The sequence below is a fragment of the Rhinatrema bivittatum genome, chromosome 13, assembly GCF_901001135.1.
Source record: "Rhinatrema bivittatum chromosome 13, aRhiBiv1.1, whole genome shotgun sequence".
NCBI classification, from domain to species: Eukaryota; Metazoa; Chordata; class Amphibia; order Gymnophiona; family Rhinatrematidae; genus Rhinatrema; species Rhinatrema bivittatum.
Window position 1 is genome coordinate 82,666,949 of NC_042627.1, and position 576,716 is coordinate 83,243,664.

At 44.8% G+C, this 576,716-nt stretch overlaps 6 protein-coding genes and 1 long non-coding RNA gene across 21 annotated transcripts in view; 1 reads left to right on the plus strand and 6 right to left on the minus strand.

Moving 5' to 3' along the window:
* Positions 1-839: 839 nt before the first annotated feature.
* LOC115074664 lies at positions 840-8,097 on the minus strand. Its single transcript, XM_029574323.1, has 3 exons — positions 8,000-8,097; positions 7,759-7,863; positions 840-1,672 (listed from the first exon to the last, which is right to left on the minus strand). Exons 2-3 carry the CDS (start codon positions 7,805-7,807, stop codon positions 1,065-1,067), a joined length of 657 nt encoding a protein of 218 aa, XP_029430183.1. The 5' UTR covers positions 7,808-7,863; positions 8,000-8,097; the 3' UTR covers positions 840-1,064.
* A 20,605-nt stretch (positions 8,098-28,702) lies between these two features.
* Positions 28,703-156,260, minus strand: CTDSPL2 (CTD small phosphatase like 2). Of its 6 annotated transcripts, none has more exons than XM_029574685.1 (15): positions 156,058-156,258; positions 134,406-134,561; positions 128,984-129,122; positions 124,295-124,507; positions 110,906-111,044; positions 110,210-110,359; positions 109,677-109,892; positions 100,607-100,685; positions 96,042-96,153; positions 95,494-95,580; positions 67,204-67,266; positions 58,627-58,706; positions 58,242-58,368; positions 46,095-46,190; positions 28,703-30,520 (listed from the first exon to the last, which is right to left on the minus strand). In XM_029574685.1, exons 4-15 carry the CDS (start codon positions 124,478-124,480, stop codon positions 30,455-30,457), a joined length of 1,401 nt encoding a protein of 466 aa, XP_029430545.1. In that variant the 5' UTR covers positions 124,481-124,507; positions 128,984-129,122; positions 134,406-134,561; positions 156,058-156,258; the 3' UTR covers positions 28,703-30,454. The 6 variants fall into 6 exon arrangements, with proteins under 6 accessions (XP_029430545.1, XP_029430542.1, XP_029430546.1 ...); XM_029574682.1 differs by having other exon boundaries at positions 134,314-134,561; XM_029574686.1 differs by lacking the exon at positions 128,984-129,122 and having other exon boundaries at positions 109,677-109,868; positions 134,314-134,561; positions 156,058-156,260.
* Positions 156,261-177,809: 21,549 nt separating this feature from the next.
* Positions 177,810-234,570, minus strand: CASC4 (cancer susceptibility 4). Of its 3 annotated transcripts, none has more exons than XM_029575173.1 (10): positions 234,145-234,570; positions 215,557-215,611; positions 212,313-212,415; positions 212,007-212,097; positions 211,192-211,339; positions 203,883-203,960; positions 195,019-195,120; positions 194,594-194,758; positions 184,664-184,831; positions 177,810-179,706 (listed from the first exon to the last, which is right to left on the minus strand). In XM_029575173.1, exons 1-10 carry the CDS (start codon positions 234,448-234,450, stop codon positions 179,636-179,638), a joined length of 1,287 nt encoding a protein of 428 aa, XP_029431033.1. In that variant the 5' UTR covers positions 234,451-234,570; the 3' UTR covers positions 177,810-179,635. The 3 variants fall into 3 exon arrangements, with proteins under 3 accessions (XP_029431033.1, XP_029431032.1, XP_029431034.1); XM_029575172.1 differs by having other exon boundaries at positions 203,883-203,963; positions 234,145-234,567; XM_029575174.1 differs by lacking the exon at positions 184,664-184,831 and having other exon boundaries at positions 203,883-203,963; positions 234,145-234,569.
* Positions 234,571-241,911: 7,341 nt separating this feature from the next.
* On the plus strand, positions 241,912-383,679 carry FRMD5 (FERM domain containing 5). 5 transcript variants are annotated; one of them, XM_029575859.1, is made up of 14 exons: positions 241,912-242,354; positions 278,178-278,282; positions 283,867-283,909; positions 284,652-284,730; positions 306,299-306,396; positions 311,359-311,482; positions 311,571-311,658; positions 315,958-316,046; positions 324,924-324,987; positions 341,583-341,674; positions 345,165-345,239; positions 353,173-353,241; positions 360,721-360,827; positions 380,324-380,998. In XM_029575859.1, the coding sequence occupies exons 1-14, from the start codon at positions 242,253-242,255 to the stop codon at positions 380,893-380,895; spliced, it is 1,707 nt and encodes a 568-aa protein (XP_029431719.1). In that variant the 5' UTR covers positions 241,912-242,252; the 3' UTR covers positions 380,896-380,998. The 5 variants fall into 5 exon arrangements, with proteins under 5 accessions (XP_029431719.1, XP_029431720.1, XP_029431721.1 ...); XM_029575860.1 differs by lacking the exon at positions 241,912-242,354 and having other exon boundaries at positions 278,219-278,282; positions 284,657-284,730; positions 380,324-382,525; XM_029575861.1 differs by lacking the exons at positions 241,912-242,354; positions 278,178-278,282; positions 283,867-283,909; positions 284,652-284,730 and adding an exon at positions 307,241-307,280 and having other exon boundaries at positions 306,244-306,424; positions 380,324-382,525.
* Positions 383,680-383,866: 187 nt separating this feature from the next.
* On the minus strand, positions 383,867-438,817 carry WDR76 (WD repeat domain 76). The gene is made up of 12 exons (XM_029575864.1): positions 438,477-438,817; positions 433,594-433,686; positions 425,649-425,701; positions 414,250-414,376; positions 409,280-409,378; positions 405,180-405,226; positions 404,937-405,090; positions 404,345-404,491; positions 394,721-394,938; positions 393,066-393,218; positions 392,440-392,490; positions 383,867-385,968 (listed from the first exon to the last, which is right to left on the minus strand). The coding sequence occupies exons 1-12, from the start codon at positions 438,723-438,725 to the stop codon at positions 385,713-385,715; spliced, it is 1,647 nt and encodes a 548-aa protein (XP_029431724.1). The 5' UTR covers positions 438,726-438,817; the 3' UTR covers positions 383,867-385,712.
* A 10,823-nt stretch (positions 438,818-449,640) lies between these two features.
* Positions 449,641-576,716, minus strand: part of BLM (BLM RecQ like helicase) — a 130,875-nt gene continuing 3,799 nt past the window's right edge. For 3 of the 4 annotated variants that reach the window (XM_029574859.1, XM_029574861.1, XM_029574858.1), the window contains exons 3-24: positions 576,443-576,541; positions 569,789-569,849; positions 569,210-569,696; positions 564,376-564,571; positions 563,947-564,059; positions 557,406-557,544; positions 550,977-551,710; positions 543,492-543,680; positions 537,659-537,777; positions 535,540-535,653; positions 529,601-529,699; positions 521,652-521,800; positions 517,348-517,454; positions 515,585-515,745; positions 505,276-505,471; positions 498,922-499,112; positions 488,722-488,857; positions 488,144-488,343; positions 479,366-479,561; positions 475,201-475,323; positions 474,605-474,815; positions 449,641-449,996 (exon numbers count right to left, since the gene is read on the minus strand). In XM_029574859.1, coding sequence (XP_029430719.1) covers positions 449,813-449,996; positions 474,605-474,815; positions 475,201-475,323; positions 479,366-479,561; positions 488,144-488,343; positions 488,722-488,857; positions 498,922-499,112; positions 505,276-505,471; positions 515,585-515,745; positions 517,348-517,454; positions 521,652-521,800; positions 529,601-529,699; positions 535,540-535,653; positions 537,659-537,777; positions 543,492-543,680; positions 550,977-551,710; positions 557,406-557,544; positions 563,947-564,059; positions 564,376-564,571; positions 569,210-569,696; positions 569,789-569,849; positions 576,443-576,541 — 4,204 coding nt within the window. In that variant the 3' untranslated portion in view covers positions 449,641-449,812. Of the gene's footprint in view, positions 449,997-457,123; positions 457,191-474,604; positions 474,816-475,200; positions 475,324-479,365; positions 479,562-488,143; positions 488,344-488,721; positions 488,858-498,921; positions 499,113-505,275; positions 505,472-515,584; positions 515,746-517,347; positions 517,455-521,651; positions 521,801-529,600; positions 529,700-535,539; positions 535,654-537,658; positions 537,778-543,491; positions 543,681-550,976; positions 551,711-557,405; positions 557,545-563,946; positions 564,060-564,375; positions 564,572-569,209; positions 569,697-569,788; positions 569,850-576,442; positions 576,542-576,716 lie in introns of all 4 variants that reach the window. The other variant, XM_029574860.1, reaches the window with a different exon arrangement.
* Positions 490,838-491,935, minus strand: LOC115074900. The gene is made up of 3 exons (XR_003852365.1): positions 491,466-491,935; positions 491,281-491,381; positions 490,838-491,187 (listed from the first exon to the last, which is right to left on the minus strand). It is a non-coding gene; the product is annotated as an uncharacterized LOC115074900 (long non-coding RNA).

The window sequence follows — 576,716 nt, forward strand, 5'->3', positions numbered from 1 at the left end:
CGGCATTCACGGAGTTCGTATCATGTCGGTTTACATAAAACAAGGGGTGATCAATACATTATAAACGTACATAACTATAACATGAGAGTATACATTTGCAAAATATAACAAATTATAACAAGTGCGCAGAAAGAAGCAGTTACAATAAAACAAGGATGGTTCTAACTGGGAGTTGAAGAAGAGGATGATAGAAGTTTAACAAGAAGTAGAACGTGCAGTGGTTGGTAAGTCTGTATCAGTCTGTATCAGTCTGTATCAGTCTGTATCAGTAGTAGTTGGTAAGTCTGTATCAGTCTGTATCAGTAGTAGTTGGTAAGTCTGTATCAGTAGTAGTTGGTAAGTCTGTATCAGTTTCTTCCAGTCTCTGTCTCCTATCCTGACCTCACCAGTCTCTCTCTCAATTTTCCACCCTATCCCCCAGTCTCTCTCTCACGCCCCCACCCTATCCCCCAGTCTCTCTCTCAATTTTCCACCCTATCTCCCAGTCTCTCTCAATTTTCCACCCTATCTCCCAGTCTCTCTCTCACGCCCCCACCCTATCCCCCAGTCTCTCTCTCTCACTCCCCCACCCTATCCCCCAGTCTCTCTCTCTCACTCCCCCACCCTATCCCCCAGTCTCTCTCTCTCACTCTCCCACCCTATCCCCCACTCTCACTCTCCCACCCTATCCCCCAGTCTCTCTCTCTCACTCTCCCATCCTATCCCCCAGTCTCTCTCTCTCACTTCCCCACCCTATCCACATTCTCTCTCTTACTCCTCCTACCCTATCCCCCAGTCTCTCTCTCTCTCTCAATCCTGCACTCTCTGCCTACTAGTCTCTCAGTAGTAACGTAAAGTAGAGGTTTTAGATGAGAATTCAGTCTGGCTGTTGTATTCTAAATTAAAAGGATCAGGATGAAACCCTAAACAGCACAGAGTAGACTGGATGAACCATTTTGCTCATTATGTGCCATCAGTAATCTGTGCTCACGGTGATAGATCGCATAGTTACTGGAGCTCTTACAGTGAGGCAGGGCTGCCAGCAGCATGGGATTAGAGCACTACAATGATCCTGGGAGCTCTGCTTACTCACCCTGTCTGCATGCCCCGCCACTGTCCAGGCTAGGACCAGGGATGAAGATCCGCAGCTCCTGCACTAGCAAGCCAATGGTCCCAAAAATGGAATCTCTCAAGGCACCAATAAACCTTTCTTCAAAGCGTGGGAAGATGCTGAGCTGGAAAGTCTGCCAGAAGAGTTGCAGTCGCTGGGAAAGGATTTCAGGAAGAGCCTGAAAGGCAGCCTGCAGCCCACTCAGGAAAGACGCGCCAGTGTGAAGGGCGTCCATGGGGGTCAGGGTGTCTGGGGTGGCCGGACATGCTGCCTGCACTGTACTCCGTGAGGAAAAGCCACAGCCCCCCAGCAGCAGGCAGTCTCCCAGCTTCTGCAGGGCCCTGCGGGACTCTTCAGCTGAGCTCGCCTGGGAGAGCTGGTACCAAGACTCCAGCACGGCCAGATGTCCTGCCAACCTCGGCTCCCCCAGGGTGCTGAGCACTGCACTCCGCAGCAGCTCTAGGCCAGGGCTGCTGCTGGGGTCGCTACTGCCAGGGTCAGTCTTCTCCTTCCCAGTCTTCTTCCTTTGCATCAGGGGATGGGCCTTGTGCAGTGGTGCTGGAGATATATCAGAAACGGTTTCTGAGGGGGAAGAGAGAGAGGTCACAGACTACGTATATAAAGAATATTCACATTCTGGTATTACCTCAAGAAAAGCAACACAAATCCCCTCCACAACCAGGCACTCTCTGGCATAAAACAAAACCCTGCAAAAACACATCCCTCAGCTATGAAGCAAACCCAGCATATCATAAAAACACTAACTCCAGGACTCCAAGCCCTACCTATGAAAAGTGAGCACTCAAATTTTGCCCTCGAACACCAATACACCTCCTGGGGAGAAAGAAGAACAAGCTGGACTGCTACAAATTCTTACACAGCAACTACCTGCTAAAAGAATCCCTCTGCTTGGTCACACACACAGATCCTCACCAAATACAAAATAAGAGACGATAAATTAGAAAAAGAAACCTGAGAAGTCACTCTGCATGCACTGTAACACCAGAGAAATAGAAACAAGAATGTGTTTCCTCCTGGAAGACTGCAAAATACAAAGATAGCAGAGATACGCATTTTCCAAAGCTAAAACAGTAAACAAAAGACTTTCTACAAAATAATGAGCAGAAAAAGTCTGTATAATCCTGCAGAAAACAGGTTAAGGAACAGCAGAATATCAGAAGCAAAACATGACCAATTATTGGAATCAGAATGCTTCCTAGCCCAGCTAGGAACTGGGAAACCTTCAGAGTTTCTGGTGATCTACTGAGCCCCATGAAACAACTTTATACGAGCTACTCGAGCACATCTAAGGACCTTCATTTTCAGATTTTATTTTTCCTAGGAATTTCATTGTTATAACAACAACAACAAAAAAAAATCAGTGGAAAAATGACTTTGTTATAACATAGGCGAACAATGAGTGGAATGAGGGATCATGGGATGAGGGGGTAATCTAAGGAAATATTTCTTTACAGAGGGGGAGGTGTTTGCACGGAACGGCCTCCCCGTGGAGCTGGTGGTAGACAGGGACAGCTTCTGAATTTAAGAGAGCATGGGACAAGCACAGGGGATTCTCTGAGGGATAAGAAGGTGCTGGAAAGCTGAGCAGATGTGGATGGGCAGTAAGGCATTTATCTGCCGCCCTGTTTTATGTATTCTTTGGTCTGACTGCTATTCCATTTACAAAGTCAGGAAGTCAATGCTTTTCAAGCCCAGTGCTCAAATTGTATGTGAATTATTTGCAATAAATAATTTATGCTGAAGGTGTGCTGGAGTCATGTAATTATTATGCTGTATAAACTGTATAGGCATTATATTTTATTTATTTATTTATTGGTTTTTATATACCGCCATTTATCGAGATATCACGTCGGTGTACAGAGAACATAATAACATACGCCTAAGGTTTAACTATAAGCCTAAAAATTATACATTACATGAGTTAACAATGGTAAAACTATTATAAAGAAAATCTCAAAGTTGGGGGGCAAACGTTGGTTAAGCTAGTTAAGTATGCGTAGCAAAGTGTAATTAATAGGATAAACAACTTAGGATATTAATTAAGAGTAGCTTAAATATATGCGATTGTAAACCTTTTTGAGTAAAATGGTATAAAACTCCTCTCTCCCACTGGCCTCCTTTACTCCCTCCAATGGGCAGTTATAGGTTAAATGTCACCGGATTATCTCAGCACATTGCACGTTTTGTCTCTCTGGCCAGCGCAGGTCTCGTGACTCCATCACACATCACCCTGGAAGCCCTCTAAGGAGCAGTGGGTAAATGCTGGCTTTTTGTGATAAAAGTGGTATTTGGAGTTGTAAGATTACTGGGCAGGGAGGATTTCTAAACATAGATCACCTGTAAGTGGTTAGTTTGGTTTTGATATTTATTTGGACACAAGGGGTGGGTATTGTGTACTGCTCTTATACATGCATGCTTACACATGGGTTTAGCGATTCCAGTGGGGATGGGAAGGGGTAGATATGTTGCATTAAGACCATGGGTACAAGAACACTTTGGGTCAAAAGCATTAAGAATTCCTAGCTATGGAATATTTATTGGCTGCCAAAATAAGGTGGAAGTGAAAATTGGCTATGTAAATGCCTGTTCTATCTGGCATAAATGGATTTTATTATAGAAATAATTGATCAGAGAGAATTAAATTTGTATTTTATAACAGAATCTTGGCCTCTTGAACACGATACCATATTGTTAAATGCTGTCTGTCCTGAAGATTTGCCTATGCTGAAAAGGCACGGAAGAAGAAGAAAAGGAGAGGGCTATTAATTATGTATGAAAAGAAAATAAAGGTACAGAAAACTGAGATGGATGACGTGTCATCAGTGCAAGCTCAAGTTGTTAAAAGTGTAGGAATAGGTGCTTTGTGTGTTGTATTATCCTGCAAATATTACTGCGGCACAGTCAAGGGGGAAAGCCGACAGTCGCTCAGCAGCACATGGTTCAGAAAGGTATCTTCAAAGGATACTAATGATGCATTAGAATTAGGGCATCCCGACAGTGAGGTTCCAATTATAAGAAAAGTAGTCCAAGTGCCTGTAACTAAAAAAAACTCACCTGAACTAAAAAAAATTCTAACTTATCCCTGTCAATTAAAAAGCAGAATGAAAATACAAACAAAAAGCAAACTTTGAAATGTTTGTATGCTAATGCCAGAAGTCTAAGAAGTAAGATGGGAGAATTAGAATGATAGCAGTGAATGATGAGAAGCAGGATGAACAATGGTGATCGGTGTGAAAGGGATTCTTTATTGGTGTTGGGCTAACCAATAAAGAATCCCTTTCACACCGATCACCATTGTTCGTCCTGCTTCTCAGCATAATTGATCGGTTTCCGATTTGCTTTCTGAGTCCTAGCAGTGAATGATGACATAGACTTAATTGGCATCTCAGAGACATGGTGGAAGGACGACAACCAATGGGACAGTGCTATACCGGGGTACAAATTATATCGCAATGACAGAGAGGAGCACCCGGGAGGAGGTGTGGCGCTTTATGTCCGGGATGGCATAGAGTCCAACAGGATAAACATCCTGCACGAGACTAAATGCACATTTGAATCTTTATGGGTAGAAATCCCTTTTGTGTCAGGGAAGACTATAGTGATAGGGGTATACTACCATCTATATGGCTAAAATGATAGTGACATTTAAATTTCCTCAACATTGATTGGGTAAATGTAACATCAGGACATACTAAAGACGTAAAGTTCCTGGATGGAATAAATGACTGCTTCATGGAGCAAATTGGTTCAGGAACAGATGAAAGAGGGAGCTATTTTAAATCTAATTCTCAGATGAGCGAAGGATTTTGTGAGAGAGGCCACTTGGCAATAGTGATTATAACATGATCAAATTTGAATTAGTTACTGGAAGGGGGACAAAAAGAAAATCTACACCTCTAACAATAAACTTTCAAAAGGGAAACTTTGATAAATAGAGGAAAATAATTAGAAAAAAAACCTGAAAGGTGCAGCTGCAAAGGTTAAAAGTGTGCATCAGGTGTGGACATTGTTTAAAAATACAATCCTAGATGCGCAGTCCAGTTGTATTCCATGCATTAGGAAAGGTGGAAGGAAGGCAAAAAGATTACAGTCATGGTTAAAAAGTGAGGTGAAAGAGGCTATTTTAGCCAAAATAAACATCCTTCAAAAATTGGAAAAAGGATCCATCTGAAGAAAATAGCAACAAGCATAAGCACTGGCAAGTTAAATGTAAAACACTGATAAGACAAAGAATTTGAAAAGAACTTGGCTGTAAATGCAAAAACTCATAATAAAAACTTTTTAAAATATATCCGAAGCAAGAAACCTGTGAGGGAGTTGGTTGGACCGTTAGGTAATCGAGGGGTTAAAGGGGCACTTAGGGAAGATAAGGCCATTGCAGAAAGACTAAATGAATTCTTTGCTTCCGTGTTTACTAATGAGGTTGTTGGGGAGATACCAGTTCCGGATATGGTTTTCAAGGGTGATGAGTCAGATGAACTGAACCAAACCTGGAATCTGGAAGATGTAGTAGGCCAGACTGACAAACTAAAGAGTAGCAAATCACCTGGTCCAGATGGAATATACCCCAGGGTTCTGAAAAGAAAATTTAAATTTCAGACAGATTACTAGTAATTTGTAACCTATTATTAAATTTGTCCATCGTACCTGAAGACTGAAGGGTATTTAAAAAGGGTTCTAGTGGTGATCCAGGAAACTATAGATGGTGAGCCTGATTTCAGTGCCGGGAAAAATCGTGGAAAGTGTTATAAAGAATAAAATCACAAAACATTTAGATAGACATGGTTTAATCGGACACAGCCAGCATGGATTTACCCAAGGGAAGTCTTGCCTAACAAATCTGCTTCACTTTTTTGAAGGAGTTAAACATGTGGATAAAGGTGAACCGGTAGATGTAGTGTATTTGGATTTTCAGAAGGCGTTTGACAAAGTCCCTCATGAGAGGCTTCTACGAAAACTAAAAAGTGGTTGGATAATTGCCAGGTTCTTGTGGCCTGGTTTAGCCTCTGTTAGAAACAGGATGCTGGGCTTGATGGACCCTTGGTCTGACCCAGCATGGCAATTTCTTATGTTCTTAAGGGATAGGAGGCGATGTCCTTTCGTGGATTACAAACTGGTTAAAAGACAGGAAACAGAGAGCAGGATTAAATGGTCAATTTCTCAGTGGAAAAGGGTAAACAGTGGAGTGCCTCAGGGATCTGTACTTGGACCGGTGCTTTTCAATATATATATAAATGATCTGGAAAGGAATACGATGAGTGAGGTAATCAAATTTGCGGATGATACAAAATTATTCAGAGTAGTTAAATCACAAGTGGATTGTGATACATTACAGGAGGACCTTGTGAGACTGGAAAATTGGGCATCCAAATGGCAGATGAAATTTAATGTGGAACCTGCAAGGTGATGCATAAAGGGAAAAATTACCTATGCTGTAATGTTGGGTTCAATATTAGGAGTTACCACCTAATCCATGAACCTAGCAACCAGTAGATTTAAAACAAATCATAGGAAGTATTTTGTCACTCTGTGCCCAATCAAGCGACGGAATCTGTTGCCAGGGGATGTGGTCAAAGCAACTAACCCAGTGGAGTAGAAAAGAGGTTCGGACAGGTCCATAAACAGTTAACGCCCAGGTAGGCTTGGGAGAGCCAGCACTTATTCCTGGGTATGAGATACAAGACATAAGATCAACTATTGGGGATCTGCTGGGTACTTGTGACCTACATTGGCCACTATTGGAAGACAGGATGCTGGGCTCAACGGACTTTGGTCTGAGCCAGCAGGGCACTTATGTTCTTAACACATATCAAAACTTAATTGTGCTTTGATTGAGAAAAAATGCTTTCTTACATTTTGTTTCAAATCTTCTACCAGCTAGTTTCATGGAGTATTCCCTGGCATTAGCATGATTTGGAAGCGTAAATAACCATTCCTTATTTAACTGTTGCAAATCACCTCTATCATATCTCCCCGCTCAGCCTTCTCTTCTCAGGCTGAGGAGCCCTAACCTGTCTAGCCTTTCCTCACAGGGAGCTGTTCAATCCTTGTATCTTTTCTAGTTCTGCTACAGCTTTTTTGTGACAGGGTGAGCAGAAACTGCATGCAAAACTCAAGCTGCAGTCGCATCATAGTTCTAAACAGAGGCGTTCTGATATTTTCCGTTTTGTTCTCACAGTTCCCTTGTGCAAGCTTCTGAAGGTATTTGGTCCTTAGATTTCTGCATTCTAAGTGCATGATTTTGCATTATTTTTGGCCATTTATCTTTTGTCTTGTTTATCACTTCTGGCATGTTTAGTCTATTGCAAATTTTCATGTCACACCATAGGGCTGTCTTTAGAGCTGAGCAGCGTGACCACTGTAGGACCTATCCTACCTGTTACACCTGCCTAATGATGGCCCTGCATGTATGAAGCCATGGTTTTGACCCTTTGTGGGTTTTGTAACGTCAGCATCATTTGTTTGGTCTTCTGTAATGGGCTAATTATGCTTTACTGGGAGTTACAGTAGTGTGGGCTAGCTACAGCCCTAGTAGCAGTCAGCTTTGCCTAATTGAATAATGTCCCACAGTGACTTTTTCAGCTCATGCTTCTCTTCAATATATTTTTTCTGTCCTACCATTTCAGAGGGTTTATTGTTCTTCATACCTGCCAGCATGTTCAGGAAGAAGAAAAGGATGAGTCTGTGGTAGGTCATAGTCCAGGTGAGTCTGCCAGCTGTTGCAGCAAAGTCTCTCAGTGTCTGAAGCGATGCTGTGTACAAGAGGAGAAAACCTGGCATCACTTTCATTGTATTAACAGCATGAGGAGCTTGCTGGAATCATTTCCTGGCATCAGTAGAAGGACTGACTCCTAATTAGTAACAAAAGAGCAAACACTTCTTACTAACCTGTTCACATAACTCTCTCCATGTGCAGTTACTTGGTACCATCGCTCTCCTTGCAACCACAGACAGGCTGGGCTTGTAATTCGGCTTTCCAGGTCACGTAGCTTCACCTGCACCACAGAAACAAAGCCATAAGGACATTTCGGCTGGATGCCACAATGATTGATTTATCAACATTTCATACTCTGCTTTTTCCCAAAGTTCCTCTCAAGGTGGATTACAATGAATTTAAATGAAGAAAGGCATTAGAACAGCTTACAATTGAATCAGAATTAGCAATTACTGTAACTTCAGGATTCGGCAGGAGAAAACCTATTTGTGAAGAATTTCAAAAGCCAGTTGTGTCTCTTTGTGTATAGCACAGTCCCTCATCAGGGGTTCAGGAAGCTGAGTGGAACATCTGGATCTTAGGGGAAGGCCTGGCTGAATGTAAGGTACCCTGGTGGCTCCAGGTGCAGGGTTAGTGGCACTTTGTTCCAGATTCTTGGTGCGTAACAGCTGAAAGCACGGAGTCTCGAGCAGAACAGTCTGGCAGCAGTCGGCAGAGGAGAGGAAAGAGCCATTTTGGAGTTCCCTTGAGGGCGAGTAAGGGGAGAGGAGCCTGTTTATTCATGCATTTCAGGATTCAGCAAAGAGTTTTACATTTTATCCTGTTTTATACTGCGAGCCAGAAAAGCTGATGGAGAATAGGCTTGATACGATCACTTGCTTTTGCACTGACCAAAGTTCTCATGGCAGTACTCTGTAGGAGCTGGAGGTGTTTCAAACTGAATTGGAGTAATTGATTTGGCTGGAGATTAACACGTGGATTATAGTAGCAAGACTAAATGACGGAGTTGGCAGATCTGATGCAGATACATTTGTTGAAGTGTGAATAATTTCTAATGAATATCTTTTCTTTTTTATTGATTGAACATCATTCTACAATTACATTACTCCAACACTTGTCTCTGAAGCTGCAATGTTTTCATTCTTAGCATAACTTCACCCAGCTCATTCTCAACCTATCACTCTGCATAACGCAGGTGCATCTTACAGGTTCTCCTGAGCAATCGTGTTATGTGGAATCTAGGATTTAAGGTTTTCATTTTCTATAACCTAACATCTTAATTAATGTATTATTCTGGAAAAAAAAAAAAAGATAAAACCAGGGCCAATGAAGGGGGACCCTGAGAGTTCTAGATTAGCAGGCTTGACTTCCAGTCCTTGAGCAAATGAGGCACTTGAGTTCCTTGCTGATAAAATGTTAAGAAACAACAGATATAGAATTGTGAACAAAGATTTTATCCAATCAACTAAACAATTTCCTGTGGCAGAGTGGCAGGCCAAATTATCAAATATATTTGGACTTCAGTAACTATTTTGACTCTTTCATATTATACAGTGCATATTCAAAAACAAACTAGAAAAATATTATCTGGAAAAATGTACGAGTAGTTAGCAATGGTTTATTATTCACACAGAAGAAGATATCAAGTGCAATTGAACTGGACTCACTCCGGGACAAGTACTTTACAATATTTTCATGTACAACTTGTAGGAAGGGCCAGAGAATATACTTGTGACAAGGGACTATAACAAGGGTACCTGGCCCCATGAGTGTGCATTTGTCCTTGCTCTAAGAAGCACAAAGAGTTTGAGTGACTTAAAATTAATAAGCTGCTTCTAAGTTCCATACATGGAAAGCATCCACCAACCATGACAGTCCTTTAGTGAAATAAATGAGATTAAAAGCAAGAAAGTTCACTGCGCTCCAAAGCCTGCCCCCTCCCCTCCTGAGGAGAGCCAAGCTAAGCTGCTCCAGGAAGTGCACTGGACCAATGGGGAGGGGGGAACCGCTGTCCAATGAGGAGAGAGGAAAGCACAGAACCCTCCACCCCCCCCTCCCAGCTGAGGACCTGCAGCAATGGGAGACCTCACACACAGGCCGATTCAGTACGGTGCACTCAGGCCCAGGGCACCGTTAGCCCCCATTTGGACATGTGTTTTCAACGCACTATTATTACCCCTTATACAGTAAGGGGTAATAGCATGTGGAAAACACGCGTCCAATCCCCCGAAACTAATAGCGCCCGCAACATGCAAATGCATATCGATGGCCCTATTAGTTATTCCCGCACGATACAGAAAATAAAATGTGCAGCCAAGCCACACATTTTACTCTCAGAAATTAGCGCCTACCCAAAGGCTGGCGTTAATTTCTCCGGGCACTGGGAAAGTGCACAGAAAAGCAGAAAAAACTGCTTTTCTGTGCACCCTCCGACTTAATATCATGGAGATATTAAGTCGGAGGCCCCAAAAATAAAAAAAAATAAAAAATCTTAAAAAAAAAAAATCTGCCCATGGCCTGCGGGTTGGAAGATGGACGCTCAATTTTGCTGGCGTCCATTTTCCGAACCCGTGGCTGTCAAACCTGCTGACAGCTGCCCCTTCTGCCAATAAGGAGTTGCTAGGGGCACACTAGTGTCCCTAGTGCCTCCTTTTAACCACGGGCTCTCATTTGCATACAGAATCGCGCACGCAGGAGAGCGGCCTGGACGCGCGTCGGGAGAGCGGGTGCTCGCCTCGGAGCGCCGGCTCTCCTGCGCATTTTACTGAATCGGCCCGAAAGACATTAGGAATAAACCCTGGGAGAGAAGCAGGAAAAGCCGCCTGTTACTGTTGGCCCATGCATGCCTCCTCCTACCCTCCCTGATGTCAGAAGACTGTAGATGGGGAGGAATCAACTAAGATAAGGAAAGGAAAGGAAATCTAAACTTTTACTGTAAGGTTAAGAGCTAGAGTTACCCCGAGGGCAGAGACTGCTGAGGAAGGAAATCCTGCTCTTACCACATGGGGACCTATAGGAACTATCTGCATTATCAATAGATATTGGATTAAGCGCCGAATATTGTTTGACTGCAGAATGCCGGGGCCTGCAGCGCTGCAGTGGGGTTCATGTTTGTGGTTTTTGTGTGGAACTGCTTTTGTTTTTTCCAAGAATTCCCACTCATTACATTGCAGGCTGCCGGTGATTCTGCTGTTTGAGCCTGGGGATGTTCTGTGGTTAATGCTGGCCCTTTGCTACTGTTACAGACCCATATTTATATATTCCTATATACTGTATAAAGTACTAATACTACTGAGATAATACAGAAGGAGTTGAAGATCAGCTTTCACTACTATATTGAAAAGTAATGGTGGGAAGAGTTTTAATTGTTTTATCAGGCTAAGGCAGATTGTAATCTGAGTAATTTTTGTGGTGCTACGCCCAAGCCCCTGAGTTTCCATGAAGAGGGCTTCAGAATGCTGCGATCTTATTTTTACCTGGACTGGACAGAGACAAACATTACAGGAAATCCTTCCCAATGTGTTCCCACATTAATAGATGGTATTTAATATCATCCCAAGCCTATTTAACACCTCACAAGTATCAATACCTAAAGCTTTATATTTTGATCCAAAATACAAATGGAATAGGAGTTTCCATTCCCTCCTCAGATGTTTCCACCCTCCATTTGATTTTTTCTGAGATATTTGATATCTTTAAAACCTCAAAATTAATTTGTGGGAAAATGGGATAAATTTAGCTTTGAAATTGAATTGGAAGTCAAAATCAGGGTTGAGTGCAGGTCCCCGGTCTCTTTTCATGCCCCCAAGCTTATTTGATTTTAATTTGATAACCACTGCTGCCTTCCCACCTCCACTCGGGGCTTTATTTCTTTTGAATTTTATTGATTTTGCCTTTACTTTGGGAGGACATTCCCACGACTCCACTGATAACGTCAGCGTCGTGGCCTGCACTCCTGTGGTGCCACATAACTTTATTTTATCACTGCTGTGGCCAAGCTCCTTGCAAATCAAACTGCTCGCTCCAGCTCTGCACTCATGCAGCAGAATGCCATGGGGAGCTTTTACACCACATCTTCCTGCAATCCAGCCTCCCCCAGGCCTCACCAGCTCGAATACTCCTGGGACCTGAGATAATTATTTTTTACACCTATTCAAGTGCGTTGCCGATGTGCGCATCGTATAAAATCCAATCAAGCCTCCCAGTCTGCTCCTCACTATGGGGTGGGAGGCAGGAGGAGGAGGCCACTGTTGTCACAATGGTCCCCCTGGTGGATAGCACCCATGGCAGAAGCCATATCGGCCATAGGCTAGCTACAGCTCTGCCTTAAACTTAACATGGCCAATAAAGAACTTCTTGTCTTTACCCCAAATTCACATCTCCACTTCCCTCTTTTTTCCTCTCTATGGACATTGGAACAGACCAAAATTCACCTATCACCAATCTCAATAGTTGTCTCTCAGCAGTAGCCCAATGGCTCAACAGGCACAAACTCAGACTCAACCCCTCTAAATTGGAACGCCTTTGGCTGAGCCAACAGGGTCACCCCCTTCATTCCTTACCTTCTCTAGCAAGCAGCCCCCTCCAACCAAAAGATTTGGTCCAGAACCTGGGGGTCCAACTCTATCCAACACTACAGATGACATCACCAATGTAGTGAGAGCCTCCTTCATGCTCTCTGCCAGATTAGACAACTGCACCACTACTTCAATCGTAATAACTTAGCTTCAATCATTCATGCTTTAATCACCAGGCAACTAGATTGCTGCAATGCCCTACTAAATGGTATCTCTAAGACCAACTTGCAACATCTACAACTCATGCATAACACCTTGGACAAACAAATCCTCAAACCCATACCTGGGAACTTCTGAGTTCTTCTCACCCTGAGATTAATGGGGTGGGGGCTAGGCAGGCTGTACAGACTTTCTCTCCCCCCTCCCCCCACAAACTACTTTCTTCTTAATTTATGTTCTCCATCAGATAATCAAAGAGAGATTATGGCGAAAACCCCCCACCACAAAACACGCGGCCTCTTACAAATCTACGCTCCACTCCTACAGATTCTTGATTCTCCAGACCAAACGTGACTTTTATGCAGCAAAGATCCATGATTACCAATACAATCCCAAAGCCCTCTTTGCCTACGTAGCGGAACTCACCAAATCCACCATCCCACCTATTATGGATGAAGAAGCCGGTAATAAAAGTGAAGAACTAGCCCAGTTCTTCAAAAGCAAAATAGCCAACATCCTCCTTCAATTCTCTCCCAACCCTACCCCTGCTAACCCCCTCCCTAAATCTCCTAACACCAATCTAGCCTCCCTTGAGCTAACATCCGCCAAAGAAGTTGAATCTGCCTTAAAAAGAATCAGACCTGCTGCACACATCTCTGACACCATACCCACAAAAAATCTACTATCCATCCCCTCTATATTCTTGAAACCCCTTGCCGATATCATCAATTGCTCCCTCACCCATGGTAAAGTCCCTGACCCCCTCAAACTTGCTGTGGTTAAGCCACTCCTCAAAAAACCCACCCTCAACCCTTCCAATCCCTCTAACTACTGCCCCATCTCCAACCTTCCCTTCCTAGCCAGTTATGGAAAAGATCGTCAATTCCCAGCTCTCCGATTACCTTGAGGATCATGACATCCTACACCCATCCCAATTTGGTTTCCGTAAGTCCCTCAATATAGAAAGCCTCCTACTCTTGTTAACCGACACCCTACTCAAAGGCATGGATCATGGACAATCTTTTATTCTCGCCATCCTGGACATTTCTGCTGCCTTCGATACCATTAGCCATAAGATCCTCCTGGACCGATTAGCCGACATTGGTATCACAGGCACTGCCCTTCTTTGGTTCACATCGTACTTAAACAATAGAGCCTACTCTGTTAAAATCGCCAAATCCAAATCCTCCCACATCCACCTGACCCAAGGTGTCCCACAGGGCTCCTCCCTATCCTCCATCCTCTTCAATATATATTTACTGCCCCTCTGCCACCTCCTCGCTGACCTCGGCCTCAAATTCTTCCTATATGTGGATGACGTCCAAATCCTCATCCCTATCAAAGAATCCGTTCCCAAAACCCTTAAATTTTGGGAAAGCTGTCTCACCTCCATAAATACCCTCCTCACCAACCTCCATTTGGCCCTCAACACTTCCAAAACCGAACTCCTCATTATCTCGAATCAGCAGAATCTCATTACCCAATTCCCATGACCCAGATCTCTCCGCTAATTCCTTCCCATCTCATGTGCGAGATCTTGGGATCTCCACAGACAACCAAATCAACTTTAAAAAGCACATTAACACCACCCTAAGAGAAGGTTTTTTCAAGCTCCACATTCTAAAAAAGCTTAAACCCATGCTACATGTACAAGATTCCGTACAGTCCTACAAGCGACGCTACTCACAAAATCACATCATGCTGGTTTACATAAAACAAGGGGAGTGATAACTTTGAACGAAAAACAGGTGTTGAGAGGCAGAAAAGTAAGTTACAATAAAACAAGGGAAATTGGAACTAGGAGAAGAAGAAGAGTAGAAGCAATGATTTAGGCAATAACAATGAGAGGAATTATTTACATGCAGCATGGCCTGGCCAGTACCTCCTACATTAAGATAAACGGAAGCAACAGCAGACTGCAGTCCTTACCGGGTTACAGGTGGCAGAGCAAAGCCTCAGCAGAATTCATTACAGAAGTCTTGAAGCATTGCTGAAACCGGGAAGATGAAGGGACAAGCTGTCCTTGTGTAGTCAGCACTAGAAGCTTCAGGCATGCTCTGTCCTGCTGCTCCCTGGCACTTTTTCTAACAGCTTGACTCAGTAATTTTATATCCTGCTAATTGAAATTGTAACCAGAAGCTGTAAATTGCTCTGAATGAGTTGGGTGTTGTACACCCAGGAACTTAAATAATACATTTTAGCCATGCCTGCCTCAGTGTACTGTGAACAACAAGCTGTTGGATTCATTGTTCAGTAATGAATTGTTAACAAGCTTGCAAGGAACCAGAGGAAATGCTGATCCCTCTACTTGCATGCATCTGCATTTCAGTGTCAGACATTTGAGTCCTGCCATATTGTGTCACTTCCTAGATGTGCTACAGCACATCTGCGAAGCAGGTGTTTGGATGCCAAATGTAAATGAACTAAGAGGTTGAGGAGAATACACACAGGGGCACTGGTCAGCAGTGACAGCAAGGGATATTATAAGGATCTTTTATCCCCATGCACAAATAAAACAAAGGACTTCCTCCTCAAAGGGGAAACAGGTTTCACCATGCTTGAAGGATGGCGTAAGGAAATCAGATAAGGTGACGCCTTTTTACTGGACTAACTTACTACTTGACAAACGTGTAGGAGAAGACACTCCCTTCCTAAGGTCTAGCAGCTTATATATATTTTCTTTTTATTGTTTAACCTTTATTTCTCTGAATTCAAGTACACTAATGTAACAGCCACACTATTTTACCAAAAAATGCATTGAACATTTTCAGGGCTACAAAACTAGACTAAACCACACTACAAGACATCAAAAGAATACTGGGCAAGTTCTAGAGTAACATAGTAATGATGGCAGAAAAAGACCAAATGGTCCATCCAGTCTGCCCAGTAAGCTTCCCTAGGTAGCAACTGCAGCTCTATGTAATTACCCCCAAGCTTAATGATATTCCATAAAAATTTACTGCTAGCAACATTTTTTACTGGAGGATGAGCTTTCTTGAAAATTCAGACAATGCTGCTTGATGTGCTTTGCTTATGGACTTTGCCATAGAAGCAGTCCTGTGTTTTTTTCCTTATATCTGAGAATCAGTTCCCCAGACTGTAGCATTCAGATCCCTCTTGGTCGTTGTCAGAATCTAATTCCCCTTTACCCTCTGCCATCAAAGCGGGGAGCAATGTTGCATTAACAGCATCAAGGCTTATTGGTTAAGGGTCGTAATCGCCATGCCTTCTGTTAAAAGTAGTAACCTCCATACAAGCAAGTTACTCCCCTGTACGCTTTTCTCATTTCCATCCTCTAGCCTTTTAGAGATCCAGAGTGTTTATCCCATACCCCTTTGAAATTTTTCACTTTTTTCATCTTCACCGCCTCCTCCGAAAGGGCATTCCAGGCATCCACCACCATCTCTGAAGAAATATTTCCTGTTGTTGGTTCTGAGTTATCCTGGAGTTTCGTTTCATGACCCCTAGTTCTATTATTTTTCTTCCAATGGAAAAGGTTCAAAGTTTGTGCATCATTAAAACCTTTTAGGTATCTGAAGGTCTGTATCATATCTCCCTTGCCCCTCCACTTGTTTTATAAGTATTCTCTTCGATTTTATTGTGAATGTCATGAATTGTAACCCATCCCAAACATTGGAGGGCACAGGTAACAAGTCTTTTTAAATAAATACATAAATAAAATATCCTGTGTTTTGTTTGTCAGACGTCATACGTATCTGTTTGTGCATATATTATACAGAGAATATAGCTTTTCATATGTTCTCATAAGCTGTAGTCTGGTGTCATTATTTTCTTAGTGTATTTGTGTGATCCAGAATACAAGGCAAAACCTGCCATATTTCAACTCACTATAGTGTAAGAGAGAGAGATCACATGTATGCGTGTGAGAGAAGAGCACATAAGCATGTGTGTGTGAGAGAGGAAGCAAATGTATGTGTCAGCATATGTGTGTAAGCTAGTGGGAGCATGTGTGTGAGAGAGGGAACATATGTCTTTGTAAGTGTGAGGCATGTGTCTGTGTGAGAAAGGAAGCAAAAAACTCTGAAAAAGAGGGGTTTTATTTTTTTCTGCTCAGCAGCTGTGGATCCTTGTATGTGCTTCATGCCTTAGGCAAGTGATCCCACTTACACCACCATATGTGGTAGCTCGAGCAGTCAGTGGCTTGGGTACAGCCAGAGGAAACCACCAGTAGACTCTGGCTGTGCTTCAGTACTCTTTATTTACAGTGACTTTAAACAAACAAAATGGCCACAGGCCTTCACTTCAGATAATTCCAGACAAAAAACCCAACAAAAGCATACAGTGCAGTTCATCTTAATCTCAGGAGAGTGCAGGCAATACACAGTCTTTTATAATAGCAGCAGTTGTTGTGTTCGTGCCTCTTCTTGACCCTTGCTCCACCCTCTCTACCTTGGGAGCGACTCCCTTCGGCTCTGATGGACAGATGCAGCCGCAGCTTCTCTCTGCCTCTTGGTCCCGGTGTCCCTGGGCTGGCTTGATGCTACGGATCCGCCATGTTCCTGATGACGTAAGGGCGCGCGCTCCAGACTTGTACCAGCAAGGGCGCGAACCTCGGGGGTGTCCCCCCATAGTGACGTCATCCATTTGCACTTTAAAAGGTCTTTGCTAACCTCTAATGAGTTAGCAAGGAACTCCAATGGGACTTGCTTCGGCAGTCCACGATACTTGCAACAACGATCCGAGTCAGCCAGGGGAATCCTTCCCCACTGCTCAGCCTTTTCAAACTTACCAGGAGTACCCGCTCCACGGGGGCTCCGCTCTCTATTCTTGATTTCAGATTGCCAGAATACTCAGAAGACTCCTCATTGCCTGGAAGCGATCGCGGACATGAACACAGTGAGTTCTGTTGTACATAGGAATCTGTACTCGCTCCATGAGGGCCTACATTCTCATAGCTCTGAAGACTCCCTTTCTCCAAGCTGCTATCGCAGGTACGGAGATCAAGAGTTACATTGGCAAGATTACAGATAGGAACCGGTATTTGCTCCACGAGGGCCCATGTTTCTAGAATCTTTTACCGACTCTTTTCTACTCTAGAAGCCATTCCATATACAGCTATTGTGAGTTCTTATTACAGACTGTGTAGAGGAACCAGTGCTCGCCTACGGCTCCTGTTCCTGAATATACTGAAGACTCTCTGTGGCATAGAGACCATTGCAGACATCTACTATTGTGAGCATACCATCTTGTATCCAGTATATCCTGTCTACTCACTACTTCTAGTCTCTCTCTACAGCTCAGCGACCCAGAGATTACATTCCAATATAAGAAGGACTTCAGCCTTGCTGGACACATCAACTCATTACTGCCACCACTGGTGGTCCAGCTTCCAGCTTAATAAAGAACTATTTGTGTTTACTTCATATTCTAACCTAGCCGGTGGTTCCTCTCAAGATCTCCTCCTGGGGGCGAGGTAATCTGTCATCGGCCCAGGGATTCACCATTTCCTCCGAGTGGTCATTCCTTATACTACTATCACTGTGGGAGCCAACCACTACAGACCACTAACACCGCTCACGGAAGTATTATATATATATAGCTAACTTCTCTTTCTATGGGACTTGCCAGCAGCCTATATATAACAGATTGCTGCTCCGTAGCAGAGGCATGATAGATTGCTATCTCAGTAGCGAAGTACAATATCCTATTGTTAGATCCTCTCCTCAGAAGAGTATCATAGTACAGATTGCCAACCCCTCTTCCCTGGGTAGTTGGTCCATAACAACTTGCTACCTCCTTTCCTTACAGGAGCATCTAACAGCAGTGCGCTACAGATTACTAACTCTGCCCTCCTGGCGGGGTCAGCACTACAGATAGCTAACTCCTCCCTTCTGGAGGAGCAGATCATGACAGATTGCTACGCCTCCTCCTTTCAAGAGAAAAGCAGAGCAGTTTGCTAACTCCACCCTCCTGGCGGGGTGAGTGACAGCAGATTGCTGACTCCTCCCCACTGGAGGAGGAGAGCACTAACAGCAGCCTAGCTTGACTGTGGTCTCAAAACAGTAGTACAGCTCACCTTAGCTTCAAGGAACAGTTAGTCTTCAGACACAGCATGTTTTAGCATTTGGGAACTCTCTCCATGATCCCTGGGACTTGTCTATCCATTCTATGGCCTGAAGTCTTATCCTTTTGGAAAGAGCTCCTCCCTTTACCCAGGATTCCCTTTGTCTCTCTATCTTAAGGGGAACCAGGCGGGATAGCTATGCCTAGTTTCCTATACACTCCCTCACAGTCTCTCTATGTTCTGAATGTGTGATCAAGGCAAAGTATTCTGCCAACATGCAGTTTCTGTGGAGGGATCTATAGCTGATTGACTTGTTCCGTTTTCCTAACAGGAGGTATATTGGTATCTTAGGACTTGGTGCAATATTTGCAGTATTACTTTTTCATAGGAAGGACTGATAATTTGAGTGCTGATTTAGTATGGGAGGTTTACTATATTGTAATAGTTTACTCATAGCTTGCTGAGGGTCAAGCACACACCCAACACTTGTTACAATAGGCCTAATACCGTATGGGTGTAAAGGGGGCAAATAAAATTAAAATAAATACCTGCCCAATTGTTGCTGGGTCCACGGGAGCCAGGAGAGCCCAGATGTGCTGCGAAAATATTTTTTAAATAGATAAATGCCACTCAGTGGGGCTGGTGCCACACTAGTGCTGCTGCCAGCTAAAGCCAGTAGACAGTTGTCAGTGCTGTAATCAAAGCCCCGGCATGATTATAGTGCAGGCCAAGGGAGTCCTCACAGACTTGGGACAGTGATGTCAGCGAGAGGCTGCCTATACAGTGCCTGTAGGAAAATTAAAGTTTAAAAGTTAATTAAAACCTGGCAGAAACTGGGGTCTGGTGTTGGTGATCACCAGGTGAGATCACATAAATATGGATTTAAACCTTGGTTTAGGGAAAAAGCAAATGTTGCTTACCTGTAACAGGTGTTCTCAGAGGACAGCAGGGTGTTAGTCCTCACATATGGGTGACATCACAGGATGGAGCCCAATCACAGAACACTTTTGTCAAAGTTTCCAGAACTTTGACTGGCCCCTACTGGGCATGCCCAGCCTGGCACTAACCCTGCAGCCAGTAGGGTCCCCCCCTTCAGTCTTGTTTGAAAGCTACAGGCAGTGCCGAAAAATAAAATAATAAAACGTTACAAACCCAACACCATGGGGCGGCAGGTGGGTTTCGTGAGGACTAATATCCTGCTGTCCTGGGAGAACACCTGTTACAGGAAAGCAACATTTGCTTTCGCACAGGACAAGCAGGATGGTAGTCCTCATATATATTTCAATCTAACTTTCCGTGATGGCGTCGGTTAACCTAGAAGATGTGGTAGACCTGATTGACAAACTGAAGAGTAGTAAATCACTTGAACCGGATGGTATACAGCCCAGAGTTCTGAAGGAACTAAAAAATGAAATTTCAGACCTATTAGTAACCTATCATTAAAATCATCCATTGTACCTGAAGACTGGAGGATAGCTAATGTAACCTCAATATTTAAAAAGGGCTCCAGGAGTGATCAGGGAAACTACAGACCGGTTAGCCTGACTTCAGTGCCAGGAAAAATAGTGGAAAGTGTTCTAAACATCAAAATCACAGAACATATAGAAAGACATGGTTTAATGGAACAAAGTCAGCATGGCTTTACCAAAGGCAAGTCTTGCCTCACAAATCTGCTTCACTTTTTTGAAGGAGTTAATAAACATGTGGATAAAGGTGAACTGGTAGATGTAGTGTACTTGGATTTTCAGAAGGCATTTGACAAAGTTCCTCATGAGAGGCTTCTAGGAAAAGTAAAAAGTCATGGGATAGGTGGCGATGTCCTTTCGTGGATTGCAAACTGGCTAAAAGACAGGAAACAGAGAGTAGGATTAAATGGACAATTTTCTCAGTGGAAGGGAGTGGGTAGTGGAGTGCCTCAGGGATCTGTATTGGGATCCTTACTTTTCAAAATATTTATAAATGATCTGGAAAGAAATACGACAAGTGAGGTAATCAAATTTGCAGATGATACAAAATTATTCAGAGTAGTTAAATCACAAGCAGATTGTGATAAATTGCAGGAAGACCTTGTGAGACTGGAAAATTGGGCATCAAAATGGCAGATGAAATTTAATGTGGATAAGTGCAAGGTGATGCATATAGGGAAAAATAACCCATGCCATAGTTACACAATGTTAGGTTCCATATTAGGTGCTACTACCCAAGAAATAGATCTAGGCGTCATAGTGCGTAACACATTGAAATTGTCAGTTTAGTGTGTTGCGGCAGTCAAAAAAGCAAACAGAATGTTGGGAATTATTAGAAAGGGAATGGTGAATAAAACGGAAAATGTCATAATACCTCTGTATCACTCCATGGTGAGACCACACCTTGAATACTGTGTACAATTCTGGACGCCGCATCTCAAAAAAGATATAATTGCGATGGAGAAGGTACAGAGAAGGGCTACCAAAATGATAAAGGGAATGGAACAGCTCCCCTATGAGGAAAGACTAAAGAGGTTAGGACTTTTCAGCTTGGAGAAGTGATGGCTGAAGGGGGATATGATAGAGGTGTTTAAAATCATGAGGTCTAGAATGGGTAGATGTGAATCGGTTATTTACGCTTTCGGATAGTAGAAAGAGTAGGGGGCACTCCATGAAGTTAGCATGGGGCACATTTAAAACTAATTGGAGAAAGTTCTTTTTTACTCAACGCACAATTAAACTCTGGAATTTGTTGCCAGAGAATGTGGTTAGTGCAGTTAGTATAGCTGTGTTTAAAAAAGGATTGGATAAGTTCTTGGAGAAGTCCATTACCTGCTATTAATTAAGTTGACTTAGAAATTAGCCACCGCTATTACTAGCAATGGTTACATGGAATAGACTTAGTTTTTGGGTACTTGCCAGGTTCTTATGGCCTGGATTGGTCACTGTTGGAAACAGGATGCTGGGCTTGATGGACCCTTGGTCTGACCCAGCATGGCAATTTCTTATGTTCTTATCTTAAAGTCACATTACTGGGCTTATTTTGTGGACCTGAGACATGAATGGGGTGAGGGGGAGGGGTACTAGCTGTGTCCCACAGGCAGACAGCCTGGGACTCTTCCTCATCCTGGGACCTATAGCCTTTAGCTACTGAGAACAGCTCGAAATGTCAGTGGCAAGTGAAAGAAAAAACAAGAAGGGGCCTGCTATCTGGATGCTGAGCTCTAACTTCAGGTAATCCTGACACAGTGAATCTCCAACCTAATGTGAATCCAAGGCCCCTCAGGTCACCTCTTGGACCCAGAGGACTCACCCTCTAGGGATTTTGTTTTTTAAATTTATTCCAGTTTTTGGCACTTCAAAGTGAATAACATTCAGGTACTGTAAGTATTTCCCTACCCCCAGAGAGCTTACAAGCTAAGGACCTCATTTACTGACAGAACTGGAAAAAGGCCTTAGTAAATCAGGCCTAAGTTTGCACCTGAGGCTATGGAGGGTAAATTCACAAGGAGCAGCGGTGGGATTTGTAGCTCATTGCTCTCACCATTAGGCCTCTCCACAGCACAGCAGATCCAATAGCACCTGTCTTCTCTGTCTTACAGCCAGCCAAAGAGCTACAGAAACATGCACCTTCCCTGAAAGGACCAGTGCCAAAACTAATGAGAGTCACATTGCTGTGTGAGGGAAGGAGGAGTTATTAAAAGTTTCAATCTAGCGGGAGCCCTGGTCTATGATTCTTCAAATAGAACAGCCCTTTTCTTAATTATTGATTATTTCAAACTGAACAGCATGCACTGAAAGATTGAAGTTGAGAAGCTAGCTGTGGGTTTGTTGTAGCAACGGTTTGTGAGATCGGTTTGCCTTGCAAGTCCCTTGTTCAATTAATGCTATCTATTCTTTTGCCTTAGCAAACTGCACAATAAGAAACGTTACCTTTCCTGGTTTATGTTAGGCTGCTCTTATTTAATCACAGCATCCTAGGTCAATTTTTCAGTCTTCTAAGAGTCTGTGGCAGTGAATGCAAAAGGTTCATTCACGTTTCCTGCTATCTATAGCTTTCCTAGTCTTGGAATTAACACCGCTTTAAGCACTGAGTGGAGCTGCAGTCACTGGCCAAAACAGCCCCTTCTCTTTCTGGCAAGCCACTCAACTTGGTGCCCAAGACTGTTGCCCTTTTTGCCAACCCCTTGCAATACCCCTGGTTGAATATGTACGAACATAAGAAAGGTCCTTCTTTCCCAAGTAAATAGTCAGGGCTTAAATTGTAGGGGAATGGCCTAGAACCGCAGTTCTGACGCTTCTGTTCAAGTTTAAGAGGTAGAGCAGCAGTGGTGTTCTGCTCCAGCCCCTCCCCTCCAGGCAGCCTGCAGGGAAGAGGAGACGTGAGCCTGAAATACACAGAGAGGACAGCAGCCCCTAATCCAGCTCCTCCCCTCCAGGCAGCCTGCAGGGAAGAGGAGACGTGAGCCTGAAGCATATAGAGAAGAGAGCAGCCACTCCGCTCCCTAATCCAGCCAGGGCTGCCAGGAGGCCCAGGGAGCACTAACGCACCTCATCAGGGGGCTGGGCATTAGTGCTGCATGACACCATTGTAGTGGAGCAAGCACTCCTTAGCCTCTATGTGGCTGGTGGCTCAGCCGGCCAGTCGTATCATTCAAGTAGGTATTGTCCCTCCCCCCATGGCCAACCATGCTACTCGCACTGTCTGGGGCACTGAGTGGAGCAGGAAGATTATAGGTGGGGAGGGGGGATACTGGGATTGGCAGGAAGGGGATACAGGCATGGGCAGAGAGTAGGGGAGCAGGAGGGTCACTGCAGTACCATTCTCTTTTTGTTTAACAGCAGGTAACTTCCAAGTTGCCAAGGGACAAGGTGTGAATCCAGAGTGAGACCTGAGAGGAAGGTACAGCCACAGAAGGGAGGTCTGGGAGTCCAGGTGCTTAGAAAGCTTCTGGGGAGGCCCCTCAGGGTGACCCAGAAGTGAAGTTTCAGTTTGTTGAGCCTGGGTGGCCAGAAAGGCTTTGTGCATTAAAAGCACAAAGTTTAGTGAAAAGATATTTGCTCCACCCTCTTCCCCCACCAGGGGATCGGGCTGGCTATCAGAAAAGTCCTGGTCTGGCTCTGAAGGATCTTCTGGACTGCCAGGAACGGGAGATAAATCGGGTGGGAGATTCCCCCCCCCCCAAATGGCAGTGGCCTGTGCTGCTAAAGCATTCAAAATGGCCATTCCCACACTGAGTGGGAACGGAGCAGCCGGAGGCTCATGAGAAGGAGATCTTTTAAGTGGGCCTTAGAGGGAAACTCCGGTCCCTGATCTGTCTTCTCCTCTGGAGAGGCAGCGGGAGCAGAGGCCTGCGCGGGAGAGGCACGAAGTCAACTCTCCACAGGTCACACGTATAGGACGCGGCATCAGGTGACCCTGGAGAGGTGCCGAAGTGAGAAAGGAGTCGCGGCTAAATCGCAGCGTCTGAGAAAACCGGCCGGCTGAGACAAAATGCTGGTAAGCTACCCGGAGCCCGGAATTAAAAATAGCCACAGCAGCCGCACAGAACAAAACTCAGAGAAAGGCTGACAGGCTGCTTCCTTACTTTTTTTTTTAAGCAGGCTGGGGATACTAGGGGGGGGGAGAGGGACCGGACCACCGGTATTCCCCCCCAGGCACCTTACCGCTTAGGAGTCCCACGGGGTCACCAACCCCAGCTCCTTAAACCTGCTACCAGGTGGGGATAGTCCTACTAGGACCTGCCTAGCCCCTGGGAGGATATGCTTTGTCCTGCTTGATCCTTTGTTTTGTTGGGTTTTTTTTTTAAGAGATTACCTTAACCCAAATAAAAGGGCAAGACCGCAGGGTTTGCCACCTCCATCTGCTGGAGATAGAGAAATACTGAAGAGATGCAGGTGGCACTCCAGGTTAAGAGGGGGATGCTCTTCAAGTTTTTCTCTGTCTCCATCTGCTGGAAGGGAGGCAAAACACAGTTTGGACTGATCTGTGTATATACAGGGAACACACCTTTCCAGGGACAACACCCTACAGGTCATTTACAATTTAAAAAGTATTTAGGGAAACATTCCTGTATGTTAAAGGGGCTCTTAGGGAAAATAAGGCCATTGCAGAAAGACTAAATGAATTATTTGCTTCCATGTTTATTAATGAGGATGTTGGGGAGATACCAGTTCCAGAGATGGTTTTCAGGGGTGATGAGTCAGACGAACTGAACGAAATCAATGTGAACCTGGAAGATGTAGTAGGCCAGATTGATAAACTAAAGAGTAGCAAATCACCTGGACCGGATGGTTTGCATCCTAGGGTACTGAAGGAACTCAAAAATGAAATTTCTGATTTATTAGTTAAAATTTGTAACCTATCATTAAAATCATCCATTGTACCCGAAGACTGGAGGTTGGCCAATGTAACCCCAATATTTAAAAAAGGCTCCAGGGGTGATCCGGGTAACCTTAGACCAGTGAGCCTGACTTCAGTGCCAGGAAAAATAGTGGAAACTATTCTTAAGATTAAAATCATAGAGCATATAGAAAGACATGATTTAATGGAACACAGTCAACATGGATTTACACAAGGGACGTCTTGCCTAACAAATCATAGAAACATAGAAATGACGGCAGAAGAAGACCAAACGACCCATCCAGTCTGCCCAGCAAGCTATGCACTTTTTTTTAAAATTTCTCTCATACTTCTGTTACTCTTGGCTCTTAGTAACCTTTTGGTTCTATTTCCCTTCCACCCGCACCATTAATGTAGAGAGCAGTGTTGGAACTGTATCCAAATGAATATCTACCATCGTTAGGGGTAGTAACCGCCGCAATAAGCAAGCTACACCCATGCCTTTGTTTACCCAGACTATGTAACTCAGTCCTTGTTGGTTATTGTCTGTATATAGATCCACCTTTCTACGTTCCCCCTGCCGTTGAAGCAGAGAGCTATGCTGGATGTGTGTTGAAAGTGAAGTATCAGACTTTCTCCCCTGCCGTAGAAGCAGAGAGCTATGTTGGATATGCATGAAGTATCAGACTTTCTCCCCTGCCGTAGAAGCAGAGAGCTATGCTGGATGTGTGTTGAAAGTGAAGTATCAGACTTTCTCCCCTGCCGTAGAAGCAGAGAGCTATGTTGGATATGCGTGAAGTATCAGACTTTCTCCCCTGCCGTTGAAGCAGAGAGCTATGCTGGATATGCATTGAAAGTAAAGTATCTGGCTTATTTAGTTTGGGGTAGTAACCGCCGTAACAAGCAAGCTACTCCCCGCTTTTGGTGAATGCAAATCCTTTTTTTCCCACACTTCCTCTTGCCGTTGAAACAGAGCAATGTTGGAGTTGCATTAACCATGTATATGTTTATTGAATAAGGGTATAATCTCCAGGCAGTAGCCGTCATTCCCGTGAGCCACCCACTCTTCATTCATGTCCTCTAGACTTGATGGATCCACAGTGTTTATCCCACGCCCCTTTGAAATCCTTCACAGTTCTGGTCTTCACCACTTCCTCCGGAAGGGCATTCCAGGCATCCACCACCCTCTCCGTGAAGAAATACTTCCTGACATTGGTTCTGAGTCTTCCTCTGTGGAGCTTCAACTCGTGACCCCTGGTTCTGCTGATTTTTTTCCTGACGGAAAAGGTTTGTCGTTTTCTGCTTCATTTTTTTTGAAGGGGTTAATAAACATGTGGATTAAAGTGAACCGGTAGATATAGTGTATTTGGATTTTCAGAAGGCGTTTGACAAAGTCCCTCATGAGAGGCTTCTAAGAAAACTAAAAAGTCATGGGACAGGAGGCGATGTCCTTTTGTGGATTACAAACTGGTTAAAAGACAGGAAACAGATTAGGATTAAATGGTCAATTTTCTCACTGGAAAAGGGTAAACAGTGGAGTGCCTCAGGGATCTGTACTTGGACCGGTGCTTTTCAATATATATATCAATGATCTGGAAAGGAATACGATGAGTGAGGTTATCAAATTTGCAGATTACAAAATTATTCAGAGTAGTTAAATCACAAGCGGATTGTGATACATTACAGGAGGACCTTGGAAGACTGGAAGATTGGGCATCCAAATGGCAGATGAAATTTAATGTGGACAAGTGCAAGGTGTTGCATATAGGGAAAAATAACCCTTGCTGTAGTTACACAATGTTAGGTTCCATATTAGGAGCTACCACCCAGGAAAAAGATCTAGGCATCATAGTGGATAATACTTTAAAATCTTCAGCTCAGTGTGCTGCGGCAGTCAAAAAAGCAAACAGAATGTTAGGAATTATTAGGAAGGGAATGGTTAATAAAACGGAAAATGTCATAATGCCTCTATATCGCTCCATGGTGAGACCGCACCTGGAATACATGTACAATTCTGGTCACTGTATCTCAAAAAAGATATAGTTGCAATGGAGAAGGTACAAAGAAGGGCAACCAAAATGATAAAGGGGATGAGACAGCTCCCCTATGAGGAAAGGATGAAGAGATTAGGGCTGTTCAGTTGGAGAAGAGACGGCTGAGGGGGGATATGATAGAGGTGTTTAAAATCATGCGAGGTCTAGAACGAATAGATGTGAATCGGTTATTTACACTTTCGAATAATAGAAAGACTAGGGGGCACTCCATGAAGTTAGCAAGTAGCACATTTAAGACTAATCGGAGAAAATTCTCTCTCACTCAAAGCACAATAAAGCTCTGGAATTTGTTGCCAGAAGATGTGGTTAGTGCAGTTAGTGTAGCAGGGTTCAAAAAAGGTTCAGATAAGTTCTTGGAGAAGTCCATTACCTGCTATTAATCAAGCTTACTTAGGGAATAGCCACTGCTATTAATTGCATCAGTAGCATGGGATCTTCTTGGTGTTTGGGTAATTGCCAGGTTCTTGTGGCCTGGTTTGGTCTCTGTTGGAAACAGGATCCTGGGCTTGATGGACCCTTGGTCTGACCCAGCATGGCAATTTCTTATGTTCTTATGCTCCAATTGCTATTTTTTTGCATAAGGAATTTTAGAATATTTGGAATCAAATCTTTTGAGAAAGATTCTGTGTAAAAATAAAAAAATATATATCATGTCAGACTGCTAAAGAAGCTTTTAAAAGTTGTGGTGAAAGGAGCCATATGATTTCAAGTCAGCATGTGTAAGCCCAACAATTACACATCTGATCTGAGGCTGTAAGTGGTTTCAGTTTAAGCTCCCTCTCCCAAGACCTGAGGAAAGTATGGATTCTGGAAAAGGAATTAAAAAATACCTCCAATCAGTCCAACTTTAAGGGAACAGACTGCAATTGGCTTGGTAACAGCGCTTCCTGCTTTTTCCATCATGTTGCATTTGAAATGTTGCTTTCCTCAAGGTGATGATCCTTGCTCCTGAGGGAGTGTGATGATGTATACAGACACTTTACTAATAATATCAAAGAGCAATCTAAGAAAATCATATACAATGTGTCTTGGATATGCACAGAAATACATTGCTATTATGAATACTGTGGGTTAGAGTAAGATCCTTGGTTTCATTGCACAAGTACACATGGAAAGAGAAGCAGACTACACCGAATAATATGAGAGAAACCCTGTTGCTGTACATGTTAATAGTGCTACTTGACAGGGGAGGCAGCAGTGAAGTGCTTTTACAAGAACACAGATGCTGGAAATCTCCATTCTCTTCTATCACTTGCTCCAGAATAGAGCAGGGGAACCAACCAAAAAAAAAAAACCATATGAACTGTTGCTTGTAACATGTATACGTCGAATGGTTACTAATTCCACTCATTCAAGCCAAGAACAAAAAATATAAAAATATTCATTTATTATCCTTTTCTGTTTTATTTCCTAGGTTTAGCATTTAATTTTCTTTTCAAATAAAATGTATACAGCTACCTTGTAGCAATCAGCAGAAACTGGCAATCAGTTATAGAAACCTGGTCAGCACCATGGTCTGCTGCTTTACTGATGAATAAAAACGGCTCTGTACAGGTAACCTGCTTTCAGATGAGGTTTCATCTCACCAAAGAAAAAGGGGAGGAAAAGCGAGGATCAAACTTTTGCAGCAAAGCATTTATAAAGGTAATGTTATGTACAGTTTATTTCAACAGACAGATGTCGAACAGTGTAAAGATGCCCTGATGCCCTAGAGATAAATACATTTCAAAGATTCCCACTAAAATTAATCTGCTGGATTTGTTTTACTGCAAGCAAAATACCTTCTCTTTTAATACAAAAATCAGTATTTTGAATTGCAAATTTTTTTTTTTAAAGAAAATCTTTCATGATATTTGTGTAAATGAATAAGCATTTTTTTCCACAGAAACAAGCCTGGTCTACATGCTAGAATTTTTTTTAAACAGTTCAGAGACACAATGTGCTAACTATACACACAACAGATAATATAGTAAGAAACCACTTAACCTGATGAAGTTAAAATCTTCATTAATACACTGAAAAAGTTGACATAACTCATGCCTTTTTAAAATCAAAAATACAAAAATTAAATGTTTTCCTAAAAAGATTTCTCCTTATTTTAAGGACTCATTTGAAAATGAAGCTGCATGTAATTTGTACAATAAAGTTGTACAAGTAAACAGGTAATATACATAAAAAAATTAGCTGACATACATCTCATTTGTCCATCTTTAATTTCCAATACTGTACTGTACTCTCTGAGCAAGCATACAAAATATCAAACGTCTCTTTAGAAAAAGTGCCGTCCCCTGGACATTCCTGTACAAGAAAAGCAGCTCAAGCCTGCGGCACCTTACTGCAGCTAAGAGGCAAATAAGCTTTAAACTTTTAGAAATGATACCCCCTCAATCCTTCCTGTTCAATGGGGAGGGGATTATACCCTTTTATAAAAATATCTCCCTCTAGAATGAGCTGCAATAGTACCCAGGCTTAAAGACCATTTTGCACAGACTCTAGCCAGAAGCACTATGACGACATTGCGACGGCATCACAGGGTACAGGAGTGTACTCATCTCAGATTATGCGGGGCTGCTGCTGGCTAGTGAGCTCAGAAAATGGGCCCTAAAGGAGGTAACACCTATGCAGAAATTAAATTAAAAACCTAACATGAAATACTGAGCTCACTGTGCAGAATACTTCATTCTTACGAGGAATCAAAGGCAGCTGCATGTACAGCACGGCCCGAGGTCTGGGTGGCTCCACTGTACCTCGGAGTATGGATGCCACCATAGCTCATCCTCCCATTCTCTTCCAATCATTGAATCTTAGGTTCTTCTACCCCATCACTTGATTTTTTTTTTTTTTTTTTAAGATTTCAACTACAGCAGAATATTACAGATACAAAATATAAATGCAGGTAATTTCTAAATAGAACTTACATGGACTAAAACTAGAGAATATTCTTTAAACAAATATACAGTATGCAGGCAGACGAAGCAGGAGAAAAACAGCCATTCAATTATATAATAATAATATTATAATAAAAAAAACTAATAAAATTTGGCTAGTTCCAGAAAAAAAATCTATGAAGCGCCTCAGCTAAAAGGAATGCATATTGAATGCTATTCTAATACCAGTCAAAAATGTAAAAAGGTTATTATTAACCTGAACAGGAAAATAAAAACAACTTTTACTGGCCATTCCTGTTGAAATCAGAAAAGTGGCTACAATCCCACTTTGTAGCAGTGAGCAGAGGAGAGAAAGTCCACGGCAGCCCCCTCGGTGTGTGCAGCCTCTCTGGCTATAGCATTTCTGTCCTAGCTCTGTGTGTATCCAGTCTGAGAGAAGGAAACTTTCTCTGCATTACCCTTTCATTATTGTTGGGCACCAAAGATAAGAAAAAGCAAAGACGGGCTACAAAAATTTCAACAGTAATGGCAATGCTTTGTTTTTGTTGTAGTCCAGAAAAAGGGTCCTGCATTTTGTCTCCCCACCCCCTCAGTGATTTCACACAAGTCTTGCTGGTTAATCTGGGGGTAGCAAGTCATGCAAGCGAAATCTGTCTCTGATATGAGGCCGTACATCCTCGTTCTGTGGAGGAAAAACAGAAGACAAGTGTTAGTACAATATTCATCTGTCACTTCAGACAGCAGGTTTTTATATCAGGGAGCAATTGACTTATTGCATTATTGACTTATTGCATTATTGACTTTTTACTGCAGACTCCTCAGGAAGCCTTTAAGCATAGGCTCAGTTTATTATAACAATATCTAGCTCTCTCCTTCTCCTAGTTGGTGACTGCTGCTTCAGTCTGAGGCACTGGGATGCTACATGCTATCAGTGTCTGGAAGCTCCAGCTCATGGCAGTGCCAGCCCTGGGTTCACACAATAGAAATGAATAATCAGGAAAATGAAATAGACATATTTGTTCTTGGAAGGCCACATGGAATGTCAGGAATCCTGCGAGCCAAATTCACAGAGTATCTGAAGAGCATGGCCTAGCAAAGACCCAAAGAGCACCACGCCAACTGCCACCTTCTTTAGCAATTAGCAAAGATAAAAGGGGAGGAAGGTGGATTGTGTGGAGTTATCAGAGATCAAACATTTCAGACAAGTAATTTCACTGTTTTTGAAGACAAGTAGTCTTGCTGTAGGCAGACAACTATGGGATGCTTTCAAATATAAAGGAGGAAGACATGGACTTTTCCTCCAGGAACTTGCCCGTCTCTAGGACTAGCAAAGGATGTCTACCAGGACATTCCTCATACCTGCCAGATATGTAGCCCTTACAACATCCCTTAGATAATGACCCAATCCTACAACTGCATAGTCTCCCGACTCAGGAGATACAATCCCATGATTCCTTATATTATGCTGATGTAGAACATTACAACTTGGTTGTCTGTTTGGACCAGTACTACTTACTTGCTAGCCAATCTCTGAAAGCTTTCAGAGCATACCAGATCACCCTTAGCTCCAGGACGTTTATTTGATGAAGCTTTTTCTGAGCAGACCAGAGACCTGGGTGCAAAGCTTCTCTACATGAGCTCCCCCACCCCAGGTTGGATGCATCGGTGGTTAGGGCAATTTTGACTGGAGAAATTTGGAATTGTCTCACTACCAGGGCAGACAGTTCCTGAGCAGTTGTACGACATGAATGCTGTTGTGCAGATCCTGAGTGGCCTGTAGCCATTGTGATCTGCAGATCCATTGAGGTTTCCTCATATGGAGACATGCCAAGGGAGTGGCATGAACAGTGAGGCCATAAGTTCTAATAATATGAACAAGTTCTACTGCAGATATCAAGGTGCTAGCCCTCTGTTGTGGAAGGAAGGCTCTTGCCTGAGTCATGTCTAGCACAGCTCCTATAAACTCCAATTGAGATGACAGGCTCAAGTGGGAGTTGGCATAGTTGAAAAACCCTAGCAACTCCAATATCTGGATGGCCTCATGCATCGATTCTGTGGCCCCTGCCTGCAATGTGCTCTTGATCAGACAATCAATTAGATAGATATATCCATCCCCAGTTTGTGCAGGGGTGCTGTCACAACAGCAAAACATTTGGTGAAGATAGAAGGGTTGTCGTCAGGCTAAAAGGCAGCATGCGATACTGGAAATAATGGTCTCCCACAACAAATCTGGAATACGTCCTCTAAAGGTAGAATATTTCTATGTGGGTGTAACCATCCTTGAGACAGAGCGCATAGCCAGCCCCTTTTTGAAGAAAGGGAATCAAGGTGCCCAGGAAAACCATCTTTTAAAAATGTATTCAAGGTTCTTAGGTTTAGAATGTGATGGAATTCCATTTTCTTTGGAATCAGGAAATACTTGGAGTAGAATCCCTGTCCGCTTTCCTTCTTGTGTAATGAGTTTGACTGCATTGGTTTCTAAGATGGAAGGGAACACCTTTTGAAGCAGTTTCTAATGTGGCGAGCGACCTTAACTTGGGGCTGGGAGATGATTTGGTAGGAAACCCAATAGATGAAAATTTGTATCCTCTCCTTATGATGCTGAGGACCCACATATCCAAAGTTATACTGGTATAATGACACTAGGGGATATGTTCAAAAAGTCTTCTCTAATACTATTCTAAGTCATACATCAAGAGAAGAACTATACTTTATATTATATAGTTTCAACACTTTTATTGTATAATCACATATGTTCCAACTATCTAGATATTTAAAATCTATCTAACACACACATACCCATACATTCACCACTCATATCACATAAAATCCAATGAACATTTTTAAATATGTATGTCTCATACAAGGATATTTTGTTGCTCCATTAAATTCTTTAACAAAATGTTCTTCTGCTTATAATAAATTCAAATGCTTCTATATAAATTCAAGTCCAACAAAGAACTTTGTTTCACCCTATTAAAAACGGGCTTCTTCAGGGACAAATTAAAGAACTTCAACAAATTCTTCAGGGAGCAGATTTCATCACCAAAACACAAATACCCAAGAGACTTTCTTCAACATGCGATTAGTACCGAAGCTTCAATGTCTTCAACCTTCTTCAAATATCAAATTGCTTCACGTAACTTCAAGAGTGCTTCAACCTTCTTATTTAATATTATTTTTTATTTATTTAAAGCTTTTCTATACCGGCATTCATGATACAATCATATCATGCCAGTTTACAGGTAACAGGGGGTGTAATAACCTTAAGCAAATAACAAGTGGAAAGGAACAAAAAGTTACAATAAAACAGGGTAGTTGGAACTGGAGAAGGAATGAAACAAGATAGGAGTAACTTACAGTAACTTTACAGTAATAAACTATTTACATAGTGCTGAAAGGTCTCTTAATAGTTTTCTTAATAGTTGTTGTTGTTGTGGAGAGTCAGTTAGAATCGGGAAAGGCTTGTTTAAGCCAAGTTTTAAGCCTTTTTCTAAAAGTTAGTAAACAAGGTTCTAGTCTGAGATCAGGGGGTAAGGTGTTCCATAGATATGGTCCCGCTGTGGAAAAGGCCCGGTTTCTGAAAGCAAGATGGTGAGTGGATTTAGATGGGGGGAACAAGCAAGGAACCTTTGTAGGTTTCTCTGATAGGTCTTGTTGAAGTGTGACGTCTGAGGGGAATTTGGAGGTCAAGAGGAGCTTGGGAGTGGATGGTTTTATGGATGATGGTGATGGACTTGTGTAGAATTCTGAAGTGTATTGGTAGCCAGTGTAAATTTCTGAGAATAGGGGAGATGTGGTCTCTTCTTCTGGAGTTTGTCAGGATTCTGGCTGCTGCATTCTGGAGAATCTGAAGAGGTTTGATGGATGAGGAAGGGAGATCTAGCAAGATAGAATTGCAATAATCTATCTTGGAGAATATTACGGCTTGGAGGACTGTTCTGAAGTCTTGAAAGTGGAGGAGAGGTTTAATTCTTTTTAGAACCTGCAGCTTATAGAAGCAGTTCTTGGTTGTGTTGTTAATGAATGTTTTTAAATTCAGGCGGTTGTCTATTATTACTCCTAGGTCTCTTGCTTGGTTAACAATGGTGTTAGTTGGTGCACTTTGTGGGGTAGTACTGTTTTCCGGGGAGATGAGAAGGCGTTCAGTCTTAGCAGAGTTTAGTATCAGGTTTAAGTTTGTGAGAAGTCGGTAGATCCCTTGGAGGCAGTTTTCCCAGTGTTTAAGTGTTTTAGTGATAGATTCTTATGGGGATCAAGATTTGTTCGTCGTCAGCATATAGGAAATGTTTTAGTTGAAGGTTAGTTAAGAGCTGGCAAAGAGGAAGGAGGTACATGTTGAAGAGAGTTGGGGACAGGGAGGAACACCTAATGAAGAACTGAAGCGAGGGGATTCTTTATTATTGATTTTGACTTTGTAACCTCTGTTACAGAGGAATGTTTTGAACCATGTGAATGCCCTGCCTGTTATTCCAATGTCCGATAGACGGTTGAGGAGGATGGAGTGATTAACAGTGTCGAAGGCCACCGACAGGTCAAGGAAAATTAGTAAAAAAGATTGTCCTTTGTCCAAGCCCATGATGAGGGCTTGGACAAAGGACAATCTTTGAGGGCATCGAATTGCTGTACGTAATTTGAGGGCATCAAATTGTTGTACGTAACTTCTATAACATAAGCATTATGAAAATTACTATTTATGAATTTAAACCGTCCTATACCATCACAGCAAACCCAAATATTCATACTATGCAGAACTCACCACGAATACATGGAATTTTCTACATCAAACAAAATCCTTCACGTATTAAGAGCACAGGGCTTCAATATAGTTTTTAATGCATTCCCAGAAAACTGGCTTTCCCATAGGTTTCTCATTAATAGAAATCTTCAAACCATTGATCCAGCATCTGGAAAAAACAAATAACCATGCAAATAGCAAGAGACCAATGATAGCAAAAGGAAGGATAATTATACCGCACCAAATTTCCAAACTTTCACATTATAACACTCCATGTATTTGTGGTGAGTTCTGCATAGTATGAATATTTGGGTTTGCTGTGATGGTATAGGACGGTTTAAACCTCTCCAGATTCTGCAAAACTCAGCAGCCAGAATTCTGACTGGAACAAAGAGGAATGATCACATAACGTCAATACTGATTTCACTACACTGGCTTCCAATAAAATCCCGAACACAAATCCATGACCATCATACACAAATTACTACACAATGAACATCAAGGTCAAACTGGTTTAAACATAACCCCCCAGAATCCCCAAAGAAACTTACGTTCAAACAACACAGGCTGTTTAACAGTCCCCCCCCATCAGAGATACTCACCTGACAGAAACCAGAGAAAGAGCATTTTCCATCGCCTGCCCCAAAATATGGACTCCCTCCCAAAAGATTTGAGAACCCAATCTAACCTCAAAACATTCAAAAAAGATCTAAAAACATGGCTGTTCTACAAAGTCTACATTGACAATCAAGTATCACATCAGCCAAACACTCAACAGAATTACCAACCGAAACCACGCAAAAACAAGACATCAACCAGCACCAAGCAAACCCTTCTCATACAAAAATGATCTTATATCGGACTATAAAAAAGAATAACTTTACATTTAACTAATTTCCCCACCCTTGTAACCCTCCTTTCCCCACTCTTTCTATTCACCCCCCCCCCCCGTAGCACATCCACCCCTCTTCCTATCCCCTCTAATCCTTACCCACTCCGATCCCCTTTATCCGCTCATTTTCGAATATATGTATCCTGTTATACCCTTAATTCGCATATGTTAAAATACTACCTTTTGAATCTTGTAAACCGTTGTGATGGCTTCGCCGAACGACGGCATATAAAACTCAACAAATAAATAAATCGCAGTCTTTGTTTCCCCTTCATTCCTGAGACCCCCTGGCACCAATGAGATGATAATGAGTTAAGATAACCTCAAAAGACATCTGGTGGTCTCATAACAACTGTTTTGGTAAGAAATAAGGGTGGGGAAGATCAGAGACTAGTACTGAAATACCTTCCTAATGAGCTGGCTGTAAAGTGCAAACATAATACCTAATGCTTGCAGGCCCTGAAGTTAAGTCAGAAAAATAAGATATATAAGGAACTGCATTTGCCAATTTTCTTTGGATGATCCAAAAAAGCGCAAAGAGTGAAACAGCTTGTTTTTTTAGGGGTCCCCGGGCTTGCAGTCTTTCAATGACACTGCTTGTAGAAGGAAGACCTATGAAGGAAGTGTCTTTTGCCTAATATCTTATCCTTATTTCTGTCTGTATTAATACAATCCTATTTACCTGCATTGATTTATGTAAAGCTTAATGTGATACTGTATTCATTTTTGATATTACTTACCTTTGCTGATTTATTATTCATATATTAGCAACATTTAGCAAACTAAGTTTTGCTTTTGCAATATTGTTTATGCGTGTTCTATGACATAATATACCTCTATACAGCTACTGCTTACATTCAGCATCACGAACAGGATATTACATCATAGTAATACTTTATTGCATATATATTATTGCAATTATGTTTAGAAAAAAGAAGGCTTTGCTACAATCCATGCCTGGTTGGTATTCTGATGCACCATGCTTTTCTATTGCACAGAAGTAGCCAGGTCTCATGCTACATGTGATTAGTGGGAAAGGAATTGAATAAAGAGGTTGGATCTTTAGAGAATAAAGTGGCAACATTTTTTTTTTTTTTTTTTTTTTTTTAAGAGGGAACACAGTTGGGAGAAAATAGATGTGAATGGGGCTAGGGCATTTTGGTTATTACTTCAATCTATTTTACAATATTTTGAGAATGAGAGATTGCATAGCCAGATTGCTTTTCTTGAAAAACAGAACTGAGAGTATGAAGCTCAGTTAGTAGCTTTAAGACATTAGACATCTTTAGATACCTCATGAGTATCCAACGAACATCCTGAAATCTTAAAGATCTGCTATCGCCTTCTCACTTGGCCTTCAAAAAACTGGAAGAATAACTGACTGATTCAGATGAAACACAGACATGAACTTAAGTAAAAAGGTGGGTAAAAAACGGAAGGACATAAAAATCAGACTCTATAACCAAAAAAGGATCCCTGCAAGACAGTATGTGAATTTCTGAAATATGGGGAATTGAGCACCTTGCTATCAGAAAAATTGCTTTCTGTTGGTGTATACAATGGTTGTTAGATTAATAATACTGTTAATTACAGAAGAAAAAGACTGCTTCCAAGCTAAGATCCTTCAAGAAAATCTGCTTCAGAAGCTCAAAGGCAAGCACAATTAATGCCTTGAGGGCCCACTGAGGAACCAAAGGACGAAAGGGAAGCTGCAGTCTCTTAATGCCCCTTAAAAAAATGGGACATGTCTGGATGAACTGACAAAGACAAAATACTAATCTAACCCCTGGGTACAGGAGCTTTCCACATCTTGAACCTTTTCAGAATTCAAAACCAGACCCCCAGGGAAAGGCCAAAATAAAAGGGATATCAAAGTGACACAGACACACTAAAAATTCTTTGCAGAATACTTCAAAGATGTGCCAAACATGAATGCAAGCCAGAGAAGTTGAAGCTTTCAGTAGCATGGAAATAACTGAAGAAGAGTAGCCCCTCTTCATCAAGCTTGTCCTTTCAAGAGCCAAGCCATAAGATGAAACTGAAAAGGGTCGTCCAAAACAATCTGGTGCAGAATCCTGCGGATCAGAGGCCAGGGTCAGAAGAGATAAGGAGCTCCCCTTCCGGCCAAGACTAAATAGCATGTCTATTCTGAGGGCACAAAACTCCCTGAGATGGCTGAAGAACTGCGGGACCTTGGCATTCTTGTGAGTTTCCATTAGATCCCTGTGAGGCAAGCCTCACCTCAGAATATGATGAAAAGCCTTTTGGCTGCGCTCCTATTCACCAGGACTCAGAATATTCTGCTTGCACATTTTCCTCTGCCACATTATGAGCTACTGATAAGAGCTGCAGGTTCTCCTCCACTCAAGGAAAGTGAAAATTCATCTCTTCTGATGCTCCTTGATTCCTGGTGCCACCCTGCCTGTTCACAAACAGCACCCAGAACACTTTCCCTCAAATTAAGGGAAAGAAATAAGACAGAGCCAACCATATTGCCCTGATTTCCAATCTGCTGATAGACCAAGTCGCCTTTTCTGGAGACCAGAGCACTTGGACCACCTGGTCCAGACAATACACCCCTGATCTAGAAAGACTGCATCTATCATGACTAGAACCCAGGATGGAAATAACTGACACCCCAGAGGAGTTTCTCAAGGGCTGTCCATCACTTGAGACTCTCCCTCACCAAAGCTGGCAAAGGAAGATGGATTGGGACAACCAATAAGATAGAAGGAAGGGCTGAAGACGTCTCATAAGAGTTCTGGCACATGGAACTGAATCCAGGGTGGCCGGCATGGAGCCCAGCAGCTGAATATAATCACATGCTCCTGGCCTAGAAGGGTGAGAAATCTTTGCATCTGGTGTATCAGCTTGTCCACTCTTTCCATTGTCAGATAAACATGTCCTTCCTTTGTGTGGAAGTCAACCCCCAGGTACTCCAACGAATACAAAGTAACCAGATTCCTTTTTGCAAAATTGACTACCTAGACCAATTTGGACTACTCTGTTGGATGTCTGAACACCTTCTTAATGAGATATGGTCCTGATCAAACAATCATCCAGGTAGGGATGAACCATAATACCTTTGTGTCTCAAAAAGGCTGCACTACTACCATGACGCGTGGAGTCATAACCAACCCAAAAGGGAGTGTCCTGAACTGAAAATGTTCCTGAAGGATACAAAAAGGACTCCATCTGGAAATGTGAGATGCAAAGATTGCTGTTTACTCTTTTCAAATCAAGTATAGGTTGGTAAGTCCTGTTCTTCTTGAGAACTACAAGTGAAATGAATACCAATAGAGGCCCTTTTCTCAAAGGGGAATTGGCTCGACAACCTGCAACAACTGGAACCTTACCAGAGAATCAAGAGTCATATTTTGTGAAGTTATCTGGATCCACTCCTGGTAAAACTGATGTAAGCAATCATCTACTGAAAACAGCAGAGTGTGAACCCACTGCACTTCATTAGGAAGACTGACCAGTCCTGGAGGAGGAAGCAGAGTCAGGCTTTGGCTTTCAAAAACTCTGAAAGGACTGACCTTTGCCCCTCCAACCATTTGATCCATGAAAGAAATAAGTGGAAGAATATTTCCAGGCCTATACCATTTGTAAACCCAAAACTGACCACGACCTCTGTCAGGCTGAGAGAAAGGCAAAGGTTTATCCTCGGGGAGCTGCTGTGGTTTCGGATTCCTCCAAGTTGTTCACTAGCTATTCCAGATCCTCCCCAAACAGGAACATAGTTGTTAAATGTATCATAGTTGTTAAATGCATTTCTTTTTTTTTTTGTGTGTGTGTGTACCCCTGCCTTGATGGCACCCTGACTGGTGGGATATCAAATGTGAAAAATAAATAAATCACCAGTAATTTTTGCATATTCTTCAGGGGTAAATATATAAAATTGGTAATAATAGTTTAGGTGCGAATTACAGATGCTTGAATCATTGTAGGTGGATCTTGTGTTAACTGCAATATCCATAAAGAATGGAGCATCAGGATGAAAACTAAGGTACAAATCCTGCTGAGGATTCTTGTGACTTTGGGTAAGTGAATTCACCCTCCATTGCCTCAGGTACAAACTTAGATTGTAAGCCCTCTAGCAATAGGAAATACCTACCATATCTGAATGTTATTTGACTTGCGTTACCAATGAAAAGGTGTAAGCAAAATCCAAAAAATAAATAATGGTACCTACTTTCCAGAATGTATGTGCAACTGTATACATGTACCTAAATGGATCTGGGAAAAAATACGTAAGACTCTTCTTGGCATAATCTGAAAATATGGTGTGCAACAGATGCAAAAGCAAAATGTTATTAGGTGGCTTGACTGCATGTATGTATATCCTGACATGATATGAAAATCTGGTGTGGATGAGATGGAAAATCAAAAAAGTTATTGAGTGGCATTAAATCAACATGTGCATTTGTGGATAACACATTGAAATCATCGGTTCAGTGTGCTGCGGCAGTCAAAAAAGCAAACAGAATGTTGGGAATTATCAGAAAGGGAATGGTGAATAAAACGGAAAATGTCATAATGCCTCTGTATTGCTCCATGGTGAGACCACACCTTGAATACTGTGTACAGTTCTGGTCGCCGCATCTCAAAAAAGATATAATTGCGATGGAGAAGGTACAGAGAAGGGCTACCAAAATCATAAGGGGAATGGAACAGCTTCCCTACGAGGAAAGACTAAAGAGGTTAGGACTTTTCAGCTTGGAGAAGAGACGACTGAGGGGGGATATGATAGAGGTGTTTAAAATCATGAGAGGTCTAGAACGGGTAGATGTGAATCGGTTATTTACTCTTTCGGATAGTAGAAAGACTAGGGGGCACTCCATGAAGTTAGCATGGGGCACATTTAAAACTAATCGGAGAAAGTTCTTTTTTACTCAACGCACAATTAAACTCTGGAATTTGTTACCAGGGGATGTGGTCAGTGCAGTTAGTATAGCTGTGTTTAAAAAAGGATTGGATAAGTTCTTGGAGGAGAAGTCCATTACCTGCTATTAAGTTCACTTAGAGAATAGCCACTGCCATTAGCAACAGTAACATGGAATAGACTTAGTTTTTGGGTACTTGCCAGGTTCTTATGACCTGGATTGGCCACTGTTGGACACAGGATGCTGGGCTTGATGGACCCTTGGTCTGACCCAGTATGGCATTTTCTTATGTTCTTATGTTCTTAGCCCCTCGGAAATCTCATACAAATTTGGTGTAGAATGGACACAAAACCAAAAAGTCATTAGTGGATAACTGCACACGTCTTCCTGAAATCCACAGATCTGGAATAAAATATTTGCATCTAACACTCCTACTGGTTGGTTGCGCTATGCATCCTTTGGGGATCAAAGGTTTTGATTCACAAAACTATGTGCTGATGTGTGTCAAACAAGTATAAATGAAATTCTCCTTTCCAATTCAGTATCGAACAATGCCAATGATGGAATGGGTTTTGTAAGATTGAACATCTTGGATTACCATTTTGAAGGGCAACTTAAAGGCTTTTGGTTGGCTATGGGGAGACTAGAGCAGAAAGCCAAGCTACCCTTCTAGATGTACCTGCTATGGAAAGCGCAGTTGCTTACCTGTCACAGGTGTTCTCCTAGGAAAGCAGGATGTTAGTCCTCACATGTGGGTGACATTATCCGATGAAGCCCAGCACGGAAAACTTTTGTCAAAGTTTCTAGAAGCATGCCACTATCCGCACGTCCACGCGAGGTTCCCCTTCAGTCTCATAACATAGTTAAAAAATTCAAGAGAAAAAAATAAAACAACAAACCGGAAGAAGAACCCAACTCCGTAGGGTAGCAGGCGGGATTCCTGAGGACTAACATCCTGCTGTCCTAGGAAAACACCTCTTAGAGGTAAGCAATTGCGCATTCTCCTAGGACAAGCAGGATGGTAGTCCTCGTATGTGGGTGAATACCAAGCTCCAGGCTGTCCCCCAGCAGCAGGTGAGACCAACAGTTACTGAACAAAGTGCCAACGGGCACAACAACAATTGTGGTGCTGTTGGTTGACAGGGGACTGCCTGGCCTCAAGCAGGGGTTCTAGGCAGGAAGAGTTGGGGTCAGGTCTGAAAGAGATTGTGTAGGTCGGACTGGCCAAAGGCACTGTCCTGTCGACCAAATATATCTAAGGAGTAATGGGCCGCGAACGTGTGAAGGGAACTTCACATTGCTGTGCAGCAAATTTCGACAACAGGGACTGCTCACAGATGAGCCACTGACATTGCCATGGCATGCACAGAGTGAGCTTTGATTCGGCCTGTCAGCTGAAGGCCGCTTGCGCATAGCAGAAGGAGATGCAATCTGCCAGCCAGTTGGACAGAGACTGTTTACCCACTGCCACTGACAGCCGATTGCTATCAAAGGACACAAAGAACTGAGTGGACTACCTGTGACCGGCCGTGCGTTCTAAATAAAAAGCCAAGGCCTTCTTGCAGTCCAACGTGTGAAAGGTCCTTTCCCCTGGGAGGAAATGAGGTCTGGGAAAGAAGGTGGGTAAAACAATGGACTGATTGATATGGAAATCAGTCACCACCTTAGGCAGGAACTTAGGGTGCGTATGCAAATCCACACGATCATGAAAAAACCTCATGTATGGCGGATATGTAACAAAGGCCTGAAGCTCACTGACTCCTACGAGCTGAAATAATCTCCACTAGGAATATAACTTTCCAGGTGAGGAACTTTGGGTTGCAGGAGTGCGACGGGTTGAAGGGAGGATGCATGAGCTGCACCAGGACAACGTTGAGGTCTCAGGACGCAACAGGAAGCCGAAGAGGGGGCTTCAACTGGATCGAGGGAGCAGAGCCAGTCTCCTTTTTTGAGAAGGGGGATCAGAGTGCCCAGAGAAACCATCCTGAACTTTTCTTTTAAGAGAAATTTGTTCGACACTCTGAGGTTGAGAATGGGGCGCAAGCCTCCGTTTCTCTTCGGTATGACAAAATACCTCAAATAGATCCCCCGGCCCTGCTGAAGGCGAGGAACGGACTCTACCGCTCCTGCTGTGAGAAGGGCAGCAAGTTCTCTGGGAGCCATCTGAAACTGAGCTGGTACCCCTGACTGACTATGGTAAGGACCCACTGGTCCGAAGTGATGGCCCCCCCGGTGGTGGGCAAAGCTGATCAGCTTGTCTCCTACTGGGGGATCCAGCACCGGGGGTAAGCTTGGCTGACTCGTGCTCCCTTGCCGCCAGTCAAAAGCCTGTGGCCAAGGCTTGCTAGGGAGCTGGTTGAGGCCTACATGTCCGCTGTTGATGGGAGCGATCCCTGGAGCTAGTATGTGGCATCTGAGCTCGAGAGGCTGGGGGATAGTATTGCCTCTGCCTGTAAAAGGACTTTCTGGAACTTGGCCTGAAAGATTTCCTAACAGAGGAAGGAATGTCCAAAGCGCTAGCAGAGCGCTGTTGGAGGGGTTCGTGGTGGTCTATCAACAGAGCCACCGCATCCCGGATCTTATCCCCAATGAAGTTGTCACCAGTGCATGGGAGGTGAGCCAGTTTCTCCTGTACCTCTGGGTGGAGGTCGGAAGCCCGGAGCCAGGCCATTCTACGGGTGCTGATGGGGTCATATACAACTGGTAGGTGGCAATATGGGCGATGAGCATAGCACCCTGAAAGACCTTTCTGGCCAGAGCATCGAGCTCCCTATGTTCCTGCCCCGGAGGGTATGGGAGCGCTTGGCCTTTTTAAGGGCAGATTCCACTACCACCGACTGATGGAGGAGATGCTGCCTTTCGAATCCCAAGGCCTGATGTACCAGATAGGTGGCATCTCCCTTCCTACTGACTGGAAAGATAGAGATTGTGTGTTCTCATGTCAGAAGGAGAAGGTCCTTAAAGATTTCATGGATGGAAACCGCCACGATTTCCCTGGGAGCGTCGACAAACTGGAGCACTTCCAGCATCTTATGCCGCACATCCTCCTCTGTAAGAAGCTGGAAGGGAATAGCCTCGGCCCTGGCCCTAACGAGCCCCACAAAGGAGAGATCCTTTGGGGTTGACTGACACCTTTCCTCCGATTAGGAAGGCTCAAAGAAGGGGTCATCCGAGAATATGGATGAAGATTCCAAGGAATTGTCCCCCTACGGGCCCATAAGGGCCTTCCCTCCTCACTAAGGCCATCGCGGGACTGGCACGGGTGAGGCTCATGGAGGATCCTAGCCCTGGGCCCCAATGGCTTCTGAGGCACTGAGGGAATATATGGCTCCCTCGGCAACAGGGGGCTGAGGGCAGCAGGAGGCCAGAGGGCCCGGGCAAAGGCTTGGGGAACAGAGGCCTCGGGAACACAGCACCAGCTGCAAATTCCTCCTCAGAGGATCCAATGATAGGAATTGTTTCTGAGGGGGGCATCGGTAGCCGCTGGGGAACCAAAGGTCCCTCAGGCACCGGTTGTGTTGGGAGGGCGCCTAGAAGGATGTCCAGATGCTCGAACAGAAGTGCCAGAATAGACAGCGGCTTGACGCTCTGTAGACCTCTGAGCATCGCGGTCTGCACCCTGCGGTCCAACTCTTCCTGAAAATCCGGTGAGGCCAAGACTGAGGGAGGGGGATGAAGCGTCACCAGCTCTTCCTCAGTTCTCTGAGGATAATTGGTGCCTGACACCAATATCGGTGGGGAACGCCTGGGACTCCCGGGTACTTCGGAGGATGGGGCCTCTGAGGCACGGGGTCACTTTGGTGGTGGTACGGCAGCTGCTGGTACTGCACTGGAACTGCAGCCATGTACCGACGGCAACCGGTATCCATGCTTGCGAGATGTCCCACGATGCACGGCCCGGTCTTTCCCTGGTGCCGAGGAAGCGGAGGATCCGGATGTCCTGGAAACCAATGAGATCATGGAGGACCGATCACTGTTCCCTCAATCTTTTGAAGGTGCAGGAGGAGTAGTGACAGGGAGCATATCGAGGGGCTCCCCTCGACCTCCTGGAGACTATGACTCCTACGCAGGTGTGGATGAACTGGATTTTTTAGAACCGAAAAGCTTCTCCATCTTGTCAAGGCACGTACGACAGCCCTTGGGGGTCATCTGGTCACACAGCTGACACCTTTGGACGTCGTGCAAAGCCCCCAGGCAGAGGATATAAACGACATGCAAATCCGTGATGGACATGGTCCGTGGGCACTGGGGGCAACGACGAAAGTCGGACAACGATGACCGGCCACCACCAGGAAGCGGGATGCTGGTAATCAACCGTGAAGAAGCAGAAAGGAGGATTTGAACCTACTGCACCAAGGAAGCACCAACTGCGAAAGGGGGACCAGAAGATTGAACGAGAAAAATACTCGGTTTACAAGAAAAACAAAGAAGCGGAGCTCCATGTACCACGAGGCAACTGCACCACGGAAAAAGACAGACTGAAGGGGGAGCTTGCGTGGACGCACGGATAGTGGCATGTTGGGTATGCTCAGTGTGCTGGTCAAAGCTTCTAGAAACTTTGACAAACGTTTTCCATGCCAGGCTCCATCAGATGATGTCACCCACATGTGAGGACTACCATCCTGCTTGTCCTAGGAGAATATGTGGAACCTTTATCACATCTTGGTGCTCAGACCCTTATGTAGAAGTGATGCTTTGGAAACTCTGCTTGAGACTTGGCACTTGCTGTCTTAGGCTCTCGCCATAAGTTTCTGGAACCCTTTCTCCGACTCACGTAGGAAGACAGACTATGTTAGACTCTGTGGCATATCATAACAGCGAAGTGCCAAAGATGTAGAGGACTTCTTTAACAAGTATCAAGCCTTTAAGACCAGTATCTGAAGCTGTTCATAAGCCCATCAAATAGAGAGACTCAAGACTATCCTGGAACAGATGACATCCCAGAGCAGAGTTCATAGCCATCAGTGTTGTGGTCCCTGCCAAAGCAGATATAGCACACTTTGCAATGGTCAGTGATGGACATCTTTCAAATGCATTCAAGACAGAATGCGAAGCCACTGATCTGCTTCTCTGACATGGTGAGAAAAACAGATTATGCAAAATCAAGAGGAAAATATTTTTTCAGAAAAAAATGACCAAAGGCCTGCCCAACACCAAGTTTCCGGGTGAAAAAATCAAGGTGATCTGGGGTTGGCTCAGTAGAATGTTGCAGAAAATAATGAAACTTAATGAACAACCCAAAAGACTGAGTAGAGAACTAGGAGAAGAAAAATAATATAATTTTTCCCTAAAGCCAGGAAAGAAAATAGCATGAACGCTTAAGACAACCAAAGAGCCCACTGGAAATTCCTCAGACTGGATCAGTGGTATAAAGGACAAAAAGTGGCTACAGGGCCATGGCAGTGCAGAAAGTACCACAGATATGAATAAAGACTTTTAGCCTATGAAAAACTCTGGAAAGCTTGTTCTGGTCAGTGCTATGCACGGTCACAACTCACCTATGTGATTGGTGAACTTTCTGGTTTTCACAGAACATTGCAACATGGCGCAGAACAGCAGGGCCTGGCAAGATACGCCTTTCAGACAACATTGAAACAGACTGCCAAGTGGTTTGGTATCATGCGGATGACTTCCTATGTATGCTCAGATATTTTTCTTAAATACTGCAACACAGGTTAAGTGATGCATGTGTATGTGACTCAATCAAGACTGACTTATTAGAGAAAAGAGAAATACTCACCAGCTCTACAAGTTTCTCCAGGAAGGGAATTAGCTTAAGGAGCTCCTTGTCATTTTTGTCCATGAACCAACTTTCGATAGGGATTCCATTGGAAAGCTACAAGCCATAGAGACAGCACATTAAATAGAAACATAGAAACATAGAAACATAGAAATGACGGCAGAAGAAGACCAAACGGCCCATCCAGTCTGCCCAGCAAGCTTCACACATTTTTTCTCTCATACTTATCTGTTTCTCTTAGCTCTTGGTTCTATTTACCTTCCACCCCCACCATTGAAATATCTAGCTTGATTAGTTAGGGGTAGTAGGGGTAGTAACCGCCGCAGTAGGGGTAGTAACCGCCGCAATAAGCAAGCTACACCCATGCTTATTTGTTTTACCCAGACTATGTTATACAGTCCTTATTGGTTGTTTTTCTTCTCCCCTGCTGTTGAAGCAGGGAGCTATGCTGGAAATGCGTGATGTATCAGTCTTCTCCCATGCCGTTGAAGCAAATGAGGCATGCAATTCTTTTAGGATTTGAGAGTGATTCAGCAACACTACCTAACATGTGCAAGCTATGATATTCGCCCAGCCTCTTGCATGCCAGCTTAGAGCAGGGTTTCCCAATCCTTTCCTGAGGCACACCTAGCCAGTCAAGTTTTCAGGGTACATTGGTATATGCAAATCTATTTCCTACATATTCATTCTGGCAATTCTGGAAACTCGATTGGCTAGGTGTGCCTCCAGGAAAGGGATGGAAAACACTGGCTTAAAGCACTAAATACTATGACCAGAAAGTATTTCTTTCCTTACAACATCTCATACACACAAAATATAGGACCTCTCTCAGGGCTCAAGACAATGTATCCATTATCATCTTGATTTGTACAGCACATACCAGGTTGAGCATGTTGTTGCTAAAGCCTTTTCATGAAACTACAGCCGTGCACCTTTTTTTTTTTAATTTTTACTTTGTGTTATTCTCATCACCCCTTTCCTCCATATGAATTAAATAATTCATCTGAAAACCATTAACAGAAAAATGAAAATCTTCTCTCATTTTTCTTGGTTATATGCATAGTCATTTACAAATTCGCTCAATTTTAAATGAAAATCCTGTTTCCCAAGTCCAAGTAACTTATGAAGTTACTTTATCTCCTTTTGCTTTGCATAACATTATTCCTTTTCCTCTATTCCCTTAGGCAGCCGTTCTAATACTGACAATATGTTTTGCCATGGATTATAATCATAAAGTACACTGGAATCCTGTTTGCATGAAAGAACATGAATACATGAATAAATCAAGAATAGAGATTTTGAGAGTAGGGAAGTTTTTTGAGAACCCAGTGATGTCAAGTTAGAAAGTCTTGGGAGATCATGTATTAAGGATTTTGTCTAAGGTGAAAAGTTTAGGGGTCATATTGGATTCTAGTCTGGAGGCTCATGTGGGTCAGCTGTTTAGAAGAGTACATATGAAGCTGAAAAGGGTAGGTCAGCTATGCCCCTTTTTGGATTCAAATGGATTGAAAACTATAGTGTTTTCCTTAGTTATAATAGTACTAGATTATTGCAATATTTTAATGATGGGGCTGCTGGTTCATCTTATTGGGAAAGAAAAAATTGGTTCTTAAGCTAATTTTCTTTCCTTGAGTCCCACAGACTAGTCCAGATGCATGGGCTTTTCTCCCTTACCAGCAGATGGAGACAGAGAACAAAAGCTTCACTGCACTTTTGGTGCTTGAGCCACTGTGCCATCTGCAGTCTCGCAGTAACTATGTAACAAAACAAAAAAACAATAACCCCCCATATTTTCCTCAAGCAGAGGATATGGTGAAAACCCTAACTTTAACTTGAAATCCTTCCTCTAAGACGGATTAAACACCAGGAGAGAAGAATAATGGAATATACCCTAACAATGTAATATATGGTGTTTAGAATCCAAGGGTATGATTCTGGACTGAGCTATGGGACTCAGGGAAAGAAAATTAGCAGCTAAGAATCCATTTTTCCTTCTTTATCGTTTCCCACACTAGCCCAGATGCATGGGTACCCAAGCTGCCCTAAACTGGATGGAAACCTGCAAGGCCTACTCGCAAAACACTCTCCCCTACATCGTTATGCCTGGAGCCCATAGAAAACATAGAAATGACGGCAAAATAGAACCAAACGGTCCATCCAGTCTGCCCAGCAATTTTACGGCAGCATCAGCTGTGCCATACAGGTCTCCCCCATAATGGTAGCATATGCCATGCCAAACAAGTTACCCTCATACTTAGTTTTCCAAACCGTCAAAGTCAGGGCCCTTGTTGGTTACTGTCTGAGTCCAATTCCCTGTTACCTCTTGCCATTGAAGCAGAGAGCAATGTTGGAGTTGCATCACAAGTATAAGGCTTATTGGTTAAGGGTAGCAACAGCCGCATCAGCAAGTTCCCCCCATGCTTGTTTTCCCAGACCATAAAATTCAATGTCCTTGTCGGTTGCTGTCTGAAACTAATTCCCCTGCTGCTAAAGCAATAATGGGAGTTGCATCAACAGTATGAAGGGTAGTAACCACCATACCAGCAAGTTACTCCCATGCACTCTTTTTTTCCTCATTTCTGTCCTCTAGCTTTTAGAGATCCACAGTGTTTATCCCATGCGCCTTTGAAATCTTTCACCTTTTTTGTCTTCTCCACCTCCTCTGGAAGGGCATTCCAGGCATCCACCACCCTCTCCGTGAAGAAATATTTCCTGATGTTAGCACTGAGTCATCCTCCCTGGAGTTTCATTTCGTGACCCCTAGTTTACTGATTTTTTTCCAACAGAGGTTTGACGATTGTGCATCATTAAAACCTTTCAGGTATCTGAAGGTCTGTATCGTATGTCCCCTGCACCTCCTCTCTTCCAGGGTATACATATTTAGGTCTTTCATCTTCTCCTCATAAGTCATTTGATGGAGACCCCCCACTATTTTTGTCGCCCTTCTCTGGACCTTCTCTGTCCCTTTTGAGAAACGGTCTCCAGAACTGAACACAATACTCCAGGTGAGGCCTCACCAAATACCTGTACAAGGGGATTATCACCTTCTTTTTCTTACTGGCTATTCCTCTTTTCTATGCAGCCCAGCATTCTTCTGGCTTTAGCTATCAGCCAGAAGAATGCTGGGCTGCATAGAGAGAGTCTGTAATGTTTGGAAACAAGAGTGCATAGAAGACCAAATCACCCGCCTTACAAATTTGATACTCTGCCCATGAAGCTGCCTGCACCCTAGAAGAGTGCGCTCTCAGACCTAAAGAGACCAGTAGAAATGTACACTGAAGCTATTGCTTCTGTGGATCCATCTAACAATAGAGATTCTTTCTCCCCCTTACTGCAACCACTAAGCAGCACAAAAAGATGATTGGTTCTACAGAACACATTGGTGACTGTCAAATATCTCAGAAGGACTCTACGCACCTCCAAAATATAAAGATCCTGAGAGTTTGAAAGAGCCAGATCTCCCAAATGCTGGCAACTCTACAGATTGCTCCAAATGAAAAGCAGAAACCACCTTTGGTAAAAAGGTTGGCACCGCATGAATAAAAACTTCCTAATTCGGAAACTGAAGGAAAGGATCCCTGCACAACAATGTCTATAAGTCAGAAATCTGCTTGCCGAACAATAGCCACCAAAAATATCACCTGCAGAGTAAGATCAACAGATATTCACCTAACTGGCTCAAAGGGAGGCCGGTATAGCACTGTCCCATTGGTTATCCTCTTTCCACCATGTCTCTGAGATGCCAATTAAGTCTATGTCATCATTTACTGCTATACATTCTAATTCTCCCATCTTACTTCTTAGACTTCTGGCATTAGCATACAAACATTTCAAAGTGTGTTTTTTGTTTGTATTTTTATTCTCCTTTTTAATTGATAGGGATAAGTTTGAATTTTGTTTTAGCTCAGGTGAGTTTTTTTTTTAGTTACAGGCACTTGGACTACTTTTCTAAATATTGGAACCTCACTGTCGGGATGCCCTAATTCTAATGCATCATTAGTATCCTTTAAAGATACCTCTCTCCGAACCATGCGCTGCTGAGCGACTGTCGGCTTTCCCCTTTGTTCTAGTTTAAAAGCTGCTCTATCTCCTTTTTAAAGGTTAGCGCCAGCAGTCTGGTTCCACCCTGGTTAAGGTGGAGCCCATCCCTTCGGAAGAGACTCCCCCTTCCCCAAAAGGTTCTCCAGTTCCTTACAAAACTGAATCCCTCTTCCTTGCACCATCGTCTCATCCACGCATTGAGACTGGTTAAGGTGGAGCCCATCCCTTCGGAAGAGACTCCCCCTTCCCCAAAAGGTTCTCCAGTTCCTTACAAAACTGAATCCCTCTTCCTTGCACCATCGTCTCATCCATGCATTGAGACTCCGGAGCTCTGCCTGCCTCTGGTGACCTGCGCGTGGAACAGGGAGCATTTCAGAGAATGCTACCCTGGAGGTTCTGGATTTGAGCTTTCTACCTAAGAGCCTAAATTTGGCTTCCAGAACCTCCCTCCCACATTTTCCTATGTCTTTGGTGCCCACATGTACCATGACAGCCGGCTCCTCCCCAGCACTGTCTAAAATCCTATCTAGGTGACGCCTGAGGTCCGCCACATTCCCAACAGGTAGGCATGTTACCAGGAGATCCTCATGCCCACCAGCTACCCAGCTGTCTACATTCCTAATAATCGAATCACCAACTATGACGGCCGACCTAACCCTTCCCTCCTGGGCAGAAGGCCTTGGGGAGATATCCTCGGTGCGAAAGGACAATGCACCACCTAGTCTGAAGTTGGGACTTGGCTATTATGTCCCTGAAGGTCTTATCTATATACCTCTCTGACTCAGCTCCTCCAGGTCTGCCACTCTAGCTTCCAGAGATCAGACCTGTTCTCTGAGAGCCAGGAGCTCTTTGCATCGCATGCACAATTACAACTTCTCACCAGCGAGAAAAAAATCATATATGTGACACTTGATGCAAAAGACTGGGAAGCCCCCCTCTTGCTGCTGGACTGCTGCCTTCATCTCAAATTTGTTCAGTTCCTACTTAAGTTTTAGGTTGCTATGGGAGCAGGAATGTGTTTAATTAATGTCCTTTAAATGTATTAGTGAATTCACTATTTGTCTGGTAGTGGCCTACAGGGGAATGATCAATCTCTCAATAAGGTTTTATTTTTGTTTTTTAAAGTGGCACCTGCCTATAAATTAAAGGATGAGCTAGGGGTGTGTGGATTGGGAAATACAAACAGTCTAACTTCAGTTAGTCAGCCAGAGTGACTCACTGCTCTCTTGATTAACAAATGTTGGTACCTAATCAAACCAAATCACACTACCTCAACACCTTTCCAAGGTGAGTAACTGAACTGAACATTTCAACCTTTTTACTTAGGTATACACCGCTCCTAGCTTATTTCTAGCTTCTGGCTACTTTTTTCTTTTGTTTTTAATATACAAACACTCTAACTTCTGCTTACTAGCTGCCTTACAGACTATTAAAAATAAACATACTAACTACTGCTTACTAGCTACTTTACTGACTATTTAAAAATACAAACTTACAGGTCGATACAGTAACGTGCGGTTAAAGATTCCCCGTCTGTAACGTTCTGGGAGCGCACAATACAGACGATTAAGGCCATCCAGCGATACAGTCTCCAGTTTCACGCGTCCTTAGCGCTTTGTAAAATAGACACATAACCCTTTCCGCACCCAGCATGTAAATGAACGAAAAAGCTGTATAATGAAGGAATTAGCTATTCCCCTCCGATACTGTAACGGGCGCTGATATTATCTCCTTAGTAACCCGCTGTTTTGCCGTGGCCTTAACGTGCTAGTTTACCGCCTCCCCCTAGTAGGAGTTAGGACTGTGAGTCTAGTAACAAATCCATCGACACCGCTTAAGATACTCAAAAACAATAAAACAATACGCCTGGCACCCTCCTTGATGTAGTACGTCCCGGATGCCCCCCCCTCCCCAGCGCGCCCGCCACTACCCCTTTCATCAGCTGCATCCACCCATTATGCCCCTCACGGGCATGTCCAGCTTCACAGAGCGCTCCCACTCAAATCCGTTCATGGGTATATACCCTTTCGCCCCCCTCACAGCACCATGCTACCACTGCGACCCGGCAGTCCCGTGAGGCCTACAAAAAAAAAAAAATCCCCGGCTCCCGCGCCCCCGCACTGGCCCGCCGACTCTACCCCCCTCCTCCCGATCGGGCGGGTAGGCGGCGGCGAAAAGCAAAAAAAAACAAAATCAATTTTTTTTTTTTCAAAAAGCGACATCACACAATGCATAAAATAATTTCTCCAGCCTTAAAGCAACAATTTTGGTTTTTTCCAAAAGCGACTTACTTTTGGGATCTGTCAAGATCCCAAAAGTAAGTCGCAAAAGTAACTTACTTTTCTGAAGCCATCAGGAACACGATCTTAGCTCCTCCGGACGAAGACGAAGATGGCCGCCTGCACGGGGAAAGCGTGCAATTGGCAGCTGAAGACGTGACGTCACGACGTTTGGCGTCACGTCTTCAGCGGCCAATTGCACGCTTTCCCCCGTGCAGGCGGCCATCTTCGTCTTGAGCTACGATCGTGATGGCTTCAGAAAAGTAAGTTACTTTTGCGACTTACTTGACAGATCCCAAAAGTAAGTCGCTTTAAGGCTGGAGAAATTATTTTATGCATTGTGTGATGTCGCTTTTTGAAAAAAAAAAAAATTGCTTTGGTTTTCGCCGCCGCCTACCCGCCCGATCGGGAGGAGGGGGTAGAGTCGGCGGGCCAGTGCGGGGGCGCGGGAGCCGGGGATTTTTTTTTTTTTGTAGGCCTCACGGGACTGCCGGGTCGCAGTGGATGCAGCTGATGAAAGGGGTAGTGGCGGGCGCGCTGGGGAGGGGGGGGCATCCGGGACGTACTACATCAAGGAGGGTGCCAGGCTTACCGAACCGCTGCTATTGCCTCTGCTCGCAGGTCTATTTCGCCGGCTTGCTGCACGCTTTCGCTTTGCTCGCACGCTTTCGCTTTGCTCGGCTCTGCTTTTTCTCCTCTCCCGTCTGTCTTCGCCGCTGTGCCTCACCTCCTCCCGGAGCAAGGCTGCTTTCGCGCCCTGCTCCGGGAGGAGGAGAGACACAGCGACGAAGCAACAAAGACTTTTCGTGTTTTTTACACTTCCTGGTGCCTGTCATTCCAAATGCCATTTGAAATGCCATTTGAAATGACAGGTACCAGCGCACCCAGGTTACTGTATAGGCGCTGTATTAAGCGCCTATACAGTAAAATGGGTTGCGCGGGCATAACCCTTCCCTAACGCTTTAAAGCCGCGGCATGCATTTGCATGCAATTAGAAGAGAGTATCGGGGACTTAGTGAAGAGAACTGTGCGTGCGGGGAGGAAGGGTGCGCCTGACACTGCCGCACTGTTTCTATCGCGGCCTTGCTGTATCGACCCGAATATTATTAATAATATTCCCAAATAGTTAACTTCACCCCAATACTTTTAAAAAAGAAAATGTCCCAAGCAAAAACTTACTGATTCCTTTCAGCCACCAGCAAGGTGATCCTCTCCTCTCAGTGCTCCCACTGGATTGTGGGAGCACAATGGTCCTCTGATACTTCATTATTCTGGCCCATGCTATACAGTAAGAAACTTGTATTCTGTTCAAGCATCAGATGGTTAAGTAGAAGAGAAGGCATTTGAAGCCACTGACAGCGCTCCATAGAAGCAAGGATTTTACATATGTTTCACATTCCATATCAACCACTAACAAAGCCCACCTGTTCCTCCCAAATAAGCTTAGGCAAAACCCTGGTCAAATCTTGGCCAACAACTTCACATCAAAATCTAATAAGGAAATTGGGCAGTAGGAAGACGGGATTGAGGGATCTTTCCCTGGCTTAGGGAGGACAACTGTAGCCACACGATTGGGAGAGAAAAGAAAGCAGCCCAATGTAATCAAAGTGGCATACATCTCCTTTAAAGGAACACCCACCTTAGAGATTAGTAATTTATAAAATTTAGAGGACAGACCATCTTGTCCGAGAGATTTTAATAAATGAGTCTTTTATACCCTGCAGAATTTCTTGCAACTGGATAGGGTGATTTAACATATCCAACTGATCTGCAGAAACATGGGGTAATCCAGATGCCAACAGAATCTCCAACAGCTTGTGGGGGACCAACAGGTGCAGTGTATAGGGTTTGGTAGTATTCCTAAACACCTCGCATATATCCTTCCCAGAGTTCACCCACCTCCCCTCCGAAGTATGCATCGCGGTGACATATTTAGGGCCAGTCCAATTCCTAGTTAAGTTGGCTAGGGACTTCCCCACCTTATTACCATGTTGGTAAAATTTACATCTGTAGTAAGCTAGGGATTTTTTCGCCCTTTAGTGTAGCAACTCATTCAGAGCCGCTTGAGTTGTCAAAAACCTAGCGTTCAATTCTTTAGTGGGGTGGCTTTCATATTGCTGTTTATCTTTATACAACTGTTGCTCCAACTGCTGCTCCAACCTCAAAATGGCAGTGGTAATCACTTTCCGCTTAGCTATTACATAGGAAATATCCCCTCGCAATACAACTTTTGCTGTTTCCCACAATAACAACTGGGAATGACAATGTTCCTGGTTATGGAGACAATAATCATCCCACCTCTTTAAAATATATTTTCAAAATGTCAAGTCAAATGTCAAGTATCTAGGAAACTGCCAAGCAAAAGTGGTATCTGCTGGTCGAAAAACCTCAACATCCACTCAATCAGGGCCATCGTCAGAGATCACTGGTGATCCAATCTCAGCAAGTAAAGTTCTGGAAAAAGTCCCTGGATCTAGGAGGATGTAATCAATCCAGGCATGTGTATCATGCGCTTGGGAATTATGGGTGTATTCCCTGACCAAAGGGTGAAGGGAGCGCCAGCTGTCACTAAATTTAAATTATTACATAGGTAACCGATACCTTCTCTCTGATCAGCTTTCATAGAATCTTGAGGAACAGAGTGATCTAATTGAGGGTCATGTACATAATTCAGGTCTCCCCCTACAATCAAAGAAGAACTGTAGGGAAGGGGTAACTGTGCCAACTGCTTAAAAAGGAGTGATTGTAGACATTCGGGGCGTATACCATACAAAACACTATGGATTTCCCGAATAATTTCCCCTCCACAATCAAGTTCCTCCCCGCCTCATCAGCGATGATCTTGGAACCTTGAAATGGATTTACCCACCAGAATTGACACTCCAGCCTTCCTAGAGCTGGATTGAGTTGCATAAACTTTCCCTACCCATTGCCTGCATAATTTTTGATGCTCCCTAGCATCCAGGTGAGTTTCCTGGAAAAAACGCCACCTGTGCTTGCCTGCAATGTAAAGCCTATAAGATTTTATCGCTCTTAACTACTGAGCCGATACCCCTAACATTCCAGGTTATACAATGGAAATGTTTAACCATTTTCCCAAATCCATAAAGTAGAAATTACTGGTTTCAACTGCCATCGTACCCGTTAGCCAGGGCTCCCCAGCCTAAGCCCCAGCTAAAACTTTCAAAAGAATTACCACCTTTCAGGAAAAATAAGGAGATACTAACTTCATCCACAAGATCACAGGCCCCCCTCACCCATTCTTTCCCTGCCCTCCCCCTTCCCCCTTCAACCTCAAATAAATCCTCAAAGAAAACACCAGATCAACCTCTAGATCAAACAGGCTTAAAAAACTGAGCAAGGGGGCACCATGTTAATTGTGTCAGGGCCCAACCCCCACAATATAGTGAACTTGGGAGAAAAAGAAAACTAGCAAATCTCCCCAATAGATTGAAGCGTCACACTAAACAATGCAAATGATGTAAAAGCAGCACTTAGGAGGAAACAGTAGCAATGAAACCCTAAGTAAGGAGAACGTCCCCACAAAGGTCTCAGTCGGCCACTGCTGCTGGAGAAAGTCGATCTTCCGTTTCCTTCAGCCTGGGGTGAAGGAAAGCTTCTGCCTCCATGGCTGGCTCAAAGAAATACACCATATTATTAAGGGAAACCTTCAAGCGTGCGGGAAATTAGAGAGTGAAGCACACACGATGTTGCGCCAAAATCGAGCAAATATTGGCAAAGGTTTTGCATCGTGTTGACACCACTGCAGAGTAATTGGCAAAAATCTATATTTTATTGTCTTCATAGTCTAATGCCCGTTGTTGCCGATAGCGAAAAATAAGTTGTCCCTTGTTGTGATAGTTCAAAATCTTCACTATAACAGGGCGAGCTTTATTTTGCCCAACCGTCTTGATTCCTAAACGGTGCGCCCGCTCTATCTGCTACTCCTTTAGCTCCCCCTCCAAGCTGAAGGCGCACGGCAGCCATGCTTCCAGCACGCTCTGCAAGTCTATCCGGTATTGTTTCGAGTAAACCTAATAATCTCAAATTATTCCACCGGGAGTGGTTTTCGAGGTCTTCTAATTTATTGTCCGCTTTCCCCAGTAATGATTTTTCTTTAATGTTTTTAAACCTCCAAGGATAGTGAACAGCTACCTGACCCGACTTCCCCACTGGGCACACCCCCCAAAGCATGGAGAGTAGCCTGGTGATCTCCAAACGTCAGGTGCTGCTTCGCGGCACACACCCTGGAAGCGTGGGGCTTAGCCTGGCTATCTCTGAAGGCCAGGCACCACTTCCTTTCCTCCACAGAAGTGGTTATACTCATAGCACCCTGCAGGAGAAACTGAAATTAACTCACTGGGCTCTCCTCTCCCTCGCCACAGCAGCACTCAGCAAAGCTCATACCACGGGCCGGTCCGCCACCCACTCAACTGCTTTGCCTGACAGGCCTCAAGCCACACTGTTGCTCACTGAAGCAGCTCATATGTTTCCTTTTTTTCAAAGGACCAACCTCCCCCTCCCTCAACTCAGCAACCTCTGAAGAAATGATTTATTTTCCTTTCAAAGTCTTCTGTGGATGGCCAACTGAGCAGCCATTGAGGGGGAGGAGGAGTCAGGGTTTGAGAGGGCTAGCACCATTGGCTATCAAAATCTTTTCACTTCCAGGGTACAAACTAAAACAGGGGCAGTAACTCCCTGCTCAATCTTGCTCTTCGGGGGGATGGCCCCAAGACCCTAGCATCCCTGGCAGCAACTTTTTCACCAAAGTCTGACTACAGGTTAGAAACTGCTACCCTCTGCCAGAGATAGAATATTCTGTACTTAAGCCAGTGGGCCACCTACAGCTAAGTACCAAGAGTGCAGTGAAGCTTTTGTTCTTTGTTTCTATCTGCTGGTAGGGGAGAAAAAAACCCATGCATCTGGACTGGTCTAGGGGATGATAAGGAATTGTAGTTAATCTAGAATAGTGCAACCTGACTGGTATATAGAAAGACTAGAAGGGAAACGGTTTTACCATTACTCTCATCTTTACATTGGCTGCCGATACCTGAGACATCTAAGTTTAAGTTGCTTATTTATTTTAAAACATTTCTATGCTGCCTATAGCACAGTTCTAGGCGGCTGTCTAACATGCCGCTGTATGAGAGCCAGCGATTTATCTGTCTGATAAATCAGCCTGTTCAAGCCTAGGCTTAGATCCTCCTAGGGTTTTCTCCTGGATTCTTCGCAGAGATATAGGTTTAAATCTAGCTGTTGCACAAAGTGGGCATTTACAGCTATGGCACCACAGGCCTGGAATTCACTTCTAGGTGCAACATGGGGTGAACTGAACTATTTAAAGTTCTGAAAATTGGTTAAGGCTTATTTATTCCTTTTTAAGGATAACTGAAGGAGGTTGCATTATTTTTTGACAGTATAACTGGAGGGTAGGGGCAAGGGCTGGGGTATGGCTGGCTGAAGAGGTATATTGGTATTTTGAGGGGGTGGTAGGCAGGAAGAAGTTTGTTTGTTAGTTTGTTTTATTAAGAACGCAAAGTTGTAAACTGCTTTTATTATATTCACTCGTCAGGCAGCATATAAGCTTTTTAAATAAACTACATATATAAAAACATAAGAACCACTATCGAGCCCAGTATCCTGTTTCCAACAGTGGCCAATTCAGGGCACAAATACCTGGCAGGATCCCAAATAATAGACAGATCCCAAGTTGCTTATGCCCAGGGTTAAACAGAGGCTTTCCCCAAGTCTACCTGGTTAATAACAGTTATGGACATTTCCTCTAGGAAACAGACTAACAAAACCTGACTTCAAGAATCCCTCTTACCTGGTATGCAAAGGCTTGGGGTGAATTGTCAATTATGATAGTTTTGGAAAGATCTCTTCCAAGGATATTTAAATCTTTGATGTAGTTTCCTTGCACACAAACACAATGCTCACGGAAAAGTCTGTGCCTGAATATTCAAAGAAATTCTCAAATTACCTATTAGCAAACACTACAAATGAACGTGATCATTAAAACAAATACTTCTTAGCCTACTGACTCTTTCAGGGCTGGGTGTAAGGTAGCTGTCTGAGAAGATGTCCACACAAACAGAGCTAGAAAGGAAGACAGAAGGCCTCTCGCCCTTTCTCAGCAGTCAGCCCCGTTTTCCAAGGCTGTAGCTGGAATTGGGGGAACTATGTTACTAAATCTGGTATAGCCCAATTACCTGACGAGTTGCTTTTTGGGGTCCAATATGTTAAGTAACTTATCTGCATAGACCTTCTTTGAAGCAGTAAAAAGGATGATCTGCAAGTTGAAAGGAAAGAACCCAGAGTTATTAGCTGATTACAACAACACATGCAATAGGATTATGTATATTACACCACATCAACAAATGAGAAGTGTCACTTCCAAGCAACTATTCTGCATTGTATATGGAGAGAGTGAAGTTCATCAAGTACCACAAGATGCATTCGGAGTCCCGGAAAATGTGAAAGAGATCCAAATCATCTTAGCTGTCATCAGCCTGATTAAAAAGAACTTCCCTGCTCACCTCAGTATAGTGCCTATGTATATATCTACTGTATTTAGATATCAATATCTATACACACACACACAGCCCTGTAAGTCTTCATGCTCTTGTATATTTTTCACATTTTGCTGTCTAAAAAATACAAATCAAAATGCATGTTTGTTTCACTTACTTACACAACATACTCTATACTTTCATTGTGAAAGAACAATTATAGAAATATTCTACAAATAATAAAAAAAAAAAAATCTTAATTGCATAATTCTTCACACGCTTTGTCACAGCAAACCCAAATTAGTTCCAGTTCAAAAAAAATCACCTTAACAAGACCCATAAATGTTCTCAGCTGTTAATTTATTTTCCATTAGTCCTGCTACACACAGATGGGTTGTTTCCCCCTACCAGCAGTTGGAAGCAGAGAACACGTTTTACTTATATGACATCATCGCCTGGAAGGAAACCAGTATAAAGCTCTAAACCAGACCCAAAAACATTTGTGAAATATGAAAACTAGCCATTACCAAGATGGACAGCAACTTGACCCTGAGAAGAAAATCCTGTTTAGTCTCTAAACCTATCCAGAATTCACCAGAAAAGAACTGACCAAGCAGGAAAGGCAGGAGGAAGAGAAACTATGTAGATCACAACTAAGACTCCAGTATAAAGAGGCCTACTTCCCAGGTGGCAATGTTTCACAGAAGCATGCAAGGCTTCCCTGCCAATGTCCACAGGCGTAAGTGCCCACTGCGCTCTTGTACAAACCCGGCAGGCTTCTTGCCAGATAACACAATCGCCTCCTTAATCCAACGTGGAAGCAGCTTCCCCCTTACAAAGAGAACAAAGTAGCAACCAACAGACATCCAGACATCTGAGGGATCTGAATTTGTTTCTGCCATTTTCACAATAGAAAGTCAGAAGAGAAGCTTGTCTGATGTGGAAAGCTGAACTGACATTTATAAGAAAGGATGGTATCGGCTGAAAAGTGATTGCATCTGAAGAAATGAGGAGGAAAGAACTGTGGCAAAACAAGGCTCCAAGCTCCAGAATACAAGAAATGGCACAGAAGAGAGAGTCCTTAAAGGAAACATGTTTCAATGGCTTAAAAGGAGGGCCCACAACACAAGATTAAGATTCCATTGAGGAACAAAAGACATAAAAGGAGGCTTCAAACTTTTCAAACAGCGTGAACAAACTGAGACAAGCCGCTATTGAAACACTGCCCAATCGCCCTCTGCTGTCACCTGAACCTTCAGAGAGCAGAGTTCTTACCTGTAACAGGTGTTCTCACAGGACAGCAGGATGTTAGTCCTCACATATGGGTGACATCACAGGATGGAGCCCAATCACGGAACACTTTTTCTAGAACTTTGACTGGCACCTACTGGGCATGCCCAGCAATGCACCAACCCTGCAGCCAGCAGGGGTCCCCCTTCACTCTTCTTTTTTCCGCACAGCAGTAGCCACACAGGTTAAGGAACTCTCTTGAGATTCCTGACAGGAATTTTCCTCACAGAACTTCTTTCAAAATTTCAAAAAGATTCTACCCCATAGGGGTCCCCATATCGATATCCATACTCTGTGGTCGAAAGGTAAGGTTTTATCCTTGTTGCGGTCGATTCCCGTCGAGTTATCCCTTCAGGGCCTAACGACCATCGACCGCACAGTGGCTAAATTTTTGTCTGAATCATGGCGTCGGGTTTTCGTCGTGCCCCGACTGTACTCGAACAATGTCCATCACTGACCCGCACAAGGTCTGTGTTATGTGTTTGAGGTCCAACCACGATGTCCTAACTTGCACCAAATGTGCCCAAATGACACTGAAGGGCCGTAAGGCTCGTTTACAGAAAATGGAGTTTCTCTTTCAGTCAAAAACCCTGACTCCATCGATAGCTTCAACTTTGTCCGAGCCGGTGCCATCGACCTCTCGCCAGCACCGAACACCACTGCTGCCCGACCGGCATCGACGATTCCAAAAGTGTCTATTCCCTCCTTGCCTCCTCAAGAAAAGGACCGAGGAGATCATAGTGAAAAATGTTGACACTGTTATCGCAAGGCTCAGTCCGCCGATCCAGGCAAGTCCTCGGCATCGACAGAGCCACCAACAAAGAAGCCCCATCCTCTTCTGTGACCGGGTCACAGTGGCGTTCCCCACCTTCAGTGGTGCTGAGATCCGCGATTCCACCTTCACCGGTGGACCCTCCAGCTACGCCCAGTACTGCCTCCTACTCCGGTGCAGAGGTTCTACACCCCAGGCTTCCGCGAGGAATTGGATCGAATGATCCAAGAGGCCATCGGTAAAGCACTTCAGGGCTTCCAACCTCCATCGAAGCTGGTACCGGCCCCTGAGTCGGTCACCGATCCGATTCCCGTGGCGCTCACACTGCGTGGCTGCCCTTCCACCGATGGAACCAAGAGCACCAGTAGCTCCGGTGCCTTTCACACAGATTCCATTATCATCGGATAATGAGGAAACACTGATACCCATTCCACAGTCTGGGAATTTACCACCGACTCGACCATCGATGTCACCGGTCCCCTCGGTGCCTCCATCGATGCCACCGATGCCTAGGCCTGGTCCTTCAGGATTAGCACCATTTCTCCACGCTGAAGACCCACTAGGTGCTGGAGATCAGCTATATGATCCTTGGACCGATGATTCATCCCAAGATACAGATGATCTACCATCAGAGCCCTCTCCCCCAGATGAAAGACTATGTTCTCCACCAGAAGATCTGTCTTTTATTAATTTCATCAAGGAAATGTCTGAAACCATTCCTTTTCAACTTCAGACAGAAGAGGACTCTAGGCACAAGATGCTGAAAGTACTCCAATTTCTAGATGCTCCTAAGGAAATCATGTCTATACCTATTCATGAAATCCTGCTTGATCTCCTGAAGAGAAACTGGGAACACCCATGTTCGGTTCCACCTGTCAACCGCAAGACAGATGCCACCTTATCTTGTGCAGTCAGCTCCTGGGTTCCAAAAGTCACAGTTAGATCATCACTCTGTTGTTGAATCAGCCCAGAAGAAGGCACGACGTTCAAAATCTCATTCCTCCATACCTCCAGGAAACGAACAAAAATCCCTGGATGCTTTTGGCAGGCATGTCTTCCATGGCTCAATGCTCATATCTCACATTGCCTCTTACCAGTTATACATGACCCAGTATAACCTGGAAAGGCTTCTGCCAAGCCTTTCCAGGAACATAAGCCCCTTGCCCGCATCCAGCTTGCTCGTTCCTCTGATCACTATCACTTATTGAGCTACTTAAGGTCGTTCCAGGCACGATGTACCCCACTAGTTTTTTCACTATCGTAGGTTACTGATTGTCACCCTCACAAGCTGTTTTGTTTTATCTACTCTCCATTACCATTACACAGTTTACTTGATTCAGGTAACTGTCTGATTGGTTTTATGGACCAATCCATAACTTAGCTAGAATAGTTATATGGTCCAATCCATAACTTAGCTAGAATAGTTTTATGGACCAATCCATAACTTACCTAGAATAGTTTCCCCCTTCCTAGTTTGTTTTATGATTGTTATTACGGACCAATCCATAACTTAGCCAGAATAGTTTCCCCCTCCCAAGTTTCATGCACCCCTTGTTCCATGTACCACCTACGGGTGAATTAAATTCTCTGTTTTATTGTTTCAATGTAAACCGATGTGATTTGTATTTTATACAGGAACACCGGTATATAAAAATGAAAAATAAATAAATATAAGAGACTACTCCACAAACATGGCCTGTAGGGTAGGGTGGCAAGAAGAAAGACACAGATGAAGAAAAACCATGACATACTGTACAGCATCTGCAACCCCCCCCCCCAAAAAAAAGAAAACCCTCCACTTAGGAAAGACTGCATTCATGTTGAAGAAGATTTTGTGACGTGATGAGACTAAAGTGGGAGGTTGTGGTCTCAGTGCTAAGCGATGAGATGGGTAACACACACAGCACATCATCCTTCTTTCACAATACCTACAGTAAAGCAAGGCTGTAGCAACATTATGTTGTAGGGAGGCTTGTGAAAATTGAGAGAAAGATGATTCTGGAGGAAAATCTATTCCAGTCAGCCACAGAGCAGATTCTCCTTTTAGAAGGGCAATGATAAGATTATAAGAACATAGGTTTTGCCATGCTGAGTCAAACTAAAAGTCTGTCAAGCCCAGCACACTGTTTCCAACAGTGGCCAATCCAGGTCACAAGTACTTTGCAGAATCCCAAAAGGTTGAAAGATTTATGTTGATTATCCCAGGGATGTCAAAACCTTTTTTAAACCCAGCTACAATAACATCTTTCACCACATCCTCCAGCAACAAATTCCAAAGATTAATTATGTATTGAGTAAAAAAGTATTTACTAGTATTTGTCTTAGATAATAACTTCATTGCATGGTCCCTAGTCTTTATACGTTTGGAAAGCGTAAACAACCGTTCCAATCCACTCATTTTATAGAACTCTATCATACGCCCAAAGCAAAAGCAACAAGTGTGGCTTAAGGGATATCCTTGAGTGGCTCAGACCTGAATTCAATAGAAAATCTATGGCAAGACAAAGACTGCAATCCACAGATGATCTCCAGCCAACTTGAAAAAGCTTGAGCTTTTCTGCCAAGAAGAATAGGCAAAAACTGCACCACCCTGCTGTGCAAAGTTGGTACATACTTATGGTAAATAAACTAATGGCCATTACTGCTGCAAAAGGTGTTTCTACCAAGTATTGAGTCAAGGAATGTGAAGACTTATGCAGTCAAGACTTTTTGGTTTTTTATTCTTAATTACCTTTCAAGTATTTCTATAACTATTCTTTCACAATACTACTATAGAGTATGTTGTGGAGATCAGTGAAACAAGCTCCTACTTTAATGCATTTTGATTTGTATTATTTAGCAGAATGTGGAAAATGTACAAGGGTGTGAAGACTTTTACATCTTACAAACTCCAGAAGGAAGCTCTCTTTGGCACAATGCAAGTATTAAGAAGAGCAATGGTGGTAAATTTGAGACTGACAGGCCAGCGCAGAAAGGTGCATTCAGTCAAATGCATCTTTCTGCTTGTACTTGAATGTGCTTTTTCTCTGCGTAAAACATATTGCGAATGCAGCAAGGAGTTTTGTGTGCAGAAAATGCGAGTTCCTAAATGGGAATTACTGCTTAGCACTCTCGCATGGGAATCCCATGCAAATGAGGGCATTAAGCTGTACTCTCCAATGCAGACTACATTTGGTCAGCACACCTTTTTTTTAGCACTGGAAACAAACCAGAGTTAAATTTTCAGTGCTACTGTGTTGGCACTTAAAACCCTTCGAAAAGGAGAAAAGAAAATGGAAAAAAAAGTTTGGAAATTTTAGTTGGATATGTACTGACTTATCTGGGTAAGCGGTGGCAGTCAGATAAATACTGACTTATTTGGCTATCTGATGTGGTTCGCCATTAATTAGCTGGACAAATACTTATCTAGCTGTGAAACGCGCCAGATAGCCAGATAAGTCAGTATTTATCCTGGTAAGAGGCAGCTGCTGCTGCTGCCACTAAAAAAAAGCTGATTTAAAAAGAAAGGTTTTAATTCATTTTCTAAAGGTCTTAAGAGAATCGCACTGCCTAATGTCTACTGGAAACGAATTCCAGAGGGTTGGTTCTGCCACTAAAAAATGTACATTCACGAGTCATGTGGAGACGGAATTTCTTGAAGGCCTCGCTGAGAGGAACGTAGTAGGGCTTGACCACTCTGACCATTACGAGGGAGGAGAGCTCCATCTGTAGCACCTCTTGATGTGCTTCTGGCCCCCAAAATGGGGACAGAGGGCAATTTGGCAGGACACCCAATAGGTTTAATTGGTACCCCTGGCAGATGAACAAAACCCACTGGTCCAAGGTTACACTGGGCCACCAGTTTGCAAATAACCCACAGCCTGCCCCTGACTGGAGGTCCATCGTCCTGGGTACGGGTAACTGGATCACGCTCCCTACAGCCCAGGTAAAACCCCATACCCGGAGTTGACTGAGGAAATGGCTGGGGCTTGGGAGCTCTCTGCTGCCTGGAATGGCCGCGGGAGCTCTGATGATGTACATGGGATTGAGGAGGCAGAGGATAGTACTTCCTTTTGGCAAAAGAAAGACTTCCTGGGCCTCTGCCTCAACGACCTCCTGGATGAGGACGACGTTACGGAGTGCCAGTCTGCGGGCGCTGATTCCCGCTGCAGACACTCTCGATGTCATTTCGAAAACATTGTAGGTTGCACGGACCTCGTATTTTCCACTCCTAGCCCTTGTACACCAGTGACATGAGGGTGTCTTGCTGCTGTTGAGGCAGCTGCTTAGCCACCACCTGCTTCCACATGTCCCATGAGTACTGGCTCATGAAGAGCTGGTAGGCAGCGATACAGGCAGTAAGCATGGTGCCTTGGAACACCTTCCTCCCAAGAGCGTCCAAAGCTCTGTATATGGGTCTAAGAACGCTTGGCCCTCGAGTGTGGATTTGACCACCACCAATTGGTGGGGCAGCTGACGCTTACTGAATCTAGCAGCCTTTTGGTCGAGGTAAACCTCGTCCACCTTCTTTATTCATGGGAGGCACAGTGAGGGGATGTTCCCATATACTCAGCAGCAATTCCGTAAGGATCTTCTGTACCGGGACCGCCATGATCTCCTTAGGAAGCTCCATGTACTGATAAACCTCAAGCATTTTGTACCTGAAGTTTTCTTCAATCAAAAGCTGGAATGGGATGGCCTCCACCATCACCCTGATGAAGCCTTCAAAGGTCAAGTCCTCAGGTGGGGACCTTCTCTGCTCCTCTGGAGAAGAAGGATCTGATTGGAGACCATCCAAATCCTTGGAAGAGTATTCCATCTGATCATTTCCCCAGGAGTCGTAGAGACCCTCATCCTCACTGTATGCCACAGGGGATGGGGCCCTAGGTGCTTGGCTGACATCCAGAGGTACAGGCACTTCACTTATGAAACTGGATGGTGGACTGCTGGCCTCAGTGTCTCTGCCGGCTTCGGCAGAGCTTCCTCGGAAGAGGAACTGGCGACAACCACTGTAATGATAAGGGGAGGCTTCGGTGCCCCGCCAGGCACTGGTGTCGTTCTGGGAACCAATGCCAGCTGTGTCAGTAAAGCACCGATGAGCACACAGATTATCCAGAAGTGGTATGAGCCTGGGCGGAGCTGGCTCCGTCGGTGCTGCGGGACTGAAGCCCTGCAGCTCCCACTCCACCATTAGCTGGATTCCAGTTCCTCCTTGAATGTTGCCAACATTGACTAGGAGGAAAGAGGGGTGGCCAGATCTTCCTTGGACCCACGAGGGGGGATCAGCAACTGGTACCATGACCGGTGGAGACTGCTGCAGACCCCGGAGCCAGCCCTATGTTCCCCTAGAGCTGCTGCACAGAAACCTCAGCGGGTTTTCTCCCTTCTTTCCGTGGTCACCACATTGCTCCGAAAGGGCCCACACTTGCAGGCAGGATCACCACAGGCCTCCCTTCCCTTCTGAACACAAAGACCATTTAAATCTCATCCTGCTGTCCTTCTGGTCCCACCCCCCAAAATAAAAAACCCTAAAGAAGAATGAAATACTTCCCTCACTGGAGTCTTCCCACACCTCCCATCTAACTACCAACGTACAATATACTAATCTCCCAACCCCATCCCTCCCCTCCCATCTAACTACCGCCGTACAATATACTAATCTCCCAACCCCATCTCTCCCCTCCCATCTAACTACCGACGTACAATATACTAATCTCCCAACCCCATCCCTTCCCTCCCATCTAACTACCGACGTACAATATACTAATCTCCCAACCCCATCCCTCCCCTCCCATCTAACTACCAACGTACAATATACTAATCTACCCAAGCCTCCCCAAACCTAATCCCCTTAACTCCAAAATCAGAGGATATGCATACCCTATCACATCTCGAGCAATTATCCTTGAATCAACTCTTCAAAAGGATAACTCCCTCTGTATCGCACCTATAGCGGCAAACCTGTTTTGTATTTTAGACATTTTCAAACATATTTTACTGACCCTGAATATTCCTGTAAGAAGGAGAAAACTTGGCATAAAGTGGCCTTAACAGCCCAAAGATTCTCAGCTCTCATATACACACATTTACTTTGCAGGTTTACAAAATGAACAAAATAGTTATTTACAGACAAGGTAGGGCTCTTCCCTGTGATCTTTATGAGGTAGTTAATCTCCTTCTGCAACTACAACTCATTGTATTTGTAGCAAAGAAGATATTTACAAGAATATTTTTACCTCATACAGCTGAGACATGCGTTCAAGGAATTCTCTGAAGAACGGCCTTAACCGTACATAAACCTAAATGCACCACGAGAGTGTTAACAAACAGGAAGAGATTATTTAAATAAAACATCACAGGTATTCATTGACAAGAACTATCAAGAGAAGAACATGTGCTGGCTATTATGTAATAAGACAATTCATTGCTGACAGTACCTCACGGCCCAGAATTTCTAAGCAACAGAATATTCCAAGAGTAAAACAGGTGTGTTTGTCCTGATACACATGACTGCTATATGACTATCAGGCTCTAACCCATTGGATTCACTTATAAAAGTAAGTTTGCTTACTGTAATCAGTGTTTTCCATAGATAGCAGGATGAATTAATCATGCTTATTGGGTGGCGTCATCTACGGGACACGATGTAGAACCGTCTCTGAAAGTCAATAAAGTTTTGGCCTATTAGGCATGCATAAGACTTCCTGCATTAACGGCTGTTTCAGAACTCCCCTCAATTTGTTTCAAAGCTAATCTATGACATAGTAGAAGTTACTGTCTAGGGAGGAAGGGGCATATTTCGAATGGCTAATTCATCCTGCCATCTACTGAAAACATCATTTATGTTAAGCAAACTTGCTTTTTTAACATCGATAAACAGGCTGAATTAGTCATGCTCATTGGGGAGTCCCAAGCTAAGAGTTGCAGTGTTAGTGAATCTATGTTTTTATATGATTGTTCATTTCTTCTTTTCTTTATTTTTTTGGAATCCGGACTCCTTTTTGGACACCTGGTTTAAGAGTCTATAGACCGGTCTAGCACCACTTGACTGACTGAGCTGTCGGAAGCGGCAGATTCGTCAACGTGAAAGTATACATGGACAACCATGATGCGAGTTTGCATATTTCTTCTATGGCTACCTCTTTCAGGTGTGAAATGGAAGCTGCTGTTACATGCCCTTGATGTGCCTTGTCTGGCTCATCAAGTAGTAGGGAATGCTTTGCATAGCAGTGTTGAATGCAGGCCGTTATCCAATTTGAAAGCATGCATTTTGTCTGTTGGAATCATACAAAACAAACAGTTGTGAAGTTTTCCTATAAGCCTATACTCTTCTCTTAAAGGACTCGTTTATAGTCCAGAGTGTGCTGTTCTTTTTCATAGTCATGCTTATGTGGCCGTGGAAATAATGTTGGAAGGAAGATGTTTTGATTCAAATGAAAAGGTGATACCATCTTTGGTAAGAACACAGGATGCAGTCGGAGCACTACTTTGGCATGGATGAATTGGAGATAAGGTGCAAAGTGAACTAAAGCTCAAAGTTCACTCACCCTCCTTGCTGAAGTAACTACTACTAGAAAGAGTACTTTCCATATTGTGGATGACTCAAGTGGTTCAAATTTCATCAATAAGGCAAGAATGACAGATATCGCACAGAACCAGTGGTTTCTTCATGGGAGGGTATAGATGAAGAAGACCTTTCATGAAGCAAGATATGAGCAAGGTGTGTGGAAAGTGGTGTTCCTTTGTCTTATTGGTGGTAAGAAGCTATTGCTCTTAGGTGCACTCGGATTAAGGCAGTTGCTAGCTTGACTGTGAAAAGTGATGAAGACAGGCTAACAATCTTTTAAGTTTATATGAGAATGGGTTAATAGAATGTTGCAAGTAGCAACCAAACGGAGAGGATCGGTACACACCAAGTGAACTTTATTGAGAAAAAATGCCCGACTCAGGCCGAGTTTCGCTCAATTCTGAGCTGCTTCAGGGGCTAATATAAAAACAGACAAAATAAATATAACCAAATGACCCATCTGTAACTGGTTCAAAAATATAGACAATATAGACATAAATACACCAAACACTGATAATTGGAACACAATAATAACAGAAATGATTTAAAGGAAAAGACACATATACAGAGAAATTGTAGTTTATCCATAGCTACACTGTAGTCATATGCTCTCATTATTTTTTATATGAAATATATAATGTGGTCCATATGAGGGATAGTTGTGAGTGTCAGCAACCTTGAGCTAACATAAAAATACAAGGTACCTATATATGTAATATAAATAACAATGTGAAAATAAAATGTAAAAATATTAATCTACTATTTTCTATAGGTGTACAATCAGATAAAGGCTAAAAACTGTCTACCTGTTGGAGTCAGTGGTATCTGTTAGTAATTGATTCAACTGGCATCAATTCAGTAGTTTGCTAATACACCTTTGTTACTACTGTGCAACCTTCACAGACAGGCGAATATGTACTGTAGGCATGTCTCCTTTTCAAAGCCTTTTAAACCGCGACAAATCCTGCCTGTAAATAGGGTAGTTTAAAAACGAATAATAACTAGAGGGGAACATTAAAAAAATATAAATAAAAAGGACATCACTAAAAAAGGATATATATAAATAAATAAATAAATAAATAAATAAATAAAAGTGCGATACAATGGGACCATATATATATTTACCTTATACACAATTTTTAAGATTGAGAAGATTGTGCACTGAAGAAAAGACATTTCAAAACAGATCAGCTGAAATGAAGATGAGATTTATAGAACGAGGATATCCAAAGATTTGCATACAGTAGTTTTGTCCGTGCATCTGACCACAACCGATCCACACTATTGATCTCAAAAGCAAAAAGCAAAAACACTAAAATTGTCTGCCCATTGACATACACATGTCTGACTAATGACATTAGCAAAATTCTGAAAAAACATTGGCACATTTTACAGACTTTACCGGTATTTAAAGAAAGGCAAGTGATGACAGCTAATAAAAGAGACAGAAATTTGAAAGATATTTTATCACCTTCATCCTTACCTGTACAACGAACTATAGATATAAGACCAGCCAGCTACAGACCTTGTGGACGGTGCAGCGTATGTAATGTTAATATGAAGACCAAGAGTCTTAAAATTGATACTAGGAAAAAGAATACACTTTGGATTGCTCTACTGATTGTAGAAGTGAGGGAGTTGCTTATGTAGCTATCTGTCCGTGCAAAAAAATGTATGTAGGTAAGACTATCAGAACTCTGAACAAAAGAATAAGGGGTATATTTAAAAGGGTTACGCGCGAAAGTTATGCGCGTAACCCTTTAAACCCCCCCCCTGTGCGCGCCGAGCCTATTTTGCATAGGCTCGGTGGCGCGTGCAAGCCCAGGGACTCGCGCAAGTCCCGGGGCTTTGCTGGGGGGGGGGGGGGGGCGGCGCGACATTCAGGGGCGTTCTGGAGGGGCGTGGTTCCGGCCCGGGGGCGTGGCCGAAGTCTCCAAAATCGCTCCCGGGCCGGGGAATCGCGCAGCGGCAGCCGAATGGCAGGTGTAACTTTCGCGATAAAGGTGTGGGGGGGGGGGGGTGTAGATAAGGCTGGGGGGGTGGGTTAGGTAGGGGAAGGTGGAGGGAGGGAACGGGCAGCGCACACAGGGCTCGGCGTGCACAAATGTGCACCCCCTTGTGCGCGCCGACCCCGGATTTTATAAGATACACGCAGCTACACGCGCATCTTATAAAATCCAGCGTACTTTTGCTTGTGCGCGAACAAAAGTACACGCGGACGTTCTTTTCTAAAATCCACCCCTAACTGAGCACAAGAGTGCAGTAAACAGAAAGGCAGAAGGAAAACCCTTAGTTGCCCATAGTATTGAAGTAGGTCACATTTTTGAAGATTACAGGTTCTGTGCCATTAAGAAATTAAGCAAAAATTGGAGAGGTGGAGACTTTGATAAGAACCTCTTGCGATTAGAACAGAAATTCATATATGATTTTAATACTCTTTTACCTAATGGTCTTAACCATGAAATTGATTTTACTGGGTTTTTATAATGGTGGTTTATTAATACAGGTCACTTCCTAGTTGTGTTTACAAGCAACCTTTTTAATACATTTTTTAACTTTACACAATTTTTTATAATTGATGGTACCTATATTTTTAGATTTTATTCCTGTTTTTAAAATACCCATCATAATTTTAATTTTAATCTCCTATTTGATTATTCTTATTTCACTGTTTTATTACTATTATTTTTACCAATAAATAACCTGTTGAATATTTAGTTTTTTGGTTCACATGTGACTATTGTGCACATCCTTGATTGGTAATTTTAGTTTATTTCCTTTTTAAAATACGTTTTAAATATATTTAAGTCACCCTAATTTACAGGCAGGATTTGTCGCGGTTTAAAAGGCTTTGAAAAGGAGACATGCCTACAGTACATATTCGCCTGTCTGTGAAGGTTGCACAGTAGTAACAAAGGTGTATTAGCAAACTACTGAATTGATGCCAGTTGAATCAATTACTAACAGATACCACTGACTCCAACAGGTAGACAGTTTTTAGCCTTTATCTGATTGTACACCTATAGAAAATAGTAGATTAATATTTTTACATTTTATTTTCACATTGTTATTTATATTACATATATAGGTACCTTGTATTTTTATGTTAGCTCAAGGTTGCTGACACTCACAACTATCCCTCATACGGACCACATTATATATTTCATATAAAAAATAAAGAGAGCATGTGACTACAGTGTAGCTAAGGGTAAACTACAATTTCTCTGTATATGTGTCTTTTCCTTTAAATCATTTCTGTTATTATTGTGTTCCAATTATCAGTGTTTGGTGTATTTATGTCTATATTGTCTATATTTTTGAACCAGTTACAGATGGGTCATTTGGTTATATTTATTTTGTCTGTTTTTATATTAGCCCCTGAAGCAGCTTAGAATTGAGCGAAACTCGGCCTGAGTCGGGCATTTTTTCTCAATAAAGTTCACTTGGTGTGTACCAATCCTCTCCGTTTGGTCGCTACTTGCAATATTGGATCGGTTTCCGGTTTGTTTTTAATAGAATGTTGTGCACACCATCAGAAGTAATGTTGCCACTTGAATGGGTAATTCCTTCATGGGAGGGTTTCCTTGCTGACAGCAGTACTTCTTGAATGTGCACCAGCAGGTCTCAATGGGTTATAGCCTCTGTTCAACATCCATGCTGTTAGATTTAGAGATGAGTGTAATGGATGGAGGAGGTATCCCTCCCTCTTGAGTTAATAGGTCTGGATCACAGCCCAGGACTACCGGGGGGGCTTGTCGATAAATGTATGATGTACGCATACTATGGTTGCCGTGACCACGCAGGAGCTATTAAGATCATCCTGGCTCGGTCTGGTATGTTTTTCTGTACCATCTTGGAAAGTAGTGGTAGCGGAGGAAAAGCGTAAAGCAGACCCTTTGTTCATGACATTAGGAAGACATCTGCTGTTTCCCACTGCGGACTGGGACATATCAAGCAGAACCATCGTACATTTCTATTTTGTTCTGTGGCCAAGAGGTCTATCCATGGTCGGCCCCATCGATGGAAGAGGTTGTTGGCTACTGTCTGGAATAACAACCATTTGTGCAGTTGGAAAATCCTGAGTTGGTCGGTTGGTCTGTGTTCATAATACCCGGTAGGTAGGCAGCCTGTGTCGCATTGGCACGTTAAGCCCATTCCCAAATTTGTAAGGCTTCTGTGCAGAAGATCTACAATCAAGTGCCCCCTTGTTTGTTCACATAGAACATGGTCATCAGGTTGTCCATGAGAATCATGAGGAACGAGATCTGGAACATTCTGAATGAGTTGAGCTGGAAGAATGGCTTCTTGGTGTCTGTGCCCTCTTGGTGTGTGGACAATCCCATGGTGACCGGAGGGGCTATTAAAGATCCTTTGTGGCTTTTTGTGTTTTTGGCATGCATTGGTTTCTCCGTAGAAATTTGTGCTGGACAGTTCTGCACCGATGTTTGGTGACTCAGACTCATGACAGTGTTTCACGCATTGTGTTCTGTGACTCTTTACGAGCTTGTATTGATGAGAGTCGAGCCCTTAGACTGGCACATCGTCTTGTGTGTCGTGCCAGTGTTTTACATTGACATGATGGAGCTACTGGAATTGTACACTATAGTGTGCATTGCACTTGTGTTGTGTGTCATAGTGGTTTGGGCCACTATATGGGTTGAGCGCTAATCCAGCTTTGCAAATCCACTGTTGGGAGGTGTCTTCTTCCAATCTTAGCCGGGCTATTTTTTCGGCCCATTGATGCTGGGCCCTCTGCATCATGCGACCACAATTGCTTCAGTTTGCTTGATCGTGCTCTGGCTCCAGGCATAATTGTGACCATCTGTTATAGACCGAATGTGCCTGCACAAACAATATTTAAGTCCTGAAATTGGTCGGGACGTCATGATACAACTGAAACGTGCTTTTGTGGGATTGCTGGTTAGTGAAGATTGAGGAGAAAAATCAAATTTTGAAGAGAGATAATCCATGAGTCCGTGCAGATACATATCCAGCATAGCTCTCTGCTTCAACGGCAGGGGGAATGAAGAAAAGAGGATTTATATTCAGACAACAACCAACAAGGACTAAATTGCACATGCTGGGTAAACAAACGTGGGAGTAGCTTGCTTTTTACGGCGGCTACTACCCCAAACCAATTAGCTAGATACTTCATTTAGATGCAGCTCCAGCACTGCTATCTACGATGGCGGAGGTGGAAGGGAAATAGAACCAAAAAAGTTATTTAAAGGGACAAGAGTAACAGAAAAGTATGAAAAAAAAATAAGTGTGAAAGCTTGCTGGGCAGACTGGATGGACCGTTTGGTCTTCTTCTGCCATCATTTCTAAGTTTCTATGATGCACAGATGAAAAAATATTAAGGAGAATTCTAGAACGGCCATTTGTGAGGGAAGCCCTGCACATGCCCAGTAGGCCAAAACTTTATTGACTTTGAGAGACAGCTCCGCATCATGTGTCGCACATGACATCACCTAATGAGCATGGCTAATTCAGCCTGATTATCAATGGAAAAAGAAAAATAATCTCTTTAGAGCCCCTACAACCAAGACCACTCATCTTTCTGCACAGACTTCCTAGCATTCACAGAGAGGGTCTTCAAGCTTATTCTGACCTCTTCTGAAGTCTGAACTTTCAAATCTTTATTCTGACAAACTACCTACCCCACTGACTTTCCATTATACAGTAAAGCAGTGTTTGCCAGTCAGTGTAGCATGGCATACTAGTATACCACATAAACGTTACCACTACTTAAATGCACAGATCCAGACCAGCACCTGGAGTCTGTTTTCAGCATATCACAGCAACAAGAGTCATCAGTGGCGAGTTCTAAATATGTAGGCATTTGTTTCTGAGAACATGTATAATCATGCATGTCATGTCTCTTCTTCCTAGTTACAGCATGAGCCCTAATTAATAGGCAGCATTAAGGGCATGGAGAGCTGGGCCTCATTGTATTCGGTACATGCAGTGCATTCAGCACCTCCTTATCTTTCCCCTTTAAGTTCTTCTCGCACATATCTTATCCCCAGGCTAAGTGAGACAGGGAGAGCATGCATTGATCACCGTATGTGACTTATTCTGAGTGTTGGGAGCAGCAGCAGTGGAGGAGTTCTGGCAGCTAAAGGTAACTAACTGAACTGGCAGCCTGCAACATATCGACGACTTCCTTCTTCTGCACTTGTACATAAAGGGAACTGGCCCTTTGTGGCAAGTTCATCTGTTCTCTCCGCTCCCTCTCTCCTCATTTTAAAATTTTGGAAGAGACTGGTAGAGCTTTTAGTGCTTCTCTAGCTCTTTTGACCATATGAGTCCTCTCCATATCTGTACTGCCTGCCCTGTGGAGACTGGTGTGCCACACATTTTTGTTAATGGGCTTCAAACGGTTGGAAAACAGTGCAGTACAGGACTCGTGTTGTTCTTTCATTTCTCTATAAAGTTTCCCCCTTATCTCCATTCCCAGAGACTATCTGTTAAAACAGGTCAGATTCTGCATGTAAAATACTTTAAAGCTGCAGTTGTACCCAAAAATTTTTTCTAATTAAGTTCAAAAACAATAAGCCACTAAGTTTTGCAAGTTTGGAAATCACTGCAACTTGTATAAATGAATACCGTATTTGCTGGCGTATAGGACGCACTTTCCCCCCCCTGAAAATAGGTGAAAAATAAGGCGTGCGTCTTATGCGCCGGTAATCCAAATTTACAGCGTCCTGGGGGGGGGGGGGGTGTGTGTGTGACGCGGTGGCGTTGGATAGTGAGGGCACTACCGTGTCACCCCCCCCCCCACGCTGTAAATTTGGATTTCCCACGCTGTCGCTCCCCGATTAGCCAATGTGCCCTCGCTCCCCGAGTCACTCCCCTCACCTCCGGAAGCTATAAAAGTTGATTCTCCGTGCCCTCGTCCCCAAGTCACTCCCCTCACCTCTGGAAGCTGTAAAAGTTGATTCTCCGTGCCCTCGCTCCCCGAGTCATTCCCCTCACCTCCGGACGCTGTAAAAGTTGATTCTCCGTGCCCTCGCTCCCCGAGTCACTCCCCTCACCTCTGGAAGCTGTAAAAGTTGATTCTCTGTGCCCTCGCTCCCCCCCGAGTCACTCCCCTCACCTCCGGAAGCTGTAAAAGTTGATTCTCCGTGCCCTCGCTCCCCGAGTCACTCCCCTCACCTCTGGAAGCTGTAAAAGTTGATTCTCTGTGCCCTCGCTCCCCCCCGAGTCACTCCCCTCACCTCCGGACGCTGTAAAAGTTGATTCTCCGTGCCCTCGCTCCCCGAGTCACTCCCCTCACCTCTGGAAGCTGTAAAAGTTGATTCTCTGTGCCCTCGCTCCCCCCCGAGTCACTCCCCTCACCTCTGGAAGCTATAAAAGTTGATTCTCCGCACCCTCACACCCCGAGTCACTCCCCTCACCTCCGGAAGCTGTAAAAGTTGTTTCTCCGTGCCCTCGTTCCCCGATTAGCCAGTGCTGGGCAAAAGGGGCTTGCCGAAGCAAGGGAATTTTAATTGTCTACACAATTTTAAGGAAAAACACATTTTCTAACTTTTTTCCTTAAAAATGTGTAGACAAAAGGGGGTGCGTCTTATACGCCACCGCGTCCTATACGCAGGCAAATACGGTATATATTATATTATTAAAGGACTTTCAGAAGCCAGACCCAGGCACTTTAAATTTCATGCTTTTGGACTGTGGCAATTGTAATTATCAGTCCATTTTTTTGAGAAAATTTTTAAGGAACAAAATTCTTAATTGTGCAAAACTACCCTGTGACCCTTTTATATATACACATATGCTATGTTCACAATAGCATTAAAAATTTTGAAAAATTTGACATCTTCAAACAATAAGGTTTCATAGATTATACCTATCTTGAAGCAATAAAGTCCTGACAAATTCATGTTTCAAGGTGCTACATCAGGGGAATGTCTGGTATCTGTGGTCGCTTGTGAACTGTTAAATGGCTCCGGGTTCTCTTATAACATACATTCATTTATACAAGTTTAGTATAATTTGTGAACTGAGTAATTAAGTTGTCAGTTGGATTTTGTCTAGAGGCTGGAACCACTAGATGAGAAATCAGTGGTTAAAGTAAACTTTTCCAGGAATCACAACCTGCTTATGCTCCAAGTTAAACTTGAGATTTATTTCACTGATTTATATTCCGCTTTTTTGGTACTTCAAAGCAGAATACATTCGGGTACTACAGGATTTCCCTACCTCCAGAAGGCTTATAATCTAAGGGCCTAATGCTTATTAATGAGACACTAAGTTTGTACCGGAGGCAATGGAGGGTAAAGTGAGTTGTCGTATGTCACAAGGAGCAGCAGTGGGATCTGAACCCTGGTATTTTCCTGGTTTGTAGTCCACTGCTCTAACCACTAGGCTACTAGTTCTCTTATAACCATAATAGTTAAGTGCAATGAAACATGTGTCTTTTATGAATGATAAAGCAGATCTTCTAAGTATGCAGTGGCATTTCTGCCATGACATCATTGCAATCCTGTGCAAGAGTCTGCATTTCTGCTACATTTCTATCATGATACTAGAGGGATGCAGTACTGGTGTTTGTGTGTTATGCATGTGATAATTAATAAAACAGCAACTGTTTGACTTCTGTAGATTCAGAATGGTGGTTGAAGTTTTGAAAAGCTTGAAACCCTAGTAGCACTTCAGAAATACGTTTGAATTATAAAGAGAACAAGGGCATTTGGCATTGTTCTTTATAAAGAAATCTTACCAATTTCCTTTCCTCATGAGGAGAAGGACCACAGGGCCCAGGTCACCAGCCAATGGAACCCCCTTGCAGTACTTGGTGTTGCTTAACTTTAGATGCAACAGTCCCCAACAGCAGCTACAATTGCTGCTCTTTTTTTTTTTTTTTTTTTTTACACAAGCAGCTTTACTGCTACAGTCATAAGAAGAGAAAACATTTCTAGCCAGAGACAGAAGTTTAAAAAGAAGGTTTGCCCTGAGAATTTTATATTTATTTATTTATTTTTAATTTTTATAGACCGAAGTTCTTGTAGGAAATAAAAATCAATCCGGTTTACATACAACTTTTAAATGCCCAAAGAGTAGGGGGCTTTACATAGAACAATTGAACAAGAAAACAGGAAGAAAGAATACCCAGATGCCCTTGACTCAACCAGGTCCCAAAGGGAACCTGGGAGCTATTTTCTAGGCCCTACTTCAAGGGAAAAAGGAGGAGGGGGTTCAATAGGGGAAAACAAAACCAACTCCCCAGGAGACAAGAAAACCACTTTTGCGCTACCTTGCTACCCCCCCTCTAAACTAGTCTGCAGGTAACCTGGGAGACAGATGAACAGACCAGAGCTGTCCAGAACTGATACCATCTGCTGCAGACAGAATATTGGCTTCGGTCCAAGCTGCACCACCATATATGCTAGTGACCAAGTTACTGTAAAAGTGTGTCCTCTGTCTCCATCTGCACGTAGGCAGTGTAAACCTGTGCAGCAGGATGATAAGTTACATTTAAAGAACCTTTAATTGGTTAACACAGGGAGGTGATGTGTTTGAAAATATCATCTGTTTTAAGAGAACTGGCTTTTTCCTGTATTTTTAAACATGGTGCTTGTAATTGATTTCAAGAGCGCTGTGACAGCTGGAACTGGACTGCTGTCATAGCAAGAAAGTGGCTGTAAGCTAAGGACCACAGTAAGGTCGCAGAAGGAATGTGGCTCCATGCATGGAACCTGCTGTGAATTCAAGGCAGGAATTATATCGCAATAAGAGGGTGGATCAACTTGGGGGAGGGGGATGGCACAGAATCCAACAGGATAAATATCCTGCAGGAGACAATGCACAGTAGAATCTTTAGGGTTGGAAATTGCATGTGTGATGGGGAAGAGTAAAGCAGTGGTGGTATCTACTGTTTGCCTGGCCAAAATGAACAGATGGATGATGAAATGCTAATGGAAATTAGAGAAGCTAACACAATTGGCAGCACAGTAATAATGGGAGATTTCAATTACCCCAATATTGACTAGGCTAATGTAATATCAAGACTTGCTAGGGAGGTAAAGTTTCCAGATGAAATAAATGACTGCTTCATTGAGCAGCTGGTCCAGGAACCACAAGAGGGAGAGCCATTTTAGACCTAATTCTTAGTGGAATGCAGTATTTGATGTGAGAGGTAATTCTAGTGGAGCCCCACTTAGCAACAGTGATCATAATTTGATCAAATTTGAGTTATTGACTGGAGGGAGGAAATTAAGTAAATCTACTGCGCTAGCATTTAATTTTCAAAAGGGAGGCTTTGATAAAATGAGGAAAAGAGGAAAAAATTAAAGGAAAATTGGTTCTTACTTGCTAATTTTTGTTCCTGTAGTACCACGGATCAGTCCAGACTGAGGGTTGAGCCTCCTGTCCAGCAGATGGAGACAGACCAAAACTGTAAGGGTATCTCATATCAGGATAGAGCCTACCCTGCATCCCTTCAGTATAAAGTACTTTCAAAGCAGATATAACTCCCCAAAGATCAAGCAAGTAAAAAGAAAACTGATAAATTGAAAACATGGAATAATAGAACAACAGAACAATTGAAAGAATTCTGTATGAACAACGCTCTTGCATAAAGATTTATTCACATTATCATCTGTGAGATGCTTCCGGTGCCTTTAATAATAGTAAGAGATAATCCAGAGATCCAGAACCTGTAAAGGAATAAAGAACTTCGAGCGGAGCAGATCTAGCACGGGAGGGCGTTTGGACTGATCTGTGGTACTACAGGAACGAAAATTAGCAAGTAAGAACCAATTTTCCTTTCCCTGTACGTACCCGGATCAGTCCAGACGGTGGGATGTACCAAAGCTTCCCTAAACAGGGTGGGACCGAGACAGTACCGCTCGAAGAACCTGCTGCCCAAAGGAGCCACAAACTGGAGCCTGTACGTCCAGCCGGTAACGACGAGCAAAAGTATGCAGAGATTTCCAAGTGGCTGCCCTACATATTTCTTGCGGAGAGACTGATTGACTCTCCGCCCAAGAAGTGGCTTGAGAACGTAAGGAGTGGGCCTTTAGGCCTTCCGGATCCGGTCGACTCTTACAAATATAGGCTGACGCGATAGCTTCCTTTAGCCACCGTGCAATAGTGGTCTTTGAAGCCTTGTTTCCCTTATTTGAGCCACTCCAGAGGACAAACAGGTGATCCGAGACCCGGAACTCATTCGTAACCTGGAGGTACCGGAGTAACACCCGCTTCACATCCAGGAGATGCAGATCAGCCTCCGGAGTGCTTGCAATATCTTTAGACGAAAAAGCCGAGAGTTCTACTGACTGACGAGGAAAGAAGACACTACCTTTGGCAAGAAGGAAGGTATCGTCTTGAACGACACCCCTGAACCAGAGAAACGTAGAAAAGGTTCCCTACACGACAAAGCTTGAAGCTCAGAAACTCTTCTGGCCGAACAAATGGAGACCAGGAAGACAGTTTTGAGGGTCAAATCCTTAAGAGTAGCTCTTCGCAGCGACTCGAATGGAGCTTCGCAGAGAACCCACAGGACTAAGTTAAGACTCCATGAAGGACAAGTAGCCTATACCGGCGGCTTCAAATGTTTGTCCCCCTTAAGGAAGCGAACGACATCCGGATGCGCCACTATGGAGTAACCGTCAATGTTGCCTAGGAGGGAGCCCAGAGCAGAGACCTGCACCCGCAAGGAACTGAAAGACAAACCCTTAGAGAGACCGTTCTGGAAGAAGGAAAGGACCTGGGAAACCGGGGCCTTACGGCCGAGACTCCCGAAGCGGCACACGCAGTCTCGAGCACCTTCCATACCCGGACATAAGTGAGAGAGGTAGCCGGTTTTCGGGCTCTCAAAAGAGTGGATATAACTTCTTCCTTATATCCCGTCTTTATCAACCTCCGCCGTTCAAATGCCAGGCCGCTAGACAGAAGCGATCCGCCTGATCGAAAAATACGGGACTCTGCAGAAGAAGGTGGGGGAGATGACCGAGGCGGAGAGGGCCGTCCGTTACGAGTTTTACCAGATCCGCGAACCATGGTCTGCGAGGCCACTCCGGAGCCACTAGAATGACAGGACCCTGATGGAGCTCGATTCTTCTGAGCACTTTGTCCACCAGTGGCCAAGGAGGGAACACGTATAGGAGAATGTCTGAGGGCCAGCGCATCCACTCCTTCCGCGCAATGTTCCCTCCTGCGGCTGAAGAACCAGGACGCTTTCGCATTCTTCAATGTTGCCATCAGATCCAGGAGTGGAGGACCCCACCTGTGGACAATCAGATTCATCGCCTTGTCTGATAACTCCCACACATCATAAGAACATAAGAACATAAGAAAATGCCATACTGGGTCAGACCAAGGGTCCATCAAGCCCAGCATCCTGTTTCCAACAGTGGCCAATCCAGGCCACAAGAACCTGGCAAGTACCCAAAAACTAAGTCTATTCCATGTAACCATTGCTAATGGCAGTGGCTATTCTCTAAGTGAACTTAATAGCAGGTAATGGACTTCTCCTCCAAGAACTTATCCAATCCTTTTTTAAACACAGCTATACTAACTGCACGAACCACATTCTCTGGCAACAAATTCCAGGGTTTAATTGTGCATTGAGTAAAAAAGAACTTTCTCCGATTAGTTTTAAATGTGCCCCATGCTAACTTCATGGAGTGCCCCCTAGTCTTTCTACTATCCGAAAGAGTAAATAACCGATCCACATCTACCCGTTCTAGACCTCTCATGATTTTAAACACCTCTATCATATCCCCCCTCAGTCGTCTCTTCTCCAAGCTGAAAAGTCCTAACCTCTTTAGTCTTTCCTCATAGGGGAGTTGTTCCATTCCCCTTATTTTGGTAGCCCTTCTCTGTACCTTCTCCATCGCAATTATATCTTTTTTGAGATGCGGTGACCAGAATTGTACACAGTATTCAAGGTGCGGTCTCACCATGGAGCGATACAGAGGCATTATGACATTTTCCGTTTTATTCATCATTCCTTTTCTAATAATTCCCAACATTCTGTTTGCTTTTTTGACTGCCGCAGCACACTGCACCGATGATTTCTAACCGCTGGCGACTGAAGAAATTGGCTTGAACATTCTCTTTCCCTGTGATGTGGGACGCTGCTAGGCACTCTAGGTGGCGCTCCGCCCAACTGAAGAGCTTGCTGGCTTCCAGAGCCACCAGGCGACTCCTGGTGCCTCCCTGTTGATTGATGTAGGCCACCGTGGTGGAGTTGTCTGAGAGAACCCGCACTGCCTTGCGACGGAGTAAGGGGAGGAAGACTTTGAGAGCCAGGCGTACTGCCCGAGCTTCCAATCGATTAATGTGCCAGCGGGATTGAACTGGGGACTGGCATACCGCTCCCCAGCCAGAGAGACTGGCATCCGTCGTGACAACGATCCACTGTGGCATCTGAAAGGACACCCCCTTCAGGAGGTGTGCAGGCAAGAGCCACCATTGTAGCTCAGCGACGGTAGACTCGGATAGCGGTAGAGACATCCAAAACTGCTCTGACATCGGCTTCCAGCGGGACAGCAAAGCTCTCTCTAACGGACGCATATGCGCAAAAGCCCAAGGAACCAGATCGATAGTGGAGGCCATGGACCCCAAAACCTGGAGATACTCCCAGGCTGTGGGCAGGGCAAGCGAGAGAAAGTTGTGCACTTGGCCCCTGAGTTTGAGCGCCCGCGTGTCTGGAAGGAAAACCTTGCCGACTCGAGTGTCGAATCGCGCCCCCAAGAATTCCAGGGTCTGGGAAGGCTGAAGCTTGCTCTTGGGAAAGTTGATTATCCACCCCAGGGAGGTCAGAACTGTCAGGACCCTGCTGACTGCCAGCTTGCAGAGAGACTCCGATTTAGCCCGGATGAGCCAATCGTCCAGATAAGGGTGGACCAGCACTCCGTCTCGATGAAGGGAGACCGTCACTACAACCATGACTTTGGTGAACGTGCGTGGCGCCATGGCAAGACCGAATGGGAGCGCTCGAAACTGAAAATGTTGGCCCAGGATCTCGAACTGAAGGTACCTTTGATGGTCGCAGCGAATCGGAATGTGTAAGTAGGCCTCCTTGAGGTCGAGCAATGCCAGGAATTCTCCTGAGCGAACCGCCTCATTAATGCCCTCAGGGTCTCCATTCGAAAATGGGGAACCTTGAGGTCCAAAATCAGATGAAAGGAGCCTTCTTTTTTGGGTACAACGAAGTAGATGGAATATTGGCTGGACCCCTGCTCCTCCAGCGGGACTGGGACTATGGCACCCAGCTCCAGTAGTCTGCTCAGGGTCTGATCGACCGCAGGTCTCTTCCGACTTCCGCAGGGGGAGATTAGCTGAAGGTCCGGCAGATCTCGAGCAAATTCTAACACGTAGCCTTTTTCTATTACCTCTAGGACCCACTGATCCATTGTTATCTTGGCCCATTCCTCGAGAAACAGGACAGCCGTCCACCTAAGTTTAGAGCAGAGGAATGGGCCGGCCGTATTTCAGTGGGGGGAGGACTTTGTGGCTGAGTGTGGCTGGCTACTATCCCGGAAGGGTCGACGTCCCCGAAAGGAATGAGACCAGGATTGGGATCTGGAAGCATTGCCTCTCGGAAAGGAGCCCCGTGCTCTGGCGTTATATCTACGTTGACCTCTGAAGCGAGTGCGGAGGGAAAGAAAACCTTAGACTTTTTCAGGCGGTCCTCCGGCAGCTTGTGAACCTTATTTTCACCCAGAGATTTAATAAGCTGCTCTAGGTCCTCCCCAAAAAGCAACTGACCCTTGAAGGAGAGAGTGCCCAACTGCGCCTTAGAAGAAGCGTCTGCAGACCAATTCCTCAGCCAGAGGAGACGCTTGGCCGAAACAGCAGAGACCATAGCTCTGGCTTGAACTCTCAAAAGATCGTAAAGGGCATCAGTCCCATACGCAATGGCGCCCTCTAGCCGATCTGCCTGCTCCGCCTCTGCAGACAGGAAGACTTGGGTGCTGAGCAATTGCTGAACCCATCTGAGGCTTGCCCACTGCATGAGACTGCTGCAGATTGTCGCTCGAACACCGAGGGACAAAAATTCAAAGATGTGCTTTTTTTTTTTTTTTTTTATTCAAAGATGTGCTTTAAATAAAATTCCAACTTACGGTCCTGAATGTCCTTCAAGGCCGTTATGGTGGTGTGCTTGGTAACTGCAGAGACGGAGGAATCCACCTTAGGCATCTAAAGCATATTCAAGCAGTCCTCAGGAAGGGGGTAGAGCTTGTCCATAGCCCTACCTACTCGGCGTCCCGCCTCCGGGGACTCCCATTCCCGGAGCAGCATCAGCTTGTACATGGGATGGAACAGAAATGGAAAAGTGCAGCTACAAAGGTAAAGAGTACATCAGGGATGGACACTGTTTAAAAATATCATCCTGGAAGCCCAGACCAGATGTAGTCAGTCCATAGATTTGAAATGGCAGAAAGCCAAATGATAGCTGGCATGATTAAATGATGAGGTGAAAAAGGCTATTCCAACCAAAAGAACATCTTTCAAAAATTGGGAAAAGGATCCATCTAAAGAAAAGGATTCATCTAAAGAAAATAGGAAAAAAGCATAAGCACTGGCAAGTTAGAAATAAAACACTGATAAGAAATGCTAAGAGAGAATTTCAAAAGAAGCTGGATGTTGAGACAAAAACTCAAAATCGTTTTTAAGCATATCTGTAGCAGGAAGCCTGAGAGAAAGACAGCTGGACTGTTAGATGATCAAGGGATTAAAGGTGCACTTAGGGAAGACAAGGCCATAGCGGAAAGACTAAATGAATTCCTTGTTAGGTGCTTACTAAAGAGGTTGTTGTGGAGATATCTGTGCATGAAATATTATTTAATAGTAATGATTCAGAAGAACTGAAACAAATCATGGTGAACCTGGATGATATAATAGGGCAGAATGACAAACTAAAGAGTAGCAAATTGCTTGGATCAGATGATTTACACTCCAGAGTTCTGAAAGAACTCAAAGAACTATTACTAGTAAATTGCAACCTATCATTAAAATAGTCTATTGTACATGAAAACTGGAGGGTGGCCAATGTGACGCCTATCTTTAGAAAGGGCTCCGGGGTGATCCGGGAAATTAGAGATCAGCGAGTCTGACTTCAGTGCCAGGAAAAATCAGAAATTGTTTTAAAGAATAAAATCACAGAACATATAAAAAGGCATGGCTTAATGGAACACAGCCAGCATAGATTTATACAAGGGAAGTCTTGTCTCACCAATCTTCTACATTTTTTCTGAAGGTGTTAATGAACATGTGAAAAAACATGATCCAGTGGAAATAGTGTATTTGGATTTTCAGAAAGCATTTGAAAAGTCTCCCATGAGAGACTCTTGAGAAAAATAAAAAGTCATGGGATAGGAGGCAATGTCCTACTGAGGATTGCAAATTGGTTAAAAGACAGGAAACAGAGAGTAGGAATAAATGGTCAATTTTCTCAGTGAAGAGCCTCAAGAATCTGTACTGGAACCGGTGCTTTTCAAAATATTTATAAGTGATCTGGAAATAGAAATGACAAGTGAGGTGATCAAATTTGCAGAAGGCAAAATTATTCCGAGTAGTGAAATCACAAGCAGATTGTGAGAAATTGCAGGAAGACCTTGCAAGTCTGGTAGCTTGGGCATCAAAATGGCAGATGAAGGGGCGCTATTGAGCAGCGCTAGCAGATGGTCGCATAGAGGCTGAGCTCCCTCCCCAAAGCTCTTTATTTGCTTATACTTTCGCAGCTCCATCACTGCTCTCTACATTAATGGTGGGGGTGGAAGGGAAATAGAACCAAAGAGCTAAGAGAAACAGATAAGTATGAGAAAAAAATGTGAAGCTTGCTGGGCAGACTGGATGGGCCGTTTGGTCTTCTTCTGCCGTCATTTCTATGTTTCTATGTTTCATTTCTATAAATACCGGGTCTTTTTGGCTCACCAATACATTTTAAGACGCTGGTACCTTGATCGGCATGGCGGCGAGGAAAAAAACGGCGGACTTGCAACAGTTTGCCTTTAGCAAATTGCAGGACGAATCTCCTTCTGATGACGATGTGCAGGGCCTCAAGCATCGGAGTGTCGCACATAGCATGGCCGTCCCGGAAGTTGAGCCTGCGGCGGTGGGTGAACTCGCTGCGAGTGGCCTACACCCTGATATCCCCACCAGGTCAGAGATCCGGTCCTGGTTTTGTGAAATTCGGACGGATCTTAAGTCTTACAAGGCAGACCTTCAAGCAAGCATGGCAGAGATCCGTGAAGATCTCAATACTATGGGCCGTCGGGTGGACGATTTAGACACGAGGGCCGACCATCAGAGTGCACATATCGACGCCATATCTGACTCCTCCAAACAACTATCACTACAGGTGGATGCGATGGCGGAAAAAATAGAGGACTTAGAGAACCGGTCACGCCGCTCTAACCTCCGCATACGTGGTGTTCCCGAATCTGAGATCTATAAAGACAGCGAACAGACGGCGGCGGCCATTTGCAAGGCTTTACTTCAGGACCACATGGTCGCAGCGGGGGACATACAGCCAGAACCGGTTATTGTGCTGGAGCGGGCCCATCGTGCTTTAGGGCAACGGAGGGATAATCAGCCCAGAGACATCATACTTAAATTCCTCAATTTTAAACAAAAGGAAGAAATAATGTCCCTGGCTCGTGCCCATGCTGATTGGACCTGGCAGGGTCTAACCGTCACCTTTTTTAATGATTTGGCGCCTTCCACGCTTCAGAGACGCTACCAGCTTCGGGACGCTACTGCAGTTCTCTGCCAGACGGGGATTAAATATCGTTGGACTTTTCCATTTGCGTTGCAGTTTCAGCATAATGGGATTACCTACAAAATGCGTTCCTTACCGGAAGCTGCGCAGGCATTCAAAGAGGCCGGGCTGGAGTTCACTTTCGCCATTGAGGGGCCCACCAGCAAAAAACCGAATATTGATGCCACGCCACGCTGGAGACGGCCGGGGACAGGCAAGGGACGACTTCGGAGGCAACCTACTTCGACCGCCATCCACACAGCTGATAAGGGCTGAGACTTAATGTGCTTATTCAGGGCACTTGGCTGTGGTGTTTGGTCAGCTATTGCTATGCTAACTCATATGTTGCATTCATCGTTTGGTTTCCTTTCTGGTGTCTCTGGTCACCCGGGTGTTAAACCCAGTGTGTATCATTCCTGGTGAGCTAACTGGCTCTATGGTATAATTCTTTACTATCAATTTATACAGCGATATGTTTTCTCAGGGGAGGGCTTTGGGTGGGGGGGCCTCATGTTGGCTACGGGCGCTGCTTTCTGTTACCCCCAGGGTTGGGATCCGACAGGAACTGCGGTCCCTTTTGATGTTACACCCACTTGGGAATGAGTGTCTTTTGTTTTTGTCCCAGCGTTTGATACATCCCTTATTTTGGTCCACGCAAGGACGGGGAAGCACACTAGTATCTCTAAGTATCATAATGACAGGATACTGTTCGTTTCATAGCAGGTGGTGTCCCTTTGACGCCCATTATGGTTCGAATTATTTCCCTTAATGTCAAGGGGTTAAATTCTTTTCGAAAGCGTTATCTTTTTCAGAAAGAGTTACAAAGCCAAAAAGCTGATATAGTATATGTGCAAGAAACGCATCTCAAACCAAGGCATAGTCGCCTACTGGAATGTAAATCCTATCCGCATGTGTACCATGCCGGTTGTGGTAGTGGGGCTAAATATACTGGAGCGGGCATCCTGCTGGCTGCCTCTCTCGTGTATGAATATGTTTCCCATGTTGCGGATCCCGGGGGACGTTATCTCTTGCTAAAGATAAAGATGGGATCCCAGTTATATTCATTACTCTCCCTCTATGCCCCCAATAAGGATTGTGGGGTTTTTCTGGCTACCATCCACAACTTGCTCTTAAAACATGCAGAGGGAACCCTTGTACTGGGTGGAGATTTTAATGTATCCCTAAATCAGAGCCTAGATAACTCGTCTACCAAGTCCACCACGCCCAGTACCTTGCGCAAGCAACTACAGACCCTTATTGAAGACTGGTCTCTCACCGATATTTGGCGGGCCAGATTCCCCCATTCTCGATCATATACCTTTTTTTCGACTCCACACAATAGCTATTCCCGCATTGATTATTTTTTAGTGGATAGACAATTGGGCAATAGCGTACGCAAGGTGGATATTGACGCCATTTCATGGTCTGACCATGCTCCAATCCTCCTAGAGGTGGATGTGAGTGACGGGGACAGAGGGGAAACCTTTTGGAGATTGAATGAATCCCTTTTACAGGATGCAGCCTTCGTTCAGAGGCTGGAACCTCAACTCCTTGAATACTTTAAACTGAATGCTACCCCTGATGTCAACCCGGGTACGGTGTGGGATTGTTCCAAGGCTTACGCTAGGGGGTTGTTGATTTCTAGGGCGGCAGCGTGTAAGCGTCTTAGGCAGCAGGAGCGAGAGGCCCTCATGCATAAGCTGGAGGTCCTCTCTAAGGAACACATGCACACTCTCTCCCCTCGCTGTTATCGGAAATTACTGGCAGTAAAAACGGAACTTTATAATTTGGACAACGCCCACTTGCTTCATGCTCTAGAGATTACAAAACAGGCCTACTATGAGGGCGGAGACAAGGCGGGGCGCCTGTTGGCTCGTAGCTTGAAAGCCAGATTGGCGCATAATAATATCCCTAAAATTAAATCCGCCAGGGGAGAGATGCTGACGGCCTCTCACGACCTTAGGGCAGCATTTTCGGGCTTTTATGAGCGCCTGTACTCTACGGACGCTGCTATTGGCCCTGATGGTATTTTGGAGTATTTGCAAGCGGTGGCTTTGCCTAGTCTTACCCCTGGACAACAGCAAACTCTGGAGGCTCCTATTACGACAGAAGAGGTATTAGCTGTCATTAAAACCCTTAAACCAGGCAAGGCCCCTGGGTTAGACGGCCTATCAGGCGTTTATTACAAGCGGTGCGCCAATAGTCTCGCCGAACCCCTAACGCAGTTCTTTAATAGCTTACGTACTAATGGGTCTATCTCCCCACAAGCGAATGTTGCGGGCATTTCGGTGCTGGCTAAGCCGGGCCGAGACCCTACGCTATGTGCCTCTTATCGGCCCATATCACTTATTAATGTGGACCTTAAGATTTTAGCTCGAATCCTGGCGCTTAGGCTCAATACATGCCTACCTTCACTTGTACGTAATGACCAAGTGGGATTTGTTCCCCACCGCATGGCGGCGGATAACATCCGTAAAGTACTTGACTTACTGTGGTGGGTGCAAACAGAGAATATCCCGGCCGTCTTGCTCTCACTGGACGCAGAAAAGGCATTTGATCTCGTCCACTGGCCCTTTTTATTCCAGACTTTGCAACGTATGGCCTTCGGTCCCTTTTTCATTCAATGGCTCCAAAAATTGTATACTGACCCCAGAGCAAGGGTCAAGGTGAACGGTGGTTATGGGAAGGCCTTTGGGATTGGCAGGGGTACCCGGCAGGGCTGCCCGCTTTCACCCCTTCTATTCGCTCTCTATTTGGAACCCCTTACCATTAACATCCGCAACTCTATGGATATTCACGGGGTGGAGCTGCGGGAGACTCGGTATAAGCTATCCTTATTTGCCGACGATGTGTTATTGATCTTGACCGACCCATTATCCTCCCTTGCGGGTGTGCGGCGTGAATTGGATAGGTTTAGTGCTGTTTCCAGATTAAAAGTAAATCTTGACAAATCAGAGTTACTCAATATTAATTTGCCACCTGGGATGGTGCAGAAGATTAAGGACGGGTTTCCATTTAAGTGGGCGCGTGCTTACATCAAATATTTGGGAGTGCGTATTTCTTCTCAACTCACTGACTTGTATAGATTGAATTATCAATTGCTGGACGATACAGTTACCATTGATATGAGCAGGTGGAATAGAGGCCCATACTCCTGGCTGGGAAGAATTGCTATTGTTAAAATGAATATACTACCCAAATTTTTGTACTTATTTACATCTTTGCCTGTGTATCTCCCTACTCCTCTCATCCGCAGATGGCAGCGCAAAATTTTTGATTTTATCTGGCGCCGGAGGCCGCCTCGACTCCCGAGAGCCCTCTTATATTTACCCAAGCAACAAGGGGGGCAGGGCGTACCGAACCTTCTGCGATATTACCAGGCTGCTCAACTTAAGGCTGTTTTGGATGTTAACCGTACTCTGCATCCTAAGCAGTGGGTTCAATTGGAACAGGATATGGTGGGTTCTATGGCGCTGTCGGCTCTGTTCTGGCTACCTAGGGCCGATTGGTGGCCGCTCCGTTGTGTGCCCTGGTCTCTTGGGACCACGTTGCGCATTTGGGGACAGACACACCGGTTGTTGGTGGGGGACTTTAAGTATTTTTATCAGTCATCCTTAGCCCATACGCAGCGTTTCAGTCCAGGACATTCCTCCTCCCTATTTCAACTATGGCGAGCCAAGGGCATATTCACTATAGGTCATTTCCTTTCTCAAGGGGACCCTTTATCCGTAGAGCAATTAGCGCTTAAATACGCTCTCCCCCCTTTGCACCCTTTAGCCCATACACAAATACTACATTTTATACGTTCCCTGCAGCGGCTGGGCGCGCTCAGGCCGGGCCGCTCTCTGTTTGAATCCTACTTTTCTTATAGTGACATCCTCCGAGGCTCTATATCTAAACTGTACCAGCTATTTTTTCAACAGGGCCTAGAACAGTGCACATTTATCAGATGCTGGGAAACGGATTTGGAGGTTCAGCTGGGGCCACGAGTGTGGGGGAACGTTCTGAAACAGGCCAGGCGCTGCTCGATCTCCGCCAGACTTCAGGAGAATTGTTTTAAAATCATATATCGGTGGTATCTCACCCCTGACAAGCTGCATAAATTCTACCCTGATTTAGGTCCGACGTGCTGGCGTAACTGCGGCGCTGTTGGCACTTATTTACATATCTGGTGGGCGTGCCCCAGCCTCAGCCCCTTGTGGACAGAAATTTTCACCTGGCTGAGCAAGCTCTTAGAGATTGATATCGCTCCTGCGGCCACGGTGGCTTTGTTACACATTTTACCGGATACTATACCCAGGAAGTTTCAGAGGTTTTGTGTTCAATTATTTATTGCAGCACGTACCCTTATAGCCTATCATTGGAAATCTGCGGTTCTTTCCTCGCTGCGGGAAATAGAGAGCAAGCTTTACTCATATTACCGCCTGGAACACCTGACGGCATCGAGACATAATCGTCTCCCTGCTTTTTTGGCTTCCTGGAAACCCTTTATTGACTCCTTAGGTCTGGCGCAGTAACTCCTCATTTGTTGGTTATATAGCCTTCCAGTGTGAAGGCCTTATTGATATGCTTATGTATACCTTTCTGTGCATTTATTCAACGTTTGCATATTTCACCATCTGTTTTTGAGTACATTAGTCTGATGATGCTCCTTGCTGTTTTTTCTATCTTATCACCTCTTCCATGTATGCGTTTCTTACTTTAGGGATGATTTGTTTGCTTGTTTGAATTTATATGACACTCTTTGGGGGGGAGGGGGGGGGGAGGGGTTGCAGTATTGCTGGGTTTGCAAATGTTCCTAGTTCTGGTTATGAGTTATATGTCTGCATTATGAATGGAATAAAAATTGTCAAATTCAAAAAAAAAAAAAAAAAAAATGGCAGATGAAAGTTAATGTGGACAAGTGCAAACTGATGTACATAGGGAAAAGTAAGCCATACTGTAGTTACATGATATTAGGAAAAGGATTTGGGTATTTGTAGCCTGGATTGGCCACTGTTGGAAACAGGATGCTGGGCTTGATGGTCTGACCAAGTATGGCAATTTCTTATGTTCTTATCGTGGACAATACTTCGAAATCCTCAGCTCAGTGTGTGGTGGCAGACAAAAAAAGCAAACAGAATGTTAGGAATTATTAGGAAAGTAATGGAGAATGTCATAATGCCTCTGCATTGCTCCATGGTGAGATCGCACCTAGAGTACTGTGTGCAATTGTGGTTGCCGCATCTCAAAAAAGATATAGCTGAACTGGAAAAGGTATAGAGAAGGGAGAAAAAAATGATAAAGGGCATGGAACGGCTTTCCTATGAGGAAAGGCTAAAGAGGTTAGGGCTGTCATGCTTGGAGAAGAGATGGCTGAGGGGAAAATGAAGAAGGTTATAAAATCATGAGTGGAATAGCATGGGTAAATGTGAATCGGTTATTTATTCTCTCAAATACAAAAACTAGGGGACAAGCTTTGAAGTTAGCAAGTAGAACAAATTTGCTTACTATAAATGGTGTTGTCCGTAGATAGCAGGAAGAATTAGCTATTACATGCGGGTGATGTCATCTGGTGGCACCGAAAGGACTTGTATATCCTAGATAGTAGAGCTTTGAGATTTACCGAGCATGTGCAGGAATTCCCACGCAGGCGTTGCCTCATGAGCCTCCTCAGTCCGTATCAGAGCTAAATCTAAGCATGTAGTCAATTCTCCAGGGAGGCGGGTGGGTATTACATGGCTAATTTATGTTATGTATGGAAAACAGTGTTTATGATAAGCAAACTTACTTTTTCTGTTGATAAGCAGGCTGAATTAATTATTATACGTGGGGAGTCCAAAGCTGAGGGTTGCAGCAGAGTGTTTACTTAGTAAGCAACCCGGGCTCGACCATTAAGAGTGGACCACCATGAGAATAGATTGTGTAAAACTGCTTGTCCAAATTTACTGTCAGTCTTTGAGATATTAAGACAGTAAAGGGACGTGAAGGTATGAAATGAAGACTATGTTGCAGCTTTGCATATCCTCATAGGTCACTTCGCAAAGGTGAGTGACAGAGGACGTCATAGCTCACACATGAGTTTTAACTAGGTCTGTGATTTGTAATTCTGCTAAGGGTAGCAGTGATGAATGTACACACCTTACCAATTAGATAAAGTATGCTTAGCAATTATTCCCACTTAGTTAGGGTCATAGGACATGAAAAGCTCTCTTGCAATATGCCGTTCGTAGTTCAAGGTATGGAGGGCTTTCTCGCCTTCATAAAAGGACGGCCTTGGAAAGAAAGGATTGATTGATATGGAAAGCTGAGACTACCTTTGGTAGAAACTTGGGGTGAGTTCAAAGAACTACTCTGTTGTAGAAAAAACTGCTGACAGCCTGGAGTTTGAGGACTCTTCTAGCAATGAGAAAAATCACTTTCCAAGTCAAAAACTTTAGAGAAGCTGATTCGAAAGGTTCAAAGGAAGGCTTCATCAGTTGAGATAAAAATATATTGAGATCCCATTGCATCGGAGGATTTTGGACTGGGGGTTTTACATGCTAAGAACATAAGAACATGCCATACGGGGTCAGACCAAGGGTCCATAAAGCCCAGCATCCTGTTTCCAACAGTGGCCAATCCAGGCCATAAGAACCTGGCAATTACCCAAACACTAAGTCTATCTCATGCTACTGATGCCAGTACTAGCAGTGGCTATTCCCTAAGTAAACTTGATTAATAGCAGGTAATGGACTTCTCCAAACCTTTTTTTAAACCCAGCTACACTAACTGTACTAACCACATCCTCTGGCAACAAATTCCAGAGTTTAATTGTGCATTGAATGAAAAAGAATTTTCCGATTAGTTTTAAATGTGCTACTTACTAACTTCATAGAGTGCCCTCTAGTCCTTCTAAAAAAAAATACCAAATTTGCCGGCGAATAGGAAGCACTTTTTCCCCCTCAAAATAGGGGAAAAATAAGGAGTGTGTCCTATGCGCCGGTAATCAAAATTTACAGCGGTGATGCGGTGGCGTCGGGGAGTGAGGGTGCACCGCCCGATTGGCCGATGCTGAGCTAAAGGGGCTTGCCGAAGCACGGCTTCCCCAATCAAAATCAATGTGACTGCGTCGAGTGAAAAAGAATTTTCTATGATTAGTCTTAAATATGTGCAAGTACCCAAACATTAGATAAATCACAAGCTACTATTGCTAATTAAATTACCGTAATAGCAGTTTATGGATTTTTCCTCTAGGAACTTATCCAAATCTTTTTTTAAACCTAGTTACACTAATTGCTGTAACCACATCCTATGGCAATGAATTCCAGAGCTTAACTATGCGCTGAGTGAAAAAGAATTTTCTTCAATTTATTTTAAATGAGCTACTTGCCAACTTCATGGAGTGCCCCCTGGTCTTTCTATTATCTGAGAGAGCAAATAACTGATTCACATCTACTCATTCAAGACCTCTCATGATTTTAAACACCTCTATCATATCCCCCTCAGTCGTCTCTTCTCCAAGCTGAAAAGTCCTAACTTCTTCAGCCTTTCCTCATAGGGGAGCTGTTCCATTCCCCTTATCATTTTGGTTGCCCTTCTCTGTACCTTCTCCATCGCAACTATATCTTTTTTGAGATGCGGTGACCAGAATTGTACACAGTATTCAAGGTGTGGTCTCACCATGGAGCGATACAGAGGCATTATGACATTTTCTGTTTTATTAACCATTCCCTTCCTAATAATTCCTAACATTCTGTTTGCTTTTTTGACTGCCGCAGCACACTGAGCCGAAGATTTCAATGTATTATCCACTATGATGCCTAGATCTCTTTCCTAGGTGGTAACTCCTGAGATAGAACTCATTGTGTGACTACAGCAAGGGTTATTTCTTCCTATATGCAACACCTTGCACTTGTCCACGTTAAAGTTCATCTGCCATTTGGAAGCCCAATCTTTCAGTTTCGTAAGATCCTCCTGCAATTTATCACAATCTGCTTGAGATTTAACTACTCTGAACAATTTTGTATCATCTGCAAATTTGATTATCTCACTCTTCGTATTTCTTTCCAGATCATTTATAAATATATTGAAAAGCACCGGTCCAAGTACAGATCCTTGAGGCACTCCACTGTTTACCTTTTTCCATTGTGATTAAAAGACAGGAATCAGAGAGTAGGATCAAATGTTTCTCATTGCTCTTATTTTTCTTTTCTGCAGTCTGAGGTACTCATGATTTCCTCTCTTCCCTATCACTGGGATCTCAGAGATCTCAGAGTTCAGAGGGCCAAACATTTTAAATTTTGAATAGGAGACCTTATTGGATGCAGAAAGGCCTTTCTCAGATAGGACTGAGCTGTCTGTATGATTGAATTTCAAGGTTTCATCAGTTTCTTACTTGATTTGAGAGTTAACACAGCTAGGGTGCTTAAATGTTTCTCATTTGCTGGGAAAGCATAGAACACTTTTTTTTAATGGTTTCTCATTTGGTGAGAGAAAAGGTGAGCACAATCAGAACAGTGTGAAATGGAGGAGTAGCTTAGTGGTTAAGGCAGTGGCCTGAGAACCAGAGAAACCAAGTCTCAAATCCCACTAACACTTCTTGTAACCTTAGGCAAGCCACTTCATCCTCTGTTGCATCATATACAAACTTAGGTTCTATTTACTAAGCCTGAAAATAAATAACATTTAAATGGTGAAAGAGATAGCACAGCCAAAACACTTAAATGGCTTCTCTTTTCCTTTAAGAGGTAGAGCATTTGTGAATTTGAATGATGAAAGTGGTAGACAATATTTAACACAGGCATTTCTTTACCTGATGGGGAGCTGCTGTACCCATGGGTTTGGAATTGCACATGGTGAGGTCTATGGTGTGCATCTTATGGGGCTTGTGCTGGTGATGATGCTGTGGGGGGCAGGGAGAGATACAGAGAGCACTGTTCCCTCCTAATGCCTCAATGAGGAGTCTCGTTCAGGGCCTGAAGGCCCAATGATTTAGAGCAAGAATTATGAATAAACAAGGCAAAAAATCGCTATATTCCTATTTCCACAATGAAGGCAGTAATGGAGTAAAGCAGATTTTACTTGTATAAATGTAAACGATTATTTACATCACTGCTTATTCAGATTCTTATACGTCAGAGCACCACTGTGGCAGTAAGGCATAATCTACTATCCAAGCATATTCTACACATTATATTTTCTTTGCATAAACACTGTTTATTCCTTCAACTATGAACAGTGAACCACATAAGAAAAAGTAACTTTGCTAAACTAATATCTTACCTGGTAAATGACATCCTGGAAGAGGACAGGAAACGTGAGTGCAGCATCCTCAAGTTCATTGAGACTACAATGAACTAACGTTTCATCCTGCAAAGAACAGCACATTCAGAAACAATGATTCTTGTCCTCAACATGAGGAAGCCTCTCCCTGACATGTGCTTTCCCCCAAGCCAGGGGCGGATCTAAGATTGTGGTGCCCATAGGTAGTGCCATGGCAGTGGGTGCCAGTTTGAAGCTCTGCTGGCACTAAAGCAAGCAGAAGTTGACCTCTCTGGCCTGGATATTTGGTGCCTTCAAAATTTGGCAACCTAGGCAACGGCTTATGTTATCTATGCCTAAATCTGGATACCCCCTCCCTTCCGTATAAGGTGCAAGTTCCTTAGACACTTTTCCTTTCCCTCCAAGTGAGGTAAAACCCTCAACAGGCCTTCTCTTCCCTTCTAGTGAGGTAATACATGAAATGCAAGGCTGACTGTACTGGTACATATGCTGTCCATAAAAAGAAAAGAACCAGCCTTTAATGCCACCCTCCCCTCCCAGCGTCCTACCAGGTCTAGCACTAAGGAGAACTCAGGTGTGCTTCTTGTCTTCAGAGGAAGTGCAGGCTTCCTATTGAGTTGCTCTTCTGTCAGTGGCGGAACGTGCTTGATGAAATAATAACTGGTAAGAGAAAAGAAATAGAAAGCAAAAATCATGTACCGCTGCAGGAAGTTTAAGTAGGGACAAATCATTTCTTGCAAATTATAGATTTAACTGTAGGCTCACCTACAATTACATTAGAATCTCTATATGGCAGGTATTAAACTTTCCTGTAGCAGTTTTTAAAAAGTTGGTTGTAATTGTGGCATACATGCATACATTTTACATTACTTAAAGATGCACAAAAATACCACCTTTTAATTCAAATACTGCAAAATTTTTTTTAAGAGGTTTTCAAACCTCTTGCGTGTATGCCTGGATCATTTTTGTTTTAACTTTAGCTTTTCTCCTTTTCCATTTTTTTCATTCCATTTTCTCCTTTTCTTACCCCCACTCTCTCACTGCTGCCTAAATTCAAACTCAATACCCTCTCAAAGATGGTTTGTTTCTTATGATCATTTCCCTCACCTTCAATCCCTCCTTCTCTACTCCATCCTGCTGTCTCTCCTCCTCTCCATCCACCCTACCATGGATCACCCCTGGTGACCCCATCTTATAACGTGTTTTCTCTCCTCCCCCCTCCCCCCTCCTATCTTCTCGCTTCACCAACTTAGGCAGCCAACACTTCCCAACCCTTCTCACCGTGTAACAGGAGAGAAAGAGAAAGCATGACAGCAAGAAAATTCTAATCTAATGTTTATATATCAAAGGACCACCCAATGCTGTTTAAAACAAAAAAAATAAAAAATAAGCAATCAAATATATTACAAGCATACATAGTCAAATACAGGAATATATAACTATATACATCCTAAATACACATATTCCAATACATAATCAAATATATCTAAAAACATAATACTTAATAAATGCAAATTAAAAACATCATATAAAAACCCCAATCACTAAAAGATCTGGGCAATTCCCATCGCTCACCATACATGGTCATTAAAAACATTATAAGATAAAATAAATATATTAATCTGTCATAAACAAACATAATAGTAATTGGATTGCTTATTGACCGGGAGATCTAACACAGGCAAATAAGAACAAACAAAATTAGCTTGACAATAAACAATATTTAGCAATTTTATATACCGATATTCATGTAACAAGTTACAAATCACCTCGGTTTACATAATACGATAACCATTGCAAAAGAATTGCATTACATTAAACAAGGAAATAAAACTTGGATACTTTACATTAAACAAGGAAGTAAAACTTGGATGTAAAACGAAAAGGGGTTGAAACAGTATATGGGAAGGACGAGCAATATATTGACCGGGAAGGAAGTTGTCTGAGAATGAGACAGGGGGATATGGAGAGAGAAGAGGTGGAATTGTAAGATCCAATAAGACTGTTACTTTGATGCAACTCAAACATTGCTCTCTGCTTCAACAGCAAGGCATAATGGGGAACTGGATTCAAACAGCAATCAACGAGGGCCCTGACTTTTATGGTCTGGGAAACATAAGCATGGGGTAATCTACATGGCACAGCACAAACTACCATAAGCTTACTGGGCAGACTGGCTAGACCATTTGGGTCCTTTTCTGCCGTCATTTCTATGTTTCTATGTTATGAATCTCCCTATATCCTTCCTCATGAACTCTGTTCATCGGGCAAGTAGCTCTTATCTGTGCCCTTCTCCTCCACTATTAACTTCCACCTCCATGCTGACCAACTTGCTGTGCCATATGCTTGGATTAGAGTTCCTAAACTGGTGTATCATGCTTCCTCTCTGACCATATTCAAACCAAGTTTAAAAATGCACTTTTTTGAAAATGCTTTTAAATTGTATTTATCATAATACATTTCTTATAGGATTCTTGTTGTCATTTATGTTTGTCTTGTCTAGACTGTATACCTGTAAAGTCTTCTATCTTCCAGGCCCTATTTTTCTGGGATCTCGGTGACATCTGGCTGCAATCGTATCAGTTAGTTGCATTGTGGTCTGGCCCCAGACACTTATACCAAATGTCATGGCCATCGGAAGCAGACATCTTCTGGCCACAGATGCAGTCTTTAAAGCCACTGGGTGTGGTCGACTTGCAGGGCATGAAGTTCATTTTACCACTAAGTTTTTTCTTTTTTTTTTTTTTTTTTGGTAGCCCTGAAAATTGCTGTTGAGAGGCTGCCAAGGCAGTGAGGCAATTCAATCGAGTTTTTAGAAGAAAAACCAAAAAGTATTACTTTTAGTGAGAAAGAGAAAAAGAGAAGGTCTGTGTAGGAGCTTGGACAAAATAAGACTGAGGGGTTCATGAGGCAACTCCAGGATATGCTCAGTAGAGCAAAAGCTCTATGAACTAAGAGAGAAGAGTCCATTCAGTGCTGTCACATTATGTTACCCATGTGTTGTGGCTAATTTGACCCTGCTTGACGACGCAGTATCAATTGGACTACTAGACAATCAGGGGGAAAAAAGGGCACTCAAGGAGGACAAGGCTACAGAAGAAAAACTAAATGAGCTCTCTGCTTCAACTTTTACTGAGGAGGATATCAGGAAGATACATATGACAGAAACAATTATGAAGGTGATGGTTTACAGGAAAAAAGTAAATAACTGTAAAACTGAAGATATAATCAGCAATTTGATAAGCTAAATATTAATACATCACTATGACTGAATGGTATTCACCCCAGAGTTCTAAAATCTCAAATATGAAATTGCAGAACTGTTACTAGAAATCTGTAACTTATCATTAAAATCAGCCACTGTAAGAATGGAATGCAGCTAATGTAATACTAGGGGGTGATCTGGTAAACTAAGGAGGACAGAGTCTGACATTGGTGACAGGATAAATAGTACAAGTTGGCTTAATGGGGAACAGCCAATATGGATTTAGTAAAGTGAAATCTTGCCTTACTAGCTATTATTAGAATTCTTTGAAGGTTTAAGCAAACATGTAGATATGGGAAAGCCAGTGGATATAGTGTATTTGGATTTTCAAAAGGCGACTGACATAAGGAGAGACTCCTTAGGAAATTACAAAGTCATGGAAAAGGAGGCAATGTCATGCTGAGAGTTTGTAATCAATTAAAAGATAGGAAAGAGTTTAACTAAAAGGTCAGTTTTCACAATGGAGAAAGGTAAATAAGGGAGTAACTGAGGGATCTGAACTGGGACCAGTATGTTTAACAGTTACATAAATGATTTGGAAAAGGAAGTCACAAGTGAGATGATCTAATCTGCAGATGACACAAAATTATTCAATGTTGTTAAAATACAGTGGACTATGAGAAATTATACAAAGATCTTGCTAAACTAAGGAACTGAGTATGTAAATGGCAGAAGAAATTTAATATGAACAAGTGCAAAGTGCTGAACATAGGGAAAAACAATCATAACTATTGGTACATGATGCTGGGCTCTAGAAAAAAGGATATATTGTGGCAGTGGTCAAAAAAGCAAACATTGTTAGAAATAATTTGGAAAGGAATTAATAAAAAGGTGTATATTATTATGCCTCTCTTCTGATCTATGATGCTATTGCACCTTGAGTATTATGTGCAGTTCTGTTTGCCTCATCTCAAAAAAGATAGAAAAACTATCAGGCCAATACAGAACGGTGCGCTCAGCCGAGCATACTGTTAGCCCCTGTTTGGCTGCGCGTTTTTGACGCGCTATTATTACCCCTTATATAGTAAGGGGTAAAGCGTGTGGAAAACGCGCGTCCAACCCCCTCCCCCCCCCCCCAAAACTAATAGCGCTCATCACACATTTTACTCTCAGAAATTAACTCCTGCCAAAGGAGTTAATCTCAGACAGCACCAGGCAAATGAACAGAAAAGCAGGAAAAACTGCTTTTCTGTACTCCCTCCGACTTAATATCATGGAGATATTAAGTCGGAGGCCCCAAAAATTAAAAAAAAAAAAAATCTGCTCGCGGCCTGCGGTTGGAAGATGGACGCTCAATTTTGCCGGCATCCATGTTCCAAACCCTTGGCTGTCAGTGGGTTTGACAACAGACGCCGGTAAAATTAAGCATCGGCTGTCAGCCACCGCTTCCGCCACCGCTTCCGCCAATAAGGAGGCGCTAGGGACGTGCAAGTGTCCCTAGCGTCTCCTTATTAGCATGGGCCCTAACTTAAATACAGAATCGCACTCCCAGGAGAGTGGCCTGGGTGCGCGTTGGGAGAGCCTCGGAGCGCCGGCTCTCCTGTGCAATTTACTGTATGGGCCTGTATGAAAGGTACAGAGAAAGGAAACAAAAATGGTAAAGGGGCAACAGCTCCTTTGTGAAGAAAGGCTCTTTAGCTTGACAGAAGTTTATAAAATCATGGATGGGATGCAACGATTAAAAGGTACAATCACTGTATAAATCTTTAATCTGTCTGTGTAACATCACTACAATATAAGAGGGAAATGGCAACTTTTCATTATTTATCTGACTAGGTCACAGTTCTGTGACAATGTTCTTGGTGCAGAGATTCAAGATATCCCTCAAAAGAAAATGTTAATACTTACGGGTCAAAGACCTCCCAGTCTTCTTCATAAGTGGCCTCAGGATGTGCCGAGGAATAGACACTTTCTGGAGAAACCGGGGCTACAATGAAAATCAAGACAGACTTAATAAAACAGCAAAGTCTACGGCAAGGGTCTAAAGCTTCTTACCCAAATACCTTTTATACAATCCAGCCACAGACCTCCAAAGCACCTTTCACAGTAGAGGCCTGGATGGCTCAGAAGATGAGCACAGGAATTCAAAGCCTGTCACCTCTAGGAAAGGAGGGTTCAGGGGATGAGCACAGGGATTCAGGGCTTATCACTTATAGATCTGGATGGCAGACAAAGATCTAAACATATATACCTTGGAGGAATGGGGAGATATGATAAATATCTTCAAGGAATAAATGCACAGGAAGATCTGGAATGAGGTTGAAAGGGGGTAGGATTCAGAAGTAATCTAAGGAAGTATTTATTTACAGAAAGGGTGGTTGAAACAAGGACAACCTCAGAATTCAAAAAAGCATGGGACAACCACGGCCATATGGTCTTTAGCTGCCATCATGTTTTATGATTCTATGGAACTAGCACAAGGTTACAAGTCTTTCACCTCTAGATCCTTGTACACCAGTTCAGTGAGTCCTTACGGTTGGGTTAAGGCCCTCTACCAGCAGATGGAGTCAGAGCACAAAGATTCCCTGCAATATCATCGCCACTATATATAGGTGAAACTCCAGTATACCCCTTGTGAGGGAGTGTAGAAAGGCGTCTCCCTCAATCTACCTTAAAGGTACCCCTCCTGGTCCTCCTTAAGCTTGGACTCCCCAAGGTATCCTGGGAGTAGGGAGGCATCCAACCCCTGAGCATAAAACTTGAGGACCTAGACAGGTTAGACAGGCCCCAGGGACAGAGTCCCAGTGTACTGATTCAGGACTTATCTGTAAGGTAAATTGCTTGTACTTAAAGTTTAGAGACTACCTGAGTTCAAAAAGAGTCTGTTCTATTGTTTACTGCCACTTGTATGTCTTTAAGATCATTGTACATAAAGGAAAATTAGTTCTTACCTGTTAATTTTCGTCCCTGTAGTACCACGGATCAGTCCAGACCATGGGTTGAGCCTCCTGTCCAGCAGGTGGAGACAGACCAAAACTGAAAGGGTATCCTATATGAGGACAGAGCCTACCCTGTAGCCCTTCAGTATAACCATTGTCAAAGCAGAGAAATAAACACCATCGAACAAGCAAGTAACAGAAGAACTCAAGCAAACAAGAGAACTCTGAAAATTGGAAACAAGATAAAAACAGCGATTGAACTCTGTGCATGGACACTCTTGCATAAATGTCCACAGTCATCACACAGATGCTTCCGGTGCCTCCTATTAATGAACCCATAGAATAGAAACAGCCTTGGAAGAGTAGTATAAGGATCTTTGAGCGGACAGGAATGCAAGGAAGAGAAGGGTGTTTGGACTGATCCATGGTACTACAGGAATGAAAATTAACAGGTAAGAACTAATTTTCCATTCCCTGTGGATCAGTCCAGACCATGGGATGTACCAAAGCTTCCCTAGACAGGGTGGGACCTTGACAGTCCTGCTCGAAGAACCTGCTGCCCAAAAGACCAAAACACTGGCGCCTAAACATGAAGGCGATAATGCCGAGCAAAATATGCAGGGACTTCCAAGTAACTGCCCTGCATATCTCCTGCAAGGAGACCGACTGGCTTTCCGTCCAGGAAGCAGCTTGAGAATGCAAGGAATGGGCCTTAAGGCCCTCCGGGACCAGACAACCCTGACAGATGTAAGCTGACGAGATCGCTTCCTTCAAACAGCGAGATATTGTAGTCTTAGAGGCCTGATTGCCCCGGTTGGAGCCACTCCATAAGACGAAGAGATGATCCGATACTCGAAAGTCATTAGTCACCTTCAGATAACGCATAAGAACACGTCTGACATCCAGATGGCGAAGATCATCCCCGCTAGGACTTGCAATGTCCGTAGAAGAAATGCGGGGAGCTCCACAGACTGACTGACATGAAATGAGGACACAACCTTCGGGAGGAAAGATGGGTCAGTCTTAAGAGAGACCCCGGAGTCCGAGAAATGTAAAAAGGGCTCACGGCAAGACAATGCTTGGATCTCAGATACCCGTCTAGCGGAGCAAATAGAAACGAAAAACACCGCCTTTAGCGTCAAATCCTTGAGGGTAGAACGGTGAAGGGGCTCAAAAGGAGCCTGACAGAGGGCCTGGAGGACCACGAGGGACAAGTGGGACGCAATGGCGGCTTCAAATGTTTGACCCCTTTGGGGACAACATCTGGATGAGACATAACCACGTAGCCTTCGAGACTTCCAAAGAGAGAACCTAGGGCAGACATCTGTAAGCGGAGCGAGCCAAAGGAGAGCCTTAGAGAGGCCATGCTGGAGAAAGGAGAGGACTAGCGAAACTGGTGCCGAACGTGCCGTAACGCCCGCTTCTTCACAGACCATCTCGAAAACCTTCCAGACCCGTACATAGGCGAGGGAAGTAGAAGTTTTGCGAGCCCGCAAAATAGTGGAGATGACGTCCGCAGCATATCCCCTCCGTCTTAACCTTTGCCGTTCAAAAGCCAGGTCGCAAGACAAAAGCGATCCGCCTGGTTGAAAAATACGGGACCTTGGCGGAGAAGGTATTGAAGATGGCCGAGGCGGAGGGGACCGTCCAACGCAAGATTGACTAGGTCCGTGAACCACGGCCTGCGAGGCCACGCGGGTGCTATGAGAATGACCGGACCGCTGTGAAGCTCTATCCGCCTGAGCATTCTCCCTATGAGGGGCCAAGGAGGAAATACGTACAGAAGAACACCGCACGGCCATGGAAGGGCCAGAGCATCTACCCCTTCCGAGCAGTGTTCCCGCCGGCGGCTGAAGAACCGTGGAGCCTTGGCGTTGTTCAGAGTTGCCATCAAATCCAGGTGCGGGGGACCCCACTTGCTGACGATTAGGGCCATGGCGTCTGACAACTCCCACTCGCCTGGATCCAGACGTTGACGGCTCCAGAAGTCGGCTTGAATATTCTTGTTGCCTGCAAAGTGAGAAGCTGCGAGGCAATCCAGGTGTCGTTCCGCCCACGTGAGAAGCCAACTTGCTTCGAGGCCACCAGTTGACTCCTGGTGCCCCCCTGGCGATTGATGTACGCCACGGTAGTAGAATTGTCCGAGAGTACCTGGACTGCTCGTCGCCGCAGTAGTGGAAGGAGTGCCTTGAGTGCCAGGCGAACCGCACGAGTCTCCAGATGTTTGATGTGCCAGTGCGACTGAGTTAGGGACCAGTGTCCCTGCAAGGTTTGGGACTGGCACACCGCACTCCAACCGGAAAGGCTGGCATCCGTCGTGACTACCATCCATTGCGGGGTCCGAAGGGACATTCCACGAAGGAGGTGCTTGAGAGAAAGCCACCATTGTAAGTCGCTGATGGTAGAGTCGGAAAGTGGGAGCTGCATCTGAAACTGTTCTGATACCGGCTGCCAGTGGGTCAGCAAAGCTCTCTGTAAAGGACGCATATGTGCAAAAGCCCAGAGGACCAGGTCGATCGTGGAAGCCATGGTTCCCAGGACCTGCAGATAGTCCCACGCCGCGGGAAGAGGCATGGAAAAGAAGCTCTGAACCTGATCCATCAGCTTGAAAGCTCTCGAGTCCGGCAGAAACACCTTGCCGACGCGGGTATCGAAGCGAGCCCCCAGAAATTCCAAGACCTGGGTCGGATGGAGATTGCTCTTGGAAAAATTGACGATCCATTCTAGGGACAACAGAAGAGCAAGTACCCGGTCCACTGCCTGGCGGCATAGGGCTTCCAACTTGGCCCGGATTAACCAATTGTCCAAGTACGGGTGAGCCAGTACCCCGTCCTTCCGAAGGGCTGCCGCCACCATCACCATCACCTTGGTAAACGTGCGTGGTGCCATGGCGAGACCGAAGGGCAGGGCCCGGAACTGGAAGTGTTGGCCCAGGATGTGGAACCGGAGAAATCTCTGATGTTCGGCACGGATCAGTATGTGCAAGTAGGCCTCCGTCAGGTCGAGGGAGGCCAAAACCTCTCCGGGATGGACCGCCGCTATCACTGCCCGAAGGGTTTCCATCCGGAAATGGGGCACCTTGAGGGCTCGATGGACCCTCTTGAGATCCAGGATGGGACGGAAAGAGTCATCCTTCTTTGGGATCACGAAGTAGATAGAATATTGGTCTGCACCCTGTTCTGCCTCTGGAACCGGGAGGATGGCCCCCAGCCTCTGGAGCCTTGTAAGAGTCTGAGTCACCACGGCCTGCTTCCGGTGGCCGCAAGGGGAGACCATGTATAGGTCCGGGATGGTGCGAGCAAACTCTAAGGCATGGCCTTTGCCTATGGTTTCAAGGACCCACTGGTCCGACGCGATTTTGGCCCATTCCTCCACGAACAGAGACAAATGACCAGCTAAGTTTGGAACGGAGGGATGGGCCTGCGGATTCTCATTGGGAGGTGGGCGCGGGGCAATGGGAGCAGCATCTCGGAAGGGCCGACGTCCTCAAAAGGACTGGGGCCAAGACTGGGACCTAGAGGAGTCCCCTAGAGGTGGTGAAGATAAGTCATCGGTGTCTGTTGAAGTATCATCACCCCAAGTGTCATAAGGATCAGCAGACTGTCCTTTAGGAAGTGAAGGGGGTTGGATACCTGAGGGTCCCGGTCTAGGCTCCGAAAACATCGGAGGAATCACCGGAGGCACCGATGATGGCATCGAAGGCACCGGTGCAGGCATCGAGGGCACCGATGGATGACTCGATGGCGCCGGCGGACGTATCGGCACAGACGGATGAATCGGTGGTGAGGGGCGTATCGGCATCGATGGTTGAGGCAAAACTCCCGATGGAGGGATGCGGAATGGTGTTTCTCCTCCCAATGAAGCTGTCATCGGGGAGGGCATGAGAGGCATCGGAGACCTGGGATCCATCGGTGGAAGGGCAGCCATCAGCGCCTCCATTCTGGATAGCAGCGGTGCTAGCGCTGCTGGAATCGGGTCGATGACAGGTTCCACAATTGGTGCTGGAGGAACCTGGAGACGTTGCATCGCCTTGTCGATGGCCTCCTGAACCAGCCGGTCCAGTTCTTCTTGGAGACCTGGAGCAAGCAGCCCCGGCTCCGGAACAGAAGAGGGAGGCAGAGGCATAGCCGGAGGGACCACCTTTACAGGTGGAATCGTGACTCCCAAACCCTGATCAGGTGAGGGTTGCCTCGGTGACCCGGTCGCAGGAATGGTTGGTGCCTTTCCTGGACGGGGCTTTTTCGACGGCAGCTCAGTCAATGATTTCGCTCCCTCGATGGTCCGAGTCTTGCGACGGCAATGTTTCTCCCTGCGATCCCCTCGATCTGGAGGGGGAGTAGAGGGTGTCGATGGCAGTTGGTCACGGTCGGTGGATGATGCTGGCGTGAAGTCGACGGTGCCGGTTCCGATGATGTCGATGCGATGGACAGAGTCGGGGTTTGAGCATGGAAGAGGAGTTCCATCTTCTCCATTCTGACCTTGCGACCTTTTGGTGTCATAAGGGCACATTTGGTGCAAGTCAGGACATCGTACTCACGGCCTAAACACATTACACAGACTCCATGGGGGTCTGTGATAGACATGGTGCGAGTACAGTCCGGGCACCAACGGAACTCAGACGCCATGGCCATTGAAAAAAATTGAGCCGCGGTACGGTCGATGGCCAGTAGGCCGCAAGGGCCAAACTCAACGGCAATCGACGGAAAATGGGTAAAAACTTACCGGAGTACCACGGTCAGAGAAAAGTTAAGAGGAGGGACCCCTGTGGGGTAATTTAACTTTAAATAATTCCGTGAGGAAAATTCTTGTCAGGAATCTCTTCAGAGCTCCTTTACCGCGAGGCTACTGCTGCGCGGAAAAAAGAAGACTGAAGGGGGACCCCCTGCTGGCTGCAGGGTTAGTGCCATGCTGGGCATTGCCCAGTAGGGGCCAGTCAAAGTTCTGGAAACTTTGACAGAAGTTTTTCGTGATTGGGCTCCATCCTGATGATGTCACCCATATGTGAGGACTACCATCCTGCTTGTCCTGTGAGAAAGTAAAAAACAAACAAAAAAAAGAAGTCTAGATTTATTGGACTTAGTACTGCCACTTATCCACATCCATGCATTGGCCTGTCAATGTACATACAATTAAGCTCTGGCATTCATTTCCAGAGGATGTAGTAAAAGAAGGTAGCATAGCTGGGTTTAAAAAAAATCTGCACAAGTTCCTGGAGGAAAAATCTATAAATTGTTATTAATGGAGAAAGCCATTTGTTGATCAGTGCAAAAAAGCAGCAAGGAATCTATCAACTATTTGGGATCTTTCCAGGTACTTGTGATCTGGATTGGTCACTGTTGGAAACAGGATACTGGGCTTGATGAAGGTTTTTATGTAGAGCATGTGAAGATATTGGTTTTCCTTCTTTCTGATAATGGCAAGTGCTTATTGTGGTAAGGTGAACTTAGACTGAATTTGTTTTCAAGCCAGGTTCAGATATGTCAAAAAGGTAGTATAATAACTTTGGTGAAAAACAGGAGAAGAGATTTATACCCTTGTCTGTGCTAAGGGGTAAACAACCTCTAGTTGAAAGAGTAAGAGGTACTGATTGAAGGTGTTCTAGATGTGAGCAACAGTATCTGTACAGCCAAAAAAAAATTTACTCTCTCTAACATTCATATTGTTGGAGATAATGAGAAAATGCTGGGATGAAGCAAGTTCCATTGATTCTGTGACACAAGAGCTGGAAGAGAGTTCAGGTGAATAGGTTCCCTAACTGACAAATGAAGGTGAGGAAACCACATTTGAATGGGCCAGAAGGGAACTATGTATATCATAGTTCTTTGTTCCTCCCTTAATTTTACTAGCATGTAATTTAATTTTTGTCAAGGAGCAAGTCATAGCAGACATCTGTGATCCACTGTCTGAAGTGGATACTCTCCTCCTTTTTGGAGGCTTTTGTGCCTGTGGAACTGGATAAAATGCTCCCTGAGTTGCTCTTTAACAAAGTGTAGTTTAGTTCTAGGTCTGGTAATTTCCTTTCTTTAAGCCATTCAATTGGTCAAAATGTATATCCCTTAGTACCGAGAAGCAACAGGATAGAAACTTTTAAATACTCCTAAAGGTATTAAATAATGAAAATAAGGACATATTTTTCAGTGAAAAGGAAATTCTAGAAATTTCTAAATTTATTCTGAAGAATAACAAAAAGCTAATATTTCTTCTCAGAAAGGATATCTATTCGTGGAATAGCCTTTCCAACAGGAGGTGGAAGAGACAACAACTGTATTAGTATTCAAGAAAGCAGGATCTTGAGGGAATCCAAATGATCCTGCAGCAATAGATAAAGCTTTGCCATTGCTCTCCCCACTTTCAAGCCGGAGTCCGGAAGTCCCACTGCCGGCTGATCAGCTTCTGGATCTTCTTAGGAATGGGGAAGGCGCTGGGGGGGTTTCCGCAGCCCGTCCAACACTGGATTAACCCCCTCGTTATCCAATTCCTCCAGGGAGAGCTTAACCCCCACAATTCCTCCAGCACCTGGGAGATAAGGGATCTCAACTCCTCCCTCTTGAACAGGCGGACCACGTGCGGGTTGTTGCGCCCTCAGCTTTGGGCCCCTTGATCATCCTTAGGGTCATCCGGATCTTGGGGATACCCCTCCATCCGGGCCAGCATCTAGGTCCTCCGCCAGAAACAAGCCAACCTCATCCTGAGGGTCATCCAAATCCTCCGAATCCCTGGTATCTGAACCCAGGCGCCCTGAGCGGGGTCCCTGAGGCTGCCCCCACGATCCCGCGGCCCTCAATGGGTCACCCCTCGATCTCTTAGCGGAGTCGGAAGGACTGTCCTTAACACGCCTCTTCCCGACCTCCCTAGACAGAAAAGCCTCATGGAGCAAAAGGACGAATTCGTGCGAGAAGCCCCTCTGGTCCAGAGGGCTCTTCTGGGCTGCCGGGATCCGGCCCAGATGCCCCCTCCGCATGCTGTTGGACCGCGGGGGATAAGGGAGGGGGAATCTCTGGAGCCCCGGGATTGGGCCCCCCTTACCCAACTCCCCATCCATGGGGGAAGGACCGCAGGCCTGAGGCCCTCCTGCGGTCCGTGCTGACTGCAAAGACTCTGTCTTGCAGGCTTGGCCGAAGCACACCCCGAGCAAAGGGAGAAGGGGGTTGAGATATGTGGATTAGACTCCGCAGGCCTCCACCAGCTGCCTGTCATTGCGCTGAATTCACGAGGGGCGCAACATGCGTCCACCGCGGAGCAGGAACTAGAGGGTGCACCGCCACAAAGTTCCTGCCGGCGTGAATCAGAAGCGCTGATGCTGTGGGAAATGTGTGCGGGCGCCACCGTAAAAAAAACAAAACACACAAAGAAGGGGCACTTCCCCCAGCTGGGGACACCTTCCTGAGGCGGCAAAAGCCGATCCTCCAGGGCCAACCCTTGATGATCCCGCCGAGCAGGCCGCCTGACCAGCAGCCCAGACAGAGAGATGCCGCTGCTGCTGAGCCTCCTAGCTTCCCCCCCCCCCAAGAAAACCCCAGCAGCAAGAACTCAGGAAAGAAAGAGAGCCCCACAGGAGGATACACTTCCCTGAATCCAAGGGGCAGGCGGAGGAGGACTTTGGGACCCACTGAGGGAACCAGTCCGCTGGCTGTCAGTAGTCCCGGGGTCACGGACTAAAAGCTGCTAGGGGGATCCAACCTCCCGATTCGCCCGGCTCAACACGAGGAATGGCCCTCAACAGGAACCTGGCACCTCGGGGAACAGAAATCTTCCAAACACAAGATCAGTTGAGGCTGGAGGTAAACACCTCTACCATCTGCTGGAGGCAGAGAAATACCGAGGGACTGCAGGTGGCGCTCTCAGATATGTAGCAGTGCTCAAAGATTTGTTCTCTGCCTCCATCTGCTGGTAGGGATGAATAAACCCAATTGTCTGGACTGATCTGGGTATGTTCAGGAAATGCCTTTGATATTACTTCTCCTCTTGCAGCACTCTGGTAAGTGACTATTGCTTTTTTTTTTTTTAAAAACAGGAAACAAGTCCTCTGTACATCTCACCTGTAAGTGGTGGAAGGTCATGGCCAGGTGCCTCCTCTACCTCCTCTAAACCGTTATTGATTGCAGGTCGGATCTGTGCTGTTTGACTGGAGTAAGCCACCCCATTGGTTGACGTTGCAGTGCCAGTAGTGATCTCATCTACCTGTTCCATATCAAGTTGTTTAACTATCTCTTCTGCCTCCACGGCTTGTCCTGGGGAATCAGATCCAGATGTCCCTGAAATCATATTCCAGCAAACTTACCATTGATTAATCTACTTGGCCAGATATCAATATTTCCAGCAAACAAGGGCTGGGCAAGTCAGATCTAAAATCATATATAAACAGGGAAACAAATGCAAAGAGCTGTACTAGGTGATGACTTCAGAATTCCTTAGCCTAGGATCTTAAAACGCTCAATGAGAGTTGCTGGATATCACATTTATTTGAGATGTCATAAGAGTTTAAATGCTGCTTCTCAGCTGGCAAAGCTGAAACTGCCTTCCAATGCTATTTATGTTTTATCTCATTTTCAGAAAGCTTTGGGACACTTACCATTTTTATTTGCTGGTGAAAAGAAGTTGAAGACAGGAGAGAATATGGTCCCCAGTAATGTAGTCCTTGGGGGGCTGACAGCACCAGTGGCATCTTCTGCTTTTCCATTTTCTTTCACATGCTGGATAGTGACATCATAGTTTCCAGCTTCTGGAAAGCACAGAGCCCATCGGTATGATTCTTTAAAGTCCATTTTATTTTCATTTGAAAATAAAACCTTTAAACCTGCCTAAACATTAAATATAGCTGAGTGCATGTTTTCAGCATGCTCTCTATTCAGTTCTAAACAGACAGGACTCCACAGATAACATATAAAGCTGCATAAATGCATAACACTACCATTTATTTTTTACTAAGAGCTAATCAATCTCGACTTAAACAGACCTTAATTGGTATATAAATGTATCACAGCAGTTTCATACTTTTCTCCAGGGTTTAATATTTGCTCCAGCCCACACAGTACTAAAGCTCCAGCCAACAGCTTCTGTAAAGATCCCAGTTTCCATACTTAAGTTGTGTGTTCAGTCCATCCCATCACAGACACTAAACAAATCCTAACCACTGGTCAAAAACTGCAAAAAGTTAAGAAAACCTACAAGCAGGTCCTGAAGCTAGGAAAGTTTTATGTACTATAATGCCCTGACCTTTCTTTCCCGTCCCTCACAATATTAACCTGTGAAGCCAATATTTACAAACCTCCATTGACCTGACTTTTCTGTCGCACTCGGGAGATTGGTTTACTGGATTTGTCGCCTGTCCGAGGCGTAGATGTGATCAGATTGTTGTCTAGATCATATTCCGTCCTACTCCTCTTTGCAGGATTTTCTCTTTCTTCCTTAACCCAAAAAGGGAATGAAAGGAAAAACCTGAGCAGTCATCTTTTATTAGTACCACCATTCTCTATGCATGCAACATACAACTGTGAATGCCACTCAGCTAACCCCAGCTGTACCTAGAGGTGTACAACTATGAAAGGAGCAGCTCATTTTCAGAACTTTGTAGTGGAGAATGGAAACTTGCAAACTTGTTAAAATTGAAACAATATTTTTAACCATCTATAATTACATAATGAAGCATTAATGATTTCATACCATAAACTTTGTGTCTAAATGTACAATTATCCTTTTTCAGCCTTCATGAATATTTGGTAATTCTATGCTGGAATTATGTGTTTTTTTCTATCACCATTAAAAAACCCCAACTATTTCAAGAAGAATAAGACAAACAAGAGCTTGTCTTACTGACAAACCTGCGCTCATCTGGTTGGTAGCTCCTCTGGTTACAGGACAGCAAGTCAGACAGAAACATACAAATTTGGGAGGGAGAGGGAATACTCAATTTGTTCTGATAAGATGCTGTTGTGGAGAAATGCATTTATTTTCCTTTTCATTTCACATGTGAGACATTCTGTAATTGATTCCTTTGGTTCATAAGGAAAAGCAAGTTTGCTTACCGTAAACGGTGTTTTCCGTAGATTGCAGGATTAATTAGCTATGATCTGTGTAGTGTGCCCCCTGGTGGTACTGGCGGAAACTTTCTCAAAGCTATAGAGCTTTTGTTTCACTGAGCATGTGCGAGAATTCCCACACAAACTTCATCAGCATCCCCTCAGTCCATTCCAAAATATTCTATAGGTAAGAGAGTTTGCTGTCCAGGGAGGAGGGTGGGCATCTCATCCTGCCATCTATGGAAAACACCACTTATGGTAAGCAAACTTGCTTTTATCTGTTCATAAGCAGGGCTGAATTAGTCATGATCTATCGGGAGTCCCATATTTGAGGATTGCATCAAGAAACTTTTTTTTTGCAACCTGGACCCCACCGTGGAGAGCATGTCCCACTGCGCTGTCTTTTGTAGCTACAGAGTCCAGACAGTAGTAAGCAGTGAAGGTATGCACAGAGGACCAAGGGGCCACTTTGCAATTGTCTTCAATAGGCACCCCTCAAAGATGCGCTATAAATATAGCAGTTGCAGTCACCTGAAGTGCTCTCACTGGGCCAGCAAGGTCTAGAGGAGCTGCTGTATAGCAGTGTTGGATACAGTTAGTTATCCAATTTGATAGGCTGCTCTTTGAAACGGATACTCCAAGCCTGTTGAGGTGTCTTTTGGCACGCTTGTGTACAGTGCTTGTAATATGCCAAGGCGCGTTTGCAATCAAATGTATGTAAAGAATTTCTCATCTTCATGGACATGGGGTTTGGGAAAGAAGGTAGGAAGCATGAAAAGTAGATACCACCTTTGGCAGAAACTTTGGTTGTGGCTGTAATATCACTTTGCTATGATAGAACTGCAGGTAAGGAGGCAGGTGAACAAGTGCTTAGAGTTTACTCACTTAACATGTCTAGTCACTGCAATGAGAAATAGGACCTTCCATATAATGTATTTAAGGGAGGTCATTTTGAGTGGTTTGAACAGGGATTTTGTAAGGGCTGTAAGCAATACAGTAATGTTCCAGGGCACCTGAGGCTTTGTAACCAGCAGATGCAATCATGTCAGCCCTTTCATGAACTTTGATATCAAAGGGTGAATTAAGACGGGATGGCCATCTTCACGTACATGATACGCTGCTTTGATGCTTAGATGAACACTGACTGATGAAGTTGCTAGTCCTGAGTGGGATAGGTGAAGCAAGTAGTCTAGTAGAACCTTTGATTCACAAGTAAAAGGGTCTACTCCACGTGAGGAATGCTAGTTGGCGTAATGGTCCCATTTGTTGGGTTGAAAGTTTGCGTTCTTGCACCGGATCCAAGGCTCTGAACTGACTCAATACCGTGCGCTCAACCTCCATGCTGTCACATGAAGAGATGATAGTACTGGATGTAGCAGTTGCCCCCACCCCAATCAAAAGGCAGGATCGATGAGGCCTGAGGCTGGGCTTGCAATCTCAGGGTTTCAATCTTCACCACCCTGGTTCTTTGCGTCCATTGGGAGAACTGTCAACAGGGACCACAATTTGCCTGATCATGGTAGGGGCCCAGATATAGATAACACAGGTCATGGCCATTTGTAAGTGACATGATCTGGTCACAGGAGTAAGCCTTGAAGCCAGTGGCTGCTCTATTTGCCATGATTGAATCCTCTTTCTTTTTTTTTTTTTTTTACTGTTTATTTAAACAATCAGCAGACATTACAATTGTAAACAAGATATACAGCATCTCTAGACACAGGCATTCTATTACAAACCTAAATACAGAAGCTAGGCAATCCCCATTCTATCCGAGTAATCAGTGTCCTTGTCCACTATTCAGAACGTCAGGGGTCTTCTACAATGCAGGACACCATCCTCCCTCTCCCAGTTGCCTCCAGTAAGGTTCCCACACTTTGCCATAAACAAGAGATTTCTTAAGTAAAGCAAATGCCATTTTTTCAATAACTGCTATATGCTGTACTTGCCTATAACAATGTGAGAGCAAAGGTTGTGATCTCCAGCATGTAGCAATTGTGAATCTAGCAGCATGAAGATGATTTTCCAGCTTGTGCAAAGAACTAACAAGTGCTACGTCAGCCCAAAGCCCAAGCAGACCCAGCACTGGAGACTCACCTGACAGCCTATTATTGCCTTCATTTTAGTTTCTACCTCATTCCAAAATGTCTGCGCTAAGGACATACCCACCATACATGTAAGACCCATCCTCCCCACAACCCCTCCAATAAAGATAAAATGCCCCTGTGGAAAACTTAGCATAATATAGGGGATATTTATGTGGTGTTCTCACCAGCTTATACATGAACTCTGTCCTCTAACTACATATTTAAATTGTGTACTTTTTTCCAGATTGCCCCCCCCCATATCTATCAATTGTGTTCCAATAATTGCCCGGTATAAAGTAGCAATGCCCCTCTTGCCCATCCCGCAACCAAAAACACCTGTTCCACTCAAGAAGGTGACAGTCTAACCTACATCACTCCTTCCGTCTAAATCATCTGGGCCTTAAATCTATCATAGCTTCCTCTAGTCTCTTCTCCCAAGTCATATTTGATTTGAAAATCTTCAAATGAACACCAACCCTCTTCATCCCACATCTGTCCTAAATATCTTAACCCCAAACTCCACCAGTTCTGAAAGTCTGCGTGCAAAGCGTTAACTGAAGAAATGGGTTCTTCCACAACACAGTCACTGGTGCACGAACATCCATAACCACACCCATCCCCTTACATATTACCCGCCATACCCGAAACGTATGCGCAATTATGGGACAAGAACGCACAATTTTCCACACCTGTACCGAAGCAGCAGGCATGCATGGCAATAATATGATATCTACACATCCTGACACGCCCGCCTCCAATGAATACCACTATTGAGAATAATCTCTATTAATCTACATTCTTAGACTGTCAATTCATGAGGCCAGTAATAGCCTAAAAGATAAGGCAATGCCATCCCCCACTGCCATTTCTGGATTTCCAGAGCACACACATTTTCACCCTTGGGGCCTTCCCCTACCAAATAAACTGTGAAATCTGCCCATTAAGAATTTTCAAGGCAAGTCCACAGGAACATGTTGTAAGAGACATAATTCTAGGCAGGATGTTCATTTTAAGTATCCCTATTCGACCCGCCCGTGTAATTAGGAGTCCTGACCCCTGCCGCAAACCTTCTAGTATTTTATTGTAAATGGGAGCATAATTCATCCTACATAAATCTGACCAGTTACATGGGATATAAAAACCTAAGTATTTGAAATCCTCCTTTGCCACTTTGAAGTTCTGTAGACACTTCAGTATCATACGCTCAGTTGTGCCACCTGTCAAAATAATTCAGATTTCTGGTAATTAACCTTGTATCCAGAAACCACTCTGTACTCCTCCAGAACTTAAAGAACCCTAGGCACTGAAGTGGCTACAGCTGTAACTACAACACTTCATCAGCATATAAGGAGATTTTATGATCCTTGCAGAAAAAACTGTATCCTTTAAGTTTCCTTATTCTCCCGAACCACCCAGGCCAGCACCTCAATAGAGAGATCAAACAACAATGGTGACAACGAGCACCCTTGCCTAGTACCCTGCTGTATTGGAAACTCATGGGACAAGGACCCATTTGTTAAAACCCATGCCACTGGATGCATATAATGAACCCAAATCCACCTCATGACATACACATCGAGATGGAAAGCACGCAAAACCGCAAAGAGAAAAGATCAGTGCAACTTATCAAATGCCTTTTCAGCATCCAATGCCACACCAAACCTGGAGCCTAGTGCTGTCTGGCGAGAGAAATAATTTGAAAGGCCTCTGAGTTCTGGCAGTAAAGAGTCAATAAATGGGGCAGTATGGTTTCCAATCTCAATTGCAACATCTTAATATCATCATTCAATAGAGAAATGGGCTTATAGGACCCAGAATCTTCTTCCTCTCCTTGGAAATGTGGCATCCGTCAACCTATGCTGGCAATTTGGGTTTCCCTTTAAATGACAAAACGAATTCTAGAAAGAATTTCTTATAGAAGTCAAGGGGGAAGCCACCAGGGCCCAGGCTTTTACCTAAAGGGAGCAGCTTCACTGCCATTCCCAGTTCCCTCAATCATATGAGGTTTCCTCAGCCATTCATTGTGCTCTTCAGCAAACCTAGGAGCTGTACTTTTCCTAAATACTCAGCAATTGCCTCTAAGAAGCATGTCTCCCTCCCAGCATATAAATCCGCATAATAATCTTGAAAGGTATCATTAATAATCCTAGTGTTTCCCGACAACCCCTGCTGTCCTTATTTTCGTAATTATGTACCTCTAGTTCTTTTCTTAAGCAAATGCGTAATTTGCCTGCCTTCCTCCCGTGCTCATAAAACTTCTGGCGCATAAAACACATTGCTTTCTCTATTTTATCAGTTTGCAATAACTCCAAATTGTGCCTCCACACCAATAACTGTTTCCAGACTTTTTTTTTTTTTTTTAACTACCACCTCTTTTATGTAACGACTCTAGCCTAGCAATCTCTCTATCAACTTTTCCTTTGCTTCACGAACCCTTCTGCGATAACTCTTATATCCTATTATTTAGCTGCAGCGTACCGCTTTAAGTGTTTCCCAAAGCACCACCAGGCTATATTCTTCAGTAGAGTGAATTTCTTGGAAGGCTTTAATCTCCTTTACTATCATTTGCATGAAATCCTCCTCTCCTAGCATGGATACATTCAACTGCCACAAGCACACCCTTGTCAGATCTTGCACGGTATTAAGTGACAGCTCTACAGGATGATTAACTGAGAGACTTAGCAGGGTAAAATATCAGTCCCCACTACTCTACCCACTAGAGTTCGCGAACAGAGGACGTAATCTAAACAACTATAAATGCTGAGAACAGCTGAGTAATATTTATAGTCCCTACCACTGGGAAATTCAGCTCTCCAAACATCCACCAACTCTGTCTCCTTAATCTAACCCTTAATTTCTTTATTCTGCTCTGGCTCCTCCATCACAACCAGTTCATGCCCAGCTCCAAACAAATATTCCAGTTCCCAGCGGCCAAAGTAGGATATTTATTTTATTTAAAAAAAAAAAAAATCTGAATAGTTTCACTGATTCAAAATTGCTTGAAGCGATGTACAACTTATTAAAAATAATAAGAAATAAAAATATAGGCACAATAAAACACTAGTAAAAATAAAATATACAAAACAATATGAATACACAAATTAAAATATGACATACACATTCATATACATAACTCTCTCTCTCCATGCCTACCTAATATTAGCTACAACAAAATGTATTCCTTCTTGTTAACAGCCACATCAGATAGTGAGAGATTGAAACATAAACCAGGTTTGCAGCATTCTTCTGAACATTTTTATAATCAATCAATTTCCTCCCTTAATTCAAGAGGGAAATCATTCCAAAATACTAGGGCACTACCCATAAATGTTGTTTTGTCGAAAGCACTTTACAGAAGGAATTTCTAACAGTAATTTCTAACAGAAATTTCCCTTTAGATTGTAAGAGTCTAGTTGACTCGCTCCATTTCAAGCGCTTCCTCAAATTTGCTGAACCTATTCTGTGCAAGGCCTTAAATGCTAAAATCAAACATTTAAATTTGCAACGGAAAGCAACTGGGAGCCAATGAAGTTGAAGTAGTAAGGGGCCAGCTGAAGTTTTCCTAGACACCCTGTAACTATGCGCCATCATCCTAAAGCATCTGTCTTCCTCACCTCTTGTCTATGAACTGATGCACCAAATCACCCTCAGAGACCCCAACAAAATAGATCTCGGACAGCTGAAGGCATCTGATATCTTTTCCAGAAACAACTCTGTGCAAGAAGTTCTTTGAACTCCAAATATTTGCTGCTTCTCATAACTTGAAAAACACTATCCACCCTGCACCCCTTTCTCCAGCTTGTCTCCCAAAACTCTAGCTTTAAAAAAACAAAACATCCTACGCACCCAAAAACAGTAAAGAAAAATAAAAGATAAAATATCCCAGGAGAACATGCTCACAGTCTCTGGCCATCATCACCGAATATCACATCCCACTGCTGTGCCCAGCTATGGCCATTCCGCACACTCAAAGTGCGGCATCCACGTGTTTAGGCCTCGTGTCGTGTCACTGCATCTCTCTGCCTCTGTACCGGCAATGCTTCTCCCACTCAGTCAAAGTAACACTGAACTTCTGCCAGCAATTCAAAGATCTTCTCTTGATTGTTAATGACTACCTTTAGACAAGCCGGTTACAACAGCACATACGTGAGGCCTTTCTGTTGCAAAATTCACTTGATCACTGCCTAGCCTGCTCGCTTTTTCTGCACTACTGAAGAGAGGTCTTGGAAGACTATGACTCTTATTCTTATATAAGATTTCACCCTTCTCTCTTGCCCTGTTTAGGATGCGCATTTTGTCAGGAAAGGAGTGGGTCTGCATGATTATGGTTCTTGGCCGTCTGCCCAGGCCTGGAGCTTAATCCGTCTGTCCTTTGCTTGCAGACCAATTACTTCTGGAAGCCAGTGCACAAAAAACCTTAGAAGAGTGGTACCTTCCTTGTCTTTGGGCAGACCCACTGCTTGTATATTTCACCAATGGACCATATTTTCCAGATTGTCTACTTTTTCTGACAATTACTGAGAGAACAGAGGAGAGGATCACCTTGCTGGTGGCTGAAAAGAATCAGTAAGTACTGCTTGGGGAAATTTTTAAAACTTAAAAGTAGTGGGGAGAAGTAAACTATTGGAGTATATTATTTAGTATGTTTGTGTATCTATATTGAATAGCTAGTCAGAAGGCAGGTCTAAGAAGTAAGATGGGAGAATTAGAATGTATAGCAGTGAATGATGACAGACTTAATTGGCTTCTCAGGTGGAAGGAGGATAACCAATGGGACAGTGCTATACCAGGGTACAAATTATATCGCAATGACAGAGAGGTGCATCTGGGAGGCGGGTTGGCGCTTTATGTCCGGGATCGCATAGAGTCCAACAAGATAAACATCCTGCATGAGACTAAATGTACAATTGAATCTTTATGGATAGAAATAACTTTGTGTTAGGGAAGACAATAGTGATAGAAGTATACTACCGTCCACCTGGCCAAGATGGTGAGCCGGACAGTGAAATGCCCAGATAAATTAGGGAAGCTAAACAAACTGGTAGTGCGGTAATAATGGGAGACTTCAATTACCTCACTACAAGACGTTGTGAAACTCAAATTTTTCTTCAATGTGCACATTTTTCTTCAATGTGCACATTGAAGAAAAATTTGAGTTTCACAACGTCTTGTAGTGAGATATTGTAGTTCGTTGTGCATTGGGATTAACTGTTATTATTTTCTGTAGACTTCAATTACCCCAATATTGACTGGGTAAATGTATCATCGGGACATGCTAGAGAGATAACGTTCCTGGATGTAATAAATGATAGCTTTATGGAGCAATTGATTCAGGAACCGACTAGAGAGGGAGCAATTTTAGATCTACTTCTCAGTGGAGCACAGGATTTGGTGAGAAAGGTAACGGTGGTGGAGCCACTTGGCAATAGTGATCATAATATGATCAAATTTGAATTAATGACTAGAAGGGGGACAGTAAGTAAATCCACAGCTCTAGGACTAAACTTTGAAAAGGGAAACTTTGCTAAAATGAGAAAAAAACAAAACACACAAAACTGAAAGGTGCAGTTAGAAAGGTAAAAAGTGTGTAATAGGTGCGGACATTGTTAAAAAATACCATCCTAGTTGCACAGTCCTGATGTATTCCACACATTAAGCAAGGTGGAAGGAAGGTCAAACAATTGCCAGCATGGCTAAAAAGTGAGGTGAAAGAGGCTAAAGATCTTCATTCTTAAATTGGAAGGGTCGCCATCAGAACAAAATAGGATAAAGCATAAGCATTGGAAAGTTAAATGTTAAGACATTCAAAAGATAGGCTAAGAGAGAATTTGAAAAGAAGTTGGCAGAAAGCCTGCGAGGGAGTCGGTTGGACTATTAGATCATCGAGGGGTTTATGGGGCACTTAGGGAAGATAAGGCCATGGTGGAAAGATTAAACGATTTCTTTGCTTGGTGAGATACCCGTTCCTGGAGACTGCCAGTGTACTCAACCAACATAAGGGTCGAAACCAGCCATACTGTGGATGCCCTGAACTAGGGGTAGGGCAACAACATACCCATATTCATATGGAATCGAGGTTCGCCTCATGGGATATTCCTTGGTGCCTCTCCTGGGCAGCCATGGGTGGGATGCTGAGTCCATCTGTCTACACTAAGGAAAACAAAATTATTAGGTAAGTAATTTTGCCATTTTCTAGCGTGTAGCAGATGGACTCAGGACCAGTGGGATGTACAAATGCCCAAACGAGGCGAGAGGCAGGGTGAGAGGCTGCCCGAGGTCCAGAAAGCACCGCCCTTGCAAAGGCTGCGTCCTCTTGAGCCTGGACATTCAGGCGGTAGAACCTGGAGAAGGTGTGTAGGGAAGACCACGTCGCTGCTCGACGGATGTCGGCAGGCGACAGTAGCATAGACTCCGCCCAGGATACTGCCTGGGCCCTAGCAGAATGAGCTTTGACCTAAAGGGGTAAAGGCTTCCCTGCCTCTACGTAAGCTGCCTTGATTACTTCCTTGATCCAGTGGGCTATAGTAGCTCGCGAAGCCGCTTTGCCCTGTTTCTTCCCGCCATGAAGAATAAACAAGTGATCTGTCTTGCGCACCGGTTCCAAGATCTCCAGGTACCATACTAGGAGTCTGCCAACATTTAGATGGCGAAGAAGGCGGGAGTCTTCTGTGACCTTGTATCCCTCCGGTGTCTGTAAGGAGATGGATTGATTCAAGTGAAACTCCGAGACCACCTTTGGTAAGAAGGAGAGGACAGTGCGAAGCAGTACTGTTCCTGGAGTAAATTGAGAGAATGGTTCCCGACAGAATAGTGCCTGTAGTTTCAAGATGCGACGGGCCGAGCATATTGCCACCAAGAATACTGTCTTTAGTGTTAACAGGCATAGCGACAGACTGCGCATCAGTCTGAAGGAAGATCCTGCTAGAAAGTCCAGTACTAGATTGAGGTTCCATAGGGGGACCAGCCACTTTAAAGGTGGTCAGAGTTGTTTAACCCCTTTAGGAAATGGGCCAAGTCTGGATGTGCTGACAGACTGTTTCCGTTCACCTCAGTCCTGAAGCAGGAGAGGGCTTCTATCTGGATCCTGAGGGACAACCCTTTCTTCAGGCCATCCTGTAAAAATTCCAGAATCATGGGGATCTTGGCCGTTCGCGGGCGCACCCCGTAGCCCTTGCACCAGGCCTCAAATATTCTCCAGATCCGTATGTATGCCAGGGACATTGAGTACTTCCGCGCGTGAAGCAAGGTGGCGATCACGGCCATCGAGTAACTGCACTTCTTCAGGCGAGCCCTCTCAAGGGCCAGACAAGTAAGAGAATCGAGATGGATCTTCGTGAAGAATCGGACTCTGCTGGAGAAGGTCTCTGTGTGGGGGGAAGCACAGAGGACTCCCCACGAGGAGCCTTCGCATGTCTGTGTATCACGGGAGGCCCCAGCGATTTACTAGAAGCTAGAAGCCTTTGGTTGACAGCATCCATTCCCCCGGGTCCAGGCTTTCCCTGCTGAGGAAGTCCGCTGTGACGTTGTCTTTTCCTGCGATGTGGGAGGCCAAGATCCCTTGTAGGTTTAACTCCGCCCATTCCATAAGGGGGTCTATTTCCAGAGACACATGATGGCTCTTGGTTCCTCCCTGGTGTTTGATGTAGGCGACCGTTGTTGTGTTGTCATACATCACCCAGATCACTTGCTCCTGGAGTTTGAGCCCTCTTTCTTGGGCATGATAAAATAGATGGAATAATGCCCCGTATTTACTTGGGGTGTTAGTACTGGAGTTATAGCCCTCAGACTGAGGAGCCTTATCAGTGTGGTTTCTACTTTCAGTTTCTTGAGCTGGGAGTGGCAAGGTGATATTGTGAACCTGTTTCGAGGGATGCTGCAAAATTCCAGAGCGTAGCCTTCTCGTATGATGTCCAGTATCCATTTGTCCGACGTGATCTTGACCCATCGCTAGTAGAAGAGGGAAAGTCAACCCCCTATCTCCTCTTCCCGTGGATGGGTCAGCCCAACTTCATTGGGAAGCTCAGGTCGGGCCTGAGCCCGAACCTGAGCTGCTCGGAACCCCCTTCCCTCGCCTGAACGGAGATCGAGAACGAAGTTGGTATGGTGTGCCAAGCAAGGAGACAGGAGGAAAGATTTACCAAAGCTCTTCCACGTCTCTGGATCGAAGGAGTTCTTCTCTACTTACCTGGTCTCAGTGCTTACGGCTGAGTACAGAGGCAGTCTCTGGCTGCGAGGGGAGAGGGCTTTGGCCTTCACCGCTCCGCTCGGCTTCTGCAGCTGCTGCCTTTCAGCTGTTTCAGCAGCTAAGGCTCCCAGACCAAGGAACACCTCTGAGGGATCTCAGAAATCACCTCAGGAATTCTCAACTGGGGGAGGGACCCTTGGGTATCACCACAGGAGAGTGGGGCTCGATCTTCCTTTAATGTAAAGGTAAAAATTTCTCTCTTTGGATTAATGCTGCAATCCTGCTAACACCGTGCTAGTGTGGGGATAGCGTCTACAGCTGCTAAGGAGATGGAGAGATTCTGAAGAGCTGAAGTCACTGCAGGGTATATCTAGGGTGACATCAGCTTTGAAACCTGATTCAGTCTCCCATCTGCTAGCAGAGAAACACATAACCTACTGGTCCTGAGTCCATCTAGCTACACACTAGGAATTTATAAATGATTTGAAAAGGGGTACGACGAATGAGATGATCAAATTTGCGGATGGCACAAAATTATGCAGAGTAGTTAAATCTCAAGCAGATTGTGATAAATTGCAGAAGGACCTTGCGAAACTGGAAGATTGGGCTTCCAAATGGCAGATGAAATTTAACGTGGACAAGTGCAAAGTGATGCATGTAGGGAAAAATAATCCTTGCTGTACTTACACAATGTTAGGTTTTATCTTAGGAGTTACTATCCAGGAAACACATCTTGGCGTCATAGTGAATAATACATTGAAATCAGTGTGCTGTGGTGATCAAATTAGCAAACAGAATGTTAGGAATTATTAAGAAGGGAGTGGCAAAATAAAACGATGGATGTCATAATGCCTCTGTATCGCTTCATGGTGAGACCACATCTTGAATACTATGTACAATTCTGTCGCATCTCCAAAAAGATATAGTTGCACTGGAGAAGTGCAGAGAAGGGTGACCAAAATGATAAGGGGCATGGAAGGGCTGCCCTATGAGGAAAGGGTAATGAAGTTAGGACAGTTCAGTTTGGAGAAGAGTCGACTGAGGGGGGGGGGGGGGGGGAGAGATATGATAGAAGCCTACAAAATCATAAAAGGACTTGAACAAGTTAATGTAAACTAGTTATTTACTCTCTAAGATAATAGAAGAACTAAGGGGCACTCCATGAAGTTAGCAAGTAGCTCACTTAAAACAAAATATGAAGAAAATTCTTTTTCACTCAGCGCATAGTTAAGCTCTGGAATTCATTGCCATAGGATGTGGTTACAGCAGTTAGTGTAACTGGCTTTAAACAAGGTTTGGATAAGTTCCTAGAGAAAAATCCATAAACTGCTATTAATTAATAAGCAACAGTAGCCTGATTTATTTAATGTTTGGGTACTTGTGACTTGGATTTGCCACTGTTGGAAACAGGATACTGGGCTTGATAGACCCTTTGTCTGACACAATGTGGCCTATCTTATGTTCCCATCTATCTTGCGCCCCTTCTCTGTCAGCGCTAGCTCCACCTCCTCCATTCTTGTCTCCATTGTATCCATCCGTGTCTATGTATCCTGCACAGAAGCCACCAATTCTGCCACTTTCTTCACCACTACTGCCAGATTTTAATTAATCATGGTCATGAATTTAGTTGAAAACGATTCATCCCTGGAGCTGCTTCGAACTCTGTCCTGGAATTCCCAGAGCAGGCCATTCATCATCAGAGGCCTGCCTCTCTGTCTGCTCTCTGCAAGCCACCGCTACTTTATTACAGCTTTTTGTAGTTTTACTGTATTTACCAGCCCACATCGCTGGTAGCAATTCTGAAGGGACATCTCGGGAAATATTTCTATCTGGTTATTTCACTATGAACACTAAGGACAAAGAAGGATATTATGCCGGAGGCCCGGGAGCATCAGCAGCACACGTCCACCTCCTTCAGCACATCACGATCCCCCCCTTCCTTTTTTCCCTCTTTCCCAGCCAGGAAGTAGCTTTGAAAAGTGCTGTTTTGAAGTTCACTGAGCAAGGAAAATAAAAAAAAAAAAAAAGGTTAACACACCCAAAGAACATAGAGACAAGAGAATACCGTCCGTGCACAGTGCAGACAAAAGAAGCTGAGGGGATGCTGAAGACTCCCGCACATGCTCAGCAGAGCAAAAGCTCTATAGTTTTGAGAGAAGTTTCTGTCCCGTGCCGCCAGGCGGCGCACTATCACAGATCATGGCTAATTCAGCCCTGCTTAATTGACAGAAAAACAAAGTGCATTTATTTATTTAACAAAAAACTATATTCCACATATTCTCAAAATGTTCAAACATGGATTACAATAAACACACTGAAAAATTCAACACCAACACTTGAAGCCTTGCAGAAATAGGCAGAGTCCATACCTTGGGTGTGCTTCCTTTAATGAACTTTTTGATTGAAGACAGTAACCCTGTTTCATTCTTCTGCAGCTTTTCCTCTCCAACAGATAAACCTTCTTCAATCTCAGAGTGTTTCCGCTTCACCCTCACAGCACGGAGGGTAAGAGATGGACTAGACTGTTGAGAAGCTTTCCGCGTTCTCAGCCTCATCTTTTATACAGTCTACCACATGTAAAACTTAAAAGGAAAACAGAGAAATACAAATGTTTAGTATGTGTTAATACATTGGATACAAGGTTGTTAAGAAAATATGACAAAATCCCACCATATACATAGCCTCCTGATCATCATCATTCAGAAGCCCAAAACAGCTCAGTGTTTTTTCACTTTATTAAACTACAAGCCGTTAAGCCCGTTAAAACGGGCTACATCCCTCTGTCTCTCACCTCCCCCTCATTCTCTCTCCCCTCCACCCCCTACCTCCCTCCCTCTCACCCACTCCTCCCACTCCTCCCTCTCCTCCCACTCACTCTCCCTCAGTCCCACTCCCTCCACCCCCTACCTCCCTCCCTCTCAGTCCCTCCCTCCCACTCAGTCTCACTCCCTCCCTCCCCCCTCTCTCCCTCCCTCTCACTCTCCCTCAGTCCCACTCCCTCCTCCCTCCCTCAGTCCCACTCCTTCCGTCCCACTCCCCTCCCTCCCACTCCCTCTCTCCCTCTCACTCCCTCTCTCCCTCTCACTCCCTCTCTCCCTCTCACTCAGTCCCACTCCCTCTCTCTCCTCCCCTCTCACTCAGTCCCTCACTCTCTCTCCTCCCTCGCTGCCACCGCCGTTAAGCCGTTAAAAAGGGCTACATCCCTCTGTCTCTCACCTCCCCCTCATTCTCTCTCCCCTCCACCCCCTACCTCCCACCCACTCCTCCCTCTCCTCTCACTCAGTCTCACTCCCTCCCCCCCTCTCTCCCTCCCTCTCACTCTCCCTCAGTCCCACTCCCTCCCCCTCTCCCACTCCCACTCTCCCTCAGTCCCACTCCCTCCCCCTCTCCCTCAGTCCCACTCCCTCCCTCTGTCCCACTCCCTCCCCCCTCCCTCTATGTCCCACTCTTCCTCAGTCCCACTCCCTCTCTATCTCCCTCCCCCCTCACTCAGTCCCCCCCCTCTCCCTCCGTCCCACTCACTCCCTCCCACTCACTCAGTCCCACTCCCTCTCTCCCTCTCACTCAGTCCCACTCCCTCTCTCTCCTCCCCTCTCACTCAGTCCCTCTCTCTCCTCCCTCGCTGCCGCTGCCGCCGCTGCCACCCAACACCGCCGCCGCTGGACGCCGCCACCCGCCGCCGCCGCTACCACCCAACGCCGCCGCCGCTGGACGCCGCCGCCGCTACCACCGGACGCCGCCATGCCGCTGCCACCCGCCGCCGCTACCACCGGACGCCGCCACCCAACGCCGCCGCCGCTGCCACTGGACGCCGCCACCCAACGCCGCCGCCGCTGCCACTGGACGCCGCCATTGTTTTTTCTTTTTTTCTGACGCTGGCTCAGAGCGACGTGCTCGCCCGCACATGCGCGGTAGAGCTGGTCTCTACTGCGCATTTGCGGGCCGTCGGTCACAGGCCATTTATAAGGTAGATTGTCTCCATTCAAAACAGCCTAGCACTTTTTATTCTGTAGGAATTCTCATAAGTGAAAAGTTGAAATATATGGAACCATACAGTTTAGTTTTGCTATATAATTCTACTATTTTTTTTATTATGGACTCTTTTAGAGCAAAAGTGTTAAAAAAGATAATTAAAGCTGTGATTTAGCAAAAACAGGACAGGAATTCTACAGTAAAAATATTAACACTAGGGGTCTGGGAAAGACATTGAGTAAATTTATCTCACCAAATTTTGCTGGAGTACCTTTATGCGGTGACCTCACTGTATAATATCTACACTAAATTTCAACAAGATGACTACTACTACTACTACTGAAGTATGAAAGGAAGGACAAAGAAAAATTCATATTAGTTACACAATGCCTAGGACAAAAAAAAGCCCACTTGTAGCACTAAAGATAAGGCCGTGATAGAGCTGAATCTTCACGTGAAGATTCACAACCCTGGTGCAGTTATAGGCTATGGTGAACCTGTTCATGGACCCGCTGCAGCAAGAGACAGATTATATAAACCATGAAAAAATGAAGATGGGCTCTTACTTTAATTCAGATTTAATTTAGGTTTTGACATAAAACCTGAATTAAATCTGTAGGGCATGCAAAGAAAAGAAAGTTTCCACTATTTTTCCCAGCACTGAAGTCAGGCTAACCGGTCTGTAGTTTCCAGGATTGCTCCCGGAACCCTTTTTAAATATTGGGGTTATATTGGCCACCCTCCAGTCTTCAGGTACAATGGATGACTTTAATGATAAGTTACAAATTTTAACTAATAGATCTGAAATTTCATTTTTGAGTTCCTTCAGAACCCTGGGATGCATACCATCCGGTCCAGGTGATTTACTACTCTTTAGTTTGTCAATCCTGCCTACTACATCTTCCACGTTCACAGTGATTTGGTTCAGTTCATCTGAATCACCACCCTTGAAAACCATCTCTGGAACCGGTATCTCCCAAACATCCTCATTAGTAAACAGAAGCAAAGAATTAATTTAGTCTTTCTGCAATGGCCTTATCTTCCCTAAGAGCACTTGGTCATCTAATGGTCCAACAGACTCCTTCACAGTTTTCTTGCTTCAGATATATTTTTTAAAGTTTTTATTATGAGTTGTTGCTTCTACGGCCAACTTCATTTCAAATTCTCTCTTAGCCTGCCTTATCAATGTTTTACATTTAACTTGACAATGCTGATTCTTTTCCTATTTTCTTCCAAATGTATCGCTTCATGGTGAGACCACATCTTGAATACTATGTACAATTCTGTTGCATCTCCAAAAAGATATAGTTGCACTGGAGAAGTGCAGAGAAGTGCGACAAAAATAATAAGGGGCATGGAAGGGCTCACTGGTCTATAGTTTTTGAAGGATTTTTTTTTTGGCTAAAATAGCCTCTTTCACCTCACCTTTTAACCATGCCAGTAATTGTTTTGCTTTCCTCCCACCTTTCTTAATGCATGGAATACATCTTATAAATTCCAGGAGACTGTTCTCTTTGGCACAATATAACTATGAAGAGCATTAACAGTAAATTAGAGAAATTTAAATCATTCCCAACACATTCTGACTTATGAATGAGGTTCATCTCTTCAGGGCAAGTGCAAAACAAACCCATTTGATGACACTGTCCCCGACAAAAAATATATCACTACATCAGTGATCAATTCAGGTGAGTGAAATATTTTAATGCTTTCTTGTTCCTCAGTACTCAAATGCATTTTGCTGAGATTTGGAAGCAAAACTGACAGGACAAAGAGGGAATCTTCATGCAAAAAAAACAAACCACCACATACGCATCAGTGATTCAGATATGAAAGCACATCAAGAGCAGGAGGTGTAACCAAGAGTTGATTAACATAGTAACAAAGCAGATGATGACAGAAAAAGATCAACTTTCCCATCCATGTGTGCCCTATTATTCTTGTCTATACTGCTAAGGATATATCCCAGCCAAATGGCAAGAATTTATTTATTTTTTTGTTTTTTATATACCGATATTCAACTAGACTCATCACATCGGTGTACATATAACAAAAAGTTAGAAATGTTACATCGTAATAATAATAACAGTGAGAAGACTAAATGTAAAAAGAGAAGAAAAAATTAAAAATGTGTGAAAAAGAAGTAATGAGAAATAGTTAAAATGAGATTAGAAGAACGCTAGTAAGCTTTACCTGATTCAAGACAGTTTTTTATTTATTTAAAACATTTTTAAATCATTTAACTGATACAATCTTCCTAAACGATGTACAACATGACTCAAAAATAACACAATTTAAAACAGTTAAAATCTCAAACTTCCAAGACTCAACAAATATAATCATCACTGAACAGCATTATTCATCAACCAGGTTTTTAAACTTTCTGGAATCTCAAAAGATCCCTCCTCTCCCTCAAATTTGATGGAAGACTATTCCACAATTATGGAACAGTCATTTTCCTCCTTTTTTTTTTTTTGTACATCTTTATTCATTTTACAGAAGAAACAGATAAATAGCAAAAAGTAACATGCAATTCACCAATAAAATAGCAACAACAAAATCCAGTGGTTATGTAGCCAAAACAAATAAGTATGAAACTGGCATTAGAGAAACAAATGAATTACCCCTCCCAAACTAAGAGCCAACATACCCTTATAGGGAGTATCAGGAAAAAATACCTCAAATATCTTGTAAATATATAATCACTCTGAAGTAATGTCCTTACCAACAGTTTCAGAGGTGGTATTAGTGGAAGTAGCCCCCTCCTCGGCCAAAGAAAACCTGTCCCTAATAGAGGGAGGCAAGTGATCTATGAATGCACCCCAGATTCTAGGGAATATTTTACTTGTCTTTCCTCCGGCCCCCAGGCACCAAGATTTAAAATCCATCAATAAAAGCTTTATCATCTCAGAGTGCCAGAAAGCTAACGTGGGAGTTTCCCCAACCACCCATCTGGCCAATATACATCTCCTTGCAATACACAGTCCCTTTATCAGAAACGCAGCTTCACAGTTATACCAGTCCACATCATCAGAAAGTACTCCCAACACACACACACACGCCTTCGCTGGAACAAGAATTTTTACCTTATCAGGCAAAAAAGTCCTGATCTTCTCCCAAAACTTCTGTATAGGTGGGCAATCCCAAAGACCATGACTTAAGGTAGCCCAGAGTTCAGGGCATCTCCGACACCCCAGACTCTCAGTTAACTGCATTTGGTATGCCCTATGAGTAGAAATAATAAGCCTATGAATAAGTCTCATATGTTGTTCCTGTATCAGTATCGAAGACATATTGCTATTGAGCATGACCAGACTGTCATATAAATCATCCCCATCTAGTTTTGTCCCAAAATCAGTGGACCACACAAAAGCTATCGAAGGCATATTGCTATTGAGCATGACCACATTTTCCTCCTTTATACTCTACCATCATAGGGAGCTGAACATGCAAGATCTATTTAGTTCTTACCCAATCCCCTTACCTTCTCATGTCTAAGCACAAAGATTGCAATCTAAATAAATACCAATACTATCATGGCTGTTGCCTGAACATATGGATGGTACTCTGCCACCACTAACCTGCTGTAAAGACCCGGTTAGTCCCTGAGTGTTGTAGTTTTATTTACATAAGTGCAAATTTAACCACCACCAATAGTCTCACACTTCATTCTACATTTCCATATATAATGACTGGGACCCCACTTGTATAGCTGATTGTTGAACCTCTATAGGGCAGTGGTTCTCAACCTTTTTTCTATTGGGACACACCTGGTAGATAAAGCCTACAGGCATGACACACTGAACATTTGACCATCACGGGACTAAATGTAAACATACTCTGCATCCAAGGAACCTGCCCCCCTCACCCCCATCCTCAAACAATGGATGCAGATCAGAACTAGGATATTTCAAATTCGACTCGTTATATAAAAAAAGATATTCTGATTCTGGTGCTATCTCAGTAATAAAAACACAAACTCTCTTACTACCAGATGCATTGTAAAATACAAAACCTTAAAAAAAAAAAAAACCACTCAGCACATGTATAGCATACCATCGCAACACTAATTCCAAGAACTCAAACAGCAATAGCCCTCCCTATGAAAAGGCAGCAGTGCACAACCAGTGCATTGTCCTATTGCGAATGAAAATGAGATTGGGCAACGAAATGCAGATGAAATTTAATGCGGATAAGTGCAAGGTGATGCATATAGGGAAAAATAACCCATGCTATAATTACACAATGTTAGGTTCCATATTAGGAGCTACCACCCAGGAAAAAGATCTAGGTGTCATAGTGGATAACACATTGAAATCGTCGGTTCAGTGTGCTGCGGCAGTCAAAAAAAGCAAGCAATGTTAGGAATTATTAGGAAGGGAATGGTGAATAAAACGGAAAATGTCATAATGCCTCTGTATCGCCCCATGGTGAGACCACACCTTCAATACTGTGTACAAGTCTGGTCGCCGCATCTCAAAAAAGGTATAATTGTGATGGAGAAGGTACAGAGAAGGGCTACCAAAATGATAAGGGAAATGAACAACTCCCCTATGAGGAAAGACTAAAGAGGTTAGGACTTTTCAGCTTGGAGAAGAGATGACTGAGGGGGGATATGATAGAGGTGTTTAAGATCATGAGAGGTCTAGAACGGGTAGATGTGAATCGGTTATTTACTCTTTCGGATAATAGAAAGACTAGGGGGCACTCCATGAAGTTAGCATGGGGCACATTTAAAACTAATCGGAGAAAGTTCTTTTTCACTCAACGCACAATTAAACTCTGGAATTTGTTGCCAGAGGACGTGGTTAGTGCAGTTAGTATAGCTGTGTTTAAAAAAGGATTGGATAAGTTCTTGGAGGAGAAGTCCATTACCTGCTATTAAGTTCACTTAGAGAATAGCCACTGCCATTAGCAATGGTTACATGGAATAGACTTAGTTTTTGGGTACTTGCCAGGATCTTATGGCCTGGATTGGCCACTGTTGGAAAAAGGATGCTGGGCTTGATGGACCCTTGGTCTGACCCAGTATGGCATGTTCTTATGTTCTTACCGGTTCACCTTTATACACATGTTTATTAACCCCTTCAAAAAAAAGAAGCAGATTTGTTAGACAAGACTTCCCTTGGGTAAATCCATATTGACTGGGTTCCATTAAATCATGTCTTTCTATATGCTCTACGATTTTGATCTTTAGAATAGTTTCCAGTATTTTTCCCGGCACTGAAGTCAGGCTCACTGGTCTATAGTTTCCCGGATCGCACCTGGAGCCCTTTTTAAATATTGGAGTTACATTGGCCACCCTCCAGTCTTCAGGTACAATGGATGATTTTAATGATATGTTACAAATTTTAACTAATAGATCAGAAATTTCATTTTTTAGTTCCTCCAGTACACTAGGATGCATGCCATCCGGACCAGGCGATTTACTACTCTTTAGTTTGTGAACCTGGAAGATGTAGTAGGCCAGACTGACAATGATTTGGTTCAGTTCGTCTGACTCATCACCCTTGAAAACTATCTCCGGAACCACTATCTCCCCAACATCTTCAATAGTAAACACGGAGGCAAAGAATTAATTTAGTCTTTCTGCAATGGCTTTATCTTCCCTAAGTGTCCCTTTAACCCCCTCTGTCATCTAACGGTCCAACCGACTCCCTCACAGGTGTCTTGCTTCAGATATATTTAAAAAAGTTTTTATTATGAGTTTTTGCCTCTATGGCCAACTTCATTTCAAATTCTGACTGCCGCAGCACACGGAACTGACAATTTCAACATACATCATTTTTGTATGTTTTAAGAGCATAAGAAATTGCCATACTGGGTCAGACTAAGGGTCCATCAAGCCCAGCATCCTGTTTCCAACAGTGGCCAATCCAGGCTACAAATATGTGGCAAATACTCAAACACTAAGAGGATCCCATGCTACTACGCAAGAATTTAAGTTTCATTAAGTTGCATTGTAAGAAATAAGTACCCCCCCCGCTTATTTCATTTCCGTTTATCTATAAACCGATGTGACATCACTGATCTAATGTCGGTATATAAAAATGTATAAATAAAACAGGTGCCAAAGTAGAAAAACTATTAAATATATTTGATCAAACATATTAAAGCCCAATGAAGCATGCACAGAACCAATGGCAAGTTGCTACTAATGCTTTAAAGTTGCTCAAAGAAGTGACAGGGGTGTACTGCCCGTTTCACAAACTTAATGACATTATGTAATGGATATCCCCGAACATGGGAAAAGCCTCTGCACAGTATTACACAGTAGGGATGCGCAGACGTAAAGTATTCGTTGGATTCGGTATTCGTCGGGACCCAAATACGTTGCATTCGGTCAATGGGGGGGGCACCCGATCCGTCCATTAGTTGAATTCGGTATTTGTTTCCCATTAAAGTTGTAAAAACAAAATAAAACTCCACCCCAACCCTTTAAATTTAATTAACTACAACCCCCCCACCCTCCTGACCCCCCCAAGACTTGCCAAAAGTCCCTGGTGGTCCAGCGGGGGTCCTGGAGCGATCTCCTGCACTCGCGCCATCGGCTGCCGGTATTCAAAATGGTGCCAATAGCCTTTGCCCTTACTATGTCACAGGGGCTACCAGTGCCATTGATTGACCCCTGTCACATGATAGGAGCACAAGATGGCGCCGGCCATCCATTACTCGTACCATGTGACAGGGGCCAACCAATGACATCGGTAGCCCCTGTGACATAGTAAGGGCAAAGGCTATCGGCGCCATTTTGAATACCGGCAGCCGACGGGGCGAGTGCAGGAGATCGCTCCAGGACCCCCGCTGGGTCACCAGGGACTTTTGGCAAGTCTTCGGGGGGGGGGGGGGGGTCAGGAGGGTGAGGGTTTTAGTTAGTTTTGTTTAAATTCGCTCCTTAAGATGGGGGGAGAAATTCGGTAATAATACATTGCATTCGTGGGGATTCGCCATGCATTTCGCGGACCCATGAATGCAACAAAATAGGGACCTATACGTTGCGGAATGCACATTTGTTCAAAACGAATGCACACACCTATTACACAGGCACATGGCTCCCCAGCATACTCAGTAATGATGGTTTCCTTGATAACATGGTGGCTTACAGTTGACAGAGTAATGCATTTCATTTATACCAGGCAACTGTTTGCTGTGTAACTCATTCTTAGGATGTCCTGGTTTTTCACCAACTCCATTCATCACACACAGGACAGGACTGCAATCTTTCCCAAGATGAGCAGTCAACTGCCAGCAAATACAAAACTAAAAATCTGACTTCCACATTATTTTTGAAGTTTTATAAGTAATTCTTTAATAGCTGTCCTGGGAGCAGCTGTGTTGGCAAGTGTCTCAAATGACATCACTGAAAGGCATCAGTAGATGTCTGTGTTTCACATTCAGAACTCAAAAGCAGAAAACACCATCTGAAATCCAACCACAGCAGCTGCCCAAAGCAACAGCATTTTGAAATATGGAATAAGGAAACTCAAATATTTCAAAAAACTAAACATTAGCAAACCTGTGAGTAAGGACATGTAAAATTTAATCAGCTTTTATAAGCAGGAGATTGAATTTCAGAATGATACATATTAGCTATACTTTAAGGCACAATTTAATTCATCTAAACCCTGGTGCCAAAGTTGTTTGGCCCACTCTATATCCCGGATATCAAGCTACAAGTTATAAATATCCCTAATGGGCTTAGCAACCATTACCTTCAATCCTCTTGATGACAGACATTTCCTTTTCTAAGCTCTGCTTGTAGCTGGCTGTATGTTGTTATTTTTATGACTCCTTGCATTTTTTTTTTTAAAACACAGTGGATGCTACAAAATTTAACTATCACATGAGTTACCTACAAAGAAGCCTTTACTTACTCCTAACACTCAGATATTCATCAGTAGTGTCATTTAGGGAACTGAATGATTAATGTTCTTTGCTGCATTTAACAGAATCAAATGTTCACGTGCTGAGTACTAGCATGCAATCTGTACAAAATGAAATGTTTTACAGTAATGATTAAGAATCTGTAAGTGGTTTCCCATCTGTTCCTCCTAGAAGTCATGTTTGTACACATTACAAAACTTACATACAACTGGACAGAATTACAGTCAGTAACAGGCCACTGCAGATACACAGGACTGAGGTGTCATTTGTGATGCCTGAAGGCTTCAATGGGAGAAGAAAAGCTACTTAAAATGGAAATAAATGTAAACTTAAATCTGTTGTCTACTCTAAATCATGTTTACTATTTGAAATGCTGCCCAGTGTATTTTAAAATTAATTTGTGTTTTGCTTGTGTACATACTTTGTTCAGATCACAAAGGCCATTTTAACCATGTATCAGATACCCTGTCTGAAGCAGTATAGAGATAAAAATCTGCCCTGAGCCCAGGAGGGAAGGAAATGTCTTACTCACTCTTTGGGGTGCTACTCTTCCCTTGTACAGGCCTCGGATGGCTTTCACAGAGCAGCTGCTCTGCACATCTGGTGGCTCTGGGTGGGTCTCACCTGGTTGTCCTTGGCCTGCTGGTCCAGCTTTCTCTGCTTCTCTAATAGATGCTACTTCTATCTGTTGTAATCATGGTGCCCACGTTTCCTGACACACATCACGGACAGCTTCTGCAGCAGAGATACAGGCTTCACCGCTCGTCTGAAAACTTGCCGCTACAAAGTTCACAAAGACGAAAAATGCAACTCTTGAGTACAAGCGATGATGGGCAGTATAACAATTATATAAAAAGAAGAGTCTCACTGCAGAATTCTGTGCTAACTAGGGACCCTAATATAAAAATCTGGAGAGCATAAAAGCAGAGTATGGCACATGCTATGTTCTTCAGAACTTTCATCCACACACATTTCCCAAGAAGAATAGCAGCAACAGAAAAACTTCTGATTATCCCAACATCTCAGAATTTCCCAGTCTCTGTTCTAGTTATCATTTGTCACAAAATACTCACTTATATTCTTTTTGAGCATTTTAAAGTAGCAGTGTTCCCAAAAGAAATATCTACAAAATGTCTTAAAAAAAAACCCCCCAAAAAACAAAATGGTCCTTCCTCTGCATGTTATATATATATTTTTTTTAATGATTAGAGTATTTTCTTTTCCTTCCCGGTAAGTCGGGGCTGTTATACTACTGTCTTTAATTCTTTGCGTACATATGAACATAAGATATGCCATACTGGATCATCTTGTTTAGCAAATCATTCCCATTCCGTATTTTAGGAATGTGTATTTACTAACTGGAAAAACATCATTTGCTAGCAGCCCTGTCTAACAGGGATTATAAAACATTTTTCTACTAAGCCTGACAAAGGTACGAGTAAAAGAAACATCTAGATTTTTAGCCAGAGGGGTAGATCATCATTTAATGCTTAACTCAAATGTGCCCAACACTAAGTAAAGAGCAGGTGCTCGAGGCCTGCTTTCAGGGTGTGGAGCTGTGCAGCTGAATAGATTGCCACAGGCAAAAGGGTGCCTGCCACACCCCAGCCCTGACATGAATACCTGTGGTGTGGGCTTCCACAGCAGTGGTGTATTACTGCCGGAAACCTCTTCTGTGGGAACCCCAGGCGCTATCCTTGGCAGGAAGAAAACAGCAGCAGTAGTTCTTCCCTCCAAAGACTGAACCACAGGGAACTCAGTCTCATGGGACCCGCATGGAACAAAGTTTTATGAGGCGGGCAGTTGCAGGTAAGAAGAATCTCCCCTGCTTTTCTCTTGCTAGCTGGAGGCCTCACAAGGGAGAAAAGGAGCAAAGGAAGGATGGGGAAGGAGACAAAGGAAAAACAAGAGAGATAATGAGCAAGAGAGAGGATGGGGAGGAACAAAAAAAAATGAATGGGGTAAAGGGGGGCAGTGTGAGATAGCAAATAAAAGGGTAGGAGGGGTGAGAGAGCAATGGGCAGCTGAAGGGATTAGAAAATGAGCAAAGGGGCTGAGGGATGAGAGAGCAAGCAAAAGCTGAGAGCAAGTAGGTATGGCCGGGGGTTTTCTCCTCAATTCTGCCAGCTGAGGCTTAAGTCATAGAAGCTGCATTCATGTCGCTGATGAGAGTGTTTTGGCTTCCTGGAGTATAAGGGGATGTCAGAGATGGTGTCCACTTATGGAAGAAGGGGTGAACTGTCTTTCAGAACAGACTGGCAAACCTACATAGGCGGCTTTAAATTAGGATCGCTGGTGACGGGTGAAAAAGGCACTTGAGTAAAACAAACACTTGTAAGCAAATGGGAATAAAGGGCAAGATCTAAAACGTAGTGTATACTAATGCACATACGGGCTGATACAGTAAGGGGCGCTCAGCCGTGCTCACCCGTTTACCTGCAATTGGCTGCACGTTTTCAACATGCGTCTATTAACTCTTATACAGTAAGTGTTTAGCGAGTTGAAAACGTTGGCCAACCCTCCCCCCCCCCCCCCCCCCCTCGAAACTAATAGTGCTCATTATATGCAAATGCATGTTGATGAGGCTATTAGTTAGTCCCTGGGATACTGAAAGTAAAATGTGCGGCCAAGCTGCACATTTTATGCTCAGAAATTAACGCCTATCCAAGGGCAGGCATTCATTTCTGAGCAACCCGGTAAAGCGTACAGAAAAGCAGAAAAAAGCAAGTTTGGCTACCGTAAACGGTGTCTCCGTAATAGCAGGATGAATTAGCCATGCTGTCATGGAACTGTCAGTCAGGCGTCGGAGGCAGAGGCTTTCCAAAGCCATACAGGAGCTTAGCTCTGTGCGGCTGCGCGTGTGTTCCCGCGCAGGAGACAGAATCTCCTCAGTCTGAATAATAGCAGTACGAAAAAAGGCTGTCCAGGGAGGTGGGGCCGGTCAGCATGGCTAATTCATCCTGCTATCTACGGAGACACCGTTTATGGTAAGCAAACCTGCTTTTTTCCCGTCGATAGCAGGGCTGAATTAGCCATGCTGTCATGGTAGTCCCAAGCTCCCCGTCACGCTAAGTTATATATACTTTAAGTTATTTTTTTTGCGTGACTTACTTGGCGTGGACAGCCAATTGCAAAGTTTGATGCTAAAGTATCCAAGATGTTTGTCCCAGCTTGGCATCTTGAGATGTTTGCTGGTCCTGAACAGTAATGGGATGTGAAAGAATGTAGAGATGACCATGTGGTCATTTTACAGATGTTGAGAGGTGGAACTGGACATAGATGGGCCAACGAAGTGGAGATTGCTCGCAGTTGATGAGCATTGGTTTCACCTGCAGTGCTATGTCCCCTTTTGTTGTAACAGAATTGAATGTATTGTGCTATCCAGCTAGAAATCATCCGTTATGCCACTGGCAGACCAGGGTGCATTTGGGTATAGGTTTACATTCTAGTCTTAAAGAAGGCTAGCACCCATTTACAGTCCAGGGTGTGGAGCAACTTCTCTCTGTCATTGTGTGTGGTTTTGGAAAAAAATGTAGGGACTTCTATGGATTGGTTGAGGGTGAAAGGCTGAGACCACCTTCGGAAAGAAGGATGGGTGAGTCCGTAAACTGCCTTGTGGTGGAAGGAACTGAAGATAAGGCTTATAATGTCGAGTGCTTGTAGTTCACCGACTCGGCGAGCTGAGGTTACAGTGATCAGGAACACCATTTTCCATGTGAGGTATTTCACATGTGCTGAGTCCAATGGTTCGAATGGAGGGAGCATTATTGCTCTAGGACTAGGTTGAGATTCCAGGCCACTGGAGGCTTGGATAGTGGGGGTCGGAGATGATAAAAGGCCCCTATGATCTAGAAACCAGTGGTGTTGGGATATTGGGTGGCCCTGAGTGGCCTGAGGTAGGCCTGCGATGGCACTTAGGGTGAATTCGGACAGAGTGATCACTAGCCCCCTGAGTATAAGGTGAATAGGTAATCTAGTAGATCTGTTGGAGCGCAATTAAAGAGATCGTAGCGATTAGTCGTGCACCAGGACTCACAGCGCTTCCATTTAATTGGTATGCTTTCCTGGTAGATGGCTTTCTGGCCACAAGCAAGATGTTTGGGATTCTTCTGATATCCCTTTAGCCTTTAGGACCGCCCATTCAATCTCCACGCTGTCAGGTCTTCATGGGGTGGGAAGAGCTCCGTGTTCTTGGGATAGTAGACCAATTTTGTGTCCCAACGGAATGGGGCATCGATTGATAGGTGGAGGAGGTACACGGACCAAGGTTGCCGGGGCCATGCTGGGTAAATTAGGATCAGGTCTGCCGATCTCAGCTATGCATTTCTGGAGCATGCGTGTTATGAGCTGGATCGGTGGGAATGCGTACGTCAGGCTTCCCGACCATGGGAGTAAGAAGGCTTCCTGAGCCTGCGGAGATGACTGGGAAAACAGTGAGCAGAACTGAGGTACCTTCCTGTTGTGTTCCGTGGCAAAGAGATACATGGACGGTGTCACCCATTGAGTGAAAATGGCATTGGCCACCTGCTGGTTTAGAGACCACTCGTGAGGGTGAAATATTCCGACTTAATCTGTTCCAACACCGAGTGTTGGCTATACCGGGAAGATATGTCGCTTGTAGATGGATTGCATGATGTAGACGTCCAATCCCATATGAGAAGTGCTTCCCTGCAGAGTATCCATGAACTTGACCCTCCTTGTTTGTTGATATAAAACATGGCTACTTGATTGTCCATGTATATCATGACTCTTTTCCCTTGCAAGGTTGCACGAAAGGTTTTGAGGGCATATCGAATCGCTCTAGTTCGAGAAGACTGATCTGATATGACTGTTCATGAGGGGTCCATAAGCCCTGTGTTTGTAGGTGGTCAAGGTGAGCTCCCCATCCTTTGTGGGAAGCGTCTGTTGTGAGAACTGTGTTGTGAGGTGGCATTGGAGAAAAGTGCTCCTTTTTTACGCACCTGCGGTTTTAACCACCGATTCATAAGTCCATGATCATGTCTGGAGTCAAGTTGATTTTCCGAGACAAAGGTTGCGAGTGTTGTGACCACTGACGCTTTAGTCCACATTGGAGTCGGCGAATGTGAAGACGGGTGTTCAGACCATGTGAATGGCTGTCGCCATATGACCCAATACCCAGTATTTGGTGGGCTGTTGGTCTTGTTGTAGACATAGGTGTTTGGTAAGAATCTGAAGCCGTAACCTTCGGTCTTTGGGAAGAAAAGCTCTGCTTTTGGTCATGTCCATAATGCTCCTAGAACTGAAGTGTTCGGGAGGGTTGTAGGCTTGACTTTTCGTAATTGATAATGAGGCCTAGGTCTTGAAGACAGGAAATGTCTGTTGCAGGTGGGTTAGTAGGGTCAGTCAATCTGAGGCTACTAGGAGCCAGTCGTCTAGATAGGGAAATAATTGGATTCCCAGCTTTCGAAGGTGGGCCACCACCACTGCCATGCACTTCGTGAATACCCGAGGGGCTGCCAAGAGGGCGAAGGGGAGAACCTTGTATTGGTAATGTTGTTTCTTGTAGTGGAAACAGAGGTATTGCCATGAAGAGGGGTGCACTGGAATATGAGTGTAAGCATCCTTCAAGTCTAGTGAGCACATCCAATCATTGGGTTGCAGAAGGGGAATAATCATTTTCGGGGAGAACCATTTTGAATTTCTCTAGTGACTAGATGTTTGTTCAACTCGCGCAAGTCCAGAGATTGGGCGCAGACCTCCTGATTTTTTGGGAATTAAGAAGTAAGGGGAGTAAAACCCTGTAATTTGGAGGTTTGAGGGTAATACTCGAATTGCTTGTTGATGTTGAAGTGTCGATATTTCTTCAGTCAACTGAAGATGATTGGCACATGCCTGTGCTTGGAATGAGAATGTGGCAAGGAAGGTCTGGAGCGAAAGTGTAGTTGATAGCCCTGAGGAACTATTTCTAGAACCCAGCGATCGATTGTGATTTGTGACCAGGCTCGACTGAATGCCCTAATTCTTCCTCCCACAGCCGTGGGGGGTGGTGGCCTAGCTGGAGTTAAAAAGAGGGTGGGGGCCTTCGAGGTAGTGGAGGCTGGCTGAGTTTGTGGACACTGTGCGCATGGCCTACCTCGACTTTGTTGGTGTTGAGACGATTGTCGAGGTGGTTGAGGGTAAGGAGGTGGTCTATACAATGGATAGGCCCCGAATGATCGTCTGTGTGGTACGATGCTCGACAAGCAGGTGCAAAGTATCGGTGAGAGAAGGCACCATATGTATGAGAAGATGTTAAGGTTTGAACTGCTAACGTTCTGCTCTTTTAATTGAGGCAACTGTTTCTTGGAGACAATTACCGAAAGGTTGTCTCCACGGCAAGGTAGGTTAGCCAACTTGTCAGATATCTTCTCTTATGGCACTAGCGTCGGAGCCAAGCCAAATGCCTGGCCGCTATAGCCGACACGGAGGTTCTCGAAGATGTCTCGAAACCTTCATACACCATTCTCAGGAGAAGTCGAATGCCTTCCTCCATGTCCTGTAATGGTTGCAGTGGTGGAGTCATGGGATTTGAGCCATATCCCTAAGGAAGCCCCGAACTATGGTACTCACTCCCAACCGAACTGAGAACACAACAAATTTAAAAACCTTCAAAAAGAACTAAAAACTTGGATGGTCACCAAAGCCTACCAAAATACCCTATGACTCTATGCTACAATTTCCCTCCCTATAAACATACAGAACCAATCCAAAGCACGTAAGTTAACCTGTACAATTTAATAACCAAACTATGTTTAGAACGACTAAGATAACTATGTTAACAAGCATATGAATTTTTCGACACTCTGTCAACATCGAAACGTTGTAAACCGTTGTGATGGCGAAACCGGACAGTAATATAAAACTCGATAAATAAATAAATAAATCTGTAATCGGAAGGAAACCTTTAGTTGTTGTAAGATGATTCATACAAATATTGTACGATGTAGAATGATGTTGATGTATTCTTGCCCCTACCATTGATGATTGGAAGATCTTCTTCCAAAGTCATTTAGATACTTATCATCCTTCCCAGGTGGCGTACTGGAATGTAACCTGGATTTTTGGCACACTGGCATGGCCGACTCTGCCACTATAGATGTGTGAGGTAACTGAGGTGATGATGTAGATTGTTGCATTCTGTACTTCATGTCCGCTTTCTTAGGGACTGGTGTGATCGAGTATGGTGTTTCCCATGATTTTTCAAGCACTGTATCTAAAAACTTGATGTGGTGGGAGCGCTGATTGGATTTGATGGAAGATCAAAGATCTTCAAGAGTCCCATTGTTTTCTGATCTTGGGTCCAGCATTTTGTGGACTTCCACGTTGAGGACAGAGCCCACTTTGTCCTATGAATTTTGGTATGAAAGGTCCTCTGGGATGTATAAAGCTACTCCCGATCCGGGTGGGAGGCTGCCCGTGACCCACTTAGTACTGCCCTTGCAAAGCTGTGTCCTCCTGAGGCCTGAACATCCAGGCGGTAAATCCTGGAGAAGGTGTGGAGGAGGACCATGTCCCCGCCCCTGCAGATCTCAGCGGGTGACAGCATCTTGGTTTCCGCCCAGGCTCTAGTAGAATGGGCCTTGACTGGTAAAGGTAGTGGCTTGCTTGCTTCCTACGTAGGCTGCCTTGATGTCTTCTTTGATCCAGCGGGCTATGGTTGCTCGCGAGGCCGCTTCCCCTTGCTTCTTCCCGCTGTGAAGAACGAATAGATGATCTGTCTTTCGTACGGATTCTGACCTTTCCAAGTATTGGACTAGGAGCCTGCCGACGTTGAGATGGCGTAGACTTCGAACCTCTTCCGAATTCTTATGCTCATCTGGCGATGGTAGCGAGATAGTTTAGAGGAGATGGAAGTGAGACACCACTTTGGGGAGGAATGACGGAACTGGTGCATAACTGGATGGGTCCCCGGGGTGAGCTAAGGAACGGCTCTCGGCAGGACAGTGCTTGTAGCTCGGATATACGATGGGCCGAACAGACTGACAGCAGAAAGGCTGTCTTCAGTGTTAATAGTCGGAGAGACAGGACGCGGAGAGGTCTGAAGGAGGTGCCTGCTAGGAAATCTAGGACCAGGTTGAGGTTCCAAAGAGGCACTGGCTACTTCAGAGGTGGTCGGATCTGCTTGACTCCTTTCAGAAAGCGGGAGACATCTGGGTAAGAGGCTATACTGCCGCTCTCGCTCTTGGTTCTGTAGCATGACAATGCAGCTACCTGTACCTTGATGGAATTGAGAGACAATCTCTTCTGTAGGCCGTTCTGCAGGAATTCCAAAATCGCAGGAATTTTGACCGAGCGTGGCATGATGTTGCGGTCCTCACACCAGGTTTCAAATACTCTCCAAATCCTTATGTATGTTAGGGATGTGGAGAACTTGCGCGCTCGGAGTAGGTTGTCAATTAAATGCCCCCCGATTACCCGCTCTTCCTTAGGCGAGCCCTCTCAATGGTCAGACCATAAGAGAGAATTGAGCTGGATCCTCATGGCGGATCGGTCCCTGTTGGAGCAGGTCTCTATGTGGGGGTAGTGGCAGGGGGCTCCCTGTCAGCAGTCTTCGCATGTCTGCGTACCACGGTCTTCTTGGCCAGTCCGGGGCCACTAGAAGTACTGGCCCCCTGTGGTGTTCTATCTTGTGGATGATTGCGCCCAATAGGGGCCATGGCAGGAAGGCGTATAACAGAGTCTCCTGTGGCCAGGTCTGTACCAGGGCATCGATTCCCTGGGACTGGGGTTCCTGCCTGCGGCTGAAGAAACTGGGTTCTTGGGCATTGGACTGGTTTGCCAGGAGGTCCATGGTTGGTGTTCTACAACGGTTTACTATCAATTGGAATGCTGTGGTCGACAGCCTCCATACTCCTGGATCTAGACTTTCTCTGCTGAGGTAGTCCGCAGCAACGTTGTCTTTCCCGGCAATGTGGACGGCCGAGATCTCGTGAAGATTCACTTCCGCCCATGACATTAGGAGTTCTATTTCCAGAGACACCTGTTGGCTTCTGGTTCCTCCCTGACGGTTGATGTAGGCCACTGTTGTGGCGTTGTCCGACATTACTCTGACCGCTTTGTCTCGGAGTCTGTGAACGAACCTTAGGCAGGCTAGTCTGACTGCCCGGGCTTCTAGGCGATTGATGTTCCATCCTGACTCTTCTACGTTCCATTGCCCTTGGGCGGTTAGCTCCTGGCAGTGTGCTCCCCATCCTCGTAGGCTGGCATCCGTGGTGAATAGGATCCAGATTGGCGAGGATAGTCTCGTTCCCTGGCTCAGATGGGCTTCTTGTAGCCACCATCGTAGTTTGGCCTGAACTCTCCGGGAGCTGAAGCCGTACTGTGTAGTTCTGGGACAGTGGATTCCATCATGATAGTAGTGAGCATTGTAGGGGTCTCATGTGAGCTCGTGCCCATGGCACTACTTCCAGTGTGGATGCCATGAGGCCGAGAAACTTGTAGGTAATCCCATGCTGTGGGGCGAAGTTCGCTCAACAGGGTTCGTAACTGGGTCATCGATGTCAGGATGACCTTATCTTGTTTGGTGTCGAACCGGACTCCCAGTATTCTAGAAATTGGGAGTGCTGCAGGGAGCTCGTTTGTGTTGACCACCCACCGAGGCTCTCCAGTAGAATTTCGACTCTGTTGGTGGCCTGGTGGCTTTCCTCTGGGGATTTCGCTCTGATCAGCCAATTGTCTAGCTAAGGGTGCACAATGATTCCTTCCTTCCTCAGTATTGCTGCCACCACCACTATGATCTTGGTGAACGTCTGGGGTGCAGTGGCTAACCCGAAAGGTAGTGCCCGGAACTGGTAGTGATGGTCCAAGATCGAGAAGCGTAGAAAACGCTGATGCTTTTGATGGATCGGAATGTGTAGGTAGGCTTCTGACAGATCTAGGGATGTAAGGAACTCTCCAGGTTGTATCGCTCTTATTACCGAGCGTAGGGTTTCCATGTGGAAGCGAGGAATCTTCAGGTGACGGTTGACCGCCTTGAGGTCCAGGATGGGTCTGAACGTTCCTTCTTTCTTGGGGACGATAAAAATAATGTCCAGTATTTATTTGTTGTGGAGGCACCGGTGTTATAGCCTGTAAGGCTAGCAATCTGGTCAGTGTAGCTTCCACTGCCGTCCTCTTAGAAGGTTCATGGCAGGGAGATTCCACAAACTTTTCCGGAGGGAAGTGGTGGAAATCCAGGTAATATCCCTCTCGAATGATGGATAGGTCCCACTTGTCCGTGTTATCTTGACCCATCTTTGGTAGAATAGGGCAAGTCTGCCCCCTATGGCTTCTTCCTTTGGATGGGTCAGCTGATTTTCATTGTGGGGTGCGGCTGGGGCCGGAGCCCAAGCTGGCTCCCCTTTTGTTGTGCTTGTTCCGAAAGGACTGGCTCTGGCCTGCGGGGCGGGCCGCTTGATATGTGCTTCTATATGGGTTGAAGCGCTGTGATCCTGTGCCCCTGGATGTTCGGGGGAAGGATCGCTGGTTTCTCTTATTCCTGTCCTCGGGTAGCTGCGGCAGTGGGGACTCGCCCCATTTGTTTGGCCAGTTTCTTCTAGTTCGCTTCCGAACAGGAAATGTTCCCTTGAAAGGCATCCTTGTGAGTCTCGTTTTGGAGGATGCGTCAGCCGACCAGTTTCGGAGTCAGATTTGTCTTCTGGCTGCCACAGCAGATGACACTCCTCTAGCTGCTGTGCGTACCAGATCAGAAGCGGCGTCCGCGAGGAATGATACTGCTGGTTCCAGGGCTTCCCCAGGAGTGTTGTTCCTGGTCTGTGCTAAGCAGGCGCGTGTCACCACTGCACAGCAGGCCGCAATCTGTAAAGACATAGCGGAGACGTCAAAGGACTGTTTGAGGATAGATTCTAGACGTCTGTCTTGAGCATCCTTGAGTGCTGCTCTTCCCTCTACCGGGATAGTAGTGCACTTCGAGACCACGCAGACCATGGCATCCACTTTCGGACATGCCAGGAGATCTTTGGCGGTTGGGTCCAGAGGGTACATGGCTGCCAGAGCCCGGCCCCCTTTGAATTTAGATTCTGGGGCATCCCATTCCAGGTCAAGTAGTTGCTGGACGGCTTGTAATAGTGGGAAATGGCAGGAGGTCTGATGGAGTCCCTCTAATAGTGGGTTCGTCTTAGGTTCCCCCGAGGCACTTGTGCCCGGGATAGCAAGCTCTTTTAAGATGTGTGTGACCAGGTCTGGAAGCTCGTCCTTGGTGAAGAAGTGTCTCATGGTTCGGTAGGGCTCTGTCCCCAGAGGGAATTCCCCTTCCTCCAGGGGTTCTGAATCCTCATCTGAGATGTCCGTGTCCCCGAAGGTGGGGGGCTTCTGGGCGGTGGGATCACTTCCCTGGGCATAGAGGGTCCCGGCATGTGTGTTTGTTTTTAATTTTTTAATGTGTAATTTTAATTAATATTGTTTTGTAGCAGCCCCCCGAGGCAGCTCCTGTGTGAGCGAAACTCGGCCAGAATCGGGCAAGTTCCAATAAAGAATCCCTTGATACACCAATCATTACCTTTGTTCCGCTTTCCAGCTTTGCTTTGTCTCCATCTGCTGGTAGAGGTGCATAATCCACTGGTTTTGAATTCACCTGTCCTTTCCTGTACGTACCCGGATCAGTATTAGTCTCCCAGCAGGTGCAGCATCTCCCCTTCGGTTCTCTGCTGTAGGCTAGTCAGCCTCTTTATTCTCTTTAGGTTCAAGCAAGTACTTCTTTTGGCTCTTGTTTTTTTAAAAATTATAGAAAGTGAATCTCCGAAGGAATTTTTGCCTTCTTTAGTGCCTTTTTGTGTGGGAGACGTCCGTCTCCCAGCTCTTGCCCCCTTTTGCAGGAGGGGGTTCCCTGCTTAGTCCTAAGTCTATACCAAGGATGGCTAATGGTGCTCAAGAGCCACAAACAGACTTGGTTTTTAGGATATCCACAATGAATATGTATGAAATAGATCTGCATGCACTGCCTTCATTGTCAATCTATCTCATGCATATTCATTATGGATATCCTGAAAACCTGGCCTGCTTCCGGCTCTTAAGGAACAGAGTTGGCCACTTCTGCTCTACACATCTCTGGACTTGAGAGCAGCAGAGATAGTGTAGTCTGAGGAGGCAGTGATGTCCCCATCGAGGGGTCAGCATTCCAATATTTACTGCTCTGCTTCCTACAGGTGCTGGGGCGCCAGACATGATCTGTGTTGCCATCATCGGCTCTGCTCCATTTCTGCAGGGAAGCCAGAACTCATTTACACCACCAGCTCTGCTTCCTCAGATCCTGAAGAAATGGTGGCAGAACGCCATTCTGGGTTAATGCACTAGAAATTAAGCTCTGGAAAACGGACAAAAAAAGGGGAAGAATTGGCACAAGTTTGAAATTTGGGGTGTATATGGAATGGAGAGTGTGTATATGTACATGTTTATAAATATACACATATACAGTTATATAACTGTATTTATGTGTATCTCTATGTACGTTTAGATGCAGAGATGGAACTGTCAATAATGATTATGACGTATTTTCCATCCCACGTAAATCCCGCAGAGGCGGTAGACTTCTACTCCTTATAAAAAAAAAGGTTTAATATGAAACTGATCCCTCTAAACCTCCCTTCAAAATTTGAAATCGCGTTACTTGAATCTGACTTCCTCCAATTATGCTTGATATATTGCCCTCCAAAACTACTTGACAATGAGATCTCCTTCTTGATTGAATTCCTAATAACCAACATCAATGTAAAAAAACCTTCCATCATACTTGGCGACTTCAACAACCATACAAATACATCACCTAGACCCCAAAATTATCAAACGCTTCTAGACATACTCTCCAGCCTCAACATGAACCAAATTATAAACAACCCCACTCACAAAGCTGGCAACACCTTAGATCTAATTTTCACAAACCATTATTTTTTTAATCCCATAACATCTATTAAACCTGTTCCCTGGTCTGATCACTTTCTGATTAAATGCATGCTCAAGTAAACACAAACAATTTGTCTGATTACAACACACAATTATCTTTCAAATATAGACCTCCCTTCCAAATCAACTCTCTCAAACAAGAATTGGGGAAACAACTCACAAATCTGGATCTATCCAACATCCGCAATGCCACCAATTCCTGGTTTCATCTTACAAAACAAACAGCAAATAACATAAATCCAGAGAAGATAAAACATAAGAGAGCAAAAATCAACCCCTGGTTCAACTCGGAACTTGCTAACTTGAAATCTAATCTCAGAAAACTGGAAAAAGAATGGCGCAAATCCAAAAGCCAAGTAACCCTGCAACATTATCGCTCGAAACTCTCAGATTACAAGAAAAAAATACTAAACGCCAAGCGTGAATACTATAGTCTAAAGATCAAAAATGCTACAAATAAATCAAATTCCCTCTTCAACATTGTAAAAAACCTAATAGAAAACAACAAAATGTGCAATCCAACCTCCGATACTAATAACCTAAGTCAAGAACTTGCTAATTTCTCTAAAACCAAAATTGACAAAAATCACAGTATCTTTCAATAACACTCCTCTTTTTAACGTACCCCACAATACTTCCTCAACAACTACGTGGTCGAATTTCGAACCAATTTCCAGCATTGCACTTGAAAAGATGCTTCAAAAAATTAACCCAGCTCGACATGAGCTCGATACGATTCCTACCTGAATTCTAAAGGAATTATCTAACATCATCTCTCCTACACTTGCTGCAATTGTAAACAAGTCACTCGAAGAGGGCTCTCTCCCTAAAAACTTGAAAACTGCGATTATTACTCCTATCCCTAAGAAAAAGAATATAGAACCCCAAAGACCTGAATAATTATCGCCCAATCTCCAACCTCCCTTTACTGGCCAAACTGACTGAGAAAGCTGTGCTGCTTCAACTAAACGAGCACCTTGAAAACAACAACAACATACTCCACCCCGCACAACATGGCTTCAGGAAGAACCGCAGCACTGAAACCCTTCTAATAAACTTAACCAAGAAATTAACTAGAAGCTTTGACAACAAACTGAATCACCTATTAATTATGCTTGATCTATCTGCTGCTTTTGATACAGTCGATCACAATATTCTAATTTCAAGCCTTGCCAACATAGGACTATCTGGAAATAACCTTGATTGGTTCACTTAATTTCTAAAAGACAGGTCTTTCAAAGTCACCTTTAACAACTTCTCATCTGATCCCTACCCCCTTGAAACAGGAGTTCCGCAAGGATCTGCGCTATCTGCCACCCTATTCAATATTTATCTCCTACCACTATGTCACTTCATCTCCAATCTTGGAATCACTTTCTTTCTATATGCCGACGATATCCAACTTCTAATCCCTATAACAACTACCATTGAAGAAGCCATATCCCTCACAGTAAATTACCTCAAATCAATCAAAACTTTTCTGAACCAACTAAAACTTTGTCTAAATATGAACAAAACTGAATGGATATTAATAAAGAGAAACATATCAGCTCAATCTCAAATATCCAACATTCAAATTGACAACTAACATCCAAATGAAGAATCCTATAAAGGACCTTGGTATCTGGTTAGATAATGAACTGAGCTTTAAAAACTGTATAGCTATAAAAATGAGAGAAGGCTTTCATAAACTACAGATTCTCAAACATCTCAAACCCTTACTGTAACCCAAACGACTTTAGAACGATTCTACAAACTCTTATTTTCTCAAGCATAGATTACTGCAACGCAATCTTTTAGGACTTCCTCAATCCACTTTAAAACTGTTACAATTATTACAGAACGCAGCAGCACGAGTGCTCACGGGCAAAAGGAAGTTTGATCATAACTCTCCAACATTAAAAAACCTTCATTGGCTACCAATCTCACAAAGAATCAAGTACAAGACCTTAACTATTCTACATAGCGAAATTTACAAAGAAAAGAATTCCTCTCTAGATAATATGATCGCAATTCACAAGTCTCCCCGTTCTTCACGATCTTCTGAAAAATTACAACTTATCATTCCCCCCTTGTCATCTGCGAAATTATCTGCTACTAGAAATAGAGCCTTCTCGATAGCAGGACCCTTAGAATGGAACTCTATTCCAAACTACTTAAGTTCTATCAGAGATTCCAAAACTTTCAAAAAAGAGCTAAAAACTTGGTTGTTTAGACAATCATTCACAGACTATTTCGAATAACATTAATCCTCATCTTGAACCCTAATACTTCCGTATTAAATTTCTTCGAACTTAAGATGTAAATTGTATACTGCTAACTTGTTATACTCTACCTCTGCTGAGTTTTTTTTTCTGTTCTTACGTTATGAGTTAAAAAAAAACAAACTGTGTTTCTTGTATGAATTGTTACAATATAAACCGGAGTGAAGGCAATCTGCTATACTTCGGTATATAAAAGAATTTAAATAAATAAATATACACATATACAGTTATATAACTGTATTTATGTGTATCTCTATGTACGTTTAGATGCAGAGATGGAACATTATTTGGAAAAGGATAGGTTTTAACCAAAACTCCCTCCTTTACCCCCTTGTCCCCTAGAAAAGCTCCCTAATAGTTATATCTTCATGTAATTTAAGCTCGGTTATCTTTGTTACCATTATGTCTATGATACTTACTCTCCTAGGTACCTGTTAAACATGCTACTTGTTTGTTTTTTTTTTAATATGTTTATTGTAAAGCTCATTGCTGAATTACTGTTTGCTGTAAACCGAGGTGATGTGCCACACGTGCCGCGGTATATAAAAAAAATCTTTAAATAAACAAACAAATAAATAGAGCAGTGGGCTACGAACCAGGAGACCAGTGTTTAAATCCCACTGCTTCTCCTTGTGATCTTGGGCAAGTCACTTTACCCTCCATTGCCTCAGGAGCAAACTTAGATTGTAAGCCCTCCGAGGATAGGGAAATACCTACAGTACCTGAATGTAATCCGCTTTGAAGCACTGAAAGAAGTGTGAAAAGCAGAATATAATAAAAATTTATGACAGAGGGCACATGTGTGTGTATGTATGAGAACAAGCATGTGTGTATGTATAGAAACGACGGCAGAAAAGGACCAATGATCAATGCAGTCTGCCCAGCAAGCCTTCCATGACAATATCCGCCGTGCAGGTTACCTCCATGTATCAAGTCAGTGCTGCCTGATGTGCTCTGCTTGTAGACTAGGCTGTAGAAACAGTCCTGTTTTTTTAATTTAATCTCTGTGCATCAGTACTCCAGACTGTAAAAGTCATGGTTCATGTTGATTGTCCCTGAATCCCAATTCCTCTTTCCCTCCACCCCCCACCTTTTGAAGTAGAGAGCGATGTTGCAGTTGCATCAAAAGCATCAAGGTTATTGGTTAAGGGTAGTAATCCATGCCTTCTGTTAAGGGTAGTAACTACTGCTCTGCGCAGGTTACCCACATGCTTATCAGTTCCCCAGACTATAAAAGTCGGGGCCCTCATTGGTTGTTATCTAAATCCAATTCTCCTTTTCCCTTGCTGTTGAAGCAGAGTGGAATGTTGGAATTGCATCAAAAGTATCAAGGCTTATTGGTTAAGGGAAGTAACCACACCAGCAAGTTACCCCCATGCATTCTTTCGTTTCCTTTAGCACTTGACCATAGAAGCAGTCCTGTGCTTTTTCCCTTATGTCTGCGTATCAGTATCCCAGATCATGGACGTTGGGGCCCTTGGTTATCTTCTGAATCCAATTCCTCTTTTCCCGTCCCGTCTAAGAGGGGAGCAATGTTGCAGTTGCATTAAAAGCATCAACGCATACTGGTTAAGGGTAGTCAACTCCATGCCTTCTGCTAAGGGTAATAACCGCAGTACCAGCAAGTTACTCCCCTGCACACTTCTCTCATTTCCGTCCTCTAGCCTTTAGAGATTCACACTATTTATCCCATGCCCCTTTGAATTCTTTGATTGCTCTCTTCTTCACCACCTCCTCCAGAAGGGCAGTGCAGGCCTCCACCATCCTCTCTGTGAAGAAATATTTCCTAACATTGGTTCTAAGTCATCGTCCCCTGGAGTTTCATTTCATGACCCCTAGTTGTATTGTTTTCTTTCCAATGGAAAAGGTTCAAAATCCATACGTCATTGAAACCTTTTAGGTATCTGAAGGTCTGCATCTTATCTTCCCTGCACCTCCTCTCTTCCAGGGTATATTCAGATCCTTAAGCCTCTCTTCATAGGTTTTCCAATACAGAAACCCCCCCCCCCGCCACACACACACACCATTTTCGTCACCCTTCTCCTGACTGCCTCCATCCTGTCTCTATCCTTTTTGAGATACGGGCTCCAGAACTGAACACAATACTCCAGGTGAGGCCTCACCAAGGATCTTGTACAAGGGCATCATTACCTTCTTTTTCTTACTGGTTATTCCTCTCTCTACGCAGGTCAGCATTCTTTTGGCTTTAGCTATCACCTTGTCACATTGCTTTGCCATCTTCAGATCCCAGACTCTATCACCCCAAGATCCCTCTCTTGGTCCATGCATGACTCTGCGCTTCTTGCATTGAATCCCAACTGCCAAATCTTCGACCACTCTTCAAGCTTTTTTATATCACTTTTCATTCTCTCTATTCCTTCAGGCCTGTGCACTCTATTTCAGATCTTAATATCATCTGCAAATAAGACATACTTTACCTTCTAACCCTTCTGCAATGTTGTTCACAAAGATATTGAATAGAACCGGTCCCAACACCGGTCCCTGTGGCATTCTGCTTTACATGACTTTCTCTTCAGAGTAGATTCCATTTACTATAACATGCTGTCTCCTATTGGTCAACCAGTTGCAATCCACGCCACCACCTTGGCACTCTCTCCCACACTTCTCATTTTATTCAGAAGCCTACTATGCAGGCCCAAATCAAAAGCTTTGCTGAAATCCATGTAGATCACATTGAGCGCTCTCTCTTGATCCAATTCTCTAGTCATCCAATCAAAATAATCAATCAGATTTGTCTGACAGGACCTTCCCCTGGTGAACCCATGCTGCCTCAGGTCCAGCAACCCACCAAATTGTAGATAGCTCACAATCCTTTCCTTCAGCAACGTCTCCATTAATTTTCCTACCACTGTTGTGAGGCTAACCGGCCTGTAGTTTCCAGCATCCTCTCTACCACTTTTATGAAGCGGGAGCACCACTGCTCTTCTCTAATTCCATAGGACCATTCTCGTTTCAACGTACCCACCAGCACATCTCTGAGCTCCCTCAGTATCCTGGGATGTACTTCATCCAGCCCTATGGGCCTTGTCCACTTTGAGTTTGCCTAGCTCTTCCCATACATTCTGTTCCGTAAATGGAGTTTCGTCTACCCCATCCTCCTCTACGATCTTATCTACCAGCAACGGTCCTTCTCCAGGGTCTTCTTTAGTGAGAGAAATGGCATGTCTATGTGTGTATGTATGAGAGAGGGCATGTCTGTGTGTGTGTGTATATATGAAAAATAAGAGACAGTTTGTGAGCATCAACCCCTCTCCTCTCCTCCTGCTAATTCATGACAATCTCAGGGCATCTGGAAATCAAAAGATCTCAGGTATGGACAGCAGAGGATTTTTATCCTTATTAATTTTAACCGGTGTGATGTCTGCTGAACATTGGTATAGAAAAACAAATAAATAATTGTTGGGTGCTATATGATGTCTGCTGTTTTTAAATAATTTATTGGTATTTGGAAAATTTGTATGACTTAAATTACTGGATGTTCTATTTGTCAGCTGTTTTGAAATATTTATTCTTTTATTAGTATGGTTTTAATCTATTGATAATGTATATTTCTTGATATTGTTGTTTTTATGAGGAATGGTAATGTTTCTGTTTTTCCACTGTTGTACTGAATACAGCTTCTTGTAGTTTCCAGTTCAGTTTTTGTCTACACATTTCTATTTATAGTTTATGGTGCCTGTATTCTGTATTTGGTGAGAGTCTGGCTGTGTTCTTCATGTGTGATCGAGGTAAGGTATTCTGCTAGCCTGTAGTTTCTGTGTAGGGATCTACAGCAGTCTTGTTCTATTTTCCTAATAGGAGATATATTGGCGTTTTAGGGCCTGGTGTAAAATTTGAAGTGTTGCTTTTTCATAGTTACGGTTGTTACTGTTTGAGTAATGGCAATTGGTGCTGTTTTGATATGGGGGCGGGGGGGGGGGGGGGTTTACTATATTGAAATCATAATACACTTTATTTATGGCTTTCTTAGGGCCAAGCCCACATCCAACAATATTACAATAGGCCTAATACCAATTCCAAGTGTCCTTTTTACAGTCTTCTATAGGTTTTCTGGTTGGCACCAAGATGTGCATGTAAATATAATATATATGTTGTGATATTTTTGCCTCAGAAGACTGTACTCTGAATATTACTTTTTATGTAAATGTTTAATTGTATGTGGAGAGGGTGTGATGGGGGGGCACCAAACATCCTTCCACCAGCCCTGTCTTTAGCATTACTAGACATACACAATGCTGTACAAAAAAAACAAAAAACAAACAACACACCCAAGAGACAGTCCTTGTTCAATAGAGCTTATACCAGGGCTTCCCAAACATTTAGTAAATATGGCCCCATTGTACCACTTGAAAATTCACATGATCCCAGAGGATGACCAAAATAAACTAGCAATGGTATGTCCTCCTCCAATCACTCCTCCTCACCTTCCCTACACTTCAGTTGATCCCCTTTCACCCTCCATCCCCTCCAGCAGTCCCCTTTCTCTCAACCTTCACTCCTCTCCCAACCCATACCCCTCCAGCATTTTTCACATCCCCCCAGCTGATCCCTTCTCACCCTAAGCCCTTCTTATAGCCTCCAACAGATCTTCTCATCCCCTCCCTCTCTCCTCAACACCTTAGAGCAACTTTTTCTCTTGGGTAGGTTCAGTGTTAGGTGAGAAGAGAGGAGCAGTGGCAATCTCCATCAATACATGCATATATAGAAACATAGAAATGACGGCAGAAGAAGACCAAACGGCCCATCCAGTCTGCCCAGCAAGCTTCACATTTTTTTCTCATACTTATCTGTTTCTCTTAGCTCTTTGGTTCTATTTCCCTTCCACCCCCACCATTAATGTAGAGAGCAGTGATGGAGCTGCAACCAAGTGAAATATCAAGCTTGCATGCTCAGTCCTTCCATCCCCTCATGGCCGGTCCCAAGTCTGATAATGATATGCAAGCGGCAGCAGTATTAGTAATGAAAGTTAGCATGGGGCCTTTGGGCTAGCACAAACTCATGAGCCCTGTAGCATCCCTGATCTCTCTTCGTACAGGGCTTCCTATTACCACAGAAACTCATGCAAGGCTTGTGTCACTGCAGGGCCTGTGAGTGTGTGCTGACACAGGTGCCACACTGGCTTCCACTACTAATGCTGCTGGTACTTGAAGAGTTCTGCCATTTGAGGCATTTGTGACCCCATTTGGGGTCCTGACCCACAGTTTAAGAAGCCCTGGTTTATACAATTTAATATCTCCCCAACTTCCTTTTCTCTATACATATTTAGATCCTTAATTCTCATCTCACACAGTTTATTGCATAGATTTTCATTGCTTACTCTTGATCAACTCTAGCCTGTCTAAATCTTTTCAGGGATATGGACTCCAAAATGCAACATAATATTCTAGATGAGGACTCACCAACAAGCTGTATAAAGGCATATTGCCTCTTTTTTTTCTGCATCCCAGAATCCCTGACTTGCCATTGCGATGGAGAAGGTACAGAGAAGGGCAACCAAAATGATAAAGGGAATGGAACAGCTATCCTATGAGGAAAGGCTGAAGAGGTTTGGGCTGTTCAGCTTGGCGAAGAGATGGCTGAGGGGGAGAAGATAGAGGTCTCGAACGAGATGTGAATCGGTTATTTACACTTTCGGGTAATAGAAGTTAGCAAGTAGCACATTTAAGACTAATCAGAGAAAATTCTTTTTCACGCAATGCACAGTTAAGCTCTGGAATTTGTTGCCAGAGGATGTGGTTAGTGCAGTTAGTGTAGCTGGGTTCAAAAAAGGTTTGGATAAGTTCGGAGAAGAAGTCCATTAACTGCTATTAATCAAGTTGACTTAGGGAATAGGAACTGTTATTAATTGCATCAGTAGCATGGGATCTTCTTGGTGTTTGGGTACTTGACAGATTCTTGTGGCCTGTCCTCTGTTGGAAACAGGATGCTGGGCTTGATGGACTCTTGGTCTGACCCAGCATGGCAATTTCTTATGCTCCTATGCCTAATCACACTGTTTTGCTACCTTGAGATAATGAGACACTAACACCCCCAAATTCTCTCTCCTGGTCAATTCACATCAGCGCCTCACCCCCCACCTCCATATCACGTACTACTCCTTCACATTTCAACTCAAATGCATGACTGCACTTCCTTGCACTAAATGTTAACAATTAAGTATTCAGCCACTAGAAAGAGATCTAGAACGGGTTGAGTGTATACACACACACAGGTATACAACCCCCTATATATATATATACATAGGAATATATTTAAACACTAGCTCTTATATATACGTGCAGGTATATATACAGCCTCACCGGTGTGTGTGTGTGTACACACAGGTATACAACCCCCTATATATATATATATACGAATATATTTAAACACTAGCTCTTATATATATGTGCAGGTATATATACAGCCTCACCGGTGTGTACACACACAGGTATACAACCCCCTATATATATATATATAGGAATATATTTAAACACTAGCTCTTATATATATATATATATATATGTGCAGGTATATATACAGCCTCACCGGTGTGTACACACACAGGTATACAACCCCCTATATATATATATATAGGAATATATTTAAACACTAGCTCTTATATATATATATATATATATGTGCAGGTATATATACAGCCTCACCGGTGTGTACACACACAGGTATACAACCCCCTATATATATATAGGAATATATTTAAACACTAGCTCTTATATATATGTGCAGGTATATATACAGCCTCACCGGTGTGTACACACACAGGTATACAACCCCCTATATATATATAGGAATATATTTAAACACTAGCTCTTATATATATATATATATATACGTGCAGGTGTATATATGCAGCCTCACCGGTGTGTGTACACACACACATCCCCTCCCGTATGTACACATAAACAAACGCGCGCCGCCCCGCCTCCCCGCCCCTCCGCATAGGCCGTCGCTCCTCCGGACTTTTTGCGGTGCCGATGGCAGCAGTTATGGAGAGCTGAGAAGCCGGTCAACGGGACCTTCCGAGCGCGGATGCCACCAGGCCGCGGCCTAACACCGGGCCCGCCGCTGCCGCATCCCCCGCCGCTCTCGCTTCTTACCTGCGCTGCTCGGGTCTGCACCACCAGCCCTTCGGGCGACGGAGGGCCGCTGCTGACGGTTTTCTGTCCGGCCGGCGGGCAGGCAGCCCCTGCTCCGCGGCGTCGGGCTGCTCAGGCACCCGCTGTCCCCGCCGCTGCCCCCGCTCCTCACAAACGCGCCGCTACAAGCCAGGCGCCATTTCCCGCCTACCGACCTGCTACACCACACGCCGGGGACCCGGATGGAGCCAAGTGCGCAAGCGCGGCCGCTAGGGGCGGGGCTGCGGAAGCCATCAGGAAGGCGCTCGCGCCAGTCTAGCAGAGGGAGGAGAGCATTGCCAGCCCCGGCGAGGAGGGAAGGAGGGCTGGATGTATTTTTTTTTTCACTCCGCACATAATGAAGCTATGGAGTCTTCTTGCCGGAGGACGTGGTCAAGGCAACCACCATCGTTAAGGTTAAAAAAAAAAAAAAAAAAAAAAAAAAAAAAAAAAAAAAAAAATGGCAGCTTCCTGAAGAAAAAGTCCATAAGCAGCTATTAGCCATGGAGAGTTGGGAAAGGCCATGCTTCGCGCTAGGGGGGAGACGTGCAGAGTACTTGTGTTCCCGACTGACCACTGCTGGAAGACAGGATGCTAGGCTCGTTGGACCCCTGCTCTCACTCAGCATGAAACTTCTTATATTCTTAAGGTGAGAGAGAGTCATCCATCCCCACCGAGAAAGAAAGGAGGCTAGTGGAAGGGGAAGAGAGAGTCAGCCACAGCAAATGAGGGCGAGAAGGGGGAAAGAGTCATGGAAAGAAAGGAAGAAGGGAAGTCATCCTCAGCGAAAGAATAGGAGAGAGGGTAAGGGGGATGAGATCTGCAGGGCAAAGAGAGCGGGGGTAAGCAGAGTAAGCCAGAGCCAAAATGGATTGGGAGGGAGAGAGACAGAGGGTGAGGGTAAGGTATCAGCTACAACGAAAAAGGTAAGGAAGAGAATCTGCAATGGAAAAAGAGGAGGGGGTAAGATTTGAGATGATGTGGGTGAGGAGCAGGCTGTTGTGGTACATGTAGGTACTAATGACAGAGACAAAATTTAGGCAATTGAAAGCCAGAACCTCCAGCATTGCATTCTCATACATGCTCCCTGTTCCATGCACAGGACGCCAGAGGCAGAATGAGCTCTAGGTTCGCACTGTATGGATGAGATGATAGTGTAATGAACAGGGTTTTAGATGTATTAGGAATTGGGAAATATTGTGGAGAAGGGGACACATATGCTGATGGGTTGGGTGCCAGAGTGGAACCAAGCTCTTGGCACTAACTTTTTAAAATGAGAGAGAACAGCTTTTAAACTACAGCATGAGGGAGAACTAACCACAACTCTAGTGCATGGTTTGAAGGGATGTATCTTCAAGGGATACAGGCCTAAGTCCTAATAGAGAAGTAGTTGTACAAAGCTGAAAAAGCCCAGGTGTATTTAAATAAAGAGCATGCAGATAAAAATGGTGCCAAACTGCCTATAATCAGCTGATAAGCAGGTTATGGATACACATAAAAAGAGAAATACAAATAAGCTAACTTTAAAATGAATGTATACGAATGCCAGAAGTCTGAAAAACAAGACTGGAAAGTTAGAAGGTGTGGAGCTAAAACGAGATAAATAATAAAAAATTGTCTATATTTAATAATTTTTATATACAGATTTCATGCAAGCATATCAAATTGGTTTACAGTAGTTAGCAATTAATAATTTAAAATTATTTGCATTTCCAAAGAAGAAAGGAAGTAAATTTATTTATATTCTGAAACAATGTAACATAGTAAACTAAATAGTAGGCTAAATAATCAAAATTTAAACACTTAAGAGGTAGTATAGCTAGGGTAGAAATAGTATAATAAAAATATACATTACCTTGGTATAAAATCAGAAGAGTGAGATAATTATGCTAACAGCTCTTGGTAAGCTTGTTTAAAAAGCCAGGTTTTAATCCCCTTCCTCTATGTGTAGGGCTATCCACTAGCTGAGAGAAGCATAAATTGCAGATATATACATTGATAACGCTGTAGAATGCATGGATTTTATCATCCATATGCAAGTTAAAATCCCCGATAATAACTAATCTCTCATACTTCAGGTGTAAAGTGCTCAACTGTTCAGTCGATTGAGTGATATCAGCTAAATTAACCCTGGGGGCTGGTCTAAAAAACAGACTGTCCAAGAAAATAATCATACAACAGCCTATTCAAGAGGGGGAAAAATCAACATCTCAAATCTCCCGTTCTTAGCCAAACTTAGAGAAATTGGTTAACACTCAGCTGTCAGAATATCTAGAGGATCACAACATTCTAGTCCCTTCCCAATACGGATTCTGCAAATCTCGCAGTACGGAAACGCTTCTCATTTCCTTAACAGACCATATCATTATGGGATTAGACAAAGGCTATTCCTTCCTTCTAGTTTAGACATCTCGGCGGCCTTCGACACAGTCAACCACGCCATCCTTCTGACTCTCCTAGCAGAAATAGGTATATCAGGATCAGCCCTCAGTTGGCTCACATCTTTCCTTAGTAATAGAAGTTTCAAAGTTAAAATTAATAATAATCACCTTCGACAAGGTCCTTACTCGGTGTACCCCAAGGATCATCGTTATCAGCCACTCTCTTCAATATATACCTCCTCCCACTCTGTCAGCTTCTAACAGACCTTAACCTTATTCATTATCTTTATGCAGATGACGGTCAGATTCTGATTCCGATAACAGAATCCATCGCAAAATCACTCTCGCACTGGAACAACTGCCTGAAACGGATCACCAGCCTTCTTAACAGCATCAATTTGGTCCTTAACGCATCTAAGACCGAACTCCTCCTCATCTCCTCTAACCATGACAACCCACTCCCACAGACCAACCTCAACACCCAGCTCACGCATACCCACGTAAGAGATCTCGGGGTGCTACTTGACAACCGCCTAAACCTCAAGAAAATGATCAACACCACAACCAAAGATTGCTTCTACAGGCTTCAAGTCCTAAAAAGACTCAAGCCCCTACTTTTCTTCCACGACTTCAGAACAGTTCTGCAAGCCTTGATATTTGCTAAAATCGACTACTGCAGCGCGCTCCTCCTGGGACTCCCCAGCTCTACCACCAAGCCGCTACAGTTGATACAGAACGCCGCGGCAAGAATCTTGACTAACACCAACCGGGGAGAACACATATCTCCCATCCTCCATAACTTACACTGGCTCCCAGTGAAGTACAGAATCCTCCACAAATCACTCACTTTAATCCACAAAGCCATTTACAATCACTTGTCTCTGGACCTCGAATTCCCGCTCAACCTCCACTTCACCAACAGACCAACTAGAGAAATATATAAAGGATCCCTACAGACCCCACCTACAAAAGCCACACGTCTCATCTCAACTAAAGACCGATCCTTTTCAACAGCAGGCCCAACTATCTGGAACAACATCCCAGCTGACCTCAGAATGGAACCCTGCCTCCTAACATTTAAGAAAAAACTTAAGACCTGGCTTTTCCGCCAAGCCTTCTCAGATACCCCTGACACACATTAGTCGACAGAACCTCCTTCATGAACAATGGATCTCCATACTACCCCTAAGCCCCGAATAAGAGCCCCCTGACTCAGCTATTGTTTATACTAATTATTTACTTCTTTCTCAAGCCTTTCCTTCCTTCCAGCAGTCTATGCTTCCAAGTTTACTTTCCCTGTTGAATGTAACTTTGTTTTTCCTGTTCAATCTATTGTTTTTTGGTTACTGTTCATGGTTCAATTCCCCAATTCGATGTAAACCGATCTGATATGGTCTCTACCATGAAGGTCGGTATAGAAAAGTGTTAAATAAATAAGCTTGAACAACCTCACAATTTCTGAATGTAATCCGCTTTGAAGTGCCTTAAAAAAGTGGAATATAAATCAAATAAACCCCTCTTTGCCAGGCATTCCTGAAGCAAAACAATTATGAATAGTCTGTCCTATAGAATCTGAAGTAATTACCCAACTCCATTCCTTCCCAGGGCCTGTAATTTTGGTTCAGATTGCCACAAAAAATAAATAAATAAAAGGAAGGAGGAAAACAGACAAGATGCAATTGCCTTGGACATTATTTAATTTTTCTCTTTTGTTTGAGGCAGCCCGTAGCTTGGGAGTCCACAAAGAAAGTGATGTGACTTTCCTGTAATCTTGGTTCTCCGATGGACAGAAGGATGTCAGTCTTCACAAAACCATCTCACCTCCCCTCAGGAGCTGGGTTTTCCAAGACTTAACTTTATCAAGGAGTGAGGGGACCTGCCTAGGAGGCAGGAAAGTGGCTAAAAGCTGATGTCACCCCTGGATAAGGACTGACATTCTGCTATCCATTGTAATATTGGTTCTCCATGTACTGTAACTTCATTTCCATGCATTAAAAAAAGTTGAAGGAAAACTGAATGACTACCAATGTGGTTTAAGAGTGAGGTGAAAGAGGCAATTAAAATCAAAAGAGCATCACTTAAAAAAATGGAAAGGAGATTCAAATGAGGAAAATAGAGAAGAACATAGGATTAATGGACAATATTGTGTACAAAAAAACGGTAAAATGTCGACCAGAACCAAAAGAATGAGGGCTGAAAAAGTTGCAGTGCTGGATGACAAGATGGTGCCCGAATCCACAATGGTGCTTGAGGGAATGATGGACGGGACAATTCCGGAAATTACAACCACAGTTTTACTGGCAGTGAAAGCAATGTCTAAGATACAGTCGTTGCTGGATGAGCTAAATGAGAAAATGAGCAATGCACGGTGATAGCGGCACTCAATCAAAAAATGAGCGGGTACGATAGGCGCCTGGGAGGCCTTGAAGAAACTGTAGCACAGCGTCAGAAAAAAATTCAGACCCTAGAAGAAAAATTGGATGATCTGGAGAACCGCAGTCAGTGGAATAACATTATGGTTCTGGGCTTGCCAGAGACTTTGCAGGGTGAAGCACTTTTGCATTGGTGCAAGCTTGGTCTCCTGAAAATGCTTGGGGTGGATATGCAGAAGCGTCCCATTTTGGTTGAGCTCCATTGTTTGGGCTCACAGGCTGGAACTGATGAAAGGGCAAGACAGGTAATTGCACAATACCTAAATTTCACAGATGAAATTATTGTTCCTGGATTTTTCAGCTAAAATGCTTGCCGCAAGGAAAGAGATGACACCGTACTGTTCCCAGATATTTAACCAGGGCATAAAGTTCTTTCTGCACTTCCCTGCCCGCATCGGAGTACATCACAGAGGCGAAACCAGGTTACTGAATACTAAGAAAGAGGCCACAGATTTTATGGAAAGCCTAACTGAAGAATGAGGAGTATGAGCAGTCTGCTATGTTTGTGGTGTGGTTGCTGCAGCCTGTGACATCTGTTGATTAAAAGTTTCAGTTCTGAAATTTATCATAGGCTGATACCCCGGAGTTCTGGAAACCTCAACGCTTCAATCTGTGGCAAGATGATAGTGTGCGACATTGAAGAAGATTCCAGGATTGGGTAGAGGGGTGATGGATATGTGAGTAAAAGTTGTTGTATGTTTGGGGGGGGGGGGGGGAGGGGTGTGAATGTGGAAAGCATTGGGGGTATGAATGGCAGGTTGTGTGGTTGTTGAGATGGAGTTTATACTGAGCTTCGCAGCAGAGATGGAGTATGGCTGAGAAGAAAAGAGCGGTGAATCCTTGGCTGAGGGATTTGATGCGATTCATGGTATTTTGCTGTTAATATAGCGGGGCTGCATTCACCAGTAAAGTGGAAAAATATGCAGGTGGAGCTTAAAAGACAAAAAGCAAACGTGGTTTTACTTTGGGAGACATACGTGGCCGATCTTGAACATAGGAATTTATGCTGAGATTGGGTAGGACAAGTCTTTTATTCATCTTTCAGTGATAGGCAGAGAGGGGTTGCAATCCTTACCAATAAAGGTTTGCCCTTTCAACTTGAATATAAAGAAGCTTTGTAAGGAACTGGGGAAACTTTTGGGGAAAGGGGAGACTTTTCCGAAAGGATGGGCTCCACCTTAACCAGGGTGGAACCAGACTGCTGGCGCTAACCTTTAAAAAGGAGATAGAGCAGCTTTCAAACCAGAACAAGGGGGAAGGCCGACAGTCACTCAGCAGCGCATGGTTCGGAGAAATGTATCCTTGAAGGATACTAATGAAACAGGAGAGTTAGAGCATCCCAACAGAGAGGTTCCATTAAAAGCAAACATAGTTCATATGACTATATGTAAGGACTCACCTGAGCTAAAGATTTCCAAATTATCCCTAACAACTGAAAAGCAGGTTATTAATACAAACAAAAAACACACTTTGAAATGTCTGTATGCCAATAGCAGAAGTCTAAGAAGTAAGATGGGAGAGTTAGAGTATATAGCAGCAAATGATGAGATTGACATAATTGGCATCACAGAGACTTGGTGGAAGGAGGATAACCAATGGGACAGTGTTATATCAGGGTACAAATTATATCGCAATGATAGGGAGGATCAACTTGGTGGGGGTGTGGCACTTTATGTCTGGGAGGGTATAGAGTCCAACAGGATAAAGATCATACGAGAGAGTAAATGCTCAGTAGAATCTATATGGGTAGAAATCCCATGTGTGTTGGGTAAGAGTATAGTGATTGGAGTATACTACCGTCCACCTGGACAAAATGGTCAGACAGATGATGAAATGCTAAGAGAAATCAGGGAAGCTAACCAATTTGGCAGTGCAATAATAATGGGAGATTTCAATTACCCCAATATTGACTGGGTAAATGTAACATCAGGACTTGCTAGAGACAAAGTTCCTGGATGTAATAAATGATTGCTTCATGGAGCAATTGGTTCAGGAACCAACAAGAGAGGGAGCTATTTTAGATTTAATTCTTAGTGGAACGCAAGATTTGGTGAGAGAAGTAGCGGTGGTGGGGCCACTTGGCAACAGTGATCATAACATGATCAAATTTAAACTAATAACTGGAAGGGGGACTATAAGTAAATCTGCAGCTCTAACACTAAATTTTAAAAAGGGAAACTTTGATAAAATGAGGAAAATAGTTAGAAAACTGAAAGGTGCAGCTGCAAAGGTTAAAAGTGTTCAACAGGCTTGGACATTGTTTAAAAATACAATCCTAGAGGCGCAGTCCATATGTATTCCGCGCATTAAGAAAGGTGGAAGGAAGGCAAAACTATTACAGTCATGGTTAAAAGGTGAGGTGAAAGTGGCTATTTTAGCCAAAAAAACATCCTTCAGAAATTGGAAGGATCCATCTGAAGAAAATAGGATAAAACATAAGCATTGTCAAGGTAAGTGTAAAACATTGATAAGACAGGTGAAAAGAAAATTATTACTTACCTGCTAATTTTCGTTCCTGTAGTACCATGGATCAGTCCAGACCGTGGGTTATGTCCCCAATCCAGCAGATGGAGTCAGCCCAAAGCTTTGAGGGGGCGTCACCATAAGTACTAGTACCCCCTCTGCAGGAGTTCAGTATCGAGTATATCAGAGCCCGAGTAAACAGAAAACTCCCAATTGGATCAAGTTGAAACAAGACGGCAACAATAAGCCGCTAAAGTGAAATCGAGAAAAACTGGGACCTTCCCACCAATGGGCGGGGGTCACGAATATAGCGTGTCAACCTCCATCAACAGGGAAGACGGGACACACGTGAAAAACAACAACAGGAAGACACTACTGTAACATGAAGAACAGCTGAGAAGAATCAGCCCGAAAGACAGCAGAGCAGGAGTAGAACCCATATGCGGTGGGCGTCTGGACTGATCCATGGTACTACAGGAACGAAAATTAGCAGGTAAGTAATAATTTTCTTTTCCCTGTACGTACCTGGATCAGTCCAGACCGTGGGATGTACCCAAGCTTCCCTAAACCGGGTGGGGTCCTGCAAGGCCTGCTCGGAGAACCTGTTCGCCAAAGTGTCCATGGACGGACGAGGCGAGGTGTAGTCTGTAGTGTCTCGAGAACGTGTGCAACGATTTCCAGGTGGCCGCTCTACAGATTTCTTGCGACGATACCGAGCGGCTCTCCGCCCAGGAGGCCGCCTGAGAGCGTGTAGAATGCGCCACAATACCGGGTGGGGGAGTCCGCCCCGTCCCGATGTAGGAAGCGGCAATGCCGGCCTTCAGCCATCTGGCAATAGTCGTCTTCGAGGCCTGGGATCCTTTCCGGGGACCAGACCAAAGGACGAAGAGATGGTCCGAAGTCCGAAACTCATTCGTAGCCTCCAGGTAGGATCGCAGCGTACGCTTGACGTCAAGGAGACTGAGAGACCGCGGTTCAGACGAAGAGAAAGATGGCAGTTCCACCGTCTGATTCACATGGAAGGCGGACACCACCTTCGGGAGGAAGGAAGGCACAGTACGAAGTGAAACGCCCGAATCGGAGAACCGGAGATAAGGCTCTCGACAGGACAGAGCCTGCAGCTCCGAAATACGCCGAGCGGAACATATGGCTACCAGGAAAACCGCCTTGAGAGTGAGGTCCTTGATCGTCGCACTCCTCAGAGGTTCAAACGGAGGTCCCGACATGGACCGTAGTACCAGGTTGAGGCTCCAAGATGGACAAGGATCCCGCAATGGAGGCCGCAAGTGTTTGACACCCTTGAGAAAACGAATGATGTCCGGATGCCGTAACAGAGATCCCCCGCCCCGCAGGAGGGAACCAAGAGCGGCCACTTGAACCCGAAGTGAGTTGTAAGCGAGCCCCTTTTCCACTCCCGCCTGTAGGAACTGGAGAATCTGCAGGACAGACGCCTCCGTGGGTCTTGTGTTCCGGTCGGTACACCACAGCTCGAACACCTTCCAAACACGGACATAGGCCACCGACGTCGAGGTCTTCCGAGACCGCAGTAGAGTTGACACTACCTCCTCCGGGTACCCCCGTCGGCGGAGGCGGCGCCTCTCAAAAGCCAGGCCGCAAGACAGAAGAGTTCTGCCTGGTCGAAAAATACCGGTCCCTGGTGTAGGAGGCGAGGAAGATGTCCCAGCCGGATGGGTCCGTCGATAACTAGGTGGAGGAGATCCGCAAACCAGGGACGTCTTGGCCACTCTGGCGCGACGAAAATCACAGTTCCCTGATGAACTTCTACTCGTCGGAGTAGCCGTCCCACCAGCGGCCAAGGAGGAAAAGCGTATAGTAGCAGATCGGTCGGCCACGGGAGCGCGAGCGCATCCACGCCCTCCGCCCCCCGTTCTCTCCGGCGACTGAAGAAGCGAGGCGCCTTGGTGTTCTGGGCGGACGCCATGAGATCGAGGTGGGGGGATCCCCACCGCCGGACCAGCAACTGCATGGCTTCGTCGGAGAGGGACCACTCTCCGGGATCCAGAAACTGGCGACTGAGGAAATCCGCCTGGACGTTGTCGACTCCCGCGATGTGCGAGGCCGCCAGACGGCCCAGATGCCGTTCCGCCCACTGCATTAGCATCGCTGCCTCTAGAGCGACCTGCGGGCTGCGAGTGCCGCCCTGTCGGTTGATGTAGGCCACCGTTGTCGCGTTGTCGGACAGGATCCTGACGTCCCGACTCCGAAGAAGGGGCAGGAAGTGGATGAGCGCCAGCCTGACCGCTCTGGTTTCCAGACGGTTGATGGACCACCTCGACTCCTCCGCGGACCACGTCCCTTGCGTGGCGCTGCGGTCGCAGACTGCTCCCCAGCCTACGAGACTGGCGTCGGTGGTTACCACTATCCAATTTGGAAGATCGAGGGACACGCCGCGAGCCAGATTCTCCGGGACCATCCACCAGGAGAAGCTGTTCCTGGCAAACTGGGGCAGCGGGAGAATCACCTGGTAGTCCTGCGAAAGAGGTTTCCAACGGGAGAGGAGCGCTCGTTGCAGAGGTCGGAGGTGCGCAAATGCCCAAGGGACCATGTCGATGGTGGAGCCCATGACTCCCAGGAGCTGCAGATAGTCCCAGGAGGTGGGAGCTGGTAATGCAGAAAACCGCTGTATGTGCTCCCGTAGGGCTTGCGCCTTGTCCTGGCGTAGGAAAACCGCGCCCAGACGGGTGTCGCAGGTCGCCCCCAAGAAATCCAAGCGCTGCGAGGGCACGAGGGAGCTCTTGGAGAAGTTGACCACCCATCCCAGGGACTGCAGAAACTCTATCACCCTGGCCACCGCAGCCTGACCATGCCGAAAAGACTTCGCTCTGATGAGCCAATCGTCCAGATAGGGGTGGACTAGAACACCCTCCTTCCGAAGGGCAGCCGCTACGACTACCATGATCTTGGTGAAGGTGCGCGGGGCCGTTGCCAATCCAAACGGAAGCGCCACAAACTGGAAATGCTGGTCCAGGATTTTGAAACGCAGAAGCCGATGATGCTCCCGGCGGATGGGGATGTGCAGGTAGGCCTCCGTCAGGTCCAAGGAGGCCAGAAACTCCCCTCGGTGTACCGCTGCGATCACCGAGCGCAGCGTTTCCATGCGGAACCGTACCACCCGCAGGGATTTGTTGACCTCCTTCAAGTCCAGAATGGGGCGGAAGGACCCGTCCTTCTTCGGAACCACGAAGTAGATGGAATAATGGCCCGAGCCCACCTCTCCGGAGGGTACGGGCACAATGGCGCCTATCTCCCACAATCTGTCCAGCGTCAACTGCACCGCCCTTCGCTTGACGTCCGAGCCGCAGGGAGAGAAGATGAACCGTTCCTTTGGAGCGCGGGCAAACTCCAACGCGTAGCCGTGTCCTATGGTGTCCAGTACCCACTGGTCCGAGGTGATCCGCGCCCACTCCTTGTAGAAGAACGCCAGCCGCCCCCCAATCCTGGGGACGGCGGAGTGGGCGAGCTGAACATCATTGAGAGGACTTGGGAGAAGGTTGTCCCGCCGTAGGAGCGGAACGCGCGGGGCGGCGCCCACGAAAGGAGCGCGCCCAGGGCTGAGACCTGGGGGCAGAGGGCCTAGCCGCCGCCGGCCTGTAGTTCCTGTATCGTCTTTGCGCCCTGGCTCTGGTCCGGGAGGACGAGAATGCCCTGGTGGATCGATATCTATCTTCCGGCAGGCGATGGACCGCGTTTTCCCCCAGGGATTTGATGATCTGGTCCAGATCCTCTCCAAACAGGAACTTACCCCTGAATGGCAGGGAACCCAGACTTGATTTGGAGGACGTGTCCGCCGCCCAGTTGCGAAGCCAGAGGAGTCGACGTGCCGCCACCACCGAAGCCATAGAGCGGGCGAGGACCCGAAACAGATCATAGGAGGCGTCCGCCCCGTATGCCACTGCCGCTTCCAGTCTATCCGCCTGAGCGGCCTCCTCGGGCGGCAACACCTGCGAAGTGAGCAGTAGCTGCACCCAGAGGAGGCTGGCCCGCTGGGCAAGCGAACTGCACATTGCCGCCCGCAGCCCCACTGCGGAAACCTCAAAGACCCGCTTGAGGAAAACCTCCAACTTGCGATCCTGCGTGTCTCTTAGCGCCGCTCCACCCGTAACCGGTATGGTCGTCCGCTTCGTGACCGCCGACACCGCGGAGTCCACCCTGGGTACCTTGATGAGATCCAGGAAATCTTCCGGCAGCGGATACAGCCTCTCCATGGCGCGGCTGCCCTTCAGAGCAGCTTCCGGGGCATCCCATTCCCTGGTGAGAAGTTGCAGGAAAGAATCGTGAATGGGAAAAGCCCGAGCCCTCGGACGAAGGGCTGCCAGTACGGGATCCCCCTTCTTAGAGGAAGTGACGACCGCGGGCGCAACGGGAGCTGGCGGGTCCGGAGGGGGATCGAGGTCCAACCCCTGAATGATTTGCGGAATTAGGTCATCCAGCTCTTCCCGCTGGAAGAGGCGCAGCGTGCGTGGATCCTCTCCCTCAGAAGTAGAGTCCCCTTGTCCCGAAGCTGCAGGATCTGCCCCAGGGGAACCTGGGGCCGACCCCGTCCCCCCCGAGGCCACAGGGAGCCGGGCGTGTACGGGGAGCTGTGGGGCCCCCACGCCCGCCGGAGCGGGGGGGGCCGTGGAGAGGGCCGAAGGTCTCGGTTGCTTGGGTGGTGGGGGCCCCGCGGGATCAGCCAGCTCCTGCAGGTACGCTGTGTGCAGCAGGCGTATAAACTCCGGGGAGAACCCCGGCCTCCGCGGGGGGACCCCCGCGGGTGGGGGCCCCGGGTGACCCTGCCCCTGCGGGTCCTCCTCCGGATCCGTCTCCGGTAGCAAATTCGGGGGGGAGCCCTCTGAGGCTTCCCCATCCCCCAGCGCTGCCTGAGCTCCTTCAGGGTGCAGTGCATGTAAAATGGCCGCCGTTCCCACCAGGAATGGGGGAGGGGCCGGCCCGCGCCGCCCGGGCAAGGCTGCCATAGGGAGAGAATGAGTGAGGGTCCGAGACGTGCCTTCCCCCCCGGGGAGGCACCTAGCGCAGATCCCCTCCCTCGACACGCGCGATCCAGGCTCGCCGCAGGCCGAGCAACGCGCCGGCCGCGGCATCGAGATCGCGATGAAGAAACAGTTCCCGGCAGCTGAAAACACCCAGGGCCTCGGGGGGGGGGCCGCGAGATGAAACGCCGCTGCGGGGGGGCCCGGATGGCCTGCGCTACCCGCCGACGAGGAGAAAACGGCGCCGCGGGGGGGCCTTCCTGGCCGCACAGCCCGCCGACAACTATCTCCCTGCTCCCCGCTGCAGCCCACGTGGAGCCGCAAAATGGCCGCGGGAGAGGGAGAAGACGCTGGTAGGCCGGTCCACCGGCAACCGCGTCCACCTGAACAGAAAATAAAATAACAGCAGCAAAAGTCAACTTACCCCGGGGAGACCACTATCGCCGGGAAAGGAGAGAGAGAGAGACAGCGAGGGACAACAGGAAAGCCACGCCTCTCCAATTAAGCAATTAACTTTTTTTTTTTTTTTTTTTTTTTTTTTTTTAAAAAGACAGACAACTTGATCCAAAATACAAGTGCTAACAAAGACAGAGAATAAAACCCCAAAACCAGGGAAAGACAAAAGGGTTATGGGTGATCGGGACCAAGCCCAGATTCCCCTACTCGCATCTGCTGGAGTCAGAAGATACTGAACTCCTGCAGAGGGGGTACTAGTACTTATGGTGACGCCCCCTCAAAGCTTTGGGCTGACTCCATCTGCTGGATTGGGGACATAACCCACGGTCTGGACTGATCCAGGTACGTACAGGGAAGAGAGAATTTGAAATGAAGTTGGCCATAGAGGCAAAAACTCATAATAAAAACTTTTTAAAATATATCCAAAGCAAGAAACCTGTGAGGGAGTCTGTTGGACCATTAGATGACAGAGGGGTTAAAGGGGCTCTTAGGGAAGATAAGGCCATTGCAGAAAGACTAAATGAATTATTTGCCTCTGTGTTTACTAATGAGGATGTTGGGGAGATACCAGTTCCAGAGATGGTTTTCAGGGGTGATGAGTCAGACGAACTGAACGAAATCACTGTGAACCTGGAAGATGTCGTAGGCCAGATTGACAAACTAAAGAGTAGCAAATCACCTGGACCGGATGGTATGCATCCTATGGTTCTGAAGGAACTAAAAAATGAAATTTCTGATCTATTAGTTAAAATTTGTAACCTATCATTAAAATCATCCATGGTATCTGAAGACTGGAGGGTGGCCAATGTAACCCCACTATTTAAAAAAGGCTGCAGGGGCGATCCGGGTAACTATAGACCAGTGAGCCTGACTTCAGTGCCGGGAAAAATAGTGGAAACTATTCTCAAGATCAAAATCATAGAGCATATAGAAAGACATGATTTAATGGGACACAGTCAACATGGATTTACCCAAGGGAAGTCTTACCTAACAAATCTGCTTCATTTTTTTGAAGGGGTTAATAAACATGTGGATAAAGGTGAACCGGTAGATGTAGTGATTTGGATTTTCAGAAGGTGTTTGACAAAGTCCCTCATGAGAGGCTTCTACGAAAACTAAATGTCATGGGATAGGAGGTGATGTCCTTTCGTGGATTACAAACTGGTTAAAAGACAGGAACCAGAGAGTAGGATTAAATGGTCAATTTTCTCAGTGGAAAAGGGTAAACAGTGGAGTGCCTCAGGGATCTGTACTTGGACCGGTGCTTTTCAATATATATATAAATGATCTGGAAAGGAATACGACGAGTGAGGTTATCAAATTTGTGGATGATACAAAATTATTCAGAGTAGTTAAATCACAAGCAGACTGTGATACATTATAGGAGGACCTTGCAAGACTGGAAGATTGGGCATCCAAATGGCAGATGAAATTTAAATGTGGACAAGTGCAAGGCATTGCATATATATGCAATAATTGTAAAGCCTGTTGCTAAGTTCTGTTCTATGTAAACCGACGAGATGTTCCCAACGTTCGTCGGTATATAAAAGTTATTAAATAAATAAATAAATAAATAAATAACCAACCCACCCACCCACCCACCCTTGCTGTAGTTACACCATGTTAGGTTCCATATTAGGAGCTCCCACCCAGGAAAAAGATCTAGGCATCATAGTGGATAATACTTTAAAATCGTCAGCTCAGTGTGCTGCAGCAGTCAAAAAAGCAAACAGAATGTTAGGAATTATTAGGAAGGGAATGGTTAATAAAACGGAAAATGTCATAATGCCTCTATATCGCTCCATGGTGAGACTGCACCTTGAATGCTGTGTACAATTCTGGTCGCCGCATCTCAAAAAAGATATAGTTGCGATGGAGAAGGTACAGAGAAGGGCAATCAAAACGATAAAGGGGATGGAACAGCTCCCCTATGAGGAAAGGCTGAAGAGGTTAGGGCTGTTCAGCTTGGAGAAGAGAAGGCTGAGGGGGGATATGATAGAGGTCTTTAAGATCATGAGAGGTCTTGAACGAGTAGATGTGACTCAGTTATTTACACTTTCGAATAATAGAAGGACTAGGGGGCATTCCATGAAGTTAGCAAGTAGCACATTTAAGACTAATCGGAGAAAATTCTTTTTCACTCAACACACAATAAAGCTCTGGAATTTGTTGCCAGAGGATGTGGTTAGTGTAGTTAGTGTAGCTGGGTTCAAAAAAGGTTTGGATAAGTTCTTGGAGGAGAAGTCGATTAATGGCTATTAATCAAGGTTACTTAGGGAATAGCCACTGCTATTAATTACATCAGTAGCATGGGTTCTTCTTAGTGTTTGGGTAATTGCCAGGTTCTTGTGGCCTGGTTTTTGGCCTCTGTTGGAAACAGGATGCTGGGCTTGATAGACCCTTGGTCTGACCCAGCATGGCAATTTCTTATGTTCTTATGCCTGGTGAATGGTGCTTGATGTAGTCGAGGCGGTAATGAGAGGCATTAGTGGCCCAGTATCTCAATGGCCGTGAGGACATCAAAAGTATCGGGGCAGCACTGCATCACAATGTCAGAGACCATGCACGTTGACGACCTAGTGGGCAGCTGCGGCATCGAAACTATGCACCTTGACAGCATCGAGGGCCTACCTCTGCTTCAACCTCAATAGCCTCGAGGGTGGCCATGCACGCACCTTGAGGGAAATGACTGTGATGGTTATCATGTGAGGATGTATTAGTACATGGTTTACAATATAAAAAGCTAGTATGAATATTAGATGCCTGTGCAGTATTGGTGTTAATGTTTGCATATTGTAGGTGGGTGATACAGTTATGGACACATGGGATTAAGGAAGTTGAATAATAACTAACTGGTGTTGCAGAAGATATTGATGCTGGGAGTTGGGGAAATCAGATGAGAAGATTACACCCCCTGATGAAGCCTTGAGGGGCGAAACAAGGGTCCTTGTCGGGAACATAGATGATATCTGTGGGAAGGGGTTTTGAGAAGACGTATGACATGTGTGTGGTAAGGGAAAATTGGTTGGGATACTTTTAGTAAATGTCCTTAGGTGGACAGGAATATGAGTGTGAAGTATGAGAGCAGAGTATGTATGGGAGGTTTTAAGGGGATTATTAATTTACATTGTTACCAGGATGTTTATACAGTGTAAAAATTGTGTATGTAAAATGTGTCCATAACACTATGTTATAGTATGTGTTATATTTGTAAAAGCTTTTGAATAATAAAAATGTCAATAAAACATGAGGATGTTTTAATATAGTGGAATTATTGAACAGGTATATTTCCCCTATGTGTAATATGATGTATCAAGGAGGAGAAGAGTCACATAAAACACAAAGTCCTGGATTGATTTATATTCCGCTTTTTGCACTTTTTTCAGCACTTCAAAGTGGATTACATTCAGGTACTGTAGGGATTTCCCTATCCCCAGAGAGCTTACCTGAGGCAATGGAGGATAAAGTGACTTGCCCAAGGTCACAAGGAGCGACAGCCCCCCTGCTCTAACCACTAGGCTACTCCTCAACTTTATTTAAAATCATATTGACTCTGATAAAATGAATGGGTACATTAAGGAGGCTTAGGCAGGATGGGATAAGATAGGTAAAGTGGAAGAACAGTAAGCTCAATGAAAAGGAGCTCTGACAATGGCAATAAATAGTTGTGTGAGGAAAGCAAATATGAGAGAAAACAAACAGATATGGTTTCCAAAGAGGTGACTGGAAAAAGTAAGGGCCAAAAGTACAAAAAGATGAATATCTACTCCAGCTGAAAGATGAGGAAAGATCGTAGAATGGTGGAAGAAAAGATAGCTAAAGAGGTAAAGCAAAGTGACACGGCTCTTCAGGAGGGATTGAAAGGTAACAAACAGAAAGAGGAGGAAAAAGCAAAACTGCTAAACAAATTATTGCGTTTAGTATTCCCTGCAGGGTACATATGGAACTTGGGTAGAGCTGACAGTGGAGAAAGTCATGAGAGCAGATCGTTACTACGAAGGGAGCTCAGAGAAGTACCTGTTCAATAAATCGTCACTTCATCCTCTATCGCCTCAAGTACAAAGTTAAAGCTGGATCTATCAAGCCGCAAGGTTTTTTTTTTATGGGAGGAGGTCCCTCCCCTAAAAAATCATTGTGGCTGTATCACAGTAAAACATAATGGGGCAAAACAACGCAGCATTGGCCACCATTGCCTTAAAGGGCCATGTAAAAAAAAAGCCCTGGATAAACAAAAAGAAAAGTGTGTGGGGGTCAAACGTGACCCCACTCCTCACCCTGGGGTTGCGACTACAGGTGGCCCTCAACATCCCAAGTTGAAAATAAAAACTTACCTGTTCGCACGCCAACAGTTCCACCCAAACCTGCCAAAATACAATACAAGGGTCTCCCCTCACACTCTTTTGATAGTATTCTGCCCCAGCAGGTTCCCCAACCCTCAATGATTAAAAATAATCACTGGGGTATAGGATCCTCCCCCCCTCCTTAATCCAAGTCCTTGAAAACCTCTGAGTTCTAGAGAAGACCCCCCCTTCCCTCCCCTAAATAAATCCTCATATGGTCCATCAGAGGGGGCCATCGGTTTTTTTAAATGATGTTGACCTGACCTTGCCCTACTCATGTGACTGGGGCAAGCTCAGGTTGGCACGGATTTGAAAAATGGTGCCTAGGCCGCTCTTGATAGATCCTATGAGAGGGAGGTTCGGGGGGTGGGTTCTCCACTAGAACCCAATGAGGTTTTCAAGAATTTGGTGGCTTGGTGGGGGAGGGGAGGGTTCGGGAACCCTATACTCCAACAATTATTTTTTTTTTTTTTTAATCATTAGGGGGGTGGGGGGAGAATCTGCAGGGGCAAAATATCAGGAGTGAAACATTTATTGTATTTTGACAGGGTTGGGAGGGGCCATGGTCACACAAACAGCTAAGTTCTATTTTCAGCTTGGGATGTCAGGGCTGCCTTGAGTGCTGGCCCCATGCACACCTTTTTTTCTATTTTTACTGCACTTTGTTTTTTGTACAGGACTCTTTAAATGTAATGTGGGCTCATCGGACCTATGTTAGGGTTTCGATGCTCCTATGTTAGATTGATTTAATAACACCTATTTGAAAAAATTAATGTGGTTCACCCCTAAGATGGCCATGTTAATTTATTTAGATTGCCTTATAATGAGCTGTTTTGCATGCAAATCCCATGGAAAACAGCTCATTGTAATAGGGGAGGGACTCCACGATCCATGCTGTTTAACAAGTTTTAGAGCCCTAGCATGGCCCTCTGGGGAAAGGGATATACCTCTGGTACCTGAATGTAATCTGCTTTGCAGTGGCTGACCAGTCACAAAAGGCAGAATAGAAACAAAACATCTTTGGAAACAGGAGCAGTTCCATGGGAGAAGGGCAGATGTTATCCCACTTCATAAAATTAGTACCAACGAGGAGGCTGGAAATTATAGGCCGGTTAGTTTTACTTCAGAGATGTGAACAATCTACAGTTTAGAGGGTTGCATGATTTGAGGCAATACAGTTTTAGCAGAGGCAGATTGTGTCAAATCTATTTAATTGATTTCTATGATTGGTTAACTAGAGAATTAGATCCAGGATGTGTGCTGGATGTCATATAGTTACATTTTACTTTCAAGAAGCCATGGGATAATCTGTACAGAACAGCACTTACAACCCTACACTGCAGTGGTACAATAGCATTGTACCAAGATGGGTGGGGTGACCTATATGGATAGACCATTTCTGTATTTAAAATCCATAATATATCGGCTTTGGTAGTGTGTCCGTCAGTGCTCGCGGATGTTCCGCAGCCCGCCGATAGATGGCGCTATAATGCCTCAAACACGCCGTACAGCAGCCATGTGACAACACCAACTACAACAGGTACGAAGGACAGCGGCCATCGAGGGACAGGCAGCATATAGCAGAGGAGACCCTGGTATGCCATGAATGGAGCGCGTTCTGCGGCGAGGATGAAGGCCCGGCGCACCATTCATGGCGAAAAGGGAAGGCCCCCATGTGTCGCAATCGGCGCAACCGGGCCTTCATCTTCACCATGAATGGAGCGTGTGGCGCGGGACACGCTCCGTTCGCGGCATGCCGGGGTCTCCGCTGCTATTTTCTGCTCAAGGTGAAAATGGAAGGCCCCCGTGTGCCACGAACAGCGCGTTGGGCCTTCATCTTCACCGCGAATGGCGCGGGTCCCGCGGCATGCTGGTGAGAGAGAATGTGTGTCGGGGAGGGTGGGAGAGAGCATGGGGGGGGGGGATGCCTGAGTATGGGTTTCAGATAGAGGGAGCCTATAGGAGGGGAGGGGGATGCTGGTGAGAGAGGAGAGGGGGTGTGGGGGGAGTGCGAGTGACAGCTTGGTTGGTAAGAGGGGGAGTGCGCGGGATGCTTGAGTGTGGGTTTCAGAGAGGGAGCCTATATGAGGGTCTGTGTATGTGGAAGGGTCACTCTTACAGTGAATTTCTAGAGAAATTCTAAGACCATAAGAACATGCCATGCTGGGTCAGACCAAGGGTCCATCAAGCCCAGCATCCTGTTTCCAACAGTGGCCAAGCCAGGCCATAAGAACCTGGCAATTACCCAAAAACTAAGTCTATTCCATGTTACCGTTGCTAGTAATAGCGGTGGCTATTTTCTAAGTCAACTTAATTAATAGCAGGTAATGGACTTCTCCTCCAAGAACTTATCCAATCCTTTTTTAAACACAGCTACACTAACTGCACTAACCACATCCTCTGGCAACAAATTCCAGAGTTTAATTGTGCGTTGAGTGAAAAAGAATTTTCTCCGATTAGTTTTAAATGTGCCCCATGCTAACTTCATGGAGTGCCCCCTAGTCTTTCTACTATCCGAAAGAGTAAATAACCGATTCACATCTACCCGTTCTAGACCTCTCATGATTTTAAACACCTCTATCATATCCCCCTCAGCCGTCTCTTCTCCAAGCTGAAAAGTCCTAACCTCTTTAGTCTTTCCTCATAGGGGAGTTGTTCCATCCCCTTTATCATTTTGGTTGCCCTTCTCTGTACCTTCTCCATCTCAACTATATCTTTTTTGAGATGCGCGACCAGAATTGTACACAATATTCAAGGCGCGGTCTCACCATGAAGAGATACAGAGGCATTATGACATTTTCCGTTTTATTAACCATTCCCTTCCTAATAATTCCTAACATTCTGTTTGCTTTTTTGACTGCCACATCTCACTGAGCCGACGATTTCAAAGTATTATCCACTATGATGCCTAGATCTTTTTCCTGGGTGGTAGCTCCTAATATGGAACCTAACATCGTGTAACTACAGCAAGGGTTATTTTTCCCTATATGCAACACCTTGCACTTGTCCACATTAAATTTCATCTGCCATTTGGATGCCCAATCTTCCAGTCTTGCAAGGTCCTCCTGTAATGTATCACAGTCTGCTTGTGATTTAACTACTCTGAATAATTTTGTATCTGCAAATTTGATAACTTCACTCGTCATATTCCTTTCCAGATCATTTATAAATATACTGAAAAGCACCGGTCCAAGTACAGATCCCTGAGGCACCCCACTGTTTACCCTTTTCCACTGAGAAAATTGACCATTTAGTCTTACTCTCTGTTTCCTGTCTTTTAACCAGTTTGTAATCCACAAAAGGACATCACCTCCTATCCCATGACATTTTAGTTTTCGTAGAAGCCTCTCATGAGGGACTTTGTCAAACGCCTTCTGAAAATCCAAATACACTACATCTACCGGTTCACCTTTATCCACATGTTTAACCCCTTCAAAAAAATGAAGCAGATTTGTTAGGCAAGACTTCCCTTGGGTAAATCCATGTTGACTATGTTCCATTAAATCATGTCTTTCTATATGCTCTACGATTTTGATCTTGAGAATAGTTTCCATTATTTTTCCCGGCACTGAAGTTAGGCTCAAAACAAGAGCAGATGTGCCAATAAAAAGGCTCGCCGCCCGGCTGTAGAACAGGTAGAGTTGTTAGTCTCTTATATGCCGCTTATGCACAGTTCTAAGTGGCTTACAAAGAAAAATACACAAAATATCAAGATAAAATAAATAGTACAAGTAAAACTCACTGACATATCATAAAAATTCATAGCCAGGGTCAAAGCAAACATCTCCAAATACAGCAGAAATGGAATGGACACTTAGAACTCGCTAAATATTATAAGCTAGCTCAAAAAGGAGGGTTAAAACCCAATTTCAATAAGCATGGGTGGACTGGATTTAAACTTTTTTTTTTTTTTTTTTTATTAACGGCAGCCTCATTAACCCTGGTGGCTGAGGAATTATTTCAAAACTTAGTAATAACACGTAGAAAGGGGCCTGGGTGATGGTCTTGGTCTTGTAAGAAACAAAGCTGCAGACCGCAAGCCCTCAAAAATGGAGGCCATCACTGTTGTGGATTTTGGGCATGCTTAGGACAGATGTGGAGGGCAGTGGTGAGAACAGGTAGAAGAGCTAGCTGGTGTTGGGATGCATATGGGAATTTTATTTTCTCTGCTATCATTTACTGTAGTATAGTCAGAACACAACTGCTCAATTTCTTATTAATTGTTTCAATTTTTTATATTGACTTTCTCCCTTCAGTGACTACTGCACGTACATTCAGGTCTCATCTTCACTCTTCTCCCCATCTCCTCTAACATGGGAGTGATTTATACAATTTGGTTGTACATCTAACCTTTTTTGGTATTCATGTACATATACATAGTATAGTATATGTACCACACGTTTCTAACACAAGTGACTTGTAGGAATGGGTATTTTGCACCTTGCTGGATAGATCAGTTTGTGAGGACATCAGCTCAGAATGGTCATACTTTGCTATTTCCTTTGTGCCAGAAATGTAATTGGATAAATCCTCACAAGCTATGAAATGTCATTCATTTTATCTTTATTTTTTCTGGTTTTCTGTTCCTGACACTTCCAACAGCTGGTTTAGGTCAGGAATGCCGAGTAGTGGCACCTTGCCATCATCCACAGTGACAAGTCAACACTACCATACTGTGAACATCAGTTCTTTTATTACATCAAAATGTATTAAAACCCAAAGAACGATCTTCTTTAAATTAACAAACCCTCCTGGACAAATGGTACATAAACACAAAAGATCATTAAAGGATTGTGGCACTTTGTACAACCAATATATTCTGCCTACAACTGCAGAATATGGGAACTGTAAGAGATGAATTTGTATAAATAGGCAGAAAAGAGAATGAGAACAAAATTCCACAGACATGTTTGGGATTTTAACATTTGTCAACACTTCATGCAGAACTGATGTCACAAACCCCCCTCCCCACCCCAAAACAAATTTGACTTTTCTGTCTCTTCCCTGGACAGCTTTTTTGGCTTCCTTCTTTTAAACATCTACCAGCAGAGCAGGCTGTGATAAGATCATTGTAAACTACAACCTTCTCTCTCCTAAGCCTAGAAATCCTACACAACCAAGTCACAGGAAGGTCGCCAATCTCACCCATGGCATGTGCTCATATAACCACATCTTGGTTTTGGGAATACTGCTAGCAATAGATTTGCCAACTGGCTCCAGCGTTTCAGGACAGGCTGATCTAGTTCTGGTCTTGTAGTGTTTTTCTTAGGGAAATCAATAGGGAGACCAGAACTAGGCATCCATGTAAGGTAGTGGGACAAACCAGGACTAGATCAACCTGTGCTAAAAATGTGAAGCCAACTGTATTTGAATCTAGAGCAGTATATCTAGGTCACACAACAATAAAAGCAACAATCCAACATTCTGCTCAGAATATTCCAGTTTCTCTTTAGCATAAATGTCCTAACAAATTTTAGTGTACCAAAAAACTTTGAGAACTTGGGATGAGTAATAACTACTAGTTAATTTAAACAGGACATGAAGGATAATTGTGGAAAATACCAAGCTTAAAACTGCAAATGTTTCCACGAGTCCTTCCTTTCTATAAATTTAAAACATGCTAACACTACAGGTGTAAAATTAAATTCCATGCTACCTTTCCTTGAAAACTGAAACTGCTTCTGCACTTTAAATGGAGATCGTAAAGTATGCACAAAGTTGCTTGAAATTGCCCAATCAACTAAAATACTGTAATGATTGTATTTTCTGTCCAAGCAAAAAATGAGCCTGGAGAAGTCCTCCAAGCACTTGGCAAGTCTGTGCTGTACCCAGATATATGGCATACGCTCAGTCCTGAGTAAAATTAAGGGCCCCAAACCAGGAAACCCAAGAAAGGGTCATTTCAGGAGACAGAGGATGTCCTTTATTCCTCTTCTAGAAACAGTGGAGATCTCAATCAGTTCTGTTCTGACTGAATGACTATATTTAAGGCTCATCTAAAAAAACCCAAAACATTCATATTTAACCAAAAGGGGAGTTTTGATGCTTTTTGGAGAAGATATTGTTTTACAAAATGGTGGTGGGCTTCTGTCTGGTTGTTTTCAAATTTTCTTCATTACCGATATAAAAGTATAATCACCAATTATCCAGCTGACAGTTCTTACGTAAGGAACTCCTGGGTCTGTAATGCCAAGGCCAAACACTAAAAAGACTGCATATTTTCCATTTCTTAGCACTGCCTTAAAGAAGCTTTCAGTGATCATACCATATGTGTACAATATAAACTACAGAATGCTGAGCATCTCCTACCCAGCCAGGTGTTAAAAGGATACGTGGAGGATTATTTTAGGAAAAATAGTTTTATTGTCTTCCTTTGTTTCTGTTTGACTGAGCCTTCATCATTAAATCAGGAAACAAGCTGAAGCTGAAAAAGCTTTGCAACAGCATTGGAAACCTTGAAGTGCTGTCAATTTCTTTTAGGCTTTTCTTCCTGGGGATTAAAGTACATCATTGAATCGATCTTTTCGGTAGTCTACAGCATCCCCTTGAAGTTCTCTCTCTTCATCATCTGCAATTCAAATAATTACAATTCATAATCATCTCAAAACATATCCCACAAATCATTTCCTGAACAGCAATATGTTGGGAACTGCAACATGTGCACATCCAGTCCTAGCAGTGAGAAACTGAAGCCATGAGAGCTCTGCTCAAGGGCAGAGAATTTAGTACCATGGAACGGGAGTCTAATCACCATCTATGTGGCTAGCGGCTCAGGCTCAGAATTCATTGAGCTTCAATTATGTGACAGCTGTAAACCTCAGTCTGGAGGGAGTGCCGACGCTGGAGTCTTCATCTGCTGATGGTAAGTTTGGACTTGCTGGGAAGAAGTGCTTACATCTTAAGACAAAATAAAAAAATAATTCTGGAAGAGAAACTGTTGCTGGCTGTTTATATTATCTGCTACTTTTAAGGTTAATATTTGTTTGCCAGTGTTAGAACTGGCTGTGTAGGGGGCGCTAGCACCACGAGACAAGATGGTCGCATGATCTCGAGCCAATTAATCTGTATTTGCCTGTGAAAAGGAATCGAGCTATTTTAATCTGTGTGGAATTTCCATAGAGAATTTATTACTGATGGCCCAGAAGAAAAAAGGTATAGACTAAGCAGTTTTCGTACTCTTAAAACCCCGATGGCGACAGAGGCCCAACAGGAGCACAGACCCCGGGCACCCCTGCCCGCCTATTGAGGAAAATGAGGCCTTCTCAGGAGAGGAAGCACCTCTTAGTAAAGAACTGCTGTCTCGAGCAGAATTTAAAAATTGGTTTGGAGTAATTAGAAAAAACATGAAAACCAATAAAAAAAGAACTGCTGACGATGATGGTAGATATGACGGAAGAGATGGCAGACATGGGTTGTCGTGGTGATGACTGTGATCTGAAAATAGATACTCAGTCCGCGTAGACCATTTAGAAGCACAACACACACAATTATCAACTGACTACTCCGAACTACAAGCTAAATTAGAAGACCTACAAAATCACAACCGTCGGAACAATTTGCGCTTTCGAGGGATCCCGGAAGCAGAGGAATTTAATGATTGCGCGGCAGTGATAAAAGAGATACGCCTTTATATCTTAGACAGCGCACAGGGATCGCTACGGCACAAGGGGATGCCGAGATCGAGATGGAGAGAGCACATCATTCCCTGGGTCCAAAAGCAGGGAACAAACCCCGGGACATCCTAGTTTGTTTCACCCGCTACACCATTAAAGAAGCGATATACCAGGCGGCCAGAAAACCGTGTGGGTCTGGGAATCGCATCCCTGTGCTTGCAAAGTGTAAGGGGAGATAGGTCTGTTTTCACAGACCTATCTCCCCTTACACTTTGCAAGCACAGGGAATTTAAAGAAATCACCTCCGTTCTGAGAAAGGAAGAGATAAGTTATCGATGGCTCTTCCCCTTCGGCATAGCCATCTCCATCTGGGGATCCACAGCTCGTGCCAAGCTGAAGGAAGAGGCAGCCACCATCTTAAAAGAAGCAGGACATGTGATAAAACTTTTGGCAGCCGGCACAGGAGAAACACCAGCTCCGAGAGGAGACGCCCCGAAGTGGCAAAGAGTAACCAAAGGAGAACGTCGTCTCCGTCGGCACTTAGCGAAATAGGCATCAAAGAATCCGCACTGAAATGGTTTGACGCGTACTTAAATAATAGATCCTTCAAAGTAAAATTTCTTTATAAAGAATCTGAACCTATTAAACTTCAATAGGGAGCACGGCAAGGATCCTCCCTCTCCTCAACCTTTTTTAACATCTATCTGCTTCCGTTATGCAGAATTCTATCCGGTTTCGGTCTAACTCATTTTATCTATGCTGACGATGTTCAAATTCTAATTCCAATCAAAAAATCCATACACCTAACTCTTAAACTCTGGGATATTTATCAATCTGCCATTGAAAAAGTACTAGCCCAAATGAATCTCTCCCTTAATACAAAAAACCCCAGAAATACTATACCTTTCACCTAAAATAAGCAAAGCAAAAAAACTTGAAATCCAAGAAGCCGCCAAAAATTACCCCAATTCCCTGGAAGTACGAGATCTGAGACTCTTGGTTCCTGAGAAGGGCTGAAGGGACAGTATGTTATTTCAGTTAATCTATTCTCTCTCAGGCTGTAAAATGGTGAGGTATTCTCTAGGGGAGATCGTTAAGGTTTTTCTTACATTAGAGAGCTGCACTCTATTTCTTGTTTAGATACAATAAGTGGACTCTGACCTCAAAAGCTCATGCTCTAATAAATTAGTCTAAGGTGCCACTCGACTCCTGTCTTTTTTGCTACACCAGACTAACACAGCTATCCCTGTAAGTATTAAAAATGTATCATAGTTTTGCACAATTGTTTCTGTTTGATGCAGCAATTATTTATTTAAACATTTTTATATACCAAACATATTGTATGCACTTCACGTCAGTTTACAAATAAATTGGGGAGAAACCATTATTACTTTGTCCCAAAAAACATGAGGACTATTGTACAATAAGAAAAAACAATTATAAAGTTAAAAATTAAATTAAAAAATTAAGTTTAAAAATTAAAAATACACCGAATAATGCCCATTGGAATTGCTAAAATCTCATAATATGTTCTATACTATGCATTACAAAATAATAAAATACATTATTAATAAAATACCATAACTAATGGTAATATCATTATTAAATTATAGAAACATTTGTTTAAATCAGAATTCCATGGGGGAGTCACTAAAAGGATTAGTCTGGCTTGTTGTAGGCCTGCTCAAACAACCATGTTTTTAGCTGTTTCTTAAATTTCTGTTTTTCAAGTCTCTGTCTCACTGTGAGGTCTATCAAGCACTGAAGTTTGCCAGTTCCAAGATTTATTTTTATTTTTTAAATAAGTTATTCTGCTGCATTAAGTGGTTTTATATACCCCCAAAGAGTCCCATAAGGGTGAAACAAGGACCTGTATTAGGGTAACGGAAGCAGCCGTTATGAAGAGGGTGACTGATGTAAAGTGCATGAACATTCTTTACTAAAGTTTACCAAAGAAGTTTTGGATTCTTGCGATGTTAAATTAATGGAGTCCACAAAGGGGTAGATTTTATAGAAGTACGCCCGTGCAAACAAAAGTACGCTGGATTTTAACAGATACGCGTGTAGCCGCACGCAAGGCTGTGCAAAATCGGCAGCCTGTGCGCGCCGAGCCGTGCAGCCTTCGGAGCGGCCTCGGAGGGAACTTTCCTTCCATCCCCCCGCACCTTCCCCTCACTAACCCGCCCCCCGGCCCTAACTAATTCCTCCCCCCCTATCTTTATCGCGGAAGGCGTAACTTGCGCGCGCCGGGCCAGCTGCCGGCGCGCCATGGTCTGGTCGGGGGGCTGCGGCCACGCCCCCCCGACGCGCGTCCCGGCAGCCTATGCAACATACGCGCACGCAGGGGGAGCTTAGGGCAGGTTTTCAGGGTATTTTTTTTGCTAGCAATGATTATAGTACTGGACTACTTCTTGCAATCATCATAAGTTTGCTATGAGCTTGCTTTTTCATGCTTTTAAATGGATTTATTTAAGTGGAACACTAATAGGGGTGAACAAATGTTAAATTGCCACTGAGGTGCTGTCTTTCAAATTTGCGAACAGCTGTTTGTTTTGTCATTTTGCCATTATGATGAATTTTGGATATACCACCTTTTTGTCTGGAATTTACATATTGTAATTATCACAAGCAGCCAATTCTTCTTTCTTTGACCGGGTTAATGAACAGAAATCCACAAAGCACTGAATCAGCTCATTCTGCATAGTTTTCTCTTATCAAAGGAATGAGGCATGCAACTGCTGAAAGACTAAGGAAGCGCAGCATCAAAGGTGCAATCAGAGAGGACATCGGGGAAATGATTAAAGAGATAGGAAATTAAGAAATGGGGGTGGCTGAAGCTATGAGGAAAAGGCACAGAGGGGACTGGGGAGAGAAGTGACTGCTCACACGTGTCATGTATCCTGGCCGTACCGAGCAGAAACGGGCAGATAAGCCTCTCAGCCTATTTCTGGTGAATACTCCTGAGAAGATGAGGTCCCAGGAAAGAGTACTACACCCAGAGGAACAGGCCACAGAACTTCCCTTCCCCTCACCTCCCCACCCCTAACTCCAATTTTTTTTTTTTAACCTTTTTTCAGCTCCCAAGCAAGACAGCGAGGCTCGGCCCACCCTGCCCAGAATGTGCTGGGCATTTAAAATCTGCCATCATTGTGGGGTCTGGAAGGAATGATCCGAGTTCTCTACCGAACATAACTTGGTGAATTTGCAAAGGATTTTCCCTCTCTTGTACTACAATTTCCAAATCATTTAAAACCATGTCAACAGTATATAGTGTTTCTTGAAATCCATTCTGAGAGTGCAGCTACCCACTCACTGCTTGGGATAGGAGAAAGAACACATCCTCCCTCCTCCCACATAGAAAGGATGGAAAATTCACTACTCTCAGCACCAGGGACAACCCCGCACTCGCTGGTGGGTCACTGAAATAGGTAAGATTAACGCAACACATTTCTTGGCAAGCTTATAGGAGCTGTTCCTGTTAATGCCAGATGAGGAAGGGAGTAATAGCTCATTAAGAAATGTATTATGTTGCTCCAATAAAGTGGCACCCCCTTACCTATTTCCTGTTTTGTTTCTTTTTATTTTCCAACCTTTATTTCTGTATGCACGTTGACTCACATGGCAGCTTCAAACAAATGACGGTATATAAAACCTTATAAATAAATAGAGTAGGATTCACTGTTGTCTAAGATGCCACAAGCAGAAAAATAACAACATTTAAAACAGCGATTCTCATTTGATTAGCAGACATGAGTTTCAAGTGAGGCAAGCTGAATAAAGAGGTTGAAAGGGAGCAGCACCCCTGTACAACTGGCTGGATCTCTCACTAACTCACTAGGATTAGACACCAGCACACATTCAGCCAGTCCCTCAGAGGTGGGTCAATGGCATGGAGACAAGGCCCAAGCTCACCTTGCACGTCTTCTTCTCCCCCATCACCATCCTCTTCCTCATTGTAAGCCAGCTCAGCCTGCTTGTCTGCCTCATATTCACCCACGTTCCCATCATCCCCATTGTAATCTGCAAGTTTAGAACCATGGTGTGGATCAACAGGGGATTCATTTTCATCAAAGAAACGGCCTGGGAAGTAGGCAGAGTGGTAAATCAGAAGAAGAGAGAAAAAAGAAAAGAAAGAAAGAAACGGAGATGAGAGCAAGCCACAGACTCATGAGACAGACATCCCAGCTGGACGTATCTATGGGCAGCAGAGATATCTCAACCACAGTTCATGTGTTCTTGACAAGAGGCTAGGGAAAAGCCAAGGAAAGCAGACATTTTCATGTTAAGATTCTGAAATACTGAGCATGATTTACAGGAAAGAGTCACACCCTACTACTGGATTTCATGGCATGTACTCCACATCCCTATTAAGAGAAGAGAATTAGCCAACAGATAGGGTTAGTTTGGCTATAGTTTTATTCCTAAAAAAAAAAAAAAAAAGAAGATTGTTTTCTGTCCCTTATGAACCAGTCAGTCATCCCTGGATTAAAAGGTTTTTCACACCCACTGTCTTAAATTCAAAATGTCATGTAAACCATGTTCCATGTCTATGACAGAGCCTGTGTCTTACAGGAGCCATTTGACTTCATCTACTCCTGTGCCCTTAGAAACTGACTGTCCTCATCTTTCCTTTGCCTTTCTGATCGGGCTGAAATCATCTCTCATGATCACTTTCTCGAATGGTCAAGTTATGTCCACTGCTTGTCCTATTTCACTGAAAACCCAAAACCTTACAATTTTTGTGCAGGATTTTGAACAAATAGAATGTATCCCACACTTAAACCTCAATTTTATTCCTTTAACCTGGCAGTTTCCTCGTGTTCCTTTGGATGTTCAGGTCAAATGAAATCAACTCTTAGTGGAGCTCCAGCACTGTGAGCCTCTCTTTAATTGGAACCACCTTATTTATTTAAAATTTTTTCTATACCGTCGTTTAGTGATATACCATCACAACAGTTTACAAATAGGCACATAAATAAATTCGAGATGGATTGTACTTTAACCAGGGGGTGCCGCAGTTGTTCAGATACATGATTCAATATTATAAGCTATATGTAAAGTGTATTAAAATTCCCTTTATGGGCTAACCGTAGATGCGGTATACTGTAATTCTTTAACTTAATACTTAAGTGTGATAAAATAAAAATAAAAACACACATATGTTCTCAGGTGACTTTTGCTTGTGCGTATAAGTCCTTTTCTTGTTTCTTAGTACTACCTATTTCCCATTCTCACTTTGAAAGGCCTTTTTGAAAAGCCATGTTTTTAAGCTTTTTTTGAAGAGTTTTTGATCCCTCGTTAGTCTTATTTCGGGTGGCATTGAGTTCCATAATATAGACTCGCACTATCTATTCTCGAGATGAGTATTCTCTTTGAAATATATTGGATTGGGACTTGATATTTGCATTTTTGCTTCATAATTAAATTTTGTTCCTATGATTCATCAGCATGTTTGAGAGACTTGTTTTATTTACACAAAAAAAGATATTACAAAAAAATGACAAAATTGAAATAAAGTAAAGTGACCCTATACCAAATAAGAGTTTGATTGCAATACTAACTCTGTGAGTAAGGGTCCTACAAAATTTGATGGCTATATGATACGGCTTAAAAAATAAACCAATTTAACCATTTATATATTTTTTGTATTACAAATAGAGGTTTACTGGAATACACATCGTATTATTTTGGGGTGTGATTAAATATAGGGGTTACATTAGCCATCTTCCAATCTTCCAGTATATCATATGATTTTAATGATAGTAAAAATATGTAACCTAATAGTTCTGAAATTTCAGTTTTTAGTTCTTTCAGAACCTAGGGTGTATACCATCCAGTTCAGGTGATTTACTACTCTTCAGTTTGTCAGTCAGGCCTACCACACCTTCCAGGTTCACTGTGATTTGGTTCAGTTGATCTGAATCATCACCCATGAAAACTTTCTTCAGAACGAGTATCTCTCCAACATCCTCTTTAGTAAACACTGAAGCAAAGAAATCATTTAATCTTTACGGGATGACCTTATCTTCTCTAAGTGCCCCTTTAACCCCTTGATCATTCAATGGTCCAACCAACTCCCTTGCAGGCTTTCAGCTTCGGATATATATAATTTTTTTTTTTTTTAAGAGTTTTTATTGTGAGTTTTTGCCTCTATGGCCAATTTCTTTTCAACTTTTCTCTTAGCCTGTCGTATCAATGTCTTACATTTAACTTGCCAATGCTTATGCTTTATCCTATTTTCTTCTGAAGGATCCTTCCAATTTATGAACAAAGATCTATTGGCTAAAATAGCCTCTTTACCTCACCTTTTAACCATGCCGGTAATCTTTTAGCCTTCCTTCCACCTTACTTAGTACATGGAATACATCTGGACTGTGCTTCTAGAATGTTAAAAAAACAAAAACAAAACAAAAACCCAATGTCCACGCTTGTTGCACTTTTCAGTTTTTTTTCTATTTTTCTCATTTTATCAAAGTTTCCCTTTTGAAAGTTTAGTGCTAGAGCCATGGATTTGCACACTGTCCTCCTTCCAGTCATTAATTCAAATTTGATCATGTTATGATCACTATTGCCAAGGGGCCCCCACCACAGTTACCTCTCTCACCAAGTCCTGTGCTCCACTGAGAATTAGATCTAAAATTGCTCCCTTTCTCGTCTGTTCCTGAACCAGTTGCTCCATAAAACTGTCTTTTATTCCATCCAGGAAATTTCTCTCTCTAACATGCCCTGATGTTTCACTTACCCAGTCAATATTGGGGTAATTGAAATTCCTCCACCTTGTTCCGGTTGATAAAAGGTTGAGATGCTACGTCCTTTTGAACGGGATAAAGACTCTTGTTTATATGTTTTTTACATGCCCCTGAAGAAGCTAATCAGTGAAACACTGGCCGTGTTGGGCTATTTTATGTAAAAGAAATTCTTCAAGAGTCTGTTTTTTCATGAATGGAGGACTATTTTAAGTATAAAGATCGATTATCGGTATATAAAAAATGTTAAATAAATAAAGTAAAAAAAGTTTATAAAAATATTTTTGAAAGCATTAAAATTTAAAGAAGGTGAATGATGGAAAAGACCAGTTGGTGTCTTTGAAAAGAAGTCACACAACGTCAGACTTGCTGACACCACCTTAAGCTACTACTAAAAAGTTGCTTGAGTTCCACTTTGTTATTTTTTGAAATCTCCCATTATTACCGCACTACCAATTTGGTTAGCTTCCCTAATTTCTCTTAGCATTTCACTGTTACAGTTCTAATGGGTTTTAAATTATTGCATGCATAATGATTGTAGAAAAGATATTAGTAGATCTTCCTCAGGTTTGGCATCTTTGCAGATTTGACTGCATTTCCACTGCGCACAAATACCCCCACGCCTCAGACCTTGTAGATTTTGCTTGGCAAATTCACGCAGGAGACTTTTCTGAAACGGCTGAATCCTTTCCCACTTACCTTGATGAGTATAAGTAACATGCCAAATCACAAGCATGGACTTACCCCCCCATGAGATTGTCATGGGACAGTCTATGAGTAAGTTTCCATGCCAAAATCAGTTGTGGACATTGACTTTGCACAGGATGAACTGATTTTGCATTTTGCCTCATAGCTGCACCAGCAGGTTAAAAAATAAAAGTTACAAGGACTTGACCATTAGGTCCATGCAAATTACTACAAGAAGACTTTTGATCCTGCTACAGGGAACAATGACAAGGCACGTCTGAACCCCACTGGGATGGGCCCCTCCAGGTCCAGCAGTGAACAGGCCCCTGAAGCTCCTCTTCTGTTGAAAGAATAAAGACTAAATTCTCAATGGCTTAGGAGAATTCAGCTATAAGTTCATATAAGTATATAAGATGTACCATACTGGGTCAGACCAAAAGTCCATCAAGCCCAGTATCCAGTTTCCAATTGGAGCCAATCCAGGTCACATGTCCCTGGCAGGATCCCAAAGGGTAGACAGAGTCCATTCTGTTTATCCCAGGGATAAGCAGATTTCTGCAACTCCACCTAAATAATGGTTTATGGACTTTTCCTCCAGGAACCTGTCCAAACCTTTTTTTAAATGTAACTACACTAACAGCTTTCACCACATCCTCTGTCAGTGAATTCCAAAGATTAATTATGTATGGAGTTAAAAAAAATATTTTCTTCTCTTATTAGTTTGAAATGTACAACTTAACTTCATTCTATGCCCCGTAGTCTTTGTACTTTCATAAAGAATAAACAACTGATTCACGTTTACTCATTCCACTTCACTCATTATTTTATAGTCCTCTATCATATCTCCCCTCCGCCATCTCTTCTCCAAGCTGAACATAAGAACCTGCCATACTGGGTCAGACCAAGGGTCCATCAAGCCCAGCATCCTGTTTCCAACAGTGGCCAATCCAGGCCATAAGAACCTGGCAAGTACCCAAACACTAAGTCTATTCCATGTAACCATTGCTAATGGCAGTGGCTATTCCCTAAGTGAACTTAATGGCAGGTAATGGACTTCTCCTCCAAAAACTTATCCAATCCTTTTTTAAACACAGCTATACTAACTGCACTAACCAGTAACTGGCGAAGAATGAACGGAGGATGGTGGGGCCGAAGTGCCTGTCCGTAACTTCTCCATTCTTGCTGCCTGCTGCCGCTGGGCTTGCAGAGACGTCCTACCGCAGTCCCAACATGACACTTGATCGTGGTCCGGGCCTAAACAGATGTAGCAATAATAATGTCCATCCATGAAGGACATAATTTTGCCACACTGGCAATATTTGAACCCATCTTGGAAGAAAATATTTGAGAAAAATCGCGAAAAAATTTGACAAAAAAAAATTCCTGTTAGGAAAAATAGCAAAAGGAAAAACCCCACGTGCCAACGGCTCACGGAAAAAAAGAAACTGAAGAGGTGAGGGAACTGCGGAGGAACACTACCGCGCAGACGCACAGAGTCAAAACTATGTGGTTAGCTAAGGAAACGCCGCCTACTCGGGATCACGATGCTCTCCCAGTCAGCATGACTAATTCAGCCCTGCTATCGACGGGAAACACAAATTCCCTCTGCCCTCCCCATTGTGCACTGCATACAATTACCTGTTTTTTTTTTAAATCTATTCATGGTAATGGAGTCAAATATTTTACGGATCGAATGATTAAAACACCAATCAACAGCTGCGTTCTTCATAGGCTGCTTTATTGGTTGAGCTATACTGAAGGCTATCAAATTTACTACTTTTAGAACAGTTTATGGACTAAATATTTGCTCTTTAGAAAGTCAATCACGCCATTTGTATTTTCTCAGGCTGTCACATGATTTTTGTATATCAAGACTAAGGAGACTCTGGAACAAGAGGTCATGAGATGACGGTGAAAGGCGTAATCTAAGGCAATATTTATTTACAGAGAGGGTAGTGGATGCATTGAACAGCCTCCTCCTGGTGGCAAGGACAGTATCAGAATTCAAGAGAGCGTGAGACAAGCACAGGGGACCTCTGAAGGAGTGGCAGGGATCGTCTTTTTATGCTGTTTAATATATTCTTTGAATTCATGATGCTGATAAATTAATTGCCTGAGTACTTTTTACTGAATACCAGCTAATGATCAATTGTTGCGAGCAGTGGCTGTACTTCCTCCCTTACATTCATGGCAGCAAGTGTAAAAGCAGTTAGTGCAGCTCTCACATTACTAGCAGTTTTGCATACAAAATCCTTTTGGAAAGCTCTAGCAAATTTTTATGAAACTTGGAAAATGTTCCTAGCAAAAAACATCAGGTAGCGTTACTGCATCTGCTCCCAGTTCTCTTTGGGCCTGATTTTAAAAAGCATTTACTCGAGTAAAAACCAGGTTTACTGGAGTAAGTGGGTTTTTGAAAATTGCTACAATACATGCCATTGACTTGTCCATAGGATTTACTCACATAAGTGCACTTTACTTGAGTAAATGGCTTTTGAAAATTGCTACAATAGTAGCTACATTTACGCATGTAACTCCTTTTGAAAATTACCCCCTTTGTGTTTCATCACATAACTGGATTCAGGAGAGACCACCCGGTCCCTATTATGAAACACCATCGAATGAGAGAGGGTCTGCTTACGAAGAAGCTTAAGACACTCAAAGGAAAGGAGGGATACGAGAGAAACGTGCAGTAATAAAGCAGGGGGAGGGGCTGTTTTCCACAGAAAATAGGAAGGAGCAGGGAAGAAGAGTGGCACTAAATCTAAAAAGAATATTACTGCAGGGCTTCCAGGGTAAGGAGAGGGAATCTAACATGGATTTTTATTGCTGTAATATACAGACCTCTTTCTTGGAGAGATTTAATATTCAGAAATGTGCTATAAAGGACATCCTGGATTCTCTGCAGGAAGGGGGAGTGTTTCTGATGGGATCCAGTAATCACCGGATGGTGGGGTTCACTATTAGAGCACAGGAGATGAAGGTTCCTAAAGTTGTGGAAACCTAACTTTGTTCAGATGGGAAGGTCTCTCAAGGTGGCGTTTACTGGATGGGAAGAAGATTGTAAGGGCAGCTAACCATTTTGTGATGAAAGAGGCCACTCTAGTTTTCTAAAGAATTAGCTAAAGAGGTAGCATTCATTCATAAACTACAAGAGCTCGCAGGAAAAGGAAAGCAGGTGACATGGAAAGAAATGGAAGGAAAAGTAGCAAACGCGGTACGAGGGGGCAAAAACTTTTTTTTTTTTTTTTTAAAGATACATTAACTTTCTCCTGACACTAATGCAACGCTACACCAGCCGCAGCAGCCACAGCGTGGTGGGTGCCCTCTTACCTCCGTTCCCACACAGCCTTCGCTCCCTGCAGCTGCACACTGAAGCTGGGGTCTCTCAGTGTGCTCCCCTAGCCGTGTGCATGCACTTGCCGCCTTTAAAGCTTCATCTGGTGGCCCTTGCTAGTTAAGGGCCAGCTCTGCTACACACAGATGCCTTATTAACCGGTTCCTTCACACTCATCACTGGTGATGGTTGCCGTGTTCCTGCTCCTGTCCCTCTTCTCAGCCGTATCTGCACTGTGGCGCGTAGCGCTTCTCTGAATGGTTCCACAGAACTTCCCGCTATTGGATTTCCTCAAATATCCACTCCATGCTCCATCGGAAATATATATAACATTTCTCAGTACCTATGCAATTCATCTTGGTAGGTGGGAATGACTCCAAAGGACTGGAGACAGGTGGATGTGGTTTCTCTTCACACAAGTAGTAAGGAGAAGACTGGTGATTTTCATTAATTTACTCACTACCAAGGTAAGTCTGACCTCGGTAGTTGAATAAATTAATGAAATTGCTGCTAAAACAGACGGTAGTGCAGTTTCTGCAATCAATGGATTATAAGATCCTTGGCAGTTTTTTTTTTTTTTTACATATCACAGGTAAGATTGTCAGACAAATTTAATCAATTTCTTTGACTGGATGACAAAAGTTAGATCGGGGAAACTGTTAGATGTACTTGGATTTCAGCAAAACTATGGATACTGTTTTGATTAGGTGACTTATAAATAAACTAAGTGCCCTTGATATGGACCTAAAGTGACTGGATTGGAAACTGGTTGAATGGGTGGCAGTAAATGAAGTGCACTCCGAGGAAAAGGACATTACTTGTGGTTCGCAGCAGGGATCAGTCCTGTCTGGTTCTCCACATTTTTGTTAGTGATACTGCAGAAGGGCTATCAGGAAAGGCTTGCCTTTTTGTGGATGATACCAAAATCTGCAACAGGGTGTGGAAAACACGAGGCAGATCTAGTGAAGCTTGAGGAATGGTCTAGAGAGTCTGGCAACTAATGCTAAAAAAATGAGTTATTCATTTGGGACACAAAAATTCAAGGGATTGGTATAGTATAGTGGTGAAATTCTTCCAGGGGGGGTGATCATATCTGATGAACTTAAAAAGAAGGCAAGGTGACAGCAAAAGCCAGATGGGATAATTGAGTCAGCAGGGATCTGTATAAGTTTCTGGTAAGACCTCATTTGGGAGTACAGTGTACAATTCAGCACACTGCACCTTCAAAAGGACATACACCGAATAGTCATGGTCCCAAAGGCAGTTACTAAAATGGTCAGTGGTGTTCATCAGGAGGCATATAGTGACAGACTTACAGATCTAAACATGCATAAAGGGGAGATATGATAGAGACGACATTTAAACATCTCCAAGGAACAATTGCACAGGGGGCAGGCCTCTTTCAACAAAAAGGAGGCTCTGGAATGAGGGGTCATGAGATGAAGGTAAAGAAGAAGACTCTAGCATAGTCTAAGGAAATATTTCTTTACAGAGATAGTGGTAGATGTATGGAAGAGCCTCCCCGTTGAGGCAGTGGAGGCAAACACAGTATCAGAATTCAAGAAAACATAGGATAAGCATAGAGGATCTCGAAGGGAGATGAAGGGACTATAAAGTTGATGTGAAGGAGCCATATGGCCTTTACCTTCTGTCATACTATTTCTATATTTCAGGCATTTAACACCTCTCAGTAGTCTACCGGCAGTGGACAAGAGGGCTTTGGGTAAGGGCAGGTGGAGGGTACGTTGCATGCAGCTTGTTGCCTCTACCATCTTTTAGCTTTTGTATGGTCAAATGAGCCTCTGATGCAGGCACGAAGTCGCCAAAACATCCGCATCTTTTATATTTAAACAGGCTAAGTTAAGATGGCTGTTTAAGATATGTATAAAAAAAGGAATTTTTGAAGATTTTTTTTAAATAAAATTAAGAGAATAAGATCTAAAGGGAAGCAAGAGATTGTCAATGATTACATAATCCAATGCACGATTTGACTACAGTTTAAAGCCCAATGAGGGACAAGACTGCAGATTGCAAATCGTAGTGAAAACTGATACACTCCCTTGTATAATAATTTATAAAAATGTATAAAACGGATATTTTAGGATGTATAGTATTTGTTGCCTTTAATGTGGTTTTGTGGTTATGCATCTAAGGCGAAGTGTTTTTAATTTAAAAGTGACAGACAGTTATAACCCTAACATCAGCAAGCACAGGATAGCCAGATGTTTTACAACACTGCCTCATTAGTTTCCAGCAGTTTGGATTATCACAAAAGCTTAAATGATAAGTAGGGACCTCTGTTTTCAGTTTTAATTTAATTTTTCCTGGGAATTTCAATGTTATAACAAAAAAATCAGTGGAAAGAAATCACTGCTGGCCCTTAAGCAAGCCTTTTGTTATGCTCCAATGGAGGTTGATGAGGAGTGGGCCATCATCTCAAACCCCTCAAACTGATCAAATGAGCTCGCGTATGCATTCTTCCACAGCCAGGAGTGGCTGCAGGTAAGCAGAGTAGCTGTCAAATGGGGCAAGGAGCAGCTTCAGTTTTTTAATGCGTTCGTATAAGTACTGTGCTATGTAAAACTGGTATACAGAAATGCGAGTATTAAGCACGTAACTCTGGAACAACTTTTTAAAAACAAGAAGGAGAAGATGAAGCAGAGCTCCAAAAATCCATGAGGCAACTGCACCGTGGAAAAAGAGAGACTGAAGGGGGACCTCGTGTGGACGCATGGATAGTGGCATACTGGGCATGCTCAGTGTGCTAATCAAAGCTTCTAGAAACTTTGACAAAAGTTTTCCGTGCTGGGCTCCATCTGATGATGTCACCCAACTGTGAGGACTACCATCTTGCTTGTCCTAGGAGAATCTGGCTTTTTCCAGGACCAGAACTCCACACTATCAAACATTTGACTCTGGACAAGTAATCAGAAGCTCTTACTAGAACTAGGAGCTTCACCAAGAAACTACAGATATAATCATACTACCAAACTTAAATGAGCCACTGCTGAGCAAGTAGAAAGACATGGATACCAATGTGTACCAAAAACCCTGTCATGTGATGCAATAACTTACTTTGCTTTAGCTTTGGGACATCACCATCTTTCTCTTTTGGAACTTGCTGTTGGAGATTGCTTCCAAATTGAACCCTGCTCTGCATGTGCAAGGAATTTTCCAAGTTTGGGTCTTCTGGATTCTCCTTAGCACCATCAGGACTCACAAGTGTGTTAATGTTTCGCTCTACAACATAAACAGATTCTATTGACTGCGGGAAAGACCAGTCCAGTTAAAGATCTTTGCAAGGGCTGTACTGTACTGCTCCGCTGCTGATGCGGTTGACAACTAGACAGACATTTTATAAAATTCATACACAGACTTGATAATTTCCTTGCCTACAAGAGTAGAATAAGATGAGTGCTCGGCAAGTAGAATGAGTTTAGTAAATGTAATTCTGACAAAATCCCCCAACAAAAAACTGCTTCCTTCCTTAGGTTTCTCACCTGGTTCTGCATGAGCTGAACTATGACGAATACTAGGAATACTTGCAGCTACAGGAAGATTCTCTTCCTCTGGAGGATTAGAGAGTACAGGCTTCTTTAGAGCTATAGGGATGAAAAAGAACTATTACAAATCTGGGCAAATCCAAAAACATATGAAAACAAAATAACAGACCTCAAATATATAAACCAGACAGATTAGAGGGTAGCTAACTCCGGGTTCTCCATAGCCATAAAAAGTACTGGTTTTTAGGATATTTGCATACAATGGAGACCGTGCATGTTGCATCTCATGAATATTCAGTGTGTGCTATTCTGAAAACCAGTACTGTGTCTAGTTCTTGAGGACCAGAGTTGACCATTCCTAATATAAATAAATCATAAAAACCTCTTAAAACAAACAATTCCTAAAAACAGCTACCAGCAGCAATATCAGCAAAAAAACTGGAGAAATTACTTACCTGATAATTTCCTTTTCCTTAGTGTAGACAGATGGACTCAGGACCAATGGGTATAGTGTGTTCCTGATAGCAGTTGGAGACTGAGTCAGATTTCAATCTGACATCACCACCAGCACATACACCCGTGCACGAGGCTCTGCTCTTCAGTTTTCTCCTCAAAAAGCAATTATGGGTATATGTGTGTTTGGATAATTTTGATTAATTTGGAACTTGATTAATCGTATTGGATTACGAGGTTTCTAGCTGGAGACCACTAGGGCATTCAACCGAGAAGCGCCGACACCTGGTAATAAGGGTGTCTGAACTAGAAATAAGGGTTGGCTTACCCGTGCTTGTGTTGCACTCGGGGGGAGGTTCCCCCGGGGCTTCTTGATTGTGAGGCAGCCATGGACGGGGTGCTGAGTCCATCTGTCTATACTAAGGAAAACGAAATTATCAGGTAAGTAATTTCTCCATTTCCTAGCGTGTAGCTGATGGACTCAGGACCAATGGGATGTACAAAAGGTACTCCCAAACCGGGCAGGAGGCTGCCCGTGGCCCACTTAGTACTGCCTTTGCGAATGCTGTGTTCTCCTTGGCCTGAACAACCAGGAGATAGAATCTCCAGAAGGTGTGGATGGAGGACCAAGTTGCCACCAGACAGATCTCTGCAGGTGACAGCATCTTGGTTTCTGCCCAGGACACTGCCAGTTCCCCTTGCTTCTTCCTGCTGTGAAGAACGAACAGATGGTCCTTCTTTCATACAGGTTCCGATCTTTCCAGGTATCGGACTAGGAGTCTGCTGATGTTCAGGTGGCATGAGTCTTCCAAGCCCTTATGCTCGTCTGGAGATGGCAGCGAGATGGTTTGGTTTAGATGGAAGTGAGAAACCACCTTTGGCAGGAAGGAGGGTACAGTGCGTAGCTGTATGGATCCCGGCGTGAATCTGAGGAACGGCTCCCAGCATGATATGCTTGAAGTTTGGAGATTCGACGGACTGAGCAGATTGCCACGAGGAACGCCGTCTTCAAGGTCAGGAGTTGTAGGGACAGACCGCGAGTTGGTCTGAATGAGGCTCCCGTAGGAAGTCTAACACTAGATTGAGATTCCATAAGGATATTGGCCACTTTAGAGGTGGTCGAATGTGCTTGACCCCTTTTTAAGAAGCGGGAGACGTCTGGGTGGGCTGCTAGGCTGCTGCTGCCCACCCTAAGTCTGAAGCTGGCCAGGGTGGCCAGTTGTACCTTGATGGAGTTGAGAGACAACCCTTTGCTCACACCGTCCTGCAGAAATTCCAGGATCATGGGGATTTTGACTGTCCGTGGAAGGATGTCGCGGTCCTCGCACCAGGCTTCGAATATTCTCCATACTCGTATATATGTTAAGGAGGTGGAGAACTTGCACACTCGGAGCAGTGTGTCTATCACTGGTCCTGAGTATCCACTCTTTTTCAGGCGAGACCTCTCAATGGCCAGCCCGTCAGCAAGAATCTCGTTGGGTCTTCGTGGAGGATCGGTCCTTGCTGGAGTAGATCCCTTTAAACAGATCTCAATAGACCAACTGATTCTTTTTTTTCCTCACCCTCCTTTTGGAAAACAAAAGACCTATGGCTAGGCCCCCACATGGCAAGAAATAAGTAGCAAAATTCTCCCATGCTGCCCAGCCTCTGTGGCGTCCAGCTGCTTAGTGCACTGATTTAAAAAAAAAAAAAAAAAAAATTTTGAAAGAGAGACAGCTCTCAAAATTGAAATTGCTCTAAAAAGGCAAGAAAATAAATTGAGACTTCCCTTAAAAGAAGTCTTTCCGAGGATAATGGAAGAGACTTGAGGGAGCCAGCCCCATGCTCCCCTAGAGCTGCTGCACAGAAACCTCAGCATGTTTTCTCCCTTCTTTTCGTGGTCACCACATTGCTCCGAAAGGGCCCACACCACCACAGGCCTCCCTTCCCTCCTGAATGCAAAGACCATTTAAGTCCCATCCTGCTGTCCTTCTGGTCCCACCCCCCAAAATAAAAAACCCTAAAGAAGAATGAAATACTTCCCTCACTGGAGTCTTCGGAGAAGGGCAGGAAAGATCAACCAGAGACAGGGAGAAGCAGCTAGGGCATGAGGGAGCTAGAACCACTGGCTATCAAAACCCTCCTCCAGGCTGAGGTTCGAGACACAAAAGAGCCACCAACCCACTGCTAGACTCTACCAGGGGGATGGCCCCACCAACAGGACCTAGCACCCTTGGGAGTAAGGATCTTGTCGCCACGTCCGATTGCAGGTTTTGTACCTCTACCATCTGCTGGAGATTGAGAATACTGAGGGACTACAGAGGGCATACTAGTTTACCACAAGTTCAGCAAAGCTGCTCTTTCTTTTTACCTTTTTCCACTGTTTCCTGTCTTTAATTATTCAAAATTTTTTATTGAATGTAAACAAGATAAGACATATGAAAAGGAAACTTTAGAGCTTAACTGTTATACATCCAAATTTTGTAATGTATAGGAATTATAACCCTCCTCCCCAATCCCCAAATCCACCAGATTACATTACATCATTCACTAGGTTGTAAACAGATGCAGGAGCATCATAACTCTCGAAATAATTAAGACCACTCGTGCATGGAGGGTTAGTGAGACAGACAAATATCAGGAATACAAAAGTAAAATAATACAATAATGATCAGGAAGCCTATAGACTCATCGCATTTGACACAAAATTCTTATCCCCTTTACGAGAGAGCTAGCTCCATCTTTATACTACCTGGAAAGTTATCAGCATTAGGTGTAATAGATAATTTATTTTCCTTTTTGCCACTTTCAGAAAAAGAGTCCCACCCTTTCATGAACATTGGCAATCGACTGTGCTTTATAGCAGTTAAATGAGTTGGCCTGTAGTTTAGACCCGTTGAAAGGATGGCACCACATCTCGTAGTTTTCAGTGTGCAGCTAGGTAAACCTGCTGGCAGAAGGGCTGTGGAGGTTTAGAAGCATTGTCTATTGGCATAGATAGTAAAACACATTGGGCATTGTATACGATTATAACGCCTAATAGATTAGATAACCAGTCAGCTATCTCGTTCCAGTCTCTGTCTACTGGTAAGGGAGAAAAACCCATGCGTCTGGTCTGATCTGGGGGAAGATAAGGAATGGTTGCTTTGTAGGGACAGATTCTTGGCACTGAGAAGTTGGTGCTGATGACAAGGATTTAATGCCTCTGTTTGTCAATGGTGCTGGCGAACCTTTTGTACTGAAAACAGGTTGCTGAAGGTGTCTATGTCCCGGGCTATCTGCACCAAAAGGGCCTGCTGTGGCTTCTGTATTCTCCAGTGCTGAAAAGCTCTTTGCTGGAAGGAGAATGGTATCTGTGCTAAGACTTCTCAGAGTCATGGCACCTAGCAGGAGAAGAAATTGCCTTTTTTGATTTAGGCAGTGGTCCCTCAGCTGGTGCCAAGAGACTTCAAAACAAATCTCTCTGCATCTAGCTTCTCCATCTTCTGGCTCTGGAAACATATGAACACATACAGCGAAGTTAGCTATGTTGTGGGAATTGGTCCAGGCACAGAAAGTAGCAGTCATAGTGGTCAGAGATATCTTTGTAGGAGCAACAGGGGCATCTTTTGAAACCTAATTTACTATCCACCATTGTGAAGAGAGCAGAGGCTAGGTTGAGCTCAATTTTCAAAAGATATATAACATATAGTAACATAGCAATGATGGCAGAAAAGGATTAAATAGTCCATCCAGTCTGCCCAATAAGCTTCTTATGGTCGTATCTGCTGCACCATGCAGGTTACCCAATGCTTGTCTTAAGGGTAGTAACTGCAGCTTCGTGCAGTTATTAGATAAGCCTTCTTGAAAAATCAGACAGTGCTGATGTGTTTTGCTTATGGACTTGGCCTTAGAAGCAGAACTGTACTTTTTCACTTGTGTGCTTATCAGTACTCCAGAACATATAAGTCAGGATCCATGTTGGTAGTCATCGGAATCCAATTCCTCTTCCACCCTCACGCCCCCATACTGCTGTCAAAGTGGACAGTCACAAATAATTTTGTCTTTGAGGATTTATCAATCACCTAAGCTAAGGAATTAAACAACGTAGAAAACTACATACACACTCCAAGACCAAAAAAACTTTTCCTCAAATACTGTGCTGGCACTCAATATTTGAGAAAAAGTAATCTTTTTTTCGGGGAGGTAGGCGTAGAGGGTTTCCCGCCAGAAGTCTTCGCATGTCCGCGTACCACGGCCTTCTTGGCCAGTCCGGGGCCACTAGAAGTACCAGCCCTCTGTGGTGTTCTATCTTGCGGATGATGCCGCCCAGTAGTGGCCATGGAGGGAAGGCGTACAGTAAATCCTCCTGAGGCCAGGTCTGGACGAGGGCGATGATTCCCTGGGACAGCGGTTCCCGTCTTCGGCTGAAGAACTTGGGAACCCGGGTATTGGACCCGGTTGCCAGAAGATCCATGGCTGGTGTTCCCCAGTGGTTTACTATCTGCTGGAAGGCTGTTGTCAACAGTGTCCATTCCCCTGGATCCAGACTCTCTCTGCTGAGGTAGTCTGCAGTGATGTTGTCTTTTACCGCGATGTGGGTGACTGATATCCCTTGTAGGTTTGATTCTGCCCATGTCATTAGGGGTTCTTTTTCCAGAGACACCTGCTGGCTCCTGGTTCCCCCCGGCGGTTGATGTAGGCCACTGTTGTGGCATTGTCCGACATGACTAACTGATTTGCCATGGAGTCTGTGGCTGAACCGTAGGCAGGCTAGTCTGACTGCTCGGGCTTCCAGTTGGTTTATGTTCCATGCCGACTCTTCTTTGTCCCATTGCCCTTCAGCCGTTAGCTCCTGGCAGTGGGCTCCCCATCCCCGCAGGCTGCGTCCGTGGTGAGCAAGGTCCATTCCGGTGGGGATAGGCTTGTTCCCTCGCTCAGATGGTCTTCTTGTAGCCACCATTGTAGTTGGTTCCGAACCTTTGCCGGTAGCCGGAGGGGGGCGGAGTAGTTTTGAGACATTGGGTTCCATCGAGACAGTAGGGAATGTTGTAGGGGCCGCATGTGGGCCCTTGCCTACGGGACAACTTCTGTGGTTGATGCCATGAGTCTGAGGCCTTGGAGATAGTCCCATGCCATGGGGAGAGTGGAATTCAACAATGCTCATAGTTGTTCCATCAATCTCCTCTTCCCTGTAGGGGGAAGGGTGACTTTGTTCCCTTTGGTGTCGAACCGAATTCCCAGGTATTACAAGGCATTGGGAGGGCTGCAGGTGGCTCTTGGGTGTGTTGACGACCCACCCGAGGTTCTGCAGTAGTTCCTTGACTCTGGTGGTTGCTTGATGGCTTTCCTCTGGCGATTTTGCTCCGATCAGCCAATCGTCCAGGTATGGATGCACGAGGATTCCCTCTTTCCTCAGTGCTGCCGCTACTACCATGATCTTGGTGAACGTTCGGAGGAGCCATAGCCAGCCCAAACAGTAGGGCCTAGAACTGGTAGTGATGGCCCAATATTGCGAAGAGTAGGAAACGCTGGTGGATGCGATGGATCGGTATGTGGAGATAGGTTTCTGACAGATCCAGGGAGGTCAGGAATTCTCCCGGTTGTACCGCCCTTATGACCGCATGCAGGGTTTCCATGCTGTAGCGATTGACAGTCTTGAGGTCCAGTATGGTCCGGAATGTTCCCTCTTTCTTGGGAACGATGAAGTAGATGGAATAGTGCCCCAAATTTTGATGGTGCAGGGGCACCGGTGTTATTGCCTTTAGGGCGAGTAGTTTTGATAGTGTGGTTTCCACTGCCTTCCTCTTGGAGGGGTCATGGCATGGAGAAAATCACAAACTTGTCCGGAGGGATGCTGTGGAAGTCCAGGTAGTATCTCTCTCGGATGATGGATAGGACCCAATTGTCAGATGTTATCTCGACCCATCTTTGGTAGAATAGGGCAAGCCTGCCCCCTATGATCTCGTCCAGTAGATGGGTCTGCTGGTTCTCATTGCGTGTTGCGGCTGGGGCCTGGTCCTGAGCCGGCTCCTCTTTTGTGGTGTCTGTTCCGAAAGGACTGCCCCTTGCCAGCGGGACGGGGGGCTTGGTAAGTGTTTTTGTATGGTCTATAATGCTGGGATCCTCTGCTCTTGGGCGCCCGGGGGGGAGGGTCATTGGTTCCTCTTGCTCCTGTCCTCCGGTAGACGGGGTACTGGGGACTCGTCCCATTTGTCGGCTAGTTTGTCCAGGTCGCTTCCGAAGAGGAGTGATCCTCTAAAGGGCATTCTCTTGAGTCATGTTTTAGAGAACGTGTCGGCTGACCAGTTTCAGAGCCAGAGCTGTCTTCTGGCTGCCACTATGGAGAGGCTCCTGGCTGAGGTGCACACCAGGTCTGAGGTCGCATCCGTGAAGAATGATAATGCCGGGTCTAATGCCTCGATTGGCGTAGTTGTGTCCCTGGCCATCTCCAGGCAGGTGCATGATACCACGGCGCAGCAAGCAGCGATCTGTAGGGTCATAGCTGATACATCGTAATACTGCTTGAGGATGGATTCCTGCCGTCTGTCATTGGCATCCTTGAGGAAAGCTCCACCCTTGACTGGTATGGTGGTGCGCTTTGTGGTGGCGCAGACCAAGGCGTCGACCTTGGGAAACCTCAGGAGTTCCTTCGTTGCGGTGTCCAAGGGGTAGAGAGCTTCTAGGCTCGACCCCCCTTGAAGGTGGCCTCTGGGGTGTCCCATTCCAGGTCGATCAGTTGTTGTACAGCCTGTAGCGTAGGGAAATGGCGTGAGGTTTGGCGGAGCCCGGCCAGGAAGAGGCTCGCCTTGGACTCTGTTGTGTTGAATGTGTCCGGGATGGCCAATGCCATCAGACTCGTGGCTACGAGATCTGATAATTCGTCTTTTGGGAAGAAGCGCATCATGGTGTGATGCGGTTCCGTTCCTGGAGGGAGTTCCCCTTCTTCCAGGGGTTCTGGTTCCTCCTCCGAATCATCTGTGTCCCCTAAGGGGAGGTATTTCTCCAGGGGCGGTTCATCTGGTGGTGGCCGGGAAGTTCTGGGCCATTGGGGGGGTTGTGGTTGTGCTGCTGGTGGTCCTGTCTGTGCGTGGATGTAGGATTGTAGTTCTGCGAAGAATCCCACCCAGGTGAAATTGCCTGGGACCGCATTGGGTCCGGCGGCGCTCCCTGAGGGCCCCCACTGGGGAAGGGCCAAGTCGGAAATAGAGAGCTCCGGGATAGTCTCGCTGGTAGATCCGGAGTCCTCTACAGGCTGAGGGGGACCTTGTCTCAGATCCCCCCCGAGCTTCTTCGCACAACAGGCACAGGGCGGAGGTCACCTCTGGCTGTGCCGCTCTCAGGTGGCATGCCAGGCAGAGGACTGAGCCTTTAGCTGTCTTGGATGGCGGTGCCATGATTTGCGCTTGTATCCTGTACAGATGCGCATGCTGGGAGGCCTGGTTATGCGTTCCGGGTGTGCCTACGTTGTGCGCCTAGGAACGGAAGATGCGCGTGTGGCTGGGTGCACGGGCCTAGTTGTGTGCCCAGCACCCTTTGCGCGCACAAGTATTTTATGCACCCGGTTCGCTGCTGAGTGCACGGCTCAGTTGTGCGGACAAAGCAGCGACTAAGGGGGTGGAAATGGCGCCAGCGACCACGCGGGCAAGATGGCAGGCCCCCCCGGGTCTCCACATGGGAGGGCCCTTGAGCCGGATCGGGGTCTAGCCCGGACGGGGCTGCTCAACCCGATTAGACAGACGCAGGAAGGACGATCTGTGCGGTTATCCGAGCCTCGGCGACCAGAGACAGAGAAAAGTTTTCTACCTTGCCTTGTCTCGGCGCTTCCCAGTCTCTATCTGGGAGGTCTCCGGCTGCAGGGGGAGAGGGGAATACCTTCACCGCCGCGCTCGGTCTTGCACCTGCTGCCTCTCAGCTGCTCCCTTTTCAGGGGGCTAAGTCCACGTCGGGTCGGCGACCGGACCGAGGCTGCCTCTCAGCCGCTCCCTTCACAGGGGGCTAAGTCCACGCCGGGACCGAAGCTTATCTCTGAGGGATCTCGGAAATCACCTCAGGAATTCGACTGGGGAGGGACCCTTAGGTATCACCGCAGGAGAGCGGGGCTTGTCTGTAGGTAAGATTCTCTCTTTCTTCTTTGAATTTGGAGTTTGGATTTCTAACGCTGTGCAAGCGTGTGTGAAGTCCCGAACTGCTATGGAGACGGAAAAAACTGAGGAGCAGAGCCTCGTGCACAGGTATATGTAGTGCTGACATCAGATTGAAATCTGACTCTGTCTCCATCTGCTATCAGGAGCACACTATACCCATTGGTCCTGAGTCCATCTGCTACACGCTAGGAAATTACTTCTTACATTTGAAACATTCATTTCTTTCCTGCTTGTGGATACAAGGAGAGCACATTCTGACCCCAGGATGGGCCTTTGGCTAATTGAAAGCAGCCCTGGCTTTACCTCTGTGAAGACTGTCTGCTTCTGCGGGATTCTTCTCTTCTATTTCTGGCATGCCGGCATCATCTCCAGGTCTGACTGCTTCTGTTGGGAAGAGAAACTGGCACAGCATTAAAGACTTCTCACCTTTGTCCCAAAGTTTCAGTTACAGATGAAATAGAGAGCATTCCCCTATAGCAAGTGTCTTGTCCCCATTACTCTTGGCACTTGTGGAAAGATAAGACCGAACACTAATGAAGAAGAATTTAAGTTTATGGTAATTGAGATATTTCGAGACCTTCTCTATTCCCACATAGGGGGGAATCAGGATGATATCCTAGTCTTTTCAAAGTAATTTAAAGAACATTGAGATCATGTGAAACAAGTTCTCCAGATGCTTTGTGAGCACCACCTATATGCAAAATTAGGAAAATGTACTTTGACAGAAGGAACTCCTGTTCCTTGGCTATATCGTTTCCTACACATTGACCCAAAAAAACAAAGCCATCCTGGAGTGGTCGCAACCCATGGATCTCAAAAGCCCTGCAGCACTATCTTGGGTTTGCAAATTACTACAGGCAATTCATTCATGGCTACTCTATGTTGACTGCACCATTTACCACCCTGACCAAAAAGGGCTCAGTTACTAAGAACTGGACTGACAGTGCTATTCAGGTATTTCAGTGTCTCAAGAAGGAATTCACCCATGATCTGTGCCTGCATCACCCAGACCCTTCAAAACTATTTATACTGGAAGTAGATGCTTCTACCCTCAGGGTAGGGGCTGTCCTCTTACTGCATAACTCTGGAATTCTCAAGACCTGCTCCTACTACTCCAGAAAATTTACTCCAGCAGATAGGAATTACACAACTAGAGATCGTAAGCTGCTCACTGTGAAGCTAGTCTTAAAAGAATGTTGACATCTGTTGGAAGGAGCCAAACACCCTGTATTATTCTACATGGATCTCAAGAATCTGGAGCATTTGGTGCTAGCACAATCGCTGAATCTGTGGCAAGCCTGTTAGTTATTGTTTTTCCAACAGGTTTAAATCTGAATTGCGGTATTGTGCCATGGAGAAGAACTGAAGGGCTAAAGTTCTCTCACATTCCTTTGATCCTGAAGGCTCACTGGAGCCCCCACAAGATATCACTGACCCTGCAACAATCTTAGTTGTGACTGCAGTGACCGTTCCATCAGGGAAAACAGTCGTGCCTCAACAGCTACACTAAAAGGTTCTTCAATGGGCCCATGACTCCCATTTGCAGGGCATCCTGGCATCACCTTTACCCTGGAGTTAATTTTCCGTCATTACTGGTAGCCCCAGATGAAGACAGACGTGAAGCAATATGTAGAGTTCTGCCCCACATGTACCATGAATAAGCATGCTCAAGCTCGACCTTCAGGGTTGTTACAGCCACTGTCCGACCCCTCTCAAGTGGCAACACCACCAAATGGAAAGGGATGGATTTTTTTTTTTTTTTATATAGACACTGAACATTTCATGCCCCTCCTGGGCTTCCCTTCAGTGCCTGAACTAAACAAACCCTTTGTTCGACACATCTTCTGTCTGCATGGGCTTCCTCTTAGTCCAGGGAGTACAATTCATGACCCGCTTCTGGAAAAGCTTATGCAAGAAGATTGGAATTGCCTTAGATTTTACATAGGCTTACCACCCCTAGAGGAATAGGCAAACGGAGCGGATAAATCAGAGTCTTGAGGTCTTCCTATGAGCCTATGGGAATCAACAGCAGGATAACTGGGCATCCCTACTCCAATGGGCTGAGTTCTGCCACAATAATCACATGTGAAGCTCCACTGAATCATCGCCCTTCTATGTAGTGTTCGGATATCATCCTCAGATACCTAAGCCTGTTCCGGTTCCTGTCACCCGCGCTGCAGCTAACTAAATGGGACATGAACTCCAGGCAGGATCTTTGGCAGAAGATGCACTGCCTCTTGAAACAAGTGGCAGAGCATTTCAAGAAATAGGCAAACAAGAAACGTTGCCCAGCACCCGGACTCCAGCCAGAGGACTTGGTATGGCTCAGCACAAAAAACCTACGCTTAAGAATGTCCTCACTGAAGTCTGCATGCAGATTCATGGGTCCATTCCCTATCATGCAGCAGCTGGGGCCAGTGGCCTTCAAGCTAAAATTTCCTCATCTCTAGGGATCCATGTCATCTTTCATGTATCCCTGCAATCCTCTCATGGCTGGGCAGAATGCTCCTCCAGCTCACTGAATTCCCAACGGAAAAAGATATCCAATATGAAGTCCAGGAAATCTTGGATTCCCAGCAGGTCCAAAATTAAATTCAATATCTACTCTCTTGGTAAAATGATGGGCCAGAAGAAATTTACTGTGAGCCAGCCTCCAACCTCCGAGCCCCCCCCAACTAATATGTGAGTTCCACAGGAGATTCCCCAGGAAACCTGAACCCACATGACTGGGGAGGGGGCTTTGGAGAGGGATAATGTTACATGTTGCAGCTCACGGGATGACTCTGCAAGCCCCCTCACTCACCCCCGATGCAGCCAGATCAATCTCGCAGCTGATAGGCAACTTCCCACCTCATACGCCACCCAATGCGGCCTGAGATGCTGCCAGCCGCTGTTCCCTCCCACCTCCCTTAGGCGTGTGTGTGCCCAACAGCCCATCTCATCCAAGGGCACCACTCGGCTGTGGTGCCCTTGGATGATGTTACTGGCTCCCCTCTATTACGGGCTCCTTTTGAGGAGCAGAAGTCGCCTCAGCAACAGGTCTCCTGCATTCGGCAATGCTTGTTGCTCCTATGTCCCTGGTACCTGTTTGTTCCTGCCTTTCTTCCTCAGCCTGCCTGGACTTTTCCAGCCTCATCTCGTCAATCCAGTGTCTGGGTGTATTTGACCTTCTCTGGCCTGATCTCCTGGTATTGACCTCTTGCCTTGGACCTGACCATGTTTGCCTGCTCCCTGGATCTGACCTCTTGCCTCGGATCTGATCATACTAGTCTGCCGTCTGCCCTGATCTGGGCCTGTCCCCAGCTTCCCCAGTCTGCTGCCTGTCCTGACCTGGTGTGCCACTGGATTCTTGTTCTCTCTGTCGTCCTAGGGATCCACCTAACTCCTGCCGGCCACCAGAATCCAGAGAAGGTGAAAGCTGGTATAGGTGAAGCTCCAGCCTTTCCTTCTACAGGATGCATTCGCCAACTATTGGTGTAGACCTTGTATGTTCGCCTACGAGGTTGCGTCAACTATACCACAGCAATAAGGGCTCACTCCCATGCCACCCATCACACGTGTCAAAGGCCTTGCTGAAATCCAAGTACACTATATATTTAGTGCTTTCCCCTGATCCAAGTCTGCGGTTGCCCAATCAAAAAGAAATTAAGAGATTCAACTGACAAGACCTACCTCTGATGAGAACTCCTTTTAAGCCCATAAATAATTGTAACCTAGAACTTTAAAGATGACATTGCTGGTAGCAATCACCTCTGCTAGAAGAGTCAAAACTTCAAGCACTAGTGACTTACCCACTTTACACAAAATAGCTATGTGTACACATCTTAGATTTCTTCCAGAAATAGTCTCAATCTATTATCCCAGAAAACTTTCTTCCCCAGGCCTCACACTCAAAGAAGTAAACTGGCCTTATACACTTATGGTTGCAAAAGAGCACTGCCTTTCTATAATAGACAAGGCAAAGGAGGTTAGACAGTACACTCAACTCTTCATTTCATATGGCCCTAACAGACCTGGTCTAGCAATCACAAAACATACAATTGAAAACTGGATTAAGGACTATCTCATTTTGCTATGCTAATCAGACCTCTCTCTAGAACAGTGGTTCTCAATTTTTTTTCAGCCGGGACACACCTGACAGATGGTTCTCACATGCGTGACACACTGAACTATATGTAAACATATACTCTGCATCCATGGGAACCCCTTTGACCCCCCAACAATGGATACAGAGCAGAACTAGGGCATTACCCAAAGAACTCACCATGCAAAAAAAAAAAAAAAAAAAAAATTCTGGTTCTGATGACATCTCAGTAAAAGCAAAAGAAACTCCCTTTACTACCAGGCACAATAGCCTTCCTTATGAAAAGGCAATAATTTACCACTAATGCATATCCTATTGAGAAAACACAGCAAATAAGATTGATACAATTGCCTACATGCTAGTAAAATACCTAACCTTGGTCACACACCCAGAACAGAAAGACCACACATTATAAATATGGAGACAGATACTGGAATAGAAAAACAAAAAAAAAAAAAAGCTTCTCTGCATGCAGTGCAAACTAGGAGAAATGGAAAGAGAAATATAGCACCTAACAGTCCCAGGATCTGCAATAATGCACAGAAACTAATCTGCACAAAGTTACACCTGCATTATGGATCACATAACAACCCTAACTATGAAAAGGCAACACTACAAATATTAAATCAGGCCCTAAACTCTAATACACTCCTATTAGGAAAACAGAACAAGCCAAGCTGTTATAGATCCCCACAAAGAAATAATTGTAAAACTATATTAATAAATGTTTCAAAACAGCTGATGAACAGAATAATATCCAACAATTAAAAACTCATAAAAATGATTAAAAATTGTCCAAATATCAATAAAATATTTCAAAACAGCAGACAAATCACATAATACTCAATAGTTAAAATGGCAGTCAATCAAGAAAAATAAACTTTAAAAGTCACCTTTATTTACCCTCTTCAGCAACTCTCCTACTCCTTTCCCTTGTAAGCACATACCATGTGCAGCAGTGGCTGCAGAAGCTCTGTCCTCACGGTCCTTTCTTTAGGGGCCCCAAGTCTCATACACCCCCCAATTAAACTCTACGACCAAATCTCTCTCTCTCACACACACCCCAGTCACCTCCCTGCCCAGTCTCTCTCTCTCAAACGCACCCCAGTCACCTCCCTGCCCAGTCTCTCTCTCTCTCACACGCACCCCAGTCACCTCCCTGCCCAGTCTCTCTCTCACACACGCACCCCAGTCACCTCCCTGCCCAGTCTCTCTCTCTCTCACACACACCCCAGTCACCTCCCTGCCCAGTCTCTCTCTCTCACACACACCCCAGTCACCTCCCTGCCCAGTCTCTCTCTCTCTCACACGCACCCCAGTCACCTCCCTGCCCAGTCTCTCTCTCTCTCACACGCACCCGTCACCTCCCTGCCCAGTCTCTCTCTCACACGCACCCCAGTCACCTCCCTGCCCAGTCTCTCTCTCTCACACGCACCCCAGTCACCTCCCTGCCCAGTCTCTCTCTCTCTCACACGCACCCCAGTCACCTCCCTGCCCAGTCTCTCTCTCTCACACGCACCCCAGTCACCTCCCTGCCCAGTCTCTCTCTCTCACACGCACCCCAGTCACCTCCCTGCCCAGTCTCTCTCTCTCACCCAGTCACCTCCCTGCCCAGTCTCTGTCTCACACACACTTTGCTTAGAGCCCCAATACTGTGTTCCCCTTTAATTTCGCAGTGGCAGATTTCCCAGGGCTCCTGCTGCCCTCTCAGCCACACTGAAGCAGCAAACATTTATTTTAGAAAAATATGCCCCAGCACTGAAGCCTTTTTTCTGGCTGTCAGGATATCCCTAGGCTCCCACGGCCCCCCATCTGCCTGCTTTTACGGCCGCTAGGAGCTTCAATTGCCCCATCTGTAATCAGCATGGCTGAGTGCCACTTTTACTTTAATGGCAGCTGTGCCGCGCTCACTGTTGCATCGGGGGTGGGAATCTCCGGAACAACCGGTCTCTTGGTGCTTGTGACTCACTGCCGCTTTGGGGAATCCCTGCTGCTTTGGAAGCAGGAAATCCTGGTGCGACTGGCCTCTTTTCTTTGTGGCTCGCCGCTGTGTTTAATACAGCACTTCCAGCCTGTGGCGGCCTTGCTTCGACAGGGTCGGGCTTCTTTGCTGCCACGGGTCTGGACACTGCCACTTCTCCCAGCCCCGGGCTATGAGATGTCCCCCTTCCTCCTGCCCCACCAGCCAATCAGAGGCTTCCTCCCTTCTTCCTGCTCCCACTGGCAGGAAGAAGGGAGGAGGATTCCGATTGGCCCGCAGGGGCAGGAAGAAGGTAAAGGGAAGTATAACTGGGGCTGTGGGACACCGGGAGCCGCGACAACAGTGACACAGCAACAGTGGTGCATGAGCAGAAAGGCCTCCTAATCCTTTCAGGCTTTAGCGTGTAAATACTCCATTTTCAGCACCACTGGATGACATCACTCACATGTGACCGATTATCCTGCTGATCACAGAGAACGGCTGTTAGAGGTAAGCAACTCTGGTTTCTCTTACCCCTGATAAGTTATGCAAAATGTACCCCTCTGGTTCTCTTTTATAGTATTGTATCACTTTCCTCAGATGTTAGATTGTTTTATCTTTAATTGTTGTTCCTTACTTAGTACACTTTTATGAATTTGCAGGTTTGTGATAATGTTGAAACATAGATGGTGGTCCTATGCCAGAATGGCTCCGTTTTGGGAGTAAGATGGGGGTACAATGCCAAGCCTCTCGCCTTTTGGGTTTACTGGTAGAGGTTTATCCCATGAAATCAAAAGTTAATCACACAACAGGACAAGGACCACAGCACGTTGGGAGGAGGTACACTAGGCAGGATCTGGGAGGTATCTGTAAATTCCTTTTTAGAAAGATATGCATTAAGATAAAAATCACAAACAAAAGTCTTGTGGTCTTTATTAAATATTTGGGATAGAATTTTCCCAGGGTGTTTACTGAATATTATTCTACACATGACCTATTAGGATCCTGATGGGAAGGTGTGTGTCTGGGCTCCCAGGTTATTCCAATTTCAGACATGCACAACTCCCTCTTTCTTATCTGCTCATTGCATTTTTCAGGGGAAAAGTGGTGGTTGCCGATATGTTCTCTAGTCATCTTTCTTGCTTATCTATTTGCTTTACCGACAGTATCTCTCTCATCTTAACAAATTTAAGCCTCAGAGGCACTCATTAAGTGTCAGTTACATAAGGTACACCGGCACCATCTCTTCAGAGATAACAGAGATTGTAACCCCTTTTCTGTCAACTGAATATATGTCTTAATGTGTTTTAACGCTACAAAATCTAAAAAAAAAAAAAAAAGTTACAGAAAAATGAGACTTCTCCAGTTGGCTCTGTGCCATAGCAGGTTCAGGTTTTCAAGGCTGGTGGTGATAGATTGGCTCCTGGGGACCTGAGGGCAATGGATGATGACTGGAAAGAAAAGCCATCTGTTGGACTTGTGAGCCAGACTGAAAAATTCAGCCCTTCCAGCATGAAAATCATGGCCTCAACATTTTAAACAAGAGGGGACCAGCTGATAAGAAGTACCTTCTACATGCTGGCTGTGATTGCGGGAAAGGTCCTCCATCTTCACCTCACTCTTCTCTCCTATTTGCTGAACAGTTTTTGGCAGCTGGTCATCATCATCATCATCTATACCATTCTCTTTACCGAACTCCAGTTTTTGTGCATCTTGCTGTTCAATAAAAACCAAAACAAAATACAAAACCCACCTTGTAGACAAAACGCTTATATAATATTGATATAAACATTTCTAGTAGACGTATAAGGCCAATAAGAATCCAATCTCTCTAAGACTAACAGAAGACAAATTCAAAATGTTATAGTATTAATTTTCAAGGCCACCACAGGATCTTTCTTTGCATTAGTATTGGAGGGGTGGTAGCAGAGAGAACCAGTGCAGTCTTTAGATGATTTTATAATAGTTCCTTAAAAAGTCTCGGAACCTACAAGGAGTGTTTCTTCAATGGATGAAAAAGTGCAAGGCTTTCATTTACACAAAGGAAGTAACAGTACAATACACCTTGCCATTTTAGTTAGAAAATGCTGATTTCTGGCTCTTCTAGCAAATAAAGCCAAAAAAGCATTACTGCCATATTGCTGTAAAAATTGTACATTAGAGGACAGATTCAAAGAGGAATTCTATGAATCCAGACAACAACTAGTTTCATATTGAAGATAATCTGAAGGCTGGTTCCTGCCTTTTATACAGCAAAGGCCTGGACACAGACAAGTCATGCCTACACGTGTTACATAAGCTACATTTTACCCACTAAGGTCTGCCACGAAACATCAGACACCATGGAAGTGCCTAATTAGAGTATCTTCTAGCCAGCACTTACCCTGCTTAATGGCACCACTTGTACTGCTATCTTCTTTAGCTTTTCTTCATACTGCATTTCTAGTTTCTTCATTTGCTGTGTGCATTGCAGACTAAAAAGCAAAATCACAAAGAACAGTAGTCAGAAAAATAGAGATATGATGAAGTTCTGATCCTCCCTAAACTAAAGAGTAATTTACTACAAATCGAGAAGCAGTTCAAGATAGGAAGACAGTTGGAAGTAGGGCACCTTGGCTGCCATGTTTCTCCCAATCAAATGCAGAGGAAATCTAGTGAGGAGCAGGGTAAAGCATGGCCTGCATACTACCTTTCAGACTTTAGTCTTTGCAGCAGTAATGTGCTGTTGTTCTTCTGCTCATGAAGCTGGTCTTCTTGTCGTAGGAACTCTTGACGCAGTTCAGCAAGTTGTTCTACTTGGGACAGAAAAATAAATAGTGGTGGAAACAGTAATAACTCCAGAATTTATCCTTCATATACCCCATCCCAGAACTCAATGCTCTCAGTAAGAGAGCTTTTTCTATGAGGCCAGAAATTCAGCACCTCAATACCAGAACCTTCTGCAGGACCAAAGTTTATTTTTATTCGTCATGTCTCATATTTGGTAAAATACATAATGATCTGCAGCAGGAATATTACTTTTATCTGTACTGTGCGTAAGGGCCACAACTTGTAAGAAGTAAAGTTTGATCTTATTTAGAAGCAATAAGCATTTCAAAGGTCTCTTAGAAACATACTGCAGAAAGTTTGCTGCTTTTGAATCAGCTACTTGCAGAATACAGTGTTGTGCGAGGGGCACTATGGAACATAATGTACTATTGGACAGAGTAGAGACAAACAAGCATCAGGTATCAGTACAAAAGCCAGATGTCTGCTCCATTATAAGAACACAAGATGTGCCATATTGGGTCAGAAAGAAGGCCCATCGAGCACAGTGTCCTCTCTCCAACAGTGGTTAATCCAGGTTACAATTGCCTATTTCTTATTATTCCTTCCCAGGTAGAAGAGATTGCTTTCCTAAATCTGCCAGGCTAATCATTTATGAACTTTTGTCCAAGAACTTCTCCAAACCCCTTCTAAACTCAGCTATGTTAGAGGCCTTGAGCACATTCTCTGCTAATGAATTCTACAGCTTGATTGTGTATTCAATGAAATATACTTTCTCCAATTTGATTTACATCTGCTACCTGTTTCATGGAATGTCTCCTAGTCCTTCCTCTATTTGAAAGGATAAATACCATTCCATTCATGATTTTATAAACTTCCATCATGGATCTTCTCAGCTGTCTCATATAGAATACAGAGCAGTCAATTCTCATGAGGAGGGAGGGATTTTTGTACGACTCGCACCTGTCCAAACCACAAACATTTAAGGAACAACCATTCTGTACAGTGTTCTAACCATGCATACATAAAATCTGGTTTAAGAAGGCAACATCTATTGTGGCTCTTTAGGTTTAGCCATTGCACAAGGACACACATTACAGTGTAAAAACAGCACTAGTAATCACCTCTTATAGAATGATTTCACCATAACCTCTGTGCATTTAAATTCAGACTATCCAGCCTCCCATACACGGTTGACCTTTCATTTTTGTCTTTGTTAAATTATTTTACCCAAATACTTCAGAAAAAATGTTTTTAAGAAGGGAAAGTTTCATACTTCGTATTGTTTTCCCCAAGAAACTGGGTGAATTCATTTGTAATCATTAACAATCCTCCTCCAACCACATTTTTTGTTTATGTGTTGCGTGAATTCTTTTTTAAAAACAATTTAAATCTTAAAGCCGTGTCAAATCTTTTATCTCTGAAAGTAACTGCTTCTCATGTCCCAGTTACACCATATGAACTGAACTTTTAACCGACTTATCTGTCTGGTGATGATAGCCCAACGTGGCCGCCTTTCAGATCCCGAAGGATCTTTCCTCAGGGAATATTCACTCTTTCCAAAATGTCGGTGTTTCAGTATGTAAATATTCGATGGAACTTTCTCATAGGACATTCGTCTCTTTCTTGATCACTTTCTCAGCTTCTTATCAGCTTCTTCAACAAAGCTGCAAGCTGTTATCGCCAATACATGTTCAAGCCACTGTTGCTGACAGATTTTAAATACTATCGAATATCTCCCAAACCATCCAATCAGAGGTTGCGCCTCCGTTACGTCACAGCGAATTTTCAAACTAACGAACCCCAATCCAGCTCTTCATTAAGTCCTCCCGGTGCTTGAGTCCATAATGCAGCTTTGTTGAAGCAGCCGATAAGAAGATGAGAAAGTGATCAAGAAAGAGCCGAATGTCCTATGAGAAAGTTCCATCGAATATTTACATACTGAAACACCGACATTTGGAAAGAGTGAATATTCCCTGAGGAAAGATCCTTCGGGATCTGAAAGGCGGCCACGTTGGGCTATCATCACCAGACAGATAAGTCGGTTAAAAGTTCAGTTCATATGGTGTAACTGGGACATGAGAAGCGGTTACTTTCAGAGTAGAAGATTTGACACGGCTTTAAGAATTAAATTGCTTTTAAAAAAGAATTCACGCAACACAAACAAAAAAATGTGGTTGGAGGAGGATTGTTAATGATTACAAATGAATGTATCACCCAGTTTCTTGGGTACAACAATACGAAGTATGAAACTTTCCCTTCTTAAAAAAAAATGTTCTGAATTGTTTGGGTAAAATAATTCAACAAAGACAAAAATGAAAGGTCAACCGTGTATGGGAGGCTGGATAGTCTGAATTTAAATGCACAGAGGTTATGGTGAAATCATTCTATGAGAGGAGATTACGAATGGTGTTTTTGCATATTAAATTTGATATCCCTCTATGTATACCATTATAGCGCAGTTATAAATTGACACATTATAGTGTGACATCCAACTATCCAGAATGGCCTGTGCCTCATTTCATTCTAATTCCAGAGTACTGCTTAAAGCTTTAAACAAAGAAAAGTATTTAGTATTTAGCAATTAACGCCCGGAGCAGGTGTTAATTGCTGAGCGCTCCCACAAGTTTAACAGAAAAGCTGAAAAAAACCCAAACACTTTTCTGTAAATCCTCCTACTTAATATCGTTGCGATATTAAGTTGGAGGAACAAATCTTTAAAAAAAAAAAAAAAGCACCAGTCGGGTTCAGGAAACAAGCGTCCATTTCCTGAACCCCTGGCTGTGCGCTGATTAGGAAACAGACGCTGATAAATTTGGCGTCTGTTTCCCTAATTGGTGGACGGCCGACCGCTCGCGGGCTCCCATTCTTAAGGAGGTGCTAGGGATGCGCAAGCGACCCTAATGCCTCTTTGATAATGCGATCCCTAATTTAAATATTGTATGGTGCCCTCAGGAGGGGTGTCTGGGGGCACGTTAGGAAAGCGAGCGCTGAGTGTTCAGCACACATATATTGCATCGGCCCCATATTATATACAACTCTGCTCACCTCATCTCAAAAAAAAGAAATAGCAGGACTAGAAAAGGAAGAGAGGAGGATGATAAAGGGAATGGAACAGCAAACCTGTCATGAGATACTACACAGATTAGAACATGAACAGCACTTACCCTTTAAACGCTGTATCCCTGCAATTTGTTGTGACACATTGTTCTGCAGTTTGATCTAAAAAGACAAAATGTAGATCCTATATGAATATTCAAGCTATGGCCATACTACAACCTAACTCTTATCCCCGAAAACAGCATTAAAAAAGGTATTTATACAAAGATAGGTTTTGCCTCTGGGTACTGCTTGTGCTCATTCATGACCTTGACTAATCATCAGTGTACAGATCACACAGTCAGAGTAATGGTCTGATAGTTCTCCAACCAAAGCGGTCATACAGAAATATAGACGATATCATGAGGCTAACATTAAGCAAAACAAAACAAATTTAAAATAATGCATCCAGCTAAAGTTAGCTAGATAAGTTATCCTACATATTCAGTGGGATAAACACCATACTGAATAACTTTAACAGGACAAATTTAAACCTAGCCAGCCAGCCATCCTATGAATATTGCTTGTTAGGTTTAGAGTACTTTAACCAGCTATGTTCAAAAGAGTATAGCCAGTTAAGTGCCAAAGCAGAATTAAAAAAAACAAAACCAAACACTAAAAAAAATCTCACAGCACCATGGTCTAGCAGCCCTATCCCCATATCCACCCAAGCCTTACAAATATAGGGCCTGAACTCTAACATTACTCTCTTCTTGCCCAAGGACTCCAAAACATTAAAAAAAATATATTCCTATGCTCCCCCCTTCATGGTTCAGCCATAGAAAGTTACCTCTGGCTAGTTCCTATTCCCCTCTCCCCTGGCATCTCAACCCTAACCCTTCTACTCTATCCAGCACCCTTGAGAACACTCTGCCATACCAAGGATCACAGGAAGATTCAAAACGCAACAGTTAACATACAACTTGCACTTTAACTGGCTAAATACCTTTGAATATTGAGCTCCGTGTGATTAGACCATAAAATCAGATTATCCAAACCAAACAGCCTGTACATCACACATGGGATCAAAGCAGAGTGCTGATGCCTTTCTATTGCATTCCTCTTTTGCTTTGATCATCCGGTAGAAAGTTTCAGTGGATTTGTGCTCCGGGACAGAATCTATCACCAGTGCTTTTCTCAGACTTCCTTAGGATGGAGGTAGTGTCTGGTGTTGGCGAGAGAAAACTGAAAGATCTGACAAGAGCAAGTTTGCTTATCATAGACGCTGTTTTCTGATGAATTAGCCCTGCTTTCTGGCGATCCGGTGAAGAACTTCTTTCAGACTGTTGTCTGTCTTGCTCCTGTGTGAAGGTTCCCACGCAATTGCTATATTACGAACTGAGAGAAAGGAGTCAAAGGTGCACAGGAACGTATAGAGAAGAAAAAATTTAAAATAGGGTTAATAGAACAAACTGTCCAGGGTGGTGGGCAGGTAAGCATGGCTAATTCATCCTGCTATCCACGGAAAACACCGTTTACAGTAAGCAAACTTGCTCTTTTCCGCAGATTTGAATCTGCGGAATTTGATGCATACGATACTTCAAAAGGCAGAAATATATATGTTATCTTTATTTCTTCCGTTAATTGTTTTGTTTTTGTATCCTTGCGAAGGGTGTACAGTTTATGAATTTGTTGCATGGTGCATACTATGTAAACATTCACTGTAAATGCGTTTTACTATGTAAATATTCCTGTCCCTTTTCTCTTTTTTCCTCCTATCCCAGTTGGTAATTTCCTTGTTCATTGTAACTATTATTTTCTGCACCAGTTCAATTACCCTAGTTCTATGTTTATTACACGACTTGTTAAATGTAAACCGACTTGATGCAACCTTTGGTCGTGAAAGCCGGTATAGAAATTAATAAATAAATAAATAAAATATCTGTTTTCCCATGAGTACATCAGATTTTGGGACACTGTAGACAATAGTGAGATGTGAAGGTATGCAGTGAAGACCAAGTAGCTGCTTTACAGATGTCTTCCACTGGTATTTGCTTAAGGTGCACTATTGAAGTTGAAATTGTTCTCAGTTTGATGAGCTGTCACCTTAGAAGATAGCTGTTGAGAACTTGTAGAATAACAAAAATATATGCACTGAGTAAACCAGTTGGATAGTGTTCTTTTTGACACTGGCAGGCCAGGAGCATTTGGTTTGAAAGAGAGAAAATGTTGTGAATATCTGTTGGCAGTGGCAGTTCTTTGTTTGTAGTAGGCCAATGCCCATTTATGGTCCAGTGTATGTAGCAGGGCTTCTCTACCATTGGAATGTGGTTTCGGGAAAAAAGTTGGTAAAATAATGAGTTGATTCAAATGAAAAGCCGAAACTACCTTTGGAAGGAAGGACGGGTGAGTCCGTAAGGTTACTTTGTCATGATAGAATTGAAGGTAAAGGGGGTAGTAGACTAAGGCCTGTAGTCACTAACTCTTCGAGCTGATTACCTTCCATGTCAGGAATTTTAATGAATATGTTTGCATCAGTTCAAAGGGTGGGACCATTAATGCTTCCAATACTGCATTTAGACCCAAGATATTGCCGGTCTGAGTTTTAAGGCACCCTTCATGAATCGAGATAGAAGAGGGTGAGTGGATATTGGTGTTCCTTGCACAGTTGTATGGTAAGCTGATATGACGCTGAGATGTATTCTTATGGAAGAGACGGCTAAACCAGAAATATATAGGTTATGAAGGTATTCAAGTAGGTGTTCCGGGGAGGAGGAAATAGGGTTGAGGCCTGTTGACACACACCAATGACGATCTCTTCGCCATTTGCCTGCATAATTTTTCCTCGTGGATGGCTTTCTTGAAGAGATATGAATGTCTTTAATCTCTGATGGCACTGCTAGTGCTTGGCCCATTAGGGAGCCTGTTGAGATTTTTATAATTAAATTTAAATCATAAGAAGCTCTTCCTCTCATGAACATTCCTATAAAAAACAAAACAGGAGTATAATCGAGATCCTTCTGGCCTTACAATGTGCACTAACCAGGCAGGAAAACATACTAGAAGAGCCAAAGGAATACACCATGCTGGCTGATATGCTGCCAGTTTATCAAGGAGTTTTCCTCAGCTACGTTCCACTGGGTGAGGCACAAAATTATTTAACCCTCTACCACCTTGCTCTACGTAACTGAAAATAAAATGCACAGCACATGCTATAAGTAAATACTGAAAACTGCATTTCAATCATAGATTTAATTGGTAGATTAAAACCTTTTACTGGAACAGTATACAAATTATTGAAATATTGTACATGAGTTTGAAACCACACAGGTCCCTTCTTCAGATTTCTCAGAGATATTATTCACATCTGAAGGCAAGATCTGGTCATCCACAGAACATAAAGACATAAGATATGCCAAACTGGGGTCAGACAAAGGGTTCATCAAGTCCAGTATCCTGTGTCCAACAGTGGCCAGTCCAAGTCACAAGTGCCTGGCAAGTACACAAATGTAAATAGGCCCCAGGCAACTAATGCCGGTAACAACCAGTGGCTATTCCCTATTGATTAATAGCAATTTAAGTACTTCTCCTCCAGGAACTTATCTAAATCTTTTTTAAACCCATTTACACTAACTTCCTTAACCATATCCTGTGGCAATAAATGTCAGAGCTTAATTGTGCGTTGAGTAAAAAAGAATTCTCTCTGATTTGTTTTAAAGGGAAGGGTTGAGATGTTTCATCAGGGCCTCCTTTTCCCTTCCCCTCCCTTCCTGAAAACAAAGCTGAAGGGTAGCAACTAAGGTCCTTTTAGAGGTAAGGATACAAAGCAAGTCAAACCACTTAAAACATAAAAGCTATCACAAAAGATAAACAAAGCCTTAGTGAAAAGCAGTATTGGTATGACTGTTTATTTGAGCTCATGAAAGATGTGAAGAGAAAAGTGAGTAAAAGCAACGATGACTACAATGCAAACTTGGAACCAAGACCTATTGCAGGAGTGACCAACTCCATTCTTCAAGAGCCACAAACAGGGATATACAAGAGCTATATCTGCATACTGTGTCTCATTTTCAGATGCATAAACAACTTGTCCCTGAGTATCTTTCCCTGAATAGGTGTTGAATTTCCTATAAGTCAACGCATACAATTTAAAATAATAAAGTTAGTTTTTAAAGCACAACAAGAAAATGCACCTGAATATTTAGCAAAGATTGTAAGAAAATATGTTTCTACTCGATCATTACAATTATTGTCACAAAATGTATTAGGTATTCCAAATAATGAAGAGGCACGGCTCCAAGAGACATGCAACTGTGCCCTTTCAATTATTGTCCCCACTTGGTGGAACTTATTACCAGATGATTTAAAGTCAATAACAGATATAACCTCTTCCAGGTTAAGGCACTTTAAGCTTTAACCCGTATTCTCTATCGTATTGTTATAAATACTACCTGCCTTTTACCTTTCTTTCCAGCTGTCTAAGCTTCCAAGTTTTTACTCCTTGTTAAATGTAACTTTGCCTTATTCACCTCTATTGTTAATTACTTTAGTTGTCGCTTCAGTTATACCCTTGTTCTATGTAAACCGATCCGATATGGTTATTACTATGAAGGTCGGTATAAAAAAGTGTTAAACTAAATAAATAAATAAAATAACACTTATGCAAAAAAACTGAAAGCACTATTATTTGTAGAAACTTTTGGCACTAACATTATGTCGTTACAATGGTAACAGCTAATGTAAAAATTTCTTGTAATATTGAAAATGTTTGCTGAAGCCTTTGGCAGTGGAAGGGATTGAGTCTATGATGATTTTATTGTTTTATGTTATTTTACTGTTACATAAATTGTTTTACTGAATTTTTATTTATTAATATGAGTTCATGCCAAGCACATCACATAAGTGGAATATAAATATTTTAAATAAAGCAAGCCAATGACATCCAATTTTTTATTCCCATTAATGAAGATATTGATAGGGCTGTCACTTTTTAAATTGATTGGCTATTATAGTCCACTGGTTTCTGCAGAGTAAACCAATTTTAAATATTTTACATTTACGATGTATTGCTTTTTATTGTATTTTTTTCATTTTATGTGAACTGCTTTGGGTTGGACAATGTCTAAGGATAGTGGCAGATAGTCATAAATGAAAGCAAGTTTGATTACCGTAAACGGTGTTTTCCGTAGATAGCAGGATGAATTAGCCATGCTGTCTGGGATGACCTCCGAGTCGGCTAGGTGGAGCTTCTCTCCAAGAATACAGAGCTTTGACTCTGTGTGCCTGCGCGGTTCTTCCCACATGATTACCAGTTCTCATCAGTCTATAAGATAGTTTATCCAGTGCACCGAATGTGGCAAGGCTGTTCAGGGAGATGGGTGGGTCAGCATTGCTAATTCATCCTATCTTTGGAAACACCGCTTACGGTAAGCAAACTTGCTTTTTTCTCCATCAATAAGCAGGCTAAATTAGCCATGCTGTCTGGGAGTCACCAGCTTGTGCCGTGCACTCTGATGCATGATGAAGTAGGGAGATGTCCACCCCATGCATAATAGCCCATTGTATGCGCAACCTCCATTGCTGTGGACAGCCTTGTCTTCCTGTCAAGAACTGTAATACTGCTGAGCCCAGTGCAGAGTCCAAAGCTGCCTGCTGGTCAAAACAGTAGTGTGACATAAAAGCATGTAGGGATGACCACATGGCTGCTTTACAAATGTCCAGCAATGGTACCATGTGGAGATGTGCAATTGAAGCTGCTACGGTTCTTACTTGATGTGCCCTGACTGGATTTGAGCGCTCTGCCAAGCTCTTTGAGTAACAGAAGTGAATGCACTGTGATATCCAATTTGACAAAGTCCTTTTTGCCACTTGTAAACCTGGCACAATCGGGCTGAAAGACACAAATACTTGAAGATCTATTCACTGCATGTGTTCTTCACTTGTAGTTAGCCAAAGACCTTTTAAGATGTGAAGGAGTTTTCCCTCTTATTCCTGTGTGGCTTTGAGAAGAAGGCGGACAATGTAATGGTTTGATTGAAATGGAAAGCCGAGACCACCTTCAGCAAGAAGGATGGATGAGTCCTCATAGTAACTTTATTGTGATGAAATTGCAAGAATTGATGATAGTGAACAAGGGCCTGCAGCTCACTGACCCGTCTTCGCGACGTTACTGTAACTAGTAACACTACTTTCCAAGTCAAGTACTTCATATGGTTATTGCTCATGGGTTCAAAGGATGGGAGCATGAGTTGTTCCAATACCATGTTTAAGTCCCAAGGAACTGCAGGTTTTACCACAGGTGGCCTCAATTTCAAGATCCCTTTCATAAACTGGGACACCAGAGGATGGTTTGAAATAGGAAGACCATTGAATGGGAGACGATACACCACTATAGTACTTATGGGAACCTTGACGCTGTTGCCAAACCTGCCTGGTAGAGCGTATGAAATAGTATCTCCGGTGAGCAGGAGAACAAGTCCATTTTTTTCCCATCACACCAGACCGTGTATCGCTGCCATTTGCACTGGTAATTTCTCCTTGTGGAAGCTTTCCTTGTGGACACTAAGATGTCCTGGAGTCCCATTGGCAACGTCAATCTCCATGCTGTGAGCTGAAGGGAGGAATGCATGGGCTGCAACAGGGTGCCACCTTCCTGAGTCAGCAGATCAGCATTATTCCCTAACAAGATAGGAGGAATGACAGATAGTCAAACTACATAGGCATACCAACGTTGTCTTGGCCATGCTGGAGTGATGAGGATGAGATCTGCCATGTCCGCAATGCACTTCTGTATTGTCCAGGATATTAATGGAATCAGCGGATAAACATAGAAGAGTCCTTTGTCCATGGGATGAGGAATGCATCTTGTGTGAATCGTTCCCAACTTGGATAGACCTAGCAAGTTGTCCAAAACTTCCTGTTGTGTATCATCGCAAAGATACACGGCATGGGAGATCCATGCCGTGAAGAGGTCGTGCTACTTCCTTATTCAGAGCCCACTCATGGGGATGGAAGATCCTGCTGAGTTGCCTGCAATGATATGGAGTGCGCCTCTCTCCACTCCAATATTTGATTGCTTCTCTGCAGAGGATTCAAGAACCTAACCCTCCTTCTTTGTTTATGTAGAACCTGGCCACCTGGTTGTCTGTGTGGATCATCATATTCTTTCCCCGAAGCCGGCTGTGGAACATGTGGAGGGCATTTTTTTTTTTTTTTTTTAAATCGCTCTCAACTCTAAGATGTATTTACTGGGTTCTCTCGGACGGCACCCATAGCACCTGCATCTTCATGTGCTATAGATGGGCTCCCCAACCCTTTGTTGACGCATTCGTGGTTAGAACAACTTTGTGCACCGGATTGCAAAATGGGGCCCCCCCTTGATAGGATTGGAGGGGATAGCCACCAGGATATGTCCTTCCTCACTGCTCGGGTTAGCTTCACCCTTCTGGATAAAGGCTGAGCGATTGGGTCCATTGAGCCTTGAGACCCCACTGCAGGCGGCGCATGTGGGAGTGTGTGGTACCACATATATGGCTGCCGCCATGTGACCTAGAAGGATTAAGATCTGACATGCTGAAGGGTGTGCACAATATTTCAACTGTGTTTCTAAAGTGTGAAAGGTATGAGCTCTGTCCACAGGGAGAAATGCCTCGTCAATGACAGTATTCATGCTTGCTCCTATAAACTGTAGAGTTTGAGTCGGTTGAAGGCTGGACTTCTCAGTTTATTATGAAATTCCAGGCCTTCTAAACAACTTATCGTGTCCATCAAATGTGTTTGAAGGGTGAAAGCATGAGTCCCTGTGACGATACTAGAAGCCAATTGTCCAGATAAGGGAACAGCTTAATTCCTCTTTTTCTCAAGTGGGCCACCATTACCTCTATGGTATCAACAAAAGGGATAGATGCCGGACGTCTCCACTACAATAAATGATTTAAAAGATGTCCGGCATCTATCCCTTTTGTTGATACCATTACGGCTTTCATAGATCGCCTCCCTTCCTGCTTTGTGGGTCCACCATTACCTCTAGGTATTTGGTGAAGATTCTCGAGGCAGACGAGAGTCCAAAAGAGAGAACTCTGTGTTGGTAATGCTCCACAATGACCTGGAAACACAGGTAGCGCCAGGACAAACAGTGCATTGGTATGTGGGAGTAAGCATCCTTGAGGTCTAGTGAACACATCCTTTCATTGAGTTGCAGGAATGGCAGGATGGATTTGACGGATGTCATCTCGAATTTCTCCTTCCGGATGTGTTTGTGAGAGCTCGCAGATCTAAAGTCGGGTGGAGCCCCCCGTTTTTCTTTGGGATAAGGAAGTATTGGGAATAAAATCCCCTGTTGCGACAGCACAGAGGTACTCTTTGGACTGCCTGTTGAAGCAATGAGTCCACCTCCTCCTGCAACAGCCGCGCCTGTTCTTGGTGTGTCGAGGGAACCAGATGCGGGAGGCGTGGATTCTCCTGAAGGTTAATCTATGTCCCTCATGAATGATGCTTAAGAACCAATGGTCCAATGTGATCGCTTCCCAAGAGTGATAAAATTTGGATAGTCTGCCTCCCACGGATAACTATAGCTGCGGCCCAGCCTTCTTCAAAAAAACCCTGTTGTGGCTTTTCATGGTTGCCCTGCGATTGTATCTACTGATGCTGGCCTTTTGGCCTAGCTCTGGGCTGTGACTGCTGTCTGGGTGGTTGATATGCTGGTGGGCGGTAGGATGTGTATGGCCTGAAGGGGTGTCTCTGGTAACAGGATTTCCTATAGCTCTGGTAAAATTTTCTGGTTGAGGGCAGTTCTTCTGCCGGGGAAGCCAGGGATAGGACTGCCACATGCTGTTCTTTTAACTGGGACACAATCTCCCTAAACTTGTCCCCAAATAAATTATCACCTTTACATAGCAGATCTGCCAGCTTCTCATGGATATCTTGAGGTATGGTGCTGGACTCCCATGTCTTGTCCATTACCGCACCAAGCACTGACAGGCCGATACAGTGCGGTGTGCTCGGCTGAGCCACTGGAAGAGGCGGTGGCTCAGCCTCCCTTAAACAGACGATAGAGTTTTCTGAACTGAGGGCTGGGATGGCTTTTGTTGTTTCCTATCCCTTGTACAGTTTCTAGATGGAGCTGGTTGAGTCTGGGTACGAGATTGCTGGAAAGATTGATACTGTTGTGGTAGGGTGGAAAATATTTGTACAGTTTTTGCTGGTGCAAAGAGCTCCTGGCTCACAGAGAACAAGTCCGATCTCTGGAGGCTAGAATTGCAGACCTGAAGGAGCTGAGACAGACAGGTACACTGATGATCCCTTCAGGGACATAGTAACCAAGTCCCAAATCCAGTCTGGTGGCAGTCCCAGTGCTGCCTTGGATCAGAAAGGTCTCCCAGTTGGACAGCATTACCCTGGTGTAGCAGGAAGTGATCCTGTAGCAAGGACCTGCTCTGCAGGTGGTGTGTTGACCTCTCGCACTGAGGACAAGTCTCCCAGGGCTATTGCCCAGGAGGGAAAGGTTAGGTCGGTCATCATAGTCTGTGACTCAATTATTAGAAATGTAAATAGCTGGGTAGTTGGTGGATGTGAGGACCGCCTGGTAACTTGCCTGCCTGGTGCAAAAGTGGCAGACCTCACACGTCACCTAGATAGGATTATAGACAGTGCTGGGGAGGAGCTGCTGTCATGGTACATGTGGGTACCAACAACATACGAAAATGTGGGAGGGAGGATCTGGAAACCAAATTTAAGATTTTAAGTAGAAAGCTGAAATCCAGAATCGCCAGGGTGGCATTCTCTGAAATGATCCCAGTTCCACGAGCAGGTCCCCAGAGGCAGACAGAGCTCCAGAGTCCCAATGCGTGGATGAGACAATGGTACAGGGAAGAGGAATTCAGTTTTGTAAGGAACTTGACAACCTTTTGGGGAAGGGGGAGACTTTTTCGAAAGGATGGGCCCCACCTTAATCAAAATGGAACCAGGCTGCTGGCGCTAACTTTCAAAAAGGAGGTAGAGCAGCTTTTAAACTAGAACAAGGGGGAAAGCTGACAGTCACTCAGCAGTGCATGGTTCGGAGGAATGTATCTTTGAAGAATACCAATGAAATAGGAGAGTTAAGACATCCCAACAGAGAGGTTCCAATAAAAGCAAAAGTAGCCCATATGCCTGTAAGTAAAGAATCACCTGAGCTAAAGAATTCCAGATTATCCATATCAACTGAAAAGAAGGCTGTTAATACAAACAAAAAATGCACTTTGAAATGTCTGTATGCCAATGCCAGAAGTCTAAGAAGTAAGATGGGAGAGTTAGACATAATAGGCATCTCAGAGACCTGGTGGAATGAGGATAACTAATGGGACAGTGCTATATCAGGGTACAAATTATACCGCAAGAGGATCAACTTGGTGGGGGTGTAGCACTTTATGTCCGGGAGGGTATAGAGTCCAACAGAATAAAGATCATACAAGAGACTAAATGCTCAGTAGAATCTATATGGGTAGAAATCCCATGTGCGTTGGGTAAGAGTATAGAGGTAGGAGTAAATTATCATCCACCTTGCCAAAATGATCAGACAAATGACGAAATGCTAAGAGAAATCAGGGAAGCAAACCAATTTGGCAGTGCAATAATAATGAGAGATTTCAATTACCCCAATATTGACTGGGTAAATGTAACATCAGGACTTGCTAGAGACATAAAATTCTTGTATGGAGTAAACGGCTGCTTCTTGGAGCAATTTGTTCAGGAACCAAATGAGAGAGGGAGCTATTTTAGATTTGTTAGTGGATCGCAGGATTTGGTGAGAGAGGTAACAGTGGAGGGCCACGGCAATAGTGATCATAACATGATTAAATTTAAAACTAATGACTGGAAGGGGGAAAATATATAAATCTATAGCCTAAAATTAAATTTTCAAAAGGGAAAATCTTTGATAAAATGAGGAAAATAGTTAGAAAAAGGTGCAGCTGCAAAGCTTAAAAGTGTATAACAGGCGTGGACATTGTTTAGAAGTGCAGTCCAGATGTATTCCATGCATTAAGAAAGGCAAAACGATTACCGGCATGGTTAATAGGTGAGGTGTAAGAAGCTATTTTAGCCAAAAAAAAAAAAAAAGTCCTGAAAAATTGGAAGAAGGATCCATTTGAAGAAAATAGGAAAAAGCATAAGCATTGTCAAGTTAAGTGTTAAACATTAATAAAGCACGCAAAGAGAGAATTTGAAATGAAGTTGGCCGTAGAGGCAAAAGCTCCTAATAAAAAAACTTTAAATATATCCAAAGCAAGAAACCTGTGAGGGTGTCGGTTGGACCATTAGATAACAGAGAGAGTTAAAGGGGCTCTTAGGGAAGATAAGGCCATCGCAGAAAGATTAAATGAATTCTTGGCTTCAGTGTTTACTAATGAGGATGTGGGAGAGACACCGGTTCCAGAGATGGAAGAGCTGATGGTTCAGCTGGTACATCTATCGTGGGTCAGGGATTTTATGACTCTTCTCCCAGAAGATTGCCCATTTTTTCAAACTGAGTAGGTGAGATCTTCTGGAGGAGATGAGTGGTCTGGAGGCCCCTCTGGGGGATGAAAGGGAATTCCTGTTGAGCTGTCTGGGGAATGGTCCCGTGGATTAGTATTCCTGTGGAGAATCCTGGTCACTGACTTGTGGAGAGTGAGGGACTGGACGAGGATGAACCCCTTGGGCTAGGGATGGTTGCTGCTCAGGGGAAGAAAAACTGGACGGTGAATCTGCATTTCCATTTGGTCCAGGAATGTGTGGAGGAGAAATTTGAGGATGTGATGTAGAGAATAGATCTTTAAAAACAGAGGAGATCTGGTCTATGGCCTATGTGATAGATTTCCCAAGGTGATGTTCTTTCTAAGAAAGGGAGCGTTTTCATGAAGGTGAAGTTTTGCAGGTTGTTTCCAAGATTCCCGTTCTTGGTCAGTAGGTATAGTTTTTGATAAAGACATCCTCCTGAAGAATAAAGCATTGTTGGTGTGAATCTGATGACGTTTCAGAATGTACAGATTGGAAGTCCGGTGATGACGCTGATCTAGAGCTTCGATGCATCATGCGTATCTGTGTGCTTCTTTCCCAATGCTTCTGTCGATGATTGTGACGCACCCTGATGTTTAGGGTGGTGCCTATGTTTCGACGACGCATTCGATGGTTCTTTTTCAGGTCTGGGTTTTTTTTTTTAAGTGCCGAGGCGATCTCTACACCCTGAGGAGTTTCTAACCACTCAGTTCTTCAGATGAAGCTTGTCTGGACACCTCACAAACCTTCGATTTGGGTCCTGGGGTGGAATGTACCAAGCACCTCGGAGAGGGCACCAAGCACCTCGGAGAGGGCACATAACTTGGAAGCACCTTCTTGCTCCAGGAGGCTAGCGATTTTTGCCGCCATTTGTCTCCTTGCTCTAGGTGACATGCGGCTACAGTCCTTACATTTTGCCTGGACATGGTCTGGACCTAGGCAAATGTAACAATAACAGTGGTTGTCATTGACAGACATTATGTGTCTGCGTTGGCAGTATTTAAACCCAGTTTTTTTGGGGGTGGACATAAAAGCAATGAAAAGGGCTGTTGGGGAAATCGCAAACGCGATTAAAGAGGTATTAGAGAGAAAGTATGTAGTGAAGAGACGTGGAGAGTTGAGATGTTCATGCCCGAGCGTGGAAAAAAACTAACTGAAGAGACGGGGCTCGTGCTTCATGTGGGAAGCACCATACAGGCGCGGCAAATCAAAACTTTAGCTTGGAGATGCAGATGTCTGCTGTGAATAAGCCATCACCTAAACAGCATGGCTAATTCAGCCTGCTTAATCGACAGAAAAGCTAACGTTAAATGTTCAGAAAACAATGTTATGGATGGGTAGACAAAGGATGCTAGAGAATCAATGCTACTTGAAATATAATAGCAGCAATAACAAACATTTAGAAGCCATATAAGGAAAGTAGCTAAAGTTGCATTTAAGTTAAAAATGGTGTGGCATTTGAAAGATAAGATCTCAAGATTAAATCTTAGATCAGTAATGCAAGTCATGTGTATTGGGTCATACAGTACTGCAATGCCTTGTGTCACTACTTTTTAATTAAAGTGCTCCAGTTGGTACAAAATATGGCTGCTAAGTTGGTCACCGGTGTTATATATTATGATATAAAGCCTAAACTGCAGGAATTACATTAGTTACTGGTAAATGAAAGAGTACAATTTAAAGTTTTGGTGTTAATGCATAAAGCAATTTATGGTAAGAATAATTGTTTTAGTGGATAGATACAGGTATACACAACTGTGCATATTCAGTACACCAGTCAACATTTTTTGAAAATTCCATTTGACAAACAAAAAATGGACCAGCAATTCACAAAGCTCTAAAGCTATGGACCTCGGACAAAGAATTACAGGATAAAAAACAGACCATCTGTGTTTAAGGAACAAAGTAAAAGCAATTTTTTTTTTTTTGCAAAATAATTTTTATTGGAAAGAGGAAGAAAGCTACATTCTGTATATACAGGAAATGAACTATAACCGCAAATACTTCTGATCTTTAGCCTGTTTGAGAACAGAAAGTCCTAAGTGCACCTCTGGCTCCTATCACTTATGCCATTAGAAATATCATAAATGCCCTATTTCTTGGATCTAGAGTAGGCCTGATGTAATCAGACAGGAATGAAAAAGGTGCTGTGTGGTAGCACACATTTTCTTAACACGCTCGCTAAAAAACCAAAAAAAACCCTCCTCCCAATGCATTAGAGAGTAAATTTTAAGATGTACATGTGGGCATCCAGGTGCATGTGGTTCCTGGCACACACATATGGAGGTGCCGATTTTATAACATGCACGTGTTGCCGCATGCATACTCGTGCTGCCACATACATACTCGTGCACACAAGGGGGGGGGGGGGCGGGGAGAGATTTCATTTAAAAGCACGTGGCAACACAATCGGGCCTTCCCCCATTCCCTCCCAGTCCACTCCAATAAAGAAGTGGACTGGGAGGGAACTTCCCTAACACCTTATCTATCCTTCTTCTCTCTTCCCCTCTCTCCCCGACCTCTAAACCTCCCCTCATCTATCTTTATTTTTTTTTTTTGCTACTTACTTGCTCGCTGGAGAAGTAGTAGCTTCCATGTGCTGACTGGCTGCTGGTGCGCGCTTCAGTGGGCAGCAACTAATGACGCTGTCCAGGTCAGCCCCTGCCCTGCCCCTTTTGGCTGGAGCCTTTCTGTGCGTACCAGGAGATGCGTGCACAGCCCGGCCACACCCATATCTCCCAGAATTTGCTCGTGCTGGGGATTTAAAAATTTACGGGTAAGCTAAGAGCATGTAAACACATTGAGAGCTTAAACAGCAGGTAGACCTAAAAATGTACACAAATCACATTCAATGTGTGCACGTCAAGGGTAAATCCTTCTAAGACACGATTTATGTGCACAAACCATGATTTAGGGACACAACATGGCTTCTCCTCACAAACCATGTTTTGCCAACATAAATCATGGTTATTGTGCACAGAAAATTTAAATCATATGCGCACACGTGCATATATGATTTACAATTCAAGCGTATCAATGCCCGTGCGCCGATATTAGAGATGTGAATCGGAACTGAAATCGGATCCGATTCCGGTTCCGATTCCCATCTCTAGCCTATATGTGCGTGTATGAGCGCTCATTTTTTAAATTAGCCTGATTGTGCACAGAAAAACATGATTTGTGTGCATGCAGTGAGCCAGCCTCTTGGTATAGCAATGGGCCAGCTGGGTTACAGTACCAGGGACATTTGTGTCTTAGAAGCCTGGAACTTCCAGGAAGAGTTCTGATAGGCCCCTGTGGTAACAGCTGCTACGTGGTAGCTCAGTGGTCAGATTACAAACGACTGATCACTACCGGGACCTTTTTCACTCCCTCCCCTAGCGATATCCTCTGTGGGACAGAGCATGCAGTTCCAACAGCAAGGAACCTGTACCTCCACAGAGTTAGATAAGGGCCAGGATAAAAATGTGCCTTACTTTTTATGCTGGGCATTTCCAACGTTTTACTAAAGGAGTTAGGCTAACAAAAGTGTGCAAGGACTTCATTTGCCATTGGTGAATGTCCATGTGTGAAACTCATGACAGAGAAAGCAGAGTGATTAAAAAAAAAATACCTTCAATTAATGATTAGGTGAGAGGCGAAAGAGATGAATCCTGAATAGTGAGAACCTGCACAAAGTTACCTGTCAGACTCCTGCTGTACAATAGCCATGCAAAACTTTCCATGGAAGAGTCAACACTGCATCAGATCCTAGTTTTTATTATTACATAACTGCATAAGATTGCTCCATAGATAAGGATGACCTGCCTAATTGCCCCTGCCTACTGGATAACTAAGTACAACGTGGATAGAATAATATTACATGCTAGAAGTCCTAGTGTAGCCAGGTCTGTTTGGCAGGCTGCAATGACAGATCCCGATGCTAGCTAGCTAGCTCTCCTCATGTCGACTGGGTTGGTGGTGCCGGGGTTATGCATAGTTTTACATTATTCAAATCTCAGTGTGGTCCAATAATTTGGACCACACTGAGATTTGAATAATGTAAAACTATGCATGAGGGTGAAAAGGTATTAGCTAAATAACAGACAGGCCGATACAGTACAGTGTGCTCCGATGGAGCGCACTGTTAGCCTGTTATTGGATGCGCGTTTTCCCTTACCCCTTATTCAGTAAGGGGAGGAAAACACACGTCCAACCCGCGGCACCTAATAGGGCCCTCAACATGTAAATGCATGTTGAGGGCCCTATTAGGTATACGCGCGGGATACAGAAAGTAAAATGTGCGGCTTGGCTGCACATTTTACTTTCAGAAATTAGCGCTGACCCAAAGGTCGGTGCTAATTTCTTCCGGTGCCGGGAAAGTGCACAGAAAAGCAGTAAAATCTGCTTTTCTGTGCACCCTCCGACTTAATATCATATCATAGTTGGAGGTCCCGAAGAGTAAAAAAAGTAAAAAAAATAAATTTGTATTCGGCCTGCGGCTGTCGGGCCGAAAACCGGACGCTCAATTTTGCCTGCGTCTGGTTTCCGAGCCCGTGGCTGTCAGCGGGCTCGAGAACCGACGCCGGCAAAATTGAGCGTCTGCTGTCAAACCCGCTGACAGCTGCCGCTCCTTTTCCCAGTTTCTACCGCGCCACCTCATTTGAATACTGCATCGCGCGCACCGGCAAAGGGCTGGTGTGCGCGCCGGGAGAGCGGGCGTTTGTCCGCTCTCCCGGGAACTTTACTGAATCGGCCTGAGAGTATTATAGTTAATTTACTTTCCACTAACAGGAGTGGAAGTACCCTCTACTGAACCTTTTTCCATGACTACAATTTTATTGGACAAAGAGGCATCAAGTTGATTAGGGTAAAAAAATAAATATCTGTTTCTTGATATTTAATTAAACATTTACACGAATATATCTTACAGCAAATTTTCCACCCAACCAAATTTAACAATTTATATACCACAAAAATAAGTAAAAAGCAATTTACAAATTAACACATAAGCATAAATAGTTAACAGACATGCATAAACATACAACACCATAAAACCAAATAAAAATCATAAAAATAAATCTAACACTTTACTCAAAGTAAGCAGATTGGAAATCAGAGGATAATTTGTCACAACTAATTTACTTAGAGTTTGTTTGCTTTTTTTTTTAAACAGAGCATACAATAGCCTTCTTTAACTACTCTGCAATTTGATTATTTGTGTTAATAATGTATTCATAGCACTTGCCAAAATTACAAATAATCCAAAAAGGTGAATGACATCAAGTATAACATAAAAAATACAAACTCAGAAAACAGCAAATAAAACCAACAATAAATATGCAAAGATATTAAATAAAAAAATAAAATCAAACATATTCCCTATTTGCTGTATTCTTGTTAATAGTGTGCTTTGCTTTTCTATTTTGGTTTTCTGTTTTTGTTGACTCTACCCCCTCCCCACTTTTTAAATTGAGTTTGGGGCTGTATTCCTCTGCTTTATTTGAAACTTTTTTTTTTAATCATAGATCAAATGTATAGTTTTCTTTTTGTGGTTTGAATTTGTTTGCTCTTTCAAGAACATATATGAAAACATTTTGTATAAGAAAAGCGATTACATCACACTAGGCACATCAAACAAGAGGTGAAAGAGAAAAACAGTGTTTTTTCTTATAAAGAACCTATCAGTCCAACTGACTGTTCCAGGCTACACACAGATAGATCATAAAGTAGCAGAAGATTCAACTGGCGCCCAGGAACATATGTCAGAGAATAAGATAACAATCCCATTCATCTTAGGTGGCACTTGCCTGATCAAAAATCTTCCAAGTGCACCTTGATGTGTTGCATGTCTTGTGTTTTATGAGACCTGAAGAAAGCTCTTTTAGCATAATGCAAGTATTGCAAAAAGCACTAGTAGCAGATCTGACACAGACTAAGAACACAAGAACTGTCATGCTGGGTCAGACCAAGGTCCAGCGAGCTCAGCATTCTCTTTCAGACAGTGACCATTCCAGGTCACAAGTACCTGGAAGAACCCATAGAGTAGATCTTACTCACCCCAGGGAAAGCAAAAGCTTTTTTTCTACTTGGCTAATAACGGGCCGATGCAATAAATCTGCGCAGAAAACAGGCACTCAAGTGTTGAACGCCCGTTCTAATGTGCGTCCAGCCACCTCTCCTGAGCTCCCAATCCAATATTAAAATGAGGGGCTGTGCCAAAAAGGAGGCACTAAGGACAAATGTGCCAGCCCTGGGCTGGCATAAAATTTGGCGCGTTGCAAGTGTGCATTGGCCACACAGAAAATGTACTGGATGGCGAGGGTTAAGTAATAGCCTCATCTATGTGGATTTCCATGTGATGAGCGCTGTTAGCTACGTACATTTTGGATGCGCTAATCCCCGTATTGGATCGAAGGGTAACCTTCATGAGTCAAATTATGAGTTAGGTGGTGCGCAGCAGGTAGTGCACAGAACTGAATCGGCCCCAGGGTGTTATGGACTTTTCTTCCAGGAGCAAGTTCAAAGCACTTTTATACCCTGCTATGCTTATATTCCATTATCCCTATATTCCACTATATTATCCCTATATTCCCACTATATTATCACTATATTATCCCATTATCCCTATATATTCCACTATATTATCCCTATATTCCACTCGTTATGCTTGTTCAACTACAGTTCTACTCTAGTACAATTTTGTTAATTATGTTCTTATTGTTTGCTGTACAAGGTTTAGTTAAATTATGTTCTTATTGTTTGATTTAATTTCCAACTGTTGGTTCACTGTAAACCGAACCGATATGTACTTGTACATGATCTTCGGTATAGAAAAGTATTTAAATAAATAAAATAAATAAATGCTTGTCGCCTTGATCACGTCCTTTAGTAACAAACCCATAGCTGCCCTACATTGAAACTAATATAGGTGGTAGTGAGCAGAGAGAATCCCTAACCCATGTCCTGCGATGGAGAGGCGGGAATGGTCCTCAGGCTCGGGGATGGAAACACATTTAGACCGAACTTTTCAGGAGACAGGGACGATTCTTTATTTACCCCTTTAGGCTATTTATTTTTTTTGTATTTTGGGTGTCTTTTTTTATAATTATTTTTCTTTGCTCTCCTATCAATTGGTTTGCTTTTTTTTTAGTCTGTCTTTCTAAAAACCCACAGAGGACGGGGCAAGGGGCGATGGCGAGAGCCGGGTCCCGGCCACGTACCCTGTCCGCCTCGCAGCGCTGGCTCTGGCCGCTCAGGCTGTTGTAGTCCTCCTGCTTCAGGTCGATCTGCTTGCGGTGGGTGTCCAGCTGCACCATCAGGTCCGAGTTCCGCTTCTCTAGCCGGCTGCGGGCCACCTCGGTGCGGCCGACCTGCGCTTGCAGGCCCAGCAGCTCCTCCTGCAGCGCCGCCACCCGGCACGACACGCTCCAGTAGTTGAAGGCCAAAAGGGCGATGACCACCAACAGCGCCACCAAGACGAAGGGCGGCAGGCGGCCGACCCGCCGGTTCGCCCCGAAGCCCACCATGGCCCGGGTCCCGCAGTCAGCGCCCTCGCCCCCGTCTCTCGTTCCACGTATCCCGGACACTCAAAAACCCGCAACCCCCGGGAAGCCCTTCCCACCCCTCAGCCGTTTTCAACAACTCCACCTAGCCTCCCGCCGTCTCCAGGGTGACGGACGCGGTCGGCCAATTAGAATGCAGAGGCGCGTCATCCGCGCGTGCTCTGATTGGGCAGACGACGCCCCCGGGAGTCGGCTGGAACAGAAGAGACCGGTTAGGGTAGGTTTGTGTGAGAGGGCGCAAGGGAGAAGGCGTTACTGCGCGTGCGCCCTGCTGTTCTGCCGCTGCGGACCCCTCCGACGTCTGGTGCACGTGCTCCGCTAACGTCTACCTCTCGGGGTCCTGCCCCACGTGTCAGTGCGTCCCGAGCTGCCGAGGGCAGTGTTCGGACCCGGGATTTCCGAGATTCCACACGCGGCACTGGAGGAAAACATTTCTTTCCTTGTGTCGGGAAGCGTGCACCTTCGGGTTAAATTCTCTTGTAATGCATGAAAATGTGAAATCGCGATGCTTGTTTATTAACCGTCCCAAGAATGCAAAATGTTGATCGTGACTCTAGTGGGAGTCAATTAGGCTCTTATTGTGTTAGGAGCAGGAATTAACCCTGCCTATGCTTACCTTCGCATTGTATTTATTTTCCACTTTTTTCAGCACATCCTACTTCCCGGTTTACTCTTTACTAGTTTTGATGCATCTATTTTACTGGTTGTGTTGGTGAATCTGCAGGATTTATTTCTTTGTTCATGGTAATGTGACTAATTACCTAATGGTTATTGCAATTCTGTTTCGAAGTTATTCAGAATATTTTGTTTTTTACATAAAGGACATTAAAAATAAAAAAGGTATCGCAGCCTACCATCTGTGAGTAAACCATCAGCAGGAAGAAAGAAAAGGCAGTGAAATCCATACATTTCCCCGATGCAGTGACACTCTACTTTCCATCACCTGTATCTTTATTTGACTTATTACCATTCTATAATTTTCCCTTCTTTTCCTATCATTTTAATCATTCTGTTTATTACTTTAGCAGTATATGGAAAACTGTTATGCCAATCAAATTATCTGAATCCGGCTCCATATTCAGCCACCGGTGTCCAGACGAGGTTACCTGCACAAGTATCCTGAATTCACACCTGCTGAATGTCCTCCCTAAAGCTGACTAACTAATGGGCCGATACAGAAAAAAGTGCGGGAGAGCCGGCGAGTGCCCACTCTCCTGTGCGCGCCATTTAGTATCGGCCCGCATGCAAATGAGGGCCCACGGTAAAAAGAGACGCTAGGGACACTAGCGCGTCCCAAGCGCCTCTTTTTTGACAGGAGTGGTAGCTGTCAACAGGTTTGACAGCTGACGCTCAATTTTTCCTCGCAGCCACACACACAGTCCCAGCTGGAAGAACAGTGGTACCCCGGGAACTCAAGAAGAAAGTCCGCAGATGGGCTCACGATTCGCTCCTTGCAGGTCATCCTGGTCAATCCAGAACTCTGAACAACTTGCAAAGATACTACTGGTGGCCATCAATGAAGGAGGACGTACGGACTTATGTAGAATCATGCTGAACTTGTGCAAGACAGAAACCACCTGCAGGTCATCCCTGGGGACTTCTCCAACCTTTACCCACTCCCAGCAAACCATGGACACACATATCCATGGACTTTATCGTTGACCTACCTGTGTCTAGTGGCAACAACACCATTTGGGTCACTGTTGACCTGTTTTCCAAAATGGCTCATTTTGTGGCTTTACCTGGACTGCCATCTACTTCCAAACTGGCGAAAAATTTTATCCGCCATATCTTCCGGTTACATGGCATGCCTAAGCACATCCTCTCTGACATAGGAGTACAATTCACTGCCAAATTCTGGAGATCTCACTGTAAGAAATTTGATATCTCTCTAGATTTGAAGTCTGGGTACCATCCGCAAGCCAACGGACAAACCAAAAGGATGAACCGCACATTAAAGCAGTTTCTCCGATCCTATGTCAACTCCAGATAAAGCGATTGGGCCGAACTGCTCCCCTGGGCAGAATTCGCACTGAACTCTCACCCTTCAGCTTCCACAGAATCTTCGCCCTTTCAACTTGTTTATGGTCGCCAGCCTTTACCTCCATTACCAATACCGCTATCAGTATCCTGTCCTGCCGCCCAGGCTTCAGCACAGGAGTTACATCGGCTATGGGAACATACTAAAGGGCTTCTCTATAAAGCTGGACAACAAGCAAAGAAGTTTTATGATGCCCATCATAGAGCAGCTCCACAGCTACAGCCCAGGGACAAGGTATGGCTGAGTACCCGTTTCCTTCAGTTCGCTTTGCACCTCTGTATATAGGACCTTTTCCTATACTCCATCACCTGGGTCTAGTCACATACAGCTTGCAGTTACCATCATCTCTAAAGATCCACAACGCCTTCCACATTTCTCTTCTAAAACCGCTCATCTTAGAGTTTTCTAAGAAGACAACCGACTCGCAACCCCTCGCTGCTGAGGAGGACATTACCTACCAGGTTGATGACATTCTTGATGTGCAGAAACATGGAAGACAATGGGAATACTTAATATCCTGGGAGGGATTTGGACCAGAGGAAAATAGCTGGGAACCTGCCAGCAACATCCTGGACAAAGAACTGATTAAGCAATTTCATCTGGCTCACCCCAGGAAGCAGAAACCCCCGGGGAGGGGCCCTAAGAAGGGGGGTATTGTTGCGCCCGTCGTTCGCAGGCAACTGCGACCTCTCATGCTCACCTCTTTTTCCTCTGCACCGTCAATCATTGGAAGAGTGGCTACCTCCGCCAGTCAACACCGACCTCCCCAGCGTCCCCGGGACAGTGTGGGCGCTGCTGACGGTCATCTTACTTCCGGAATCACCTAGGTGCGTGCTCGCAGGGCCTCCTTCTGTTTACGTCATGGCGGGAACCTCGGGGGCGTCCCCTCCCGATGATGTCAACCCGCTGGTATACTTAAGCCGACCGGCTCACTGCTAAGACGCGTTAGCAAGGAGTTCTCTCGTTGTTAAATCCGCTCCACTTTGGGATCTTCTGTTCCAGTTCTACTTGTGGCATTGGGACGCTCTGGATACCCGCTCCATGGGGGTCCTTCTGCGTCTAGGACTACAATGCCCAACTGCTTTTTCTTTGGATTATTCCAAGAAGCCTCCTGTTCTCCTTCGTTTCAGTCTTTGCTTAGGATAACTGTCTTTTTTTCCCCCATAGTGTCCTCTGCAGCTTTGGTGGGCTAATCTCATCACAGGACAGATGCCCTAGGACAGTGGTTCTCATCCTAGGGTCTGCAAGACCACCCCAGGGGGTCCTCCAGAAGGGATGCAAGAAAGTTTGACTATAGAGAAACTGATTGGACTGCTGCTACCCCAGGCCAGGAGAGTGAAAGTGGGGCCTATTCAGACTCTCAAAACTTCATCCCACATTGCTACAGATCAGGAGGAGGAGGGACAGAGAGTTCACACCTATTAGAAGCCTCAAACTGCACTGCCACATGTTTAGCGAAGGTGGAGGAGAGATATGCTGAATGCAGCCTCTGCTGCACATTGAGGAAAAGCAGAGGAAAATGGGGTTATCACAGCTTCGCAAAACATTTCCCACTATGCCATGTGCTCTGCCACTGGTCTGACAGCGAGAGAGGAGGAGAGCTGTACTGCACCAAAAGGTGAGTACAGTGGCTCAAAGAAAGAGGCCTGGGGTTGATATTGTGAAGGAAAGATGGAGGGGAGAAAGGAATGAGACAGGAATGAAGAAATGGAGGATAAACAAAGGCTCAGGAATCAATGATTGACCTTGATAAGGGGAGTGAGAGTGGAGGGAGAGGAGACCCAGGAATCCTGCTGGACAGAGGTAGAGAGAGAGGACGGGACAGAATACCACCATGGTCCAGGAGGGAAGAAAGGAAAGATGAGCACCAGGGAGCAAAGAAGAGAGAGATGAGACAATAGCCAGATTTGGATGTGACATTTACACATTTATTTAGGGGGACAGACATGGAGATCCCTTTTTCTACAATGTACCTTATATTGTGATTATCATTTTCTGTAGGAGGTGTAAGAATACGCTAAAAGGGGGTCAGTTTTCAGGGAGGGCACATGTCACATCTTTTTAGGTGGGTAAACGTAACAATTCCCCAGCACTGAGGGTAAAAGTGTGAGTGCTGTGAACAGCACGCATGCTTGTACCTGCGAAGGTTGGGGAGGGAAAACAAATGCAGAGGTTTCATTTTGAAACCCTCATGCAAACTTTGCATCTGCTTCAAAAGGAAACTCCACAGGCAATTTCCCTTTGAAAATTAGATTGCACCTTTGCAGGTACCAGAGATGATTTTCTGCCAGGACATACTAACTTGCCATCCTGGATTTCAGCTTGCTTTCTTTTCCCCATTGCAGCTGGGTTTGTTTTTTATTTTTATTTTTTTATTTATTGAATTTCCAACAATTTCAAGAAAACATCTTGAATGAGAATAAACAGAAGAAAAAAGAAACACGTCTTTATACATCACAAAAAAAAGGAAATAAAAATTAAATTCTTCAGTCCCACCCGTCCACAATATGGGGTCCAAGGGCTTCGAACGAGCATAAACCACAATCATTAAGGAAATAAACTGCATATTATAAAGCAGATCTATCAAAGGGCTATACATGTATTCAGGGCAGGAGGAGGAGCAGACTGAACTGCACAGCCACTCTCTGAATATAGCAACTGTTTACCACATCAGAATATTTTTAATTGTGATGGAACAAGAAATACATATATTTCACACCGCATTTGCACGGAAATTTTAAATCAAAGGAAGCCCCAATTTGCATGACTGTGTCTTAATAACAAGAATTGTCTTCTTTTTTGTGGAGGTCTCGAGACGTCTGGGTATATTCTAACTTTTAAACAATAGAAAGATTCAGCACGATATTTAAAATATTGCCTAGGAACCCAGTCCATGTCAAATGTGAAAGAAGCTAACAAAGTAGCTGGTTGTGCTAAGTCCAATCCTTCTCATTTCAAAAAATCTCTCAAAACCTATCTCTTTCAACTTGCATTTAATACCTCTTCTAACTAAATTCAACCATCAATATCCAACCTACACCCACAAATTCAACTACATCCATTACATCCTTCATCTATGCTATTTATAACTACAACATATTTGCTCATTCACATGTCTCCAATTACCATCTCCTCCTTCCTTCCCCCCCTTTATTACTAAACAATTGTTATATTGTATTTTTCCCTCCCCTTCCCGAAAAACAATAAGCCCATGGCTCCAAACTTTTATTTTTTAAAATCTTAAATACTAGCATCCTGTCTAGTTATTGCCTATTTTATGTAAAGTTTTAAAATTCCATTTTATTTTCGATTATTTTATTTTTATTTTACTTCTGTGAACCGTTTTTGATAAAATCTGTTTTTTTTAAAAATGGTATACAAATACTTTTTAAATAAATAAATAAAATAAGTCACTGTCTGATGACTCCAATATTTGAGATACATTTACTGGGGAGATAATATCCATCCCCTCAGATTGAACCTGACTTTCATTCCTCCTGTAAGGGGGCATATAATACACTTTAGCAACAGGTGGTATCGCAGTCTCTGGAATTTTCAAGACTTCTATGAAGTATTTCTTTAACATTTATTTTGCAGACATATGTTATATTTTAGGAAAATTTATAAAACGTTCTTCGCACAAAGAATATTCTCCAAATTTTCGATTTTACTGTGTAACAGCTGGTTTTCTTTAATTAATAAATCCTGCATCAATTTATGAACTGAGATCTCTCGTTTCATTAATTCAAATTCTTGAAGTGTTACTTAAGCATCCTCCAGGACTCTGGACTCAGTATTATTGACCTTTTCAATGATAGGGTTTAGTTGGGCAGAAATAGAGGATCCCAAGTTAGATATAGCGCCCCATATAGAATCTAGTGTAATTGACTTTGGTCTTGATACAAAGTTCTTGCAAAGAGGGTTAGCTGGTGCTCTGAAAGCAGCTACAGGCGGTTCCAAGTCCTCCTTGGATGAGTCTGGTTCACCCTGGGTGGAGCCTGATCCAGTCAATTCTTCAGTGTCCACTGCCAGGCCCATCCCTGCATGGAGTTAAAAGTCCTCAGCACTTCTGGCAGATGGCTCCTCCGATGGAGCCTCCTGATCCCTGGAGGTGGCTGGATTCTCCGCTGGAGCCCTACTCATTGGGGACAAGGTGACCGACAAGTCTGGGCCCTCGAAAAACATGGGCAAACATAGGTACCATAGCGGGTGAGTCAAGGGGACCCACAGGAGGGATTTTCTCCCTTGCTCTCTGCTCTCGCGATGTATGCGGGCATTTTGAAGAAAAATATACCCGCAAGAGCGGTAAGGAAAACCAGACGCCGACGCTACCTCCGCCTTCTTGTAGTGTCCATCTTGGATCCAAAATCTGCAGCTGGATTTGAAGGTGGAATGGCTTCAACCTTGATCCTTTATTTTCCTGAAATTACCCATACTCCTTGTCTTTTGTACTAATTTAATTCCTTATGCCCCAGAAACTGCTTTTAGATGGATGGAAATCAGTACCTAAATTCGATTAACAACATTGTAATCAATCATTTTGTTTCTGATTGTTTGAATTTATAACTATGAATGTTACCTGTAAACTGTTGTGATCTATACATGGAATGTAGGTATATAAAATGTCTAAATAAATAAATAAATAAATGATTGGTGTCCTCTGATTCCTGTCTGCCCATGAACCTTTCCCTCTCCCCTTCCTGAGAAAGTTTCCGGTAATATTTGTGAACTATGCACAGAAATGTTACTGTGCACATTTGTGTGCAGTGCTCTTTGAATCCCCATTCTGCAAGCTGTTTTCCTGTCTGCACACACAGCTCCCAGGGAATGCTGCCCGGGCTCTGCAGGGGATTATGGGTCCTGCACCCCCTCCCCTATGCTTCTGGTGGGTAAGAAGAATGCCCTGGGCCGCTTTCTAGGTTTGGAGGGGGAAGAGGGTGCCTGAGTCCTTGCTGTCTCTTGGGCAGGGTGGGGGGAGAGAGTAGCCCAGGCCTTTTCTGTCTCGTGAGGAGTCAGGGTTATAGCCCCCCCCCCCCCTCCCGGTTCTGGGAGTATCCTGAGATCTTTGTCTCCTGCGGGGAGGGGGAGGGGGGGTGTTATGGGTCTCCCTTCCCCTCTGCTTCTGGGAGGATGCCCAGGTTTGTCTCGGGGGGGGGGGGGGGGGGGGGGGTGCGTGGGGGAGGGGTCAGGCAGTCCCGAGCCCCTTTATCTCGTGGGGTACCGTTAGGATGCGAGAAAGCGAGCATCTAGTGAAGAAGTCCCGCCCCACCTCTGCTCTGATTGGCTGTGAGTGGGCTTTGAGGCTGGGATGCTGTACAGTGATTGGCTGCTGGAAATATCTGTCAGTATTGAGTGGCTGCTGATTGGTGGTGCGCAAGCCGGCGCGTGGAGCTTCCCGCCGCCCGGAGCTGGGCTACATTGAGTGGGGGACCGCGGAGACCCCACAGCGGCCTCCCGGGTACCATTTGTACCCCTCCCCCCCCCCCGGCCCTCCGGACTCTCCTGCTGCCGCTCTGCCCCTCCGGCTCCTGGGTCCCTTCTTTCTTCACCCCCTCCCCTCAACGGCCCTCCGGACCCTTCCCCCATTACTCCTCCGGCTCCCGTGTCCCTCCCCCCCCCCCAACGGCCCTCCTGCTGCCGCTCTCCCCCTTCTGCCCCCCCGGAGTCTCCTGCTGCCGCTCTCCCCCCTCCCCAATCTCCTCTCTCCTGCACAGCGGTCCTCAGGATGCTGAGCAGGTGGATGAGCGGCAGCAGCAGGAGCCTGGAGCGGGAGCAGAGCTGCACCGTGCGGCTGCTGGACGACTCCGAGTACACGTGCAGCATCCAGGTGAGTGCCCGGCGCTAGGCCCGCGCTGCGGGGGGGGGGGGGGGGGGGGGGAGGTCACCGGCTGCAGCGCGGAGGGAGGGAGGGAGGGAGGAGCTGCTGCTGCTGCCGCTGCTGCAGGAGCCTGAAGGTTATAAGGACACGGCCCAGACTGACGCGCCCCGTGCTGCCTCCCGACGCAGCAGCAGCAGCAGGTTGCAGTGACCTTCTCAGCTCCGCTGTTCATTCCCTGTGCATGCAGAGGTTTCCTTTCATAACTGCTGCTGACGATCGGACAGGGCCCCTGGCACCCGATCCCCCGTCAGCAGCAGTGAGGGAGGGCTGGAGCTTGTGACTGCGGGTGGGAAACAGAACAAGACTACAAAATGGGGGGACGGGGGCAGGAGGAGAATGGTGGCTGGTGTAAGGAGATCAAGGACATTAAACACCAGATGGAGTGAGAGAATGGAGGAAGAAAGAGGATTAAAAGGCAGGGAAAGAGGCAGGACTTCGGGGATGCTTTCCAAAACAGATTGGTGGAAGGTGGAGATGGGGTCCTTTTATCTAGTCCATGTTTCTTTACAGTTTCCAAAAGTTCAAGGTAGATGACATTGCAAACATTCACAATGTTAAAACATAACTAAGTAAAAATAAAAAAAAATCCCCTCAATCTAAACACATTTGACCAAATAAGGTTTAGGAAACAATTAAAAACCTTCCTAAGTAATATGATTCCTGGCTTAGAAACTGAGGAATCAAATTCTACAATTTTAGGACTGACCTGGAAAATGTACATGTAGAGGTAGTTTGTAATCGTAATTGATAAATTGAACGTAAGGCAAGTAAATTTTGAGTAGAACAATGTAAACAACACCTGAATATGCCAATATAACTGATTTGAAAATTAATAGAAGCCTGAATAAATTGATTTATAAGCCATAGTCCAGACTTTGGCTAGCTAATCAAGAAAGAGGGCAATTCAATGTAATTTGTACTTGTGCCTCAGGGATTTGTAGCTCACAGATTTGTACTTGAACCAGTGCTTTTTAATATGTATATGATCTGGAAAGGGGTACGATGAGTGAGGTGATCAAATTTGCAGATGACACAAAATTATTCAGAGTAGTTAAATGTCAAGAGGATTGTGATAAATTGCAGGAAGACCGGGCATCCAAATGGCAGATGAAATTTAATGTGGATAAGTGCAAGGTGATGCATATAGGGAAAAATAACCCTTGCTGTAGTTACATAATATGTTAGGTTCCATTAGGAGCTACCACCTAGGAAAAAGATCTAGGCATCATAGTGGATAATACTTTCCTCATAGGGGAGCTGTTCCATTCCCCTTATCATTTTGGTTGCCCTTCTCTGTACCTTCTCCATCTCAATTATATCTTTTTTGAGATGCGGCGACCAGAATTGTGCACAGTATTGAAGGTGCGGTCTCACCATGGAGTGATACAGAGGCATTATGACATTTTCCGTTTTTTTCACTATTCCCTTCCTAATAATTCCCAACAATCAGTTTGCTTTTTTGACTGCTGCAGCACACTGAGCCGACGATTTTAATTGGATGGAGCCAGACACGGGAAACTTTTGTCAAATTTTCTAGGAACTTTGACTGGCACATTGAGCATATGCCCAGCATGCTGCTAACCACACATCCATGTGCGGTTCCTCTTCAGTCTGTTCCTTTCCATGAAGCTGCTGCTTCACGGCTTGTGAGCTCGTGCTGTTTTTACAATGTTTTTCAAACTTTTTGCTTCCCACGTCGCATAGGGTCCCTCGGATTTTTTCTCTGCGTCCTGATAAGTTTTTTGCTTCATTGCGGTCGATTGCCGACTGTTCCATCTGCCGGTGTCCATCGACTATTGACTGTGCGCTGCATACTTTTTCTGATGACGTCGTCTGGTTTCCGCCAGTGCCCCCAGATCATGTCCATCACAGATCCCCACGAGGTCTGTGTCCTCTGTCTGTGGGCGTCCCACAATGTCCGTGGTTGCAACCTTTGTGCCCAAATGACCCAAAAGGGCCATTGGGCACGTCTTGATAAGATATAAAAATTGTTGGTTCCAAAGGTTCGGATCGGTCGTCTGCATAGGGAACCTCCACAGCTCTCGGTAAAGGGGTTTAAATTTCAACTCCATCTGGGTCACTGCTGGAACTGGTCCCCAGGCACGATTTAAATTCTTTCATTCAAAACACAATTAAACTCTGGAATTTGTTGCCAGAGGATGTGGTTAGTGCAGTTAGTGTAGCTGGGTTTAAAAAAGGTTTGGATAAGTTCTTGGAGAACTCCATAAACTGCTATTATTACTGGCATTAGTAGCATGGGATCTACTTAGTGTTTGGGTACTTGCCCCAGGTACTTGTTACCTGGATTGGCCACTGTTGGAGACAGGATGCTGGGCTTGATGGAACCTCGATCTGACCCAGTATGGCAATTTCTTACAGATGGGTTTTTAAATGGGGGGAGAGAGAAAGCAAAGGTTGCTAGGCAGGGATTATTTTGGAGGGGAGGGGGAGAGATGAGAGAAATGGATGTTGAGCAGGGGGCATTAATGGGGGGGAAGAGAAAGGAATGTGGACGGGCTTTAATAATGAGAGGGGGAGAGGGAAAGCAGAGCGGAAGGAGAGAGAAAGGTATGCTGAGAAGGAATGTTGCAAGTTTTTCTGGGTTGTGTATGGATGTCCCTGCTGCTAGGCACTTAATTTTTGCAAGTGACTGGGGATGGGAGATTCCTCCATTGTTCTCCTCCAGCATCCTCACTCTTGCCTCCTTCCCCCCTTCTTCTTACTTCTCTTGCCAAGTATCCTATGCCTGCTTCTGAACTCGCTTTCCCTGGCTGGAAAATTAGATTTATCCTTGGAAGTGCGGACTGGTACAATTGGGCTGACTGGATGGGATTTTTGTCCTTTTGCTGAAAGGGACAGAATGCCTGGAAGCAGAGAAAATGAAGGAAGAAGGGAAAGAAGGAAAATATCTGGGGAGGTGGGGGAAGGGGTGAAAATGCCTGGAGGGAGGATGAGAAGAGGGAAAGAATGGTGAGGGAGGAAAGAAAATGTGTAGCACAAGAGAAGGGAGGAGAATTTCTGGGGGAGGAAGAGAGGAGAGAATTGATGGAGAGTGGGGAAGAAGAGTGAGAAAATGTCTAGAGGAAAGTGGGGAAATGCAGGGAGGAATGGGGGTAGTATCTGGGAGGGTGGGCGCCATTGACAGTTTTCACCCAGGAAGACATTTGTTTTAGAGCTACCAAGAATGCAGTTATATTTGATTGTAACCTGCGTTGATACTAATGAATATCACATTTACTCTTTCAGATAATAGAAAGACTAGGGGACACTCCATGAAGTTAGCAAGTAGCACATTTAAAACTAATCGGAGAAAGTTCTTTTTTACTCAACGCACAATTAAACTCTGGAATTTGTTGCCAGAGAATGTGGTCAGTGCAGTTAGTATAGCTGTGTTTAAAAAAGGATTGGATAAGTTCTTGGAGGAGAAGTCCATTACCTGCTATTAAGTTCACTTAGAGAATAGCCACTGCCATTAGCAATGGTTACATGGAATAGACTTAGTTTTTGGGTACTTGCCAGGCTCTTATGGCCTGGATTGGCCTCTGTTGGAAACAGGATGCTGGGCTTGATGGACCCTTGGTCTGACCCAGTATGGCATTTTCTTATGTTCTTAAATGTTTATAAATAAATAATCTCTTGTACCCTTCTGAGATCACTGTCTCAAGCGAGCCCTTGACTGATGCTGGTGCCAAAGGAAATATACCTTGTCTGTTCCAAAAAGAGACCTTTTACAGTATTGGTCTGGTCCTAACCTTCTGGCGCTCTCTCCCACCTAAGATTTGACTCTTTGGGATCTCCTAACATTTTGGAAATTTCTGAAGACCTGACTCTTTGAATCAGCATATGATCTGAACCTAAACAGTCTATAAACCCTATTTATGCTCAATATATTACTCTTTCATTAAAAGAAACTTAATCATTGTGTACTTTGTTAAATCCCGTATTGTATGATCTATAGTGCTGAGAAACCTAGCATGGTCTGTATCTTATCACCATTTATACTCAAAATCATATTATATTCTAATTAGAGAAAAAGATAACCTTATTGATTAAATAACTGACAAAAAAAGATACATTTTGATTATTGATTCACTAATAAGGGCATAGGAATTGCCATGCTAGTTTAGCCCAAGCTCCATCAAGCCCGGCATCCTGTCTCTGACAGTGGCCAGTTCAGGTCAGAAGTACCTGGCAGATCCCTTAAACAGATCTAGTTCCTATTATTCACGCCCAGGGATAGAAATAGCTTTCTTTAGTTTACCTAGCTAACATCTTATGGACTTTTCCTTCAGGAACTTGTTCAAACCCTGCTGTGCTAGCTGCTTTGATCATATCCTCTGCAACAGATGCCACAGCCTGATAGTGCACTGAGTGAACGAGTTCCTTCTGTTTCTTAGCATTCAGACAGGTTAATCCTCAGCAGTGGGTTATTCACCCCTACCAGCAGATGGAGACTGAGCAAAGCAGACGTCATGGGATTGATACCCCTCACTGTCATCAGCCTGGCAGTATTCTCTGTCTCCAGCAGATGGTAGATGTGCATCTCCTTACTGGGGATTGCTTTAAAAATAAATAGAAAATTGAAGGAGAAAAGAAGGAAATCAATTTGCCCCTCTTTCCTGTAGTGATACCTTATGGTCCCTCCCGTAGTCGAGTTTTCCTGAGGTGTTATCTGCGTATCCCTCCCTCAGAAGACTGCCTTGGTCCGGTAGTTACTTTTCCGGCATGGACTTAGTTGTAGAGAAAGAAACAGTTGAGAGGCTAGCAAGTGTAGGAAACAGAGCGTGGTGGTGAAGGCCTTTGCCCTCTCTCCACTACAGCTGGAGACAGACTCTGTGCTTGGCTGGGACTGGGCGAGCTCAGTTACAGAGTTAAAAAAAAAAAAAAAAAAGAGAGGGTTTCCATTCCCTTTCTGCTCTCTGACCCTCGGTGCGCCGATCCGACATACATTCCCTCCTCCAAGGGGTTGGGGAGTCGTGGTAGCTTGGCGGGTTGAGCAGCCTTTTGGCTAGACTCCGTTCTTGTGCTTTGCTCAGATGCCGAGTGGTAGACCACGGTGGCGTTCACGAGTTTTTGTGCGCACAAGACTGCCGCAAAATAGTCTGACGTCTATTCACGCTTGCAGACCCGGGTGTGCACTCAGGTGGACACCTACCTGGTTTGTATATTGTGCAGTCTATATTTTGGACGCTTATTGGACAGACATTGTTTTGGGCACCCTGTCCACGCTCGCTTGTGCGGGCGTGCAGCTGGACGTACAATTGTCAAGACTCTTTGGGAGCGGGCTGCTAGCAGCTGTTTACCTTTGTGCTGCTTACCATATTCAGGCACCTCAGCTTGGCGTTCCCCCTAACTTGTGTTGGCGCTGCTTGGAGGCTCAGGGAGAGATCTCAAACTGCTTTTACTGAGCCTGCCCTTCCCAGCATGATGCGGGAATGAGACCAGAGGGGGACCTGTCAGAGGTTTTGTCTTGTTTTGGGGCTCCCCTGACTGGTTCGTCAGTGGGGGAAGGCTACTCAGTGGATGCAGGACTGATGCCCACTGGCAAAGTTTGTGTGCTTTTCTTTGCACGAGTCTGCCACAAAACAGCTTGGCGGGTTGAGCAGCCTTTTGGCTAGGCCCCGCTCACAGGTCTTGCTCAGTCGCTGACATGGTAGGCCTAAGAGTTCAGGATTGCAAACTGCATATCCCTGCATGTCTGGTGCTACTGCGTGTAAGCTTCTGAGTATGTCTACGCCTGCTGTGGGTCACGCTGATAGGGACCCAGGTGGCACAGATGAAAGCGACCCTTGCTCCCTGAAGGATAGGAAATTCCTCTGAGGTTGGAGGCATATCGAACAATGTTGTGTTTATTTTAGAGAGATGAGTTGCCTGCTTGGATCACTCAGGCACTGAAGATTTTCTCAAGATTTTCTCTGCTGGTCCATGTCTGAGCCAAACAAGAATCCCATTTAGATTCCTGTACATAAAGTTTAGGGATTCTATTCAAGAATGACTAATCTTGAATGGGGCACTCCGGAAGCTAATTTTAAGGGGGACGAACCTTGGTAGCACTGTTCCCCCTTGGATCTGGCAGAGAGAGAGCAGTTGTGCTTTCTAAAAGTGGATGCACTGGTGTGTGCAGTCATGAAGTGGACGACTATCCCTATGGAAGGGGAAGTGGCTTGAAGGAGGCTCAGGATAGGAGGCTTGAGACTATCCTTAAGTAGGCCTTGAGGCCATCGCAATGAGTTGCAGATGTCCCTTTGATGCTCCCTGATGGATCGCTCTGGCTCTCTCTCAGGAAGTTGATGAATCTGATTTGAATTTCAGGGCAAAGTCCTATGGCCTCGCCACCCTGGATGTGCCAGATCTCGGAAGCTAAGCAGGGTTGAGCGTCGGCTGTGGCTGCTGAATTGGTGCCGAGACAATTTCAGTCTTATCTTACGAAATGGCCTTTTAAAGGATCATTCTGGTTTGGGAGTGAGTTAAAAAAAAATGGCCAATAAGTGGGGTGAGTCTCAGGTTCCTCTGTTACCAGAAGATTAAAAGCAGGCACCTTTCTCGTTCAGCGTGAGAAGTCGTGCTAGGGGTTTAATGTTTTTGACCCTTCAGAGGAATGGCTTCTCAGAGGGCTCGTCCTTGGATAGGTCTCAGACCTTTGCCCCAGGCAGCCCAGACGGGGAACAGGAGATAGGGGTTGCTTGTCTCTCTCCTTTTTATCTGAGGTGGATCAAGATCACGTCAGACCAGTGGATTCTGGAGATAAGAGATGGTTATGCTCTGGAGTTTCTCAGCATTCCTCGAGACATTTTTGTGGTGTCTCCCTGCAGAAGAAACACAGTGGAGTGTACATTTTCAAGACTCCTCAGCCTGTAGGCTGTGATCCCAATGCCCATGTCACAAGAAAATTTGGGCTGATATTCCAATTATTTCATTGTACCCGAGATGGAGGGTTCCTTTCATTCCATCCTAGATTTCAAGGGAGTCAACCGGCTTTTGCAAGTGACTCGTTCCTGCATGGAAACTTTACGCTCGCTGATAATGGCAGTACAGTCGGGGGAATGGCTTAAGTCTGGATTATCAGAGGCATATCTGCATGTTTCCATTCAGCTGGAGCATCAACTTTTCTGAGTTTCACTGTTTTGGGGAGACATTATAAGTTTGAGCACTACCCTTTGGTTTGGCTACCACCATGTTCATGGTGGTAGTAGCAGCAGTGTTGAGAGAGGATGGCATTCTGATCCACTCGTAGTTAGACGATTCACTAATTCGGGCGAAGAGCCATGAAAGATGATCTCCTTGCTACAGGAGCTAGGTTGGGTGATGAACTTGGCCAAGAGCAATCTGCAGCCATCCCAGACACTGGAGTATCTCTATGTTCGTTTTCGACACAAAGCAAGATAGGATGTTCCTGCCGGAGGTCTGCATGCAGAAATTGATGGCACAGGTGCGACTATTGACAGAAACAATATGCCCGGCGGTGTGGTCTTATCTACAGGTGCGCGGGTCGATGGCAGCCACCCTAGAGGTGGTTCCGTGGGCAAGGGCGCATATGCATCCTCTTCAGCTCACACAGCTTGCACTTTGGAGTTTATAGTCTCAGGACCACTGAAAGTTTTGTTTTGTTTTTTTTTTCTCAAACCCAGAAGAGCAGTCTAGATTGCATACTTCAGCACCCCTGCACTGGCAACTCCTGATGAGTCCAACCAACCCTGGAGCCTTGCATCCATTGTACATAGTAGCCAGTCTAGTGTTATTCTAAGTGCATGGTAAGGAATATTTTGGTCATTGATAATCTTAACTGTTAAAAGAGAGATTTCCAGTTTCTGGGCAAGCAGATCTGGCACATGGTGAAGACTATTGCCTTTTCAGAAGTGTTACCTGTTCATGGAAAGGGGAAGGAGAGGCTATGCCATATAAATAATTTCAATGTGTGGCTCAAACCTGGTGTAAGGAAGAAAGTTTTGGATATATTTGGGGCTGGGGCCGTGTGTGGAACAGTAAGAGGTTCTATGTCAAAGATGGCTTACATTTGTCTGTGGCAGGAAAAAAGATCCTAAGTGAAAAATTCAAATCCTATTCCATAAGGCATTTAAACTAGAGGATTGGAGTGGCAAAAAGAAACTGAAATATGACCCCCAACATTTCCAAGAAATGGCTGAAGAAATTAACAGAGCAAAAAAGATGTCCAAGGACAGAAGCTGGAAAGCCAACCACAAATGCCCATAGTCTGGGCCAGTGGTTCTCAACCTTTTTTCTGTCAGGACACACCTGACAGATGGTCCTCACATGCGTGACACACGGAACACATGACCATCATAGGGCTAGATGTAAAAGTACAGTTTGCATCCACAGGAACCTCCCTGACCCACAGTTATGGATGTAAAGCAGAATTACGACATTCCCCGTATAACTCACCTTACAAAAAAGATATTCTGGTTCTAGTGTCATCTCAGCAACAGCAACACAAACTCCAACTACCAGGCTCAATAGCCCTACTTATGAAAAGACAGCAGTTTATCACCAATGCATGTCTTCTTGAGAAAATACAACAAATAAGACTGATACAGTAAAATACCTCACCTCTGTCACATACACAGAACCGACCTAACATACTCCCAGGATCTGCAGTAATGCACATAAACTAATCCGCACACAGTTACACTTATATTATGGAATGCACTCAAACAGTAACAACCCTACCTATTAAAAGGCAACACTACAAATATTAAATCAGGCCCTAAACACCAATACACCTCCTATTAGGAAAACAGAACTAGCCAAGCAGCTATAGATCCCAACACAGAAATAATTGTATAACTATACTAATAAGCAGAATAAATGTTTCACAACAACTATGAACAGAATAACATCCAACAATTAAAACTCATAAAAATTATTTAAAATTCTCCAAACACCAATAACATATTTCAAAACAGCAGACACATCACATAATATTCAGTAATTATAATGGCAGTCAATCAAGAAAAATAAACTTAAAAGGCCACCTTTACTTACCCCCTCCAGTAGCTCTCCTACTCCTTTTCCATGCAGGCCAGTAGCACACACCAGAAGCAGTAGTGGCTGAAGCTCTGTACTCATGGTCCTCTTCCTTAGTGCCCATGACCAGTCTCTCTCTGTCTCTCACACACACCAATCAGTTACACCCCCATGACCAGTTTCTGTCTTTCACACACCAGTCATCTCCCGACCAGTCTCTCTTACATAAACATTGGTCACCATCCCAATCAGTCTCTCTCTCTCTCATGCACACACACACAGGCTTCCCACTCCCATGTTCTATCTTACATATACAGGCTTCTTACTCCCATGCTGTGTCTCACACACACCCATATTTCTCACTCCTATGCTAGCTCTCTCCACATGCACAGGCTTCTCATTCCCACAATCATTTTCTCTCTCACACACACACACTCACTCCAGTCATCTCCCTGACCAGTCACTTCCATTGTCTCTCTGACCAGTTTCTGACCAGTTTCTCTCAATCACACACATGATCTCTCTCCCACACTTTACATAGATCTCAATCAAATGCTCTCACTTACACACAGGCTCTCAGTCACTCATACATTCTCTCACAGACAGGCTGTCTCTCTCTCTCTCACACACACTCATTTCCTGCCCCTCCCCAATGGTAACTACAGCAGCCGCCTCCTCTAGCCCCTGCAAGTCAAGAAAGAAGAATCCTATCAGCCATGGGAGGCTAATTCTGCTGTCTCCTGTGCCGATTTCTGGCTGCTTCTGATTATGCTTCGGGCTCACACTACTGCTTTGGGCCACTGCTGCCGCTGCTAATATTTTGTGCAGCATGGCTCTTTCTTCTTCCCTCGCACCCCACTGCACATCACTTCCTGTTCCAGGCTAGGGTGGGGGGCAGGTGCGGGAAGAAGAAAAGGCCCAGCCGCAGTTGCAGCCTCCATTAACACTGCTGCCGTTCCCATCCAGGCTTGAACGTGCTGATAGCCTGGGCGGCAACGGCAGCAGTGGAAAATAGCCTGCCTCTCGCTCGGTGAAGGGGAGAGAGCAGTGGGAGACCGGTAGCACGCGACACACCTGCCGCTGCTTGGTAACACACTGGTGTGTCGCGACACATCGGTTGAGAAGCGCTGGTCTGGGCAATAAAATCCCAGACCTGCAGGTAATGGTGAAAATGGATTTGGATATTGTTACTGTTACAAAGACATGGTTCACAGAGTCTCATGATTGGGATATGGCCATCCCTTGTTTAGGAAAGACAGAGAGTACAGAAAAGGTGGAGGAATAGCTCTTTATGTGTTACCTCTCCTCCTCCAGAGGGGAGGAATTAGCAATCTGTTGTCGCTCACCCCACCAGGAGGGCAGAGTTAGTAATCTGTTAGCGAACTGCTGATAGATGCTCCTGTAAGGAAAGGAGGTAGCAATCTGTTATGGATCAACTCCCCAGAGAAGAGGAGTTGGCAATCTGTTCAATGACTCTCTTCTGAGGAGAGGAGCTAACAATAGGTATATTTGTACTTTCGCTAACTGAGATAGCAATCTGTTATATATAGGCTGCTGGCAAGTCCCATAGAAGAGAAGGTAGCTATATAATACTTCTGTAAGCGGTGTTAGTGGTCGGTAGTGGTTCACTCCCACAGAGTGATGATAGTGTAAGGAATTACCACTTGAAGGAAATGGTGAATCCCTGGGCCGATGGCAGATGACAGCACCCCCAGGAGGAGATCCTGAGAGGAAACACCGGCTAGGCTAGAATATGAAGTAAACACAAATAGTTCTTTATTAAGCTGGAAGCTGGACCACCAGTGGTGGCAGTAGTGAGTCGATGTGTCCGGCAGGGCTGAAGTCCCTCTGATACTGGAATGTAATCTCTGGGTCGCTGAGCTGTAGAGAAAGACTAGAAGGAGTGAGTAGACAGGGTATACTGGATACAAGATGGTACACTCACAATAGTAGATGTCAGCAATGGTCTCTATGCCACAGAGAGTCTTCAGTATATTCAGGAACAGGAGCCGTAGGCGAACACTGGTTCCTCTAAACAGTCTGTAATAAGAACTCACAGTAGTTGTATATGAAATGGCTTCTAGAGTAGAAGAGAGTCTGTAAAAGATTCTAGGAACATGGGCCCTCATGGAGCGAGTACCAGTTCCTATCTGCAATCTTGCCAATATAACTCTCGATCTCCGTACCTGCGATAACATCTTGGATGGAAGGGAGTCTTCAGAGCTATAGGAATATAGGCCTTCGTGGAGTGAGTACCGATTCCTATCTACAATAGAACTCACTGTGTTCATGTCTGCGATCGCTTCCAGGCAATGAGGAGTCTTCTGAGTATTCAGGGACGTAGGCCCTCGAGGAGCGAGTGCCGGATCCCGTCTTGGCAATCTGAAATCAAGAAGAGAGAGCGGAGCCCCCGTTGAGCGGGTACTCCTGGTAAGTTTGAAAAGGCCGAGCAGTGGAGAAGGATTCCCCTTGCTGACTCAGATCGTTGTTGCAAGTATCTTGGACTGCCGAAGCAAGTCCTGTTGGATTTCCTTGCTAACTCGTTAGAAGTTAGCAAACAAAGACCTTTTAAAGTGAAAATGGATGATGTCACTATGGGGGGGACGCCCCCGAGGTTCACGCCCTTGCTGGTACAAAGTCTGGAGCGCGCGTGCCCTTACGTCATCAGGAACATGGCGGATCCGTAGTGTCAAGCCAGCCCGGGGACACCGGGACTGAGAGGCAGGGAGAAGCCGCGGCTGCATCTATCCGTCAGAGCCGAAGGGAGTTGCTCCCAAGGTAGAGAGGGTGGAGCGAGGGGTGAGAAGAGGCATGAACGCAACATTATGTCAGAAATAATATTCAAGCAACTGAAATGCAAGGGACTTGGGGGTAGGGAAGAAGCATTAGGGCTGTCCTAAAAATAAAAAAAGATGGTGCTTTCATTTACATTGGTGTGGTCCAAGGCCTCAGACTCAAACAGAAGAACTGGACAGAGATCTGGTTGAAGACATCTAAAAGGTGGGAAAGAAGAGAAGTGTTGCTAGTTGGAGATTTTAATCTGCTGGATGCGGATTGGAGCATCTCATTTGTGGAATCTAAAAGAAGTAGAGAGATAGTGGATGCTTTTCAAGGGGTTCTTTTCAAACAAATGGTAATGGAACCCATGAGGGAGGGTGTGATACTTGACCTGGTGCTATCAAATGTCCCAAGTACGTGCCCACCTGAGCACCAGTGACCATAAGACAGTATGGTTTGATATCGCAAACAGTCTACAGAGAAGATGTACAAAGACCCGAGTTTGGAAGACTGGAGGAAAATTGGTAAGGTGGAACAACAGTGGGCCAAACTGAAAGGAGCTATTACAAAGGCAACAAATCTATATGTTAGAAAAGTAAACAAAAGAAAGAGGAAAAAGAAACCGATCTGGTTCTCAAAGGAAATGGCTGAAAATATAAGGGAAAAAAACAGCGTCCAAGAAGTATATAGAATCCCAAAAAAGAGGAACATAGGAAAGAACACCTGGTGAAACTGAGGGACTTGAAGAAAGAAATCAGGAAAGCAAAAGGTCAAGTGGAAGAAAGGAATGTCAAAGAGATAAAGCGAGGTGACAGAGCATTTTTTAGATATATCAGAGAGAGAAGGAAGGTCCATAGTGGCATAGTGAAACTGAAAGGTGACAAGGAACAATGTGTGGAGAGAGACGAAGCAATGGCAGAAATATTAACTACAAATACTTCAGTTCGGTGTTCACTAAAGAAGAGCCCGGAGAAGGACTGTTGCTTGTAGACAAGATCGTAGATGGAATGGGGTAGACGAAACTCAGTTTACAGAACAGAATGTATGGGAAGAGCTAGGCAACTGAAAGTGAACAAGGCCATGGGGCTGGATGAAGTACATCCCAGGATACTGAGGGAGCTCAGAGATGTGCTGGTGGGCCTGCTGAAGGACCTTTTCAGTATATCTCTGGAAACAAGTGGTGCCATGGGATTGGAGAAGAGCGATGGTGATCCCGCTTCACAAGAGTAGTAGCAGAGAAGAGGCTGGAAACTACAGGCGGTTAGTCTCACATCAGTGGTGGGAAAATTAATGGAGATGCTACTGAAGGAAAGGATAGCGACTGCCTACAATCTGGAGAGTTGCTGGACCCCAAGACAGCATGAATTCACCAGGGGAAGGTTCTGTCAGGAAAATTATTTTTTTGATTGGGTAACTAGAGAATTGGATCGAGGAAGGGTATTCGATGTGATCTATTTGTATTTTGGCAAAGCTTTTGATATGGTCCTGCATTAGAGGCTTGTGATAAAAATGAGAAGCCTGGGAGTGAGTGCCAAGGTGGTGGCCTGGATTACAAACTGGTTCACCGATAGGAGATAGCATGTAATGGTAAATGGAACCTACTCTGAAGAGAGCCGTGTTAAGTGGAGTGCCATAGGGATCGGTGTTGGGAGCGGTTGCATTCAATATCTTTGTGAGCAACATTGCGGAAGGGACGGAAGGTAAAGTATGTCTATTTGCAGATGATACTAAGATCTGCAACAGAGTGGACACACCTGACGGACTAGAGAGAATGAAAAAAGATTTAAGAAAGATGGAAGAGTGGTGGAAGATTTGGCAGCTGGGATTCAATGCCAAGATATTCAGAGTCCTGCATCTGGTATGCAGTAATCCAAAAGAACTGTATGTGATGGGAGATGAAGGGCTGATGTGCACGCACCAAGAGATTGATCTTGGGGTGATAGTGTCTGGAAATTTGAAGATGGTGAAACAATGTGACAAGGCGATAGCTAAAGCCAGAAGAATGCTGGCCTGCATAGAGAGAGGAATAACCAGTAAGAAAAAGGTGATACTGCCCTTTTACAGGTCCTTGGTAAAGCTTCATTTGGAGTACTGTGTTCAGTTCTGGAGTCCATATCTGAAGTGGGATAAAGACAGAATGGAAGCAGTACAGAGAAGAGCGACTAAAATGGGGTCTGTATCAGAAGACCTATGAGGAGAGGCTGAAGGATCTGAATATGTTTACCCTGGAAGAGAGGAGGTGCAGGGGAGATGAGAGATACAGTCCTTCATATACCTGAAAGGTTTTAATGATGAACAATCATCAAACCTTTTCCATTGGGAAGAAATTAGTAGAACTAGGGGTCACGAAATGAAACTTCAGGGAGAGGGTTGCTGGACCCAAGACAGCATGGATTAACCAGGGGAAGGTTCTGTCAGACAAATGATTTTTTTTTTTTTTTTTTTTTTTTTTTTTTTTGATTGGGTGACTAGAGAATTGCATGATGAGGTATAGCCCTGCAAGCCCTGGGTAGTGCAGTACCCACCATCCCTGCATAAGGAATACCCCAGCAAACCCTGGGTGGGTCAGTGCCCACTGCCTCTGCATGAGGAATACCCTAGGAAAGCCCTGGGTGGTGCAGTACCCATCGTCTCTATAGGCTTTCTTCTTTCCCTTCTTGTATTGCTTAATTTAACTTCTCTTTCAGTTTTGGTAGAAGAAGGAGAGTCTGGCAGGGAACAGTGTTTTCTGTTTAGCTTCAGGCTCTTTCCTCCCCTCCTTTTTTAATGATGTCAGGGGACTCTGTGTCAGTCTTTGTCTTCACTACTTTGGAGAAGTCTCCTGGCGTCATGTGGCAGATTGCCCCGGGCACAATGGTTTGTTCATATGCGGGAAGCTCCGGGCTGACCAGCAATGAGCAAAAAAAATACAAGATTTTAGATTGAAAATTTGACTGCTTCCTGGCTCGTTTAATACTGGCAGTCATCTATAACCTCTTTAGATTGTGGGTAATGGTCCAGCTGTCTCGTACTCAAGTTATCTCCAGTAAGTTTGCTTTCTTCCTTGGTTAAAAGCAGTTGGTTACTGAGGGCAGAACTGCCTCACTATGACGCATGGTCATGAAATGTGATTGCTTCTCGCAAGATCAGCTTGCTGTGGGCTTTGTTTTCTTCTGTCAGTTTGAAATATTTCAACAGCTAAAGTTGCACCCAGGACTTAATGTTATACCGTGCACATGCTCTCCCCCCAGCGAATGATGTCATTTGAGTGCCAGCCCGGGGTTACTATGGGCTTTTGCCGTAGTTTCTTTGGGTTAGAAGAAATTTAGAGTGAGGAGTACAACGCCTCTCTGAGAGAGGGACTGGTAGGGGTGGGTTATATTTAGTGGTGGTTGGGTTATTCTTGATTAGGGAAATTATCTATTTTATAATGATGCACATATGTTTTGTTGATAGATGTATTTTGTATTAGCTTATTATGAAATGTAATTTGCTTTATAGTGCAAATCGCTCTTAAGAACATAAGATATGCCATACTGGGTCAGATCAAGGGTCCATCAAGCCCAGCATCCGTTTCCAACAGTGGCCAATCTAGGTTACAGGTACCTGGCAAGTACCCAAAACATTAAGTAGATCCCATGCTACTAATGCCACTAATAGCAGAGGCTATTACCTAAGTCATCTTGATTAATAGCAGTTAATAAACATCTCCAAGAATGTATCCAAACATTTTTTTAAACCAAACTACAATGGCAAGAAATTCCAGAGCTTAATTGTGCATTGAGTAAGAAGTATTTTCTCCAGTTAGTTTTAAATGTGCTACTTGCTAACTTCAAGGAGTGCCCCCTAATACTTCTATTATCCGAAAGAGTAAATAACTGATTCACATTTATTTGTCCTGGATTCCTCATGATTTTATAAACCTCTGTCATATCCCCCTCAAGCCATCTCTTCTCCAAGCTGAAAAGTCCTAACCTCTTTAGCCTTTCCTCATAGGGGAGCTATTCCATCCCCTTTATCATTTTGGTCGCCCTTCTCTGTACCTTCTCCATCGCAACTATATCTTTCTTGAGATGCGGCGACCAGAATTGTACACAGTATTCAAGGTGTGGTCTCACCATGGAGCGATACAGAGGCATTATGACATTTTCCGTTTTATTAACCATTCCCTTCCTAATAATTCCTAACATTCTGTTTGCTTTTTTGACTGCTGCAGCACACTGAACCGACAATTTTAAAGTATTTTCTACTATGACGCCTAGATCATTTTCCTGGGTGGTAGCTCCTAATATGGAACCTAACCTTGTTTAACTATAGCATGGGGTTTTCTTTCCCTATCTGCAACACCTTGCATTTATCCACATCAAATTTCATCTGCCATTTGGATGCCCGATCTTCCAGTCTCGCAAGGCCTTCCTGCAACTTACCATAATCTGCTTGTGATTTAACTGCTCTGAATAATTTTAGTTTATAAGTCTTTATTCAATAGCTCCACAGAGAACATCAAACATTATACAAAAGAAATCTAGGTTACAAAGTCCATAGCCTTATGCATAAGTACACACGTTGTGTTTGTAAAGTAAACCATCACGTTGCTCATTTTATGTGTGTTTAAACAAATAACCTATTATCCTTTCTCCAAATAAATCAACTTCCTCATATTGGTAATGGCCTTAAAAATATGGGGATAGAAAAATGTCTCCTGCCTGCCTGGCTGGTTCTGGTCCAAACAGAGTAAAAAAAATGATCAAAACCAATATGGACCTCTAAACTTTTCCCATAACCCAAGAAAAGAAAAGATCTGCTTGTCTATGGGTTAAGGAGAGTATTAGATCATCTAAAAAGAAATCAAGATACTAATTATAAATTATTCAACATTAACTCCTCGCGCTACTAGTAGACTTTGTATATATTTGTCCCAAATAAGCCAAAACTTCTTTTTAGATTTAAAAGTAGCCTGAGCACCCAGGGCCTCCATGGACAATCATATGATGTAGACATTCTTTCACTGTCAAAATGCTGGGAGGTAGCCTCTTGCCAATTCAGGAGGATAGAGCGTTTTTCCCTGACCAGGGCCTTCCTAACCAAAACTCTTATCACTTTTTTTTGCGTATGTATCTAGCAAAGTCAATACCAAAAAGAACCTTCTCTATGGCCAAAGGAATTCACAGACCTAAACTGTTACTAATGTATTTAAAATTGTAATCCAAAATTGTTTGATTAGTGAACAAGACCAAAACACATGAGTAAGGTACCAATCTCTTGTGAGTACTTGGGGCAGGTGTTAGAAGGTGTGCCAAAGCAGGTGTAATGTATGCTCTATGTAGGAACTGAAATCGTACTTCTCGCAAATAGACCATTAGGGGAAATCTTTCAGCCCCTGAAAACATGGCAATCACACCCGATTGGGAAAGGGAGAACTTACTCTCCCTTCTCCAAGTCTCCATAAGGTTTGTGGCCCAGAATACCTTCTTCACTGTTTATGCGTGCAAGGGAAAGTTTGAGACTCTCGATCCGAAAAAAAATCATCAAGCAGGGTCACCTTTGTCATATCTAGTGTTTCTTTGGGAAGTGAAGAAACATAATGGCTTTAATGGAAAAAAGGAAACCGGTCACTGTCCCTCAGAGCATATTATTCTTTCAACTGTGAGAAAGATAAAACCCTCTCCATCTGGTCCTTCCAAGTGCTGAAGGTAGAAATGCCCAATTCACACCATCTAGCAAATGTTCGCAAATGGGACCCCCGGAGGAAACTGGGTTGCCACGTATTGATAAATATGGAGTGCCCTGCCCAGTCAGATTCATAAGGGCTTAATGCAAGGGGGCCACTAAAACATTGTTAGCTAAACCTCCTGGCAGGTTACCTGCCGGGGCCAGCAAAACATCAGAAATCTATAGTAGGGATCAAGGCTTTATCACTGCTAAGGTCAGTAAAGATAGAGTCCTCATACAGCCAATCCCGCAAAATATGCGAGAAACTCGCAAGATTATATAGCTCTAGATCAGGAAGGCTTAACCCTTCTTTCGTCCAGTCTAGGTGTAATTTTTTTTTTTAGAGCAACTCTCGACTTTTTACCCCTCCAAATGAATTCAAAGATGAGGCTATTCAAGGTGTTCACCTCTCTTTTATGGAGACGAATAGGTAACATCTGTAGTACATATAACCAACGCAGGAATAGTATCATCTTAAAGAGGTTAATATGCCCCACCCAAGAGAGAGGTAATGCATGCCACACTGATTATTTGGATTTGTATAGTTTATCAGGGGATATATATTAAGAGCATATATTTGGGACACATCTAATGAGATCTGTACTCCAAGGCATTTAAAGGTATGGGACGCCACTTCAAGGGGGCCAAAGCGACTGTACCAATGCCGGATAAGCTAAAACTTCTGGTAGTGAGGCGTTAACTGGGTCGGATAAAAATACTAGCAAGTCATCTGTGAAGGCTGCATGTTGAAAAAAAAGATTTACCCAAGGGAAACCCCTTTACTTCGGGTTGGAACGAATGGCCATTAAAAGGGGTTTTAATGTCAGAAGGAATAATAAAGGGGATAATGGGCAGCCTTGTCTCGTTCCCCAGGAAATGAAGGAACATTCTCCATTGGCCACAACCTCTGCCATAGGTTCGGAGTAAAGAGGATTGAGGCCTGTTCTGGATTTGAAGCCTTGAACAAACATCTGCTTCATTATGAATTGCAAATATATTTCCTCCACATGCAACACTAACCGACTTGATGTCAGTTCTGTCATACGTTGTCCACCAGCTTAGCAGAATGTGTTCAGCTCTGCTTCCTCTTAGTAGGACTGCAAATACACACCTTGGTCAAACTTCATCAGCACAGAGCTCTGATTATGTGTTGGCTCACCTTAGGATAGTACCTTTCGAGTATGTTTGTTTGTGAAGCTGCACCTTGATCATCAGTTTGTACCTTTTACATTCCATTACTGTCTGGACAATCTCTCAAGGACCGACAGTACCTACGGACAAGCAATTTTATGTGACCTTTCTTGCAGTAGTTTACTCTGTACGAAGGAGTCCAGGTTGCTTTCTAATTAAATGTTCCACTGCAACCCACAGGTCATGTCTAATTCAGTCCTGCTCATTGACTGAGAAAAGCAAGTTTGCTTACCATAAACGCTATTTTCAGTAGGTGGCAGGATGAATTAGACATGAGATGCCCGCCCATCTCCGTCGAGTCGACTGCCTAGAGATATATACACACACATGTTTTCATATTAGCTTTGTGATATAGACTGAGGAGGCTCTCAAGGCAGTGGTCATGTGGGAGCTCCTGTACATGCTCAGTAGAGCTCAAAGCTGTACCAGCTTGGAGAGACAGCTCTGTTCAGTGCCACCAGATGACGTCACCCCACAGCTATAGCTCTTACTCAGGAAGCTTTGAATTTGGTGTGTTTTGCTGACTTTTCTAAGGGTGTCTGATAAATTTGCATTACTTTGGTGGTGTTATATGTTCTGTGAAGATTTTGAGGTGGGCATTGGGTAGGTTTTGCTTTGATCTATTGATGAATAGGATTGGCTGAGGTCTGGATAGAGGAGACAAGGCATTCTTCTTGCATAATCAGTCATCTTCCAAAGGCATCCTCCCTTGCTCTGTCATTCAAGATATAAAGTCCTAGTGATTTACATAGATTATCGCTTCCTATAGGTGTTCCTTTCTTTTTTCTGATCTAGTAAAGTAAGGTATCTTGTCCCAGGATATGTGCTTGATCTCCTGGTTGGGGATAAAGTCTGATTCCTTTCCTGTGCATGACCCTAGGCCCCCATTATATAATGATTTTAGCTTTTGTTTTAAAGGTAGCAGTTTCAGATTGGATAATTTGTAAAACATTCAGGGTCAAAATAGCGAATCGGATGGAGGTATGTAAAGGGCCCAGAGATGTGTATCTCGTGGCATCTGGAGTAGATCTTTTGATATTTAACTCAGATATGTCTCTTCTGTTTTAACTGCTGCTGGTAAAGGCTTGCATGATCTGTGTACGTGATCGCAGTGGGTTGAAATTGTGACTTTTTTCATCATTTAGGATGACCTTCGATTTCTGAAAATTTTACCCCCCACCTCTCAGTTTTTGCTCCATGTGTGATACACCCTAGGAACTGCTGAGCAGCAATAGTTTTGCCAGTGAATGTTCTCGCTTCCTGCTTGTTCTGATTCATCTTTTGAGGGGTTTTGACTTTTCTCTGCACTCTGGCAGTTGTGACTAATAGAGCATCAATTTGTTCACCAAAAAATGTGGTTTTCTTTCAGTTAGAGCCTAAAATATAGCGGCATAAAAAGGTGGCGGTTCTAGGGTTACAGTTTTTTAGTACATGTTTAGATTTTACTATACATGCACAGTAAATGTTTTGACTTTTTTCTTTTTAAAGATTTTATTGGTTATTTCATCTAATTTTGTTAAAATCAAAACATTTACTATTAACAAATCAAAGATCTACAATAATTTCCTTTATTGTAAGTCAGATAGTAGTAACAGTAAAGAAACTACTGTTGTCACAGACTGTAGCAACAAAACTTTGAAATAAAGAGACAAAATGCAGATTTCTTCTCAGTACTTATTACAGAGCATCAATTTGTGCACAAAAAGCTTTTTTTTTTTTCTTCAGTTATGGAGCCTAAAATATAGCTGCAAAAAAAATTTGGTTCTAGTGTTAAGAAACATAATATATCCTGCTAACACCTCTCTGGAGCAGATTATGACACCTCCTGGAATTAAGAGCTCTTTGAAACCTGTTAGACACAGTGGCTGTATCTTTGCTTTCCTGCAATATGATCATGTCATGGCTTATTACATTATCAGGATCTTTGCTTTTATCTCCAAAGGTTGAGGATGTCGGACCTTGAATGTTCCAGCTAACAGAAAAAGATTCCATTTTATAGGTGCTAGTACTATCGAAGTTGATATTCAGCACCACTAAGATTGGATTTATCTGGCTAAGAGGCACTGTTTAAATGTTCTGCCATATTCACCGACTGCCACTTAGCTGGATAACTATTTCTGTGTTTAAATAGTCATCCAGGTAAGTGGGGGTGTTCTGGAGTGGCGCTAATAATCCAGCTAATTTAGCTGGATAAGAGCCAATATTCAACCGTATCTGTCTAAATTACCAGATTACTTAGACCTGTTAAGCAGGTCTAAAGTCAGCTGTATAAACTTATCTAGCTAATTTTTAGTTAGCTGGGTATATTCAGCAGTGTAGCTGTACCACTGAATATCCTGGCTAAGTTAGCGAGATATGTTTATCTGATTTAATTTATCTTGGCCAGATAGTGACTGAATATCTACCCTCATACTAATATAGTCTTGTTTTGCCGTAGCCGGTTAAAATACAATTTCTAGTAACTAAGGCTATGAAAATACAGCTTTTCATATTCATGGATTGGTAATGGTAATAGATATTTCCCGTCGATAGCAGGGCTGAATTAGCCATGCTGTCTGGGAAGCGTCGCGACCCGCAGTAGGCGGAGTTACCTCAGCTAGTAACAGAGCTTTGAGTTTGTGCAGCTGCGCGGTGATGTTCCAGCATAATTCCCTCTCCTCTTCAGTTTCTTTTTTTCTGCGAGCCGATCTCACGCGGGGATTTCTCCTCCTACTTTTTCTCTTCAGAGATTTTTTTCGGCAGTGAATTTTTGCGCCGTTTTTTCTCATCTTTTCATCTCCAGATGGCTCCGAAGCAGTTTGGATTTAATATTGTCAATGTGGCAAATTATGTCCGTCACAGATGGACATACTTATTGCTACATCTGTTTAGGTCCAGAGCATGACCAAACGTCATGTAGAGACTGCGGCCGCATGTCTCCTCGCGCCCGACGCCAGCGGGCGGCTAAGATGGAGCACCTGAAGACGGGCTCTTACGCCCCACCTACATCGACCCATTCTTCGCCGGGACCGGCGAAGACAGGTAAAGCCCACGCAAAATGGGCTTCCTCCCTGGGCCCCTCCGAAGCGGGGTAAAGCATGCCGGGCATTATCTCGGGTTTTCAAAAACCCCGATTGCCCGCGATCCATACCGGGGCTCCGGAGAAGGATCTGGAAACTTATGGCAAGGGAGATGAGTCGATGGGTTCTAGGTTGCTAAAGACAAACGAACCCCACCATCCGGTCCGAAGAGACAAGCATCTATGACGCATGACATTGTCTTGAAGCACAGTGCCACCACGACGCAGGGCGCCGCCACGAAGCATGGAGCATTTTCAAAACATGAAACCTCTTCGAAACAGTGGAGTGCCTCAGGGATCTGTTCTTGTACCGGTGCTTTTCAATATATATATAAATGATCTGGAAAGGAATACGACGAGTGAGATTATCAAATTTGCGGATGATACAAAATTATTCAGAGAAGTTAAATCACAAGCGGATTGTGATACATTACAGGAGGACCTTGCAAGACTGGAAGATTGGGCATCCAAATGGCAGATGAAATTTAATGTGGACAAGTGCAAGGTGTTGCATATAGGGAAAAGTAACCCATGCTGTAGTTACACAATGTTAGGTTCCATATTAGGAGCTACCACCCAGGAAAAAGGTCTAGGCATCATAGTGGATAATACTTTAAAATAGTCAGCTCAGTATGCTGCAGCAGTCAAAAACAAACAATGTTAGGAATTATTAGGAAGGGAATGGTTAATAAAATGGAAAATGTCATAATGCCTCTATATCGCTCCATGGTGAGACCGCACCTTGAATACTGTGTACAATTCTGGTCGCCGCATCTCCAAAATGATATATTTGCGATGGAGATGGCACAGAGAAGGGCAACCAAAATGATAAAGGGGATGGAACAGCTCCCCTGTGAGGAAAGGCTGAAGAGGTTAGGGCTGTTCAGCTTGAAGAAGAGACGGCTTAGGGGGGGGATATGATAGAGGTCTTTAAGATCATGAGAGGTCTTGAACGAGTATATGTGACTCGGTTATTTACACTTTCGAATATAGAAGGACAAGAGGGCATTCTCTGAAGTTAGCAAGTAGCACATTTAAGACTAATCGGAGAAAATTCTTTTTCACTCAATGCACAGTAAGGCTCTGGAATTTGTTGCCAGAGGATGTGGTTGGTGCATTTAGTGTAGCTGGGTTCAAAAAAGGTTTGGAAAGTTCTTGGAGGAGAAGTCCATTAACATCTATTAATCAAGTTTACTTAGTGAATAGCCACTGCTATTAATTGCATCAGTAGCATGGGATCTTCTTAGTGTTTGGGTAATTGCCAGGTTCTTGTGGCCTGGTTTGGCCTTTGTTGGAAACAGGATGCTGGGCTTGATGGACCCTTGGTCTGACCCAGCATGGCAATTTCTTATGTTCTTATATTCGAAGCATATGTCAACACTAAAAACTTCTACCATAGGAATATCCATGGGGCATGTTTCAGTTACACAGCCTAAAAGTAAAATACATACTCCTTCCAAAAGAGCAGCAAAGAGGAAGCATCTAGAACACTCTCCTACTTTCTCCACATCTAGCCGGGAGATTGAAGTGGAACTTCTCTCCGACACAGAATCAGTTCCCTCACAACAAACTATTCTCAGTGCACATTCTCTCAGCAGGATCAGCACTACCTACACCAAAACAAGCTCACGCAAATCCCAATATTCACAGTGGGAATACTTCACCTGAGAATATTTTGCTACATGCCATTTATCCTCCACATAAAAGACAGAGACTGTACATTCCTCCACAAGGAACCCTTGCAGCATCTGCAATGTCAAAAATATCAGAAGTACTTTCCACATTTTTCAAGACCTGGAACAAGGTAAACAGGTACCACCAGTGGTCTCTCCACATACCTCTACACCCCCTTCACTGGATCCCCTTACAGGGGACCACAGCTCAGAACCCGAGCATCACCCAGCGAGCCCTGTTTCACAGGTTTCTACGGTTTTGTCTAATTCTTCTACCGGATTACCATCGGATACCCCAGAGGGACCACAGGAGCCTTATTTTCCCTCCTGAGGACTTAACCTACTCAAAATTGATTGAGAAAGTAGGTACCCTCCTCCAAGTTCCAACAGAACGAATCCCAGATCCTAGAACGGAAATGATGGGCATTCTCAAAATTTTTGAAACCCCTGCTGAACCAACTGCCCTACCGCCACATTCGGGCTTGAAAAAAACCACCTTTTAAAAAATTGGAAAACCCCATTTTCCACAACCACAACCTGCAGGAAGAGTGACATAATATAACATTCGTAACTCTTCAAACTATGAATCTCCTCAACTTCCTCATCAGTCGGTGGTAGTAGAGTCAGCTCTTGCAAAAGCAAAACGCTCAAAACTACACTCCAACGTCCCACCAAATAGAGAACATAAATGCTTGGCCGACTTCGCAAAGAAGGTTTATCATTCCTCCATGTTGACATCTAGGATTCAACACCATCAATTTTATACTACACAATACCTATTCGAGACTCTTCAAAAACTTCACCAACTTTGTCTTTCAGAAGATAATACCCTTCCACAACCATTTTTGGATTTAGAAGAAGGACTTAGACATTTGCTCAGATCCATTTACGAAACATTTGAGTCATCTACACGAACCTCCGCTTCGGCCATAGCAGCCAAGCGTCTTGCTTGGCTCAAGGCAAGCACTATTCGCACTGATGTCCATGACAAACTGGCGGACATTTCATGCGTGGGAGACAATCTTTTTGGTGATCAGTTCACAGACACAATCTCCCATTTGAAAGAACAAAGTGCACCCGTTCAATCTCTTACCTTCCCCTCGGAATCACACAAGCCTCAGCAGAGATATTTTCAACCTTACCATCGTTGGTATTACCCTCTGTCATATTCTAGACATTATGCCACCAATATAGACCACATTGATATTGCACCCCCCAGGTCACGTCCCAGGACTACACCAAGGGGAAGACCCAGACACAAAAGCAATACACCAGCACCGCAGCAAAAGCAGCAGTCGTCTATTTTGAGTACCATCCAGCCACCGCCACTCCAGACTTCATAGGAGGGAGTCTCCAATTTTTCTAAACCATTGGGAATCCATCACTTCAGACAAAGGGTGATCAACATCATCAAGGAAGGATGCCATCTAAATTTCAAATCCATTCCACCCCTTCCTCACCTGTCTCCAACACGAGCTACACCCTCCCATACGTATCCGTACATATGGAGTTATCAAACCTATTTACTCCAGAATTCTATTCAAATGGTTCCTCTTCAACATCAGAATCAGGGTTGTATTCCCATATTTTCTCATTCCAAAGAAATGGGAGGCCTCCGTCCTTTCCTGTATCTCCGCCTCCTGAATCAACACATTCAAAAAGTGAAATTCAAAACTATCCTATCTCGATACAACCCCACGATTGGTTATGTTCCATCGACCTGAAGGATGCTATTCCCATATACCAATTCACCCTTCCTCTTGGCAGTACCTCTGTTTCCAGATCAGAGTTCACACTACCAATACAAAGTGCTTCCCTTTGGTCTATCTTCAGCCCCAAGGGTGTTCACAAAATGCCTAGCAGTGGTGGTGGCTCATCTCAGGCAACTCTCGATCCAAATAATTCCTTATCTGGAGATTGGTTAATAGTAGCTTTGGATCCGTCCCACTCTCAAAGCGCACACGTTATGTACAATCAATTGCCTCCAAAAAGTTGGTTTCCTGATCAGCTTCGAAAAATCCCCAACTCCAACCTACACAAATACTCCAGTTTATAGGTGCTCTCATCAATCGACAGAAGAGAAGGCCTATCTCCCACAGGGAGAGAATGCGCACTCTTATGACCTTAGCGCAGAGGCCTCATCAACAAACTCAATCATCCGCGTGCCAAATCCTTCAACTTCTGGGGCATATGGCGGCAGCGATCTTCGTAGTTCCCCACACCAGGCTTCACATGCGCCGCTTACAGTGGGGGCTAAAGACACAGTGGTCTCAGTTTCTCCAACTACTCAGCTTCAAGATTCTCATTACCAACACAATGAAGGAGGACATCCGCTGGTGGAGCTCTCCTTCCAACCTATCAATGGGGGCCCCCTTTTGTCTACCTCCGCATCTGCTCACGCTCACTACCAATGCGTCCAGGAAAGGTTGGGGGGGGCCCATCTCAGCACCCTAAAAATGCAAGGTCTCTGGACTTCTCAAGAATCTATGTACCAGATCAATCTCCTAGAGCTTCGAGCGATCTGGAAGGCACCTTCAAACCTTCTCAGTTCAAATCCAACACTCGAATCTCATGGTGTATACCGACAGGCCAAGTGGCAATGTTTACATAAACAAAGGAGGGGGGTCCAGTTCTTGGATACTTTGTCAAGAAGCACTTCAGATACTTCACTGGGCTCTCGAGTTCCAAATCTCACTCCAAGCCACTTACCTTCCCAGTCTAGACAATATAACAGCAGATCGTCTAAGCCGAGTATTTCATCCACATGAGTGGACCCTGAATCCAGAAGTGGCGGGAAAACATTTTCAACAATGAGGTTTTCCGTCAATAGATCTCTTTGCCACAGAAAGCAACAGACAAGGCAGCCATGGTAGGTCTTTCTGATATGCTCTTTCCATACGCCCACCAATACTGCTTCAAAACCATCCCACATCTTCTAACGCAAAAAGGGGGGCTCTCTTCTTCACCCGATGAATCAATCGCTTCATCTCACAGCATGGAGATTGAACGGCAAGTACTGAATCACATGTGGAAGACATCCTCATCGCATCCAAAAAACCTTCCACCCAGACGTAACTATACAGGCAAATGACATCGCTATCTAACCTGGTGCACTCCTAGGAACATCAGTCCTTTTTCTGCTACCCACCTCTCAATTACTACAGTATCTACACACCCTGTCCGAGGCGGATTTAGCTACCACTTCAGTCAGAGTACACATTAGTGCTATAGCAGCGTTTCATGACCAGCATAACGATCTACCTATATCAAATCATCCACTAATATCTAGATTCATGAAGACATGTACGACTTCGCCCGTCGGTGACCAAACCCACTGGTACCATGGGATCTCAACATAGTTTTGGAACAGCTCATGCTACCACCCTTTGAACCAATGGACACCAAGCCACATAAAATATGTGACATGGAAACAGTTTTTCTAGTGGCCATCACAATCAGCATGGAGGGGTCAGTGAACTCCGGGCATTGGTTCATTACTCCCCCTATTTAGAGTTTTACCATGACAAAGTGGCTCTCTGACCTCACCCTACCTTTCTCCTAAGGTGGTTTCCTTTTTTTCACCTCAATCAAACCATCACACATCCCATTTTTATGCCAAAGCTGCATGCCAATGAACGAGAGAAACTTCTACATACTCTAGACTGTAAAAGAGCTCTGGCCTACTACAAACAAAGGACTCAGTCCACTTCTAGGCACTCTCAACTGTTCCTTTCCTTTAACCCCAATGATCTGGGCCAACCCGTTTCAAAAAGGACCATAGCCAGTTGGTTATCACAATGCATTCTATTTTGCTACAATAAACGTTCCATCAAACTTGACAGTAAGCCTAAGGTGCATCAGATACGTGCCACAGCAGCATCGGTTGCCCACTTGAACAATGTTCCACTACTGGATATCTGCATTCATTCATACCTTCACATCTCACTATTCCCTTCAACAACAAACAACCTCTGATGCAGCACTAGGCATAGCAGTCTTCAACTACACAAAAGCTATGAGACTGTCCAAACCTTCAAAAACATTACACACGGACACAACCGGGGAGCTTGGGACTCCCAGACAGCATGGCTAATTCAGCCCTGCTATCGACTGGAAAAAGCAAGTTTGCTTACCGTAAACGGTGTTTCGTAGATAGCAGGATGAATTAGCTATGTGTTCCCTCCCTCCTCCCTAGACAGTCAACTACAAGACACACTAACGTATCTTACCTCTTTCTTGGCTACAAAGAAACTGAAGAGGAGAGGGAATCGCGTGGGAACACCACCGCGCAGCCGCACAGACTCAAAGCTCTGTTACTAGCTGAGGAGACTCCGCCTACTTCGGGTCACGACGCTTCCCACACAGCATGGCTAATTCATCCTGCTATCTACGGAAACACCGTTTACGGCAAGCAAACCTGCTTTTTAGGATTGGAGTTGCTACATACTAGTTTCCCACAGCAATTTCCAGTTTTGCTTTATGAAAGTTTCTCACGCAGGGATGCTCAGCATTACTATAATATGCCATGGGGGAATGGGATGCTAAGAATTAATAGTGCAGTCAGTCTTGGAAGATGTTGAAGATGAGTGGGGACTATATCACTATATCATTGTTTTATAATTACAAGAATATACTATAGATGTCTATGTGGTATTTTTCCTTGCACTTTTTTCAGGGGCTGAAGTAATTGTCCTAGCTTATATGCTCATGGCAGTTTATAGCCCATGGGACTGCTCACTCTGGTTTGTAGTGACTGATCTTATATTTTATGAATGAATTTACTTTGTAACTGTTTTTACTATTGCCCTTCGAGGACTCTTTAACAAAAGAAAATGAGATCTGTCCCAGTGCAGCGCAGGATTGAGATAAATGGAAGAGAAGCTAGCAAGGAGAGTGCAGCTGCTTGTGCGCACACCTGGCCACCCTGTCCCCCTACGTTTATGTACTATTGTGATATTTTTAAGCAGGAAGTCAGGAGCCGCCAAGAGGCAATTCCAAGAAGTCAGCTGCTAAATGTGCAGTCATTAGGATTCATTGATTACTATCTGCCTTTGAATCTTCCTGAAACAGAGATCATTGTTATCCCAAACCAAGGTTACAGAAGAGAGTCTAGGGTTTTGGGTTTTTTTTTTGTATAATCTCGTTATTGTGTTTTTACAAAGATACAACATATATACATCCTCAAATTACAGAAAAGAGGAATCATTCAATCCCATCATTGTTGTCCCTTCCCCCACCCTCCCTCCTTCTACACTTGTCCTTGACAACCAGCTTATTTAGTACAGGTACACTCATCAAGTTTAGTGCAAAACAAAAACATGAGCAAGTCTTTAGTACATCTTTCTGTGCATAAGAACATAAGAAATTGCCATGCTGGGTCAGACCAAGGGTCCATCAAGCCCAGCTTCCTGTTTCCAACAGAGGCCAAACCAGGCCACAAGAACCTGGCAAGTACCCAAACACCAAGAAGATCCCAAACTACTGATGCAATTAATAGCAATGGCTATTCCCTAAGTAAACTTGATTAATAGCCGTTAATGAACTTCTCCTCCAAGAACTTATCCAAACCTTTTTTGAACCCAGCTGCACTAACCACATCCTCCGGCAACAAATTCCAGAGCTTAATTGTGCAGTTGAGTGAAAAGGAATTTTCTCTGATTAGTCTTCAATGTGCTTCTTGCTAACTTCATGGAATGCCCCCTGGTCCTTCTATTATCTGAAAGTTTAAAAAATCGATTCACATCTACTCATTCAAGACCTCTCATGATCTTAAACACCTCTATCATATCCCCCCTCAGCCGTCTCTTCTCCAAGCTGAACAGCCCTAATCTCTTCATCCTTTCCTCATAGGGGAGCTGTTCCATCCCCTTTATTATTTTGGTTGCCCTTCTTTGTACCTTCTCCATCACAATTATATCTTTTTTGAGATGCGGCGACCAGAATTGTACACAGTATTCCAGGTGCGGTCTCACCATGGAGCGATATAGAGGCATTATGACATTTTCCGTTTTATTAACCATTCCCTTCCTAATAATTCCTAACATTCTGTTTGCTTTTTTGACTGCTGCAGCACACTGAGCTGACGATTTTAAAGTATTATCCACTATGATGCCTAGGTCTTTTTCCTGGGTGGTAGCTCCTAATATGGAACCTAACATTGTGTAACTACAGCAAAGGTTATTTTTCCCTATGTGCAACACTTTAAATAAGTTTAAATACATGAGGGAGAAAAGCTCACATGTGGCGGGATGACTTGTTTCACTAACACAGAGATTCTCCCAGGACAAGCAGGATGGTAGTCCTCACATATGGGTGATGTCACTGGACGGAGCCCTATCACGGAAAACATTTCTGTCAAAGCTTCTAGAAAGCTTTGACTGGCACACTGAGCATGCCCAGCAAGCCATGATCCCTGTGTCCACAGGGGTCTCCCTTCAGTCTCTTTTTGACACGATGCAGTTTGCCTCACGTTTAGAAGCTCTGTGAGATTTTCTCATAACTTTTCCTCACGGAAACAAGTTTTACTTCACAAATAATTTCTCCCTACACGGGTCTCCCTTCGCGTACATTTCATCGATGCTCGGTGAGTTCTATGCCCGTCACCTCACTATCGGCTTTCCCCGGTTACCAACCGAACTGCGGCCTTCTTTCTCCCTATGTCTATCACCCTCAGTCCGCCCCACGATGCCAGTCTTTCCTGCGTCTTCCACCGGGTTCATCGGAGCTAGAGGGATAGGGACGTCCACGGTTCCCATTGCTGCCAGGGCCGCCGTCGATGCCTCCTTCGATGCCATCAATGCCCATATCAATGCCTTCCCGGATACCTTCAAAGCCGCCATCGATACCGTCGATGCTACCGAAGCATCTATACCTCAATCAATGCCCTCGACCTAAAGAAAAATGCTCCATACTTTGGGTTCTAAACCAGAGCCCTGTGTAATCAGTTACATGTAAAGTTTGTTTCTAATTTTAATTCTTGTTCTATGTAAACCGATGTGATGTACCTACGAACATCGGTATAAAAAAGCCTTAAATAATAGAATAATCCTTGGGGACAAACAATGCCAGGAGCAATGGAGGCACTGTGACAGTCCATTACCAATGCCATCCAAGACAGCAAGGGCATCTTCCTCAGAGCTGGAGAATGACCGGGCCGAGCACCGTGAGAGTCATCGTCACCGGCATGGTGACCATCTGCCACAGATGCCATCCATGACATCGGTGGCATCTTCCTCGGTGCTGGAGAATGACTGGGCCGAGCACCGAGGGGAAACAAAGCTACTGCCATGGTAAACAACCGTCGCCGATGCCATTCTGGACATCTGTTGCATTTCCTCGGTGCTGGAGAATGACCGAGGCCGAGCTCCGAGGGAGGAAACATCGTCACCAGCACCGACGTGATTCCTTGTTCGGTGCCGTCACTGATACCACACTGGCATCAATGTCCATTGAGCCAGTTTGGAAGCGGGCCCGGGTACACGAGTCTCCATGCTCCTCTGCACCCGAGGCACCGAGGTGTTCCCCACCGACACCGGTGCCAGGTGTTGCGTCCGTCGGTGCTAGACGGCTTCGCCCCGTTTGCCTCACCTTATTCACGGCTCCTCCCGCTTACCTAAGAAAGATGGCTACCGCCGCGTCTACCAGCCGACCTCTCCGGTGTCCCTGGAACAGCTATGGTGCAGCCTCCCGCCATGCTCCTCCCAGGTACCTACTAGGATGCGCGCGTGCTTCACCCATGTCTTTATTCCAACCTTGGCGCGAACCTCGGGGGCGTTCCCCCTTACAGACTTCACGCCATCTGGGTATATAACATCTTCTAATTTGCTAGCTTGTTGAGTTAGCGAGGACTCGATTGGGATTTGTTCTGTTCCTGTCTACGCTACTCTGCCGCTTCCGTGCTGCCGCTGGAAGCTCTCTCTCTGCCCTTAGGGGTAGCTGCTAACCTGGGTATCCACTCCTTGGGGGCCCTCTGCTTTATTTCAGGTGCCTTACAGGGAACAGGTACTCGCTCCTCGAGGGCCTGCTCTCCCTGCCTTGGTGCCTGCACCTTCTTCTACAATTTGGTGGAATCGCATATCTTCAGCAAACACCTAGTGAGTACTCTAACTCTGTCTATCTCATCCACAGTACTTCCTTGCTGGGAAACCTGCTTCGGAACCTCCAAATACCAACGGGGTGAGAAGGGCTCCCTTTGCCGAGGTCCCTGAGACTGGAACTACCAGACTGCCTCACTACTGCCACCTTTGGTGGTACTCTTCAAGCTGTATAATAAAGAACTAACTATTGGGCCGATACAGTAAAGTCCGCGGGAGACCGGGCGAATGCCCTCTCTCCCGGCTCGCGCACAGGCTACTCTCCTGTGCGCGCGATTGTCGGAGCGCACTGTACTGTATCGGCCCATGTGTTTGTGCGTTCTGAGTCTAGCTTAGTAATGTGGCTCCTCACCGTGCTCCTCCCTGTGGGCGTGGTCATCTACCACAGTACCCAAGGATCCACCCAAACACCGCTCATCCATAACACCGGGTACTGAGCCACCACAAATTAATGTGAAAGTGCCAATAACGCCTAGCTTGTCTTCCCCTGTAGCTGCGCTACCCATACCAGTTTACAAGGGAGGACCTGGATGTTTACGTCCCTCAGGCTGTCCTCGATGCCTTCTGGAATCTACTACCATGGGAGCCATCGATGTTTGCACTGTTGTGCCACCGCCTTGTTTTGACACATACCAACGACAGCCTAAGTCATCGCCGCTGATTCGTCCTTCTGAGACTCCATCATGAAGGGTGATGGGCATTCTAATCCCGCTACGGCACTGATCCCACAAGACCTGGTCACTAAAACGGACCAGATGTTTTCGAAAGGTTCTAGGTTGTAACATCTTCCAAGAACCACATTGGTGTCACATATTGCTATTTACCAGCTATGTTTGACACAACACCAAGGGAACCTCTCTGCCAGCACAAGGGATTGCTTCGAGACATCCTCCCATTGCCAGCAACAGGACTCCATACTCGATAGTAACCTGGCTTCCAGCCCCTGATTTACAGCCTGAAGTACAAGATGACCTAGCTGATCTGTCATGCACAAGGTCCAGCAGACAGTGCTTCAATTGCAAGACCACTGTGAGACACTGCGACAGCTCTCTGTTTCTTGCATAGCAGAGAGAGATGCTAAAAGGACCTTTTACCATTCACGCTCCTGTGTGAGACCAACTGATATCCAGATCACACCAGCTCCGCCAATCGGGCAGGTGCCTGGATTTTCCACCTTGCCAGACAACAGAGCGGCCATCCCACTGAGGACCAGGGTTCGGGATACCGTTCCCCGGACGCAACAAGACTGAGGATTTTAATCCCGCTATTTCCTTCTTTCAACAGAAAGCAGGCGATCTCCGCCCATTCTGGACCTCAGAAATCTCATCAAATTTCTTTGGAAGGAAAAGTTCAGAATGATGTCTCTCACCACCTTGCTTCCCTTACTACAATAAGTGGGTTGCCTCTATCGTCTGATCTTTCTTTGTGCTTCATAGTGAGTCATCAACATTTTCAATACCAAGTTCTGCCGTTCACATTAGCTTCGACAACTTGTGTATTTCACCAAATGCCTAGCAATGACTGCCGCTTGTCTACAGAGAAAAACAGCATTCATGCCTTTCCTTACCTGGACAACTGCCTAATAGGAGTCAATCCAAGCAAGGAGCTCTAAATTCTCCAAGACTCACTATAAATCTTCTAAATTTGGCTGGGATTTCTGATCAACTACCATAAATCCCAAATGGAGCAGTTCTGGGCACTACAGTTGCAACGGACTTCCTGCCCAACAACTGCACAGACATCCTGTCAAATTCTCCACATCTCTGCGCGCATGAAACATAGCTTCAGCCCATCAATTCTTTCATTGCTGGGTCACATGGTTTCCACTATCCACATCACTCCTATGGCCAGACTAGCCATGAGGAAAACTCAGTGGATTTTCATATTTCAGTGGCTCAACCGCTTTCGTCCCTGATCCATATCACCAATCCAGTCACAAATCCTCAGATGATCTTGGCCACAGTCGCATCCATCTTGGGTTGGAGAGCTCATATCAACACCTTCCAAACCTAAAATACGTCTACTCCACTCCATGGAAAGTCTCAGATCAACTTCCTGGAGCTTCGAGCCATTCATTATGCCTTTTGTGTCTTCAAACACTGCCTCTCACAAAATATTTGTGAATACAGACAGACAACATAGTGGCAATGTGGTACTCGAACACACAGTGACAAACACAGGCTCTTATCTGATCTGCCAGGAAGCCGCGCAGTTCTGGACCTGGGCCCTTGCACACTCCATGCATCTCCGGGCCACTTATCTAATAGACATACCGAACCTATTAACAGATAATCTCAGTCGAATTCTCCATCCTCATGAGTGGTCTCTGAATCCATGGGTAGCGAGCAAAATCTTATAGCCAACCATCGACCTCTTGCGTCCGAATAGAACCACAGAGTGGACAGATCTACTCCCTACACAAGCAAATAAATGCGTTACCATGGACGCCTTTGCTCGCCCCTGCAACAAAGGCCTCCTATATGCGTCTCTTCTGATACCGCTCATAGCCAAAACTCTCGTGATGCTACAACAGGACAGGTTTTCAATGATTCTCATACTACGTCCTGCCCTAGACAAGTATGCTTCCTCATACTTCTCGACCTATCACTCACAGGTCAATCTCATAACACACTCACTGATATTCTCAGGTACTTGTAGCTTCACAACAACCTTCCACACGTAATTCTTACCATTCGAAATGGGCAAGTTTTTTATCAAATGGTGTACACAAAAAGGTATTGACTCCTTTTTCTGCCCCACTCAATCTCTTCTTAGGCTATCTAGGATACCTTTCGGATTCTGGTCTCCAGACATCCTCCGCACGGGTACACCTCAGTTCCATCTCAGCTTACCACCAAGGAGTAGGGGATGCCTGGTTAACGGCTCAACCCCTTATAAGTCGGCTTATCATGGGTTTTCTACAACTTAAGCCTCCTCTATGATCACCTGTTACGGACTGGGGCCCAAATGTAGTGCTTACAAGGCTCATACGTTCCTCGTTCGAGCCTCTGCATTCCTATAACTTTAAAATTCTAACATGGAAAATTATTTTCCTCGTAGCCATCACTTCTGCTAAAAGGATCATTGACTTACAAGCCTTTCTTGCATACCCAACTGACACCAGGTTCCTCCGTGACCAAGTGGTCCGCCATACCCACTCTAAATTTCTTCTTAAGGTGAACACAGCCTCCCACTTTACTCAGTCTATAGTCTGCCCACTTTTTCCCAAGGCTCTCTCTCACCAGGGCGGGAGGGTTTTGCACACCTTGGACGGTATTGTGTGCACTTGCATTCTGCCTAAACTGCACTACACTCCATAGGAAATCCACCCAACTCTTTCCTTCCTTGACAAAGACAAGCTGCGAGTTCCAGTGGGCAAACAAGCTCTCTCCAACTGACTAGCAGACTGTATCGAATTCTGCTATGAGGAAGCAGGCCTTCCTCTCCAGGGGCGAGTACAGGCACAATCTGTAAGGGCCATGGCAACATCAGTAACACACTATTGCTCAGTACCAATTGCCATCATCTGCTAGACTGCGACATGGAGCTTTCTTCACACATTCGCAGCCCTCTACTGCTTAGATACGGAAATCCGTCAAGACTCTGCCTTTGGCCAACCTGTCTTGAAAAGTTTTCTTCCAGTATAATCCCCAACTCCTTCCACAACCACCTGCTATGATTTCAGGCTGCCTCATCATTGCCAATAGCACTCCAATTATTGTGCCTGCTGCACGAGTTGTCTGCTATTGGCCTATTGTAGTACGAGTCAGCCTGTAGCTTGCTAATCACCCATATGTGAGGACTACCATCCTGCTTGTCCTGGGAGAAAGCAGAGTTGCTTACCTGTAACAGGTGTTCTCAGAGGACAGCAGGATGTAGTCATCACGAAACCCGCCCGCCACCCCATGGAGATGGGTCCGCTTACGTTTCTTATTTTCTTTTTTCGCTCGCACGTTTTGCTACAAATGAGACTGAAGGGAGACCCCTGTGGACACAGGGATCATGGTATGCTGGACATGCTCAGTGTGCCAGTCAAAGCTTTCTAGGAACTATGACAGAAAAGTTTTCCATGATAGGGCTCCGTCCAGTGACGTCACCCATATGTGAGGACTACATCCTGCTGTCTGGGGAGAACACCTGTTACAGGTAAGCAACTCTGCTTTCTTAATATTTCTCTGGTTTTAAAACCTGGTGGAAACTATTGTACTCATGAAATCTCTTGGTTCTTCTGGGACCTGAGACAGTGGTTGTCTGTGCCCTGCAGGTTTGGTTTCTGGTTGTTTATTAGTTTGCTCTTATCTTTCAGAGAGATGCCAAGGGGCAGTATCTGTTTGACCTGCTCTGCCACCACCTTAACCTGTTGGAGAAGGATTACTTTGGAATTCGGTTTGTGGATCCTGACAAGCAGCGAGTGAGTATTTCCAACACTACTATGAGCAATCGAGGCCTGGGGAGCAGAGCGGGACGGGAAAGGCATGCTTTGAAAAGAGTTTGGTGTTATGAGGGGGAATGCCCTATATGAATATGAGGAGGGTAGGGTTATAAGATGAAGTTACAGGATAAGAGTACAGGATAGAGGTGGACATTTCAGTTGAATATGTAATGTTATTGGGTTAAAGTTGCAATGTTACGTTAGAGGATACAATATGATTAGTTGAAGTTTCAATGATGATATGGCCAGATATCCATTTTTGGTTAGTTAGGAATATTTCTCCTATTCTCGAGAGGTAGTAGCAAGATTGTTTAATAGCAATGTTGTTGTTCAGGTGATGGTAATGGGGGGTATGTTTCTTTATGGTGAGCTCTATTAGTGGCTAGCTGTGTGGTTGTCAGTGTGTTTAAGTAGGCTTTGGTAAATAGCCAGGTTTTCAGCTCCTTCTTGAAGGTTTTTATGTTGGGTTGCGTTCTCAATTCTATTGGAAGTGCATTCCAATACTACTATGAATAGTTTTGTATCATCCGCAAATTTGACAACCTCACTCGTCGTATTCCTTTCCAATTCATTTATAAATATATTGAAAAGCACCGGTCCAAGTACAGATCCCTGAGGCAGTCCATTGTTTACCCTTTTCCACTGAGAAAATTGACCATTTAATCCTACTCTCTTTCCTGTCTTTTAACCAGTTTGTTATCCATAAAAGGACATCACCTCCTATCCCATGATTTTTTAGTTTCATTAGAAGCCTCTCATGAGGGACTTTGTCAAACGCCTTCTGAAAATCCATATACACTACATCTACCGGTTTACCTTTATCCACATGTTTATTAACCCCTTCAAAAAAATGAAGCAGATTTGTTAGGCAAGACTTCCCTTGGGTAAATCCATGTTGATTGTGTTCCATTAAACCATGTCTTTCTATATGCTGTTATGATTTTGATCTTTAGAATAGTTTCCACTCTTTTTCCTGGCACTGAAGTCAGGCTTACTGGTCTATAGTTTCCCGGATCGTCCCTAGAGCTTTTTTCAAATATTGGGCATACATTGGCCACCCTCCAGTCTTCAGGTACAATGGTTGATTTTAATGATAGTCTCTCGTGATTCTATAACCTATTTGGCATGGTTGACCTTTTTTATGGAATTCTCTGAATGAAAATTTGAAAGTTGAAACATCTCCTCCTCCTCTCTTCCAGGGTATACATATTTAGGTTCTTCAGCCTCTCCTCATAAGTCTTTTGATACTGGCCCACACCATTTTGGTTGCCCTTCTCTGGACCACCTCCATCCTGTCTCTATTCTTTTTGAGATACATTCTCCAGACACTTACCCCAGTATCCTTTTCTTGGTCCGTGTACATAAGTCTTTCACCCTCCATCATATGCAGATCTTTTGGATTACTGCACCCCAGATGCATGACTCTGTACTTCTTGGCAGTGAATCCCAGCTGCTAAATCCTTTTAAGATGACTTAATTTACATCTCCCTCCGGTCTGTCTTCCGCACCAGAACTGTCTTGCCTCTTTGTGCAACATATCTTTTGTCTCCATGGGCTTCCTTTCCATATACTCTCAAACCACGGAGTTTAATTCACAGCTCGATTTTGTAGGGGTCTCTTCACAAAATTTGGCATTACCCTGGACTTCACAACCTCATACCATTCTCAACATAATGGGCAGACAGGCTCAACCAGATCCTCAAAAACTTCCTGAGAGGATGTGTTAACGACTGGGCATTTCTTTTCCGATGGACAGAGTTCTGCCACAATAATCATATGAGGAGTACTGGTTCATTGCTATTTCAAATAGTCTACAGCAGAGTACCTCTCCCAATTCCGCTCTTGGTATTCTGCCCTGCGGCCAATGCCATGAGCTGCAATCTCGGGGACCTTTGGCAAAGAAGCTATTAGTCACTCAGCTCTGCGGCTAGTTGATTCAAAAAGCAGGCTGACAAGAAGTGATGACCATCACCACAATTCAAGCCTGGAGAAATTAGTATGGTTGTACACCCACAACCTGTGACTTCAGATGCCTTCGAGTTCGCACCCAAGTGTATTGGACCATTCCCCATTCTACAGTGGTTAGAAAGCAGTGGCCTACCAACTAAAACTTCCAGCCACTCTAAAAAAATTCATAACATCTTCCACTTCTCACTCTTGAAGCCTCTGATCCTCTCCTAGCTATCACGATGATACCCCAGTCCCACTGAAGCCACATCTAGACTGACACCGAATTTGAGGTACAGGAAATTCTGGACTCCAGGAGATACCAAAACTGCCTTGAATACCATTTCTCCTGGAAAGGGTTTAGTTCTGAAGAGAACTTATGGGAGCCCACATCCAATCTACAACCCCCCCCCCCCCCTCCCCAGATGGTAAGGGACATCCATCAGTACTTCCCCCAGAAACCTAAGCATAGAGGTCTGGGAGGAGGTTTTGAAGTGGGGTACTGTAACATTCGACCATTCGTGGGATGGCCTCGAAGCAGTCTCTCTCACCCCTGTCCTGGCACATGAGAAGTTCATCAGCAGCAAGAAGACCACCAACTCTGCTGCCAGATGCCGCCATGCTCTCTCTCCTCCTAGGATCCCTGTAGTTGTGCACAGCTAGTCTTAGAGCCCGTGGCAAGAAAGCTCTCATGGTACCCTGTGATAACCTCACACATTGTTCTGCTTTTAAGCACTGCTGGCACAACAGATCCTCCTGTGTTTCCTGCAGTGCATGTTGCTGTGATTCCTTCCCAGCGGTGTTCCTGTTCTCTGCTTCATCTCATCCTGCTCTTATCTACCCAGCCTGCTCCAGCCCACCCCACCTCGGCTTGACCAGTCAAATTTGATCCTTGCTTTGGATCTGGCTATTCTCTTGCCTGCCGCCGACCATTGTTTTGGACCTGGATTGCACTTTGCTCACTGCCTGCCCTGACTCTCTGCCTATGCCTGGTGATTGCCTGACTGCTGCTTGCTCTGACCTCAGCTTGGCCTTGGACTCTCTTATCTTCATTGCCCTCTGGGGCTGTTTTCTAAGTCCTGCTGACCTCCGGAACTGAAGGACTCAATCTGTGGGGGAAACGGGTTCTGTCCCAGCCCAGGGCGCATTTGCTAGCTGACGGTATGGGCCTACTTGGTCCCCCTACTAGGCTGCATCAACCATACCACAGCACAAGGGTCCACTCCCCTTATATAATGCTTGTATTTAATAAAGCTTTTAATAGAGTAGAACCAACATGTTTCAATTCTGTCTTGAAGATTTATAAGTCAGTATTGAGGTCATTATCTTAAAATATGTTGCAGGTATTCTGTATAAGACAGGTACATTTTGCCGAATCACGATAGACTATTTGAAATGGTTGGCCTTTTTTATGGAATTCTCTGAACAAAAATTTGAAAAAGTTGAAACATCTTCTCGATTTCGGAAGTTACTTACAGTGTATTTAATCATGCAGGCATTTGAAAGAACTGAGCTAGTTTCTAAAGAAGATAAATTCACTTAACTCTTCAGGCTGATATGGTATTGTATGACATTTTCTTGAGTCTGGGTCAATAAATGTTACTGCATGAGTGAGTTCTTTGCTAGACTTTGCTTTTGTTTGGTTTTTACGTAATCTGTTTTTTAATTTATGGATGTATTGTTACCAGCTTAGATTTGTACATATGGCAAGATATACTTTTTTTAAATAAATAAATAGAAGGTAGGACTAACTGATCAGTTTTCCAAATGCAGAAAGGTCATTAGTGGAATGCTTGTGAAACAAACCAGAAAAATTTCACAACTTCCACTTTTTGGATAGAACTTTTTAAAATAGTTCAAAGTTTATTAATGTTTTGTTTTATTATTGGAGTACTACAGGAATTGATACTGGGCCCAATACTGTTAACATATTCATAAGTGATCTGGAAAAGGCCATCACTAGTGAGGTTATCAAATAAGCACATAAGACAAAATTATTCAAAGTTGTTTAAAAAAACAAACAAAAAACAGATTGTGAGAAACTACGTAAGAGTAGGGGACTACGCAATTGAATGCAGATGTCATTTAATGTGGAAAAGTGCAAAGAGATGCACATAGGGAAAACTCTTCAGAGGGATAGCTGTGTTAGTCTGGTGTAGCAAAAAATGACAGTAGTCTGGTGGCACCTTATAGATTAAATTTATTGAAGCATGAGCTTTTGAGAGTTGCATTTGACAAAGTGGACACTGTCCTAGAAAGCTCATGCTTCAATAAATCGGTGAGTCTATAAGATGCCACAAGATTCCTGACAGAGGGAAAAATAATCCCAACTCTAGGTACATGATGCTGGGTTCTCTATTGGGAGTCACCACTCAGGAAAGGACCTTGGAATCCTGGTGGACAATACATTGAAAGTCTTGGCTCAGTGTGTGACACTAATAAAAAAAAATAAACAAACAAGAGTGTTAGGGATGAAGAAGAAAAGAGAAAATATCATATTGCCTCTGTGTTGAGCCGTAGTGTGACTGCACATTGAATATTTTGTGCATTTCTGGTTGCTCCATCTCAAAAAAGGTATAGCAGAACTAGAAAACATAGAAACATAGAAATGATGGCAGAAGACGACCAAACGGCCCATCAAGTCTGCCCAGCAAGCTTTCACACTTTTTTTTTTCTCATACTTATCTGTTACTCTTGGCCCTTAGTAAACTTTTGGTTCTATTTCCCTTCCACCCCCACCATTAATGTAGAGAGCAGTGTTGGAACTGCATCTAAGTGAAATATCTAGCTTAATTGGTTAGGGGTAGTAATCGCCGCAATAAGCAAGCTACTCCCATGCTTATTTGTTTACCCAGACTATGTAATTCAGTCTTTGTTGTTGTTGTCTGAATATAAATCATCTTTTCTTCATCCCCCTGCCATTGAAGCAGAGAGCTACACTGGATATGTATTGAAAGGGAAGTATCAGGCTTATTAAAACATGCAGAGCAGGGTGACAAAAATAAAGGGAATGTAACTGCTCTCCTATGATGAGAGGCTATGCAGGTGAGGGCTCTTCAATTTGGAAAAAGAGACGGCTGAGAGGGGACAGAGTAGAAGTTTATAAAATCATGAATGGGATGGAACACGCTAATAAAGGAAGGTTATTTACCGTTTCAAAAAATACTAAAACAAGGGGACCCTCCATGAAATGAGCAACCAGCAGATTTAAATCAAATTGTAGAAAGTACTTTCACTCAGCGCACTACCAAGCTGTGGAATCTGTTGCCAGAGGATATGAACAAGGCAACGAGCATAGCGGGGTTTAAAAGAGGTTTGGACAAGTTCCTGGAGTAAAAGTCCATAAGATGAACTAAAGAAAGCTATTGCTGTCCCTGGGAGTGAATAACAAGAATTAGATGTACTTTATGGGATCTGACTGATGTTGGAGAGAGGATGCAGGGCTTGATGGATCTTGGTCTGATCCAGCATGGCATTTTTATGTTCTTCAATCTTTCTTTTTCCTTTGTGCGCACATTGCAAAACCGAGGATCTCCTGACTGTCATCTGTTTACTTATTGTAAAAATGAGAGGATTTGTTAATCATCTGATCATGATCTCTTTTCCTTTACTTTAGCACTGGCTGGAATTTACAAAGACTGTTGTGAAACAAATGAGATGTGAGTATCAAATAGTCACTGTCTCTTTGTGAATATCATGCAGGACCCCCTTGAGTGTAGTATCTGCGCCTGCAAAGCAATCAGAGCATGAGATTCCCTCCCCCCCCCCCCGAGGATGGAGTCTATGCTGCGGAGTTATTGGAGCGCAATCCCCTCTCCCCCACCCCTTAGTATGGAGTCTGCATCTGCAGGGCGATCGGAGCATGATATCCTGAGTATAGAGTTTGCGCCTGTGGAGCAATCGGAGCAGAAGGCACTCCATGAGTATGGAATGTGCTCCTGCGGAAGTATCGGAACACAGACCCCTTCTCCCACACCTCACCCCCTAGTATGGCGTCTGCATCTGCAGAGTGACTTAGAGCACGAGGCCCTAGCTGTTAGAGGCTGTGCCTGTGGAGCAATCAGAGAACAGGCCTCCTCCCCTCTCCCCATGGAGTCTGCATCTGCAGAGCTTCGAGTAGGTAGTTTGTGCCTGTGGAGCATTCGGAGCACAGGCTCCCCCCCCCCAAGTTTAGAGATCAGGACCCCTGAGTGGAGAGTCTGCGCCTGCAGAGCAATCGGAGCAAGGGGACCCCCATGGCTTTGTCTGAGTTATGTGGGCTCTGGAGTGAGTACTTCAGTCATTGAGCAGTGAGCCTGGACCCCATGAAACATTTAAATGTCGTTTCTGGGAATGTTAATGGCTGTTTTCTTTTTGGAACCTTATACTCTGAGATAGTAACACTGCCACTTTGTCCTCCAGCACAGCCTCCATACACCATGTGCTTTCGAGTGAAGTTTTACCCAACGGACCCTTCTGCTCTGAAAGAAGAAATTACCAGGTAGGGCCTGTTCTCAAGCAGCTGCCTGCCAGGCCTTTACCTAAGAATGTCTCAAGGCAGCAGCTGTTCCTGGAGTCTGGGGACAGGAAGAGTTATCAAATGGATTAAAGTGGCATTAATGGGCTTTAGATAATTTTTATTGTGAGAGTCTGAAGTTCTGCTCTCTTTTGTCCCTATAGGGACCTAATTCCATAAATACAGAATGGAAAAAAATATCCTTTTTAGATAAGCACCCATGTCTATAGACGTTTAGTATTATTAAATTGCACTTAAAGTAGCAGTTACCCTTCAGCATATTTCTTTTTTTTTATTTATATTTTATTAAATTTTAAATTTTAACACAGTTCGCATTACAACATATTTGTTGTCATTAATGCCTGTTGTACAGATACTAAACACAGCACAATAAACATTGTAAAGTAAACACATATACATAGTGTCCAGAAACTGACATTGGGAAATACCTACATTGGTTAAACGGCATGTATAGTTCAAACTTTAGCACTGTAAAACCCTTCTGGATCATTCCCTATCATTCAATGCTGGGATGTAATAAAGAAGGATATACATTACAATGCTTCGTAGTAGTTTTTTATAATAGCGACAAGAGCCCGGTAATCTATGGTGGTGTTGAGGATATTCCTTGAGTCTCTGTATTTAGTTCTAACCACGCTTGTATGGGCTGCCACAGTGCCTGGTGTTTCCTCTTGGAGACAGCTTTAACATGAAGGAACAAAGCTTTGAGATTCTGGTCTTAAGATCATATAATGTGGCAATGTGTTAGATCTCCAGACTCTCGCCAACTCACATTGTGCTGCAAGAGTTATGAGAGTTATAAGTTTCCCCTGTTCAGGAGCTACGTCCAAGGGCAAGTTCAAAAGGGCATTTTCTGGAGTTAAAGAGACAGCAATCCCAGTAATTTGTTGTATGATTTATTTAAAATCTTTTCTATACCGTCGCTAAGTTATATACCATCGCAACGGTTTACATGTAGGCATGATACATGCATTACATGATAGTAGTGATTGACTGTCAATAGGTCTCTAGTCGGGGGCAGGACCACCACATGTGGTAAAACGTTCTCACTTGACCACATCCTTTCCAGCAACTAGGGTTACTGGAAGTGTTTAATTTATAAAGGTGTGTAGGGGTCAGATACCACCTGAGTAGCACTTTGTAGCTATTCTCACTTAGAGAAGAAAAAGGGGAGCTCTTTTTAGTACTTAAAAAGATAGAGTCCCATGTGGCCTCAGATAACAAAGTGCCCAAGTCTGTCTCCCTAGCCTTCATAAATGCTGGTTTATCCTTGGGATCTGTGTTCAAGAAACTGTAAACCTGTGATATTGCCCTTTTAATACTATCAGCCTGATCGCACCAATTTTCAATTTCAGTCTTGCCTACTGCTAAGTCTTGCCCCATATTTTCCCCCTGGATAAAATGTCGGACTTGTAGCTAGGAGAAGACATCGCTCCCTGGTAACTGAAATTTTTCTTGTAGGACTGAGAATGTGAGCATTGTCCCTCCTGCCCACAAATTCCCTATATATCTTAATCCTTTGTCTGCCTACTGTTTAAAAGTGACCGATTGACTCCCTGCAGGAAATCTGATATTGGTGGAGACATCAGAGCTGTAAAAATATCTCTGATTGCCTATCAACACCTCCTTCCATTTTTCCCCACATTCTTATGGTATTGCTAGTCGCAGACGGCATATAAGTCAACAGATGCCAAGTGTCTTTGGGCTGCCATATTAATGACCTTAGCGGTGTTTGTCCAATCAAGCACTGTTCTATGTCAACCCACTGTTTTTGTTTTCCTTTTCTATGCCAGTCAAAAATAGCTCTCATTTGGGCGGCCAACAGGTACCAACTCAGGTTAGGGACTCCCAAACCACCCCGGAGTTTTAGCCTATACATAACAGCTTGAGATACTCGGGGGGGGGGGGGGTCGTCTTTTCCAAATGTACGAGAAGATCCGACGTTGCCACTTCTTGAGATGACAGAGGGGATGTGTATCGGTAGTGACTGAGACAAATATCCTAACCGAGGCAGGATATTCATTTTTATGGAGGAGATCCTCCCAAACCAGGAGAGGTATAATTCATCCCAGCGATCCAGATCCTTAAATATTTTTTGAATGAGCGGGGGATAATTCAGATGGAATAAATCATTAATGTTATTACTGATATAGACTCCCAAGTATTTGAGTTTCTTAGTAGCCCATGTGAATGGGAAGAAGGACTTCAACTGCAAGAGATCTCTCTCTGGAATGGTCACGTTTAAAATTCCTGATTTCTCTACGTTGAGCTTAAATCCCGATACTGACCCGAATGCCAACAAGGCATCCAGGGCGGATTTAAGGGACTGGGCTGGGTTTGTTCGTGTGAAAAGTATGTCATCAGCGAACATAGACATTTTGTATTCTGTCTCCCCTATGGATACCCCCTTGATCCGGCCACTCCTGTGAACTTGGATCGCTAATGGTTCTAAAAAGAGCACGAAGAGTAGTGGGGAAAGAGGGCATCCCTACCTCGTGCCCCTTTTGATCGAGAATGGCTCAGTGTATATCCCGTTAACTTTTACCCTTGCCTGTGGGTCATTATACAACTGTTTCAACCAATTAAGGAAGAAAGGGCCAAAAGTCATTGCCTTCATAGTGCGGAAAAGTAACTGCCAATGCACCATGTCGAAGGCTTTTTCGGTATCGGATGGACATTAATACTGCTGGTGTTCCATTTTTGTTAGCACTTTCAACCAGGTTGACTATTTTCCGAATATTATCAGCAGCCATTCTTCCCGGAATAAAGCCGGCCTGATCTGTATGGATCAATCGGGCTATGATCCTATTCAGGCGTGTCGCCATAATTTTGGCTAATAACTTGAGATCTACATTTATGAGGGAAATAGGTCGGTAAGAACCGCATTTCCTTAAATCTCGTCCCAGCTTGCCCAAAATAGTAATGCCTCCACTCCCAGATGGTGACCCTCACGCAGGGAATTAAATAGGCGATTTAATGGGGGCGCCACTGAGGTTACCAGTTTCTTATAAAATTGGGGCGTGAAGCCGTCGAGTCCTGGTGCCTTATTAGCCTTCAGGTCTCTAATAGCATGTTGAATTTCCAGTAGAGAGATCTCTCTATCCAAGAAGTCTCATTCCTCGACTGTGAGGGAGGGGAGGTGAATATCATCTAGATACTGATCAATTAAGTCCTTTGATATACCAGCAGCTTCTGAATATAGCTCCCCATAAAACTGTTGAAATCTCTGCCGGACGTCTGGAGGGGAAGTGATTTTTTTGACCATCAGGGTCCTCAATTTCTGAGATTTGATTTTGTAATACCTTTTGTTTCAGATATCTGGCGAGGTATCTTCCTGATCTACTCCCCCACTCACTTTTCCTGCGTGACCAGTGAGACTAGCAGCTAACTCGGTATTGGCCATACTTTGGAGCTTATCTCTCTCCTTTTGCAATTTTGCATAGGTAGATTTGGATAGCATGTTTTGTGGGACTCCTATAAGGCTGCTATGTTCTCTATCACTTTTTGTTTCTCCCTTTGGCTAAGTTTCTTGCAATATGTGCCCTGGGATATGAGGTGGCCCCTCAGTACTGCCTTCAGACACTCTCATATCACTGCAGGATTACCACCGTTAATTTTCAAATATTCAGTTATTTCTTTTTGCAAAGAGGTGTAAAACTCTTCGTCAAGGAGGAGGGTATCATTCAGTTTCCATGGGCGGAATCCCAGTTCCGCTCTGGAGAGCCCTACCGACATGCTAATAGGTGCATGATCAGTCCACGTAATGGCGTCTATGCACGTCAGGGTAATTCTATCTGCCAGTAATTTATCTACTAGAAAATAATCAATCCTGGTATATGAATGGTGGGGGATGGAATAAAAAGTGTAATTTTTATTGGCTGGGTTTCTTTGGTGCCATATGTTCGATGGATGCCATTTTTTCATGAGAGATTTCAGTCTCCTTCTAGCCAGGCTGGACCCTTTTCCGCTGCCTCCCGAATTATCTAGATCAGGATTAATGGTCAAATTATAATCTCCGGTTTTTAGCAAATTCCCCTCCCCTTCCTTTTGTAGTAATTGATCGAGCTTACTAAAGAAGTTCTGCTGATCAGTATTTGGTGCATACAGGTTTACTAAGGTATACAATTCTCCCCACAGTTCAAATTTAACCAGTATATATCTGCCATGCTCATCTGCTATATGTTTGCATATTTTATAATCTAGACCCTGTTTAAATAGTATGCTTACGCCAGAATATTTATTGGCTTTGTTGGCAGCAGAGAAGAATTTATATGCAAAGCATGGCCACGCCAATAAATGCTCGTAGCGACGTCTTAAATGTCTCTTGTAAACAAATAATCTTACAGAATGAGAATGTATGTCTTGTTTGAGAAGATGGGATGTTAATACCTTTAACATTCAAGGATAACAGTTGTAATACCATGAGTTTGATCTATTTTAAGGTGCAGCTCCCCCCTTTACATGTTACCATCCACCTAGTAGGTATACAACATCCCTTCATGTGTTTCCCAACCAAATTTTGCCTCTCATTCTTCATTCCCATTTGTGGAAGCAAGTGTAAACGTCCTAAAATATCAGTCCAGCTCTAGTATTATGAACCACCCCCTCCTTCCCCAGTCCACACACCTTTCTCTCTCATCTTCTCCTCCCCTCCCTATTTCCATCGCCATATGTCTATGGCATTCCTGCATAGCAGGATTGGTCGGTGAGTGACCGGGTTCGAATGACGCCCCCCCCCCCAGGCAAGCCCCCTGGCTGCTGGTTGATCACCCTCCAAGCTCTCCCCCTGAACTCCTATTGTGGTGCTAACTTGTAAAAGTGTAACTGGAAACTTATGCTCCTATATGAACAGTGGTCTTTGCCGAGTGTTTGACCCAGCAGCCGCTTGGCTGAAAATGTTACCAGAACTTCGCCTGATTTCACAGACAGTCCAGTCTCTCTTCCATTGCCCACTTTTCAGCCCTGGTTCTCCAACGATTGCGATGGAGATGACTCAGTGTGCCTCCGAAGGCGACAGCCGCCCTTTTCTACCCATAACAGTTATCACGGGGTGGGGATACTTTTTTCAAACACCTAGTAATGCAAGTATACACCCACTACCTAGATCCCCAGGGTAGAATTTTTTTTTTTTAATCAGATTTTCACATTACAAAAAACAAATTTTGCAAGTACAGAATTCAAATGGAAGTCACGCAAATAAACATTCATTTGTAACATTTTAAAGCAATTAATACATCAACTACTTCCATTTATATGTCCGTAAATCGATATAGCAAATCTTGGAACGATCCGTAAATTTAGAGAGAAATATTCATATTAAGCAATTATATTTAACAAAGTAATATGCACGCCTAACCAGTTTCATCTTTTATATATTTATGGGAGATGAAGTGGTAGGGGTTTTTGATTGAATAAAGGGTCTTAATTGTTCAGCAGTAAAAATATATATATACCTCTGCCCCCCTCTTTAACCTACATTTACATGGAAATTTTAACATGAAGGTAAAACCTAAAGAAATAGTTTCTTGGTGTAGAGCTAAAAAAGCTCTATGTCTTTCTTGGGTTGAGGAGAGATTTGGAAAGATTTTTACATTTTCATTCCAAAAGAAAATTGGAAATTTCCTAAAGTAGTTTTTCATGATAATTTTAACATCTAATTGAGATATTAATGAGACCAGAAGAGTTAGAACATAAGAACCTGCCATACTGGGTCAGACCAAGGGTCCATCAAGCCCAGCATCCTGTTTCCAACAGTGGCCAATCCAGGCCATAAGAACCTGGCAAGTACCAAAAACTAAGTCTATTCCATGTTACCGTTGCTAGTAATAGCGGTGGCTATTTTCTAAGTCAACTTAATTAATAGCAGGTAATGGACTTCTCCTCGAAGAACTTATCCAATCCTTTTTTAAACACAGCTATACTAACTGCACTAACCACATCCTCTGGCAACAAATTCCAGGGTTTAATTGTGCGTTGAGTAAAAAAGAACTTTCTCCGATTAGTTTTAAATGTGCCCCATGCTAACTTCATGGAGTGCCCCCTAGTCTTTCTACTATCCGAAAGAGTAAATAACAGATTCACATCTACCCGTTCTAGACCTCTCATGATTTTAAACACCTCTATCATATCCCCCCTCAGTCGTCTCTTCTCCAAGCTGAAAAGTCCTAACCTCTTTAGCCTTTCCTCATAGGGGAGTTGCTCTGTCCAAAACTTCTAAATTTGAACTTCCTAGTATTTCAGTAAAATTTTCCTGAAGGTTAGTTCTGTTTGATATAGTAGCAGTTCTAGACAAGAAATAACATTAGTTTATCGTTGGTAAATTTTCTTCTTCAAAGCCCAGAACCTCGCTCAAGAATCTTTTCAGAGAGGCATAAGGAGTTTCTCCTAATATTCTTGTGAAATTTTGAATTCTGATGTTTAAAGAATGGGAGGCGTTTGAGAGTCTCTATTCATCTGGCCAGAAATTCCTTATCTTTAACAACGGCAACTTTAAATTTTTAATTTTCCTGTTGCTTCCCTTCCAATGTAGAAACTTTAGTGGATATTGTTTCAACTTTCTTTTGTAAATCAAATGAAGTTTGATTATTTTGTGAAGCTAAAAGTTCCACTCTCTTGCTCAAATTATTCACTGTAGTTGCAACCCCCACCATTAAGTCCCATAACGCAGCATTTGTGACTACCTCAGCCGCTCAGGGATTAAATTCTGGGGTTTAAATTCTGGGATAGTCTCTTATAATAGCTGCCGGTCGCTTCCAATATGACTTACCCCAATTGCCCCTTCTCCCAAACCGACTTCTGCTGCCTGAATGCCGAGCTGTACTCCCGGGGCGGCCGCCAAAGATGTCAGTGCCTGGAATGCTGCGATCGTAGTTGAATTCGCTGCAGGCAACCCGGAAGAAGTCCCCTTACTCAGCGAGTCGGGTTGGAACAGCGGCTACTCTCTGATCTGGACTCAGTGTAGTCTCCTTCGGTGCCGGAACTTCTCTCTCAGTCCCCTGCACCAAGGGCTCCTCGACTCCTGGATGTAAAACTGGTGAGGCAAGAAAACGGGTAATTTCCTGCTGCATAGTTATTGATGGTGGGGGAATTGAGGGATAAACTCTGATCTTCCCTTTCCTTTTCAAAGGCATAAAGTTGAAGGAAAAAAGTATATTTCAAACTTGCAGAGGAGAGAACTGTTGTGTCAGTCACTCCTCGATGGCTTCGCCCCGTTTGCCTCACCTTATTCATGGCTCCTCCCGCTTACCTGGGAAAGATGGCTACCGCAGGGTCGTCAAGCTGACCTCTCTGGCGTCCCCAGAACGGCTATGGTGCAGCCTCCCGCCATTGCTCCTCCCAGGTCCCTACTAGGGTGCGCGCACGCAACCCACGTCTTTGTACCACCCTTGGCACGAACCTCGAGGGCATTCCCTCATGCTGATGTCACGCCATCCAGGTATATTACCTTTACTCATTTGCTAGCTCCCTGAGTTAGCAAGGAGTCTATGGTACTCTGCCGCTTTCGTGCTGCCGCAGGAAGCTCTCTCTCTCTGCCCTTCTGGGTAATCACTAACCTGGGTACCTGCTCCTCGGGGGTCCTCTTGCTTTATTTCAGGTGCCTTATAGGGAACAGGTACTCACTCCTCGAGGGCCTGCTCTCCCTGCCTTGGTGCCTGTATATTCTACAACATACCTGGTGGAATCGCATACCAACAGCTATATCTAGTGAGTCCTCTCTCAGTCTCTCTCATACACAGTATCTCCTCGCTGGGAGACCTGCTGCGGAACCTCCTGACGTCATCAAGAAGGGCTCCCTCTGCCGAGGTCCCTGAGAATACAACCACAGACTGCCTCACTACTGCCACCTCTGGTGGAGATCTTCAAGCTGTACAATAAAGAACTATCCTGTGTTTTGTGTGTACGAGTCTAGCCCAGTGCTGTGACTCCTCACGAGGCTCCTCCCCATGGTCATCTCCACAGCACCCAAGGATCCACAAAACACATGTTATCATAACAAGAACTCCACTCCTACACTCTATGTGTGGCCATCTTGGATCCCCCAGGTTAGATTTTGATATTGCACATAGCCCTACAGAATTTGCAGCTGGTGTTAGTGAATGTCTATTGTGCCCGTCTATGCAGGTGGAAATACTCAGGGAGGTGAGGCAACGGATAGAGGACTATCCGGAGGCCAGCGTGGTCATTGGAGAGGATTTTAATGTAGCTCCTAACCGTAGACTGGATACCTCGTCACAATCCCTTCATGGTAAAGGAAGTGCCAGGAAAGCATTAAAACAATTGATGAAAGCTAGGCACTTAGTGGATATATGGCACCTACACTATCCACATAGTAGAAATTATACTTTCTATTCCCATCCTCACAATTCATTTACGCGCATTGATTTTTTCTTAATCTCCAAGGATTTGATTGCTAGAATGGGTACTTACTGATATTGAGTATATAACTTGGTCAGATCATGCTCCAATTATATGGACGGGAGACTGGTTATCTGGGGATTTGGACCAAACGTTTGGAGATTATCTTTTAAAAATTAAGGTCTATCAAGAATGCATGGGCGATGTACTGGAGGATTACTTTAGGCTGAATGGGAAAGTAGAGTTATCACTCATTTCCGTGTGGGAAGGTATGAAAGTGGTCCTGCGGGGTCAACTGATAGGTCTGGGTACCTATCATAAAAAAAACAACTAAATAAGAAACGAGCAGGTTTACTTATAGAGTTGGCTGGCCTGGAACGCCGCCATAAACAGAATCCAGGGTCTGTACGGGTGGGGCTCCTGATTAGGAAAAGAGAGGAGATAGCTGCATTGGATATGGTGGAAATAGCTCACAGATTGGATATTATGAAACAACAATATTATGAATTCGGGGACAAAAATAGCAGACTTCTGGCATGATGGCTCCACGCTAAGCAGCTTAAGGCGTTGATATCTCACATAAAAGATAGTTCGGGTGTTATGCTACTGGACTCAGAGGCCATTCGTACCCAGTTTCAAACCTTTTATGAGGAATTATATACCCTGGAGGAAAGGCTGGCAAACACGGAAATTTCCTCCTATTTGGCAGAGATTGATTTGCCTACTTTATCTGACCAGGATCAGGTTTTAATGGGAAAACCAATCTCTTGAGTTAGAGGTAAACTGGGCAATAGAAGATTTAAAATCCGGAAAATCCCCGGGATTAGACTGTTTCAGTCCCCTTTTTTATAAAAAGTATAGGTCCATTTTACGAGGCCCTTTGGCACGAATGTTCAACCAAATTTGGGAGGGGGTATTTTGTTACCTTATGGGAATGTGGCGGGTATTACAATTATCCCTAAGCTGGGGAAGGACCCTATGAATTGTGCCTGTTATAAGCCTATTTTGTTAATTAATTTTGATTTGAAACTATTGGCCAAAGTTTTGGCCTTTCGCTTGTGTGGGAGAATAGACGGGCTTATCCATGCGGATCAAGCTGGCTTTTTGCCGGGCTGGACGATGGCAGATAATATTCGGAAATTGCCCTCTAATTTAGAACTATAAATCAAATTGATCAATGTGGCAGTATTTTTGACTATCGATGCTGAAAAGGCCTTTGACAGGGTCTAGTGGCCTTTTTTGTTTGCGTTCCTGGAAAAGGGAGGCTTGGGGGTGGGGGGGATCTTTTTCAACATGGGTCAAGAAACTGTATCTGGAACCACTAGCATGCTTAAAAATTAATACTAGCTATACTAAGCACTTCCCGATTCAGCGTGGGACACAGCAGGGGTGTCCATTGTCACTGCTGTTTGCCCTCAGCCTGGAACCCCTGGCGGCGGCGATATGTCAGGCCCCAGAGGTGTATGGGATCCCGATAGGCTCTAAACCAGGGGTGGGCAAGTCCGGTCCGAGGGCTGCAAACCAGTCAGGTTTTCAGGATACCCCTAATGAATATGCATGAAATAGATTTGCATACAACTGAGGCAGTGTGTATGCAGGTCTCTCTCATGCATATTCATTAAGGATATCCTGAAAACCCGACTGGTTTGCAGACCTCGAGGACCGGAATTGCCCACCCCTGCTCTAAACAGTATAAAATATCGCTCTATGCAGACTATATTATTTTTTCTTTAACTCAACCATTTATGTCTCTGACAGCGATTGAGACCCAATTGAAAAAGTATGGGCACCTTTCTGGGTTTCGGATAAACCTAGATAAGTCAGAGATTTTACCGGTAAATCTCCCCATTGCCTTAGAGAGGGAAGGGAAACGGAAATTTCCTTTCTGCTGGATGAAGGGCCCTATTCGGTATCTGGGCATCAATTTAGGCTTGAACCTTGAATGCTTTAGTGCAGCAAAATTATCAACCCCTGGTGCGTAGTCTGATTGGCGAATTGGACAAATGGCAGCGTTTACCGCTATCATGGTTTGGAAGGATTAATAATAGAAAAGGAAATATCAATCTACATGCCGTTTCCCAGTTAAGCTGGTTGTCAATTTTTGATTTTCAATTTTTCTGTTTTTTATTTTTTATTTTTTATCTTTTATCTTTAATCTTTAGCCGCATCAGCAAGCCTGTCGGCGTGCTTTCTTATGATATTTCAAACGAAAGCCGCCCGGACTTCTAATCATTTGCGGCAGTCTTTGGTAGTCTTGTTGTTGTATTCTTATATTATTATAACTGTTCATTAAATCTTCACTGGTTTTACAAGAGTAAAATGTGCTAATGCAACAGAGCTCGATCCTCGTCGGGCGTATTTTGACAAAGTCAGATGTTACTTCAATGTTAGCTCAACAACCGGCCGAAGTTTCGCAGCTTATGCTGCTTCATCAGGAGCTTGGAATATAACGTTCTTTGTCAAAAGGCAAATGTCTCTATTGAAAAATAATACATACATAGTGATTTAAATGTTTAAAAATAAGATAAATCAACCACTTATCTGGTATCGGCAACAACTCAGACCTTCAAACAGGACGACTTCGTCTCATGACATCTTGGAATGAACAGAGACCATTTTGGCCTCAGACGCAGATATTTAAGTCACCACTAACCAATCAGGACTACATACGTCAGCACCATCCGACTCAGGCTCTTTTACAAGAAATTGAGGAGCTAGTATTAGAAGGTGAAAATGCTGGTTTCCTTACTGCGAAAGAAAAAAACTTTCTGATAAAAAAACACTCGATGGTTCCATTGTTCTATCTTTTACCCAAGATCCACAAAAATGTGGACAACCCTCCAGGGAGACCAATTGTGTCCAGTAGGAATTCGCTCCTGGAACCTCTATCCCAGTTTATAGATGCATTTCTAGCCCCCCATGTACCAAATCTACCTTCCTTCGTTCGAGACTCCCAACACATGATTACTTTCTTGGAAAATCTTCAGTGTGACACTAGTGACCTTTATTTGGTCACTTTAGACGTCGAGTCCCTTTACACATCTATACCACAGGATGAGATGATTGAGATTGCAATGTTGCATTTTGAATCTAGAATTCGCCCTCAGCGTATACCGTCTCATTTTTTGAAATCTCTGCTAACAATTGCCTTAACTAAAAACTACTTTGCCTATGAAAAAAATTTTTTTCAACAGGTGTGTGGAACCGCGATGGGTGCCACCATGGCCCCGGATTTAGCTAACCTATACATGGGTGTCTTTGAACGTAAATGGATCTCTGAAAATCAACCATTCTTTCAAAATATTTTCACATGGCGTCGATATATAGACGACATCTTTATTCTATGGCGGGGGACAAGAGAATTATTTGCAGATTTTGTGATTTGGTTAAATTCATGTAATCACTGTTTACATTTTACAGCTTGTTTTCAAGAAGAGAGCATTACATTTTTGGATATCACTATTGTGAAGACATCGAGTGGTTTTAACACTTCAGTATATAGGAAACCAGTTAGTAGCAACACGTTCCTACACTTTAGTAGTGCCCATCCGAGACGGCTTAAAGAAAATTTACCAGTTGGACAATTTTTCAGAATTCGTCGTCTATGCTCTTCTCAAGAAGATTTTATTAAACAAGCCAAAATCTTGAGTGATCGGTTTATACAGAGGGGTTACCCTAAGAGGTGTGTGTGGCGGGCCTTTCTCAGAGCTAAATATACCAACAGAGACTGGTTGTTTCTTCCCAAAGACAGACAAATTGAAGATGATGTACTCACATGTGTGGTACCTTTTTCACCAATGGCACCGATTTTCAAGAACCTGATTCATCAAAACTGGCAAATTTTGCAACATCATGGTGAACTCCAGTCTCGACCAAGATTTACATACACACGTGGTTCCAATCTTAAGGATCAACTTGTACACTCAGATTCGACTATCCCTTTACAACGATCTACTACTGGTTCACATACCACTTGTGGAACTTGCTCTGTCTGTGCAAACATGCTGGTGACTACTGCTATTGAATTTCAGAATCCACCATTGTCAGTTCCATTAAAATACAATACCACATGTAGATCTGCAGGTGTGATTTATACAATACAATGCCCCTGCAAGATGACATACATTGGCAAAACGATTAGACAACTCCGGACCCGCATTATTGAGCATCGCTCAAGTTTGGTTACACAACGTGAAACGGCACCAATTGTATCACATTGTCTTAACAAAAAACATAGCTTTGAAGATTTACAGGTCTGTGTCTTAGAGCAGATATTCCCTCACTGGCGCGGCGGTGATCTCAACAAACAGCTTTTGCGAGCCGAACAACGATGGATCCATTATTTGGACACCCTACATCCGAATGGTCTGAATTCTGAAACAGAACTCAATGTTTTTTTGTGAACGCTACCTTGATACTGACGTCACATTACCTCAGTTCTCGTTTAGAACAAACTTGATAGTGATGTCACTCATGGTGCTGACGTATGTAGTCCTGATTGGTTAGTGGTGACTTAAATATCTGCGTCTGAGGCCAAAATGGTCTCTGTTCATTCCAAGATGTCATGAGACGAAGTCGTCCTGTTTGAAGGTCTGAGTTGTTGCCGATACCAGATAAGTGGTTGATTTATCTTATTTTTAAACATTTAAATCACTATGTATGTATTATTTTTCAATAGAGACATTTGCCTTTTGACAAAGAACGTTATATTCCAAGCTCCTGATGAAGCAGCATAAGCTGCGAAACTTCGGCCGGTTGTTGAGCTAACATTGAAGTAACATCTGACTTTGTCAAAATACGCCCGACGAGGATCGAGCTCTGTTGCATTAGCACATTTTACTCTTGTAAAACCAGTGAAGATTTAATGAACAGTTATAATAATATAAGAATACAACAACAAGACTACCAAAGACTGCCGCAAATGATTAGAAGTCCGGGCGGCTTTCGTTTGAAATATCATAAGAAAGCACGCCGACAGGCTTGCTGATGCGGCTAAAGATTAAAGATAAAAGATAAAAAATAAAAAATAAAAAACAGAAAAATTGAAAATCAAAAATTGACAACCAGCTTAACTGGGAAACGGCATGTAGATTGATATTTCCTTTTCTATTGTTGATTTGGTTGTGGTGGAAATTATTTTTGTTCTTTTTTGAGTCGTGTTGGAAGGATTAATGCCATCAAAATGAATATTTTGCCCAGAATGGGATACCTCTTTCAGGCCCTTCCATGCCTGCTACCGACCCATGAACTGAAACCGCTGCAGTGGAAATTTGTTCTTTTTCTTCTGGAGCCAGAGACCCCCCTCGGGTCGCTAAGGCGGTGCTTTGCAGGACCAGGAAGGAATGTGGGGTGGGCCTGCCCTCCTTAATGCACTATTATGTCATGTCTCAACTTAAGCATGTGATTATCATGAATTAGGTTCCACCAAGCAATGGGTGGAGATCGAGAAGGTCTGGGTGGGTGATCTTCCAAAATACTCTCTGTTTTGGAAGAGCGGGCCTTCACATAGCAATATTTTAAACTTCCCACCGACTATACAGAGCACCCATATTATCTCGAAACGCGGAGACAGCAGCTTGTAGGTAATAAGATATATTCGGCCCGCTCCCCAATACGGTATATGCAGGAATTTGCCACTGGTCAAATCAACAAGGTCTTTCAGTGTTGGGAAGAGAGAGGCCTCACCTGCTTGGGACAGGTGTGGTGGGCGGGGATGGTACCCTTTGTGCAGTTACAACATACTTTTGGCTTACCACCTATAGATTTTTTAGCCTATGCCCAGCTACGGCATTTTCTCTCCACCAGGGGGTTTACTTCCGATTTGCAACAGGGATGCGCTCTCTTCGAGGGTTACTGCATTTTGGCAGGCAAATTGCAGAAAGCTATCTCTAAGGTCTGTCAGTTGTTGGTGGGAGGGAACTCTCAAGCAGCCACTCATTTGACAGCCTGGAAGACAGGCTTGGGATTTACCTGGGACTGGGGTAAATGGGAAGAATGTTTTCGATACTTAGGACAGACCTCAATGTCTGTGGCTATGATGGAGAATCGGTACAAGCTTTTGTATCTTTGGCATTACTCCCCGGCCAGAATAGCACATTGGTTCCCTGGTAGCTCTGCTTTGTGTTGACAACAATGCTCCCAGTTGGGCTCCTTTATCCATATGTGGTGGCATTGCCCGCGTATACGAATCTTTTGGCGGGATTGCCAGCGGTTGTTGGCTGGTGTCCTACGGGTTCAGGTTCCGCTTCTGGCTGAAATCTGGCTGCTGGGGTTCTCGTATGCGGTACTCTCAGATACGCAGCAGGCACTGTTCACGTATGTGGTGACCGCAGCCAGATTGTTGGTGGCTGCCCAATGGAAGTCCAATGGTATACCGAATCGTACGCAATTGCTCACAAAGATACGACATATATATCTGATGGAAAAATTGACAGCAATAAGGAGAGACTCCTTACCAAAGTTTTATAGAATCTGGTCTTTAATGAAGCCAATCATACACAGTTCTGATAAGGTATAGTTATTATATATCATCACCTTAATTATCGAAAGGTGCTCAGTGGGATAGAGTGCTAGACTTGGGGGAAAATGGGAGGGGGGGAGGGTATGGGGAGGGGCACAATAACATCGGGGAAAGCCAGAGCTTTAGGGGAGGTGGGTTTCAGATCCTGATACACCCTTTGCCAGTAATTCTTTATATTAGCGAAATTCTAGAACTTATCTGAAACTTGATGTTATAATAAATGTTTCAATTGTATTTTCGCTCTGTAGTTTTACAGTATTTGATAAAATAAAAATTGTCAATATAAAAAAAAAAAGGAAATGATAAATAGTAATAGTAGAAAGTACTTTTTCATTCAGTGTACTATCAACCTGTGGAATCTTTTGCCAGAGGACATGAGTATATTTATCGAGTTTTATATACCATCGTTCGGTTTCGCCATCACAACGGTTTACAAAGTATTGATGTTTAAGAGCAGTTTTCAGAAGTTGATCCAAGTTTATCTCCCTGTTCGATGTAATCGCATTCTTACATGCTTGTTAATGTTATAATGTAAACCGAAGTGATATGTAACATTGCTACATGAATTTCGGTATATAAAAATGTTAAATAAAATAAATAAAAATAAATAAATTCACGTGCTTGTTAACATTGTTATTGTAGTCGTTATAAGCATAGGTAGTTGTTAAACTGTACAGGTTAAATTTCGTGCTTTGTATTGGTTCTGTATGTTTATATGGGCTGGCAGGGAGGGAAATTATAACAGAGTCATTGGGCGTTTTGGTAGGCTTTGGTGAACATCCAAGTTTTTAGTTCTTTTTTGAAGGTTTTTAAGTTTTGCTGTGTTCTCAGTTAGGTTGGGAGGGTGCTCCAGAGTTCGGGGCTTCCTAGGGAAATGGCTCTCTTCCGAGTTGAGGTGAGTTGTTTGTGGCGAGCAGGTGGAATTTTTAGTAGACCTTTGTTAGCTGAACGGAGATTTCAGTTTGGTGAGTGGAATTTTATGGATGCACTTAGAATAGTTTATTTACTGACAAAGCACTTTATATACCCACATTCAGTAAAACAAATATTTTATTAACTTATAGCGTGGTTTAAAAGAGTTTTGGACCAGTTCCTGGAGGAAAAGTCCATAACACATTATTAGCCAGATGTACTAAAGAAAGCTATTGCAATCCCTGGGAGTGAGTAAGAAGAATTAGATCAACTTTATGGGATCTGCCAGGTACTTGTGATCTGGACCGGCTACTGTTGGAGAGAGGATGTTGGATTTGATGGATCTTGGTGTGATCCAGCATTGCAATTCTTATGTCCTTATAGAGAACCGAAGAGGAACAAAAAATGGCCTGGATAAAGGAGAGAGATCTTACAAGTATTTAGTGGCTGGCAGCTGGGGTGAATCCTGGGTAGACTGGATGGACGTTAAGGGTTTTTTGTGTTACTATGTTAAAAATTCTTAAAAGCAATGGAACAGAAGAAGGCTTAACCTGTTTCAGATGACCTGGATTTGAAAAACAGCCAGACACACCTTAAATATTAAATTGAAGTTCTGTGTACATATTGAGCTACCAGCTGTTACCCTTTTGCATGCATAGAGATAGTCTAGTTTTTCTTAGAGAAACCAGTCACATGTGGCCATGCATACAGTGAGATAAAACCTGGCCTGAACCAGGTGGACAAGCCGTTATAGAGATGGCATCCCTAGACTAAAGGAAATAGGACTCAATAACAAAACAACAAATTGGTTTGAGTCATACTTAAAACAGATTTTTCCAAGTACAAATCAAAAACACACTATCAGACAAAGTTAAACTACAAACAGGAGTCCCACAGGGTTCAGCCCTGTCTGCAACACTCTTAACATTTACCTCCTCCCAGTATGTCACCTACTCGCTGGACTTGGAATAATACACTACATATACGCGGACGACATACACTACTGTTACCCATCGTAAACACAATCAAAGAAACTATGAAACTGGCTTAATATGTATCTTGAAATAATCAAACTCCTCCTAAACCAAATGGAACTGGTAATAAACATTGATAAATCTGAATTCTTACACCTAGAACGAAAAAATATACACCTTACACAACCTACAATCGCAATCAAAAATAATCAAACCGTAGAGTTAGCAATAAAAGTACAGAATCTAGGGGTTATAATTGACCCTGAGCTTAACATGAAACAACACATTTCACAGAAATTAAAAGAAGGTTACGCCAAATTAATGGTCCTTAGAAGACTGAAACCCCTGCTAACACTGAATAATTTTCGCACAGTCCTACAAGCAATGATATTCACAAGCACAGATTACTGTAACTCTCTGCTATTAGGGCTACCTCAAGTTACCATTAGACTACTTCAAATATTGCAAAATTCCGCTGCTAGAATATTGACTGGCAAAAAGAAAAGAGATCACATTACAGGGACGCTTGCTGAACTACACTGGCTACCAGTTGAACAAAGAATACAATACAAAGCACTGTGTATAATTCATAAACTAATCCACGATGAAAAGGCCGACTGGCTCAACACAGCACTGCGCGTACACGTACCACACAGAAACCTGAGATCAGCCAACAAAGCTCTACTAACTGTTCCTTCTGTTACATCAGCACATCTTACTCAGGTAAGGGAGAGAGCACTGCGCGTACATATACCACACAGAAACCTGAGATCTGCTAATAAAGCTCTACTAACTGTTCCTTCTGTTACATCAGCACATCTCACTCAGGTAAGGGAGAGAGCACTGCGCGTACATGTACCACACAGAAACCTGAGATCTGCTAATAAAGCTCTACTAACTGTTCCTTCTGTTACATCAGCACATCTCACTCAGGTAAGGGAGAGAGCACTGCGCGTACATGTACCACACAGAAACCTGAGTACTGCTAATAAAGCTCTACTAACTGTTCCTTCTGTTACATCAGCACTTCTCACTCAGGTAAGGGAGAGAGCACTGCGCGTACATGTACCACACAGAAACCTGAGATCTGCTAATAAAGCTCTACTAACTGTTCCTTCTGTTACATCAGCACATCTCACTCAGGTAAGGGAGAGAGCACTGCGCGTTCATGTACCACACAGAAACCTGAGTACTGCTAATAAAGCTCTACTAACTGTTCCTTCTGTTACATCAGCACATCTCACTCAGGTAAGGGAGAGAGCACTGCGCGTACATGTACCACACAGAAACCTGAGATCTGCTAATAAAGCTCTACTAACTGTTCCTTCTGTTACATCAGCACATCTCACTCAGGTAAGGGAGAGCGCACTGCGCGTACATGTACCACACAGAAACCTGAGATCTGCTAATAAAGCTCTACTAACTGTTCCTTCTGTTACATCAGCACATCTCACTCAGGTAAGGGAGAGAGCACTGCGCGTACATGTACCACACAGAAACCTGAGATCTGCTAATAAAGCTCTACTAACTGTTCCTTCTGTTACATCAGCACATCTCACTCAGGTAAGGGAGAGAGCACTGCGTGTACATGTACCACACAGAAACCTGAGTACTGCTAATAAAGCTCTACTAACCTTTCCTTCTGTTACATCAGCACATCTCACTCAGGTAAGGGAGAGAGCACTGCGCGTACATGTACCACACAGAAACCTGAGTACTGCTAATAAAGCTCTACTAACTGTTCCTTCTGTTACATCAGCACATCTCACTCAGGTAAGGGAGAGAGCACTGCGCGTACATGTACCACACAGAAACCTGAGTACTGCTAATAAAGCTCTACTAACTATTCCTTCTGTTACATCAGCACATCTCACTCAGGTAAGGGAGAGAGCACTGCGCGTACATGTACCACACAGAAACCTGAGATCTGCTAATAAAGCTCTACTAACTGTTCCTTCTGTTACATCAGCACATCTCACTCAGGTAAGGGAGAGAGCACTGTCGCTGGCTGGACCTGTTCTATGGAACTCCATGCCACTCGAAATAAGGCTGCAGAGAAATTTGAAACTATTTAAAACTAATCTGAAAACCTGGCTTTTTAAACAAGCTTTTTATAAAGACAAAGAGAAGGAGGAAAACAGATGAAAGATAAGGATACACCAAGTAATCATTTTTTTTCCTCTAATATCTCCAATTGCATATTAACGCTAGATTTGAACCGCTTGACAGTTTTTCAACCGACATATAAGTCTCTTATTAAAATGTTACCGTTCTTTGTTGGCACATGTATAATTTGTAATCAATACCAATTATAGTTTCTCCTTATTGTGCCTTTCTGTAAACCGTTGTGATGGTGAATTAACTTAACGACGGTATAGAAGAGTTTTTAAATAAATAAATAAATCCCTGTTTCCATACACAAATATCAACAAAATAGTACTCTCAGAAACACCTGTGTCTGAAACCTGTGTGTGCTGTGCTGAGCTCCATTTCCATGCTCTGTGTGTGCGTTTGCTGTGCTGAGCTCCATCTCCACGCTATGTGTGCGTTTGCTGTGCTGAGCTCCATCTCCACGCTATGTGTGCGTGTGCTGTGCTGAGCTCCATCTCCACGCTATGTGTGTGTGCGTGTGCTGTGCTCCATCTCCACGCTATGTGTGTGTGTGTGTGCTGAGCTCCATCTCCACGCTATGTGTGTGTGTGTGTGTGTGTGTGCTGAGCTCCATCTCCACCTTGTGTGTGTGTGTGTGTGTGTGTGCTGAGCTCCATCTCCACGTTGTGTGTGTGTGTGTGTGTGTGTGCTGAGCTCCATCTCCACGTTGTGTGTGTGTGTGTGTGCTGAGCTCCATCTCCACGTTGTGTGTGTGTGTGTGTGCTGAGCTCCATCTCCACGTTGTGTGTGTGTGTGTGTGTGTGTGTGCTGAGCTCCATCTCCACGTTGTGTGTGTGTGTGTGTGTGCTGAGCTCCATCTCCACGTTGTGTGTGTGTGTGTGTGTGTGTGCTGAGCTCCATCTCCACGTTGTGTGTGTGTGTGTGTGTGTGTGCTGAGCTCCATCTCCACGTTGTGTGTGTGTGTGTGTGTGCTGAGCTCCATCTCCACGTTGTGTGTGTGTGTGTGTGTGCTGAGCTCCATCTCCACGTTGTGTGTGTGTGTGTGTGTGTGTGTGCTGAGCTCCATCTCCACGTTGTGTGTGTGTGTGTGTGTGTGTGTGTGTGCTGAGCTCCATCTCCACGTTGTGTGTGTGTGTGCTGAGCTCCATCTCCACGTTGTGTGTGTGTGTGTGTGCTGAGCTCCATCTCCACGTTGTGTGTGTGTGTGTGTGTGTGTGTGCTGAGCTCCATCTCCACGTTGTGTGTGTGTATGTGCTGAGCTCCATCTCCACGTTGTGTGTGTGTGCTGAGCTCCATCTCCACGTTGTGTGTGTGTGTGCTGAGCTCCATCTCCACGTTGTGTGTGTGTGTGTGTGTGTGTGTGCTGAGCTCCATCTCCACGTTGTGTGTGTGTGTGTGTGTGTGCTGAGCTCCATCTCCACGTTGTGTGTGTGTGTGTGCTGAGCTCCATCTCCACGTTGTGTGTGTGTGTGTGTGTGTGTGTGTGTGTGCTGAGCTCCATCTCCACGTTGTGTGTGTGTGTGTGCTAAGCTCCATCTCCACGTTGTGTGTGTGTGTGTGTGTGTGTGTGCTGAGCTCCATCTCCACATTGTGTGTGTGTGTGTGTTGAGCTCCATCTCCACATTGTGTGTGTGTGTGTGCTAAGCTCCATCTCCACGTTGTGTGTGTGTGTGTGTGTGTGTGCTGAGCTCCATCTCCACATTGTGTGTGTGTGTGTGTTGAGCTCCATCTCCACATTGTGTGTGTGTGTGTGCTGAGCTCCATCTCCACGTTGTGTGCGTGTATGTGTGCTGAGCTCCATCTCCACGTTGTGTGCGTGTGTGTGTGCTGAGCTCCATCTCCACGTTGTGTGCGTGTGTGTGTGCTGAGCTCCATCTCCACGTTGTGTGCGTGTGTGTGTGCTGAGCTCCATCTCCACGTTGTGTGCGTGTGTGTGTGCTGAGCTCCATCTCCACGTTGTGTGCGTGTGTGTGTGCTGAGCTCCATCTCCACGTTGTGTGCGTGTGTGTGTGCTGAGCTCCATCTCCACGTTGTGTGCGTGTGTGTGTGCTGAGCTCCATCTCCACGTTGTGTGCGTGTGTGTGTGCTGAGCTCCATCTCCACGTTGTGTGTGTGTGTGTGTGTGCTGAGCTCCATCTCCACGTTGTGTGTGTGTGTTTAGCTCCATCTCCACGTTGTGTGTGTGTGTGTGTGTGTGTGTTTGTGTGCTGAGCTCCATCTCCACGTGTGTGTATGTGCCGCTGAGCTCCATCTCCATGCTACAGGTGTGTCACTGAACTTATCTCCATGCTGTGTGTATATATCACTGAGCTCCATCATGTGCCACTGAGCTCCATCTCCACGCTGGGGTGTATGTTCCGTTTAGCTCTATCTCCACACTATGTGTGTATGTCGCTGAGCGCTTATCTCCATGCTGAGCTGAATCATGTGTTGCTGAGCTCCATATCCACACAATGTGTGACATCTTGTCTATGATGTGTCTCACTGAGCTCTGTCCTATGTTGTCATGGCTTGTCTGTGGTGTGTCTCACTGAGCTCTGTCTTTGCTGTGGATTGCATAGCTACATCCGTCATCTTCCCTATGACGGCAGTAAATTCTTTGTCTTTTTAATAGTGATAGATTCAAGGTTTAGCACCTGTCCTTTGCTTTATTTCACAGGTACCTTCTCTTTCTTCAGATTAAGAGGGATCTTTACCATGGACGCCTGCTCTGCAAAACTTCTGACGCTGCCTTATTAGCTGCTTATATCCTGCAGGGTAATACTGAATTCCTGACAGTGCGGGGGTGAGAGTCAGTCATTACTTGCAAGGGGAAGCTTTGATTGGAAAAGAGGTATTGTGGGGCATCCAAGGGGTCTGCTTCAAATTACATTTGTTGCATAAGAATACAGCACTGCATATATCTAATAGTGCTATAAAAATAAGTAGTAGTAGCAGCAGCGTAGGTTAGAGGTCATGTCATGCAAATCATGGCAGGAACTGATTGGAAATAGTCTGAGAGCTTGCTCCACCATTGAGAAACTGAACACAACACTACAGAGTAAGAGCTAAAATATGGCAAACAGCAACTGCACTCAGTGACCCATTCACAATGCCAGAAATGGAACAGCCTTCAAAAACATGAAGATTAGCTAGGCCACAGGTCTCCGTGGTCTCCACACTGAACAGATTAAAATATTCCATAGAAAAAGACCATTTTAGCCTGTCTAATCTGCTCATCCACGTCAACTATTCAGCTTTATAATCCCCACCAATGTTCCCTTGCATGTGTCCTATGAGTGTGTGTGTGGGGGTGGCCTGCGTCAAGAAGCTGTTTATGTGATAGTGCAACTGCTTACCACTGCCACTAGCCCACCACCTAGGACCCAAATTCTGTCTCTTTCTCCTTCATTCTCAGCTTTCATCTCTTCTTCTCACTCCTTCCAAGCTTTTCTCATCTCTTTCAGCTTTCATCTCATTCCATTTTCCTTTCTCTTAGTTTCCCATCCCTTCCAGCTCCTTCCCCAGTCCTCCATGTCCACACCATCCATCGTTCATATAATGCCTCCATTTCCATGTCTAATCCTTGCCACAAACAACCTTCTGTTTCCCCTGTCCCCAGCATCCACTCTCCTGTTAATGGGAAAGAGACAGCATGAATGGTAAGGAAGACGTCCCTTTTTTTAAAAATCTTCTTCTGGTTTTTTTTGTTGTTTTTCTTTTTAGCCTAATTTTTGTTTTTCCAATAACCAGTACAGAATAGAAACAGTCTTTTTCACACACTTGGTCTTTATACTGGGCCCACTTACCCAATGTAAAAAGACTAGCTCCATCCAATGAACCAGTCTTTAACAGTTCATACCTCCCAGACCTATCTTATTTGCCGTGGGTTCAAAATCCCTAAATGGGACAGGAGCGATCTCCAGATGCTCTTCCCATGCCTGCTGGTATTTAAAAATAATGCCAGTAAGCCATGTTGCTGGGCCATTTTGTTGTACAAAATTAACTCTTTACAACAAAACGCTGCTGGCTACATGGCCATGCTGGGTCAGTCTAAGGGTCCATGGAGCCCAGCATCCTGTATCCCAACAGTGACTAATTCCAAAACGTGTACCTTCAGATGGCATAATGATGGCTTTGGGGGGTCTAAGTGAGTGACCAAGGATGACGCAAGGGTAAACTTTACAGCCACTCCAATTAAAGATTATACCTTTTTAACAACAGATTTTGCATTAAAAAGGACATTCAAAGTAAGTCTTCTGATGTAAAATTCACAACAACATGCATATTGTATTTGTGTAGTGTGGTGCCAACCAAAAAGCCCTGCAAAAAAAGACACTTGCAACCCATGTGATATTAGGCCAATTGTAATGAATGTTAGGTGTGTGGTTGGCCCTCAGAAAGCCAGGAATAAACTGAATTGTAATATAGTAAATCTTCCATACCAAAACAGCACTAACTGCAAGCATTCAAACAGTAACAACCCTACCTATGAAAAGGCAACACTGCCTAAACACCAATCTACCTCCTATTAGGAAAACAGAACAAGTCAAGCTGCTATAGATCCCTACATAGGAGCTGCACGCTAGCAGAATACTGCACCGCAGTCACACATGCAGAACACACAGACCCTCATAATAAAGAGGCAGTAAAGTAAAAACAGAAACATGTAGATAAAAACTGAACTGGAACCCACAAGAAGCCACATCCTGTAACAATAGAACAGAAACATCCATAAGAACAAAGAACATAAGAACATGCCCTACTGGGTCAGACCAAGGGTCCATCAAGCCCAGCATCCTGTTTCCAACAGTGGCCAATCCAGGCCATAAGAACCTGGCAATTACCCAAACACTAAGTCTATTCCATGTTACCATTGCTAATGGCAGTGGCTATTCTCTAAGTCAACTTAATTAATAGCAGGTAAATGGACTTCTCCTCCAAGAACGTATCCAATCCTTTTTTAAACACCGCTATACTAACTGCACTAACCACATCCTCTGGCAACAAATTCCAGAGTTTAATTGTGGGTTGAGTAAAATGAACTTTCTCCGATTAGTTTTAAATGTGCCCCATACTAACTTCATGGAGTGCCCCCTAGTCCTTCTATTATGTGAAAGACTAAATAACTGATTCACATCTACCCGTTCTAGACCTCTCATGATTTTAAACACCTCTATCATATCCCCCCTCAGTCGTCTCTTCTCCAAGCTGAAAAGTCCTAACCTCTTTAGTCTTTCCTCATAGGGGAGCTGTTCCATTCCCCTTATTTTGGTAGCCCTTCTCTGTATCTTCTCCATCTCAATTATATCTTTTTGAGATGCGGCGACCAGAATTGTACACAGTATTCAAAGTGCGGTCTCACCATGGAGCGATATAGAGGCATTATGACATTTTCCGTTTTATTCACCATTCCCTTTCTAATAATTCCCAACATTCTGTTTGCTTTTTTGACTGCCGCAGCACACTGAACCGACGATTTCAATGTGTTGCCCACTAAGACGCCTAGATCTATTTCTTGGGTTGTAGCACCTAATATGGAACCTAACATTGTGTAACTATAGCATGGGTTATTTTTCCCTATATGCATCACCTTGCACTTATCCACATTAAATTTCATCTGCCATTTTGATGCCCAATTTTCCAGTCTTACAAGGTCTTCCTGAAATTTATCACAATCTGCTTGTGATTTAACTACTCTGAACAATTTTGTATCATCTGCAAATTTGATTATCTCACTCATATTTCTTTCCAGATCATTTATAAATATATTGAAAAATAAGGGTCCCAATACAGATCCCTGAGGCACTCCACTGCCCACTCCCTTCCACTGAGAAAATTGTCCATTTAATCCTACTCTGTTTCCTGTCTTTTAGCCAGTTTGCAATCCACGAAAGGACATCGCCACCTATCCCATGACTTTTTACTTTTCCTAGAAGCCTCTCATGAGGAACTTTGTCAAATGCCTTCTGAAAATCCAAGTACACTACATCTACCAGTTCACCTTTATCCACATGTTTATTAACTCCTTCAAAAAAGTGAAGCAGATTTGTGAGGCAAGACTTGCCTTTGGTAAAGCCATGCTGACTTTGTTCCATTAAACCATGTCTTTCTATATGTTCTGTGATTTTCATGTTTAGAACACTTTCCACTATTTTTCCTGGCACTGAAGTCAGGCTAACCGGTCTGTAGTTTCCCAGATCACCCCTTGAGCCCTTTTTAAATATTGGGGTTACATTTGCTATCCTCCAGTCTTCAGGTACAATGGATGATTTTAATGATAGGTTACAAATTTTTACCAATAGGTCTGAAATTTCATTTTTTAGTTCCTTCAGAACTCTGGGGTTGTATACCATCCGGTCCAGGTGATTTACTACTCTTCAGTTTGTCAATCAGGTCTACCACATCTTCTAGGTTCACCATGATTTGATTCAGTCCATCTGAATCATTACCCATGAAAACCTTCTCCAGTATGGGTACCTCCCCAACATCCTCGTCAGTAAACACCGAAGCAAAGAAATCATTTATTCTTTCCGCGATGGCCTTATCTTCTCTAAGTGCCCCTTTAACCCCTTGATCAGCTAACCGTCCAACTGACTCCCTCACAGGCTTTCTGCTTCGGATATATTTAAAAAAGTTTTTACTGTGAGTTTTTGCCTCTACGGCCAACTTCTTTTCAAATTCTCTCTTAGCCTGTCTTATCAATGTCTTACATTTAACTTGCTAATGTTTATGCATTATCCTATTTTCTTCTGTTGGATCCTTCTTCCAATTTTGAATGAAGATCTTTTGGTTAAAATAGCTTGTTTCACCTCCCCTTTTAATCATGCCGGTAATCGTTTTGTCTTCTTTCTACCTTTCTTAATTTGTAGAATACATCTGGACTGTGCTTCTAGAATGGTATTTTTTAACAATGACTACGCCTCTTGCACACTTTTTACTGGTTTGGCCTCTGTTGGAAACAGGATGCTGGGCTTGATGGACCCTTGGTCTGACCCAGCATGGCAATTTCTTATGTTCTTATGTATTGCCAGCCTGGTGTTAGGGGAGAGGGCTACTGCCATCCTAGAGACAGGAGTGAGAGGTGTTGCCAGCCTGGTGTTAGGGGAGAGGGCTACTGCCATCCTAGAGACAGGCGTGAGAGGTGTTCTCAGCCTGGTGTTAGGGGAGAGGGCTACTGCCATCCTGGAGATAGGCGTGAGAGGTGTTGCCAGCCTGGTGTTAGGGGATAGGGGTACCGCCATCCTGGAGACAGGAGTGAGAGGTGTTGCCAGCCTGGTGTTAGGGGAGAGGGGTACCGCCATCCTAGAGACAGGAGTGAGAGGTGTTGCCAGCCTGGTGTTAGGGGAGAGGGCTACTGCCATCCTAGAGACAGTAGTGAGAGGTGTTGCCAGCCTGGTGTTAGGGGAGAGGGCTACTGCCATCCTGGAGACAGGAGTGAGAGGTTTTACCAGCCTGGTGTTAGGGGAGAGGGCTACTGCCATCCTGGAGACAGTAGTGAGAGGTGTTGCCAGCCTGGTGTTAGGGGAGAGGGCTACTGCCATCCTGGAGACAGGAGTGAGAGGTGTTGCCAGCCTGGTGTTAGGGGAGAGGGGTATTGCCAGTTTGGTGTTATGGTTGATGGACATGTATCAAGCATTTAGTGTCAGCTTTTGGGGTTTTGACACCTAACATCATGGTTTGGTTTTGATTACCTCTGTACTTTTAACAATGTGCAATATATTACAATATTTTTTTCAGCTGAAATTGGTGATTATGACGTGGGTAAGCACCCAGAAGGTTACAGCTCCAAGTTCCAGTTTTTCCCAAAGCATTCAGAAAAACTGGAAAGGAAAATAGCAGAAATGCACAAAGCAGAGCTCAGGTAATGTGCTGAGGTCGGGGTGAGGGTGGCACAGTGGTAAAGGCACTAATCTGACCTCACAGAGAATCTTGTGGCATTTATTTTCTAGTGGCCTGACTCCCGCTGCTGCTGAGCTGAGCTTCCTAAGAAAAGCGCAGAGCCTGGAGACGTACGGTGTGGATCCGCATCCATGCAAGGTGAGCAACAAGCTGAAGCATCTCTGCTGTGTGTCTGAAAAACAGATTTATTTATGTATTGGCTCTTGATACCCTGCAATTCCCTTGGACCTGAAAGCAGGTATGATGGAATACTAATACAAGACATATTATATGCCAAACGAACGAGCACATCACCACCACCCTCAACAACCTCCGTATATACTCATTAATAAGTCAATCTCATGGATTTATCTGTCACCCATGGTTAAGTCGAGGGTAAAACCTAGGGGGCTTATGAAATCACATCAAGAAACAAACCGATAAATAAAAATTATATTTTTAAGTTATTTTTTAAAAGCGGAATAAAGTGTCTCAAGAAAATGTCCCTGCTCTGTCAGTCCTTCCCTCCCTCCCCCATGTCAGAATTTCGTAAAAACAAACAAACCCCAACCCCCCCCCCAAGACTCACCCAAAGCCTGCTGGCCCCTGTTACATGGTAGGGGCAAAGGGGCCGCCAGCCAACAGCCCAGGAGCGGGAGATCGCTCCTGCCCCCCCCCCCCCCCCGGACTACCAGGGGCTTAGGGTGAGTTTCGGGGGCTGTGCACAATGCTGTATACTAAGTGTGTACAAGTCGAGCCAGCTTTTTTGTGCTTATTGTCTGGAGTACATTTCTCGACCTATACATGAGTATTGTGGCCATGATGGCGCCCCTGGTGGCAGGTCCTCAGCCGTGGTGACCGGGCTCGGGACTAATTATCAGGGACCGCTTCCACAAAGTCCTTTATAGCTGATCCCTTCCTGAAGTTTCTCCCACGAGACAGGAGTGGAGGAGAACCACAAGGCAAGGAGGCTATGGGTCAGCACCACTGGTAAGGGAAGGCCCCTGAGACCAAACTTCCCCCATTCTCCCTAGAGTAAGGGTCCCCTCCCGGGCAGCCCTTTAACATAACATATTACATCCAGGCAGAAGCTTCTTATGCACTGAAATGTATTCATTAAACCAAACTCCACAGAAAGGCAAAACACTCAACTTAACCAGCATTACCAACCCAGCTTCTCCCCCTGCACAACCTGTGGGCAAAGTAGGTTTTTCCCCCAGTACATTCTCCTTCTCCCAAGCATAACCTAGCACTGAAACCTCCCCCACTGCAGGACGTCTCCTCAGGCCAGCGGCCAGGCCCTAATTACCCCTTTTCCTCCAGCTGCCTTAATTAAGTAAAACAACTCTTTTCCCTGCTACAGTCCTAAAACCATTTTATATTCATCCTTTTTAACTCATACTTGGTTCCAAACCCCACAATAAGCATTCCCCACATTTACATAAGCCTTCCTGCCTCAGCTTCTTCAACGCCACCGGAGCTAATCCCTCTAATTAACCCTCAAGGCGCTGCTGAGGACACTTATGCATACCACTTGTTACACAGACATTAAAAGTGAAGGAACCCTGTTAGAGCTGACTTAGCTTTTACTGGAAAAGGTCTGCCTGGGCACCATGCCTCAGGCTTTGGATCTTACTTGCCTTCCCTCCAGCTCTCCTCTCTCCTTCTCTTTGGAGGGCTACTCTCTTTATGTCAGATAGAGTGCCCCTCCCTAGGAAGAAACCGCCCTTGTGTTTCCCTGCCCCCAACCCTTCCTGAGGCTGACTACCAGGGCACCTGGGAAATGTAGTTTCCTTCCTGCAAAGTAACCCTGGAAACACCCAGAGCTCTACAGCACAGAGACTCCGCTCTGGCTCAACTCATCACAGTATATACGGTAAACTCGTACCAAATAAAATAAAACGGCAATTAGAGAATCAAGTCTTAAGAGTAATCATTTGAGATTCCTCTGGGGAAAAGCATCCCAAGTGCAGAGGAAAGCAACACTGCTTGCAATGTGAATGCAGAATCTCTTTCCTTTCCACCTTCATTTATCCTTGGGCTGCTCTCTGTTGGCTCGTTTTCCAAGGCTGAGATTGTTTGTGGGTTTGCCTCAGTTTGCTTTCTGTTTCCCACGAGTTTGTCCTTTTTTCTACTGAGACACACCTGGCAGATATTGCTTACATGCATGATACATTCAACATTTGTCCATCATGGGGCTAAATGTACATATACTCTGCATCCACAGGAACCTACCCCCTTCCTCAAACCATGAATGCAGAGCAGAACTGGGATATTTCAAATAAAACTCACCATATAAAAAAGATATTCTGATTCTGGCGCTACCTCAGTATCAGAAAGCCAAACTCCCTTATTACCAGGCACATTCTAAGATACAAAACCTTAAAAAATACTCAGCACATGTATAGCATACCATCGCAACACTAACTCCAAGAACTCAAACAGCAATAGCCCTCCCTATGAAAAGGCAGCAGTGCACAACCAGTGCATTATCTTATTGAGAATATAAGAGAGCAACAAATACGACGGATACATCTCTCTACCTACTAGTAAAATACCTCACCTCAGTCACATATACAGATCTGACTTTCACCAAATACAGAATAAAAGACCACAAATTACAAATGTAGAGACAAAAACTGGAATGGAAGCCTGAAAAGGCCACTCTGCATGCAGTACAAAAGTGGAGAGCTAGAAACAGAAATATTATCATCTGCTCACACTCACACCCCTGGCCCAGCATTCCTGACCCCCTCATCCCCTTCCCTGCGCTCCCTCTCTCCCCTGCTTGACTCTCCCGACCCCCTGTTTCTCACCCCTTGCTGCTCAGCAGCCCCCAGACTCCCTCTCTGTTCCACTTCATCTTCCCAGCATCCCCAACCTCCTTTCTTCACCATCCACAGGGTGCAGAGATCATTAGCAGCATCACAGCCAGATTCAGCAGGGGAAGATAAAGTCTGCCTCCCATCAGGCCCAGAAGAGCAGGAGCTGGCAGTGTCTCGCTCTGATCTGGGTGAAGGAGGAAACAGTCTCCCACCGGGCCAGAAAGAAGAGAAGGAAGTGAGAGCAGCCTCCCATCAGGCCCAGAACAGCAGGAGCTGGCAGTGTCTCGCTCTGATCTGGGTGAAGGAGGAAACAGTCTCCCACCGGGCCAGAAAGAAGAGAAGGAAGTGAGAGTAGCCTCCCATCAGGCCCAGAACAGCAGGAGCTGGCAGTGTCTCGCTCTGATCTGGGTGAAGGAGGAAACAGACTCCCAACGGGCCAGAAAGAAGAGAAGGAAGTGAGAGCAGCCTCCCATCAGGCCCAGAAGAGCAGGAGCTGGCAGTGTCTCGCTCTGATCTGGGTGAAGGAGGAAACAGTCTCCCACCGGGCCAGAAAGAAGAGAAGGAAGTGAGAGTAGCCTCCCATCAGGCCCAGAACAGCAGGAGCTGGCAGTGTCTCGCTCTGATCTGGGTGAAGGAGGAAACAGTCTCCCACCGGGCCAGAAAGAAGAGAAGGAAGTGAGAGTAGCCTCCCATCAGGCCCAGAACAGCAGGAGCTGGCAGTGTCTCGCTCTGATCTGGGTGAAGGAGGAAACAGTCTCCCACCGGGCCAGAAAGAAGAGAAGGAAGTGAGAGTAGCCTCCCATCAGGCCCAGAACAGCAGGAGCTGGCAGTGTCTCGCTCTGATCTGGGTGAAGGAGGAAACAGTCTCCCACCGGGCCAGAAAGAAGAGAAGGAAGTGAGAGTAGCCTCCCATCAGGCCCAATGTAAGAGAAGTCAACCAACTCCCACCCAGGCAGATAAGGAGGCAGCCATCTGCTAGCCCTGCCACGCACCTCACAGGACCTTGCAACTCATCTGTTGAGAACCACTGCTCTACGGCACAAGTTCATTACTACTAGTTAAACCCAGCCTGCCAGACAGATCCATTCAACCTCCTAATCTGCACAGTTTGTTAGACCAACCTGGCTACTGGGTTTCTTTAATGCTTACTCTTGATGTGAAGCCTGCTAGTACTTGCTTTTAACTTGTCCTTTAGATCAGACAACAAAGAGTGTTGTTTCTGTAACTTCATTTATTTATTTAACAGTTTTTCTATACCGACATTAAAATGCACATCATATCGGTTTACATAATAACAATGAAGTAATGGGAATGGAAAATTACAATGAACAGGGGATGGGGAAATGGGACAACCAATAAATAGAAAGTGTAAGACAGACAGAGGCAAGATTAACAGTGTAGTAGAAATAAGAGATATTTGCTGGACTGGTAAGTGCCATAACCAGCCCCTGAGGTTAGTGCATCCGAATTCTTTTAACTGAGCTCAGTGTCACCAGTTAGTTGGAATCTTGAGTGAGTGAGTTTGTAGAAATTAGTATTTGTTTACCACTGTTAGGAACTGTGTGTGTTTGATAGATTTTTGGTCTGACACAGTATGGCAAATCTTATGTTCTTATGTTCCTCTCTTTTGCAGGATGTGTCTGGGAATGCAGCATTTCTAGCCTTTACGCCCTATGGTTTTATCGTTCTACAAGGAAACAAGAGGATACACTTCATCAAGTGGTGGGTAATTCTCCTTTCTATAATGCCTCCTCTGCTAGATCTCTGCCACCTACCTGGATCTTACCCATCTGAGAATCCAGTGCCACATCCTGCCAGGAATTCAAACCACTATTGTCATGCTGTCTGATACCCTAACCTTTCTCTGTCCTGAGATATCTCACCCACTGTTATTTGTTCTGAGAGCATTCTAATCAGCTCTTGGAGCACACCCCTTCTTGATACCTCACATATTATCTGTCCTCACTGATACCTTACCCATTATCTGTCCTGAGAATGCACCCCCCTCCCTGATATCTTACCCATTCCTGTTCATACCCCAGATCAAACCAGACACATGGATTTTGCTTCTCTGTCTCCATCTGCTGGTAGAGAAGTAAAGCTTTACTGACACTGCTACAATATTTCTCTGGCTTCAGCAGATAGTAGAGGTATAAAACCTGCAGTCTGGAGTAGGAAAAAAAATAAGAGATTTTGCACCAGGACTTTACTCCCAAGTGGTTGTGTGGTACCTGGTAGGACCATCTTCCCCAGTTCAGTCAGGTAAGCCTTGAGAGTCTCATCTCTGGATCTGGGTGGGGGAACTCAGAAACCTGGTGGTGGTGTTCCAGTTTCCTCTTTGCCCCAGAGAGCCCTTCCTCCCCAGCAGTGGCTCAGTGCAGCAAGTTAGCTCAGGAAAGTACTGAACATTTGTTTTTTTTTCTTTATTAAAGTTGTGTTAAAAAAAAAAAAAAGAGAGTAGCTGACTGAGGTGGCAGGAGCTGGCACTAGGAAAGCAGGGTGGGCAGGGGGACGACTTCTTTTTCATTGAAATCGAGGTTCAGCGGTTCCACAGCCTCTTGAGTCCAGAGTGTGCCTGTTGGCAAAAATAAGTTAGTAGCGTATGCGGCTGAATCTTCTGGCACAGTGTTGACGGTGAAATGCAGCAAAAAGTGCTGCTCATGCAGAGATTCACAGCCACTGTTAAGCTCAGCGGGTATCTGCATATGATGTGTCTTTGGAGGTGTGGGCAGCTCTGAGACGGTTGGCTCTTCAGTGTCTGGACGGAGAGTATTCCAGTTGGGGCAACCTGCGCAGGCCTCGTGGAATATAAGGGAAAGGTAGCCATTTTATTGGCAGGTGCGGATGACATGAAGGGCCTGGGGGAGCAAGGGGATTCTCCACTTCGAATATCCCCAGTTATTCATAGCCCCATGATGCTCAGAAGGACTCAGATGGTCCTGAAGACCCCTTGAGGGAGCAGAAATGTTTTGTACTGAACTTGTTCTCCTTCTGCATAAGGCCTTCCTGACTAGGAAGGCTGCAGGGAGGAAATACCCCACCCTCAGTATGGCTGAGAGGCAAAGGTTAGGAAATTGGACCCGCAGAGGGGGTCCGGGGGTATCCTTCGTGAGTTGGGGCTGAGAAGCTAGTGTAGCAATTCCATGTAGGATACCAAGGATTCAGACGGAACTGAAGTTCTGGGAGAGGATTCTCTGGACGGTGAGTCTACGAGAGATCCTTCAGATGTGACAGAGAGATGAGCCTACTGTAGTCCATCTGTTCAGGAAGGATGAATTGTGGCTCCTAATCCCTCATGTATTAAAGGAACTAAGGCAGTGATGGTGAACTACAGTCCTCGAGTGCCACAAACAGGCGAGGTTTTCAGGATATCCACGATGAATGTGCATGAGATAGATATGCATGCACTGCCTACATTGTATACAAATGTTTCTCATGAATGTTCATTGTAGATATCCTGAAAACCTGGCCTGTTTGTGGCACTCGAGGACTGGAGTTCACCATCATTAAACTAAGGATTAAAGTTCCTCAAGAGGAAACTGATCACAAAGGGGTGGAGCCTGTCATGGATGTCTTGCGGAGGCTAGCGAAGGCTTTCCCTTTTCATAAGTTAAGAACATAAGAAGAACTTAAGAACATGCCATACTGGGTCAGACCAAGGGTCCATCAAGCCCAGCATCCTGTTTCCAACAGTGGCCAATCCAGGCCATAAGAACCTGGCAGGTACACAAACTAAGCCTATTCCATGCTACCGTTGCCAGTAATAGCAGTGGCTATTTTCTAAGTCAACTTAATTAATAGCAGGTAATGGACTTCTCCAAGAACTTGTCCAATCCTTTTTTAAACTCAGCTACACTAACTGCACTAACCACATCCTCTGGCAACAAATTCCAGAGTTTAATTGTGTGTTGAGTGAAAAAGAACTTTCTCCGATTAGTTTTAAATGTGCCCCATGCTAACTTCATGGAGTGCCCCCTAGTCTATTATCCGAAAGAGTAAATAACAGATTCACATCTACCCGTTCTAGACCTCTCATGATTTTAAACACCTCTATTATATCCCCCCTCAGCCTTCTCTTCTCCAAGCTGAAAAGTCCTAACCTCTTTAGTCTTTCCTCATAGGGGAGCTGTTCCATTCCCTTTATCATTTTGTTCGCCCTTCTCTGTACCTTCTCCATCGCAACTATATCTTTTTTGAGATGCAGCGACCAGAATTGTACACAGTATTCAAGGTGCGGTCTCACCATGGAGCGATACAGAGGCATTATGACATTTTCCGTTTTATTCACCATTCCCTTTCTAAAAATTTCCAACATTCAGTTTGCTTTTTTGACTGCCGCAACACACTGAACCGACGATTTCAATGTGTTATCCACTTTGACGCCTAGATCTCTTTCTTGGGTGATAGCTCCTAATATGGAACCTAACATTGAGTAACTATAACATGGGTTATTTTTCCCTATATGAATCAGAAGTTGGTGGCTAGGGAGTGGGACACTCCAGATACTAGCCTCAAGGTAAGGAGAGCAATGGCGAAGCTGTACTCCTTGCCAGAGAAGGCCTTGGAGATTTTGGCAACTCTGAAGGTGGATGCTTCAGTTTTGGCAGTACCCAAGAAGATCACTATTCTGGTGGCAGGTTCGATAGCTCTGAATGACACACAGGACTGGAAGTTGGAGAAACAGCTCAACAGGATATTTGAAGCTTGGCTTTAGACATCCGGGCATCAGTTTGCACTGGGTACAGCATTCGCAAGCGAACAACAAGGTTTCCTCAGCCTCTGTTAAGCAAGTGGAACACTTGGAGGCAGCAAAGACCTATGTGGTGGATGCCTTATATGACTTGATTTCATATGTCTGCCAGGATTATGGTGTCGGCAGTGATGACCAGAAGACTCCTGTGGTTGAGGAATTGGTTGGCAGATGTGTGGTACAAATCTCAGCTGGGCTCTCTCCCCTTTAAGGGTAAGCTCTTATTTGGGGATAACCTGGAGCAGTTGGTGAAGCACCTGGGAGAGTCAAAAGGGCATAGGTTGCCCGAAGATAAACCAAAAGGAAACGAAGAGTGCTCCCTTTTATCTACGGTTTATAGACAACAGGAGATATCAGTCGAATGGAAGGCCAGCCTCCTTGCAGAGAAAGAACTCAGGGGGAGTGCAGTCTTTTTGAGGCACGCGTAAGTCAGTCCAAGAATGCTGTGGCCAAGATCCAGAGTGAGTAAAGCTTCACGATGAAAGGCTCATCCTCTGTTCCTTGGAAGTTGTTGGGGTGTGGGGGCAGTTGCTCTGTTTTATGAATAGTGGATCAAAGTCACAACAGACCAGTAGGTCCTAGAAGTGTTGATAGATGGCTATGCATTAGAATTTCCTCATCCCATTCGAGAAGCTTACATGATTTCTCCTTGCGCATTCCACCACATTAGAGCACTTGAGACATCTGGACATGATTGTGCCCATTCCCATAGCGGAACAGGGGAAAGGAAGGTTTCCATTTATTTCATGCTGCCAAAAAAAAAAAAAAAAGGGAACTTTCAGACAGATTCTGGATTTGAAAAAGGTGAATGCATCTGAATGCCGAGGTTCTGGACAGAGATGCTTCGATTTGTGATTGCGGCAGTCCACAAAAGATAATTCCTGGTGGTGTTAGATTTGACCAAGGCTTGTCTGCACATCCCAGTTCATACAGAACATCAGAAGTTCCTAAGATTTATGGTCCTGGGGAATCATTTTCAGTTTCACGAGCTTCCATTCAGGTTAGTGATGGTGCAGTGAACCTTTACCAAGATGATGGTAGTGGTAGTAGCAGCTCTGCGGAAGGAAGGAGTCTTAGTGCATCTTTATCTAGACAACTGGTCATTAAGGCGAAGTTGGAGGCTCTGTGTCATGAGTTGGTACAGAGGGTTATGGACAGGTTGCGCTCATTGGGCTGAGTGGTGAACCTGAAGAGCAACTTTTTCTATGGGTACGAAGCATTTGTGCCTGCCAATGATAATGGTGGGTCCCCTTATGGAACATTAATTTGGTACTGAGGGTGCTCCGTGGGGCTCAGTTTGAGCCATTGAAAAGGACGACTTTAAAGGATCTCACCCTGAAAGAAGTCTTTTTTTTTTTGTGGCTATTTGTTCAGCCAAACGGATTTCAGAGCTTTAAGCCTTATCTTGTAGGACTCCTTTTCTTCAGATTTTTTCCATCTTTCTTGCCAAAGGTAGTTTCTGCCTTTCCAAATTTGGATTTGGCGCTGCCGCATGTGAGGGAGCTTCATCTCCTGGATATTTGTCTGGCCTTGTTGTGTTATCTCAAGGTTACCAATGGATTTTGAAAATCTGACCACCTCTTTGTTCTATGGAGTGGAACGAAAAATGGGTGTAAGGCTTCCAAAGCTACTATCGTGTGGTGTCTGAAAGAGGCAATTGGGTCGGCTTATATTTGCAAAGGTCCAGAGGAGTTGCTTGCCCATTCTACTAGGGTGCAGACGTCCGTTTGGGCAGAATGTCCGTTTCTCTGCAGATCTGTTGGGCAGCCACTTGGTCTTCGCTGCACAGTTTCACAAGACATTACCGTTCAGATGTTTGGGCACTGGATTCGGCTGGGTTTGGAGAGAGTACTGCAAGCGAGTCTCTCTCAGTACCTCCCAGTTTAGGGGGCTTGGGTCTGGACTGATCTGGAGTATGAACAGGAGGGGAAAATTAGTTCTTACCTGCTAATTTTGTTCCTAGAATACCACAGATCAATCCAGAGCCCCACCCTTTTTCAGAAAGACTGCTCTTGTTTGTTTTCAGTATGTAAATAGAGCAGAACTGGTTGCTGGTTGGGAAGTTCTCATACTTATAGTTGACGAGGCAGCTCCAGTTTAGGGGTTACACCTTCCTTCGGCTCATTTCAGGGGGAGGGAGTTAAGTTAATGTTTTAAATTTGATCTCATCTTGGCTTAGGTATAGGTAGCACACTGGATTAAGTGGCAGTGTCAGTAAAGCTTTTCTTCTCTGTCTCCATCTGCTGGCAGGGAGGCAAAACCTATATATCTGGACTGAATTGTGGTATTCTAGAAACAAAAATTAGCAGGTAAGAACCAATTTTCCTTTATCTGTCTAAGAGCACACCTCTCCCTGATACCTCACCCATAGTTATCGGCTTCTGAGAGCGTCCCCTTCCCTAATATTTCACCCAAGTTTTCAGCTCCTGAGAGCATACCCCTTCCTGATATCTCACTCATTGTTATCAGCTCGTGACAGTGCACCTCTTCCTAATATCTCACCCATTCTTATCTGTCCTGAGAGCATTCCACTCCCTAATATGCACCCATTGTTATCAACTCCTGGGAGCATATCCCTCTTTGATATCTCACCCATTATCTGTCCTGAAATCATACCCATCCCTGATATCTCAACCACAATATAATCACTCTGAGTAATAATTAAAATATTTTCTGTATTACAATTTAAATTAATGAAAAATGCAGAATTCTTACAGGCATCATCAGCTTCCGTCTCTCTCTGGTATGTCACCGATTATCTGCTCTTGAGAATGTACTTCTTGACACGTCCCTTTGGCCTGTCTCACACTTTTACCTTTCAGTTTTACAGGTGGATAAACAAGTGATGGACTTTAGGGGTCTTTCCTTACTGTAAAATTATCAGATTTCTCCCCTCCCACTTTACTATGAAACAATTTCCATGCACCCCAACCTCTTACCCAAAGATGAATTTGCCGTTTCCCACTGTCCAGTCTTTTCCTCACCCTTGTAATAACCTCCTCACCCTGAAACTGTCACCTGATTGCCAACCTTTACCTTCCCTGCTTTGTGAAGACTTCCCACCCCACTACATAAACAATTTCCCTTCTCCCTTTATTGCCCAAACACTAAAACCTTTCTTCCTACAACCCTCTGTTCATTACCTCACCTCCTTCATCCTGGTACCCACATACCTACACTTCCTGACCCTATTATCTGCAGAGCTCCCTTCTCTTTTTATTACCTCGAGATCTTCACTTCCCCTTCCTGTTCCCTCTTCTCACATAACCTGCTCCCAGCAGAACTCCCTGGTTGTTTCTATATCTTAAAGATCTTGCCTCCTTCATCCTACTAGCCAAAGTCTTCTCCAGCCCATCTTGGTCTCCCTGAGGATAGTTTTTCAGATAAACCCTAGTTGTGTACCTCGAAGTAATTTTCAAATAATTCCCTAGCAGTGGAGCTGAGAGGTAATTTTCATATAGTCTCTAGTTGTGGACTTGGGAAGTAATTTTGAGATAGTTCCCTTGCTGTGGAGCTGGGAAACAATTTTCAGATAGTCCCTAGCTCCCACCACCATGCTAACCAAAGATTAACCCTTCCCATTCTCACTACCCCAAGATCTCACTACCATAACCAATATATTAGCAAAATCAAAGCCTAACAGTCCTTTCAATTCCTCTCCTGGATACTTATTGAAAAATATCAAACATCATACTGCTCATTCTATTTCTAATATTGTAAATGCATCTTTATCTCAAGGCATATTCTCTGCATCACTCAAAAAAACTTCTATTTTACCAATTCAAAAGGACAAAAATCAAGATTTATTAGATGCCTCTAATTACAGACCCATTGCATCCCTTCCTTCAATATCAAAAATCATCAAATCAGTTGTATTTCGTCAACTCTCTGAATACATAGAATATAATAACTTCATGTCAATCAACACAGTTTCCGAAAAGGACACAGCACAAAATCCTTACTGGTTTCTTCATTTGATACTATTATTAGAGGCTTTGACTCAAATACGGACTACATATTGGTATTTCTTGATATATCACCAGCTTTCGATACTTTAAATCATGACATTCTACTGTTTAATCTTGAACAAATAGGAATCACCGGTATAGCTCTAAAATGGTTCAGATGTTTTATTTCAGAACGTTCACAAAGAATCACTGTTGGTAACTCAAAATCCGATTGGTACAATACTAAATTGGGTGTTCCACAAGGGTCCTCATTGTCACCGTTACTTTTCAACATTTACCTATTACCGTTGTGTCATCTTTTAACCGGCTTGAACTTAACATTCAAAATAGATGCAGATGACATTCAATTCATTGTCCCTTTCACTGACACTTGGAAAAAAAACCTTTTCACTGCTATCTATACTTATCAGCTATAAAAACTTGGCTCTCTCACAACAGATTAAAATTGAATACTACAAAAACAGAATTAATATTTTTATCAGTAGTACCCGACTCTATATTTCATCCCCCTCCTATATTCAATTTTGAAGGACAAGAAATTGTAATAAAATCACATGTAAAAAACTTAGGTACTATCATAGATGCCAGACTTTCTATAACAAAAATATATCGGCTTTAGTAAAAAAAAATCATTTTTTAAGCTTCATATGTTAAAAAAATTAAAACCACTATTACCTTCAGACTTCCGTTCCATGACCCAGTCTCTAATTTTAACAAGTCTAGACTATTGCAATGCTCTGTATTTAGGTTTACCGATTTCTACTACTCACTCTTTACAACTTGTTCAAAATGCCACTGCCTGTGTATTTTATAATATTCCACGCAGAGATCACATCACCCAATTTTGCAACACTTACACTGGTTACCAATATCTTACCGCATTACATATAAAATACTCACAATAATACATAATTTATTACATAACACCAATTCAGTATGGCTTTGCACACTTCTGAGAATCTACAAACCAACTAGGCAACTACGCTCAATGGACAAATGCATCCTGGAAATACCGTCAGTAAAACTAACACACTTGGAATTGGCTTTTTCAGTTGCCGGGCCAATCCTCTGGAACACGCTTCCAGAGGAAATTCGCTTAATGACAAACACTAAAGAATTTAAAAAAGCTTTAAAAACACATCTTTTTACTCTAGCATACAAAATCACTTAACATGATTTCTACTATACTGTTAACTCCGATTGCATTTTTATCTGACTTTACTGCTATGTTGTTTTTAGCGTTAGCAAATGTAACTCAATGATGTGCACATTGTATTGTTTGAATTGTTATTTTAATTATAAATGTTTTTACTTGTAAACCGCTTAGCCAGTCAGGTCACTGCCCAATTTGCGATATATAAAATCTTTTAAATAAACTCCTCGGCGCTTTCCCTGCTCACTGTTCTGATTATTAGAAATTCAGTTTGTAGGCCTCATTAGGGTTTTTGCCCTTGCAGGTGCTTTGGTACTGAAATGGCTGCATGATAAGCCCTTTAGGAAGGCATTTGCCCAGGCTATTTTCTCTTGTTCTCTGAAGAATGCCTGTCCTCCTTTACTTGACTGCAGGATCCTTTCCTTTTTTATATATGTTTGTTTATTACTCATGTTTTGTTCTGATTTATCAATGTTATTTTAATCACTTAGAATTGTAGATAATTAGGTAAATAAGTGCTTTAATAAATAAATCCTCTCTTCCCCATCCCAACAAAGCCAGGAGCAGAAGAGCTAATTTTGTCTTTGCTACACTCTGTGGTCCCTTCTGCTGGGAATAAGTTGCACAGGGTATGTAGATACCAGGTGTGGTATTAGGAAAGCTAACTGTCAGGGGTAAGCATTCCCAAAGTAACATCTAAACTCTAAAAATAGCCATTTTTATTTTAGGAATGATGTGGCCAAAATGAAGTTTGAAGGCAAAACCTTTTATGTATCTGTCAGTCAGAAAGAGGTGAGTGAGGGATATTACCGGCCACTACCACTTTATCTGTGTCTAAGAGGTATGCACTGGGAGGGAACTGGAAGCGACCACCTATTAATTGCCCTCTGGCCCCATCAGTCACTGCTGCTTGCTCTGCCTCCAAAGGGTGTGCACTGGGAGGCAACAAATTGATTCTCCAAGGACAAGCAGGATGTTAGTCCTCATACATGGGCGACATCATCAGGTGGAGCCCCGACATGGAAAACTTTCTAGAGTTTCTAGAACTTTGACTTGGCACACTGAGCATGCCCAGCATGCCGTATACCACGCGTCCATGCAGGGTCCCTCTCCATTCTCTATTTTTCTATGGAACTGTAAGCATTGCAGTGTGAGTGAGCTCACTTTGGCTTTTTGGAAAACATTTTTCTCACTTTCAGCAGGTTTTTACTTTGCAGTATTCGATGCTTCCCTGTAGTGTTCCTAGTTAGGGTTTTAGACGCTGCTGGCAAATTTGCTTTCGCGGTTGATTTCCCCATGGTGGCAGTGCTTCGGTGCCCACCAGCCATTGACGCCCTCTACCATCGATTTTATTTTGTGGCTTTTTTTTTACTTCGTCCCATCGTGGTCAAGTCTGGTTTTTGACAATGCCCCTTGGTGTCCAAGGACCATGTCCTTTACAGACTCCCATGAGAGATGTGTCCTCTGTCTGGGGGCATCACATGACATCCGGGGTTGCTGCTTATATGCACAGATGACCCTGAAAGGACATAGTCTTCGACTCAACAAGATGGAGCAGCTCTTTTGCCCAAAGAAGACCGAGCCATCAGGATTGGCATTAATGGACCTTCGAGATGCACCAATGGACTCTGCACCATCAACATTGACGGGACCGTTGGTGTCATTAGCGGATAGGGCTGACCATCGTCGATCTTCAGGCTGAGACGTCTGGCTCCTCATCTTTGGCTTTGGCACAGAGGAAGGACCAGGCAATGCATAGAGGGAAGCTGAAGAAGCATTGGCACCGGTTCCCGTCAGTGCACAGTGCCGAGCATAGGGATGCACTGGCTCATGCCGCGATGCCCCTGAAGCAACCCTGTGGCGAGGAATGCCAGTCCTCCATTGGTTCTGAGGGTCTGTGATGGTCTCCACTAGTCCTGATGCCAATCACTGATCTGCCTCACTGGTCCAAAGAAGGCCTGGCCACTCCTCCTTTTCCCAGTCAGTGTTGGCATTGGCAATGCTCGAGAAGGAGCTGGAGCAGCAAGTCCAGCTGACTGTGGAACTGGTACTACATGCCGTTAGTCCTGTGGCACTAATTGCACTGGAACCAGTACTGTCCGGCCTAGAACCATTACTGGAGAAGCTCAGTGCACTCATTGGTACATTATCGACCCAGCTGGCTTTGGGTCCTGGGACAGCATTGGTTCCTGGTGTGGCACCTATGCCTCCCTCTACCGATAGTGGTCGTTGCCAATTCCTCTGAGGCGAAAGCTGTACCTAGGCTGGCAGAGAAGCCAAGGCCTATAGCACCCCATCCAGCTTTGCAAGTGCTTGTACCTCTGGACGAAGGCTGAGCGCCTAGGGCCCCATCTCCTGTGACTTACAGCGAGGATGAGAGTCCCTATGACCCCTGGGGGGATGACACCTTGAAGTCCTCCGAGGGCTCTGATGGTGTCCCCTCAGACCCTTCTCTTCCAGAAGAGCTAAGGATGTCTCCGCCTGAGGACTTAACCTTTGCATGGTTTGGGAGGGTGATGATGGAAGCCATCGCATTTCCGTTACTGAGGACAATGCCAGGCACAAACTGCTTGAGATTCTCCAGTTCATGGTGCCTCCTACGAAGATCGTGACCATCCCGGTACATGAGATCCTTAAGGAGCTGCTACTGAGGATATGGGAACACACCCTCACAGTGCCTCCTGGTAATAAGAAGGCTGACTGGGTTTACCTCGTCCAGAAGACTGCTGGATTCGATAAGCATCAGCTTCCTCACCAGTTGGTGGGTAGTCAAATCTGCTCTCAAGAGAGTTTAGCGTTCTCTGATCCATTCCTCTGTGCCCCAGGGGAAGGACCACAGAGCGATGGATGCTCTTGGGAGGAAAGTGTTTCAAGTGGCCATTTTCGTTGCCTGCATTTCTTCCTATCAGCTCTACATGAGCCATACTCGTGGGATATCTGGCAGGCAGGTGCAGGAGGTGGCCAAGCAGCTGCCTCAACAGCAGCAGGACACCCTCATGTCACTGGTGCATAAGGGCCTAGAGTGCGGAAAAACATGAGATCTGAGCAACATACAGTGTTTTCAAAACTGCATCGAGGGTCTCTGCAGCGGGAAATGGTGCCTACAACATGGCATGGCTGTGGGCCTTGAATCTCTGATCCGAGGTACTGCTGAAGTGCTGTGTACTGGGGAGAATCTCTTAGGAGATAGGATGAGGGACACAGTGACCCAGCTCTGGGACCACCATGAAACCCTCCAACAACTCTCTGCCAACACTCTGGACCCTTCTTCTCTTCTAGGAAGCTGGAGCGAACGAGACAGGAAGTCTTATCCTCTGCCCCCTTGCTCCCGTCAATGTCATCAGGGCTATCGAGGATGTCCCAGGCAGCAGAGAGCCCCCAAACCCCAGCTGGTGCCTTAGTCAACAACAGGGATGGGGTTTTGACTGTGTCATAGGGAGTGTAGGCCAGTCGCTCGTACCCATGACGTTGGACCATCCGGTTGGGGGCAGACTGCGGTTCTTCGCGAACCAATTGCCCAGTAGAGCATCAGACCAGTAATTACCAGGGGTACCAATTGAATCTATGGGGTGTCCCACCAAATTGGTCCCCGAGCCCATTTGGAGGTAGGTAGCGCATCAGGAGGTACTGCTAGTGGAACTCTACTCCCTCTTAATAGCCAGAGCAGTCGAGCTTGTCCCACCAGGACGAAGAGAGTGGGGAATTTACTCCAAGTACTTCCCGATTCCAAAGGGAGCAGGAGGACTCTATCCCATCCTAGACCTAAGGGCCTTGAAACAAATTTCTAAAAAAAGAAAAGTTCAGGATGGTTTCCTTGGACACCTGAATCCCCATTTTGCAAAGAGGGGACTGCCTATGCTCCCTCGATCTAAAGGATGCATACACTTACATCGAGATCTTCCTGTCGTAGAAAATATCTCCTATTTGTGGTGGGAAAACAGCACTTCAGCAGTGAGGGTTGCCACTTGGGCTAGCATCAGCTCCGCGAGTCTTCACAAAATGCCTGGACATGGTGGTAGCACACCTCTGCAGGCTGGGAGTGTATGTTTTCTCCTATCTGGACAATTGCCTGGTCAAGAGCACATTTCAGGCAAGGGTCATCAGGTCCATGCGCTTGACCGTCTGTGTTGGCATTGCTAGGGTTCGTCATCAACTACCCGAAGTCCCATCTTAGCCCATCACCTTAACTGGACTTCATAGGAGCCTTGCTAGACATGGCTCAGGCCAAGGCCTTCTTGCCTTGTCAAAGGGTCGTCACTTTGACAACCATTGCAGCAGATATTCAGCAGAGCCTGCAGGTGTCAGCCTGGCACATGTTGAAGCTGTTCGGCTATATGGCTGCAACTCCTTTGGCATGATTACACATGTGCAGAGCCCAGAGAACCCTTAGGTTGAGATGGCATCAAGCCACGCAGAATCTCTAGGACTGCATCTGAGTCACATTGTCTTTCAGGTACTCATTGTCCTGGTGGTGGGTACTTTCAAATCTGGAATGGGTGATCTCTTTTCAAAGCCCTCCTATCCAAATTGTCCTAAACATGGATGCATTCACCCTGGGCTTGAGAGCTCATGCAGATGGACTCAGCACCCAGGGATTCTGGTCTGCTCAGGAAAGCTGTTGTCAAATCAACTTCCTGGAGCTTCGGGAAATCAGGTACATGCTATGGGCTTTCAGAGATCAGCTATCCAACAAAGTTGTCCTGATCCAAACCAACAACCAGTTAGCTATGTGGAATGTCATCAAGCAGGGAGGCACAAGATCATACCTCGTGTGTCAGGAAGCAGTCCAGATCTGGTCATGGACCCTGTCCCACGGGATGGTGCTCAGGGCCATATACCTGGCTGGGACAGAGAACGTGGTAGCGGACAGATTGAGTCATGCCTTCAGACCTCACGAGTGGTCCCTGGACCAAGGGGTAGCGAATCTGATATTCTGCCTCTGTGGGAGCCTGAACATAGATCTGTTTGCATCCCCTTGCAACAGGAAAGTGCCTCGGTTCTGCTCCCTCTACACATCACATGGAAAACATTGGAGCAAGGGCCTTCTGTAAGCGTATCCTCTGATTCACTTAGTGGCAAAGAATCCTCTTGAAGCTTCGCGAGGACAAGGGGATTATGATCCTCATAGCCCCTTATTGGCCAAGACAGGTCTGGTTTCCACTCCTACAGGAGTTGTCCATCCAGAGACTGATCACTCTGGGGACTTCCCCAGATCTCATCACGCAAGATCAAGACAGGATACAACGTCCCAATCTCCAGGCCCTATCACTCACAACCTGGATGTAGAGAATTTAATTTTGCAACCACTCGATCTCTGAGGATGCGTCTTGGGTCCTGGTGGCTTCTAGAAGCTTTCAACTAGCTCCATCTCCTGCCCCACATAAAAACTGCTTGATAATATTCTTACGCTTTTCGGATGCTGGCTTACAAATCAACTCCGTTAGAGTTCATCTCATTGCAGTTGGCGCATACCACCATGGTGTAGATGGTACACCCATCTCTGTACAGCCTATAGTTGACGCTTTATGCGGGATCTGCTTCAATTGAAGTCTCCTCTAAGACCTTCCACTGTGTCTTAGGACATCAACGTGATGTTAGCTCAGCTGATGAAAGCTACTTTTGAGCCACTGTGCACCTGCGACCTGAAGTACCTGACATGGAAGATCATATTTTTGGTAGTGGCCACCTCAGTGCGCAGGGTCAGCAAGCTCCAGGCTTTAGTGACTTATTCATGTTCCATTAAGTTTTATTATGACAGGGTGGTCTTGCGTACGCACCATAAGTTCATGCCTAAGGTGTGGACGGGCTTCCATCTTAACAAGTCCATTGATCTGCCAACTTTCTTTCCCAGGCCCCATTAGCAACAAACAAATGAGTACTGCACAATTTGGACTGCAAGTAAGCCTTAACCTTGTCTGAAGCAGACAAAAGGCCATAGACAGCACACCCAACTTTTATTTCTTTTGATAGGAATAGGTTGGGCATGGGCATTGCCATTGTCAGACACTATCCAATTAGCTAGCAGATTGCATCTCCTTCTGTTATGCCAAGGCTCATGTCAAGGGTCATGTCAAGGCTCATTCTGACAGAACCATGGCAGCGTTGGTGGCCTACTTGTGAGCAATTCCCGTGGAGGAGATCTGTAAGACTGTGATGTGGAGTTCTCTCCACACATTCACATTTCACTATTGTCTGGATAGGGATGGCCGATGCGACAGTAGGTTCAGCCAGTCTGTCCTTCGGAAACTGTTTGAGGTGTAGCATCCAACCTTCCCTGCCTAGGGCCCTTTGTTTGGGTTCAGGCTGTCTGTCCCTCCCTCCCCCCCCCCCATTACCAATAGCATTGCTGTTGTGCCCATTGACACCTGGTTTGGTGTCTGTTGGTCCCTTTTTGTGTTGGGGAGCAGCCTGTAGCTAGGGATTCACCTATGTGTGAGGACTACCATCCTGCTTGTGCTCAGAGAAAGCAGAGTTGCTTACCTGTAACAGGTGTTCTCTAAGGATAGCAGGATGTTAGTCCTCACAAAATCTATCTGCCTCCTTGCAGAGTTGGATTTCTCCTCATTTTTCATTTATATAAAATTTTGTGTTAAGACTGGAGAGGAACTCACGTGGCCGCATGGTATAGGGCATACTGAGCATGCTCAGTGTGCCTAGTCAAAGTTCTATAAACTTTGACATGAGTTTTTCGCATCGACACTCCATCTGATGATGTCACCCATGTGGGAGGACTAACATCCTGCTATCCTCAAAGACACTTGTTACAGATAAGCAACTCTGCTCTACCCATTATGGATCTCTGGCCCCACCAGTCACTACTGGTTGCTCTGCTTCCAAAGAGGAAACTGGAAGTGACAACCCATTAATATAAATGAATAAGTAAAATAAAATTGCCCTCTGGCCCCACCAGTCACTGATGGTTGCTCTGTCTCCAAGATGCTTGCACTGGGAGAAAACTAGAATAGATTTGTTTCTATACCCCACTCTTGCTTCATAGAGCGTGACCACATGGTGCACCAGTGTGATCAAGTTTTTCTGTTCTGGAAACTGCAGAAAAACTTTGGTACGCAAGCAGATCTGGGCATCTGCAGCCTTTTGAGGAGAACTTCCATTTAGGGCAGATATTGAGAGCAATTGAAGGATCATGGGGCTGGATACAATTCTGAAACACAGTGCTTGCTTTGATGTTAGTTGATGATCCAGAGCCATCAAGGTAATGCCTCCATTGGGAGAGACATATGAACATAAGAAATTGCCATGCTGGGTCAGGTCAAGGGTCCATCAAGCCCAGCATTACCTAAACACCAAGAAGATCCCGTGCTACTGATGCAATTAACAGCAGTGGCTATTCCCTAAGTAAACTTGATTATAGCAGTTAATGGACTTCTCCTCCAAGAACTTATCCAAACCTTTGTTAAACACAGTTATACTAACTGCACTAACCACATCCTCTAGCAACAAATTCCAGAGCTTAATTGTGTATTCCCTGTACGTACCCGGATCAGTCCAGACCGTGGTTTGAGCCTCCTGTCCAGCAGATGGAGACAGACCAAAACTGAAAGGGTATCCTATATCAGGACAGAGCCTACCCTGCATCCCTTCAGTATTTGTCTGTCTCCAGCAGATGCAAGCAGCTCACCCTGTGGTTCCCTGGCTTTAGTACTTAGCCTTTGCCCTGTGGGGGTTTTTTTTCACTCTCTGTCAGGATCAAGCAAGTATTTTTATTCTTTCTGAATTAAAAAAAAAAAAATCTGTAAAAGTTTGAAAAGGCTCTGTTCTTTCAGGAGACAGCGCTGTCTCCTCGCTCTTGGGAGGGCCTAGGGGGGGGATTACCCCTTGAGTTACTCAGCCCAGGCTCCCTTCCCGGTGAACCTTGTGTTTGGGGTGATGCTGGTGGTCCAGTCACTCCCCCTATATAGCTGCCTCTGCCCCAGGACGCTTAATTCCCTGGCTGTGCTAGCAGGGAAGCTCATTCCCCTGCATTTCAAAAGTAAAAAAAATTAATTAATTAATTAATTAAGAGGCATTACATATTTAAGAGGCTATTTATTACTTGGCAGCTTGTTTCTGTCAGAGAAGGAGTGCGCAGGGTTCGTTCTCCTGCACCCGCTCTCAGGGCAGCACAGCTCAGCTGGTTTTTCCTGCCTCGCGGCACTTTTTACTTTAGTCATGCCGCATTCACATCTCTGTCTAGCCTGCGGGGAGCCTGCATTGCGGTTCTCCCGCGAAGGGCTTTGTTCTGGGTGCCTACGGGGTGGGGAAGGTCCCTCCATGGCAGCGATCAGGCTGGCGACCGGGGGGTGGTCCTCCCACCGCATGGCCAGGCCGTTCCCGAGTCGGCAATCTGCGGGAACGGCGGCCATTTTGGGAATCACTGCAGCTCCCGATTCGGGGCTGCAGGAGGGAGAGGAGCCTGAATCTCATATTTCTCCTCCCGATTTAAGCCCTGTACGTACTCAGGATGAGGACCCTGACCCTCCCTCCCCTCCCCCTCCCGGAAAATCCAGGCCACATTTTTCATCGGAATTTGTGCTATTAATGCACAAATCTTATCTGGCTAGCCTACAAGAGGAGGAGGAACCCTCCCCCCCCAAGGTGGTCCCTCCTGCTAAAATCCCACGGATGCCCTCCCCGCTCGCTCCTGCGACGCCAGATGTGCAGGGGTCCGTTAGGGTTCAGCTAGTGCCGGGGGCTCCAGATCAGGATCTGTCGGTGCAAGCTCCTCCTCTAGAGGGGGATGACCCCCGAGTGCTCCGCTTATTTTAAAGGGAAGAGCTGGAGCCACTCATTCCTTTCATCCTTCAGGAGCTGGGAATTGAAATTCCTCCAGAGGATACTATCACGGCCGCGATGTCGGCACACGTGGACCCAGTCCTGGCGGGACTCAGGGCACCTCCACGCACTTTCCCGTTCCATCCCATGCACAAGGTGCTGCTTCTTTGGGAATGGAAAGCTCCTGAGTCGGGGCTATGAGTGGGAAGAGCTATGGACAAGCTCTATCCTCTTCCTGAGGATTGCCTGGAAATGCTTAAAATTCCCAAGGTGGATTCTACTGTGTCTGCGGTCACCAAGCACACCACTATTCCGGTGGTGGGAGCCACGGCTTTGAAAGATATCCAGGACCGCAAGCTCGAATTCCATCTCAAGCGTATCTTTGAAGTTTTGGCCTTAGGAGTCTGGGCGACGATTTGCAGCATTGTCATGCAGCAGGCAAGTCTTAGGTGGGTTCAACAATTGCTCAGCACCCAGGACCTTCCGTCTGCAGAGGCGGAGCAGGCTGAAGGTTGGATGGTGCTGTGGCATATGGAGCAGATGCTTACGACTTACTCCGCATACAGGCCAAAGCGATGGTCTCAGCGGTGTCAGCCAGACGACTCCTCTGGCTGCACAATTGGTCGGTGGACTCTTCTTCCAAGTCTCAGTTGGGCACACTTCCTTTCAAGGGTAAGTTGCTATTTGGCGAGGACCTAGAACTGCTTATTAAATCCTTGGGTGAGAACAAGGTCCATAAGCTACCGGAGGACCTCCCTAAACAGTTGAGGTCTTTTTTTCCCTACAAGTTCCCATTTCAAGGGCCAGCAAAGGTATAATAGGGCGCGAGGTTCTTTCCCTAGAGGGAATTCCTCCAGATCTCAGTCCTGATCTCATTCCTTTCGGGGCCGTCGTGCCTTCCGAGATGGTAACCCACAACATCCCACCGCAAAGCCCGCCTCCCACTGAGATCCGGCCAGCCCATTTCTCCGCTCCAAACTTAGGTGGTCGTCTCTCCCTGTTCTTAGAGGAATGTGTCAAAATCACGTCAGACCAGTGGGTCCTCGAGATAATAGAGAGAGGTTACGCATTAGAGTTTGCTCGAGATCTGCCGGATCTGTACATAGTCTCTCCTTGCGGACAACGGAAGCGGGCTGCCGTATGCCAGACTTGCCAGGCTCCAGGGGCTAGGGGGCCATAGTACCAGTCCCGGTGGAAGAACAAGGAGCCAGCCAGTATTCCATCTACTTCATGGTGCCGAAAAAGGACAGTTCCTTCTGTCCAATCTTGGACCTCAAGAGAGTCAACCGGGCCCTCAAGGTACCTCATTTTCGAATGGAAACCCTGAGGGCGGTAATAGCGGCTGTTCGCTCCGGCGAATATCTTGCCTCTCTCGACTTGAGGGAGGCTTATTTACACATACCTATCCGACGCGAGCATCAGAAGTATCTCCACTTCAACATCCTGGGCCAGCATTTTCAGTTCAGGACTCTACCCTTTGGTCTAGCCACTGCGCCGCGCACATTTACCAAGGTCATGGTGGTGGTGGCAGCCGCTCTCCGTCGGAAAGGAGTCCTAGTCCATACTTGGGCATTCAAACAGATGGACCAAGTGCGAAATCTTCTCTCTTCCGCTTCTGACGGCTTGGGACTACCTTCAAGTCCTGGGAACCATGGCTTCCACTATCGACCTGGTCCCCTGGGCTTTTGCGCATATGCGACCTTTACAGAAAGCTTTGCTATCCCGCTGGAAGCCGGTGTCGGAACAGTTTTGGATGACTCTCCTGTTCTCTGACTCCACCATCGCCGACATACCATGGTGGCTATCGCTAACGCACCTCCTGAAGGGAATGTCCTTTACAGACTCCGCAGTGGATTATAGTCACGACAGATGCCAGCCTCTCCAGGTGGGGAGCAGATTGCCAGTCCCAGGCTATGCACAGGGATACTGGTCCCCTGTCCAATCACTCTGGCACATCAATCGCCTGGAGGCCCGAGTGGTTCGCGTGGCTCTCAAGGTTTTTCTTCTGCTGATCTGCCACAAAGCGGTGCGAGTACTCTCGGACAACTCCATCACGATGGCATATATCAATCGACAGGGGGGCACCAGGAGTCGCTTGGTGGCCCTAGAAGCCAGCAAGCTCTTTGCCTGGGCGGAGCGCCACCTATAGTGCTTAGCAGCTTCCCACATAGCGAGCAAGGAGAATGTGCAAGCCGATTTCCTGAGTCATCAGCGTCTCTATCCCGGCGAGTGGGAGTTACACCGGGCAACAAATTTTCACAAAAGTCATGTTACGGAAATGAAATTAGTCAATTCTTATACATTTCCATGTGCTAAACATGAATGTGAAAATGCAAAATTGGCTCTAGGTTTTTTGTAATATGCAATAATATAATTACATCTTGAATTGTATGCCAATAGTAGGAGACCTACGGTTAATACCGTTTGAAAAATGAAGTCATAGACTACGTCTTAGATTTATTTGCTTGTCTCTTGTACACCTTTTCGGGAGCATCTCTGCGGAGTGTCCAGCAGTAGTCAGCCAGCATGAATATTTCAAATGCTCACCCTTTCTGACTGGGCTTCATATAGTACACTGCTGACGTCAGCTTACTCAGCAGCAGCATGGCAGTAGAACTGCATTGCATCAGAAAATGATGTAATAAACTCTGGATGATGTGTGCATAATGGTATTATGCAATATGATGCAATATTACATCATTCTAGGCTTATTTACAGTCCTTCTGGATAAATTTAAATGACTAAACATAGAAAGTGAACTATATTAAATATCTTCAAAACGAGAGCCAATAAAAACTTTTCATGGTCATATTCGTGTTCAGCACATCAAGCTACTACAGAGTAGGAACTTTTTAGGTAGTAACACTTTCATTGTTGCCCAGTGTAATCAGATGGAGCGATGGATCTGATTGTCTGCAGGTGGGGTCCGCCTCATCTGGACCTGATGGCAGCCTTGAGCAATGCCAAAGCTCCCCGATTCTTCAGCCGCTGGAGGGAGCACTGCTCGGAAGGAGTGGATGCACTGGTCCTTCCCTGGCCCAAGGACGTTCTCCTGTAAATGTTTCCTCCTTGTCCCCTAGTGGGAAAAGTTCTCAGAAGAATAGAATTCCACAGGGTACCGGTCATCCTCGTGGCGCCCGAGTGGCCCCACAGACCGTGGTTCTCGGATCTAGTAAACTTGGCAACGGACGGTCCTCTCCGCCTATGTCATCTCCAACGCCTGCTCCGTCAGGGTCCCTTATTTTTTGACCAGGCGGATCGTTTCTGTCTAGCGGCCTTGCTTTTGACCGGCGGAGACTAAGAAAAAAGGGATATAAAGAATAAGTTATATCCACTCTGCTGCGAGCCCGTAAGCAGTCTACCTCGCTCGCTTATGTCCACGTTTGGAAAGTTTTCGAAAATGTCTGTGCGGAATCGAGTGTCTCAGCTCGTTGAGCTCCGGTATTTCTGGTTCTTTCCTTCCTCCAGAAGGGCCTCTCCAAAGGTGTGTCATTCAGCTCATTGCGGGTGCAGGTATCCGCTCTCGGCTCCCTCTTAGGCAATATTGATGGTTACGCAGTAGCATCTCACCCGGATGTTGTCCATTTCCTCAAGGGCACCAAGCATTTGAATCCGCCTATCCATACCACTTGTCCTTCGTGGAGTCTTAACTTAGTCCTTCGGGTTCTCTGCGAGGCACCTTTCGAACCTCTCCGCCGTTCTACTCTTAAGGATCTGACGCTTAAGACCGTTTTCCTGGTTTCTATCTGCTCTGCCAGAAGGGTGTTGGAGATTCAAGTGTTGTCCTTTAGGGAGTCCTTCCTGCGATTTTCTGATTCAGGGGTTTCCCTCAAAACTGTGCCTTCTTCCTTGCCAAAGGTTGTTTCTTCTTTTCATGTCAATCAGTCGGTGGAGCTTCCTGCGTTCTCTCCTGAAGATATAGCGAGTATGGTTGGGAGTGATCTTCGCCGCCTTGATGTAAAACGTGTTATCTTCAGGTTACAAATGACTTCTGGGTCTCTGATCATCTTTTTGTCCTGTGGAGTGGCCCAAATAGGGGCAAACAAGGCTTCCAAGGCTACAATCGCTTGGTGGTTGAAGGAGGCGATTTCGTCCGCCTATATCTGGCAAGGCCGAGTGGTTCCGGAGGGCCTAAAGGCTCATTCCTTGCGTTCTCAGGCTACTTCTTGGGCAGAGAGTCAATCTGTCTCTCCGCAGGAAATATGCAGGGCAGCTTCGTGGAAATCCCTGCATACATTTGCTCGACATTACCGCCTTGATGTACAGGCGCCAGTGTTTGGTTCCTTCGGTCGGCAGGAGCTTCGAGCGGGACTGTCTCGGTCCCACTCTCTGTAGGGAAGCTTTGGTACATCCCACGGTCTGGACCGATCCGGGTACGTACAGGGAAAGGAAAATTGGTTCTTACCTTCTAATTTTTGTTCCTGTAGTACCACGGATCAGTCCAGACACCCTTCCCTGTACTTTCCTGCCGTCTGCTCAAAGCTTCTTTTCTCCTTTACAGGATGCTGGCTGTCTTCATCGGTGATTATAATTGGAGGCACCGGAAGCATCTCTTTGACAGTGGATATCTATGCAAGAGCGATCATATACAGAGTCCATTCACTGTTTTCAATTGTTCAGTTTTCTTAGTTCTCTTGTTACTTGCTTGATCTTTTACTGGTTATCTTTATAGTTATCTGCTTTGACAATAGTTATACTGAAGGGCTGCAGGGTACCTTTTCAGTTTTGGTCTGTCTCCATTTGCTGGACAGGAGGCTCAACCCACTTGACTGATCCGTGGTACTAAAGGAACGAAAATTAGCAGGTAAGAACCAATTTTCCTTTGAGTGAAAAATAATTTTCTCCGATTTAGTCTTAAATGTGCTACTTGTTAACTTCATGGAATGCCCCCTAGTCATTCTATTATCCAAGAGTGTGTATAACCGATTCACATCTACTCGTTCAAGACCTCTCATGATCTTAAAGACCTCTATCATATCACCCCTCAGCCATCTCTTCTCCAAGCTGAACAGGCCTAACCTCTTCAGCCTTTCCTCATAGAGGAGCTGTTCCATCCCCTTTATCATTTTGGTTGCTCTTCTCTGTACATTCTCCATTGCAACTATATCTTTTTTGAGATGTGGCGACCAGAATTGTACACAGTATTCAAGGTGCTGTCTCACCATGGAGCGATACAGAGGCATTATGACATTTTCCGTTTTATTAATCATTCCCTTCCTAATAATTCTTAACATTGCTTTTTTGACTGCTGCAGCACACTGAGCTGACGATTTCAGAGTATTATCCACTATGATGCCTAGATCTTTAACCTGGGTGGTAGTTCCTAACATCGTGTAACTTCAGCAAGGGTTATTTTTCCCTATATGCAACACCTTGCACTTGTCCACATTAAATCTCATCTGCAATTTGGATGTCCAATCTTCCAGAATTGCAAGGTCCTCCTGCAATTTATCACAATCTGCTTGTGATTTAACTATTCTGAATAATTTTGTTTCATCCACAAATTTGATAACCTCACTCGTTGTGCCCCGTTCCAGATCATTTATTAAAAACACTGGTCCTAGTACAGATCCCTGAGACACTCCACTGTTTACCTTGTTCCACTGTGAAAACAGACCATTTAATTTTACTCTGTTTCCTGTCTTTTAACCAGTTTGCAATCCACAGAAGGATATCACCTCATATCCCATGACTTTTTAGTTTTCTTAGAATCTTGTCATGAGGGACTTTGTCGAATACCTTCTGAAAATCCAAATACACCACATCTGCTGGTTCACCTTTGTCCACATGTTTATTCACCCCTTCATAAAAATGTAGGAGACTTCTGAGGCAAGACTTCCCTTGGGTAAATCCATGCTGGCTGTGTCCCATTAAACCACGTCTATCTAAATGTTCTGAGATTTTTTTCTTTGTAACAGTTTCCATGATTTTTCTCGGCACTGAAGTCCGGCTCACCGGTCTGTAGTTTCCCGAATCTCCCCTGGAGCCCTTTTTAAATATCGGGATTACATGTGCCACCCTCCATTCTTCAGGTACAATGGAATTTGTAACCTAATGATAGGTTACAAATTTTTATTAATAGGTCTGAAATTTCATTTTTGAGTTCTTTTAGAACCCTGGGGTGTACACCATCCGGTTCAGGGGGATTTACTACTCTTCGGTTTGTCTGACCTACTACATCTTCCAGGTTCACCATAATTTGGTTCAGTTCATCTGAATCATCACCCTTGAAAACCGTCTCCGGAATGGGTATCTCCCCAACATCCTCTTCAGTAAACACTGAAGCAAAGAATTTGTTTAATCTTTCCGCAATGGCCTTATCTTCCCTAAATGCCCCTTTAACCATTCAATCATTTAACGGTCCATCTGGCTCCCTCGCAGACGTTCTGCTTTGGATATATTTATACAAGTTTTTATTATGATTTTTGCCTTTACAGCCAAATCCTTTTCAAATTTGCTCTTAGCCTGTCTTATCAGTTTCTTATATTTAACTTGCCAATACTTATGCTTTATCCTGTTTTCCTCTGATGGATCCAATTTTTGAATGAAGATCTTTTGGCTAAAATAGCCTCTTTCACGTCACTTTTTAACCATGCCGGTAATCGTTTTGCCTTCTTTCCACCTTTTGTAATGCGTGGAATACATCAGGACTGTGCTTCTAAGATGGCATTTTTTAACAATGTCTACGCCTGATGCACACTCTTTACCTTTGTAGCTGCATCTTTCATTATGGTTTGTTTGTTTTTTGTTTTTTTTTTTAACTATTTTCCTCATTTTGTCAAAGTTTTCATTTTGAAAGTTTAGTGCTAGAGCCATGGATTTACTTACTGTCCCCCTTCCTGTCATTAATTCAGATTTGATTATGTTATGATCACTATTGCCAAGTGGCCCCACCACCTTTACCTCTCTCACCAGATCCTGGTCTCCACTGAGAATTAGATCTAAAATTGCTCTCTCTCTCTCTCATCGGTTCCTGAACCAATTGCTCCATAAAACTGTCATTTATTCCATTCAGGAACTTTATCTCTCTATCATTTTTTATGTTACCCCAATACTGACTGGATAAATGTAATTGAAATCTCTCATTATGATTGCACTGCCAATTTGTTTAGCTTTTCTAATTTCTCTTAGCATTTCACTGTCTATCTCATCATTTTGACCGGTGGATGGTAGTATACCCCTATTGCTATACTCTTCCCCAACACGCAAGGGATTTCAATCCATAAAGATTTGATTGTGCATTTAGGGGTAGATTTTGAAATGTATGCGCGCTACCCAGTGCACACACATGTATGCCCGATTTGATAGCATGTGCAGGAGCGCACATGTTATAAAATCAGGGGTCGGCAAACATGCAAGGGGATGCACACTAGTGCATCTTACGTGCGCCGACGCCCGAGGACTTCCCCCATTCTCCTAAACTAACCTACCCCCCCCAAATTGTTATTATACCTTCTGCGCCTGCCTGGAGGCAAATGGCCGCTGTGCCAGAGGGCTCTGGCCCCGGACCGCCCCTTTTGTAAAGCCCCGGGACTTAGACGCGTCCCGGGGCTTTACGCGCATTGCCAGGCTTTTATAAAATAGGCCTGGCATGCGTACCCCCCCGGCACGTAAATCCGGCCCTTAGTCTCTTGCAGGATATTTATCCTGTTGGACTCTATGCCATCCCGAACATAAAGCGCCACACCTCCTCCCGGGTGCTCCTCTCTGAAATTGCGATATAATTTGTACCCCGGTATAGCACTGTCCCTTTGGTTGTCCTCCTTCCACCATGTCTCTGAGATGCCAATTAAGTCTATGTCATCATTCACTGCTATACATTCTAATTCTCCCATCTTACTTCTTAGACTTCTGGTATTGGCATGCAAACATGTCAAAGTGCGTTTTTTGATTGTATTTTCATTCTGCTTTTCAGTTGTCAGGGATCATTTGGAATCTTTTAGTTCAGGTGATTCTTTACTTATAGGCACATGGATTACTTTTTTTTTTATTATTGGAACCTCTCTATTGGGATGCCCTAACTTTAATGCTTCATTATTATCCTTCGAAGATACCTCCCTCTGAAGTCTGCGGGCATATTTTACATGCAGAATTTAGCCTGAATTTTCAAAGCATGCAGATACAAAATTACATTTGCTGAAGATCTGGTGTAACTTTGTGCTTATGACTTTATAATGGAATGTATGCGCTTAAATACTTTTTCTACCCCAGCTTTGCCCCCCTCCCCCCAGAATGCACAAAAGTGCTCATAGACCTCAAATTGATTTTCAAACAGCCATTTACATGCAGAAAATGGAGTTTCTGTGCGCAAATCCTTGTGGAAATCAGGCCCTAAAAAAGCGTTTTGCCAGTGGAAATGGCTTGGATTATTGCCCTCTGTTTAGTGTTGCTATAGTATATTTATGCCATAGTTTTTCATTTACATAACAATTTTGTACATTTCCATAATTTGTCATACATTTACATAAGAACCTGCCATACTGGATCAGATCAAGGGTCCATGAAGCCCAGTATCCTGTTTCCAACAGTGGCCAATCCGTTTAAAGTTGTGTTTATATTGCCGTTTAATATCTTTATATTCGTAGCTGACTGTTCTTTTTCTTGACTTTTCTCAGGACAGGAAGATGGTTTTGACATACTTTGCCTCAACCCCAGAAGCCTGCAAACATCTCTGGAAATGTGGGGTAGAAAACCAGTCCTTTTATAAGTAAGCAGAAAGCAGAGATGTAGCCGAGAGACACTCCTTCCTCTTGGGGAAGGACATGTTGAGCGGGCCAGGATGAAAGCATTTAGCAATGTGATAATCTGGAGTGTAAGTTCCTGTTCATAGCTAGATCAGTCCAGACTCCTGGGTTTTCCATCCCTGCCAGCAGATGAAGACAGAAAAAAGTTTCACTGACACTGCCCTATAACTTAGTGTGCCACCTGCAGTCCTTCAGTATTTCTCTGTCTCGAGGAGATGATAGAGATGTAAAACCTGCAGTCTAGGAAAACAAATAAGGAAAAGGATGTCCTCCCAGGAGGCTGCTAGATCCTGGAGGGGCCATCCCTCCTGGTCTGAGGTGGATGAGCAGGGGATTGGTGCCCTTTGAGTTGGCTTGGTAATTTCTCTGTGGGGGTTCCGGTTCTCTCTCCCCCAGGAGGACCCGTTGGATCTCTCTGCAATTCTTCAGCAGCAGAGCTTTCAGCTTCATTTTCGGGGCATTAGCCACTTTTGATGATATTTTTAAATTTTCTTTAAAAAAAAAAAAAAAAAAAGGAGTTCAGCAATGCAGCGGTCTGAGCGGCAGATGGGTATCCTGCTCACCGGTGCCAGCGTAGCAGTGGCATCTGGGGGTTCTGGTAAGAGGATGAGTGTGTTTGCCACGACACGCGGCTCCTGATCACGTGGTCTGGCCTTCAGGGATGAACGCAGGGGAATGGCTCATGACAATAGCTGCCAGTCTTGTGGCAATTCGCATGCATGGCTTTTGCATGGATGTCTAGCAGGGCAGGCAGTTTGGGGCAGGCTCCTCCGGCGCAAAAGAGACAGTGGAAGCCCAAACGAGGGGCAGGAGCATCCGATGTGGCCACGGATGGTTTTCCCGACAGTGTGGGATTGACTGTCATCTTGGCCTCAGTGGTAACAAGACCTTCTGGGGAGTCTGGGTATTCCCCTCTGCCTTTGACTCCTGCCATTCAGGGCCCTGAAGGAGGGTAGGAAGCTGTTTCTGAGGGTGAGGAGGACCTCCTGAGAGAGGATTGTGACGATTCCTCCACTTTCTCTTCAGAGTTTGTGCTGTTCATGCACAAAGTTGATGTGGCTAGGAAAGCAGGGGCTGAAAAGATCCAAAGGGCTTCTTGGCTTGCCAGCCACAGAGACCCAAGGTTTCGCAGAGCAAGGGATCTGCACATATTCAGAGGCTCTGGGGCTGAGAACTTGCCCAAATATCCCTAGAGAGGACTCGGAGGACTTTGAGGATTCAGTTCGGCTGGCAGACGACTCTCCTGGCGCAGATTCTGTTCCCGACTTTTCCAATCCGAATGAGGTCCCTGAAATGCCTGACACCTGAAGGGGACAATCCTAAAGTGTGTGTGTCTTCCACAGAGAAGAACTGTGGCACTTGATTCCCCATGTTCTGAAGGAGCTGGGGATCAAGGTTGTGAAGGAGGAATCTAACCAGGAAGGCATGAACCCAGTCATGGACGGCTTGAGGGGTCTGGCGAAGGCTTTTCCTTTTCACAAATCAGTGAAGAACTTGATATTCAGGAAGTGGGGCACTCCAGAGACTGGCCTGAAGGTTGGCAGGACAATGGCCAGGGTTGTACTTGTTGTCAGAAGATAAATTTGAATTCTTAATGCTTCCAAAGGGGAACGCTTCCATGTGGGTGACTAAGACCACACCACCATTTTAGTGGCTGGTTCAGCTGCACTGAAGGATGCGCAAGATCGGAAATTGGAGGTTCATCTCAAGATTTTTGAATAGTCTGCAATTTGCAGTAGCTTTTTGCAGAGATCTTGCCTACACTGGATCCAACAATTGTAGGCTAAAGAGCTTGTGTCTGTATCTGCGGTAAAACAGGTGGAATGTCTGGAGGCTGCGGTGGTGTATGTTGCAGATGCTTTATATGATCTTATCAGAGCTTCTTCAGGAATTATGATATCTGCTGTGTTGGCCAAACGTCTCCTTTGGTAAAGGAACTGGTTGTCGGATGTCTGGTCCAAGTCATAGTTGGGGTCTTTGCCTTTCATGGGCTACTTCTGTTTGGAGAGGACTTGGAAGAGCTGGTAAAGCATCTGGGAGAAATCAAAGGGCATAGATTGCCAGAGGACAAACCAAAGAGAGGAAAGAGGTTTTTTTTTTCCTGTGCGTTCCTGTTTTCTGGATAATAGGAGATTTTGGCAAAATTGGGCCCCTATGAGTACTCAGAGACAAGAGTCCGGTAGACCACAATCCTGAGGCCAGTCCTTTCATGGGGAAAGGAAGACAAGGCTAGTCCAGTCTCTGTTCTATCAGTCAGAAGTTGTCTGGCTCTCTTTTACAAGAAGTAGGCCAAAATGATGATGGATCAGTGGGTCCTAAGTGTGATAAGAGAAGGCTATGTGTTAGAATTTGCTTGTCCAATCAGTGACACATTCATGGTCTCTCCTTGCACTCCACTCGCCAAAAGGGTGGTAGTGCAGGGGACCGTAAGCTGTTCGTAGCACCTGGGGGTCATTGTTCCCGTTCCTGCAGGGGAGCAGAGAACAGGAAGTTCTCCTAGGACAAGCAGGATGGTAGTCCTCACAGATGAGTTGGGGTTGTGTCCGCTACGAAGAAGCCTTCAATACGTGGCTGTAGGTGGTCACCAGGGGGTGAACTCATCATTACCCCTCTCAGCTTTGCGTTTCATATGGGGCATGATTTGCTAGAAATTCAAAAGTTTCAAGAAAAACGCCTTAAGAGGTTTCTCCCCGCGTCTTTACCTGGCAGCCATCTTGAGTCCTGTCGCGTTGGTAGCTGTTGCTGTGCTGCACACCTTGTTAATGTTGGTGGCTATGGCAATGGTGGAGTGACTCAGGTGAATGATGCATGGTGCTGTGCTTGTTTCTATGGTGGGTTTCCTATTCTGGTGGAAACCCATGTCACAAGGATATCGTTTGGTTTTGTGTGTGTGTGATGGATGTGCTACTGATGTGAAATTTCTTGTTTTTGTGGCTCTGGTGCACATCCTACTAAAATGGATGTTCCTCTTTTTTTGGTGGGGGTTAAGTGGGGATGGTTTTGCATTTTCTTCCTGCTCCTTTTGTCTGGCTGCATTGCAACTATGCGTGGGATATTCCTATAATTTATAATTCCCCTGCCCCCTTTTCAATGACCGTGCTTGACTAGGCACTACAAATCTTGGTTACATTCAGAACCCAATACATACACACCTTCAATCTGGCCACTAGGTGTCACTGTTGTATGATGGCTGAGACTCCCGACAACTCAGGGGATGCGAAATCTGCCTCTACAACATTCCTTGCTGAGCGAGGGGCAGAAGTTGGGCCTGGGAATTTAAATTATGTCTTTTATATGGTACTGCAGAGCACTTCCAGTGAACCATTGGGCCAGCCCATGTGCATGGTTCTTGATCCAGTATTTGTGGACATTCTGCTGATGCATCGGTTTCTTGTTTTGGTGGCTATGCCTATGTTGGCTATCCGGCTGATGTTGATGATTTCTGTTTTGCAGGTTAGAGAAGTCCAGCCAGGTGCGCACTGTTTCGAGCAGTAATGTATTCTTTAAAGGGAGTCGGTTCCGATACAGGTAAATACTGACAGTAAGTAACCATTACTGGATACAGCTCATGCGTGTCTGGAATTTGCACTGTGACTTGCATGCAGTGGTCGCTTTTCCTGCTGCTTATCTTTATTTTCAGTCCTCAGTATATCTCATCTCGATATAAAGTATTGAGCCATAACAGACAGGAGTTTCATCTCATTTTCCGGAGGTGCAGAAGATTCCTTAGAAAGCTTTACTTTGTTTTCACATTCTTATACCATGTGGCATAACATCAGCAAGGCATCTTTTTTTGGAAAATCCTAATCTTTCTCTTTTCCAGATTTCAGCTCTAGGACCTGCGGTTTGCAGGAGGTCTCTGGGCTGAGAGATAAAATGAGCAGATTGTCTGCATACTGGAAGGGCTTTGATGTAGATGTTGACAGAGTGGGGCTCAGGTTACATTCTTGTCTCACTCCTCCTCCCTGTCTGCAGGGTTTTTTTTAATCTAACTTACAGCTGATTAATGTATGGATTTATTTTTATCCCAGATTCTCTCCTGATCCCAGTTTGCAGTAGTTTAAGGTTGAGGCCAGGGTGCCAGGTAAAATGAAAAGCTTTTCTAAAGTCAGCAGAGCATGAGCATATTTTCTCTGAGGAAATTTTTTTTCACTTGTTCAGTGTTGCGAGCTTTTGCAATTTATTAGGAATTGGGAGACTACAGAACAGTTAGCTAATGCTCCTGTTGACCCAGTACTCACCTTTCTGAACCCATAATCAGGATCAATTGGTAGCTCCCTGCCGTAAATAGATAAATGGGGTATGGTAGGATTTGAACCTTACTTTCCTACTGCTCTAACCCCTAGCTCACTCCTGCACACCCTCTTATTATTTGGGCTAGTAAAATCGGCGTGATGTCATTGTTGCTTGCTTCCTGGGAAATATTAGAAACACTTCTGGCCATCTGCACAAATTCCACTTTAGTTAATTTTTTTTTATGCTTCCTTGTGGTAGCTTTTTCCCTCAAACTTTCAGCTTTTTTTCAGCACACTTTCAGCTTTTGATTATTTATTTGACCCAGTGTGCCTCTAAAATATATTTTTTTCATAACCCCTACTAGTTTCCTAGTCAGGTTATTTTTTAGCATTTTCAATTTTTTTATTAATCAAATCCTGTCTATGGACCCGCTTAGGCTACAGCCCCCGTCAGATCTCCCTCTGGGTTTTTTTTTTCCCAGGCAATTTTTCTGAATGAGAATTTCTTCTTTTTGATTTCACCTTAACTGTTTTATGAAGCAGATAATAGAAAGACTAGGGGGCACTCCATGAAGTTAGCATAGGGCACATTTAAAACTAATCGGAGAAAGTTCTTTTTTACTCAACGCACAATTAAACTCTGGAATTTGTTGCCAGAGGATGTGGTTAGTGCAGTTAGTATAGCTGTGTTTAAAAAAGGATTGGATAAGTTCTTGGAGGAGAAGTCCATTACCTGCTATTAAGTTCACTTAGAGAATAGCCACTGCCATTAGCAATGGTTACATGGAATAGACTTAGTTTTTGGGTACTTGCCAGGTTCTTATGGCCTGGATTAGCCACTGTTGGAAACAGGATGCTGGGCTTGATGGACCCTTGGTCTGACCCAGTATGGCAGGTTCTTATGTTCATGTTTGAAAAGAGGGCAGCAGCTTTAGGATTTTTGCCTTCTGTAAGCAGATAATGCCTATCACACATTATCATCATCTCTGCTTCAAGTGCTTGGGATGAAAGCAGAGTTGCTTACCTGTAACAGGTGTTTGCCGAGGACAGCAGAATGCCTGTCCTCGCACATGGGTGACATCATCAGATAGAGCCTGGCATGGAACATTTACTTCAAAGTTTCTAGAAACGTTGAGCATGCTATGCAGCCGTGCAGAGGGGCCCTTCAGACTCTAATCTAAATTGGGGCGGGTTATCTATGGACTGAAATCCTGCTATCCTCAGAACACCTGATACAGGTAAGCACCTATGCTTACTCCAAAGACAATCAGGATTGTAGCCCTCCCTACGTACAGACTGCTGCACACACAAAGTGAGAACCCTTGAAACAGTGTCATCCAGCACCCATTATATTTCTGCCTAGTTAGGAAAGCATTTAGGGGCTGCAGGCTGGTTAAGATTTGCTGAATTTCTTTCAGCAAAGATCATCCTTGTATCAGATGGGGGAGAGAAACCACCAAAGTGCATATGGGTGGCAAAAACCGAAATCCATCCCTAGTGCTAACAAGTAAAAACTGTTTTTTTGTTGGCAGCAAGACTTTTTTGGATTGTTTTTGTTTTTTTTTAATAGGGACAGCCTGGCCTGGGATCAAAATAACAGACCCTAGGAGGGATTGAATTGGGTTCTCAAGTCAGAGATTTGTGAGGAAAGACTGAGCTGAACTTCCTGTCACATTAGAGTCCCTGTCCAAACAGAAATGGGATGACACGATGTGGGAAACTCCTTGTTGCAACTTTGCAGATCTCCCCCACGGAGATTAATCGGAGGTGGGCTACTGCTGCTGCCATGGCCCAGCAGAAAAAGATGCAGCCTGCTAGCCAGTTTGTGTGGCCATGGAAATCCCAGGTTTCTTGGTGTCAAAAGAAATAAAAAGCTGGGTGCACATTCTAAGGACTGCAGGCCAAGGGGTTTTAACTGGATCCTAGAAAGCATATCCCAGCTCCTGGTACCTTCCTGTCAGAAGCAGGCTGAGCTTTTACATAAAGCATTGGCCCAATGTAACTTGGGTCGTCAGCATAATATGGGTATAGGTGACACCTATTGAATATACAGTTGTGCTCATAGGTTTACATACCTCTGGCAGAATTTGTAAGATGTATAGCATTTTAAGAAAACATGAGTGATCACACAAAACACGTCTGTTATTTTTAGTGTGTTTCAAATTAAACTATTATGCATCACAGAATAGCATTAAACAAACCATAGACATAAGGGAAATAATAAAATGATCCTGTTCAAAAGTTTGCATACCCTTGAATGTTTGAACATAAGAAATTGCCATGCTGGGTCAGACCAAGGGTCCATCAAGCCCAGCATCCTGTTTCCAACAGAGGCCAAACCAGGCCACAAGAACCTGGCAATTACCCAAACACTAAGAAGATCCCATGCTACTGATGCAATTAATAGTAGTGGCTATTCCCTAAGTAAAACTTGATTGGGCTAATAATAAACACTCAAATTGACATACACAGGTTGAGGTAGCAATGAAGGGTAGGTATCCACACCTGTGATTTCTTTGATTGGAATTAGTGACTGTATATAAAAAAACCAATGAGTTTCTTAACTTTTGAAAAACCCTTGTGCATTTCATCCAGGGCTGCACTGACCTTGGTGGTTACTGTAGCATGGGAAAGCAAAAGAACTGTCAAAGGATCTGCAAGCTAAAGTAGTTCAACTTTATAAATCAGGAAAAGGTTATAAAAAGATATTCAAAGATTTGAAAATGCCAATCAGTATTCAAACTCTGATCAAGAAGTGGAAAATTATGGGTTCTGTTAATACCAAGCCACGGTCAGGTAGACCAGGAAAGATTTCAGACACAACTACAAGGAAAATTTGTCAAGATGCAAAGAAAAATCCACTAGCTACTTCTACTGAAATTGAAGCTTCTCTGAAACAATGTGGTGTGGGGGTTTCAGCAGGCACGATAAAGAGGCACTTGAACAAAAATGGGCTGCATGGTACAGTTGCCAGAAATATAGCCATTGCTGCCGCAACACCACAAAAGTTTGCTTACAATACGCCAAACAGCACCTAAAGAAGCCTCATAACCTCTGCAACCAAATAATTTGGAGTGATGAGACCAAAATTGAATTTTATGGTCGTAACTGTAAACGCTATGAAGAGAAGCACAGCATCCCTACCATGAAGCATGGAGGTGGATCTCTATTGTTTAAGGAGTTGTGAGCTGCTGCGGCACTGGGAATTTTGTCAAAATTGATGGCAAGATGAATGCATCATCTTATCAGAAGATATTGGAGGAGAATTTGTATCCATCAGCAAAGAAGCTGCGCATGGGACGCACTTGGACTTTCCAGTATGACAATGATCCGTTCTCCTAGGACAGGGATGGCAAACTCCAGTCCTCGAGTGCCACAAACAGGCCAGGTTTTCAGGATATCCACAATGAATATGCATGAGAAAGATTTGCATGCACTGCCTCCATTGTATGCATATTCATTGTGGATATCCTGAAAACCTGGCCTGTTTGTGGCACTCGAGGACTGGAGTTTGCCATCCCTGTCCTAGGACAAGCAGGATGGTAGTCCTCACAGTTGGGTGACATCATCAGATGGAGCCTGGCATGGAAAAATCTTTGTTAAAGTTTCTAGAAGCTTTGACTGGCACACTGAGCATGCCACTATCCACGCAAGGTCCCCCTTCAGTCTTTTTTTCTGTGATGCTAGTTGCCTTGCCATTTTTGGAGCTCTCTCATTTGTGCTTTCTTTTCAAGCTTTAAAGCATTTTTTCTCCTGTCTCTTCCACTTCTCATGAGGACTCTCGTGAAGCTCCAACGGGACCAGGGAACCATGATTCTACTGGCGCCATACTGGCCCAGGCAAACTTGGTTCCCTCGCCTCCAAGATCTGTCGATAAGGACTCCCATCAGCCTGGGGACTGTGCCTGACCTGAGCTGCACTATCCAAACCTCCAGGCGTTGGCCTTGACGGCTTGGATGTTGAGCACCTTGACCTTCCCTGAACCTGTCTGATAATGTGTCCCAGGTGCTGGTGACCTCCAGGAAGCCTTCCACCAGGAAGTTTTATAAGTTGAAGTGGAAGAGGTTCTCAGCCTGGTGTGGGGAACAGTACTCAGATCCGTTCACTTGCCCAGTGCCGAGATTTCTGAACTACTTGTGGCATCTTTCCAAGACTGGTCTCAAAACCACCTTGGTTAGGCTCCATTTGCGTGCGATCAGTGCTTTCCATAGTGAGGTTGCTGGCGCACCCATTTCTGTTCTGCCCACAGTAGGACGCTTTATGCAGGGCCTGCTTCAGCTAATGCCCTCTCTGCGGCCCCCTGCTATGTCCTGTGATCTCAACATCATTTTGATGCAGCTCATGTGTCCTCCTTTTGAGCTTATGCGCTCCTGTGAGCTGAAATTTCTCACCTGGAAAGTCTTTTTCCTGGTGGTGGTTACTTCGGTTCATAGGGCAAGGAGCTTCAGGCCTTGGTTACGTATCCGTCCTACGTGAAATTCTTTCTATTGTGTGGTCCTGCATACGCATCCCAAGTTCCTGCCGAAGGTTGACACTGATTTTCACATCAATCAATCCATTGTGTTGCCCACCTTTTTTCTGAGGACCCATTCCCACCAAGGGGAATGGGCTCTACAAATGTTGGATTTCAAAAGCACTCTGGCCTTCTACTTAGAATGCTCATCGGGCCATAGGCAGTCCAACCAACTGTTCATATCTTTTGACAAGAACAGAATGGTGGTTGCGGTGGGCAAATAGGTATTTTCCAACTGGCTAGAAGGCTGCATCTCATTCTGCTATGCACAATCAGGTCTTCAACTAGACGGCAGAGTTAAGGCTCACTCTGTGAGCGCTATGGGGGCAGTGGCCCACTTATGGGTGGTCCCCTTCGTCGAAATCTTCAGGGCTGTGATGTGGACCTCCCTACACATGTTCACCGCCCATTACTGCTTGAACAAGTATGGTTGACAAGACAGTAGTTTAGTTTAGGCCAGTCTGTCCTGCAGTCTCTTCCAGACTTAAACTCAACTCTTCCCAACCAAAAGCCCCCTGGAAGTTGAAACCAATCTGTTTCCCTATCGCCCAACAGTACCTCAGTTGTTGTGCCGGTTGCCACCTTGTTCGGTCTGGTTGGTCTTAGATATTGCTGGGAACAGCCTGGAGCTTGGTAGTCACCTATCTGTGAGGACTACCATCTGGCATGTCCTAGGAGAAAGAGTTTCTTACTTTTAACAGGTGTTCTCCTAGGACAGCAGGATGTTAGTCCTCAGGAAACCTGCCCGCCACTCCGTGGAGTTGGTTTCTCCTTTGTTTTTCTTATTTTATTTTTTCTATGTTACGAGCCTGAAAGGGGACCTCGTGTGGGCACGCGGATGGTGGCATGCTCAGTGTGCCAGTCAAAGCTTCTAGAAATTTTGACAAAGGTTTTTCCATGCTGGGCTCCATCTGATGATGTCACCCATCTGTGAGGACTAATATCCTGCAGTTCTAGGAGAACACCTGTTACAGGTAAGCAACTGCGCTAAACATAAGGCAAAGTCGGACCTACTGTGGCTGCAGCAGAAGAAAGTGAAGGTTCTGGAGTGGCCATCACAGATTTCTGATCTCAACATCATTGAGGCACTTTGGGGAGAACTTAAACATGCAGCTCATGCTAGACAATCAAAGAATTTACTGGATCTGGAGGCTTTTTGCCAAGAGGAATGGGCAGATTTTCCACATGAGAAAATAAAAGGCCTCATTCACAGCTATCCCAAAAGACTGCAAGCCGTCTTTGATGCAAAAGGAGGCAATACACGATATTAAGAACTAAGGGTGTGCAAACGTTTAAACAAGGCCATTTTATTATTTCTCTTGATGCGATGGTTTGTTTAATGATTTTGCTATTCTGTGATGCATAATAGTTTAATTTGAAGCACATTAAAAATAAGACATGTATTTTGTCTGATCACTCATGTTTTCTTAAAATGCTACACATCTTACAAATTCTTCCAGGGCTATGTAAACTTGTGAGCACAACTGTACCTCCAAGTTGTCTGCCAGAACCTGCTTGGGAAATATCTCAGCATTAGGAATTGCAACGAAAGGAGTTCTCCTCCCTCTTGAAGATCAATTCAATTGAGCCTTTTCCACCAAGAGAAAGAGGGCAGGGATTTTACTGCAAGTATTTTCTTACTTCAAAGAAAACAGGAAGACAATACTTTAAAATCCTTGGCTCAGTGTGCAGCGACAATCAAAAAAGCAAATAGAATGTTAGATATTAGGAACAGAATGGAGACTAAAACAGAGGATATCATAATGCCTCTGTATTAGTCTATGGCAACCACACCTTGAGTATTGTGTGCAGTTCTGCTTGCCCCCTTCTCAAAAAAGATAGAGCAGGATTAGAAAAAGTGCAAAGATGGGTGACCTAAATGATACAGTGATAGAATGGCTCCCCTATGAAGAAAGACTAAACAAGCCTGGAAAAAAGACTGTTGAGAGGAGATATGATAGAGGTTTACAAAATCCTGAGTGGGGTGGAACAAATAGAGAGCAGTTATTAATTCTTTCCAGTAGTACTAGGACTAGGTGAGACTCCATGCAGCTAATGGGATGCATATTTAAAACTAATTGGAGAGAGCATTTTTCACTTACCATATAATTAAACTGTGGAATTTGTTGCCAGAGCATGTGATGCAAGTAGTTAGTGTAATCGGGTTTAAAAAGGGTTTGGCCAAGTTTCTGGACAAAATGACAATCAACCACTGTTAGCTACAGTCCATTCAGAAAGTATTCAGACACCTTCACTTTTTCCATATTTTGTGATGTCGGTCTTATTCTAAAATGGATTCAACTCTGGAATTTGGTTAGTGTAGCTTGGTTTAAAAAAGGATTGGATAAATTCTTGGTATAAGGCAGCCTTCCTTATAGTTACAGGGAGACAGAATGGTGTTTGGTAGTCCTTGATTACGCTTTCCAGCAGGTTTGCATCACACATGACATCTTTATTGCTAAATCAGATTTGATGTGTGTCTTGTACACATCCCATCTATGGCCACCTTGATTTCAGATGTCTTGTACTCCCTCAGATTACAAATGTAGGTATTGCATGAGCCTTGTCCAAGGAGCTCTCTCGATTTCAGGTTAGAGAATATTTTGCTTTTTGTCTATCTTTGCCTGCTTGGGTCACTGTCAGATGCACTGAGTTTGGTCAGGGTGGGAATCTCATGTTCTTATTGTTGCTTTTTTTGTTGAACTATATTTAGTGGTCGTGTTGCAAAAGAAGTGATGGAATCAAGTGCCAAGATCAAGCGCGAGCCGCCTGAAATCCACAGGTAAGGTGAGAAGAAGATCTGAGGGGCAGTCTTGGCTAATTGCTGGGTTCAGCTTCCCCATTTTTCTTCTCCTCTGGGTGAATATTCTTTTGCTTTCTGCTTCTCAAATGCAAACTAATGTGTGCAGGCATTGCCAAAGGGCTGATACGCTCTGCAGGCTAAAAGGAAATAATTACACAGGATAGTACTAATCCATATTCCTCCTCAGATCATATTTCTGGTATTGTGCTGCTATAGTCTTTCTTCTCTTTCCCGCAGGATTGCTAATTTTTTATGGGAACTTTTTCTGTCAATCTCTGACATCTTTGTTTTGTATAGCACAGGAGTAAATGTATTTCTGTTTCTCTAGTGTTGCACTGCATGCAGAGTCCGGCTTCTTGGGATTTTCAGTTCATTTTCTGCCAATAATTTGCGGTCCCTTGGTGAGGGGGCTCTCTTTGTGTTCTTCATGTGTGACCAAGGAGGGGTATTCTGATAGTTTGTAGTATCTGTGTAGGGATCTGTCTGGTTTCCCATAAGGTGAGGTAGGGCTTAATCTGTAGCCAGAAAAGAATTTAACGCGGAGGGGGTTAGATGGGCAGGGCGAGGGCCAGGTGGGACCAGAACCAGGTGGGAACACACTCTCTCACATACATACACCCAAATCAAAGCCATAGGGCGTATGGGTGTATGTAACTTACAATCAAGTCCCTTGGTCAGACCACTTTCTACTAAAGTGCAAGACACATGCCAACTCCATCAGCAAGACTGAAACCAATAAAACATGCTCCTTCAAATCAGACCACCCTTCTCACCAGATCTCCTCCAACACGAACTAGGAAATCAGCTGTCAAACATAGATCTCTCCAACATAACCAACGCCACCCAATCTTGGCACCAAATAACAACTGCAAACACCATAAACCCGGAGAAAACAAAAATAATCAAATCAAATCCTTTAGTTGTGGTTCAATCCACAACTAAAGGAGACCAAAGCTACATTAAGACAAAGAGAAAAAGAATGAAGGAAAAACAAATGTCAACTAACACTCGAAAGATACCGCACACACCTCGCCTACTATAAAAGTCTAATAAACAAGGCAAAAAAAGAATATTACAGTAAATAAATCCAAAATTCCACAAATAATCAAAATCCCTCTTCAACATAGTTAACAACCTAATAACGGCGAACAACAATACTACACCCCCAAGCAAGAACCTAAGCCAAGATCTCACAATCTTCTTCAAAAACAAAATCTGCAAAATAACTGAAAAAATAATCCAAACTGCAAGCGCCAACTCTCTTCTAAATCGCCAGGACATCACATCTTGGGCTAATTTTGAACCTATTTCAACCACAGAAACTGAGAAACTAATTAAATCATTGAACCCAGCCCAACACAAAGTCAATACCATACCAACTCACTCACTAAAAGAAATCTCCAAAACCATCACGCCAATCATCACCGCAATTATAAACAAATCGCTCGAAGAAGGAAAGCTTCCTGACAACCTAAAAATCACCACCATAAAACGCACCTTAAAAAAAAAAGAACCTCGACCCCAACTACCAACCTATCTCAAACCTTTCCTTCCTCGCCAAGCTAACAGAAAAAGCTGTACTCAAACAACTAAATGATCACCTAGACACAAACAAAATCCTATACCTCTCCCAACACGGCTTCAGAAAGAATCACAGCACTGAAACTCTACTCACCAATCTATCAAATACCATCCTAAGAGGACTCGAAAACGGACAACGATTCATCCTCATCCTCCTTGATCTATCGGCTGCCTTCGACACTGTCGATCACAACATCCTAATTAACAGACTAGCAGAAATAGGCCTCACAGAAAAAACCCTAGACTGGTTCACCTCTTTCCTCCAAAATAGATCCTACAAAGTAAACTTAAACAACCACACCTCTGAAGCCATCACACTCGAAACCGGTGTACCCCAAGGATCATCACCTTCGGCCATACTATTCAACATCTACCTTCTACCACTCTGCCAACTTCTCTCAAGCCTATGCATCACCCACTTCCTGTACGCCGACGACATACAGCTCATCATCCCAGTAACAAGCTCCATCGAGACCACTCTAGAAACCGCAGCAACGACCATCAACAAAATCAAACGCTTACTAAACCAACTGAAACTATGTATCAACACCGACAAAACTGAATGTATGTTGAAGGAAAGAAACAACTCTGGTGACCACTTGAACCATGCCCTGGTCATTGACAACAACCCTATCAAACTAAAAGAATGCATCAAAGACCTGGGAATCTGGATCGACCCGCAGCTCAACCTGAAAAAACACATCTCCATGAAAATAAAAGAAGGCTTCCACAAACTATCAATTCTCAAGCACCTCAAACCCCTAAAACAGACTTCAGAACCATTCCCCAATCACTGATCTTCTCAAGCACGGACTACTGCAACTCCCTCCTGATGGGTCTCCCCAAATCAACACTACACCCCCTACAAATACTACAGAACACCGCTGCAAGAATACTCACTGGTCACAAAAGAACAGATCACATCTCTCCAATCCTAAAAGAGCTACACTGGCTCCCAATAGAAAAAAGGATTGAATACAAAACACTGTCAATCATATGCAATTCAATACACAACATTGACTACGACTGCCTCACCACCCTACTTCAAATACACCTCCCTCAATGCAATACCAGATCATCTGGTATTGTGTTTTCAGAATTTATTTCTATTTTTATTTTCTTCTGGCTTTCTTCTGTTTTAGTGTAGTGAATTTATTTAAAGTATATTATAGGTAGAACTAGGGCTTAAAGAGTATATTGTACTTTTTTTCCTTAACTTTGCTTTCTTTTGTTTATGTTTTTGATGTTATTTTTATATACTTTTATGTAATTTTAGATGTTTTTCTTTTAGTTTGATTTTATTATATTCTTATTTTATTTTGAATACATTGTAAACCATTTTGGTCAAATTTTTGTTTGTAAAGACGGTATAGAAATCTTTTTAAATAAATAAATCTAACAAAGCACGACTAGATATCCCACCAATCGCTACAGCCAAACTGAACTCCACCAGAAAAAGAGCATTTGCAGTAGCTGGTCCGCTTCTATGGAACCCTCTACCCTCCAGTCTAATACTTCAAAGCAATGCCAAAGTGTTCAAAAAACTCCTCAAAACCTGGCTCTTCAAACAAGTCTATAAGGATGGAATAGGCTAAACCAAATCAATAAAAAGACAGCACCCCTTTCGCACACTCCCTCCTACCCACATCCCACCTTCCCCCCCCCCCAACCTTCCCAACTTTTAACTCTATCTAATCTCTCCTAGCCTCACCCTCCAAACATTCCTCATCCAAGTACCCTCATACAAACAACGGAACACTTGTCGCAGGAGCTTCCCACTTCAACTGTTATACTACTAATACACTATATCATATCATATAGTTATCCTAAAGTTCGTACGTTATTCCCTGTTAAATCTGCACCCTGTTTAATGTTGTTAATGTATTGACCTCTGTTTTAATATATCGAGTTGTCTTTAATTGTAAACCAGAGTGAAGGCCAACACTAATACTTCAGTATAAAAAAAAACAATAAATAAATAAATAAATAAATATGGCTGACCTTGTCTCAGAGCTTCTTCAAGGGCTGAGTGACCATAAATGATCCATGCAACTACTGAGTCTGTTTTATTTCTTCGGGGGGGGGGACGGGGGACGACAGAATTGATATACACTGTCAGCTCTTCTCTATTTTGCTTTCTCGGGTCCCAGAAGAAAGGTGGCAGATTGCCGTTTGGGGTTGTTCTGCCAGAAATTAAGCCTCTGTAATGGACATAAAAAAAGATTAAATTAGCATACGTTTGAAAATTATGAGCAGTAGTGCCATTCATCAAGACCAGGGTTGACGCCTTAACAATTGATATTACTGCTTACAGCTTTCAAATCTGTGCAGAGTTAAATCCTTTTTTCTGTTCACACCTCAGATCAGTCCAGACGAGTGGGTTTATGCATCCCCACCAGCAGATGGAGGCAGAGAACAAAACTTTGAGGCACTGCTACATAACAGAGCGCTACCTGCAGTCCCCTCAGTATTTCTCTATCTCCAGCAGATGGTAGACATCCAAACCTGCAGTCCCGTGTTCTGACTGAAAGTGTGGAGATAGTGACAGGAAGTTGGGGTAGCTCCCCGAGGTGCTAGGTTTCTTTGTGGGCAATCCCTTGGGTTGAGCTGGGTGTCCGGGGGGGGGGTTAGAACATAAGAAATTGCTGTGCTGGGTCAGACCAAGGGTCCATCAAGCCCAGCATCCTGTTTCCAACAGTGGCCAATCCAGGCCATAAGAACCTGGCAATTACCCAAACACCAAGACAGGGTTAGAAACTCCTGTCTGTTGTAGTCCGTTGCTTCCAGAGGTTTTGATAGCCAGGGGACTAGCTCCTTCTTACCTTGATGTCTCCTCCTGCCAGCTGCTGCTCAAGGAAGTACCCTTTTTTTTTTTAAGTTTAAAAAAAAAAAGATTTTTAGAAGGGGAAACTAGAGCATGGTTGTTTGTTCCTGCGAGGCTGGGAGATTGTCTGAGGCCAGTGTCTGTCTGTGGGAGCTCTTCGGGCCTGCAGGAGAGAGAGCTGAAGGAGTCTGCGGCTGTTTCCTTTTTTCCCCGGCAGGGAAAGCTTGTGGAGCAGTCAGTCCAGGGCGCGCGTCGCTTTGGCCACTGCCATGCACGCAGCCTGAACTGACACATTTCGCGCATTTTCACCAGAGCAATGTGGCAGCCACATGGCTGCGTTGGTGGCTTAAAGGGCCTTTGGGCTCTGGTCGGCTCGTCTTACTTCCTGCTCCCTCTGCATAGGCTGTACATCAGGAGCAGAGATAGAAATCAGAGAGTAGGGCTAAGTGGTAAATTTTCTCAATGGAGAAAGGTGAATAGTGGAGGCCCAGGAATCTGTACTAGGTCCGCTGCTTTTTAACATATTTATAAATTACCTAGAGATGGGAACAATGAGTAAAGTGATCAAATTTGCTGATACAAAGTTATTCAAAGTTGTTAAATCACAAGAGGAGTGTGATAAATTGCAAGAGGACTTTGCGACACTGGGAGACTGAGTATCCAAACTGAAGATGATATTTAATGTGGACAAGTGAAAAGTGATGCACTGAGGGAAGAGTAACCCAAATTATAGCTACACAATGCAAGGTTCCACTTTGGAAGTCACCACACAGTGTTGGGTTTGTGGCATATTGTGGACTCTTGGTCGAAGTGGTGATGACTCCTCCCACGGGGAGGGGCTCCATGGGGAACCACAACTACTGGCTAGACTCTAGTAAGCAGACACTGAGGAGAGAAAGCTTTATTATACTGCAGTTGAAAAGTAGAATCTTGCCCAAGGAACAGACAGTGCTGTAGTCCAGAGATATCACAGTGCTCAGACAGTCTTTGTAGATGATTGACTCACCCAGATGTAGCAAAGGTCCGGTAGTGTTCCGCAGTGCGGGATAGGCCGTGAACCTGAAGGGTGGAATGAGGAGAGCTGGAGCATAGTGATACTCACAGAGTAGCAGTGCTGATAACTTCCTTTGGTAGTTGAAGAGAGGGACCCGAGGTCTGAGGTGCAGGATAGGCCCTCGAGGAGCGAGTACCTAGGAGCACCAAGGGTTACTGAAAGAAAGCACAGGACCCCCGAGGAACGCGTGACCTTAAGGTTAGGTAGATTAACCCTGGAGGGCGAGAAGAAGCGAGAGGCCCCCCAAGGAGCAGGTACCCAGAGCTTCCGTAGTAGTGAGATACCCTGGAGAGCAGAGAGAAATCCAAGCAAGCAGCATAGAAGCGGTCAGAATAGCAAAACCGAAGTCCTTGCTAACTCGTTCAATTGGAGCGGAGGTTTAAATACCTGGAGGAACTGACATCATGCGGTGGGGCTGCTCCTGAGGTTCCCGCCGTGATGTATTCAAAAACATAGGCAGCATGCGCACACGTGCCCTAGGAGGCCTCAGGAAGAAGCATGGCGGACGGGGACACCCATGCTGGCTTGGAGATGCTGAGGGTTTCGGCAAACGGCAGCGGAGGCAGCCATTCTTCCAATGGTGGAGGAAAAGGGTAGAAGAGAGGTGAGGTAGAGCGGTCGCAGCCATCTGCGACCGATGGATGCAACACACAGGAAAAGGATCTAGACGTCGTTGTGGATAATATGTTGAAATCCTATGCTCGGTGTACGCTAGTAGCCAAGAAAGAAAATAGAATGATTGGAATTATTAGAAAAGGAGTGGAGAATAAAACAGAGAATATCACAATGCCTCTGTCTCGCTCCATGGTGCAACCTCACCTTGAGTATTGTTTGCAATTCTGGTCACCGCGTTTCAAAAAAGAGATAGCAGAATTAGAAAGGGTGACCAAAATGATAAAGGGAATGGAACAATTCCCGTATGAAAGACTAAAGAGGTTAGGACTCTTCAGCTTGGAGAAGAGATGGTTGATTGAAGATATGATAGAGCTCTATAAAATAATAAGTGGAATCAAGCAATTAAATGTTAATCAGTTATTTACTCTTTAAAAAAGTACAGACTAGGGGACATTTAATGAAATTACTAGATAATACTTTTAAGACAAATAGGAGAAAATATTTTTTTACTCAGCAATTAAACTCTGGAATTCTTGCTGGAGTATGTGTGAAAGATTTTAATATTGCTGGGTTTAAAAAAGGTTTGGACGTTCCTAGAAGAAAAGTCCATAAACCATTATTAAGGTGAACTTAGGGAAATCCATTGCTTATTCCTGGTTTAGGCAGCCTGGAATCTGTTGACTTTTTGGCATCCTGCCAGTTATTTGTGACCTGGACTGACCACTGTTGATGGCAAGTCTTGTGTTCTTATACAATAAATCATAAGCTGCCTAGTTTGTATTTATATCCTGCTTCAAGAGGATCACCTTATCATTCTAAGCAAAGGCCTGTTGAAACAAAAATGTTTTAAGCTTCTTTCGAAAGGTCTGCATGAAGGCTTCCAGATGAAGATGTTCTAGCAATGAATTCCAGAAGATGAGACCCACTTTTGGAAACACCCTCTCTTGAGTTTCTGCAGGCTGGGCCAAATTAAAAAATGGAACGTCTAGCAAACCACCTTGAGAGGATCTAAGTGTCTGGTAGGATTGTAAATGCAAAACATGGCATTAATACGTGGAATGGCGGCATTACCCAAAAGCTTATGAATCATCATAGCTATCTTATATTTCATTTGCCCTTCCACAGGTAGCCACTAAAGATCATTCAATATCTGTGTAATGTGGACCCTTAGTCCATGACTTAGCAGGACCTGAACATCAGAATTCTGTTTAAATTTTCAGTGCTCTCAAGGCATCAGCTGGCATCCCAATGTAGATACAGTCTGTCTCCTCCTCCTTCCCCCTTTCTTTGTTTCTCTCCATTTAGATGTGTCTATTCATTACTAATATGATCTCTTTTACAGGATATTTCAGTCTAATGTGACTTTTATGGCTTTCTGTTGCAGATCTGGTCTTGTGCCCAGCCGCAGCTGCCCATCTATCACACATGGCCCGAGACTAAGCAGTGTTCCAAGGACACGACGAAGAGCTGTCCATATTTCCATCATGGAAGGTAGGAGTCCATTATTAGTGTAAGGACAATGTGTTGGAGTCTGCCAATGGGGATTTGGGACATTTCATTCTTTTCTGACCTGAGGAAAGGAGCTCCCAAAAGCTCATCAAGAAGGGTATTGTTAGTCCAATAAAAAGGCATGAACATATATATAATTTTTTTTCCCCACAGATAAGCAGGCTCAATTAGCCATGCTGTCTGGGGTGGCTAGGTGGAGCTTCTCAAAGATGACAGACCTTTGCTCTGTGTGTGTGGCTACGTCCTTTCCCGCGCGGCTCCATTTTCTCCTCAGTCTGTTCTTTCCACGCTGCAGGCTGCACATGGAGCTTTCTTTCTCTCCTCAGAGAGCACCGTTCAGTTTAAAAAAAATAAATGTCTCCAAGTCTGCCTGGCTTCAAATTCTGCAAGTGCGGTAAGATTGTCTGCCACAGACAGGCATAATTACTGTTATTTATGCCTCGGTCAGGACCACAACCAGTCGGCATGCAGGGACTGCAGTCGCATGTCCCCCCTGGCCCAGCATCAGCGAGCAGCCAAGATCGCCTGGCTGCAAGAGGGAAACTCAAGATCCTATACCACCAGCTTGGAGTGCCTGTCAGCCCATTCATCCCCGGGGCCGCGTCTGGATCACCCTAAAAAATCAAATAGGGTCTCCTCCTTGGGACCGCCGGACAAACATAAGGATCAGGTGGGCCAGCCCGCCTCTATCCCTCAGTGCCTGCAACCCATTCAGGCGCGCGGAGCTTCAGGGGATGCGTCGACTCAACCACTGAGGTTACTGGCGTCCTGAGTCGAAGACCCGACGCAACCAGGTGAAGCGCAGTCAATGCATGTGTCGCAGTTGAAGCACAAGGAAGAGTCCCTGCTCGATGCATCGACACACAATCGCCGAAAGTCATCAGGATGAACACAGGACAGCCCATTGATGCGGATGCTGATGCAAGCCCATGCCATGTCGCACGTTTTGACACAAAAAAAATCCCAAAGTTGCTGGTATCCACCTGCCTTCAGCCCCTCGTCTGGGAAGTTCTCCCAGAAACCATCGGCTGTGGAACTGCAAGAGGCCTTCATCCCTGACTTACTGGACTTTGTCTTTTATGATGAGCTGGCATCTGAAGATGAATCCATGGGCTACTCTCACTTCTTGGAGCATGTCTACTTTGATTTGTCTTCAGTTTCCAGACAGAAGAGGTCGGCAGGGCAGTTGCAGGAGCCCCTCCGAAAGCGGCACAAGAGGACTTCCTCAACAGAACGGACGAAGGTCTGGCCCAGAGGCCCTGACTCGGACATCCTACTTGCGGCACTGCAACCAAGGAATCTCCCGGCAGAGGATTCATCATCTCTTCCGAGGCATGGTGCCTTGGCCTCGCAGGCGATGTCTCAAATTTCCAAGATCTTGACCCAGTTCCTCTACTCCGTGGAGGATCAGGGAAGCAGCAACTCCTTCCCTATTCCACACAAAGATTCCCCCCCCAGGGCAGACCACCTTCGCCTCCACAAGGGGTCATTAGTCCAGAGCCTCTGTCCAGCAGCCTGGCTCCTGGGCACTCTCCGCAACTTAACGTCTCCCAGCAGCTCTTGCCTTCTACGTTGCCAAGTTTCTTGATGGGTTAGGTAGAAAGCTTAAATCCAGAACCTCCAGGGGAGCATTCTCTGAAATGCTCCCTGTTCCACGCACAGGTCACCAGAGACAGGCAGAGCTCCGGAGTCTCAATGCGTGGATGAGAAGATGGTGCAAGGAAGAGGGATTCAGTTTTGTTAGGAACTGGGGAACCTTTTGGGGAAGGGCTGCACCTTAACCAGGGTGGAACCAGACTGCTGGCGCTAACCTTTAAAAAGGAGATAGAGCAGCTTTTAAACTAGAACAAAGGGGAAAGCCGACAGTCGCTCAGCAGCACATGGTTCGGAGAGAGGTATCTTTAAAGGATACTAATGATGCATTAGAATTAGAGCATCCCGACAGTGAGGTTCCAATAATTAGAAAAGTAGTCCAAGTGCCTGTAACTAAAAACTCACCTGAGCTAAAAAAATTCTAACTTATCCCTATCAATTAAAAAGAAGAATGAAAATACAAACAAAAAACAAACTTTGAAATGTTTGTATGCGGATGCCAGAAGTCTAAGAAGTAAGATGGGAGAATTAGAATGTATAGCAGTAAATGATGACAGACTTAATTGGCATCTCAGAGACATGGTGGAAAGAGGATAACCAATGGGACACTGCTATACCGGGGTACAAATTATATCGCAATGACAGAGAGGAGCACTCGGGAGGAGGTGTGGCGCTTTATGTCCGGGATGGCATAGAGTCCAACAGGATAAACATCCTGCATGAGACTAAATACAAAATTGAATCTTTATGGGTAGAAATGCCTTGTGTGTCAGGGAAGACTATAGTGATAGGGGTATACTAACATCCACCTGGTCAAGATGGTGAGACGGACAGTGAAATGCTAAGAGAAATTAGGGAAGCTAACCAAATTGGTAGTGCAGTAATAATGGGAGACTTCAATTACCCCAATATAGACTGGGTAAATGTATCGGGTCAAATTGGATTTAATGACTGGAAAAGGAACAGTGTGCAAATCCAAGGCTATCGTGCTAAACTTTCAAAAGGGAAACTTTGAGAAAATGAGAAAAATTGTTAGAAAAAAACTGAAAGGAGCAGCTACAAAAGTAAAAAATGTCCAAGAGGCGTGGTCATTGTTAAAAAAATACCATTCTAGAAGCACAGTCCAGATGTATTCCACACATTAAGAAAGGTGGAAAGAAGGCAAAACGATTACTGGCATGGTTAAAAGGGGAGGTGACAGAAGCTATTTTAGCCAAAAGATCTTCATTCAAAAATTGGAAGAAGGATCCAACAGAAGAAAATAGGATAAAGCATAAACATTGGCAAGTTAAATGTAAGACATTGATAAGATAGGCTAAGAGAGAATTTGAAAAGAAGTTGGCTGTAGAGGCAAAAACTCACAGTAAAAACTTTTTTAAATATATCCGAAGCAGAAAGCCTGTGAGGGAGTCAGTTGGACCGTTAGATGATCGAGGGGTTAAAGGGGCACTTAGAGAAGATAAGGCCATCGTGGAAAGATTAAATGATTTCTTTGCTTCGGTGTTTACTGAAGAGGATGTTGGGGAGGTACCCGTAATGGAGAAGGTTTTCATGGGCAATGATTCAGATGGACTGAATCAAATCATGGTGAACCCAGAAGATGTGGTAGGCCTGATTGACAAACTGAAGAGTAGTAAATCACCTGGACCGGATGGTATACAACCCCAGAGTTCTGAAGCAACTCAAAAATGAAATTTCAGACCTATTAGTAAAAATTTGTAACTTATCATTAAAATCATCCATTGTACCTGAAGACTGGAGGATAGCAAATGTAACCCCAATATTTAAAAAGGGCTCCAGGGGCGATCCGGGAAACTACAGACCGGTTAGCCTGACTTCAGTGCCAGGAAAAATAGTGGAAAGTGTTCTAAACATCAAAATCACAGAACATATAGAAAGACATGGTTTAATGGCCTCACAAATCTGCTTCACTTTTTTGAAGGAGTTAATAAACATGTGGATAAAGGTGAACCGGTAGATATAGTATACTTGGATTTTCAGAAGGCGTTTGACAAAGTTCCTCATGAGAGGCTTCTAGGAAAAGTAAAAATTCATGGGATAGGTGGCGATGTCCTTTCATGGATTGCAAACTGGCTAAAAGACAGGAAACAGAGAGTAGGATTAAATGGGCAATTTTCTCAGTGGAAGGGAGTGGACAGTGGAGTGCCTCAGGGATCTGTATTGGGACCCTTACTTTTCAATATATTTATAAATGATCTGGAAAGAAATACGACGAGTGAGATAATCAAATTTGCAGATGACACAAAATTGTTCAGAGTAGTTAAATCACAAGCAGATTGTGATAAATTGCAGGAAGACCTTGTGAGACTGGAAAATGGGGCATCCAAATGGCAGATTAAATTTAATGTGGATAAGTGCAAGGTGATGCATATAGGGAAAAATAACCCATGCTATAATTACACAATGTTGGGTTCCATATTAGGTGCTACAACCCAAGAAAGAGATCTAGGTGTCATAGTGGATAACACATTGAAATCGTTGGTAGTGTGCTGCGGCAGTCAAAAAAGCAAACAAAACGTTGGGAATTATTAGAAAGGCAATGGTGAATAAAACGGAAAATGTCATAATGCCTCTGTATCGCTCCATGGTGAGACCGCACCTCGAATACTGTGTACAATTCTGGTCGCCGCATCTCAAAAAAGATATAATTGCAATGGAGAAGGTACAGAGAAGGGCTACCAAAATGATAAGGGGAATGGAACAGCTCCCCTATGAGGAAAGACTAAAGAGGTTAGGACTTTTCAGCTTGGAGAAGAGACGACTGAGGGGGGACATGATAGAGATGTTTAAAATCATGAGAGGTCTAGAACGGGTAGATGTGAATCTGTTATTTACTCTTTTGGATAGTAGAAAGACTAGGGGTCACTCCATGAAGTTAGCATGGGGTACATTTAAAACTAATCGGAGAAAGTTCTTTTTTACTCAACGCACAATTAAACTCTGGAATTTGTTGCCAGAGGATGTGGTTAGTGCAGTTAGTATAGCTGTGTTTAAAAAAAGATTGGAATAGTTCTTGGAGGAGAAGTCCATTACCTGCTATTAAGTTCTCTTAGAGAATAGCCACTGCCATTAGCAATGGTAACATGGAATAGACTTAGTTTTGGGGTAATTGCCCGGATGCGGATTTGGCAGAGACACCCACCCCCCCAGAAGGGGATGACCCCCGGGTGCTACGCTTATTTCGGAGGGAAGAACTGGAGCCCCTCATTCCCTTTGTTCTTCAGGAGTTGGGGATCGAGGGGCCCCCGGCGGATACTCTTACGGCTGCACTGCCTGTGCATATGGACCCGGTCCTGGCGGGACTTGGGGCTCCCACCTCCACTTTTCCCTTCCATCTTATGCACAAGTTGCTGCTCCTCCGGGAATGGGAAGCTCCCGAAATGGGGCTTCGCCTAGGGAGAGCTATGGACAAGCTCTATCCTCTCCCTGAGGACTGCTTAGACATGCTGAAAATTCCCACGGTGGATTCTTCAGTCTCCGCTGTTACCAAGCACACCACCATCCCAGTGGTGGGAGCCACGGCCTTGAAGGATGTGCAGGATCGCAAGCTTGAATTCCATCTCAAATGTATCTTTGAAGTTCTGGCCCCGGGAGTTCGGGCGACGATCTGTAGCAGTCTCATGCAGCGGGTAAGCCTTAGGTGGGTCCAACAATTACTCGGCACCCAGGACCTCCTGTCTGCAGAGGCGGAGCAGGCTGAACAATTGGAAGGCGCCATTACGTATGGGGCGGATGCCTTGTATGATCTCATCCGTGTCCAGGCAAAGGCGATGACTTCGGCAGCCTCGGCCAGACGACTCTGGTTACGCACTTGATCGGCGGACCCGTCGTCCAAGTCTAGGTTGGGCACTTTGCCTTTTAAGGGTAAGTTGCTCTTCGGCAAGGATCTTGAGCAGCTTATTAATTCCTTGGGTGAGAACAAGGTTCATAAGCTGCCTGAGGACTGTCCTAAATAGTCAAGAGCTTTTGTTCCTTCTCATTCCCGCTTCAGGGGCCAGCGTAGATATGTTTGGGCTCGAGGTACCTCTGCTAGAGGTTATCCCTCCAGATCACAATCTTGGTCTCAGTCCTTTCAAGGCCGCCGGTCCTTCCGAGATGGGGCTCCTCAGCGCTCCACGCCCAAGCCAGCTTCCCAATGAGATTCAGCCGGCCCATTCCTCTGTTCCCAACCTCGGTGGTCGTCTCTCCCTGTTTTACAAGGAATGGGCCAAAATTACGTCAGACCAGTGGGTCCTCGAGATAATAAGAAACTGTTACGCTTTAGAATTTGCTCGAGATCTGCACGTAGTCTCTCCTTGCGGACCTCTGAAGTGGGCTGCCGTGGATCAAACTCGCTCCAGGGACTGGAGGCTATTGTCCCAGTCCCAGCGGATAAACTTGGCGCTGGCCAGTATTCCATCTACTTTGTAGTGCCGAAAAAGGACAGTTCCTTTTGTCCAATTTTGGACCTCAAGAGAGTCAACCGGGCCCTCAAGGTACCACGTTTTCGGATGGAGACCCTGAGGGCGGTCATAGCGGCTGTTCACTCCGGTGAATATCTGGCCTCTCTCGACTTGACGGAGGCTTCCTTACACATCCCGATTCACCACGAGCATCAGAGGTACCTTCGCTTCCACATTCTGGACCAGCATTTTCAGTTCCGGGCGCTGCCATTCGGCCTAGCCACTGTGCCGCGCACTTTCACCAAAGTTATGGTGGCAGCCGCCCTCCGGCGAGAAGGGAGTCCTGGTCCATCCTTACCTGGACGATTGGCTTGTGCGGGCCAAGTCAGAGATTCTCTGTCGACAGGCAGTCAACCGGATCCTTGCTCTCCTTACCTCTCTCGGGTAGATAGTCAATTTCCCCAAGAGCAACTTACAGCCGTCCCAGGCGTTGGAATTTCTGGGGGCACACTTCGATACCTGCGTCGGCAAGGTGTTTCTGCCACACGCTCGAGCATTCAAGCTTATGGATCAAGTGTGCAACCTTCTCTCGCTCCCGCTTCCTACGGCGTGGGACTATCTTCAGGTCCTGGGGACAATGGCTTCCACCATCGACCTGGTTCCGTGGGCTTTTGCGCATATGCGACCATTACAGAGAGCTTTGCTATTCCGCTGGCAGCCAGTGTCGGAACAGTTTCAGACGATTCTCCTGCTTTCTGACTCTACCGTCGCCGACATACAGTGGTGGCTATCGCTGCTGCACCTTCTGAGGGGGATGCCCCTTCAGACTCCACAGTGGATTATAGTCACGACGGATGCCAGTCTGTCCGGCTGGGGAACGGTCTAACAGTCACAGACCACGCAGGGATACTGGTCACCAGTCCAGTCCCGCTGGCACATCAATCGCCTGGAGGCCCGGGTGGTCCATCTGGCTCTTCAAGTTTTTTTCCCTCTACTCCACGGCAGGGTGGTAAGAGTTCTTTCCAACAACTCCACCACGGTAGCTTATATCAATTGACAAGGGGGCACCCGGAATCGCCTGGTGGCCCTGGAAGCCAGCCAGACCTTGCCTGGGCAGAGCGTCATCTGGAGTGCCTTGCAGCCTCCCACATAGTGGGCAGGGAGAATGTACAAGCCGATTTCCTGAGTCGCCAGCGTCTCAATCCAGGCGAGTGGGAGCTCTCGGACGGAGTGATGGATCTGATCATCAACAGGTGGGGTCCCCTTCACCTGGACCTCATGGCAACCTTGAGCAATGCCAAAGCCAACAGATTCTTCAGCCGCTGGAGAGAGCACTGTTTGGAGGGAGTAGATGCTCTGGCTCTCCCCTGGCCCCACGACGTTCTCCTGTACGTGTTTCCTCCCTGGCCTCTTGTGGGCAAAGTTCTCCGAAGAATAGAACTTCACAAAGGGCCGATCATCCTGGTGGCTCCCGAATAGCCCCGCAGACCGTGGATCTGGTAAACCTGGTGACAGACAGGCCCCTTCGTCTCAGTCATCTCCCGCGCCTGCTACGGCAGCGTCCCATATTTTTCAACCAGGCGGATCACTTTTGTCTAGCGGCCTGGCTTTTGAACGGAGAAGACTGAGACAGAAAGGATATAAGGAGGAAGTTATCTCCTTCCTCCTTCGGGCTCATAAAGCCATCTACTTCATTGGCTTATGTACGCGTCTGGAAAGTTTTTGAGAATGTATGTGCTGAATTGGGTGTTTCGGCGTGCTCAACCCCGGTCTCGGTGGTTCTTTCCTTCCTTTAGTAGGGTCTTTCCAAAGGGCTTTCCTTCAGCTCGTTGCGCGTCCAAGTGTCTGCTCTCGGCTCTCTTTTATGTCGAGTGGAAGGTCACGCTATGGCATCTCACCCGGACGTTGTTCGGTTCCTGAGGGGTGCCAAGCATTTGAGGCCACCCGTCCGGTCCACCTGTCTATCCTGGAGTCTCAATTTGGTCCTTCGGGCCCTCTATTTGGCTCCGTTCAAACCTCTCCGTCTAGCTACTCTCAAGGATCTTACAGTCTTTCTGGTGTATATTTGTTCCTCTCGACGGGTATCGGAGATCCAAGCGTTGTCCTGTCGGGAGCCCTTCCTGTGGTTTTCTGATTCGGGGGTTTCTCTCAAAAGTGTTCCTTCCTTCTTGCCAAAGGTTGTTTCTCCTTTTCATGTCAACCAGTCGGTGGAGCTTCCCGTGTTCTCTCCGGAGGACATCCCGAGTCCAGTTGGGGGCGATCTTCGCCGGCTTGATGTGAAACGCATGTTACTGCGCTACCTCCAGGTCACCAATGAGTTTCGGGTTTCTGATCATCTTTTTGTTCTCTGGAGTGGTCCAAATAGGGGCAAACAGGCTTCTAAGACTACTATTGCCTGGTGGTTGAAGGAGGCAATTTCATCGGCCTATATCTGCCAAGGTCGGGCAGTTCCTGAGGGCTTAACAGCTCATTCTTTGTGTTCTCAGGCTACTTCGCGGGCAGAGAGTCAATCGATCTCTCCGCAGGAAATATGCAGGGCCCTTAATGGAAAACCCTGCATACCTTTGCTCGCCATTACCGTCTTGGTGTGCAAGCACCGGTTTTTGTTTCTTTCGGTCGGCAAGTGCTTAGAGCAGGACTGTCTCGGTCCCACCCGTTTTAGGGATGCTTTGGTACATCCCATGGTCTGGACTGATCCGGGTATGTACAGGGAAAGGAAAATTAGTTCTTACCTATTAATTTTCGTTCCTGTAGTACCACGGATTCAGTCCAGACACCCTTCCCTGTTTTTTCCTTTTTCTGCCGTCTACTCGAAGCTCTTTCTACAGGTATCTGGATGAAGGCTACCTATCATTATCTTACGGACACTGGAAGTATCTGTGTTTGATGATCAAGGATATGCAAGAGCGTTCTCCTACAGAATTTATTCAATGTTGTAACTGCTTAGTTGGTTACTCACTCGAGTTTTTTGGTTACTTGTTTGATCTTTTTCTTGGTTATCTTTGTTCTTATCTGCTTTGACAATGGTTATGCTGCAGGGTAGGCTCTGTCCTGATAGAGGATACCCTTTCAGTTTTGGTCTGTCTCTATCTGCTGGACAAGAGGCTCAACTCATGGTCTGGACTGATCCGTGGTACTACAGGAACGAAAATTAACAGGTAAGAACTAATTTTCCTATAAAACATATAGAGATTTTTTGTATATTGTATATGAGTTTTATGAGTTTTTGTATTGTATTTTTGATATTTGTGAACCAGTATGATTGAGTACAGAATATCAGTATACAAAATATAAATAAATATTGCAAATATTAATTAAAAGCAATTGTAAATTATTTATAATAAGTTTGTGTACAGGACAAAGAGCATAATGGAACATTCTCTATCTCCTGCTCTCCTCAGCTGATGTTCCTCCATTTGTTCTGTTATCTGTCCCATGAGCCTTTTTCTCTTCCTTTCCAAGGATCTTGAATAACTTTCTCCTGCCCACTGATACCTTTCAGTCGAGTTTCAGATCTGCTCAGGCCATGGACTCTGTAATCATCTCCATGCTTGTTCTCCTGCTCCTATGTCTCACAGTCCTTCACCCTCTCCACCCTAGCACGAGTGTCATTATATGTGGAGTAGTGGATGTGATGCTGTAACTGCACAGGATATATTGCAAGGCACACATAGGCCTGCACCATTTCTGAGATCTTGCAAGATTAGAGACCAAGGCAATGTGTCTGTACTTTTCAGGTGCAGGGTTTTGTCTTTAGTAGGATTTGAAGACTCTAGTGAGGTGTTTAGCTGTCCCCCAAACAATATGTCTACTCACACTTTCATTGTTCCTTATGTAGACAGAGTGTAGAGTAAGCTGAAAATCAAATCATCATCCTGTAATGATCCCAACCCAGCAGGGATTCTCAGGCAGAGCTGACATCAGTAGTAAAAATATCACATCCCAAAATAGCTGGGAATCCACAGTCTAAGACACCATAGCCATGTATGTCTTGTGTTCTTTAGAGATTGCTTTCAGCTGGCAGAGACTTTGTATACCACATTTCTGTATATGTGCTGAGTGCAGGGGTAGATCAGAGAGTAGGGCAGGAGCAGGGTTTGGTGGAGAAGGGGGTTCCCAAAGCTGCCTTGTACAGAAAGTCAGCAGTGTTGGAGGTGCCGTTCTCCTGCGAACAGGACAGGCTCAACATGGTAAAATGTCTGATAAAGATAAAAACCAAGGTGAATGTGCACCTACGAATGATCAACCACTGTTACCGGGATGTGAAAGTTCGGGTGCTGAGCCTGGGGCCCCGGCTTCTGGGGAAGGCACTTGGGGCCATACCACTGTTTCCAGCACTAACTGGATACAGTCACAGCAATCAGGACAGTAGAAAAGTACTAACCCCAGGTAATTACAGGCATGTGTGTGCTTGTGTATGACCATGTGACTATGTGTATATCTGTCCTTCAACATAGGAGTGTAATCATGAACTTGCATACGTGCATATCTCTGCATTCTTGTAGATGTCTGTAAATAATATCCATGTGTACGTATAACTGTGTTCCCTTGTTCTCAATTTCTATGGCATTTGTATCATTGTTCATTAATTCATTTAGTGGAATTACAAGGTTTTTCCAGTGGAAAAAGTTGTAAATTTTGTGTAAAGCACAGAGAGTTGTAGAAAAGGATTTGGTGCATTTTAGCAGACAAGATTGAACTGCTTATTTTTTTTGATCTAATTGCCTTTTACTATTTAATCATTAGAAGCTGGCTGGCTGGCCATTATGAAATAGACCCTTGGTTTCATGCAGCAGTTTATAGGTAAATTTTGCAGGAAAAGATAATAAATTGTTCAGTAATTCTGCAGCAAACTTGCCTGCTTTAGCACTTTAACTACTCGGTATGCATAAAAAAAGTCAATTTTTCATTGAAAATCGTTCCCATTTTGCTTAAAAAATTAATCTGCACCCACAACTGGAAAAGCTTCTGCTCAGCAAATATCAGAGGTGGACAGAAACTCATAGTAACAAAGATGATGGCAGAGAAAGTGCAAATGGTCCATCCAGTCTGCCTAGCTCGCTGCCTATGGTTGTAACTGCCACTCCGTGCAGGTTACCCATCCCTTCTGTTAAGGGTAGTAACTGCCGCTCCATGCAGGTTGCCCACCCTATGCCCTTCTGTTAAGGGTAGTAACTGCCGCTCCATGCAGGGTTACCTCCATGCCTTCTGTAAGGATAGTAATATTTACAATCAAAGCCAAGCAACTGTCAAACCCATACAAAAAATTACTGCTAACAGGGTGAGCAGCCTTCTTGATAATGCATACATTGCTGCTGCTGCTAACGGGCTTTGCTTTTGGACTTGGCCATAAAAGCCTGTGCTTTTTCTCTAATGTCTGCGTATCAGTACTCTGGACCATAAAAGTCAGGGCCCAGTGTTGGCTGTCAACTGAATCCACCAGACACCGGACTCCACTGAGCCAAGAGTGTGCGCTGGAGGGCACGAGGATGAGCAAAAGCCCATGGAACCAGCTCCAAGGTGGAAGCCATGGACCCGAGCACCTGCAACACGTCCCAAGTAGTGATAATCGACAACCTTATCAACCGCTGAATCTGGCATTGAAGCTTGCAAGCCCTCTCGTTCGTTAGAAAAACTCTGCCTTTGGTGGTGTCGAAGAGCACTTCCAAATACTCCAGTCTGCGAGGGTACCAGATGGCTCTTTGCCAAATTCACTACCCAGCCTAATGATTGCAAGGTTCGAAGCACAGTCTGTACCGCTGCCTGCCAACTGGCTTCCGACTTCGCCCAAATGAGCCAATCGTCCAGATAGGGATGGACTAGAACTCTCTGCCGACGTAAGGCCGCCACCACGACCACCATGATCTTGGTGAAGATGCGAGGTGCTGTAGCCAAGCCGAAGGGGAGTGCCTGAAATTGGAAGTGCTGTCCCAGGATCATGAACCGCAGATAGCGCTGATGTGCCTGAAAAATAGGGATATGAAAATATGCTTCCGTCAGATCCAACGATGTCCGGAACTCCTGGGAGTGTACCGCTATCACCGAGCGCAAGGTCTCCATCCTGAAACGAGGAACTTGCAAAGCTGCATTCACTCCTTTCAAATCGAGGATGGGACAAAGGTTCCCTCTTTCTTCGGGACCACAAGGTAGATTGAATACCTCCCGGTTCGAATCTCCTCCAGAGGCACCGGTATAACGGCTCCCAACTGCTGCAACCTGTGCAGAGTCTCCCGCACCACTCTGCGCTTCTGCAGTGAGACTAGGAACAAGTCGCAGACGGGCCCTGCAAAATCTAAGGCGTAGCCTTCTTTTATCACCCCTAGAACCCACTTGTCCTGCGTGATCTTGGCCCACTCCCCGTAAAACAATGCTAGCCGACCTCCTACAAAAGGAATGGCGGAGTGGACCGGTCTTTTTTCATTGGGGAGACTTGGGACCGGAGGTAGCTGTATTCCCGGGATTCCTGAAGGGTCTGCGGCCCCCTCGAAAGGGCTGTCCCCAGGAATGTCCTCTTGCCGAGGAACCACTCTGCGCTGGCGCCCCAGTGGGGCGCTGTTGGCGAAACCTGCGATTGTCATGTGCGTCTAGCCCGGAGCCTGTCTTCTGGCAAACAAGGCGCCTTAGCATCCGCCAACTGTTGCACAATTTGATCCAATTCCTCCCCAAACAGCAGCTGATCTTTAAAAGGCAAGGAGGACAACCTGGACTTAGAAGAAATATCTGCCGACCAGTTACGAAGCCACAGCATGCGCCAAGCCGCTACTGCCGAGCCCATCACCTGGGAGGACGTCCTGACTACGTCATACAGTGCATCGGCTACAACGGCTATTGCCGATTCTAATCGATCTGTGCGAGCCGCTTGCTTGTCCATCTGCTCTTCTTGAGTGCGCTGTACCCGGCGTAAGCATGCCCTCTGCATGAGGCTGGAACAAATAGCCACGTGAAGACTGAGGGCCGAGACCTCAAACATCTGTTTGAGTTGGATCTTGAGTTTGCGATCCTGAACATCCTTCAGCGCAGTCGCTCCTGTAACCAGGATAGTGGTCTGTTTCATGATGGTGGAGTCCGTGGAGTCTACCTTGGGTAGGGAAAATAACTCCAGGGTCTGTTCTGGCATCGTAAACAACTTAGCCATCGCCCTGCCTACCCGCAGATCCGCATCCGGCGAATTCCATTCTTGTTCGACTAAAGTCTAACCCGTGGAAGGACGCCTGGTGCTTTGTAAAACTGAATCTGCAGAATCCTTACGCGCATCCGCCGCTGGAGACTGGAGAACCAGTTCCTCCAGAACCTGAGGAAGAAGCAGCGCAAACTCATCCTTATGGAATAGTCGTAGAATCTTGGGGTCATCCCCCTCTGCCGGTCAGGAATCCATGCCTTCCGGGTCGTTACCCCCCACCATGTCCGGCCTCCCCGAACCATCGGGGTTGTCCTGTGGCGCCTCCGTGGGAACCTGCAGCCCTCGAGCAGGCACAGCTCCTGCCTGCGAGGACCCCTGCAAGGGTGGGGATAGCTGACCTCCCAAGCCAGACACCCCCCCCCCCCACCCCTCATATTGTGCCAAAAAAGCTTTGTGCATTAACAGTACAAACTCTGGCAAAAAGGGAGCCGGGGGGACTCCCTGTCCCTCTACAGGAGTTGGGAGTACCGGTAAAAGCACTGGGGGGGAATCCCACGGTGTCTGAGGTGCTGGAGATGTGAGCCCTGAGGGACTCAAAATGGCTGCCATTCCCGCAGTTTCCCTCGCGGGACGCCTCGCGGTCGCTGCTGGGCCCGACAAAATCAGGGAAGAACGAGGCAGGCACCTTCTCCTCTTGGCCGGCCTGGGGAGTTCGGAGGGACTCATCTGCCTCATGTCCTGGACGACGAGGGCAAGATTTTCAATTTTCAGGCGTTTTAAAGTCGATATGATTTATCTTATGGCAGCTATTTCTCCTATGTTCAACTATGGCATTATGTGACTTCCCTGCCCTTGCTGATTTAGATTCCTTTTACTTGGCTTCCTTGGAAGTAGTTATGAAAAATGAAGACAGATCAAAGCTCTTTTTCTCCATCATACGCAAGGGTTTGTACAAATTTAATAATCATTCTGACTTGGGGATTCCTTTGGCTTGCTGGACTGGGCGTATAAGATATGTTTTAATGGCCTTAAGCAGTTACCAGTAATATGGAGATCAGAGAACTACAGATTACACTTTTGAGGAAAGCATATCTCTCTGAATCGCATGCTTTCTGGGCTGGCATTTCTGATAGATATGTGTGAAATGCAACTTGGAAGTGGGAACTTTCATACCGCTTTTGGTTTTGTTCACAGATTAAAGCCTTTTGGTAGCGAGTGACAGATTATTTATCATGGGGATATATTGGGGATATATCCTAGCAAACTCCTCAGAGGTTTTGAACAGTCTCCTCTGTTATTCAAATCTGAGTGATGGACTATTCACTCGAAAGCTTTGTGTTATGGGGGAAAAGGTGATTCACCCTTCTTTTGGCAATGGAGGAATATGCTCCACAATATGATGCAGATGCAAAATATGACTTCTAATGTTTCCTTCAAGTGGTGCAAGTTATTCCTGGACATCTGGGAGAAGTATATACAACTTTGTCTCCGAGGCGAGGAGTTTAGTTCTAAATACTGGTTCTTATTTTTATGGTCTAGAATCAGTGTTGTGAGGTATAACATGTATGGTAACATGAAGGTATAAACTAGCATTGGTTAATCTGTAGCGAGTGAGAATAGTGGGAGAGAAATTGGTTAGTGGAAGAAGGGGAATATTGCTTGGAAATATGTTGCCTTTGTATTGGAAATAGTGCTTTTGAAGTGTGCTATTTTGTTTTGGCTTAATAAAATATTTGAACATAAATGTTCAAATGAGATGACATCAGTTCAGGTGTTCCACAGGGCTCCACCCTGTTGGCAATGCTTTTCAACCTCTACCTAGCCCCATTATGTAAAATTCTTGCTAGTCTCTGCCATTTCTTCTATCGTGGCCAGAAACAGTTGAATCAGTGAAAATCTGTTTATCAACTATTCAGAAATGATTATTTTTCAATAAATTGGCCTTGAACTTTGCAAAAACTCAATTTATTTATTACTTTTATATACCAACATTCATCTCAATTGAGATATCACATCGGTTTACATTCAGGTACTGTAGGTATTTCTCTATCCCCAGAGGGCTTAGAATCTAAGTTTGTACCTGAGGCAATGGAGGGTAAAGTGACTTGCCCAAGGTCACAAGGAGCGACAGCAGGACTCTGGTCTCCTGGTTCATAGGCACTGCTCTAACCACTAGGCTATTCCTCCTCCCTTTGTATTAATACAGAGACCGCCTACCAAATCTAACATATATCTATCACAGTTGAGGGCAATACATTTCTGTTATGTTCCAGCTTAAAAATCCTAGGTGTGTTAATAGATCCTTTTCTTTCATTCCATCTTCATGTGAAAGCGGTTATTAAATCTGGCTTTAACAAACTGCGAATTGTGTGTGTTCTGAAAAACCTCCTTGACAAAACAGACTAAAACAGAGGATGTCATAATGCCTCTGTATCGCTCCATGGTGAGATCGCACCTTGAATACTGTGTACACTTCTGGTCGCCGCATCTCAAAAAGGATATAACTGCGATGGAGAAGGTTCTGAGAAGGGCAACCAAAATGATAAAGGGAATGGAACAACTCCCCTATGAGGAAAGACTAAAGAGGTTAGGGCTGTTCAGCTTGGAGAAGAGACGGCTGAGGGGGAGATATCATAGAGGTGTTTAAAATCATGAGAGGTCTAGAACGGGTAGATGTGAATCGGTTATTTACTCTTTCAGATAATAGAAAGACTAGGGGGCACTCCATGAAGTTAGCATGTGGCACATTTAAAACTAACCAGAGAAAATTCTCTCTCACTCAACGCAATTAAACTTTGGAATTTGTTGCCAGGGGATGGGGTTAGTGTTGCTGTTAGTGTACCTGGGTTTAAAAAAGGTTTGGATAAGTTCTTGGAGAAGTCCATTACCTGATATTAATCAAGCTGATTTAGGGAATGGCCACTGCTATTACTAGCATCAGTAGCGTGGGATATACTTAGTTTTTGGGTACTTGCCAGGTACTTACTTGTAGCCTAGATTGGCCACTGTTGGAAACAGGATGCTGGGCTTGATTGACCCAGTATGGCAATTTCTTATGTTCTTATGACTTTTGGACTGTTGTACAAGCTTCTATTCTGCCTTTAGTTGACTACCGTAACTCCATCTATGTTGGCCTTCCAGCAATGACACTAAAGCCACTGCGACTATTGCTTAACTCAGCCGCTCGATTAATTTCAGGAAGTAAATGTAACTATTATATTTCATCAGTCCTGATTGATCTCCATTGGTTATCTATTACTGAACATGTCGTGTTCAGGGTTGGTACAATAGTTTTTAGGTTAATTTCATCATCGGACTCTCCATGATGCAATGCACTGCTAAGTGTCTACTGTCCATGCCGGTTAAGGTCATCACAGAGAAGACTTTTGGATGTACCATCTATGCAGTATGCTCGCCTTGTTACCATAAGAGATTGTGTTTTTTTGATTGCGGCTCCTATATTTTGGAACTCTCTTCTGGAGGCACTGCATCTGGCAGATAGCACGAAGACATTTAAGACCTCGTGCAAACCTTTTCTGTTTAGACAGGCTTATTAATATCTTCTGAAAGCTTATATTGTTTGATGGAGGAAGATTAACAGAGTGTATAAGATGTTTTGTTTGTTTCAAGTTTGTTGTGATAGCTATGCTTCTATGATTGTTTTACCTATACATTGCATAGTACTTATGTGTAAAAGCAATTTATAAATTTTAAATAAAGATAAAAGATCAGAACATTAACCCACCAAACTAATAAATAAACAAGCCCTAAACTACAAACCCTCACTCACAGTACCCCAAACCTTTAAAACCAATCTTCAAAACCTAAATAAAGAGACAGAAAACTATTAAATAAAAAAATGCCAAATCCAGAATACCATCAAAAAAGCAATCCTTTCACATAAAAAAACTTATCAAAATTTGTTTTTTTTCCCAAACCCAAATCAACAGCTGTACTCACAAGATCACAAACAAATGCTGCAAGCCAACTAGTTAACATCCCGGCATCCTTTAAACGCATCTCCAGAATGAGACTCAACTAATCAGAAGTCCAAAACCTCTAGGGAACTGACCAAACATAAGGCGGTACAACACACTGGAGAACAAGAAGCCCATAATAGAAGCCTCCACTCCTAAATCACAGGAAAATTATTCACTCATTCTTATTCAAACCCCTCAGAAACACACAATCTAAATGAAAAACCCATTTCTGTATTAGCGCCATAAATTACCAATGCAAGGACGTAATGACAACTGTTATGCAAAAAAAAAAAACCCCAAAGATCCTACACTAAATGTCACAAGGTGCCTCCACTCGTGCATTATTAGGGATACTTTCGTGCTCAGTCATCTGTGTCTTGAAAAGATTTATTTATTTTGAATTCTTATATACCGACATTCCTGTAAAGTATACAGATCATACCGGTTTACAGTGTAACAGAACTGTCGCGGGGGGCAATTACAAGGAACATAGAACGAAGATGACTAATCTGGCCAACATTTAGTAGCTTGCAAGGACATGATACAACATAAACATCATTCCTTGACTGACATGTGATTGAGGACCACAACACCTACTTCTTAGAAGTTATGGGGTGAATGAACTCACATAATGAATGAGATGACGAACAAACAGAACAACTTTCACATGGATGGCCAGCTTCCAGGCCTGAACAATACCCTATCATCCATTGGCAAAAAAGAGGATACCAACCATTTGTGCAAATTCCTGGCACATTTATACACAAACAAAGGTTTTTCAAATACTGCATACTCCTGCAACAATGGCCATTGTTTGACTATCGGAACAACATGCTGCGTAAACAGGGTATGTGGAAGCACACGTACATTCTATCAGATGGTGTTGTAGGCTTCTTTAAAAAGTAGCTTGCGGTTACAAAAATATCCCCTTTTATAGGCTCAGGATAACCATGTTCTTCAATGATTGCCACATCGCTCTTGCCTGTTTAAATTCCTCAATAGTAGAACCAGTCATGAAAAAAACCCCAAAAACTGGCTTATGGGGATATTCTTTCATCCTGTGAGGATGACAACTATCAAAGTGCAGTAATTATTTACAATCAGTTGCCTTTCTATGTATCGTAGTCTCAAAACCATTTCCTGAACAAAATATCCATATGTCCAGGAAGGCAACAACCCAAGAGGGGTGTGCCAGATATGAAAATCGTAAATTGACATCACACTGTAAGAACATATTTATTGTACCACAGCACACTAGAAAAATGTTGTCAATTTCTTTTGAATTACAAGTGTTCTGTATTAGTTGTTTGTGTGGGTTTGTTATATATAAACAACAAATTTTTGGAGATGTGTTGACTAGTGATTCATGTTTAGCCTCACATTCTTTATATTGTATGTCAATATAATGTAACCAGAGGCCAAAACAAAGAAGTGTATACAAAGACCGAATAAAAAATCAAGACATAAAGCAAGGCCCCTAATCGCTGTACCCTTAACCTACCGAAAAAGAAAAAAATTTTCCTTCATTCACCCAGTAAATTCTTCAAAAATATTTTTGGGATGTGTTTAAAAGAGGTAGATTGATTATATTTAGTGTATTTTGAGTGTTTTGTTTCATATTATATTATTTTAGTTTTGTATGAACACACAATGCACAGTAATTGCTTATATATCATTTCTGTGTTTTGACTCTATGTTTTGTATTTGCTTCTTATGATCTTCTATCCATAGAACAGAAGCCCACCTTGGTAAAGCTACCCTTTTATTATATGAATTCCTGCTGGCTCTCCAGCCCTTTCCTTACTGAACAGAAATATTTGTTCTGCTTTTGCAAGGCGAGAGCGCAGGTTTAAATATAGACTGGAACCTGACAGGGAGATCAGGAACAGCGACACATGAATAGCTGAGCTGGCAGCAGAATTGTGAAGGTACCATAGAGGGCAAAACGAAGAGGCTTTTACAAGAGCCGAGACGGAAAAGAAAGGCCGTATGAAGGGGAGATGTTATGAATGTTATAGTTAGTAATGGAGAGTTAGATAGAGCCACCTGAACAGTGACCTCAAGGCTCCCGAGAATGGTGGCCAGAAACCCACCTTGCAGTGAGGAATAGGAGCAGAGGCAGAGAAACAGGACACAGGAGTGAAGACAATTATTTTATTTATTTGTGTTTCCGCAACTTCCAAATATTTGACCAATTAGGAGAGTGTGCCAGCACTCATGGATCATGCAGACTTTATAATGTTTTGAATAATCCTACAGTAGTAATGTCCAGGGAGATTTGGTTTAGATTTTGCAAGCAGCTTTTTTTTTTTTTTTTTTTACCTGCTCTGGTGATTCACTTCTGGGTTTGAACTATAGCTGTTTCTCTTCTTTCTACCCTAGGTCTGGAGTCCTTGCGGGACAGCGCTCACTCCACCCCTGTCCGCTCTACTTCTCACAACGATGCCTTTCTGCCCCGTGCATGTGCTGGAATGACGGAGGGCAGTGTGGAAGACTGTCCCATTGCAGATGAAATATACAGTCCTTCAGAAAGTGTGCTTCCCACACCAGTAGCAGAGCAGAGCCCAGAGCTGCTCCTAGGGAGACAGATCAATGGCCACCCCTGCAGCATTGAGGAGGAGAACGAGTTGGAAGCCAGCACCCCAATAGCAGCAGCAGCAGGGGATGTGGGGGTTGAGCCCCGTGCTCTGTGCCTATGCACTACCACAGAAACACAACAGGTGAACAAGTTTGTTTTGAGTGTTGCTCGTCTGCTGCTCGTCACCCTGGGGCTCCTCTTAGTCCTGCTTCTGCTCCTCATTATCCTCACCGAGTCAGATCTGGATGTGGCATTTCTGCGAGATATCCGGCAGACGCCCGAGTTTGAACAGTTCCATTATCAGTACTTTTGTCCTCTCAGACGCTGGTTTGCCTGTAAGCTTCGCTTCCTGCTGGGCCTGGTCATCGATTCCTGAAAGCGAGCGCCTTGCTCCCTTTTCCCCCTGCTGTGTAGTCCATGCAAAAACTTTATGAACTCTTCTGCCTTGGGAGGAGAAGGGGAAAGGCTTCAAAGCAGGCAAGGGAGTGAAGGAATAGGGAAAAGAAATGCAACATGTTTCTCTTTTTCATCTTGCTTTGGGTCCCAGACTCATTGAATCTTGCTAGTGCTTTCTTTCCTAAGATCTCAGAGGAAAGGTGGCAGTAGTTTGAGTGCTAGATAGAGTGGTGGGGTTACTGATGTAGATTGAGGGTGTAGAAGGGGCTCTCCTCATGGTGCTGCTGTGCTCTCTGCAGTCTATGAACCTCTGGAACTAACGCCATACTAGCAATGTCACGTGCTAACCATGCATTCGTGTGTCGTCACCGGTTCAGGGTCTGTCACTTGGAAAGGATAAATGGCTGAGGTTGCACATACTGCTGTTCCCAGCCTGTGCCCACCAGCTTCAGAAGCCGCTTGCTGTCAAACCTTGACGGGAATATTAGCTTTCTCATGCCCACCTTTCACAAGTGACTTCTTTTTCTTGATATGCGCATCTCTGGGTATGCGCATCTCTGGGTATGCGCATCTCTGGGTATGCGCATCTCTGGATATGCGCATCTCTGGGTATGCGCATCTCTGGGTATGCGCATCTCTGGGTATGCGCATCTCTGGGTATGCGCATCTCTGGGTATGCGCATCTCTGCATTGGGCACTACATTTAGTTAGGGGAGGTAGTTGTGCTATGCAGATACTAAACAGCAGCACTAGGTCGTTGCTGGAGATTGTTTGGCTGTTAACACTGGAGCAGAAGGTTACAGAACAGGACGTTTGTGCACTTCTGTTTATAAATTAGTTGATAAAAACTAACAGGCCAAACAGTGTCTGTCCTTTGTATCTTTGAGATAGGGATGGGACAGAGGTCAGCAACCCCTGGAAGGACAGGAATAGCGTGTGGGTCCTCTCCACCCCACGCTGCTTGCAGAAATGTGCAAGAGTGCTTGCAAACATTTTGCCTCAGAATTTTTCTTTACTTAATTTTGTACAAGAGACTGTTTCAATGTATATTTTAACAAAAAAAAAATGCTATTTTGTTATTAATACTTATGAAGACTTTTTTTTCTTTTTTTTTTTAACACTGGGCATAGTTTGATGTAAATTGCTGCAAATTCTTTTTAGAATAAAAGAGGGAGAGAGAAAAGTTATGGTAGGATGGAGCTGCTGTCAGCCTTTGCAAGGTGAGAGTGCATGATTCAAAGACTCAGCAACAGACTTTTCAAAGTAAACTCTTCCTCCCTCGCTAAGGGTGAGAGGATGGAACTGAAGAAGAGGTAGCCTATTGCTACCTTTAGATCTAACCTTCCTGCACGGTGGTAACCGGTACAGAGCGGCAGTTACCACCCAGCAAACTCGCTGGATGCACCACGTGGGTCTTCATCTGCTGTCAGTTACTGTGTTCTGCAGTATTTAAGAAATAGCTCTGCTTCAACCCAGTTTGCAAATCGTTTTGAAATTCTTTAACGTGCTACTTTTGGATTTAGTAATGAATGCAGCGGTGGTGACTGCTACCTTCACTTGCTGCAGCTGGTAGAGTTTGCAAATGGTATCTACTTACAAATAATGTGATGGTATAATGTCATAATGGGAGTTTGGCTGTCAGTGCTATTAGAGCTCTGGAAATCCTGCCGCAGCTTCACTGTGGCTCTTCTGCATGGAGCCATGAGCCTGCCATGGGTCCTGTGTATGATGCCTTGTGCCTGCTATGATGAGAGCAGTCTAGTTCTAGCTGTTAGTGCCCTTGGAATGATTTATAAGCACCCTATTAAATAGATAAAAAGTGAAAACCATCTCTTAGAACAGCTTCTGACCATAGCATCTCCTCTCATAAGCAAATAATGTAAACCCTGAAGAATACTGCTCAAACCTGCAAATCAATGCCCATCCTCTTTCCTGACTGATAACACTGTGCCAGCAGCAGGCTCCTGCTGTAGTCTTCCTCTAGGCACTGGTGTGGTTGAAGCATCAGCTGTTCGCTGTTTGTGCTGATCTTTACCCCAGGGCAGAAACAGAACCTGAAAGATCTGATCTACCGCATGAGGTGGGGGACCCTGGTTATCAGGCTTTTCTAAAGGTGACCGATCTTTTGCTACCACAGGTTCTGGGGCAGGGATACGGCTGGTCCAGCCTCCACGCTGACTGCATCACTGGTAGCCTGTAATTGCAAAGCACAGTTGGGTCCTGTTTAGATTAATTTCCTACCCTTTATAAGTTGAGAAACAGTATAGACAGTTAACTTGAGGCACTGCACCCTGGACAAGCTGGCCTTGCTTTTTATTGTAGACGTAAACATTTCTCCTCAGTCTCCACTTGTGCTCACACATTGTTGGATGTTCTTGTAGCCTCAGACTAGCTGTACACATTTTCAAATTTCATAGGATTAGCAAAATAAAGGTCCAAGTTAGTAAGCAAGAGAATTATACTTTTACATGTCAACTTCCTTCCTTAGTCAATTCGTCTTTTTATGAGAGCTTTTTAAAGACTTATGGCACTGAAATAATCACAGAGACCTCTACTAAAGTTGCAGCACAGGGCAAGAACCCCTCAAATGTGAATTTCTTAGTTTTCATAAAACTCGACAAATTATTCATGTGCCAAATGCATCAACTCCTTTTGCTTTACAAAAACAATGTCCCATTTTCTACATTACAACTATGTACTTGGTAAAAAAAAAACAACCTCGCTACCATGAAAAGTATTTTTAGATTTCAATAAATATTTAACTATCATAACAAAACTGGAGGCACTGTCATCATTTGCAAATCTGAGCTCTTTATAATAGGTAGAAACTGAAAAACAAGCACAGCCAGAACCAAAGCACTCATGGCCCAGCAGCTGCGATGGGATCAGTGCTGACAAAAGGGGTAAGAGCTCTCAAACGTTACCTACACAATGGAGTGAGACATCATACCTGTGTTTTGTTAATCTTTATTTCCAGGAACATGAACAAAATTAGCAAACTGGACTGAAGAAGGAAAACCAACAAGGAGCTGGGAGAAAGTTACCTTTATTAGGGGCAGCACTGGGGTCTGCATCTTTCTTCTAAGAGGGTAGGTAGGGGGCTGGCAGCAGCTGTCATGAGCATTGGGAAGGTAAGAGCTGCCAGAGGCACAGGTGCTGTATTGCACAAAATACCCAACACAAGCAGCAGGCACTTCCTAACAAATCGGTTTGAAGGCAAGTGGCACTTGTGTTGAGAATTTTCCAGGGGAGAACTAAGGAAGGTTCTTTTCCACACTGGGGTCACCCCCCCCTCCCCCCCACCAGGTGGGTTTTCAGGATAGCCTCACTAAAGATACATGAGAAATCTGCATGCAGTTGCAGCAGTATATGCAAATGTACCTCATGCATATTCATTATGGAGATCCTGCAAACCCATCTGGCTCAGGGTCCCTCAGGACAAGTTTGGGAATCACTAGGGTAGACTAGGATGATCTTGTATGCTACACTTACTAAACAAATATGGACTGTACCCTAACAGCAATCACCCTCGCTGCGGGGACCATGCCAGCCTTCCTTCCCACAAACACCATTACACAGAAAGGGAAGAGGGCAGGGGCACTAGGCACTCACCTACAGCACCACAATCCCACCAGCATGAGGCCCAGCGGAGGAGAGCCAATATTTCCAAAGAAGGGAGCAGTGTACTGGAGCTACTGCCAATAGGTAGGTTGGGGAGGCTACATGACCCAAGGCTGCCCTAGAGTGAAACCCTTCTGTCAAACATCATCATGTGAGGACTACGAATCCTCTCCTCCATACCAGGTTACCTCTTCCCTGGCTTTCAGCCTCTTTTAATAGATTACGAAAGCTCTGTCCTCTGCTCTTGGAAATAGAGCCTAGGAGGCCTTTCATAAGTCATAGTTACAAGAGAATGAATGCAACTAAGATTCCTTCCGAAAATGACAGAAGTTCAAGACAGCGCAGACTGCACAAGCTGCTTCCAATGAAATATCCACTCTGCCTCCATTGTATGCAAATCAACTTCATGCATAATCATTACTGATATCCTGAAAACCTGATTTTCAGCCTTCGAGGACCAGACCTGCCCACCCCCAGTATAGGGAACACTCCTGCAAATGTCTCCAACCCCCCTCCCTTATGTCAAGATCATTTTCCAAGTCACAGTAGGAAAGTAGGCAAGTTGCTACACCCACACGCCACCTCTACTAGAAACAGGTTCACACGTCTCAGAAATGCATTTCAAACTAGAATAAAAGCAGGGATTCACAAGTCAGTTTCCTGTGTAAAACTAAACCAGGCACACTGGAAGAAAAATGAACATTTTCATTCCTAGACTCTACAAACCTCACAAGGGGTGCTCCCACTGAGACACCCTAAAGCAGTTTTCATGTGTTTCCTGATCCCCAAATATAGAAATCAGCAGCCTCAAACTCGGCTCTTTGCCTCCACCACTGACCAGCAGTTAGATAAGAAGCGGCAAAAGCCCCAAGACTACTATGGAAGGTGGCCATACCTTCCCCCAGCTTGCCAAACTGCTGTTAAACATTACTAGAGCCAGCTTCACTCTCTAAGCTTCGGCCATGAACTTCAGACATGAGTGCTGTGTGTGGCACACTACTGTGGTCATTATGGACAGCGTTTGTAAAATGAGAAAACGCTGCAGCATTTTTGCTTCATTGCTGTGACAGCTCCACCAGGAAGGAGCTCATCTTACTAGACACATTCCCAGATACAAACAGAAGCTTCAGCAGCAAAGCTTTGCTAGCACTGGGAGTCCGTATGTACTTGATTCTGCTAATTCATAAACAGGTGGACCCGCCCACTGGAGTTAGCACCAGCCAACAGGTTCCTGGTGGGATGCATAGCATTAATGGAGCAGACAGAACACAGGTACTCCGCATCGTAGAAGGCATGAATGAGCTGCCCACTCTCATGGAAAACTTCGATCCGGCGGGGATGGGCCATGCTGCCCACCACAAAACAATCTTCCTGCTTGGGGTCCCACATGGCCTGAAAGCGGGTGAGCCAGCGGCCTGTGTTGTTGTTATGGCTGTATAGAAAAGATTAGAGAAACAAGGAGTAAGATTGAGGGGGTGGTAGTACCATAATTCAGTTTAGAGCTGCTGAGTAACACAGGCCAGATAGCTCACAAGCAAATCAAGCTTCAGCTCCATTTGTCTTACTCTCAACCTATCAAGGATACTTTCTTACTGTCCTTGAAGGAACAACTATTTTGCATGGAGTTGCCCCAATGCCTCACAAGCTGTCCGAGCAGCGGTGGAAGCTTAGATGTCTACATCGTAGAGCTCTGGCCAACAACTCACTATTTAAATTATTGAATAATGTTCCTTGCAGTTTATTTATTTATTTAAAAGCTTTTATATACCGATGAACGTTGGGAACATCGCATCGGTTCACATTAAACAAAAATGTAGCTAAACGAGCTTTACAGAGAAAGAAGGAAGAAAGCAGATAATACTGATAAACGGCAAGCAAATGTCACCTAATAAAGCGTAAAGGAGTGGTGAGCAATTTACAAGCTATGTGGAGTCAAAGAATAACGATATACAGGTAGAATGTCTAATTGCATAGCTAATTAAATACAGGTAGAATAAGTAAGAGGACTGAGGGAGAATGCTCGTCTGACGAGGCAGGGTTTCAGATTCTGCTTAAATTTTTTTGGGCAAAGTTCCTGCCGCAGGAAGGGAGGGAGTTTGTTCCATAGGACGGCTCCAGCTAAAGATATTGCCCGAGCTTTAGTGGATTCAAATTCAGATTCTCTAGGCGAGGGGATGCTAAGAGCAGCTCTGGTCTCTTCGGTGCTCCGTGAACCAGTGCAGGTTTTGGTTGTGGAGAGCTTTGTGGATGAGGGAGAGAGTTTTGTGTTATCCTTTCAGGTAACCAATGCAGGGGTGATGTGGTCACTTTTGTGTGTGCATTAGTGAGGATGAGTGCAGCAGCATTTTGGAGTAATTGTAGAGGCAATAGTGTACTTCTGGGTAAACCTAGTAGCAAGGCGTTGCAGTAGTTAATTTTGGATAGAATAAATGCTTGTAAGATGGTGCGAAAGTCACCGCGGTGCAGTAGGGGTTTAATTTTTTTGAGGGAGTGAAGTTTGAAATAAGAGGCTCTGAGGGTGTTGCTGATGTGGTTATGAATAGTGATGCCAAGACTGCAAACCCGTTGGTTGTAGGCACTGGTGGATTGGGGGATGCAGCCTAGCTGTAGGGAGGGGGGGTGTGATGTACAATAGCTCAGTTTTGGCTGTGTTGAGTGCCACAGTCGGGAGTGTTAATAACCGATAATGTGGAATTCCAGGTCTCAGTAGCTCTTTGGAGCGGGTCATTTACAGGTATAAGGATTTGCACATCATCAGCGTAAATGAAGTGCGGGAGGCCTAGATTGGATAGAAGGTTGCAGAGAGGAAGGAGGCAGATGTTGAACAGAGTGGAAGAAAGGAAGGAGCCTTGGGGAACACCTTGTGGCAGGGGGATAGTTTTGGAGGTGCAGTTGCCTATTTGTACACTGTACTGTCCGTCTTGCAGGTAGGATTGGAAGCATAAACATCACACACACCATTCCTATCTCACATACACATCACATATACACAGAAGCTCCATTCCTTTCTCACATACACACAGAAGCTCCATTCCTTCCTCACATACACACAGAAGCACCATTCCTTCCTCACACATACATCACATATACACAGAAGCACCATTCCTTCCTCACACATACATCACATATACACAGAAGCACCATTCCTATCTCACATACACATCACATATACACAGAAGCACCATTCCTATCTCACATACACATCACATATACACAGAAGCTCCATTCCTTTCTCACATACACACAGAAGCACCATTCCTTCCTCACATACACATCACACACACACAGAAGCACCATTCCTCTCTCACATACACATCACACACACACAGAAGCACCATTCCTCTCTCACATACACATCACACACACACAGAAGCACCATTCCTCTCTCACATACACATCACACACACACAGAAGCACCATTCCTCTCTCACATACACATCACACACACACAGAAGCACCATTCCTCTCTCACATACACATCACACACACACAGAAGCACCATTCCTCTCTCACATACACATCACACACACACAGAAGCACCATTCCTCTCTCACATACACATCACACACACACAGAAGCACCATTCCTCTCTCACATACACATCACACACACACAGAAGCACCATTCCTCTCTCACATACACATCACACACACACAGAAGCACCATTCCTCTCTCACATACACATCACACACACAGAAGCACCATTCCTCTCTCACATACACATCACACACACAGAAGCACCATTCCTCTCTCACATACACATCACACACACACAGAAGCACCATTCCTTTCTCACATACACATCACACACACACAGAAGCACCATTCCTCTCTCACATACACATCACACACACACAGAAGCACCATTCCTCTCTCACATACACATCACACACCCACAGAAGCACCATTCCTCTCTCACATACACATCACACACACACAGAAGCACCATTCCTTTCTCACATATACATCACACACACACAGAAGCACCATTCCTTTCTCACATACACATCACATATACACAGAAGCACCATTCCTCTCTCACATACACACACATACACAGAAGCACCATTCCTTTCTCACATACACATCACACATACACAGAAGCTCCATTCCTATCTCACATACACATCACACACACACAGAAGCACCATTCCATTCTCACATACACATCACATATACACAGAAGCACCATTCCTTTCTCACATACACACAGAAGCTCCATTCCATTCTCACACACACACAGAAGCACCATTCCTTCCTCACACATACATCACATATACACAGAAGCACCATTCCTATCTCACATACACACACACAAGCTCCATTCCTTTCTCACATACACATCACACACACACACAGAAGCACCATTCCTTTCTCACATACACATCACACACACACACAGAAGCACCATTCCTTTCTCACATACACATCACACACACACACAGAAGCACCATTCCTTTCTCACATACACATCACACACACACACAGAAGCACCATTCCTTTCTCACACACACACACACACACAGAAGCACCATTCCTTTCTCACACACACACACACACACAGAAGCACCATTCCTTTCTCACACACACACACACACACACAGAAGCACCATTCCTTTCTCACACACACACACACACACACACAGAAGCACCATTCCTTTCTCACACACACACACACACACACACACAGAAGCACCATTCCTTTCTCACACACACACACACACACACAGAAGCACCATTCCTTTCTCACACACACACACACACACACACACACACAGAAGCACCATTCCTTTCTCACATACACATCACACACACACACACACAGAAAGAAGATCTGCGCAGCCGGTCTAGCTGATCACGTGGCCGAAGAAAGGAAGATCGGCGCAGCCGGAGACCAGCCGCCGAGACTTAGGGGACGCTGCAGCAGGCAGCCAGCCCCCCACTCGCCCTGCCTAACCCCCAGTGCCACCCTCCCGATGCCCCTCTGGTGGTCCAGCAGAGGGCCCGGGAGCGATCTGCCGCTCCCGGGGCCTCGGCTGCCACTAACCAAAATGGCGCAGGTGGCCTTCAGCCCCTACCATGTGACAGGGGCTACCGGTGCCTTTGGTTGGCCCCCGTCACATGGTAGGGGCTAAGATCACCGGCGCCATTTTGCTTAGTGGCAGCCAAGGCCCCGGGAGCGGCAGATCACTCTCGGGGCCTCTGCTGGACCACCAGGGGGGCATCGGGAGGGTGGCCCTGGGGGAGAGTCAGGGAGAGTCAGGGGCTGCCTGCCTGCTGCACCCCCTAAGTCTCAGCGCCCTAGGCACAGGCCTAGCTCGCCTAGTGGTTCCTCCAGCCTGCCCTCATGTTCTTTGCTCCTCTCAAGGAAGTGGCACTATAGCCCCCCCTAACACTGCAAGCCCCTTACACAGCTACCCCGTCCCTTACACAGCTACCCCGTCCCTTACACAGCTACCCCGTCCCTTACACAGCTACCCCGTCCCTTACACAGCTACCCCGTCCCTTACACAGCTACCCGCTTGGCATAAGGATCGCAAGGGGTCGTGATGTAAGCATCTCCTATTGAACACACTCATTCTAACCCAGAGCTGTCTAATCCTACTTCAGATCCACTGCTCGGTGATGATTCTGGCTCACTCCTTGTTTTTTGTTTGTATTTTCATTCTGCTTTTTAATTGATAGGGATAAGTTAGAATTTTTTAGCTCAGGTGAGTTTTTAGTTACAGGCACTTGGACTACTTTTCTAATTATTGGAACCTCACTGTCGGGATTCCCTAATTCTAATGCATCATTAGTATCCTTTGAAGAAACCTCTCTCTGAACCATGCGCTGCTGAGCGACTGTCGGCTTTCCCCTTTGTTCTAGTTTAAAAGCTGCTCTATCTCCTTTTTAAAGGTTAGCGCCAGCAGTCTGGTTCCACCCTGGTTAAGGTGGAGCCCATCCCTTCGGAAGAGACTCCCCCTTCCCCAAAAGGTTCTCCAGTTCCTAACAAAACTGAATCCCTCTTCCTTGCACCATCGTCTCATCCACGCATTGAGACTCTGGAGCTCTGCCTGCCTCTGGGGACCTGCGCGTGGAACAGGGAGCATTTCAGAGAAAGCCACCCTGGAGGCTCTGGATTTAAGCTTTCTACCTAAGAGCCTAAATTTGGCTTCCAGAATAAGGGCTGGCACGTCAGCTTCCTAAGTAAAATAAAAGCACTCTATGCTACTACTATTTTTTATGCATGATTCATTTGCGTGCCATTAGTTTTCTGCACCCCATGGGGACCCAGTGTTTTAACGCCCGCTCAAAGAGCAACTCACTAAAATTTAAAGCCAATTTTAGCAGGGGTTTTAATACATTGGCTCTCCTGGTAGTAGAGAAGTAAAAGACAAAAACTTTTACTGATCACTCAAACAGCAAATAAAATACAGAACAGGTTTAACAAGGAAGGTTTCTTCAGACAAGAAGATCCCTACCTGCTTGGGAATTTCTCACTCTGTGTCCCTTTCAGCCTAAGTAGGAATCCAGCAACAACTCACACTGTGGCAGAGGTTATGTCTAGTTGCTTTTGCTGTAGTATTCAGTTTAAATCTTTAGAGGTCCATATTCAAATTGGAATTTATTTGCATAAATCTGGCCTTTAAAAATATACCAATATATTTGTGCAAAGTCACCCCTACAAAAGGAGTGAGACTGGTAGTATGAGGAGGGTGGTAGCAGCATGCGTGCAGACCCTGGTACACACAAATAGCAGGAGGAAAGCTGCAAGGTAATTTCCCCTGTGAATATCCTGGGAAAGTTAAATCAGTTCCTGTGAACATCTACATAACTTACCCCCTCACCAGCTACGGAGCTTTAAATATTTATAATTATCTGGTTACACGAGCAATGCCCACAGCCACCAACTCGTGCAACCCGCCCCACCTGGGAGTCACTGCTACAGCCATGCACCTCCCTCCTGGGAACCGCAAGGGCAGATTCTAGCTAAGCCAAGAAATAAAACTGATGCTTTGTCCTCTTTATTAGGTCAATTCTGAAAGCCATTTATAGCAGTAAAATGTCTGAAAAGCACTCTCTGAGTTTCACAAGGTGCCAATTTTAGCCACATCAGGAGGCAGTATTCTTGGGAGCTTGCTCGGGAGAAAACGACACTTCTAGATCACAGTTTAAATCTGTATTTCCATGAAAAGATAGTGAAAATGTACGTGGGCACTTTAAATCCACCACAAATTTCACAGCAAAAGGACCTCTTTGTGCTAATGCAGCCTAAGTCATCAGATAACAATCCTGTGTTCTGACCCTTGGACCATCGGCTAAAACCATGTTGCAGGTTATGCGACAGCTTTCAGGGGCTACCCAGAAACGCTTGTGAGGAAGCCAGGGTTACACGGGACTTGCACGGCCATCACTCCCCAGATGCAACCATTACATTCTGAAAGATGTTCTCTGTTCAAATCTAAAACTTTGAAAACAGCGAACATCTGAACTTGCCGGATGAGTCAAAACCTCAGCATCTAAACAAGGGTTGTGAGGCTGAGACAAAACAGCAAAGTAATTGATTGGCACTCGTAAGAAAAACCACTTCATACACATTTTCTACGAAACGAACTGGAAGGTGCACAGGATGCGTGTGGAATTGTTTAAACTCATAACTATGACATTTATTCTCCTAGCTATTGCTTAAACATGCCACTTGTTTATTTTACCAGTTAATATGTTTTATTGTAAAGCGCATTGCAGAATTAACGTTTTCTGTAAACCAAGGTGATGTGCCACACGTGCCGCGGTATATAAAAAAATCTTTAAATTTATTTATTTATTTCGGATTTTTATATACCGGCATTCGAGACCGCAGTCACATCATGCTGGTTCACATAAAACATAAATAAATAAACAAACAAATAAACAAACTTACTGCAAAGTAGTAAGAAGAGAAGCGATGGAGAGGCAGCTGGTGTCATACACCCTATAAATAATGAGAGAAAATGCAGATGAGAAACATATATTGGGGTAGATCTTAAAAAAATACGCGCGTATCTTATAAAATCCGGGGGTTGGCGCGCGCAAGGGGGTGCACATTTGTGCAACCTGCGCGCCCAGCGGCGCTGCCTGTTCCCTCCGAGGCCGCTCCGATTTCGGAGCGGCCTCGGAGGGAACTTTCCTTCGCCCTCCCCCCACCTTCCCCTCCCTTCCCCTACATAACCCCCCCCCCCCCCCTACCTTTGTGTACGCCGGCCGGCAGCCCCGCTCGTGTTCCGGTCCCGGGGGCTGGTCCAGAGGCCTCGACCACGCCCCCCGGCCCGCCCCCGAAATGCAGCGTTGTTTTGGGAACGCCCCTGACACGCCCCCTCCCGCCCCTTTTCGAAAGCCCCGGGACTTACGCGCGTCCCCGGGCTTTACGCGCGCCAGCGGCCTATGCAAAATAGGCGCGCAGGGCTTTTAAAATCCGCCCCATTGTGTTGAATGCTTCTGGCTATGGAAGCAGCTGTGTGAAAGATTCCTCCCTTTCCAGCCGGGTAGAGACTGTGCCTGCAGCCTCACCTAAGCTGGTCGTCTGCACAGGTGGTGACAACTCTGTTCCCAGTAGCAGGAGAGAAAAAGGCAGATGCAACACTCTTCGTATGGTCTGACAGAGACCACACTGGCTTACTGTCTTTTGGTTTCAAGTGTCTGACGTCATAAAGGGAAACGCTCCTGCAATATAAACATACATTCGCTATTCTGCATTGCTTTCCATTTCAAGGGAACCATACAACACAAGAATATCAGGGTTCTGCTAACATTTCAGGGAGCACAGAGTGCTACATTTTCCAGGATTCAGATGAATGTAAATTATAAACCAAACTGATGTTAGTGCCAGATTTCATCAGCATAAGGACCTGCAACTAGTCGTGCCTTCAGTCAACTCTGGATATAAAGTGACGCCTTTTCTGAACTCTGACACAGTCTCAATGGCAGCGAGGGGGACCATGGTGCTTGATAGCAGACCTGGTCCCGGACACTGGAGGTTGCTGTCACAAGGTGCACAATGACTCCTGTGCCATAGGCATCTGTGGGCGTGAAGTCCCTTACGGCATCGAGGGCAGTCATGCACCCCGATAGCATTTAGGGCATCCTGGCACCTCGACAGCATCAAGGCTGACCATGGTATTCAATGGCAGTTCTGGTCCCCGACATAGAACTGACATCAGTGCGTCAGATCAATGGTGCAATGTGCACGGGCAACCATTACTCATCGTGGCACCGAAGGTGCAGCAGCAATCTGCTTGCCTAGGCTGCTGCTCACCCTCTCTTACAAGGAGATTGAACTGCCATCGCCAGCCAGCAGGAGGGGAGGCTACATGGTCCAGGCTCCTGCCCGTGGAGACAAGTTCCTTTTAATGTGGGGAGGATGAGCTCTCCCCTTACAAGAACAGTGTGGTCCTCGATCTCTGCACTGTCTGAACCTCCACCGATGCCGACCGATCGGTGAAATGACATGGAACTCCTGCCTGGGTAGAACTCAGGCAAGTCCCCAGGCTCAGCGGCCTACACAGATCACCCATGGACTGCATTCTGTCAGTCCTGCCAGCACCTGACAAAGGTACAAAAACAGACAGAGCAAGCAGAGGCCACCGATGCTAAACTGAAGGTGCAGTACTTTTTTTTTTTCCCCAATACGGGATAGAAATAGACTGAGCATAGGCAGCTGTAGTCAGAGTCCCCTCAGTCGTTTTTCCGCAGAGCCGTGTGGCTGTGGGAGCCATTTCTCATGGTGTTCAGCTTTGCTCTCTCCTCAGTTTTTGTAAGTTATTTTTTTTCTAGAGCTGCAGCTTTTTTCTTCCCTTTTCCTTACAGTAGTTTTATTTTTTTTTCTTTCCTCTGACTGCCAGCCACATGCTGGGCCTTAGTCGCTGTGCAGCTCCTACTATTTGGAACTCTTTTCCAGAAACACAACTAATAGACATTTAAATCTACGTTGAAAACATTTTGGTTTAAACAGGCCGTGGCTATGCAATGGGTTTGGCACACTTCATGATCCAGGACTATTGTCCTCTCTTTGTTTTCTGGCGATCGTCCTACATGTTTGTATTATGCACATTATTTTGTACGTCGCTAAGGCTTTGTGTAAGTGATTAATAAATTAGTCGAGGCACTTGCACAAGCCGACTGAAGAGAAATGGAAAGAGGCTTCAGCAGGGGCACTGTGCACTCACTCTGCTCCAGCTGTCAAGATGTAGTGCCGACGGGCAGGGTGCACATGCACAGTGCGGACAATCTTAGAAGCAATCTGTCCCCAGAGCTCATGAGAGGTCCCGGGAGTCCTCCTGTCCACCACCACCACATCTGCATCCCAGTGTCCCACAATCAGAGTGGAACCGTCCTCAGAGAGGAAATCAAAGGAAGACAAACTGGCTCCTTGGGTTCGGTACACCTAGGCAGAAAGACAAAATTGACTGTTACTATAAAACTAGTTATGCACTCTCCTCCGCTCCATATTCTCTTCTTTGCATTTTTTCTAAAAGCTTTGCAACAAGCAGTGCACTAATTCCAAGCCTCAGGCCTCGCCGTTCCACTACTACTTTCTAGTCCTTTTACAAATCTTGGCTGAGATATCTCAGATCGTGGCTGTGCATTATTATTGCTACGCAGGGGAGTAAGCAAGGGCCCAGGGTAAACCAGAAAGCGATGCTCCTGCTACTCCGGGCTGCCGCAGGGGGACAGATAATGGCCAGAGACACGGAGTTGCCAGAGGGGTAAATCCACTTTTCTCCCCCTCACCGGGCTCTTTCCATCCATTCTGTGCCACCCCCTTCTCCGGCTTTCAGCACTTATTTCTCTGCTTTTCAGTATTCATCACATTTGCCCATTTCTTGCCACCAACATTTTCTATTCCTATCTTTGTGTTGGATTTTTTACATTTTCTATTTCAATCTGTCCCCCAAAATTTCACAAATCCACACATAATCCTGGGGTCAAAACTTGAATATTGGATCCCTTTACCAGCTAAAATCTAGCTGGACTGAAAAAAAAAGAGAGAAAGAAAAAAAAATAGAAGGCGTTCCAGGGCAGGCCTAGGTTATGTGGATAACTTAGCCATATACAAGTGAAAGCTGAGGAAACCTTCCACCTGCCTCACAGCAAGTCTAAAGTTATCCAGTCTTGTCTGCCACTTAACCAAGTATCTTCAAAACGGCCCGGCCAGGCCAAGCCAGGCCAGGACCCCCGCCCCCCACACACATCCTCCAAACTCCTTCTCAAGTGGCTATAAATAGTGGTGCATGGTCCACAGGTCGGAGACCCCCACCCCCCTACCCTCCACATCTTTGCTCTTGCTCCTCTCCCAAAGGACCCCGCACCTCCTCCTCAGATTTTCTTTTTTTTAACCCCCCAGCTGGGGGCGAGGTATTTTAGGACCTGCCCCCACACGTCCAGCATTGCTCTAAGACACCAAAGGTGCCTGAAGACACAGAAACACACAAACAAATCTCTAGGCCAAGAGCCCAATCAAGACATAACTTCAGCATCTGGGCAGGACACAGCCAGTTCTGCTCATCACTACCGCCAACAGTGTCCTCGAGTTAGCTGAAAGCATGAAAACCTCCACAGGGCCTGCCCGAGAGAGAGCAGATTCTGTATCTTCCCCTTATTCTTGCCCATAGCCACAGAAATAGCTGGAGAAAGACGACTCTGAATCCCTCCGTCCAGCTGCATCTACCAGTGCACACCAGACAACCTCCCTCTGGGCTGTTTATCTTTTGCCTACAACATAAAAACCTAAGAATTGCCATCCTCTCTCCGACAGTGGCAGGTCCAGATCGCAAGTACCCAACGGACCCCATAAAACAGATCTAATTCCAGTTACTCTGTCCCAGGGATAGAGGAGAGTTGCTTACCTGCAACAGGTGTTCTCCCAGGACAGCAGGATACAAGTCCTCACGCATGGGTGACAGATGGAGCCCGGCACGGAAAACTTGTGTCAAAATGTCTAGAACTTTGACTGGCACAACTGAGCTTGCCCAGCAATGCCACAATCCACATGGGGTCCCTCTTCAGTCTCCTAACACAGAATTACAAATAAAACTAAAAAAAATAGGAGAAACCCAACTCTACGGGCTGGCAGGTGGGTTTCCTGAGGACTAACATCCTGCTGTCCTCAGAGAACACCTGTTACAGGTAAGCAACTCTTCCTTCTCCGAGGACAAGCAGGATGGTGGTCCTCACACATGGATGAATCCCTAGCTCCAGGCTGCTCCCCAGCACAAAAAGGGGACCAACCCTCACCTAACCAGATGACAGGCAAAACACTGGTGCTGTTGGTAACAGAGGGGGAGACAGCCTGAACCCAAACGATGGGTCCTAGATTGAGAGAGTTGGGTTCTCTTATCCCAAACAGGTTCCGGAGGACAGACCGGCCGAACCTACTGTCGCATCAGCCATCCCCATCCAGACAGTAGTGGGATGTGAATGTGTGGAGAGAACTCCACGTCGCAGCCTTGAAGATCTGAGCCACCGATGCTGCCATGGCTCTGACAGAAAATGAAGCTGCTTACCTGTAACAGGTGTTCTAGGACAGCAGGAATGGGTGACATCACATGAAGCCCGGCATGGAGAAGGAAAACTGGTTCTTACCTGCTAATTTTTGTTCCCTGTACGTACCCGGATCAGTCCAGACTCCTGGGTTTATGCATCCCCGCCAGCAGATGGAGACAGAGAAAGTGTCACTGACGCTGCTTGATAAACCCCAGTGCCACCGGCAGTTCTCAGTATTTCTCTGTCTCCAGCAGATGGTGGATGGTGCTAAACCTGCACTTCTGTGGTTTGGGCAGTTTTTGTTTATGAGCCTTCCTCCCGGGGGTCTGCAGAGAAGCGCCTTTTACAGAGAGAGGCAATTTATACAGAATCCTAAGGGGCTCTACCCTGACCGGTCGAGGCGGGCGAGCCAGGGGGTCTGGGACCTCTGAGTGCTCGACCTTTGTGCCCGTGGGGATCTGGTGGTCCAGATCCCTCCCATTCACGAGGCCGCTCTGCTGGCTGCAAGCTCCGATACCCCCCTTTTCTTTCTCTCTAAAAGAGGCACTCTACTCTTTTATATTGCAGGTCTAGGCTGATGCCTCTATAATAAAGGTTTTGTTAATTAAAAAAACCCCAGAAGCAGAAATTTTGAGCACAGGCAAAACTTCTTGTGCGAGTGGCTTCCTCCTCCTTTCAGGCTTTGGTGGGGTCTGATCTTGGAGCAAGGTAGGTTTATTTCTGGCACAGGCAGTCACCCTCTCCGCTGCAATGACCTGTGGCTCTGCTCGTGTGCAGCTCAATCAGCAGGGCCTTTGTGTGGGGTGGGCTTGGCTGAGGGTCCGCAGGGGGCAGAATGGCGTCGGGGCTCTTCTGCGGTCGAGTTGTTCGCTCAGCACGGCTCTGGCCAGGGTCCTGATCTTTCCTCTTTTCACGCAGGAACAGCGGCCATTTTCTTTTCCTTGTCGGAGGTTTCCGCACCGCGGGTGAGGGGTGGGGGGAGAGTGGGACGCTCCCCCATGCCTGTTCCGACTCCGGCCTCGATCAGGGAGATGGGGAGGAGGAAGTAAGGCATAGGTTACTGGTTCCCAGCTCCCTGCGCGGGGGGCAGACCTGCTGAGGCCTTTCTCTCTGGATTTTCTCCTGCTGCATGATGCCTATTTGGCAAGGCAGCAAGCAGAGTGCAGGTCTCAGTTTTCCAGGACCCTGCCTGTCCACCAGGCCGAAATCCCTTCGGGGGTCCCCAGGCAGCATGGCTCCAGGCTCAGTCAAACCTCCCAGGTCCAGGGGCTGCTCGGTCCTCCTCCTTCTTCAGGTACTGGTCAGGAGGAGTCAGATGTTAAGCTCAAGGTTCCTGGGGACCCCGGAGTGAACCCTGATCAGGATGTCCTGGTCAACCTGGTGGATCCGGGTCGACTGGAATTGTTTGCTCGCTTCAGTCCCTGAGGGGGATGACCCAAAGGTGGTTCGCCTTTTTTGGAAGGACGAACTTGGAGAGAATAAGGCCCTCCGGTTACCAGAGGATAAGCCTAAGGCCAAAAGGTTTCTTCAGGTGCAGTCTCTGTTTCGCTCCGATAGGAGATCAAAACCCTTGAGGGCTACACTCTGTTCTCAGAGGCAGTTCTCTCCTCAGGGTCCATCCTGGGGGCAGTCCTTTCGGAGTGCCCGGAGGCCGTTCCAAGGAGCCACTGGAGGTAAAGTCCTCACAATGAGGCGAGGCTGGTCCACTCCATCGTTCCTATTATAGGAGGTCACCTGACTCAGTTCTACAACGAGTGGACCAGAGTTACACAGGACCAGTGGGTTCTCAGTGTGGTCAGAGACTGCCATGCTTCAGAATTTGCTCAGCCCATTCGCCAACTGTTTCTAATTTCCCCCTGCGGTCCCATGAGCAAGAAGTCAGTGGTATGGGAGACCCTAGATCATCTCCAATGCCTGGGGCCAGTAATTTCAGTTCCCTCGGCGGAAGTTCTCAAGGGAAGATATTCCATCGATTTTGTGGTCTCGAAGGAGGGCATGTTTCATCCGATTCTCGATTTGAAAAAGGTAAATGCAGCGCTCAAGGTGCCCCACTTCCGGATGGAGACCTTGCGGTCAGTGATAGCGGTTCACAAGGGTGAGTTTCTGGCTTCACTGGATCTCATCCAGGCCTATCTCCACTTTCCCATCCATCCGGACTTGCAGCATTTTCTCTGCTTCATGATTCTGGAACAGCATTTTCAGTTTCAGGCCCTTCCTTTCGGTCTGGCCATGGCCCCACACGCTTTCACCAAGGTGATGGTGGTGGTAGCAGCGGCGCTGCGGAGAGAAGGTGTTCTAGTGCACCCATATCCGGACAACTGGCTTATCAAAGCGAAGTCTGAGGCCCTTTGTTGCCAACTGGTTCATAAGAGTCTCGATCTTCTCCAGTCCCTCGGCTGGGTAGTGAACGTGGCAAAGAGTCACTTGATCCTGACACTATCTTTGGAGTATCTGGGTGCTCGGTTCGACACCTTGGTCGGCAGAGTGTATCTTTCGGAGGAGAGAGTATTGAAACTGCAGAGTCGGGTTCCCGATTGTTGCAGTTACTTGTTCCCAAGGTCTGGGTTTATTTGCAGGTCCTATTGCAAGAAGAGGCAAGATCATTTAAGGAAATATTTTGAGAAGAAATATTAGCACCTCTGAGGGGCAGAAAATACAACAGGAGACAAAGCCACAGATATTGATAGAGACAGAGGAAGAAACAGATGACGGTCTCACTCCCAGAAGTTAAAACATCTCTGTCCAGAATGGGAGATGGCAAAACTCCTTATGTTCCCTCCAAGAAAGATCCAGTACTTGAAGTCTCTCCTGAGCCCAATCTCTCTTCTATCCCTGAATTACCAGTAACAAGGCCCTGAGGGAGAGAAGCCACAGAGGATGCAGAAACATTAAGGGGCTGTGAAGGAGGATTACAATCTTCAGGGGTAAGAAGGCACCCATTGCTCAGGGGAGATACCAATGGAAGTCCATTTGGTCTACTCCCAAGAGCTTCCCTGATGTGGCTGGTAGATGGGAGTAACCCCAGAAACCAAAGCAGTAGATAACACTGCAGATGACATGTTCTCTCCCTTTCTTTTCTTACCCATATGGTAGCCAAAAACAAAATATTTACTTGTTTGATCTGGGAGATGAGATCTTCTTACTGAAGACTGTTAGGTCCCACTGGGTTCCCACAGGGCTCCCCAAGGGGCTCACAAGGGACAGGCTCCTTATGTTCGCTCCTTGGGCTGCGTGCCGATGGCAGCGCGCCTTAAACCAGCTTGATTTTACGCAGCCAGACGCAGTGATGACGACATCGGCGAGGAGGAGTCAGCAGCTTCCCTGCACCTGCCTGAGTTCAGCGTCTGTGTAGGGCAGCTTCTCACCTCCTCAGGTCTCCCCAGTACACAAACTATTTTAAAGGAGCAGTGTGCCAAAAACAAACATTCTCCCAACTGCCAGACACCCATGGAGGCAAAACAAGGGGGAAGTAGACAAACTGGGGAAGAGGCTGAGACAAAGATTGCCTTACTCTTCTGGAAGAGAATCAGCTCCTTTCAGAGGGAGAAGGCTCTTTGCCTTCACCTCTCAACCTCCCTCTGTAAGTGGCCACTACAACAGGGGTAAACTCAACTGAGGGAGGGAGACCTGTCACCTCATGAGGCCCCCCCCCCCCCCCCGACCCATCCCACTCCTGACAGACCTACGATTGCATGTCCACCATCTGCTGGAGATGGAGAATACTGGCAGTGTAGTGCGATATATGAGTGTAACATCTGCGAATGAGTTGAGCTCCATCTCCACCTGCTGGTTGGCGTGTGTAAACCCAACTGGACTGGCCTGCCTGGATGAAGAGGAAGCAGTCATTTATGGCATCTAAAAATTAACTCTCTAGCATATCCCGATGAGACACTGACCCAATCAATACTGGGGTAACTGAAATCTCTCACAGTTACTCACATCATACGACGGACCCGGACCAAGCAGTGAAGGGTTAACATCGTATGTTTGCACTTGGAGCAAGATTTGAATGGCTCTTCCTGTAGCTGCATTTAAAAAGGTTTGGACACGTTCCTGGAGGAAAAGTCCATAAACCATTAAGGTGAAATTGCAGAAATCCACTTCTTATCCCTGGGATAAGCAGCTTGGAATCTATCGACCTTTTGTGGGTTCCTCCCAAGTACTTGTGACCTGGATTGGCCACTGTTGGAAACAGGATACTGGGCTTGATGGACCTTTAGCGTGACTCAGTATGGCAAGTCTTATGCCCTACAAAGAATATGTAAAATATGCAACACAATAGTTAGCAATCAAAAAATCCTGATGTTAATGTCAGCAGTTTCATTCCAAAACTGATAGGAACAGAGGAGCATTGAATTTTATTGCTGAAACTGATTTTGACCTATTTAAAATTGTTCCTATACCAAATTGGATTCCCTCGCAACCATGTTTATATGTTTTGTAGGCAATGCTATATATAAGTTTGGGCTAACTTTGCGATGCCGAGAACAGTGAACTTACTCATTCCAATTCATGACTGCAGTTACTCTGAGCAGGGACTGAGGGGGGTGGGGAGAAGGCTGGGTAATTAAGGGGTAAAATAATGGGGAGACTTGGTGGACAGAGATAGCAAAAAAGATGGCTGTTTGGCTTGTTTTGAAGGCCCAGTTAAAATTCTTGATTACTGGGTTTGCGCTTTGATCCTGGGCCATGTTTGTATCTGTCTAAATATGGTATTGTTAGAATTTATACATTGTCTGTCTGTATTCTCCTCAATACCAGGTTTGCAATTACACTGCTGATATTATCATTAGGAACTTCTGGTCACTATATGAGTTATCAGACCATAAGACTATTTGTAACACTGCTGATATTATCATCAGGAACTTCTGGTCACTATATGAGTTATCAGACCATAAGACTATTTGCAACACTGCTGATATTATCATCAGGAACTTCTGGTCACTATATGAGTTATCAGACCATAAGACTATTTGTAACACTGCTGATATTATCATCAGGAACCTTTGGTCACTATATGAGTTATCAGACCATAAGACTATTTGTAACACTGCTGATATTATCATCAGGAACTTCTGGTCACTATATGAGTTATCAGACCATAAGACTATTTGTAACACTGCTGATATTATCATCAGGAACTTCTGGTCACTATATGAGTTATCAGACCATAAGACTATTTGTAACACTGCTGATATTATCATCAGGAACTTCTGGTCACTATATGAGTTATCAGACCATAAGACTATTTGCAACACTGCTATTATCATCAGGAACTTCTGGTCACTATATGAGTTATCAGACCATAAGACTATTTGTAACACTGCTGATATTATCATCAGGAACCTTTGGTCACTATATGAGTTATCAGACCATAAGACTATTTGCAACACTGCTGATATTATCATCAGGAACTTCTGGTCACTATATGAGTTATCAGACCATAAGACTATTTGCAACACTGCTGATATTATCATCAGGAACCTTTGGTCACTATATGAGTTATCAGACCATAAGACTATTTGCAACACTGCTGATATTATCATCAGGAACTTCTGGTCACTATATGAGTTATCAGACCATAAGACTATTTGCAACACTGCTGATATCATCATCAGGAACCTTTGGTCACTATATGAGTTATCAGACCATAAGACTATTTGCAACACTGCTGATATTATCATCAGGAACCTTTGACCACTATATGAGTTATCAGACCATAAGACTATTTGCAACACTGCTGATATTATCATCAGGAACCTTTGACCACTATATGAGTTATCAGACCATAAGACTATTTGCAACACTGCTGATATTATCATCAGGAACCTTTGACCACTATATGAGTTATCAGACCATAAGACTATTTGCAACACTGCTGATATTATCATCAGGAACTTCTGGTCACTATATGAGTTATCAGACCATAAGACTATTTGCAACACTGCTGATATTATCATCAGGAACTTCTGGTCACTATATGAGTTATCAGACCATAAGACTATTTGCAACACTGCTGATATTATCATCAGGAACTTCTGGTCGCTATATGAGTTATCAGACCATAAGACTATTTGCAACACTGCTGATATTATCATCAGGAACTTCTGGTCACTATATGAGTTATCAGACCATAAGACTATTTGCAACACTGCTGATATTATCATCAGGAACCTTTGGTCACTATATGAGTTATCAGACCATAAGACTATTTGCAACACACTATTGCTTCTCGTTAAGTCTCAAGTCCTGACATTACAAAAATGAAGAAAAATAAGATAAACATGAGGGGGGAAAACCATTTTTTTAAAAAGGAGATTTTGCCAAATTAAATTAAAACCTGGGAAAGGAAAATCAGGAAAAACAAATCTAAGGGAAATATCAGCAAACAGAAAGACAGCAAAGTCCTTATGCTACAGGGAAGAAAAACAACGGACATCCATGCATCAGCAGAGGAAGATCTGCACATACTCAGGCTTCTAGATCTTTCTGAGCTTTAAGAGAGCATGTCCATGTGGGCCACTCACATGTGAGGCTGAATTAAGTCCTGCTTGTCTATGGAGAACTTCCAATCTATCAGATCTATTACCTTCTAACATCTCGCCAATATTGCACTCAATGGTATAAAATCAATTATGGCTCAGCCTGACCCCTGTACATAGAGGGGCAGATTTTCAAAGGGTTACGCACGTAAGATATGCACGTAACCCCCGAAAAGCTGCCCCTTCCACCCCCTGCGCGCACCGAGCCTATCTTGCATAGGCTCGGCAGCGCGCACAGGCACCGGGACGTGCGTTAAGTCCCGGGGCTTTCCTGGGGGGGCGTGTCGCGGCCGGTGCGTCATCGGAGGTGTTCCGGGGGCGGGGCTGCAGGCGTGGTTCCAGCCCAGGGGCGTGGCCGCGGCCTCCGGACCAGCCCCCGGAGCGGAACACGGCGCGCCGGCAGCCGGCCCGCGTGCGCAAGTTACGCCTGCCTCGGGCAGGCATAACTTGTAAAATAAAGGTAGGGGGTGGGGGAATTAGTTAGGGCTGGGGGGGGGGGGGGCCGGAAGGAAAGTTCCCTCCGAGGCCGCTCCGATTTTGGAACGGCCTCAGAGGGAATGGAGGATGGCTGCGCGGCTCGGCGCGCGCAGGCTGCCGACCCTTGCAGCGCGTGCATGTTATAAAATCGGGAGTAGATTTGTTCGCGCCGGGTTGTGCGAACAAATCTACTCCCGCGCGCACCTTTTAAAATCTAGCCCAGAGGTATTTGATCACTATAGGCAGAGAATAGCACTCATTCATACAAGGCGATAGAACCTCACTCACCTCATCAAAAACGGCTTGTGTAACATCTCCACAGCGAATGCTCCCGTCATAGCTCAGGGACAACAAATGAGCCATGTTCATTGGAGAAAAGAACAGGGAAGCAACAGGTCGACAATGGGGCTCAAACATAAGCACATTGCTCTGACTCTGCAAAATCAAAGTTTGGAGGAAGTCAAAACATTGCAGGCCATGATTCTGCAGTATTTCCTTAGACGACTAGCATAAAGTATGAACAGAAACCTGGCTTTACTGTTAAAACCTGAAGGGGAGAGGCTGAAAGCAACAGCCCAGTGCAAGTACAAGGGTAGGGGGCAAGGATGCCAAAGCAGACAGCTCTGTGCCAAATACAAGGTAAGTGAAGTGGAGGAAGAGCAGGAGGCTGAAGCCAGGAGTCCAGTCCGAAGTGGTTTGGGGATCAAAGATAGAGCTAATTACTGAATGGCTACGCCTCAAAACTACTTTGGTAGGCAGCAGCTAAGTTTAAACTGCAATGACTCCTTCAATTCTGCATAACTTGCACCTCTTCCTGTCCACCTGCCGCTCAAACAATCCACACATCAGCAACATGAACATTAACCAAACACAGTGTTACCACATCCCAGACTCCAACTTGGCCCCATTTGTCTCCAGCTGCCACCAACGTCCTATTCTCACTGGGGAGGAAGGTCAGAGAGAAGATACGATTCTTCACAACCTTGGCAACACTTCCTTGCTGGAGGCGCATCTTCTTCACATCACCTCTATACCTGTACACCCACAGGAAACAATCATTCACAAAGAAAATTCTCAAAAAAAAAAAGGATTCTCAAAAACTACTAAAGATTTGCAGTATTACCTCTGATAATCAGAAGTCGGCACCTGCTTGATACGGTTTGGCTGAGCCTGAATCATTGGAGAAGAAAGAGTGGAAGGTTAACCCTCTGTATATATTGTGACTGCATCTTTCTGTGCATGAGGAAGGTAGAGAAAGTCTAGAGGAACACACATGAAATAAATCCAGTTCCTTACTAGTTTCCATGCAGTCCCTGAAGGAAAAACTGCATTAAAAAAACAAAAACCAGAAAACCTGCAGCAAGATAGAGTGCGTAAGTGGGAGAGAAGAAATCATACCAACATTAACAACTCCCCAAAAGGAAAATGGGTTCTTACTTGCTAATTTTCTCTTTCATTACCACATATTCCAGACAAGTGGGTTTTGTATCCCTACCAGCAGATGGAGGCAGAGAATAAAAGCTTTTCAGACACTGCTATATAAGCGAGTGTGCCACCTGCAGTCCCTCATTATTGACCTGTAACCAAGCCAAGATGAATACCCGCAAAAATTAACCTAACTCCACTTCCAAGGCAAGCAGGGAAAAAGGTTGGAACCTCTGAACTGGATCCTTCACCTACAAAGGAAAATGAAAACCTTCAACCATAAATTGCTGTCATATATATAACAACCACTATATACACCCAGAAGCAATAAAAGTCTTTCAAAGTCAAGGGAATGGACTTCTGGATTGATCTGGGGTATTCCAGGAATGAAAATTAGCAGGTAAGAACCAATTTTCCTTTCCTGTTCATACCCCAGATCAGTCCAGACGAGTGGGATGTACCCAAGCTCCCCTACACTGGGCGGGAACCTGAAAGAACCACTCGTAATACACTTTCTCCAAACGTAGCCTCCTCTGGTGCCCAAACATTCAAGGTTTGGTAAAAGTGTAAGCTAAGACCATATTGTTGCACGACAGATTTCCTGCAGAAATACCAGCTGACACACAATCCAGGAGGCTGCCTGTACCCTAGTAGAGTGCGCACACAATCCCTCCAGAATGGTTAGACCTTTACAGAGATATGCCGAAGAGAGTCTATTTCAGCCATTGCGCAATTGTGGCCTTAGGGGTCTTACTTCCCTGCCTTGCTCCACTAAAGACAAAAAGGTGATCTAATCATTCAAATAGATAGTGACCTTAACATGCAACAGGTTCCAACAAACATCCAATAATTGAAGTTCCCCTGCATGTCGCATCTCTGTCGTCAAATGTAGAAATGCGGGAAGCTCCATCGTCTAGTTAAGATGAAAGGAAGAGAAGATCTTTGGTAAAAAAGGAAGGTACCATATGCAACAAGACCCAATTGTCCATAATCTTTTTTACTTTAGTTGCAACTATTGTAAATAGATTTTAGTTTAGTTGCAACTATTGTAAATAGATCCTTCTGTAAATAAGTTCCTTTTATTTTTATGGTTGTTCTTTATTCTCTATTTCTCGCTACCTATCTTTCCCTCTCCTCTCCTGTCTCCCTTAGCCCTCCCCTCTTTCTGGCCTGCTCCCATCCCCCGCCCCCTGTTCATTGTAATTCCTCCTTTAATTGAGTTACTTGTAAACCGGCGTGATGTGCCATACGAACGTCGGTATATTAAAAGTTGTTAAATAAATAAATAAATAAATAAATAAATAATCTGCACGAAAGAATCTCTACACAACGCCTGAAGCTCAGAAATCTATCTGGCCAAACAAAATCGCCACCATGAAAACTGTCTTCAGGATAAGACCCTTCAAAGATGCCTATTTCAAAGGCTCAAAGAGGAGGTCCACATAGTACCCAAAGAACCAAAATTAAGCTTCCACATCAGACACATCCTGTGGACTGGAGGACACAAATGCTTCGCCCCCTTCAGAAAACAAATGACGTCCGGATATAAAGCCAACGGCATCCCCTGAAGTTTACCTCAAAGACATCCTAAGGCTGCTACCTGCACTCGAAGCGAGTTGTAAGCCAGCCTATTGGCCAATCCTCTCTGTAAAGAGGCTAAGATCTGAGACACGTCCATGCATAGAGGATACAAACTTTCCTCCAGACACCATGACAAATACTCTGCACACTCTGACGTAAGCTACAGACGTGGATGTTCTCCTGGCCTGTAGCAAAATAGTAATAACTGCCTCAGAGTATTCTTTCAAACACGCTGCCTGGATGGAACTAAGGGCCCCAGTAGAAGCCGTATCGTGTACCTTCTGAACCCAGCATAAGCAGGCCCACACTGCAGCTCATAGACTCCGAGCAGACACTTCGAACATCCACTTCAATTGGATTTCCAACTTGCGGTATTGAACATCCATCAGGGCAGCCAATTCCAACACCGGGATGGTGGTGTTTTTGGTCACCACCAAAACCGCCGCATCCACCCTTGGAATTTTCAGCTGATCCAAATGGACCTCCATCAAGGGATAAAGCTTTGCCGTAGTCCTGCCAACCAAGCCTGCCTCCAGGGAGTCACACTCCTGGCTAATCAGCTTCTGGACCTTCTTAGGCACGGGGAAAGTGCTAGGAAGACCCTGAAGACCATCCAAAACCGGATTCACGCCCTCACTGTCAGACTCTTCCTGAGCTAACTTAACCCCCAATTCTTCCAACACCTGGGGAATGAGAGGGCGTAACTCCTTCTTGAACAGGCGGACCACACGAGGATCATCTCCTTCTGTCAGGGGGTCCTTCATCCAGATCTGGATCATCTTTACTAGCATCAGGGTCAGGATCCTGTCCCCCAACAGGATCCATATACAGGTCCACCCCCTGCGGAAACACCGGAACCTCCTGCATGTTGCCCGAATCATCCAAGTCCTGAGGTCGATTGATTTGCACCGCTACCCCAGGCACATGAGGGGATCCACAGAACCACCTGCTGTCCTCGGCCACTTGGACAGACCTGGACGCTGGGCCCAAAATCTTTGGATATCTGCCCTCTTCCCAGCCAGGAAGGCTCTGTGCATAAGCAAAACTCTGGCGAAAATCCCCCTGGGCTCTCGGGCCTTTGCACAAGGGGTTCGTCCTCCGAGTCCGCTCCCCCTTCCTGGTCCCACTTCCATCCCATCTGGACATACCCTGGCCACGCTCCCCTTGAGGGCACCACAGACCTCCCCTTGACCACAACCGTAACCTTCAGAGAACAGGCGGCCTTCCTGGTCCTGGAGCCTCCCATGGAGGAATCCTCCTCCCACGAGGCACAGCCCATGCAGATTGAAGTGGCTTTAAGGCAGGCTGACCAAAGCCCGCAGGCCTCGCAAACAGCCATGCACGGTACTGCTGCCATGCGTCACGTGGGAGTGAAGCAGCCGCTGACCCGACTAGGCCACACCACGTGGCTACCTCTGGTGCCGCACCGCTGCACTTCCACAAGTGGCACATGAAACACTCTCAAGGGGCCACACAGCACACTTGCTCAAGTGGCACGCGAGAAAGCACACCAGCCTGTGCCAGCCAAACAAAAGCGCCTCCGACTACAAGTGTTCCCACCAGGGAAAAGCACAGCTCAGCTTCCTCACACTCCCCTCCTGTCCTAGCGGTAGCTCCCACTTGTCTACTGCCCTGGCTAAGAATGCCGAACCCCGACTGCCTCTTCCACTTACTTTGTACTTAAAAAAAATAAATAAATCCCAAAGTAAGAGATGGGATACTTCCCTGAACTGAAGGCAACGGCTGTCAGAAGGGGACCTCTTGAGTCCCAGAAGGAGCCAGTCCCCTGGCTATCAAGGACTCCATTACCAGCAGGCAGAGGTATCCAACCACCTGGTTGCCTGGCTCGACCCGAGGAATGGGCCACTAAGGAACCTAGCACTTCGAGGAGCAAATTACTGCTCCTTAAGTCTCCAAAAGTAGTCTCAGCCAGAACTGCAGGTCTGCACCTCTACCATCTGCTGGAGACAGAAAAATACTGAGGAATTGCAGGTGGCGCTCTCAGTTAAGTAGCAGTGCCTCAAAGTTTTGTTCTCTGCCTCATCTGCTGGTAGGGATGCATAAACCTACTTGTCTGGACTGATCTGGGTATGTTCAGAACAGTTCGGTTTTCTCCTGCTCACTGCAACCCCCTGGGGCGCAGGAGCGCCATCAGCACAGTGATCCCCGACCTGCTGCTCCCCCCGAGTCATAGAAGGGATATCAGCTCAGTTTTACCTGGCTCGCTGCTCTCCAGGTGTGAAGGAAGTCCCAAGTCACATCCTCTTCCTTGTGGTTTGTAGGTATCATTTTCAAAGGCCCTGGTGGCTTCATGCGCTTAAGAAAGAAAACAAACTTTAAATAAATCCCTTTCCAATTCCAGTTCTTATAGCGACTGGCAGATTCTGGGCATACACCTTTTCTCTCATTGTCTGGCTTTCAGCAAGTCTGATCTGTCATGAGGTTCTTGCCTTTTTATACCATTTCCTCAGGTACAAAAACATCTTAACCTTCAGTTTAACTAGTAATTTCTGTTGCAGAGAGTCTAAACGCAAGAGTAGGGGGGGAGATCAACCCCAGTGTATTTGATCACATATTAAACAGAAAAAGGTGACTGCATACATCTTTTAACTGAGTGGCCCAGACAGAAGGGACTATTGCATTTCCAAAACTGTTTATCTTAGCCTAATGTCTAACTGAAGATGGCTTATGTTTTAGAAACTAACGTGTTCTTGGAGGTACCTCATTTTAAAATCAGAAGGGGAGGTGTGACACAAATTCAAAACAGTAGGTGTAAGGCAATTTGAGGATGAATTAATGCTATGGATCGATACTTGCTACTAAAAGCATAGTTGGGTACTCATAAGGTTACCTTGGCTTCAATTTATGCCCCAAATGATAAGAAAACTGTCTTTTTGGAAATGTTATTAGCTGAGGATTATAATATGGTGGAAGAAAGGTTAAGAGTTCTTGTAATACGTTATTCATGACATTGTAATTGCTGAATTGGGCATGTGAGCTAATCTGGCAATCTTGTAATTCTTAATGTCAAAATTTCAATTTATTTTTAATTTATAAAATTTAAGTTGCATAGCAAGTTTGCTTTCCATAAACAGGGTTCTCCATAGATAGGCAATATCACCTTTCTTGCTGGCTTTTCCACATTAAGATCATCTATGATCACCTACAGATTCTGCACTTGTTTTGTGTATGGAACTTTACCCCCTTGTATTGTACTCCTCCCTTGAGTTTTTGTTGCCCAAATGCATGCCCTTGCTTCTGCCTAGTTATGCCTCTGGTTAGCAGAATATTTTGAATACAGCAGATTACAAAATCTGATGCACCACAGTTGGGCATAAATTGCGAATCGGTGTTTCACATGCTTTACTCCCTTCAAGAACCGGTGTGTCGCAAGAGGAGGGCCATCCCGATGATGAACTAGAGCACCTAAGTCTGCCACCTGAACTCAGAGAAAATTGTAGGCTAATCCTGTCTCCAGCCCTCGCTGTAAGAATGACAAGATCTGGGCTATGGTCGCACGCTGTGGAGAGAGACGTGAGGACTGGCAGCAAGCCTCAACTAGTAAAGTGATTGAGGACAGTGGTAGAGGATCTGTGGAACACATCAGGGGTTAGTAATGGGGACAATTCTGCTCAATATTTTCATAAGTTCTATTGTAGAGGGGCTAGTAAACAGGTTTCTCTTCTAGTTCTAAGATGTGCCGATGAAGCAGAAAAGGGAAGAAAAATCCAAGAAGAGGCATGATCAAGTGTTTGGCAACTAATACCGCCCTCCATTCAACATAGACTCCCTAAAAGACAAACTAGTAGAAAAACTAACCGTAATAGACTGCACCGACTGTGAGTCCGCCATTACAGCGTGGACACAAACAACCAAAAACTTAGCCAACGAGATCAACCCAATAAAAAGGATTGACATAAAAGAACCCAAAGAAACAAATCCATGGCATAACGAAAAAATAAAGATAATCAAAAGAAACCTTAGGAAAAAAGAGAAGGACTGGAAAAGTAATAAAACAGACAACCTGACTAAATACAGAAAACAGCTAGCCTACTATAAACAAGTAATTCTCAACGCTAAAAAACATTATAGCACTAAGATAGAGAAATACGCAAACAATCCACGAACCCTGTTCACCATAGTAAAAAATCTCACAACTGACAAAAATGACAATTCACAGAAACTACCAATAACCAAATGTAATGAAATAGCTACCTTCTTTAATGACAAAATCACGAATCTAAAAGCAAAAATCCCTAGAATAAACAAAAAATTAACATGCAAAAAAAGAGATGTTAAACAATGGGAAGCATTCGACGAAATATCCAAAATTGAAGTTGAATCAATGCTAAAAAAACTAAACCCAGTCCCACATGCACAAGACACAATTCCAACCACAGATTTGAAAAAAGTAGCCAACAGTCTCTCCAACTCTAACAAAAATCATTAACCTATCACTAAAAGAAGGAAACATGCCAGACTCACTAAAAGGAGCAATAGTAAAACCAATTCTAAAGAAAAAAAACAGCAATCATCTAGTCATGAGCAATTATAGACCAGTATCAAACCTGCCCTTAATCGCAAAGTTAATAGAAAAAGCCATACAAAAACAATTAACAGAACACTTAGAGAACAATATACTGTACCCATCACAACATGGCTTCCGCAAAAACTTCAGCACTGAAACACTACTACTTGCACTAACAGACAACATCATGAGAGGGTTTGACAGCGGTAAACAGTACATTTTAGTAATGCTTGACCTTTCAGCGGCATTCGACACAGTTAACCATGACATATTGATAAATAGATTAGAAGAAATAGGACTAAGCAACTTGACAATCAAATGGTTTAAATCATACCTAAATAACAGATATTTCCAAGTACAAATCAAAGAAGTAATGTCAGAGAAAATAAACCTTCAAAACAGGAGTTCCACAGGGATCTGCCCTATCCGCCACATTGTTCAACATATACATGCTACCATTATGTCACCTACTAGCAGGTTTAGGAATTTCGCACTACATCTACGCCGATGATATTCAGTTAATACTTCCAATTGACGACACAATTGAAAAAACACTAAACATAGCAAACATGTACCTAGATATAATAAAACAACTTCTAAACCAAATGGAACTAGTGTCAATATAGATAAAACCGATTTCTTACACCTAGAACAAAAAAACATAACAATCATCAAGAACCCAATTACACTCAACAACCAAAAAATACATCTAGCTGAGAAAGTAAGAAACCTGGGAGTGATAATCGACCCAGAACTAAGTATGAAACAACATATATCTCAATAAGTAAAAGAAGGATACACCAAACTTATGACTCTCAGAAGATTAAAACCACTACTAACGCCCACCAACTTCCGATCAGTCTAAGCCTTAATCTTTTCCAGTACCGACTATTGTAATGCCCTCCTACTGGGCCTGCCATACACCACAATAAGACCATTACAGATTCTACAAAACTCAGCGGCAAGAATTTTAACTGGGAAAAGTAAGAGAGAACATATCACTGAAACCTTAATAGAATTACACTGGTTACCCATTGAACAAAGAATACACTACAAAACTTTATGCACCATTCATAAATTAATACATGATGAAAAAGCAGAGTGGCTGAACACAGCCCTCCGCTTACATACCCCCCACAGAAATCTGAGGTCAGCAAACAAAGCACTGCAGCCAGATTAACACAAGTAAGGGACATGGCCCTATCACTAGCAGGACCGATAATATGGAACACCATGCCGGTAGAAATCAGATTGGAAAGAGACATCAAAACATTCAGAAAAAATGTAAAATCATGGCTATTTAAGCAAGCGTATCACAAAGAGAATGGAGAATAGAACCCAGGGAACTGTTAGGTACGGTCAAGCAAACACCCACACAGACACACTCCTTCCTTCTTAAAGTGCGTCTCCTCGCCTATATTCTAATCTCCACCTTTATCTTAAACAACAAAGAACTAAAGTTAAGTAACACCAAACTTTTAGCAGAGTTAGAAAAACTAGACATGACTTATAACACTCACCAAATAGTACTTACTCTGATATAATGTTACAGTGTTTTGGATGGCACCTGTTTCCAGACACTTTTTCAACATAGTTTTTGTGCCTTATTGTGAACCGTTGTGATGGCACCCGCTTAACGACGGTATAGAAAAGATTTTAAATAAATAAATAAATACAATTTAATACAAAGCAGCAGTCATGCACCTGGAAATCAGTACTTTAGCATAAAGCAATCATGTGCAACGAAGCTGAGAACATGGGTGTGATTGTTTCAGAACTGTGAGGCGAGGCGAGGCAATGGCCAGCTGCTGCAAGGAGTTTGAAAATGTTAATTTCAGGTGGCACAGCACAGTGAAGGTGGAAATGTGCTCATGCAGCAACCTGTGGTACTTCTGGGTTGCCAATCCCTGACAGAGCCCGTGCAGAGCCTGCACTGTAAGCCCTATAAAATGACACTTAAGGACTTAAATATGTGCATCAAAAAGAAGAGACGAATATAGCAAAGGCATTCAAATATCTTTTCAGCAGAAAAAAAAAATCTAGACCAAAGGGTCATGAAAGGAGTGTGAAAGGGGCATAGGTATTATTACGCCCTAGATAAACCTCAACTTCAGGTCACTACCACATGCTAATGTACCCTCTCTCTCTTTAATGTAATCTGCCTTGTGAGCAACTTTATCTGAAGGACCTAGGAGGCATGGAATTATCTCCCAGTGCAGGCAAAAAACAGCACGAGGAGACAAAGCATGGGATAAAAAAAGAAAAAAACCAAAAAAAAAACCCAGCATGAGACGACAAAGCATGGGATAAAAAAAGAAAAAAAAACAAAAAAACCCCAGCATGAGACGACAAAGCATGGGATAAAAAAAGAAAAAAACCCCAGCACGAGACGACAAAGCATGGGATAAAAAAAGAAAAAAAACAAAAAAAACCCCAGTACGAAACCACAAAGCATGGGATAAAAAAAGAAAAAAACAAAACAAAAAAAAAAACAACTTAGTTGCAGGGAAGTGAAGGGAAAATAATGCGAGTAGGATCTGCAATATTGCAATAGAAAGGAAACGTGGGCAGAGGCGATGGGCCTAACTGTCCCAGCTCTGAAAAATCTTCCTCAGCCCTGGATTCCTTTTTTCCAGTGACTCCGTCCGCCTCTCCTCACCAGTGCATTCACCGCCAGCTCCGGCTGGGCCACTGCTTCAGGCAGGGCTGTCCCCGACGGCTCCTTTCTTTGTAGCCGCATGGATCGGCGTAGCGTAGTCTCTTCTTCCACCTTCTTGGGTTTTCTCCTAAAGGAAACAAACCAGCAGTTCTTACTTGAAACTTTTCCTTAAACAGGCCAAAAGCTTTTACCTGATGAACAGACTGACACCAAGTCATTACCATGAAATCTAAGTCCATGCAACAATTACAAGCATTCATCACACACTCCTATCACTGCTTTTAGGCACATTTCATCCCTGAGATATCTCCTCCTCTTCTTGCTATATCTGTCTCTGCCTGTGTGCATGGATTAGGGGTCCTCTCTATGAACCATTCTGCCTGAAAGATGGTAGGGAGGAGCACACCTGTCACTGCTTTTAGGCACATTTCATCCCTGAGATATCTCCTCCTCTTCTTGCTATATCTGTCTCTGCCTGTGTGCATGGATTAGGGGTCCTCTCTATGAACCATTCTGCCTGAAAGATGGTAGGAGGAGCACACCTGTCACTGCTTTTAGGCACATTTCATCCCTGAGATATCTCCTCTTCTTCCTGCTATATCTGTCTCTGCCTGTGTGCATGGATTAGGGGTCCTCTCTATGAACCATTCTGCCTGAAAGATGGTAGGGAGGAGCACACCTGTCACTGCTTTTAGGCACATTTCATCCCTGAGATATCTCCTCTTCTTCCTGCTATATCTGTCTCTGCCTGTGTGCATAGATTAGGGGTCCTCTCTATGAACCATTCTGCCTGAAAGATGGTAGGGAGGAGCACACCTGTCAAACCTTGACTACCCTGGTGAAAGGAGAAATCCCCCAATCCATGGATAGAAAAAGCAGGGCCATTCCAGGAGCAAGTGCAAAATGACGACATTTACCCTAACTTTGATCAGGGACAAGCCATCAATACATCTGAGGAGTGGTAACAAAGCGCACTACCAAAGCCACAGTCATAGCAAGTGGCCACACATGCTCCCTGTGTGTAGGTGACAAAGTGCCCCCGTATCCAGGATCTGTAGTCCCATCCTCAAACATCCCTACTCTGCGTTACACCACACATGCACACTTTTTAGGAGAGTATTGGAAGTGTCATTACAGGGCTGCTCCCTGCACTACACCATCAGTTTCTCTTGTACTCTTACATTTTCTTGGTATCCACTACACACATCCAGCTGCTGTGTTCCTGTAACTAATGTGAGATGTGCACAGCACACGCTGACAAGAGACAACATTACGAAGCACAATACATAAAACCCAGCAGCTACTATCTAGTCCTGCCCTCCACTGCCAGATTAACCTTCCAGCATTCAGCTGCTATGCCCCAAAACTGTGGAAGAAACTACTGCTACTCCTTCGCCTCAAAGCAAGCTAAGGCTTGGCTAAACCCACCCAGGCCTTCTCATAGATCCCATGCAGAGACTTTGCTCCTTACAGTGATTACCAGGATTCTTGGAAGAGCTAGCTAACACTTCAGCATGAATTTTCATACAGGCCCTGCGCAACCGGGCGTGTAGAACATACAATTGCATGGGGCCACACACCTGGCAGGTGTGCAGCAGCGGTGGCAGCAGCAGCAGCAGCAGCAGCAATGCAAGAAAAATCTTTGTGGCATGCAGAAAGTGAGGATAGACTTTCCCTCTTAAGTTAGTGAGCATCAGCGGTTTTTCAAGGTGCGCCTGTGTGCGCCACTGCAAATGGCACACCTTGTACCTCACACAACCTGAGCCAGGAGGAAAAGAAGAGGGAGCCCGGGAGGTTCCTCCACTCTTCCTTCCTCATGTGCGGGACCTGACAGGGTTCCCACTGCCTTTATGCTGATCTTGCGATGCATGTGAGAGCGAGGATACCTGCCTGAGAGACTGTGTGTGAGAGAGAGCAGAGTTGCTTACCTTTAACAGGTGTTCAAGGACATGGGTGCCATCATGAGATGGAGCCCAATGTGGAAAACGTATGTCAAAGTTTCTAGAACTGTTTCTAGAATGTGCCTAGTTACACATTGAGCATGCCAGCAATGTCCTATACCACGTGTCTACTCGGGGTCCCTCTTCAGTCTCAAACAGAATTACGATTAAAATAAAAAATAGGAGAAACCCAATTCCACGGGGTAGTGAGCGGGTTTCAAGAGGACTAACATCCTGCTGTCCTCAGAGAACACCTGTTACAGGTAAGCAACTCTACTTTCTCCAAAGACAAGCAGGATGTGGCCCTCACACATGGATGAATCTCTAGCTACAGGCTGCTCCCCAGCACAAAAGGGGCCAACAGACACCTATGCAGGTGCCAACGGGCACAACACCAGTCCTGTCGTAACAGAGGAAGGAAGAAAGCCTGAACATAAACAGGCCTTGGGTAGGGAGAGTCGAGTTCTACCCCTCAATCAGATTCCGGAAGCAGCTGGCCGAACCTACTGTTGCGTCGGCCGTCCTATCCAGACAGTAGTGGGATATGAATGTGTGGGGAGAAATCCACGTCGCAACCTTGCAGATCTCCTCCACGGCAACTGCTCACAAATGGGCCACCGAAGCTGCCATGGCTCTAACAGAATGAGTTTTGACAGATGGACATAACAGGAGGAGAGGCAGTCTGCTAGCCAATTGCATATTGTTTGTTTGGCAATAGTAATGCCCAACTTATTCCTATCAAAATAAGTAAAAAGTTGGATGGACTGACTATGGGCTTCTGTCTGCTCCAGGTAGAAAGCTAAGGCTCTCTTGCAGTCCAAACTGTGCAGTGATCGTTCACCTTGGTGCAAATGAGGCCTGGGGAAAAGAAATTAGCAGGATGACTGACTGGTTAAGATGGAAATCCATCACAACCTTAGGAAGAAACTTAGGGTGTGTACACAAGACCACCCTGTCATGATAAAACTTAGTATAAGATGGATAAGTCACTAAGGCCTGGAGTTTGCCAAAACTGCATGCTGAAGTGACCATCACCAAAAATATTACCTTCCAGGTCAGGTAGTTCAAGTCACAGGTGTGCAGCAGCTCAAAAGGAGCTTTCATCAGGTCGAGGTCACAACACAAAGCGGGAGACCTTAGGGGGGGCTTCAAATGAAGCAGGCCTACATGAAACATACAGCTATAGGCTGAACAGAGGTAGGCGTACCATCTTCACCATGGTGGTATGCGCCAATTGCACTAATATGAACCAGACGGAGTTGGGTTTTAAGTCAGCCTCCAATAGGTATGGAAGGTAATCAAGCAGTTTTTATGTGGGGCAGGAGAACGGATTTAAGGCCTTCTGCTCACACCAAAAGGAAAAACCTCATCCACGTCACTACATCGCACTTTCTAATGGAAAGCTTTCTGGAAGCCACCAGGACGTGAGACCATCCTTTGAAAAATCAAGCGGCTGCAGGATTAACCTTTCAACATCCAGGCTGAGTGACAGGGCCTGAAGGTTGGGATGCTGCAGCCTGCCCTTACCTAGATCTCATCATGCAAGATAAGTCCCTAGGCTGATCAGTTTCCAGATGGTCAACTCTCGGAGGAGTGGAAACCAGACCTGTCTTAGCCAGTGAGGATCTTAATCCCTCTGTCCGCGTGAAGCTTCAGAGAGTCTTCGCCACTAAGAGAATCAGAGGATACACATACAGAAGACCCTTGCCCCAATGATGGGCAAGGGCGTCTGAGGCTAGTTTGGCATCTACCATGTACAGGGAGCAGAACAGAGGCACCTTCCTGTTGCAGAGGGACGTGAACAGATCTACGTCTGGGCTCCCCCAGAGGCGGAAAATACGATTTACTACCCCTGGTCCAGGGACCACTACTGGAGTCTGAAGGTCGACTCAGCCTGCCCGCTATTACATTCTCCATTCCGGCCAGGTACATGGCCCCGAGCACCATCCTGTGGGACAGGGCCCACAACCAGATCTGGACCACTTCCTGACACAGGAGGTACGATCCCATGCCTTCCTGCTTGCTGACATACCACATGGATGTTTGTTGGTCTGGATCAGGACAACATTGTTGGACAGCCGAACTGAAAGCCAATAGTGCATACCTGATCGCCAAAGCTCCAGGAAACTGATCTGATAATGTTTGAGCGTACCACAGTCCCTGGGTGCTGAGCTCATATACATGAGCTCCCCACTCCTAGTGACTCCAACACCTGAATGGTCAAGCACATGGATCTGGTGGCCCTTGCCTGAGACATGTTCTTGACCAGCCAATCGTCCAGATACGGGAATACATGCACTCCCAAGTCTGCGGAAGTGCACTGCCACCATAACCAGGCATTTTGTGAAGACCCGGGAGGAGGACACAAACCCGAACAGCAACACTCTGTATGGGAAGTGCTGTTTTTCCAGCTCAAATCTGAGATACTTCCTGTAACCGGGAAGATCTAGATATGCGTCCTTTAGGTCAAGGGAGCATATTCAGTGCCCTTTTTGTAAAAGGAGGATCAAGATGCCCAGGGAAACCATCTTGAACGTTTCTTTTTTAGAAACTTGTTCAAGGCCCTCAGGTCTACGATGGAACGGTCTTCCTTCTGTTCTCTTTGGAACTAGGAAGTACCTGGAGTAGAATCCCCACTCTCTTTACCCTAGTGATACGGGCTCGACCACTCCGGCTGTTAAGAGGCAGGGACCTCGGATCATAGTACCTGCTGATGTGCTATAGGCCTCCAAAATGGGCATGGAGAGCAATTTTGCAGGATATCCAATAGATTTAATTGGTACCCATGGCGGATGATGGCTGCTGCTTCCCAAGAGGAGAGTGAGAGTGCAGATACGAAGCCTTTTTCACTCACTGCTGGCAGAAGACAGGGCTGGCCAGGCTGGAGCTGCTCGGCTTATTGCAATCACCTTTTTCAGCCACACACAATTGTTTGTTATGATTTGTTGAAAGCAATGTTTACAAATGTAGCCACTACCAGAATGTTTTGTGGTCACCACTAGCAAGAGCTGGCTTCCCACTCTGAGAAGCAGTGGTTGCACAAAAGGCCGGAAGAAAGCACGCCAGCTGCCTCAGTGAGCCAGAGTCCAAGACAAACAATTCACCACATCAGTCTGGAAGACTGAATGATAAAGGTGGATGACCATCATATAAAAAGAGACACTGTATATGGTCTAGTTAGTATTGGACCACATCTATGAGGGAGAATCACAGGCCATCAATTTAGTACAAGTTTTGTTTTTTTTCGTTTGCAAACGAAAATTACTTATCTTGCAAGAAAATTCTTGTTGTATGTTTCTTCATTCCAAGCTACTGCCGCCCCACACTGCTCCAGTGTTTCTGTACAGTGTTTCAATTCAGTGAGCCAGAAGGCAGCAGTGCACAGCAGCTCCTGCGCCAGGCTAAAAAAAGAAAAAAAAAAAAGTGCCACCTTTCAAGCAGGGTGAGAAAGCAGCGGCAGCACTCAGGCCTGTGCAGGGCTCGGAAGAAAGCAAACTAAGCTCCCATGCAGGGCGAGGGGGGTAAAGGGTGGAATGAGGAGCAGGGAGCAAAAGGAGGAAGAATTTTAGGAAAAAGTCTGAATGTGACCACTAGCAAGAGGGGGGCAACCACACTCAGAGAATCAGTTTCTGGTTACCCATCTTACAAAATCTGCCATAAGAACATAAGAACCTGCCATACTGGGTCAGATCAAGGGTCCATCAAGCCCAGCATCCTGTTTCCAACAGTGGCTAATCCAGGCCATAAGAACCTGGCAAGTACCCAAAAACTAAGTCTATTCCATGTAACCATTGCTAATGGCAGTGGCTATTCTCTAAGTGAACTTAATAGCAGGTAATGGACTTCTCCTCCAAGAACTTATCTAATCCTTTTTTAAACACAGCTATACTAACTGCACTAACCACATCCTCTGGCAACAAATTCCAGAGTTTAATTGTGCGCTGAGTGAAAAAGAACTTTCTCCGATTAGTTTTAAATGTGCCCCATGCTAACTTCATGGAGTGCCCCCTAGTCTTTCTACTATCCGAAAGAGTAAATATCCGATTCACATCTACCCGTTCTAGACCTCTCATGATTTTAAACACCTCTATCATATCCCCCCTCAGCCGTCTCTTCTCCAAGCTGAAAAGTCCTAACCTCTTTAGTCTTTCCTCATAGGGGAGCTGTTCCATCCCCTTTATCATTTTGGTAGCCCTTCTCTGAACCTTCTCCATCGCAATTATATCTTTTTTGAGATGCGGCGACCAGAATTGTACACAGTATTCAAGGTGTGGTCTCACCATGGAGCGATACAGAGGCATTATGACATTTTCCATTTTATTAACCATTTCCTTTTCTAATAATTCCTAACATTTTATTTGCTTTTTTGACTGCCGCAGCACACTGAGCCGACGATTTCAATGTGTTATCCACTATGACACCTAGATCTCTTTCTTGGGTTGTAGCACCTAATATGGAACATAACATCGTGTAACTACAGCAAGGGTTATTTTTCCCTATATGCAACACCTTGCACTTATCCACATTAAATTTCATCTGCCATTTGGATGCCCAATCTTCCAGTCTCACAAGGTCCTCCTGTAATGTATCACAGTCTGCTTGTGATTTAACTACTCTGAATTATTTTGTATCATCTGCAAATTTGATAACCTCCCTCATCATATTTCTTTCCAGATCATTTATGAATATATTGAGAAAGCCTGTTCAGGGGATCATCCCGGCTGTATGAAAGCTTGTTCATATAACCATGTCTTTAGTTTTGTTTGGTTTTTTTTTTTTTTTAATGAATATAAGTTTGCCTCCAGCCTGATGTCTAATGGTAATGAATTCCATATTTTGGGGCCTGCCAGTGATAAATACTGTCCAAGAGAGGGCATTAAGTGTTCTGTTTTTGGTGATGGTATAGAAAGGAGTGCTTTGCCTGAGGACCTAAGATTACGCTGCGGCGTGTGAATACGTAATGCCGCATTTAACCATTCGATCTTATTTCCATAAATGGTTTTGTGTATTAGTGACAAACATTTGAACTGAATTCTATGATGAATCTGAGGCCAGTGAAGCTCTTTCAGAACGGGAGTAATGTAGTCATATTTTTTTTTTACAGTTGGTTAGGAGCCTAGCGGCAGCATTTTGCAAAAGCTGCAGGGGACGAATGGTGGAAGTGGGAAGGCCTCGTGAAAGAGCATTGCAGTAATCTAGTTTTGATAGTAGTAGTGCTTGCAGAACGGGCCTGAAATCATTACTGTGCAACAGGGGTTTTAGTTTTTTTTAGAACCTGCAATTTATAAAATCCATCCTTTACTATGGCTTTTATTGATGTCTTCAAGTTGAATTCACTGTCTAGTGTGCAGCCTAAGTCTCTTACTTCATGAAGGATGGGAAGGAGTTGTTGGTGTCAATTTAATTTTGTTTATTTTTCAGTGACTTTATTGCAAATCAATAAAATTTCTGTTTTAGTATGATTTAAAGAAAGGAACATCTGGGTGAGTAATTGTTGTAAAGATGTAAAATATATGTTCCAGAGCTTCAAGGTTTTCTCAATGGACCCTTCTATAGGGAGAAGTATTTGAACGTTGTCAGCGAAAATGGACTGATCCTGGTACGTACAGGGAACCTCGGTGCGAAAGGACAATGCACCACCTGGAGAGCAGGTCCTTGCTACAGGATCCTTTCCTGCTGCACCAGGTTCATGCTCTCCGATCTTGATTAACAAGTGTTGGTAGCTAATCAAACCAAATCACACTACCTTAATATCTTTCCAAGGTGAGTTACTGAACTTTTCAACCTTTTTACTTAGGTATCACTGCTCCTAGCTTATTTCAGCTTCTGGCTACCTTTTTTTTGTTTTTAATATACAAACACTAACTTCTGTTTATTCACTGCCTTACTGACTATTAAAAGCACACGCACTAAATAATATTGCGAAGAGACAACAAGCGGTGCACCTGAGTTAGCAGTTTGCCCCTCCTTTCGAGCGACAGAAACACCTTGCCCTGCTTCGTGTCGAAAAGAGCTCCCAGATATTCCAAGGACTGTGTGGGTGTCAGATGACTCTTGCTGAAGTTGACCACCCATCCCAGGGACTGCAACAGATGGAGGACCCTGGCCACCGCCATCCGACACTGATCCTCGGACTTCGCCCGAATCAACCAATCGTCCAGATAAGGATGGACCAAAAGACCTTCTCGGCGCAGTTGCGCCGCCACCACGACCATCACCTTCGTGAATGTACGAGGGGCCGTTGCGAGCCCAAACGGGAGCGCCCGAAACTGGTAATGCCGGCCCAGAATGCAGAATCTGAGGAAGCGTTGGAACGACGGCTGAATGCCTATGTGAAGATACGCCTCCGTGAGGTCCAGGGAGGCCAGGAACTCGCCTGGCCGGACCGCGGGGATGACTGACCGGATCGTCTCCATTTTGAAGCGAGGAACGCGAAGGCATCGGTTCACCCCTTTGAGATCCAGAATTGGTCGGAACGTGCCGTCCTTCTTTGGTACGATGAAGTAAATGGAGTAACGGCCTTCGCCGTGCTGGCCGACCGGAACGGGGGAGATGGCTCCCAAGTCCTCTAGGCGGCGGATGGTGTCTAGCACCGCCGCCTTCTTCTCGGGAGCCTTGCAGGGTGACACAAGGAACTTGTCCACTGGAGTGCGAGCAAAATCTAACGCGTAGCCGTGTCTTATCACGGTGAGGACCCACTGGTCCGACTTTATTCCGGCCCATCTCTCGTAGAACGACAGCAAACCGCGCCCCGACGTTGGGAACGGCGTGCTGAGGCTGCGGCGGGAGAAGGGCCGACCTCCTTTCATTGTGAAGATTTGGGCGCCATGATGGCCAGGGGCACCCCCTGGTCTACCATAGCGCCTCCCACGAAAGGACTGCTGGTGAAAAGACTGCTGCTGCTGCGCCGCCACTGTGGGGTACGAGAGGAGGAAGACCTGTACGATTGCCCCGACGACCTTTGAGGGGCGCGCCTTCCTGGGCCCACGAAAACGGGACCTGGATGCAAAGGAAGACCGCGACCTGGATCTATCTTCAGGCAACCTGAAAGCCCTATTTTCCCCCCAGGGAAGCCATTAAATCATCTAATTCCTTGCCAAACAGTAACTTACCCTTGAAAGGCAGCGCCCCGAGGTGAGCCTTAGAAGAGCCATCCGCCGCCCAGTTGCGGAGCCACAGGAGGCGGCGCGCCGAGACAAGCCGCCACCAGGGATCTAGACGAAGTGCGCAGTAGATCGTGGAGTGCATCTGCACCATATGCTATTGCCGCTTCCAACTTATCCGCTTGTGCTGCCTCCTCTGCCGAAAGATCCGCATTGGCTTGGAGGACTTGAGCCCAGCGCAAGCTAGCTCTCAAAGCGAAATTCGTACACATGGCGGCCCGAATTCCTAGCGCTGAAACCTCAAAAATCTTCTTGAGCTGTACTTCCAGCTTCCTGTCCTGAAGATCCCGAAGGGCTGTCGCTCCCGTAACTGGAATAGTAGATCTCTTGGTTACCGCCGAAACCGCTGAATCCACCTTGGGGAACTTGAGAAGGTCCAGCGCATCCTCCGGGAGAGGGTAAAGCTTGTCCATGGCCTTGCTGACCTTCAAACCTAACTCCGGAGTGTCCCATTCCCGGAACATGATGTCCGTCGAAGAAAAATGGAACGGAAAAGCCACTGCCGGACCCGTGAGGCCCAACAGGACCGGATCCATGTTCGCTTCTTGCCGAACCACCGCCGGCGGAGGGGGGTCTATTCCCAGTTCCTGGAGAATGGCTGGAATTAGAGGTGGCAATTCTTCCCTACGGAATAGTCGTACCACCTTGGGATCGTCGCCCTCCGCTGCCTGTGACGCCTTTCCTGCTGCAGCTGGAGCGGATCCGTCCCCTGCCACGTCATCGGTCCCTTTTTGTGGCTCTTCAGAGGCATCAGTGTCTGCCCCCGTGGAGGAATCCAGGTCCGCCTCCTGTGGGACGCCACGCGGAGGACGTTTTCCCCTGGAAGCACTCGGGGCCCCACTGTTGGACTTCTTCAGCGGCGGAGCCCTGCGGGACTCCCTCCGGCCGCGCTTGCCCTTACTTTTCCTGCATTTCAGGACTTTGCGCAGCAAAAGCGCAAAGTCCTCTGAAAAAGAGCTGGAACCCGAATCAGCCTCCGCTGGGCTCCCCGGGGACCCCGGGTCCCCCGAGGGACCCCCCCCGGCCGGGTTCCGCTGAGGAGACAGCGCCGGAGGCAAGGCCGCAGGCCCTGCCGCTTCCCGCGCCATTTCGCGGCCCGTGGCTAAAATGGCCGCCACTCCCGCGCTGAGCGGGAACAAATCCTGGGGCTTCTCCAACGCTCCCCCCCCGCTCGGCGGTGGTCGCGCGCGCCGCACACGAGCCCCCCGAGACGTCCCGGACGACCCTTCATCGCCCGGGATGCAGGAAGCGCAAAGACCGTCGCGAGAGAGACGCGCGCGCGCCGAGCCGCAGGCTCGGCAAGCGGAGCCACGAGGCATGCCGGCGAAAACGGCGCGAAGAGGGCCGCAACAGAAATCAAATTGAAGAAAGCAAAGTCGCGCGAACGGCCTCCCCCCTGTCAGCGGCGCCCCCCCCCGAGAGCGGCGACGCAAGGAGCAGCTTCCCCCCTGTCAGCGGCGCCCCCCCCGAGAGCGGCGACACAAGGAACAGAGAGCCGGAAAAAAACAGACAAACTTTTTTTTTTTTTTTTTTACAAAAAACAAGGCCTGTCGCTGTCCGCGGTCCTGGAGCCCTAGTCCAGCAGGGGTGAGTGAACCGGGCTCCCCGGTGTCACCCCTGACACTGCTAAATGGCAAACCGGGTCCTCGACCCTAGCAGTGGCCTCAACCGGGGGGGGGTAGTCCCCTCAGGACCTCTCAACCCCCCTGGGAGGCAGGGCAAACGGACGTCAGTGACAATTTGGCAAAAAATTCCAATTACAACACCAAAAGCCTAACCTGGCCTAACCCAAAGGAAAGAAAAACCAACCCTGACGGAGTACCAGAATCAGGGCAGGGAGGAGCTGTGACCGGACCTGCACCATCTACTGGAGACAGAGTAAGACTGAGGGGCTGTGACTGGCACAGGGGCATATATGGCTCCGCCCACAAGTTTTAGTCTGTCTCCATCTACTGGTGCGGAGTCACAACCCAGGTGTCCTGGACTGATCCTGGTACGTACAGGGAACTTCTGTTTATTCACTGCCTTACTGACTATTAAAAGCACACGCACTAAATAATATTCCCAAATAGTTAACTTCGCCCCAATACTTTTAAAAAAGAAAATTTCCCAGGCAAAAACTTACTGATTCCTTTCAGCCACCAGCAAGGTGATCCTCTCCTCTTAGTGCCCCCACTATTTATATATTTGTCACCAGGATAAAACCACACTAAGATGAGTATACCTTGCATTCAACTGGGTGAAATGTACAGGTAAAGAGTCCTTGCAAACAGCGTGCATGCACGTTTATCAGTACCTTGCGATTCTGCGAGATTGGCCAGTGGTGATCCGGTGAAGATTTGCAGCTGTCTGGGGTGAAAAATAAAGGCATTGATTATGGGGTTTGTAAAGCGTACATGTCTAAATGCAGAAGAGAAGTGCTGGAAAGATTAACACAGATCAATGCTGCCAGCATGCACCCAAGCACACTACATCTCCCACACTGCCTTGCTCTATACTCATTCCCCATCTCCCAGCACTCAAGGGAAGGAGAAGGACAAAACAAACAATTCTAGTTAAAAGCACAAACTCCAGCTTGGCAGAATGTAAATGTCAGGGAGCAGCCATTCTTGCAATCTGGATCCTCTCTCCCCCAGGCTAGGCCCCTCAGTCCAATATCTCGCAGACGGGGAGTCCCCAACCAGCATGGACAGGTTTGTCTCAGTTTGCCTGAATAATTTTGGATTATTGATTATTCCTGTCCTGACTTCAGAAGGAGACTGATTGTCTGGAGATCCTCACTGGAGCCTACTGCAGAAGTAGTATTTTGTTTTTCTTTTCCCATTCTGGAAGAGGAAATTCTTTAGAGAGACAGGAGACCCCTGCCCTACTAAGCACTTTATCTGCAAAGCCTGGGAGCAGCCATGCTGAGGGACACTTACCCAGAGAAAACAGGATTAAGACTATGGACAATTTATGGGCATAACAGAGGCCATATTATAGCCCCTGAAGATTTGGTACAGTAAAGTTTGTTTTTCGGAACACCCTGAGTGTCCAGCGTGGTTATTGGCTCAGAGACGGAGGTTCAGCCTCCCCCTAAAATCAAAGAATCCACACTCCAGGGCCAAATACATTTTTTTGTGATTGTGTACAGGGACCTAGCCCCAGGACTGAGCGTAACCCATGCACATTTCAGCCAGAATCCTAAAGCAGAGGCTACATGAAGAATCAGAATATAGATTAAAAGCAGTGCAGAGCACCTCTTATGGTATAAGAGGAGTGCCTCACAAGCAGGACAGAGCAGAAAAGACCCAAATACAGCTGCAGGTTTCTGATACCAGGTTATGGTTCACAAAATGTTTGATAGAGAATGAATCAGTCACTTAAATGATCCAAAGTAGTTTTAATGTACAAGGACGACTGCATGGGAATGGCATAAAGCTCATTACAGAGCTGTAAGAGCAACTTAAGAACACTGTTTTTATTTTATAGTTTACAATATACTAAAAAAGCAGCATATATATGCAATATATGGGCTGGATTTTAAAAAGGTTACACACGTAATTCCGGAGTTTGCTCACCATAAAAAAGAAAATTATTCCTTACCTGCTAATTTTCATTCCTGTAGGACCACGGATCAGTCCAGACTGTGGGTTGTCTCCTCCTTCCAGCAGATGGAGTCAGAGCAAAAGCTGAAAAGGCGGTCCCTTAATAGTAAGAGCGCCCTCTGTGTCCCCTCAGTATTAAGTATATCCAAGCAAGAAGCAAAAAACAGTTTGGATGGATCTAAGAATAAACCTGAACTGCGAATGGAACAAATCACCAAACGCATATTAACTTTCACAGCCAACTAACGAAAGGAACTTGCAGAATGAACTCCTAGACAGACAAACTCACAGGGTATGACTAGGAAAAAACAGTAGACAGACGAGCTGCAATATGCAATATCCAAAAAAACCCCAAAATTCCAAGGGAGGGCGTCTGGACTGAACCGTGGTACTACAGGAACGAAAATTAGCAGGTAAGGAATAATTTTCTTTTCCCTGTGCGTACCAGGATCAGTCCAGACCGTGGGATGTACCAAAGCTTCCCTAAGTAGGGTGGGTCCCTGAAAGCCCAGCTCAGATGACCTGAGCCCCAAAAGAACCAAAATCCGGAGGTTGAAGATGCAAACGATAGTGCCGAGCAAAGGCATACAGTGACTTCCAGGTCTCCGCTCTGCAAATCTTCTGCGGCGACACTGCCTGGATCTCTGCCCAGGAAGCTGCTGGGGCTCTAAGAGAATGCGCCTTAATGCCCACCGGAAGCTGTTGGCCCACACCAAGGTATGCGACCGATATAGCTTCCTTCAGCCAGTGGGCAATGGAGGTCTTCGAAGCCTTGTGGCCCTTCTTGGGACCACTCCAGAGGACAAATAGATGGTCCGACAGGCGAAACTCATTAGTAACTTCCAGATAACGCAAGAGCACATGCTTAACATCGAGCCGCCGCAGTTGCAGGGAATCCTCATCAGAAAAAGATGGAAGCTCCACCGATTGATTCAAATTAAAAGCAGAAACCACCTTCGGCAAAAAGGAAGGCACCGTGGAGAACATTACACCCGAATCTGTAATATGAGAAAGGGTTCCCTGCACGACAGGGCTTGTAGCTTCGAGATTCAACGGGCAGAACAGATAGCCACTAGAAACTCCGTCTTCAAAGTGAGGTCTTTGAGAGTGGCCCTCTTTAAGGGTTCAAAAGGCGGACCTCCCAGGATCCGGAGTATCAAGTTTAAGCTCCAGGAGGGACATAACCTGCGAACAGGAAGCTTGACATGCTTCGCTCCTCTAAGGAACCGAACAACATCTGGATGTGAAGACAGCAGAGCTCCTGCCAGACGCAAGAGAGCCCCGAGAGCTGCCACCTGAACCCTTAGTGAATTGAAAGCCAGTCCCATGTTGAGCCCCCGTTGTAGGAAAGCCAGGACCTGGGCTATCGACGCCTGGCGCAGCGAGATATTTGAAGATACACACCAGGCTTCAAAGACCTTCCAGACCCAGATATAGGCCGCCGAGGTTGAAGTCTTCTGAGCCTTCAGAAGGGTAGAGATAATCGCTTCATGATACCCCCGCTTTTCTCAGTCTGCACCTCTCAAAAGCCAGGCTGCAAGACAAAAGCGTTCTACCTGGTCGAAAAATACGGGACCCTGTCGCAGAAGGTTCGGCAGATGTCCCAGGCGCAAAGGACCGTCCACTGCTAGGTTGATCAAGTCCGCAAACCACGGTCGACGCGGCCACCCCGGAGCCACCAGGATGACGGGCCCCGGGTGCAACTCAATCTTCCTGAGTATCTTACCTACCAGAGGCCAGGGTGGAAATACGTAGAGAAGGAAGTGCTGAGGCCACAGCAAAACTAGGGCATCCATGCCTTCTGCCCCGTGTTCCCTTCGTCGGCTGAAAAAGCACGAGCCTTCGCATTTCTTTGAGTGGCCATCAGGTCCAGATGGGGACGCCCCCACCTCTTGAAGAGAAGGGAAGTTGACAGCTCGGACAGCTCCCATTCTCTGGGATCGATGTGCTGTCGACTCAAGAAGTCCGCTTGGACATTGTTCACTCCCGCAATGTGCGAGGCCGCTAGATGGGAGAGATGGAGTTCCACCCAAGGAAGGAGCTTGTCAGTTTCCTGCGACATATGACGACTTCTGGTCCCTCCCTGATGGTTGATATAAGCCACCGTTGTGGCATTGTCCAAGAGTATGCGAACCACTCGGCCCTGGATCTGTGGGAGAAACCGCTTGAGTGCTAAGACGGACAGCTCTCGTCTCCAGACGGTTGATAGGCCAGGCTGTTTGATCAGACATCCATTGGCCCTGTGCCGAGAGCGGTCCACACATTGCTCCCCAGCCGGCGAGACTGGCATCCGTAGTGATGACTATCCATTGAGGGATTTCCAAGTCCATTCCCTGCAGCAGGTGATCCAGACTGAGCCACCACGAGAGACTGGTGCTGACTACCGGAGGAATCGATAGCGGAGCCTGAAATTCCCGGGAGATCGGCTTCCAGAGGGAGAGCAAGGCTCTTTGTACAGGCTGCATATGTGCCAGAGCCCACGGTACCACATCTATCGTGGAGGCCATGGTACCCAGAAGCTGCAGATAATCTCAGGCGGAGGGGGGCAGAAGGATCCGAAAACGTCGCACCTGCGACTGAAGAGCCAGCCCTCTCTCCACTCGGAGAGAGACCTTGCCCACAGCGGTATCGAAGTGTGCCCCCAAGAAGTCGAGAGACTGCGACGGGGTGAGCTGACTTAGCAAAATTTACCACCCAGCCCAGCGACTGAAGGAGATGCAGAACCCGGTTGATCGCTTGCTGTCATAAACCGCTGGACTTCATCCGGATGAGCCAGTCGTCGATATAAGGGTGGACCAAGATTCCTTCCTTCCGCAGAGCCGCCGCTACAACCACCATAATCTTGGTGAAGGTTCGAGGCGCTTTCGCAAGGCCGAAGGGCAGGGCCTGGAATTGGTAATGCTGCCTCAAGATCTTGAACCGAGAAAGCGCTGATGGTCTTTCTGGATGGGACTATGAAGGTAAGCCTCCGTCAAGTCCAACGAGGCAAGGAACTCGCCGCGGTGTACCGCCGTTATCACCAACCGCAGGGACTCCATCCGAAAGTGAGGAATCCGGAGAGCCTTGTTGACCATCTTGAGGTTCAAGATTGGCCGGAAGGACCCCTCCTTTTTGGGCACCACAAAGTAGACAGAATAGTGGCCGAGCCCATATTCCACTAGAGGCACTGGAATGATGGCCCCGAGTGTACTGAGGCGATCGAGGGTCTGGCGGACAGCCTACTGCTTTCTGGATGGAACGCATGGGGAAAAGACAAACCGGTCCCGAAGAGGCCGAGCAAATTCTAAAGTGTAACCATGTTGTAGAATATCCAAGACCCAACGGTCCGAGGTGATCTCGGCCCACTCCCCGAGGAACAGGGAGCGGTTTCCCCCTATTCTGGAGTCGAAGAGTGGACCGGCAACACTTCATTGGGAGGATTTAGAGACTGCTCCTTGGGCAAAGGTATCACGAGCGGGGCCGCCCGCGAAAGGACTGAGACCAAGACTGCGATCTTGAAGAAGGAGACTTGTGAGCCAGAGGTCTAGACTGTTGGAAACGTCGCTGTCCCCAGAAACGGGTGCGCGAGGAACTGAAGACCCTTGAACTGCGAGGACGGTCCTCCGGCAGCTTATGCACCTTATTTTCTTCCAGTGACTTAATCAGCTGGTCCAGTTCATCCCCAAACAGTAATTTCCCTTTGAAAGGAAGAGAACCCAGCTGAGCCTTAGATGAAGAATCCGCGGACCAGTTACGGAGCCAAAGGAGATGCCTCGCCGAGACCACGGACACCATGGACTGTGCTAACACCCGGAGAAGATCATACAAGGCATCCGCCCCATATGAGATAACCGCCTCCAGGCGCTCCGCTTGCTGTGCCTCTGCCAAGGGAAGGTCATGGGTACTAAGCAGTTGCTGGACCCACCTTAACCCTGCCCGTTGCATGAAAGAGCTACAGACCGACGCTCTGACACCCAAAGCGGATACTTCAAAAACCCGCTTTAAATAAACCTCGAGTTTGCGGTCTTGCAAATCTCGCAAGGCGGCACCTCCCGTGACCGGGATGGTAGTCCTTTTCGTGTCAGCCGTCACTGCGGAGTCCACTCGAGAAACCTTGAGATGCTCCAGGTACTGCTCCAGGAGTGGGTACAGCTTGTCCATGGCCCTGCCAACTCTCAGGGATGCCTTGGGGGTTTCCATTCTTTAGTTAATAATTGTAGGAGGCTAGGGTGGAATGGAAATGTCTTAGCAGGCGGACGGAGCCCTGCCAGAACCGGGTCCCCCTTCTTGGAAGAGGTAGTGGGTTCTGGAGACTCCTGTGGAGGGTCGACATCCAATTCCTCCAGGACGTGTGAAATAAGATGGTCCAATTCATTTCATTGAAAAAGCCGAAGAACCCTGGGATCATCGCCCTCTACCTGCGGAGCTGTATCATCCAGATCCGGGTCCACAAAGGGGTCCTGAGGAGGAGGGGGAGCTGGTAGAGGGGGCTGCGAGACCACCCGCCCAGAGGGCTTGAGGGGGCCACAGCCGACCCGTGAGAGACACTCAGCACCCGCTGAGACTCCTCAACCTGAGGGACTTTCGGTGGGGGAGAGGGCAAAGCCGGATCCTGCTGCTGCTGGCTCAGCCGAGCCAGATAGGCACTGTGCATCAACAAAATGAAGTCCGTAGAAAATGGCGCGGGGGAGGGAGGGGCAGAGAAGGAGGATCCCCTCGAGGCAGGTCTACATCCGGCAAGTCCACTGGGGTAAGAACTGGGGGGAGGGAGCCTACGCAAGGGCTGGATCAGCACTAGAATGCACGGAGGCATCATCGGAGAAATCCAAGATGGCCACCATTCCCACATCGGATGGGAACGGGGCCGGCCCTTCAACTCCTCGGCACGATTTAGCGCACGAAACAGTGCACCCCTCTGGCCTCGAGGTGCCCTTCCCATCGGGGAGGCACCCAGCACAAAGACCCTCCCGAGACATCCGGGAGGCCAGCTCTCCGCTTGCGGAGCATCGCGCAGCGTGCGGCATGGAGGCAAGAGCAGGGAACACCTCCGAAGGCTGCCTGCAGCTGAGAAACCACTGCTTCTCAAACCAACGCTCGACCCCGGAGAGCAGGTACGCGACCTGGACGAAAAAGCTCCCCTTCATTTATTTTATTTTATTTTTTTAACTCTGTCAGAGGAATGTTGCGTCTCTAACCAACGAAGGCTGCTGCTGAGGAAGAACTCGACAGCCAGGCCTTTAAGGGATGCTTACAAGGGATCTTTACACGTTCCTACAATCAAATTAGTGCACCACGCAAACATCAGAGACCGGTCATTCTCTACAGCAGGCCCTTCCATGTGGAACGCCATGCCTCCGGACCTCAGACTGGAGACTTGTCTAACAACTTTTAAAAAGAAACTAAAGACATGGCTGTTCAGCCAAGCCTTCCCCACCACAAACTCCATTGCCTGATCTAGAATTGTTCACCACACATCTCTGTAAACAAAACTTTTCCAAATTTCTCATGCCTAATATCCATTAAAGAGAGGTTGGCTCCTAGCCCCCTCCACTGTATATAGTATTTATTCTATTTTATTGCACTTTATATATTTATTGCTCCGTTCACCCCTTCTTTATTTTCCTACTCCAAGTTAAGGCTTCCTTGTTATAATGTAACTGTATGCTCTGTATCTCTTGTTGATTGGTTAATTGTATATTCTACTTAGTTCATTGTAAACCGAATTGATTTGATTTGTATCAAGAAATTCGGTATATAAAAGCCTTAATAAATAATAAAAAAAGAACGGCCTCTCGGGCAGCGGGTCGGCAAAAATGGGGAGAGGCTGGACCACCAGCTTATACCCCGGGCAGCAGAAGAGAAGGAGCTGAAAAATTAAAACTACACTTACCCCAAACGGAGACAGAGAAAGATACAGAGAGAGGCCAGGCCCTGACAAGAGTCCTGCCTGCAAGCTCAGACCCAAGTGCCAGAGGCAAACTCTCCTAAACTTCTTTTTATCTTTTTTTTTTTTTTTAAACCAGATCCATCCAACAAAATAGAAGAGAAAGCTATAAATTAAAAACTATCCCTTCTAAGCTGAGTGGGGAAGCATAGGTGAGACCCGCACCTGCTGGAGTCAGAGGAATACTGAGGGGACACAGAGGGCGCTCTTACTGTTAAGGGACCGCCTTCTCAGCTTTTGCTCTGACTCCATCTGCTGGAAGGGGGAGACAACCCACGGTCCGGACTGATCCTGGGACGTACAGGGAACAGTGTTTTCCATAGATAGCAGGATGAATGAGCCACGCTGTCTGTGTGACATCATCCGACTGTGCACCAAATCTCTCCAAGTAATTAGAGCTTTGCTCTGCTGCGCCTGCACAGAAATTTCTTCTGACCAATGTCGCACTGCAGATTTTCAGCAGTCACATCCGGTCCTTTCAGTTTCCTCATTTATTTATAGTCAGCTTTTTAAGGCTAAATGCTACTGCAGCAATTATATCAAACGTAATTACATTAGGATGACGATAGCCATGTTGCACTGTCACCACTACTCATTACACCTGGTCCATTGCAAATGTAAAGTAGTGCTCCCTCTCCTCGTTAACGCACTCCTTTATGGCACCTGGAAACTTTACCTTCGTAGCATGACCTAAAAGGGATAGGACATGTTTAAGGGCAATGCATACATACCTCATGCAACTTCAAAGCCGCAAAAAACTGTGCATTTTCCTCTATGTTCTTTAATCTTTTCCTCTCATATGCACACAAATGAGGAAGTCCATCCTGCGGAGGAGAAAATGGATGAATCACAAATGCCTCAGTCAACCTATGGTCTAAGATAGTTAAAATAAATTTCCAACAGTTTGAATTGGGTGTCTCCATTAGCATCATCAATGATCTGAAGGAACTGAAGGTATAAGAAGAATAAATACATTTTAAAAATCCACTTGTATTAAGACGCCAAACTTATTTCAACCAGATGGCTTAAGACCACTTCACTGGAATCGGATTAAGTAGTTTGACTGCTGTGTTAGTCCACTTGAATACACAGAAAAAGGTTAAATAAAATAAAAAAAATATATAAAAGGCGATGCCTTTTTATTGGACTAAATACAATTTTTTGACTAGGTTTCAAGTACTAGTACTCTTCTTCAGGTCAAAGTTCAAACATAAGAACATGCCATACTGGGTCAGACCAAGGGTCCATCAAGCCCAGCATCCTGTTTCCAACAGTGGCTAATCCAGGCCATAAGAACCTGGCAAGTACCCAAAAACTAAGTCTATTCCATGTAACCATTGCTAATGGCAGTGGCTATTCTCTAAGTCAGAGCTTTCCAAACTGTGTGTCGGGACACGTTAGTGTGTCGCCTGCAGTGTGCAGGTGTGTCGCGCAAGCCCGGTCAACTCTGATGCGAGTTTGGGCTTTTTTTTTTCCTAGAGATTCACTTTTTTTTTTCAGTTTATGGGTTGCTTATTATTGGGTGATTTTTGCTGTCAATCGCGTTTTTTTGGGGGGCTTGGTGGGTGGAACGAGCCCAGCCATCCTTGCATTGGCTGCTGCTGCTGCCGATGAGGCCTGGCCATGAGGAGTACTGACTGCAAGCAGCAGTGTCTGGTGATCATGGAAGGGAGTGAAGCACTTAACTGGCAACAATCAAAAAGATGAGGTACATGAGTGTGGGGGCCAGACATGTGCTGGGGGGAGAGAGATGAGTGAGTGGGGGGCAAACGTGCTGGGGGGACAGACATGTGCTTGAGGGGGAGAGATATGAGTGTGTGGGGGCCAGACATGTGCTGGGGGGAGGAGAGAGATGAGGGTGTGGGGGACAGACAATTTGTTTTATTATTGTTTCTCATAAATTATAACAATAACATGAATCTTGGAATATATATTTTTAATATAAATTTAAGGTTTTCATGAGATAGGTTGTGTCGTGAAACATTTTATTTATGTATATATTTAAGGAAACATATATAAATTGTCGAAATATGTTTCGTTCGTTTAACCTTTAACCTCTGGTTTACTAGTAGACTGAATTACCGTGTCGTGAAATTATGTTTGTCTAAAAAGTGTGTCACCAACATGAAAAGTTTGGAAAGCTCTGCTCTAAGTGAACTTAATAGCAGGTAATGGACTTCTCCTCCAAGAACTTATCCAATCCTTTTTTAAACCCAGCTACACTAACTGCACTAACCACATCCTCTGGCAACAAATTCCAGAGTTTAATTGTGCGTTGAGTGAAAAAGAACTTTCTCCGATTAGTTTTAAATGTGCCCCATGCTAACTTCATGGAGTGCCCCCTAGTCTTTCTATTATCCGAAAGAGTAAATAACCGATTCACATCTACCCGTTCTAGACCTCTTATGATTTTAAACATCTCTATCATATCCCCCCTCAGATAACACTATCAGCAAATATAAAGCAGCAGGTGGGGGAATGGGGTGGAAGGCGGTTATGTTCAGGTTTAAGAGGCAGAGCAGCAGGGGTGTTCTGCTCCAGCCCCTCCCCTCCAGGCAGCCTGCAAGGAAGAGAAGAGGAGGAGGAGTGAGCCTGAAGCTCACAGAGAAGAGAGCAGCCACTCACTCCCTAATCCAGCCCCTCCTCTCCAGGCAGCCTGCAAGGAACAGAAAAGGAGGAGCGAGCCTGAAGCAGACAGAGAAGAGAGCAGCCACTCACTCCCTAATCCAGCCCCTCCCCTCCAGGCAGCCTGCAAGGAAGAGAAGAGGAGGAGGAGTGAGCCTGAAGCTCACAGAGAAGAGAGCAGCCACTCACTCCCTAATCCGCCCTTCCTCTCCAGGCAGCCTGCAAGGAACAGAAAAGGAGGAGTGAGCCTGAAGCTCACAGAGAAGAGAGCAGCCACTCACTCCCTAATCCAGCCCTTCCTCTCCAGGCAGCCTGCAAGGAACAGAAAAGGAGGAGTGAGCCTGAAGCTCACAGAGAAGAGAGCAGCCACTCGCCTCCAGGCAGAGTGCAGGGATGAGCCTGAAGCAGACAGAGAAGAGAGCAGCCACTCGCCTCCAGGCAGAGTGCAGGGATGAGCCTGAAGCACACAGAGAAGAGAGCAGCCACTCACTCCCTAATCCAGCCCCTCCCCTCCAGGCAGCCTGCAGGGAAGAGAAAAGGAAGAGTGAGCCTGAAGCAGACAGAGAAGAGAGCAGCCACTCGCCTCTGTAAGGCAGGGAAGAGGAGTGGGGGGGGGGTGATGATATCCTGAAGCAGACACTGCAGATCAAAGAGCAGACACACAAAGGGTTTGAATTAGCACAAGTTTGAAATCTGCATGCAGTAGTGTGAATTGTCAAGGCTTCAACCCTGGCTTTGATGAATGGCGCTACTGCTTACAACCCTCAAACGTCTGCTGCTTCAACCCCTTTTTGCATCCATTGCCGAGGGCTTAATTCCTGGCAGAACTCAGAATGGCGTTCTGCCACTTTTTATCTGGGACCCAAGAAAGCAGATGAGAGCCGGCAGTGTGTATCAGTTCTGGCTCCCCTGAGGAAACAGAAGAGAGCCAGTAGTTGTATAGATCCTTTATAGCACGCCGGCCTCGGAGAAAGAACAGAGCGAGGGAGCAAAGGCAACCACGTCGCTCTGATTTCTGTGCAATTTCCCAGCACAGTTTAGGAGGTTAGCAGGGACTGTGCCGCTGCTAGACTCTTAACAGGATCACATATCTCACACTCTTCACTGGCTTCCTGTTCAATCTCATACCACGTCCTAACATTCATATAGTTCACCATTCACTCTAACAAATCTGGCTTGGGTAGCTGTAGCTCTACAATCGTACAAGCCACAGAGATCATTAAGATCTGAAAACAAAGGATTACCAGCTGCGCCATCATCATAGAGCACTCACCTAACTAAAGTAAGAGATCTCAATGGCAGGCCCAGTACTAATGAACTCTCTCCCCGAGACACAACAAGTGGACTCCAAACGTGACCTGAAAACATGGTTATTTCAACATGGGCTGTAAATTACAATCTGAAGTCAGAGCAAGCACCCTCAAGGACAAAGTCATTTAATTCTGACCTTTTCCAGTCAATGTACATCATGTTGTATGCCGTTGTGATCTTTTATTTGGCACGATGGTATGTAAAATGACTAAAACAGCCAAGGGGGGGCGGGGGAATCACACCCAGCCTTATTCCTGCCCTCCCCCCTCCACAGTTCCACTTTCTTTTTGTCTACAAACAGGTGGGGCGCACTGTTCGCCCGGGTCTGGCTGCGAGTTTTCGATGCGCTAGCTTTATCCCTTATAGAGTAAGGGGTCGAAAATGCGCTGCCAACCCCTCCAAAACTAATAGCGCCCGCAACATGCAAATGCACGTTGATGGCCCTATTAGTTATTCCTGCGCGATACAGAAAGTAAAATGTGCAGCAAAGCCGCACATTTTACTTTCATAAATTAACGCCTACCCAAAGGCTGGCGTTAATTTCTGCCGACTTAATATCATAGCGATATTTAAGTCAGAAGCCCCAAACTTTAAAAAAAAATTTTTTTTTTTAAATTTTAAATCGGCCCGCGGCCTGGAAGACTGATGCTCAATTTTGCCAGCGTCCGGTTTCCGAACCCACGGCTGTCAGCAGGTTTGAGAACAGACGCTGACAAAATTGAGCGTCGGCTGTCAAACCCGCTGACAGCCGCCGCTCCTGTCAAAAAAGAGGCGCTAGGGATGCGCTGGTGTCCCTGGCGCCTCTTTTTACCGCGGGCCCTCATTTGCATAGTAAATCGCGCGCGTTGGGAGAGCGGGTGCTGGCCTGGGAGCGCCGGCTCTCCCGCAGGTTTTACTGTATTGGCCTGTAAGTCTGTAAAGTAGTGCGGCTGCCATAAGTGAATCAAGGCAAGGATAGGGGGGAAGGATGAGGGAGTTTGACGTATCAGATGGCGGCAGGCAGGCCAATCCAGCACAGTGCGCCCAGCCAAGCTGTTTAACCTGCAGCTGAATGCACATCCACAGCCCCTTATTCCATAACGGGATTAGCGCGGAGAAGAAAGGCTAAAATGAAAGGGGATGGAACAGCTCCCCCATGAGGAAAGGCTGAAGAGGTTAGGGCTGTTCAGCTTGGAGAAGAGACGGCTGAGGGGGGATATGATAGAGGTGTTTAAGATCATGAGAGGTCTAGAACGGGTAGATGTGAATCGGTTATTTACTCTTTTGAATAATAGGAGGACTAGGGGGCACTCCATGAAGTTAGCAGGTAGTGTGGTTTTCAGGAATGCTACAATGAATATGCATGAGACGGATTTGCATACAATGTAGGCAGTGCATGAATTCTCTCTCCTGCGTATTTACAGAGGCTGCCCTGGAAGTCGGACTGCCCCACACTATGATAAACACATTTGCACGGTGCCTCAGGACGTGTTCTTTAAACTGCTTTCCTACCTCTCTTACCAGGCCTTTGAAAGCTGAGCAGTGAGCAATGAGTCTGCAATTCTCTTGCTCATCCTAGCCAGCAAAGAGAGAGGGAAAGGTGGCAACAAAACAAGACTCTGAACTTTCCCACTTCATGCAAAGGTTTAAGGCACCCAAACCCCCCTTTTCCTGTCTCTTCCGTTTCTGAGCCTCATACCTGCTCTGCAGCGCTGTCCTCACTCTCGCTCGGGGCAGCCGCTCCAGTGCCTTTCTTTGCTGAGGTCCAGTTTCTTGCAAGTTTCAGAGGTGCCAGCCGCACACCGCCAAGGCCCGGCGCTCCCTCGGGCCCCTCGGAGAGCCTCCCGACCCCGACAACATTCCCGGGAAGCTGCTGCAACCGACGCTTCCTTCCTTCCGAGCGCAGCTCCTCCGTGGCGGGAAGAGAAAAGCCACAGGCGCCGCTCATGCTTGCTCGCTCGCTCCCTCGCTCGCGCCCCTTCCCGTCAGCGGCGGAGAAGCTCCCGCGCGCCAATCGCGTGCCCCGCCCCCGCCTCCTCGTGCGCACTGGAGGGAGCGAGGCGCCCGCCCCTTCTGATGTGGTTTCTACACTCCCTCCCCTCCCCTCAGAGCGGCCCCTGTTTGCACGTGCAGTCCTCGGCTCCCGCGCTCCACATCCGCGCGCCAATCGCGTGCCCCGCCCCCGCCTCCTCGTGCGCGCTGCAGCCACTGCAGGGACTGGAGGGAGCGAGGCGCCCGCCCCTTCTGATGTGGTTTCTATACTCCCTCCCCTCCCCTCAGAGCTGCCCCTGTGCTTGCACGTGCAGTCCTCGTCTCCAAGCCCGCCCCCAGCACGTGGCTCCAGCCCTTCACCACGCTGTCCGTGCAGAAAGATTGCCTAAGCTAAGTCCTGCCTCAACCCTTTTCACCCTTAGTCTCCACAGCCTCCTTTCCCTTACAAGAGTCCCGCCTCTGCTGCATCCATACCTTGCAAATCTTTAAATGCCTCTAGCATAGCCCTCCTTTGCTGCAGAGGATGTTTCGCCCTGTCTGTAAATATGTATTTGTATGCCACCTGTTGGCACTTCAAAACAGGCTGCATTCAGGTAGCATCGATATTTCCCTATCCACTATAGCCAGGCTTACACTCGTATACCTAAGGCCATGAAAGGGTATGGGACTTGGCCAAACTGGGGCAGCGGTATTTTATACCTGGCTGCCCTGCTTCACATCCTCTTGCTCTAAACATTAGGCTACTCCTCTGGGCAGATGAGGGATGGGCAGCTATGTCTTATTTTAATGTTATCCTAATCTTTATTACATGCCTGCCCATTTTGGGTTATAGGAGTTGTACAGGATAAATTTTTGTGGTTGCTTAGTAAATTGAATTTATTATAGGGAGAAGGATGTTTCCCAGATTTAGGAAAGCAATTGTTTGAACAGTATTGGAAAATAGTTCTCTCCTTTTAAAAGAGCCAACTATTGGCTAGGTTCAATATTGCCATCGCTAGGTAAACCCTTAGAAAGATTAGTGCACTCAGTTGACAGATATTTTGCACGGTAAATGCCATTCTAAGTGATGGCAGAGTAGCTTTCAGCAGCAATATAATACTGAGGTTGTCCTAATCTCCATCACCGCTTGTGGGGTGAAGGAATTGAATCAGGGAAGTACTATTATCAATTAACTGGTGGCCCTTGTTACTATTCCACATACTTTATTACAATAACTTCACAATTTTGGAATTGGAGGAAAGATCAGACTGGTTTACAGCATTTGTAACTGGTCATTTACAAGTATGGGTAGGAAAGAATTAGGACAAGGATACCACAGCAAGCTTCCTTCTCACCACTTCTGCAATTGTTATGTCTACTATGCTCAACAGTGGAAGAAACGAGTAAGGTGATTACTTTCTTTAGGATTGTAGCAAACTGCTGCCAAGCAAAATAATTTAGTTTTAAATAGTCACAAGACTGCAGTGTTACCTGTTTACCCTCCTAAAATAAGATAATGTAGAGATTATGCCTGGGGAGGTGGCCCAGCATTTGGAGGTCTAGTTGGAGGAGGTTGCTACTACTTTTGCAAAATGCAGCTGTCCAACTGGTCGCTCAGCCCACTTTCCACAATCATATTATACCAGTATTTTGCGATTTCCATTGGTTGCCTATTGCACAAAAAATAAAATTTCAGTTTTTGACTTTAGTGCACCCAATTATTGACAGTAATGGCCCCAGTTATAAAAACAGCAAATTTTTCAGATATCAACCATAGCACTCTTTATGATCCAATGGTCAAGAATTGATAAGGGTTCCTGCAGTTTCCAGCACAAGATTGCCGCATACTCGCAATAGAGAAATTACTTCTTACCTGAATTTTCTCTACAGAAAGCAGGCCAGTCCACACCCGTAGGTTATGCACTCTTACCAGGAAATGGAGACGGAGTAAAGCTGACTCACTTATGTCACTAACATATAGCCCTGCCCCAACATTAGCCTACCACTATCTGTCTAGAAAAACCAAACTCTGGACAAACTGATTATACTGGAACAAGACTCTTAGACAACCACTCATGCTTCCACCCAACTGGGAAATACTGAGCTCAGCAAAAAAAGGGTCACATCAACTAATCTTAGAGGCTGGTTATGTCACTTACCAGTCCTTCAAAAGGAAGAACAGAAGTAACACTTCATCATCTGCAAACAAAGGAAGAAATGAAACCCAGGGTGGGTTGTGACTAAAAATGATCAGGTAAGTAGTAATTTCTCCTTCCTCTGCATTTAGGCAGGCCAATCCACACCAGTACAATATACCAAAGCTTGCTCCCGAAAAGGGTGGGAGGCTACGCACAGGCCTGTCAATACCACATGCATGAAAGACGCGTCCTCTTGAGCCCTAAATTCAAGCGGTAATGCCTGGAGAAAGAGAGGACCCTGTCGCTGCCTAAAAATTCAACAAGACAACAACCAACGCTCCGCCCATGAAAGCGCCTGAACCCTGACCTGTCTACATAATGGAAAATCTGCATCCACATAACAATATAAAAACAATAAAAATATGGATTTCATATCTTATCTCAAGGGGTAGGACATGCCTCTGTTTCAACATTCATATGCCTTCTTAAACAAATAGGTCTTTAAGGCTTTTTTAAAGAATTGGGCTCTTTCGTATTTCTTATTTCCTTCTGGAGTGAGTTCCAGAGGAAGGGACATGCTAACGAGCAGATACGTTCCCTGGTTTCTTCAAGGTGTGCTGCTTTAAGAGAAGGGATATCTAGTAAAGTTTGGCTAGAGAATCAAAGACCTCTAGAGGGGGTTTGAATTTTCATAGTTGCTATGAACCATGGTGGGTACTGAGTGGAGGAGAAGCCTAGTGGTTAGAGCAGCAGGCTTTGAATCAGGAGACCAGGGTTCAAATCCCATTGCCGCTCCTTGTGACCTTGGCTACAAGCTTAGATTGTGAGACCTCTGGGGACCGAGTTGGAGTGATGTGAACATGGAAATAGGGGTCTTGCAGCAGCATTTTGGATAATTTAAATGGCATCTGCAGGGAGACTTATGAGAAAAGAGTTACAGTAATCAATGCCAGAAAAAGAAGGTTTTGAAAGATAGTATGAAATTAATTGAAATCAAGTAATGGCTTCAGATGCTGTAATAATCTAAGCTTGGAAAATGAGGTTTGTGTTACGGCATTTAGGTGATTATTCATAGAAAGTGCCTATGGACATCCAAGCACTCAACAGAACGATACCCACCTCCACATTCCTCCCGGGAAAAGGCCAGGAAGGAAATCTGTGTTTCATATCAATCAGATGATCACCTTTGGGGAAAAAAGAAGGAACTGAACAGAAAACCACCACATCCACTGAGCTGCTATGGATACACCACCCAGCTGACCTCAGTAGCACGAAATGGCCACTACCTGCACCTTTATGGATTTCAAGATGAGCCCCTTGTCTACACCTCCCTGAAGAAAGGCCAAATTACATGAGTAACAGCCCGTGCCAAGGGGATTGCGATCTGGGCTCAAAGAAAACTTCAGAGTTGCCAGACGAATATAAGCTAACAAAGTGGACCATTTCCACAACTTCAACAACGCTGAAATCATGGAAGAAAATATCCTCTCGAGTAGGTGCTGCCACTCAAGAGCCAGATCATCCTTCACCACCAGCCCCTGGCTCAAGAGTCCCCACAAACTCAGGAGATGTAAAGGATGATCTGCTTGCACCTGGACCCCCAACCCCTACTGGCCCTGTAAAAGGTCCTCCAGGAGTCTGTGCGGCTTTTGGTCCCCCTAGGTTCTTTACCAGTTGATCCAGGTCCTCACCAAACAGTTCTTGAACGGTAGTTGCTCTAGTAGGTTTTGGACAAAGAATCAGCTGCCCAATTGCGCAGCCACAGGAATCGCTGCACCACCACTGAGGGGGCCACTGATCAAGTGGAACTCCAAATCAAGTCATAAAGAGCATCCCCCAAAAAAGTGGTGACAGATTCTATCCTGGCCACATCCTTGCTCTCCAGAAGCTGCTGGATCGAACGAAGGAGGGCCAAGACCACCAATGCCGAATAGAAATCTGAACTGCCATCGCTGAAGAGACGAAAAAACTCTTCAAAAGGAAGCTCCATCTTCCTATCCTGTGGATCCTTCAACAATGTGCCACCTTCCACAGGAATCGTGGAGTGAGTCATCATGGCTGTAACCAAAGCATCTATCTCCAGGATCTGAAAAACGTCTGGAGTGTATGTGGCAGGAGAGGATACAGTCTGCAGGAACTTAACTCCCCTAAGCACTGAGGCAGGAGACATACACTCTGCTAACATCATCTCCTCCACCTCAGGGTGTAGGGGAAAGGCGGTAGCGGACCTCCGCTTTCCTTTAATGATGGGATCCCATACTGGAGCCTCTGGAGGCTTCTACTCTTCCAAATGGAGACAACATTAACACCTGTTCTATTAAAAACCTGATCTCATCCCGTTGAAACAACTGGATCACCAAGTCGTCCTCTGGAGTGGCTGGGCTCTGCACATCTCTGGGATCCTCTGCACGCTCAGGGTCCTCCCATGAAAGCCCAGGCACTTCAATGGTTCCGCATGCTTTTTTATCCAGAGCCTGTGGGGACAAGAGCAGTGGAGAGACTTCTGAAGCCTTCCCACCGATTCCCTAAGGGACTTCCTCCACAGGCCATGAAAAGGCACCAAAATGTCTGTGCAGAAACTGCAAAAACTATGGAGACAAAGCCCCACAGGGCCCCTGGACCAACAACAATGTAATGAGCACATTTCCCCTATCTTAAAGGATTTACACTGGCTCCCTATCGCCTCCCGTATTCAGTACAAAACCCTCTGCATTATACATAAAGCGCTTCACAACATCAACATGAGATGGTTCAATGATTCTCTGCTTTTCCATTCCCCCTCTAGGCCGACCAGAAACCAATACCTTGCCATGATACGTACATCCTCCCCCAAACTCACCAATCTTGTAACATCTAAAAGCACGCGCGCTCTCCATTGCCGGCCCAGCCCTATGGAACTCAATGCCTGTTAATCTACGTCTGGAACCTTCAAGCAAAAATTAAAGATGTGGCTGTTCACTCAGGCTTACACCCAAGCTCCCTCGTCCTCACTATTGCCTCTCAACCACTCAGTCTCCCGTCTGAATCTGCCCATATCTTTCCTCCCACCATTTGTACAATATCCTCATCCCCCTTCCCTTCATTACTGCCCTCTCTAACCCATTAACCGTAACCTATTCCATGTAACTTAGTCTTAGTCATGTAACTAATAGGTAACTTAGCTCTAGTCATCTTGTAAATTGTATATACAGCCTATTTTGTATTACATCTCATTATTGTTCATATTTACAGCCTATTTGTATTACATTTCATTATTGATGTTTGCTATTGTTCTTTTCACGTTCCCTGTGAAGCGCTAATCCAGAGTAGTTCTGTTTATTGTAAACTGATGTGATATCTGATTGAACATCGGTATATAAAAATTGTTAAATAAATAGAATTAAATAAAACAAGGGCCCCCATTGGGAACCCCAAAAAACAATAGCTGGCATCAGGGTAGGAGACATCAGGCCTCCACTGCTTCTAAATCCCCGGGGCCTGCGTGCATGGGAAATTCATACAAAATGGCCGCCTGCTCAGAGGCATGCATGTCAGGGTCTTTGGAGCTGAGCAACATCAGAAAACTGTGCGGAAAAGTGGGGGCCAAGCCAGCCACTCACCCGTCCACATGCAAGTTAAACACATGGGCCCTTTTTCAGTGGTGGCCTGAAGCATCCCGCAGACCTCACACTGGTGCGTGCCTCAGGTGGGCCTGTCCATCTTCCAACTACTGCTCCAAATACCACCCACGCTCAGCAACTGCTTCATGTCCCTTGGAGCGCTCAGCAGCTCAGCAACTCAGCCCCACTCAGCCCTACAAACAGCCAGGGGACGCACTCTTCCCCCCTCCCCGCCCCCACAGCGATTAGCCAGCAACAGACTCACCAAGTTGGCTGTCTCTTTAGGTTCCCACTGCAGACCTCTCCTCATCTGTCCTCTTTTTTTGTTTGCTTTTAGCTTTAAATGAAAGACGGCAAACAAAGGCAGGAGACTATGGAGGAGTGGGAAGGAACTGGGAGGGGGAGGGAGGAAAGCAGGAAGCTTCCTCAAGGAGAACAAAGGGAAAATATTATTTCCCCTTTCCTTTCTTTTTTCCTGAATTGGTGGCTCCCCAAGCCAAACTCAACCAAAGCTCCTTCTGAGAATGGGAGTGGCTACTTGGGCTCGCACTGCTGGCTTTAGCCAGTGGCCCGATTCAGGATCCAATGAAATGCCGAGGTACCAACCCAGTCCAACCATCTGCTGGAGGCAGAAAATACTGAATTCCTGTTGCTTGGCACCGACCCTATGTAGTGGCAGTGATATCAGAGTATGAATCAGTGTCTGCCTACATCTGCTGGTAGGGAGAAACAAGCAGCTCGCCAGGGACTGGGCTATGTAGTGGCAGTGATATCAGAGTATGAATCAGTGTCTGCCTACATCTGCTGGTAGGGAGAAACAAGCAGCTCGCCAGGGACTGGGCTATGTAGTGGCAGTGATAGAGTATGAATCAGTGTCTGCCTACATCTGCTGGTAGGGAGAAACAAGCAGCTCGTCAGGGACTGGGCTATGTACTGGCAGTGATATCAGAGTATGAATCAGTGTCTGCGTACATCTGCTGGTAGGGAGAAACAAGCAGCTCGTCAGGGACTGGGCTATGTAGTGGCAGTGATATCAGAGTATGAATCAGTGTCTGCGTACATCTGCTGGTAGGGAGAAACAAGCAGCTCGTCAGGGACTGGGCTATGTAGTGGCAGTGATATCAGAGTATGAATCAGTGTCTGCCTACATCTGCTGGTAGGGAGGAACAAGCAGCTCGTCAGGGACTGGGCTATGTAGTGGCAGTGATATCAGAGTATGAATCAGTGTCTGCCTACATCTGCTGGTAGGGAGAAACAAGCAGCTCGCCAGGGACTGGGCTATGTAGTGGCAGTGATATCAGAGTATGAATCAGTGTCTGCCTACATCTGCTGGTAGGGAGAAACAAGCAGCTCGTCAGGGACTGGGCTATGTAGTGGCAGTGATAGAGTATGAATCAGTGTTGTCTGCCTACATCTGCTGGTAGGGAGGAACAAGCAGCTCGTCAGGGACTGGGCTATGTAGTGGCAGTGATATCAGAGTATGAATCAGTGTCTGCGTACATCTGCTGGTAGGGAGAAACAAGCAGCTCGCCAGGGACTGGGCTATGTAGTGGCAGTGATATCAGAGTATGAATCAGTGTCTGCCTACATCTCCTGGTAGGGAGAAACAAGCAGCTCGCCAGGGACTGGGCTATGTAGTGGCAGTGATATCAGAGTATGAATCAGTGTCTGCCTACATCTGCTGGTAGGGAGGAACAAGCAGCTCGTCAGGGACTGGGCTATGTAGTGGCAGTGATATCAGAGTATGAATCAGTGTCTGCCTACATCTGCTGGTAGGGAGAAACAAGCAGCTCGTCAGGGACTGGGCTATGTAGTGGCAGTGATATCAGAATATGAATCAGTGTCTGCCTACATCTGCTGGTAGGGAGAAACAAGCAGCTCGTCAGGGACTGGGCTATGTAGTGGCAGTGATATCAGAGTATGAATCAGTGTCTGCCTACATCTCCTGGTAGGGAGAAACAAGCAGCTCGCCAGGGACTGGGCTATGTAGTGGCAGTGATATCAGAGTATGAATCAGTGTCTGCCTACATCTGCTGGTAGGGAGAAACAAGCAGCTCGTCAGGGACTGGGCTATGTAGTGGCAGTGATATCAGAGTATGAATCAGTGTCTGCCTACATCTGCAGGTAGGGAGGAACAAGCAGCTCGTCAGGGACTGGGCTATGTAGTGGCAGTGATATCAGAGTATGAATCAGTGTCTGCCTACATCTGCTGGTAGGGAGGAACAAGCAGCTCGTCAGGGACTGGGCTATGTAGTGGCAGTGATATCAGAATATGAATCAGTGTCTGCCTACATCTGCTGGTAGGGAGGAACAAGCAGCTCGTCAAGGACTGGGCTATGTAGTGGCAGTGATATCAGAGTATGAATCAGTGTATGCCTACATCTGCTGGTAGGGAGAAACAAGCGGCTCGTCAGGGACTGGGCTATGTAGTGGCAGTGATATCAGAGTATGAATCAGTGTCTGCCTACATCTGCTGGTAGGGAGGAACAAGCGGCTCGTCAGGGACTGGGCTATGTAGTGGCAGTGATATCAGAGTATGAATCAGTGTCTGCCTACATCTGCTGGTAGGGAGGAACAAGCGGCTCGTCAGGGACTGGGCTATGTAGTGGCAGTGATATCAGAGTATGAATCAGTGTCTGCCTACATCTGCTGGTAGGGAGGAACAAGCGGCTCGTCAGGGACTGGGCTATGTAGTGGCAGAGATATCAGAGTATGAATCAGTGTCTGCCTACATCTGCAGGTAGGGAGGAACAAGCAGCTCGTCAGGGACTGGGCTATGTAGTGGCAGTGATATCAGAGTATGAATCAGTGTCTGCCTACATCTCCTGGTAGGGAGAAACAAGCAGCTCGTCAGGGACTGGGCTATGTAGTGGCAGTGATATCAGAGTATGAATCAGTGTCTGCCTACATCTGCTGGTAGGGAGGAACAAGCAGCTCGTCAGGGACTGGGCTATGTAGTGGCAGTGATATCAGAGTATGAATCAGTGTCTGCCTACATCTGCTGGTAGGGAGGAACAAGCAGCTCGTCAGGGACTGGGCTATGTAGTGGCAGTGATATCAGAGTATGAATCAGTGTCTGCCTACATCTGCTGGTAGGGAGGAACAAGCAGCTCGTCAAGGACTGGGCTATGTAGTGGCAGTGATATCAGAATATGAATCAGTGTCTGCCTACATCTGCTGGTAGGGAGGAACAAGCGGCTCGTCAGGGACTGGGCTATGTAGTGGCAGTGATATCAGAGTATGAATCAGTGTCTGCCTACATCTGCTGGTAGGGAGGAACAAGCGGCTCGTCAGGGACTGGGCTATGTAGTGGCAGTGATATCAGAGTATGAATCAGTGTCTGCCTACATCTCCTGGTAGGGAGAAACAAGCGGCTCGTCAGGGACTGGGCTATGTAGTGGCAGTGATATCAGAGTATGAATCAGTGTCTGCCTACATCTGCTGGTAGGGAGGAACAAGCAGCTCGTCAGGGACTGGGCTATGTAGTGGCAGTGATATCAGAGTATGAATCAGTGTCTGCCTACATCTGCTGGTAGGGAGAAACAAGCAGCTCGTCAGGGACTGGGCTATGTAGTGGCAGTGATATCAGAATATTAATCAGTGTCTGCCTACATCTGCTGGTAGGGAGAAACAAGCGGCTCGTCAGGGACTGGGCTATGTAGTGGCAGTGATATCAGAGTATGAATCAGTGTCTGCCTACATCTGCTGGTAGGGAGAAACAAGCAGCTCGTCAGGGACTGGGCTATGTAGTGGCAGTGATATCAGAATATGAATCAGTGTCTGCCTACATCTCCTGGTAGGGAGAAACAAGCGGCTCGTCAGGGACTGGGCTATGTAGTGGCAGTGATATCAGAGTATGAATCAGTGTCTGCCTACATCTGCTGGTAGGGAGGAACAAGCAGCTCGTCAGGGACTGGGCTATGTAGTGGCAGTGATATCAGAGTATGAATCAGTGTCTGCCTACATCTGCTGGTAGGGAGAAACAAGCAGCTCGCCAGGGACTGGGCTATGTAGTGGCAGTGATATCAGAGTATGAATCAGTGTCTGCCTACATCTGCTGGTAGGGAGAAACAAGCGGCTCGCCAGGGACTGGGCTATGTAGTGGCAGAGATATCAGAGTATGAATCAGTGTCTGCCTACATCTGCTGGTAGGGAGGAACAAGCAGCTCGTCAGGGACTGGGCTATGTAGTGGCAGTGATATCAGAGTATGAATCAGTGTCTTCCAACATCTGCAGGTAGGGAGGAACAAGCAGCTCGTCAGGGACTGGGCTGGTGTAGCAGGATGAAATGGAATGTACTCTTCACTAACTTCATGGGATTTCCCTTAGTCTTTGTATTTTTTGAAAGAGTAAATAACTGATTCATATTTACCAAAATTGGTCATTAGTTCTATTTTTAGGGAGACCCAATACAAATCTTTAAGAAGAGCTTATATGGTATTAGTCCAGGCTTTTAGAGCTAATAACTTGTGTATGAAGTGTAGGTTTCTAGAGGATTTTTACTCATTTCTTTTGGGTATGTTATCCCATACAAGAATTTTGTGTTAAGATTGCAAAGTATTTAGAGCATCTGATTGCACAGAAGATTAATAATTTTTCCCATGAGGGAGTGTTTTGGATGATTTGCTTCTCTGAACAGTAAGAGGTAGGGAAGCGAGATCCTTCTTAGACTACTAGCAATGAAGGGATGGACTCCACAGCTTGGTGCAAACGGAGAATCTGGAATCTACTCCATTACCTAAACAAAAAACAGTTTTAGCAATTTGGGAAGTTCATATTTACTTTCACTTGAAGCCAGGAGTGTTGTAGTTACTTATCTATAATACAGATCTATTTTAGATATGTAATTCTGAGCTACATTATATAGATTTTTGAAAATTTTGTTCCTGTGCATTTTTAAAATGAGATCCTTGTATACATGACGTCTCTGAATAGCCTGCTTTACTTTTATGTGGCACCATGAGGATAAGGGTGGGACGAGGTGGGAGAGGAGAGAACTGTGTTTTGTGTGTTTGCATCTTACATTTAGAATTCTCTGGGGTTAAAATTGGTAATTTGTATACAACTGTTTATACTTGGTTATTTGGTGTACACAAAGAAAAAGGTCTGCCAGATGTTTGTCACTCCTGTTTTCTTTTATGTCAATAAAAAAATGTTAACACTAAAAACATTTATTTCAACCAAGTGGTACATTATGAAAATTGAAGAGGTATATTAACAGAAACAATTACAGCATTTACAGAATTAACAAGTTAAACAAAGAATACATAGATACAAGAACTGCAGATAATTCAGAAAACTTTCTTACAGTTATAGTGCACAAATGCTTACAGGAAAGCATAGGATGGTTTAAGGAAGTGTCTGTTATTTTGGGGCACTGGCGGTGCCATAAATCCTGGTTTCCTGCCAGCTCTTTGCCCTGCTCTAGAACTGATGGTGGCAGAGCCATGAGGGATGAAGCCATTTGCTGACGAGTTTGACGAGGTCCCAGAGAAGTTGCTGATGCGACCCCTAAGAATGCCAAGAGATAAAAAGAAAAGCTCACAAAGTGTGCTATTGTCAAGAATATCACCTCATGTTATGAGTTAGCAGAGACTTCATGCTTTGAACATGGACTGCTTGCTCACCATGGGGTGCATTTTCAACAGTTCAGAATACCTGATTTAACCGATCAGATTTAGCTGGCTAAGTTCATTTTCTGCTGAACCTAGCCAGCTGGTTTGCAGCTGAAACTAGGCCGTTAGATTTTGCCAGTCTGCAGGTGGTCTAGCTAGCTAAATAGCTAGCTGACTAGATCTTGCTGAAAATCCACTCTTATGTGAGCATCTCTCAAGCAAGTTGCATGCAGACCCCTAGAAAGTATGAAATATTTTCACCCACAAAAGGGAATTTCCAAAACTATAATGAGAAACAGGATTATGCGTAAAGTGGACAGAATTGGGAACTGAAATATCCAATGTGTTTCAGCTGAATATATGATTAATCATTTCTAAGGTGTCCAGCTGTGCATGACTCATGGATATATATATAGTACCAAAGTGTTTTAAGGTAACATTTCACCTTAATTAAACTGTTTTAGATGGGTTTGCCAGATACTGGCAAATGTTGATCGGCCAATTCAGCTCACAGGATCCGAATGTGCCCTGTAATAAGTGTGCTCAACATAAAAGTTCCACGGAGATGCCACAGCTTGTTTTCTGGGAAATTCTGGTCACCCCATCTCAAAAAAGATATAGAAGTAGAAAAGGTACAGAGAAGGGCAATTACAGGGATGGAATAGCTCCCTTGTGAAGAAAAGCCACACAGATGGGAGAAAAGATGATAGAAATTTATAAAACAACATGTCTTCCAAATAAGTCTTCCAAATAAGAAGTATCCCCTAATTATGGTCACCATACCAAGTCCTACCTTCAGGTCTCTGCAACTGGACAACAATCTTTGAGTTCTAAAAATTAATCTTATTTATATTTTCCTCTGCAACTGGACTACAATTTCTAAGTTCAAAATTCATTTTATCTTATTATTTATATTTGGCATGGTTAATATGTCACTATATCCAAGTTAAATATTTAAATTATACAGTTTATATTACATAATTTTATTAATTACAAGTAAAACTATTCTATATTATTTATTATCATTATGTTAAATTGTCATCCAGTTATAATGTTCCATATGTACCACTGTTCTATGTAAAGCCCCCTTATCTCTGTTGGGCAGTTTATCGTTATATGTAAACCGGAGTGATTTATAGTCTCTATAAGAACCTCGGTATATAAAAATTAAAAATAAATAAATAAATAAATAAATAAATAAATAAATGTGGTATGGGAACAGCTATTTACACTGTCAGACACTGCTAAGACTATAGGACACTTCCTGAAATTAACAGGTAGCACATTTAAAAGAAATTTCTTTTCCAGTCAATGCACAATTTTAAGCTATGGAAATTATTGCCAGAAAATGTGGTTGAAGCCTGTAGTATAAACGAGTTTTAAAAAGGTTTGGACAACTTTCTGGAAGACAGGTCCATAAATAATTATTAGCTTTTTCCACCCCTTAATTCTGGGGAAAGAAATACGAAACAGACTTTCATATTGTGATTTGCTGGGTACTTTCAGCAACCCAGCCTGGTTATTGTCGGACATAGGCTGCTGGGCTTGATAGGCCTTTGGTCTGACCCAGCAGGGCACTTATCTTCTTATCATCTTGAAAAATAGTTTATTTATTTATTTAGTGATTTTTATATACCGCGGCACGTAAAAAGATACATCACCTCGGTTTACAGTGAACATAGATGCACATTTGGCTGCCGGTCTACAATCTATGGAAAGAAGGATCAAAACGTGTATTTTTCATTTTATTTATTTACTTGAAGGGTGGAAAGGAGGAAGTAGATAAAGGCTGAGAGGAGGGAGAAACTATTCCTCTGTAATAAACATGTACAAAGACATTCTCCTGATAATTCCTCTCTTAATACAGCCCATCTTCCTGTCAGGGTCCTGGACTAGTGCAGCAGGATTCATGGAAAGAAAATGAAAAGGTAATACAATTTCTCCTTCCATTTCATAATGATACACAAGTCCAGATAAGTGGGAAGTACCCAAGGTCCATCTATTTTGAGAGGATTTCTGAGAATACCAGATCCAAATGCTGCATCCCCACAACTAATCTGTAGTGCTTACTAAACTAATGCACCACCAAGCAGCCGCCTTAAAAGGGTCTCCCCAGGATAAAGACTGAGCTGAAATAGTCTCAGGGGCCTGACAGCCTTCATCCACCTCAGAGTTGCTTTAGAGACTGCTTTACACTTACGCGATCCTCCAAACAAAGGGGCAGATTTAAGAAAAATACGCCAGCGCGTACTTTTGTTCTCGCACCAGGCGCAAGCAAGAGTACGCTGGACCTTAATAGATACGCGTGTAGCCGTGTGTATCTTTTAAAATCCGGGGTCGGCGCGCGCAAGGCTGCGTAAAATCAGCAGCCTGCGCGTGCCGAGCCGCACAGCCTGCCTCCATTCCATTCGAGGCCCCTCCGAAATCGGAGAGGCCTTGGAGGGAACTTTCCTTCCACCCCCTACACCTTCCCCTCCCTTACCCACCCCCCCCCAGCCCTATCTAACCCCCCCTACCTTTGTTTTAAAAGTTACGCCTGACCAAGGCAGGCGTAACTTGCGCTCGCCAGTCGCGCGATTCCCCGGCCCAGGAGCAGTTTCAGAGGCCTCGGCCACACCCCCGAAACGCCCTCGGGCGGGAACCACGCCCATGGCTCCGCCCCGGATGACGCACCGCCGCGACACGCCCCCGACGCACATCCCGGGGCTTGTGTGTGCCGCCGAGCCTATTCAACATAGGCTTGGTGCGCGCAGGGGGAACTTGGGGAAGGTTTTCGGTGGGTTCGGGCGTACTCCTTTGAAAATCTGCCCCACAATGAATAATATATCCACCATATGGAAAATACTGGCAACTTACAAGTACATAATGAGAACTCTACAGACATCCAAAAATCTCAAAGACTTATTGTCACCCTGACCTTTTTTTTTTTTTTTTAAGAGAAGGCTGGCAAAGAAATAGATTGAGATTAAACATCAACAAGGCAAAGAGATGCTGAATTTTATGCAAATACCAAAAAAAGGGTCCTTACAGAAGAAAGTCTGAAGCTTGGAAATAGCTGGAGCTAAACAGATTACTACTAAAAGAACCGTCTTTAAGGATGGATCTTTAACCAAAGCATGTTTCAGAGGGTCAAAGGGAGGAGATACTAGCACCTTCAAAATCAAGTTGAGATCCCACTGAGAAATTATTGGCCTAAAAAGAGGTCATAGTCTCTTCACCTCTCAAAGAAAATGGGACATATCCAGATGGGAAGTAACCAAGACACCCTAAACTCTACAGTTCTGTAACAGGAGATAGCTATCTGAACCTGAAGGAAGGTTAAAATATAAGGGATATCCAAACACTATGGAGAAACCAATCATTCCTTATAGCATGCTTCAAAGAGGGGCCAAACCAAAACATAAGCCAGAGAAGGTCTTATGGGTTTTCAATAGAGTGAAGATTACTAATGAAGAATAACCTTTCTTCCTCAAGTGTGACTTCTCAAGAGCCAAGCTAAAATGAAGATTGATCTTCCATGGTGATCAGACCTTGAAGCAAGAGCTCTCAGGCATCCAGGAGATGAAGATAGTCTATCTGCAGCTTATCAGATCTAAATACCAAGGCCACTTCTGCCAATCTGAAACCATTCAGAGCACAAATACTGATTCTGCTTCCCTATGATTTCATCATGGGTCACAGAGTACTTAAGCTAGACGCGATGCCGGAGAAAGATCTCCCTTGCTGCCTGCTATTACTGGGTTCTCACCTGCCATCTCTAGAGACCCACTGTTAGATAATGGACTGTAGATTGTGACTGCCAGTTTCCATCATCTATTGCACCCAAACCTGATTCCTGCTTCCAACCAGGGCTGATTCCACTTCCTTGTGACATCATCATGGGGATTGACTATTTAGGCCGGACGCCGATGCTGGAGGAATTTGCACGGTGGGGCATGCTCCTCTATCATATACACGAAAGAACACGACAAAGGAGCCTGCCCATTTTGCACCCTTTATTATGCGCCCTGAATGCCTTTGTCATTCCTCCATGCTTTCTCTTCTCCATTTTGCTTGGATTTGCTGCATCCTGGACTTTGCTTTTGCTATGGCATCTATTACAACAATTACCGGACAGGGTCGCTATGGCTCTGCCGCTCTTCCTCAACGCCATGTTATCAGAGAGTTGGGCTCTGTTTTGTTAGCTATTTAGCTAATGCCTACAAAGTATTATGTACTGCTGCTTTTTTCTCTATCTTGCTCATAAACGCTCACGGGCAGATTTTAAAAGCCCTGCTCGCGTAAATCCGCCCGGATTTACGTGAGCAGGGCCTTGCGCGCCTATTTTCCATAGGCCACCGGCGCGCGTAGAGCCCCGGGACGCGCATAGGTCCCGGGGTTTTTCGAAGGGGGCGTGTCGGGGGCGGGACCGGATGACGCGGCGTTTCGGGGGCGGGGTGCGGCGTTTCGGGGCGGTACGGTGGGCGTGGTGCCGGCCCGGGGGCGTGGTCTAGGCCTCCGGACCAGCCCCCGAGTCGGAAGACGGCACACCAGCAGTCCGTTGGCGCGCGTAGATTTATGTCTGCTTCTCGCAGGCATAAATCTAGGGACAAAGGTAAGGGGGGGGGTTGGTTAGGTAGAGGAAGGGAGGGGAAGGCGAGGGGAGGGCGAAAGGAAGTTCCCTCCGAGGCCACTCCGATTTCAGAGCGGCCTCGGAGGGAACGGAGGCAGGCTGCGCGGCTCGGCGCGCACAGGCTGCCCAAAATCGGCAGCCTTGCGCGCGCCGATCCAGGATTTTAGAGGATACGCGCGGCTATGCGCGTATCTTATAAAATCCAATGTACTTTTGTTTGCGCCTGCTGCGCAAACAAAAGTACGCGATCGCGCTTTTTAAAAAAATCTACCCCTCAGTCTCTGAACAAGAAATCTACCATTATCTTTGACATTCTCTCCACTTACAAACCAAACTGTTTACTGTTACTGAAACATGGCTTTCTAATCAGGATACTCCGAATTTAATCAATGTTGCCCACCAAAGGAATCTCAAAGGGGTGGTGGTGTCATGCTCTTTTTCAAAAGATCTAATTTTTCAAAGATTCACATCTCAATCCCTCCCCCATTTGAGGTTCCTCCTAGTAGCTAGGAAATCTTATATCATCTGTATAAATGTATTGCCCTCCTGGTATTCTTTATCATGACTTCTCTCTGATTATTGAAATATTGGTGAACGCCAACATCAAGCTCGCTAATATCATCCGTGGCAATTTCAATTTGCATTTTGACCAGGTTCCACTGCATCCTTCTGCTGACTCCTTTTTGGAAATGTCTGCCTGTGGCTGGCAATAGTTGAATACTCCACCTACTCATCATGCTGGTCACATTCTTGATCTCATGTTTGTCAATGCCTCCTCTTTTTCACAAAATTCAAAGGATCTCGTAAGCAAAAAGTACTATCGACAGATCATTACCTTATATATTGTTGTTTTCTCTCTATAATACTGTTACCTATTAATGCTCAACTCACGTCAATCTGGAAGCGAGAACATAAGAATATAACACTTGCCATACTGGTTCAGACCAAAGGTCCAACAAACCCAGTATCCTGTTTCCAACAGTGGCCAAGTCAGGTCACAAGTACCTAACAGGATCCCAAGGAGTAGAGAGATTCCAAGCTGCTTATCCCAAGAAGCAGAAGGATTTCTGCAACTCTACCATAATAATGGTTAATGGACTTTTCCTATGGAACTTGTCCAAACCTTTTTTTAAATGCAGCAACACTAATACATTTTACCACATCCTCTGGCAACAAATTCCACAGCTTAATTATGTGTTGAGTAAAAAAAAAATTCTCTTATTAGTTTTAAATGTATTACCTAGTAACTTCATTGTGGTTCCCTGGACTTTGTACTTTTCGAAAGAATAAACAACTGATTGTTTACTCGTTCCATTCCACTCATTTTATAGACCTCTATCTCCCCTCAGCCCTCTCTTCTCCAAGCTGAAAAGTTATAATCTCTTTAGCCTTTTTTTCATAGGAGAATTGTGCCATCCCCGTTATTTTGCTCACCTCTCTCTGCACCTCTTCTAATTCTGCTATATATTTTTTTGAGATGTGGTGACCAGAACTGCACACAATACTCAAGATGAGGTTGCACCATGGAGCGATACAGAGCCATTTTGATATTTTCTGTTTTATTCTCCATTACTTTCCTAATAATCTCTAGCATTGTATTTACTTTCTTGGCTGCTGCTGCACACTGAGCAGAAGATTTCAACATATTTTCAACAATGATACCTAGATGCTTTTCCTGAGTGGTCACTTCTAATGTGGAACCTTGCATTATGCAGCTATAATTTGGGTTACTCTTCCCTACGTGCATCAGTTTGTACTTATCCACATCAAATTTCCTTTACTATTTGCATGCCCAGTCTCAGAATTTTGCAGCGCCCTCTTGCAATTCCTCACAATCCTCTTGTGATTAAAATCTTTGAATAATTTTGTCTCATCGGCAAATTTGATCACTTCACTCATTGCTCTCATTTTCAGGTCCTTTATAAATATGCTAAATAGCAGTGGTCCCAGAACAGATCCCTGGGGCACTCCACTGGGAAAATTTACAATTTAGCCTTACTCACCGTTTTCTCTTTTGCACAATAGGACACTGCCCCCTATCCCATGACTTTTTAATGTCCTCTTGTGAGGGACTTTGTCAAATGCTTTCTGGAAATCCAGATACACTATATCAATTGGCTCACTTTTATCCACATGTTTATTTACACCCTCAAAAAAAATGTAGCAAATTTGTGAGGCAAGACTTCCCTTGGCTAAATCCATGTTGGCTTTGTCCCATTAAACTATGATTATCTAATCAAAAGAGAAAACTACACAGAAAGGGGAGTGGTTAACAGCTATTGGTAACAGACATAGTGCATAGCAGGAGGGAATTTAACTCCTCTTCAGTCTGCTTGGACATTGAAGGAGACAGACAGAAGTCCCTCTCCTTAGGGATAACCAGAGGAAAAGCTTACATTAGCTAGCCTTACCTGGGGGAAGTTCTGTTCAAAAGCAGCAGATAGTGTGTCCAGGGAACAGCCCTGGCCAAGGTTTAACCTAAAAAAAGATGGGACATCCATTTTTATCGGAGTGGTTTACAGGCCTCCAAACCAAAAGGAAGAGCTGGACAGAGATCTGGTTGAAGACATCCACAGGATAGGAAAGAAAGGAGAAGTGGTGATCGTTGGTGACTTTAATATGCCAGATGTAGACTGGAGAATCCCATATGCAGAATCTAATAATAGTAGAGAAATAGTGGATGCCCTGCAAGTAGCTTTGTTCAAACAAATGGTAATGGAACCCACGAGAGAAGGAGCTATACTCGACTTAGTGCTCACTAATGGAGATAATGTCTCTGATGTCCAGGTGGGCGCCCACCTCAGCACCAGTGATCATCAAACGGTATGGTTTAATATCACAAAAAGGATACGGAAAAGAAGCACAAAGACCCGAGTTTTGCAGTTCAAAAACACGGACTTTGATGAAATGGGGAAGTACCTGGAGGAAGAATTAAAAGGCTGGGAGAATGAGAGAGATGTGGATCAACAATGGACCAATCTAAAAGGAGCAATTACCAAGGCAACTAATCTATATGTTAGAAAAGTAAAGAAAAGCAAAAGAAAAAAGAAACCTATCTGGTTCTCAAAGGAGGTGGCTGACAAAATAAAGGCTAAAAGAACAGCGTTCAAGAAATATAAAAGATCCCAAAGGGAGGAGCACAAAGAAGAATATCTGGTAGAACTGAGGGAGACGAAGAAATTAATCAAGACGGCAAAAAGTCAAGCGGAAGAGAGGATTGCCAAGGAGGTAAAGAGAGGTGACAAAACATTTTTCAGATACATCAGTGAAAAGAGAAAAGTTCAAAGTGGTATAGCGAAATTGAAAGATGGAAAGGATCAATGTGTGGAGAGAGACGAAGAAATGGCAGAAATATTACATGAATACTTCAGTTCTGTGTTCACTAAAGAGGACCCTGGAGAAGGACCATCGCTAGTTAACAAGAAACTGGAGGGGGGTGGAGTAGATGTAACTTCATTTACAGAAGAGAATGTATGGGAAGAGCTGGAGAAACTGAAAGTGGACAAAGCCATGGGGCTTGATGAAATTCATCCCAGGATACTGAGGGAGCTCAGAGATGTGCTGGCGGGTCCGCTGTACGACCTGTTCAATAGATCACTAGAAACGGGAGTGGTGCCGAGTGATTGAAGAAGAGCGTTGGTGGTCCCGCTTCACAAGAGTGGGAGCAGAGAAGAGGCTGGTAACTACAGACCAGTTAGCCTCACTTCGGTGGTGGGAAAAGTAATGGAGTCAATGTTGAAAGAGAGAATAGTGAACGATCTACAGTCGGGAGAATTGATGGACCAGAGGCAGCATGGATTTACCAGGGGAAGATCCTGTCAGACAAATCTGATCGACTTTTTTGACTGGGTAACCAAGGAATTGGATCAAGGAAGAGCACTTGATATCATTTTCTTGGATTTCAGCAAAGCTTTTGATACGGTCCCGCACAGGTGACTGGTGAATAAAATGAGAAGCTTAGGAATGAGTGCCAAGGTGGTGGCCTGGATTGCAAACTGGTTGACGGACAGAAGACAATGTGTGATGGTAAATGGAACTCTCTCTGAAGAGAGAGCGGTTTTAAGTGGTGTACCGCAAGGATCCGTGTTGGGACCGGTCCTGTTCAATATCTTTGTGAGCGATATTACGGACGGGATAGAAGGTAAGGTTTGTCTTTTTGCGGATGACACTAAGATCTGCAACAGAGTGGACACGCCGGAAGGAGTGGAGAGAATGAGACGGGATTTAAGGAAGCTGGAAGAGTGGTCGAAGATATGGCAGCTGAGATTCAATGCCAAGAAGTGCAGAGTCATGCATATCCGAATGAACTGTATTCGATGGGGGGAGAAAGGCTGATGTGCACGGAGCAGGAGAGAGACCTTGGGGTGATAGTGTCTAATGATCTGAAGTCGGCGAAACAATGTGACAAGGCGATAGCTAAAGCCAGAAGAATGCTGGGCTGCATAGAGAGAGGGATATCGAGTAAGAAAAGGGAAGTGATTATCCCCTTGTACAGGTCCTTGGTGAGGCCTCACCTGGAGTACTGTGTTCAGTTCTGGAGACCGTATCTCCGAAGAGACAGAGACAAGATGGAGGCGGTCCAGAGAAAGGCGACCAAAAGGGTGAATGGTCTTCATTGAATGACTTATGAGGAGAGATTGAAGAATCTGAATATGTACACCCTGGAGGAAAGGAGGAGCAGAGGTGACATGATACAGACTTTCAGATACTTGAAAGGTTTTAATGATCCAAAGACAGTGACAAATCTTTTCAGTCGGAAAAAAATCAGCAGAACCAGGGGTCACGATTTGAAGCTCCAGGGAGGAAGACTCAGAACCAATGTAAGGAAGAATTTCTTCACGGAGAAGGTGGTGGATGCCTGGAATGCCCTTCCGGAAGAAGTGGTGAAGACCAGATCTGTGAAGGACTTCAAAGGGGCGTGGGATAAACACTGTGGATCCATAAAGTCTAGAGGACGTGAATGAAGAACATAAGAAAATGCCATACTGGGTCAGACCAAGGGTCCATCAAGCCCAGCATCCTGTTTCCAACAGTGGCCAATCCAGGCCATAAGAACCTGGCAAGTACCCAAAAACTAAGTCTATTCCATGTAACCATTGCTAATGGCAGTGGCTATTCTCTAAGTGAACTTAATAGCAGGTAATGGACTTCTCCTCCAAGAACTTATCCAATCCTTTTTTAAACACAGCTATACTAACTGCACGAACCACATTCTCTGGCAACAAATTCCAGAGTTTAATTGTGCGTTGAGTAAAAAAGAACTTTCTCCGATTAGTTTTAAATGTGCCCCATGCTAACTTCATGGAGTGTCCCCTAGTCTTTCTACTATCCGAAAGAGTAAATAACCGATTCACATCTACCCGTTCTAGACCTCTCATGATTTTAAACACCTCTATCATATCCCCCCTCAGTCGTCTCTTCTCCAAGCTGAAAAGTCCTAACCTCTTTAGTCTTTCCTCATAGGGGAGTTGTTCCATTCCCCTTATCATTTTGGTAGCCCTTCTCTGTACCTTCTCCATCGCAATTATATCTTTTTTGAGATGCGGCGACCAGAATTGTACACAGTATTCAAGGTGCGGTCTCACCATGGAGCGATACAGAGGCATTATGACATTTTCCGTTTTATTCATCATTCCTTTTCTAATAATTCCCAACATTCTGTTTGCTTTTTTGACTGCCGCAGCACACTGAACCGACGATTTCAATGTGTTATCCACTATGACACCTAGATCTCTTTCTTGGGTTGTAGCACCTAATATGGAACCCAACATCGTGTAATTATAGCATGGGTTATTTTTCCCTATATGCATCACCTTGCACTTAATCCACATTAAATTTCATCTGCCATTTGGATGCCCAATTTTCTAGTCTCACAAGGTCTTCCTGCAATTTATCACAATCTGCTTGTGATTTAACTACTCTGAACAATTTTGTGTCATTTGCAAATTTGATTATCTCACTCGTCGTATTTCTTTCCAGATCATTTATAAATATATTGAACAGTAAGGGTCCCAATACAGATCCCTGAGGCACTCCACTGTCCACTCCCTTCCACTGAGAAAATTGCCCATTTAATCCTACTCTCTGTTTCCTGTCTTTTAGCCAGTTTGCAATCCACGAAAGGACATCGCCACCTATCCCATGACTTTTTACTTTTCCTAGAAGCCTCTCATGAGGAACTTTGTCAAACGCCTTCTGAAAATCCAAGTATACTATATCTACCGGTTCACCTTTATCCACATGTTTATTAACTCCATCAAAAAAGTGAAGCAGATTTGTGAGGCAAGACTTGCCCTGGGTAAAGCCATGCTGACTTTGTTCCATTAAACCATGTCTTTCTATATGTTCTGTGATTTTGATGTTTAGAACACTTTCCACTATTTTTCCTGGCACTGAAATCAGGCTAACCGGTCGTAGTTTCCCGGATCGCCCCTGGAGCCCTTTTTAAATATTGGGGTTACATTTGCTATCCTCCAGTCTTCAGGTACAATGGATGATTTTAATGATAAGTTACAAATTTTTACTAATAGGTCTGAAATTTCATTTTTTAGTTCCTTCAGAACTCTGGGGTGTATACCATCCGGTCCAGGTGATTTACTACTCTTCAGTTTGTCAATCAGGCCTACCACATCTTCTAGGTTCACCGTGATTTGATTCAGTCCATCTGAATCATTACCCATGAAAACCTTCTCCATTACGGGTACCTCCCCAACATCCTCTTCAGTAAACACCGAAGTAAAGAAATCATTTAATCTTTCCGCGATGGCCTTATCTTCTCTAAGTGCCCCTTTAACCCTTCGATCATCTAACGGTCCAACTGACTCCCCCTCACAGGCTTTCTGCTTCGGATATATTTAAAAAAGTTTTTACTGTGAGTTTTTGCCTCTACAGCCAACTTCTTTTCAAATTCTCTCTTAGCCTGTCTTATCAATGTCTTACATTTAACTTGCCAATGTTTATGCTTTATCCTATTTTCTTCTGTTGGATCCTTCTTCCAATTTTTGAATGAAGATCTTTTGGCTAAAATAGCTTCTTTCACCTCCCCTTTTAACCATGCCGGTAATCGTTTTGCCTTCTTTCCACCTTTCTTAATGTGTGGAATACATCTGGTGGGTGGCTCGCGGGAATGACGGCTACTGCCTAGAGTTAATACCCTTATTCAATAAACATACACACGGTTAATGCGACTCCAACATTGCTCTAAGCTTCAACGGCAAGAGGAAACATGGAAAAAGATTTGCATTCACAAAAAAAGCGGGGAGTAGCTTGCTTGTTACGGTGGTTACTACCCCAAACCAAATAAGCCTGGTACTTCACGTTCAATGCATATCCAGCATAGCTCTCTGCTTCAACGGCATGGGAGAAAGACTGATACATCACGCATATCCAGCATAGCTCTCTGCTTCAACGGCAGGGGAGAAAGTCTCACAGTTAACTTTCAATGCAAATTCAGCATAACTCTGTGCTTCAACGGCAGGGGGAATGAAGAAAAGTAGATCTATATACAGAAAAAAACCAACAAGGTCTGAATTATTTAGTCTTGGTAAACAAATAAACATGGGTATAGCTTGCTTATTGCGGTGGTTACTACCCCTAACTAATTAAGCTAGATATTTCACTTAGAGGCAGTTCCAACACTGCTCTCTACATTAATGGTGGGGGTAGAAGGGAAATAGAATCAAAAGGTTACTAAGAGCCAAGAGTAACAGATAAGGTCCATCAGGTCTAGAGGCCGTGTATAAAGAGGAGGCAGCAAAACACTGCACGGAGCGGCAGTAGCCACAGAGGCATTCACGGAGCGGGATGCCAGTGGCCAGTGGTTGGTGTTCCACCTTCACGGAGCGGAAGGATGGAGGGCTGCCATCTCCAAATTAAAAAAACAAAAAAAACCCAGGGGTGGGTAAGAGTATGTGAAATTAACGGAGAGTTCAAAGGCTATAGGTATTACCAATTATTAGGCTTATTCAATATTTGTTGATAGTTAATGTGGCTTTCAATGCATACCCAGCATAGCTCTCTGCTTCAACGGCAGGGGAGAAGTAAAACTAATACTTCACGCATATCCAGCATAGCTCTCTGCTTCAACGGCAGGGGAGAAGAAAAACAACCAATAAGGGCTGAATAACGTAGTCTGGGTAAACAAATAAGTATGGGTGTAGCTTGCTTATTGCAGCGGTTACTACCCCTAACTAATCAAGCTTGATATTTCACTTGGATGCAGCTCCATCACTGCTCTCTACATTAATGGTGGGGGTGAAAGGGAAATAGAACCAAAGGTTACTAAGAGCCAAGAGAAACAGATAAGTATGAGAAAAAAGAAGTGTGAAGCTTGCTGGGCAGACTGGATGGGCCGATTGGTCTTCTTCTGCCGTCATTTCTATGTTTCTATATGTTCAGCAATCTTGTTCTTTAAGATAGAAACTATCATTTTGCCTTGCACAGACTGATTCACTGGTCTGTAGTTTCCTGGATCACCTTTTGATCCCTTTTTAAATTGGCATTACTTTGGCAACCCTCCAGTCTTCAGGTACCATAGATTATGTTACTGATAGTTTACAAATTACCAATAGCTGGTCCACAATTTCATTTCTCAGCTCTTGCAGCACTCTGGGATGTAAACCATCTGGTCCAGGTGATTTACTACTCTTTAGTTTGTCAATTTGCCCTAGCTCTTCTTCCAGGCTCACTGAAATTTGTTTCAGATCTTCTGAATCATTATCTTTGAATATCATTTCCGGCATGAGTATATTTTACATCTTCCTCAGTGAATACCGAAGCAAAGTATTCATTTAATCTCTCTGCTATGGCTTTATCATCCCTATGTGCCCCATTAACCCCTTGATCATCTAATGGTTCAACTGATACTATCGCTGGCTTTTTACCTCGAATGTACCTGAAAAAGCTTTTATTATGAGTTTTTCAAATTCTCTCTTTGCCTTCCTTATCAATGCTTTGAATCTTACTTGCCGGTGCTTAAGCTGTTTCCTGTTTTCTTCATTTGGATCCCTTTTCCATTTCTTGAAAGACGTTTTTAGATATTATAGCCTCTCTCACCTCACCTTTTAACTGTGCCGGTAGTCGTTTAGCCTTCCTTCCATCTTTTCTAATGCATGGAATACGTCTGGCTTCCAAGATGGTATTTTCAAACAACATCCATGCCTGAACTCAACTCTCAACCTTTTCAGTTGCTCCTTTCAGTTTTTCCTAATCATTCTCCTCATTTATCAGTCACCTTTTTGAAAGTTAAATGCTGTCATAGTAGATTTCCTTTTTGCACTCCTTCCAGTTAAGTCAAATTTGATAATTTTGTGATCATTATTGCCAAATGGCTCCAACATTTATTTATTTTTTACTTTTATATACCGACATTCCTATATAGCATACAAATCACACCGGTTTACAATAAAACAATAACATTGCATGAGAGCGTTACATGGAACAAATAAATAAATAACAATGCGTGAACTTTGAACAAAAAACATCGCAAATGTGCGTAACATTGAAAATAAGAGGGAGATGTTGAAATAAAACAAGGGAAAAACAAGTAACTAGATAGGATGTGGGCTAGAAGTAATCTATAGAGCTATGAGATTTTACTCAAAATGGTTAATGGATACTTGAAAACTTGAAATACTTAACACGATAAAGCAAGTTGATGAACTGGAGGATAAAATATCATTCTAGCAGAAGGGTGTAGAAAAAACTTCCAAGGATCGGCCAAGGATCATAAATAGAAGTGCGTATCTGAAGGTGATCTGAGACTTAGGACAGGGACTGAGGTCCCGCACTAGGGGAACTTGACGTACAATGGAGCATTACACTCATATTTGAGGTTCGATTGAAATTAGACGATAGGTAGGAAACAGTGACATAAGACATTAGGTAGAAACGTTTGAAAGTAGATCCTAGGTAGGAGCATAGATGGTCACGAGGTAAAGGCATGCTAGCGTGAATTAGTCAGGCTAACGAGCGATTATGAACTGTGTCCTCAGTCTGAAAACGCTACTCTAAAAAGCCATGTTTTGAGGTTTTTTTTTAAAGATATCGGGCAGGGGTCTTGTCGGAGATCCGATGGGAGGGCATTCCATTGAGGCGGGCTGCTGTAGTAGTAGTGTTACACATAATATAGAGAGCCCAACAATAATACGTGAAATACACAAAATTTATTTAAAGATATCACACAAATATACCTGTATAGACAATAAAACTGAACTAGCACACTCACACATTCATACCCACAAATTAAAAAATATGTTGTATTGAGATACAATGTATAACTTTGTTTATATTACCAATTAAGTTTACAAATAAAATTTCAATTGAAACTCAATAAATTATTATAAACTTTAAATTGGAATTGTGTACTGTTTGTGTCCGACAAAAGCAGATGCAAGATCTCTTCGTTTCACCCCCGTCTTTTGGGGCTTCCTCAGGGACTGATGTAAATATACACTTTACAAGTGTATTACCACACTGCAAAGCACATATCAACAATTAATTACACAATTCAAAGAAACATACATTGTCTTAACTATTGCACTTCAAGAACATGTACCAACCCAAATTTTGCTAAAACCTGTAACCACTAACAAACACATATCCACAACGCCACTACCCCCTTCATTAATCACCACAAAAACTATTACCCACCACACATAAAAACAAAACACTTTTCTGTATATCTTGTCTCACTTTATTTTTCTTTTATTTAAATCCTAAAATCTTCTCCGCTTTTAATGACAACAAAAATATATCATTATTTCCTATACCGAAGCCCAAATATATTTAATACAGGCTGTACCTACCTGAATCGCAACAATTTATTCAACCTCTTACGCTTCGAACTCCTTACAAAATTCCTTCAACACAGCGTTCCCCTATATTCATTAATCATGACTCTCGGCCATCTGAATTTAGCGGCGTTTCTTTTAACCCTTATGGTTTTCTATACTTCCTTCCTTCTTACAAGTCGATCAAATAGAAAACGCCAACCTATGATCTCAAGCCAAACATATTCTGCAACAATATAACCAAAAATTTGTTATAAGAAATAGAACAGTAAATCCTCCACCCCAAACTTCCAGGTTTACAGATCTAAAGACTTTCAACACTCACATCTGATCGGAAGTGACGTAACACGACGTCACCCGCTGAGAAGTAAACTACTAAGCTTCCCACGAAGCTTATATAAGCAGAACAATAAGCCGTCGAGTAATTGATTAAATTATTAAACCTTAACCAACATCATTCCAATCCCCATGTATCTCAAAAATACTTTATAGAATTTACCCCTAAGGCTTACCACGGACCTTACTTAATAAACCTTGAATAAAATCCAAAGGATATCATATCCATATGCTAATAAAATGCGTTCCACTCGATTGGTCCATTCAACCCCAAGGGGGCAATCGTGCGCCAACTATAAATGAATTGCTGTTCAATTTTCCTTAACCTTAGGGACAAATCTCCCCCATGTTGAAGCGTAACTTGTTTGATCACAAAAAACCTGATCTCTGCCACAGTGTGCTTATTCTCAACCCAATGTTTTACTAAGGGCGCGTTTTCACGCAAAGCATTAATACGACTCCTATGCTCAATAATCCTACATCGAATAGGGCGAATTGTTTGCCCTATATAAATTAAATTGCAAGGACATACAATGGCGTATACAACACCACTAGTACTACAATCAAACAAGCTAGGAATTGAATAAGGATATCTTAAATTGGGGTGATATCCTTATTCAATTCCTAGCTTGTTTGATTGTAGTACTAGTGGTGTTGTATACGCCATTGTATGTCCTTGCAATTTAATTTATATAGGGCAAACAATTCGCCCTATTCGATGTAGGATTATTGAGCATAGGAGTCGTATTAATGCTTTGCGTGAAAACGCGCCCTTAGTAAAACATTGGGTTGAGAATAAGCACACTGTGGCAGAGATCAGGTTTTTTGTGATCAAACAAGTTACGCTTCAACATGGGGGAGATTTGTCCCTAAGGTTAAGGAAAATTGAACAGCAATTCATTTATAGTTGGCGCACGATTGCCCCCTTGGGGTTGAATGGACCAATCGAGTGGAACGCATTTTATTAGCATATGGATATGATATCCTTTGGATTTTATTCAAGGTTTATTAAGTAAGGTCCGTGGTAAGCCTTAGGGGTAAATTCTATAAAGTATTTTTTGAGATACATGGGGATTGGAATGATGTTGGTTAAGGTTTAATAATTTAATCAATTACTCGACGGCTTATTGTTCTGCTTATATAAGCTTCGTGGGAAGCTTAGTAGTTTACTTCTCAGCGGGTGACGTCGTGTTACGTCACTTCCGATCAGATGTGAGTGTTGAAAGTCTTTAGATCTGTAAACCTGGAAGTTTGGGGTGGAGGATTTACTGTTCTATTTCTTATAACAAATTTTGGTTATATTGTTGCAGAATATGTTTGGCTTGAGATCATAGGTTGGCGTTTTCTATTTGATCGACTTGTAAGAAGGAAGGAAGTATAGAAAACCATAAGGGTTAAAAGAAACGCCGCTAAATTCAGATGGCCGAGAGTCATGATTAATGAATATAGGGGAACGCTGTGTTGAAGGAATTTTGTAAGGAGTTCGAAGCGTAAGAGGTTGAATAAATTGTTGCGATTCAGGTAGGTACAGCCTGTATTAAATATATTTGGGCTTCGGTATAGGAAATAATGATATATTTTTGTTGTCATTAAAAGCGGGAGAAGATTTTAGGATTTAAATAAAAGAAAAATAAAGTGAGACAAGATATACAGAAAAGTGTTTTGTTTTTATGTGTGGTGGGTAATAGTTTTTGTGGTGATTAATGAAGGGGGTAGTGGCGTTGTGGATATGTGTTTGTTAGTGGTTACAGGTTTTAGCAAAATTTGGGTTGGTACATGTTCTTGAAGTGCAATAGTTAAGACAATGTATGTTTCTTTGAATTGTGTAATTAATTGTTGATATGTGCTTTGCAGTGTGGTAATACACTTGTAAAGTGTATATTTACATCAGTCCCTGAGGAAGCCCCAAAAGACGGGGGTGAAACGAAGAGATCTTGCATCTGCTTTTGTCGGACACAAACAGTACACAATTCCAATTTAAAGTTTATAATAATTTATTGAGTTTCAATTGAAATTTTATTTGTAAACTTAATTGGTAATATAAACAAAGTTATACATTGTATCTCAATACAACATATTTTTTAATTTGTGGGTATGAATGTGTGAGTGTGCTAGTTCAGTTTTATTGTCTATACAGGTATATTTGTGTGATATCTTTAAATAAATTTTGTGTATTTCACGTATTATTGTTGGGCTCTCTATATTATGTGTAATTCTACGACAAGTGGATAGAGAGTTGTAGTTATTTACCCTTTTTGTATATTTACCGTAGTAGTAGTGTTGGCATTGTTTGTTTATCAGTGTCTTGCTGTACAAGCTTTCTTTGTTAGTTGTTGAATAAACACGTGTTAAACTAAACTACCCTAGTATTAACTGGGTGAATATTATATCAGGACACTCTAGACAAGTTTGAAGAAGCATTCCTTAGTGGTGGTGTTTACAAATTTTTTGAGGTTAAGCTGGTTGTCCAGGAGCACGCCCAGATCTCTCACATAAGGCGAGTGATTGAGGTTAGCGGAAGGAGAGGAAGGAACGTTAATGAGAGGGATGTTGTCTGCCTGAGAGATAATGAGGATTTCGGTTACCTCTCACACCAAATCCTGTGTTCCACTAAGGACTAGCTCTAAAATAGTTTCCCCTCTTGTTGGTTCTTGCACTAGTTGCACCAGGAGCAGTCATTTATTTAATCTAGGAAGTTTGTCTAGAGTGTCCTGATATAATATTCACCCAGTTAATACTAGGGTAGTTTAGTTTAACACGTGTTTATTCAACAACTAACAAAGAAAGCTTGTACAGCAAGACACTGATAAACAAACAATGCCAACACTACTACATAAAGTTACAAATTAGTACAATGACCACTAAATGTTCATTCATCAACATCAGAGGACATTAAAGACGGAACAATAGTACAAGCTTACAAATGCATCAAGATCAACATCTGCAAATTTTCCCCCTTATCCCAAATAGGATCAAAGCAAAGTAAATCCTTGGGTACCTTTCTCTTGCATGCCCAGGGGCAAATAAAATACTCATTTGCAGAGAAACCACCCCCTTCCCAAAACTTAGCATAGAGGTATAATAATGATGGCATAAAATCAAATGACCTACTAGGTTATTTATAATGAATTTAAAACTACGCTTCTAGCCCATGAAGACAAACTGAGGATATAAATTTCTTATATTAACAAAAATTGTTTCTTCTTTGAAGGATTATCATTGTTAATTTTATTTAAAGACTTTTATATACCGGTATTAGTGGGGGACATCATACCGGTTTACATTCGAACATTTAAGCTTGGAAAATACATATTAACAGGGAGGTGAAAACTGGGAGGGGGATAACAAGATGCAGAATGGAAATATAGAATGAAAGTTAAAGACTCCATTGTCATCATGTCATGAAGAGAATTCCTCCATTGCCAATAAGATGGTGAGATCTCGTCCCACCACACCAGCAATATGGATTTTTTTCCCAACACAAATGCTTTTTGGACAAAGAGGACATCCCGTTTCTTCAAACAATACTTAGAGATGTCTTTTTCAAAAAGTACAATTTGGGGATCAAAGGAACACCACAACCCAATAGCCCATTCAAGTAAGTAACAATTTTCCCCTAAAATCACCAAATTACTTTGCAAGTCCAAAAAACATGGGTCAGAGTGCCTGAATCCAATTTACATTTCAAACATACCTTAGATGAGGTCGGTCTGGCCTGAAAAGCCAAATATTGAGAGACATATGCTCTATGTAAACAATTAAACTGTAGCTCCCACAGATACATATTCAAAGAGATATTCTGAGATCCTCTAAAACATGATTTACTCTCCTGTTCTGTAATATTAAATGTGCCTTCCTTCACCCATCTAGCAGCAACCACTTCATGCACTGTACCCTAGAGCAACATTTGCAAGTCTTTATACATTAAAGATATATTCTCCTGCGTTCCACATGAAAAAATTCTAATTTAACCACCATATCCTGTGATAAAGCTCCCTTCTGCAATGTATGAGCATGTTTTATTTGTAAAAAGGGATAGCAGACTATGGCTTTCATCCCAAACTGGTCACACAGCTCCTGAAACGATGTAAGCTTCTTGCCATAACATAGTAACCCACTGCATACCAATAACTAAATCATTTTGATTGAGTTCCTGAGGAAACATCTAAATTCCCTCTAAAAGGCAAAAAGGTAGAACTAACCTTGGACAGTTTCACAATATCCATTGCTTTACACCATGCCCAACGAATTGGAGAGATTAATATATTATTAAAGTGCCTTTTGGTAATCTATTTAGGCTCAGCAAGGAGCAGGAACCGTAAATCTAGGGGTTTCACAAAATGTTTCTCACTCTCCAAACAGACAAACTTTGTTTCCTCAAATACTCAATCTCACACTATCCTAAGCAAACAAGCTAAATTATATTTTTCCATATCAGCGACACCCAACCGCTCCACTGTTCCTATCCAGCTTAAGCAGTTGTAAAGCAACCCTCGATTTTTTACCCCTCCAAAGAAAATCCCCACCCATACTCTCCAGATTTTGGATATCACCGCACCTCAAATTAACTGGCAACATTTGAAATATATAGAGCCATTTAGGGAATATTATCATTTTAAAAAGTTCTATCCAACCTGTCAAAGACAAAGGTAGATGCTGCCATAGTTGGAGTTTGGCCTTAGTAAAATTTAAAAGGTAAAATATTAAATTGACAAAGCTGTTGTAAGTAAAGTATCATTTGTCAACCTAAATAGCAAAAAAAGCCAGAACCCCTGAAGGTGTATCAGGATAACTCACAGCCTCTGACTTATCCAGGTTAACTCCAGAGAATTGTCCAAATTTTTTGATAATCCCCAAAATATTGTCTAAAGCGGAGGTAGGATTAGTAAAAAAGAAAAAAAAATCAGCTGCAAAGGTAGCATATTTAAATCATAGGAGCCCAGATTGATCCCCTTTACACTCCCCTCTAATCGAATAGTTTGTAACAAAGGCTCTAAAGCAAGAAAAATCAGTAGCATAGACTAGGGACATCCTTGCCTAGTACTCCTACCTATTTTACACACCTTCGAGCATTCCCCATTAGCCAGAACCGTTGCTTGCGGGTTATTATACAGGAAGCATATCACATTATCAAAAATTTCATCCAAGCCCATGTGATACAAAACAAAAAAGATAGGGCCACTTCACTCTAACACTTTTTCAGCATCAAAACTAAGGACACTTTCCACTATTTTTCCTGGCACTGAAGTCAGGCTAACCGGTCTGTAGCTTCCCGGATCGCCCCTGGAGCCCTTTTTAAATATTGGGGTTACATTAGCTATCCTCCAGTCTTCAGGTACAATGGATGATTTTAATGATAGGTTACAAATTTTTACTAATAGGTCTGAAATTTCATTTTTTAGTTCCTTCAGAACTCTGGGGTTGTATACCATCCGGTCCAGGTGATTTACTACTCTTTAGTTTGTCAATCAGGTCTACCACATCCTTCCAGGTTCACCGTGATTTGGTTCAGTTCATCTGAATCATTACCCATGAAACCCTTCTCCAGTACGGGTACCTCCCCAACATCCTCTTCAGTAAACACCGAAGCAAAGAAATCATTTAATCTTTCTGCAATGGCCTTATCTTCTCTAAGTGCCCTTTTAACCTCTTGATCATCTAACGGTCCAACTGACTTCTTCACAGTTTCTGCTTCGGATATATTTTTAAAAGTTTTTATTGTGAGTTTTTGCTTCTATGGCCAATTTCTTTTCAAATTCTCTCTTAGCCTGTTTTATCAATGTCTTACATTTAACTTGCCAGCACTTATGCTTTATCCTATTGGATTCTTCTTCCAATTTTTGAATGAAGATCTTTTGGATTAAATAGCCTCTTTCACCTAACCTTTTAGTAAAAAACAATGTAAAATCTATAGTGATAAGTTCGTTATATGTGTATTTTGAATTTTGCTACTGCAAATTCCATGACTGTAAACCGCCTTGATATTAAGTTGAAAGTCGGTATATAAAGTTGAATGAATGAATAAATAAATAAATAACCTTTTAACCATGCTGGTAATTGTTTTGCCTTCCTTCCAACTTTCTTATGATCACTATTGCCAAGCGGCCCCACTACCATTACCACTCTCACCAAATCCTGTGCTTCACTGAGAATTAGATCTAAAATTGCTCCCCCTCTTGTTGGTTCCTGAACCAATTGTTCCATAAAACTGTCATTTATTCCATCCAGGAACTGTATCTCTCTAGCGTGACACGATGATACATTTACCCAGTCAATATTGGGGTAATTGAAGTCTCCCATTATTACTGCACTACCAATTTGGTTGGCTTCCCTAATTTCCCTTAGCATTTCACTGTCCGTCTCACTATCTTGGCCAGGTAGATGGTAGTATACCCCTATCACTATAGTCTTCCCCAATACACAAGGGATTTCTAAAGATTCGATTGTGCATTTAGTCTCATGCAGATCTTTTATCTTATTTATTTATTTTTAACTTTTATATACCGATGTTCCTGTATAGGATACATATCGCACCAGTTTACATGAAACTGAACTGTCGCCGGAGGACGGATACAATGAAACATGTGGTACAATGAACATGCGGAAACAATGAACATTAGAAATATACTATAATATGATAATATAGTAATAATAATAAAATAATAAGATAATACTAATACTAATAATAAAATAGAAAACCTAGGGCTATGCCTGATGAAACTTCCAAATGATCTTTAGGGAAAGGAAGCGTAACTGGAGGTTAGCAGGAGGGTAGCAGGAGAGAACTAACTATGCATGCGGGCAAGTTAAGAGGGAAGAAGTCCACAAAGTGCAATAAGACGTTTAACTTAAGAGGATTCATAGAGAGACTACGTGACTTGTAGCTGTGTGAAAGTCCGCGGCTAGGTTAAGGAATTAATGTAATCTGTCTCCCAGAGAAATCAAAGATCTGGGGGATATATGGAGTGTCGGTATAGATAAGAGGGCTTAGAGTCGCAAATCTGGTCTAAAGTTGGACATAGACCAGGGGAGCCTTAGTGCGAGGAATTATCTCTCCGAAAAGGCCTGGCAGAAGAGCCATGTTTTCAGTTTCTTTTTGAAAACCAGAGGGCAGGGTTCTTGGCGGAGATCTGGCGGGAGCAAGTTCCAGAGGGGAGGACCAGCTGTGGAGAGGGCGCACTTCCTTAAAGAGGTTTTAGCAGGTGGGGTATACAGTGTATCCTTGTATGCTCTTCTGAAGGGTCTGTTTGAGATGTGCGGCCGTAGTTGGAAGGTTAGATTGAGGGGGGAGATATTATGCAAGGCCTTGTGGATCATCATGAGGGCTTTAAAGAGAATCCTGAATTTGATTGGTAACCAGTGAATCTTGTTGGACTCTATGCCATCCCGGACATAAAGCGCCACCCTGCCTCCCAGATGCTCCTCGCTGTCATTGTGATATAATTTGTACCCCGGTATAGCACTGTCCCATTGGTTATCCTCTTTCCACCAGGTCTCTGAGATGCCAATTAAGTCTATGTCCTGGGTCTAATCCAACAGTATTTCTTATGTACAGGATGCTGGGCTCAATAGACTATTGGTCTCTTTCAGCGTGGCAAATCTTATGTTTTTAATTAACCTATCCTGAAAATTCGGTTACTAAATGCTGAATGGTTGGAGAGAGAATATGTCTATAGACATGCATATGTTTAATGAGAGTCTTTTCTTTCATGTTGAGCTAGATCAATAATTTATGAAACAATTTCTTTTTGGTTTCTAACTGATATCTATATACTTATCCTGAAAATTTAGCTGCTGTAGGTTTGGAAGATATTATACACAGACAAACTGAATATGAGTCTAGCTTAAAAATGAAAATAAAATGATTTTTTTCTATTAGATTTATGAATCAAACACAAAAGTAACAAAAATGAAAAAAAAAAAAAGAAAAATACCAAAGAAAAAATAAAAATAAGAATTTTCAACCTTTGTATTCAACAGATTTTCTCAGCTCACCTAATTTCAATAGACTTTCTCCTCAGAAATTAATTTGTAAAATTGAAATTCCTATATATTGAGACCTAAAACATCTTAGTCACCAAGTCACTTTAGTTCCAGACCAGGACCGTTTTCCCAGGGGCAGGGTTGACCCTAGTGAAGTGGAGGGTACAGGATGATTCATCCCCAGCAGGTCCCTCTCCCCTCCCCCTCTAGATATTGAAGAGCAGAAGGATCCTCCCTGAGATTAAAGAGCAGGGGTTGCTGGGGGACCTCTTGGGCCAGTACAGATGTCTGCATGTATGGACTGCTGCAGGAAAAGATGTTAAGACGGCAGAGGAAAGGGCTATGTGGCCACACGGGGCTCATCAAATTCCTTCCCACCCCCCCTCCGAGGGGTGGTGACAGCACAGGATTTAAAATTATTACATGTTATACAATCATAATTTAAGGAAAAAAGTGCTGCTATGAATTGCTCTGCAATTCTATTTGCTAATATGTTGTCAGCAAAAATGCTTTAGGAATCATTTGCTATTTTGCTTGCCATGCACCCTCTTAATTTGTGTTTTCTGATGCATAGCTTGTGGATTAAATGTGATGTCAAAGTGCTGTGAGCAGCTCATGCACATGTGTACACCCCTAGCTCCACTGAGGAAGCAGACAAATACAGTAAGTAATGTTTGAATTTTATGCAGAACGTGCTTAATTTATCATCAATGTCACTGTTAGACTGCTACAAACCATAGTACATCGGTTTAAGACAATCCTGAAAAAGAAGACATGAAGTACCTCTTCGAAGCAGACTGCTGGTTCTCAGAACTTCTCCTCTTTTTGGACTTTCTCAAGAATGCTACATTTTTCCTCTTGGTCCCTTTGTTGACTTTAGTGTTGAAATACTTGGATGTTTTACTTTTCTCATATTCTTCCTCATGGTCATGCCCCCGTCTTCTACCTGCACTTCTACACGATGATACTGTGTGTTTCTGAGAATCTTCATCAGCTGCAAAGCAAGCATACTTTGTTTGCAAGGGTACTACTACACTTTGTTGCAAACAAAACCAAAAAGAATCTAATGCCTCTTAGTTTCATCCCTCTTCAAGGCTAGGCCGTCGGCATTACATCATTTTTCCTCTTCAGCAGCCTGCAATTAGCCTTCTGGCCAACAGTACCAAGTGTCCTCAGACTATTGCAGGAACCCAGAATAAGTGGCAAAATGGAGAGCAGATAATAGTTTTATTTTGATCCAAACTCAGTCATTACAGGTCATCATGCTCTAGGTACTTCCATCTTTGCATCAAGAAATTATAAAGAATCTTTAATGTACAGACTCAGCAGATAAAGATAATGGAATACATGCAGGGTGCATGCAAGAGGGGTTGCCATACCTGGGAGCATCCATTCAGAGTATTTCTTCAGCACATCAATTAATTCGGCACCATATTTTTCCAATTTGTCTTCAGTCACCCCATCAATTCCCAGTAAAACCTCTGGCTCAGGTGACAAGGTCTCTAAACAAAGAGAAGCAGACATGCACCAGCAGTGGGTGAATTAGGAGGCTCCTTTCTCAAATGTTTTAAGTTAAAAGAATAAAAGAACTTGCATCAATACTGTTCCTCAGAAAGGAATCTGCTCCCACATCTACGTTTCCTCAGGTGAGACGCGCCATGGGTAACATGCCAAATAATTCATAAGCTAGAAAGAGCAGAGCTCCCACAAATTCACACATCTACGTTTCCTCAGGTGAGACGCGCCATGGGTAACATGCCAAATAATGCATAAGCTAGAAAGAGCAGAGCTCCCACAAATTCACACATCTACGTTTCCTCAGGTGAGACGCGCCATGGGTAACATGCCAAATAATTCATAAGCTAGAAAGAGCAGAGCTCCCACAAATTCACACATCTACGTTACCTCAGGTGAGACGCGCCATGGGTAACATGCCAAATAATGCATAAGCTAGAAAGAGCAGAGCTCCCACAAATTCACACATCTACGTTTCCTCAGGTGAGACGCGCCATGGGTAACATGCCAAATAATTCATAAGCTAGAAAGAGCAGAGCTCCCACAAATTCACACATCTACGTTTCCTCAGGTGAGACGCGCCATGGGTAACATGCCAAATAATGCATAAGCTAGAAAGAGCAGAGCTCCCACAAATTCACACATCTACGTTTCCTCAGGTGAGACGCGCCATGGGTAACATGCCAAATAATGCATAAGCTAGAAAGAGCAGAGCTCCCACAAATTCACACATCTACGTTTCCTCAGGTGAGACGCGCCATGGGTAACATGCCAAATAATGCATAAGCTAGAAAGAGCAGAGCTCCCACAAATTCACACATCTGCGTTTCTTCAGGTGAGACGCGCCATGGGTAACATGCCATATAATGCATAAGCTAGAAAGAGCAGAGCTCCCACAAATTCACACATCTACGTTTCTTCAGGTGAGACGCGCCATGGGTAACATGCGCTAGAAAGAGCAGAGCTCCCACAAATTCACACATCTACGTTTCCTCAGGTGAGACGCGCCATGGGTAACATGCCATATAATGCATAAGCTAGAAAGAGCAGAGCTCCCACAAATTCACACATCTACGTTTCTTCAGGTGAGACGCGCCATGGGTAACATGCCTAATAATGCATAAGCTAGAAAGAGCAGAGCTCCCACAAATTCACACATCTGCGTTTCCTCAGGTGAGACGCGCCATGGGTAACATGCCAAATAATGCATAAGCTAGAAAGAGCAGAGCTCCCACAAATTCACACATCTACGTTTCCTCAGGTGAGACGCGCCATGGGTAACATGCCTAATAATGCATAAGCTAGAAAGAGCAGAGCTCCCACAAATTCACACATCTACGTTTCCTCAGGTGAGACGCGCCATGGGTAACATGCCATATAATGCATAAGCTAGAAAGAGCAGAGCTCCCACAAATTCACACATCTGCGTTTCCTCAGGTGAGACGCGCCATGGGTAACATGCCAAATAATGCATAAGCTAGAAAGAGCAGAGCTCCCACAAATTCACACATCTACGTTTCCTCAGGTGAGACGCGCCATGGGTAACATGCCTAATAATGCATAAGCTAGAAAGAGCAGAGCTCCCACAAATTCACACATCTACGTTTCCTCAGGTGAGACGCGCCATGGGTAACATGCCATATAATGCATAAGCTAGAAAGAGCAGAGCTCCCACAAATTCACACATCTACGTTTCCTCAGGTGAGACGCGCCATGGGTAACATGCCTAATAATGCATAAGCTAGAAAGAGCAGAGCTCCCACAAATTCACACATCTACGTTTCTTCAGGTGAGACGCGCCATGGGTAACATGCCATATAATACATAAGCTAGAAAGAGCAGAGCTCCCACAAATTCACACATCTACGTTTCCTCAGGTGAGACGCGCCATGGGTAACATGCCAAATAATGCATAAGCTAGAAAGAGCAGAGCTTATTACCACTACCCCTGATTACAAGAGAAGAGAAATTCCCTGCCCAAAGTGGGAAAGACATTACAGGAGAAATTAAGACTTACCTGATCATTTCCTTTCCTTTACTTCTGCTATACCAGGCAAGAACATGTGGGTTTAGTCCCCTCATCAGCAACTGGAGGCAAAGGAGTCCCCCTCCCCTTTTTGATGCCATCGCCTGTTCTGTATGTCACGCGTGGAACCAGATACAGCCAGTGTACTAGCGTCAAAGCTAAATTATAGGAAGGTCCGAAAAAGCAAACCGGAAACCGATCCAAAATTGCAGTAGTGACCAAAACAAGAGGATCAGTGAACACCAGGAGTTCTTTATTTCGCACAAAACATCATAAAAAGCCCGACTCAGGCCGAGTTTCGCTCTTTGAGCTGCTTCAGGGGCGAATGTGTAATGCCGGTGGTTTGTCTCCATACAGCAGTTCAGCCTCTTAAGTAATGCTCAGACAATTAACAACACCACTCGATTGCAGTCGTTAGCACTTCGGCGACTGACTCGACAGGAACTAAGCCAAATACATACCAGCGTTAAAGCAGTCAAAACAAACAAAAGTACTGGATGCGTAGGCACAGCACAACCATGCACCATACCATGGAGACAAGTGAGAGCTCTACCTGAACCCTTGACCAAACCCTCCTGCAGGAAGGTCATCAGCCTGTAGTGCCAGCCCATCTTGATCCATACAAAGTCGCACATTAAGATAAAGACTTGGAAGTCTGCCTGGCCTGCAACAAGGTAGTGATAACCACCTCAGGATAACCATTCCCAATACAATTTGAAAGTATCTTTTCCCTTTCCTTTCTATTTTTTTTTTTTTTTTTTAAATCATAGCTTGAATGACAACTTATCCAGCTGAAAACTCTGGTTCCTTTTCTGCCTTGAAAAAAGTTAAAGGCAATTTGAATAATAAGAGTGTGTTACCTTCTCTTGTCAACTGTCTTTTATTGCTCAACCTATTACCACATTCAAGGGATGAGAGCCGGGATGGAAGCCTAGAGTTACTGGGCTCAATTTGATTCCTGACCAGCGATGGTGAACTTTCAAATTGTCAACAAACCTGCAAGACTTATCAAGCATTTCAACTCCGAGAGTAAACAGACTCTCTCTCTTTTGAAAAGGGCCTCTCAAACTACACCTATAGGGCTTTCCCAAACCCCATCTGACGGGTAGTGAGCTGCTTTGCTGTCCTGGCTCACAGCACTGCAGAGAACAATCCACGGGAGCTTGGCCCCATTAAGATAAATTTGACTCAAAACAAGTTTAAGGCTATATCACAACCCTGAAATAGCCATAAAAATTCTCTTCAATTAAAAAACCGCGTTGAGGCTTGTCCAAAACCATCCATGCAATAGCTGGAGGCAGAGAACGCTGGCTGTATCTGGTTCCATGGATGACACACACAGGTCATCTAAAAAAAGAAAAAACTGTCGCCAACGGCTGGATGAGGGGACTAAACCCACTTCTTGACTGGTAGAGCAGAAGGACAAAGAATTAAAGATTAGCAAAACCTGACATGCATGAGTTTTTGTTTATTTTTGCAAAGGACACATGAATTCAGAATAGTTCTAGCCCATTAAGTCTCTTTTGAATACACTTGAGATAATCCGAGAGTACATAAGTGCAAGAAATTCAATGCATTCCATAAGTGAGAATTTACCCAATTCTAAGGATCAAAAGGGACCAAGACACAAACAAACAACATTTGAAGCCAGATGGTTATTACAAAAATGTCAATAGTGTGCTGCGATAACAGTCAGGGTGGTTCATACAAACAAAAAATGTGTGAAAAACTAAATAAAGTGAGAATCAACAAATTCACATATCCTTTTAATCAGAGAATGTCCATAAACACGTGAAAATCTTCAAATAATAACAGTTTAAACATATGTGATAGAAATTAGTCCCCTCCAACACGGGACATTCTCACTTATTTCATTTCTCACACATTTTGTGTTTGGAAGCAACCACCCTGACTGCTATCACAGCACACTATTTATTTTTTTTTTATATTCCTCTGCACATCGCTCCACTTCTATTTTGTGGCAGTTGCCAGATGATTATTACCTGCAATCTTCTTTATAGTGGCAGTGTTAAAAATATTGAAATAATGGACACCGAAAACTTTGCCAAGTCGCTTGCAAAGCTCTGTGAGCTCCTCCAAGCACTTTTTCACCACTTCTTCACGCTGAGATACTTGGCTGATCAAAGAAGTCTTCTGCTTTCTGATGCTAGAGGCGTTCTCCATGTCCTGGAACTCCACCTGCAAACAGAGAACACGATTGCAGCAGGGCTTGGACCACGTAAACACAAACTGAACGCACAAAGACCTCGTTCATCTGCCCCTTCCTCCTTAAGAAGAAAAGATGCTCCATGCTGGGTTGGAGAATCAGTCCATTGAGCCCAGATTCCCATCTTTGACAGTGGCTGGTCTGGGTCACTAGAAAGTACCCAGCAGATCCCTTCCCATTGCAGATCTGCAAACCTTCCTCCACCTCTAGCTTAAGTTTCGTTTCTCCACCTCTAAAGGATCCTCTGAACTAGGAAACGTTTTTATCTCCATCACCTACTCTGGGAGACTGTTACTTTCATCTATCACCTGTTCTGTGGAGTAACATTTTCTGAGGTTAATCCATCCTCTTTCATTACCTCTTCATCTGGGGCTTGCTTTCTAAAAATGTTTCTCACTCCCAAATGCAAGTCTACATATTTTTACATTACAATGGCACTCTTGACTATTTTTCAAATCTTCTTAAATCTCTGAGGAATTTGTTGCAAGGTCCAATATTTATTTATTAAAGCTATGCTAAAGTAAAGATGTGTGATGGAGAAGACCATAGCGGTGAAGATATACTACCATCCATCTTGCCAGAATGAATAGAAAGACAATGAAATGCTAAAAGAAATTAGGGAAGCTAAAAAATTTGGCAATAGTTATAAGGTGCAATTTATCATCTGAATTTCCTTTTCTTGAATTCAGACAAACCAGTCTAGGTTGATGGATTGTGTCCATCAACCAGCAGGAGACAGATTAACAGGTTTCTGATGTCACCACTTATAGATATCCATGCTAATCTCAGCCTGCCAGTATCACCTATAAAACACATGGCCAAATTTGTAAAGCTGCCAGATAGTTGGAGAAGTAAAATTACGCATTTGAATTTCTTGAAGTCATCAACAGCATTGTTCAAAATGATATAATGCAAGAAATTTCTTCGGCATTGTTCCACACTTTAACCGTTGATCAAAGCACTCACATATCTTTGACCAAATGTTTAATACTTTACTTTAAGTATCGGCCTAGCAATGCTTTGGATTAAACAGTATTGTTTGGTGGCATTTTGCGATTAAAACATTGCGATGCTGCTTTAATCGTATCTGCCATCAAACTCTTTTATACAGCAAACAAGCTTGATTTAAGGAAGATGGTTATGTTTACATCGGACGGAGCCTCTTATGTTAAAAAGAAAAAATGGAGTAGCAGCACAGTTGAAAAAAGAAATCCCACACCTAACTCAGCAACACTGTGTAGCACATCGTGAAGATTTGGGAATAACTGATACATGGAAAAGTCAAACTGATGCAGGACATTGAAACTCTTATCAGAACCTTGTACTCGATGTTTAGTAGATCTATTTTGAAAAGAGAAATTTCAAGAAATTGTTGACACCTCATAGCATGATTCAGTGGCATTCAGACCTTTAAATGAAGTGCGATGGCTGTCGAGGCATTTTGCTGTGCAAGCTATAGTTCGAAACAATGCTGTTTTGTTACAATATTTCGAGGAAGAGCAGGGAAAAGACCCAATTGCCAAATACTGTTTCAAGAAGCTGAGCACTTCAGAGTTTAGGGTAGCTCTGGAAATTTTGAATGATGTTCTATCAGATTTGGCTTTATTGACTCTTCTTCAGAAGAAGAAGGGTTTAACAACTCTAGAAGCTCACCATCTAGCTCGAGGCAAACTGAACAAGATCAGAAGTCAATATCTAACAAACTCACCTCAGTGGAGTCAAAGTGTTAAAGCACTATTATAGGTACCAACCAATAGTGCAGTCAACACAAGCTCGCTGATCACATTTATCAATCTCATGTGTCCATCTGGATGAAAGGTTTCCAGAAGAGGAAGTACAGGCATGGGCTGCATTTGATATTGGGTCACTTGTCAATTGTGACTTCGATTTCGGAATTGATAACATAAAATCACTTTATGCTCAATATAAAGAGTTTCTGCCTGAGGAGTCAACAGTAGTTGATCAATACAACAACTTCAAATTCGTTGTTGCTGAGAAAATCAAAGACAAAGTTGTTTCAAATTTGTCATCTATGTTGTCGTTTAACTCAAAATGAACAATTCAAAGACCTCACTGTGTCGATGGATATTGGAGGAACATTCATGGCATCCAGTGTAGACTGTGAACGTGGCTTCAGTTTAATGAACGCTACGAAAACCAAATCGCGGAATCGGTTACAGATGGAGCATTTGGATATGATCATGCATGTGAAGAACTATCAACTAGATGGCGGAAATATAGATTATGACAGAATCTAACACGAATGGACAAATGTCAAAGACCGCAGGGAAAAAATGTAAATATTATGGACTGTGAAGTTGTGAACTGAGTTATGAGGCGCAGTCGCCCAGTATATATGGTATAAAACAAATAAACTGTTATGCTTTCTACTTGCTATACCTTAGTAGCCTCTTTAGTTAAGAAGTATATAAACATGTTAACATTTCATTTGGTCTTCACTTTTTTTTTTTTTTTTTTTTTAACTCCAGTAGGCTGAGTTGTAAGTTTGGACGCACAACATTAAGTTAAGTTTTGGAAAAGTTGCACACAACAAAATTTTTGCGCATATAGCATGTCAGAAATTAGAGGGAACATTGAATGGGATCCCTCACTGGAGACCCAATGAGTTTAACTCTCCAAGAAATGAACATCTGGATGAGAAGATAAAGATTTCCCCAAGTCTCAGCCCCTGAAGAATATTATAGCTGCCATCTTAATCTTCAAAGAATTTAGAGCTAAGCCCTTAAGCCAAACCATCTTGCAAGAAATCCAGAACACAAGGCATTGTTGCCTTCCTAAGCATTACCTGCTGTACAGACCAACAAACCCACAGATAGGGGAAGGAGAAAGATTCTCTTAGCCTTCATGAGAGTGGCTACCACTTCAGGAGAATATCTCTTTCCAATCAAAGGAGGCAAGCCATAAAACAAAATCAGTCTGAATCCTTGTAAACAATGGACCCTGAGACAGCAGGACCCTGAACTGAGAGAACCACAATGGCTTTCAAGCCAAGATCCGCTACCAAGGATGCCTTGGCTAGTCCAGAGCCACCAGAATCAGAGCGGATGATCAGCAATTCTCTGAACAACTCCTCCCACCAATGGCAAGAGGGGAAACATGTACAGAACTGTTTCCATTGGCCAATGCTGTATCAAGACATACAAACCGGACAACAGTTTGTTTCCTATGACTGAAAAACTTGCACAATTTTGCATTCCTGTAGGTCACCATTGGATCTATCAGAAGGGAGTTCCCACCTTCTATCAACTCAAAGGCTGCCAAGAGCAATGACCAATCTTCGGGATCAACTACACTGCAGCTGATTAAATCTGCCTGAACATTCTCTACCCAAGTTACATGTAAGGCCAATATCATCTTCAGATTTTTTTCTACCCATTGAATCAACAAATCAATTTCTTCTGACACACTCTTAGCTCCCCCTTGATTATTCACACAGGCTACTGCCATGGCATTATCAGATATTACTTCAACAACTCGACCCTGGAGGATAGATATGAAATTCAGCAGTACTAGATGAATTGCCCTGATTTCCAGATGATTGATGGACCACTTCACCTCCCCCCTTTAACCACAGACCCTGACCAACTTGACCCAAAAAATGAGTCCCCGTCAAAAAGACTAGCATCCGTCACCAGTAGCACCCAGGCTGGAAGCTTGAGATCTACCCCAATTACTAAATTTCTGGACTTCATCCACTATTCCAAACTTGCCCATATTGGATCCAGCATTGGCAACCTCCTGTAGTAATCCTAGATTGAGGATGCCACCAAGGACAACAGAGCTCTCTGGAAACACCTTATGTGCACCCTTACCCAAGGAACCACATTTAACCCAGCTGCCGTGGAGCCCAGAAGCTGCAGATAATCCTATACTATCGGATTCCTGACTAACATCAAGGAAGAAACCTGCTGCTGCAGCCTTTATTTAACAAAGTTCTTGACTGCCTATCAAAAATTCTAGGTGGTGTACAAAATACATTCATAAAATCACTAAACAGGATATAACAAAAAACTAATTATACAAACCAACATATGATCGGATAGAACAATAAAACCATAAAATCCAATAAATAAATGGCATTATTCAACATAAAACCTAACCCTGACCTATTTCATGTCGAACAGACCTCCCAGACACACCAAAATTTGCAGGATATTAAACTGCTTTTGGAAAAGTTTACCATCCATATTAATTTCTCCAACAACTCCACCACCCTTCTGGTGGTTGTAATGCTCTCTTGCTCGGATTTCATTCTTATGAGTCAATTGTCCAGATAGGGAAGAGTCTCTCCTTCCTCAGAGCTTGTCATGTTGCCACTGGTCCGTGAAATCCCCACTCCGTTTCCAGGGTCCAGTCCCTGAAAGAGCTTTCCTGGCCACTTGAAAACTCAATTAGAAGTTATATGTAACTTTCCTTTACAAATCCCCAGGCGGGGTTTGAACTCTCCCAGTCTGGTTGGAAGGTCAATGCCCTCCCCACTGAGCTAGTGGGTGAGCCAACAGCTGTCCTCAGCCAGTCCACCTTTCAATCTTTGCCTCTGCTTTTTTTTTTTTTTTGTCTTAGAGTAACATACTTGCAGAGATTCCAGATGCTTTTATAAAGTCCAAACGTATGGCCCAAGGGACTAACTGCCACCTCCCACTGTATCTCTGGGATATTTAGCTTACCCCCAATAGATACAACCACCCGCTGGCAGTCTCTCAAAACAATATCTTTTTAGGTAGGTACATCCGGATAGTTAACGTCTTTATCTACCGGCTCACCTTCCTGGAAGTCCCGCCAGCTGTCCGTCTTCCATCTAAGCCGAAGCACCAAAGTTCCAGTCCTTTAGAGTAGCTGGTAGCATGTTCCTTCTCCTTCAGTCCCCGGCAGGAGACTGAAACTGCTGGGTTAGGGAGTCTCTTTTATATTTTGTAAACTCCTCCTCCTCTGCTAGCTGATTGGCTCAGGAAGTTCCACCCTCACTTTGATCCTCCCCCTGAAGCCAAGGATTGGTCTCTATAGCTCCACCCTTAACTTCCCACACCTGTGGTTCCTCTGTCTTTGTAACATCCAGGGGAAGGAACCAGGGGACATCCCTAGCTTGGTGTTGCTGTGTTTTTCTTCCCTCCTTCTCTTGGATCTTTGGTTCCGGGGGTTTTAACTGACCTCTCGGGTTTGGGACATAGACCCCGTCACACACCTCCCCCCGTTTTCCAGGAGTCTTGCCTTCAGGCAAGACTCCTACTACTTCTCTAGACAGGAAGTCAGCGTTCAAATGGTCTTTCCCAGCTTTATGTACCACGGAAAAATCAAAGGTTTGTAAGGCCAAATACCACCACATAAGTCGTGCATTTGTGTTCCTCATAACATTCAGCCACTTGAGCGGAGCATGATCTGTGACCAGCATGAAATGCCGACCCAATAAATAATACTGTAAAGTGTCCATCGCCCATTTTACGGACAAACACTCTTTTTCTATTGTGGCATAATTTTGTTCGGCTTTAGATAATTTCCGACTAAGGTACATTACCATCCATTCCCTCCCCTTGACTTAAAACAGCTCCTATCCCCATCCCTGAAGCATCCGTTTGTAATACAAAAGGGGCTGAAAAATTCACTTTTCTGAGTACTGGTTGCTGACACAGGGCAGTTTTTAGGTCATGAAAGGCTGTTTCTTGTTCCCTTTCCCACACTACATTGTTGGGACAATTCTTTTTTAACCGCTCAGTCAATGAATTAGCTAGTGCTGCAAAGTTAGGGATACATCTGCGATAATATCCCACTAAACCTAAAAGTGCTCTAAGCTGTTTTTTTTTGTTTTTGGTGCTGGACAATTTAACACCGCTTCTGCCTTGGAGGGTACTGGCTTCACTTGCCCATTCCCTACTAAGTGCCCTAGGTACTGTACCTCAGCCTTAGCAAGAACGCATTTTTTTGGATTGGCGGTCAGCCCCACCTGTCTCAATGCTCTACAAAAACAGCATTCAAATGTAACATGTGATTACCCCAATCCTGCGAGAAAATCACCACATCGTCTAGATAAGCTGTGACGTATGCCTGATGGGGTTCCAGAACCTGATTAATAATTCGTTGGAATGTAGCAGGGGCCCCATGGAGTCCAAACGGGAGAACTTTGAATTGGTACAGGCCCTTGGGAGTTACAAATGCAGTTTTTCTCCTGGACTCCTGGTCTAACGGTATTTGCCAATACCCCTTAGTGAGATCCAAGGTAGACAGATATTTTGCATTCCCCAACTGTTCTTGAATCTCATCTATTCTGGGCACTGGATACGCAAACTGCGATTCAGCGTTAACTTGTCTAAAGTCAATACAAAATCGTGTCGACCTGTCTTGCTTTGGGACCAACACTATGGGACTAGCCCACTGCTATGAGATTTTTTATAACCCCCAATTTTAACATTTCTTCTACCTCTTGGTTCACCACCTCCCGTTTGGCTTCTGATAGATGATAGGGTTTTTGTCTGACTACTTTCTCAGGTTCCGTAATAATCTTATGATAGCCTATTCGTGTTCTCCCAGGGTATGCTGAATATACATCTTCAAATCGGTGCAAGAATGTCTTGGTACTGCTGAGGGGTTAACCCTTCTCCTACTTGAACTTCTCCTTGTGTCCTACACTCCCGAACATTAGGGCCCAACTCTTCAGCATCTGGTATACTTTCTGCCATTAACGTTTCCCGTTCCAACCATGGTCTCAATAAGTTCACATGGTATACTTGGGTCTTTCTTCCCCCCAATGCCACCTTATATGTCATATCTCCTATCCTCCTTCTTACTGTATAAGGACCTCTCCACTTGGTCATTAATTTATTAGCGGAGGATGGGAGTAGTACTAGTACCTTCTCATTTTCACGAAAGACCCTAAGTCTAGCATCTTTGTCATAGTACTCCTTCTGTTGGTTTGGGCCTGCTTTAGGTTCTCTCTAGCCACACTAGCTATTGTCCTCATTTTTTGACACAATGTTGTACATAATCTACAACAGACATGGCTTGGTGCCCTATTCCAGCCCAAGTCTCCTGCACCACTGTCAACACATTCCTGGGTTGTCTCCCATACATCAGTTCAAAAGGTGAAAACCCCAAAGATGTCTGTGGAACCTTCTCTGACTGCAAATAACAGAAGAGGGATTAACATATCTCAATCCTTCATTAAAACTTTTTTTTTAACATGGTCTTCAAGGTTTGGTTAAATCGCTCTACCAATCCATCTGTTTGGGGGTGGTAGGCAGCCGTTTTTAAGTGGTGCATGCCTAACATCTGCCACAACTCCTTCATCAAGTTACTTGTAAAATTAGTTCCCCTATCTGTCAATACTTCTCTGGGGAATCCCACCATGCAGAACAAGTGTACCAGTTCCCTCGCAATTACTCGTGCTGTGGGCGTCTTTAAGGGTACTGTCCAGGGAAATCGAGTCGCATAATCTAAAGTTACCAGAATGTATTGATTTCTCCTTGGGGTACAGTCTAATGGACCTACAATATCCATCGCTATTCTGTCTAGTGGTTGATCCACTATTGGTAGTGGAATCAAGGGCCCTTTCGGTGGCATTCGCTGAGGGACCATTTGACATTGTGGGCAGGATCGACAGAAATTCCTAACACTCTGATATACCCCGGCCAAAAGAAGGGAGGGAAGCACAAAGAATGTGAGAGGGTCCTGGTCACTTGGGCCAGACTTCCAGTGACAATGACAAAAGCGAAACATTGGAAGAATTCAAGCACATATGGGATGGACATAAAGAGTCCTTAGTACCAATGGGAGAGAGAAGATGACACTGACAATACTTGAAAAACAAACCCGAATGAAACAAAGAATGCAAAAAAAAAAAAAAAAAATTCCACTCCAAACATTTACACAGTTATAATAAGTTAAAAATCAGATTACTAAACTTTAAAGAATGACCATCATACAGTAAGTATGCCGCTGGACTGCATCATCTGGATGACTCATATCCAGCTGGACACCACAGAGTATAATCATCGGACATTGGGTCACGTCATAGCACTCATGATACTATATAAATGTTTTAATTTTTAATATGCACATAAAACTGTTTGTAGTATTTGTTACTTTCTTGATGCTCAATATATATAGCACTTAACTTGGCAATCACTGCTGAATAAATTGACAACAGAGGACGAAGCTGGTCCAACATAACTCTGGATTGCAGGATGTTCTTTAACGCAGTCCAGTGTCAATGAGTAATATTAAATGATCAATTTTTTTTTTTTAGTTTAAGACCTGTGACAGCAAAGTAGGCAAATACAAATAGCCCTTATCTACTGACTTCTTCCAAATTTTTGTTTCAAAAGGGCTCCCTCCTTTTAAATATTCTTTTAAACAATGTGGACAAGTATTAGTGACCACGCGACCAAGCTACAGCCACATGTCACCAGCAGCAGAGTAGAAGAACATAGTATCAGGAAATCCTGCTGTTTCTTTCCCAACTCTAAATATCCCTTTGAACTAGAAAAGTGGGATATAAGTATAAAGTGAGATGATATTTTGAGAATTATGCTGTGTTTATTACCTGTAAGTATCCATTTAAAACTGCTTGCGACTTCTCTCCTAGAGATACGTATGCCACAGCTTGATCATTGGAAGTGATGTACAGTTCTTCATCCAAAATCCGGTCCAGTACCAGCTTCCGAAATAATCTCTCAGCATTGTGCCGAGAATATGCAGCTCCCTTCCCAAATATACCAGTTTGAATCTTTGCACTCTTACTCCCTTTGCAGAGAAATAATAGCTACACATTACTGATCGCAGTATATAGATAGTCAATGTGTATCGAATATACCCACTACAAAATGTGGCAAACATCCTTATATGTTACAATCCTCCCCAAATCACACGCAAAGGAAATACATGACCATACTACATGCTCCCTCTCCACATATCACATGCAAAAAAATTATACAACCCTCCCCAAAAACTTACATGAATGAAGGAAATACATACTATATGTCCCAAAAAATCACATGCACTGAAGGAAATACATATCCATGCTATACACCGACGACTCCTCCTGTTACACGCACTTACCGACACTGCTCTCGCATGCTCCACTGCTCCAGGAACAGCACCACCTCACCCCATTGGACTCACCTAGAAAAATGTCCACCATCATGTTGAGGGTGAACCTGCCTCTGAATTTTGCTTTCCCTCCAAGCGTAGTACAATGTTCTCGGACAAAGCGCACAATGTCTTTCACTTCTTCGGTCACATTATAGGACTTGTAATTCTAAAAGACAAGACAGACAAGGTCCATAGGCTATACACTTGCCTTCTCTTAGGACTATATCATTTCTAAATGAGAAGCCAACAGAATAGAAACTGGCGGGATGGTACATACACTAGCTCAAAGAAGGCTTTCACAACCATTTGCTTGTGACGCACTTCTGTGGAAGTCACTGGGAATTCTAGCTGCTTAATAACCCTCCTAAAACTATCAGGGGCTTTTAGAGCCAATGGTGTGTGCTCCTGTATACAAGCCAGTGTTTGGCTAAGGGACATTACTAGTTACCTGATACTTTCTTTTCCTCTAGGACAGGCAGGTTAGTCCACACAAGTGGGTTATGCACTCCAGCCAGCAGATGGAGACAGAGATCACTGACTCGCCGATGTCACTCTCATATAGCACAGCACAGGCATCAGCCTGCCAGTATTCTTGGAAAAGTCAACTATGGACAACTGTACACCACTCATACTTTAACTTCAATACTATACAATTCCTCCCCCAACCAGTTAAATCTTTTTTTTTCCCCACTTCCGGTGAGGAAAGGCACTGGACTCAGCAGAGAAGGAAGTGTAACAAAATATAACAGGCAAAGGTGGCAGACACTTACCAGGCCCCTCAGCAAATGGAGATCTGTATCGACATACCATCTCTGACATGGCTTTGCACAGGACAAAGAACAATACCGTAGAGCACATTATAGCATAATAGAGTACAGTACGTCCCAGCAGCCCAGGGTGACAGTGTGGACTGGAAAGGAAATGATCAGGTAAGTAGTAATTTCAACTTCCTCTGCATTCAGGCAGCCCAGTTCACACAAGTGGGATGTATAAAAGCTATTTCCTTGTTGAGAGAGAGGCTGCCTGAACTCCCTGTAATAGCACTCAGGCAAAAGAAGCATCTTCCCAAACTTCACGTTGAAGAAGGTATGCAACAAAGACAACGTCGTCGCTCTACATGTCTCTGATGGAGACAACAACTGTAACTCCACCCAAGATACTGCCTGTGCTCTGGTTGAATGAGTCTTAATTTGTTTGGGCAGCAGCTTATCCACATCTACATAGGCCGCTGCAGCAATCTCCTTAATCCACCATGCCACTGTAGCACGAGAAGCTGTTACTCCCTTCTTTACTCCCCCATGAAGCACAAAGAGCCAAGCCTCCTCCAAAAAGGTTTGGTTATCTTAAGGTAGTGCAACAGATGTCTCCTCACATCCACGGGGCGCAACCTCCGAAATTCACCCTCATTCACCGCTCTGTCTAGCGATGGTAATGACAATGACAGATTCAAATGAAAGTCAGATACAACCTTCGGCAAAAAATACGGTACCATCCTAATTTGCATCCTGTCTGGCGTAATCATCAAAAAGGGCTCCTGATAAGAGAGCTTGCAATTCTGGGATCTGCCTTGCTGAGCATATAGCGACTAAAACACTGTCTTTAAGGTTAATAACTGCAAGGAAAGCTGCCAGAGAGCACAGAATATAGGACCTGTCAAAAAAGATCTACACCAGAATAAGATCCCAAAGTGACACAGATATTTGCAATGGCAGTTGAATATGCTTAACACCCTTCAGAAATCTGGACACATTCAGATGCAGAGAGGCTTTCCCTGCACTTGACTTCTATTACAGGCCAAGACTGCCACTTGCATCTTTAGTGTACTAAGGCACAACCCCTTACACAAAACTTCCTGCAGAAATTCCAGAATTAAGAGAATTACAGCTTTAGCAGGGACACACTCACTCCAAACACCAATGCTCAAAAGTTCTTCAGACCCGCACATATGCCAACAATGTAGAAAAGTTTTGAGCTCACAATATAGGGCCCACCACTGCTAGGGAATAATCCTCCTTCAACAGTCTAGCCCTCTCAAGAGCCAAACCATAAGACAAAACTGATCAGGATTCTCGTGGAGCACCAGCCCCTGTCTCAGAATGTCTCTCCGAAATAGAAGCTATATTACGTCACAGAGAGACAACATACATAATATAATTTATTATTTATTTAGAAAACACAAGGTATTCACCTATCTAAACATTTTAAAATCTAAACTTACACATTCAACCACCATTCACACACCAACATAAAAATTCTGTGTTACACAAACAATTCTGAATTACAATTAACCAATACACATCGTTATTATAATTTTAAGACAAAGATTTATTTTATATTGCTTGACTTATTTTATCCATGTCCTGTCCATATCCTGTCCAACAAAGGATCTCCTTGTTTCGCCTTCCAATCAGGCTTCCTCAGGGACTTGGTCTCAAAAAAGCCGATTGATTTTCTCCCAATATTTCTGTCTTGAGACCTCTTATGTTTATATCCTTACTAAACAACCAAAAACGACATACAAAAACTTTATCATTTTCTTCAAAAAGTTGATAAATCAACCAGTAACCCTTATATTAACCCACAGCTTACCTCTCAGAAAATAGAAATCTCCACACAATTTTTATTCTACCTTCAATATAAGTCAGGGTTATTTCCAAACGGACACCTCTTCCAGAATCAACTTTTGATCACTACAATAAAATAGCCAAGACATTATATAAACCTTACCCCAGAAAACTATCCCAAACTTTTACCCCGTATCCCAATTTACTCACATAACTCAATAATGAAAAACGTTATAACCAAGCATCAACACTGGTTCCAAGCCTCCAATAGTGTTCCTCCGATAATTCATAAGCCTTAATTCATTATGGAACCTTGCGTGTGCCTCATTGTATCTATTAAAAACCAACAATAAAACATTCTTTATCACATATCCTTTAAATACAAACTTACCATTTACTTTATAGCACTCCTGACCACAATCGATTCACCTACGCCATACTTACGTGTGACCTAACGTAACATTCTACGCCGGAAATGAAGTAACGATGTTGAATACCTGAAGCTTTATATACTCTCCTTCAAACAATTCATTTCTCCACCCCTTCAATTAATTCTCATTTAGAAAAATGCATGCCATTCAATGGCATCATTTAAACCCAATGGTATAACAGTACGCCAATTAAAAATGAAACGTTGTTCCATTCTTCTCAAAGCTCCGGACAAATCCCCACCATACTTTAATGTAACTTTATTAATCACAAAAAATCGGATCTCATCAACAGAATGATTTTTTAGCACCCAATGTTCTACCAGAGGGGCATGTTCTCGGCGCGTCCTAATGCGACTGCGATGCTCAATAATTCTTAAACGTATTGGACGCGCCGTTTGACCCACATAGATCAACCCACATGGGCAAAGTATGGCGTATACTACACCGCTGGAATTACAATCAAATCTCCCCGGAATCTTGTACGAACGCTTTAAATGGGAATGTTCAAAAACCTTGCACACCATTGCAAAAGAGCAAACCGAACAAGCCTCGCATCTAAATTGCCCACAACTGTCATCAGGGTCCCTCGGGTCATTATAGTTTCTTAATTGATCACGTAATGACTGGCGCTTTTTCATTGCGAAAATTGGTGTCTCTCTAAATTGGGAACTATTGGACAAAATATGCCAATGTTTTAAGATGGCTTGTTTTATACCACCAGATTTTACAGAATAAGGAATGGTGCAAACTGGTCGAGTCAATTTTTCTTTGACATTTGGAATCAATAGATTGTCCCTGTTTGAATATAATGCCCGCTTGTAGGCCTTTTTTACTACAGATTTACTATACCCCCTAGATACAAATCGTTCAGATAATTGATAAGCTTGTGCCTTAAACTCTGCTGTCGTACTGCACAGGCGCCTATAACGAAGGAACTGTCCCGTTGGAATATTATTTTTAAGCATCCTTGGATGAAAACTCCCATAATGCAATAAAGTATTACGATCTGTAGATTTTCTATGTACACTGGTTACCAACCTGTGTTCATAAACCGATACTTTCATATCCAAAAATACTGTAAATCCTGTATTTTGAGTCACAGTAAAAATCAAATTTGGATCGCTGGAGTTCATCATATCCAAAAAGCTTTCCAAGTCACCCTTATTGCCACTCCAGATAAAAAATAAATCGTCGATGAACCGTTTCCAATAAACGATATTATGATATAAAGGTGAACTATAAATAAAAGTTTCCTCAAAATTTGCCACATAAAGGCAAGCTGTACTAGGGGCTAATGGAGACCCCATAGGGATACCACTGACTTGTAAAAAATAATCAGTTTTGTAACTGAATATATTTCTAGTGAGTGCTATTTCTGCAATGGTAACCAAAAAATTCAACCTACGTTTGGGCAAATTCATCTTTATAAGTTCACCTTTAATAATATCAAGTGCCGACTGTTGTGGAATGCTGGTGTACAACGAGGTTATATCCGCAGTCACCAATAACCAATCCGGTTCTATATGGTGTAATACTGTCAATGAATTAATGAAATCTGTAGAATCCTTTATATATGACCGGATGGACAATACACTAGGTTGTAATACGTAATCTAACAATTTAGCAATCGGTTCTAATACAGTCCCAATTCCAGCCACTATAGGACGACCAGGTGGATTAACAAGGGTCTTATGAATTTTTGGGAGTATGTAAAAATGAGCTGTAACTGGAAAAGATACTGTTAAATAACGAAATTCTTTTTCAGTAATGATCTTTTCTTTCAATGCAACTTCCAAGGTCTCATTGATATATTGATGTAATGAATCGGTGGGATCATTAGCCAACTTCTTATACGATTTCTCGTCTGCCAACAGTCTATAAACTTCATGATCATAGTCCCCAATGTTCATAAGGACTATTCCACCACCCTTATCAGCGGCTACAATTTTTACAGTAGGATCACTTCTTAACAGTGCACCATCGATCAGACGTTGAACATCTGCGTACCATGGCCTTCACTGCCAGTCCATGGCCATAATAAGGACCAATCCCGGGAGATGGGTGATCTTCTGCAGCAACCTGCCGATCATGGGCCACTAGGGATATACATATAAGACCTGGCCTCGTGGCCAACTTTAGTCAAGAATATTGAGTCCAAATGGGGGATATGATAGAGGTCTGCAAAATCATGAAAGGGACTTGATTGGGTAAATGTGAAACGGTTATTTACTCTTTCAGATAATACAAGGACTAGAGGGTACTCCATGAAGTTAGCAAGTAGCACATTTAAAATGAAATGGAGAACATTCTCTCTCACTCAACATAAAATTAAGATCTGGAATTCATTGCCAGAGGATGTGGTTAAGGTAGCTAGTGTAGCTGGGTTTGGATAAGTTCCTGAAGGATTAATCAAATAGGGAATAGCCACTGCTTGTTGCCAGCATTAGTATCATGGAATCTATTTAATGTTTGGGTACTTGCCAGGTACTTGTGACTTAGACTGGCCACTGCTGGAGACAGGATACTGGGCTTGATGGACCCTTGGTCTGACCCAGTATGGCATATCTTATGTTCTTAAGACATAATCCGACTCTCCACTGCCTACTTGGATATGATCAACCAATTGCCCAGATACGATGGATCAGGCTGCTGGACTATGAATCAGGATGCCTTCCTTGAGGAGCGCAGCCACCACCATCATCATTACCTTGGAGAAGGGTCCTGGGAGCTGTGGCCAATCTGAACAGCAATGCCTGAAAGAGGTAATGACAGCAGAGTATCGCAAAATGCAAAAACCACTGGATGGGAATATGGAGTTAAGCTTCCATCAAATCCAGGGATGGAAGCTTTTGTACTGCCATGTTCAGTGACCACAGTTTCTATCCTGAAGTGAGAGATCATTAAAAACCTGTTGACCTCTTTCAAATCCAAAATGAGAAGAAAGGAACCATCCTTTTTGAGAACCACAAAATATATAGAATAATGACCCACTCCTTCTTGGTCTTTTGAAAAAGGTACCACAGCTCTTAACACGATCAGCCACTGCAGAGTGACACACACCACATCCCTAATGTCAGAGTTGCACAGTGAAACCATAAAAACGTCTGTAACGGTTGAGTAACATCTAGGGCAAAGCCGTCCTTGATCACATCTAGAACCCACTGATCGTAAGTGATATGGATCCATTTCTGATAAAATTGCAAAGAGCATCCGCTTATCTCAATACCAGAGGATAGACCCCCAAAACTTCATTGGGAGGAATGAGAGGCCTTATCCTTTACAGACTTATTTGACTGAAAGGACTGAGACCAGCCAAAGGAACAAGATCCTGACTTCCCAGCCCCCTGCTCAACCAAAATCATCAGGAGACACAAAAGCATAATTAGAGAAGAATGACTGCGAAGCTGGTTTCTTGTCTACTGGCAACCAAGGGATCTTGGAATCACCCCATCTATTTGACATCTTTTCCAACTCCTCCCCGAACAAAAGGCGACTCTTAAAGGGCAACTTAATTAAATTCAACTTAGAGATGGTATCAGCCAACCAATTGTGCAGCCAGAGCAAACGTCTAGCTGCTACCACCAAGGCCATCCCCGAACAGCCGTGTGTGTCATATCATAGCCCGAATCTGCTAAGGCGGCGGCTCCTAGCTCCCAGGAAGGCATATCGCCATCTGTGCCCTCTGGATCCTCCTGAGTCAATCACAACCCTGCACGCACCAGAATGAAACAACATGCGGCAATCTGCAAATTCATGACGATAGCTTCCATAGGCTTGTTTCAGAATAATCTCGATTCGCAGGTCCTGAGTATTCATTAACGTCGCTCCATCTTCCACTGGAATGGTGGTCCTCTTAGTCACGGAACACACCAGTGCTACCTCTGCAGCCTCCAATTGAGGCCCCCCTGCACCTTCTTTGCAAAGATAGAGCCCGTGTCCTTATTTGATGGCTTACACCAAAAAGACTGGGATCTTCCAAAAGGATGCAACTTCTGATTCACTACACCTCTGTAAGGGTGAAAACGACTAGAATCGATGGAGCGGCCTCTCACCCCAAAAGAATGCAACGTTGCTTTCTTGTCCTCCGATAATCACAGAATATTGGATTCACCTCATCTGTTTACCACTTTCCTCAATTCATTCCCGAACAAGCAAGAACCCTTAAAGGATAACCTTGTCAATTCAACTTACAAATCGTATCTGCAGACACAGCAGGCGTCTTGCCGCCAACACGGAAGCTATACATCTAGCTACTGTACGCACCAAGTCACAGCCAACATCTGCTAAAAAAAAATGCAGCTCCTGGCTCCATCGCCAGCTATCAGCTCCCACTCCTTGAGCCTCCTGAGAGATGCAATAAATAAGAACATAAGAAATCACCATACTGGGTCAGGCCAAGAGTCCATGAAGCCCAGCATCCTGTTTCCAACAGAGGCCAATCCAGGCCATAAGAACCTGGCAAGTACCCAAACACTAAGAAGATCCCATGCTACTGATGCCAGTAGTAGCAGAGGCCATTCCCTAAGTCAACTTGATTAATAGCAGTTAATGAACTTCTCCTCCAAGAACTTATCCAAACCTTTTTTAAACCCAGCTACACTAACTGCACTAACCACATCCTCTAGCAACAAATTCCAGTGTTTTATTGTGCGTTGAGTGAAAAATAATTCTCTCAAATTAATTTTAAATGTGCTACTTGCTAACTTCATGGAGTGCCTCAAGTCCATCTATTATCCGAAAGTGTAAATAACCAATTTACATCTACCCGTTCAAGACCTCTCATGATTTTAAAGACCCTATCATATCCCCACTCAGCCATCTCATCTCCAATCTGAAAATCCCTAATCTCTTTAGCCTTTCCTCATAGGGGAGCTGTTCAATCCCCTTTATCATTTTGGTCGCCCTTCTCTGTACCTTCTCCAGTGCAACTATATCTTTGAGATGCAGTGACCAGAACTCTCCACAGTACTCAAAATGCGGTCTCACCATGGAGCGATACAGAGGCATTATGATATTTTCCATTTTATTCACCATTCCCTTCCGAATAATTCTAACATTCTGTTTACTTTTTTGACTGCTGCAGCACACTGAGCTGACGATTTCAAAGTATTATCCACTGATGCCTAGATCTTTTTCCTGGGTGGTAGCTCCTAATATGGAACCCAACATCGTGTAATTATAGCATGGGTTATTTTTCCCTATATGCATCACCTTGCACTTATCCACATTAAATTTCATCTGTCATTTGGATGCCCAATCTTCCAGTCTCACAAGGTCTTCCTGCAATTTATCACAATCTGCTTGCGATTTAACTACTCTGAACAATTTTGTATCATCTGCAAATTTGATAACCTCACTCGTATTCCTTTCCAGATCATTTATAGATATATTGAAAAGCACTGGTTCAAGTACAGATCCCTGAGGCACTCCACTGTTTACCTTTTTCCACTGAGAAAATTGACCATTTAATCCTACTCTCTGTTTCCAGTCTTTAACCAGTTTGTAATCCACGAAAGGACATCGCCTCCTATCCCATGACTTTTTAGTTTTCGTAGAAGCCTCTCATGAGGGACTTTGTCAAACACCTTCTGTAAATCCAAATACGCTACATCTACCGGTTCACCTTTATCCACGTTTATTAACCTTCAAAAAAATGAAGATTTGTGAGGCAAGACTTCCCTTGCTTAAATCCATGTTGACTGTATTCCATTAAATCATGTCTTTCTATATGCTCTGTGATTTTGATCCTTATAATAGTTTCCACTATTTTTCCCGGCACTGAAGTCAGGCTCACTGGTCTATAGTTTCCCGGATCACCTCTGAGCCCTTTTTAAATATTGGGGTTACACTAGCCACCCTCAAGTCTTCAAGTACAATGGATGATTTTAATGATAGGTTACAAATTTTAACTAATAGATTTGAAATTTTATTTCTAAGTTCCTTCTCTCCACTGCGGTCGCTACCTGCAGGCACTCAACCCAATTCACCACTTCCTAATTGTTCTCTAATTTTTTATTTTTTTTTAAAGGAGCCTCAGCGGTTTTACCCTACATCAAAAGAAAGGTAATACTTTCCTGCTCCTGACCATCAGAGAGAAATCCTTCGGGGGGGGGGGGGGGGAGAGAGAGAGAGAGAGGACCTCTGGCTATCAGGTCCCGACAAGATTTGGTCAGAGCTAGTCCAGGGATTATCAACTCCCCGCTTGCCTGGATCCACCTGAGGGATGATCCATAAAGCTACCTAACACCTCAGGAACCCTCCAATTGATCATGTCCTCTGAATTCTAATCTCCTTTTCTTTTCCTTCTTTATTTTTTCACTCAGACTGCAGATATGTAACTCTACCAACTGCTGGAGACAGAGAAATACTGAGGGACTAGAGGTGGCAGTCCCTCAATATTTCTCTGCAGGTGCCTCAAAATATTTGTTTTCTGCCTCCAGCTGCTGATAGGGATGCAAAACCCACTTGTCTGAAATGATCTGGGGTATGAACAGGAATCACAGTATTTGGAGGACTTTCAGTGCTAGTTCTTAATATCTTACAGCAATAGGTATACAAGATTAAGGAGCCCTATATCTCAGTAATCAGGCAAGCAGTGTCCCTATATCTTGGCCATTACAGCAGGAGCTATGGTCTGTCGCTCTCCTCTTCCCTATAGTCAAGCCATGACAGTGAAACAAGGAGCAAAGGTAGATCAGGGGACGTGAAAACACACCCAAAGATTACATTTTTAAGTGTTAAACACCTTATGGCCAGGTCATGCCCATCCATCTGTACCCTCCATGTATGCTAGGTGTGCTGCTTTACACTCCCATGCCTGTAGGGCAACTATGCTAGTTTTGCAAATTTGGTTTATTCTCCTTCCTGGTACTACCACTGCTAGCATACCGCTCGAAAGTCTTATCAGTAAAGCACAGCGTTACTTTACTGGATCCTCTCTTCTTGTCAAATCTCTGCCTGTACTTTGCACCTGCTTTGGGTACATTTCTAAAGGGAAACCGTCACAATCTGCAAGTTTTCAAGCCTCGCAGGTACAGTTTCAAAATTGCCCTCAAAGTGGTTAAGATAAATTTTAAAAAAAAAGTAAAATGATTGCAAAATAGAGCTGAGTCATCACAGTGAATGCTTGGCAATGGCCACGTCCGGTGACTCTCTCCCTTCAATCTCCATAATGACTAGTGTCTGCCGTAGCAGCAGAATACTTGAGAGAGGTATTTCTGGAGGCCATGCATTACCTGCTTTCTGCAGCAGTTGTCACATGCCACATCAGGATGCTCCTTACAAAACATAGGATTGAAGTCATTTTCACCGAAGTAAACCAGCAGTTGCACCCGGCGGCACTCCACCACATTCTCGCAGTAATACACCATGTTGTACAGGTTGTTTAAATGCGTCTGTTTTGTCTGAAAGGTCCCATCTCTTTCCACTGAAAAGAGAAAAGAAAATTGCTTACTAGCAGTAATTGTTCTCCAATAACAGCACTTTACTACTCCCACAGATCCATCGTGTGACCTGAGCGTTAGAATTGGAGGACTTTTCCAGAGCCTGCTAGGAAAGCTGTTGAGCATGCATGGGGATTTCTCTTGCTCTGCAGACCTGCTTATCTTCAGTTGTGTGCATAACTCAAATACATATTATTGCATTCAGGAAATGGGAGAGCTGTGTAGTTGATTATATTGCTGTTCTCAAAAAAATAATTAGCCACAGTTAAGCAATTACTTTTTCCCCGATGACAAACAAATACGTTGCAACCATTTTTGATAAGCCTGTTTAACCTGCTTAAAACCTTACAACCGTTTTCCTTCATTTGGCATTAAACGAATGGCTTTGGCAAATCTGATTTTCATCTTTCCTGTATTTGGATTTGATTTTGTGTTTGTTCTCACACCTGTTGACCATCTTGGAATAATCTGATGTACATGGTATTACAAAAGGTTAATCCAAGTTTTGAAACTGTGTTTAAATCTTTTGACGTCGTCATAAACCGCAGTTGCTTACTTTTAACAGGTGTTCTCCTAGGACAGCAGGATGTTAGTCCTCACATATGGGTGACATCATCGGATGGAGCTCGGCATGGAAAACTTCTGTCAAAGTTTCTAGAAGCTTTGACCTGCACACTGACCATGCCACCATCTGCGCATCCACGTAGGATTCCCCCTTCAGTCTCGTATCAGAGATGATAAAAAATACGAGTGAAAAAATAAAACAAAATGCAGGAGAAATCAACTCCGCAGGGAGGCGGGCGGGATTCCTGAGGACTAACATCCTGCTGTCCTAGAAGAACACCTGTTACAGGTAAGCAACTGTGCTTTCTCCTAGGACAAGCAGGATGGTAGTCCTCAGATGAGGGTGAACACCAAGCTCTAGGCAGTCTTCGTGAATGGGAGAGACCAACAGATGATGAACAAGGTGCCAATGGGCACAACACAACTGTGGCTCTGCTGGTTGTCAAGAGGCTGCCTGGCATCAGTCAAGGGCACTAGGCTGGAAGAGATGGGTTCAGGTGTGGAAAAGATTGCGCAGGATGGACTCACCAAATGCACTGTCCTGTCACCCATCTTTGTCCAAGCAGTAGTAAGCCACAAATGTGTGACGGGAACTCTATGTTGTGGCTTGACAAATTTCGACAATGGGGACTGCCCGCAGATGAGCCTCTGACGTCGCTATGGCCTGCACAGATCGAGCTTTGATGTGGCCAGTCAGCTGAAGGCCCGCCTGCACATAGCAGAAGGCGATACAATCTGCTAGCCAGTTGGATAAAGTCTGCTTACCCACCGCCATGCCCAGCCTATTGGGATCAAAGGACACAAAGAGCTGAGTGGACTGTGCCTGGCTGTGCAATCTAAGTAGAAAGCTGAAGCCCTCTTGCAGTCCAGAGTACGAAGAGCCCGTTCCCCTGGGTGAAGATGAGCCCTGGGAAAGAAGGTGGGCAGAAAAATGGACTGATTGATGTAAAAATCAGTCACTACCTTAGGCAGGAATTTCGGGTGCGTACCCAAGACCACACGATCATGGGAAAAAACGTGTGTATAGCGGCTAAATAACCAAGGCCTGAAGCTCACTGACTATGAGCCGAAGAAATTGCTGCTAGGAAAATGACTTTCCAGGTAAGGAACTTCGGATCGCAGGAACGCAGTGGCTCGAAGGGAGGACATATGAGCCATGCCAAGACAACGTTTAGATCCCAGGACACAGTAGGGAACCGAAGAGAGAGCTTCAACAAAGTAAGCCTCCATAAAGCGATTAATATGGATCAACAGAACAAGGGATAAAATAGCTGAAAATAATAGAATAAACTATTTTTATATGGAGCCAAGGCTAATCCTGGCTCAGGATCTTAGAGCATACTGGATAACTGAGGGTTAAGGTGCGAAGGTGCATCAGTATTAATGATCAACTATAGAGATGGAAAGCTAGTCATAAAGGTAGTCTCTTAGGTGGTATGAAAAGCTTGTTCAAACAGCCAAGTTTTTAGTCTCTTTTCAAAGGTATTTGGGCATAGTTCCAGCCGGAGTTCCGGTGGTAGAGAGTTCCATTGTGCGGGGCCAGCTGAAGACAGAGCTCGTTTTCCTACGGAGGTTTTGATGGATGGGGCAAAGAGAGTGTTTCTGTATGCTGCTCTTACTGGTCTGGAGGGAATATGTAGTTGAAAGGGAATGTTGAGCTCGAGTGGAATGAGCTTGTGAATGGCTTTATGTATGATTGTTAGTACTTTGTACTTGATTCTAAACTTAATTGGGAGCCAATGTAGGTTCCTCAAGATTGGGGTGATATGGTGTCTTTTGTTGGTCTTGGTCAGGATCCTAGCTGAGGCGTTTTGGAGCATTTGTAAAGGTTTAATGGAGTTGTTTGGGAGGCCGAGCAGAAATGAATTGCAATAGTCAATTTTTGAGAAAATGATTGCTTGTAGAACTGAACGGTAGTCTTTGAAGTGGAGGAGAGGTCTCAGCCATTTTAAGACTTGTAATTTAAAGAAGCCATCCTTGGTGGTGTTGTTGATAAATCTTTTTAGGTTTAGTTCATTGTCCATAATGACTCCAAGGTTTCTGACTTGAGAAGAAAAGGGTGTTTGACTGGTGGGGTGCGTATTTGGCATTGCCTGGTTGCATTCTTGTGAAATGAAGAGTATTTCGGTTTTATTGGAGTTAAGGACTAAGTTAAGGCTTGAGAGGAGGTTATTGATGGATAGAAGGCAGTTGTTCCAGAATTCTAAAGTTTTTTGTAGAGATTCTATAACCTGGATGAATATCTGCACATTGTCTGCATATATGTAGTGAGATAATTTTAGTTTGGAGAGGAGCTGGCAGAGTGGTAGGAGATAAATATTGAAGAGGGTAGGGTTGGTTTTCTGTTCAGGCATACTTCTCATTGTGCATGAAAAAAAACAAAAACTCAATGGCCTAGGCGCTCACTACTTAGCTGACCAATAACACCTGCAACGCAGGGGCCTAGGAGCGAATGCTGCCCTAGCTGCCAACCCCTGTCCCCAGAATGCCGCTTGCTTCCACTCTCCACTGACTCACTGTAGGTGTGTGTGTGGTGGGGGGTTAACACTGAGGGGGGAGAAAAGACCGAGCTGGGAATGGAAGCACAATTGGGCCAGGCAAAGAGGCTCAACTGAGGAAGGGACCTGTCTGGTGTCACTTCAGAAGCTCAACCTCTTTTTTTTCCCCCCCCCCTCCCAAACACAAGCAATCCCCACTAGGGAGATGCATGGCCACCATCTGTTACAGATGGAGAACACAGGGAGGTTGATTTCGGGGCAGGGATATAGGTCAATGATATCTGCAAGTCAGTTTACTCCATCTCATGTTAGGAGTGCATAACACACCGGTGTGCACGGAGCTGCCTGAGTGCAGAGGAAACCAATATGAGTGAGAATAAAAGGGTGAAAAATAAGAAAACCTAATAAAGTTTTTCATAGTACCAAAGAGGCATAACAGACTCAAAAACCGCTGAGGCGTAAAAACTGCAGCAGTGGTCCCACAGAACATCATCCTTAAATGACAGATGAAACCAAAACTGCAGAAAGCAGAGTTGCTTTCCTATAACAGGTGTTCTCCTAGGGCGCTTGACCGAACCATAATCAGTTAGACGGCATATAGCGCCCGCGGACACCAACCTCCCAGTGGCCCAAAGGAACCGATGACCACCAGCACCATCGACTGTTCCCCTTAGCTCACTTTTTCGTCCAAGGGCGTTGATGCTGCAAGCTCGATGGCCTTGCAAGTACTAAGGTTGACGAGAGCCTTGCTAGCACCCATTAACACCGATGGTGTATGCATTCCGATGGGGCCTCCAATGCAGAGTTCACCGGCAGCCATAGTTCAATAGCCATAGCCTGTGAAGGCAGCTCAGAGCTCCTCAGTGCTCCTCATGGTATCGATGGCACTGCGACACTGAGGGTAGTGCGACCTCGAGGACATCAATTTGCGCTGCTACTCCACCACCTCAATGCTGAAGCCAGTGCAGCGAGACTCCACTTCCATCGATGCTGATGGCACAGAGGGCTTCTACGGCATCGTGGGTGGTCACGCACCTCAATGACATCAAGGGTGTCCCTGCATCTTCGGTGGCATCAAGGGTGACCATGGCTTGATGACAAACTTGGTTCCCGACGCTAGATGTTGGTGTGTTCCACCACCTCGAGGCCCAAGGCATCAATGACTCTGGTGCATCGAGCCCTTATAGTATCAAGGGCGGTCACACACCTCAATGACATTGAGGGCTTCCCGGCAATCTCGATGGCATCAAGGGTGACCATGGTGCTCCATGGCAATCCCAGTCCATGACACGGTCCCGACATCAATGTGTCAAATTAACAGTGTGCTGTTCACAGATGTGCATGGGCAACCGTTACTGGGCAAGGCAGCGAGGTGCGGCAGCACTAGCCCAGGCTCCTGCTCAACCTCTCTCCCAAGGAGACTGCACTGCCAAGACTGGCAAGCAGGAGGGGAGGCTATGTCATCCAGGGCTCCCACCCGTGGAGACTAGTTTCTTGGAATGTGGAGAGGATGAGCTCTCCACCCCCCTCCAGGAACAACATGTTCCTTGATGCCTCCGCCTGAATCCATCGATGCTGATCGATCGGTGAAGTGACTTGGAACTCCAGCCTGGGTAGAACTCAGGCGAGTCCCCAGGTCAGCGGTCTAAATGGATCACAGTCAGACTAAAGTCAGTCCTTTCAGCACCAGGGGAAAAAAACAGACAGAGCAAGGGAAAGACACAGATACAAAACTGCAAACGGTTTCTCTTCTTTCTTTCTTTCTTTTTTTTTTTTTTTTTTTTTTTAAATAACAGACTCTGCCAGGCACCCCATGCTGCTGACAGACAGTTGGAAAGAAGAGGAAAAAGAGAAGAAATAAAACTACAGGAAAGAAAATAGCTGGAACTCCAGAAAAAAATCACTTACGAGGATTGTGAGAAGAGAGCAAAGTTGAATACCATGAGTACACAGCTTCCATGACCACACTGAGGGACTCTGCCTAGGGCACAGGGTGATGACTACAGCTGCACATGCTCAGTGGGGCATGTTTGAGAGTTCTAGAATCTTTGACATCAAAGCTCCGTGCCGACTCCATCCAATGATGTCACCCATGTGTGAGGACTGACATCCTGCATGTCCTAGGAGAACAACAGGTCCAGCGGTACTCAGTAAACCCTCAACACACAGTCAGGCCGATTCTGTACAGTGCGCTCGGCCGTGCACGTTGTTTAACGTGTTTGGCCGCGTGTTTTCGACGTGCGTCGATTACCGCTTATACTGTAATGGGTTTAGCACGTCAAAAACACACGGCCAAACCCCCTGGAAACTAACAGCGCTCATCACATGCAAATAAATGCACGTTGATGAGGCTATTAGTTAGTCACCCGGGATTCTGAAAGTAAAATGTGCAGCCAATCCCCACATTTTATGCTCATAAATTAACACCTACCTTTATGAGCAGCCTAAAAACGTGTACAGAAAAGTCGAAAATACTGCTTTTTTTGTACACCCTCCGACTTAATATCCTAGCGATACTAAGTTGGAGGAACCAGAAATGTAAAAAAAAAATTTTTTTTTAAATTAAAAAATTGTATTTTAAAACTATGCCGGCCGGACCAGTTAGGAGAACGGACGCTCAATTTTACCAGCGTCTGTTTTCCTAACGGATAGCTATCAGCGGGTTGGGAAAACCGCTGAGAGAGCCACCTTTTCTGGGCCAAGGAGGTGCTAGGGTGCGTAATCGTCCCTAGCACCTCCTTTTAGCGTGACCCCTCATTTAAATATAGGATTGCGCCCAGCAGAGGTGGCTGGGCACGCGTTGGGAGAGCGGGCACGCAACAAGGAGCACCCGTTCTCCCGCAGTCTTTACTAAATCGGCCTGAATGTAAGTTAAATTACTCTTCTGTGTGGCACATTGTATCTGCTCATCATGCCCTGATTTCTGGGTATCCCACCCATTTGCTCCTTCGGTGGATTGCTCCTTACCCTGTCCCTTGCTCAGCCTGTGCCTCATTCCTTTATACCACTAATGCCATGTTCTCAGTGTCCCATTATCTAAGTTGCCTACATTCAGTGTCTTGTCCACTCGTTACTGTGCACTTACTTTGTATGAGTCTTCGTAACCTGGTGACATCACTGTAAGTGTAGAAGAGAAGGCAATGAGACATTTCGCCATCTCTCCCTGCTCTGCCCGATTCCTGGTAATATCCCTCCATGGACTTTGGCAGAGAAGCGTGGATAACATAACGCACGTCAGGTTTATCTATACCCATACCAAAAGCGATTGTGGCACAGATGACCTAGTAGAGATCCAGAAATGCAAAAAAAAAAAAAAAAAAAAAGACTTATCACATGATGAGAATATGACCTGCATATATTACCCACACATTCCAGTTCCACAGTTAACACTACCTGCCACCCTATGATCTCAGTGTGAATAAGTAGCCTCCAATCCAGCAAAGTCACTCAGTGAGAAGCAGGAGATAGAGTGCAGATCAAACATAACATGTATATGCACATCATGCACTGCATCTGAAGGGCAGGGAAGCAATGGGACGAGACAGGCTCTCCTAGAACAGATTTCACTGGTGGTGACTTTCCATACACAAAAGGGCAGAAGTGGTTGAACAAATTCCTCCTTATTTATGTATACAATGGTGGTCAACAGTGTAAACTAGGGGGTGCTCCCCCACCAGCACTCATGTAACAGGCAGATAAGCCTTAACACACTCGCATGTCTTTCATTATCATTTATTTATCAAGGCTCCTGAACACAGACAGTATTTTTACTACAAGTGAACAGTGCATGCTGCTCTGATGTCTGAAACGAGAGAGATTAGTGTTCGTAATCTTAAAGAGGCCAATTTCAAACTGATGTGTGTTGTCAAAATCATTTTACCCACTTAAACTGGCTGTCTGAAAATGACTCTCTCTTAATGCAGGGAAAAGATCCGCAGTGCAGTGCATAGCAACAGTCAGAAGATCAAAAGAAATGCAATGTTGGATCTATCAAACTCAGCATCTGATTTCTGACAGTGGCCATTCCAGGTTGCAAATACCTGGCAGATCCCACTCCCAGGGACAGCAATAGCTTTCTTTAATTCATCTTATGGAGTTTTGCCCCAGGAACTTGGCCAAACCGCAAGACAAAACCGACCTGGATTGTCATTCAGTAATGGACCCTGAAGCAATAGATCCATCCAGAAGGGCAGTCAGAGGACTGCCCACCAGAAATCTCTCATAAGAACCTGCCATACTGGGTCAGACCAAGGGTCCATCAAGCCCAGCATCCTGTTTCCAACAGTGGCCAATCCAGGCCATAAGAACCTGGCAAGTACCCAAAAACTAAGTCTATTCCATGTTACCATTGCTAATGGCAGTGGCTATTCTCTAAGTGAACTTAATAGCAGGTAATGGACTTCTCCTCCAAGAACTTATCCAATCCTTTTTTAAACACAGCTACACTAACTGCACTAACCACATCCTCTGGCAACAAATTCCAGAGTTTAAATGTGCCCCATGCTAACTTCATGGAGTGCCCCCTAGTCTTTCTACTATCCGAAAGAGTAAATAACCGATTCACATCTACCCGTTCTAGACCTCTCACGATTTTAAACATCTCTATCATATCCCCCCTCAGCCATCTCTTCTCCAAGCTGAAAAGTCCTAACCTCTTCAGCCTTTCCTCATAGGGGAGCTGTTCCATCCTCTTTATCATTTTGGTTGCCCTTCTCTGTACCTTCTCCATCGCAATTATATCATTTTTTAGATGCGGTGACCAGAATTGTACACAGTATTCAAGGTGCGGTCTCTCCATGGAGCGATAGAGACATTATGACATTTTCCGTTTTATTCACCATTCCCTTCCTAATAATTCCTAACATTCTGTTTGCTTTTTGACTGCCGCAGCACACTGCACCGACGATTTCAATGTGTTATCCACTATGATGCCTAGATCTCTTTCTTGGGTGGTAGCACCTAATATGGAGCCTAACATTGTGTAACTAACATGGGTTATTTTTCCCTATATGCATCACCTTGCACTTATCCACATTAAAGTTCATCTGCCATTTGGATGCCCAATTTTCCAGTCTCACAAGGTCTTCCTGCAATTTATCACAATCTGCTTGTGATTTAACTACTCTGAACAATTTTGTGTCATCTGCAAATTTGATTACCTCACTTGTATTTCTTTCCAGATCATTTATAAATATATTGAAAAGTACGGGTTCCAATACAGATCCACGAGGCATTCCACTGCATCACAGACGAGACGTGGGTTGATGCAACGGCATCACAGACATGACAAGGAACTTGAAATCCAACAGGACAAGACGCAAGGCAGGAGGACATTGGCACTGTCTCTCAGGGCGCCCTACTCAGTCCACCCATGGGACTGCTCGCAGACCACCCTGTCCCACTGCGTGCCCTATACAGCCCGAGGAGACTGGTCACGGACCACGCTGGGAGTGGGACAAGCGCAGGAAGGATCCAGGCGAGGTGGGACTCAGACGACGAAGCCGATGTCATCCGAAGCACCAACACGGCTGGCAGGACGAGACTGCTCAGGAGCTCAGGACACTAGTCCACCTGCAGGCCTCTCCAACCCAAGAAAGAAGTCGTTCAAGGGAGCAGGACCAACAGGACCAGAAGGCTCAGGAGCGCAGACGTAAACATCAAAGAGGGCAGGACACCAGGAAGCGAAACACCAGGAGACGAACACCAGGACGAGGACTTCAGGCACGAAGACATAGCATGAAGATATAACTTGACATGGCGAGACGAAACGAAGAGAAGCTCCACGAAGAAGACCTGATGGCGCTCTGGCAGGTAGGAGCCTCCAGAGAGAAGTAACTTCGATGCAAGGCGAAGACTGAAGAGACGGAGCAGGCCTTTAGGGGCTGGAGCAGGAAGTCCACTCCCTAGGTGGGGCCAGCACACTTCTTGTGCCTGGCCCTTTAAATCCTGAAGAGAGGTGCGCGCCGGCGCCTAGGAGGTGGCAGGAACTTGTGCAGGACCGCAGACAGTGGCCTGCACCGACATCAGATGCCGGAGACGCAGGGCTGGGCCTGCAGGCAGGCCCCGAAGACAGCAGCGGCTCCAGCCACCACTTGAGCCCGGGGATGCGGCCTTCGCGCCGCGAAGAGGAGGTTGAAGTCGGTGGCGGCTCTGTGCCGCATTGAAGCTGTAAAGTCCATGGCTCCTGCCGCAGTGAAGAGGGGCAACACGGGCGGCCTCCGGGCCGCATGGAGAAATAGAGTCCGCGGCTCCAGCCGCGGAGGCAGGCCAGACGTCAGCATTTTACCCGTGCCACGTCGGGTGCAGAAGCAGCATGGGGGAAGGTAAGCAGAGCCTGCTCGTGGGAAGGACCCGCGGGCAGCGTTTCATAACAGAGAAGGGCGACCAAAATGATAAAGGCTATGGAACAGCTCCCCTATGAGGAAAGGCTGAAGAGATTAGGGCTGTTCAGCTTGGAGAAGAGACTGCTGAGGGGGGATATGATAGAGGCCTTTAAAATAACGAGAGGTCTTGAACGAGTAGATGTGAATTGGTTATTTACTCTTTTGGATAATAGAAGGACCAGGGGGCACTCCATGAAGTTAGCAAGTAGCACATTTAAGACTAATCGGAGAAAGTTATTTTCCCTGTACATACCCGGATCAGTCCAGACAGTGGGTTGAGCCTCCTGTCCAGCAGATGGAGATAGAGAAAAATCTAAAGGGTATCCAATATCAGGACAGTGCTCACCCTGCATCCCTTCAGTATTTCTCTATCTCCAGCAGATGCAGATGGCAGACCATGCGGCTCCCCTCTAGTCCACTAGATTGTTTGGGAAAGTCTACTTTCTCCCTCTGTCTGTCTTATTTGGATCAAGCAAGTACTTAACTTCTAATTTCAGTTTAAAAAAAAAAAAGACCTTAAAGTTTTCATTTCTTGTAGGGAGCAACAGTGTTTGCCCCTTGCTCTTACTGGGTGCCTAGGGGGCTTTGCCCCTTGAGATCCTCAGCCTAGCAACCTACCCGGTGACCTGCCTGGCTAGGGGTGAAACTGGTGGTCCAGTCCCTCCCCCGCGCAGACCCAGAGACGAAGCATACCTCGGGTCTGCTGCAGAGAAGTCCATTCCTCTGCTTCTTCAACTTTACCAACAAGTTAAAAAAAACCAAAAAAAACCCTTCCATCGGGGGAAGTGCAGGTAGCTGAACTTTCACTCCCCTGCTCTCAGCCAGAAACCGGCGATTCTTGCCATCTCACACGTGGCAGATCTCCCCCTCCCCTTTTCTCCCTCTATGCCTCAATCGGCCTTTTGCCTCACGTGTGGACGGCTCCTATGCGCCGGAGAGATCAGCTGGTAGTTCCCAGCCCGGCAGACGCGCTGCAAGGACGACCCCTTTCCTGCAAACCACGGGAACAGAGCCATTTTGGCTCCAAACCACACTGAAAATTCTGAGCCTGTTGGGGGGCAGGGACCCGATTTTTCCTCACTCCCCCCCCCCCCCCCGATTTAAGCCCCATGAACACCCCAGATGCCAGTTCTGACCCAGGCAAATCTCCAGGGCTTTTCTCGGCTGATTTTGTTCTCCTCGTGCATAAAGCTTTATATTGCCAGCCTTCTACAACAGGATGACCCACCAGATCCTCAGCTGCCTGCCTGCCCTCCTCTTGCCAAGGTCCCCATATCGGCTGCAGCGCAGGGGGCCCAGGACCCCAGATTCTCAAGGGGCGAACCGAGTTCGGGTGGTCCCAGGGGTTCCGGTCCCTTCGGCCCCCACTGATCCGCCCACTCCAATACCAGACTCTGACCCGGATGCCGATGTCCTCGCTCTGAATCCACCAATAGAGGGGGACGACCCCATGGTGTTGCGTCTCTTCCAGCATGAAGAGCTGGATCTGCTTATACCCCATGTTCTGGCCAAGTTGGGCTTAGATGCCCCTCCAGAGGACAACGCATATGCCCCAGCTTCTAGCAACGTCGACCCAGTCCTCGCCGGCCTGAGGCACCCCCGCGCACCTTCCCTTTCCATCCGATGCTAATGCAGTTACTGCTACGGGAAGCTGGTTTGCGCGTGGGCAGAGCCATGGACAAGCTGTACCCGCTTCCAGACCCGTGTGTGGATATGCTCCAGGTCTCTAAGGTAGTCGCCTCGGTCTCCGCTGTCACGAAGCGCAGTACTAACCCAGTCGTGGGGGCGACTGCATTGAAAGATCTTCAGGTTCGGGGTCCAGGCAACAGTCTGTAGCAGTCTCATGCAGTGGGCAAGCCTTAGGTGGATTCAACAACTACTCAGGACCCAGGACCTCCCGTCTGCAGAAGCAGAACAGGCAGAGCGGCTGGAAGGTGCCATTGCGTATGGGGCGGATGCCCTCTTCGATCTTCTCAGCGTGCAGGTCAGAGCTATGGTTTCAGCGGTGTCAGCTAGACATCTTCTCTGGCTTCGTAATTGGGCAGTGGACTCCTCTTCTAAATCACAGTTGGGCACTCTCCCATTCAAGGGTAAGTTGCTCTTTGGGGAAGACCTGGAGCAGCTTATTAAATCTCTTGAGGACAATAAGGTGCATAAACTGCCGGAGGACCGCCCTCGGCAATTCAAATCCTTTTTTCCTTCGCACTCTTGGTTCAGGGGTCAGCGTAGGTACAACAGGCCGAGAAGGGCTGCCCAAAGACCCACCTCCACTAGGTCCCAGTCTTGGTCTCATTCCTTTTGTGGCAGACGGCCATTCCGGGATACGAACCCTTCAGGTTCCACCTCAAATTCCTTCCAATGAAATGCAGCCGGCCCATTCCTCCGCTCCCGCCTTAGGTGGACGTCTGTCCCTTTTTCTCGAGGAATGGGCCAACATCACATCGGATCAGTGGGTCCTCGATGTGATTGGCAACAGCTACACATTAGACTTTGCTCGGGAACTCCCCGACCGCTTTCTAATCTCTCCCTGCGGCTCTCGGAAGCGTCCAGCGGTGTGCCAGACTCTGGACAGGCTACAGGAACTCGAAGCCATAGTCCCTGTACCCCTGGAGGAACAAGGATCTGGCCAGTATTCCATCTACTTCGTCGTGCCCAAAAAGGACGGCTCCTTCCGACCGATCCTAGATCTCAAGAGGATCAACCGAGCTCTCTGGGTGCCCCATTTTCGGATGGAGTCCCTGTGAGCGGTCAAAGCGGCAGTTCGCTCAGGTGAATCTCTGGCCTCTCTCGACTTGACAGAGGCTTACCTGCATTTCCCAATCCGCCACAACCATCCGAATTATCTCCCTTCACCATTCTGGGACACCACTTCCAGTTTCGGGCGCTTCCATTTGGCCTGGCCACCGCGCCTGTACGTTCACCAAGGTCATGATAGTGGTGGCGGTCTCCCTTCATCGGGAGGGAGTCCTGGTCCACCCTTACCTGGACGACTGGCTCATCTGGGCCAAGTCGGAGAACCTGTGCACTGCAGCGATCGACAGGGTCGTGAATTTTCTCTCCTCCCTCGGGTGGATTGTCAACTTCTCCAAAAGTCACCTCAAGCCCTCCCAGGTCCTGGAATTTCTAGGAGCCCGTTTCAACACTCGCATGGGCAAAGTCCTACTGACCGAGCACTGGGCGCTCAAGCTCATGAACCAGGTACAAAATCTCATCTCTTTCAGTACCCACGGCCTGGGACTATCTCCAGGTCCTGGGCTCCATGGCTTCCACCATAGATCTGGTTCCTTGGGCTTTTGCGCATATGCGTCCTCTACAGAAAGCATTGCTGTCCCACTGGAAGCCAGTCTCACAGGACCCCTACCGCTCTCAGACTACCATTGCCAGCATGCAGCGGTGGCTTTCACTCACCCATCTCGTGAAAGGAATGCCTTTGGAGACACCCCAATGGATCGTTGTGACAACGGATGCCAGCCTCTCCGGCTGGGAAGCGGTGTGTCAGCACCAGTCTACACAAGGACGGTGGTCTCCTGTGCAATCCCGATAGCACATCAATCGTCTGGAAGCCCGAGCTGTCCGTCTGGCATTCAAGACGTTCCTGCCCTTGCTCCGTCACAAAGCCATGCGGGTCCTCTCCGACAATGCCACCACAGTAACTTACATCAATTGCCAGGGTGGCACCAGGAGTCATCTGGTGGGTCTGGAGGCCAGCAAGCTGCTCTCCTGGGCGGAGAGACACCTGAGTTGTCTAGCAGCTTCCCACATTGCAGGGATGGAGAATGTGCAAGCGGACTTCCTCAGCCGACAACACCTAGACCCCGGAGAGAGGGAGTTGTCCGATGAGGCGATGAATCTTCTGGTGCGCAAGTGGGGAGTTCCTCACCTTGACCTGATGGCTACCCTGAACAACGCAAAGGCTCCCAGATTCTTCAGCCAAAAACGGGAGCACTGCTCGGCAGGGGTGGATGCCCTGGTTCTTTTCTGGCCTCTCGATGTTCTTCTCTACGTGTTCCCACCTTGGCCTCTGGTGGGAAAGGTACTCAGAAGGATAGAACTCCACAAGGGGCCGGTCATTCTCATAGCGCCAGAATGGCCTCGGAGACCGTGGTTCGCGGACCTGGTGAACCTCAAAACAGACGGTCCTCTTTGCCTCGGTTACCTCCCAAACCCGCTCCACCAAGGACCAGTATTTTTCAATCAGGCAGATTGTTTTTGTCTAGCAGTCTGACTTTTGAGCAGCGACGCCTGAGAAAAAAAGGGTATAAGAAGGAAGTTATCTCCACTTTCTTGTGGGCACGGAAGACCTCTACCTCTCTCGCGTACATCCACGTATGGAGAGTGTTTGAGAATGCATGTGCTGAGTCTGGAGGGGCCAAACATTTAAACCCACCTGTCCAGCCTACTTGTCCATCCTGGAGCCTCAATTTGGTGCTTCAAGCCCTTTGCGAGGCACCTTTTGAACCTCTCCAGCGGGCCATGCTTAAAGACCTCACTCTTAAGACAGTATTTTTGGTCTCTATTTGCTCAGCCAGGAGAGTGTCTGAGCTCCAAGCCTTGACTTGTCGGGAGCCCTTTCTCCGCTTTTCTTACTCAGGTGTTTCCCTAAAGAAGTTGCCATCCTTTCTTCCAAAGGTCGTGTCTTCTTTTCACGTCAATCAGTCAGTGGAGCTTCCTGCCTTTTCTCCTGAAGACATTGCATGCATGCCTGGTGGGGACCTCAGGCGTCTTGATGTACTGAGAGTCCTATTCCAATACTTATAGGTTATTAACAAATTTTGCATCTCTGAACATCTCTTTGTCCTATGGAGTGGCCCAAATAGAGGTAACAAGGCCTCTAAAGCTACCATTGCTCGCTGGCTGAAGGAGGCCATTGCATCGGCTTATATCTGTTGTGGTTTTGCTTCCCCTCCAGTAGATGGAGACAGAAGTTTTTGACTGACACTGCCAGTTAAGTTGAGGTGCAACCTGCAGTATTGAACTGTACCCAAGCCAGATTAACAGCAAAAAAGAACCACACTATGTACAATTGCTCCCCAAACGAACAGAAGGAAGACTGACGAACTCCTGCCCGCACCACACACCTGCGCGGGACCAGAACCTGAAACCAAACAGTGATTGAGCTGGACTCTCAACTGCATATTGGGCAGGAGTCTGGACTGATCAGTGGTACTACAGGAACGAAAATTAGCAGGTAAGAACCAATTTTCCATTCCCTTTACGTACCCAGATCAGTGCAGACAGCTGGGTGGGACCTAGAGAGTCCAGCTCGAAGCACACACTGTCACCAAAACCTGAGGCCTGGACGTCCAGACGGTAATGTCTGGCAAAAGTGTGCAAAGATTTCCAAGTGGCCATCCTACAGATTTCTTGTGGTGAAACCTGTTGACACTCAGCCCAAGAGGCCGCTTGCAACTGGGTAGAATGAATGCGAAGCCCACTAGGCACTGGTCACCCTTTGGCGATGTACGCCGAGCTGATAGCCACCTTCAACCACCGAGCAATAGTGGCCCTAGAAGCCTTCTGCCCCCGCCTGGGGCCACTCTACAGTACAAACAGGTGATCAGACAGGCGAAAACTGTTATTAACCTCCAAGTAACGCAACAGAGCCCGTCGCACGTCCAACCACCGTAAATCTCTGGTTTGAGGGGTGGAAGGGCGCTCCACAGTGATTCAAATGAAAAGAGGACACAACCTTAGGTAAAAAGGAAAGAACCGTCTTCAAAGACACCCCGGGAACAGAAATCTTCAAGAAGGGTTCTCTGCAGGATAAGGCCTGAAGTTCCGACACCCGACAAGCTGATGATATAGCCACCAGGAAAATCACTTTCAAAGTAAGATCCTTCAGTGTCACACATTTCAAAGGCTCAAAGGGCAATGTACACATAGCCCACAACAGCAGACAGACTCCAGGAAGGACAGGGATTCCGGTTGGGTGGACGTAGATGTTTAACTCCCCACAGATAGTGCACGACGTCTGGGTGCGCCACCAAGCGAACTCCGCATACCTTACCCCGAAAACAAGCCAGGGCCGCCACCTGAACCCTCAAGGAATTAAGGGATAAGCCTTTGGCCAGACCAGCCTGCAAAAAGGGCAAGACATTGCTCATGGAGGCACGAGTGGGGACCACCTTGCATTCCACGCACCAAGACTCAAAAATACCCCACCCCCTGACATATGCCAGGGAGGTAGAGGTCTTTCTGGATTGCAAAAGGGTAGCAACCACTGCATCCGAATAACCTTTACTCCTTAAATGTTACCTCTCCAAACCCAAGCTGCCAGACAAAAGTAATCTTTTTATTTTCTTCCCTTTTTTTTTTTTTTTTTTAAACTCAGACTGCTGGGACCTCCACCATCTGCTGGAGACAGAGAAATACTGGCAGACTGCAGGTGGCACCTCAACTAAACTGGCAGTGTCAGTCAAAAACTTCTCTGTCTCCATCTGCTGGAGGGAGGCAAAACCCAGCTGTCTGGACTGATCAGGGAATATGGCTTAAAGAAAGTTTGGACCAGTTCCTGGAAACTCGGGAAAGCCATCGCTTACCCCGGGATGCGAGAAATGGATCTACTTGTGACCTGATTGGTCACTGTTGGAGACATGATGCTTTGGCCTGACTCAGCAAGGCACTTATGTTCACATACAGAAGAGGCATTCCCAGGGGCATGTTTAGGGCAGGGGACGGCATTTTCCAATCTTTATGTATCTTTAGAAAAGCAGGTGCAAGGGGTGGAAAGTATGTCAGAGTGATAGCACCTGTGTGCTTTCGCTTTCAGAATCTGCAAATAGCTCTCGGGTAAGAGGTATGCGCGGTCTTTATTCTAGTGCAGACAGTATGAAACCTGGGCAATGCATCCAGCTTCATCTGAAAATGTTCTGTAGGCTTTTTTGGTTCTGAATCTCATATTCTGAGGTGTTCAAAGTTTTACAGTCCTCCTCAGGAGGGAATCAAAATCTTCAGTACTAGCTTCTCTTTGTGAGAGCCATGGGCACATCCTCCAACACCAAATTTTCATACCTGACAGTCTTCCTGATTAATCCACTTGTGCTGTACAAAATCCCTGCTGGAGTCACTGAGGCCAGCGTGGTACGCTAGTGCGGACAATCCCGCCTTCTGTAAAGTTTCTGCAATCGTGTCACATTCATGGCGGGACAGGCAGTAAACGATTCCAGAATCATCTGCATACAAAACAAAGAACTCGATGAACCTCACGAGACAGCAGCACAAAGTGCAAGATGCTAAGCTGCTCTTCCTACCGCTTTCTTCTTTGCTAAATGTGCTTCTCTTATATTTGCATAACTATCCAACAGACATTTAATTGTATTTATATGCTGTCTTTCTAACCAAAGTAAATGGATCACAAAGTTATTTACCGTATTTTTCGCTCCATAAGACGCACCTAGGATTCAGAGGGGGGAAATTAAAAAAAAAAAATGTAGTGCTAAACCGGCTCTGTCCCCGGGCGTCTGTGCGTCTTATGGAGCAAATTAGGGGAGTGCATAACATTTTTTTTCTCCCCATTTTGTTTTCGGGTCTGGGGAGGGCCATTTCGGTCCATTCCCCAGATCAGAAAACTTGTGTCTTTCTAATTCTGTGGGAACCCCCCCCCCCCCCCCCATCCCAACCCTTTAAATTAATTAACAACCCCCACCCTCCTGACCCCTCCCCAAGATCTTCCAAATTAATTTACTACACCCCACCCCCCCCAAGACCTGCCAAAAGTCCCTGGTGGTCCAGCGAGGGTCCGGGAGCGATCTCCTGGACTTGGGTCGTCGGCTGCCAGCAATCAAAATGGCGCCAACGGCCCTTTGCCCTTACTATGTCACTGGGGTCGACCAATGGCAGCAGAAGCCCCTGTGACATAGTAAGGGCAAAGGGCCGTTGGCTGCCAGTAATCAAATGGCATTGGATCAGAGAAACATGAACAATTGGCATTTCAGGAAATGAAATGGTCATCTTCACTATCTTTTCTGGGAGGGCATTCCATGCATCTACCACCCTTTCCATGAAGAAATATTTGACTTTGTTCCTGATTCTTTCCTCTTAAAAGTTTCATATTTTGAACCCTAGTTTTACAGTTTCCTTTGCATCAAAAGAGATTTAATTTTTGTGCATCATTAATTCCTTTCAAGTATTTGAAGGTCTGTATCACACAGTATGTGGCAGTCTTCTCTCCTCCAGGGTATACATAATTAAGTTCCTTGTACGTACCCGGATCAGTCCAGACTGTGGGTTATGCCTCCCTTCCAGCAGATGGAGACAGAGAAAAACTTGAATGGCACCCTCTCTTAAACCCGGTGTGCCACCTGCATCCCTTCAGTATTTCTCTGTCTCCAGCAGATGGAGGTGGTGCAAAACCTGCAGTCTTGATCAGATTTCAGTTTTCCTCTGTCTCCCTCTGCTGGACAGGAGGCTCAACCCACTGTCTGGACTGATCCGGGTATGTACAGGGAATTCAAAATATTGACCACAGTGTTGCCAAGATGCTGTTCATGACAGGCAAACAAAATGCAATAACATCTATGAGAATTGTATTAGGCCTGTGCATAATAATTTCAGCACATGCAGAGAGTTTCCAAACATCAGTATGAAGGCCTGTGTGCATAGGGACAGGTCCTATCCAATAAGCAAGCATTCACATGGCTGTTCTTTCACAGTGTAACTGATATTAATCTTTCATGTCCAAGCGAGCTCTAAATATAACTGGCTATGGGTAATTTGTAAACACTGCAGCCTACAGGGTCCTCATGGCTACAATCAGCTGAGCAGAGGGGACTCACTTGGATGATATTTTTTAATCCACTCAATACAGTCCTGAGCAACTTTCTTAGGCTTCTTGGGCAGCACTTCGTATTTCAAGTTGTGTCGGTTAAAGCTCATCGTAAACCTATAAACACACACAATCCAGAGAGTCATTAAGAAGGCAGTAATGAAGCTCAGCACACACAGTACAGATGCAGTATGTTTGTACTCAGGTGCAAGGTAGGCATGGCAAACTGAAAATGCAATAATAAAAATATCCACTAGCAAATTAAAACCACTGCAAGAGATTGTCAGCATTTCACCAATTTAACCACAGAACATTTTTTGGGAATTTTTGCTGCATATAAAATATTGAATGAGGTACCAAAGTATTTATCCAAATGCAGATGATAGTCAATAAATGTGCACGGCTCAAAATAGGTCCAGTGTTTCAAAATCACCTGCTTCAGAAGGAAAATTAGTGTAGTCAATGACTGCGTACACTTTCCCTCCCCCAACTTAACCACATTCACACATGCAACTTTTACCAAGATGCAGGGAGAGGAGGATTGCATTTTTCAAACTGCATTTTTACATGAATTCATACTGTGATCCTGCCAAGCACTGGACTGGCCACTGTGGGAGACAAGATGCTGAGCTCAATGGACCAGTGGTCTGATCCAGTATGGCACTTATCTGCATAAACATTTTTTATTATTTATTCCTAAACTATAAACACCTATAAGATAGCCCGTGCACAACTATAATCCTACACAAGCACAGCCTGCTCATAAACTGCAGGCACCAATAACCCTACGCCTACAGATGCAGTATTTCAAGTAAACCCTGCACATACCTGTGACTACAAGGAAACAGCCTTCCCACTTCATCTCCCACAGACCTTATCCACGACACAGGTAAGCCAGTCCACTACACACTACAAACACCTTATCCCAGGCACAGGTAAGCCAGTCCACTACACGCTGCAAACACCTTATCCCAGACACAGGTAAGCCAGTCCACTACACGCTGCAAACACCTAATCCACGACACAGGTAAGCCAGTCCACTACATGCTGCAAACACCTTATCCCAGACACAGGTAAGCCAGTCCACTACACGCTGCAAACACTTTATCCCCGACACAGGTAAGCCAGTCCACTACACGCTGCAAACACCTTATCCCAGACACAGGTAAGCCAGTCCACTACACGCTGCAAACACCTTATCCCAGACACAGGTAAGCCAGTCCACTACACGCTGCAAACACCTTATCCCAGACACAGGTAAGCCAGTCCACTACACGCTGCAAACACCTTATCCCAGACACAGGTAAGCCAGTCCACTACACGCTGCAAACACCTTATCCCAGACACAGGTAAGCCAGTCCACTACACGCTGCAAACACCTTATCCCAGACACAGGTAAGCCAGTCCACTACACGCTGCAAACACTTATCCCAGACACAGGTAAGCCAGTCCACTATACACTGCAAACACCTTATCCCAGACACAGGTAAGCCAGTCCACTACACGCTGCAAACACCTTATCCCAGACACAGGTAAGCCAGTCCACTACACGCTACAAACACAGGTAAGCCAGTCCACTACACGCTGCAAACACCTAATCCACGACACAGGTAAGCCAGTCCACTACACGCTGCAAACACCTTATCCCAGACACAGGTAAGCCAGTCCACTATACACTGCAAACACCTTATCCTAGACACAGGTAAGCCAGTCAACTATACGCTGCAAACACCTTATCCAAGCACAGATAAGCCAGTCCACTATACACTGCAAACACTTTATCCCCGACACAGGTAAGCCAGTCCACTACACACTGCAAACACCTTATCCCAGACACAGGTAAGCCGGTCCACTACACGCTGCAAACACCTTATCCCAGACACAGGTAAGCCGGACGACTACACGCTGCAAACACCTTATCCCAGACACAGGTAAGCCAGTCCACTACACGCTGCAAACACCTTATCCCAGACACAGGTAAGCCAGTCCACTATACGCTGCAAACACCTTATCCCAGACACAGGTAAGCCAGTCCACTACACGCTGCAAACACCTTATCCCAGACACAGGTAAGCCAGTCCACTATACGCTGCAAACACCTTATCCCAGACACAGGTAAGCCAGTCCACTACACGCTGCAAACACCTTATCCCAGACACAGGTTAGCCAGTCCACTATACACTGCAAACACCTTATCCCAGACACAGGTAAGCCAGTCCACTACACGCTGCAAACACCTTATCCCAGACACAGGTAATCCAGTCCACTACACGCTGCAAACACCTTATCCCAGACACAGGTAAGCCAGTCCACTACACGCTGCAAACACCTTATCCCCGACACAGGTAAGCCAGTCCACTACACACTGCAAACACCTTATCCCAGACACAGGTAAGCCGGTCCACTACACGCTGCAAACACCTTATCCCAGACACAGGTAAGCCGGACGACTACACGCTGCAAACACCTTATCCCAGACACAGGTAAGCCAGTCCACTACACGCTGCAAACACCTTATCCCAGACACAGGTAAGCCCGTCCACTATACACTGCAAACACCTTATCCCAGACACAGGTAAGCCAGTCCACTACACGCTGCAAACACCTTATCCCAGACACAGGTAAGCCAGTCCACTATACGCTGCAAACACCTTATCCCAGACACAGGTAAGCCAGTCCACTACACGCTGCAAACACCTTATCCCAGACACAGGTTAGCCAGTCCACTATACACTGCAAACACCTTATCCCAGACACAGGTAAGCCAGTCCACTACACGCTGCAAACACCTTATCCCAGACACAGGTAATCCAGTCCACTACACGCTGCAAACACCTTATCCCAGACACAGGTAAGCCAGTCCACTACACGCTGCAAACACCTTATCCCAGACACAGGTAATCCAGTCCATTATACACTGCAAACACTTTATCCCCGACACAGGTAAGCCAGTCCACTACACGCTGCAAACACCTTATCCCAGACACAGGTAATCCAGTCCACTACACGCTGCAAACACCTTATCCCAGACACAGGTAAGCCAGTCCACTACACGCTGCAAACACCTTATCCCAGACACAGGTAATCCAGTCCATTATACACTGCAAACACTTTATCCCCGACACAGGTAAGCCAGTCCACTATACGCTGCAAACACCTTATCCCAGACACAGGTAAGCCAGTCCACTACACGCTGAAAACACCTTATCCCAGACACAGGTAAGCCAGTCCACTATACGCTGCAAACACCTTATCCCAGACACAGGTAAGCCAGTCCACTACACGCTGAAAACACCTTATCCCAGACACAGGTAAGCCAGTCCACTACACGCTGAAAACACCTTATCCCAGACACAGGTAAGCCAGTCCACTACATGCTGCAAACACCTTATCCCAGACACAGGTAAGCCAGTCCACTACACGCTGCAAACACCTTATCCCAGACACAGGTAAGCCAGTCCACTACACGCTGCAAACACCTTATCCCAGACACAGGTAAGCCAGTCCACTACACGCTGCAAACACCTTATCCCAGACACAGGTAAGCCAGTCCACTATACGCTGCAAACACCTTATCCCAGACACAGGTACGCCAGTCCACTACACGCTGCAAACATCTTATCCTAGACACAGGTAAGCCAGTCCACTATACACTGCAAACACCTTATCCTAGACACAGGTAAGCCAGTCCACTATACACTGCAAACACCTTATCCCAGACACAGGTAAGCCAGTCCACTACACGCTGCAAACACCTTATCCCAGACACAGGTAAGCCAGTCCACTATACACTGCAAACACCTAATCCCAGACACAGGTAAACCAGTCCACTATACACTGCAAACATCTTATCCACGACACAGGTAAGCCAGTCCACTACACGCTGCAAACACCTTACCCCAGACACAGGTAAGCCAGTCCACTATACACTGCAAACACCTTACCCCAGACACAGGTAAGCCAGTCCACTACACGCTGCAAACACCTTACCCCAGACACAGGTAAGCCAGTCCACGACATCCTTTACCACAGCCTCTTTACTTCACCTGTAAGTGCTTGAAAGGTCACACAGAATCAGCCTCTTCACTGCACTCCAATCTATTTTTATCATATGCTTACTGTGCCTGAATGTAATTCGCCTTGAGCTACATATAGAGCTTGCTCATTTGGGTGCAGGATACTGCCGGGCAGTATTACACCACTTAGGGGACAGCAGCAGGCAGTGCAGTCTCCTCCCTGGCCCTTCTGTTATGTTCTGTCATTCATGTTTTAGGCCTTGTTCATCAGTCAGCTGAGCTTCAACAAATGACTCACACTTGTAGCTTGGTCATCTTAAGCTGGTTGAGGATATCCTTCTGGACCCTGGGATTGGCTGTGGCAGTGAGTGCCATCATCGGGACACGTGGAAACTTCTGGCGAAGCATATTCAGTCGCTTATAGTCTGGCCGGAAATCATGACCCCACTAGGTTATAAAACAGTTGAGAAGTGTGTTTGTTCTTAGCTGCCCAACAAATATTACAATTCTAGGCAAGGCTGACAAAACATGTTCTCATTTATTTTATTTGTAAACATTTGATAATCCATCTATACCAAAATGGTCTTGAGGTGGATTATAATCAATGTATAATAACAATTCTATTACTCTATAGCTCTTAAATGTTTTGGCTGGCGTCCAGGTTTTAGAATACATGTCCTGTTTACAATGTAAAATGTTAGATCAGAATAAGAGGAGAAACTAACACCTTTGGGATTTCTTAACTACAAGAACTAAACAACAGTGCATGTACTGTAATATTCAATAGGATCTGCCGTGGGTAACATCACTAGTGCAACATACAGATTCTGGAAGCAAAGTCTTGTGGGATAGATCTACTAAGTCCTGCATCCCATAAAAGCAAGTTTGCTTATCGTAATCTGTGTTTTCCATAGATAGCAGGATGAATTAGTCATGCTCTGCAGGGTGACATTATCTGGTGAAACTGAACAAAGCTGTCTCTCCAAGATAGTAGAGCTTTTAGCGTTGAGCGTTGCCTCAGATTCTCCTCAGCTTGTGTCAAAGCTTACAGAATAGATAAGTCTGTTATCCAGGGAGGAGGGCAGACATCACATAGCTAATTCATCCTGCTATCTACAGAAAATACCATTTAGGGTAAGCAAACTTACTTTTTTCCATCGAAGCATGTCTGAATTAGCCGTGCTGAATGGGGAGTCCCAAGCTGAGGACTGCAGGGTAGCATTATAAACATAGCAACCTGGACTCCACCGTGGAGAGCAGACTATTTGGAAACTGGTGGTGCAAGACTGCTTGTCCCACTGCATTGTCTGTGCTGCTAAGGCATCTAGGCAGTACTGAAACATGAAGCTGTGCACTGATGACCAAGTTGCTACTTTACAAATGTCTTTTATGGGCACTTCCTTGATATGTGCTATGGATGAAGCTGCTGCTCGAACTGGATCAGCTTTACTGAATTATATAGAAACATAGAAAACACAGAAATGACGGCAGAAGAAAACCAAACGGCCCATCCAGTCTGCCCAGCAAGCTTTCCCAGTTATTTTTCTCATACTTATCAGTTACTCTGACTGCTGAGGTCAGGGCCCTTATTGGTAACTTTTTGGTTCTAATTTTCTTCCACCCCTGCCAATTGATGTAGAGAGCAATGCTGGAGCTGTATCAATGTGAAGTTTCAAGCCTAATTGGTTAGGGGTAGTAACCACCGCAATCAGCAAGCTACTCCTAAGCTTATTTGTTTGCCCAGCCTGTGCAATTTAGTCTTGTTGGTTGTTGTCTGAATATAAACCATCTTTTATTCATTCCCTCCTGCCATTGAAGCAGTGAGCTGCACTATATAGGTATTCAAAGTGAAGTATCAGGCTTGATTGGTTCGGGTTAGTAACCGCCGTAACAAGCTACTCCCACGCTTGTTTGTTTTTCCAGCCTGTGCAATTTAGACCTTGTTGGTTGTTTGAATATAAATCCTCTTTTCTTCATCCCCCGCCATTGAAGCAGAGAGCTGCTTGGATATGCATTGAAAATGAAGTATCAGGCTAATTTGGTTTGGGGTAGTAACCACCATAACAAGCAAGCTACTCCCATGCTTATTTATGAATGCAGATCCTTTTCCCCACATTTCCTCTTGCCGTTGAAGCATAGAGCAATGTTGGAGTCGCATTAACCGTGTGTATGTTTACTGAGTAAGGGTAATAGCCATCATTCCCATAAGCCACCCCCATGCCTCTTCTCCATTTCTTTCACGTCCTCAAGACTTTATGGATCCACAGTGTTTATTCCACACCCTTTTGAAATCCTTCACAGTTTAGGTCCTCACCACTTCTTCCAGAAGGGCAGTCCAGGCATCCACAACCCTCTCCGTGAAGAAATACTTCCTGACATAGGTTCTGAGTCTTCCTCCCAGGAGTTTTAAATCATGTTCCCTGGTTCTGCTGATTTTTTTCCCAACAGAAAATGTTTGTCGTTGACTTTGAATCATTAAAACCTGTCAAGTATCTGAAAGACTGTATCATATCACCCCTGTTCCTCCTTTCCTCCAGGGTATACATATTTAGATTCTTCAATCTCTCCTCATAAGTCAAACGATGAAGACCCTCCACCTTTTTTGTTACGAGCGCACGCGGAGCGCGGTCGTCTCAAGCGGTTGGTGAGCCCTTGGGCCACGGCAGGACTCAAGGAGGAGCCCCAAGCCACATCGTGGGAGGTGAGCTGGGCAGGCATGGAGAGCCAGGCGGGTACAAAAGCAGGGGAGCAGGCACGGAGTCTGACCCTCAGCCGGACCTGCACGCCCATGGCAACCAACACTGGGAAGTTGGTAGATGAACGGTCCTCCGACTGTTCCCGGCCCTTTCGGACCTGCCGCTGGGTACGGCAACGGGCGGCAGGCCGGACATAGGCGAGGGCAGACAGAGTCCTTTACACTGAAGACATCGTAGACAAGGCTAGTGCAGACATCAAAGATGAGGGCTGGAAGGAGACACGGGCACTGTCCCTGAGGGCGCCCTACTCAGCCCACCCACGGGACCGAGTCGCGGACCACCCCGTCCCATACGCGCCCTACACAGCCCAGGAAGGCTGGTCGCGGACCACGTTGAGAACAGGAGAGCGCAGGGAAGATCCAGGCGAGCAGGAACTCCGATGCTGGGATACTGACATCCGAAGCCCCTTCGGCTGGCAGGCAGGGAAGCTCCAGAGCGCAGGGAAGAATCCCACCTGTTGGCCACTCCAGGGCCCAACAGGCCAGAAGGCTCAGGAGCCAGACAGGACGTAGGGCAGAACAAGCGGAACTGGATCAGGACATCAGGAACACATCAAGGCAGACGTCAGTAACATCAGGAAGCAAACATCCGGACAGAGACAGGACAAGGAGCCATCAATACAAGGCAGACCACGGAAGACCTGGATCGAGGAAGAGGTACAGGCAACTGTAACACTCAATCAGAGGCCGACATCAGGACAGAGACAGGACAAGGAGCCATCAATACAAGGCAGACCACGGAGGACCTGGATCGAGAAGGAGGTACAGGCAACTGTAGCACTCAATCCGAAGGCAAGTTGCAAGTGACAAGAAAGTCCTTATATACTGGAGGTTGAAGGCAACTCCCTGGGAGTTTATCTGGACCGCCCCTCGCTGGTCCTATAAGTAAGGTGGAGAGCTGCGGGCCAGCCCCTAGGGAAACGGGCGTGGCTGGAAACCAGGAAGTCCAAACAGCCAAGCAAGCCACAGGAACAGCTAGGCCTCTCAGGCCCTGGAGCAAGTCCCGGATGGAACACAGGCGAGGCCCTGGCTTCGGAGCGGCCTCCGGTGGAAGGTGAGAGACCACCTGTAGCGCAGCAACAGGGGGGATCGTAACATTTTTGGTCGCCCTTCTCTGGACCGCCTCCATCCTGTCTCTGTCCCTTCTGAGATATGGTCTCCAGAACTGAACACAGTACTCCAGGTGAGGCCTCACCAAGGATCTGGTACAAGGGGATCATCACTTCCCTTTTCTTACTCGTTATTCCTCTCTCTATGCAGCCCTAGCATTCTTCTGGCTTTAGCTATCGCCTTGTCTCATTGTTTCGCCGACTTCAGATCATTAGACACTATCACCCCAAGGTCTCTCTCCTGCTCCATACACATCAGCCATTCACTCCCCATCGAATACATTTCTTTCGGATTTCCACACCCCATATTCATTATAGAATACTATATAAATCCATCACCACAATATTCAAAGCCATCCAACAAATCGCTCCGCTCAACCTTCAAATCCCTTTCAAAAAACTCTCATCCTCCAGACCCATAAGAGAGCACTATAAAGATTCTCTTCAGGTACCTCAGTCCAAAACCACCCATCACATAACGTTCAGAGACAGAGCATTCTCCACAGCAGGACCTCCTCTTTGGAACTCTATCCCAACGGAGCTAAGGCAGGAACCTTGCCTCCCAACATTCAGGAAAAGACTCAAAACGTGGCTTTTCAAACAAGCCTTCCCAGACTCTGATTAAATTCATTACTCACCTAACAACCTACCTTCAAGCACTACCAATATCCAGAAAACCATTACTTCTGATCTCTACCCCTATGTAAAAAACTCTACCTTTCTATTTTCCACCCTTATGTTTAAAACCGCAATTACCTCAAATGAACATGTCATTGCAAATCACAAAATGCTTTATTTTGTACCCCCGTCATACTTCAGGTTAATACTCGATGTTAAAGTTCCTATTATTTTTTCTCGCTCCTAGTTTTACGCCTCCCTGTTTTATTGTAACTGTAACTTTATTATTGTTTTAGCACCGTTCACTGTTTTCCGTTTATCACCCCACTGTTTATTGTAAACCAGCATGATGTGATACCCTCACGAATGCCGGTATAGAAAAAATTAAAATAAAATAAAATAAATAAATATATGCATGACTCTGCACTTCTTGGCATTGAATCTCAGCTGCCATATCTTCGACCAGTCTTCCAGCTTCCTTAAATCCTGTTACATTCTCTCCACTCCTTCCGGCATGTCCACTCTGTTGCAGATCTTAGTTTCATCCGCAAATAGACAAACCTTACCTTCTATCCCGTCCGCGATGTCGCTCACGAAGATATTGAACAGGACTGGTCCCAACACCGACCCTTGCGGCACTCCGCTCAACACCGCTCTCTCTTCCAAGTAAGTTCCATTTACCATCACACATTGTCTTCTGACCTTCAACCAGTTTGCTATCCATGCCACCACCTTGGCACTCACTCCCAAGCTTCTCATTTTATTCACAAGCCTCCTGTGTGGGACCGTATCAAAAGCTTTGCTAAAAATCCAAGTAGATGACATCAAGTGCTCTTCCTTGATCCAATTCCTTAGTCACCCAATCAAAAAAGTCTCAGATTCATCTGACAGGACCTTCCCTTGGTGAAACCATGCTGCCTCTGGTCCAGCAGTTCTGCTGCTTGTAGATATTTCACTATTCTTTCCTTCGTGGTTCGTGCAGCTAGTATAGCTGTGTTTAAAAAAGGATTGGATAAGTTCTTGGAGGAGAAGTCCATTACCTGCTATTAAGTTCACTTAGAGAATAGCCACTGCCATTAGCAATGGTTACATGGAATAGACTTAGTGTTTGGGTACTTGCCAGGTTCTTATGACCTGGATTGGCCACTGTTGGAAACAGGATGCTGGGCTTGATGGACCCTTGGTCTGACCCAGTATGGCATTTTCTTATGTTCTTATGTTCTTCAGCAGCGACTCTAATACTTTTCCTAGTGAGTTCAAGTCCAGTTGCTACATAACAATGTTGCATGCATGAAGTTATCCAATTTGACAATGTTCGCTATGTTACGGCTGAGCCCAATCTATTGGAATCATAAGAAATAAATGGGCATGAGGTTGAAAGGGGGCAGACTCAGAAATAATCTTAGGAAATATTTCTTTACAGTCAGGCCAATTAAAAAAACTCCGCGGGAGAGCCAGCGCTCCGAGGCGAGAGCCCACTCTCCCAACACGCACCCAGGCACCTCTCCTGGGCGCGCAATTCTTTATTTAAATTAGGGCCCGCATTAATAAGGAGGCACTAGGGACACTAGCACGTCCCTAGCGCCTCCTTATTAGCGGAAGCAGCGGCTGTCAGCGGATCAGACAACCGAAGCTTAATTTTCTGGCGTCAGTTGTCGAACCCGCTGACAGCCACGGGTTCGGAAAACAGACGCCAGCAAACTTGAGCATCCGTTTTCCAACCCACGGGCCGGTGGACAAGTTGTTTTTTGGTTTGTTTTTTTTTGAGACCTCCAACTTAATATCGCTATGATATTAAGTCGGAGGTTTGTGATTAACGCCTGCCTTTGGGCAGGCATTAATTTCTGAGAGTTCAGTATCCCGTGGGGATAACTAGTAGGCTCATCAACATTCATTTGCATGTGATAAGCGCTATTAGGTTTTTTTTTGGGGGGGGGGGGGGGGGGAGGGTTGGCCGCGTGTTTTCCACACGCTATTACCCCTTACAGTATAAGGGGTAATAGCACGTGGAAAAAGCGCAAACGGGGGCTAAACGGTGAGCTCGGCCAAGCGCACCGTTCTTTATCGGCCTGAGTGAGGGTAATGGATGTGTGTAACAGCCACCAGTGGAAGTGGTTGAGAAAAAAGCAGTATCTGAATTGAAGAAAGCATGGGATAAGTACAGGGGATCTCTAAGGAAGTAATGAGAATTATAATGCTAAATTAATTGGACAGATGCGCAGACTGGATGAGATATCCAGTCTCTCTCTGCCATTATATTTCTATGTTTCTAACTGTTTTGCAGTCTAATGTGTGGAGTAGCTTTTCATGATCATGTGCATGAGGTTTCGGATAAAATACTGAAAGCACAATTGATTAGTTTATATGAAAAGCAGACACTATTTTTGGCAAAAACTTTGGGTGTATCCAGAGAACTACTTTATCATGAAAAAACTGCAGTAAGCCTGCAGCTCACTAACTCTTCTAGTGGAGGTGATTGCCAACAGGAAGAGGACCTTCCATATTAGAAATTTCAGAGATGCAGTTTACATAAATTCAAAGGGAGCTTTCTTTAGTGAAGTAAAAACTTTGTTGATGTCCCACAGAACTGATGTTTTTTTCACTGGTGAGTGCAGATGCAGAAATCCCTTCAGGACCCTGGAGACTAAAAGGTGCATGAAAATTGGAGTTCCATTCTCTGGAGAACGATAAGCTGCAATGGCACTAAGGTATACTCATACTAAAGTTATTGCTAATCCCAACTGGGAAAGATGAAGATAAAAAAGGATATTTCAAGGCTCACAAGTGAAGGGGTTCAGTTTATGCAAGGAACACCAATTTGAATTTCTACTCAAAGGAATAATTGCGCCTTGTGGATGGTTTTCTTACCGAAAGCAAGATATTCTGTATGGGCTCCAACAGAGAACTTTGTGCTAGGGTCGAGCGTTCAACATCCAAGCGGTTAGGTTCAGAGCTGATAGTGTTGGATGTAATAAGGAGCTTTCTTTTTGGGTTAGCAGTGTTGTGTTGTCTCCCAGGTGAATAGGCGGTCTATTAGAGAACTGTACTAGATAGGCATACCATGGTTGCCTCAGTGAAGCTGGTGAGTAAGATCATCTTGGTGTGGTCCAGCATTAATTTCTGTATGGCCTTCAATATTAGTGGAATTGGAGGAAAAGCGTACATGAGGCCTATTCCCTATGGAATTAGGAAGGCATCTGGAACTTCTTGTAGTGCACTTGAACAGATGGAACAGAATCTATTTAACTTTCTGTTTTGTTCTGTAGCAAACAAGTCTATCCATGGTCATCCCCTCTGTTTGACAGGCGACCGGCCATGCTCTGATAGGGACTACCTGTGTGGGCAGAATATCCTGCTGAGTCTGTCTGCCTCTGTGTTTGCTATGCCTGGTAAGTATGTTGGCTGCAATATTGCCCTGTTTTGTTCTGCCTATTGCCAAATGAGAAAGGTTTCTTGAGAGAATCCAAGATCCTGTACCCCCCCCTTGTTTGTTGATATAAAACGTAACTTGTCTGTGTGAATCATTGTGTTAATTCCTTAGAGAGTGGGTTGGAAAGTAGCTAGAGCACCGCACATCAGATATCACTGGCAGCACCTATTAACTCATACCTCACCCAGTTCTGAAAGCAAGGAATACAAAGCTGCTGGAGGAGCAGCAGTATACAAAAGCAATCTAGATCCAAGCCCCTTTCCCCTCAAGATGCCCTCTAAATTAGTTCTGGAATTAAAATTAATTGGAAGATCAATGAACATGAAAGTTGTTACCTGACTAACACAGTGAGCCTCATCAATAACAAAACGGGAAAGCAGCTGGCGGTCATAAAGATTCTCCAGAGTAGAGATCAGCCGAGCACTGGCACACACCTGAAGACAAAGCACCAACCATTAAGAGCTTAGCTGGACACTAGCAAACATCTGAGACAAAGCACTGACTATTAAGAGCTCAGTCTGGGACTGGCACACACCTGCCGACAAAGCACCAACCATTAAAAGGTAAATTTTCAAAAGATTTAGGTGCCTAATTCTGGGAGTTAGGTCCCTAAATTGGCACTTTTGGAAATTTACTAGGGCTAAGTGACTAAATTTAAGACCCTAAAAAATGGGTGGCAATGGGGTAGGCTTAGCACCAATTTTCAGCACCAGGCAACTAGCACAGGATTCTGAATCTAGGCAAATGAGCAGCAGGCTTAAATTTAGGCACCTAAATTTTAAGTGGAGGAGTAGCTCAGTGGTTAAAGCACCAGGCTGCAAACCAGGGAAGGCAGTGGCTTTTCCACATCCAAACATTGTTATTCTCGTCTTGACTACTGCAATCCAATCTACACTGGGATGTCATTAATTGCCCAGAAGGCTCTCCAAATCGTTCAGAATGTGGCAGCTTGCATTCTGTCCAGCATAAAGATTAGCGATCAAATTACACCTATTTTGTTTGACTTTTACTGGTTGCTAGTTGAATAGCAAATTAATGGAGAAATTACTTACCTGATAATTTCGTTTTCCTTAGTGTAGACAGATGGACTCAGGACTAATGAGTCCATCTGTGCTCCTGACAGCAGTTGGAGACGGAGTCAGATTTCAATCTGACGTCTGCACTACATATACCCGTGCAGGAAGCTCTGCTCTTCAGTATTCTTCTCGAAAAGCAATAGTGGATATATGAGTGTTTGGATAGCTTGATTAACTTGGTTAACTTGATTAACTTGAACTAGTTGACGTGAATTTTAGCTGGAGACCGCCAGTGTCGTCAACCGAGAAACGCCGACATCCAGTAACTATGGGTGACTTGACTAGGGGTAAGTCTGGCTTACCCGTGCTTGTCTTGCTCTCGGGGATTGTCACCCGAGTTTTCCGTATTTTGAGGCAGCCGTGGGCAGGATGCTGAGTCCATCTGTCTACACTAAGGAAAATGAAATTATCGGGTAAGTAATTTCTCCATTTCCTAGCGTGTAGCAGATGGACTCAGGACCAGTGGGATGTACAAAAGCTACTCCCGAACCGGGTGGGAGGCTGCCCGTGGCTCACTTAGTACTGCCCTTGTGAATACTGTGCTCTCTGGCCTGAACATCCAAGCGGTAGAACCTCGAGAAGGTGTGAATGGAGGACCATGTCGCCGCCCGACAGATCTCGGCGGATGACAGCATCTTGGTTTCTGCCCAGGCCCTTGTGGAATGGGCCTTGACTTGTAGAGGTGGAGGCTTGCCTGCTTCTACGTAGGCTGCCTTGATTACTTCTTTGATCCAGCGGGCTATGGTTGCGAGGCTGCTTCCCCTTGTTTCTTCCCGCTGTGAAGGATGAATAGGTGGTTCGTCTTTCGTACGGATTAGGAGCGGACTAGGAGCCTGCTGATGTTAAGATGGCGTAGGCAGCATGAGTCTTCAGAGTCCTTATGCTCATCTGAAGATGGCAGCGAGGTGGTTTGGTTTAAATGGAAATGAGAAATCACCTTTGGAAGGAAGGAAGGAACAGTGCGTAGCTGTATGGATCCCGGTGTGAATCTGAGGAAAGGTTCCCAGCATGATAGAGCTTGAAGTATGGAGATGCCACGGGCTGAACATATTGCCACTAGGAACGCAGTCTTTAAGGTCAGGAGCCGTAGGGACAGGCCGCAGGAAGCTCCCGCTAGGAGCTCAATCTAGTACTCAATCTAGTACTCTTCCATAGGGGTACCGGCCACTTTAGTGGTGGTCGGATTTGCTTGACCCCTCTCAGGAAGCGGGAGACGTCTGGATGGGAAGATAGATTGATGCAGTCTACTTTGGCTCTGAAGCAGGCCAACACACCAGTTGAACCTTGATGGAGTTGAGAGACAACCCCTTCTTCAGGCCGTCCTGCAGGAATTCCAGGATCATGGGAATTTTGACTGTCCGCGGGAGGATGCCACGGTCTTCACACCAGGCTTCGAATATTCTCCATATTCGTATGTAAGTTAAAGATGTGGAAAACTTGCGTGCTTGGAGCAAGGTGTCAATTACTGCCCTCGAGTATCCGCTCCTCTTCAGGCGAGTCCTCTCAATGGCCAGACCGTAAGAGAGAATAGAGTTGGGTCTTCGTGGGGAATCGGTCCTTGCTGGAGCAGGTCCCTGTGTGGCGGTAGACACAGGGGGTTCCCCACCAGAAGTCTTCGCATGTCTGCATACCACGGCCTTCTTGGCCAGTCCGGGGCCACTAGAAGTACTAGCCCCCTGTGGTGTTCTATCTTGCGGATGATCCCGCCCAGTAGTGGCCATGGAGGAAAGGCGTACAGCAGGTCTTCCTGTGGCCAGGTTTGGACGAGGGCGTCAATCCCCTCGGATTGAGGGTCTCGTCTGCGACTGAAGAACTTGGGCGTTGGACTGGGTTGCCAGAAGAGCCATGGCTGGGGTTCCCGGGGGTCTTAAATCAACTGGAAGGCTGTGGTTGACAGCCTCCATTCCCCTGGGTCTAGACTTTCTCTGCTGAGGTAATCCGCAGTGATGTCTTTTCCTATGATGTGGGCAGCTGAGATCCCTTGCAGGTTTGCTTCCGCCCATGTCATTAGGGGGTCTATTTCCATGGACACCTGTTGGCTTCTGGTTCCTCCCTGGCAGTTGATGTAGACCACTGTTGTGGCATTGTCAGACATGACTGACAGCTTCTCCTCGGAGTCTGTGACTGAATCATAGGCAGGCTAGTCAGACTGCCCGGGCTTCCATAGAAACACATAGAAACATAGAAATGATGGCAGAAGAACGGTCCATCCAGTCTGCCCAGCAAGCTTTCCCAGTTATTTTTCTCATACTTATCTGAAGACTGCTGAGGTCAGGGCCCTTATTGGTAACTTTTTTGGTTCTAATTTCCTTCCACCCCTGCCATTGATGTAGAGAGCAGTGCTGGAGCTGGATAAAAGTGAAGTATCAGGCTTAATTGATTTGGGGTAGTAACCGCAACAAGCAAGCTACTCCCGCGCTTATTTGTTTACCCAGACTATGCAGTTCAGTCCTTGTTGGTAGTTGTCTGATGTACATCCTCTTATCTTCATTCCCCCCTGCCATTGAAGCAGTGAGCTGTGCTATATATGTATTCAAAGTGAAGTATCAGGCTTAATTGGTTGATGTTCCATCCAGACTCTTCCTTGTCCCATTGCCCCTGGGTCGTCAGTTCCTGACAGTGGGCTCCCCACCCTCATAAGCTCGCATCCGTGGTGAGCAAGACCCAGGTCGGTGGGGATAGTCTTACTCCCTTGCTCAGATGGTCTTCTTGTAGCCACCATAGGAGCTGGATCCATACCTCTGCCGGCAACTGGAGGCGGACGTGTAATCCTGGGACATCGGGTTCCATCATGACAGTAGGGAATGTTGTAGTGGTCGCATGTGGGCCGTTGCCCATGGTACAACTTCTAGGTTGATGTCATGAGTCTGAGGACTTGGAGGTAGTCCCATACCGTGGGGCGAATGCCGTTCAACAGTGTTCTCAACTGTTACAATTACTGGATGTAATTGTATATTTGTTTAATTGTTCAATCTGTTTGATGTAATTTTCTGTTCCTTGTTCTGTGTAAACCGAAGTGGTATGCACAAGTGCATGAACTCCGGTATATAAAAGCCTTTAAATAAATAAATAAATAAATAAACTGGTCCATCAATTTCCTTCTCCTTGTAATGGGAAGGACGACCTTGTCCTGTTGGGTGTCGAACCAGACTCCCAGGTATTCTAGAGATTGGGAGGGCTGCAGACAGCTCTTGGCTGTGTTGACGACCCCCCCAAGGTTTTGCAGTAGGTTCTTGACTCTGGAGGTCGCCTGATGACTTTCTTCTAGAGATTTTCCTCTGATCAGCCAATCGTTCAGGTATGGGTGTACGAGGATTCCTTCTTTCCTCAGTGTCTCTGCCACTACCACCATGATTATGGTGAACGTCTGAGGAGCAGTGGCTAGTCCAAAGGGTAGCACTCGGAACTGGTAGAGGTGGTCCATGATCGCAAAGCGTAGAAAGCGATGGTGGTCGTGATGAACCAGGATGTGCAGATCCAGGGAGGTCAGAAATTCTCCCGTCTGTACTGCCCTTATGACCAAACGTAGGGTTTCCATGCAGACGTGTGGTACCCTCAGGTAGCGGTTGACACTTGAGGTTCAGGATGGCCCGGAACGTTCCCTCTTACTTGGGGACGATAAAATGGATGGAATAGTGCCCAATATTTTGTTGGTGCTTGGGCACCGGTGTTATAGCCTCCAGGGAGAGAAATTTTGTCAGTGTGGTTTCCACTGCCGTCCTCTTGGAGGGGGGGTGGCAAGGGGATTTCACAGTTTTGTCTGGAGGGATGCTGTGGTAGTCCAGATAGTATCCCTCTCGAATGATGGTTAGGACCCACTTGTCTGACGTTATCTCGACCCATCTTTGGTAGAATAGGGCAAGCCTGCCCCTTATGGTTTCTTCCTGTGGATGGGTCAGCTGATTCTCATTGTGGGGTGCGGCTGGGGTCTGGACCTGAGCCAGCTCCCCTCTTGTTGTGTTTGTTCCGAAAGGACTGGCCCCTGCCAGCGCAGTGTAAAGTGCTGTGATCCTCTGCCGTTGGATGTTCGGGGAGAGAGATGATAACTTCTTTTGTTCTTGTCCTCCGGTAGCAGAGGTACTGGGGATTCGCCCCATTTGTCGGCTAATTTCTCCAGTTAGCTTCCGAACAGGAGAGATCCTTTAAAGGGCATTCTCGTGAGTTTTGTCTTGGAGGTCACGTCGGCTGACCAGCTTCGGAGCCAGAGTTGCCTTCTGGCTGCCACAATGGACGAGACACCCCTGGCTGAGGTGCACACCAGGTCGGACGTCGCATCCGTGAGGAGGGATATCGCTGGTTCTAATGTTTCGACGGGAGTGGTAGAGTTTCTGGCAAGAGATAAGCAGGCCCGTGTCACCATGGCACAGCAGGCAGCGATCTGCAGTGACATAGCTGCTGCATCAAATGACTGTTTAAGGATGGAGTCCAGATATCTGTCCTGGGCATCCTTGAGTGCCGCTCCTCCTTCGACTGCAATGGTAGTGCGCTTTGTGACAGCGCAGACCATGGTGTCCACTTTGGGAAACACCAGGAGTTCTTTGGCTGAGGGATCCAGTGGGTATAGGGCTTCTAGGGCTCGTCCTCCTTTGAAACTGGCCTCCAGAGCATTCCATTCCAGGTCGAAGGTAAGATTATTTCTTCTTTGGTTTGGATTTTCTAACACTGTGCAAGTGTGTGTTTAGTCCCGAACTGCTAAGGAGACGGAGAAATACTGAAGAGCAGAGCTTCCTGCAGGGCTATATGTAGTGCTGACGTCAGATTGAAATCTGATCCATCTCCAACTGCTATCAGGAGTACACTATACCCACTGGTTCTGAGTCCATCTGCTATACGCTAGGAAAAGACAACATAAATCAATTTATTAAATTAATTTAGAGAGCTAAATTTATGTGAATTTTCAGCTGAAAACTTAGGTTAATAAGTTCGGCTGAAAATAAATATCTAAATTAGCAGCATATTTATTTGATTTATATTCCACATTTCAGACACTTCAAAGTCACATTTAGATACTATAGTAAGTCCCTGTCCTCAGAGAGCTTACAATTTAAGTTTGTACCTAAAATTAGGTACTAAGCTTTTTTTTTTTTTTTCTTCATTTTTAATATAAGCTTCTAAGAGCTCAGGCAGGCAGTGGCACACACCAGCAGACAAAAACACTGACCAATAAGAAATCAGCCGGGCACTTCATTTGCACCTACCTTCTCAGGAGTAACATAAAGCAGTTTTATAATGGGGTCTTTTTTTGCCAGCTGCATGTAGATGCTGCCAGCTTCAACATCTGTTTTATCTCCTGTCAAGTAGGTTGCAGGAATCTACAAAAAAAGAGAAAAATAATTTCAAGTTGAATCAATTATCATGTATTTATCCAGATCATTCCAGGACCCCTAGAGGTACCAGTTAATAGCATGTGCATTCAATTCATTACTTATGTGCACAACTCATGGACTTTATTGTACACATGCAAAAATGAATAGTGTGCACCTAATTCGAGTTATTAATAGTACATGCATGCTATCCATAATGTGTGTACTATAGAGACCATGATTTATGCACATAAATAATGAACAAATGCACAAGCCTATTAGTTAACAACACTGTGCTGGGCACACATCTTTATTAAGGACATGTTCCCAGACAGCATTCATTTGGAAAGATATCACACTACCAAAATTTAAGACATCTTCACAAAAAGCACAAAATGTCCATTCCTTGATTACCTAATATGCTATCGTGTCACCTCACTGTGCCCAACCCCACACATATAAACTGTTCCATTCCACGTGCAACCATGTTACCTCACTATCCTCATCCCCACACATATAAACTGTTCCATTCCACGTGCAGCCATGTTACCTCACTATCCTCATCCCCACACATATAAACTGTTCCATTCCACGTGAGTCATGTCACCTCACTGTCTTCATCCCCACACATATAAACTGTTCCATTCCACGTGAGTCATGTCACCTCACTGTCTTCATCCCCACACATATAAACTGTTCCATTCCACGTGAGTCATGTCACCTCACTGTGCCCAACCCCACACATATAAACTGTTCCATTCCACGTGCAGCCATGTTACCTCACTATCCTCATCCCCACACATATAAACTGTTCCATTCCACGTGCAGCCATGTTACCTCACTATCCTCATCCCCACACATATAAACTGTTCCATTCCACGTGAGTCATGTCACCTCACTGTGCCCAACCCCACACATATAAACTGTTCCATTCCACGTTGCAGCCATGTTACCTCACTATCCTCATCCCCACACATATAAACTGTTCCATTCCACGTGCAGTCATGTTACCTCACTATCCTCATCCCCACACATATAAACTGTTCCATTCCACGTGCAGCCATGTTACCTCACTGTGCCCAACCCCACACATATAAACTGTTCCATTCCCCGTGAGTCATGTCACCTCACTGTGCCCAACCCCACACATATAAACTGTTCCATTCCACGTTGCAGCCATGTTACCTCACTATCCTCATCCCCACACATATAAACTGTTCCATTCCACGTGCAGCCATGTTACCTCACTATCCTCATCCCCACACATATAAACTGTTCCATTCCATGTGAGTCATGTCACCTCACTGTGGAGACAAAGGCTTTGCTCAGTAGCTGGCAGACCACACTGGGCCTAGCTGCATCGACACTTCTCAGATCTCTCTGTACTTCCTTATCTGCACTAAACACACACTGAACTTGGCTGCGTCAGCATTCCTCAGATCTCTGCACTTCCTTATCTTAGGCTCACAGACAGCCCCCACCTCTTCATGAGGAGGTTGCTTGCTTCACCCAGAAACTGGCACGAGGCTATCATGCGCACAGTATAAGATGTAGTAACCAATAGCAATGAAGGCATGCACGCAGCACGCAGGCAGCATGCATTAGCACGTAGCAGTATAACCAATAGTATGCTGAATACGCTGTGGAATTCTGTAAACTCTGTATAATAAAAGAGCACTCGGACTGCGTTCGGGGTGCCTTCCCGAGAACTCTGCCTGACGTGTCTTCTTCCGTGTGTCATCCATCACAACACCTCACTGTCCTCATCCTTACACACAAACTGTTCCATTCCACGTGCAGTCATGTTACCTCACTGTCCTCATCCTTACACACTAAACTCGCCTACTCTGCGTGAAGCTTTGTCACCTCACTGTTCCCAGTCTACGCCAAACACTTCACATTCATCTTGCACTGTGTGGAGCCACAGAAACATTTCCATGTTTTCATATTCTACTACAATGCCAATGAACATTGACCACAGTGGATTACCAATAAATAAAAAAAGAAAACTTACATCCAGGGAGGTAAGCTTCTGAACCTGATCTATGATTAGGGACCTGAGTGGCGAGATCACAATTGTGACACCAGGAGAAATGCAGGCTGGCAATTGGTAACACAGGCTCTTCCCACCACCTGCACACAGAGCAAGGACAAAAGTCAGGGTTTCATCTCATCTCCCATGAAACACTGAAAATTTAATCTTACCTGATAATCTCTTTCTTGAATCCAGCTACATTTATTTAAGTCTTATATATACCGACATTATATGCACATCATGCAGGTTTACATATAACATTGATAACTGGAAAAAAGGACTTACATGGAACTGGTTCAGGGTTAACAAAGGAGTTAGGAACTTAAAAAATTCAAGAGAAGAGAAACCGTAATATAAACTCAAAGAGAACGAGCAATAAAATAACTATATGAGAAACTGGCTATGAGGAAACATAGTGGAGGTAGAGCAATTGTGAGAATGCAAAAGGCAATTTAACAGCGAAGGGGTGAAGGAGGCAATTTAACAAGCGAAGGGGTGAAGGAGGAGCCAATTGCTGGGTTGGAAAGGCAATGGACTATGCTAGAGTAGGGGGGGGCATGAGGGATGAATGGATGTAAAGGTTTGGGCTGAAAAGTTAATCTTTTAATGAAGTGGATGGTGTTAGGGGTAGGCCTGCTTGAAGAACCATGTTTTGAGGGTTTTTTTTTAATTTTTCAGTACATTGCTCTTGTCTGAGGTCAGGAGGCATGGAATTCCAGGTTGATGGACCTGCAATTGAAAGAGCACATTCTTTAGTGGTGTTGAGATGGGTTAGCTTGGGCGAGGGAGTGCGTAGGGTGCCTTTGTAGGAAGATCTGGTTGGTCTGTTGGCTGTGTGGAATTGTATTGAGTCGTTTAACCAGCACAGTCCATATGTATTCCACACAAGAAAGGTGGAAAGAAGGCAAAACGATTACCGCCATGGTTAAAAGGTGAGGTGAAAGAGGCTATTTTAGCCAAAAAACATCCTTCAAAAAAGGATCCATCTGAAGAAAATAGGATAAAACATAAGCATTGTCAAGTTAAGTGTAAAACATTGATAAGACAGGCGGAAAGAATTTGAAATGAAGTTGGCCATAGAGGCAAAAACTCATAATAAAAACTTTTTAAAATATATCCAAAGCAAGAAAACTGTGAGGGGGTCGGTTGGACCATTAGATGACCAAGGTGTTAAAGGGGCTCTTAGGGAAGATAAGGCCATTGCAGAAAGACTAAATGAATTATTTGCCTCCGTGTTTACTAATGAGGATGTTGGGGAGATACCAGTTCCGGAGATGGTTTTCAGGGGTGATGAGTCAGATGAACTGAACGAAATCACTGTGAATCTGGAAGATGTAATAGGCCAGATTGACAAACTAAAGAGTGGCAAATCACCTGGACCGGATGGGTATGCATCCTAGGGTACTGAAGGAATTCAAAAATGAAATTTCTGATCTATTAGTTACAATTTGTAACCTTTCATTAAAATCAACCATTGTACCTGAAGACTGGAGGGTGGCCAACGTAACCCCAATATTTAAAAAAGGCTCCAGGAGCCAATCGGGTAACTATAGATCAGTGAGCCCTACTTCATTGCCGGAAAAAATTGTGGAAACTATTCTCAAGATCAAAATCATAGAGCATATAGAAAGACATGGTTTAATGGAACACAGTCAACATGAATTTACCCAAGGGAAGTCTTGCCTAACAAATCTGCTTCATTTTTTTGAAGGGGTTAATAAACATGTGGATAAAGGTGAACCGGTAGATGTAGTGTATTTGGATTTTCAGAAGGCGTTTGACAAAGTCCCTCATGAGAGGCTTCTACGAAAACTAAAAAGTCATGGGATAGGAGGCAATGTCCTTTCGTGGATTACAAACTGGTTAAAAGACAGGAAATATAGAGTAGGATTAAATGGTCAATTTTCTCAGTGGAAAAGGGTAAAGAGTGGAGTGCCTCAGGGATCTGTACTTGGACCGGTGCTTTTCAATATTATATATATATATATATATATATATATATATATATATATAAATGATTTGGAAAGGAATATAATGAGTGAGGCTATTAAATTTGCGGATGATACAAAATTATTCAGAGTAGTTAAATCACAAGTGGACTGCGATACATTACAGGAAGACCTTGCAAGACTGGATGATTGGGCATCCAAATGGCAGATTAAATTTAATGTGGACAAGTGCAAGGTGTTGCATATAGGGAAAAATAACCCTTGCTGTAGTTACACAATGTTGGGAGCTACCAACCAGGAAAGATCTAGGCATCATAGTGGATAATACTTTAAAATAGTCGGCTCAGTGTGCTGCAGCAGTCAAAAAAGAAAATAGAATGTTAGGAATTATTAGGAAGGGAATGGTTAATAAAACGGAAAATGTCATAATGCCTCTGTATCGCTCCATGGTGAGGACCGCACCTTGAATACTGTGCACAATTCTGGTCGCCGCATCTCAAAAAAGATATAGTTGCTATGGAGAAGGTACAGAGAAGGGCAACCAAAATGATAAAGGGGATGGAACAGCTCCCCTATGAGGAAAGGCTGAAGAGGTTAGGGCTATTCAGCTTGGAGAAGAGACGGCTAAGGGGGAATATGATAGAAGTCTTTAAGATCATGAAAGGTCTTGAACGAGTAGATGTGACTCGATTATTACACTTTCAAATAATAGAAGGACTAGGGGGCATTCCATGAAGTTAGCAAGTAGCACATTTAAGACTAATCGGAGAAAATTCTTTTTCACTCAACGCACAATAAAGCTCTGGAATTTGTTGCCAGAGGATATGGTTAGTGCAGTTAGTGTAGCTGGGTTCAAAAAAGGTTTGGATAAGTTCTTGGAGGAGAAGTCCATTAACAGCTATTAATCAAGTTTACTTAGGAAATAGCCACTGCTATTAATTGCATCATTAGCATGGGATCTTCTTAGTGTTTGGGTATTTGCCAGGTTCTTGTGACCTGGTTTGGCCTCTGTTGGAAATGGGATGCTGGGCTTGATGGACCCTTGGTCTGACCCAGCATGGCAATTTCTTATGTTCTTATACTTCTCTGACGTGAAGTATAAGAACATAAGACTGACGTGGAAGAGTTCTGGACTAGTATGGCAGAATTCAAGGAAAGGAAATTACCAGATTAGATTACATTTCAACACTAGGTTGAGATCCCAAGAAGGGACCACTGGATGAAATGCAGATCTGAGATACTTTACAACCTTTAAATAACAAACTATGTCCAGATGTGCTATGATTTTTTTTTTAACATAATGTAGATAGCAAAGTTTGATTTTTTTTTTTTAACAGTTTCTAAAAAAGGTTACAGTGGCTTTTTACTTAAATCGCTTATTTAGGTAACAGACTGTTGTTGATTTTAGTAACATGAATCGGATGTCGAAACTATTCATCTTATGGTCGGTAGGGGGACTTGTTCGAGAGGTCAAAGGGTGTTTTGGTAGGCTTTGGTAAACAGCCAGGTTTTTAGTTCTTTTTTGAAAGTTTTTGAGTTTTGCTGTGTCCTAAGTTTGATCGGGAGTTCATTCCAGAGTTTGGGACTACCCAGGGTTATGGCTCTCTTTCGAATTGTTGTAAGTTGTTTCGAGTAAGCAGGCGGAATTTTTAAAAGACCTTTGTTAGCTGAGCGGAGGTTTCTCTTTGGCATGTGCAGTTTTATGGATGCACTTAGCCAGTTTGTTTGGTTTTCGTATATTGTTTTGTATAGAATGGATAGTATTTTGTATTCTATCCTGTATTTTATTGGGAGCTAGTGTAGTGATATAAGAGTGGGAGTAATGTGGTCATTTTTTTTTTTAGATCCGGTGAGTACTCTGGCAGCAGCATTCTGGAGGATTTGCAGTGGTCTTATGGCGGTGATAGGTAAGTTGAATAGCAGGGAGTTGCAATAGTCCAGGTTGGAGAAGATGAGTAGCTGAAGGACTGATCTGAAGTCGTTGGGGGAAAAGGAAAGGTTTTAGATGTCGTAGGGTTAGGATTTTGTGATATCAGTCTTTGATTTTAGCAGTGATGTGGTTCTTGAAGGATAGTTCATTGTCTATTATGACTCCCTAGGTTGCGGGCATGATTGACAGGGGAGATTGCCGCTTTATGGTTCATTAGTTTGAGTGGTGGCAGTTGGGGGCGTTCTTTCTATCCAGTATTATTATTTCAGTCTTCTCAAAGTTTAGAATGAGTCATGTTTAGTAGTTGCTTTTTTTGGTTAGGTAGGTGGTTGTTTTTTCGTAGGTGTCCTCCAGAGTGTTGTGTATTGGGATTAATATTTGGATATCATCCGCATATATGAAATGGGTTTTTTGTGTATCATTCGGGATTGGGTATACGATGGGTCTATTTTTACCCATATTGAGTGCGACGGCAGTCCTCCACAACTTGAACCTTCGCTATTTATTGCAGGCATCTTCTCATAGCTCACCCCCTGATCTTGCTAAACATTGGTTGCTGTTCCCCTTGCGTTGGGCATGGAGAACACTGATGAAGAGATTGCACTTAGCCTCCTGTACCCTTTTTCTGCCTTTACAAGGGAATTTAGACTTCACACCAGGTTCCCAAACTAGGGGATTTAAACATTGGCAAACTCAAGGGATTATGCAATTTCAGCAAGTGTTATCCGTCGATGGGTCTATCCTTCCTTTTAATGAATAACAGATTCGATACGGGTTGAGGGCCCAGGATTCTCTCTTTTATCTGCAATTATGACACTACATTCGTTCGTTGTCTGCTAAAGATCTTGCATTAACTGTGACCCAAAAAATAGATTCTTTTTTTCCATATAGAACAGAGGAAGTGCTCCTTGTCTCAGATAAAGAAGGAAATGCAGTTATTTCCAGAAATGGGGATTACGTCTCTTGTGACTCGATGGTGTTTGGATGGGGAGGCTTCATTTGTCAGCTCAGAACATATTGGCATGCTTTAAAGAGTTAAATTCTGTATCTAATAGTTACCTATGTAAAATGCAATTTAAGTTTTATCATAGAGCTTTTGTTTCTCAGTCATTAGCTTTTAGGGCTAATCTTACCTCTACAGCTGATTGCATTAAATGTACTTTTGCAAAGGGATCTCTCACCCATATTTTTTGGATTTGCCCTACTATTTTGACATTCTGGAAGAGGGTTGAATAGAAATATTCCCTTACTACCGGAGATTTTATTGTTTAATATGGATTTACCCAAATATTTTCGAAAAGGTAACCAGAGGCTGCTTTTAAAGAAATTGCTTGCACAGGGTAAACGATCTATCCTATCAGTATGGAGGGAAACATCTCCTTCATATTGGCAACGGCAGATCTCCATCCACAACATGATGTTCATGGAATCTTTTGCAGCTCGCTCGTTGATAAACTTAAAATCTAGATTTCCGAAGGTGTGGGAATCATATTTGAACAGTATCTCTTCCAGGGCTAGGAGCCTTATATTGAATAATTTATAACCACTCTTTTTTATAGGGTTGGTCTGGGGGGAGGGTTAGGATGGGTAGTAGGTGGGAATGGGATTACATCCATGATCTTCATTTGGGACTAGGCATGCCAGAGCCAGACGTCGGGGTCCTGTTGTGTTGTTATGATGCCTGTTTAAGTCTATTATGAATGTGGGGTGGGGGAAAACTGGGGGAAAAACCATTTGCCTTTGCATTTTTATGTATGTTACCTGTTGGTCTTTCTTTTAATAAAGATATATTTTTCATAAAATTTTGCTGGAGTTTATCAACCTATTTTAAAATTTCAAATATGTAACACACAGCACCAATCATAGCAGTATCTACCTCTCTGTGATGCGTTACAAATCTCTCTCTCGCTGGCATTAGAGCTGTGCTGCCTACCTGTGGGCATTAAAATGAAGCTGTCTTCCCCAAACACAGAGGCATTTATGGCTTCAAGTTGATTAGTCCGAAAATGGTGCAGCCCAAACTTCTTGTGAAAAATCTTCATCATTTCTTTAGAATGAGGGAAGCTGAAACCACGGAAACGTTCATGCACAGAACTCAAAGATGATTTCTTCAGAGATAGATCTGGTCAAGAAAAAACACTCACTTAAATGTCACAATTTGAAGTAAACAGGGAGAGCAAGTTTGCTTACCTGGAAACAGGGTTCACCACAGGCAACAGGTTGAAATCAGCCATAATGCATTAGGTGACATCATCCATGGGCAGAAACATGAACCCAGCTCCGAGAGCTCCGAAAGCTCCGAAAAAGTGAGCGTGTGCAGTTCCCCTGCATGTGCACTGCCTTAAGAGCCTATCAGTCTCTTCCAGAGCTTAAGCTTTTGCGATGTAGTCGATGCTCCAGGGAAGCAGATGGGTATTAAGTATGGCTGATGTATCCTGTCTACAAGTAAACAAATTTGCTTTCTCCATCAACAAGTAGGCATAAATCAGCCATAATGCATGGGGGAGTTTCAAGTTGACAGTTGCCTCAAGGAGCAAGTAACTGACATGCAACCCAGACCCTCCTAGTGAAGAGTGGACAACTGGGGGAAAGGTTACAAGAACAGCTTTTCCAAAGTTACCATCTCCTCGGGACATGCTGTCCAGACAATGTGGGCCATGAAGTTGCCTACAGTCAAAAAAGTAACAGCTTTCTATGTCTTCAGTGGAAAAGGCCTTGGAATCACCATGGCCCACTTGATAAGCCTCTAAAAGCCTCTAATCTGTAAGTCAACCAGCACGTAACTGGGCATTATACAGTTCACTTGGCAATTGCATTTCCCAATCTGTTGACATGAAAGGAAAAGCAGAGCTGCTTACTTGTAACAGGTGTTCTCCGAGGACAGCAGGATGTTAGTCCTCACACAAATCGGTGACATCATCATAAGGAGCTTCGACACAGAAAACTTATGTCCAAGTTTCTAGAATTTTGACTTGGTACACTGAGCATGCCCAGCATGCCCTAAACCATGCATCCACACGCATCCTCTCCAGTCTAACAGTTATATATAACTGAAAATTAGGAGAAACCCAATTCCGCGAGGCGGCAGCAGGTTTCGTGAGGCCTAACATCCTACTGTCCTCGGAGAACACCTGTTACAGGTAAGCAATTCTGCTTTCTCCGAGGACAAGCAGGATGGTAGTCCTCACACGAGTGAATCCCTAGCTACAGGCTGCTCCCCAACACAAAAGGGGAGCAACAAATACCCAAAAGGTACCAATGGGCACAACAATAGTGCTGTTGGTAACAGAGGGGGGGAAGACAGCCTGAACCTAAACAACAAGCCCTAAGCGAGGAGAGCTGAATTTTACTCCTAAAACAGGTTCCGAAAGACAGACCGGCTGAACCTACTGTTGTGTGGGCCATCCCTATCCAGATGTGAATGTGTGGAGAAAACTCCACGTCACAGCCTTGCAGATCTCCACAGGAACTGCTCGCAAGTGAGTCATCAATGCTGCCATGACTCTGACAGTCCCACCTGGGCTTAACAGAAGGCGATACAATCTGTGAGCCAACTGGATAGTGTCTGTTTGGCAATGGCAATGCCCAACCTATTTCTATCAAAAGAAATAAAAAGTTGGGCGGACTGTTTATGGGCTTCTGTTCACTCCAGATAGAAAACTAAGGCTCGTCTGCAGCCAAACAATGCAGTGCTTGTTCGCCTTGGTGCGAATACGGCCTGTGAAAGAATATTGGCAGGATGATGGACTGGTTAAGATGGAAGTCCGTCACCACCTTAGGCAAGAACTTAGGATGCATATGCAAGACCACCCTGTCATGATAAAACAGTATAAGGTGGATAAGTCATAAAGGCCTGGCGCTCACTGGCCCTGCATTCTGAGGTGACCTCCACTAAAAAATATGTCCTTCCAGGTCAGGTACTTCAGGTCACAGATGTACAGAGCTCAAAAGGACCTTTCCATCAGTTGAGCTAACATCACGTTGAGGTCCCAAGACACAGTGGGCAGGCCTTAGGGGAGGCTTCAATTGAAGCAGGCCCCGCATGAATCATACAACTATAGGCTGTACAGAAATGGGCATACCACCTACATCTTGGTGATATGCACCAATTGCACTGAGATGAACTCTAACGAATTTGGTTTTTAAGCCAGCTTCTGATAGATGTAAGGTAATCAAGCAGTTTTTGTGTGGGGCAGGAGAATGGATCTAGGGCCTTCTGCTCACACCACACAGAAAGCCTCCTCCACTTCAGTCCATAACACTTTCTAATGGAAAGCTTTCTAAAAGTCATCAGGATCTGAGACACATCCTCTGAGAGATCGAGCAGTTGCAGAATTAACCTCACAACATCCTGGCTATGAGCAACAGGGCCTGGAGGTTGGTGTGCCACAACCTGCCATGATCTTGCATGTTGAGATCTGGGAAAGTCTCCAGACTGATCGACCTACAGATGAACAACTCCCGTAGGAGTGGAAACCAGACTTAGCCAATAAGGGGCTATGAGGATCATAGTCCCCTTGTCCTCGCAAAGCTTCAAGAGAGTCTTCATCAATAAGGGAATCAGAGAATATGCGTACAGAAGACCTTCTCCCCAATGACGGGCAAGAGCATCAGAGGCTGGTTTGCCGTCTGACCTGTACAGGTAGTAAAACCAAGGCAAGGGGACATGAAAAGATATACGTCCGGGCATTCCCAGAAGCGGAATATCCGATTCACTGCCCCCTGGTCCAGGGACCACTCGTAGGGTCTGAAGGCTCAACTCAGCCTGTCCCGTACCATCGATGGACAGTGGGTAACAAGCATACCACTGCCCGGGGGTTTTGACTACGAAAGAAAAGTTAAAAATTGAAAAAAAAAATCCTAAGGATAATTACAAGGGGAACCACGTGACCCCCATGTCAATGAGGCACAAATCCAAATAACATGCTCAGAGAGGCTCGGCCAAAGTCTTTGAAACTCTGATACGTTTTCCATGCTGGGCTCCATTAGATGAGGTCACCCATGTGTGAGGATTGCCATCCTGCTTGTCCTCTAAAGTAAAAAAAACTTGCTGGGCAGACTAGATAAACCTTTTTGGTCTTCATCTGCCATCATTGTGTGTGTTTGGGGGGGGGGGGGGGGGGGGGGGGGGGGGGGACACGACAGAGGCTCCCACTAGGATCAGTGCTTCTCAACCCGCTCCATCCTGGCAGCACAAGGAACCAAATATTGCACTGTTGTGTTCTTGTTAGCTATTGCTTATTTGGCTAACAGTGTGCAAAGAAATGTACTTTTAGCTAAAACTGGACAGTGTTAAATCCTAAAACAAACAGAAGAGGATGGGAATTGTGGCACAATCTGTGGCAATGTGTGATTCTTTCAATATTTTGTAATTTTAGGCCCATGACCCAGGGCTTCCCAAACTTTTAGCCAATGCGATTCCATTTTAGCGACTGAAAATTCACATCCCCAAAGGACGACCAGATTAGCAAGGATGCGGTTACCCTCCCTGCATTCCAGCTGATCCTCTCTCTCAACCTCCACCCCCTCCAATGGACTCCCTCTCTCAACCCCTGCTCCTCTCACCTCTTTCCATATCTCCACAACTGATCCTCTCATTCCCAAGCATTTCTTATAACCCCCAACTGATCTTCTGTCATCCCTTTTCTCTTTCAGCCTCACATCTTCCCCTCCCAGCTGATTCCCCTCACTCCTCATCTCTTATATTGTTTTTTCACTTGCTGGTCCGACATTATGCAGCTCCCTTCCTATTGATTTAAGACTGGAAACTTCTACTCAAACCTTTAAGAAGAATTTTAAAACTTTACTATTTCTAAAAGCTTTTCCAACGTGATTAATTTAATTATATATTAATTTTTACTCTACTTTTATTCTGTCATTTCTTCTTTCTACTTTAATTCTCTCCATTATTGTATCACACACCATTATTTCTATTCTTCACATTGTAACTGTTTGGCATTATTGTTGTATGTGAGCCGATGGGATGGCTATGGCTGAATGTCGGCATACAAAAAAAACAAACAAACAAAAATAAATAAATTAAATTAAATATCCCACAGTTTTCATTCTGCCCCTTTTTCAACCTCCACAACAAATCCCTTTTCATCTTATCCAACCCTCAAATCCCTCCTGCATCTCTTCTCTTCCTTTAAATAATTCTCTAAACAACCCCCATGGCCAAAATCAGCAACATTTTCCTCTCAGCCTTGGATGAGAACCGGTGGGTGGGAAGAGAGGGATGAGAAGACAGGAATAGTGGCAACCTCTGCTCTCGCATCCTAACCCCAGCTTGTGCAAGCAGCGAACAGCTTTACTAACGAAAGCCAGCATGGGGTCCACGGGGCCCTGATCCCTCCTCATGCAGGGCTTTCTGTGTCCAAATAAACTCACGCAAGGGCACTGGCCTTGCGTGAGGATGGGGTTAAGGCAGTAGCATAGCTGGGTTTAAAAAAAGGTTTGGATACATTCTTGGAGAAGTCCATAAACTGCTATTAATCAAATTGAGTTCGGGAATAGCCACTGCTTATTACTGGCATTTATGTAATGTTTGGGTACTTGCCGGGCTTGATGGACCCTGGGTCTGACCCATTTTAGGGCCTGTGAGTGTGCGCTAGCTCGGATACTCACGCTGGCTTCCACTATTAACCATGCTACTTCTGGGGGCTGAAAAGTGCTGCCATTTGAGCCACTTGTGACCTCAGATTAAAGTTTTGTACTCCTGATCTACAGTTTGGGAAGCCCTGCCCTGAACAATCTTCTCTCACCCTCTTCCCCCAATTTTCTCTTCAAGCCATCATTAAACCCTTTCCACCTGTCCCTCCCCTCACCATTAGGATCCTCTCTCCCAGGTAGGAAGTGCCACTTCTCACCTATGTCTTCCTTTCTTGCTAGTTTCACCATTAGGATCCTCTCTCCCAGGTAGGAAGTGCCACTTCTCACCTATGTCTTCCTTTCTTGCTAGTTTCACCATTAGGATCCTCTCTCCCAGGTAGGAAGTGCCACTTCTCACCTATGTCTTCCTTTCTTGCTGGTTTCACCATTAGGATCCTCTCTCCCAGGTAGGAAGTGCCACTTCTCACCTATGTCTTCCTTTCTTGCTGGTTTCACCATTAGGATCCTCTCTCCCAGGTAGGAAGTGCCACTTCTCACCTATGTCTTCCTTTCTTGCTGGTTTCACCATTAGGATCCTCTCTCCCAGGTAGGAAGTGCCACTTCTCACCTATGTCTTCCTTTCTTGCTGGTTTCACCATTAGGATCCTCTCTCCCAGGTAGGAAGTGCCACTTCTCACCTATGTCTTCCTTTCTTGCTGGTTTCACCATTAGGATCCTCTCTCCCAGGTAGGAAGTGCCACTTCTCACCTATGTCTTCCTTTCTTGCTGGTTTCACCATTAGGATCCTCTCTCCCAGGTAGGAAGTGCCACTTCTCACCTATGTCTTCCTTTCTTGCTGGTTTCACCATTAGGATCCTCTCTCCCAGGTAGGAAGTGCCACTTCTCACCTATGTCTTCCTTTCTTGCTGGTTTCACCATTAGGATCCTCTCTCCCAGGTAGGAAGTGCCACTTCTCACCTATGTCTTCCTTTCTTGCTGGTTTCACCATTAGGATCCTCTCTCCCAGGTAGGAAGTGCCACTTCTCACCTATGTCTTCCTTTCTTGCTGGTTTCACCATTAGGATCCTCTCTCCCAGGTAGGAAGTGCCACTTCTCACCTATGTCTTCCTTTCTTGCTGGTTTCACCATTAGGATCCTCTCTCCCAGGTAGGAAGTGCCACTTCTCACCTATGTCTTCCTTTCTTGCTGGTTTCACCATTAGGATCCTCTCTCCCAGGTAGGAAGTGCCACTTCTCACCTATGTCTTCCTTTCTTGCTGGTTTCACCATTAGGATCCTCTCTCCCAGGTAGGAAGTGCCACTTCTCACCTATGTCTTCCTTTCTTGCTAGTTTCACCATTAGGATCCTCTCTCCCAGGTAGGAAGTGCCACTTCTCACCTATGTCTTCCTTTCTTGCTAGTTTCACCATTAGGATCCTCTCTCCCAGGTAGGAAGTGCCACTTCTCACCTATGTCTTCCTTTCTTGCTAGTTTCACCATTAGGATCCTCTCTCCCAGGTAGGAAGTGCCACTTCTCACCTATGTCTTCCTTTCTTGCTAGTTTCACCATTAGGATCCTCTCTCCCAGGTAGGAAGTGCCACTTCTCACCTATGTCTTCCTTTCTTGCTAGTTTCACCATTAGGATCCTCTCTCCCAGGTAGGAAGTGCCACTTCTCACCTATGTCTTCCTTTCTTGCTGGTTTCACCATTAGGATCCTCTCTCCCAGGTAGGAAGTGCCACTTCTCACCTATGTCTTCCTTTCTTGCTGGTTTCACCATTAGGATCCTCTCTCCCAGGTAGGAAGTGCCACTTCTCACCTATGTCTTCCTTTCTTGCTGGTTTCACCATTAGGATCCTCTCTCCCAGGTAGGAAGTGCCACTTCTCACCTATGTCTTCCTTTCTTGCTGGTTTCACCATTAGGATCCTCTCTCCCAGGTAGGAAGTGCCACTTCTCACCTATGTCTTCCTTTCTTGCTGGTTTCACCATTAGGATCCTCTCTCCTAGGTAGGAAGTGCCACTTCTCACCTATGTCTTCCTTTCTTGCTGGTTTCACCATTAGGATCCTCTCTCCCAGGTAGGAAGTGCCACTTCTCACCTATGTCTTCCTTTCTTGCTGGTTTCACCATTAGGAACCTCTCTCCTAGGTAGGAAGTGCCACTTCTCACCTATGTCTTCCTTTCTTGCTGGTTTCACCATTAGGATCCTCTCTCCCAGGTAGGAAGTGCCACTTCTCACCTATGTATTCCTTTCTTGCTAGTTTCACCATTAGGATCCTCTCTCCCAGGTAGGAAGTGCCACTTCTCACCTATGTCTTCCTTTCTTGCTGGTTTCACCATTAGGATCCTCTCTCCTAGGTAGGAAGTGCCACTTCTCACCTATGTCTTCCTTTCTTGCTGGTTTCACCATTAGGATCCTCTCTCCCAGGTAGGAAGTGCCACTTCTCACCTATGTCTTCCTTTCTTGCTGGTTTCACCCTGATGTCTGAATGTGCAGTGCCAGCAGATCCTGAGACTATGGGTCTCTGTGTGTTCAAACTTCAAAGTGAAACCCAGATCAGGCAGCAGCAGACAACATGAAGCACTGCTGTCAGAGTGGGTGAGAAAAGGATCAGACTGGCACAGGTAGCATTAGAGAGAGAGGGACTCCAGGGAACCATGGGCTTCTTTCAACCTAAGCTAGCAGACGTCTGCACTGCACTCACAGACTGAAACCCAGTCACTTATACGAGCCAGTTCCTTATCCCAGAAATCTGTAACCTCCCGCCATTTACTCCCAAGCCAGGGATCAGTAATTTCCCTTCTATATGCTGCTATTTTTAATGTACCTGAGCAGTGCTTGAGAGGGGCACTGGCGTTTGAAGCAGAAGCAGGCTGACTTTCTTTTGAAAGAGGCGGCTGTCTTGCTACGAACGGTTCCATAATCTGCTCTTCCTGGCCGGCAGGAAATTGCAATGTAGACAGATCTCTGGTTGCAGGCGGATTCTGAGAACATGCAACAAACTGAACCTCATCATCCAAACAATCAGTAAGAAAGTTATCAAGGTCAAACTCCATCTCACGAGCTCCCATGGCTTCCATGCCTGCTACCACCTCTTTGCTGCTATTGAGCTGGGTTTGACACTTTACATTTGTGCTTGTGCTAGGAATCTCTGGGAAGTAACAGTTATCCTCCTCTTCCTCTTCCTCTCCCCCAATCCTCTGATTCTTGTGCAAACTGCTGCAGGACAGAGCCTTAAAATGAAAGTTAAATGGTCCCTTAGCATCTCCTTTGGAATGGGGGAGCTGGAGATCAGGGGCAGTACCAATGCTCGTCAGATCTGTATGTTTGGCAGCACTTGGATTTCCCACATGGAAAAGATGAGATGGTGAGTCGCTGACTCCACTTCTGGTGAATGGGGACGCATGGGAGTCCCTGCACACAGGATGAAGGGGCGGCAGCGGGGAGTTGTATCCTGCACACTGGCTGCCCCGAGAAAGGCTTGAGATCCCCAGCACGCGATGGATTCCAGAGTCACTGCTACTCCCATCTCCTTCAGTCCAGTCTGCTAGCAGTTGTCTCCTGAAAGGACACAAAATAAATCTAATACAGCAGAAATTCATATGCATAAGCCTCTTCCCCTCTTTCTAACTCTCCTCTGTACCCATTCCCTCTTCTATCTTTTTCTGCTCCTTGTTCTCTCCCAACCAAGAAACAAGAAAAGCAACTGCAGTAAACAGTCAATATCACCAGCCACAATCATAGGGACACAGCTGGTTAAGGTTGAAAGAAGAAAGGAAAGTCATTAAAGGCTTCATTAAGTTAGTGTGGCTGGGTTCAAAAAAGGTTTGGATAAGTTCTAGGAGGAGAAGTCCATTAACTGCTATTAATCAAATTTACTTAGGGAATAGCCACTGCTATTAATTGCATCAGTAGCATGGGATCTTCTTAGTGTTTGGGTAATTGCCAGGTTCTTGTGGCCTGGTTTGGCCTCTGTTGGAAACAGGATGCTGGGCTTGATGGACCCTTGGTCTGACCCAGCATGGCATGTTCTTATGTTCATTGGCCATCAATAAAAAAACAATTAAAAACAAACAGTGACAACAGCGCACAAACAAGCAAACACGATCAACAGAGGTTTCAACAGCGGCGTCAAATCTGTCCTTGCCTCATCTGCTGCTTGCTACACCATCAATCATAGCATCCTGTTGCAAAGGTTAAACTCGTAGGTATTCCTGATACTGTATGCAGCTGGTCTGCCTCATTTCTAACAGAACACAACAAATTAGACTGGGAAACCTATGCTCATCATACAATACTGCAACTACTGGGGTACCGCAGGGGTCTGCCCTTTTGGCAACCCTGTTTAATATCTACCTTACCGTAATCTGCAAACTCTTCTCATGTCTCAGCGTGAACTACAGAGTCTACAGTAACGATATGCAGCTCTTCATCCCTATTTTCAGCCATGGGTGGATACCTTCAAATTTGTACCACTATGTTTACAAAGTATTATCGCTGGATCTATCAGAATATGAACTACTGCTAAACATTGCAAAAACTGAAATAATTATCCTGAGTAGATTCTCTCGGATAAATATTCCTGCCTCGTTCCAGTTCAACAATTACAGCATGCAAATGAGGCATCACTAATTCAGGAAAGCTCTCTGACTCAACCAGGCTTAGCCAGCTAAGTCAGCCAGCTAACCCTAAATATTGGAATTAGCCACTTAATTTAGCAGGGTAACTCAACTACTCCAAGTTACACACCTAGAACGCCCCTAACTTATACAGCTAAATATAGCTGGCTAAGCCATTTAGATGGATAATTATTACGTTATCCGCCTAAACGGCTTTTGAATATGGACCTCTTCCTTCTTTAAACTGCTCATGTTAAAGAAACTATGTCCATTGTTAAAACCGCAAAATTTGCAGACCATCCTTGAAGCCTTGGTTTTGAACCAGCTTGACCATTGTAACTCTCTGTATACAGAGCTGTCTGCCAGCATACTGAGCCCGCTCCAACACACACAGCATACTGCAGCATGCACCGTAACTGGTAGCAAGTTCTGCAATCCTATAAGTGCTATTCTCTTCAGTTTGCACTGGCTTCCCATAAATTGGGGAATTTTATTTAAACTTGCATCAGTAGTTTATAAAATCACCCATGGTGATGAAGTGCTGGGTAAACTCCGTTCTGAGGATTATACAAACCTCCTTGAGATCTGAAGGAAGAACCTTCTTGAAATTCCAGCAACAGAATTGGCACATCCTAGCATTACAAGAGACAGGGCCTTTTCAACTGCAGGTCCAGTTTTCTGTACGTCATTGCTGGATTATATTAGGATGCTTGACAGAGAATTTTTATTTAAAACGTGCTAAAAACATATCTATTTGACATTGCCCTTACGGAGGTTTCCAACTAACTAATATCTTTAGCATTCTGAATAATGGCAGATGTAGTGTCTTGACTTTGTCTTGTTTGTCTCAGTTATAGTTTTATGCTTTTCCTACAATTTGCCTGATTTTGTAAGTTAAATCATAGTAATCCACTGCAAATCTTTCAGCAATGTATGTGGCTATAAATGTTAATAAACCCAAATTAACATACACATTTATAGGCCACACAATCTACAGTTATAGGCATACAGTAAAAAATACACAGATAACAAAATAATAAGTGATCTGCATTAAGTTAGCATTCAACTAGCAGCCAGAAGGGTATAACAAACCCCTCCTTATACGCTAAACCAGATATATATTCACACTGCAATACCTAAATATTGAACTGATCCAGAGATAACCAAACAATAAGTTTAACACAGCCCCAAGGTTTCTTTAAATGTAGTGAAAGAGGGCTGCATGCGAAGCTCTTCAGGCAGAGAGTTTCTCAGCAAAGTCAGACCGAGCGCACATCAGTGGCCGGCAGACCTGGGTGTCCTATAAAGTCTTAAAGGAGAGCTAATGCATAAAGGTGTCTTATTGCTTGGTCTTAGGTATTAAGGCCAAGATCTTAAATTGTACCCTCCACTGGGCTAGGCAAGTCAGGAGTAAATGTGATCAGCACATCTGGCACCAGTAAACACTCATGCAGCCGAGTTCTCAACATCTGTAACGATTTTACAGTAAAGGCAAGCAGGGCCATGTAGCCTGAATTACAGTAATTGGGATTTGTTACGACAATGGTTTGCAGAACAAGGTGGAAATCAGTAAAGCTCAAGTAAGGTTCAGAAGCTTAAAAACAAACTTCTTACAATGGATTTGATTTGGGGGCAGAGAGAAAGATGAGAATCAAAGGTGACTTCCAGATGTCTGACCTGCTTGACCACAGGGATGCTATATTTATCAAAGGGAGGATTACATAATGGGAATCTGCTCTGTATAAAACGTTCAGTTGTGTTTATTATAAGTCAAGCAGCACTTTATAGCAATTAGATAGTAAAGGTAGCCAATGCAACTGCTATTGAGGACATAATGGGAAACAAAAACTGAATGTTGCCAGCATATAATCTACTCATTATCAACAGAACTGCGTCATATGATGTAATTAATCCACATTAAATATTAGCAAACATCACATCAAAGGAAACTTTTCATATCTCAGTTTGCAAAATGAGCAAAGACCTCAAAAGTATTTTTTCTTAGTGAGTAGAGACCTCATATATATTTAGTATTAACTCACACTAATTATCAATAGCTCGTTTAGTGTATCCTGTAGTTCTACAGCTACATTAATTCACCATCTTTCAGTTTATATATAATCATGGGTCTTGCTCACAGATTTTACTCTGTTTTCCCTTTTTTTTCTTTTTAACAATGAGCAGATTTAGCAAGTATATTTCTTCTATTTCTTGTATATTTTTTTAACCTTCTATCTGCAAATATTAAGTGCTGCTTTCAGCAATATATGCTGTGATGCACGGCAGGTTTGTTAAGAGTTAAAGGTTCAAACACTTGCCAGGGCGGGAGGCTGCCCATGGTCCGATCAATGCTGCACGTGCAAAGGCTGCGTCCTCCCAGGCCTGCATATTCAGGCTGCAATGCCTGGAAAAAGTATATAAGAAGGACCACATCGCAGCTTGGCAAATCTCGACGGGAGACAGCAAACTCATCTCTGCCCATGACACAGCCTGAGCCCTAATGTGAGGAAGCAACGACTGCTCAGCATCCACGGACACAGCCATGACTACCTCCTCAATCCAGCCCCCAACGCCAGGTCACCCTGTTTACTCCCAGCCAGACCATCGTCCTGAGAGGTTCAGAAACCTCTAAATACCACAAGATCTTGACATCCAAGCACTATAACAGGCAATATTCATCCACATCTCTCTCCCTGTGCAGAGTCAGCAGGGAAGAGACTGATTCAGAATGAAAATCCGAGAGCACCTTTGGCCAAAAAGGATGGAACAGTTCTGAACTGTATCACCCCGGAGTCACTTGCAGGAACGTTCCTGGCAAGAAGAGGAGACTCCATGCAAACAATTGCCACAAGGCACACACTTTTCAAGATAGGAAACCTCAAGGAAGGCTATGCAGCGGTCGCCAGAAAATCCAAAAACCAGATTAAGACTGCACAAGGACACAAGGGGAGGATGAAGATGCTTCACCCCTTTTTACAAATAAGCCACATTTGGATGAGCGACAAGGGTCCACTCTTCAGTTGACCTCGAAATCAGGCAAGAACCACCACTTGTGCCTTCAATGAATTAAGAGCCAACCCCTTACTCAATCCATCTTGCAAAAAATCCAAAATGAGCAGGATCTTAACCAAACGAGGATAAACCCACTGCTATTAATTGCATCAGTAGCATGGGATCTTCTTGGTGTTTGGGTAATTGCCAGGTTCTTGTGGCCTGGTTTGGCCTCTGTTGGAAACAGGATGCTGGGCTTGATGGACCCTTCAGTTATTTGAGTGCAATTATCTTTAAGGAATTTGTTTGCTTTCTTTATTCAAGTATTCTAATAAAAGTATCAATAAACATTAAAAAAGGTGGTGTTGCGGTGTGGCTAAACTTTAGCCAGTGAGTGCTGGCCTTTGGGTAAGTCTGATCGGAAAAATAGCTGTCAGGTAACTTTAGCTGAGTATTATTTATGTTTTATAGCTTTCTGTTGTATAAAAATGAAAAACATAATGAAAATATAAATTAAAAATCAAATTCATAACATGCTCAAATAAAATTACAATAAAGATCAACCTTAACATATAAAACCATCTCTCATACATGGACTGAACAAGGCTAAACAATATTCTCTCCCCCCATGAGTCCCTTGGATAGTAACATCAACCATTTCTCACGTTTACTAGCTTCCAATAATAAAAAAAGAAAAAGCTTAAGTCCAGCCGTGCAGAGAAATTTACCATCTTTGATATGCATGAGTCCTGTTTTCACCATTTATACATTTCTTACAGATATAGAGGAAGATATTTTAGAATTTATTTGATGATGCACTGTTATCGCTGTTTTTTTGTTGTTTTTTTATTCACAGGTTGACTAAAGCAGCCCAATTGCCACGTTAATCCATTTGGATACCTAGAAATAAAAGCGCAACCTTTTTAATTGGACTAACACGGACATTTGTGACCTGCTCCTGCAGTTCTGGTCCCTTCATCAGCTGGGAGCAGAAGGATGCAACTGCAGGCTGTAATGCACTCATGCTGTGGCAGATTTTGCTTGCAGGAGTGGGGTGATTGTTTGCAGAAAGGTAAGAGTTGAGGGAGACTTTCCAGAGTTGTAAGGACAACCACCACCACCACCATTGAAATAAAACCTATAACTTACTTGTAAATTTGAGCAAAATCCTCTTTAGTTCATTCTGCTCTGAACAAATGAAGAGAGCAGGGCACCTAAACCTAGTCTCAAATGTACTAAATTAGTCCAATTAAAGGTCTCACTTGCACCTCGCTGTCCTTCAGTCATAAGATTAAAGATGACCAGGGGTTCATTAAATCTCCACTGTCAGTTACATCTTTCTAATCATCTGGGGGAAGTAAGAAAACTGCATCTGTAACAGACTCCTTAGCAACTCTAACTCATTAGAATCGTACTTTTCCCAGTTCTAATTAACAGAATAGTTTACTGCTTAAGAAATGCACTACAAAAGGCTTCCTTTATTCTACTTTTGTAGCATTCACAGCTTTACAGTTTTGAATAAAACAGCCTTCCCCCCCCCCCCCCCCGAAAGTGACGGCCACAGGCTGCGGGGTCAGGATGCGGCCCCCTGCCTGCCACAGAGGTCTTTGCATGTGGAAAGAGCAAACTCTTATGTTGCTACCCACCTGAGGTCTCTCTGCTGAAGCAGCTCATTACCACAGGACAAAGCTTTAAGCTCGGCTGAAGGAAGAGAATCAAGCAGCTGACAAATCCTTTCCATCACCTTCTGCAGAGCTCGCTGCTGGGAAGCACAGTCCTTCTCCCCTAAGAAACACAAACCATTCAGAATTAACATCCAAACTCTTGACTGGGAAGGTCAGATTAAGACAAATGCCTTGTTTTCACCAGAGGATCAGAGAGATCAAGTAACTCGCAAGATCAGAGCAGAGCAACTCTGGTCCCACAACTTCTCAGGAATCGATCCAATGGAGAACTTACCTTCTGTTGTATGATGGCAGCAGGACCTTACCCTTAATACACGGTTATACAGTGTAACCTCTACCCTACAGGGACAAACATAAGTAACTCGCAAGATCAGAGCAGAGCAACTCTGGTCCCGCAACTTCTCAGGAATCGATCCAGTGGAGCACTTACCTTCTGTTGTATGATGGCAGCAGGACCTTACCCTTAATATACGGTTATACAGTGTAACCTCTACCCTACAGTGACAAACATAAGTAACTCGCAAGATCAGAGCAGAGCAACTCTGGTCCCGCAACTTCTCAGGAATCGATCCAGTGGAGCACTTACCTTCTGTTGTATGATGGCAGCAGGATCTTACCCTTAATACACGGTTATACAGTGTAACCTCTACCCTACAGGGACAAACATAAGTAACTCGCAAGATCAGAGCAGAGCAACTCTGGTCCCGCAACTTCTCAGGAATCGATCCAGTGGAGCACTTACCTTCTGTTGTATGATGGCAGCAGGATCTTACCCTTAATACACGGTTATACAGTGTAACCTCTACCCTACAGGGACAAACATAAGTAACTCGCAAGATCAGAGCAGAGCAACTCTGGTCCCACAACTTCTCAGGAATCGATCCAGTGGAGCACTTACCTTCTGTTGTATGATGGCAGCAGGACCTTACCCTTAATATACGGTTATACAGTGTAACCTCTACCCTACAGGGACAAACATAAGTAACTCGCAAGATCAGAGCAGAGCAACTCTGGTCCCGCAACTTCTCAGGAATCGATCCAGTGGAGCACTTACCTTCTGTTGTATGATGGCAGCAGGACCTTACCCTTAATACACGGTTATACAGTGTAACCTCTACCCTACAGTGACAAACATAAGTAACTCGCAAGATCAGAGCAGAGCAACTCTGGTCCCACAACTTCTCAGGAATCGATCCAGTGGAGCACTTACCTTCTGTTGTATGATGGCAGCAGGACCTTACCCTTAATATACGGTTATACAGTGTAACCTCTACCCTACAGGGACAAACATAAGTAACTCGCAAGATCAGAGCAGAGCAACTCTGGTCCCACAACTTCTCAGGAATCGATCCAGTGGAGCACTTACCTTCTGTTGTATGATGGCAGCAGGACCTTACCCTTAATACACGGTTATACAGTGTAACCTCTACCCTACAGGGACAAACATAAGTAACTCGCAAGATCAGAGCAGAGCAACTCTGGTCCCGCAACTTCTCAGGAATCGATCCAGTGGAGCACTTACCTTCTGTTGTATGATGGCAGCAGGACCTTACCCTTAATACACGGTTATACAGTGTAACCTCTACCCTACAGGGACAAACATAAGTAACTCGCAAGATCAGAGCAGAGCAACTCTGGTCCCACAACTTCTCAGGAATCGATCCAGTGGAGCACTTACCTTCTGTTGTATGATGGCAGCAGGACCTTACCCTTAATATACGGTTATACAGTGTAACCTCTACCCTACAGGGACAAACATAAGTAACTCGCAAGATCAGAGCAGAGCAACTCTGGTCCCGCAACTTCTCAGGAATCGATCCAGTGGAGCACTTACCTTCTGTTGTATGATGGCAGCAGGACCTTACCCTTAATATACGGTTATACAGTGTAACCTCTACCCTACAGGGACAAACATAAGTAACTCGCAAGATCAGAGCAGAGCAACTCTGGTCCCACAACTTCTCAGGAATCGATCCAGTGGAGCACTTACCTTCTGTTGTATGATGGCAGCAGGATCTTACCCTTAATACACGGTTATACAGTGTAACCTCTACCCTACAGGGACAAACATAAGTAACTCGCAAGATCAGAGCAGAGCAACTCTGGTCCCACAACTTCTCAGGAATCGATCCAGTGGAGCACTTACCTTCCGTTGTATGATGGCAGCAGGACCTTACCCTTAATACACGGTTATACAGTGTAACCTCTACCCTACAGGGACAAACATAAGTAACTCGCAAGATCAGAGCAGAGCAACTCTGGTCCCGCAACTTCTCAGGAATCGATCCAGTGGAGCACTTACCTTCTGTTGTATGATGGCAGCAGGACCTTACCCTTAATATACGGTTATACAGTGTAACCTCTACCCTACAGGGACAAACATAAGTAACTCGCAAGATCAGAGCAGAGCAACTCTGGTCCCACAACTTCTCAGGAATCGATCCAGTGCAGCACTTACCTTCCGTTGTATGATGGCAGCAGGACCTTACCCTTAATATACGGTTATACAGTGTAACCTCTACCCTACAGGGACAAACATAAGTAACTCGCAAGATCAGAGCAGAGCAACTCTGGTCCCACAACTTCTCAGGAATCGATCCAGTGGAGTCCTTACCTTCCGTTGTATGATGGCAGCAGGACCTTACCCTTAATATACGGTTATACAGTGTAACCTCTACCCTACAGGGACAAACATAAGTAACTCGCAAGATCAGAGCAGAGCAACTCTGGTCCCGCAACTTCTCAGGAATCGATCCAGTGGAGTCCTTACCTTCTGTTGTATGATGGCAGCAGGACCTTACCCTTAATATACGGTTATACAGTGTAACCTCTACCCTACAGGGACAAACATAAGTAACTCGCAAGATCAGAGCAGAGCAACTCTGGTCCCGCAACTTCTCAGGAATCGATCCAGTGGAGTCCTTACCTTCTGTTGTATGATGGCAGCAGGACCTTACCCTTAATACACGGTTATACAGTGTAACCTCTACCCTACAGGGACAAACATAAGTAACTCGCAAGATCAGAGCAGAGCAACTCTGGTCCCGCAACTTCTCAGGAATCGATCCAGTGGAGCACTTACCTTCTGTTGTATGATGGCAGCAGGATCTTACCCTTAATACACGGTTATACAGTGTAACCTCTACCCTACAGTGACAAACATAAGTAACTCGCAAGATCAGAGCAGAGCAACTCTGGTCCCACAACTTCTCAGGAATCGATCCAGTGGAGCACTTACCTTCTGTTGTATGATGGCAGCAGGATCTTACCCTTAATATACGGTTATACAGTGTAACCTCTACCCTACAGGGACAAACATAAGTAACTCGCAAGATCAGAGCAGAGCAACTCTGGTCCCACAACTTCTCAGGAATCGATCCAGTGGAGCACTTAGCTTCTGTTGTATGATGGCAGCAGGACCTTACCCTTAATATACGGTTATACAGTGTAACCTCTACCCTACAGGGACAAACATAAGTAACTCGCAAGATCAGAGCAGAGCAACTCTGGTCCCACAACTTCTCAGGAATCGATCCAGTGGAGTCCTTACCTTCTGTTGTATGATGGCAGCAGGACCTTACCCTTAATATACGGTTATACAGTGTAACCTCTACCCTACAGGGACAAACATAAGTAACTCGCAAGATCAGAGCAGAGCAACTCTGGTCCCGCAACTTCTCAGGAATCGATCCAGTGGAGCACTTACCTTCTGTTGTATGATGGCAGCAGGACCTTACCCTTAATATACGGTTATACAGTGTAATCTCTACCCTACAGGGACAAACATAAGTAACTCGCAAGATCAGAGCAGAGCAACTCTGGTCCCACAACTTCTCAGGAATCGATCCAGTGGAGTCCTTACCTTCTGTTGTATGATGGCAGCAGGATCTTACCCTTAATATACGGTTATACAGTGTAACCTCTACCCTACAGGGACAAACATAAGTAACTCGCAAGATCAGAGCAGAGCAACTCTGGTCCCACAACTTCTCAGGAATCGATCCAGTGGAGCACTTACCTTCTGTTGTATGATGGCAGCAGGACCTTACCCTTAATATACGGTTATACAGTGTAACCTCTACCCTACAGTGACAAACATAAGTAACTCGCAAGATCAGAGCAGAGCAACTCTGGTCCCGCAACTTCTCAGGAATCGATCCAGTGGAGCACTTAGCTTCTGTTGTATGATGGCAGCAGGATCTTACCCTTAATATACGGTTATACAGTGTAACCTCTACCCTACAGGGACAAATACCTGGCAAGATCCCAATCACTAGACAGACTATGGGGTAGATTTGAAAAGGTTGCGCACGGGCGTACATGTGCGGGCGAGCACGCTATAAAATCCTGGGTCGGCGCCGGCAAGGGAGTGCACCTTTTGAATGCCTTCAATCAGCTGTCTGTCTAGTTCTTCCGTTTGAGTGGGAGGCCTGTAAACCACTCTGGTAAAAAAATGGATGCACCATCCTCTTTTTTTTTTTTTTTTTTTTAATGCTTCTTCTCTATCCCCTATTCCTTGCAGTTCAGTTGCTTGGATATTGTTTTTGACATAAAGAGCCACTCCTCCCCCTTTTCTGTCCTTCCTTAACAAGTTGCAGCCCGGTATGGCCGTATCCCAATCATGAGACTCAGTGAACCACGACTCCATAACAGAAACAACATCCAAGTCTGCCTCCACCATTAGGGCCTGCAGGTCTGGGATTTTATTGTGCTCATAGCTCTCCACTTTCATTCGTTCTGTTTACTGCTTTGCTTGGACTAGGTTTTTGCCTTATTCAGCTGACTTCTGTTATCCTCTTCATCCTTCTCCTTTGTTTTTGTATTTGGTTTTGTTGTTCCACTCTCCTCCTGCCACCCTGTTTAATTTAAATGCCTTACGGCACAGGATTTGAATTTATCCCTTAATATCCTTTTTCCTGCCACAGACAGACAGATGTAAGCCATCTTTGACAGAGACCTTTTCTATTCCATAAATTGCCCCAGCCTCCAATATATCCAAAACTTTGTTCTTTGCACCAAGGATCTAATTCTTTAGTCACCCAATCAAAAAAAGTCCATGCTGCCTTCAGGTAGTTGATAACAAATCCCAGAGACTGCGGCACCTGCATGGTCAGAGCTGAGGTGTCCGGTGCTCCTATTCGAGAGTCGCTTTTGACCAGCCAGTCGTCTACGTAAGGGAAGACGAGTACCACCTACCGTCTGAGGTCAGCTGCTACCACTGCCAGGCATTTGGTGACGACGCGAGGAGCAGCATTCTGTATTGGTAGGGAGCCTTCCCCACCACAAGGCACAGTGACTTCCTATCTCTGGGGGAGATGGCCATGTGGGCGAGGCAGGGGGATCAGAGTACCCAGAGAAACCATTTTGAACTTTTCCCTTCTGAGAAATTTGTTCAACGCCCTGAGATCATGAATGGGGCGCATGCTCCCAGTTCTCTTGGGTATCGGGAAATACCTCAAATAGAACCTTCGACCGTGCTGGAGAAGGGGGTTGGGTTCTACTGCTCCCGTCTGTAGGAGGGTGGAGAGCTCTGGGAGAAGTTATGTCCTGCTGGGCGGATGAATCCCATGCTGGATATGGGGGCGAGTCCTCCGGGATTTCTCTGAAGTTTAGTCGATACCCCTGAGGACCCATCGGTCCAAGGTGATGATTGACCAACGATGGGCAAAGCAGAGAAGTCTGCCCCCCACTGGGAGATCGGGTGGCAGGGGTACGACGTGCTGACTCATGCTTCCTCGCCTCCAGTCAAACCCCTGTTGCCGGAGCTTGTTAGGGGGCCGGCTGTTGGCGGGTACGGCCCCTGCAAGCAGTGCAGGGATGCAAAACCAAGAGGCAGGGGGATATTTCCGCTGCCTATAGAAAGACCTCCTAGAACTGGGTCGATGAGGTTTCCGTGCAGAGGAAAGCTGGGCCGAAGCACTGGCAGATATCTGTTGAAGGGTTTCATGGTGATCCTTCAACTGGGCTACCGCATCCCTGTCCTTGTCCCAAAAAGGATTCCCTCCTGTACAGGGGATCCAACACCATTAGTTATCAAATCTCCCTTACTTAGGAGTGAGTCAGTAAGTAGCCACTGACACCCCCCTCCCATCCAACCCCTAACCCCCCCCCCCGCCTCCACTACACTACCAAGAATACCTTAAGGACAAAAAAACCCCTGGGAACAATTTGTCCAAGATTTCTAGGCTGCAGGATTCAATACCTCTACCATCTGCTGGAGAGAAATATTGAAGCGTTCCTGGCTTTTCAGTGCCCTGTAAGGGATGAGGTAAGCGAATCAGATTCTTCTCTTTCTGCTTGTGCTGGCAGGGGGCTAATCCATGTGTTCTGGATTGCTCTGTTGGGACAACAAGGAAGGTGCACTTTTCCTATGAACAGCAAAGAGAATTCTTTACATAATGCAATGATTTTACTATTGCCTTTCTCTCATCAGATAGGATTGAATTAATTCCTGCTCTCTAACACTTGAGCTGACTGTGACTCCACCAGAACAGATCCCTACCTTCCGCGTCCGTCCTTCTCTGGCCTGGAGCCTCCTCAGCAAGTGACTGCGCAGGCTTGGACGGAAAGATTTGTGACGCATTAAGTTTTTCACAGGCAGGTTCCTTTGATGCACTAAAATTAAGAGGAGAAGTTTAAAACGTTTCTTCATCTTGGCGAAATTCAGCCTTTTAAAACAGCACATTTAATCAGAATCTGCATGTTGCGTTATTTGGCTAATTGTAATGTCTCTGATTATAATCACAGAGACGGTTAGGTAGCAAGATGGCAGAGCCCAGTTATTCCACTAAGGATTGTATAAATAGCCAGAATGGCTTCCCCCCTCTCCACATTCAGAAGGGGTACTTCCCCCCACCCCTAGCCAAACAACTAAAAGGCTCCACCTCCCCCCACCCCAATACTGCTCTGCCCCCAGCCAGAAGGATCTTACCTGCAGGTTGTTATGGAGGGGGATGAGGTGAGCGCGACTTCCTCGGGGGAAGGAGGGATATAATCCCGTTCATAAACTTCATCTTCCAGCTGAAATGCTGCAGATTTTCTATCCCTTCCTATGTCCACATCGATCCACACCTGGCTGTCTTCTGCCGTCTCTTCTGGGTCAATCCTCCTGTCAGGCTCTCCTGGAACTGCATAGGTTTGCCATGTTAATGTATAGAAGGCTTAGCAGTGATGGATTTAGCCTGCATTGTGCACCATTTACATTGTCTCGCCAGGTTTAAACTCTCACAAATACCAGCCAGCCAAATTCAGTAGCGTGCAGAGGTTTACCTGCACTTTATTTTATTTCTTTCTTCATTTTTATAGATCACTCAGAAAAATTCCTGGTCGGTGCAGTGTACATCCAACAACAATTATAGTACAATCAAAATAAATTAAAAATAAAACATCCACCAGATATTACAATATTAAATAATGCAGATAAAATAAAAACATAAAAATCAGAGAAACACCAGTCAAAAACTGCCCCTACTGAGTCATATTGGGTGGTAGACCACATTGCAAACAACCAACATGGCGCCTTGAAATATTTTTCTCCCGCGTCCCCCGACCTCATTCACTGAGACACCGCTCATGGCCCGCCGAGTGTTTGCTTTACTCGGCCGTGAGCAGGACTGGCACCGCTTGCATCCAGCCGATTCTGTGCTTCTCTGGGCCGTGAGCAGGACGGGCACTGCTTGCAGCCAGCCGATTCTGTGCTTCTCTGGGCCGTGAGCAGGACGGGCGCTGCTTGCATCCAGCCGATTCTGTGCTTCTCTGGGCCGTGAGCAGGACTGGCGCTGCTTGCAGCCAGCCGATTCTGTGCTTCTGAGCAGGACTGGCACTGCTTGCAGCCAGCCGATTCTGTGCTTCTGAGCAGGACTGGCACCGCTTGCATCCAGCCGATTCTGTGCTTCTCTGGGCCGTGAGCAGGACTGGCGCCGCTTGCATCCAGCCGATTCTGTGCTTCTCTGGGCCGTGAGCAGGACTGGCGCCGCTTGCATCCAGCCGATTCTGTGCTTCTCTGGGCCGTGAGCAGGACTGGCGCCGCTTGCATCCAGCCGATTCTGTGCTTCTCTGGGCCGTGAGCAGGACTGGCGCCGCTTGCATCCAGCCGATTCTGTGCTTCTCTGGGCCGTGAGCAGGACTGGCGCCGCTTGCAGGCAGCCGATTCTGTGCTTCTCTGGGCCGTGAGCAGGACTGGCGCCGCTTGCATCCAGCCGATTCTGTGCTTCTCTGGGCCGTGAGCAGGACTGGCGCCGCTTGCATCCAGCCGATTCTGTGCTTCTCTGGGCCGTGAGCAGGACTGGCACCGCTTGCATCCAGCCGATTCTGTGCTTCTCTGGGCCGTGAGCAGGACTGGCGCCGCTTGCATCCAGCCGATTCTGTGCTTCTCTGGGCCGTGAGGAGGACTGGCGCCGCTTGCATCCAGCCGATTCTGTGCTTCTCTGGGCCGTGAGGAGGACTGGCGCCGCTTGCAGGCAGCCGATTCTGTGCTTCTCTGGGCCGTGAGCAGGACTGGCGCCGCTTGCATCCAGCCGATTCTGTGCTTCTCTGGGCCGTGAGCAGGACTGGCGCCGCTTGCATCCAGCCGATTCTGTGCTTCTCTGGGCCGTGAGGAGGACTGGCGCCGCTTGCATCCAGCCGATTCTGTGCTTCTCTGGGCCGTGAGGAGGACTGGCGCCGCTTGCAGGCAGCCGATTCTGTGCTTCTCTGGGCCGTGAGCAGGACTGGCGCCGCTTGCATCCAGCCGATTCTGTGCTTCTCTGGGCCGTGAGGAGGACTGGCGCCGCTTGCATCCAGCCGATTCTGTGCTTCTCTGGGCCGTGAGGAGGACTGGCGCCGCTTGCAGGCAGCCGATTCTGTGCTTCTCTGGGCCGTGAGGAGGACTGGCGCCGCTTGCAGGCAGCCGATTCTGTGCTTCTCTGGGCCGTGAGCAGGACTGGCGCCGCTTGCATCCAGCCGATTCTGTGCTTCTCTGGGCCGTGAGCAGGACTGGCGCCGCTTACATCCAGCCGATTCTGTGCTTCTCTGGGCCGTGAGCAGGACTGGCGCCGCTTGCAGCCAGCCGATTCTGTGCTTCTCTGGGCCGTGAGCAGGACTGGCGCCGCTTGCAGCCAGCCGATTCTGTGCTTCTCTGGGCCGTGAGCAGGACTGGCGCCGCTTGCATCCAGCCGATTCTGTGCTTCTCTGGGCCGTGAGGAGGACTGGCGCCGCTTGCATCCAGCCGATTCTGTGCTTCTCTGGGCCGTGAGCAGGACTGGCGCCGCTTGCATCCAGCCGATTCTGTGCTTCTCTGGGCCGTGAGCAGGACTGGCGCCGCTTGCATCCAGCCGATTCTGTGCTTCTCTTGGCCGTGAGCAGGACGGGCACTGCTTGCATCCAGCCGATTCTGTGCTTCTCTTGGCCGTGAGCAGGACGGGCACTGCTTGCAGCCAGCCGATTCTGTGCTTTTCTGGGCCGTGAGCAGGACTGGCGCTGCTTGCAGCCAGCCGATTCTGTGCTTCTCTGGGCCGTGAGCAGGACTGGCGCTGCTTGCAGCCAGCCGATTCTGTGCTTCTCTGGGCCGTGAGCAGGATGGGCGCCGCTCGTGACCCGCCAAGTCTTACTCCTCTCAGCCGCGAGTAAAATAGGCTCCACTCGCAGCCCCACATGGGGTCACACTGGCTCAAAATCTGAGATGCCCTGCCATACAGTATACAATATTGAGAATTTTGGGCACCAGGAGTAACATTATTGGTTTATCAATTCTGGGAATGAAATCTGCACATGACAAGTTGAAGCCCCACTTATTGATGTTGGCGCACTTCAGAAAAGCAGTGACGTAAATAATTGCTCCTGCCAACCCTAAAACATTCACTTACCAAGGTGCGAAACATTTACAATTAAAAACCTGGCACATGAGAGAAAAGATAAGTTGCTTACAGTTAAACCTGTCTGGGATTCCTTCCTGTGATATATATGGACAAAAAACAAAACCTGAAGTAAGGTTGTGGTTGGTGCAGTTAGTGTAGCTGTGTTTAAAAAAGGATTGGATAAGTTCTTGGAGGAGAAGTCCATTACCTGCTATTAAGTTCACTTAGGGAATAGCCACTGCCATTGGCAATGGTAACATGGAATAGACTTAGTTTTTGGGTACTTGGCAGGTTCTTATGGCCTGGATTGGCCACTGTTGGAAACAGGATGCTGGGCTTGATGGACCCTTGGTCTGACCCAGTATGGCAGGTTCTTATGTTCTTATCTTCCTGAAAACTCCTTGAATATACTTCTGCTTTAAATTTCTTCTGTTCTCAGGCATTCCTTCTTGGATGGCTTTGCAGTTTTATTATATATGATAAAAGGGAGAAGGCTGTGGGAGGATCAGGAGGCACCAGTGGGAACCCTCCCTGCTATTTTCAAACTCCCAAAAGCTTCATTTCGAAGTCAGGGTGCTCAGTCAGCAAAGTGTACCCAGCTCTGAAACAGGCAAGTACAGATGCCTGCAGCCACCTATTAACAGGCTCTAAACTTTGTATCAGCTACAGAAATACATTTCCATTCCACAAAGGAGTAAATACAGAGCTCCAGGAAAGTCTGTTCAGCCCTTGGACCTTCTAATTATTTCCCAAAACAAGACTATCCTGGGCATAAAGCCCGGGTCATTTCCAAGAATTCTTCTGCAGTAGCCCCAAAACGTTGTGGAGTGCGGGAGGCAGGGAATTCCAGGCATTGTGGCTGGATTTAGGACTCTTACCTCACTGACTGAGCTGGGTGGAGAGGAATCCTCTCCCCGTAGTTGCAAATGAAAGCTCATAGGACCCTGTTTATCGAGCAATTTTCCCCATAGGCACAAAATGAGAAAGTCTGCAGTAAATAAGCCCCATAGGGCCAGATTCCAGTCCTGGCTCCAAGCCAGAAGCCAAAAAGGAGGAGGAGTTTGAAGCTGTCTGGCCCCAAAATGCAAAACAAAACAACAACATACAGTAATATCAACCATGACTCAAAATCTTATGCAAAAATAGCAATCCATGTGAAGGAAGAAGCAATCACAACCCTTACCCCAAATATCACTGTATTCCAGTTTACCTAAATGTGTATCCACAACTCCAAACAAGTGGTTCAACTGGTCAATCTTAATCTAATATAATTCTTTAGCCAAGTATATATGTGGGCCCCTTACTCTAACACAGACTCTCTTGTGTAACTTCCGGTTTCGGGGTTTAAACTGAATCACTCTGTGCGGTATGCTATGTTAAGAACGGACGCGGCCCAGAAGAGCTTGCGTAAGATTAAGAAGAACACAAGAGCCAAGAATACAAGAAGTTTTACAGGTTACAACGTTGAATAATGGATGGTGTTCTCGAATGACGAATGAAGATACTGAAGGAAGGAAATCCCCTGAGGCAGGACTCTGTCTGAAATGCGATCGCGTCGGGATGCTAACCAAGATTGGATGAGTTTTATTTTCCTCTCGTGTCTCATAACATTGCGCCTGAGGCGGGAATCAATAAGTAAATGCTCTATTGAGACTTTAGAGATATAGACAATATTTTAATATATGAAGAAAAACTAAACAAAAAAAGGAGTTGTAATAAAAGTAAGGTGACCCTATACCACAAGAGAGTCTGTGTTAGAGTAAGGGGCCCACATATATGCTTGGCTAAAGAATTATATTAGATTAAGATTGACCAGTTGAGCCACTTGTTTGGAGTTAAGGAAGAAGCAATGCCATCTCAGAATAACTCTTATGTTGGTATCTCAGTCTGCAGAGAACGCTGTACATTAAAACCCGATTAGGAAATGCTCACCTTTATAGTTCTTTGTGTCGCCCTTTCTTTGGGTGCCTTCGGTCTCAGTGGCAGCCTTCAGAGAAGACGCTTCTGTATCCCGAGGCTGCGCCTCTCTGCACGGGTCTGAGCCATCAAGAGAGCCTACAAGTCCATTGCGAGGGAAAGTGGAGCCACGTTTCCAAGCGCAGGGCTTTGCTAGTCTCTGCTGGACCAGCTTTTGCCCAGAGCCTTTGAGTATCCAGGTTCTGGCCGCACCTTTCTCGGGGAGCTGACAGCTTTTCACTGGCACTGATGTCCTGCAGGTCTTCTTCTCCTTCCAAGATGTATCAAAGTCATCGATATCATCCCAGCCGTCGAGGCTGATGACAGAGCTGAAGGAGGAATTCAAGCAGGTTTCCGTAGAGGGAGAATCTGCCAGCTCCTGCTGCCCGGGAGGAGGAGAGCACACGCGTTGGGACTCTAACGCTGTCCGGCTGGGACCTGCAGCTTCCCCTCTGTCTGCTCCCTGAGTTTGGTTAGAGATGGAAGAGATTTAGTCAGGACGAATTTCTGGCAAACATTTCCATTCTGCAACTTTAGCAATGAGAGGCGTTTTACCTTGAAAGATTCGTTAGTCGCAGTGCTGCCAGATGGACTCCTCTTTTTAAATGTGAAACTCCTTAAAAGAAATACATAAATAAATAAATAAAATTGAAAATAATAAAACCTTTCGACAAACGAAATACTTTACAATTTAATTTTTAATCCTTTTTTTTTTTTTAACTATTGCAATTTTTACATCTGCATGCCCTTCCCAGCTGCTTCAGTGATTGACTTTGGAAGTCACCACAACCCACCCTACATTCCTCAAGCACTGGCCAGATGCTGGGGAAGTTACAGTGCGTTTGTATTCGTCTCCCAGCTATCTCAGCTCCCTCAGGCTCCCATCACCTGGCTCTACTACATCTTCTCTTCCTGATACTAATCCTCCCAGTCTTATTCTCTACTGCAGACCATTGCTAACACCAAGTCTACATTCTTCATCTCAGCAGCCATTTTGTCTTTTTCCCTGTCCATTGCTCTTGAACTTCAGTTTTCTTCCTCTCATACAGGCATCTGCACTCTCCGGGACAGTATCTTACCATCACACTTCCTCCTCTTCTCCATATTCTGCTCCCCAATCCTGGCTCTCAAAGGCATCTACCACTCGATCAATTTTATTTCCATCCCACTCCTCCCTCACCCTGCTAATGCTCCCTGTGGAATGCTTACTCTATTTCCAATTAGCTTTCTTTACATTCATGATCTCTATCCTTTCTTCTTCATTTTCTCATCTTGACTGAGACTTGGCTTCTCCCTCTCCCCGAGGAATCTGCTTCCTTTGCTGCTCTCTGTCATGGAGGTAGAGATCTCCCATACACTTCGCACAGTAGGCCACAGTGGTGCTACTGGACAATAGTTCTCTCCTCTCCAGTAGAGTTCAACCATTTCTTCCACCTCAATCACCCTCCTTTTCTTCCTTTGAAGACCATTCTGTTCCCCTGTTCACCCCACTACCTCTCCAAGTAACTGTCCCCTGATAAATCCCCCTCCTCCTCTCTCACCAATTTTAACACCTGGCTTTCCTTCTTCCTTAAATGATCTTCCCTTTCCCTCATTCTTAAAAACAAAGATTGCCATGCTGGGTCCATTAAGCCCAACACCCTGTCTCCGACAGTGGCCAGTCGGGTTTACAAGTACCTGGCAGATTCCAAAAAGTAGGTCTATTTCTTGTTACTCACTCTCAGGGAGAGCAATGGCTTTCTGTAATCTACCTGGCTAATAATATTTTATGGACTTTTCCTCCAGGAACTTATCCAAACCTCTTTTAACCCCTAGACACCTTGACCATGTCTTTTGGCAACAGATTCTACAGCTTTATTGTGCATCAATTGAAAATGTACTTTCTATGATTTATTTTAAATCTGCTGGTTGTTAGTGCAGAGAACTACTTTGTCATGGAAGAATTGAAAGTTTTGCAAATAGTGTACAAGAGCTTGAAGTTCATTAATCCTTCATGCCAAAGTTATGGCTACTAAGAACGTGCTGTTCTTAGTAGCCATAACTTTGGCATAACATGAGGAACTTAAGTGGAGCCAACATGAGGAACTTAAGTGAAGCCAAATCTAATAGCTTGAACAGGGTCCTCATGAATTGCTGCAGAACCACATTAGGATTTCACAGGGTCACTAGTCGTTTAAATCGGTGATTTAATTTTTAAGAGTCCCTTCATGAAGCAAGACACGAGAGGGTAGGTTCCTAAAGAATTATCCACCCAATCATGATACGCTGCTATGACACTGAGGTAGGCTTGAACTGATGAAGTGGCCAAACCAGAAGTGGAGAGACAACTTAGGTAAGTGAGGAGAAACAGAGGCCCACATGTGTGCGGATTGAAAGTGAGTCATGTGCACCAAATGGTATAACGCTACCACTTGAATGCATAGTTCCGCCTAGTCATTTCCTGGCCGAGAGGAGGATGTTTTCTACTGCTGCAGGAAGGGCAAGATCTACGATTACTTCATACTCAATATACACGCCATCAAGTGAAGGGATGCTTCATCTGGATGAAGACCCCCCCTTCATTTTAGAAGGCTCCATCCCAATGGAATTGGGGATGCAACGAGTGCTGTACCAGATATGCATACCTTATTTGCCTCAGCCAAGCTAGAGCAATGATCATCATCTGTGCTCAGTCTTGAACAAGTTTCTTGCAATAAGTGGAAACACATACATGAGTCTGATGCCCAATCGAAAACAAATACATCTTGAGAGTCTCAGGAGACTCGGTAAGACTGAACAGAATCAATCTAATTTCTGATTGGCTTCCTACACGAAGAGACATCTCTTTGCACAACCCCGTAATCTGAAGTCTATCGATCGTGGACTGTTTGAGAGACCATTCACGTAACCTGAATATTCTGCTGAGGCTAGATCAGGTAAATAAGTTGCTTGCAGGGTCACTTGCCCATTGTCAGATCTGGAGACTCTCCTGACATAGTGACCAGGAACCTGTGCCTCCTTGTTTATTTACATAAGAGAGCCAATTGGCTGTCCATATGTATCAGAATACTCTTCCCTTTGAGGAGATAGGGCATTCTTGATTGCTCTCAATTCAAGCAAATTGATTTGGAGTTTTTGTTTGTAGGAGACCAGGTTCCCTGGATTTGTTGAGAGATGTGTCCCCCACACCAACGTTTTGTGGAGGTGTCTGTCACAAGAACATAAAATATGCCATAATGTGTCAGACCAAGGGTCCATCAAGCCCAGTATCCTGTTTCCAACAGTAGCCAATCCAAGTCACTAATACTTGGCAAGTACCCAAACTTTAGATAGATCACAAGCTACTATTGCTTATTAATTACCGTCATTGCAGTTTATAGATTTATCCTCTAGGAACTTATCCAAACCTTTTTTAAACCCAGTTACACTAACCACTGTAACCACATCCTCTGGCAATGAATTCCAGAGCTTAACTGTGCGCTGAGTGAAAAAGAATTTTCTTCGATTTGTTTTAAATGAGCTACATGCTAACTTCATGGAGTGCCCCCCTGGTCCTTCTATTATCTAAGAGAGTAAATAACTGATTTACATTAACTTGTTCAAGTCCTTTCATGATTCTGTAGACATCTATCATATCCCCCCTCAGTCTCTTCTCCATTCTGAACAGCCCTAACCTCTTTAGCCTTTCCTCACCAGGCAGCCATTCCATGCCCCTTATCATTTTGGTCGCCCTTCTCTGTACCTTCTCCATCCCAACTATATCTTTTTTGAGATGCGGCGACCAGAATTGTACACAGTATTCAAGGTGCAGTCTCACCATGGAGTGATACAGAGGCATTATGACATTCACTGTTTTGTCATTCCATTCCTAATAATTCTTGCTTGCTCTTTTGACCACCACAGCATAAAACTCATCAAGCATTGTATTATATTAGCATGTAACAATACCAGTTCACAGCTCGAGCCAGAAGTTGCCTCCTTATCGAAAGGAAAGGGTCACGGCAAGAAAGAGCCTAGATCTCCGAGATTCGCCTGGTTGAGCAAATTGCCACTAAAAAGACTGTCTTCAAAGTAAGGTCCATCAGAGAAGCATGACCCAACGGTTCAAAGGGGGCCTTCACAGAGAACCCGCAAAACCAAATTGAGATTCTATTCCGGACACACTTTCCATATCGGAAGACGCAAATGCTTTACTCCTTTCAGTAAACGTATGACATCAGGATGAAAGGCCAAAGGCTTGCCCTGAACCTTACCCCTGAGACAACCCTGGGCCAAAACCTGGACCCAAAGCAAGCTTTAAGCCAAACCCTTGGACAAGCCCTGCTGCAAGAAGGATAAACTATGTGGGACGGAAACTAGCAGTAGATCAAAATGTCGCTGACCACACCAGGTCTCAAAAACCTTCCACACTCTAGAATAAGTCTTGGAAGTAGCAGGCTGGAGAAGGGTAGCAATCACCGGATCCAAATATCCCTTCATGGGTAATCGCCGCCTCTCAAAAGCCGGGCTGCAAGACAAAACTGATCCGCCCGATCCGAAAATATGGGTACTTGGCAAAGCAACCCCTGCAAATGAGCCAGCCACAGAGGTCCATCCACTGCCACATGAACAAGATCTGTGAACCACAGATGAAGCGGCCACTCCGGTGCCACCAGTTCTACCGATACGGGATGGGCTTCTATGCGCCTGAGCACACACACTATGAGAGGCCACGGAGGAAAGGCATAGAGAAGGACCCCTGGCCATGGGCACACTAGAGCCCCACTGACCCAATCTCTCACCTGCAAATGAAAAACCTTTCCATCTTGGCATTGGACCACATCGCCATGAGGTCCAGCTGAGGAGTCCCCCATCGGGCACAAATGTGATTCCAGGCTTCCAGGGACAGTTCCCCCCCCCCCCCCCGATCCAACTGTTGTCGACTTAGAAAGTCCGCTTGCACGTTGTTTACTCCTGCACCGTGGGAAGCACTGATCCCCTCGAGATGATGCTCCGCCCACACAAACAACAGCTGGGCCTCCCAAGCTACAGCAGGACTCTTGGTTCCTCCTTGGTGGTTGATGTACGCTATGTTGTCGCATTGTCCAAAACACTCGCATCATTCAACCTTGGACCAGTGACAGGAATACTTTGGGAGCTCTGCGCACCGCCCTCGTCTCCAGACGACTGATGGATCAGGACTGTTCTGCCAGCAACCAAAGTCCCTGAGCCGACCGGTCTAGACACACTGCTCCCCAGCCCTTGAGACTGGCATCCACAGTCACCAACACCCAATCTGGGACTTCGAGGGCCATCCCTTTTTACAAATTGCTCCTCGACAGCCACCACGCTAGGCTGGTCTTGGCACCCCTCAGAAGAGGCAAAGGAAGAAAATACTGTTTCGACAACGGATTCCAGCAGGATAATGCTGCCTTCTGCAACGGGCATATGTGAGCAAATGCCCACAGAACCAGCTCCAACGTAGAGGCCATGGAGCCCAGCACTTGCAAGTAATCCCAGACCTTCAGTACAGGGAGATGGAGCTGGCAATCTATTTGACCCTGTAGCTTGGCCACCCTGTCGGCTGTCAGGTACACCCTGCCATTCAGGGTATCAAATCAAGCTCCCAGGAACTCCAGGGATTGAGATGGCACCAGGTGACTCTTCGCCAAATTGACCACCCATCCCAGCGAGCACAGAAGAGACATTACTCAGTGTACCGAATGCAAGCATCCCTCCTTCATCTTCACCCAGATGAGCCAATCATCCATGGCGCCTCGAACCTTTGTTAGCCACCGTCACATGCATGCAATAGAATCACGGGAAGCCTCACTCTGCCAATATCACTGATCACTAGTAAGAAAGTCCCCTACCAGGAGCTGCTCCATCCGTCATGGCTGAAAACCTCATGCCCAAGTCTATCCCAGGCACTCCCCACTGCAGACATGCATGTACCCATGACTCATCCCGACTCTCAAAGGCACACTCCATGTTTAACATCCCTCACACACCGAAACCTAGCCTTCAACCTGCCACTGTCCTCAGCAACTGAGCAGGAACAGCTGCACAAGCAATGGCACTCCATTTTTTTTTTTAAACTTTATCGCACAAAAGCAACTCAAAGCCAAAGTCAGAGCAGGAGCGGTAAAGAGGGAGTGGGAGGTAGAAGAAGGGGAAAACAAATGTAGAACATACATTGTTCCTACCTGCTCCACTGAGGGAGGGTAGAGAGATATATCACCTCAGGAGCCAGCTCTTTCAGCAAATTGTTACATACAAGCAGGCTAAAAACAGCCAAGGGCTACGCTCAACTGAGGGAGGGAGAATTCATCTGTCACCTCAGGAGCTGCCCACCAGAATTGTCTGTTCATTCAGCCTAGCCAGGTCCTAGCTTCCAACATGGGAAGCTCGTCCACAATCTGCTGGAAACTGAGAATACTGCCAGGCTGATGTCAATGCAGTGCTATAGGAGTGTGACAGTGGATCTGTCTCCATTTGCTGGTTGGCATGTATAATCCACTTGTGTGGACTGGCCTGCCTGAATGCAGAGGAAGCATACAGTTTGTGGGAAATAAACATAGTAGATGATGACAATTTTAAAGCCAGTTGGCCCATTCAGCTTGCAAGGTAAATCCTATTTACAAGGATTATCTCCCAGCTGTATAAGTTTCAATACCTGCTCCATCTCTTCCCTTTCGGTTCCACTGGGATAGCCTAGCAGCTGTGCTGTGGAAAGGGTCCAATTCTATTCCCAAGCTCAGCTCCCACTGCCTGGATTGGCCAGAGCTAGAGATACTGCACAGGAAGGTTGAAATTCTCAGGCATTGCTTATTTATTTATTTAAAATATTTATAGCCCGCACATCCAAAATTCTATGCGGTTTAACAAATGCATTCATAACAAACTCTTAATGGCGACACCTGTTGGAGAGACTCCAGGCACACAGGTAGCAGACTCCAGGGTAAAGCAATGGCACGACAAAATGGCACCACCACCCTCGTATCCTCTTTTGGATTCACATATTCACAGACTGACTCAAAAGGGCCGCAGACTGTGGCTATAAATCAGTGCTTCACTGTGATGGTTGGACTGAGCTGGGTGCCTACAAACAGAGAAGTCTGGATAGTTGGAAATGAAGGCTCATGGCACTGTAGCCCAATAGAGGGCAGTTCTGACTGACCTGGAAACAGAGGACATTGATGAACCAAAAGAAATAAACAAACAACCAGGAAAAACATCTGTGCAACTCACGCAGCTCTGGGTTTCTGGAGTGCCAATTTATGGAGACTTCCTTTTGTGGAATGAAACTCCAGCTGTCTCTGAAGATTGTTCTGGGGAATATGTGACATGCTGTGAAAAGAAAGAGATGACAGCACAACGTGAAAACATGCACAGCCCACTCTTACCCCACTGTCCTGAACAGAGCTTAATCCACACAAACAAACTGAAAAGACCTGTGCCAAAGAATGCACAATGCCCCCATCTAAAGCTGGGACCAGGGAAGGCAGCTTCGCTTTCTCTTTCT

Coding starts and splice junctions, on each gene's coding strand:
- CASC4 (XM_029575172.1), bottom strand. CDS start 234,450: ATGGTGGGCTTCGGGGCGAACCGGCGGGTCGGCCGCCTGCCGCCCTTC. Junction 215,612..234,144: donor AGCGCTGCGAGGCGGACAGG/GTACGTGGCCGG, acceptor TTGTCTTTTTAG/ATCAAACTGCAGAACAATGT. Junction 184,832..194,593: donor TGTCCCAAAGCTAAAGCAAA/GTAAGTTATTGC, acceptor CCTACTTCCCAG/GCCGTTTCTTTGATGAAAAT.
- WDR76 (XM_029575864.1), bottom strand. CDS start 438,725: ATGAGCGGCGCCTGTGGCTTTTCTCTTCCCGCCACGGAGGAGCTGCGC. Junction 433,687..438,476: donor AGGACAGCGCTGCAGAGCAG/GTATGAGGCTCA, acceptor TCTCCTCCGCAG/GATGGACTTCCTCATTTGTG. Junction 392,491..393,065: donor TGTGCAGACGACCAGCTTAG/GTGAGGCTGCAG, acceptor CATTATTTATAG/GGTGTATGACACCAGCTGCC.
- CTDSPL2 (XM_029574684.1), bottom strand. CDS start 124,480: ATGAGGCTGAGAACGCGGAAAGCTTCTCAACAGTCTAGTCCATCTCTT. Junction 95,581..96,041: donor TCTCCTTAGTGCTAGACCTG/GTAGGACGCTGG, acceptor TGTTCTTTGCAG/GATGAAACGTTAGTTCATTG. Junction 46,191..58,241: donor CCCAAGCCTTTGCATACCAG/GTAAGAGGGATT, acceptor TATGGCTTGTAG/CTTTCCAATGGAATCCCTAT.
- FRMD5 (XM_029575859.1), top strand. CDS start 242,253: ATGCTGAGCAGGTGGATGAGCGGCAGCAGCAGGAGCCTGGAGCGGGAG. Junction 284,731..306,298: donor CTGAAAGAAGAAATTACCAG/GTAGGGCCTGTT, acceptor TTTATTTCACAG/GTACCTTCTCTTTCTTCAGA. Junction 324,988..341,582: donor TATCTGTCAGTCAGAAAGAG/GTGAGTGAGGGA, acceptor GACTTTTCTCAG/GACAGGAAGATGGTTTTGAC.
- LOC115074664 (XM_029574323.1), bottom strand. CDS start 7,807: ATGACCTACCACAGACTCATCCTTTTCTTCTTCCTGAACATGCTGGCA. Junction 1,673..7,758: donor CTTCCTGAACATGCTGGCAG/GTATGAAGAACA, acceptor CTTCCCCCTCAG/AAACCGTTTCTGATATATCT.